We start from the raw sequence: 533,942 nt of genomic DNA, 5'->3' as shown, positions 1-533,942 counted from the left end.
CAGTCAACGCCCTTGTTGTGCTTAGTACTGTCTTGTGAGCATCATGGCATTAGTTCTGTTGTTGTGGGTAATGTCGGTTTCATAAAAAAAAAATTGTGTACCATTTACAAGAAAAGTTTAAGTAATGACTGTAAAGTGTGTGTGTATATAATGCATCATTATTTTTATTTATTTATTTGTTTTTAAAATATGAATTCATGAATGTTTTTAGGCAGTTGCACCACAGAAATAATTAATTATCTATTAATTATAATTTAATATTTTAGTTTTAATACTATAATTTTTTTTTTTTAATAGTAATATTTTAAACAATCTATATTTATCAGATTTGCACAATTTTGAGGGTCTAATAGTAATCTTTTTTTTTTTTTTTTCCTCCTCGCATATTGATTGCAATCCGTAAGGTTGATTTTGCTGGCCAAACTTTGTTTTTAGTTATTTATAAGCTAAAGCTGTGAGGCAATTTTGTTAAAAATTTTCCAAGAAATGACAAAATTAAATTGCAATTTAAATGTTTATAAATAATATTCAAATTTTCAAATTGTTTTAAAAATGTTTAGAAACATTAAAAAAAAATCAAATAAAAATACAAATGAATCTAAAATGATAATTTTATAAATAAATTCCAAAATAGAAATAAATAGAAAAAAAATCATGTCATTGACCCTTGCTTTATTTGTTCAATCTGTGAAAGAAAGCATATCCATGTGGAGAGCATTCACTTTGTGTATGCATGATTTTTTTGCATGTATGCATGACCTCCAAATTCTTCCCGTTCCAGGACTACTTCACTGATTTGATTACCAACGACAGCATCAACTACTTCCGAATGTCCAAGCGCATGTACCCGCATCGGCCGGTGATGATGGTGATCAGTCATGCAGCGCCTCACGGCCCGGAGGATTCAGCTCCCCAGTACTCCGAGCTCTTCCCAAACGCTTCCCAGCACATGTGAGTGACTCCCAGAACATTCAGTTATACTCTGCTAGAGCGACAATGATGAACTCCACTGAACCCAGTCTATCCTGTCCGAGAGCCAAGCCCTGCTGGAATAGACACTGGCATTCCAATTGTTGAGTCTAGATATTTTTATTGTTCTGTATGTATTTATAATAGGATATTCCAAGGGACACATTTTTTAGTAGAACAGTAGCATTCCAAGCAGATCATTTTCCTATAAATTTTAAACCATTATAATTTGGCTCGCAGGTAAATATAAGCTTGAAGCTTTAGGAATTTTTGTGGCCTCATATATTTGGATATGCCATTAAAATTAGACTCTTAAGAGATGACAGTGCACTGAAATGCACTTTACACTCGACGCTACCACCATGAAACTAAAGTGATTTATCATCCAAGTAAATTTCTGGCACATGCCAAGTAAGATGATGGGGGATGAGATTTTTATGGTTCTTACTCCGGAGCCAAGACCTTGATGGGTTCACTGCACTATCATCAGTTTCGTGGCTAGGTTCCTATTCCACAAACAGCGCTGTGGCAACAGGCCATCCATCTCCAAGTCCTTAACATCCCAGGCATGTCAGGATCCTGGTCAGGACGACATTGCACTTTTGTCCCTTGGGCCAATCCATTTCTTTGGGCCTGTCTTCCTACACAACATCCTGGCTCTTCTCATATCAATCATGCCTTTCAGTATGTAGGTTTGGGGAATGCATTGTCTTAGAAGACCCTTTTGTGTTATTAATATCTTTTTAAGTGCATGGGCTCTGAATGGATCACACTTGGATACCCCAAGGTTCACATCGGCTGGCAAGTCACTCTGGTGCCGAAAGGGTTGCCTGGCAAGTTGTGCCAAATGAACAGGGAAACAGATGGCAGGCGCAGGTTGCACTCTGGAGTGATGCAGCAGGGTTTCAGACACTTTTTGGGGTTTATTTATCATCAGCGTAAAAATTAACAAAAGCACACACATCCAAAAAACACACATAAGGTGCTCCACCAAATATAGAGGGGCAAATACAGAAAAAAATTGCTTCAAGAACTTTTTCTTTCCTCCTTTTTTTTTCTTTATACTTTTATTTACTTTTATTTTTATTTATTTTACTTATGTATTTTATTTATATTTTCAAGTTTATTTTATTTGTTTTTCATATTTATTTTACTTACGTCTTTATTAATTTATACTTTTATTTACTTTTATTTTTGATTTGGTTACTTATGTATTTTATTTATATTTACAAGTTTATTTTGTGTATTTATTTCCTAAAGTTATAATATATAAATGCATTTTTAAATGAATAAGCATTTATTTACTTTTATATTTTACTTATGTAAAATCTAAATTAAAATATTAAGTAAAATATCTAAATTAATAAATGTAATTATTTATACTTTATATTTTTATTTTTATAGACTATACTTTGTCTGTATTAGTTTTTATATTTAACGAAATAATTAAAATATACATAAATTAATAAATAGTAATTTTATATATATATATTTTTTTTTACTTTTTATTTGTATTTTAATAGACTACACTTTGACTATTTTTATAATTAATTTGCATAATAAAAATCATACTAGGTGGCCCTGCTAGAGTCATTATGTAAAAGTTAAATAAAGCCACAGATGAATTTCTTGCCAGTCTGGAAGAAAAGCATTGCGTAAGCCTGTGAGCTTTTTAAAGTGGTAATTGATACCAATAATCTCAAATGCACAAAGTCTGCATTGCAATGGGAGAAATTTGACAGGCAAAGTATGTGGGATTTTTTTTTTTTTTTTTTATTATCACATAAGAATGAAAGAGTATTGAGAGAGATTTCTGAAACCTGTGATGTTTCCTGTGCTATAGCAAAAACTACACGAGTATTTTATCTCAAAAACAAACGTTCTTCACCCTGCTTTCTGACAGGTGTGGAATCTGGCCTAATTCCATCCTTTGACCTCCAAATTCCAAATTTCCACTACCTATGCGAAGAGACAGGTTTCTTTTGTGTGGTATATTAGTGTGCCTCACTAGCTGGGTGAAGAGTTGAGCGAGCGGACAAAGGCGGACTCAGGAGGAGAGGGCAGAAGCCATCCACTCAGACAGAATGGAGCTTTCCTGTGGCCATCATTCATTATGACACTAGGCACAAGAGTCTGGTCTGGAAAGCGAAGGAAGGCCATGTCTTTCAGCTGTGGAGAGAGGCCAACTGCAGTCAACAGGTGGCCATCTCGTAGCCTTAGCTCTACAAACAAGTCCACGGCCTCCTGTTTACCCAGCTTTTTATTCTCCACTTCAAATGCAAATGAGTTATAGCCCTGTCGTTGCTGGACTTATTACAAACTTTATTTTGGGTCCGAAGGCTGGGGAAGCTATTATTTTTCTTATGCATGTGCCAACCCTCAAACGATTAAACGCTGCCAAGAAACCCTGAGATTCTCAGCATGGTGTGAGGAGAGATGGAGAGCGAGCCCAAGAAAAACACCTAGCGAGGAGAATTAGTACGTTTCCGTGGAGGGGGAGGGCGACTGCTGTTATTGATGCTTGTCAAGTATGTTATACGACAGGCAACTCCAACAACCGCAAGTGCTTGTGAAATGGCAGACAGGTGCATGCTTTCCTCACAGTAGCATGTTGTGCTTATTCACGCAGAACTCCCAGCTATAACTACGCACCAAACATGGATAAGCATTGGATCATGCAGTACACCGGTCCGATGAAGCCGATTCACATGGAGTTCACCAACTACCTGCACAGGAAGAGGCTCCAGACGCTGATGTCTGTAGATGACTCTGTGGAAAAGGTCAGCAGTTTAGACTTTCTTGCTCCAAATTCTGGATATTTAGCAGACTTTGTACATAAACGGAAAGGAAATGTGTGTTTACTTTACAGATATATAATATCCTGGTCGACACCGGGGAGCTGGAGAATACATATATAATTTACACAGCTGATCATGGTTACCACATTGGCCAGTTTGGCCTGGTCAAGGGGAAGTCTATGCCCTATGATTTTGACATCAGAGTGCCGTTTTTTGTCAGAGGTCCTAATGTGGAACCAGGGGCAAGGTAAAATCAACATTTTGCACAATATAATTTCTTTCCACACTTTATTTATATTTGTATATTTCTATATTAAAATTGAATATGCTAATTGTTTTAAAAAATAAATGAAAAATGTTAAAATATATTAATTTATATATGTATTCATTTTTTTAAATTAACTACTCTATGTAAAATAAACGTATTAAATTGTACACTTAAAATGATAATATATACAAAATTATATATTTATATTTAAATGTGTATATATAATTTTCACACTTGAAAATGTATTTATATAAAATTATTTATTTAAATTTTAAATATTTCTATTTATTTCTATATTAAAATATTTAAATTTACTGCATGCACACTTTATGGACATAAAATTTATTAAATTATACACTTAAAAATCATCTATTAAATGGTATGTTTTTATGTAAATGTGTGTATATAATTTTTTGAAAATATATTTATAAAAAAATTAATGTATATATTATTTTATTTGTATTAATTCATATATTAAAATATATACATTTACTGTATGTGTGTGTGTGTGTATGTGTACATATACACATATACACATACACATACACATATACACATATATACATATACACATACATATACACAATATTATTAGCACTAATGTAGTATAATACACTTTTCTTTAAATACATTTTTATTAAAACATAATGTTTATGATATGCATATTATTAGTTTTTATAAATATAATATAATATAATATAATATAATATAATATAATATAATATAATATAATATAATATAATATAATATAATATAATATAATATAATATAATATAATATAATATAATATAATATAATATAATATAATATAATATAATATAATATAATAATCTTTGTATTACCCCACAGGAACAAACATCTTGTGCTAAACATTGATCTTGCGCCCACAATCCTGGACATAGCTGGTCTGGACACTCCACCTGATATGGATGGCAAATCTATCCTGAAGCTTCTGGAGCAGGAAAAGACTGGGAATAGGTGAGCTAAATCACCTCCATGAACACATTCCCAGTGTAATATATGAATTAAAATCAATAAACAGATACTTCACAACCATTTAAGTTTAATTTTCACGGTTTGTGAACATTTGGAGTTCATTTATAAGGGGTTTCTGGCAGGTAAAAAATGCTGGAAGTGCTCTGGGGTGGCTGCCACTCATGATGGCAGGAGATGTTGAGCAGATTAAGGTGTCATAATTCAGGCCAAGCTAAACATCTGCTTATGGTATGCAAATGACACAAAGACTGAGAGAGAAATAAAATATTTGTGTTTTCGTATTGCAGATTCAAACCCAACCGGAAACCCAAAGTCTGGAGGGACACATTCCTCGTGGAGCGGGGGTAAGGCAAACATAATCCCCTCTCTTCTCAATCATACTGCAGAATGTGCGAAATAAATTTGAATTGATTTATTTTGTACGGGAGGCTCACCGCATGCGATTCAAACCATTCCAGGATTTCACTGTAAAATCGCCAAAAGATAAGATCAGAAGTACATGTTATGATTTCAGGATTCCATTGCACAAACATCCTTCTTCCTTGACTTGTCTCGGTTCAAGTTCACCTAAAAAGATTGGAAAATATCACAATTTTCTTATTTATCCAAATTACCAATCACTACAGCGTCACGGTAAGATCAGACATTGTTCGATCAAATATGTTCTCAGGAGTTCAGCTATTCAGATGACAGCTTTAGACTCTCATTATCGGATATGTTTCAGAAACCTTGGACACTCACAACAGAAAAAATCCTTCCCCAGGGGAAATATATGATATTACCTGTGGTATCAGACTCAAACTTGATACGTGTGCGTAGCATTTCCCTTGATTTCTGTGACTGATGTGAGGAATGTGGGTATGGTATTGAGGTTACCCTATTTAACTTGCGCTGATCTCTATATATTGTATCTGTGGCCGTGGGCACAAGCACAGTCTAACATTCCTCGTGTCACTCACAGGGAACTGTCAGTCTGCGTAATGGCATATTGCCGCTCCCACAGTCAGCCCATGCTTTGTTTCTGCTTAAGGCTAAGTGAAAGAAGGTTTTTCAGGAATGGCGCAATCATAAAGCATGCACATCGTTGATCGGTGCCGGCTGTTGCTTCCGTGACTCAGTAACTGTTGTGTATAAAGCCAGACCACGGACTCGAGGCGTGTTTATACCAAAATGCCATTAATTCAACCTGTTTTGCACAGTTACGACAGCTCCCATTTTGTGAGAAGTCAGATTAGCGACTACTTCATTAATCAGCTGTGGTGAAATCATGCAGAACACTTCATTTCCCTTACAGGCGGAGGTTAATTTGGGCCGGAATGATCTAGCTCTTTTCATTTTTTTTAAATATAAAGTTTTAAATGTTAGATGATGGTGAAGCTCATTTTTAAATGTAAAAATAGGCAAAATGGGCATGAACAATTAAATGTGTATTATTGAATTTCATAAAATACTTTAATTCATGCTTTTTGCTGGACTGTGTTCATATCTTGGCTAGGCAACTGGAATCACTAGATTTTTGGGTTTTCTCAGCCGACAGAATCCTAATTCTGCTTTTTATGATTTGTTTTAATGGATTGGCTGAGTTTAAAGGAATAATTCTTGTGACAATTTGTGGAAATGTACTCACCCTCAGGCTATCCAATATGTAGATTACTTTATATCATCATTGGAGCAGATTTGGACATCAGTGGATCCACTGCAGTGAATGGGTGCCGTCAGAATGAGAGTCCAAACAGCTGATTAAAAAAAAAACAAAAAAAAACCCATTAATAATCAAGTTGCATGTTTGTAATAAATCCCATCATTAAGGATTTTTAACTTCAAACTGTTGCTTCTGGCTAAAATATGAATCCTTTTTCCATATATTATTACTTTCTCCCTTAAAGGGTCATCTCATCTGAATCAGGAGAGGAATATCAAGCACCACCAAAAACACTTAAAAACAAATGTGTGTGAATTTTGATGTGAAAACAAGAAATGGACTTTTTCACTGCAGGAAGCATTATAATGGATTATAGAATGGTGTTTTAGCCAGAAGAAACAGTTAAAATGCCTTAACGATGTATTTATTTAAATATATAAATATATGTGTGTGTATATTTATATATGCGCAGCTTTATATAACTTTATACTGCTTTTCACATCAAGATGTTAATTGATGGATTGGAATCGTGTGGATTACTTGTGAATTATTGTGACATTTTTATGAGCTGTTTGGACTGTCATTCTGTCGGCACCCATTCACTTTAGAGGATCCATTGGTGAGCAAGTGATGTAATGTTAAATTTCTCCAAATCTGTTCTGACGAAGAAACAAGCTACATCTTGGATGGCTTGAGGTTGAGTAAATTGAGCACACTTTCATTTTTGAGATCTATTCCTTTAACAAAAGTCACAAAAATGTCTTAAATGCAATATAATAGAACTAACTACAACTAAATAACTATGACGAATATCTCCAGAGCACAGACATATCATGGAGGATCTGGGTCGCATTGTTTTTGTGTGCTGTGAAAGCTATAGTGCTCTCCTCACATTAGCTATGAGATGCTGACCTTGTTGGGACAGCTATGCTTCCCAGGCTTCCGAAACTTCAGTGAGGCTGCCAACTTTAAAACGTGGCTTAGCAACTCACCAAAGCACATTTGTCATTCCAGCAAAATCCTGCGCAAGAAAGAGGAGTCAGGAGGCAGCTTGAACACACAACACTCTAACAGCTTACCCAAATACAAGAAGGTGAAGGAGGTGTGTCAGCAGGCAGAGTATCAGACGCCCTGCGAACAACCAGGACAGGTATAAACTCAAACACACACACATGCATTACTCTTTTTGTCACCTGTACTGTCTATATATATATTATGAATTTGCACACAAATATACAATGTTTGCTCTGAATCATTCAAATAGTCTCAACCTGGGCCTTACCTTACTATAGGCTTGAACCAGGGTGTTTATGCACTAAAAAATGCTCTTTGTCCCAACCTTAAATGATGATTGAACACATTAATTTGCACTTTCTCCAGCACGAAACCGGAGATTGGAGTGCGTGGCTCACAGTCAGAGTCTTGTGAAGGGTGCCACTGTAATTGAACCGATATTTACAACAAATTAAGGATAATTGGAGATTGGTCATAGTTTTCTTTCATCAGCACAGTGTGTGCCTGCTCCACCAGACCCTCTGTGGCGTGGCAATGAATCAGAGAGAGCTGAACATTACAAATTGGTAAAATTTCAGGTAGCGTAAATGCAGACAGTAATTCAAGGACTGCAGTAATGCAAACCAGATTCGTTTTATGGTCAGGTTAAGTGTTTGCCTGCAACACTTTGTCTGGAAATTTGATTGAATGCAGAAAAGTTGTCGGAATAACACATGGGCTTCAGTCTTCTTTAGTCCAGTCACCTGCCAGAACAAAGCTGAAGTAGTAGTTTCGGAGAAAGATCCTAACATTTATGAAGAGACCTGAAGTCTTTGTTAAATTCAACATGAAATTTGATTTCTTAACGAAAGCCCCTTGTCTTATAGATTAAGTGCATCATTAAAGGGATAGTTCACCCTAAAATGAAAAGTTCCAAAACCCGTAAGACCTTCGTTCATCTTTGAAACACAAATTAAGATATTTCTGAGGAAATCCAAAAGCTTTTGACGCAATTGACACATTCAAGGCCCTGAAAGGTAGTAAGGACATTGTTAAAATAGTCCATGTGACATCAGTGGTTCAAACTTAATGTTATGAAGCTACGAGAATATTTTTTGTGTGCTAAGAAAACAAAAATAAAGACTTAACGCAACAATTTCTTCTCTTCCATTTTTGTTTTCCTTGCGCACAAAAAGTATTGTAGGTGAACTATTCCTTTAAGTTAAATGTGCTCCATGCTCATGATAGATTTTGTATAGCAGAGGATAAAAAAAATGTGTATAGAATTATTTTGTGAATCTCATTATGTGACACTGACTGCTGAAAATTCAGTTTTTCCATCACAGGAATAAATTACATTTTAAAAAATATATATTTTAGATTATAAAACAAATCGTTATTTTCCATTATAATAATATTTCGTTTTAATACTATTTGCTATATTTTTTGATCAAATAAATGCAGCCTTGGTGAGCATCAAAGACTCAGTGGCTCATCAAAGACTTTTAAAAGTATGAAAAAAATCTTACTGACCTGATGACTGGATGTTTTCAGTAAGTGCAGTAGCATTTGCTACTGACATCGTTTTCCTGTGAAATGCACTCTTTTGGAAGACTGTCATGGTTTAATTGTTGAGCACAGACACAACTTGTAGTTATGGTCTACTACTTCCAGCTCAAGTCTTAGCTTGAATAGAGTATCAGTATCTGTTTTTCCAATATTCTCTTTCTTTTTCTTTGACTAGTAGGAATGTGTTGAAAAAGCCTTGCAAAGACTGCATTAACACAGTCCTACTGCCTGCAGTGAGGTCAATGAGGGCAGTGTGTTTGATTGAGGCTGTGTGAAAGTTTATGCCTGTTTCTTCCTGAGTCTGAGTCCGTCATTCAAGTAGTGAGGCTTCACATAGTTGGCTGTGGCACTGTTTGCTTATGTCTGTTTGACTTCTGGCTATTTGGAGCCAGTCTCTGTGTGGGTGGGGTGAGGTACAAGAAATGCTCAACGTGTTTTAGTGCGTTTGGCTACTCTCTATGGAGGAACTAAATGAGTGAAAGTGCTCAAGCAAGCTTTGGTGAACTCCTTTTTGGTTTACCGCCCTTCAAACAAACATCCTTGCTGCGAACAGATACAGCATCACCCGCAGATACATAAACTCAATGATGGGACTCCAGAGCTTCACAGGAAATCAGAACAGGGTTGTGTCCATTGTTTGGATATGGTTTCCCATAGTTGTGAGCACATGTCTGAGCTGTGGTCAGTTTGCAAAGCAAACAGCTCTGCGAAATTAGGAGATTAAGTCTAAATTGCTTTTTTATGGGAAAGAATTGCGAGGTGGCTCTTGTGCCGTGTGATTGTGAATTAATGGGATTACTCTACAGATGCAGATGTTTGACCGCTAAGCTCGCCGTTCACAGACAGAAGATTAATTTCATTCAGAAAAAGCTGTGGTTATGCAAATGAGGCGGCTCTTGCACAATAAGTGGTTAGCCAGACAAAAATGTCTGCCCACAAGCTGAATTCCTTCCCTTTTTGTTACAGAAATGGCACTGTGTGGAGGAGGTCAGTGGGAAGTGGCGTTTGCAGAAGTGTAAGGGCTCTCTGAAGGAAGGATCCAAGAAGAGGGCGAGGAGTCTGCGCCCTCGAAGCTACGACAGCCGCGAGAAAGACTGCCAATGTGGAGAACGGGCTTACAAAGTGGCCAAGGCAACACGGCGGGCGCAGAGACAGTTCCCTCAGAGCAGTAATCCACGTAAGTATATGCACTCTGTTCAAGACTGTATAGACAAACACTGGACCTTTTAGATTAGGACTGAAAGTCACTCACTTGTCGCCACCTACTGGTTTAATGATGCAGCCTAGGAATGGTCAATTAGCAAATCAATAGAGTGAAGAGATTAAAGTTTTGAGTCACTTGGAAGAATCAAACTCTTCACTACTAAAGCACTGAACATTGAAATGGTGTCTTCCCAAGCTACAAACTTCTCATAATTTAGTTAAAGTAGTTAGCTACCCTAAAACTACATACAGAGCTATTTACCAAGGGTAGTTTTTTTTTTTGTTTTGTTTTTTTAAATTTGGGGTTAAATGTTTTAAATGCTTTGATTTAAATTAGATTTTAAGAAAATACATTAAAAACAGTAATATTATGAACTTTTCTGTTTTAATATAATTTTAAAATGGCATTTATTTCTGTAATTTAAGCAGCCATTACCAGTCTTCAGTGTCACATGATTCTTCGGAAATCATTATACTTTGCTGATTTGGTGCTAAAGAAACATTTCTTATTCTTACCAGTGTTGAAAGCAGTTGTGCTGCTTAATAAATAAATAAATATTTATTCATTTAATTTGTAGAAACTGTATTGTTGCTGCATGTTAATATTGCATTATTTAAATGTTTTTTTTTCTCTCTCTCAACATCTCAGTTAAGCTGACAGAATTTAACTTTATGCTAAATAAATGCAATTAATAAAACTAGACATGCACAATTATTAATAAAGCTAAGTCAAAAGCCTGGTGTTGGCCAGCATCATTTAACTAAATGTTTAATTTTTTTTTTTTTAAGAGAGAGAGAGAACTTGTGGGGTGAATCAAATTATTCATTTTTTTTATCTGCTTTATTTATACAAACTGCCCAGTACCATGTGACAATAAAATTGAATCACGTTTTAATATTATACATTATAAAACTATTTCTATGAAACTAGCTGTTATGCTGCTGAAAATGTTATTTAATTACTTCTTATTAATTGTTCTTCGCACTTCCATGATTGTGAGAGAACTGAGTCGTCATTTTTTGGTGCCATCTATTGGTGATGAGCTGAAGTGGCGTATTTTTGAAATATATTAGAGGAAATTTAATGAGCTAGTAATATGTATATAAATATTTAACTATGACATATAAATATTTAAGTGTGTAGCTGACGCTGATGTTTTCCCTCAGGCTTAAGACCGCGCTTTGTTCACACACGGCCGGCCAGATCCCTGTCAGTGGAGTTTGAGGGTGAAATCTATGATGTGGACCTGCAGGCTGATGACAAAAGCCCTCTTGAGCCTCGACAAATTAGCAAACGGCACCATGAGCCCGAGGGAGGTTTTGGTTCGGACTTTGGTTTGGAGTCCGATGACGGATCGGAGGAAATGCAGTCGGATGACACTAATGCTGTGGGATACCCCAATTCTCTTAAAGTCACACATAAGTAAGAACTCAAAGCATTTAGTCACCTCTAAACATAAACTGAGTTCGATATTATTGTAGTTTAGACTATTTAAAGTGTGTTTTGCTCATTTGTTGTTCATTTTACCTTGGAATCACAGGTGTTTCATATTAATGAATGACACTGTGCGCTGTGAAAGAGAGATTTACCAGTCCTCCAGAGCGTGGAAAGACCACAAGAACTTTGTGGACCAAGAGGTGAGGTCCACTGTCCTGTATTATCTTTATTATTACGACTGTTTAAACCACATGATGCTCATTTTATACACTTGTCCCATAGATTGAACTTCTCCAGGATAAAATGAAGAAACTGCGTGAGGTTAGAGGCCATTTAAAGAGGAGGAGACCGGATGAGTGTGACTGTGGAAAGAAGAGGTCAGTTGACATTTATCTTTGTTAGGCAGTTCCTTGTTGAGTCATGTGAACTGGATCAGTTTGAGGCAAATCTGAGCGAACTATGGAAACATGATTGATCATCGTTCCACTGCTCATATCTCTTGTTTTACTTTACTCCTCTATACAACTCCACTACTATTCAAAAGTTTGGGGTCAGTGAGATTTTTAAAATACTTTAAGCATCAGTGCAATGAATTGATCAAGAGTAGCCTACTGATTTTACATTATTACAAATTTTTTTTAAAATGCATCACAGTTTCCCCAAAAAATATTAAGCAACACAACTGTTTTCAACACTGATGATACGAAATGTTTATTATGCACCAAATCAGCATATTAGAATGATTTCTGAAGGATCATGTGACACTGATGGCTGAAATAATGGCTCCAGAAAATTCAGCTTTGTCATCACAGGAATAAATTACATTTTAAAATATATTCAAATGAAAAACATTTACAGTTAAGTATTTTGGATCAAATAAATATAGCTTCGGTGAGCATAAGGATTTTTTTTTTTTTTTGGTCTTACCAACCAATTAAAACTTTTGAATGGTAGTGTAACAATAGGTTGGATATTGTCCTGAATAACACACTGAATTTCTCAATCCTGATTAAATAAATGAATCATTTTAAATCTAAACAGCAGTATTTTGCGAATCAAGCTGAGTTTGTTCAAGGCCTTTTTAGAAATTCCAGCTGGACTCATTGAATTTAGTGCTGTTCTCTCCTTATTACAACCAGCTACTTTAGCAAAGAGAGACAGCAGAAAAACAAACCCGAAAGATTGAAGAATAGGAATGACCATCTCCATCCCTTTAAGTGAGTGCTTCTCATGTGTGTGTACGTGTGTCCGTGCCTTGTCAGTTTGTATGTCGTCTGTAGTATCTTGTTGAGATAAAGTGTGTTGGATTTATGTCCCAATCCATGTAGAGCGTCTCTAACACACTTTGTTGACTGTGTGGTACGATTCACACTTATGCTGCCACTCAAAGAATTTTGTTTGTGAAATAATGAATGGACTTGTGAATTGTTTAATTCAGTCAATCTGGTTGAAATGCTGAAGTGTCATTTGAATCCATCAGTTCTTATTTCATCCTGTTAAATGTGAACTGTTGCATGCATGCATGCATATGTAGGCTACATGTTGTTGATTAGTCAATCAGTACATTTTCAGTCCATGGGTCACGGTTCTGATGGGGTCATTAAATTAAGAGCTCTTTCAGAAGTATCTCTACCCATAAACATAAACTTAAAAACTCATTTTGAAGCGTAAACACATCATTACAACCACAAAGTCACTTTGTGAGGTTATGAAACACCCTGAAAATAGGACAAGAGCCTTGTTGTTTTTAGGGGAGGTGGTGTGTACCCAATCCTTCCACTTTCTCATGACCTCTGACCCCATCTATGTGCAGAGCTGGCTGGTTTGCCTCCCCCCATCATTGTGTAATTCACCTGGGATGGAGTTCCCTTTCGCTTTGGCTCTAATGTCTCATTTATTTATGCCACCAGAGAGGCCATGCAGGAAGTGGACAGCAAGACTCAACTCTACAACGAGATCCGCCGCAGGAAGAAAGAAAGGAAGGAGAGGAAGAGGCAAAGGAAGGGTGATGACTGCAGTCTTCCTGGCCTCACCTGCTTCACGCATAATAATGACCACTGGCAGACCGCCCCCTTCTGGAACTGTAAGGAATTATTCACTGATTTTGCTACTTGCATTGATTTTTTTTTTTTTTTTATTAAATATGTTGACAAAAATGTCTCTCTTTCCATAGTGGGTGGCTTCTGTGCCTGCACAAGCTCTAACAACAACACATACTGGTGTCTGAGAACTATAAATGAAACTCACAACACACTCTTCTGTGAATTTGCCACTGGTTTCCTGGAGTACTTTGATCTAAACAGTGACCCATACCAGGTGAGGATGTGTTTTCAGTTGTATTTTAATTGGAAAATTTGCTCTAAGTCTGAGATGTGGCATAGCAGTAGTGTTGTAGTACATCCCTAAAGGGATGTAGGTTCAATTTTGATCCCTCTTCCTCACTTCTTTCTTGTTTCTCTCCAGTATACTTTTAAATAAAAGCTTTAAAAGTCCATCATTTAAAAAAATATATATAATAATAATACTTTAAGATAATAGCATGCTCTTACAGGAAGTCATAGTCCATAATTACAGCACTTACAATAGCTGACTCAATAAGTGCATGTTATGTTTTGCAGTTAACCAACGCAGTTTATACAGTGGAGAGGGACATTTTGAGCCAACTGCATTTACAGCTGATGGAAATGAGGAGCTGTCAGGGCCACAAGCAGTGCAACCCGAGACCAAAAGGCTTAGATGCAGGTAACACTCCTGTCCTGTCTCTGCAGCGCCCATTCTGTGTGAAATGAGGGATGAAACATGCTAGAACGCCTTTGTTTTTGCTTCTGAGATGTTTTCAACATCCAGATCTGAAAGATTCAGTTGCTTCACTGCTGAAAAACCAGATTAACCCAGCCTAACTGGTTTACTGGCCTGGCTAAGCGGGTGTTTACCTGCTCTCCAAATGGTCTCCCAGCCTGACCATTTGAAGTGCCTAAAACCTTTATAAAACCAACCAACAGACCAGCTTAGGCTGGTTTAGGTTTTTTTTCAGCAGGTATGTACTGTTAGTGCTCACATGCGAAATGGCATGGTTTAATAGAGGGTGATACATGCTGGCTTATTTTTTTTTAGCCAATACTTCATTGTCCAAGTTGAGAGGAAAGTAGTCAATATTTAACAAAACTTGGTCTAGCATGGATTACTTTGACACGGCCTGATGCATGAATGGGATGAACCACATATTGGATGCCATGTGGCACAATATCTAATGGTGGATGATGGATTGGTCACTGAGTTTGGTTTCTCTCTAAACTGTCTGCTCTTCTGGTTTTTTCCCATTAATATTTTCCATTTTATTCCCTCACCAGGGGACTGTAATATTCCAGCAGCCTAGCAATCACATCATCTCATACTTTTTTTTTTCTATTCCTAGTGAATGCCAGACTAGATGAATGGCTCCTGAGAAAGAGATGCTTTTATGTTTGTGGCTGTTTATGTGCTTTGTGTAATTTTGAAAATCTAAAATTATAAACATATATTGACACACTTTCATCTCAGAGTGTTTTTTAATATTCTTTAGCAGTGGAATTGTGGTTTAAAAACCATTTTCTAGCAGGATTATTTTCTGTTCATTACTGGGAAGGAAGAGGTTTTTTTAACATTGGGTATTTGGCAATTTTAAATCTGTTGTGGCCAGGACCATTGAGATTTTCACTGTTCTGAAAACCATTAATAATTTTCTTTGAGGGAAGACTGACTCATCGTAATGACATCATAAAAAACAGTTATATAAAGGCTTTTGTATTATTGAATATTTAGATTTATACAAGTTGTCATAGCTTTTCAACAACTAAATCAATAATGAGGTCAGCGTCTGTGTTTCGGAGGCCAAAACAATGGTTTTGGTTTGTAACCAAATCATCTTAAAGCGATAGTTTGCCCAAAAATAAATTCAGCATGTACTCATGTCATTCCAGATCTGTATGACTGACTTTTTCATTAAAGCAAAACTCTTTTCCATACAAAAAAGCACCATGTCTTTTGAAATTATTATACAGAACAAATATTGTAAAGATTATCATCAAACTTATTTATTTATTAATTTTTTCTCTCACACAAAGCTATAATATGATTTCAGAAGACTTGAAAGATAGCATCTTATGGACTGCTTGTAGTTTTTGGATGTTTACAGCCTTTAGTTACAATTCACTTTCATTATGTGGAAAAGAGCAGCGTGAACATTGTTAAATTTCTACTTTTGTCTTCAATGGAAGAAAGAACGGGTCTGGAACAACATTTGATAAGGTTTGATGACATCTCAGGCATAACTGAAAAAATGTGGGGTGAACACACACATCCATACATTATTATAGATTATTGAGGAATGAAGACAGGTAATAAAAATAGGATTTGACGCTTAGTAATGTACAAAATAAATTACAAAAACAGATGCATGTTAATACGTATTAGTCTGCATGTTGGCCTATTCTCATGTTATTTGGGGCCTAAGTCATGCAACACTGTTAACAATGTCATCGCATAACATTCATTCCATTCTTAACACTACACTTACCATCTTTTTCTTCAGGACCATCCGAGGATTTTCCTCATACATCTTTCACATCATCATTCCTTCGTTGTGTCTTTAATCTAACAATACCTCTCCTCAGGAGCTGGGGGTTATGCATGAAGAACTGCAATGTGATTGTTTATTTTTTTTAATCACAATAGACATTTAACATTTGAAATGCTTTTATTTTCCTGATCAGGAAGTAAAGATGGAGGAAGCTATGATCAACACAGGTATCCACACTTTTTGAATCCCTCATTGGCTTTTGAAATAACTGCATGGGCAGCTTGTTTCCACTAATACGCCATGTTTCATTGAGCTAAGTGTGTGGTTGCATGCTGGGTTGAGCTAACAATTCAAGTATATTTAAATATTACATGAATATTAGTATTTAAAACCTCAAGTTTTCGAATTACAAGACCATTCCTCTAATTTTAACTCCTAATGCATTGCTTGATGTTTTTATGCACTTTATGTATTCCAAAACTCAAATAATTTACATAAAATCCAAGGCTATTCATACATATCATTTAGTGGGGACTTCTCGGTCCACAGAACATCAATATTTCAGGCTTTTTCTTACATTTTTCTCGTTCACGCCTATCTTGACATCTTTGTTTTTTGGCTTACCTGCTTACCAGGCAACAGCAGCATCGAAAATGGTCAAAGTTGAGGAGGCCAAGCCTTTCATTCCTGTGAGTCTTTGAGACCATATGAACCCATTTCTGTTCTCATTCCATTCTCAAGTAGTTCTCCAAACTGCACACCACATCTCCATAGACCCCGAGTTGAGTGGCAGTTCTGGTTCAGTGCGGCCCGTGTCTCCTAGACCATCAGTCACTGCCTGATCCGCTCTGGGAATGCTCATTTCATTCTCTCGCCCTCCTTTAACACGCTTTTGTTTTTGCAGTTTTTCATTTTCTTCCTCTCGCCCACTCTTTCAGCCTCATATTTAGTTTTTTTGGGTTGCTGATTTCTTGGTTCCAGGATTTTCCATCTTTTCAGTCTCTCGTTGGATGTTTCGTTTTGGTTTGAACCTCATTGCACAGATTTTCAGTCTGTCTGCACACTCTTTATTTATGATGTATTGGTTTTGGGTGTCCGTTTGGAGGACATTCATTGCCTTGATCTGCATTCACACTGCTTTACTGCTTCAGAATAGAGCTTTTCTATTGGTCTAAGGCTTAAAAAAGCACTGCAGTGGTGTGTGGGGCACTAATTCAAGACCCCTCGGCACAAGTAGGCCGGGAATAACTGCATGTTTTAGACTCATTCCAAAGCAAATGCTTTTCTGCGCAGCAATCATCAACCCTTACTGATTTCTCTCACTTCCCCCTCTCCCGTTTCCCAGAACACAGCCAGCCTGGGACGTCCACAAAGGTTAAGCTGCCCAATTTCACAGAGGACATCGACTGGCAAGGACTGGCAGATTTGTACAGCGTGAACGAGAGTCTGTACGAACACAGACGCAACTACAGTCCCGACCTGGATGACTGGACGAACTTTTGGAAGGATGTAGATAGTATGTTTGCACTGCTGAGAAATTTAAAGACACTCAACCAAACCGATAAGCTTGACCCCCTGGCTGAGCTGGGCTCCGGGGTCCCGGAGGAGGCCAGCGGTGCTGGATTCCCAATCCGAGAGGAACGGCCCCCGATTCCTGTCACCGAAGGTCCCTCGAGAGGTCCGACTCCCAAAACTCTTCAAAAGAGTCATTTAAAGTCTCTTAATGAACTCCCAGAAGGCCGCCCAACTAAACCAAGCATGCTTCCCGGGGGAGACACCCGGGTTCAACAGCTGGTAAACGAGTTGGACAATGACGGAATGACGTTTAGTGGCAACGGCGTCACTGAACTGGAGACCCGCCATGACTTTCTGTTGCGCAGCTCTAAAATTCTGGATCTCCACCTGCAGGAAGAGGAGGAGGACATTTTTCAGGCCCAGGGTTACCTTCCCCTCTCGTCGCAGCCAGCAAGACCCCCAGAGCCCGCTGGGGAAACTCCTCCAGCCCGGAGTGACACCCTACAGGAGAAGTGGAATGGAAGTGTCAAACCTTTTACCCACAAGCCCAGGGACATTCAGGACTCGGAGGGTAGCGCCTCGGGACCATCCCCTTTGAGAAAGGACTGCTGCCATGCACTGTGAAGCCAGCCAACTCAGAGACACTAACCCCATGGAGCATGGACTGCTCTCCTGTATAATCCAATGAATTATTTTATTTTTTACCGGTGTTTCCATTTATTAGAAATCAGTGTTATGTATTTTGTAAAAAAAAATATATATATATATATATATAAAATGTAGAGGTAAAGTATCGGATGCATCTTAAATGTTGGGTTTGGTTTTAAATCTCAAGTGGGAAAACACCATCAAAGTAAGGTTTTAATATATTTTAATTAAGAAACAGGTTAAAATGGTGAAACCGTCACATTGCATATTTTACAAGGTGGCTAATTCGTATGAATTCGTATGACCTCACTCATACAAATTCATAAGATTTTTGCTAAATTGTGCGTATTTTACGAGTTGTACGAATGACCTACACCTAACCCCTCCCCTAAACCTACCTGTCACTGGGGTCTAGACAAATCATACAAAATCGTACGAGTGAGGTTGTACGAATTGGTTGAATTAGCCCCCTCGTAAAATACGTACAATTTGGTCATGACATAGCGTTGATTAACCACATGCAGATTGTTTCCCCAGATATTTGATGCACTTTCTTCATGCTTCTCGACTTCTGCAGTCTCTTTAGACGTAAACGACTCCATGTTGACACCCAACACAAGTTATTATTTGCTGAATTCGCTTTCGTTAATGAATATCGTTGGTGTTTTCTTTTGATGTTTACTTCAGCTTGTTAGGTCCGGTTCACTGTTTACACTTTAAAACACTGCTTGAACATGTTTTATACACTTGGATTGTTGGTTTAATGGTTTGACTCGTTGGCGAAATAGTTCTCTCACAAATGTTGTGTAGTTCAGCTGCATTCAGTCCATAAAATGTAAGAAGGGCATTCACCATAAGTGCTTTAACATTTTCACTAACCTACAAAAAGTAATTACTTTAAAATAGCTTGTTTCATTTGTGAAGAATGTGAGATGGGCATTTATTCAGAGATTTCTGACCATTTTCGTCCTGTCTTTTAGAATTGCAATGTCTAAATTCCTTTTTGAAGTAAAAATTGTTTGAATATGAGATGACCTGCCAAATTTGCAAATATTACATTACTTTTTAACCAGTGGTGTTGAAACAATTCTGGCTTCTGGAAAGCCAAGAAGCTGTTTTGAAATAAAAATCTGCCAAACATTTGTTTCACCTACCTTGTGCCTCTAACCTTTCTTTAATAGATTGGGTTTTTACAATTTAATGAAATTTACATTTTGAAAAAATGTGACACTGATGTTACGCTGCAAATGAAAGTTGTAGAGCTTTTTATAATGTACTGCAAAGTAAAGAGTTTTACAGTTAATGTTCTTATCTAGTGTCATTTGGATGTAGAAAATGCAAGTCTGCCTTCCAGGATCCGAAAATAAGCAAATTGAGTAAAAGTTATGAACATATGATGAAAACACACTTTATTTCTATGTTCTTTCGTATGTATCATACTTATGGACTTTTTGTGATTTAGTTTTATCCTTTCTTGCCATAAAAGTTGTTTTCTATATCTCCACATGCTCTTTATTGTAGGCCATGTCCTGGGCTGAGTGCTTTGAATAACAGTCAAGCTATTAGTAACATTCTGCCAAGAAGTCCTGAGCAGGCTGTCTTGGCATGACTCTACCAATGCCATTCATTTTTCTTCATGTTTGCTCTATAAATATATGCACTCCAAGAAGGCTGCAGAAACCAGTTTTATTTACTTAAGAAAGATTGGTACTGTGCATGGTCAGGTTTGGAAACAATACAATTTAAGTTACAGTAGCAGTGGTTTAATTGATTGATTTTAATATAGTGTATAAATTTAGACTTAATTAAATAGTTGTACAGAGGATCCAGTCACTTGGCCATAATTGTGGGTGCTTGATAAGAGTTTAAACTAAACCTCAACGTTGCATGCAAATAATGTTTTCAGACATTACGGTTTTCAATACTAGGCATTAGGCTTAAGATTATAACGAGATATGTTTTTCGTTTATTACCAACAATGTTATTAGTGTTTTTTCTATAATTCTACTGTAGTAATAGTAGTCTACCACTAGAGGTTAGTTTGTTTAAACCTGTTGACTTCTCACACACAAAAAAAATAAAATAAAAAATATATATAACATCTTAATGTTATAAAAATACCATTATTTAAATGCTATTTATTAAAATAAACACAATCCACATTAAAATGTTCTTGATCATATAAAATAGAAGTCTATAATGAAGAATTATAATGAAATGTTGATTGACAGCTATGGTTGCTACATATTTGCAGTGATATAAAAAATTAGATGTAATAGACGCATATGACCACCAGGTGGTATTACTGTACTCATTTCCCTGGTGAATGTTTGAGTACAATTTAAGAGGGATGTGGGAAAGTAATTAGGGGTGTCCTCACTGAAGGAGACAAGACTGAGACATGACTCAAAGCAAAAACTTCCAGCAGTCATGGAATAACTGTTCAACAGTGATGCGAGATGCTATTTTTGTACCTGTAGCTATTTGATTTGAAGATAATGAACATGCTTCTCGCAGAATTTCATTGGAAACTTCATCAGCTGGACAAACACTGCCAAATACACATTCTAAGACTTATTCATGGAGTAGGGTGCTGACTAACACAAAAAAAAAAAAAAAAGAGTGACACTGCCCAAAGTCATGGGTCAAAGGTCAGTTGGACACCTGGGTGAAGGTGACCCCTGAGGAAGACCATAAAGATCGGGTTTGCCTTTATTATTACACCTTTGTCTTGAGTGTTTTAGTGGCTACATTCACATAATATATGGTAAAAAATTGGAATGAATAAACATTTTAATTGACCAAAAGTGACAGTTGCAACAAGTGGACACAAGTTGTTGTCATGTTTTAAAGTTAATTTAAAATTATATAATAAATTAAATACATTTAGGTTTACTTTTTGTTGTTTTGTTAGTTATTTAGTTATTTTTGTAATTATTTGACACACTTTGATGACTATGATATACTATTCAATGGCAACTTCCATTGTGACAGATATTGGGGCATGTTGTCACAGAGTGAACTGCACTTTTTTCATCTATCTGATCATGAATTATGTTTTTTTTTTTTTTTTTTTTTAGGTCAAGAAATATTGCTAAGTATGTTTTAATAACAAAGGTAAAACATGCTTAACAAAGGGAAATAGGCATACATTTCCCAGCATGCACTTGAGGGCTCCGTCAGCCCCTTCATCAAATCCGCAATCTCATTCACTCACTGTCCGTGTCGAGGACAACAACTCACTACCTCTGCCCGTGTAAGTACACTACTCTTCATTCAATTCACTCTTCATTCAGTTCGTTATTATTATTATGTCTCGTTATTTTAATTAGAGCTGTAAACGATGTTCTGTGAATGAATTCAAAGAAAGGATCAGTATTTGGACTGACAGTATATTGTACTATATTTACACATGTATAAAGTCGTGACTTCGTAAACGTTAGGTGGGGAATTAGTTGTGTTAGATAAACAAGTAATTCGAGCAGGTTGACACGGTTTTTAATTTTTCTCACAGTGTTTTATCAGTGGTCCGTCGCACGTTTACTGTTATTCTTTGTCTTGCTCGAGCACTAATCTACCAGACAACAGCTCGACTAAACAAAACAAACGACAGGATCTGTACGCTTTTTGTATTGCTTCTTGGACAGTTAGTAGACTAAAATTAATACTAGTTTGCCTTTATTTCCATTGTCTTTAGGATTCTGAATCCCTGAACTACAAATAATCATTTCAGCACCATGACCAGAGATCATTTCATTCTATGTGTATTCAGATGACACGAATTGAACTTTTCGCTGCTATACTGATGAGGCGAAACTGTAGATAGATATAACAGGTGAACTATTATATAATATATCAAATGTGTATGATATGACCACATTATGACGACTTATGATGAGGAATAAGAAAAATAGCTGTTGGACAGCTATACAGAGGGATCATGTTTAATCTGTTTATTGAGTGTCTAATATGTAGAATAACTCCTGTAAACTTTAAATTTAATTTATAATCTTAGTTCTACTTGCATTGACTCTAAGAAGCCAAAATGACTTCATCATATAATGATGAGACCAGGAGTGATATATCAGAATCCCTGGAAGTCTGTGACTTCGAGGGACAATATGGAGATCCAGGTGGTTACTACAAATCCAAAAGCCTGCCCGTTCTTAACGGAGACTGTTCTTCCGTTAATGAGTCGTTGGAACCGAGGCTGGTCAGTACGACGCAGACTTTAGTAAATACCGACCAGCGCTTGCCTTTCAATGAGCTGCAACAGAAAGGAGACTCAAGTGAACTGGATTCACCCACCAGGACAGATTTCTCCCCTTCCATGTCCAGTATGGTGGGTCTTAGCAGCTCTATGAGAACTGAATCCAACCGAGCAGGTGGCAAAAAAATAGGCTTTTCATTGGCAAGATTCATCCGCTTTCCTGTGAGGAAGTACATGAGGGTGATTCTGTCAGACTCTAGGTGTTTTCTGTTCTGTATGTGTTACCTGACGTTCATCCAGTCTTTGATGGTCTCAGGCTACCTTAGCAGTGTCATCACCACTATAGAGAAGAGATACAGCCTTAGAAGTTCAGAATCAGGACTGTTGGTTAGCTGCTTTGACATTGGAAGTCTTCTGGTGGTGGTCTTCATCAGTTATTTCGGGGGTAGAGGCCAGAGGCCACGCTGGTTGGCAGTAGGAGGGGTGTTCATCGCTGTGGGAGCAGCTCTGTTCTCCCTTCCGCATTTCATCTCTCCACCCTATCAAATCCAAGAGGTCAATTCATCCACGGGGAACAAAGGCCTGTGCTCGAATGGGAATGGGAGCAGAAGGGACGCTCTGGATGTGTCGTCCTGTCCAAGGGACCAAGAGGGCAACGATCACTCCATCTATGTTGCCCTGTTCATCTGTGCCCAGGTCCTGGTGGGCATGGGATCCACTCCTATCTACACACTGGGACCAACGTACCTGGATGATAACGTGAAGAAGGAGAACGCTTCTCTCTACCTTGGTAAGAAACTTCTTTGTAGTTTTGTGTCATTACCTACTTAGTCTTGTGCTTCTGTTTTTACTTTTGTTGATTAAAGTATGACCTTTAATTTCTAATATCATGGTTAACAGTGTCATCATTTTTTAAAATATATTTTTAAAATATTTATTTTATATTAATTATTATTTTCTATATTTATAAAATTTAATAAATATATATGAAAAATATAATAAATATATGAAAAATTATATATAACATATATAATTATTATAAATATTGTTTATAAATATCTACACAAAATACACACTAGATATATATTTTTAATTTTATTTTTAAAAATGTTTTTAATTAATATATAAATATAGTTTTAGTTATAGTTAGTCATATATAAATAATATATAAATTAATAAATACATAATATATACACATTAGTGTATATAGTTTATAAATATGAAACATACACACTTGTTTTTTAATTAATTAATACGTACAGAACACAATATACACACACATTTTTATATTATATATTGTAGATTTTAAATAAATGTATAATAATATATATTTTATATTTTCTTATATTTATTTAAAATAATTTTAATATATAAATATATTTTTAGTTATATAATTAGTAATAAATAATTTATAAATGATTAAATACATAATATATACACATTAGTATCTAAAGTTTATAAATATTAAACATACACACTACTTTTTATTTTTTAATTAATTTATTTAATACATACAGACTACAATATACACACAAATTTTTATATTATATATTGTATATTTTAAATAAATTTATAAAAATTATAAATATAGTAATATAATTTTTATATTAATGTTTTGAATTATAAATGTTAATCCTGGAGCAGCACCAGAGGTCATTGCAAGTTGAGGGGGTATAATACATGATCACATGACCCTTGTTCTTTCCTCTGTCATATACCTTTATCCTTAATCTTTTCCAAATCCCATTCCTTCTGCCCTGTTATTGAGCATGCTGATGAATTTGTATGAAGCCTCTTTGGGTGCACTTGTATTTAAAGAGACTTTTGTTGAAGAAACCATTCCATACTTGAAAGAAGGTTTGCATCAGTGTTAAATAATCTTGGTTTTAATTAGCATCATGCTATTATCAACATGTTAAGTCATAACCATGGTAACTATGAAGCATGCTGGGAGCGTGCATTGCAACAGGTTTTGACAAAACAAAGCTGCTTTGGTTGAATGATTGATTGGGACAGACCAGTTATCTAGAATTTTGTAGGAAGACCCCTTTATCTACAGCTTGGTGAGTAAGTGGGCCAGTGAGGGACCCTCTGTCTGGGACAACACCCGTCTGACTGTAACCCCCAACTGTACACACTCCCAGACAGCATCTTTTAAAGAAGCACAGCACTGAACCAGAAACAGGGAGGGGTCTTTGTGATGGGTGATAATGCTTCAGTGAACATGCACACGCAGTCTTTGGAATAAAGAGCCCCATTATAAAGTACATATGCTGCAGCCTTAAAGTCAATGTATTGATCACCGCTTACACCTAAAGCCAGTTCAGTGAGCATGATATGCCTGAGAGCAAGAGACACAAAACAACTGGCTTCTCTACATTCTGAAAGCCTGAGGTTTTACTTCTCCTTTGAAACTTCATGGCTAGGAAAACATTTTTTGTTATGTTGATATCAAATGGAATATAAACCTTAAAGAGCTTTTTTCTTGTACTGTAGTTCCTTTCCTTATCTTGTATGAAGCATTAAATGGGTTGATTAAGATGATAATAATGCAGTTGTTTTTAAATGTTTCAATGCTATGATTGCATTACCTTGTGCTTTTCATTCTGTATGATATTTTAGATTAAGAAAAATAACTAAATATTTCTAAAAAGTCTTGATTCACAGACTTCAACTAACATGCAGCTAAAAATAATATGAATCATAAAATGAACAATTTATTTTGTCAAAATTTTGCCTACTTTCTTTTTGGCATCTCCCTGTTCCAATTATTTCAAACCCCATCACAATTTGTGTAAAGCACTTGGGGCAAGAAAAGACAAATTGAAATCTCCCATACGTTGAGAGGAAGTAGAGTGGAATGTTTGCTTCGTCCTCAGCACTTGTTTGAGCTGTGCACGCATTCTGTTAGCGTTGCTTAGGGCCGTTATATTTCCCTCTGTGCTCTTCACCGGTGGTTCAGACAGAGTTTGTCATTCCAAAACATGCTTATTCTCTTTTCTCTGCATCCTTTCGTTTGCTTTTTTGTTTTTTACTATGGTGTTAGAGTTAGTTGTGTGCAACAGACAGGGAGTCTGAATTATGAAAACATTTACATACCCCAAAATCCCTCAGGCAGATTCATTTTAATGAGCTGATGTAATCCAAAGTCCATTGTCCACTGTTTCTTCTTTCTGACACACTTTCGCATACTAAAACTGACCCCTTTTCAGTTATCAGTGACACTTGTATGAAGAATGACTGAGAATAGCATCTCAAACCTCTTTACTTAAAGGCTTAAAGGGGTCATATGAAGTTGCTTAAAAGAAAATTTTGTGTATTTGGTGTAATGCGGTTTAAGGTTCAAAAAACACATTATTTTCCACATACTGTACATTATTGTTGCTCCTCTAAGCCCCGCTTTTCTGAAACGCGCGGATTTTTACAAAGCTCATCGTTCTGAGAAGCAAGGCGTGCTCTTATTGGCCAGCTATCCAGTGCATTGTGATTGGCCAAATACCTCAAGTGTGAGACGGAAATGTTATGCCTCTTACTGTATTGTGATGCCGTGTCCCGACGCGACAACATAAAAACAATAAAACCCATTACAAACAAGGCATTTGTTGCATCCAGTGGGGACATAATTACTGATTATAATGACTTGTGATTGGAGAAATGACAAACAACAAGCACTAACGTTACTCTACACTGCTCAAAACTCGCGTTTGAATAGTCAGTGGCAAATAATATGAAAACATACTTGCAGGCTGTGAGTCAGAAGCGCCAGACTGTCCTTGCAAAGTTGGAATTCCCCCACTTTATAGAAGCAGTCTTTGAGCACAGCTGGCAGGCTACTCCCAGGTTCAGGAAATAGTCCTCCGTAAAATGCGATGCACACACTCGAATATTTGGGTTGAACTGTTCTGGAACAGTGTTGTAAATACAGCTTAACCACTGATTTTTAGTTGTGTCCTCTTTTGGAAGCCCAAACAAAGTAGTTTCGCTTTCACAACGAAACACAGCGTCTCCAGGACATGGCGCCGCTGGCAGCAACAATACTACAGCGAGAATAAAAGTCCCGCCCTCTTTCTTTGCGTTTACGTTTGGGTGGTGTTTTGCAAATCTCCCCACACCGTGACATAGACATGTGGGGGCGTGTTTGAATGAGCCGTTTTAGGAGGGTGTGGTTGAGTCTTAACTTTTATAAAGAATATCTCTTTAGTTTTGAGACTTTAGTCTTTGCAGCTTCAGGGATCTTATCTATGCACAAACAGCTTGTAACACTCCAAAGAGAAAGGAAAACTTGAAATCGCATCATATGACCCCTTTAAACATAAAAAATTAAATAAAAATGGCTGATGCAGATAATTTAAAATTTAAAAATGGCCTAAAAAGATCCCTTAAAAACACCAAAGTCGATATATAAGGAAGCTCATTTCCACCACTGAATAAAAAATAATAAAAAAGGTGATTGTGACTTTTTCTTACAATTCTGAATTTTTTCTCGCAATTTTCTCACAGCTGCATGATATAAACTCACAGTTGCGAATTATAAAGTCAGAATTGCGAGATATAAATTGGAAATTCTGACTTTTTTTTTCTCAGAATTGTGTGATATAAACTCACAATTGTGAGATATTAAGTCAGAATTGTGGGATTTAAACTCGCAATTCTGATTTTTTTTCTCAGAATTGTGAGATAACTCGCAATTGCAAGTTAAACAGTCCACTTCTGAGGGGAAAAAAAGACTGATATTTTCTCAGAATTACGAGTTTATATCTGCACTGTAAAAAGTGATAAGTTGACTTGAAGTTGAAACCCGTTGCCTTAAAATTTTTAAATAAATGATAATTAAAAAAAATAAGTTTTAGTGAATTGTCAAGTTCACTTAACTTTTTAAAAAATTATTATTTAATTAATAATTTTAAGGCAACGGGTTTTTTTAAGTTAAGTCAACTTATCACTTTTTTTAAGTTAAGTCAACTTATCACTTTTTACAATGTGACTTGTTATAAAGTCAGAATTTCGAGAAATAAACTCACAATTGTGAGTTATGAAGTCAGAATTTCGAGATATAAACTCTCAGTTGTGTTTTTTTCTCTCAGAAATGTAAGTTTATATCGCAGTTCTGACTATATATTTTGCAATTCTGACTTTATAACTCGCAATTGTGAGTTTATATCCCGCAATTCTGACTGTATCTCAAACAATTACCTTCTTCTTTTTTTTATTCAGTGGCGGAAATGGGCTTCCATAGATATATAACGATCAACCGCTAAGAAGAACATAAGCAATTTGTCACAGAGCCAACAATGTCAAAAGTAGCCTATACGAATAGGAAGGAAGGAAGGAAGGAATGAAGCATTTATATAGTTGAATAGTTGACACTCTAAAAAATATTACTATTAAAAATACAATTTAAATAGTATACATAGTAAACATATCCATATTAGTTTACTTGCATTGAAAAGAAGCATTTTTTAAGAAAATTGTGGCCATTCTTTTTAAAATAATTGAAGTGAATTGGGACTGGGGCATGTGCATGCATGCATAAATAAATAAATAAATAAAGTGCATTGAAAAAAATGGTGTTGAAAAACTTTACACTCACAAATTGCTAGTAAATTTCACAATTAATTACAAAGTAATTGAAAATGCATTGAAGTAAATGTTAAATTTTGTAGAAAGAATGGAGCAGTATTTTCTTGTAAAATGTACTCCAGCTAATCTTTATTTTATTTACAACTTCAAAAAGAGTGTAGTTAATATGACTATTATATACATTCTATGTCAAAGTAATCTTTTCCAGAATATTCATATATATATATATATTTATTTTATTTTTTTTAATTTTTTTTTTTTTAATTATAAATATTAGATTTTTCTCTCCAAATAAGAAATAATGCATACAGGTTTGGAATGACATGAAGCTGCATAAATAATGACAGAATTGAAATCTTATGGTTGAACTATCCCTTTAAAGATCTTGTTCTTCATTTGAACAATGGACACGACTTTGGCCCCCAATTGGCAGCGTGCAATTTCCTCTTAGGTGGCAATTCATTAAAGTGGGGGACCAGGTGTTTCTATGGCTGATTTACAGGCCAATGATTTTCTTAGCATGGTGCTTGTGGCTTATAGACTGCAGTCAACCGAGGGGGTCAGTTTTGATTGGATTGTTTCTGTGTGCTTGAGGGTGTCTCTATTGTAGTTTGTTGCCAAATGCAGGATGAAGTAATAATACTTCAGTAGCAGCTCTGTTACTTTAAGCTCTGACACTGTAATAACTAAGTGCAGCTTTATTTCTTTTTTGGCTGTTGCTCGTTTTGTCAGAGATAGTTGATCATAATGCACTGACGGCTCCCTGGTGGATGAGCAGTTTTATTTGCGGTAGTAATTGAGGAATACTGCGAGATGGATGGAGGCTGTGTTAAATTGGTGTGCACAATATCAGGACGCCCTGTGTAAACACACCTACTCTGTCAGCCTGCTTCTGTTAAATTTAGAAGGGGTAACAGCTGCTGTTTTTTGTGTGTGTGTGCGTATGTGAGAAGGAGAGAGACTTTGACTTTAATGGGTGTTTCTTCAACACTTTTGGCCCGGTGGGTTTTTAGGAAATAATTGTTGTTAAACATACTTTTCATACTCTCACTATTTTAATTTGTAAACCAACACTGTTCAATGGTCTATACATCACTAAACATTTTGGTTTCCTGAAAGTAATAAAAAATTCCCACCATTTTACACCAATATGTCCAATATTTGTAAAAGATGATAATTTTCCCTCTCTGTCAAAAACACTCAGCTTTAAGGAGCGTTACCTCTTGCAGAAACCAAAGTAAATGCCCACTGCTGTGATTGGCTAACTTCATTGCACCGTATCCACAGCCTCCTTTAAAGCATATTGTGTGTTTTGATACTCGAGATGACAAGTGCTGTTATAGAGCCATTAGTGGTGCAATGGATCACAAAACTCACGGTTCGGATCATACTACAGATTTTGAGTCACGGATCGGATCATTTTTCGGATCAGCAAAAAAAAAAAAAAAAGTTTGCTTTTCAGTTATTACTAAAAGCCAACACAGTCTCATCCCAACTCTTCACATATTGACGCTTGGTCAGGACCCTTTGGCGTCATTTTTCGACGTGCAGGGTCCTCCGTTGCTTTAAATAAGAAACCCTTAGCGTCAATATGCCGACGCAAAAGGCTTATCGTCATGATTAAATTATATATTGGGCAATAATATTGCTATTATTGCATATATGTTGGGGTTTTATTTACATTACACTATGTACACATTTATGAGCACGTAACCCAACTCCTGCCCCTAAACCTACCATTTGTCAATAAAGCACAAGATACAACAGGCAGATGCAACTACCGTCATATTTTTTTTTTTTTTTTTTATAATATTCCAAGTCTTTCGAGGCAAAACGATTTATTTGTGAAAGGAATAGACGAGATCGCCGTCTCCGTCCGCCCTAAAGCTCTTAATGTGTGCTGTCTCTGTGTGCTGTCTGAGTGTAACTACAAAGAAATGACAAATAACACACTGAATAACATTTTTTTTTTTTTTAAGTAGAAAGACTGAAATTTGTTTTTTTATTCACAACTTTGTAAAATCATGTTGTATTGTGTAGCAAAAATTAATGATGTGTGTTATCTTCATTTAAGAAAGAAATTAAAAAGTAGAAATCTTTCTGGTATGTGAAACGCCGGAAGCTGAAGAAAAACCCTTAGTTTTCATTGCAGTTTTCCCTCTTTGTGTGCTCAACGTTTCCAACAACACACACTGAGCTAAACGCATCTGTCCTCTCTTGCTCCTGAGTTTAATATTTTCCTCCACACGCTCCATCCATTATGTGCGATCATGTTCCCAGGGCTGTGCTTTTGCTGTTGTGTGGCCTTACAGAACATTGGCACCCATGTCACGCCACTGGCTTACAGAAGCCGCCCCCCACCCCCACCCCCCATTTAAACAGGTCATCGACCTTGTATATGTGTCACGTCACCGGGAATGAACTGTATTATTAGAAAGTCTTCTGTTTCAGTATATACAAAATTGATTTTCTGCAGCAGTAGATGCTAATACCAGCTGTTTCCAAGTGAGTGAATTGCAGTGTTTGGTCTGGGATTGTTAAAGGTCACATGAAAATTGAATACCCAGTTTTTGTGTGTTCTGAAACAGTTGGCTTGTTTTGGGATGCATTTTATAGTAGTGCTGCTGCTCGCAAACTCCTAATAACCTAGTTTAAATATCTGGGCTATGTGAATAATGTAAGACTTTGTGTTCGTATCAATTGACTTTAATGACATAATGATTATACATTACCATTTTATATGGCTTGAACATTACAAATGGGGTCATTACACCTATGTGCCTGTGAGCAGGCAGATCGGCTCTGACAGATGTCACATAGATTTTGAAATGGGATCAGAGCACTTGTTATGCCGTTAATCGAAATTAGTGCCTGTCTGCAGGGGTTGCGAACAATGCATGTCAATCTGAGCAACTCAAATTAAACAGTCTTATTCTCCAAATTAACCCTAATTGCAGATCCGGGATTGTCACTAAGTGACAGCGGGTTGAGCTAAATTAATACAGATCACTTTATTCATTGCTTTTACCCTGGGAGAGTTACAGCCTTCTGCCTTTGAAATGAAAATTGGCTATTAAAAGTACAAGAGAACAGGATGAGGAGTTATTTCAGCTTGAGTCGTCTAATTTTCGTCTTTGCTTGTATTGGTAATGTCCCGGTAGTCTTTTGTTGATTTGCCTATATAGGAGTGTTTACCTCTAAGCATTTTGAGATTACGGCATTCTAGGTATTTGTCTTAAGCTTATCTAAAGATGAGCTAAGCAGTTACTTAACGTTTAAATAAGTGTTCATCGTTTGATTCTTGATGCTTGAGTGATTCTGAAAGGATGTTCTTTGATAGATGAGTTCCAAACCTGAATGACTGAGAAACATAAAAGGTAAAATTCTGAAGCCCATGTTGGATGTACTTTTCAAAGCAGTTACAATGAATGCAATTAATTTGAAGCTTCAAGAAGAACACAGAAACACAAAAATATATGAATAACATAAATATAATAATAATATGAAACCTCAATTTCAAGTCTTCTAAAGCCATCTGATTTTGCATTTCTGCATTTTCTTTTTTATTTAAGTTGTTATTCACCGATAATCATCTCCTCCAATAAATTTTTAACAACTGTGACTGATTCACTGATTCTGAATCAATCTGTTTTGGGAACAAATCATTCAGACCATATCAATAATTTACTGAAAAGATTGCTTCAGTTTTATTTTAGAATTATACTATTATTGAATTTATTCACATTTTCAATTATCTTTTATATTTTCAGTAGTGCTGTCAATCGATTAAAAAATGTAATCGCTTTAATCACAGTCATGGACTGTGATTTAATCATGATTAATCGCAAATTTAAAATACTAGGATTTTCCTGTAAATGTGTTGAAATAAAGAAATGCATGACAAACTAGTTTAAGGAAACAGAATCTTTCACACTTCCGCCAAGTATGAGACATAATCCTTGTTATACTTTTATCATTATTCTTTTGTTTTTATTCAGCCATTATCAGCCTTTAAACTGGCAATAAAACGTTTACCAAGCCACATCGCTTCAATCCCAGTATACATTTACCCAACTATTATCAAAAGTATTTCTAAATAAATACAACAAATCATTTCTTGCGACCTTACGTGAAGTATTATGACAAAATGGTTTATGAAGAAGAATTGGACCTGTTCTGCAGCTGCATTAGGGTTAATATTAGCATCATGCTACATAAGACAATTTATGAGATTAATAGTACAATTTTACTCAGAACTCACTTCAAACCACCATCGAGTGTTTGTAATAACTTCCTTTTGCGATCACATGTGGAATTTGATCGTTTACTGTTGTTAAAATATGCTATTTATAGCCTTTTATATCGCTGCACAAATTATCATTTCAGCTGTACACATTCACTCCAAGAAAATCACATACATACCATATCCTATCGTAATCGTGTGTTTATTATCTTATATAATCTATAGTGGCTGTTGTCATGTTTATTTCTGCTGTGTAAAAGCCTTAACATGTGCTCTGCTGAAACTCACGTTGTTTGATGTTACAACCGCCTCTCCGGTCTTAAGTGGCCAAGGATACATTCCAAGTATAATACACATTAGTAAAAGGATCTATTTAATTTTTATTTGTCTATATACACTTTGAGCGGCCATGGTACATTAAAAAAGTAGCCCAAAAACGCAACCCACGGCTCTGTAATTTTTTTCCCGCGACTGTATTTTCAAAATAGTTACCCTGGCAACACTGGTGCTGTACCCTCATCACACAATGATAGATAACCTTCCGCGCTGCAATGACGGCAAGAAGCTGGGGTCAAACCTTATCAAACGATTAATCTGTGTTGAAAAAATTATGATTTTTTGATTAATCGCATGCGTTAACGCGTTAACGTTGACACCCCTAATTTTCAGTTTTCAATTTAATTTTCGTTATGTGCTTTTTGTCATTTTTACATAGTTTGTTGTTTGTATATTTCTGTTTAGCTTTCATTTTTCAATTTTCATTTTTGTCATATTAGTACTTCAACTTATTTGCAAGATGTTTATTTATTCATTTGTTTAGTTAGTAATAACATGGATATGATTCAAAAGAATGATTCCTTTATGAGTCAGACATCACTACTTCTAATAAACTTAACTGAGAAGAGTTAAGATTAATGTTAACTTAACCTATGAATAATGACTTGAATTTCTGCCTGTTTCTCACGCAAAGCTGTTATCTGAAAACTCAGAAAAAAGTAAGTGCATTGTATTTTAAGTTTGAAAGCTTCAGTCCCTATTCAATGCAACCACATGGAAAAAAGTGACCAGCACAGTCTTTGAACCATTTTAGTCTGCATTCATTACATTCATACAGTTTCATATTTTGGGTAACCTCTTTAAGAAGTACATTTGCCCCTAGCTTTGTGTGTACTGTGGACATGTGAATATCTCCATTACAACACTGGTCTGAAAGACACCTATTGTCTTCGCTGACCCTGTTCTCAAAAGACATCTTGTTGCTGCTTGTTGAAACGGCACGATATGCGGTTGGAACCATATTAAACCTAAACGAGAGGAGAAAGAGGTTGTGCAAAACCACATGCCATGTCCATTTTTTCACAGAACCCTGTTGTTTTGCTATAAATACATGGTAAGGTGATGATTTGCAGCCTCTCGGTGCATTTGCCATGGCTTATATCCCTTAATCACTCTTTGGCCTGTCTGGGATTTTAGATGTGACTTTGTCTTATCTAATGACCTTCCCTCAGGATATAAGGCTCTCTGAACTGCAGAATGTTTGCCACGTCTCAGTCCCAGCCCAGAAGTTATGGAAAAAGACCTTCTCGTAAAATATGCCTGTGCTGGGACTCATAGGTTGAAATTCTAAATCCAAGTATTTGGTATTTAGAAACAATGTTAGAAATGTAGCATGAAAGGTCATTTGTCTATTCCATGTGTGCTGAGTCATATTTTCCGTGTGCCAGATTCCCGTGTAACAACACAAGCTTTTGACTGACTGGTCATAGTTATATATCTTGATTAGCCCAAATTCTCAATTCTTATGCTAATCTCATTTGGAAGACCTTGCCCCAGTTCAGAATGGTAGATGTAACATCTGCTGCTCAGTAGATCTGGATGCCTGGAGTATTGATTTATTATAGGGCTTGCTTAATGATCTTATGCATGGATGAATGTTCGTGGCTCTGACTGTCCGGACTCGACTCTATCCTCTACTGCTAAATTTATTTAATAAAATTGCTTATATGAGCATGTATTGTAAAATATATCTATATTACATTGAATGATAGCCCCAGATGCATTCACAGATGTCTGAGCTATAAGACCTGAATATCCACTGACCCCAACTACACCAACCTGTCACTGACTTTGAGATGGAAATGCTGCAGGTGTACATGTGTTCATTATTTGACACCAGACACACATAAAAGAGTGGGTACCCGTCTCACTGCCCCTTCCCCCATTGGTCCCTCATTGTCTGTGACCACTATGCAGATAAATACAGTGTGCACGAGCCAGTCGGCCCAGATGGCTCTTTTAGAAAGAATGTGCCGAGGGATCATCTGTCACTTACCCAGAATACTGGGTCATGGCAAAGGCATTTCTAAAGCTCGTGCAATCAGTGCAAAGCCAGTTTGTAATCCAGCGCGAGGAGGAAAACGCACTCTGATGGCCGGTGCATGTCTTCACTCCACCTACCTATGATTGTGACCCTGAGTTTAATAAAACAGTGAGGAAATGCTTGTCAGCATATTTGACTGTTATAGGGATGACCTAATGTATGGCACACATATGCTGTGCTTGCTGACGGAGGCAGCAATTTAAGGCATCAAAAGTTCCCAAACTTAAAAGTTAGGCAAACTAATTATGTTACCTCTTCAAATTGAATTATGTATTTATTTGTTTATTTGTTTTTCATTATTTTATTTTATGCTATTCTATTTTATGCTGTTCATTATATTTTATTGCATTTTATGCTATAATTCTGTTTTTTATCATAACATCTGTTTATTTTTCTTGTTTTGTAACTAATTTTTTATTAGTTTTATGATATTTAAAAGGCATATAAAAATAATAAAATGTAAAAATTTTATTTTTAACATTTCTTTAAATAATGCATTACAGAAATTTCTTCAATTATCCCATACCATTGTTTACAAGTCATAGTAACATCCAAAAGCCAGTACTGAGTTATGATCTTTTTTATTTTATTTTATATATTTTTTTATATTTAGATTTTATTTGTTGCAATATTATCTTATGCTGTTATTATTTTTAATTTTATTTTATACTGTTTATTATTTTTCATTTTATTGTATGTGGAAATTTTATACTATTGTTTATTTTTCATTTTGTGTTTTATGCTATAATATTGTTGTTTGTTTTTTTGTTTTTTTCATTCTATAAATGGGTTAGCAGCTGTTTCTTGTTCTGTCTTTACTTTCTAAATTTTAGTACCCTTTAGTTTTCTCTTATTTAATGGGCGAGTGACAGAGAAAGAGTGAGTGAAAGCAAGAGAAAGGAAAGGGGATGCAGAAAGAGCAAGATCCACTCTCAGAGTGGATAGGATTACAGATTTAGGAGGCCAGAGTGAGCATCTGACCTCATGGTGAATGACGCTGTGGCTGGCAAGGAAAAAGGTACAAAGGGATTACCAACTTTTCTTTGGGTGGTTCCTCGTAATAACATTCCTGCACTAAAGCCTTTTAATGAGTGGAGCGCGTCTTTGATCAGCAGCTCACATGGAGGTGCTGATTGCCAGAGTGTGTGTCGAGCCGTTTTGGGCTGGGGCTGTCTTGAGCATCAGCCGTCCCCTTTCTCAGGTGCTGGTAGAGGATGTGATGAAACATCAGCTATGTTGATGCAATATTTTTGTCTTTTCTGTAAGTTTAACTCTATTTTTAGGTATGTGCTCACATAATTCCACAAAAAAAAAAAAAAAAATTGATTTCCAAAGAATTCACAGCCCCTGTGTTTATTTATTGATTTTTTTATAGATATTTTATTTGTATTTTTTTGCCTAATTTGATAATACTTTTAGTATCATTCACAATTTAGATACACAAGTGCTTAAAATGTGTCTCAAAAAAAACAAAACACAACAGTATTGTCACTGTGGTGGGGAAAAAAATATTTTCCCAGTGTGATTTGAAACTGGAGCAGTATATCAGTCATGATGAATGAAGATTCTGTTCTGTTTTTTCACTGTCATAAAGACCTGGCCCATTTATAGTCCTACTGTAATCTGTGTTAAGGGAAATTAAAGGAATAGTTCACCTAATATATACAGTATATATATATATATATATATATATATATATATATATATATATATTTGTCAGTGACATAATGGCTCCCATGTGTGTAATAACTAACATAAAGCCATTTTTTAATTTTGCAGCCGAGCACAATATCATGAAAGCATTTGTGTGTGTGTGTGTTTGTTCTTATACTGACCTGGTAAGTATTGATTGTTGTTTTATGGGAAAGAACTAATAATTAAATGTGAAATATTTAAAATTAACCATTAAATATTAATAAAATAAATATATAATAATAATTTGAAAAAAATAAAAACAGAAAATGCATACCTAATCATAGCATAGTGAGGTTGAGTGGCAAAATTATTTTTTATTGACAACAATGACAGTTTTTTGAGAAAAGGACATCACTGTGTGCAGATGTCAAGAACTTATGCAAAACCTTCAGAGAAGTGGTATTCACTGAATGCCCATATTGAGTTGTTTTAATTGATAAGTCAGTTTGTAATTGATAAGCAAGTCCACTGTTTTTCTCTTGGTTTGAAGTTCTATCTTACCTCACATGAAATTGGTCCCAAGTGCACTTCTTGGCAGCCAGTAAAACCAAAGGGGCAAATACCATTAAGGTGGCAATTAGTCTGTGGAACAGGAGGTCAGGTCCATGAGGAGCAGGTCAGCGGTTTTAGCGCCACCTCAGGATGTAGGAGGGAGATGGAAGAAGTTTGTTTTCTTAGAGAAGAGACCAACTTTGATCTTTTTACTTTAGTAGAAATACCATTCCTTCATTTCATTGTTGAGAATGCATGGACCACTTTTATGATACTTTAATTATGCTTTTACATTTTGAAGCTTGAAATCATGCAGATACTCTCAAATGTGGAGAGTTTATGGATCAGTTACTACTTCACTGTGCAGAAAAAAGGAACTAGATATGATAATTGTGTTATTTTGCCTAAAAGCTTTTACACAGTAAAAAGGTAAGTTGATAAAGTTACAGTTGTGGAATTCCTATCAGCGATGGAAGCCTTTTTAATGAAGGCAATTCCTGCCGCAGTCTTCAGTTTGGAACTTGGAACATCAGTGGTAGTGTTTCAGATTTGTAGTGAATGTTGCTGTCAGCATCAGTCGGAGTTCCACACGTTTGCATCAGAATCAGCAGAAACCGTGAAGGGAGTCAGCAATGTGCCGCAGAACCCCTGGAGAGACCCACCGGTTCAGCAAATAAAGTGCTCGGTGTGAGTGAAACCTTTATGGCTAGATGCCCTGTCCTGTTTATTTTTCTTTGACTTTTTTTTTTAATGAAGGACTTATTAAAGAGCCCAGTGCAGTCTTTGAGAATACCCAGTGCAAGTTTATAATGCATAGCAGAAAAAAGCATCAATTATTTTTAATAGCTATATTAAAGTGTACTGTTCTGTGCTTGCATGTTGTGGTTCTAGTTTGACTTATAAATATTACAGAGTCCTTTATATCAAGGCCTATAAAAGTTTAATTTGTAGCTAAGTAACTGGAGTGCATAAGAAAACACCAGTTGCTGTAAATTTTAATACTGTTTTAGTAGGTTGACTTCTTAAAATTACTTCTATGCTGATTAAATTTACTAATCAAGCAGCTTATCCAAAGTGTTTCATCTCCTTTTATAATAAACAAGATTTCATAAGTGATCCCATTGGATGAACAACAAAGTCTGATTTGAAGCGTCTTAATTCATTTGCTCCTATTTTTTTAAGCTGAGTTTGAGCATAAGAACAGTTATGCTCACTACTACAGTACTATTACATTATTTAATAATAGATAATAATAGATTTATTAATATAGGCTGCATTTATTCATCAAAAATAGATTAATATTGTGAATTTTTATTTTTCAATTTAAAGTAACTTTTGTTATTTTAATATATTTTGCTATTATTTAATGATATAATAATAGATGTATTAATATTGCCTGTGTTTATTCATCAAAAATTGAGCAAAATATTAATATTGTGAATTATTTTTTCAGTTTAAAGTAACTTTTTATGTTAATATATTTTAAAATGTCATTTATTCCTGTGAAGGCAAAGATGAATTTTCAGCATCATTACTTCAGTGTCACATGAACTTTTGAATGGTAGTGTACTTTATCATCGGATGTAGCCAGAAGGTCTGACCATTTGCAAATAAGACCAAATTGGCCATAATGCGTACAGGTGTACGGGTTTACCAGCTTGCTTTAAAAAGGTTAGGATATACAGTCATGGCCAAAAATATCGGCACCCTCGCAATTCTGTCAGAAAGTGCAACACTTCTCTCAGAAAATTGTTCCAATTGCAAATGTTTTGGTACTCACGTGCTTAATGTTTTTGTTTGCAATGCAACAACACACCAAAAAAAAAAAAAAGTCAAACTTGATAAAATTTCACACAGAATTCAAAAATGGACTGGACAAAATAATTGGCACCTTGTCAAAATTGTAAGACATTTTTTGGAAAAACATGGACAATCTCAAGGCTACAAGTCCATCTCCAGAGATCTGAATGTTACAGCCCATGACACTGTAGCTAACCTCCCTGGACGTGGACGGAAGAGCAAAATTTATGAAAAATTACAACAAAGGATTGTTCCAATGGTGAATAAAGAACCCTGATTAACTTCCAAACAAATTCAAGCTGATCTGCAGACACAGGGTACGACAGTGTCAGCTCGCACTATCTGTCGCCATCTGAATGAAAAGGGACGCTATGGTAGGAGACCCAGGAGGACACCACTGCTAACACAAAGGCATAAAAAAGCAAGACTGGAGTTTGCCAAAACTTATGTTACAAAACCACAATCCTTCTGGGAGAACGTACTGTGGACAGATGAGACAAAAGTAGAGCTTTTTGGTAAAGGACATCATGGCACTGTTTACAGAAAAACAAATGAGGCCTTCAAAGAAAAGAACACAGTCCCTACAGTCAAACATGGTGGAGGTTCAAAGATGTTTTGGGGTTGTTTTGCTGCTTCTGGCACTGGATGCCTTGACTGTGTGAACGGTATCATGAAATCTGATGATTACCAAAGAATTTTGGGGTGCAACGTAGTGGCCAGTGTCAGAAAGCTGCATCTCCACCAGAGGTCATGGGTCTTCCAGCAGGACAATGACCCGAAACACACTTCAAAAAGCACTCAGAAATGGTTACAAACAAAGCGCTGGAGAGTTCTGAAATGGCCAGCAATGAGTCCAGATCTGAATCCCATAGAACACCTGTGGAGCGATCTCAAAACAGCAGTTGGGAGAAGGCATCCTTCAAATATGAATGACCTGGAGCAGTTTGCAAAAGAAGAGTGGTCCAAAATTCCAGCAGAGAGGTGTAAGAAACTCATTCATGGTTACAGGAAGCGATTGATGTCAGTTATTTTTTCCAAAGGGGGTGCTACCAAATATTAAGTTAAGGGTGCCAATAATTTTGTACAGTGCATTTTTTGGGTTCTGTGTGGAATTGTATCAGATTTGACTTTTGTTCTCTGTTTTTTTTTTGTGTGTTGTTCCAATGCAAACAAAAAAAAATAAACATGAGTACCAAAACATTTGCAACTGCAACAATTTTCTGAGAGAAGGGTTGCATTTTCTGACAGAATTGCAAGGGTGCTGATAATTTTGGCCATGACTGTATCTTAACATGTCTTCAGGCAGAGCTTGCTGAAAATTACAGCTTCTGGGATAAGATCTGGTCTTATGAGGAAATCTGACATATTATAGCAGTGACACATGACCAAGTTAACACAGATCCAGCTTTAGCAAAAACACTTTTGATGGGCTACTTGGCAAAAAAAAAAGGTAACACTTTATTTCGATAGTCCACTTTAGACGTTCTACTAACATTAAGTAACTTTGCAACTACATGCCAAGTAGCAGTCATTAGAGTATTAGTAGACTGTCTGCTTAATATCTTGTAACACTTTATTTTGATGGGTCCACAACATACTTCATACTGACTATGAGAAACTTTGCAAATACAGTGGGTACGGAAAGTATTCTACTACATGTCTACTAACTCTCAGTAGGGTAGGTTTAGGGTTAGTAGAATAAGTTGACATATACTGTATATGTCAACTTATTCTACTAAACCTACCCTACTGAGAGTTAGTAGACATGTAGTTGCAAATTAATAAGAATTAGTTGACATGTAGTTACAAAGTAACTATACAAAGTAACTTCTACTTATAGTTAGTAGAATGCCTAAAGTGGACTATCAAAATAAAGTGTAACCAAAATAAATATCGTCGTCATTTACTCACCCTCAAACCTGTATGACTTACATTCTTCTGGGTAACATAAAAGATTATTTGAAGAACATTGGGGTCCAAACCTTTTTAAATGTCATCTTTTGTGGTACATTTTCCTCAAATACCCTCTGAAGTACTCAAAGGACATGTTAATAATGATAAAGTGCAACATTACTGACAGTTAATTTTAAGTGCTGTCACTTTGATTATACATCAGCTTGAGTGAAAGAGACCAAAAATTAAAATTCTGTCATTGTTTGAAGAACACAAAAGGAGGTGTTCAGCTGAATTCATAAAACTTCTATTCATGTCATGTAGTGGAAGTGAATGGGGATAGACGCTGTGAACAAGAAATAACCATAAAAGTAGTCCATACAACTACTAAATTATATGATGAGTCTAATGAGGTCATTTGACAGCTTTGTGTTGAAAACAGACTGGAATTTAGGAGCGAATATTGATACTCATATATTTTTGGAGATTTTCAAACGTGTATAATTGAGGATATGTTTAAATAATTGACAGAAAATTTAGGTTCGGTCACCCATTTCTGACCTTATAACCTCATAACCTTACTGTTGGCCTTCCTGTGAAGCATATGTGTGTCTTTGTCAAGAGTCAAGGCCCAGAGTCAATTACAGTACATAAGCATCACTGCTCTGCCAGAGAGACTATGATATTGTTAGTTGGTTAATTTCAATTTGAGTCCTGTTGACTAGTTGTGTAGAAATGGTTAGTTTGTTGAATGAAGCACAGAGTCCCCCCCCCCCCCCTCCCTCTCTCTCATTTTTCTCTTTCTGTCTCTTCTGTGTCAGCTACATTGCTCTTTTTGTCTGATGGATCATTGCTGCTCTGTGGCCTTTGAGGCCTCTGTGTCCTCTCTGCACCTCATTAGCCTCAAAGTCACACCTGCCCCAGGGACACAAATGCCCTCAGAGAGGACTGTGGTTCCCTCACAGATTTGTGCTTCAAGTATAGCTTAGTGAAGTGAGTTATTGCTGCTGTGCTTTGTGAAGTTTCTGACCATAATTTTAGGAGTGCCTCAAGGCTTTGTAGTAGGTCCATTCCCATTCTTACAGATTTCTACACAAAAGGTTCTTGTCCTTCAGTTATGTGATTTCCATATTCCTGTGTAGACACTACACATGCACTTTTAATGATTTTTAAAATAATTGAATATGTAGATATAAATACAATAAATTATGTTATAATGTAGATTGGGTAATATTAAACACTTGATATTAACTTTACAGCACATTTGCACGTCACACAGTTTATACCATCATACCTCCTGGCCCTAGTTCATATTTTACTCAGGTAATGTAGTACTACATATTACCCCATATGCTGTCTGATCTTTAATACAGTAAAAACTCTTTTTTGGTCTTTTTCTCTGGGTTTTTGTAAATGAATGTTGTCGGGATATCACCAAAGCCTTATCTAGTGTTCTGACTAGATTGAACTGGCAGCACAGCTGTGTCAGGCCATTCTGATGGGGCTCTCTGGGACAGATATATAAGGTTAGAACTTGTAAGAAGACACTGCTGCATCAGCAAGTTGCCATGACAATGTCATTCCCCATTTCATTGTCTTTTAGCCCTGTCTCCTAGCAAGGTTATAGGGTCGAACAACCACAGAGATTCAATGCTGTATACTTACAGTAGCTGGGAATTGTTCCCTGCCTCCTCGTCTACATTTAAGTGCGCTATATTCATTCAGAATGCTGCTTTTCATTGGTTACATCACAAACAAAAAGGCTGAAAGACTCTCTCTGAATTCTTCTTCTGTTATATTTCGTGCTTCACTCCACTGAAGGTTGTGTGATGAATTGCTGCATATTATGCTGTTGTTTTGCTCAAGCAGAGTTCTCTTGGGATACAAGGCTTCATTAGAGCACAGTGTGAGATTATACAACTCAAGCCCATATTTAATCAGCTTCATGTTCATAACGGGACAAGAAAAACACAGACGTCCTGCAATGAATCCCCCACAGGGCACTATTGGTGACATTGGGGGACATTGAATGTTTTATTTCATCATATGCTTCATGCTCAGTTGTTTTAAAGCTGTTAAGGGCCATTAATTATTTCTAGCGTTATGGACTTCACCTTGCACAACCTTTTTGCTCTCTTTCACGACAACATCAGTGTGCGCCTGCTGACTTTAATTTTTCGGTATGTAATGAAATCAATTTATTAATCTTCCCTAATTATTTTTGCCACTGGGGACGCAGCTCATTTAGCATGAAAGGTGCTCGCGTCAGAATTCATCTTCTTCTGCTGAGATAACAAATCCTCAAGGAGTCAGTCGGGGTTGGGAGCTTTTCAGTCAACCTTTGTGAGCCGTACCTGACGACGGGGGTTGAGAAATTCCTCGCACCATGAAACAAACCATATCTAAATCCATCACACAGGGGAGAGGGGAACACATACAGCTGCACTGGTGTGCTCAGAATTTTAAATATGAATGAAAATATACTTCAGAGATATTTTACTTACAAGAATTTCTAGGGGTACCAATAATTGTGTCCAATCTGTATTTGAGAAAAACATTAATTTCATAATGAGATTTTCCCCCATTTTCAATTGTTTTAGTTCAAAGAAAGCTTAGATTTTTGTGATTTATTTTTTATTTATTTTTTTTTTAATAAAAGCTCAAAAGGATTAATAATGCAGGTTTATTTTCAGGGCCTTCTTTGATCATATTTACCAAGGGTGCCAAAACTTTATTTGATCTCATAATTAGTAATATATTTTCCTATCTAATTATTTTTGAGGAAAACCCAATGCCACCCAGGAGAAGGCTATGTCCTTGAGTGACATCGATGTGTGGTGGCGTATGCGTGGTTCTACTGATGCACAGCTACAGAATAAATGTCCTTCAACTCCCACTCCTGCAGCTCAGGAGGTTTTTTCAGTTTACTGTAACCTGATTGGATCCTTTGAGATTTTTTTCTTTTTTGCAAGGACCATATTGTAAACATTGCATTTGCTTCGAGTGACTAACTCTGTATCATATCTTCTGAAGGTCTGTTGTGTAAGTTTCATCGCAAAGGTCCGTTTGAAATTCGTGGAGCATGCTGTTGTGACGTCAGTTGTTGACGTTGATTACGACAGTACGGTATTGCATAGACAGCATGTTTTTTCTCCTCAGCAAGCACCTCTTCTGTCCTTCAAAGGAAGAAGGAGAAACAGCACATTGGGTAGGGGTAAATTCTACGCTGGGTTTCTGCCAGGCAACAGGCAACCTTGAAGGATCTCCAATTAAATGACCCTCCTTCACCCTCTGTTCAAGCGTAACACTATTAGCATGATCAATTGAGCCGAACAAAGCAGTTACACAATCGAGAATGAAATATGTGCATGTTCACCTGTGTGAGACACTTGAGGTGAACACGTTTAGTGATGTTACGGAGTAATGATCAATAATATACTGACTTCCGGTATATGATTGTTGACTACTGAGGTGACCAGTTTGTGTTACACTTATGTTAATGATTATGGATTGGCTTTGTGGGCTCAAAAGCTGTTTTGTGAATGTCTGTCATCATGATTATTGGTTAAAGAATAAACAACTAGCATTATGAAAGTGAGAACCTTCTTGGTTCTAATATGAATAATATTCATTAACTGATCAGATTTTAAAGATAAGGAAAAGTTCAAATTAAGTTTAAGCATATGGATAGGGTTAGAAACGCAGTTGTTCTGTAACCAATGAAAAATGTACATAATTTTTTTTGGGGGAAAAAAACATTTTTAATCATGGACCAAAGATCGTGCCAATAATTTATTGCAGTTAAACCCATTTTTTGGAAGTTCATTCCCAGTTTTATGTTTCAAAATGTGACTTAATATCTACCAGCGAAGCTATACATCACAATTTTGCCTTAAATTTCTTGTAAAGTTGACATCATATTTTACAATGTGTTTATTTCGCAATGCAATTTTATATCTCATAATATCTTGTGTTTTATTGCACCTTTTTCACGTATTTGCATCTCATACAGTGGGACTTTATATCTCACAGTGTGACCATATCTCACAATTTTGCCTTTATTTCTTCAACTATTTTACAATGTGACTTTATATGTTGCCATGTCATTTTATATCTTAGAATGTATCTTATTGCGACTTTTTCTCATTATTGCAACTATATCTCACAGTGGAACTATTACTCACAAATTTAATTTTGCAGTGTCATTTTATATCATATAGCTAATCACAATTTTTTATGTTATTGCATCTATATCTCACTATGGTGCTTTATATCTCACAAATGGACTTTATATCTCACAGTGCAACTTTATTTCTTATTTTAAACTTTATCTCGCAATTATCTGTTGCATTTTTTACAATGAGGCTAAAATAGGCTTTCACATTCATAGCTAGCATAATCTCTTTCTGTGATGTCTGCTGTGCCAAAAAATTCTAAACTGGCCCACCTCAAAGCTCTCGACCCGATACTTACTGGTAAACTGGCATGCTGTTTTTTTATTTGTATTTTTTTTAATGCAATAAAAATGCATCACATATCTCCGTCTTTATATCAAGGCTATGTCTGGCATTTCATTACCACATTTTACCCAGCAAAAATGATTTAACTTCTGTTCATCCAGGGACATCAGCTGTTTGTTGTTCCTTCTGTTCAGTAAGGAGATAAAATTAAACATAATTTGTAGTTTCTCAATTACTTTACATTGAATTTGAGATTTCACTTCATTAAGTGAGACTTCAGAGGATTCATGCCAGTCTTTACCAATACTCATTATGTGCTCAGTGTGAGCACTTCTTATTGTTAAAGTGGATTAGTATTGAAGCATTAATGTAATGACATGCCACTCTGATTTCACATCCTTTATAGTAAATTTCCATCTGCTTATGCTGCGCAGTAAAAATGGGAAGCCTTGTACCACAGAAGCACTAATAAAATGGCTTTAATTATTAATGAATTCATGATAAATTAATTGACGACTTTAATGCTTCAGACAAGTGAAGTTTATTCCTCTGTATCAGACTGAATGCTGTGTCCTCTCTCTATTTGTTAGATGTTGGCCAGCTGTTTGGTTCTGTGTGCTGGGCATTTCTGCTTTGGGCTGATAAGAGCATTTATCGGCAGCTTTTGTGCTTTTAGGAATAATTTCTCCCTGCTCCCATAGTCTCCAGGGGTATTTTAGAAGAACCTGTTATTTAATTAGGCTGTAGATAAGGCTGATTGAATATTTGAGAAGTCAAAACTAGATGAGACCCCAGTGTTCCAGAGTTTGCAAAGAAAGCCATCCATGTGAATAAATGAATAGCATTATGGGAAAAGCCTGCAGCGTTATTTTTCTCTGCTCACGCTTTGAAATGCACAAAAGAATTATGGGAGACATGTTTCTGACTCTCTGCCATGCTATTTCTCGGCTGTGGCACATTGTAGCTTGTAAGTGACTTCACACTGACACAGCTTTCATTTTAAACTGATTTATTGTGTGTTTGTTGAAGGCAAAAGGCCAGAATGAATGGGTTTGTGACTAAAAGCAATTTTATTACCAGTGCCACAATGACTCAACTAACAGCAAATCTGGCCATTCTCTAAAATGCACATTGTATCATGTATACATTTTTACAATTTAATGTTGATGTTTGTGAGGTTCGTGGCATTGAATGTTTATCAGATATTCAAAGACCTTTTTTCAAATGAAATTAATGCATATTTTGTGAATGGTGACTGTTAATCATCGCCTGTTAAACAAGGACAAACTAATGAAGATGGAGAATATGCACTCAGGTGTTGGATTCTCCGTGCTGCCAAAATAAAATAAATAAGTCTTCTGACTCTTATCATCTAAACAGGAAAAACTTACCAGAAAATGCAGATAATTTTAAAACATTAACATTAAATATGTAACTAAAGCATCATTTACAAATCGAATGCACATCTTCATCGGTGTATAATATAATGGTAATTAAAAATTTTTTTTTTTTTTTTAAATCTCATTGTTTAATGTTTTACAATGAAGAAATTAAGACATAAATTGTGATTATAAATGAAGACAAATATTAGTACTGCAAATATATAGTTGCAGTGTAAAATGAAATTATTATGCAGTCCGCACAAGTGCAGCAAACCTGAAACTTGAATTTGATTAAATCACAATATCAGGAAAAATCACAATGAGAATCTTTCCCAACTTATTCACCTTGTTTATTTAGTTTTAGTATGTTTTTATTTTCTTTTTTAAATGTAGTATAGCTTTATAATATCAGGCATTACCAGTCTTATCAGTACTGGCCAGAAGTTTAGTATCAGCGCATTGCAAAAAAAGAGAAGAAATTACACAATACATCCATTGTATTCCAACCAGAATCACTTGAATATATCTCACATTGTAATGGTGTCCAAACTTGAAAGTATGAATTTCACAGGGAGATTTAAAAGGCAGCATAATATGTAATCAAGCAAAAATCGGCCTGTCCTATTTCACGGTGTGATCATCAACCATTTCTAAATATGGTTCAGAGTGTGAAATATCTGTGCCCAAATGTCATGCCGCTCTGCCTGTAATGTGCGAGTTAGTGTGTGTGTGTGTATTAGATTTGGCTCATTCTCTCGGTTCTAGCTTTAGCGGTCTCACGTAAGGACAGGAGAAAAGAGTCTAAGCCAGCGTAGTCCTGTTTACATCAAATAAAAAGTGACTTATCTGTCTTCCTCAACATGTTTGTACTTGTGTTATATAACCCGGCAGGCCTTTGGCCAAACCTTCTCCCGTACTGAAACAGATTAGAGATTAGGCCTAGTTGTGTTGCTGCACCTGCCTCAGTTCTGTTTGAGCTTCTAGCTGGATCAGAACCAGTTTGGCAGCTGCGTGGGCCATGTGGAAGTGGAGAGAGTCCACTGCTGCTTTCTGTGAACAGACGCAAACAGATGACTGTAGGGATAATGATCTCCCGACAGGACACACATCCCTCCAGCCTCAAAAGCAACAACACAAAGTAATCGAGCCTTGCATATGCACATGTCCATGTCGAGGATTAACAAATGCCGCTAAAGTCCTTTTTAAAGCAAGTCAGTGCACTCTGCAGTCATTTATGGTGTCACCTCTAGGCTATTTCCAGTCATGCGAGTACAGCTTGTATCTACTTAAATGGATAAAGGCTGAAATCTCCAAAACTGTTGGCTAATCTTGTTGCAGTATTAAATAAAGTCTCTTATGGGTTCTGACAAAAGTCATATCATACACTTTAGTTTCTTGAGGTCTTAACCATATACTTGGAAACGATACTAAACATCCATTAAGTTATTTTTATAAAATACTATTGACAAACATAATGTGCATAACATTAACAAAAAGTAACCTGAGTCATTTGTTAGGAGTTAGTTGGTTTATGTTGGTCACACTTAGGGGTGGGTGATATACTGGTAGACATGATTAACCGGTAGAAATTTGTCAACTGCTAAAGTTTTTGGACTATCGTCTCTATTGCGGTTACACGCTCACGTGACGTTGCTGTGCTACGTGGTCATGAAAACTTATCGTTTGTGTGGGTTTTTTTTTAAGCATTGAGGTTTAAAAACAAGCCGTTTTAAGCCGTTGAAATGCAATCAGCAGCGAAAGACAACTCATTTTGCTATATGCGCACGCTGTCTGAGACACTGTTTCTGAGCGCTGTCAGAGAGGCGTGCAGCACATGTGAAGACGGTCCTCATAGAGTGTGGGAGTACGGAGTTATTTTTGCCATTTCATAGGCCTTGAACGGTTAAATACACACACTTGAATGTGTCAAAATGCTCATCTTTGCAAGTATCCTCGGAAACACATAAGTCTTAAGGTAAAGCAAACAGATGTGAAAGAAAACACGTTTAACAGTATATTGATTCTGGGTAGCTCTAAAGTGACAGCAGTCTAATATTCCTGCTGTCTGTCATTCATATTAATCAAACAACAAAAGAGAGGAAATCTCTCACTGCTTTTGATTAAATCACTTTTGTAACTTTAAAGAACCTTTTTGACTGAATGGTTCTTTGTGGAACCAAAAATGGTTCTTCTATAGAATCGCTGTGAAGAACCTTTTAAGCACCTTTATTTTTAAGAGTGTACATACATTGCATAAAGTCATCAAATGTATAAAAACAGAATATTCTTCACTGTTCTTCACTAAATTAAATATATATTTCTTCTTATTAAAGAACCATCTCTTTCTTACCCTTTTATAATCTGAAGAACCTTCTTTCACCACAACGAACCTTTTGTGAAACAAAAAGATTCTTCAGATGTTAAAGGTTCTTTATGGAACCATTTAGACATAAAGGTTCTTCTGTAGCATCATGAAGCACCTTTATTTTTAAGAGTGTAGCATTTCTTACTTGTTTGTTCTACTGTAGTTTTTCTGTCCTATTGCTTGCAATTAATTTCTTATTCTTATTTAATCACTGACTATTTACTTGTCTTCATTGAGGTTGAGTAGCATTAGCCTTTTGTGATATTGACACTTGTGACAAGAATTATGAAATTTCAATGTTATCAAAAATTTTGATTAAAATAAAGACGAAAAAAAAAAAACTGGCTCATAAGAGTCTTTCGTTGGGAGTCAGTTAGGTTACATTGGCCATGTTGCACGTTTTGGATTTAAGAAGAACTAGCTTCCAAAGTGTTATTTATTAAAAATTAAAACTGCATGCCGTTTCACTAAATTCACTAAAACAAAGAACTAGCTCATATGAGTCATTCTTTCAGATAACTTTCAGTTGGAATGCACTGGTGGTGCTGTATGTGTTTTTTATTTTTCATAAGAACTCATAAGAGTCATTGTTCCTCCAATCAGACTACACAGGTCATGCAGTTTTTTTTTTTTGATTTACTAAAAATAATTGCTTGGAATAGTAATTTTTTTTCCGGGAATCAGACTACATTGGTCGCACCGCATGTTTTTGATTAACTACAAAGAATTGACTAAATTTCTCTTATTTGTTTTTTTAGCAAATGTTCTGTCTCCTCCATATATTGTCATATCTGGTGTATAAACAGAGCTGTAAGGCAGTTAGAAAACTGCTACTAATACATGATGTTCTTTAACTAAGTGGAAGCATGAAGCTATTAATGATTAGCCCTTCATACTCTTCATCATCTCAGTGTGGCTGACTCAGTCGCCCAATGAGTCAAGAGTGGCACTGAAAGTGGAAAGAACATTAACAGCCTTAATCAGACATCCTGTGAAATGAAATAAAAAACATATTATGTGGGTGTACAGAGCATGGTTTGTAACGTGTGGTTGTTTGTGTCTTTTAGCTATTATGTATGTGATGGGGGCTCTGGGGCCAGCTGCGGGGTACCTGCTTGGAGGCGTTCTGATCGGCTTCTACGTGGATCCCAAAACCATCATCAACATTGAGCAAAGTGATCCACGCTTTGTTGGCAACTGGTAAGATCACATGTGCATCAGAGTATGTGTAGCTTCATTCCAGTCTATGAAAGAATAACATTTTGACCACTTTCTGTGCACATTTTACTAAAAATAACACTGGAAATCTCTGTTTCAATTCATTTGTTTTTATTCCAGCCTTTACTAAAAATTTAATTTGCTATAAATAATGCTGGAGATCCCCATTTATTTATTTTATTCCAGCCTTTGAACGAATAGCATAAAATCAATTATAAAACAGATCCGGTCTTTGATTCTGATTGGTTGAGCCGTGTTCAAAGCTGTTGTAAATCAATTTTGCCACTTTTTGAGCACATTTTGCTAAAAATAACACTGAAAGTCTCCAATTCATTTTGGTTGTTCTGTAAAGATCAAACAAAAGCCTAATTATCATTCATCCATATCTCTGTGTTCTTAGGTGGAGTGGTTTCCTGCTCTGTGCTTTCGCCATGCTGTTGGTCATTTTCCCCATGTTCACTTTCCCCAAAAAACTGCCCCCTCGTCACAAAAAGAAGAAGAAAAAGCATGGTTCAGACAGCACCTCTAATGACGACGATGTCCTGAAAGAGAAATCCAACAGCAAAGGCCAGACTGTGGCGTCCTCCATGGGCTTTGGGAAGGACATCAAAGGTGTGTATCTGATAAAGGTCTTGTGATGATGCACACTACAAGAACCGTGTATGTACATGTTAGAGTGTTACCTTGAAGACGAGGTTATTTCTGTCCTCAACTCATTCTGAGAAATCATCAGATTAGCAGAGATTAGCGTTTCAGTCATAATTTTGAAAACCTTTGGCTATTGTAAAACTGCTTCACTGCAGATTGGTCCTTTAAGGGGTGATTGTGTGATATAAAGCAAACACTTTTGTCAAAACATCTTACAATACAGTTATTATAAAGACAGTCCTCTGGGGTTTAGTGTCCTTCACGGGGCAGGATGTGAACCTGCAGTCTTTCAGTTATCAGCCCAGATCTTTGACCATTAGGGTTTATTTAATAACACAGTGCTGCTGACCACCACTGTCAGGAGATTTTCAAATGCTGATATAAGAACTGTAGATTGATGATCAAGCTTAAAAAGTTATAAATGAAGACTGCCTAAGCTAGCAGAAGTTGCTTTTCATTATTCATCTGGGAAGAGCATTAATGACAATTCTGCCACCATCATCACTAATACGGTCCCGTTCATTACCAAACTGTAGTTACACTGCTGCTGGGAAGTTGAGAAATTACTGATGAAACTCTTATCTATAAGAGATGACAGAAACCAGTTTCTGCTTTACAAGGGGAAAAAAGCGAATTAATTAAATGAGATGAATGTTTAAAATAAGAATTAAACTCACAATGTGAACATAGTCAACATTGTGAGATGTAAAGTTGCAATAACAAGAGTCACACTAGAGGAATAAAAAGTCAGAATTGTGAGATGTAAATCACAATGTAGAGAGATTAAATTCACACTTGAGGAATAAGAAGTCACGGTTGTGAGATAAAGTCAGTTAAGAGAAATAGTTATAATTGTAAGAATTATGAGATTTTTTTATTTGCATTCTCTCATTTTTAGACAGCACTGGTAAGATTGAAAAATACGCCTTCAATTGGCATTGATTCAAGCAATCATAGTGGCATAATACATCAAAAAATAATGTTTTTTTTTTTAAAGAAACGAACACTTTATTAAGCGAAGATTTATTCATTTTAATACAGACAGTAAAGACATTTATGTTCATGAAAAAAATCTATTTTAAATTAATGTTGTTTTTTTTAACTTACATTTTTTAAACTTACATTAAAGATCCTTAAAATAAATTTTGTATTTAACAAAAATTTTAAGCAGCACAACTGTTTTCAAAATTCAGAATAATAAGAAATATTTCTTGAGCACCAAATCAACATATTAGGATTTCTAAAGGATCATGTGACATGTCAAATTGCCATCAAAGGAATAAATTACTTTTTAAAAGATATAATTAAATATATATTATAACTTAAAACTGGAACAGTGTCAATTAATTAGTATAAATCTCATTGCTATTCTCGTCACACTGTGTCTAAACTGTATCCAGATAAGTGCCAATTATTATTTGCCTGGAGAGACTTTTGTCACTCAAGTGACTACAATCAAGACAAGCCTTGTTCTATAAACCCACTGTAACCTACTTCCATTCCCCCCGGCCTGCATGTGTTTGCATAAGTAGGCTTTCAACATTTCAACTGTTCTGCAATGCCTTACAGTATGCTAGAGTAGTTTCTGGGACTTTGATGTAGAGAGCGACAAGCTGTTTTGTTCATTAGTAGGTAAAGCTTCTAATCTGGCTGGTTTCTATGTCTCTTCTGTCAGTCCCATAGATGGGATGAGAGTTCAACCTTCAGGAGCAAATTAAAGTTTGATTATAGTTCGTTTACCATGGAAACAGTGCAACAGCGTTAACCTGCTAATTAAAAGAGGCAGCTTTGTTGGCCATGATGAAGCATTCGGCTAAAACTTATGGGATTTAAATAGATTAGGCGATGAATCCAGAAGAGCTGTGGAGACACCATGTTTAGTTTTAGCTGTCTTTACCTATTAGAACAGCAAACATCTGTTAGTATGGATTATGACTGGTTTGAGAGCTTATGATGGGGAAACAAAAGCGGGTCGCATCTGTGACCACAAGCATATCTTGAAGACAATTAGCATGAAAATAAGTTTTTTTTTTTTTTTTTTTCTGATGCACAGTGTATTGGCCTATATTATAGGTGTTTTTATTTTTAACTTTTAAATCTAAATTTTTAGCAAACGACATAATGAATATCCATTTATCATACTGAATATTTTAATGTTGTAATGGCTAATATCATTTGTAGCATTCACATTGATTTATTTTAGTTTTTAATGTTTCATTTTAAATTTGTTTAGATAAAATATTACAGAATTTTTATGTTGGCCATTTAACGGTTATTGGTGTGTGCAGTTGCTGATGCTGTTTTTTTTTTTTCTGTTATTGTACAGACCTCCCCAAGGCTGCCATAAAGATCCTCAGCAACATGACTTTCCTGTTCGTGAGCCTGTCCTACACAGCCGAGAGCGCCATTGTCACTGCCTTCATCACCTTCATTCCCAAGTTCATCGAGTCTCAGTTTGGAATCCCTGCCTCCAACGCCAGCATATACACTGGTACATGTTTTCATCGTAACAGTAATCATTCTATATTTATTTATTTCTCCTTAACACTTTTACGTATGATTTCTTTTCTAGTCATATCAAACATTGCATATGATTCACACTCTATTACTCACATTACAGAACGTGTTAAAAATGAAGTGTGAAGACATGCGTGATATTTCTTTTCACAGCTGTGCTGCTTATTTTGTGAAGGCATATTTGATAGCTACTATATAAAGCTGTATATGCTTCTTTGAGTGTATATCACTGGGTCTCAAGATACCATTAAAATTTCATTGTTGCTCATCTACATCAACCCTCAAACTTATTGCCCTCTATCTCAGACTCTACATCATTATTAAGCCGTGCATATGTCAAAATATCTCAGCACAGATGCTCTCTCATAAGGTAATGGGAGACTGGCCAAGATCCCTAATCAGAGCCCACCAGGACTGAGTTAGAGAGACTTCTGTCAGCACTGGTCACTGCCGCTTTCATCCAGTTTGTTTACTGTATAAATTAATGAATATATATAAGACAAATTACAGTCCATTACTGATTCCAAATTATATGACGAAAAAATGTAGTCTGTAATCCATTGCATTACATATTTTAGGTAATATATAATACTACTTTTAGATTACTTTTGGCCTAATTCATGTATTACTTTGATTGAAATAGGATAATCTTGTACCATATTGATATAAAATACAAAGAGAATGAAAAGAAAATTGTAACATTGTAATAACATTGTAATTAAACATTACATCATAGTATTTGATACATTTATAGTATTATACAGTATTTGTGTGTAAAAAAAAAAATAGTTTACTATAAAATCTAAACATAATTGAAATTTAAAATGTGAAAATAATCCATCTCTATGCAACCTTTATATTAATATTAGTAATGTCAAATCGATTAATCACATCCAAAATAAAAGTCTGTGTTTACATGTGTGTACTATGTATATTTATATGTGTGTGTGTGTGTGTGTGTGTGTGTGTGTGTGTATATATATATATAAATACACATACATGCATGTATATATTTATATATGTAATATACTGTATACTTATGTATAATATAAATCATATATAAATGTATATGCATGTATAAATAAATATATAAGTATTATGTAAATATTTCTTAAACGTATACCTGTATGTGTGTGTATTTATATGTACATATAAATGTACATACTAGTACACACATATATTGTTAACACAGACTATTACATTACACTGTAAAAAAAAAAAAAAAAAAAAGTTGAGCCAACTTAAAATTTTAAGGCAACCAGCTTCAGCAGATTTTTTAGTTTTCAAAAAAACTAAAATTTGAGAATCTCCCACAAAAATAAGTTGAGCAAACTCAGAAATCTGCTGAAGCTGGTTGCCTTAAAATTTTAAGTTTAACTTTTTTTTTTTTTACAATGTAGATGCTGATTAATCACGATTAATCGATTTGACAGCGCTAATTAATATTAATATTGCCAGCCTTTGTCATATAGGTGATTTTAGGGCTCTGTAGAAGAATTAAATGCGAGTTATGAACTCAACGTCACAATGCTGGATGTATTTTTAATAATTTTTGGGTTTGGGGAATTTTTACGTATACTTGCTAAGTAGTCTTTGTTTAAATATGCACATTAATAATGATGGCTTTCCCAAATATGAGCAATAATAATAAAGGTGCTTCCTAAGTGATTAGTGTATATAAACTAGCAGGGTTCTGGTTTAGAGTCATTATTGTTGCCCCTAAGCTTGTTGCCAGGATACAGGGAGGGAGAGACACAAATTAATGGTATGGTTGCTATGCAGACTCTTAACTATGCTTGTGTGTTCAGATTATAACAGGAAAGCAACTTGTTGGCTAGAGTTGTCAGGATATAACCGAGTCTCTGATTTAAACCCGCGCTGTATTAACAGCAGATTTATATCCCTGCTGAAGTCAGAGCGTTCACACAGGCCTGGATGTTTTACACATCAATAGATGCAAGCAGTTTGTCGTTTTTGTGCTGTTTCCTCAGTTATAGCTGCCAAGATTCCCTTCAGCCTATAAGACTGCAGCTGCAATAAACTAGAGATGGACAGAAGACAGATGGTATACCATAAAACAGAAAACTGTGGCCAGGGAGCATCAGATCTACATTTATGTTCCAGCTTTCCTACAAATTAATTCAGTTGTAAATCACAGCTTGACTCCAGATTCAACAATGTCTTCAACAGTGTTCCTAGATCACCTATATGAATGTCTGAGTTGTTCCAAAAGAGGCATTAAAAATGGTGTACGATGTTAATCAAAATATATTTAATTAGCCTTAGGGTTGCGCCAATCCGATATTCAGTATCTGTATCGCTCCGATACTGGCATTTTCTGCCGGTGCAGTACACTATGTGCAGTATGAGGACCAAACCAAATCTCCGGGTGCTCTTATGGCTGAAAAACTTATGTGCACCCCTGATTATTATTATTATTATATTTACATAATCCATAATCATAATAACTTTTAAATTATTATTAGAATTTATTTTTATTTTACTGTATTTATTTAATTAATATTAACCATCAGAAAAAAAACATACACAATAAAATTTGTCTAAGTGTAGGTCATTTACATTTGCTATGTAGTAACTTAGCACATTATTGTAGAATGTGCATCACAGGTGTGTGTCTGTATTTTATAGTGCCATCAAACGTGACTCATTTAATCATAATTAAGAGTTAGAACTGTCTGTTTTAATAATAGTGTATAAATAGCAAATCAATTTGTATAATATGTAATATGTAATATCAAACAGAGGCTTGATAACAAAGCGATTCTTTGTTGATTTCTTGGCTTTTTCATTCTCATGCATCTCACTGTGTCTTCAAGTCCACATGACTTCAGATAGCAGTAATGACCGTGCGCGCGCGCGCGAGAGAGAGAGAGAGTGTATCTGAAAGATCTGTCAGTGGGCTGTGGTCATTAACACCCTGCTTTGCTCCAGCTTGTGGCCTACAGGAATCGTTGTACTTTGCCTTTGCTTGTCCCACGCTGCCCTCCTCCTCAACACACACACACACACACACACACACAGAGCTCTATGCCAGCTGTGCACGCAGCCGGGGCCGAATCTCCCAGGACATCCTCTCAAGGAGACATTCTCTGCTCTCCTTCTAGACACACTGAAGGTTTGTGTGAATTGTGCTTGTTTCTCCTTCTCCTTTCATGACAGGGAGGTGTTCCTGACGCACTTCTGGCTAAATATAGCCCAGAGGAACACTGTATTGGCTTCACACAGCCGTGGTTGTCTCGTGAACGGGCGTTCTTACCACCTTGTCAGGTTGGAAGGGTATGTGTGTTTATCCACGTGTGGATGTGCGAGCATTTGATGGAGTGTAATGAAGTTAGGTGTAATCAGCTTGAAGCTGACTGCCATGGATTTCCTGGCTAGTTTATTCTAGTTTGGTGCTAGTCTAGCTGGTGAAGTTGGCTGGCTAAGGAGGCAGCTTTGCTGGTTTAGCCCAAGAGGTCAACGTTTGTCTGGTTAACATCGTCCAGATAGCCCCTGCTAGTAGATTTTGCAACTACACAATCTAGAATCTTTCTCAATTGACGACCATTCAAAATTAGCTGTGTATTGTGAATGATGTATACTTATTTTTTTTCCAAGAAGCATATAAATAGAAAATTAGACATTTTTACCAGTGCCTTATTTTCGTCAGTTAACACAATGCTGAGCTAGTAGGTTTAACTGCTAGCTAAGGAACATGTATAGCTAATATTGATTATACAATATAGTAGATTTTTATCATTGCATGATTTATTGCCGTAAACAAATGAGGCACCTATGTGTGTGTGTATGTATATGCTTAAACGTGTAAGTGAAAACAAAATGCAAACAAAGGGAATGTTATTGCTATTTAAGGTTTTACATCAGGTTTTACATCATTTAAAAGTTGTACATTTTTTCATCATGAAAATGATTGCTAAATACAATGTAAAGTGACCATTCTCTCATTTCTACTCAAGGACTGAATAAAGTACACTTAAAAGAGATGTCTCAGATTTTGCAGTGGAATAGTATATTGTGCCAACCACACAACTGTCATTGAGATAAATGAGAATGCTAATGGATATAGACCTCCTTGGTTTAGCTGGCAAAAAAAAACTAAAGAGGTTATCCTTGACTGAATCAAAAGGGGATTGATGTTGAATTTGATTTCTGTGTTTAGATTGTGTTATGACACATTTATTATAGAGTGATCTTGAGTTTCTACCCAGCTTTTCTTACGCATTATAAATTTGCTTTTATGAGGCGCTCACTCTTGACCGTTCTGAAAGCAGGCATGTGCTTGCCTTGCCCACCCAATGGATTTACACAGTGACCTCGGACTGCCAGCAGTCAGCTTTGACTTTCAAATCCCAAGCTGTGATGCCAGCACGTGTGCCACACTGCTCTGCCTCATGCACATTTCTGTCCCCACTCACTGTTATTCTGCCAGCCTCTGATGTCTATCCGTGGTTCTTAGTCACTCAATCACTACATAAACGTTTGTCCTTGGTCTTTTTTTTTTGCTTCTTTTTGCTTCAGTCTTTTGACGCTGAAATCTACAGCCAAATGGCTGTGACGTGAATAGATGTTTTTCTTTTTCATGATGGTCCTGTGAACTATGTTCAGGATGTTCACATTCCTTCAGGTCTTTGTGTTAACTTCCACCCATAGAAATATGTGGACATTCCTTTTCTTGAGCTGCATTGTCACATTTTACTTCTATAATTTTGTAGAATTTTATTTTTGTCCCCTATCTATCTGTCTATCCGTCTGTCTGTTTATCTATCTACTTATGTTCAGATATTCTTTTTAATAGTTAACTTTTAACTATTTTTAAAATGTTTCGGATCAGTCATCAAAGCTCTGTAAATATTGGTCACAGACACAGAGATTTACTTTAAATTTCACCAAGCTAATTATTTACTAAAAACTCCCACAGATCATATTTTCAGGCTCGGTCTTATTTTGACGTAACAAAGGGGTTATATTTAAGTGTGTGAGTTGTTTACTTACTTTTTAAAATTAGTCTTCCCATTAACGCCATTATATTGTTCGTTCAGACTGATTCACGAATGCAGAATGTGCACGGGAGGCGGGATTTATCGCATTAACCAATCACAGCTGATCATAACCAGTCATATCCAGTTATATCGCGATGGAGGCATAGCCTCTTCTGACGTGACTTTCCCCCATTCATTCTCAATTACCCCCCACTAAACCCACCGCATGCTATAGGGGGTCTGTTAAAACTCAATGGGCTCAGGGGAGGCGAGAGAGACGCAGACTCCGGCTGTAACTTTACCTGCTGGTGTCGCTGTTAGACAATGTTTCTTTAGAAAATCGAGTGATTTATACACTTTTTAATGTTAGATTTTGTAATATTGGCATTGTTTTATTTTTGTACTATGAATTTTTTTCTCATCCAATATTTTGAGGAGGCTCTGCCTCCCTTGCCTCCTCAGAGGAAACATCGCTGATACATATATACATACATGCAAACACACTGTATATTGATGAATAAATGTAGACATATAAAACATCATGGTTACACATTTCATTCAAGTCTGATGTTTATTGTGATAAGTGTCTTTCTGGATGAGTATTATGACTCATCTGACTCCTTTTTTTTTTCTTTTAGGCGTCATTATCGTGCCCAGTGCAGGGGTGGGCATTGTACTGGGTGGCTACATCATTAAGAAACTCAAGCTCGGAGCTCGTGAGTCCGCCAAGCTTGCCATGATCTGCAGCGGGGTGTCTCTTCTGTGCTTCTCCACGCTCTTCATCGTGGGCTGTGAGAGTATAAACCTGGGCGGGATCAATATCCCTTATACCACAGGGTAAGTGAATTACACAGGCATTAAAACCTTTCAGTGTAAGATATGATATAGATTTGAGTATCCCATTTATGTTTTGAGGATTCAGTTATACTGGGGTTGTATAAACATTAAAATACTACAAACGACATAAGAAGCATATGTTGAACAGCAGGTGGAAGGGCTGTTTCTTGCGTCATGCTGCATTTCAATGCCCTTACATATGTCTGTACGTATGGTCTGAAAAGACATATGTGATTGATTTTGTGGTTGTTTGCTTGCAGCTCTTAAGTAATCCTACACAACTTTGTCCTTCTTAAATGTTTCTACCTATTGAGAAAGCATGCACAATTAATACACAATTCAGGCCTTAAAATTGCATATTCATGTGAAATCAGTAACCACTCACTGCTTTTGGCTGGGTAACTTTAACCATATTAAGCCCTAAGATTAAGTGCATCAAGACTGTACATCAGTCAATCTTAGTGTACTTAATACTTTTTTTCCCTCTTGGTTTGGACTGTTTCACAGACTGTATTTGGCCCATGAGCCATGTGCTTGACATTCCTGCTCTGTGAGGTCCATTGTCTATTTCCTTTTGTCCACCTTACAAGGCACCATTGAGTGACATAACAAGTTTCTTGTGCTGAAGTCTGCAGTAGGGGAGTTTGCACAGCCTCGACCAGCGAGACAGCGTGTTCGTGGAAGACATGACACTAAAGTGTGAGGCCTTTTCAACAGATAGAGCTCCCCTGTCAGACACAAATGTAGAAATACATCTCAAAGCTCAAAGTATTGAGTCAACGCTTACATTTCACATCCGCCTGAACTGTTTCTTTATTTCTCAAGGTTAGCCTCTCTCATCCTGCATGTTCTATAACAGTATTCTTTTATGGTTAACGGAGACACATGCCCATTTAGAAGCTCTTATTTATTATTTATTCATTTACTAACCACAGCTGCTTCAGCTCGGGTGACCTTGATGAGAAAACTGCTTCCGTTAACTGAAGCTGAAAGGAATAGTTTGTCCACAGATTAAATTCTGTCATTATTTACTCATGTCATTACAAACCTGTATGACCTTCTTTCATCTATGGAACACAAATCGAGAGATGTTGACTAGGATGTGAGCTGCAAATGACAAACCAAAGCACCATGTTATCCCTTTATGTCCTAGAAGAATGAGAACGGACTATTATGGTGTGTAGTTTTATTGCAGAGAGGGATCTGTCTCATTCCGTGTTTAAAGACTGGATTCCGATCGCTGCTGTTTCCGTCCGTCTTGCTGGCTGTGTTATGCCGTGATTCATCCCCTCATTCTGCTGCAGATCTGAGAGGATAATGTAAAGTCAACCAGAGCTGTTGCTGATTGCTCTGTGTTTTATGTGGGAAAGAGCTCTGTTTGAATTTGCCTGCCGTTCCCACGGCATTAAAATAACTGTTTATATAGTATCTCTTCATTTATTTTACTGTCGGCCTGTTTTTTTCTTACTCTCTTTTATCCTCTGCGGGAGATGATCGTTTGAGAGGAATAGTGGCTTTGAAAGTCATTATTGTTTTTTTATATAGTCAAGTGACAATCGATTAATAAATCTTAGTGTACTGTTCTGCATTACTTATATCAGTTGTTGTTTAAACATAGTCCATAGATGTCAGTCTAAAAGTCTAAAAATGTATTCATTTTGGAGCTGCATTTATACATAACACCTCATAAGCCTCTTATATAAAACAGTCTAGATATTGATAAGCTAATGGCCAAAATGTTCTGCAAAAATAAAACAGATCAATATATTAGCCAACATGTTTAATCTCCTAATATTATATTTAATAAATTGTATATTAAAATATATTTTAGATTAACACTCTCATTTATTCAGTATTAAGTTTTAGAAGAATTATATGCATCCAAGATTTACATGATTATCAACCACCTTGCTCTGTTGAAAAACTCACAGGCTTATTGGCTGAACAGTAAAAGACTAAAAATAAATAAATAAACAAACAAATATTAACTAAATTAATACAATTATGTTGTTCATTATATAATAATTAAATAAAAAAATAAAATACGTGTGTGTGTGTGTATTTGCAAATATATATGGCTCAGTAATGTTTTGTTTTATTTTTTCTCATAATATATATATATTGCAGTTCATGAATTTTCTTATTGGCTAATGAGTTCTCACATTAGCTAATGCATGAATACAGAGCCTAGTCAGCCTTGGTGTGATTTCTCTGAACACCTTTTTTCAGTCAGGTCATGTTTAATGCATTTAGAGTATTCCAGATATTGCCTACAGCAGCTGATGTGATGCATTTTATTCTCACACTGTTCCCCCTCTGTGTTTTTCCTCAGGCCGACCCTCACTCTGACCCACAGAAACCTGACGGGAGGCTGTAATGTGAACTGTGGCTGTCGGATCAATGAGTACGCTCCTGTTTGTGGCTCAGATGGCATCACATATTTCAACCCCTGCCTGGCGGGATGCAGCACTGTCGGCAACGACAGCACCGGGGTGAGTCACACCGCATGTCTTTCTGGAGATGCTCCAAATTTTTAGGACAGCACAGATCATTTCAGGTCAAGACATACCCAATGTTAAACATTGATATTAAATCTAAATCATCTAGCACAGGCCTTTCATTCCAGCTACATCTATTTACATGTTTGCCTATTGATCTGGGTCACTGATACAGTTTCCATCTTATTCTAGAAAAAAGCAGATGTTTATTTAATCATTATTTAAAATATATCAGTATTATTATTAGTTTAGATTTAAATGAATGAATGAATGAATGTAATTTAATATGAATATTTTCCATAATCACAGAATTGCTTCGCAACAATGCCGTTTAAATGTTTGAATATCTGTGGTAATGTTCATGCACATTTTTTTTAATGCAGATCAGAAACTACACAGACTGTGCGTGCGTGCAGAGCAGACAGGTCATCACTCCACCCACCAGCGGCCAAGGCAACCAGCTGCAACTGGTCATAGTGAAGACCTACCTGAACGAGAACGGATTCGCTGTGTCAGGGAAGTGTGATCGCACCTGCAACACGCTCATCCCCTTCCTCATCTTCCTCTTCATCGTTACTCTCATCACAGCTTGCGCACAGCCCTCTGCCATTATCGTCACTCTCAGGTAGGAAACAGTAACTAAAGTTTCTGATCTTTTATGATGACTTTTTTTTTTTTTTTCATTTAAAACAGAAATCATTAGTGCAGTTTTAGCAAGTTTGGGATAAGTAAGACTTATTAATGTTTTTGAAAGAAGTCTCTTATGCTCAGCCAGGCTGCATTTATTTGATAGTTACGAATATTTTGAAATATTATTAAAAATTAAAATACCTGTTTTCTATTGTAAAAAATGTTATTTATTTCTTTGCTAGCAAAGCTGAATTTTCAGCAGCCGTTACTCCAGTCTTAAGTGTCACATGATCCTTCAGAAATCATTCTAATATGCTGATTTGCTGCTCAAGAAACATTTCTTATTTTCAGTGTGGAAAACAGCAGCTTAATATTTTTGTGCAAACTGTGATACTTTTTTTCAGGCTTATTTGATGCATAGAAAGCCTTTTAAAAAACATAATTTATCTGAAATAAAACACTATTGTAACATTATAAATGCCTTTAATGTCACCTTTGATTAGTTAAAAAACAAAAAAAATTATTAATTTCTTTAAAAAATCTAACTGATACCAAATTTTAAATGGTAGTGTATCATAATTGTATTTATTTATTTATTTATTGTCAATTCATGCAATTAGTAGTAGATGGTATTAAAGAATACAATAAAGTCATTTTCTTTTGCAGGTCAGTAGAAGAGCAAGAACGACCGTTTGCTTTAGGAATGCAGTTTGTGCTACTAAGAACTCTGGGTAAGTCATAAATGCTTTATTTACTTGAAGAATGCAAAGCTTTAAAAATTAACTTTGTCATGAAATCCATCAGCCTTGTTTATCACTGCAGCAGAGCTTTTCGTATAGCACCACCTTGTGTTCTTAAACATAAACTACAGCATTAACAAATGCAGCATAAAATTTAAAGCTTACAGAGCCACAAAGTGACTCCACAAGAAAAAACAATTAGACGTTCCTTTACCACAGTTATTCTCTTTTTCCATGTCTGCAGCCTACATTCCCACACCAATCTACTTTGGCGCGGTGATTGACACCACCTGCATGCTCTGGCAGCAGGACTGTGGCGTTCACGGCTCGTGCTGGGAGTACGATGTCACTTCCTTCCGCTTCGTGTACTTCGGCCTGGCCGCCAGCCTCAAGTTTGTGGGCTTTGTGTTCATTTTCCTCACCTGGTATTCGATTAAATACAAAGAGGATCGTCTGGAGCGCTGGCAGCGGCATCTGCCTCCTCTGGGCACTGTCAGCGAGCTTATCTGCCACGCGGGAGGCCACAAGAGCCACGCTCGTACCCGCTCCTGCCCCGTTTTCACACCCCGTCCCGAGCCCCCCGACCAGCCCCCGCTCAACCGCGGACACTGCAGCCAGAGCTGCCCCGGAAACACCCTCAAAGCAATAACCCCACCTGCCCGCTCGCTGCAAGAAATGCACATTTGAGGAACGTGAGCCCTGACATCTGCCTCCACGTGCCTTCCTGTCAGGTGTCCTCCTCCATGACAAGACAGCGTGCGACTTTCAGGGGCTTTCAGGGGCTTGCTGCGCTCACCGATCTCAGTGTCACCAGTACAAACTTTGAGTAGTATTTGCTGTCGAAGCGTTTGGAAGACAACTCATGGTGCTAAATGAGGAACAGAGAGGACATTTCTCTGTATCCAATCTTGGATTCCAAGATTATTATATCAAAGACGTAACACAAGCACAAGTGGATATCAGTACTATGCAACGCATACCGCATTAAAGCCTCCAGGCTGCCGCTTTCTACTGTGTGATCATAATTCAACATCTCACAGAGAACATCTCACATGGTCTTTCTGAACAAATCGGTGAAGAAAGTCACTTCAAAATGGTGTTAAGAACTCCCTTCTGGTTAGTTTGGAGGCATCAATGGGATTCGGATGGTATTCAAGGAGCTGTATGAGAACATTCAGCCTCCTCCAGACAGATCACATGGTCCTGTATGTAAATTCAGTGCCTCAGAGTGCCCGTCAGCAGTGAGATCTGCTGGCACTGAGCACTGAGTGGACTGCTAAAATGCGTTTGGAGAAGGACTTTGAAGCCTTGTCTTCTCGTTCTTCATCTTCAGAATCATTCTGTCTGTTCAGTGATTGACTGTCAAATGGTGATATGTGTTTAGATGCATACTGTTGGATCAGATGTTTGTTCAGTGGTTCAGTATCAGGCCTTGAAGAAGTCAGATCAATTTGATGGATTTTTTTTGGCGAATCCATATTCAAACCAGTTTTTTTTTTGTAAGTGTGAACAGCAGAAAACACATGAAACCTGATGTTTACAAACCCGATCCAAATCATATCCATATCTGGTTTGAAATCAGATTTTTTTTTTTCTCTCAGTCTAAATGACAAACCAGACATGTCAATATTACTCTCTCTTTCCTTATATACACTCTAAAAAATAGTTCTTTATTGGCATCTATGATTCCATGAAGAACCTTTAACATCCATGGATGCTTTCCCTTGTTCTTTCAAAGTGGAAAAAATGTCCTTCAGAAGGTTCTTTTGGGAGCCCAAAATGGATCTTCTATGGCATCACTTCGAAAACCAAAAAAGTCAGTGCTTTCTGACACGGTATGGGTTCCTAAATGTCTCATTTGGTCTAAAGCTTAAGTGATGTCATGATAGATATGAACCAAGACTAAACTTTTAATTTTTTGTCCTCTTGTTCACTCCAAGAATGATAACTATGAAGTTAACTATAACAATATTAGTGTCCATACCAATGGACAAAAACATTCTGTTTGTTATATGAGGTGGATTTTGATTTAAAAAAAAAAAATCATTCTGAAATTGATTCCAGCGATGTTTCTTTTTGTCATTACCATTGTGGTGTGACTTCCCTGTTTTCACAGAATAAAAACATTTATTAAAACTTTATAGTTACCATGCTTTGTGTGAACAGCCCTTTACACTCAGTTGTTCTATGAGAAAGTCTCTTGGCATCATGTTGATACACATCAGATTTCATCACCGGTTCGATCACAAAAATGTAATTCCTAAAAGACTGGTTAAAAACCAAATCGGATTTGTGTGTAGTGTGAACACAGCGATTCAAATCCAGATTCAGGATTCAGTCGACCGCTCATGCTGCTGCTGTTGCATCCAAATACCTGAGCATGTCCGAGCAGCTTTAGCGATGGCGTTGGTAAAGCCATAGCATAATGAGAATGGATTCTCCGCTTTGGTTTTTGGAGCTGTTGATGTATATGAGCATGTGCTTCGGCTACAGCCTGATCCTCAAGCACTGGCTCTATTCTTATGCACCATGTATAATTAAACTTCTGCCTAATAATATGCAAACCTCAGATTTTCAGTACTCTGTCATGGGTTTATGAAGCTAGTTTGGCAGTTCATTAGATGTAGTCCAGTTACTTTTGATCAGTACACAGTACAAATTCATGAGGTTTTTTAGCCATGTGGTTTACATAGGCATATTTGGTGCAGTTATGATTAATGAGGGACTAACTTGGTAGTTAGATACTTAGCATGCTAACAACAAAACCCAGCTTAATCAATGAAAAAATGGAGACCATGCTGTATTAACTCCATATCTCTACTTTCAAATGATTTTGTAAGCTGTACTGTATTATGACTGCAATTTCCGAACCACAATATGAGTACATACTTTTTCCAGACCTCTTATTGTCAGTGTTTTTCATAGAAGATGATGTTGAAGAGGTATTTCAGATGCTAACTTCAGTATTAGAATGACTTTTAAAAATTGAGGTGTAAGAAGTAAAATAAAGCCCTTATTGAAATGACTTTTTTCCATGTTTGTGAACTATAAGCTGTACCGTGGTGAAAGTCTGACATTTTTACAATAATCAGGAGCTCCCCATTAGTGTGACCTACAATGTGAGCTGCTCAAAATCAGTCTGATGGAATCGGTTATGTAGTGGCTGCAAGACAGCCTCAAATTAATGAAGGATCTGGAAATAGAGAAAAGGTAAAAAAACGAATTTCAACATGAGCACATAAAGGAAACAGACAAATGCAAAAATTACAAAAGCCCTGAAGATAAATATTATTTACGTAATAAAAAAAGTATATATATATATATATACTTTTTTTGTTGCCAATTTCAAATTTTCCCATACTTGAGGTGCCTTGGCAGAGCAACACAGCATGCAGTGTTAAATAAGACCACTCACACAGGTATCAGTTAACTCTTTTTATTATTATTAATTTGATTTTATTTCGTGCCCATATTTGACTCATTTGCACCTAAAACTCTTAAGTTATTCCTTTAAAAGATCAGCTCACATTTGATGTCAAATGAATGTGTTGGAGTCTACTTTTGCTATCAGCAGGGCTGATTTCAGATCAGTGTAAAGGCTAGCTGTGTTTGTCTATCTTCAGTACTCATGGACACATGTGAACTATTCATTTACTTTAATTCTGTCTTGGTTCAATACATGTATTTATTGAAATAAAAGAATTTAGAAAGAAGTGGCAATGAAGACGATGTATCATGTGTGAAGTTGTTTTGAGTTCATGTCATTAAAAACAACCAAATGGTTTAATTCTTCAGTGACAAATAATTTGTGTTTTTAAAATCTTCATATTTTATAAGGAATCACATTTTTTTCTTCAGAAACTATAGTCTTTTCTTTTAGTAGACAGCAGCGCCACCTACAGTGAGACCACAAACATAACATTTTTAATGGTAAGAAATATCAGGAGCCTTTAAAGCAAATGTATGTATTTAACTGGAAAAAATGTCAAAGACTGGCCTTTAAGGCAACTTTTTATAATTTTTTTTAAAATATTTGTATGATATTAGGGCTCAGTGGTCATATTTCTGATTTACAAACACTTATCACCCATGCACTCACATACACAAAAGAACAAGACAATGGCAAATATAAGAAAAAGCTTGACTTTTATTTTGAAGGGACAAACTACTGTCAAATGACTCGAATGAAATGAACAGCTTGAAACTGTTAAGCGTGAAAATATATAATATAAAAGAACTGCTTGGTTTTGTCTTTAGTTTCGTCGAAGCAGAAAATATATACAACAAAAAAGGCAGAAGTAAGAAACACTTTGAAAAGCATCAGAGATCAAAACATACATCAATCATGACTAATAAATACCAATCATTTCCATTTCATGGCGATGAGGCGATACATCTTTACAAGGGAATAAGCTGGACTCAATGAATGAAGCTATTAGCTTCAAGAACAGCACGTGAAGGCAAAAATGAAGCAAATACATTTCTGATTGTGCATTTTTTTTTTTTTTTTGCTCTAAACGCATGTAGTACTGAGACAAATGAACGGTTGTCGCATGCAAATGCTCCTATCGGGTCAAATAACTCTGCGCCGACAGCTGAAGTCTGGATGGTCAGATATGTACATCGATTCATTTCCTCAAAGCTCATTCAGAAACATACAAACTTCTTCACTGTGAAGTGAAAACCATATGGGCAACACAAATTTGCATAATATGATACACGTTGCATAATATATGCAGGGTTTTTATTATTATTATTCAACAAAACGTTTTTGAAACTATACCCACAATTCATGTTGTCAGTTGTGTTCACCCAACCAGTCAGAGTACAATCTTGGTAAATTTGTTTAGGTAGTTACATCGTAAGTAAACCCCCGCTTTATGCCTGGCCAGAATACATTTTTCAAGCATAGATTTAGCTCTATTAATATATTACAAACGTTTCGATATTTGAACAACAATGTTGATTTCTTAATAAAATAATTTGTCAATAAACAGATTAGAATTCTCTCAAATCTACATTAGTTACAAAATGTTAATTCTCTATATCATCGGAAACTCGGATTATTTTTAATCAATAGGTAGGTTATACAGCATCATCTCGAGCGGCTCAAACAGGCACAAAGAGTCAGCTTTTCTTTTGTTTAACACACCGTTCTCTTTATTGCCCGAACCTTGAATAAATTAATGCTGAAATGCTAAACGTGAAATAATTTAACCAAAAGTGTTACTTCATAGTAATAGAATAGATTATTAAATACTTTGCAGTTGGTGCCCCTTCCTCCACAGCTGAAACAAAGATGTGCTTCACACAGGTTAATGTAACTTAGGTGAGAAACGTGAACAAGCTGCATTATTTCCACTTCTCGAGAGCACAGTGTGGCTCAGATAATATTCAGCTGGCATTCGGAGAAAAAAATAAAATAAATAACTCGGTAAGAATAAATAAAAGCAATTGGAAATAATGGTCAACAGATATCACAGTTGCATTACACGATATCTGCGGCGTGTAGAATAAATTAAAAGTTAAGCGTTCACTTTTCTCCACCTTGTGCTGATGATCCAACACCATAAAATGGCATGAAAACAATCTCAGATTCAGAGGCGACGGGGCCGACCCATTCTGCGCTCTGATTGGTTCATTTTTTCACAGATAAAGTGCTAACTGAGGAGCCTCTGGGGGATTTGTGTACCGTTTGAAAATCCCAAGGAGCCGTTTTGTGGAACAGGAGTCTTCCTCTAGCTTTGCAAAATAAGTACAGACCACCATCTCAAGTCCAAAAAACGACTGAGACAGAAGCCCCTCCAAAAGGGGGCCGTTTTAAATGCTGTTTGTTTTGGTGGAAATTCTCTGAAAAAATGCCAAATAACAGCGATGGTCAAAATGCATTGCTTCTGAAAGCTAGAAAAAGTCCCTGAGATGCATAATCAGCATTATGACTCCCATTGGTGCCCCTTCTGGATTCATATAAATAACCTTAGTGATAATAATAATAATAATGGTTAATGTTGATAATACCACCAATGCAGGTGAGAAGTTCTTCACCTTCCTGGCCATATGTACAAATATCCAAAATTCAGTCGGCCAGGCTTGTTTGTGAACTGAAATGTTAGCTGCCACAGAAATGGCAATAATGATAATAAAGATTGTTATAATAACTTAATGCTTTGCTAACATCGTAAAGGCAGATAATGCGAATATTGATATCCTGGGATGGAGGGTCTCCATTCATAAAGTAAAGAAAAACAAAACGTATAGCATTCATTTACAATCCCCCAGTTCATTTGTACAGAAGAGCCCCCGTTAGACTTTTACAGACTCCATCACTGAAAGCTTCATGGCGTCTTCAAGCATTTGATTGTCTGTGAAGGTTGCCGGAGGTTCTGGGACCGAATCCGACAAGCCAATCAGAGACTCCAGAAGACACGTGCCCGGGTCGGCGGCCTGCGGAAGGCTAGGGTAAGTAGGCAACTGGAACTGAAAGAAGTTGTCCACGTGTTCGTACTCCTTTAAGGAGTTGTACAGCGAGCTCGGTCCAAGGCAAGGAAAGCCGTCGAAGAACTCCAGGTCTGATTCGGATGAGAGGCTCAAGTCCATGTAGCTGGCCGAGTGATCGATGGAGGGCGAGGGCGTGTGGGGGACAAAGCCACTGTGGAATAGAGCGTTAGCTTGATTAGCGTTCTCGTCTAGGAGCTCAGACATGGCTGTGCGGCTGTTGTCCGTTTGTGACGTGCTAAGCTTGTCGTCTGTCGTGCTGAAGATGCCGTAGCCCATGGACTCGCTCTTTTTCTGCTGGTAGTCACAGTTGTTGTTGTTGTTGTTGCGCTCCCTGACAGAACAGTCCTCGCTGTCTGTGTCGCTAAAGCTTAGGATTCTTGTAAGTCCATTTTCATCGACGTCTAGCGGCGACTGCTCACTCTGAGCGTTTTCGATGGTTTCTAAGTCCTCGCTCTGGCCTGAAGAACTAGACGAATCGGTCATGTCGCTGCTACAGCTGTTCTCTCCCACGGCTACTAGCTCCGAGTTGAAGTGAAACGTGGGTCTGTCTGGCGTGGTGCTGCTCTCTGCTGGGTGGATTGGGGAACTGCAGTCTGGCAGATCTTCAGACGGGGTTTTGCTCTCTGGCGCGTGCTCTTCCAAACGCTTCTCCAGCTCTAGCTTCATGATGGTGTGGATGTAGTGGGTCTGAACTCGGCTGGAGTTGAACTCGATGCGGCCTGCCGTGTTCCCACAGCCGTCTTTAGTGCAGCCACATGGGAAGGATGAATGGTCCATCTGTGAAGCCAAGAAACATTACATTAATGTATGAAGAAAGTGTATATAGAATACAATTATGTGTGGCATTTTAACCATCTTAACTTTAGAAATATAATATACTTTTTAAAGACACTTGAATTGATTTTAATAGTAGTTTAAGATTTAAATTAAAAGAATATTTAGTAAATAAAATGTAAAGAAAAATTAAAATTAATAAAAATGTTAAAAAGTTTGTTGCATACAAGTTATTTTTTGTGCATTAAAATATGATATACACTACCATTTTAAAGTTTAGGGTCTGTAAGATTTTTAAATTTTTTTGAAAAGTATCTTATGCTCACTAAGGCTGCATTTATTTTATATCAGCAATATAATACAGTAATTTAATACATTAATATTGTGAAATATTACAATTTATAATAAGTGTTTTGTATTTTAATATATATTAAGTGAATTTTCAGCAGCATGAAAGAAATGTCTTTACGGTCACTTTTGATTATTTTAATGCATCCTTACTGAAAAAAAGTAATATATATATATATATATGGCATATTCTAAAGGAAGTCTGTTGGGACTGAATCGCTCACCTGACATTTGATCCCGGCCAAACTACAGCTGCAGGTCTCCGGCTCGCAGAAGCCCTGGCAGTCGCATCCACAGTCTTCTCTCGAAGTACGCAACTCATGCAGTTGACGCTTCTCATCTTTATCAATTTTCTTCACGCCAGCGGCTTTAAGGATGGCGTATCTTCTCTTGGAGGGGTAGGGATGCAGGAAGGAGCCGTCATCCAAGTTCACTCCGCTGAGGTCGATTTCATCCTCTGGGATGTCATCGATAGTCAACCCGTCAGCCTCTTCGGACTCCTGGGTACCATTTTTGGTAAGCTGCACACAGAAAAAGGATATTTACATGATTACAACTTTAAAACCTCTCATGTCTGACAACACTTTGAGAAAATTAAACTCAAAAATACCTTCAGCTTAAGAGCTTCCAGTTTTTCCTCCCTCAATCGGTTTTTGATTTTCTCTTGCCGTAGGTGGCGCTGTGCTATGGCAAACTCCGCTATTGAGTAGTGGCGCTGGGCACTGTGCCTCTGCACCATGCCAAGGGTGCAACCTCCCCGGCTGGGCACGCTGGTGAAGCCCTGACAGCGAGGAAAGAAGAAGACTGTAACCTGGTCAAACTGGACGTTGCCTCGCCGTGAGCGCTTGGCCTTCTTCAGGATAGATGTGGCTGAGGAAAGAGAGAAAGAACGATAGGATAAATATAAGACGTTCAGGCTTCTGGTTGACTTGAAAAGAAAACATTAAGTGGAAAACAGCGGGCGAATGCATTCATGGAAATTCATGCTTGGAATTTCTTAATGGAAAATTAAGAGCACATGTCTAAGAGAGAGAATAGAGAGTGGTGGAAAAAAAAAAGTTCTGTAGAATCTCATTGGGGAGTATTTGAGTAGGAAGTGTGCCAAGCCTAATGGGAAGACTTGGAGTGGGTGAGTCTCTTGTGTAAACATCACGATCACATTAACCTTATTGTTGCCACTAGATGGCAGTCTACATACAGCAAATCAGCTCAGTGCTATTCAATCATACTAAAACAAGCACAATATTCCACCACTCAACATCAGAACAGATGTGCAAATAGTTCAACTAATAGTTTTAGCTCTAATCCAGTCATATGCGAAGACAACTGCATTCCTCTTCGCTCGTGTCTGACAAACAATTCACACAGGAATTTCCCCTTGGCGCTGAAGTGTGCCGGGAGAGTAAAGCATCCAAAATCACAAGCCAGCGGCTGGATGATCTGGAAGTTTGAGGCTTTTGGAAGTGGTGAGGGCACTCAAGACAGTTGCTATTTAATAACATCATAACTTTATAGACGGGCCATCTGTCTGCACATTCCTTGCAAATTATTCCTACAACCAGCCAAAAATCTGCATTCACCAAATGAATCAGTCAATGTCAGTGGTTAAAGCATCTCAAAGGGAGGAATTCTCTTCTTTAAACAAGAAAACCATATTTTTTTTACTCATAAATTCCTTGTCCTCTGTGCAGGAATACTTGATGTTGAATTGTTAGCCTGTGAGAGAGAGAGAAGCACATTCTCCCTCAGGGCCACCAGCCCACCGATTGTTATCTGAAGGGAATGAAGGAGATGGATCTTACTGTCCCTGCAGCTGGTTTATATTAGACTTGAAATGGTGGGAACTCATCCTTGCACGTTTTCCTATCTAGAAGCTTGTGCAAATATGTTTTGCTCATCTAATGGGAAAAAAAAAAAAATGTATGATGGAAACCACAAATGCTCTCATATGCCCACATATATAGACAGGACCATCTCAGAAATATAACGCCATGTTACTGCTTAAAGAACAAAGCTGCTTTATGTATTATCAAGTTGGCATTGGTGATTTTATGAATTGGAGTAAACAAGTTATGCAACAAGAGTCTAATTCTGGTGACTTTATCTGTCAAATATGCTCAAAAATTGATACTCTATGGATGTTAGTCAGTGTTGAAGCATGTTTTATTTTAAGTCAATGAGGGACAGACAAAGAGCATGTTCAGTGGTTAGTACTTTTGAGTGTGTTGTTGCCAATCATTATGCAAACACTGAAAATACATCCAAAAAAAACCTCCAGAAAACATGGTTTGTGAATATTAGACATGTGCGAGCTACTGAACAGACTGTACGCTACTGTTCAAAAGTTTAGGTCAAATTATTTTATTTAGCAAGGATGCATTAAATTGATCTAAAGGGAAAAGACAGACATTCATAATATTAAAGACTTCTGTTTCAAATAAATGCTGTTCTTTCTATTTTTACTTTCTAATATCAAAGAATCCTGACAAAACATTACAAAAACACTTACTGACCACAAACTTTTGAATGGTAGCATATGTCTGTCACGTACAGCTTTGTTCTCATTCCCATCAAATTAAATATGCCGTCTACCCTGACAATGCTCCATTCTCTGACTTTGTTTCATAAACTCAAGCAGACAGCCGTATCGTTTCCCTTCCTCTTCTCTTCATCCTTGCCTTCCTGCTCCGCGCCCCTCTGCCTTTCTCAGCACCTGTGCTGGGTTCATGCCCGGTGCTCAGACAAAGCTCTGCGTTCATTCTGTCTCTGTCACATGGCACACTTGCTGGCTCCCTGCCCTGCCATCCTGGGAAACTCACAACTGTTTGCTTTCCCTACCCTGACTCACCCTAACAACCTGGATGAAGGGCCAGGAGGAGGTGACCTCGTGAATGGGGCATGCATCAAAACATCCTGTGTAATTAGTTGCATCCTTGCAATTAATCTTGCACCCTCCCGTATCTCAATAAAACCTTATCAGGTAGGACACCTGGTTGAGATAAGCCTTACAGACCTTATGCATGAGAAATAACAATGGAAATGGGAGTTTGACGATTCCACCTTAAAAGGAAATGTTCACCCAAAAATGAACATTTATTCACCCTCAGGCCATCCACAATGTAAATGAGTTTGTTTTGTCATCAAAACAGATTTGGAGAATTTAGCAATAGATCCTCTGCAGTGAATGGGTGCCGTCAGAATGAGTCCAAACTGTTTCTTACAAAAACAGCTTTTTGCTTAAAGACTTAAATTGATTGACTGGAGTTGATTACTTGTGAATTGATATGATTATATCTTCTATTTGGACTCTTATTCTGATGGCACCCATTCACTGCAAAGGATCTATTGGTGAGCAAATTATGTGATGCTAAATTTCTCCAAATCTGTTACGATGAATAAACTTCTACATCTTAGATGGGCTACGGGTGAGTAAATTCAGCAAATTTTAATTTCTGGGTGAACTACTGTATTCCTTTAAATAAGAACCACTTCTTAGCCTTAATCAGAGAATAAATTAGTACTTCAAGAGGGGAAACTCACTGTTTAAGGATGTTGCTGGGGAGCTGGGGTTGCTGGGGGTCGAATCCAGTGTGTCGGAGTAGCAGCTCTCCCCATCCGAGTCCCACTCCGAGTAGGCAGAGGAGGAGAGAGAAGAAGGGGAGGAGGAAGAGTAGCACGGGTCCTCCTCCACCTCCTCATACTTCCTCTTGAGAACCCCGCTCATGGCGCTAGCGTTTGGTGATCTGTGGGTAACAAGCAAAGACAGAAAAGCATTACAAGAGTGCTAAAAGGGCAAAAATGAAAGTTGTACTTTCATGCAATCTGCCTTTGTCCATCAGCTAATTTGTTTTGCTATGGAAATGGTATCAATATTGCAAGCAGCGCCTAGATGTTATCGGTCAATGTAGTGCTGTTATTGTCCTAATAGAAGCTAAACGTCCAGTGAGGTTTTTAAATGCAGGCTATGAGCATTACTCTCCAAACAAGCAGCTTTATGCTGCCTCTGAGCGGCGAGGAAAACAGGAAGCAATCAATCACGTCCCTCTGGTGCAAGTCAACAATTACCAGACCCTTCACCCACTTCTAAATCCAATCGCTTAGACAAATACATTGATTAGAATGGGGGTTGATTACACAAAATTTAGGTTACCCCACTCAAAAAACATACATCCCAGAACTGGTAGCGGCAATTATGCTTTACACAGCTGCTAAATGCATTTTATGAGACTCTGTAGTAAATGTGTGTACAGCTTGGCACAGTAAACATGTTTATGTAAGCTCAGACTGCATTTGTCGCTGCTCCTGTGGAGAGGTTGCTTATTGGGCAATAAAAGCAATCAATCCATTGGCAGGAAGAGTCTAGCCGGTGCCCACTAGCTTTTAAGGGTCAGAGCCGGTGCAGCACAGTGGCGTTTACACGAAACCATCATTTGATACTGGCGGCTGTGGACTCATTTGTTTCTCTAAACCCCAGTCAACTAGTTCACCTCAGGCTCGGCCTCTCGATGCACTCCACAGCTTAGACACGTTCCTGCTGAAACAGGCAGAATGAAAGGAAGGAAGGAAAATGGGAAAGGAGGAAACGGTCTGATTTAGAGATAAGAGTTTTCACTACTGCTTGAGTGAACGGACAAAAATTAAACTTAAGATGTGACAACTAGGCATCCTATGCTAGCTGGACTAAGAAAGGGCTTTTTTCCCCCCAGAAGACTAGCAGTAAATAAGTATTTTAGAACAAGGCTTGTTCCCAGCAAGAAAGCCACTTTAAAAAAAAAAGTGACAGACGGTCATGACTGGCAGATTATACAGCTCATGATTTTGGTCTATGACAAAAAAATAACACTGAATCATCCCTGCCATATAGAGTGTGATTAACACAATATGACTCAGTAGTAGTCTGCTGTTGTCTAATAAATCAAACTTGGCACTTGATTATTGATTGTTTTATTAAAGCAAACTAATACGTTTTGGTGTCACTGTATTTAAAAACTTGGAGCCACTCTAATTAATTGACTTTCATCAGTGTTAGCAGTCAATAATGCATTTTTGTAACTAATTCTACCTAGCAAATTACAAAATATATATATATATATATATATATATATATATATATATATATATTTGTTTTTTTTTTTTTTTTTTTTCTTCACACATTATAATTGAGATGCCTTAATTTATATGTAGCCTTTTTTACTAAATTACACTTTTTTAATTTATACAAAATATAGAATTTTAATTTGGGGGATTTCTCGTTATTGCCCATAATAGGAAATTAATATTTGTTCATCCCTGATCTTTAGACAAGAGTGTGTAGACTTCCTTTTCCCACAGGTTGCCTTGTTTACAAGCAGAACTTCTATCTCTGTGCATGTGTGTTTCACACATTAGTGCTGCAGTCACAAATGTGCCAGACATCGAGGGCACGTCTGTCCTGTCTGCACATTCAGCCATGTCTCCCTGGCTGCCAAATATCACTGCCAAAAAGCATAAGGTGAGTCTTTATCTTCGTCTGAACCTGACAATATCTTCCACAAGTCAAACTTATCTGCTCGTGCAACACCAGTCGAAAGCAACCCTGACAAGAGGAAATATAGTAGGAAAGTTACACAATAGTTTGCACCATACTCAGGACAAAAGACGCAACAAACAGCTGACTTGCTTGAAAACAGCAGTATAGGCAAAGGACATGATCTATTTTTATTGCAAACAGTATGTGTCCAGATCTGTCCTGATTTGCATGCGAACAGAGCCAGCACGGGGAGCGTGAACCCTTACATGCTACGTCTTGATTGAAAACAAGCAGCACTCTGCACAGACAAGCCCACAGGAAAATCTCTTTATATATAAACGGTAAGATGACGAGAGAGAACTTGACACTTGACTTTGGCCACACAAGAGGAGAAGACTGCAAGAATTCATCCTCATCTGCTCATTTGACTAGTAAATTGCATTGCTCCTTTTCCTATCGTCACGTTTCTATTCACAATCCGCTCAAGCTTTGTATAAGAAACTACCTGCACATGGTGTCCGGTGCTCGTTCTCGCTCAAGTTTACCTTCATTTAACAAAGAAAGTATCCCTGAGGATGGCATGCATGCCTAGCAAGCCGAGGAGTTTTAATTAAGGACTCTGGACAGTGAGGAGAGGGGGAGGACGGTACAGAGACGGGGGGGGGGGGAGAGAGAGAGAAACCTGGGTGTTAGAAGTGGGTCATTGTCTCTTGACTGCAGCCTACCTGACACATTGATTTGTTAATCTTGCTTAACGTGCAGAAACAATGACGACGAGCTAATCCCAGGAACAAGAGGGGGGGGGATGCGGGGGGCTCAGCTGGAGGTCAATCTGGAGCTTGTCCTGTTGCACTCCAACATCAGCGACGACTTGAAATACGAGCGAGAATCTCACAAATAAAAAAGTGAGCAGTCAAAACACATAAATCTGCTACAGAGCAGGTCTGGATTTCACATCCAGGCAGAAGCTGTCACCGGCGAAGTATCCCAGAAGCTCCGAGCAGGTGAAACATTTGCACTGGAGCATATATTATGCAGGGCTGCCATTCCAATAAAGGCAGTGCACTGATGAGGTATTCTCAACGCTGTTGTCACTAAGGACGGCGGAAATAAATCCCGTGCACAAAGCGAGAATGGCCACAAAAGCAGCAGACTTCTGAAACTGGATCCATTGCCGGCAGGCTCATTGCAGTTTAATGTAGCACAAGTTAAACACACAGGCTTCATTAAAACTTTGAGCTCCCCCGCTCTCGCTGTGCTGCTTCCAAAAAGCAGCAAACAGTGGAATCCCGACCTGATCTTATGCAAGAGTGTTGACTTTGCCCCTCCAGCTCACGGCTTCCATCCAGATGATAATCAGCAGCATGTACCTCATCTAAAGAGCGCGACTATGATAACAGGCTGCGAAAGATGGTGTAAAAACCCACGCGAGATAAGTGGAACCAAATCCAGATTCTACAACTCCACTCTCCCCCTGCTGGTCAGCCCTTAAGAACTGCAGTCAGGGGGAGGAGGGAGTCGTGTGTTGTGCTGATCATCACTCTAGATGTTCAGCCATGCCAGAGACATTCTGTTCCTGAACCTCAACCCATGCAGAGTACACATTCATCCCAAATAGGAGCGCGCATTGATGTGGAAGGAGGGTAGCCGGTGAGAACTTTAAACAAATAAATAATGCGATGTCTCCAGCCCACAGGAATTCTCCCCTGGCAACGGTGACACATTCTGTAATAGTCTATCTATCCCAGATGTGTCTGTGTAGTCCAGACCGCTACTGCCCAAGAGGAACCACCTCAGACAGAAACATCAATAAAAACACCTAATGAAGTGTCACGAGTCATCAAAGATTACATAATTAGGGTGGAGATGAAGATGCGTCTCATACAGCTGTATGGACTCTCTTCATCATACTATGCATTTCCAAATTAGAAATACACAGACAAAGATCTATAAACACCACATGTATGGCTTCAGAGTACAACAGTTTACCGTACTGATATCCAAAGTGAAATTTAGTATCTAAAGAAAGCTGGTTTTCAAGTGGTTTTCAGCTGGATTCTGGGGAAAAGGGAATGCTAGGGGGTCCGTATAAAAGTAAAAAATAAAAATAAATTAATAAAAATAAGATTAAATTAAACTTAACACAATGGTTAAAATAAGTTACCTCATACTTGGGGGTCTGTGGCATCTAAAATATTTAAAACCTTTTATTTGGGCTTTAAGTGGCATTAAAAAAAAAAAGGGATGCATATCCTAAAACACCCTCGGAAAATGATTTAGCAGTTTTGAGTGAATCGTTCCTCACATTTTAAGTCAACGAGTGGAAAAAATGATCGCTCAGGAAACTGCCTAAACTGAAAGCAAATTGTTCCATCACACATGGAACAATTTGCATCGATATCCGAAATGCAAACTTCCAACAGAGTGCGCAAAGTGTAGCTTCCTTGAGAAGTCATCAGCATGAGTTTGTTCTGAATAACTTAATGGTGGCAAAACAAATACTAGCCATTTTTACCAGTCTCTTAAGAATCCCAAGGGAGAGTATTTGTGTGTGTCAAGAGTGGGGGAGCTCAAGGGTCAGCAGCTCATGTCTGGGGCACTCACTGGTAGCTCACAAGCTGGGAGGAATGCTAGAGAGTGACAAAACAGATGGGACTCCTCTGCTTCTCTGTTTTAGAGACATCAGGACCTCCACCTCCCCCAATACAACTGCTAAATGCCACACACTGAACCATCCCAAATAGAAACACCCAGTCTATGGGTGGGAGCTTAATAAAAAGATGACATGTTGTGATGTAGCCTACACTGATGTTGACATCATCTCAGTTAAAAGGTATGACTGCTTTAAATGAGACACGTGAAGACTTCATAAAAGAGGGAGGGAAACTAGCCAGACGCGTCACTTAAACCAGCTGACTGATTTCAATGACCATGGTACACGTGCAAGTTCGTAAACAAAAATTTATCTTTTATGGGTCCTATTTGATAAGTTTAACGTGTACTGCAACTCAAAACAACATTTTTACATCAACATCGTAAACAACATCGTTGTAGGAAATAAAACTCACTACTGAAAAACTCAGGGTTCGAGTGACAAACATTTTTAGACATAAAACACAATAAAAACAACTTACTTAGGTTGGTTTAGGAATAAACATGAGCATGTAGGTGAGGTATGTAAACTAAATTTGATTAGCAATATTAATTATTCTCACAAACAATCCAAGTGAGGTCGCGCGAGAGACACGAATCTGCGCTCGCTCACATTGAAGCACGCGCAACATAAACACTCAAACTTTAGAAACCTCCACAAATACGCAAAGATTATCGCAATAACACGTGCTGCCGAGCTGTTAATTTGACAATACACTAAAGTTTACATACAAGCTGAATGCAAAAACACCCCTCTCAAACATTCAATCTGCTTAGGCTACAGAATTACCTCAGAATGGAATCCAGTAAACATGTAACAAACGAGTGTGAAATGAGACCATTAGGTTACATTTGCACTTCAGTTACGCCAATCACGCCGCGCACAACGTGTCAGTAATTGTTGAATAATCAATCTCTCGTGATGACCCTCCTCGTGATTGACTGATGTCAATCACAGCAATCATCATATAAACTGCTTGGTTTGTAAATGAATCCTTTACATGTGTGTATACAGATACGCATATTTGTGTAACCTATATGGATTTATATTGGCAATCATTAAACTCAACCAAGTGAAGTTGGGCTCAAGTAAGGTTTCCCTCAGACCTGCATTCATCCTCGCATGCACCCACGGTGACGTCACTGAGGACTGCATGCGAGGCTGAGCGCAGATCTGCAGGCAGACTATTGAAATGATGCGGTGTGGCACCTTAAGGAGTCGCTCGCGCTTCAGAAGACACACCAGCACTGTAAACGTGAACGAGGAATGCACTCAACACATAACACACATCCAAACCAGCAATTACGGCTTATCGGATACACACACATACGGTCCACTATGCTGGAATTCTGCCAATGGATCCGATCAGAACCGCCAACAGCTGCTTACAAGAGTGATCTTTTAATCAAACCCAGAGACCGCAACCATTTAAAGTGTTTGACAGAAAACGTTACGCTACACTTAAGCGTGCGGGTTAAAATAATAAATCGTTTAAGAATTTATTAGTGAAACAAAATGTGAGCGTATACATTGATTTGCATTGAACAATGGTGAATAATCTGAACTTTAGTTAGTTTTTTCTATGTCACGGCAGCATACAACAACGTCCTCTGCCTTCGCTATTTGAAATAGTTACACAACACATTTGATCTGTTTACACTGGACGACAAAAGAACATTGAAAGTATCTGGCTGGACTCCAGCACCGAGGTTTGCCTATTAGACACATTACAAGTGCAGCGTTAAACAGCGCGGACCTCCGCTACTCACCAATAACGTGTCCGATCAGCATTAGTATATCACAATAGAGGAAAGGAAGAAGCAGTAATAATCCAAGTGATACGAGAGCGCGTTTATCCGTACAGAGATCCCGTTCTGTCCGTGAGGCTATTGTGCGCTCGGCGTACTGAAGCAGCAGCTGAAGCTGTTCCTCTTGTCTGAAGCAGACGGCTGAGCAGCGCAGTCTTTTCGTCAGTGGAAAACTCCCTCCTGGCGTGTGACGCAGGCGGTGACACTGCCCACGCGCCGCTTCCTGCCTTCCGCGCGGAGCGACACTCCTCTTGGCGCGCTCGCATCCTCGCACGAAATCACTATAGTAACATGATTGAGAAAAGACCGGAAGACAATAACCGCGGGTTATGGGAAATAGTAAATGTTTCATTACTCTGAAAAAAATATACTGTAACCATAGTTCCTGTAAATACTGTAATAGGCTGCTCATAGTAAATAACATTTCCTAAAATCTTTCTGCTATTTTGTTATATGACAGTGGTGCATAATAACACATTACTATGTTTACTGTGGTAAACTGTGTGTGTGTGTGTGTGTGTGTGTGTGTGTGTGTGTGTGTGCGCTGTCAAACGATTAATCGCGATTAATCGCATCCCAAATAAAAGTTTTTCTTTACATAATATGTGTGTACTGTGTATATTTATTATGTATATATAAATACACATACATGCATGTATATATTTAAGAAAAATATGTCATGTTTATATATTAATTTATATAAATTATATGAATATAAATGTAAATATTTTCAAAATATACATTGTATGTGTGTGTATTTGTATATAGGCCTACATAAATATACACAGCACACACATGTAAACACTTTTATTTTGGATGTGATTAATCATGATTAATCGTTTGACAGCACTAATATATATATATATATATATATATATATATATATATATACACACACACACACATAGTAATGTTTGCTATGGTAAATTATATATAAATGTATTACATAACATTTATTTAATATATGAATAATTTAATTTATATAATTCAAATGTATGATTTATTTTAGATACTCTTAGGTTTTTTCTTTTACTTTTCTTGTGTGATATTGTGACTGAATAAATTATAATATATGCAGTTTGATGTTGTCTGGGTGGTTGTTATTCATAATTTCCTGAGTCAACCTCCACTGAATTAATGAGTCATAAATCTTTTGCATCATTTAGTACTAAATCCTGTTATACTTTTGCATCATTCAGTAGTAAAACTTGTTAAACTATTGCCTAATTTATTGGTCAGGTTGTTGCAGACGTGCTGTATTGACATGCAAACTCTCAGACATATAATGAATAAGTAATTTGATTACAGTTTTTAGATTTATGAAAAAAGTTAGACTGGGGCTGAAGGCAAGTTCAGGGTGAATCACAGTGATTTTAGATATGACTGAACATCAAGTTCCCTCCTATCTAAACCATATGTGAAGCGTTACAACTGTGTCATCATTAACTGCGCACGCCTGCATGACACAGAATTCCACTAATGCAGTATTTATCAGAATAGTGTACAGCACAGACGTGATTAGGAGGAGCAAACTTTACATTTCTAGAGAAAAAAGGGAGTGCTGCCAGTATCAACACAGGTGTAAAATGTTTGGGTGGAGCCAACAAAAGACAGCTAGTGTTTGTGTACTAATAAAATGTGTATTATTCGAACACAGGATCACAGACCTCATTTTAGAGGGCTTCAGTCCTCGGGGTCCCGTAAAGAGCATTATCATTCTCCAGCCCAAAACAAATAGGCAGGTCTGATGGCATGCTGAGAATCACATGGCATGCTGTTGTTGCAATACACAAACCAAACTGTTAGACTAAGTTGTGCTCAAATTACTACTCTTGAGCACTTTTATAGTTAATGTTGCTGTTTGCTTCTGTTCACGTTGCTAATAGCTGTTTACTTATGATTTTTGGCATGATTCATCAGTGTTGGTTTATTAATGCACGTGTTGAGACAACAAAGCCAGAATGTCCTGTAGATAGTCTCTTCCTGATTAACTTGGCTGTCGCCTACATGTTTTTAGACACCGCTCAAGTGTATCTAGATAGTCGACCTTTCGGTACTTAGTCATTTCTCTACTCAACTCCTGTCAGCAAAACCACTAATGTCTGTTAGTGTTAAAGAGATTGGTTAACTCTTGCTGTGTCACTGTGGTCTTCAGATGAAAAAACCTGTTAAAGAGAGAAACAGAAACACAGTGTGCTTCCCAACGAAAGGCATTACTGTTACATGCAATAATATTGATAAAAGATGGTTCAGGACATGAAAGAACTCATCACAAATTCCCAAAGTGAAAAAAAGTTCAAGGGATGAACACTGATACTCACAAATGTTTGTCTGCTCTTCCAAGAAAAGAAGCCTCGGGAGGGGGAGGGGGAGGGGAATGGTTTTGCCAGGGCCACTGGCTCAGGCCTGCATATATTACCCACTATGTCTTTAAAAGTGTGCCAGAGACTTTACCGCAGAGGACGCCCCACATCGAGAACAATAATGGCCCTCAATGCTTACCATCTGCAGGGAGAAAAAAAAGCCATTGCTGCACGTGTTCTTAGCAGCACCTCACATGAACTGACTCGCACATTACTGAGCTGGGCAGTGCATACATTACAAAACAAGTGCACACTGAAGTTTCACACTAAGGTTTTAAAGAGAAAGTTTTGAATAACATACTGGGAACTCTAAATATAAAAATAAAATAAAAAATGTTTTTTAAAAGTTTTTTTTTTAATAATAATATGGAACTCTAAAAATAAAATAAAATAAAAATAGTTTTAAAAAGTTGAATTATTTATATATATATATATACTGGGAACTAAAAATAAAATAAAATAAAATGTATTTATTTATTTTTAAACTTGACAACCCCAGTTTTCATTTGTTTTTATTGACGAAAGAGGCCAGGATACTCTTAAAAATTCACCTTTTGTGTTTCACAGAATTAAGAAAGCCAGATTTACATTTTACTTACATTTTCTGGGTGAACTACCTATTTTAGTTTGTTTAAATGTTTAATGTCTCAGAAAATGCCTTTGGAAGTAAGCAAAAATAAACACCCTCACAAGAGTTTGCAAATTAATTAGGCAAAAACCAGTGATAGGTCCCCAGGACAAAGCCTTCCAGTGCGTATTGAGAAAGAGAGGGGTGCTTACAGGAGTCAGGGTGAAGTGCAGGGTTTTTGGGAACAGATTGATGGCCCCAGCTGTCCCTAAGGAGTGAGGCCAGACAAAGCTGGGCAGCTGGTCACCTGTAGCTGAGACAAGTGCTGACACTTCTGGATCCGCTATTCACTGGGAACCCAATTATTCGCCTTACAGTCGTCCTGTATTCTTACCGCTCATGATTATAAAGTAGCAACAACTTTTACAGAATGACAGCAGAATAAAAATGAGCAAATATACACCGAATTTTTAAGGTACATTTTGCAGAATTTTCAGAAAATTCCAACCCTGATCGGCAATATAATGCATTATTACCCACCCACTTTTTCAGCAGAACTTGTTACGCAAGTATTTTTTCCATTCATTTTTCCTGTAGTGATTATAAAAAAGGGTTTATTAAATCATTCGAACCAAGCCAACCAGCTGCAAAGTGAAACACAACATTACAAACTTTTATTTGAAGCAAGTATTTGAAAATCAGACAAAAAGACAAAGGTACAAGACTGTGTACTTAATGGCTTTAGTGAGAGAACTACAATTCAAGTAAATGACAAAACGGAATTTAAAAATGATGATATAGAACTATTTATTGTATAGTTGTTGACTATATCTCTAGAAACAATACATTTTAAGTTCATTGCAAAATATGCAAATAATCAAATATTTTTAGAGAAAGTAGGGAGACAGCATCATGGGTAATGTAGTTTCCATAGCACATACCACAGTTAAACAATTATTTCAAAAATTATTTCAACACATGGCTTCAACAAAAGCATATTGATTAACAAACTCAGAGCTCACAACAGCTCTGTCTTCAAAGATTTATAAGTTATTGTTAAAAATCAATCTCCCCATGAAGAAAATGAATGAAGTTATTACTTCTGGAACCCGACTGTTGCACATTATTGGATGGGTCACAACAGTAGCACAAACATTAAAGTTAAAAACACAAAACATAAAATAAGCTACACTAACTTGTGCCCCTTGTGAATAATTAAGCATATAAATTGGAAATTAAAAAGACAGAGAATCCAAAGCTGAGTTAGACACAGGGGTTAATCTGCAGGCGGAGGAGAGCGGAGACACCCTTCCCCCCAACTCACTGCCAACCAATTACTACAGAGCTTCTGCCTCACTCAGAGACAGACGGATCCAGCCAGTGATATGACATCATCAGATGCCCATTAAAGGAGAGTTTACTTGTTTTCTACCACCCCCCCCCCCCCCCCTCCCTCCTCTCTTGCTCTCTCTCTCTCTCTCTCTCTCTCTCTAAAGACGAGCTCAGAAACGTGAAGCCTATTTTCCCTCTGGAACTCTGTCACGGGGTGCAAAGACAAAGAACTGTTTGTTTTTTATTTCACGTTAGAACTTTCTTTAAAAGTCGGGTATGGAAAGAGTTAAATAATTGGGTTCTTATTTTTGATGCTTTATTTTGACTTTAAAAAATGTTTTATATTCGTAAAGCTTTTCAATATTGAATACTGCCTACTTCTACGGTGTTTGTTGATAACAGCTCTGCTGCTGCTGGTATTTTCTTGGTCGCATCTGCACCATGACTAGACACTCACTGTTTCCAATAGTTCCTTTCAGTTCCGACAAACACTCATTATACTGACCCTGCCCTCAATGTGTATGTGTGTTTTTCTCCTCCACAGACTCTCTGTGCATGTCTTTGGCAGCTGAGGAGGGGGGAAGAAGAGAAAGAGAAAAGACTCAACTGCTTTTGTTTACTTAGCAACATTGCAAGGCTGTAAACTAATGCCTTCACGAGTATGTCCCGGAGGGATTTTATTCAATATTGCTCACATTGATTTACAGTTTGCTATAGACTAAGTATATATCAATACTGATTTGCTGATTAGAGCTTGAAAGATCTCAGAAACTATTTCTACAGTACACTATAAAAATATGGAAGCTTATATATATATATATATATATATATATATATATAGAGAGAGAGAGAGAGAGAGTGTGTGTGTGTGTGTTTTGGGCCATTTCATTTCATAATTCAAATTTTTTTTCTTGCAATTCTGAGTTCATGTCTCATAATTATGACATATGTAAACTTGCTTATATGCATGACTTATATATAAAAATAAAGTTATAACAGATTTGCGAGATATAAATTCGAGATTGCAATTTTATAATTCAGTTCAATTCAAGTGTGCTTTAATGGCATGACAAAAACTATACATTTGCATTGCCAAAGCAATTGCAGCTGGGCTGCTTACAAATGGTGCACATATGTATTAACAGAAAGAAAAGAAGAATAATAAAAGTAATAATAATAATATATAAAAAAATATTAAGCATGTAGCTAAATGAATTACTAATGTATGTAAACTAGAAATAAAAAATAAAGTAAGATAAGGGATTAGACAGATTTACAGAAAATATTTATTCTGAGAAAAAGAGTCTGAATTGTGAGATAAACAGTCACAATTCCCTTTTTTATTTTGTATCCTGTGGCAGAAACAAGATTCCATAAAAAAATAATTCTTCAAAGTAAATAACAAAGATTAATGGAGTATATTTTATAAGAAAAGACTGTTTCAGTCATTCTTCTTCAAAATTTCATGTTTAATTCAATGTTTTACTTGCTGTTTGTTTGTAATTATTTGTGAAATTTACAAGTGAATTTGAAATTTCTTACACCTTTTTTTTGGTGTAGACTTTTTTTGGTGTAAATTTGATCCAGGCTAATTGATGTAACAAGCTGTGGATCAAGGGATACATATAACAAGAGAGCAAGTTCATTTTAATTATTAGGGACCAAATAACAGGTTCATTTCTTGTAGCCTAATGCTTCAGACAAGCCCCTTTCACACCGCAGCCCCCGTCTCTGCACAGGAACACAGTAAAAAGTGAACGGAGGGTCATGAATTTAAAGCTGAAAAGGTTAATGATGAGTGACAAGTGGATTAAAATGGCCGTAGATCCCAGACAGTGGCTGACTCTGACCAACCCCCCTACCAGCGTTGAAGATCTTTGTAGTTTAACGACGAGTCTGATCTCCTCACTGATCATTCATCAATGTTCATCATCTCAGTAGAAACAATAGAACAGAGGCCTATAGACTCAGTGTGTGGTCAGATGATCTCTGTTCTTGTAACACGATAATTACAGTGTTTACGAGATTAACCTTCATGCATTTTTTTAGTCTTGCTCTCACACTTTTTGAATTAAAATTAAAGTTTTAAAATCTGATCAGACGTTCCATATTAGCAACCTTGTTTATTTTGATATATGCACATGCAATGTGCGATATTCAAGCACTATATGCAAATGCACTGTAAAAAAGAATTTTTTGAAGTTGTAAATAAAACAGATTTAGTATATTTGAAAAAAAATAGATATTATTTCAGACTTTCTACTTCAAAATTTTAAGCTACATTCAATGTGTTGTTTGTAAATTTGTAAATATTTGTGACTTCAAATATAAAGTGAATTGTTTGTAAATTGTTTGTACAACATTTTTTTTTCAATTTATTATTATTATTATTATGTAAACCATATTTTTGAGTTTACATTGGACAAGCAATATTTGGTGCAAAATGTAAATTCATATTCAATAATGTACACTACTGTTCAAAAGTTTGGGGTCAACAAGATTTTATTTAAAGAAATCAATACTTTTAGTCAGCAATGACATTTAATTGATCAAAAAGTGACAGATTTTACTTTTTTTTTAAAGTTTTTTTTTCAAATATGTTATGTTATTCAAAATAATGCTGTTATTTAGAATTCTCTATTCATCAAATAATTCTGAAAAAAAAAATTAAGCAGCACAACTGTTTTGAATATTAATTTATGCATATTAAAATGATTTCTGACCCTGAAGACTGGAGTAATGGCTGCTAAAGATTCATTTAAAAATAAATAATTTTTTTCATTACTGCATATTTGATCAAATACATGCAGTCATGCCATAAAATAATTTAAAAAAAAAAATCTTACTGACCCCAAATGTTTTAAGATTAGTCTAGTCTATATCTATTTATATTTATTTCAAAGATTAATGTGAGCATGTTATGATTTTCATAAAATAGATTATATATCGACTGTATTGATAATTTTCACAGCACTTCCAAAACACCTTGCTGTGCAATGGTCATATCTTTTAGAGCAACACAGATAAGCCAGCAGAAGTCAATACAGCCTCGAGTGTACATCAAGTCATGTCAGCAGCACTGCAGCACTTCCTTATTGAAGTGTTTACATGCAGCACACGTGCTTTCCTTGAGCGCTACTGTGGCTTCAATGCAAAGAAGTCAGCTGTCAGTTGAACAGCGAGTTTTCACAAGGCTGATAACTGTTCGACTACCCCTCTGCGTGCATATTTATGCATGAAAACTCCCCAGATAACAAGGGGAGACTGTTGATGAGAGATTGTTTTGCACATACTCGGATATCACCAGCAAAAACATAGTGATGTCTGTGCATTTTGTGACTTTACTTCTTAAACTAAATATTGTTTATGATCTGCTGATCTGATCATATACACACCATATGAAATCTGTTAAGTAACTTTGATTTCAAGTTCTTATATATTAGCTTTTCTTTTCCTCTTTCTCATAAACAGGTCTTTGTGTTCCTCCCTTCACACAGAAGGTTTTTTCCAAATAACTTTCCCAAGGCCAAATATCAGTTTCCACCTAAATAGGCGGAGATAACAGATAGTGACGGAAACCCCTTTAAGACGTCACACACTCTGCCTCTGAGAAAAGGAAACCAAACACACTGCAAAGTTTCCCGTTAAAGCAGGGTACTTCCTTATTACTGAACTGACACGCTTGTGAAGTACGTTTGTCCCTTTAAATAGACTGAAATAACAAGTTACGTTTGAACTACCCATAATAGCTGGGAAACACTGCTGCCAGTCCATCCATACACAGAAGCTGTTCAACAGGAATATTAGTTGGATTTCCTTTGTCATTTAATGAGACGTATATTTAGCACGACTGGTGTGACAAACACAAATGACATGAAGCACACCCATAAGAAAAATGAGCTAATGAGCAGGGATTTTTTGTGTGTGATTATATTACTATGTAACATTTTGATGACCATTTCCTCTTACTATCTTTGTATCTCGATAGATGAGAAAAATATTTTAGTGGATACTCGGTAGTAGTACTTTGATTAAGCTGTAAAGTACTGACAAGGATAAACAGTCAAAGATGTGCTAAATGTAAAAAGACTGACTGCGAACACATTTTAAATAGAAATGGTTTAAATGAATAAATCTGATTCTGGTTCTCTTAATGTTTCTGGATTCTTCATAGTTCCATGAACAATTCCTTTTAGTATTTTTAAGCAAGAAATCCAATTCCATTGCCAATTTCAAAAATAATTCAATTTAAACAATAATTGCAAAAGGTGTGTTTACAGTAGCATAAATGCTATCCAATAACTGAGGCCTGCTATATGGCCTAACTATTAAATAACAGTCATATAACAAACAAAAAAACGTAGAAACGCATTTCAATTATTATTTTTATGACATACTGACAAAACATGTGATGTCATAAAATGTTTTGTTAAACAATGTAATATAAGCAACTTGTCAGTAACTACACAGTTATGTGTCACAATAGCAGTGAACTGTGTGTGTGTGTGTGTGTGTGTGTGTGTGAATTACTAAAAAGAACCAGTTCATTAGATTCGTTCGTTTGGGTATAAGGCTACACTGGTTGTGCTGTATCTGTTTGATTCACTAAAACAAACTTGTTCATCATAAGAGTCATTTATTCAGGAATTAAACAACACCAGCTGTGCTGTATGTTTTTGATTCACTAGAACTGGTTCATAAGAGTCATTCATTCAGGAATTGAACAGCACAGGATGCACTTGATGTTTTTGATTCACTAAAATTGGTTCGTAACAGTTTGGGATTTGGATAACATCAGTAGCCAGATGTTTTTTCATTCTCTAGAACTGCATGTTTTTGATTTACTAGAACTGGTTCACATTAACCGGTCATTTGTTTGAGAATTGGACAACACTGATTTCATTGCATGTATTTGATTCACTAAAGCAAACTGGTTAGTAAGAGTCAATTATTTGGGAATCAGACAACACAGGTCATGCTGAATGTTTAGGATTCACTAGAAATATATGTTTTGATTCACTAGAATTGGTTCATAAGTGTCATTCATTCGGGAATCGGCACTAATTGCACTGTATGTGTTTGATTCAGATGATTTGGTTCAAGGAGTCATTTGTTTGGGTATCAGACAACACTCGTTGCGCAGTGTGTGTTTGATTCACTAAAACAATTCAGTTCATAAGAGTCATTCATATGGAAATCGGACAACACCTGTTGTGCTTTATGTGCTTGTTTCACTAAAGCAAAATGCTTCATAAACACTGATTATGATGTACAGTATGTTTAGGATTCACTACTACTATATGTTTTGATTCACTGGATCATAAGAGTCATTCATTTGCGATTCTACACAAATTGCACTGTATGTGTTTGATTCAAATGTTTTGGTTCATTTGTTTGGGTATCACACAAAACTGGTTGTGCTGTATGTGTTTGATTCACTAAAACAAATCGGTTTATAAGAGTCATTCATATGGGAATCAGACAACATTGGTCACGCTGTATGTTTCTGTTTCACTGAAAAGGACGGGCTCATAGAAGTCATACATGCTGTAATCGACACTAGTCTTATCTGTTTCATGCTGTGTAAAACTGAAAGGTATTACATCCGCATCAGCACAATTTAACAGAAACGACCATCATTTTAAAAACTAAGGCATTTGCATATGCTGAACTGACCTTAAAAATTAACCTATATTGCGAAATATTCACTGCAGTACCAGCGTGACAAGTTGCCCCAGATTCATATTTGACCACAAACACACAGCTTAGCGACTCTGAACACTACATGCTGGTTTCAGTGTGCCTTATATTCTCTCTTTACAGGGACTTTGGGGAATGTGTATGAGTATGTGTGTATAAAAGAGAGAGGAAGGGCTGAGTTTGGCAGGACCTCAACACCGTGTTGTTACCAAGGCTACAACAAAGTGCGGGCCAACCGCAGGTGCCGCCGCAACAACAGCGTTTCCCAATTAGGGACCCTGAGAGAGCCCCAATAATGAAATGTGCCCCCGGGCTGCGCTGGGTTAACTAAATGGATCCACAGTCGTTTAAAGTTAACAAAAGGCTGACTCAGGAGGCATTTGAATGCCCACCCCCTTCTCTGTGTCCTGCTCTCATTCATATCGCACAGTTAAGGACGTGCTTTAATTCAGGGGGCTGATTTCAAAATAAGGGATCCCCCCGACAGGGCAAATCTATCATTGGCGGTTAACAGTTTTCAACTCCGAAGTGAGATTAAACATATCCAGAGGGAAGATCCCATAAAAATGTAAGTACACAAGTGAAGAAACTTAAACAACTAATCCCATTCTCGCAGCCAAAACGCTCACACACACTCAGACCAGCTTTGCCCTCAGAGCTTGAGAAAGGAACCGAGTCGTCCTGTTTGCCGAGGGCTAGTGTCCACACATCCGCTTCCACAAAGGCCCCATTGAAAGTGCACCCAGGTTAAAGTGTGTTTGAAAACCCTGTTTAACAGCGCAGAAAAGGAGGCACAACCCTGACTGAGAGCAGAACCAGCAGGCCTCACACTGCCTGCTTTACTGCCAGCCTCAACACACACACACTGTCTGTTGTGCTGACACTTACTTTTTTCTGTCTCCCTCTCCCTTCCTGGTGAACAATATGAAGGGAGGTGCAGGAGAGGAAGTAGCCAGGCTGGGTGGTGAGCAGGAGGGAGGAGCGGGCCCCTCTCTTTCCCATGTGAAGGACAAGTCTGTTGGAGCGTCAGTCTGGGGCCGTGATTGTGTTCGGCGCCTGGCTGCGTCTCACAGAAGACCCCCATTAATCACTGGAGCAGGTCTCTCTCGCTCTCGCTCGCTCTTTCTCTTTCTCTGCCCTTATGCAACGCACCACCTACATCCAGGACCCCACACACAGAAGAGGCATGTGCGCACACATTTAGCCCTTCTAAAATGCAGACATACAGAATACACTGCACTTTCCACAAATAGGCTAGAAAATAAGTCGCCAAACTCTTAAAAAGTGATTTTTTTCTATTTCAGCAAACGGCATGTTCTTCAAAGGAAAGTTCACAGAAAATGAAAATTCTATCATTTATTCACCCAAACGTTTGGGACCAACCCAATCTCAATTTGTAAATATTTTATGAGGTGGCTAATTTGTACGAAATAGTACAATGCCACTCGTACTAATTCGTACGACTTTTGCTAAAATGTAAATATTTTACAAGTTCCCCAATTCGTATGAATTAATATGAATGACCTACCCCTAATCCTGTCCCTAAACCTATACCAGTCACAAAACACACAAAATCATACAAGTGAGGTTGTACGAATTCGTTTTAAAATATGTAAGAATTGATCATGAGATAGCGTTGGTATGACTTACTTTCTTCTGCAGGACATATTTTGAAAAATGTGTTATTTTGACCATATACAGTGTAAGTCAATGTTGTTTTGGGTTGCCACTGCAAAGCACTTAAACAAGATTACTGATTTATTATTTGTATTGTTTTATTAATAAAAGTACACACAATCAATTATTTTATTAATACAAATATACCCATATAATTACATTTAAAATTAATTTAATATTATTATATAACTTAATAATAATTAATTAATTTAAATAGACATATATTTTTTTAAAAGGTAAATACTAAACTTCTTAATCATTCTATTTAATTATTAATTTAAAATAGTTTTTGAATGCAATGCAATGAACTGAATGTCAGCTCAACATATTATGTCAACATTATGTAATTTTAATTGTGAAATACAGTTGAGAGGGTCAAGACTTCTGAGGTGGAACAGGTCAAAATCACTACTTGAATGAGTGGAGAGACTTCCTGTGGTTAAAACTAGTCACTTTTCATGCTAAGTTTGTTTTATGTTAGATAATACTTTATGTAACACACATAATAGGTCTCACAACAAGAACATGCATTGTAAAAAAAATAAATAAATAAATAAAAAATCATGGGACTTTGTTGTATTTATAGAAAGTACCACCTCTCATTCATGCACACACACATACTCTGAGTTAAACACACAAAGCTCAAAAATATAAAGAGAACCTCATTCAGCCACACACACACACACACACACACGAGACATTCCCAATTGGACCCCAGTGTCTCTGAATTTCTCCTCTCTCACACACACAAGCACACACACACACACACACACACACACATTCATTCCCACAATCATTTATTTACTGAAGTCATGTGGGTGAACAGCATGTAAAAGCATTTCACAAATGCCATAAAAACCAAATGTACTGTAAATACCACTATTTGGAAAAGCTGCAATGTTTTCTTTTAATCCTCTTGCACTGAGGTGGAGAATGTCAAATAGCTGGCAATCTAACCTGATGAAAGCACTGGAATTGTTGGCTTATTCACATTTGGATTGTTTACCTAAACTGCTAAAGCTGGATACAGACTCTCAGCACTGCTCTGAATGTTAGTGAATGCTCACCAATTTAGCATAGAAACATATCTCTTGAAATCTTACAATAACTTTAAAACAACAACATAACTCACAACTCATGAATTGTTTTACATAAACAAGACAGATTATTGGTGCATGGTTTACAAGACAAGACTATTATTTTACAGGTTACAGTTTATATGAAAGTATAAAAGTTTATATGTTTCAAAAATTTCTCCATTTTAAAACACCTTTTTGTTTTCACTAGTTCATATATGATATGATATGATAGATAAGATATGATAGATATGATATGATATGATATGATATGATATGATATGATATGATAGATAAGATATGATTGATATGATATGATATGATATGATATGATATGATATGATATGATATGATATAATGTCATTTCCATAACCATGCAGATGGGAACTAAAATACATTTCACCTGAACTTCCTGCCACTCTCCTCCAGCTCTCTAATGTTAATTTATAGAGCAGTGGAGAGCAGAGAAAGAGAGATGCGGATGGTGCAGCAGGGCAATGGTTTCTTCAGCACATAAACCCTCCTGTAATGAGCAATATTTGTGAAGCATCAAGGTGACAGAGTCTCTAGAGTCGAGAGTCACGTGTCTATACAGGTCCCCTTCAACCACACCTCCTGCACTCATTACACTGCACACACAAGCTTTCTGTGTGCCACTCAGGAACCACGGATGGAAATTAATACTTCCGGCCAAACATATGATGACGTTCCTCTTTTATACTGGTAATATTCTTAAGTTTTTAAATGTGTTGTGATTCAGAAAATACAACAAAAATACATTTTCAATATTTAAACAATGGTTAATAGTATAAACAATATTTTTTTTTTCTAATAAAATAATTATAAATATTATATAAATTAATCAAATTATTGAAATTAATCTTGAAATTTTGAAATGAATCTTAAATTTAATTAAAGGAAAGCTATTATTAATTGAATTTATTATTATTATTATATTTTATAGACAGCATTATATATATATATATTTACATATACATACATATTTATGTATTATTATGATTATGATTTGTTATTTATTATTATATTATATTTTCATATACAGGCTTTCCTGTAGCTCAAATAGTAGAGCATGGCGCTAGCAATGCCGAGATCATGGGTTCGATTCCCAGGGAAAGCAAAAGCTGATAAAATGTAAAAACTGTAACTTGAATGCAATGTAAGTCGCTTTGGATAAAAGCGTCTGCTAAATGCATAAATGTAAATGTAAATATACAGCATACATACTTTTATATTCAGCACATAAAATATTATATACGCGCACACACACACACACACACACATATATATATATATATGCACATATACAAACACACATATATACATACATATATGTTTATTTATATATTATGACTTATTAATAATAATAATAATAATAACAGTAATAATCTAATTAATAGTGTATTCTTTCAAATATATATTTATAGATAATCTTGAATTAATTTATATATAATTCATGAATTAAATCGAGTGTTAAGGAAGAAAATGTTATCACATCAAGCATTTATAGAGTTGCTGTGATCAATCATTTAATATCATTACAGTCATTTCAGTGACAGCGTTTGGTATAAATAACAACTAAAAGAGAAATTATGCAGATTTTGATGATAGTATCATAACATTGGGATAAATCCATTAGATAAACAACAAACAAAACCCATCAGCGACATAAACAAGATAGGGAGGCTGATGTCTCTCTATTGTTCCTGTGCATGATAAACATGTTTATCGCTGAACCCAGATTATGTGAACTGGGATTATAATCCATCTGTATTCCCATTCCCAACACTGGAATCTCATTATCTTTTCAAAACATTAAATGCTAGAAAAACACCATTTCATACACAGTTTCTTAAAGTGCCATTCTGAAATATGTGGACAGACCAACATTTAGTCTGATCAAAACACACTCAACGAGGACAAATGGGCCTTTTGATTGGCAGAGACTGAGTGAATGGCACAGTAACATTGTAAGCAGGTCTGTGGGTTGTTTGTGTGTGTGTGTGTGTGTGTGTGTGTGTGTGTGTGTATTCTGAATGTCTATGCCAGGTCACTAATGGGTGTGAGGATGTATTGCTGTGTCAGCTTGATGAAGCACTGCCTCTGGAAGCTTCCCATCCATCGCCGGTGATTAATCAACCCATCAGAGGCTGTTAATCATGGAAACAATACACAGATTACAGACACACGCATGCATCCTAAACAGCTCATACACACGCAGTGAGATCAGACAGCAGACAGTGATTTGTATTTCATTTTACAATAATAAATCATCAAACACACTTGATTGGCTATTTGCATGTTTGTTTGCTTTGTAATACATTTTGCACAAAAGTAGTTTTATATAAATGTGTAAAAACAAGTTATGCTGCCAAACACTGTTTTCCAAATATCTAAACTTCATTAAAATTTCTGACAAATTTAGCAAGCATTAGCAATTGGCAAACATTTTTCTTGTTTTAAAGATAAGTCATAGAAAATTTAGTGAAGTTTGGATTCATACTATAAGAAGCATTCATAATAAAACTGATTTAAATAAGATTCATTTGTGTTATAAAAGTGTATTCATTTGCCAGTAAAGTAGCAATCAGTGATGAATTGTAACGCTATTAAAAAAACCATCTGACACCTGAGAGGTGTAAATCCTTCACTTATAACAAAAAGCCACTCATTCCTTAATGGAAAAGTGCAACCACCTCACTCTTGATGTATTTCACACAGTAATTTGCATGTAAATGTTGTGTAAATGATTGCCTTCATGTCTACACATGCAATGTAAGCTGAATTCGACAAAAAGAAAGCTTTGTGCTCCTTAGAAATCCTGACGAATGTCTCTTAAGTAAGCCGTAAGCAAATAACATCATTCCTTTTCATCTTATTAATGTATCCCCAACAGATGCGGAGCGGATTATCTCGATTAGTCCTTTCTTCTGGCCCTGTTTTGCTGTTTTGCATCTAAGTCTATCAGACCGGCCTCTGTAATAAACTACAGGAACAAAACTCAATGTTTACAAGTTTCCTTACACTCTTAAAAACAGAGGTTCCAAAGGGGGTTTTTGTGGAAGCCATGTTATCAAAAAAGAAAATAAGTTACAGGGATAGTTCACCCAAAAATTAAAGTTATGTCATTAATTACTCACCCTCATGTCATTCCAAACCCATAAGAACTTCATTCATCTATGGAACACAAATTAAGATATTTTTGATGAAATCCGAGAGCTTTTGGATTTCATCAAAAATATCTTTATCCGAAGATGAAAAAAGGTTTTTTTTATGTATTTTCATTTTTGGGTGAACTATCCCTTTAACTACAACTTTTTATCTCACAATCAGATAATTTATTTATTTGTTTGTTTATTTTTTTGCAATTCTCAAGATATAACCTCACAACTCTCCAAATTGTGAGATATAAATTCACAACTACGAGAAAAAAGTCAGAATTGAGGGTTAGACTTTATTTCAGTAGTCCACTTTAGACATTCTACTAACAGTAAGTAACTTTGCAACAACATGTCAACCAGCAGTCATTAGAGGATTAGTAGACTGTCTGCTTAATATCTTCTAACACTTTATTTTGATGGGTCCACAACATACAACATAATGACTATGAGAAACTTTGCAAGTATATGTCAACTTATGCTACTAACCCTAAACCTACCCTACTGAGAGTTAGTAGACATGTAGTTGCTAATTAATGAGAATTAGTTGACATGTAGTTGACACGTAGTTCCAAAGTTACTTATAGTTAGTAGAATGTCTAAAGTGGACTATCGAAATAAAGTGTAACCGAATTGAGAAATAAAAAGACGCAATTACCTTTTGCGCAAATTCTGTTTTTTTAAACAAACAATGACAGAATTGTCAGACGTTAACTCTCTAGAATTCTGAGAAAAAAAGATCAGAACTACGAGACATAAAATCAGAATTGTGAGATATAAACTGAATTGCCAGAAAAAGAAAACGTCACAATTCAATTTTTTTTTTCACATTGCGAGATAAAAAGTTGCAATTACTTTTTATTTTTTGTTATGCAGAAATGGGCTTCCATAGTTTTCACAACCTTTATTCCATTATAAAGACCTTTTTGTGGAATGGAAAGGTTCCATGGATGTTAAAGTTTCTTTATGGAACCACAACATCCAATTCCCTTCTTTTTGGAACAGAACTGAGACTATCCCACTTCCCAGAATTCTCTGAAGCCACTTCACATGACAATAGATTTCTTTAGGTATCATTCTCCACAGACGCAGCTGTTCTGTTGCGGAGGCCAATCCTGTATTTTCATTTCAGTAATTAGACCCATTGATTAACCCGACGTTGGCTGCATTCCACAAGAGACGGGAACCTGCTATTTTCCGTCTCCCTTAACCACATGTTTGATATCAAAGATGACTCATCATATTAATCGTCGTTTCCCAACCCTGACTCTGTGTTTTTACTGGCACCTCGCAGCTGTACAGAGGGGGAGTTTTATTTTTCCGCTGACCTCTCTCTCGCTCGTTCTCTCCCGCTCTTTCTCTTTCCTGCCCGCGAGATGATGAGATATGAGAGTCGGGTGGTAAATTAGAACAACCAGCAGTTTTCCACTGCATATACAAGATGTGCTAATTTAGGCAATGTGGTCAGGGTGCGTCCTTGCCCCTCGTAACCGTCGGCGTAGAAGCTACACGCTCAGGCAGATGGCTGTTCGCAGGGCAGCTAGATAATGACGGAGGATTAAACGGCTGACTCCCTTGCCACATTCCCCTCCTGCATGTGTTTGTGTTCCCTCTTTAGTGAGAATTTATGGGTTCTGTAGCGCAAAGATAGATTGCCACAAAAAAAAAGCCTCTGAGAAAACGCCACTAATCTGCGAGCGATAATTCCCATTCAAGTGAGTGATTCTGGATTAATAAAAATGCTAATTCATAGAAATGCAACGCAATGGCTCCCAGTGAGGAGGATTCGTGGCTTGTTTGCCCTCGACTCTATTAAAAAGAAAGACACCGAGATCATAAATATGGATCCGGTTTTGTCGGCCTGTGTGGGTGGTTTGTGCCAAGCAGCTACACTCATCCCAAACATATTATTAATTTGAATACCACGGGCAAAGGGCCACGCTGACATGGGAATAATTGAAAGAGATGTGATTAGAATCTGGAAGGCCGTGTTTACACCTCGTATGATTCGATCACAAGATGTCAAGTTGTTGTTTACTCCTGGTAACAAGCACGTCTTCTTTGAGGTCCGGGACACATTGGGATATTTTCAACTACCTCCACAAGATGTGGTCAACAGTGTCTAAGAGTATAAAGAACAGAATATTTTGAAATATATTGAAATTATTTCTATATGAATGCCCTGAAGCAGTGAACAAGCAGAAGAACTGTTGTTTAACTGTTGTAAATATTGAAGCATTTACTTAAATGCTCACTTGGGCATTAGGTCAGCAGGTGTGTTGTAAGTGGCTGATTGTTTTTCCTTTGTGATTTAGGCTATTTGAGCACCTTAAGAAATATTTTTTGTGTAAGTGGTTAAACTGTTTTCAGTTTCATCATAACTTGTATTCAGACTGACTTATAACTCAAATTCTGGGTGAAAGGTAGAAGTCAGTAAAAGATATACGAGCAGAAACAGAAACCAAGCAGGGCCACAGAAAATGACAAAAATGCCCCCCAAAATTCCTGTTCTTTCTGTTTTTCTTCTGCATATGACACTTCAGTGAAGATTTTGAAGATAATAAAAAGGAGAAATGTGTATATAATACATGTGAAATGTGTGTGTGTGTCATATATACATTTCATATATATATAGTTTAAAACACATGCATCAGATCACACTTTTATACAGTTTTCTTTGATTTAGATTTATTGACAAATGTATGTATGTATGTATGTATGTATGTATGTATATATATATATATATATATATGTGTGTGTGTGTGTGTATGTATGTGTGTATGTATGTATGTATATATATATATTAGTGCTGTCAAACGATTAATCGTGATTAATTGTGATTAATTGTTTGACAGCACTATATAATAATATATATTAGGGATGTACCGATTACCGGTTTGACGATAAATCATGATAAAATTAACCACGGTTAGTATTACCATTTCATTTTTTAAATATCATTAAAACCGTATTCGATTACCGCGATTTGAACATCTCAAGATAAATAAATACTGCATATAAGTCCAGCATAAAGCACAGTTTTCAGTAATAGTCTCACGTGCGCACAGCAGCAGAGTAACTTAGTTTTGTTTTGAGTGAAAACACGGCGGAAAAGCTGGGAGTACTGAGGGAATTATACAAATGAATATATGAATGAATTAATTATATGAATGTACCTCTGAAGGTTCTTACTGTTTTCAGAAACGATTCGGTGGCATTTTGTTTTCATCTTCGTTCCATGTAATACCTAAAGAATGTGTTCTTAATCGCAATACTGCTTTGTCCACGGAGTTTACGGAAACAGCTGTATTCAGCTTTTCCATATAAAGCGCCACCTGCTGTCTTAGAGTGGATTTACAGAGACTTATATTTACATTCAGCCTGTGTGCAGTTTCTGTCTGGCCAAAAACGGACCGAATTTGCATGCCCTGCGGTAAATTTTGGCCGGTTGAGGAAAAACAAGCTTATGTGGATTCTACACATTTAAATAATTTATAACGGTAACGGTATGAAAATCATTGGTAATGTTATTGTTTTAGTGATTATGCAAAAAAAAAAAAAAAAAAGTCATTTTATTTGTGGTTTGTTGATTTTTAAATATAAAACTTGGTAAAGGGATTTATGTGTCTGTACTTTTTGAACATCTCCAGCACATTTTAATAATACCGTGATAATACTGATAACGTGATCATTTTGGTCACTATAATCATGATAAGAAATTTTCATACCGTTACATCCCTAATATATATATATATATATATATATATATACAGTGAGGAAAATAAGTATTTGAACACCCTGCTATTTTGCAAGTTCTCCCACTTAGAAATCATGGAGGGTCTGAAATTGTCATCGTAGGTGCATGTCCACTGTGAGAGACATAATCTAAAAAAAAATCCAGAAATCACAATGTATGATTTTTAACTATTTATTTGTATGATACAGCTGCAAATAAGTATTTGAACACCTGTCTATCAGCTAGAATTCTGACCCTCAAAGACCTGTTAGTCTGCCTTTAAAATGTCCACCTCCACTCCATTTATTATCCTAAATTAGATGCACCTGTTTGAGGTCGTTAGCTGCATAAAGACACCTGTCCACCCCATACAATCAGTAAGAATCCAACTACTAACATGGCCAAGACCAAAGAGCTGTCCAAAGACACTAGAGACAAAATTGTACACCTCCACAAGGCTGGAAAGGGCTACGGGAAATTGCCAAGCAGCTTGGTGAAAAAGGTCCACTGTTGGAGCAATCATTAGAAAATGGAAGAAGCTAAACATGACTGTCAATCTCCCTCGGACTGGGGCTCCATGCAAGATCTCACCGTGGGGTCTCAATGATCCTAAGAAAGGTGAGAAATCAGCCCAGAACTACACGGGAGGAGCTGGTCAATGACCTGAAAAGAGCTGGGACCACCGCTTCCAAGGTTACTGTTGGTAATACACTAAGACGTCATGGTTTGAAATCATGCATGGCACGGAAGGTTCCCCTGCTTAAACCAGCACATGTCCAGGCCCGACTTAAGTTTGCCAATGACCATTTGGATGATCCAGAGGAGTCATGGGAGAAAGTCATGTGGTCAGATGAGACCAAAATAGAACTTTTGGTCATAATTCCACTAAACGTGTTTGGAGGAAGAAGAATGATGAGTACCATCCCAAGAACACCATCCCTACTGTGAAGCATGGGGTGGTAGCATCATGCTTTGGGGTGTTTTTCTGCACATGGGACAGGGCGACTGCACTGTATTAAGGAGAGGATGACCGGGGCCATGTATTGCGAGATTTTGGGAACAACCTCCTTCCCTCAGTTAGAGCATTGAAGATGGGTCGAGGCTGGGTCTTCCAACATGACAATGACCAAGCACACAGCCAGGATAACCAAGGAGTGGCTCTGTAAGAAGCATATCAAGGTTCTGGCGTGGCCTAGCCAGTCTCAGACCTAAACCCAATAGAGAATCTTTGGAGGAGCTCAAACTCCGTGTTTCTCAGCGACAGGCCAGAAACCTGACTGATCTAGAGAAGATCTGTGTGGAGGTGGGCCAAAATCCCTCCTGCAGTGTGTGCAAACCTGGTGAAAACTACAGGAAACGTTTGACCTCTGTAATTGCAAACAAAGGCTACTGTACCAAATATTAACATTGATTTTCTCAGGTGTTCAAATACTTATTTGCAGCTGTATCATACAAATAAATGGTTAAAAAATCATACATTGTGATTTCTGGATTTTAGTTTTTAGATTATGTCTCTCACAGTGGACATGCACCTACGATGACAATTTCAGACCCTCCATGATTTCTAAGTGGGAGAACTTGCAAAATAGCAGGGTGTTCAAATACTTATTTTCCTCACTGTATATATATATATATATTAATGTATATATTAAGTTAAAAGTTTTCAAACATTTAAAAAAAAATATGCATATGCAATAAAAAAATGTTATATGCAATAATATGTTAGTATAATTTTATTACAAATATTGTTTTTTTTTTACATTCATAAATAAAGACATTTCTGTATGAAACCTGAATGAAAGACTACTCTGACTTAGCATACAGATTTTAAAATAAATATTTTAATATTTTATAAAATTTTCTAATATTTTATTAGCTTCATTTTGCTAATTTTTAATAAAATATATTATATAAAATATTATAAAACTATATTTTTAAAAGAATTACAATGTTTTTATACAGCCTAATTGACCCACAAATGGGTGATACTTTTACATGCCTGCTTTAAAGTAGAAAAAACTCCTGAAAATAGATATTAAATATTAATTTCTCACACAGCCTAACAGCAGAAACACTACAATCAAAATGAAATGTGCTGGCGAAAATTAACTTCCCTTTCCACCAACTTGTCGTACTTGACCCAGGTTTTCCATTTCTACCTGAGGAATCCTTGATCTCACCTGTGTGTTCAATAGAAACATTATCCCATCACCAGCAGCCTAAGGTGATTCTTCATAGACAATACAATAGAGATCTTAAATTGCTCAAGTTAAATATTAAGATGTCAGAGGATTCATCGGTATAGGGCCAGAATGCACTGCACACACATACTCACACTCATCCACACTCAGTATTCCAGAAATAAAGCAGGCTGGATCATTAGTCTCGGCACATAACCACATAACTCATTGCCACCATGAATATTCCTAGAACATGATTTGTGATCCAAACTGTCTGCCCAAGTTCTGTTTATTTAGAGTCAGTCTGACTGAGACAGTACAGAGTATTACTTAAAATAACACACACACAGCCTATAATTTAAGGACAGTGTTAGTACGTGATAGGATCCAGCTCGAAAACACACAATGAATGGTCTGGTCCATTCAGCCCCATCAGTTTTCACTTTGGAAAAGGGAGCTGGAATGAGCTGCATTCCATTTTATTTCACCACATTTATTTGGCTTCAGTGTTATTTTATCATTAGTGTTTTGTGAGTTGAACAGCAAGAGTTTAAACAAGGACAATCACGTGCAAGCCCATTTCCGCCACGGAATAAAAATATAAAAAAGGTAATAAAAAGGTTAAAAAAGGCAATACAAAAGGTAGGTAATTGTCCCAATTCTGATTTTTTCCTCACAATTCTTAGTTTATATTTCACAATTCCAACTTTTTCCCTCGCAATTTGGATTTGCAAGATATGAACTCAGAATTAGGAGAGATAAACTCACAGTTCAGAGAAAAACACCAAAATTGTGAGATGTTAATTCACAATTGCGAGTTTATAATTTGCAACTGTGAGATATAAACTTGCAATTGTGAGATAAACTCGCAATTCTGAGAAGAAAAGTCTGAATTGTGAGATAAAAAGTCGCAATTGAGGTAAATGAAAATAAAAGTTGTATTTTTTATTGTCAGAAACAAAAAACAATTGTAAGACATACATTTCGACTTCAGAGAAAAAAGTCAGAATTGCGAGATATAAATTTGCACTTGTGAGAAAAAAGTCAGGATTGTGAGATAAAAAGTCACAATTGAGGAAAATAAAAATAAAAGTTGTATTTTTTAATGGCGGAAACAACAAACAGAATAGTAAGATGCAAATTTAGAATTCACAGAAAAAAGTCAGAGTTGTGGGATATAAACTCGCAATACCAACCTTTTTTTCTCTGAATTCTGAGTTTACATCCCTCGATACTGAGAAATAAAGTCAGAATTGTGAGATAAAATGTCGCAATTACCTTTTTTATTCCACGGAAATGGGCTTCCATATAATCAGCTCAGAGGTTGCTTTAACATGCAAAATTTCCTCACCGTGCAACATATGGTATTGTTGACATTTACAGCCGAGCTATAAGTCTGGTTCACGGTCGTGTTAGTTGCATACATGCATTCAAAATCAAGTTTTATTTCTTATCTGTTGCGAATGGCTCCCAAAGGAAAGCTTTATTATGATGGATCGTGTTGATGTCACAAGCAGTTTAAGCGTCAAAGACAAATGTGGCCTTTGTTTCCCGTGAACCGCCGTCCTCACCTGGAACCAGACCGGGACTGGCCAGCTGCCAGGTGCGTACTTGGCGGATGATACGGCAAAGCAGGGCCCAGTGTTCCTGGGAGAAGAGGCCCCAGTGGAGGATTTGAGGGCCTGATAGGATTAGACTCCCTTTCTTTACACAACATTGATGAGGATAAGGAATCCGTAGAGCGCTCAAGCGCTCCAAAGCTTTCCTAATGCAAAGCATCAGATGCCTTCACTGCTGCGTTTACACCAATACAGATGCCATCAAACCTGATGATTTCTCCAGCAGCTGGTCTGGTTACATGGGCCAGAGAAACTTTGCTTGATTTTGCTTCGACCACAAACCAATAGTGGTGTTTATTACCTCAAGGGGAATTTGCTCACTTCGCACCATATGTCTCACATACCTTGATCTCAAGATAAATATTAGTAATACTTTCCTTCAACAGTGAGCCAAGAGAAATATATGTAAACAGTCATGTAAGGACAGTTGAGCGCCAGAGTGAAGTTTGCCAGCACAATGCATCATGGGAATGTGGATGAGAAACTTGTATGTCCACTCGAAAAGAAGCAAATGCTGCATAATGGGACAAATCGTATCCAATGGGAGCATACTATGAGGAGTGGGATTTTAGACTAGAGATTTAGACTAGAGATTGAAGCAGCAGCTTTATAATACTAAACATGAAAAATCTGTGTCAGTGTCGCTTTCAATTGAAATTAAAACTTCAATTTGAGCTATAAAGCAGCCCTCCACTGTGTTCACATTCTCTCTCGCATCTGACCTCAATGGACTCAACAGAAGATATGAACCGAAAAAGATTTCCACATCAAAGAAGGGGTTTTTTCATCAGTTGGAGCGAACATTTTCAGAAATTTTACTTTGGGAATTACCAAACTAACTTCGTTTTGGCTTGACGTGGTTCAAAATTACATCACAGCAGTTCATTCTTTGATTTTACTTGAAGTATACTGGGGCCATTTACATTTTAATCTGTCCACCTTGCATTGTGGTTGACACAGACAAAAAAAATAAAAAATAAAAAATAAAAAAAACAAGCCTGTTAACTGGGACAGTAGTGTGGAGAATAAGAAAAGTGGATTTAACTTTTAACACAACCGACCCAAGTTTGAATCTGCCTTTTGCCGATCCCATTCTTCTCGCATATTAGCTTGGAGAGGTGTTTATTTTAAATAAAAAATAAAGAAAAAGTTGAAATAAAGTTCATACAGGGTATTTAATAGTGAGAGTACTTTTTTAAAGTGTATTTAATAGGCCTACAATTGAAAATGTCTTGTATAAATAGCATATAATTCACACTTAGCGAAAAGGTTTTATTTAATTTATTTATTTCACTTTTAATTTGTTTTTTTTTAAACTTCACATGGCATCTTAAAAATGCACTTCTCATGGCGGAAAACGCTTGAAACCAAAAGTGCATAATTAGCGTGTTTTAGCTGTTTGAACAATAAAAACATAAAACCCTAAAGCTAACAGCTAATACACTGGATAGTCTACTCTTATTTTGAAAAATTAAAATGAAGATTCCATCATTATTTCAAGACAAAATAATGATAGAGTTTTCATTCAGTTTTCAATTATCCCTTTGATATCGATAAACACTTAATTTACAATGCCGGTGATTATTCAATAAAAACTAAAACACTGTTTACAGAGCGACAAATCTAACAAGATGATATTAATTATTCCATTCCTTATCTGATGTGTCCTCTAAATTAAAAGCCCATTAAAGAAAACACATTAGTCTTCTTCCCTTTGACATGCAAACAAAAAATAGAATCATGTAGGAGGATCTCTAAGCGACGCATAGAATATCTCCGTGTTAAAAATGCAAAAAGGAGCTCCTTTTTCATCATCTATGGCCACAGGTGAAACTTCTGTCCCCACTGCACGCCTGAAATAGATGCCATATTTTAGAGCAGTTCTTCAAAGGTTCAAGGAGCCAGGAAAAGGGCTGTAATCAGGTCAGAAAGGGGCCATTTGAGGCCCAGACAACCTCAGCCCAGACTTCAGATTGGTGTTGAGGAGCACGGAGCTGTTTAAGACAGTTATGTACTCCTGTCAGATAAGGTATGTGTCCCTTTTTGATCTTTTCCCTCAGCTTTGATCAGTGGCTTTGAGTCTGAGTGTGTGGTGTTCATTTGGACATTAGGCAGCGGGGCAGATGGGAAGACTTGCTACGGAAAGTTGAGAACATGACACACAGATTTGCCTTTGGTCTCTTACGCTGTGGGGTCTTTAGATCTGAGCGATGGTGATTTTTTTCAGTCTCTCTGTAATGCACTGATCCTGGAGCTAAAGCGAGCTCGAATGTGTCACTTGGCGCAGTATCCAATTATCCATAAACTGTTGCTGCAGAGAGAAATGTCAACACAGAAATCTTAAAATCGGAAGAACATGTTACTACTGTATATGTTACTTAATTTAATGTGATTAATTATAATAAATTATATAAATAATATTTTTTTAAATAATAAAATTTTAATTAATAATTCTGTTTTATTTTTTTATAATAGTTTTATTATAATTTTAAATATTAGCACAAATAATCATAGCACAACCACATAGATGTTTTTTTTACCATCAAAGCAACTTAAACTTTTATTCAAGTACCATCTTCATGTATTTTTTTAATCCCAAGTCCATAATTAATGCAATTATTAATAATTAATTTGAATATTTAATTAACAATGTATTAAATAATAAACATCAATATAATTAATATTTATACTATATATTATACATTTATTATACACATATACATAGTATATACACACACACACATATATATATATATATATATATATATATATATAAAATGTTATATAATACAATTATTAATTATATGAATATTTATTACTTATTAATACATTACTTGCATTATGCTATGTTTATGTTATACTATTACATTATACTATTAAAATAGAAAATAATTCAAATATAATATTAACAATTATAATAATAACATAAATTAACTGCATTCATTATTAATAAAACATATATATTTATAATGCATTTACATTTTTATTTTACACTAAAGAGTGCACAGATTATTTTCAATACTTTAGGTTCAGGGCAACGTAACACCATGTGACTGGATATAAATTGCCCCCAAAATTCCTTTTGTCCATTACAAATTCCGATGTTCATGGCAGCGATGCAGCTGTCGGATACATACCGCTGATCTGTTGCATCCCTTTGAAACAGATTTTGGAAATCGCGAGCAAACTCCACTGAGCTAAATCTTCTCTGATTAAGTGTGGCTGTCTGCCTCCTCTGATAAAAACAGCTCTCTCCTTCACTTCTGCCCAGCCCCCATCATCCCTCACCAGCACAACACAAAGAAGACTTCCAACATTTTTCTTCAGAGTTAAAAAAGAGAGAGAGATACCTATACTGTCTAAATCCATGTGGATTTAAACTGCGTTTAATCCAGAATAAACCTGGATTGTAACATATGAGAAACAGTCATTGCAGCCGTTAAGTTTGCAGCCAATATCTAAATGGCTTCTCTCTCAGGGGGGTTGCAAGATCTCATTGGGAATTGGACTACTTAAGTCTCTATCTTACTAGCAAAGCAATAGGTTGAGCTTTGGTTATGGGTTTCCAGATTAGCCAGAGAAATTAAGCATCTTAAACAAAGAGCGGCAACAAAGCGGGTTTGCAGGAAGAGCCCATTAGAGCTAATTCTTAGTTAGTTAGTTTTAAATTATTTATTGTTGTCATTCTATCCAATAGAAACTCTTATGTAAAAAATGAGTTGGTACGTTATTCAGACAGCTCTTCCTGTCAAAGCTGCCTTTTACTACCCATGTTCTTTACTCTCCGTCATTCTCTATACTTAAACATAAACATATTCCTGTCACTCAGTATTTTGTTCTTTTGGTCTTCCAGCCCTTTATGTCACTATTCTGCACTTCCTGTCTTTGATCCTAACCGGCAGGTCAACGGTACGGTCATTTCCTCACATTCAGAAAAACACTAATAATTATTTCCTGCATGGCTCCGGAGTAAACAAACTCTCACATTATGCAACACAGTTCGTTTAGACACAATAGCAAATTTATTTAACTGCCTGTGTGGTCTTCATCTGAAGAGAAAAGACATTGCAAACACGATCAGTAACATTATTTGCTGTGAACATCCAGGGTGACATCTTTTCCTTGAACGTTATCAAAAGAGTTGATGATCCACAGCGAAACAATCTAAGAGAAAAAGCTGCTTAACAGTCTTAGAAAAGGCTATATAATGAACCTTAGGGAACAAGGACAATGAAGTAAGTGTTGTGCAAATGAGTGGAATCGCCATCGTTCCTAGTGCGCACTTAGAAGAGGTTCAAGCACTCCATCAAATGCTTTCAAACCACAGATCTTATCAGGTGTTAAAAGGGACTAGAGAACAAAAGCATCCATTCTCTTATGTTGCTCTAAAATGCTAACCCGAAACGGGACTGGAAGATAGATTAAAGAGAGTGTTTGTTGCAGGTTTACAGGATCACAGGGCTGCCAAATGCATCCAAGCAGTCTGTAGGTGTTTAACAGCTTCATTAAGACAGTTGTGGTGTGTCCCCAACAGCACTACTCGTGTTGCATCCCTGGAGGATTATTGAAAGCAATTTAAAAATTTCATTACATTCGCAAAATATTTACATAATTATTAAGTAAATGTTTGAATACTTAATATATAGTGCTTGTGGCGAGAACAGAGTGAGAAAACTGAGTCATGTGTTGCAACTTTTCCTTACTGTACAAGCAGAAGAATTGCAATTGAACTGTTATATTCATTCATTCATTCATTCATTCAGCCATTTATTTGCTTACCAAGACTGCATTATTTGATTAAAAATACAGTAAAAGCAGCAATATTGTGAAATATTATTGCAATTTAAAATTATTATTATAAATTACTCCAGTATTCAGTGTCCAACGATTCTTCAGAAATCATTTCTAATATGCTGATTTTGCAGCTCAATAAATATTTCATATTATTATTAATATTGAAAACTGTGCTGCTTAATATTTCTGAAAATAAATCCTTTTTTTCCAGGATTTTTTGATGAATAAAAAGCTCCAAAGAACATATTTTATATATACATATTTTATGTCTTTACTGTCACTTTTGATCAATTTAATGAATCCTTGTTGAATAAAAGTATTAACTTCTTGAAAAAAAAAAAAATCTTAGTGACCCTGGACTTTTGAACGAAAAAAAAGTATCTTATGTTTATCAAGGCTGTATTTATTTGATCAGAAATACAGAAAACACAGTAATATTGTTAAATATTATTGCAATTTCTAATATTGTTTTGCCATTTTAATATACTTTAAAATATTATTTATTTCTGTGACCCAGAGCTGAATTTTCATCAGCCATTACTCCAGTCTCCAGTGTCACATGATCCTTCAGAAATCATTTCTATTTTGAAAAAACACTGTTCTTTTTAACATTTATTTATCAAATAATCCTGAAAAAAACATCACAGGTCCCAAAAAATATTAAGCAGCACAACATTGATTATATATCAGCATATTAGAATGATTTCTGAAGGATGTAACACTGAAGACTGGAGTAATGATGCTGAAAATTCAGCTTTGCTTCACAGGAATATAATATATTTTAAAGAAAATTTTAATTGTCATTTTAAATTGCAATAATATTTCATGAAATGTCTGTATTTTTGATCAAATAGATACAGCCTTGATGAGCATAAGAAACTTCATTACAAAAAACATAAAAAAATCTTACTGATCCTAAACTTTTGAACAGCAGTGCATATACATATATATACATATATATATATATATATATATATATATATATATATATACATACATACATACATACATACATACATACATACATATATAGAGAGGGAGAGAGAGAAAGAGAGAGGGATGTTATATAATCATATAGAGATTTTCAGCTTCTTCCACCCCAAACCCTAGCATTCAATGACTCTTGTAAAGCTGTTGATAGTGCTCTCTATTCAGCTCCTACTGACCCAACAACCGGTTGATTACCTAGTACCCATCCCAAACTTCAGAGGCTCCGCAGGACACTCAGCTCACAGAACGTGTAATGGAGTAAGTGATGAGGCCTTGCTGGAGTCTGTCTGCTTTTTTATTGTTATTAACAGGGAGGAGGAAGCTCTAAATCAATCCAGTTCAGAGGCTCTTTAGAAGAGGAACTGGATCTGCCAGAAAGAGGAAGTGAGTCTGTCATGATCAATTAGATCCAGGCTATGAATGTTTCCCGGTGGTTAAGTGGCGTCTATTTTGTGCATCTTGGTTGGCCACTGGATAGATTGTGAATAGAATAGAATAGAATAGAATAGAATAGAATAGAATAGAATAGAATAGAATAGAATAGAATAGAATAGAAAAAAGCCAATCATGACTTTTACTATTGCTGTTAGAATCTTGATTCAAATTACAGTTTTGCTTTTACCAATAACCATTTTCTGAATGAAAATTTTTTTTTTGGTTTCTTGATATCATTCCTGATTATGATATCAGTGAGCTTTGCTTTTTGAAATCTGCATGTTTCAGATGCTATGATTTGATGCAACACCGATAAAAAATTACATCTTTATCATCAAGACTCAATATTTAAACCTCAGAGACAGCATTAAAGACCCATTTAATCAGATTCAAACCACTGACTGTTACCTATACACTGGTCACTAGTGGACCTGTGATAAGGGTGGTGCTGGAGTGTTGCTAATTACCTCACATGAACTAACAAGCACATAAACAGCAGTTATCTGTCCGTCCCTGAACAACTTAAGTGCTGCTTTAAAGCAGAGAGTGGCTGAGAAGAGTTATTCAGTTCAACTCCCAGAGCTCCCCCTGAGTGAGGACGCTTTTTGCATCACCGATCTTCACTTGCAGGGACAAATCACTTCGTCATTCGGCAGATTGCCAGGTCAGAGAGATAGAGAGATAGAGAAAAGCCTAAAAGAGATCTTACCAACACAGGCTGTCTTATATTTGGGTGAATCTTATGAAACCGGTCAAGAAATATCCAGGTCACATTTCATCCTAAAAACCAAAAGACAAACCTTTAGAATCATATTTACCAAGGATGAGCACATTTTACAACACAGTGTTTCTGGTTTTATCTTATTTTTAACGCTAAATCTCATTAATGTATTGTTATTTTCATATTACAAAAAAAAAAAGAAGCTAAAAAATAATAATAATAAAAAAAAAAGAAAGAATAATTATTTTTCTAGTTTTTCAAATTCATTGTGTGGACATTATTATTATTATTATTTATTACTTTTTTTGTCCTGCATTTGAACCCAATTTTGGGTAATTTAGAACCTTTTCGCACCTTATACAACAAAAGCTAGCATGGTTTATAAATGCTTTCAAATCCTTGCTTTTTATATCACAGTAATGAAACTATTTTTACAGTATTAAGAATTTTTTTAAATGAGCTTAAATGACTTGAAAATAATAATAATACAATTCTTTCACTATTTTCTTTGAAAAATAACATTTATTTTATTCTTTTGTGTTCTTTAAAATATATAAGTAGTAAATATAATTATGTATATTATATATCATTAAATAGAATTACTAACAAATTTATCAAGATGTCATGCATTACTGTTTGATTTACTGTTATAAAATAAAAATAATACATGCACTAAAGTCCCCTCAAGTAGTCAGATTACTAATCAGTTGATATTGGTTTTTAAAATGGTTCATTTTTGAGGTTGACTAACTTTTAAATTTGTTGTCCCCAATCTTGAATATTCATTTACATCTTATATACATTCATTCACTGGCTCAAGAAATCTTTAACTTTTTCCTCACATTTTTTGGAATCTTACAGGGAACAGTTTTCTGTCAAAAGTCATATATCTATCCAAAAATGAAACAATAGTGTTTAATCGGCTCTCATTCGTTCCTCATAACATTTCAGAGCATACACAACTGCACCTGTGCTGGAAATGTAAGCAAACAAGTGCACTCAAATATCTTATTTTCCAGAACCTCTTATGGTCAAGGCCATTTTACGTGGTATGTTTGGCTTGCCGGTTTACTGAAAATACAGAACATGTGCCTTTTTTCTCAGCCTTCCCTTTAGCCTAAGGGAAAAATAGAGAGAGAGAGACAGAAAGAGAGAGAGAGAGACCGAAAGAGAGAGAGGAACCAATGCTGGAGTCTGCATATTGATTGTGGGGCTGCTTTGCCAATGTTCCCTTAATATGTAGGTCAGCAAAGCTCCAGACTCACTCAAGAGCATGTTAAATTCTCTTATTTGGGTCGCACCTCAATTACCACTGCTCTGGTCCTGATAAGCTGCTCAAAGATGATGTGTAAGGAGAATTCCTTTGGAGTAATTCAAGAAATCACGCTCAGAGGCTATTTCACGGCGCAACAGGCGCACATGACGGCTGATAGAGCGGTGGTCGAGAATAAACGGCTCTGTGTGTGTCGCTTATGCAAATGACAAGACCACCCATGTCCAACCTTCCCAGTCATTCAAACTTATTTACAAGCTTCAGCATCATCTCAAGAAAGAGAAGAGCAGCGCTCCAGAAACAATGGCATGACGGAGTCTTTTCAAAATCTGTGCAAAGAGATGTAGCAACCGAGGTTGGCTGCAGTGCGCGATTGGCCTCGGCGCAACCAATGAAGAGATGCGGCGGCAAACCTCCAATCAGAATTAGACGCTTTCGAACAAAGGAATGTTGCACTGCATTTGATTATACGAGAGCTGGGAGACTTCAAGAAAAAGATGCTCCCAGGGTACGTGTTGAGAACTATTCAACATGCAGACTTACAGTAGCAGGAAAAAAGGCAACAATGCTGCTATCTTTGTTTTAATATGAAAGCTTTAATGGATTAATCATGTGCTTTACTACTCTAAGGGATGTTCCATAGGGATAAACAAGCTACACATTCAATTAATACTCAACACACTCCCGGCATGGGGTCAGTGTTAAGCCTCAACCCTAAAGTCCTTTTCTCCGTATGGGGGGAGGGAGGATGACAAGCTCAGGGATTCAACCCTCCACACACACTGCCAAAGAGATTAATGAAATGAATTTCAGAGATATAATAAACTGACACATTCTTCAGGCAGGAGAGAACATGACAGGAGCTGTCAGTCATTTCAGAAGGAAGGAAAAACTGTCTTTCTTCTCAAACTGGTGATTAGCGTTATGTAGGCTATTTTGCATATTGTGATTAGTGGGAATGTTCTGTAATTGAGCATCTTGTTGTGCATGTTATTCCCATTTATTGGTAGTAGGGGTGTCCCCAACTAAGGATTTTCATAGTCGAATCGGAATTTTCGAATCTTGCCGATCAATAGTCGACTGATAGTCGAATCATATGTTTTGGGGGTGGGGAAAAATACATTACCAAGAGTCAAGTCAGATATTGGACAGTCTTAATTACTGACGTTAACACACAGGGAAAATGTGTAACGTACGCCTCGCAGATACAAACGGGGTAAATAATGTTTTATGTTTTGATTAAAAAATAGTTGACATTAAACGTCAGCGAAACCCTAAGAATTAACTTTTTTTTTTTAAATAGTGCTCTCATTATAACGTTACCTATATGACAGTAGTTATTAATTTTCTGCATTTCTGTTTTGAGCTGCGCGCGCTAAAGATGACCAGTAGAATGAAGCATCTGTTAGCAGGTGGTTTTTAATCAATGGGATTTAACTAATCATATAGCTCATATATTATACGCTTCGTTATTTATATAACATAATATTAATGTTAATATTATGGCTAATAGGCTATCTGCACAGAATGCCCGAATGCACATGAACTTGTCTGCGCGGCTCTGAATGAGCTCCTTTTGTGGACGCGTTCTTTAAGCAACAACGTGCAGAAACACGGCAACTAAACTCTAAAAAATTCAAAGCGTTTTATTATTATAGTGTTTTCATTATAATGTTATGTATATGACAGTCCCAGTCATAGTTATTAATATTCTGCATTGTTGTTTTGTCCTGCTCGCGCTGCGCGCTGAAGAGATAGTATCGTAGTAGTAGGCTACAATGAAGCACTTTACTGCAGCGCAACTCAACCAAATGCACGAGATAATATATACACGATATATATATATATATATATATATATATATATATATATATATAAACGGACTGAAATGTTTTGAAAACACTTGAACCCTACCTGATCGAAAAAATCCAGTCTTTCACTCTGCCTGTGTCAATTTAAGTCTCGTTAAATATTGAAATCCCTGACGCCAAGATGCTCCTCTGTCGGTCACGATTATGGAAAGTGAAACTTAAATCTATAGGGGTGGTTGGATTTATTCACGCACGTTAAAATATTTATTTAAAGCTTCTTTCTTTTCGGATTCTTATTTACAGCATTATCTTAATAGACTGTATATTAACATATTGGTAGAAAACTGGTAGTTCTGTGTGAAATCAGACATTGAGCACCCCCATATAGCCAAAATGGCATGATCATAACACCCCGCGAATATTCCACTGTGAGATTGGGATTCGAATCAGGCTCCTCCTATCGAAGCATCGAATCGTCGACTATTCGGGGTCACCCCTAATAGTAATGTTGAATATTTTCTCTGAATATAATCCTGCTGTCTTTTGTTTTAAATATTTGAACACAGGTTGAGGCTGACATTATTATTATTATTATTATTTTTATTTTTTTGCCACTTTATTCTGAGACAGTAAGAACAGATAATACAACAGGAAATAAGTAGAGCGAATTAAAGTTAACATTTCTTAATATTTCTTAATAGACATTCCTAGTCTTTTATCCACAATGGATCAGTGGTACAATATTGTAAATATATATATTTTTTCTTTTAAGTCAATCTTCTTTTTCCTCGCAATTCTGAGAATTGTCAGATATAGTTGTAAGATATAAGCTCCCAATTCTCAGAAGAAAAAGCTCACAATTGTGAGAAAAAAGCAATACATTTTTATTTTATTTGTATTCTGTATTATAGAATTATAGATCACAATTTTGAGAAAAAATAGTCAGAACTACAGTAAACTTGGAATTTACATTTTTCCTTGGAATTACGAGTTTACATCTCACAATTCTGACTTCTTTCTCCAAATGAAGTCTAAATTGTGAGATAAAAAGTCGCAATGCCCTTTTCCCCAATATTTTCCAGTTTTCTTATTCATTTTTATGTTCTTAAATTATTTTAAAATAATTTTACACATACTTATACTTTTCTTTGACTATGTAAAGCAGATTGTTTTTATATCTTGTATTGCATTCAAGATTTGAGTTGCATTCAGTTTTAAGTTCATGCATTTCCTGGAAATCAAATCATACTACTTGAGCTACATGAACAAAAACAAAAACTATTATTATGTATGAAAAGTGATTTATAAATAAATTCCAAAGGTGCTTTCCACCTTTGAATCAACTTTACATTTTGGCTGATGTCACATTGGCCGTATGACCATGAAAAACAATGTTAACCAAAAGACAAAAAAGCTACTGAGTCACTGTTTATGTTTATGATCCTATACCTAAAAGGAAGCCTTACCATTGGGATATGTTAAGATTCTCTTTAAGGTGAACTTCCACAGCCAGTGGTTTTGTTTGTTTTCTGAATATCTTGTTTCACACAAACATGCATCACATAATTCAAGTCAAATGGGTTGCAAAGTCTTTTTCCTATTTGCATGTGTCCAATTAAGCTACAAGTTCCTGTAAAGTTCATTTGTAAAGCACTGCTATAGCAACATTAATGTCATGGCTTTGAATCTTAATACTCAAACTGATCAAAATGAATACATTGAATGCACTTTTAGACCCTTTTAGGTGTCTGCCAAATGCATTTATATAAAAGCATCAGGGAAATGAAGCAAACCACTAGGCCTGCTAACCATTTGTTTTGTATCTGCATTATGCAGATGTACACTGATTCCACACTTTCCCTGCTCACTCCACCTCTGTGTCTTCATGTATTAGTTTTTTTTTTCCGCAAAGATCGCAAAGTATGGCAACTGAGCAAAAGGGCACACATGTGATCCAGGTATCGTGTAGGTGTGTCTCTGCTGTGCTTCTCAATAGGGTGCACTGACAGTAATGGTAGGGGTCCTTTAAAGCGTCCCAACATGAGTGACGCTGGTACACACCTCCGTTACCAAAAAGCCAGCCAAATCTGTCACCAGAACCTGTCGGAGCTCCCTAATTATCACACTAATTACCTGTGAAAGTGTATGATTACAATCACCTCCCGGACTAAAAGAGCACATGCTGCTGTCATCTATATTATTAAGAAGAGAGTGTGTTAAATGTATGTATTCATTAAGCTGCCAAACTTCATTATACAGGATTTTGCTTTATCTTCTGAGGCAGTGCATTTACATCTTAACTCATTGTTTGAGTAATGTTGTACTTTGTTTAAGGGATAACCCAAGTTGTTCTTAAAGTTGCATAATTTTCTTTCTACTGAAAGAAGATATTTTGAAGAATGTTGGTGAGCAAACAGTTGATGGTCCCCATTGACTTCTATAGTATGGGGGGGGGGGGGGGATACTATGGAAGTCAAAGGGGACCAGTAACTGTTTGGTTACCAACAGTTTTGTGTTCAGCTGAAGAAATAAATTCATACAGATTTGGAACAACTTGAGTGTGAGTAAATGATGACAGATGACAGTTTTCACTTTTGGTTGCACTATCCCTTTAAGCATATCATCCTTATGTTCTGTGACTAAACTTGTAAAGAGCAAATGGGAGATTTTGGTTTAGCATTTTCTTCTTTTAAATGTATTTGTAAATTTCAATTGCAATTTCAAAAGCAATTTCATTGCTTTTTTGAAACAGTTGTTGCCTTATAATGGTCCATTCAGTGTGATCATATTAATAATCATAGGAATTTATGGCTTAAGTGTGGTTCTATCACACAATTTTTGCATGGTTATGTACACACTGAAACATATATTAACATATAAGCATTTTAAACAAACTTTAGAGATGTACTAACTTTTACAAAGCCTTTGGTTAATACAATACTGAATAAACAGTTGTTTTTTTACTGCATTTAATCGGTTACATTAAATAAAAAATGTTCAGGGCCATCACATTTACATTTATAAACTAAAACTATTTAAATAAAATGTAATAGTTTCATTCTGTTCTGTGTGATTTTTGGCGCCATATTTAACTTGTTTAAAATTTAAATTTTAGACTAAACTTACAAACTAAACTAAAAAGCTTAAAACATATGTATTAGTAAATGTTAACTTATTTAGTATATACTTACAGTGGGGCAAAAAAGTATTTAGTCAGCCACCAATTGTGCAAGTTCTCCCACTTAAAAAGATGAGAGAGGCCTGTAATTTTCATCATAGGTATACCTCAACTATGAGAGACAAAATGAGAAAAAAAAAAATCCAGAAAATCACATTGTAGGATTTTTAAAGAATTAATTGGTAAATTCCTCTGTAAAATAAGTATTTGGTCACCTACAAACAAGCAAGATTTCTGGCTCTCACAGACCTGTAACTTCTTCTTTAAGAGGCTCCTCTGTCCTCCACTCGTTACCTGTATTAATGGCATCTGTTTGAACTCTTTATCAGTATAAAAGACACCTGTCCACAACCTCAAACAGTCCAACTCCAAACTCCACCATGGCCAAGACCAAAGAGCTGTCAAAGGACACCAGAAACAAAATTGTAGACCTGCACCAGGCTGGGAAGACTGAATCTGCAATAGGTAAGCAGCTTGGTGTGAAGAAATCAACTGTGGAGCAATTATTAGAAAATGGAAGACATACAAGACCACTGATAATCTCCCTCGATCTGGGGCTCCACGCAAGATCTCACCCCGTGGGGTCAAAATGATCACAAGAACTGTGAGCAAAAATTCCAGAACCACACGGGGGGACCTAGTGAATGACCTGCAGAGAGCTGGGACCAAAGTAACAAAGGCTACCATCAGTAACACACTGTGCCGCCAGGGACTCAAATTCTGCAGTGCCAGACATGTCCCCCTGCTTAAGCCAGTACATGTCCGGGCCCGTCTGAAGTTTGCTAGAGAGCATTTGGATGATCATATGGTCAGATGAAACCAAAATAGGACTTTTTGGTAAAAACTCAACTTGTCGTGTTTGGAGGAGAAAGAATGCTGAGTTGCATCCAAAGAACACCATACCTACTGTGAAGCATGTGGGTGGAAACATCATGCTTTGGGGCTGTTTTTCTGCAAAGGGACCAGGACGACTGATCCGTGTAAACGAAAGTATGAATGGGGCCATGTATCGTGAGATTTTGAGTGAAAACCTCCTTCCATCAGCAAGGGCATTGAAGATGAAACGTGGCTGGGTCTTTCAGCATGACAATAATCCCAAACACACCGCCCGGGCAACGAAGGAGTGGCTTCGTAAGAAGCATTTTAAGGTCCTGGAGTGGCCTAGCCAGTCTCCAGATCTCAACCCCATCGAAAATCTTTGGAGGGAGTTGAAAGTATTTTGGTCCTAACCTTATGGGCCAAAATACCAGCAACAGTGTGTGAAAACCTTGTGAAGACTTACAGAAAACGTTTGACCTTTGTCATTGCCAACAAAGGGTATGTATCAAATGTATGTATTGAGATGTATTGAGATGAAATTTTGTTATTGACCAAATACTTATTTTCCACCATAATTTGCAAATAAATTCTTTAAAAATCCTACAATGTGATTTTCTGGATTTTTTTTTTTTTCTCATTTTGTCTCTCATAGTTGAGGTCAGTGTTGGGTGTAACGCATTACTTAGTACTGTAATTAAATTACTTATCCACTGAAAAAGTAAAGTAAGGGATTACTGTTAATTTTTAGGTAATTTAATTACAGTTACTTATAAAGTACTTGCATTACATACACAAAATAATTTCAACAGTTCTAAAATCAATATTGAATTTGAAATCTAAATTTACCATCTAAAGATAAAATTGAGTGCAGCGGCGTTAACCCTCCGCGCGCCGGTTCGTTCACTTTCAGATTTTCCTGATTCACAGAGAAACCTTAAATACTCAGATACATATAAGTAGGGTTGCCAACCGTCCCGTATTAGCCGAGACCGTGCTGCCGCGTCTGAGAGCGGCTCGATGTTTTCGATTTTTTTTATTTCGTTACGTGATAATTTAAAGCTTTCTATAGATATATTTATGATGTCTGTGAGGCATGTATTCGCTCAGCTTCGGTTCCTTTTTGTGAAGTGCTCCTGTTCAAGACGAGACGGCAGAAAGCGCATCATGTTTGTTTTCTTTGTTTAATAAAAGCACAACGTTTTGTTGATATTGTGAGTGCACACAAATCAAAGTAGACCCTTTACAGTTCCGAATGATGTATTACTCTTGCCTTTATCAGAAAAAACAAATGACGGCGTAGGCTATTTTAAGTTGTTTCCACTGAAAAAAAATGCAAGTGATTTCCCTGGTGCCTCCATGTCCTGCAGAGCGCGCTTTAGCTTCCACTCTCTGCACAAACTTGAAGGTTAGCGCACATCATTATTATAGCGCAGGTTTAACGTTTAAACATTGTTATATGCTTGAACTGTTTTAGTATATCTATAGATTTTATTTTAGGCAAGTCGTGATGATTTGAGAAGGCTAAATTGATCAAACATAGGCTATGATCAGCTCACTGTATGCCACTGGCCGCTTGGTCGTTATACATTATATAAAACTTATATTTAACGAACAAAAATACTCCAAACGTTTTTCTAAATTAACTTAATGAAAAAAAAAAATGAAAAAAAAAATGAAACGAAATATAATCATTTTGCCATTACATACAAAACTGAACTATTTTAATAGCCGAAACAGTAGTATAAGCTGTTTTGGGACAAGGGGGAAAAAAAAGACGGGCTTGGGTCGGTAATTCTGATAAGCTGCCGGACACGGGCCGGGCCAGGGCCTAAATTTGAGGCCCGTGCAGAGCTCTACTCGCACTATCGCCAATTCCGTCCGTGTTTTGACTTCAGTAAATCAGTTTTGGTGAATACAAACAACGTGATTATTTTTCATGAGTCCAACATCCCACCGGGCAAGAGACGTGGTCAGTAAGACGTCTTTCACTATTGTAATGTTGTTAAATAGAGAAAAACATTTTATATTTAAGTAGGCTAACTAATAGCATAATTCTTAACCTTATTCTTGAAACACAAAATGACCAATAAAAGGTGTCAAGCACCAAAAGCAGCCCATATAAATCCATAAGCTGTCTTTAATTGAAAAATATGCATTGTGTGTGTGTGTGTATACAGGGTCTCTCACCCAACGCAAACGCCCACACCCAGATAAAAAAAAGATTAATCTAATTTTCATCATTTTTGAAAGAAGACCTGCTATGAGGAATTTACCTCATAAGAACAGCGCGATCTGACATGACTTTATTCAGCAGAGAAGATCATTTCTGTAATTTATTCTTACCTTACCTACATTAGTTAACGTGTTATTTTTACATAAACCTGTATGGATTTTACTAGTTGGGCTTTTTATGAACATCTTACCAAACTGAAATTTATTGTTTAACTTTTAAGCTTTTTTGTTATTCAGATATTTTGCAGAGTATTTATATTTGTTAACCAAAGAAGGTTAACATTTTTTTATAAAAATGTTTAAGTATTAAAGTTGTGTTAAAGCTAAAAGGCTAAACTATTCTATGTTTGACTCAAATTGAAAGAATAAACAATTTAATTTCTATTAAGGTTTATAGGGATTTTAAGATGTAGCCTAATTAGCTATTTGAATAATTAAGTTACTTATTGAGTAACTAAGTTACTTTTCAGACAGAGTAATCAGTAAAGTAATTTAAATACAATATTGATGATGTAATTAGTAACTGTAATTAATTACTTTTTGAAAGTAACTTACCCAACACTGGTTGAGGTATACCTATGATGAAAATTACAGGCCTCTCTCATCTTTTTAAGTGGGAGAATTTGCACAATTGGTGGCTGACTAAATACTTTTTTGCCCCACTGTATATATAGCTGTTGAGGGTAGGGGTGGTGTTAGGAGCTAAATACTGTATCTATATAATAGTTCAAATTAACTACATGAATATATTTATAATATAAAGTACTGAGCTGTAAGATGTGCATACATAATAGTAGGCTACATAGATTTTAGATGCTGTCATTAAGGCCATACTTAATACTTGTACGATTTAATATATATCTAAACATACACAAATGTACATGTAAGTGTTATGTACGAATAAAATCAGCCAGTTTCTAATTAGAGATTCCTTTGAATATGCATACACTCTCAGAAATAAAGGTACAAACGTTGTCACTGGGGCGGTACCTTTTCAAAAGGTACACTGTAAAAAGTGATAAGTTGACAACTTAAAAAAATTGAGGAAACCCATTGCCTTAAAACTATTAAGTTAAGTCAACTTATCACTTTTTACAGTTTACATGTTTGTACCTAAAGGGTCCATTTTGGTACCTTAAAGGTACGTATTAGTACTTAAAGTGTACATATTTGAACCAAATAGGTACAAAAAGTGTACCTTTTGAAAAGGTACCGCCCCAGTGACAGCTTTTGTACCTTAATTTCGGAGAGATAAGGTACTGACAGAGGTTGTACAGTCAATACAATATAGACTTTCCTGTACACAAGACTATCCCCCTTTTTTTCAACATTACATCCTACACAAAAAATGCCACAAATGCACAGAGATTTTCCAGCCTTCCTCCAAAAGTCCCTCAGTACACCCAACAGGGATCATCTTACCATGAGAACCAGGCCTCTCCACGGCCTCAACCTCTGACACATCCCAGCCCTCATCATTTCCTCTACAAAAGCCTCCAAAAAGATGTTCAGGTGATAAGATGTGAGAAACTCTTGAAGGTTGTGCCCTTGAAGCACAAAAAGAGGTTCCTTACCAATTTTCTGTTAAATCCATCTAGTTATTAGTACTAGATATAGGTTATTATTAGATGTATTCAGTGCTGCTGGTGTATCAAAGCAGTAGATGAGACTATATCCTCCCAGGAATTCACGGGAGATGGTGATAAATGTCTTATCGGCAGTGTAATTATCTCAGAGTGACGTTTAAGCCTATTGCAGCTCCTGAAAGTATGACCACAGAGTGATTTATGGAGCATGAGATCCAAACAAATATAGAAAAATTGGAATAAATTAAAGTATTAGAAAATCCTGATTTTTACATGTGGAAAGTTCCCCGTCAGGAGTGTGCTTGGAGAGTCACTGGAAAATGTGAGTTGGACCTTACAGACTGAAGAAGGGTGGAAGTGTGCAGCACGAGAGGGTGGGGTTGCCTCAGGATCGCTCACATGGTTTTACTGTTGCTGTGTGGAAACTTCAAAGAACTCTGTGGCTGAAGACGGGAAGAAAAAAAATCCATTTTTTTCTTTCCCGCTTGCAATAGGCAACATGCCTGTAGGCGAAGTTGTTGTCGCAAAAGGGAGAAATTCTCAGGTTTTCACGTGAATTCGGTGAGGTCATGTCTCTCACCCCTACTCCAACAAAATGATATTGGTTCCTGTACCAGACAACAAAACTGACTTACATAACTGACTGTTACCACAAAACCTTCCAACAAATAAACATCATGAATTAAACATTTTGAAACCCAGCTCTTATAAAGCCTGTTTATTTAAAGCTGGATACATATGTTTCAACTTTATCTGCATACATAAAGCATTACATCACTTGCTCACCAATGGATCCTCTGAAGTAAATGGGTGCCGTCAGAATTGTTTCTGGCTAAAATAACGTGTCCACTATCCATAATATTGCTTTCTCCAGTGAAAAAGTTGTCTTGTCTGAATTAGGAGAGAAATATACACAGATCAAACATCATTTACAGGTAAAAATGGTCCCAAACAAATACGTTGGTGGATGTTGATGTGAGAGGACAACGGGAGATGGACTTTTTCACTGAGGAAGCGTTATTATGGATTATGGACTGGTATTTTGGTCAGAAGAGACAATTTAAAGCTTTATTGGATTTGTTTTTCTTTACAAACACGACTTACAAACTTATTACTTCACAAGAAGTTTATTGATGGACTGGAGTCATGTTGTGGTTTATTGTGATGTTTTTATCAGCTGTTTGGACTCTCATTCTGACGGCACCCATTCACTGCAGAGGATCCATTGGTCAGCAAGTGATTTAATGCTAGATTTCTCTGCAAATCTAAATCTGTTTCAATGAAGGAAACCTGGCAATCCTGGCCATCAGAAACTTCTTCAATGCAACAGTCTGAAGCTATTTAAAATATCAAATAATAGCAATCAAATAAGTCTCATCTAACACCTGGCTCTTGAGTAACAACAGCGGCCACAAAAGCCACTGAAAGAGGATAATCAACGTCAAAAATCAAAGCTTCAAGAGAGGTGTGACCTGCCACCTTGTGCAAAGCTCTACCCCGCTGTTTTATGACAGGAATAAGAGGTCCTAAAAAAATTCCTGGCAGATTCTCATGGCTGCGTGTCACAGAATCCAAACTGCGAGAAGTGGGGGAGGTTTACTGCCGTCTGCCAAGAGCTTCAGTCCAAAGTACATACAGTGAAATGACTAATTCCCTCTATTATTTCATAGTTACGTGAGGATTTATTCTACTGTTTGTGTCAGCAGAACTACGCTTTAGTTTCATACTTTAGTTTTGTTAGTCATCATATCTGTACTTACTTCAAATACGCAAGTAGTGACCACAAAGCTATAGGTCAGTATGGTGGAAATCAGATATGAAGATCATATGCAAATAAAACCTGACCATAGCATACAGTGTTAAACTGCTGCATTCAAATATCAGGTATGTGAATGATAGGAGAAAATTAACAACGCTATAAAAACTGTTTAAATTCACGCTCACTATCTCTACAATGTGGCTTTAAGTTAATGTATGCAAAACCCCGTCTTTCACAGGAGATCTCGCAACCTTAAACGCTGTCTGCCTCCTTTGAAGCCGCTTTCTTCGTATGATCAAAGAACACATAGCACCGGCAGAACGTCTTGCTGTAGATGAGGGTACAAGCACCTGCTTTATGGCTCTCGACAGAAATTACTGCCATCCCATCCTACACAACGCATCCCTGCCTCTTCTATTATTCGCATGTTCTTGTCTCAAAATAAGCCTTTCACTGCCAAATAGCTCCTGCTTAGAGGAAATGAACTAGATCATCACTTTTTTTTTTACAGGATCAAATCCAGTCATTATATTTCTAGCAAATCTCATATGAGACAAATGTTTGGCATTCTTCTCACTTCCTCCTGCGTTACTTTTCTTCTACTTTGAACACTGAAATGGACTCACTTGTGGCCATTTGTGTACATTTGCACATCGGTGTGCAAATGCTTTCTCGTTGAGAATTGTTAGTTGGTTGTGATGTAATTTTAGTAGTTTTTGAATTCTATAGTGCTTTCTACATGAGCCTTTTGCAAAATTATGCATTTATAAAGCACAAGTACACTGTAAAAGTTTAATAGTAATTTGCTCTTTTGACTTAAATTAACATAAATTTACTTAAGAAGCAAAATATTAATACTTGTTTTTATATAACTGTATATTGAATGCTGTATTTGGTCTTTCTTCAGTTCCAGAGATTGAGATACTATATATATATATATATATGTGTGTGTGTGTGTGTGTGTGTGTGTGTGTGTGTGTGCATTTTTAGACATTTTAACTGGAAAATTATGCAAGAAGTTAAGAACAGGATTTTGCTGTGTAATATTTACACCACCATTCATTAATGTACTATTTTTAAAAAGCACTTATTCAGCAAGGACTCATTGAACTGATCAAAAGTGAGAGTGAAAACACGTATAAGGTTACAAAAGATTTCAATTCCACACAAGTGTTATTCTTTTGAACCTTATATTCATCATTACAACCAGAAAAAGATATATTACAGACAACAGTTATTTAAAAATGCAATAATATTTCACAATATTATTATTTTTAATGAATTTTGATCAAATAAAAACAGCCTTAGTAAGCAAGAGAGCATGAAAAAAGATGGAAAAAATTTGCACAAACTTTTGAATTGTAAGAGTATATTGTCATTTTGAGAAATTAGTCTTTCTTTCTAAAATTAGACAAAACTTGAAATTAACATGAAACAATATTATAAAATGCTGTAAAAATATTGCTCATGACACCTAATGCATTTACTAATGTTAAACTTTATTGTCAAAGTTTAATGTAAGTATTTTTTATTTAGTTTCTCACTCTCATATCTGCTGTTCACTCTACCATGGTCAACTTTAAAACTCCAGGCATACAGAAGCAAAGGTCACTGCTTCAAAATTACACAATCCCGTGCTGTTGGAGGGCTTACGTAACAATTATCAGAAAAAAAAAAAGAGGTATGCTTTCACATGGTCTCTTGGTTATATAATATCATCTAATTAAACCTAAGCTGCCTCTCAGCATTTATCCAATCAGGTATCAGGATGTAATTTGACAGTTCACTCAAACATCTGTCAAACGTGTGTAATGGCATGGGAGTGTGATCTAGCTCACTCTCACAGTCTCAATCTACAGGTCCTCAAGTGCTGACAGGACGGGTGTGTGTCTGTGTCCGTTGTCCGGGGATTGGGCTGGCCATGCCACTGCCCTTTTCCCGTTTGACAGGACTTTGACATTCCGGAGAGGCGTTACACACAGACGTCCCTTTCATGCGGCTTTATTAGAATATTATTGTCCTGGGAACTGCTAGAAACAGGCTGTCCTCGGGAAAGGGACTTACACTGGTTCCGTCCCGTGAACAGGACACGATATGTGAAGCGTGGCTTTTGTTTTAGATCTATGCAGCACCTGAAGTATATTTATGTAATTACATTTTTGAAAATAAATAAATTTTTGTTTTATTATTCATTTTATTTTATATTTTAACAATTAATTTAAAATATTTTTTTATAAATAATGTTTAATAATTTAAATTATTTATATAAAAAATAAAATATAATTATATTTTAAAAATTACAGGTAAATTGAAAAAAATATATTTTTATGTAAAAATACTGAAGGTTGAAATTATTATTATTATTTTTTTATGCATTATAGCCAAACAAGTACAACAGTTATCACATGGTTCCATAAATAAAAATACATAAATATTAATTTTAAAATAAAAATATGTATCCATTTTTTATTTACCCAACCCCCAACAAACGTTTTATTTGCTTGTTTATAAGCAATTAAAAAAAATAATTTAATGAATAAATAAATAAATGTAAATAATAATAATAATATATGTGTGTGTGTGTGTGTGTGTGTGTGTGTGTGTGTGAGTGAGTGAGTGAGTGAGTGAGAGAGAGAGAGAGAGAGAGAGAGAGAGCATATAACATAAATATTTACATATATGTACAGTATGTATGTATAAACATTACTTCACAGTGGCACTTATTAAGCATATTATTAGAGGTATTCTGTAATTTATATAATTATACAAAATCATTTTAAAAATATACATACTCATACAGATATATTACCTGTTCTAAAACATTTTTAATGATTCAAATTACTTATATAAAAATTTAAATATTATTTTATTTTAAAAATTACAGGTAAATGGAAAAAATAATAAATCATTTTTTATATAAAAAATATTGAATGTTAAAAATGCTTTGTTTAATGTTAAGATTAAATGTTAAAAAGTTATTTATTTATTTATTTAAATAAATAAATAATTTTTAGCCAAATAACTAAGAACAGCTGTTTGCAGAAATAAAAACACATAAATATTAATAAATAAATATAAATGTAAATAAATATATATATATATATTTATGTGTTTTTATTTTTTTATCCAATCACCCTGCAAATGTTTTACCATTTAATTTATCTATTTTTCTATTTCTTTGGTCTTTAAGTTATCCTGAAAGGAGAACAAAATGCTTCCAGTGAATCAGAAATGCAGCAGGTCTGCCGAGGCGCTCTGTGTGCATGTAATGTCTTTTGGGGAGAGCTCTTTGAAGCCTGGAGCTCCGTGGCAATCCCCGATGGCCTCGTCTTTGTTTCTGCACCTCCCTGGCGTTGGCGTAAAGCATAGGGCAAGAGGGAGCCCCACTTGGCACAGGAGGATGAAACGCGGCAGCCTGTCGGCTCCCCGGCGCTCAAGCCTGCCCCACTAACTGAGTTTTTAATAAATAATGAGGCGCGGTATAAATAAACTACGAAGCTCTGCTACTGCCGAAGGGCTGAGAGATACCAAGGTAACAGCACAGAGAGAGATAAATAAGTAAACAGCAACTCGTTATCACTTGCTGCTGTTTCTATGTTTGTCAAAAAAAACACATTAACCGACACCTCAGTTTGGGCTAGATGTTTTTTTAAAGATATTTTCTGTCTGGGAAAACAGAAAGAGTGAAAAATGGCGGATTTTAATTACCATGTCAGAATCACAGCGGCAGAAGTTCCTCGAAGCAGGGGGTCGAGTCTCATGTCTGAATGCTGCTTCAAATGAGCTGGAATATAGGTGTAATGTCATAGTGTGCAGACATTACTTCAAAGTGGCACATATAATGCATATTATTAGGGGTATTATATTATTATGTATAATTATATCAATTATTTTAAATGATACATAAAACAATTTAAAAACAATATAACTTTTATAAAAAATATTAATATTTTAAAATTATAACAACAGTATAATATTATTATTAATAATAGTTTTAAATAATATAATTTAAATATTTTTTAACTTAAAATGAATGTTAAATATTTATTTATTGTTTGTTTGTTTGTTTGTTTAAGAATTATAACCAAACAAGTAAAACAGTTTTGAGGTGGTTGCATGAATAAAAATAAATGCAAATAAATTTAGAAATAAAAATATGTATTTATTTTTTATTTATCCAACCAGTCCACATCACTGTAAAAAGTGATAAGTTGACTCAACTTAAAAAAATTGAGGAAACCCATTGCCTTAAAATTATTAAGTAAACAATAATAAAAAAAATTTAAAAAAAAGTTTTTTTGAACTTGACAATTCACTTCACTTATTTTTTTTAAATTATCATTTACTTAAACATTTTAAGGCAACGGGTTTCCTCATTTTTTTTAAGTTAAGTCAACTTGTCACTTTTTACAGTGCAAATGTTTTATTTGCTTGTTTATGAATTAATGAATCAATCAATCAATCCAAATAATAGTGTGTGTGTGTGTGTGTGTGTGCATAGAACATGTATGTATGATGTATAAACACATTACTTCAAAGTGACACTTATTAAGCATGTTATTAGGGGTATTGTGTAATTTATATAATTATACACAACAATTTTAAATTATAAATTCAATATATTTAGAATTACTCACACACACAAACACACGCAGATACATACACATGCAGATATATCACCTGTTCTAGAACATTTGATGATCTAGTCATAAATAAATAAATTAAATAAGAAAAGTGACCTTTAGAAGCAGCCTAGCAGATGCATCATGTTCTGATATGTGCGCTCTACTCTCAGCAGCCCTGCATCACACACCTATGGGTGATACATCACCACCAAACTCTACTGACAGCAGACGGGGGGAGAAAATAGGTCTCCGATAACCAAACAACTCCACATCACGCTGAATTCACTCGCTAAGATGCTCTTTTATGCAACCCTGCCACCCAATATTGAGGTCATATATCCCTTAATCTTTGACCCGCTCTTATGAACTTGCAGACAGATTGCATAATGTGATATTAACATGCGTTATGCCGGTTTTTTACTGCTCCAGTTGAGATGCTGCAGGTGAATAACCTACAAGCTCAGGTTCAAGGGTCAGTTATGGCTGGCAGTGCATCAAAGTGATGAGCTCTATTTCTGTGGAATTATTTCATAATATTATTTAATTATTTTAAAATTACAATTAAATAAACACATTTTAGTAACAATATTTAATGAATAAAAATTAATTATTTTAAAAAAAAATGTTAAAATAGTTATTTGTTATTTAAATTTTAAAAAATCATTTATAGTCAAACATCTAAAACCATTTGTCAGGTGGTTGGGATGGATGGATGGAAGAGAAAGAAAGAAAGAAAGAAAGAAAGAAAGAAAGAAAGAAAGAAAGAAAGAAAGAAAGAAAGAAAGAAAGAGAAAGAACACTGTAAAAAGTGATAAGTTGACAACTTAAAATTGAGAAAATTTTAAGTAAATGATAATTTAAAAAAATAAGTTAATTGAATTGTCAAGTTCACAACTTTTTTTAAAAGCATTATTATGTACTTAATAATTTTAAGGCAACAGGTTTCCTCCATTTTTTTAAGTTAAGTCAACTTTCACATTTACAGTGAAAGAGCTTGGTTTTAGTTTAGTTGTAGTTGTTTTAGTTGCTTGTTTTAGTTTTAACTTGTTTTAGTTGCTTGGTTATGAATGACTTTTGAAAAGTTGAATAATAATGAATGAATGAATGAATGAATGAATGAATGAATGAATGAGAAAAAAATGGAAATAAATATTCGTTTGATTTAATTTGGATCTATTAGAAAGAATATACATATCTTTAATATAGGTGTTACTGAAGGACATTAAGCATATTAAATCCATAATGCTGGCTTTAATAACAGAATACATAATTAAGCAAAGCAGTTGTGGCATGGTTTATGTGATGATCATTGTATTTAGCAAGCTCCGTTAGAACCAAATGAGGTGTTGACTATTTAATAATCCATTAAACTTCTCAGATGCAGAGATAGACAGCTTGAACGAATCTCCTGTGCACACACATCTTTGAGAGATTGCAAGCTGATTTAGGTAAGAGCTTACGCGCTGCAGTGCTTAAGACCCAAAACTGGATTCCATCTGAACAGAAGATGAGGAGACAGTCAGGGGCCGATAAAACATAAAAAACGGAGGTCGGAGGAGAGATAATAGATGGCAAATGAGAACCAGTGTAGGGGATCTGGGACAAGCAAAAGATGAAAAATCATGAAAGGATGATGAAAAGAATGAATGAAAAGCTGGCTGGGTGGAAGCCTCTTTAAATGTTCTCCATTTCATCAAAGTGACTGTTGGAGGCACTTAACAGCTTTCATATTAAAATGATTAAGCACCTTTTGAAGCAGTGAGGGGTGGAACGGGCATCGCTCTGCTGGAGAGCAGGAGTGAGGGGACCTCAGAGACGGGATCTGAACGATGTCTGAATGTCATAACAGACATCACCAACACAACTGCAGACGCACACAAACCTATCAGCTGTTACACACACTTTAATCAAGCTATCTAGGTTACCAAGATGGCTCTCATGTCCCAAAGAGCATGGATTTCTCTGCAAAATCAGCAGGATTTGCACATAATTGCAAGGGTATTGTTCTTTCAGACATGAATATTGGCAAATCCTTCATTTAAAAAAAAAATGCCTGATGGATGTTAATCGTTCCAAAGTCATTCCTGTTTAGAACAACAAGACTTTTACCATTCTCAGTTAATGTGAGACAAATATATATAAATACTCGAGTAATAATACTAGAACACAAGTTTAATTCTATAACAAGTCAAAAGCAGTCATGAATAGCAGAAACTTGTAAGAATGAATCTGAATCTGTGATTCATTTGAGCGAACACTTCATGATGGTTCACTGAACTGAACTGTTCATATGGAAAAAAGGTGTTATGCAAGTCAAGTGGTTCGATTTACATAAACCATCTAAATGAACTGATTTACAAAAAAAAGAATCCACTAAGAAAGTTTTTTTCTGCTATGGAAAAACCTTTATTAAAAAAAGGTAATTGCAACTTTTATCTCACAATCCTGACTTTTTTCCTCGCAATTGCGAGTTTATATCTGTGTTTATATCTCACAATTCTGCGTTTCAATTCTGTACATATCTTGCAATTCTGTGTTTATATGTGGCAACTGACCCTTCACCGGAGTTTGATTGACAGGTGATCTGATCAATCATAACACAGAATCTGCTATTTTTGTCCGACAAACAAACCAGACAGAAGAGTAGATTAACGCCGGTGAACGTGAACCTGAAAAATAGTGTGAATTGACGTCTTTTCGCGATTAAAACAAGATACCTTCTGATGTTCATTCATGTTTATTTTGAGCTATAACTAATAAAGAGGAAGAGATGATCGGTTTACATGCCGCTTGAACTAAGGCGCTACAGTGATCTGCCACGACACATTAAAGACCCACAAAACGGTATTTATTGTTTGAATTTCTTAAAAAATGCTCAAATTTGAAACCAGAGACCTTGTTTCATATCAGAAGTAACCTGCTCTGTCTTGTCTGTTGGGGCGTTGTCAGTTTCCTCTTTGCTCCGCGATGTATTTTTTAACTGATTTGTGGCTTGTCGGACATAGCAACAGTAACGTTGTTTTTTTTATCCCGTGACGCAAACAAGCTATCATATCAAACTTCCCAAAGTTGTGTGTGCATTGTTCAAACAATGTGAAAAGGCAAAATGAAAACCTCAATGGAATGTGGTTAATGTGCCCTCAAGGGGCTTGTATTGAGGTAAAGAGCCAGTCTCATAAATTCCTGCAGGTGTCCTGTGCTGGCGATGCTGTGAGGTGATGATGTTGAGAGTTTCCTGATGTTAGTAAAACTAAATGGTGTGGGGATTTCCTGAGGGCAGAGATACTTTGCTGATCACGTAGAGGAGGAGTAGTTCTCGGACTTTTTAGTTTTTTCCTGAAGAATGGAAAAACTCACTTATCACAGTTCATTCGACAGACATGCTGCAGGAGTGTATCTATAATCCTCCGCCTCCAGACCATGTGTTTTGTTTTGATGGGGAGTCCAGTCTTTGGCCTTCACATAGTAGAGTTTTGGCCATTGCATTGTATTGTATCATTAGATGAATAAAATGCAGGCAATTGTATGCAGAGTTCTTTTATTTATTTATTTTATTGTTGTTGCAGTGTTATTTTAAATGTGAGTAAAAAGTCCAAAATGCAGAAAAAAAATTAAATGAAGGACTGAAAGGAGTCTCCTATGCTCACCAATGCTTCATTTTTTAAATCAGATATACAGTTAAATTGTGTACTTCTTTACAATTTAAAATAAATAATGGTTTTCTATATTAATATAACCTAAAATGTCATTTATTTCTGTGATCGCAAGGCTTAATTTTTGATTACTCCAGTCTTCGGTGTCGTGATCCTTTAGAATTTGTTCTAATATGCTAATTTGTAGCTCAAGAAACATTTTTATAAATGTAGAAAACAGTTCAGGATTCTTCGATGACTATAATTTCCGAAAGAAGAGCATTTATTTCAAAAATAGTTTTTTCTTAAACAATCTTTTTATTGTCACTATTTGTCAATTTCATGCATCCTTGCTGTATAAAAGTATTCATTTCTTGAAAAACAAAAAACTTAAAATAACTATTAAAACGTAGTGTATATTATTCTTAAGTGAGGCAGATTTTTTCTCTCATTTTGCTAATATATGTTCTGATCATTTTTAATAATATTATGTATTATTATAACTAAAAATATTAACCATTTATTTGTTAAATATTAATAATTAAATTTGCAGTGTATAATTTTTGCACCTTCAAGATTAACCAGAATAATTTAGAATGATCAAAAAAAAAATCAAAAACAATGTACAGTATCATACACACTATAATGCATAATGTATTATGACCTTTGCCACAGTTGTTAGAAAAGCCTAACATAAACCAACACAAGATATATGATCCAAACATGTATAAATAAAGCTGTTGTACCTTAAACTGCCATTGTGGATTATTGTGATGTTTTTATCAGCTGATTGAACTCTCATTCTGACGGCACCCATTCATTGCAGAGCATCCATTGGTGAGCAAGTGATGCAATGCTAATATAATTTACAAATGAATAATTAAGATTTGTGAATGATCTGAACGAAGTGAACACACTACAATGCATAAAGGCCTTTGACATGGTTGTAAGAAGAGACTAACAAAAACCAACACAAGATTTATGATCCAAACATGTATAAATAAAGCTGTTGTACATTAAACTGCAGTAGAAATGAGACCAGCAGCCTTCAATCACTCCAGTCAAGAGCTGCTCGAGTCAGTTTGCAGCTGCCAGCATCAGCTTCACTACAACCCTCACTTTCCGCTCTCACGGGCCTGTATTGTTCAATATAACTCCAAACAGATGGTCTACAGGCTGGAAACAGGTGAGACCTCTCAGCCTGAGCAGCTATGGAGTCAAGAGCAACTCTCAGACTCAACCGCCTCATTCCATTCCCTCTGTTATCAAACAACACAGCAGTTCCCTTATCCTGGAAGCCTCAAAACAGCCGTTGCTCATTTCTAGATTTGTAATCGATAGGATTTGTAGATCGATCACGGTACAAAGCACTAGATTCTATCTGAATTAGGATATTCAAGATCTCCCTGCTGTAAATGCAACAAACAACTAGTATTGATCAGCTGATCATTAAGTGAATTTGACGATACTCTATGGAATCATTCGATGTAAAAGCAGTAAACAGATGCTGGGACAATCTGCGCTACTTTTTCTCTCCAGCCCCAGGGGGACGTTGTCACATGATCTGTGACTAAAGAGAATATAAAAGGGATTGTGACCTCACAGAGAGGGCAAACTAGTTTGGGGCCTTGCGGCAAAAGAAAGCATTGAACCATAGTCTGAGGTGCCATTAGTCAGACTTATCTTCCTGGTTTTTGCTACTGGTGCACATTTAAGCGGGAAATATCTGGTCAAATTCTTGCACTTCTTAACCTCTTGACCTGGTCTTCTGTGCTTCTTAAACAGTCAGGGATAATAAAAACAAAGCCCTTGAGGGAAACATCACCAGGGTGCAGCTTAACACTTTGTATTTAATTTAAGGAATAGTTGTAGGAATGAAAATTAGCTAAAAATGTACTCATCCAAGATGAGTTTGTTTCGTAATATGCACAAATTAGGAGAAATTTAGCATTATATCACTTGCTAACCAATGGATCCTCTGCAGCGAATGGGTGCCGTTAGAATGAGAGTCCATAACTGGTTGTTGGATGCTTAATTGCTCAAAGAAGTGAGATGAAAAATACACTACGAGTTTAGTAGATTGCTGACATGTTCTCAGAGACCTTGCCCCAGGCCAGCAGCGGAGTGTCATAACCCTGTGTGTACTTCACACATGAAAGTTGTTCTATACTCGTATGGAGCGATGTACAGCAAAGCAGCTGGCATTAAGTTTGGCTCCATATGTCTAACTAGTGGCCCGCATCCCAGTTTTATCCAAGCATAAGGCTGCAGTTCTGCTGCAACAGTGTATCTGAGGATTGAGCCTTTGTGGAGATTTTATCCAGCACTGACTGTAAACAGCGCAAATAAATTTTGCCACTACATTCAAACACACTTACTGTAACTGCAGAAATGCACTCCAACCACCAGACCATCTGCTAAATGAGATCAGAATCATGACATGTTTGCATTCTGGCACAACTGCTTTATCTAATTCTATGGAAGTGAATGGGTAAACACTCTTAAAAAATAAAGGTTCAGTAACACTTTACAACCTGAATTCCGGAAATGTTGGGACGTTTGAATCACATGAGCAAATATTTTATTCACAATAGAACATAGATAGCATAAATGTTTAAACGGAGAAATTTTACACTTTTATCCACTAAATGAGCTCATTTCAAATTTGTTCTCTATAGGTGGAAAAATAACGAAAAATACGTCAAAGACGACCACAAACTCTTCAGCAGCTGGAAACCTATATCAGGCAAGAATGGGACCAAATTCCAACACCAAAACTCCTAATCTCGATGCCCAGGCGTCTTCAAACTGTTTTGAAAAGAAGAGGAGATGCTACACCATGGTAAACATGCCCCCGTCTCAACTATTTTGAGACCTGTAGCAGGCATCAAATTTGAAATGAGCTCATTTTGTGCATAAAAGTGTAAAACTTCTCAGTTTAAACATTTGTTATGTTATCTATGTTCTATTGTGAATAAAATATTGGCTCATGTGATTTGAAAGTCTTTTAGTTTTCATTTTATTAAAATGTAAAAAACGTCCCAACATTTCCGGAATTCGGGTTGTAGTATAGGAACCAATTCTCACTATTAACTAGTTGCCTATTAGCATGCCTATTATTAACATATTGGCTTATAAAGCACATATTCTGCATGACCATATTCTAGATCCCTAATCCTACCCAATACTTAAACTTGACAACTACCTTACTAACTATTAATAAGAAACAAATTAGCAGTTTATTGAGGCAAATGTCATAGTTAATTGTTTGTTAATGGCAAGAATTGGACCTTAAAATAAAGTGTGACCAAAGGTTCATTAATAATTCCATAATAATAAGAACCATTTTTTGATTCCCATGGGTTCTTGGGTTACTTACAGTATATTTGTTCATTAGAGACAGTTTAAAGAAAAGGTTCTTGTTCTACATTATTTGATGAGTGTATTAGTATCTAAGTATCATCCATTAAAACTCTTGGGTTCTTTGAAACACCATGGATGATTTTCTGAAGAAAATAAAAATAAAAAAAAAAAACAATGGAAAATTTTGTGGCATTTAGTTCATATCTTCGTCCAAATATACACAATTCTTAGGATCACAGTATGCAAAAACCAGGATGTCATATGTCAAAGAACATAGGTCAGATGTCAGTCATTCAGTAGGCATGGGAATGCATTCACACTACACACCTGCATATATACAGAAGGTACTTCATGATAGGTCAAATAAGTAATGCAAAAAAAAAAAGATCACTTTCCCAAAAAAAAATATATATATATATATATATATATATATATATATATATAGATAACTGATGATGACTTGGAGAAGATAACACAGCTGCACTAGCTGCTAAATATGTATTAACCATTCACAATGTTAGATGTTAAACACGATTAACTTGAAACTGACTTACTTTATCTTTTCATTTATTTAGATGGATTTTATTTATTATTATTTATGTTGTTATTTATGTTGTTGTTATATATATGTTAATGCTTTGGCAACATTGTGTTACACAGTCATGCTAATAAAGCTGAATTGAATTGAATTGAGAGAGAGAGAGAGAGAGAGAGAGAGAGAGCAGAACACCTGTTTTCAACATTGATAATACAAAGAAATGTTTCTTAGGCACAAAAATCAGCATATTAGAATAATTTTTTTTCTTTTTTTTTTAGCATATTAGAATTATTTATGAAGGATCATGCGACACTGAAGACTGGAGCAATGATGTTGAAAAATTAACTTTACTATCACAGGAATAAATTACATTTTAAAATATATTAAAATAGAAAACAGTCATTTTAAAATGTAATAATATTACTGTTTTTACTGTATTTCTCATCAAATAAATGATGAGCATAATAAACTTCTTTTAAGAAACTTTTTTTTTTAATTTTGTGACCCCAAACTTTTGAACGGTAGCGTAAACTGAAATTACAGTAGTTCGAATGCAGCCTGAAAGTCTGAGAACTCTGAGGCCTAAAACAGACCAAATATGCATGATAGACATGTAAAAAATGCTTGTCCAGCAGCTACAGGACGTGTAAAAAGGACAAAAATGGTCTGAATTACAGGAATTGCTCATAAAGGCATCTCAAAGGGTTTCTAAAAAGACTCTCTAAAAGCATCAGGCAGTAAAACCCTTTTTCGACCCTTTATTTGTAAGCACGTGTGTCATATTTATTTTCTTTCTCACCCTACTTTTTTTGCACCGCGAGGAACACATACTTAACGCTTTCTACAACGCACAGTTAACAAAAGCTCAACACGTCTGCGGCTCTGTGGATGTTCCACAGCAGATCCGCCACTGTCTCGAGGCGATGCGAGGATCCTCTAACGTAGCTTATTAATTCTCTGTTCTTATCTCCTGAAGCTGGCTATCATTACAGCTCTATATATAGAGTCTCAGTGGGACTAAGGGAAGATGCACACACACATTAACATTAATGGCTCTGGGCTCTTCGCTGCTCAGGCGTAATGTACAAGTCGACAGCACACAAAGATACAGGAGCTGCACACAGATAACACAAAAGCACGATACGCTTCTAACTGTTCTGGCAAAATCATCCTCAATTAATTTCAAATTAAATATGCTAATTACGCTGAAAGAAAATAAAAAGGTCACTTCTGTTTTCAAAATTGAGCTCCATTTGCAACAGCGTGGATATGTCAGCAAAATTTCTGAGGGGTGTTTTTTTTTCTCTTATTCTTACTTTTTATGTTCCAATATTTCATGAATATAAAATAGCCGTTTTGCTTTTCACTGGTAAATGAATGGGCGTCTACAGAGATCGTGAAGTGCTTTTTTGCGAATGTAGACTCCCACTGAGTTTGCTAATGAACAATCACCAGGGACTCCCTGATGGGTATTGTGTGGAAGTCACTCCTGACAGTAATGTGAAAGCCGGATTACTTTTTGTTGGGCCCTTTGCAGCATTATTTCCTCCGTCTCCTCGGCAGGCATCTTAACCCTCCATTACATTTTTAATATTTACTAATCATGCACCACTTTTCGCTTTTATCATCCACGGTCCATCTAGAAGCATACTTTGGCTTTTGTTTGGCTATGTCTGATAAGTACAAAGTGTTTTATGGAGCCACTCAGAGGGGCCTCTTTGCTCACTCAGCTATCTAATTGAAAAATCCCCTCTTGTCACCGGCCCTCCCTCTGGGTGACTCTGGAGAGGGCCGGCATACGGAGCCGGAGGCCTGGGATCGCCGGGGGTCATTTGAGCGCGCGGGCGGACTAGTGTCAGAATGTGACCTCTCTTGCTGCCCCTGGGGCTGGACATGCTCGTCCATGTGGAAAGCAAAGGCAAGTCCAATGCCATTTCTCCAGCCTTCACAGGCTGCTGGACAGAGCGGTCGATTGAGGGCAATTTAGCACATGCAACTTCACTGCAGCACTGATCGATTGAGTATGTATGCGTGCATTAAGGTTCAGTCATTACATCTACGCGTGAAGGATGGGATGCCTGTGGTGGATCAGCTCAGATGATGTGCAATAAATCTCAGGTGATTTTTTTTTTTTTTACTCTCAAAATCTCATATCACCTCACTTTTCATCTAGACAGTGTCACAAAAGGTTTGGAGAGAGAGAGAGAAAGAGAGAGAGAGAGAGAGAGAGGGCTGTACATGTTCTGTATATTTTAATTCATAATAAAAAAAAATGAGTTAATCATTTAATAAAAATATATTTAATTATACACTACCATTAAAAAGTTTGGGGTCTGATTTTGATTTGAGATTTTTGATTAATACTTTTATTCAGCAAAGATGCATTAAATTGAAAAGTGACAGTAAAGACATTTACATGGTTTTCACAAAAAAATATTAAGCAGCACAACTGTTTTCAACATTGATAATAATCAAATCAGCATATTAGAATGATTTCTGAAGGATCATGTGACACAGAAGACTGGAGGAATGACAGCTGAAAATTTAGGTTTGCTATCACAGGAATAAATTACATTTTAAAATATATTTAAACAGAATACAGTTATTTTAAATTGTAATAATATTTCACAATATTACTGATTTAACTGTATTTTAGATTAAATAAATGCAGCCTTGGTGGGCATAAAAGACTTCTTTTTCAAAAATAATAATAATAATAATAATTTACCAACCCTAAACTGAATTATTTTCTCCAAAGAAAATTAGCAATGTGGAATGATTTTAAGCATTTCGTTGTTTGTCATTTGTTGGACTTTGGCTCTCTGAGCATAGCTCTTATTTTTGAGTGGGCCAGCATAGCAACATTGGCTCATCCAATCATGAGTTTGGGGTGGGACTATCCGTCCAACCGATAGACAGGTGAAGTGTTTGGGGAAACCTGTTTTCAAACCAAATCATTATTTTTGCAATTCTATTCAGTGCCGCTAACACACACTTCACCTTTAAGACCACCATAGAAAGTAAAAATATCACACACACCAAAACAGCTGCTATTTACAAACAGAAATGATCAGAGCTCATAAAAAACACAGTTGTACAATCATCTATGATGTAAACATCTGAAATCGTTGGATGCAGAATTGCACATTTGCGCCAACACCAACGCTGAGCATTTCCAAACCCTCAAAATGAAATTCCAAGGCACTGCTTGAGCCCCGAGGCTATTGGGAAACTGGAAAAAATGCCTGCTTTCCTGCAATTACTGGTGTAATAATCTCAAGAGGACCAAAGCTATACTTGCATTGTGACAAACATGATCACTTAAGCCATTTGCATGCAGGGATAATTAGAAAATATGCACTGATTAGCTTCAAATGTCTCATGTACAGCCCCACAATAAAGAAGACTCATTAGGTAACATGACTAATTGGCATTAATATGATTTAGACATGTAGCAGCACAAGGGTGCACCAAGACGCTGTATATTAATAGTTAGCACTAAACCTTAAACACCACCAGCAAAAGAGACCTGCAGGCATGTGTGTCAGAAGCACTATGTGTCTGCGATCACCAAATCTGGACTGACAGACAAGTAGGTAACAAAGCACAACATGAAGCAAACACATCTAGCTTGGAGTATCGCCATGAAGTGTAGCTGTGCTACGAGGCTCTCATATATGGAAACACTCTCAGAGGCCGTATCAGTTCTGCTCTCATTCTGATAAAACTAAAAAGGCGTTTTGAAATTGAAGTCCGATCAAGGCGTTTTTGAGGCAATTCCTTAAACGAGAAGTAGATTAGAGACCGCATGGAGATTAAGCTCATTGGAAGTATAGAAGAACCATCTGGGCATTCACAGGACCCTGGGTTTAATTAATCTCATAGACGGGGGAGGGTAATAAGCGCTCTTACCCAAATCAGCATTTTAGCACGAGAGAGAGAGAGTGAGAGAGATAGGAGAGAAGAAGAAACCAGCGGTGGCTGTTGTGAAGACAGTAGCAAGGTTGAAATAGAGCATATTGCCTACAGGGAAATTAGCACTGTGTGCGCCATGATGAATGCCCCATTGTGTCTTCTGAGTGCATCGGGGGGAAAAAAAGAAAGAAAAATGTCTGGCTGAAATTATGAAGTGCTCCCCTTTTTTATCATCCTCGTGCCCTTGTCCGGGAGTTTTCCCTGGAAACGAAGTGTTTTAATGAATGTTGTTGAGCTGGCCATTATCAGTAGGGTTCTAGTGAAGACACTGTGTCTTTGTATATTGAACTGGAATCAGGAACAACCAGTTCCTATTGCTCATCATTAAAAATCAATGAGTAAATCATCTCTCGGCGCTATATGTAAGACTGCATTATCCAGCGCTGCCCGTGATCAATTTACAGGTTCTATTTCTTTGGCGTCATTTTGTAAAGTATGAAAAATTTGAAATAAATTGCACAATATCGCAAAAACGTACGCTGCCTTCTATAATTAGCTTGGTCTTGAGGAACTGAGTGGTTCTGTGGCTACACAAGACAGCTTTCATTTAGTCATAAGTCATGTGTCACCAGTCTGAAGAGTCTCACTCTGGTGATAAATGCTTTTCCAGACATGTGACTGTAGTCAAAAACTGTACATTGTGCATGACAGGGAGACTTTTTGAGTATGTTTGTGTGCTCTTGTGTGTGAATATATTTGTTAATTAAAAGTCATTTTTAAATGTTAAAATACTATTCTGCCAGCAAAAACAGCTATAACTGTGTAGTTATGGCTCTTTTGTTTGTTTGACCATCACAATCTGCCTGACAACAGCAACTTTGGCTCAACCAATGGTGTGAGTTTGAAGCAGGACTATCTGTTTGTCCAGCCAATAGAGACAGAGAAAGTGTGCAGGAAACCTGTTTGAAAAGTGTCATTGTTTTTGCGACTCCCTTTAAAAATTTATGAAACAGGTGAAAATGCTTTTCCCAGGACTTTAGCGCATGTGTGATAGTCAAACACTGTACATTATACTTTTTGAGTATGTTTCTGTGTGCTTATGCGTTAAAGTCAATATGTTTGTTAATTAAAAGTCATTTTATAAATGTTAAAATACTGCTCTGCCAGTTTAACATGCAAAAACAGCTAGAAATTTGTTATTTTTAGGATAATTCCACTGAAATGTGTGAATACTGTCACTCTTTTGTTTGACCAACACAATCTGCCTGACAACAGCAACTTTAGCTCAACCAATGACGTGAGTTTGTCCGACCAACAGAAGACAAAGAAAGTGTTCGGGAAACCTGTTTTAAAAGTGTTTTTGCAACTCCTTTTAATATGCATTTTTGTTTAATTAAATCTCCTGATGCATGTCAGTTTCCTACAATATGACTGCTTAGGTTTGCTTGAAATTGTTTAAGATGGTGCACAATATTGAGTTTGTATGTGTGTGTACGCGTCTGAGTGTGTGTGTGTGTGTGTGTGTGTGTTTGTGCATGTTCAGATCATTCCCACAGTGCTTCCCAAAGCAAGCCAGGGCTTGTTAAATAATTTAACCCCCGGAGTCAAGCATTGGAACAGCTTGAGTGAGTTTTGGAGGGAACTGCGCTAAAGCCTGGTGGTCCCCATCTGTGTCTGCGGAGGGTCCCCAGACGACCTGTCGCTTAAGAGTGTCCAGAAACAGACTCTTCAGATAATTGGGCTTATGCTGCTGCTTCAACATTTAATTACGACCGCAAGGAGCTAATAACGAACACACCTAATCCAAAGCAAAATGGTGGGATTTCACAAAGATTAAGAAGATTATTTAACAAAAGACCAGCTCCTTCAGCAACAAGACTATAATATCTGCACAAATCTGGATTATTAACAAATGAGCAACGTGTTGTTTAAAACTACCGCACAGGAAGAGAAGAACCACATGAAAGTGTCATATTAATCTTGTCATCTCATGACAACATGAACCAGTGTCTTTAGAAGGTCAAATTTGGGGAACACAAAAACATAAATACAAACATCTGCACAAAGCAAGCAGTTGTATTTCCTCATTGTAATATCTCTATAGTGAGACTGTAGAATTTCATTAGCTATTTTATAAAAAAAACCTACATTGTAAAATTATCCCTGACAGTATTTAATCAGCCAAGTCAAATCAGCTGTATAGAACCAGAAGCAGCAAGATCAGTGAATGAATCATTCATTTGAATAGTTTATCATTATTATTATTATTAATTAAATGGGTTAGCAAAAGGTCTGAATCAGCTTATGGTTTAACAGCTCAGTCATGAGTCATGACTAAATTGGAGATTTGAAACTCTATTTTCTATTTCTGTTTCCTCAAGTTTCCAAACTGGGGCAAAATCTGGTAGATGCATTACATGGAATGTCTGTAGTATGAAAATATGTACAAAATATAATAGTATTGTACAATTACAATAGAATATAGGTAACAAATTTAGTTTCAATTAATAAAGAGAAGGTTACACTTGCTGGACCAAAGTGATTTAATCCGACTTCTTAACTTGTAAATACAAACTTCAAAATAAATTCAAATCTTACTATCTTTAATACTTCAAAATATATGTATTCAAATATCAAAGTCCCATAACTACTGTAGCTCTAAAGCCTAGTGCAGCTTTGCTAGTAACAAGTTTCTAAGTATTTTACCCAATGCTGAATATTTGTTATATCAGTGATTGAAGTGTAGTAGTGTAGCAGTTTTAAGTCCATAAAATCTTTACAGTGAGCCAGATAAAGTAGAGGTCAACACAGAGCAACAGCTTTTTCAGACTGTAGGAATGTCCAGGTCTCTTCCTTTCCAGACTTCCTCCTCTGCACAAAAATGTGGAGCAAATTCCTTCCTGGAGTTCCAGTGAAGCTAATCTGCGCTCTGAAGGAGACAGCAGTCTGCCGCAGCTGTTTACACAAACACACGAAACCCTGTCACAGAGACACGTGTAGGGAGTGGAGAGTCTCGCCACACAACATGTGTATACAGTCAGAGTGACTTACAAGTCCTCAGAGGTGAAAGAGTTAACGTAGAATCATCCTGCTATGCGTTATGAGCCATCAGAACTCATTTTCAGCCACACACATCCACTGACCGTCACGCAGTGGTCGGCAGCTTCACTCCCTCCTGCCTTGATGGCAAAAACAGATAATGCTTATGCACTTTTTATTGCAGAGCATAATAAGGAGTGATGTCTTCTTAAGGACATTAGACTTTATAAATTTGTGTTCAGAGGCTTGAAAATATATTACACACAACATGTAATTTACGTAATCTGTAATCTGTTACAGTTACTGAGGACAAATGTGTAATTAAATTACAGTTACTTATGAAATTGTTAACGATTACAAAGGGGGTTACATCTGAATATTTCACACACACACACACACACACACACACACACACACACACATACATATATACATACAGATTTAAAAGATTTCTTTCCCCAGTTGCGTTTACACCAATGTTTCAGGAGTTTAGGACACAGAATAGGACATGCTTATTTGATAACAATTATAATCTAAATAAATAGCAAAATAAACATTTAGAAAATTACTTAGTACATTTTTTTTTTTTTTTTTCAGGTTTTATATAAGTTATACTTGATTCAGTGTTGTTCGCTAACACTGTTGTCCTGTGATAATTAATTAGCATGCTTAGATAATTATAACAGAATATTTATACAGAATAAAGCTTATAATATAATTATGTATGATTATAATATCATTTATACAGAATATAATGCAGAAAATTTCTATTGTGCATTATTCCTAACTGAGCTGTAATTGTCAAATTATGCAAAAGCATAATATTATTATATTAATGTATTATATTTAGTATAGTTATTAAAATATTTTACATTTCATAATTAAATATAGTATTATAATACAAGTAGCTGTGTTTCAGTTATTGGGAAAAAAATTATTTCTATATCAGAATTCTGTTAAACGCAAAACACAATTTGAGAGCTGGAAATGACACTGTGGTGGAAATGATCACATATTTCAGAGTCAAAATGGGAAAAAAGACAAAAAATGCATATATTTGCACATTTTTAGTAGACAAATGAAGTGAAGTAGTGAGAGTGTGAAAGGTGTGAAGAGCTTTTTCTAGTGCACAGGGTTAAAACTGCCCATAGTTGAAGAAACACCTTCCAATGTCTATATTACAGCATTCCCTGATATATGAGAGTGCATTTTCTATCCCAATTACACTAAGACAATAAAGCACAAGAATATTGCAGGCTTATAGTGAAGAGTGGCTCATTCTTATAGGCAGACAAGGTCAATGCAAAGACTGACCTCTGCTAAGTCAATCAAACGGCTCTGCGGCTGACAGATGAATGGATTAGCACAGCTGACCCACTATGACTGGCCACTCATGGCAGTAAACAGCTCCATCCTCCTCAGAGCGAATATCTGTAACCTCCCATACGACACTGAACAGATGAGCCTCTCTGAATGACACCACGACAGGATTCATAAGCAGCACACCTGATTTATTTATAGACGGATGCAGCAGAATCTCATTCTCACCAACCTAGGAACAAACCCTCAATTGAGCCTTTTCATAAAGGGAGAAGAAAACACTTAGCTTTGACAATAAAATGACATATTGAGGTAAATAAATGTGATTCTGGTTAAAAACAGAGTCAGATTTTCATGAATAAATAATCAATCCTCAAACGCAGCAACGATAAATTTTTAAATCTGCCACCCTTTGGCTTTATGAGATCATGAATTTATTATTAGACAACATAAAGGGGCGCCAAGAACTGTTTAAATCGGTGTCTAAACAATCAGCGGATTACAGTTTCCTTTATTTACAGCTGCGTTACAAGTGCACAGAGGGGTCGAGTCCCAGCTGAGTGCTACCTTGGTACCTGATGTCCATATTTCCCATGATCAAGCCTTAGAGGAACTCTCCAAAGGTTTAAGACCAGCTATTTTTGACATCTCGCTATTCTTAGCACTGCAGTCTCTTCCTGTCCTGCTGTTCAAATGGCGCTTAATAATTTAGCGAAACGAGCACTGCTGTTTATCAGTTGACCACACGGCCTACTGTAAGTGCACTACAAAACACCGAAGAGAGCGAGAGCTGGAGGTGAAGAGACCTGTGTAACGGCACGCTTCCTGTCTATCTGACCTCCATGACAGCGTCTTTGATGTATGAAACAGACACAGTTGAGCACTATGGAAAGAGCCTATCGCGGAAGCCCAGCTGAGTACACCCACACAGCCCATCTGTAGTGGAGGTGATTCACACTCGTACACACAGAAACACAGCGAGCATCACACTTCCTCAACAGCATTTACTAGGTCACTGAACACATAGTTAAGCAAGCATGTGTAACACTAGTGTTAAAAGTTTCAAGTTTGGGGTTTTCTGAAGCAGCAAATCAGCAGGATTTCTGAAGGATCATGTGACACCGAAGACTGGAGTAATAATGCTGACAATTCAGCTTTACCATTAAACGAATAAATTACATTTTAAAATATATTCAAATACAAAATAGCTGTTTTAAATTTGAAAACAGTGTTGTTTTAACTGTATTTTTGATTAAATAAATGCAGTCTTGGTGAGCATAAGAGAAGGAGCATAAGTTTATTCATAACCAAACGCTCATATTCCCAGTAATATTCCAGGTAATCTATTTAAATGGTTTGTTCACCCAAAAATGAAACCCATTAATTACTCACCCTCCTCCTCATCCACCTTTTTTCATATTCTGATCATAAATTAATATATTTATATAAATATAGAGAGAAATTGCTGAATAAAGTTGTTATTTTTGTCTTCTTTGTACACAAAAAGTATTCTCGTAGCTTCATAACATTACTGTTGTTGAACCACTGATGTCACATGGACTATTTTAACGATATCCGTACTACCTTTCTGGGTCTTGAACGTGTCAGTTGCATTGCTGTCTACATAGGGGCAGAAAGCCCACAGATTTCATCAAAAATATCTTGTGTTCCGAAATCATAATTTGTGTTCCAAAGATGAAAGAAGGACTTACAAGTTTGTAAGGACATGAGGGTGAATAATTAATGACAGAATTTTCATTTCTGGGTGAACTATCCCTTTAAGCTGCTTTGAAACAATCTATATAAATGTCACTTGATGTTTTTGACCGTTTTTAAATCACATTACTGTGTCATTTAAAATTTCTTAAAAGAAAAAAGCCACATTAGAATAATATAAAAACATTTTACAATGTTTTTGGCACACTGAAAAACAAAACATTCTCAGAAATCTTCAGGTTATGTATGTTCTATAAAGCTTGACTGAGTTAGCAACAGTAACCAAAAGGGATGGCGCTTAGCGAATGGTCAATTCCGATTACTGTTCCTGGTTAATGTTGCCTGTAAATGCAGTTCTATGATCAGTTTCCCCATCCAAACCCAAACCATAATTGCTAGTGGGAAAAGGAAATCTGAATCTAGATCAGTGGCTGTGGGCAACTATAGCTTCATTTACTGAAACTACATCCATATCCACTTCATTAATTGATCCAAATCAATAAATCAAACCACCCACTAACAAGCAATGTGCAACTATCACTGAGATGACTGAGGTGACCAATAAAATGTTGGCATACCGTTCAAAGGTTTGAGGTTTGAAAGATTTTTACATTCCCATGCTCTCAAATTTGCTTAAAAGCAAGTAATATTGTGAAATATAATTATTATTTAAATGACCTGTTTTCTATTTTAATATATTTTAAAATGTAATTTATTCCTTTGATAGCAAAGCTAAATTTTCAGCATCATTACTCCAGTCTTCAGTGTCTAATGATCCTTCAGAAATCAATTCTAATATGCTGATTTGGTGCTCAAGAAACATTTTATTTAATTATTAGTGTTGTTTCAGATTTTCGTTAAAAACCATGATATTTTTTTTCTGGATTTTTTGATGAATATAGTTTAAAAGCACTATTTGTTTAAATCAGAAATCTTTTGTAACATCATAAAAGTCTTTGCTGTCTTTTTGATCAATTTAATGCATCTTTTCTAAATAAAAATATTGATGATACATTTTTTGAATGGTATTGTCAGTAGAGTAATCAGTAATATAATCCATTATTGTGGGTGAATGTGAATCTTGTACAGTAAGAAGTACAGCCTGTGTTTTAAAAGAAGTAGAAAACAAAACTCTATAGGGATTTTACTGTGTATTCGATTCACGCTATAAGAATAAGAGGCTCACATTCACTCTATTAGTTAACTATGTGTCACTAGAACATGAAAGGGCTACAGGCTCTCCATCACAAGCACCATAATGTGTTTTCTTTGTGCACGTATGTATGTGCGCGCATGTGTGCCAAACGAGCATTCCAGAGACTCGATGTGACAATGTGTCTTGATGTGTAAATTACCACCACTTGTGTGAGAACCCAATCTCTGATCACTTCCTTTACATACTAAATGTGTTCCTATAGCGACCGTATGACTGACACAATGAGCCCAGTGGGTGGACTGCTACAATAGGTCCTCTGTTTTTCATGGAGAGAGCACAAATATGTGAAGTCATAGAGCGACAAAAGAAAAACCAATACATCAGATTACTGAATTTTCACTTCGTAATTTAGTCAGGTGAAAATGTTAAATTTGCTTAGGCATTTTTGTCTTGATTTTTAAAGTCACATGACATCAACATTGACCCCATTGACTTTCTAATAATTTTTGGTCATAGTGAAATGATTCATCTGTCTTTGTCATCTTTCCCCTACTTCCCTGCAAACACCTGTCAACTCCACATAATAAAAAAAAACAAAAAAAAATAAACAATTCAAATAATTAATCATCAATGGACAAAAAAAAAAAAGTTTGAAAAAGTTGTCAGGTGGTTAGAAGGAAACAGTAGAAATTGACACCCTTGGTACAATTTATTTGAACTTTTGTCATGAATGTAACTACATATTAAAAACTGGATGGGATCAAAAGTAATAATTTATAATATTATTATAATTCTCAATGGAAAAAAAAAAATGGTTGGAGGGAAACAGTTCAAATTGAGCCTGCTGATACATGCTATTGCCGATTACAAATAAATGTAAAATTAAAAAAAAAACATTAAAAACTAAAATCAATCATTTAAATGCAACAAATCAATTTAGGCATCACAACATTATAATGTACAGTATGAAATAATAAATTTGAGATTTGCTAAAGAATTGCATTTAACAATGTTTAAAAATATTAGTTATCAACGATTAGTGAGCATTAGATCACAAAGTTAAATCAAAATTTATAAATACAGGAAATGAGAATGAATGATTATATATTCAATATCAGCTGATGCAATAAATAAATAAAAAATCCCTAACATCAGAAGTAAAATATTTTAATAGATTCAATTGCTTAAGCCTTTGCCATTTAAAACATAAGATAGTAAATTAGTAATAAATAAATAAATAATCTAACAATTTAAATAAATAATTTATTTAATTATGCACAATAAACATTTATGTATTTAATAAATGAATGAATGAATACATTTGTTATCACCATGCATTGTGAACCAGCTCCTACTAAACATAAATAATTTTCTCCACCTGTTTGCCAGGCCATATCACAGTTTTACAGCCCCATGGAGTTGCCTGGTGTATCTCTCCTATAACAGTGACCTCTTGACCCTGCCTCAGTGTTTCATGGGTGGGATAGAACAGTGGCGAGAGGTGGGGGAAGTGTGTAGCACCATTGTGTCAAGCAGCAATCAGCTCTCTCCAGGCCTTTCACAGTCTGCGTGTGACACAGCAGCTCCGGCATTTACCCCACTAAAGACTCGTCATTAAACTGTCAGCCCCGACAACACTAACAACACATTTACACAGGTGCCAGCCAATCTACAAAACCTACAGTGTCTTTTTTACTGCACAGAAACATACTTGGTGATCTAGTGCTAGCTGCTGATTAATGCGACACATTATACAGTGTGATACAGCTAATAACGCCACTCTTCATTAAGACCACAGCATTTTGTTTATGTTATGATTGTGCTAATTAATGGTGTTTTGACTGACAGCTGATACCAATTACAGTGCCTGCACTTCTATGCGTTGTTGCAGGCCATATCATGAAATATTCATGTAGCATCGACACGCGCCAAGCGCGGCACATGGAGCCGTCCACGTTTTATGCACCACGACCATATTTTCCATAAATGCAAATGGTCTGTAATTGTTTTCATGAGAAAGGAGATACTACGATCTACAGATGGGGGCATTCATGCGGTACTGTCTCAATGGCAACATTTGGTTAATGGTGCACAAATATCATCTTCGCAAAAGGAAAGAGAGAGAAAGAGGCTGATTTAAGACTGTAATAAATGCTGGAGTATCCGCCGCAATTAACAACTGTTTTACACAGAGAGGTTTTTTTTCTACGAGAGGCTAATTATAAGACAGAGAATTGCTTCTCAGCATAGGGAGATATAATAAACTGTGATGAGCCCCCAGGCATTCTCCTGGGCTGCCGCCATGTGATCTGAACTGACTCGGAGTCGGGTTACTCCACACTAACAGCTGACTCTAAACCAGTGCGCACAGCTAAATGAACATGAAGCTCTGATCCTGGCAGACAATGATATCAAATGTTGTTACTGTGTCTGTGTAATTGTATGACATAAACCTCTGTTCAAATGTTTGGGGTCATTCTTTTTTCTTAATACTTTTATTCAGTAGGGATGTATCAAATTGAGCAAAAGTGGCAGTAAAGACATTAATGGTGTTACAAAAGATTTTTATTTTAAATAAACGCTGTTCCTTTGAACTGTGAACAAAAAAATGTATCACGGTTTACACAAAAATATTAAGCAGCACAACTGTTTCAACACTGATAAAAATAAGAAATGTTTCCATTAGCAAATTCTTTTCAAACTATTTTTAAAAGGATTCTATAAGCAATTCTTAATCAAACCATAAAGTCTTTCAGCACCAATATTTTAAAGTTTTTTTAAATAATATTTTAGTTATAAAAATAGCTTTTTATGATATAAGTGTGATCCAATAATAAACACATCTTTTGCGAGCCTTGATTAAGGGGGTCAAACCTTCTTAAACCCTCATAACTGACATACCCTTGTACTTGTTACTTGAACATAGCTACATATTAAAAACAGGATGAGAACAAATAAATGACCCATCAAGAAAGTACATATTAATCAATTACTAATCTTGATATTAAATATGTCAAATATGTCGAAAATGCACCCTTCTGGTGGTCTTTTCAAAGTATAAATAAATAAATACAGGACACAGTTTCAAATGCTACTGAAAAATATCTAATGCAATATGCAGAATTAAATACATTTAAAGTACTTTGTAAGTGAGTTAAAGCCTTAATTATAGGAATAGTTCACACGAAAATGAAAATTTTGTAACCTGTATGAGCTTTTTTCTTATGTTGAACACAAAAGAAGATATTTTGAAGAATTTTGAAGAACCAAACAGTTGTTAGTCCCCATTGACTTCCATAGTAGGGAAAGAAATACTATGGGGACCATCAATTGTTTGATTACCAGCATTCTTCAAAATATCTTCTTTTATGTTCAACATAAGAAAGAAACTCATGCAGGTTTGGAACGACATGAAAGTGAGTAAATGATGATAAAGTTTCATTTTGGGTGAACTAACCCTTTAAGAGTGTCTGACCACCCATAATAGGTGCACTTTATCGGGCTTTTCGCATCGATATAAACTGAAGGGGACAAAAATCTAATAATCTAAGAATCATTCATTAGAAAAACAGAAATCATCAACCTTGCATATTTTGAATCAGTAGAGCAGCATTTTTACTGTGAAAAGACCACTGCAAGAAATCAGCGAGAAAGAAGCTAATGCAGCTGGACAGGTGGTCTCATTCCTGTTCATGACCTCATAGATCAGTGTCCGGCTGCTTGAGTTTCATCTGTTTGACCTATGAGGAGTGACACTCTTTCGAGGCATGGTACATTTTGAAAAGTGCACTTACATAAACACTGCTCAGCTACGGTTATGTACAGTGTGACAAATGATCACAAGAGACCATTATTAAAACACTTAAACATTATTAACGTACAGCGACAGGAACATCGTGTCACAAAGGGTATGCTGGGAAGCCGAGTGAACACATAAGGACAGAAACACATAATTGCTCACACATACACGCCCTCATTGTACCTGTACGTATTAAGTGGACACCTGGGAGAGTTCAGACAACACCTGTTCAACTCCTCGATTCATAGTTGAGCTTTCTTTATACCCAGGTGGCCACAAAGAGACACAGACAACCATGTGGGGAGTGTCCTAAAAATAACATGTCCCTCTAGTTATTCAAGTCGGATTTCAAGGAAGGAGTTCTTGAGAAAGATGACGTCTTAGAGAGCACGATACTGGAGTAGAGTAATTGCTTTAAAAAAATGCAGTTAGGCTGCAAAGAGTGTGTATTTATGTATCTGCATCTGTTTCTAAGTAAATAACTCCCCTAATTAGTTACGTAATGAGAACTGATGAGGCAAAGTTCGACTAACTGCCTGAGTCAGCAAACACATCTGAAAAGGACCCTGTAATACATTAATCGTGTATTAGTTTTCAACTCACAGACCATTCGTTCCTCTCTCTCTCTCATGCAGTTCGCACATGGACTCATATAACACGGAGCCGACAGCTGTGTGTACTCTGACTGGTGTGGCTCTCGTGTACAGACAGATCTTTGACCATAAACACGCGTCACACTTTATGCCACTCTACCGCTCTTATACACACTGACACCCTGTATATGACCCCACTTAAAACACTGGTGTTCACTTAACCCACTGAACTGTTTTAGAGCACTGGAGAGAGTGACATGGCCTGATCTCGGCCCACACGTGAATCTATATTTGGCTACACTAACATTTTTATAGTGTATACCTTTTATACTCTAGTTTTTAAGTGCAAGCAATACAGCTCAGGAAAAACATTGTGCTGATGTCAGGGCTCAAATATATGGAGCTTTTATGAGGGCAATAGGTCAAACTTGTAATCACCCTGCTAAATTATAAAAAAGGCATATTTTATAAATTTATTAAACACACTATATATATTCATGTATATATGAAGTGTTCATATGCAAAAACCGATAACTCAAAAATCACGTTTTTTATTGCGCATTCCAAGTAATATCAATCAAACTGCAGTTGGGTTGTTTTGACTAAGTAGCAATAACTTAAGGTAATTTACAAAATTAAAGTTCATTGAAAGTATGTTTTGTTTTTTTGTTTTTTACATATTAAAGGTTTGTTTTATAGCAAAAGCAGATAACTCCAACAGTCGTTTTTTTTTTTGGCAAAAGCATATAACTCCACATTTCATGTGTTAGAGTTAAAAAAAACAAAAAAAACACTTGTTTAATCTTTGTAATCTCCTCAGATGACAATGCAGATGCCTGACAAAGGTTGTTGTTGTGATCATAAACTGTATGGATGTGATTAGTGATTACACGCAATACACGGAGCTTTTCCCTCACCATTGTAACGCGCTGCTTTTGCAAGGCTCCGTGAAAGCGTTTCAGCTTTTATTTTCCTTTAAACCTGAAGAAGATATCACAGGTTCATCAAGTTCGTCAAAATTATCCATCCTCGATCACTTTTAGTCAGTTTTGACGAAACTCTTCTCAGCTCGCACGTCTTTTCAAAGTGAATAGCCTTGTCACCTGACCTGAATACAGCGCGCTGATTCGCTAAAATGGACTTATCGGCTTCTGTTCAAAAACAACAAGGGCGCTTGTCGGCTTCTGCCGTAAAACATGAACTCGTTTATATATTTATAAACTAAAGTAAACTAAACTAAATTAAAAGTGAAATAAAGCTGAAAAAAAATTAAAATCTAAACGAAACATTTTAAAACTTTGTCTGGAAACAAACTAACATAACTAAGTAGCCTATTAAAAATTACTAAATGAAATAAAACCAAAACTGAAAAATAAATTAAAACAATTTAGAAGTATTTTATAAAAATTACAAGCACATAAAATTACTAAAACTATACTACAATTAAAAATATTACTAAAACTATAATAGTATATAAATAATACTGAAATAGCACTGATATAAAATGTTTGTATACTCTATAAACTCATTACCTCTATATACTCTTTAAACTAAGAGCAAAGTTTTGTGAGTCACTGAATTAGCATAAATCTCAAACCCCAAAACAATCTTCTACTACTGCTCCAAAGCAATCTCATCACCATCAAACACCCCCCCACCAAACAGCTCAGTTGCCATGACACCACTAAAAGCAATAACACCACCACAATCCCAGTCCAGTGTATAATGTGTAAAAAATAGACAATCTATCACACTGCTGCGAAGCTCAAGATGACTCAGGATCTGATACACCAACTTGAATAGAACCGAATTATAATTGATGAATGGCACAGAGCCCACTCTAATGACGTCACGCAGGTGAATAAAGGGGGCGGAGCCTGCGGGTACTGAGTGATGATGTAACAGCTGAGTCATTCTCCAGCTAGAGGTGGGTGTACAACAGATGACTCACTGCGAGCACAAGACAGTTTAACTCCAGAACTGAGTTACAGTAAAAAGTGCCCAGTTCATTTACAGTAACACAATCGACATGGAGTATTAAGCGCAGATAGTTACGAGAGAATAAAGGCTTTAAAATGCCTGGACTGTAATATCATAAAACCAAGGGATTGATGTTTTCCAGTAATACACAGCATCTTAAATCCATCCAGGTCAGTGTGGTCTAATGAAGGGTAATAATCTCAGAGCGGCTGCCCAGAGGCTGTAGATGAAACATGTCTTTATAGAGATTTCCCATCAGTCTACTGTAGAACTGGAGGCGTTTTAGGCATTTCAGTTCAGTACCGCCCATATTTTATTTTTTTATTTTTTTGGCAGATTACTGGAACTGGATAGCGTAACTCACAGTGGAACAAAACAACAGCTTCGTCTTCTTAAATATATGAACTTTCAGAACAAGATGAATCACAGGCATGTGAGCCAAAACGCACTTTGAGTGATTATTCAAGCCGCTGCTGTTTTGACACACAGTCATGATGTGATGAAGTCATAAAATGTGTGTATGTAAAGTCACGTTAAAAAGATCCACACCTATACACCAAAGCTATGTAGATCTTTGGCTTAATCATACCAGAGTTTAGAGGTGGCTGGAAGACAGCGGTTACATTTTTTCAGTGTTTTTGTGTGATATAATAGGTTTACATTGTCAGCTTGCCAATGAAATAGATTTCTTACTACTCAGAAGAAAAAAAGGTTTAAATAATTACATTTTTTTTTACAGCTCACCAAGGCAAAAACACAGTAAAACAATAATAATGTAAAATATTATTACAAATATTTTAAAAAAAAAATAATAATAATAACTTGTTTCCTATTTTAATATATTTCTGTGATGGCAAAGCTGAGATTTCAGCATCATTACTCCAGTATTCAGTGTCACATGATCCTTCATAAATCATTTTAATATGCTTATTTGCTGCTCAATTACTTATTCAATAATTATTGGTGATCAATTATTAATAATGGTTCTTTTTATTATCAGTGTTGAAAACATATCATATTTTTGTAGAAACCACAATACATTTTTGCCCAATGGACAGCATAAATTTAAATAGAAATCTTTTGTAATATTATAAATGTATTTTTAAGTATTTACTGTCACTTTTGATCAGTTTAATGCATCATTGCTGAATAAAAGTATTTAAAAAGTATTATTCTTTTCTTTCTTATCCCAAACTTTGAAATGGCAATGTATCACAGTTTCCACAAAAATATTAAGCAGCAAAAATGTTTTACCACCAAATCAGCATATTAGAATGATACATAGATAAGAATTTCATATTCGGGTCACATTTCACCCTAAATATTCAAATATCGGAATATGAAATTTTATTTTGCATCAAGACAATGATGGCTATTTTTGTACCACTGATATATTGCATTTTACCATGATATTTGCATTGTGACATTTTCAAGACAATTAAGTATGTTTTACATACAGTTGCACTGAATAATTTGCTTTTGAGTTGTTTTTTAATCAGTATACTTTTTTGCATTATGGTAAAAAGAATATCAGAGGAAATATTTTTAAAAAATTAAATATTAATAATAATATATATTATTATTAATAATAATATAATAATAATAATACTAATAATACACACAAATAAATAATAAAATAAATTTTGGGGTGAAATATGACTGACATGACCCTGAGATTTACCCAAATTTCTTCAGATCACATCGTTTCTGTGGTTTCTCTACAAGATAGTCTAAAAAACATTTTCGCAGCCATTTAAAGTGAGGTTCCATTTCCTAGGTTTGGGCTGGGATTGGTCCTGTTGGTGATAAAGCTGTAAGCGCAGCATATTCTGCATATCTAAATCAAAAATCTACAAACATGTCATCAGGGGTGTTCACTCAAACATGCACAGAGATATCCATCTCATCAGTGCTCTTTGTTTTCTGTTTCAACTGAGTCACGACTGAAATTCATCCCCTACTGTTCAAACCTCTCTAGATTTTCGCAGAATTAAATGGAAAATCTTCTAAGCCGGACGCCTTTTTCTCTCTGGGATGTGCATTTGAACATGATTACCAGCCTTGTGCTGCTGGTTCTCTCTGTTCTGCCTCCCTGCGTGTGATTTCATTCTGCTTTGGCAGGTGGTAGGTGTAGAGTGTGTCACGATCCTGCAGCGAGTGGTAATCGCTCTCTATATACAGCACCGATGATACAGACGGTGAGACGCTGTTCATTCACAACTCCGCTGCCAGATCTGAGTCATGAGAGAGCGAGAGAGAGAGAACAGTGTCCCACTAAGCAGTGGGAGAGATGCAGTGACCTCATTCTGAGTCATGGAGCCCGTACCCTGATCTAGCCTCCGTCAGCGTGTGCGTGCGTGGATCATCAATAACCTACATACGGATAATACTTATACAATCTGATTTTGCAGGTCAGATCATTTCAGTTTAGCGTTCACCGCAGAGGCACAGTCAAGTCTGGCTGGGATTGTGTCTTAACACATTTAAAAGCTGATTATTTGCTTAAATCATTTAATGTGCTGAAAATTGGAGGCTGAAATGAATCTCTCTGACATTAAAGACTCCATGGAATCAAAATGAGCATTTTGTGGCTTTTAGTCTGTGCCTGTGTGCTTTGATGTCAAGCAATAGTATTTGCTAGTATGCTACGAAATATTGACAAAACATCGCTTTTAATATATAGCACTCAACATTTTGGGGTCAATGAGGTTTTTTAAAGAAAGGTTTTTTTATTCAGCAAAAACTGAATTTATCAAAAGTGACAGTAACAACATTAATAGTGTTACAAAAGATTTCTATTTTAAAGAGGCCGTAACTGCTGTTCTTTTGAACTTTCTCTACTCATCAAACAATGCTGAAGAAAATGTTTCCATAAAATATTAGGAAACACTAGCAAACTTTTTCAACATCGATAATAATAAATATTTTTTGAACACCAAATCAGCATATTAGAATGATTAATTTATGAAGATCATATGACACTGAAGACTGGAGTAGGCTAATGGCTGCTGAAAATTCAGCTTTGTCATCCCAGGAATAAATTATATTATAAAATATATTAAAATAGAGAACAGCTATTTTGCATTGTAATAATATTCTTCAATATTATGTTTTATTTTTTTCGATTTACGATTTTTATGATTTTTGTATTTTTGATCAAATAAATGCAGTTTTGGTGAGCATAAGGGACTTCTTTCAAAAACGTTTTTTTTTTTTTTTTTTTGAGAGACTTTCAAATTTAAAACATTTTTAAAATCTAACTAACCCCAAATTTTTTAACAGTAGTTCATGCAAAAAAAAATATTGGTATCTTAACAGTCTTATATAAAATATATTAAATTTAGATTATGTTTGCGGTCATCTAACACTTACTTTAAGTTAAACTATATAAAAAAAATAATAATAATAATTTACTATTTAATAATGTAATAATAGCACGATTAAACATATTTTTTGGTGAATCTCTAAAGGAATAAGCAATTTGATACTGTACAATACAATTTTGCAATGCCTAAATTCACTTTTTTTATCATTATTATTTATGTATTTTTATTATTTAATTTAGACAAAATAGTACAGAATTTCACTATCATTCATGACATGAATCGAGTCGAAACACAACAGAAACGAGTCGAAACACAACAGAAACAAGCCGCAACACAACAGAAACGAGTCGAAACACAACAGAAACGAGTCGAAACACAACAGAAACAAGCCGCAACACAACAGAAACGAGTCGAAACACAACAGAAACGAGTCGAAACACAACAGAAACAAGCCGCAACACAACAGAAATGAGTCGAAACACAACAGAAACAAGCCGCAACACAACAGAAATGAGTCGAAACACAACAGAAGCGGTCGAAACACAACAGAAGCGAGTCGAAACACAACAGAAACAAGCCGCAACACAACAGAAACAAGCGCAACACAACAGAAATGAGTCGAAACACAACAGAAACGAGTCGAAACACAACAGAAACAAGCCGCAACACAACAGAAATGAGTCGAAACACAACAGAAACAAGCCGCAACACAACAGAAATGAGTCGAAACACAACAGAAACGAGTCGAAACACAACAGAAACGAGTCGAAACACAACAGAAACAAGCCGCAACACAACAGAAATGAGTCGAAACACAACGGAACCAAGTCGCAATACAACGAAATTAGCACAACACAATGGAAACAAGCCACAACACAATGAAATTAGCACAACACAACGTAAATAAGACACAACATAACAAAAAACAAGTCGAAACACAACGGACATAAGACACAACATAACGGAAACAAGCTGCAAGACAACAAAATTAGCATAACACAACTAAATTTGTCTATTGCGTTGTGTTGTGGAAATTTAGTTGTGTTGTGGAGATTTCATTGTGTTGTGCTCTACAGATCCACCGTACTAGAGTAAGAATGCATGACAAAATCTCTTTCATAAGTGTCCTGTCCAAACTTCCAGTTCAGGAAATACGTCAAGTCAACACATAGAAGAGATCCAAACTTGACTTTATAGGGCCTTCAACAGAAGCTATGTTCAGAAAATGTGTTTTTTCTCAATTCTGATTTACAAATGCAAAATAAGATATTTTATCCCCACCCGCAGTGATAAGTCGAGTTTGAGCCAACAGCAGGCTAACAGACCTACGGCGTGCCACTCAAGCACTCTGTGTTCACAACACCACTATCAGTTTGGCTGTCTGCCCCATGACTTCTCCAAGTTCAGGTCGCCTAGCAACCGCTCCCTTGCTATTTGAATTTTCATGCATCACTATGTCTGCAGTGATGTCACAGTTGCCCTGGCAACCATATGCCTGACTTATTGTGACACTTGCACTGTAAACTATCAGTTGACGGGCTAATGACATTTCCAGAGGTTTAGGAACAATGCATTTGTGATGCTTTCTGATAATGAACCTCTAATTTTTGCGTTCATCTAATTAGCTTTTTTTCTTCGGGGTATTAAACTGTAAAATAGAAAGAATAATAAGTAATGAACTCTTAAACAGCACTGCAATAAAATAAAGCAGTTCTCAGCATCGCCCATTCCTTTGTCTGTTTCTCTCCAAATAAACCCCACAAAATGGCTCCATTATAATTCCTCGTATACGCACGCTGCCAAAAAGTGAGGCATTGTTATAATCACGCAAATGACCAGTGCTGCCCAGTCAGTCAGAAAGCCACGGGATTGAGCTAAATATAGAGCAGGTCAAAGAGAATGAAGCACAAACCCACAGGCCTTTTTTAGCTCTAAAGACACGAAGCCTCTCCGCTTGAGTTCCTCTTTTTATTTTCTTGCCTTGATTTAAAAGGATGTTTCTGTATTTCGTTGACCTACGTCTTCCTTAATCATAGTCATTTCCTTAATCCCTATAAAAACACATATAGGTCTCTTCCACAATACTGGCAAACCATTAATAGCACCCGCTAATAAGGTCAAAACCTGGGTAGAAGACACAAGGATTTTCTCTTATGCATTTTCCCACAAGATCATGACCTTTGAACTCTTAATCTCGATTGATTTAGTGGCCTTTTGCTCTGAGAGTACAGGGTGCGTATGTTACAGACTCTGCCTTATCCTTCCAGCCCACTGATTTGAATGTACAAGAACTGAACATATATGAACCCGAGGCGATGCTTTTGTTCATCTTCCTCGAGAGAGTAAATATTGATGACTCGGTCAGTCAGGAGTCACGGTAGGAAAAAAAAAAAGCGATAATCTGTCTACATCACTGCCTTGCCAGAGATAATCTGTCTAGTTCAGAGTGTACAGTACAATGAGGCAGCGGTACAACAGAGAAAAGCCGAGCATGGATATACAGGCACAGGAAGCTGGTGTCCTCTGCCAGCCTGCCAGCTCCCACAAGACAGCGAAGCCCTCTGGGTACAGTACAGTCCCACAATACAAGAGGAAGGAGGCTGGGGAAAAGAGAAAGAACAATAAAGTGAACATGATATCATACTGGAAGGACATCTTTACTCCAAACTGTTAACAAAATTCACTTCTTAGCAGAGATATGCATTTACAATGTACAGCCATTCAGGCACAATGTACTTGGTTCTCAAAAAGGGGACCTAAAAAATTTCCACAAGGCCTCAAGATGACTAAAAATGTAGGTATTGGGTAGGATTAGGCATGCAGAATATCGTCATGCAGAATATGTGCTTTATAAGTACCAATAAACAGCCAATATGTTAATAATAGGGATGCTAATAAGCAACTAGTTAATAGTGAGAAAGTGTTACCATAAATTGTAATTTATTAAAATAATTTTAAATACGATTTTAATATAAAAATAGTTTTTGAAACTTCAAAAATTACAAAATAAAATCTGGCTAGTTCATTTAATATCAATACTCCAGTTGCTGTTAATAAAAAAAGTTTGAAAACAAGCAACGGGGGAGCAAAAATATTGATGACTCATCCTGCACTAAACAGAATTTTGTCCAATCAAATATTCTCTTTGAGAATACCGCGCCCACTAATTTCACTCAGAACTAGGGCTGCATCTGAAATCCTGTACTTCCAAAGACTATACAGTATTAGAAAAACAGTATGTGAACAGAATCACAGCATTCATATAACAGCAGGCAAAAAGTCCATGGATGATCTACTATTTCCAGTGAGATCTTACAACCAATTTGTACGTATTTTACAAGATGGCTAATTTGTACGAATTCGTACGACCTCACTCGTGAGATTTTGTATGATTTCTGTGAGGGGTAGGTTTAGGGGTGGTCCTTTGTACGAATTCCTACGAATTTGCCATTTTGTAAAATATGTTAGATTTTTCACAAATGAGTGAGATCGTACAAATTCGTATTAATTAGCCACTTCATAAAATATGTATGATTTGCTGATTTTACGATTCTGCCATTTGCGAATGGCAGTGAAGTGACAACTGATGCTGGTAGGTCACATGACAATGACAACATGATGAACGCAGTACATCTGGATTACATTAATAATATATAGAACATACGTTTTTAACGGTCACTAATTAATTACTAATTCAAAAGAAGTGCCTATGCAGAGAGTATGCTCTTTTAGCCTAACTTTGATCTTTGATCTTTGAACTAAGCCTACTGGTTTTTTTTTTGGTTTTTTTTAAAGCTCTTTGATATGTCCCTCCCCAAACTTGCTGTTTCAACACTAAATTCAGCAAGACAGCAAAGAAAACTTTCAGGATTTATATTGTTTTCCAGTGTCAAGAAGAACACAATGAAATGAGACACCCCAGATAGCGTCCCGTCTGTCTTGCAATCTTGCGAGCGTTGGTTTATCGCTGTTCAAAGACCATGTGATTGAACACTTGTGTGGAATCTAGAGCTCTGTGTAATGTGGCAGGTGATTTGTATGGGGTCTGGAGATTGCTGACAGGAGAACAAACTCATTCATTGTCTTGTGTGCTGCCGTTCGACACTGTGGCACGCTGCCAAGCTCGGGCACTGCCAATGACATACAACAACAACTCAAACGTGCAAAACACATGATTACTACATGTCCCACAGATATATATCACAACAAACTAAAGTGCAAGATGTGTAAGATGGCTGTTTCATAGAAACGTGCTCTTAACTGGAAATGCAGCAGTAATACGTAAACTGCACTGTAATCACGCAAATGAACTTAACATAAAAGACTTGGCAACACAGAAAACAGCTGTCTTTGTGGTTTTCACTTCTCTTTTTCTAGTTTAATGTGAAGAGATGTGGAAGTCATTTTTAGTTTAAAGGTTGTTTGTATGAAACTCCCAAACAACAACTGTGATTCAACGCATGGGAAACCTGTTTGAAAACAATTACACCTTTAAGACTTATGTAAATAACATAACATGAGGACTCTTTCTTATCCATCAAAGCACACTACATTGTACCTTGTAATCTTTGGCCAAAGTAAAAAGAAAATATTGTTTTCTGTGATATAGCCCCCTTTAAAAACAATTTTTAAATAGTAATGACTTTATGTTCACAAGTTCAAAATACTCTACCATTCAAAACAGTGGGGTCAGGATTTTTTATTTGATCAAAACTACAGTAATATTGTGAAAATAAAATATTACAATTTAAAACAATTAAGTTAATTTTAATATATTTTAAAAAGTAATTTATTCTTGTGATATTAAAGCAGAATATTCAGCATCATTAGTCTTCAGTGTCACATGATCCTTCAGAAATCATTCTAATATGCTGATCTGCTGCTTAAAAAAACATTTCATTATTAATATCGATGTTGAAAACAGTTGTGCAGCTCAATATCTTTGTGAAACAGTGATACAGGATTCTTTGATGAATAGAAAGTTCAAAAGAACAGCATTTATTTAAAATAGGAATCTTTTGTAAATGTTTTTACTGTCACTTTTGATCAATTTACTGCATCCTTGTTAAATAACAGAATAAATTTCTATTTAAAAAATAAAAATCATATTAACCCCAAACTTTTAAACGGTACAGTATAAATTTATACACTCTTAAAAGTGTTAGCTCCATGTTTAAGTCCGGCCTGGGTCACACACACCCAATTCAACTTTTCTCTCTCATCTACTTTTGCGTCTGCTCTTGTATTATGAATAAAGACAAAAAAGTCCAGAAATGATTATTAAATAATATCCCCACTTAGGCTAGATCCGCTTAAGTTTTGTTTTTGATACACTAGCAACACTGAAGGGAAGTTCCAGTAGATAAGAACTGTGAAATCCAACTCTACTCCTCTCACTGACATTTGCAGTTATGTCACAACAGACCTCACCCTGAAAAAACAAAGCACACAAGCATTAAGCCTGTTTAAATGTCACTTTGGATGACATAAAATAAAAATGTTACTCTGTGGGTGATAACAATTGACAGGTACTTTGCATAGCAATCAATTATCATAACACTTTCAACATCAGGAAAATGATTTCATTTAAGAAGTTCGAAAACAGCAGAAATGGGATTTCCATTGCAGCGCTGCCAGAATAATAGAGACAGGAGGCATAACAGGGCTATCCCCACAGCGCACTCACAGCAAACCTCAGCAGATACGCTCAGGGGAACCGTTAGCTAATCTTGGGCCCTCAAGCTCAAAATAGAAAAGTGCAAATCGCACCTGGATTTCCCAAACCATCAGTCAGCTAAAACTACTCACAGTTAAGTCAAAGTTTCAAGACTGTTTTAAACTACAAAGACAATCTTTGCATGTTTGCGGACAAGTGCTAAATGTGATTAGCATAGGCCTACTACATGAACAGTTGGTATTAGTGACTAAAAATAGTTTTTGGTATTTGAAATGAAGCTGAAATAAAATATAAACATTAGATGAAAAACTTGAATCAACACTGAACTAAACTGAGCTGAATAATGGCACTATTGTCTTCGACTTGTTTCATAATTGAATAACTTTTAATGCTAGTATTAATAAAACATTATTATCATTATTACTGTGAAGCTGCTTTGGAACAATCTTCACTGTATAAACCACTATATAAATAAATGTGACTTGACTAAAAATACATTGAAGCTGAAGTACTAAAACTACTAAAATGAAATTGCAATGTATAATTACAGTGTAATTAAGTACTGAATGACGTTAATTGTAAAAACTACAGTAAATTTAATAAAAATGACAAAAGTGAATGAAAATATAAAGAAATAAGCTAATTTAAGTTATTAATACCACTGTGCATGACATTTTCTCTACAGTTTTTTCATGTTTAAATGCATTTCACAGATTTTTCACAGTAAGCTCTTGTTGAAAGTCGAAACCATATTCAAATTAGCTTTAGTGTTTAATAATCAAACACTCAAGTGTTAGTGGATGTGGAATTTTCTGAATGGTGGCCAACTCCACAGATTCTTCTACAAATTCCCTCTATAATCAGGTTATGAAAGGCCAGTTTAGGGTCAGGCGACGGGAAAGGCGGTGTAGTGGTTCTGGCAGGCTGAACCTTTAGATCAGCTGACAAAAAGAAGATGGCAGAGACCGTGTCTTGATTCTATTGAAGAGAGAGAGAAAACAGTGAGCTCTCACATGTGACACCATGTGAGTCTGGCTCCAGCAGAGAGAGCGAGGGAGCGTGAGACAGCCGCGCTGAGACAGTGAAACAGAGAGATCTGCTTTATGTAAGTGTCTGCTGTGAGAGGCTGAATGTTTGAAGGACTCACATTCTGATGTTGTGGTCTGGAGTGTGGGATGGCCCTCTCTCCTGCCCGTCCCCTCCTCTTCCTGCCTCTGCTCCCCGCTTCACCCCTGGCACTCTAGAATGCAGCTGGGACAGGGTGTGTGTGTGTGGGTGTGCATATTTGTGTGTGTATATCACTGTTGGGAAAGCTACAAAACTGTACCCATTTAAAAAAGTAGTCAGTTTTGCTACAAGTTGCTAAATAAAAGGAGCCACTGTATATACAGTATTGAAGCGATTTAATACAACAACAGATTTTATATATAATTATCAGATAAAGTTACTTATTTTTATAACCACGGCACTATCTATCAGTCACAGGACTGATGATATTAATACATCTGAATAGATAAATGAACACCAAAAATGAGCAACCAGAAAACACCCGAATATCAACCTTGAGTTGAAATCAGCAACATCTGAAGGTGTGCTAAGTCGCTCATTAAAAGGAGTAGTTAACCCAAAAATGAAAATTTTGTCATCATTTTGTCATTCAGTTAACTTAAACTTGTTTCACACGAATCCATGAAAACGACGAAAAATGCAGTATTATGTATGCCAGGCAAGTAGTATGAACCTATAGAATGAACATGTAATACATATGCGCATGACATCACTGTTTTCATAAATTCACGTTTTTGTAGTATACATGAAGACGATAATGGTATTATTTTGAAAAACGTGCACTTTGAAATTCACTTTCAAAAGTTTGCATTTTCAGGCTCCCAAAACTCTGTAGTGTTAATGAACACAAAAAGCATAAAAAGTTAATTGAAATCAACAGTAAGAACAAACTTACTAGATAAATATGCATGAATATGCTACTGTAGTTTGCTCGGCTGTAAAGTTTTTTTTTTTAAACTGTAAAAAAAACAACAACAATTAGCACATTAGTGTTTTGACATGCTGCAATGCTACTTATCGGAAAAAGCTACTGATTTGAAAATAATTGCGCTTCTGTCACTGTCTACTGAAACTAAATCATGTTAGCAATGGCACTACTTTGTATATATTTATTTATTTACTTGCTATTATTTGATATATTTACATTTAGTCATTTTGCAGACGCTTTTATCCAAAGCGACTTACAATTGGGGAATACATAAAGCGATTCATCTTGAAGAGGCAATCAGACAGATGAAGTGCTTGCAACACCAAGTCTCAGGCATTGTTCAAATAAGTACAAGCTAGCAAGGGAAGGAATAAATAAAGAATATTTGTGTGTGTGTGGGTGAGTAGCGGATAGATCTGAGGCTCTATGCATTAAGAATGCTAAAAGAATAGGCCTGTGTCCAGTTGGCCTCCACCCTCCTCACTCACACATACATCCACACACTCCGACACACACACTTTCTGAACCCCAGCCTTCCCCCTCACCAGCGCAGGCAGCTGGCAAAACACAAAGGGAAGAAGTGTGCAACTGGTGCGATAAAGCAGGGAACATCTTGTCATGTCGTCGTCAGCAGAACACATTCTCCACACAATAAATCCTCACGCGCCGAGCTCTGCCCCTCCACCCTCACTGAAAGATCACCACTGGAGACCCTCCCGACTCTTTCACATTCACGAGACGCTCCAACACTGCCTTTTAGAGTCACAAAGAGACAAAAAAAAGTCCCATTCACTAGCCCCCTCTTGATCTTTCTTGGTATCTCACACAAGGGCCAAAGGGAAGGGAGTGAACTGTGCCCCCAAATTATCTAGGTTTTTTAAAATCAACAAAAAAAAAAATTTCAGAAAAGTAAAAAAAAAAAACTCACCATAAAAAGTCATGCAACAGCTAAAATTAAATTCACCATTGAAATCAAAATGGACAATTCTTATTTTTTATGAATTATTATTTAGCCCTATATTTTTCGCATTCAAGAACACATTTCACTTTGGATATATATGTTACAATATGGAAAAAAGGTCATCACAACCCACTGTCATGCCTACTAATATAACTATGAAAATCTTACTCTGTGCCAGCTTTCACTTCATTTCACATCAAAGCTTGTCAAAGCTTTTGCAATGCGTCTTCATGCAGCATATTTGAATATATTTGAATATGCACATGAGTTTTTAGAGCTGGAAAGGACAGGGCAAGATTATCTGTGAATTACAAATTAAATGTTGCTCTTTACCGCACAAAAGTTGTCATATGACTTTTGTAGATTTTTTGTAGAATATCACTCAGATGATCTTACAAACCAGCTTTACAAAACTTTTGGTGTTTTTTATTTGTTTGGGGGTTTTTTTGGGGAGTTTGGCGGTTTAAAAAAAATCATAATTTTCATTGCATGAAATTAAAGCACAATAAAATATTTCCTTTTGTATTTAATGAAGAAAAAATCATACAGGTCTGGAATGACATGAGGGTAAGTAAATGATAACAGAATATGGACTTTTTTTATTTCCAGTACTGTCACAGATAAATAAAAAATAATTTCCAATATTGTCATTATAAATTGTTTATATATTTATTATTTTATGATTAACAAAACTGGTCATTATTTACACATTTTTTGTAAAAATACTGGTAATGTATATTTTTATAATTTATATTTTTAAATGTATCTGTATTAATATTGGATCTTTAATTGTGCATGCTCATGTACACTATTTTGACATTTAGATTACCTTTGCCATCAACACTCACTTAAAATTAATCTTTAAAAACAAATAATTTAATAACATAATTAAATTGCATAAAAATTGGAGTAATAGTAAAATTCCATCAAATTGAACTGAATAATCCTTGCATATTTTAACTGAATAATTGATTAAGGATTGTTCAATTATTCAATTAAAATACATAATGATTTTTCAATTAAATTTGATGGAATTTTACTATTAATTAAATTGCGGAATTAAAAAAAAAAGAAAATGCTTATTTTATTTTATTTTTTAGTACATTATAATCTTATGATGCCTAAAGTCATATTTCATACTTGCACGATTGAGTTTATTTTCTAGTGTTTTATTTTTTCATTCATTCAGACAAAAAGTTGTTTTAGTATCGGGAGTTTTAATATCTGGCATAACATACAAATAATTATAAGCTTATTCATATTCAACCAGAATTTTAATATTACTCCACCTTTACCTTTAACGCGTTATTAATAAAAGTTACAGGTCTGTGTGATTTCTAGAACAGGTTCCCAGGCCAATCAGAGCCAGTGAGACGTTAGGACAGAGCGAGCGTTCTCTGCTAGAGGGTAGCAGTGTGTTCCAGAGTGCCAGGCGCTCAGAGACCTGTTCTATGAATCCTCTGAGGACATCAGTGCAAAGTCTGCCGCTGTCTGACTGTTCCCATGGCAACGGCCAGGTGAGCAGACAGGCTGGAGAACACGGTGGGAACATGTGACTCTCTCCACATGCTCAGACACACAGACAGACACGCATGCAGATCTGTCAGTTAAATGCCACGCTGCCTCACAAAACAAAAGCACGCCTAGATAACAGTGAGAAGGGGTTACTACTGAAGCATGCATGTGCAAATGTCTTATTTAAAATCTGCACACACAGCATTTCTGTGACTGCTAACTAACATTCATAAAGACAAGGCAGCGTTTTCTGCATTAGCTCGGATGGAAAGACAGTGAGAGAGAGGGAAAGAGGAGAGGCGGGGCCATCTGCCTGGGGACTGGAACTCAGAGGTGTCATGAAGTCTGAACATCATGTAACGAACAGAACTCTGACAGCAAAGAGAGAGAGAGAGAGAGAGGACAAGAGGATAATTAGCTGCTGTGAAAAAATAGTCCTTGGCTACCGTGATGAGTTCTTCCTCACCCAGTGTCTCATATAACAAAGGAGCCAAAGAATAGATATTTCTCAGTCTTACGTCAAGGCAAAGTTATTACTGGTAACTAAAACATTATGTTTAATACAATATAAGGAAGGCAAAAACCAGAAATGTTAACAGAAATCAAAAGAAAAAACTGTTTTCAAGAGTATGCAGACTATAAATATGCATCATGCAATATAAATGTGTCTTGTTTAGACCTACCTGCAAAGCCACCTGAAAAACTATGCGCAAGTGCATCTAGGGCAAAAGCTGCTTTAAACGCAAAGGATGGTCACACTAAATGTTGATTTAATTGAGTTAATAGAAGTTAAGTGATAAAGAAAATCTATTTATGACATTATTTTTGAGAGCATACTCAGTTTACAGCCTTTTTTCACAAGTGCCTAAAACTTTTAACAGTACTGTAGCTTTGCAGGTAGGTCTCTTGAAGCATCTTGGAGACGTTGGCACAGTTCTTCTGGATTTAGTCTGTCTCAGTTTGTTCTGTTTCTTCATGTCACTCCAGACAGACTGGATGATGATCAGATCAGATCTCTGTGTGGAGCACTGGCTGTTGTCAGACTCCTTGTGCAAACAAAAATCTCACTGCATTATTATAATTAAAGGCAAAATGAATGTTTGGAAATGTAAACTGATATTTCGTACTGACAAACTACAGCAAAAGATAGAAATAACTGACTTAAAACCTTTTTTTAGCTAGTGTTCAAATCATTTTGGCCACCACTGTGTGTGTGTATGTATATATATATATATCACACACAATAAAAATAAAACAAAAGCAAACAAGTATCTATATATATTTTTAATTTAGATTTTTAAATCTAAATATATATGTGACCCTGGACCACAAAACCAGTCATAAGGGTACAATTTTTTGAAATTGAGATGTATATATATCACCGGAACGCTGAATAAATAAGCTTTCCATTGATGTATGGTTTGGATAGGACAATATTTGGCCGAGATACAACTATTTGAAAACTGGAATCTGATCTAAAAAATTTAAATATTGAGAAAATCGCCTTTAAAGTTGACATATTTAGAGTAGGAAATTTATAAAATATCTTCATGGAACATGATCTTTACTTAATATTCTAATGATTTTTGCATAAAAGAAAAATCGATAATTTTGACCCATACAATGTATTTTTGGCTATTGCTACAAATATACCCGTGCTACTTATGACTGGTTTTGTGGTCCAGGGTCACATATATTATCTGCCATGGATGTCAATAACTATATACTAGTTTTTTGATTCACGATCTGCATCCAGTTCATGTTGCTAATTCATAAATTCAGCAGAAACGCAGTGTGATGGCAGTTATAATTTATTGCTAAACACATTTATATTACATTTCATCAGCAGCAAGTAGGCCTACTACAGTAGGCGGTGTTGTTATAAGCATGTCAAATGACACGTCACTGCTCAAATGAATGATGAATGAAAACGCGCAATTCTGCATGTAAGGTTTCATAAGACTTAAAAGCGAGACAAGCAGTGAATGTGATGGAGTTCAAAATCATCCGTCATCATTCGAGCTCGTCAGCAAGTGTCAGATTTTCGTAAGCTAGTGGCTCACACGTGGCTATTTAATTCATAATGAATGACGTGCTGAATGTGTATCTCCGCTCCGCATTACTTATTGATAGAATTCTCTTAGCGTCTGCTACCATAACTGGTATGAGAGGCCGCTAGTGCCCCAGCTGAGGGGAAATGCACTTGCAGTAGCTCCGGGGTCAGGGAACAGTGCAGAGCTCGCACTCGGCTTAGGTTTCAAAGACACATGTGGCTCAGGAAATCCCATCGGATCTTCTGTACAGCCACTTGAGAGCCCAGCAGGGTGACTGTGGCTATTTCAAAGCCCGGGGGCCCTTATTGGCCCACGATGTAGAGACGAATTTCACCCTTGGCCACTGGAAGCATGGGGCCGTCCACTTTTAGAGCTGCAGGCCATGGTATATAAGGACATGTTTGCAAATACATTCACCAGGGTACATTGAAGGGGTATTTTTAGAAGATCTTTAATAAGCATCCCGATTTAGCATGGGGCAAAATATAACTCATAATATGATTCACTCCAGATATGAGCATGAGCCTTAGTTTGTTATGACATCATCCAGTGGTCGAAGAAAGACCCTGCCTTATAGAGAACAGGGAATCAATTTGATGCACCTGTGAGGTTGACCTCATCATGAATTCAGGGTTGGTAAGAAAATAAAGGGATTGATTGACAAGTTTTTCTGGGTGATAAATGTTCACTAATTCAACCAAAAATGACATTCTGACACATGTAGTGACCAAAGATCATGTGATTACAATTAATCGAGAGATTTCAAGCTTCAAAAATGTATTTAAAATAGTCCATATGACTTGTGCTATACTTCATGTCTTTTAATCCCATTCAATAGATTAGTTTAAGGAACAGACAGATTTGCTGATAGTCTTCAACTGCAATGAGTTGTTAACCGCTGCAACCTAATCACTGAACTGATTTGAACTTGAGTCAGTGAGACCGAATCATTGAGTCGGTAAGTTAAACCCAAATCAGTGAGACTGATTCCTGGAGTCAGTGAGTTGAATTCTAGTCAATGGGACTGAATAACTAAGTCAATAATTTGAATTAGAACTGAATCACCGAGTAAGTGAGCTGAATTAGAGTCAATAAGACTGAATCATTGAGTCAGTGAGTTGAAGTCAAACCAGTCAGACTGAATCCTTGAGTCAGTGAGCTGAACTCAAATCAGTGTGACGGATTCATTGAGTCAGTGAAATGAATTAGAGTCGATGAGATCAAATCATCTGAACTCAAGCCAAAGAGACCAAATCACTGAGTCAGTGAGGTAAGTCCAAATCAGTTGCACTGAATCATTGAGTCAGTGAGTTAGAATCAGATACAGAGTCGGTGAGCTGAATTAGAGTCAATGACAATAAATCAGCTGAACTCAGATCAGTGAGACCAAATAATTGAGTTAATGAGTTAAACTTGAGTCAGTGGGACTGAATCACTGAGGTAACAAAAGGGCCTTTTGCACCACAGGAACCTTTTCATAGTATCCGAACTAATTGTGAAACTACCCACTTTCACCGCGGGAACTAGGAACGGTTTTAGTTCTAGGAACTCTGTTTGGAGGAACTAAATTAGCTCCTACTTCAGAGTAGTCTAAAACAGTTCTAGGAACTATCCGTGACGTAAGTGTACGCCAATTGGCTAAATGCGTACGAAAACGCCCTCACCTGCCATGATTTAAAACACCGTGTAAACATATACAGTACTGTGTAAACATTGTATCATACTGAGAGCATTTATAAACGGCATTTACCTGAAGACTTCGTCTACGGCGTTTTGTGCTTCTATCAGCCTCAATGAAATGTAGCACTGCAAGTGGTCACTGGAGATTCGACGTCCTCCTTTCCGTTCTTTCAGTCGCTTGACACATACGTCGAAATTTCATGTCCATTATTGTGAAACCCGCGAGACATAACAAAAACACAGCTCCGATCACAGCATCTTCCATCCTCCTGTTGTTAACGTTGTTCTTCTTTGTTTACGTTGTTGAACGCCACGTACAAATGAAGTCGCTATCGACCGGCTTACATCACTTCTTAGTACCCACTGTCGGGGCGAATGCAACCCTTTAAATTGTGCTGGGAAATAGTTCGCACAAAATCGTCCCAGTACTTTAGTACTGTACTTTTAGTTCTGGAACTAAAGCAGTGCGAAAGGCCCTAATCTGAACTCAAGAACTGGACCTAGACTATGAACAATAATTTTTGAGAACCAAATAATTGAAACATTCAGACTCAAACTGACTCATGATTCTGACAACACTACTCATTAATGTGACAAGGAGAGCTTGATTATATTGATAAGGATAAGATCCCTTTTTGAATGCTACGGTGAGTTCTTAATACAGGTTCGCCCTGCTCACCTTCAGTCTACTCCAGTCATGTCTCATAAACTCGAAGGACGAATATGACTCATCTGCCTCGCTGTCAGTCCAGACTGATCTTCACATGTTGTTTAGATGCTGGAGGACATGCGCTCCTTTCACTTCTGATTCCAGAGGACAGGAGTGACTGACCTTGTCTATGGACACAGAACTGCTGTGTTTGTCAGTATTGAGGAACCTGTCACATCCATCTTCAGCTAATTGTCGCATTAGATTATTGATGGCAGGTATGAATGTGCCTTAACGACACAGGGGCTGCCAAAACAGCTCTCCATAAAGAAATCTATAGGTTCTGTCAATTCTGCATGCTGAGCGATTAAGCTAGCCTCACTCCCAGTCTAACTCCCCTTTGCTGTCCTGGAGCACATGAAGGGGAAAATTTCTTTCACAAGGTAGCAGTGAGTTTGGATCCCATCACAGGGACCTCTTATTGGAACGGCAGCTTTGATGAATGGATCCAAATGAACATTCCCCAGATCGAAGGCCTTTCACTGAAGAAGAGGATCACTGCTGCTCTTGCTCTTCAGCGGCTGTCTCTGCTGATCCCTCACACGGCGGGGGGAGGTGAAGTGGGTCGGCATAAAAAAACTCAGCTTGAGGTAATTCATACCACTTTGAATCATTAGAAACAGCAGGACAAAGTGGGCACCTAAAACCAAGCTCAAGGTCGACCTTTACACTTCCTGTTTCCTGTTCGCTTGCTGATGTGGTTCAGATTCCAGACTCCAAAGACATTTCAAAATGGACATGACTGGACAAGCATACTTGGTTATTAAATTAGTTATTTTGAAACATAAGTATTCAAGGTTCAAAAGGAACAAAATGCAACCAAATGCAATTCAAAACTGGCAGGTATATACACTACCATTCCAATGTTTTAGGGTCAGGAAGGTTTTTGGCCTTTTTTTTTTTTTAGGAAAGGAATAAATACTTTTATTTAGCAAGGATGAATTAAACTAAGCAAAAGTGACAGCAAAGACATTTATAAAGTTACAAAAGATTTTTATTTAAAATAAATGCTGAACTTTCTGTTCATCAAAGAATCCTGAAAAACTGTATCATGGTTTACACAAAAATATTAAGTGGCACAACTGTTTTTAGCATGGAAGATAATAAAAGTCATGTTGCACCAAAGACTGTAGTAATGGCTGCTAAAAAAAATCAGCTTTGCCATGATAGGAATAAAAGACAACTTACAATATTTTAAAATGATAATACTTCAAAATATTACGTTTTCTTACTGTATTTTGATTAAATAAATGCGGTGAGAAAAGACAATTTTCAAAAACATTTTCACAAAATCTTACAGACCCCAAACACTTGAACTTTAGCGTAAAACACAATTTAATTCAAATTAATAAAATATAAACAATCTACTAAAACAACTGTTTAAAGTAAACATTCAAAATCAAAGTTTTATCTTGGATGCCAAAGCTTTTCTTCCAGAACCTCATGTGGTGACACAAATATTCATATCAATAAGTCACCAAAATGAAAATATGAGAAACAAAACCACAAAGCGCCTTCATATTTTTGCAGAAGGTGCAGTTAAACAGAGAAAGTGATCATATCTTGAGTATCATGCTCCTGTAGTGATCTGTTTGTCACAAAGAGCTACGCTAGCAAAAAGCTAAATATTTCCTCTCTGTTAGAGATAAATAATATTTTGAATGCAAAATAACGCAGTTTTTAGGCCAGTAAGAAATGGTAGGCAGTTTCTAAATTCATCTGCCAACCCCAAAATGAAAATTCTGTTCATTTTCATTTTCAAAATCATTTTCTCGCCCTCATTTAGTTTCAAATCTGTAAGACTTACTTTCTTCTGTGAGACACAAAAAGATGCATTTTTAATAATGTACTGCACTTTTTATGTGCAATTACAGTGAATGGGGACTGGGCTCTCATGAACACGTGTCAAAGACTGACACGGAAGAGAAGGATTGTTGAATGAAGTCTATTTTACTGAGGTCCTTACTACCTTTCTGGGCCTTGAACATTTCAGTTGCATTGCTGTCTATGCAGGGACAGAAAGCTCTCAGATTTCATCAAAAATATCTTAATTTGTGTTCCAAAGATGAACAAAGGTCTTCCAGGTTTGGAACGACATGAGGGTGAGTAATTAATGACAGAACTTTCATTTTTGGGTGAATTATGCCTTTAACTGTTCAGAACTGACCAGATCGGTGAGTTGAACTTGAGAACTGGATCAGTTTGATCAATGAACAAACCATTCAGGCTGGTTTTGTGAACTAAATCAACCAAATCGCTGAAAAGATCCAAATCAAAAGAACAATTCATCCATGAATCAGACAACTAGAATGGATACCAAGTTTTTCAGTGAACAACAGCTAACTTTCGGTCTGTTTCTAACACAAAGCTATGACAACACTTCAGAAGACTCTGAATACGGCACACAACTTATATGGACTTTTATGGTGCTTTTTAGAGTTTGACAGCCCCACTCCTCATTAACTTTCATTATACACGAGAGTGGCCAGGGTATTCCTTAGAAATTCTCTTCTAGAGTTCCACAGAAGTAAGTCAGTTGCATGGGTGTGGTACAACATAAGAGTGAGTAAATGATGACAGAGTTTACATATTTGGGCAAACTATCCCTTTAAAGACACTTTTGGATTGTGGCTAAGACTTGAGAGCTGCAGCTTATAAAACTATCCAGATCAAGTAAGTTCTTTGTCCTGTGCTTGTTTTGGACACAGGCTGATGAAGACACAGCTGATCCCAAATCAGATACCACAAGCAGACTGTGTCTTACGCCAGAGTAGGATAAACATAAGCGCCTGAGTGTCTGCAGTATTTGTGGTGTGTACTCTCATGTTCTCTGCAGCGTTAATTGCTGCCGTTGCGCTATAAATAGAGAGTGTACATCCACGGCCAGGTTTCTTTGTCCCTCTCCTCTGGATTCAATGTGCCGCTGCTATTTCTGTGAGTGCCGCACTCCAAAATAGCCAGTATTGAGCTCTAGTGGATCCCTGTGTGCTTGCCTGTAGATCTAAAAATAGCACCTGTCAGATATTTTCTCCAGCGTGCCGGCTGCATTCAGATGAGCTAAAGGGGTATTAATATCCACCGGCAGCATTGTCATATCCTGCAACTGATCGCACATAACGTGGGCGGGGTGTGCGTGACTTTATGATTGTGTGTGTGTGTGTGTGAGGATGAGTGTAAGCTGACATCATCTGGCTCAGACGTCTCCTAGTTCGCTCTCAGTGACCTCCTGTTTGCAGCCCAGGAAACCACACTGTGATCCTGTGCACTGGAGCTGGAGGGCATTTGATTATAATAATATATAATATATCATATTTAATTCATCCGAGAGCACTAGGTTTCACTGCTGATCCTGTGCATGCATAAAACACAGGGCTGAAAAATGTAGTGCTGATGGTTAAAGCCACTCACATGTAGTGCTGTATTGTGGTGCTGTTTGCAGGATGCTGTTGTGTGCAACTCCCTCTGAGCTCCTGTGTCTGTCCCCTCTGACTCCAGCCATTAATCAAACTCCCTGCAGTCAGACCTGCATAATGCAAACCAGAGCTGACGACATGTGCAGCCCCCCGGCTCCTAGCCACAGGAGAGAAGAGGAGAGGAGAAGAGAAAAGAGGAGACAAATGGAAAAACAAACACATCAATAATTATAATTTCAGCGACATGAATCTGTCACAGTGGGGTTTAATTCTTTATTTGTTGTCTGATATTATGCACACTTTTAACTACACTATTCCTCTTAAAGGCAACATGAAATTGTGTTCGCAATCCATTTTGTGTGTGTAATGTGACGTAGTTCTGGCTGATACGTGATGGGAGGGGATGAAAAATAAAAGGGCTTGGTGACTGAAAAAGAAAGTCATTTCAAAAGCAGAACAAGTTACATTTTAATCACAAAGATGAAATGTACACATTAACAGCAATAAATATGGTAAATAATAATAATAAATTTGTCACGAAAGCCTTTTTTAACTATTTCCAAGCCATTTAAACCATTTGTGATTGAGTACAAAACAAAAAAACATCACAAAGACAATTTTTGGATGAAATGTACACATTAAGAGCAGTAAATATGGCCAAAAAAAATTAGTCATGAAAGGCTTTTTTTTTTTTTTTTTTTACAATTTCCAAGCCATTTAAACCATTTATGATTGAGTAAAAAAAAAAAAAAGAAAATCACAAAGACAATTTTTGGATAAAATGTACACAATAGTAATAGTAAATATGTTCAATTTTGACTTTTAGGTAAAAAAAAAAAAAAAAATGAATTTAGTCAACCCATTTAAACCATTTGTGATTGAGTAAAAAAAAAATCATCTTTTTGAAGACACAATTTGAATATGATTAAAAAAACACAATACAACCACAGATATTTTTAAATAACTTTTACTATATCATAGTCCAAATATGATGATTACCATCTGGAAACACTAAAATATAAAGGCAGCAATCTATATTTATGTGTAAAGACCTATTTGAAACTATGTCAAATGGTCAATTTTACTTTATCTATCTATCTATCTATCTACTTGTATGATTTCAACAGTATTATCTTTGATAATGACATGTGTTTGCAAACAGAAGCACAAAAATAACCATAAACATTCAAATGACTAGGTCTTGATTGTAGGTTAGTATAACACCTCATCCTGACCGCAGCTATCATTTGGCCAACTGACTCTCTCTCTTAACCCTAATATAGACTCTCTACTGTATTGGAGCCTGCCAATCTATTCTACTTCTATGCTTGCCCATTAATAGAACAACCTTGCAAACACAGACTGCATGGCGTATTAACTGGCTATATTTGGCACGAAATGGAAAAAAAGAGCAACTAACACTCAAATCTAACACCCACTGACTAAATATGACTAAATTCAGCACTTTATATAGTGACTCATCAATCTCTCTGACTTTCAAACCAGCCTAGAAATACATTTCTGACACGATTATGGAAGATATGAAACTATGTTTTTAGTAGTATGACACAGTCATAGATGCTCTTAGAAGGGGCAGGGGGGACACTGCCCCCTACAGGAAAGCACTGAAAACAGGAGCTGTTTATATGAGGCACATGCCATAGAGGGAAGGTAATCTAAGTACTGCATCACACACCTGATAACATCATGAAAACCTCTGTCTGTCTCCAAAAGAAGTGCGTATTTAAGATGAACCGAAGATAAGATGTCAGCTCTGAAACAAATTAAAGAACAATTACACAGAGAGAATAAAGACAATATGAACTGATCCATGAAATTGTATAACAAGTTGTTTAAAGGAATGGTATAACAAGCAGTCGTTCATGTAACGTGACAAATACAACCACATGGGATCTTTGTTAAAGGAATATTCTGGGCTCAATAAATATAACGTTCAATGAATAACATTTGTGGACAGTGTTATTTTAGTATTTTTACACATTATTATAAAATGTATTAATATTTCAAACTAGCTTTTATTTTTTTTATTTTCAGTTTTAAAAATAATTTTGTTATGTGTATTTGTCATTTTTCCTAGTTTTTGTTGTTTTAAAACTTTTTTATTTTGGTTTCAGTTTTAGTCATTTTAGTAAGTCAACTTAAAGGTATAGTTCACCCAAAAATGAAAATTTGATGTTTATCTGCTTACCCCCAGGGCATCCAAGATCAAGATGACTTTGTTTCTTCAGTAGAACACAAACAAAGATTTTTAACTGTCCATTGCAGTCTGTCAGTCCTATAATGGCAGTCAATGGGACCCACGACTTTGAGAGTAAAAAAAACATACACAGACAAAACCAAATTAAACCCTGCGGCTCATGACGATACATTGAGCTCTTAAGACACGAAACAATACGTCTACTATGCCAGAGCACGTTGACGCGTCACGCGCCGGCTGTTGTGAACGCGCTCAGGACAGTTGGACATTGCGGTGGATCAGAGGAAAAAAATTATATAAATACTGTTCAGTTTCTTGCACAGACCGATTGTTTCGTGTCTTAAGACCTCAATGTATTGTCACGAGCCGCAGGGTTTAATTTGGTTTTGTCTGTGTATGTTTTTTTTTTTACTGTCAAAGTCGTGGGTCCCATTGACTGCCATTATAGGACTGACAGACTGCAGTTAAAAATCTTCGTTTGTGTTCTACTGAAGAAACAAAGTCATCTTGGATGCCCTGGGGGTAAGCAGATAAACATCAAATTTTCATTTTTGAGTGAACTATCCCTTTAAATGAACATGAAAATTGTTTTCTTTGCAATTTACTGAAATAAAAAGACAAATTCATCTAACATTTTTTACAATAATTTATTTATATATTTTTTAATTTCATATTTTCATATTTAATTAAAATGTAATGAAAACCTTTTATTTTTTATTTAATTAAAATAAAAATGTAAACCTAGAAAACAATAGTGTTTGTAGCATTATATTGACTACCACAAAATTATTTTGACATAATTAGATTATTTAAAAAAAAAAAAATAGAGAGGCACTTACAATCCAAGTAAATGGGGCCATTCATCTTAAGATTTAAAAGCAGAAATATGGTACATTTGATGTTCTAAAAGCATGTCCATTAATTATTCTTTTTTTTAAGTAAATTTTTTTATGTATTATTTGAGCTGTAAAGCCATTTTAGGCATTGTCATGGGAATTTACATTATTTCACACAGAAAACCCAACCTCACTTATTTTCACACTAAAAGTATTTAAGAGCTCACTAGTAGAGCATTTTAATGTTTAAAATGTCACTGCCATTTTCAGTTCCATTGTATTTGTCATTTTTATTATGTATTTGTCATAATTTATTTTTGTAGTATATATATTTATATATTTCCATTTAACTTTATTTTGGTTTTAGTACGTCAACTTAAATGAAAAAGAAAAATGTTTCCTTTGCAATTAACTGAAATAAAATAAGACAAATCCATCTAATATTTATAATTATTTATTTATAATAATATTTTTAACTTCATATTTTCATATTTAATTAAAATGTAATCCAAAAAAAAACACTTGGGGCCAATTTTGTGAATATTTAAAAGCAGAACTATAGTGCATTTAATGTTCTAAAAGTACATTAATTATTCTGTTAAAACATATGTATTATTTGAGCTGTAAAGCCATTTTAGGTGTCATGTTGTCATGGCAACAAAGTTGTAAAATTTGGTAAATTTACATAACATTTGGTCAAATTGGAATTTACATTATTTCACACAGAAAACCCTACCACACTTTTTTTTCCACACTAAAAGTATTTAAAGGCTCAATAGTAGAGTATTTAATTGTTTAAAACATCACTTCCATTTTCAGTTCTATTGTAAGTCTTTTTTTTTTTTTTTTTTTTTAAACAAGGGACACATTTTTATGGTAATCAGTGTTATGTCACAAGTGTGTAATATACTCCTTAATACATAGTAAAGTGTTATCATTTGGCCATAGACTACAGTATACACTGTAGCATTGTGCTGTAATGCTATAGAAATGTCCCTGCCGTGGGTCACGTACTCGTATAGATCTGAGGTTGTAAACTAGGGTAGACACCTACTTAAAGAATGGAGTGTAAGACTATCCTCCATCTATAACTGCTACTCATTGGCTTTCCATGCAATCACAAACCACACAAACACACACACACACACACACCAGCCCGGCGGGAAGCAGCAAGGCTCTTCTTGTAGCAAAGACTGTATCAGTGCTCAAAGCCTGTGAGTAGCTCCCTCTCGTCTGGGTTATTCTGCCTAATCCCATCACAAGACAAATCCCCTTTAGCCAAACACACACACAAATGCACCAAAGTCCATTAACACAGATAACAGGTTTGCAAAACTCAAACCACCTCAGTCAGACAGTTGTGGCTGCGCCCAAATAGTGTACACCACATGTGATCCCTCTTTTGTAATGTCTGTTGGAGAAGCGGAGAAGATGGATAGAAGGAGGGTGAGTGGGGGAGGAGGATGAAGTTGAATGGTGGGCTCTCCATGATCAGAGGCCAGTGGGGCCTCTTCGTCTCCTCCTCCTCCTCCTCCTCCTCCTCCTCCTCCTCTGACAGGACGCCGCAGGGGTCACCAGGGCTTCTTCTGGGAGCGAAATGTACCACAAAAACAATCCCTGTTTCACCCTCAGCAACCAGAGAGGACACGGATGATACTAATCCAATATCACAAACCAACTAATGCGATTTATGGCAGAACTGACCATCAACCCAATCCTCTTCATGTACGCCAAGGATGTAACCTAATATTCCAAATTGGACGAGGGGAACAAGTGTTTAAGAATTAGTGTATATTTAATTATTAAAAAACTCATACTGACCGACTACTATTCGGAATACCACAGGGATCTGACATTTATTATAAATGCATTTACACCACTGGAGACACTTGTATTGAATCCACTGGAACATTTTTACTTCTCAGAATTCTCAGTAAGTTAAATATCAGCTGTATCATGTGAGTAAAATGGACATAAATTTGGATAATTGTTGACATACACACTAAAAGTATTGAGATACTAATTTAATGTAGCATAACTCAGATAATTTGGTGTTAAAAGAAAATTATTTTTGAAATGTGTGGCTTTTGATTGAAAACTTTGGTATCTTGGCAAATCTGAGCACAGTTTCAGTTTCTAGAAGAGACACGTGAGGTTATTAGTTAAAAATATCTGAAAAGCAAGTTTCCATGTAGTTCCCATTTAAAATCATTGTAAAGGTTTCTGGGAAACTGCAGAGTTTCTGTGTATATAAATAAATAATGGAAAAATAAAAAATATTTTATTTAGACTACAGTTTAAAGATTTGAGGCTGGTAAGAAATATATATATATATATATATATATATATATATATATATATAAGTATTCATTCATTAAATCTTATAATTCTTGTAAAATGTAACTGAGATACTGAATAGAGTTAATTTTTGAGTATGTGTTCCCTGATTCAGTTCCTTTAGTCCCACTGCTGCTCTGGGTCTCAAATCCTGACAGTTTAACAGCTCAATCCATCTGCATATTCCTGAGGTGTTAATGTATTACCAGAGAGAATCAACAGATGCCCAGCAGTCAAATTAAAACCTGTCCAATAAAATCTGCACACTGTGTGCGGCCGGTAACGCTCGCGCACACACACTCGGACGGAAGGAGCAGTGAGGCATGTTGCTTTGACGTAGCACTGCTTTGTGCTGACAGCAGGAGAACACAGAGGAAACACTGAGTACACATTGTGCACACAGAGGAAACCTGATATTCCTGTTCCCAGTAGAGCACAGGCACCACACGAACACTCACAGATTCACTCACTGCTCACACAAATAAACACAACACACACCTTTTTTTCCTGGTGTTACTTGGGCGTTTCTGAGATGAATGCTCAAATCAAATATGTACAGCATACAGGACATACCCTAATGATAATGTACATCCAACCGTACTGCATTCTTTCTACTGGTGGCAAAAATGATGAGGTCATAGAAACAGAATGTTCCACTATTACTGTGGATTCTGGATTATGTTTAGGACTGATTTATTCCTTCTTTCTTCGACTAGGAGAACTATATATATAAGTATTCATACCCCTTCATTTTTTTCATGTTTTATGTTGCAGCCTTATGTTAAACTGCTTTTTTTCCCCCACATCAATCTACACTCCATTATTATGGAAGCCCGTTTCTATGGAAGCCCGTTTCCGCCATTGAATAAAAAAATAAAAAAGGTTATTGCGACTTTTTATCTCAGAATTCTGACTTTTTTTCTCAGAATTCTGACTTCTTTTCTCAGAATTGTGAGATATAAACTCGCAATTCTGAGATATAAACTCATAATTCTGACTTTTTCTCAAAATTCTGAGATATAAACTCGCAATTCTGAGATATAAACTCAATTCTGACTTTTTTCTCAGAATTCTGAGATATAAAGTCGCAATTCTGAGATATAAAGTCGCAATTCTGACTTTTTTCTCAGAATTCTGAGATATAAACCGCAATTCTGAGATATAAACCGCAATTCTGACTTTTTTCTCAGAATTCTGGGATATAAAGTCGCAATTCTGAGATATAAACTCGCAATTCTGAGATATAAACTCGCAATTCTGACTTTTTTCTCTCAGAATTCTGAGATATAAACCGCAATTCTGAGATATAAACTACGCAATTCTGAGATATAAACCGCAATTCTGAGATATAAACCGCAATTCTGACTTTTTTCTCGCAATTGCGGTTTATATCTCACAACTCTGACTTTCTCTCACAATAGGAAACTCAGTGTAAGGCTTTGCAGTGCTTTGTTCAATTTGCACTATCAAAATGAACTAGATAAATGCTGCGTCCGAATATGATTGTTGAACAAACATACAAATGACTAATTATTCTCCATTTCTGTGTTCTGCGCTCGCGGTTGGACAGTACCATTACCGCCGGGCAGGGTGCGGGAGGGGGCACGCACAGCTTTCAGATACAATATTCTTCATTTCTTTATATTTCTGAGTTTGAGGCAGCTTCTATCGCGTTATTTTAACAACAGCTGTCAAGTAAAGGCGTATTATTGTAACATGAGTGTGAGTATATGAATGCAGGTGGATTTCCTTCACTCTCGCATAAAACGCTTTCATCTCTGTTCTTGCTCTAGAATTATCTTATCTCCTGTATTTAATGTTGTAAGATATCGACCAAGCAAGACATCCCCAATGAAAATTGTAAATAAATTAAGGATTCTTTATTAGTTATTATTTTAAGTATTTTTTAATTATTTAGTCAATTATATATGAAGTGCTATCTGAATTTTCTTCTAAAATGAGCATTTTCTCAGGCTCCTATGTTTATGTTCAGTTATTTCACTTTAATGACAATGAAAAGAAGCTGTACCTGAGAAAAATGCTCTCATTTTAGAAGAAAATTTCAGATAACATAGAGGCTTTTGCATCTGAACCCTTCATATATAATTGACTAAATAAAAATAATAAAATTAAAAAAAAAAAAACTTAAAATAATAACTAATAGGCTACTAACTAATAAATAATGAATCCTTAATTAATTTACAATTTTCATCGGAGATGCCTTGCTTGGTCGATATCTTACAACATTAAATACAGGAGATAAGATAATTCTAGAGCAAGAACAGAGATGAAAGCGCGTTTTATGCGAGAGTGAAGGAAATCCACCTGCGTGCATTCATATACTCACACTCATGTTACAATAATACGCTCTTTACTTGACAGCTGTTGTTAAAATAACGCGATAGAAGCTGCCTCAAACTCAGAAATATAAAGAAATGAAGAATATTGTATCTGAAAGCTGTGCGTGCCGTCCCCCCTCCCGCACCCTGCCCGGCGGTAATGGTACTGTCCAACCGCGAGCGCAGAACACGGAAATGGAGAATAATTAGTCATTTGTATGTTTGTTCAACAATCATATTCGGACGCAGCATTTATCTAGTTCATTTTGATAGTGCAAATTGAACAAAGCACTGCAAAGCCTTACACTGAGTTTCCTATTGTGAGAGAAAGTCAGAGTTGTGAGATATAAACTCGCAATTGCGAGAAAAAAAGTCAGAATTGCGAGATAAAAAGTCGCAATTGCGAGTTTATATCTCAGAATTGCGACTTTATATCTCAGAATTGCAGTTTATATCTCAGAATTCTGAGAAAAAAGTCAGAATTGCAGTTTATATCTCAGAATTGCGACTTTATATCTCAGAATTGCAGTTTATATCTCAGAATTGCGACTTTATATCTCAGAATTGCGACTTTATATCTCAGAATTGCGACTTTATATCTCAGAATTGCGACTTTATATCTCAGAATTCTGAGAAAAAAGTCAGAATTGCGGTTTATATCTCAGAATTGCGAGTTTATATCTCAGAATTGCGACTTTATATCTCAGAATTGCGACTTTATATCTCAGAATTGCGACTTTATATCTCAGAATTCTGAGAAAAAAGTCAGAATTGCGGTTTATATCTCAGAATTGCGAGTTTATATCTCAGAATTGCGACTTTATATCTCAGAATTGCGACTTTATATCTCAGAATTCTGAGAAAAAAGTCAGAATTGCGGTTTATATCTCACAATTCTGAGAAAAGAAGTCAGAATTCTGAGAAAAAAGTCAGAATTCTGAGATAAAAAGTCGCAATAACCTTTTTATTTTTTATTCAGTGGCGGAAACGGGCCTCCATACCATACACCATAATAGTAAAGCAAAAAAAAAAAACAGGTTTTTAACATCTTTGCAAATTTAGTAAAAATAAAAACTTAAATGATTCCATTGCATAAGTATTCATACCCTTATCTGGGACAGTTGAAATTAAGCTCAGGAGCATTCATATTGCTTGTAGATGTTACTACACTTGAGTGGAGTCAACCTGTGGCAAATTCAATTGAATAGGTATGATTTGGAAAGGCACACACAACTTAATAAAAAGGTTTAACAGCTGATAATGCAAAAACCAAGCCTTGAGGTCAAAAGAACTGCCTGTAGAGCTCAGAAACAAGTTTGTGTCAAGCCACACATCTGGGGAAGAGTTCAGAAAAATTCTGCTTCATTGAAAGGTCACAGAAGCATGTAGTCTCTGTTACCCTTAATGGAAGAAGTTTGAAACAACGAGGACTCTTCCTAGAGCTGGACTCCTGGCCAAGCTGAGCAACTGATGGAGAAGGGCTTTGGTTAGACTGGTGACCATGAACCTGCTGGTCACTCTAGTTGAGCTCCATGATCATATGTGGAGATAGGAGAAACCTACAGAAAGAGAAACATCACTGCAACACTCCACCGATCTGGGCTTTATGGAGGTGTGGCAAGACTCAATCCTCTCTTCAGTGAAGACGCATGAAAACACACTTGGAATTTGCAAAAGCACCTAAAGCACCCTCAGACTGTGAGAAACAGGATTCTCTGTGTGCGGCCACAGCCTGGGATTGAACCCAATCAAATATGTACAGCATACAGGACATACCCTAATGATAATGTACATCCAACCGTACTGCATTCTTTCTACTGGTGGCAAAATGATGAGGTCATAGAAACAGAATGTTCCACTATTACTGTGGATTCTGGATTATGTTTAGGACTGATTTATTCCTTCTTTCTTCGACTAGGAGAACTATATATATAAGTATTCATACCCCTTCATTTTTTCATGTTTTATGTTGCAGCCTTATGTTAAACTGCTTTTTTTCCCCCACATCAATCTACACTCCATTATTATGGAAGCCCGTTTCTATGGAAGCCCGTTTCCGCCATTGAATAAAAAATAAAAAGGTTATTGCGACTTTTTATCTCAGAATTCTGACTTTTTCTCAGAATTCTGACTTCTTTTCTCAGAATTGTGAGATATAAACTCGCAATTCTGAGATATAAACTCGCAATTCTGACTTTTTTTCTCAAAATTCTGAGATATAAACTCGCAATTCTGAGATATAAACTCGCAATTCTGACTTTTTCTCAGAATTCTGAGATATAAAGTCGCAATTCTGAGATATAAAGTCGCAATTCTGACTTTTTCTCAGAATTCTGAGATATAAACCGCAATTCTGAGATATAAACTCGCAATTCTGACTTTTTTCTCAGAATTCTGGGATATAAAGTCGCAATTCTGAGATATAAACCGCAATTCTGAGATATAAACCGCAATTCTGACTTTTTTCTCTCAGAATTCTGAGATATAAACCGCAATTCTGAGATATAAACCGCAATTCTGAGATATAAACCGCAATTCTGAGATATAAACCGCAATTCTGACTTTTTCTCAGAATTCTGAGATATAAACCGCAATTCTGAGATATAAACTCGCAATTCTGACTTTTTCTCAGAATTCTGAGATATAAACCGCAATTCTGACTTTTTCTCAGAATTCTGACTTTTTCTCAGAATTCTGACTTTTTCTCAAAATTCTGAGATATAAAGTCGCAATTCTGACTTTTTCTCAGAATTCTGAGATATAAACTGCAATTCTGACTTTTTCTCAAAATTCTGAGATATAAACCGCAATTCTGAGATATAAACCGCAATTCTGACTTTTTCTCAGAATTCTGGGATATAAAGTCGCAATTCTGACTTTTTCTCAGAATTCTGACTTCTTTTCTCAGAATTCTGACTTTTTCTCAGAATTCTGAGATATAAACCGCAATTCTGAGATATAAACTCGCAATTCTGACTTTTTCTCAAAATTCTGAGATATAAAGTCGCAATTCTGACTTTTTCTCAGAATTGTGAGATATAAACTACGCAATTCTGAGATATAAACCGCAATTCTGACTTTTTCTCAGAATTCTGACTTCTTTTCTCAGAATTCTGACTTCTTTTCTCAGAATTCTGACTTTTTCTCAGAATTGTGAGATATAAACTACGCAATTCTGAGATATAAACCGCAATTCTGACTTTTTCTCAGAATTGTGAGATATAAACTACGCAATTCTGAGATATAAAGTCGCAATTCTGAGATATAAAGTCGCAATTCTGACTTTTTCTCAGAATTCTGAGATATAAAGTCGCAATTCTGAGATATAAAGTCGCAATTCTGACTTTTTCTCAAAATTCTGAGATATTTCTCAGGCTCCTATGTTTATGTTCAGTTATTTCACTTTAATGACAATGAAAAGAAGCTGTACCTGAGAAAAATGCTCTCATTTTAGAAGAAAATTTCAGATAGCACTTAGAGGCTTTTGCATCTGAACCCTTCATATATAATTGACTAAATAAAAATAATAAAATTAAAAAAAAAAAAAAAAAACTTAAAATAATAACTAATAGGCTACTAACTAATAAATAATGAATCCTTAATTAATTTACAATTTTCATCGGAGATGCCTTGCTTGGTCGATATCTTACAACATTAAATACAGGAGATAAGATAATTCTAGAGCAAGAACAGAGATGAAAGCGCGTTTTATGCGAGAGTGAAGGAAATCCACCTGCGTGCATTCATATACTCACACTCATGTTACAATAATACGCTCTTTACTTGACAGCTGTTGTTAAAATAACGCGATAGAAGCTGCCTCAAACTCAGAAATATAAAGAAATGAAGAATATTGTATCTGAAAGCTGTGCGTGCCGTCCCCCCTCCCGCACCCTGCCCGGCGGTAATGGTACTGTCCAACCGCGAGCGCAGAACACGGAAATGGAGAATAATTAGTCATTTGTATGTTTGTTCAACAATCATATTCGGACGCAGCATTTATCTAGTTCATTTTGATAGTGCAAATTGAACAAAGCACTGCAAAGCCTTACACTGAGTTTCCTATTGTGAGAGAAAGTCAGAGTTGTGAGATATAAACTCGCAATTCTGAGATATAAAGTCGCAATTCTGAGATATAAAGTCGCAATTGCGAGTTTATATCTCAGAATTGCGACTTTATATCTCAGAATTGCGAGTTTATATCTCAGAATTCTGAGAAAAAGTCAGAATTGCGAGTTTATATCTCAGAATTGCGAGTTTATATCTCAGAATTGCGAGTTTATATCTCAGAATTGCGACTTTATATCTCAGAATTGCGACTTTATATCTCAGAATTGCGACTTTATATCTCAGAATTGCGACTTTATATCTCAGAATTCTGAGAAAAAGTCAGAATTGCAGTTTATATCTCAGAATTCTGACTTTTTTAATTTATAAACAATTTTTATAATACAACAAAAACTTAAAATAATAACTAATAGGCTACTAACTAATAAATAATGAATCCTTAATTAATTTACAATTTTCATCGGAGATGCCTTGCTTGGTCGATATCTTACAACATTAAATACAGGAGATAAGATAATTCTAGAGCAAGAACAGAGATGAAAGCGCGTTTTATGCGAGAGTGAAGGAAATCCACCTGCGTGCATTCATATACTCACACTCATGTTACAATAATACGCCTTTACTTGACAGCTGTTGTTAAAATAACGCGATAGAAGCTGCCTCAAACTCAGAAATATAAAGAAATGAAGAATATTGTATCTGAAAGCTGTGCGTGTTGCCCCCCTCCCGCACCCTGCCCGGCGGTAATGGTACTGTCCAACCGCGAGCGCAGAACACGGAAATGGAGAATAATTAGTCATTTGTATGTTTGTTCAACAATCATATTCGGACGCAGCATTTATCTAGTTCATTTTGATAGTGCAAATTGAACAAAGCACTGCAAAGCCTTACACTGAGTTTCCTATTGTGAGAGAAAGTCAGAGTTGTGAGATATAAACTCGCAATTCTGAGATATAAAGTCGCAATTCTGAGATAAAAAGTCGCAATTGCGAGTTTATATCTCAGAATTGCGACTTTATATCTCAGAATTGCGACTTTATATCTCAGAATTCTGAGAAAAAGTCAGAATTGCAGTTTATATCTCAGAATTGCGACTTTATATCTCAGAATTCTGAGATAAAAAGTCGCAATTGCGAGTTTATATCTCACAATTCTGAGAAAAAGTCAGAATTGCAGTTTATATCTCAGAATTGCGACTTTATATCTCAGAATTCTGAGAAAAAGTCAGAATTGCAGTTTATATCTCACAATTCTGAGAAAAAGTCAGAATTCTGAGAAAAAGTCAGAATTGCGGTTTATATCTCACAATTCTGAGAAAAAGTCAGAATTCTGAGAAAAGAAGTCAGAATTCTGAGAAAAGAAGTCAGAATTCTGAGATAAAAAGTCGCAATTGCGAGTTTATATCTCAGAATTGCGAAGTTTATATCTCACAATTCTGAGAAAAAGTCAGAATTGCAGTTTATATCTCACAATTCTGAGAAAAAGTCAGAATTGCAGTTTATATCTCAGAATTGCGACTTTATATCTCAGAATTGCGTAGTTTATATCTCAGAATTCTGAGATAAAAAGTCGCAATTGCGAGTTTATATCTCACAATTCTGAGAAAAAGTCAGAATTGCAGTTTATATCTCAGAATTCTGAGAAAAAGTCAGAATTGCGGTTTATATCTCACAATTCTGAGAAAAAGTCAGAATTGCGGTTTATATCTCAGAATTGCGGTTTATATCTCAGAATTGCGAGTTTATATCTCAGAATTCTGAGAAAAGAAGTCAGAATTCTGAGAAAAAGTCAGAATTGCAGTTTATATCTCACAATTCTGAGAAAAAGTCAGAATTGCAGTTTATATCTCAGAATTGCGAGTTTATATCTCAGAATTCTGAGAAAAAGTCAGAATTCTGAGAAAAAGTCAGAATTGCAGTTTATATCTCACAATTCTGAGAAAAAGTCAGAATTCTGAGATAAAAAGTCGCAATTGCGAGAAAAGTCAGAATTCTGAGATAAAAAGTCGCAATTGCGAGTTTATATCTCAGAATTGCGACTTTATATCTCAGAATTGCGAAGTTTATATCTCAGAATTCTGAGAAAAAGTCAGAATTGCGAGTTTATATCTCAGAATTGCGACTTTATATCTCAGAATTGCGAGTTTATATCTCAGAATTGCGACTTTATATCTCAGAATTGCGACTTTATATCTCAGAATTGCGACTTTATATCTCAGAATTGCGACTTTATATCTCAGAATTCTGAGAAAAAGTCAGAATTGCAGTTTATATCTCAGAATTGCGAGTTTATATCTCAGAATTGCGACTTTATATCTCAGAATTGCGACTTTATATCTCAGAATTGCGACTTTATATCTCAGAATTCTGAGAAAAAAAGTCAGAATTGCGAGTTTATATCTCAGAATTGCGAGTTTATATCTCAGAATTGCGACTTTATATCTCAGAATTGCGACTTTATATCTCAGAATTCTGAGAAAAAAAGTCAGAATTGCGAGTTTATATCTCACAATTCTGAGAAAAGAAGTCAGAATTCTGAGAAAAAAAGTCAGAATTCTGAGATAAAAAGTCGCAATAACCTTTTTTATTTTTTTATTCAGTGGCGGAAACGGGCCTCCATACCATACACCATAATAGTAAAGCAAAAAAAAAAAACAGGTTTTTAACATCTTTGCAAATTTAGTAAAAATAAAAAACTTAAATGATTCCATTGCATAAGTATTCATACCCTTATCTGGGACAGTTGAAATTAAGCTCAGGAGCATTCATATTGCTTGTAGATGTTACTACACTTCGAGTGGAGTCAACCTGTGGCAAATTCAATTGAATAGGTATGATTTGGAAAGGCACACACAACTTAATAAAAAGGTTTAACAGCTGATAATGCAAAAACCAAGCCTTGAGGTCAAAAGAACTGCCTGTAGAGCTCAGAAACAAGTTTGTGTCAAGCCACACATCTGGGGAAGAGTTCAGAAAAAATTCTGCTTCATTGAAAGGTCACAGAAGCATGTAGTCTCTGTTACCCTTCATGGAAGAAGTTTGAAACAACGAGGACTCTTCCTAGAGCTGGACTCCTGGCCAAGCTGAGCAACTGATGGAGAAGGGCTTTGGTTAGACTGGTGACCATGAACCTGCTGGTCACTCTAGTTGAGCTCCATGATCATATGTGGAGATAGGAGAAACCTACAGAAAGAGAAACATCACTGCAACACTCCACCGATCTGGGCTTTATGGAGGTGTGGCAAGACTCAATCCTCTCTTCAGTGAAGACGCATGAAAACACACTTGGAATTTGCAAAAAAGCACCTAAAGCACCCTCAGACTGTGAGAAACAGGATTCTCTGTGTGCGGCCACAGCCTGGGATTGAACCCAATCAAATATTTCTGGAGAAACCTGAAAATGTGCATCTGCCCCCATCCAACCTGACAGAGCTTGAGAGGAGAAGAGATGAGGAGAAGAATGGCAGATAATTGCCAAATGATGATGAGCAAAGCTTGTCTCATCAAACAAAAAGGACTTGAGACTGTAAAGGTGCTTTAGCTAAATATTTATTTAAGGGTATGTATTCTTATGAAATGTACATTTTATTTTTAATAAATGTACAAAGTTGTGACAATTCTGTTTTTGCTTTGTCAATATAGTGTATGGAGTGTGGATTGATGTGAAAAAAAGGTCATATAAAGCAGTTTAACATAAGGCAGCAACATAACAAAACATGGGAAAAATGAAGGGTATGAATACTTTCACAAATCATGAAATATACATATAACAAAGTTTGCGTTGATTATATACTCTCTGTGTGTGTGTGTGTGTGTGTGTGTGTGTGTGTGTGTGTGTGTGTGTGTGTGTGTGTGTGTCTATATAGATAGATAGATAGATAGATATATATATATATATATATATATATATATAACACTCAAACAAAATTTGCATTTATTGTGTAATGTAAAATATTTATTAAAACATACATAGTTTGTATTTATTGTTTTAAAATAAATTTATTGTTTTATTGTAACAAACATTTTTATTACATTATCTATCTACAAGATATCTCTCTCTCTCTCTATATATATATATATATATATATAATATAAAATGTGTAATAATTCATAATTAAAATTGATAAATGCTAAAATTATGTAAAATAATTAATAAATTACTAATACGTTAAATATTTTTAAGTTTAAAAAGTTTAATTTAAATGTAATTAATATATATATATATATATATACACACACACACATACATACATACATACATACGAAAAATCACACAATTTATAAACAATTTTATAATACAACAAATTCAATATAATAAAATTGTATTTATTTATTATAATTTTGTAAAATGTATAGTTTCTAGAGATGTTCCGATACCCTTTTTCCTTCCGATACCGATTCGATACCTAGGCTCAGGGTATCGGCCGATACCAGTACTGATCCGATACTGTGTATCTGGTTATACAGCTATACTTACTAGCCCTGTATGAATTGATACAATTATTTTATGGTGCGCTTCACCATAGATAGATAGTCTGGCAAGTAAACAAAAAAATATAATATATAATGTTTGGAAAAAAAGTACACTCTTAACATCAGTCAGTCAAGCATTATAAATATATTATGATAATCAAGTATTATTGATAGAACTTTAGCAATTAGAATTAAAACTTGGTAACCATGTATGAATGCATATTAGTCATTTTAACTGAACTTAGGACTGGTGGTGGTGCTTTTTTGGTCATTCAGTGTTTCTGTAAAAATGGGGAAAAAACTATCAATAATACTGATAAGATAATAATAATCATACAATGAATTCTACTAAGAACAATATAAACGCACTAAGGAGTAACAAGCTGCTGGATTCATGAATATTAATCACGTTGTCTGCATTGGCTCGAACTGAATTGCTGAAATCAAAACAGGGATGATAATAGGTGAGTGCCAGCCAATGGGATTGTCGTTTGCGCATTAGCTCCGCCTACTACCGGAGAACCCGGCAGTTAAGCTGAAGAATTCCTGGCAGTGTGCTAGCACGTTTGTACTTCTTCTTCGCTGCTCTAAATAGTGGTTACTTGTGGCAACACAGCACAGCTTCCTGTGTTTGCATTCTGAGCAGCGAAGAAGAATTGATTTCCTATTTGCAGCATTAAGCAAAGCTAGCGCGCATAACTATAGGTCCTTTAAGAAAATGGTATCGGATCGGTACATGGGTCCAAGTACTCGCCGATACCGATGCCAGAATTTTTTGTGGTATCGGTGGAATTTCCGATACTAGTATCGGAATCGGAACAACCCTAATAGTTTCAAAAAATACATCTCTCAAAAGTGTGATCACAACGACACCAATTGTCACAACTTTGAAAGACAAGTCTTTGAAAGACAAAGTTGTTTTCTCTTGGTCTGAACGTCAAGTGTAATACATATATTGCTGCATCAAGGATGACCTTTTTTTTTTTTTTGTACTTCAATCAGGGACTTACTAACGCTAAAATAGCTGTCAGTCAGTGCTAGACCATTTCCACGAAAGTGTCCGATATTAGAGGATGCAACAACTTTATAACCACAGACACATGCGGTTAATTACATAACCAGTGAACCCAAGAGACCAAGATGTCAAAACGCTTGTGGAATCATGTTGATTTTTTTCTCATAAGCGAAGTCAGGACCACGAGAAAACAACTTATGTTAAGTTGAGATTGCAAAAAAATAAGGCAAGAATGCACATCCTCTTTTCCATAATATCTATATGTATATATATCTATTATACTCATAGTATAGACTACCACTAAGCTTGCATGAAATGCTTCAATTACTCATAAGCATGCAGGTCTGAAACTCATTCAGACAGACACGCTGTGTTCAGGCTGAACATTTGATAGTCATGCAGCACCATGTGCAAAAAGCTCGTATCTTCAACAACAATCCCAGTGTGTATCTAGGAAACGGTCACTCTACTGAGCCTTTGCAAAGCAGCTTACAGCTGCGGCCTGGTCGCCACACGTGTGAAACGTGCACTCTCACACACGTTCATGCACACACGCTCGCAGGCCTGGCCCAGACACACAGTGACAGGAGGAGGAGTCTCAGCCAGAGTGGAATGGTTTCCATACGCAGAGGGGGGCGCGTGTGTGTGTGTTTGTGTGTGCGCAGCAGCCCTCCCAGTCAGCTGGACTTCAGCACGTTTACTGGAGCAGCACACCTGCGTCCTAACAGCTGAGACACATTGTTGTACCTGTCTCGTTTCAGGATTGTGACTGCACTAAATTATAAAGCTTATGTACAGTCCGTCCTACACAGTCATTACTATAAATCACTTTAATAACAGCATATATTATATAAAATGTGGGGAACAGAAAAAGTTTTCCTTCTTTGAAAACTGTATGACCAGTAAGACAATTAATCTGACAATATTTAGGCATTTTTTTACATGCCAGCTTGTTGCAAATTTAGTTGTGGAAAGAAAAAAAATTGTAAAAAAATAAAAAATAAAAAATAAAACATATAGGAATGAATACATATTTAAAATAAATATAATAAAGAATCACCTTTTTTTAAAGAGTGGGGACCAGTGAAAATGCTAGCAAAAAACTAAAGTCTGAACTAACTAAACTACAAAATAAAAAAAATAATAAATGAATAAATAAGTAAATAAATAAATAAATTCCTTAATGTTGTGCCCTGTGATTTAAATGTAAAAGGTGATTAAATATTAATATCAACATTAAATATTATATATTATATTAAATATTATAAATTCAGCAAGTTGAGAGCATTTAATTAGCATATTACTGTATGCATGTATATATGATCTATTGGCCACCCTGCTCTATAAACAGGGTTATTAACCAAAACTATTAAAAACATTTTGTTAATTGAATAAAAGCTGAAATAAAATCAAATAAAATATTTAATGAAAAATGTTAACTTTAATTAATTGCCAAGGCAACAATTTTTATTTAGTTTAAGTTTAAATAAAAATTACTAATTTGAAATAAATAAATAAACTTATTATTTTCATATTTTACTTATATTTTATTTTGATACGTCAGTCTATTTAAGCACTTAAATATTTACATATTAGTATATGAAACCATGATCCGCACTCACAAAAATATAAATAAAAAAAAAAAATAAAAATCGTATAAAAGTTAAAGGAAGGCTATTTTTGTGAAGGTGGAATGGATCATGGTTTCATATTCTGAAAATACAAAAATAAAAGCTAATTCTAAATGTCAACAAAAACTGTAATAGTATATAATTAATATTAAGCACCGAAAAACCCATATTGGCTAAAACGTTAGAAGAATTGATCATATATCTTACAATTTATATCAATAAATAATAAAGTAACTGCAATAATAGATAAAATAACATATATTGTAGAACAATTAAATGAATGCTTAGAGGTTCATAACTATGCGTGTGGGTTTAATAATGAATGCCTGGTCAGTGTCACATGTGCTCTTCAGCATCAGTTCATATTGTTCAACAAGTGATCTCAGCCTCACGCTACACTTATTATCATCATCAGACTGAATCAGCGTTATGTCTCCTCTGAGGAATATTCTTGTCACATGAACGCATAATTTAATGATGTAATGCTTAAGTCATATCTATTGTAGTTACTGGCATCATCACCCATATGATCTGCACCACCTGAATGTGAAAAGAAATATCATATTGCTTCATTACGGCGCTAAGCCCACACCGCTGACCTCACCCAAATATAACGATGATCGCAGCCCGTGTCATTATCTTAATCATCTTCATCATTATCGCCATCACCAGAATAGAAGCACACAGCATGTACTCAGTCACTCTGTTTTCACCACTGGGAGAAATTCACAGCTGTCATCAAGCTCTACGTTTTCTCTGAATATCTGACTATCGCAGGGGCCAAACAACACAGCATAATGTCCCCACGCTGATCCGAGTTATTTATTTTCATCAGGCGCTCAGCTTGTTCTGTGCCAGAAATTGTGCGAGTCCGTCCCCGGCACAGCTGAGGGCAAAAGCTGCGAGATCAGTGAAGAAACGAACCCACAGGAGCAGTGAGTCAGATCTGAGTCAAGCCCTGCTCCCCACACACTCAGTCACGATGCTGCTGATCATATCAGACTTGCCACCTGACCTTCTGAGGGTGGCATACGAGGAGACTTGGGTGTTTCTTATATGGGCACTTTTGGTCCTGAGGACATTGGAAAGGAAGGAATTATTCTATAAAATATTTTACATTATTTAAAAAATAAATAATATGTAACCATAATTAAAAAAATAAATAAAAATTATATATATATAATTTTGAAAAATATTTAATTCATTTTTTTTAAGGTAAATTAATTCATATATTAAATTAAATCAATTAATAAATACTTTTAATAAATTTAATTTTAATAAAGATTTAAAAGTCTTGGACAAGGATAAAACAAATCATTGCAATGTGAATTTATTATTTTTATTCATTTAATATCAGTTAAAATAAAATTTATTCATTTATTAAAGTAAATTCTATCAATTCAAATACTAAACACATAATAACAATTTTCCATAGGTTAAGATGAAAAGTCTTGGACAAAGATAAAATAAAAAACAAATCACTGCAATGTGAATTTATTCATTTTTACTAATTTCTCATCAGTTAAAAATCTAATTAGTTCATTTATTAAAGTAAATTCATTCAAATCAAATAGTAAACAAATAATAACAATTTTCCATAGGTTAAGATTAAAAGTCTTGGGAAAATATAAAAACAAATCATTGCAATGTGAATTTATTAATATTTATTAATTTAATATCAATTAAAAATAAAATTAATTCATATATTAAAGTAAGTTAATTAAAATCAAATAATAATCACATTATAATTTTTATAGGCTAAGATTAAAAGTCTTGGACAAAGATAAAAAACTTTTTTACAATTAACACAAGTTACAATTAATACAAGTTAAAAATCTAATTAATTAATTTCTTAAAGTAAATTCATTCAAATAAAAAAATAAACATTAATTAAAAAAAGAAATTAAAAGTCCAAAATAAAACTATAATCAAAATAAAAAAAGAGGCTTTTGAAAATTATTAAAATCAAATGATAACATCCGAGTAAAAAAAAAAAAATGTGTGAAATATAGCAAAAAGAGTAATGTCCTCCGGGACACAAAAGTGCCTTTAGTTGGAGAAACACCCAGTTACACTCACGCTGGACCTTCTACTGACTTTTGTCACAAAAACACTACTGACCACACAACAGTTTCAGAGAAAGAGTGGCTGAGCAGCAAAGAAGAAGGAGAGTAACACAGGAATTTAAAGAATCTGACTTGTTCGTGTCATAAATACGCATTCGCGCCAAGAATTCGGGGAATCAGGCAAAAGGCAGCGGGAATGGAGACCGGGATCTGCCCACAAAGCTGTGTTGTGAGAAGCTGCCCTGTGCTTGACCTCAGAGGTTCACATGCTGTAAACTGGGCAGGACAATGGGAGGACTTCATTAGTGCAATTCACATTGTTTTCATAGTGTCAAGGCACACTTTTTTCTGAGAAGCATAACTGTAAAATAAATAAATAAATAAAAGACTCTGCATGTGTGCATTAAGAAATAGTGTTATACAGTGAGATATGGAGGAAGAGTTGACTAAGAGTGCAAGTTTAGGTCAGTAAATATGTGTGTGTAAAGACTGACTGTAAGCACAGTATTACTCACTGTGCTCTGGGCTGCAGCTGGGACTGCTCCACTTCACTGCTTTGGTTGTCGCAGCAACTCAGTGCACGGCACGGGCACGCAGAGGGCACAATGCCAGGTAAAGGGGGGGGGGATGTTGGCATCGGCCTGTGGTTCTTCCAGCTGGCACTGCCAGGAACTCGGATACCCTGCATGGCAAAGCCAACTTTATTCAAACACCATCTTACACTTGTGCTAAATCTGCATAGATGTCATTACAGGACATACGATACAAAAATATATTCCTCAAACATTTCTTTGAAGTTTCTTTTAAACCCTATGTATTAAATAACTTTACGCTTTTTAAAAATGTGAACACCTCCCATATACTTACATGCAGTGAGCCTATATACACTTTAACATTTCCTTGCTCAACAAAACTTCTTAAACAAGCAAAGACTGGTTTGCTGGTCTTATCTGGTCTCAGTCTGGCCAGACTGCCTTCATTTCTGGTATTAGAAGGGGTTTTGGCACTTTTCAGTTGTTCAGACTGGTCTGTTGGATTTAGAGGTTATTTTTTGCACATTTCAGCTAGTCAGGCTGAGAGACCAGCTGGCTGCCGATAATGATGGAAGAACGGCTTAAACTAGCTAAGACCAGCTTGGCAAGGCTGAAAAACCATCTTAAACCAGCTTAGACCAACAACAAACCATCTTAGTCTGGGTTAAACTGCTTAAACACATTAAGTTAGAAATGGTATTTCCTACAGAAAACACAAGTCTAGTTTAGGGCGGAATTTAAAATAGACTTAACCTATATTAATATATTTAGTAATATATTCAGCTATTTAACAGAGTATGTAACAAATCAGCAACATGTTCAAAAGAAAAATAAGCAAAAATTAGCAATGATTCGATAAAGAAGCAATTTAAACTAGTCAGGCCGAGAGACCAGCTGGCTAACCAACTAAACTAGGATGAAAGAACAGCTTAAACCAGCTAAAACCAGCTTGAAACGGCTGAGAGACCATTTTAAACCAGATTAGAATCATTTTATCATCTTAGTCTGGGTTAAACTGCTTAAATGGGGTAAATTAGAACCAGTATTTTCTACAGAAAACACAAGTCTAGTTTATGGAGGGATTTAAAAAAACAAAAACAAGCAAAAACCATCACATACGGAAGTCTGCTTATCATGTTACCATAGTAGTCTTGATTTATGGAGCAATCTGCTTGACTGAACAACAGCTCTTTGTCCCTGTGCTCTCTAATGCTCAATCTGATGTGTTTTGACAACGACTCTCTCCTGCCCTCTATTGGTCTATTTGAAGTATTACAACGGTAAACAAAGCAGATCTGTGGCCCAGTTTTCATGACATTGTATTTGATTGTTTAAGTATTGTTTTCCAAAAGGTTGACTGTTATCAGGAAAGATTCATTAGTCTGGCCAGATGAATGACAGAAACTTAATCACAACATGACAGAAAATATACTAAAAATCGACGCATGCTCATTAATTTGTTTGTGTTGCTAACTTTGCATATCAAGTAAACAAAATCGAGCACATCAGAATGAATTGTAAGGTCCTGCCTATTTAGGCCTATATTAAACCTGAAGTGAAATATGGCCACCATGGTTATAGAGCTGAACTTGTGTCGACCTTATGTAAACGTCTGATAAATTGGGGCACCTTGCAGTCCAGATGGGATGAGAAATCCAGTCACATGAAAGCTGTTCATAACAGCTTATGAAACAGCAGTCTTCATAACAGATTAAGAAAAACTGCCTCGCCAAATAGTCACTAGTCAACCTAATTTAAGGTTGACTAGTTAGCAGTCGCGGTCCACTAGGTGGCCTCAGTTAACTTCAACATAAAAACACAACCTTTTGGTAACCTTTATTAAACTTTTCAGGTAACGAAAAGGCATTATCATATCACAAATATAGGATAATATATAAAATATATTTTAAAAAATTACCACAAATATATACAAATGTATTATTTTTAATGCATTATTGTTTTAGCTAGAAATAGGTAAAAAGTTTTAATTAATACCTATAATCAAAATATTATTTCACAAAAAATGCAGCCTTGTTGTGGGTGAAAGCAACATTGGATTTCTGACCAGGACAAAGACAACATACATTTATGACGTATATGTGTATATTGAATTTTAGTTAATTTAGTTTGCAAAGCGTTACTGCCATTTTACTGGTACAGGCACATAGGAGTATAACTCCCTTGTAATCAGATCAGCTGTTTGTTATCACATCATGTACCCACTGAAAAAGGAGAAGAGGTCACTAAAGTGTACTCCAGGGCAATGCATCCATATTTAGCACCGATCACAGTTCGAACTGTCGCATTATGGTGACCCAACAGAAGCAGCAGAATAGGCTCTTTGTGGTGGTCGATCTTCATCTTTGATAGAAGTATCAGAAAAGGAGAAACCACACATATCCTGAAGCTGACACAATCGTGTGCTGCACTGAAAGCATATCGGTGTAAATGGCAACAGGACTGCAGCCAAACAGCAATGTGAGAGGGGAAACAAACAGCTCAGACGACTGATCTGATGAAGAATTGGCTAATCTGGCAGTTTCAGTAGTTTAATGAAAGTAAAACTGCATATTCTGATACAACAGAAACATCTTGGCTTGATGTTTAGTTTTACAACTGTTGGTGATCCTGCAGTTTAACTGGCAGCAACACCAAGGTCATGGGTTTAAAGGGTTATTATAGGTTTTAATTTTAGTTAGCTTTAGTGCTAGTGCTAGTTTTTTTTCTGTGCTGAATAATACATTTCTGCTATGAATAAATAAATGCATATAAATGTTGTACTACAGGAACTGTTATTAGCAGCTCAGAAGGTTCAACGTTCAATCTAATAAATAAATTTGAAATTGAAGTGCAAAACTACACTGAAAAAGTTGTTGAATTTACATAGAAACCATTTTTTACTCAGAAATTGCTTGTAAATTTCACAATTACAAAGTACCAGTAAGTGATTTAAACAGGCTCCTGCATCAGCAGCACCACACACATGTGTTAAGGTACTTCCACGCTGAGTCCGAAATTTTCGTATGCATAATTTCTTTTCTTTTTTTTCGTAATCATAAATTCACTTTTCCTGAATGCTTGCTACAGATGTGAAAACGCAGAAAATCGAAACTGGTCCAAATTTTTTATGACGGACGAAAGTTTTGGAAGCAGTGTATAAACGTGATTGACCCAACATGAGGTCGTATTTATTTTTTAACGTGTGAAAATTTCGTTCATAATATTCATAATATTACTGTTGCACCACTAATGTCACGTGAACTATTTTAATGATGTCTTTACTACCTTTCTAGGCCTTGAACTTGTCAGTTGTGTTGTTGTCTATGCAGGGTCAGAAAGCTCTCTGATTTCATCAAAAATACCTTAATTTGTGTTCCGAAGATGAACACAGATCTTACGGATTTGGAACTACATGAGGGTGAGTAATAATGACAGAATTTTCATTATTGGGTGAACTGTTCCTTTAAGTTGATGATCACAGGTTATTTTGTGAACCTTACTCAACAAGGCACAGGGTCTTCTGTGTACACTTGATGAACCATGAAAACCAACCATGCCTGTCCTGAGGCCTGGGTGTTAAACATGTCCTGTAAAGTTTTAAAATCTGTCAAAGGAAGGCAAACATTATAAATCCAGTGTATGCCTGAGGGAATGTGAGCAAACACATATAAACCTGCTGAGGAAGTTAGGCTTTTCCATCTTTTCCTTCCTCTCAACCACTCGACAATATTTAAATAAAGCAAGTGTTAACTTTCCTACGAATGCTAAGATCTCATGTTGCTGTTCTACAAACTGGTGACAGGGCTTCTCCTCAGACGGCCCTCCATGGAGACATTTAAAACCCAAAGAAGCCAGCTATCTTACCTTTATAAAGAGCAGTGTTCTGTTTTCAAAGTGTGAGGTGCTTCACATTGTTTCTTGTATATTGCACATTACAGACACCACTCTAAAAAAAATGGTGCTATATAGCACTAAAAGTGGTTCTTGGCTCATAATCATAGGGGAACCACTTTTGGTGCTATATAGCACAATATCTTTAAAGGTGCTATACAGCACCTTTGTCAAATGGTGCTATGTAGAACCATAAGAGGTGCCATATTGCATTGTATTTCTTCAACAAAAATGGTGCTAAACAGCACCAACAGTGGTTCTTTGGCTCGCAAAGAACCTTTAAAGGGGCTTAACAGGTTCTTTGTACGGCAGTGGTGCTATATAGCACCTTAATCACCCCAAAGAACCACTTAAGAACCATACAGGAGCTTGACAGGTTCTGTATATGGTAGCGGTGCTATATAGCCCCTCAGTCATGCCAAAGAACCGGTGAAGAAGCACTGAAGCACCAAGATTTGGTGCTATACAGCACCAAAAGTGGTTCCCCTATGATTACGAGCCAAAGAGCCACTTTTAGTGCTATATAGCACCTTTTTTTTTTAGAGTGCACAGTTTTCACGGTAGACTCAATTCGACACCAACCTGTATATTCTGTGGGTTTGAACAGCAAAGATGAGAAATGAAATGTAAAGGTGCCAGATGTCTTCACAGAGGTGATTTTACTGCATGTAAAAACTGCAAGTTGCAAAAAGTGCTTGTTACACAGGCTGAGATAAAACGCTTGTACTAGCCTGTGGTCTTGTGAACACATGCTGGCAGATGAACATGAGGAAAAATGGTCACCCAGAAGCACACAACACAAAATTTGCTGAAAATGTACTCACCCTCAGGCCTTCCAAGATGTAGATGAGTTTGTTTCTTCATCAAAACAGATTAGCTTCTTACAAATATGCAGCTTTAAACTTTACAAGAAGTTAATTGATGGAATGATGTCTTGAAGGTTATTGTGATGTTTTTATCAGCTGTTTAGAATCTCATTCTGATGGCACCCATTCACTGCAGTGTCATTTGGTGGATAAAAAAACTGTTCCTTTAATTGCATTGAATTTGCATTGTACTTCAAATCAAATTTTAAAATTCTATTTAAAAAAAAAAAAAAAAAACTGTACATGCAGACAATATAATAAAATGAAATGAAAATATTACATTCCATTTTCTATAATAATTACACTTTTTTAAATTATGCTAAATGCTTTTAACATACACAGTACAGAAATACACATTAAGTTTTTAACCTGTCATGTAAATGACTATTTTGAGTTTTAGAGCAGTATTAATGAATATTCTTTTATTAAATCTTAAAGATGAAATGCTTACATATTTTACATATTCACTAAATCATAAAAATGCTACTATATCTCATCCTTCGGCAAAAAAAGGGGGTTTCTTAAATAAAACTATTTACAAAGTAAACACAACATATAGAGAGCTGTTATGCAGTAAACATATCTACACCCAGTCCTTTCATTCAACATTTCACTGAAACACACAGCTGATCTTGGATCAGAGATATAGGGTAAATGATACACTGGGGACTCAGGAAAGACAAAACAAATACCTTTCTTTGCCCCACTGACCACAGCAGAGTCTTAGATGGAGACAGACTGTCAGATCAAGGCAGAAACTCAAATCCAGTCATTTCCTGGACTGTCAAGGACCACCGAAGTTCATTCAAGTAGGCTGTTCATGTACTAAACACATATGACAGCCCCACATATAAACATGAGCATTACAGTCAGAGCACCTAAAGTCAAGTTCCCCTATTTGTAAGTGCTCTCATGTGAGGGAAGGATATGCCACATTACTGTATGTAAAAGTCAATAGCATGTCCTATAAAAACATTTTACTGTAATAATATAAAATTATTTTAATATGTTTTTGTTATATATTTTCATTTGTAATGTGTATTTTAAGATTTTAATCTGTAATTATATGACATGTGTGAGCAATGCATTTCTTCGATTCTAGAATCTAGAAGTTACCAATATTTACATCAGTAACAAAACCAGACAAATATGGATTTAAACACACTTAAAAGGAATAGTCAATCCAAAATTAGTATTTGCTGAAAATGAACCTTCAGGACATCCAAGATGTGGATGAATTTGATTGGAACACATTTGTAGAAATTTAGCATTACATCACTTGCTCACCAATGGATCCTCTGCAGTGAATGGGTGCCGTCAGAATGAGAGTCAAAACAGCTGATAAAACCATCATAATAAACCACAAGTAATCCACAGGACTACAGTGAAGTTAAAGCTGTGTCTGTAAGAATCAAATCCATCAAGATCTTTTTAACTTTAAACCATTGCATTGCTAAAATATGAGTCCTTACTTTCTCCAGTAAAAAAGTAATCTTATCTGATTCAGGAGTGAAATATGCACCGATCAAGCATACAAACAGTTCAAAACAGTTATAAACAAATATGTTGGTGGATTTTGATGTAAGAGGACAACAGGGGATGTATTTCAAGTGTTTTTATAGATTATGAACTGGTACTTTGGCCAGAAGTGACCAGATTGTGATGTTTTTATCACCTGTTTGGACTATCATTCTGACGGCACCCATTCACTGCAGAGGATCCATTGATGAGCATGTGCTAAATTTCTACAAATCTGTACAGTTGATGAAAAAGTCATCTACATCTTGGATGGCCTGAGGTTTATTACACTTCAGCAAATTTTCTTTTTTTGGGTGAACTATTCCTTTCATTCATAAATGATGACTCATAATGATAAATGACCACACAATGACAGCACAGTTTGTTTTAGCATGTTTCATGTGATGAAATAATGAGTCAAATAAAAAGCTTTCTTTCTGTGCTTAAAGTCTGTCTGCAAAGTAATCATTTATCAGTCTCTCTTTGGGCATCATGGATGACTCGAGGGATTTGCAGAGTTCTTCAGTGCCACTTACAGGTTGTAAAAATAGCTTGCACCTGCAATTCAACTGAGACCTCTAGCTTAAAATAGGTAACAGAACTAAAGGAAATAATTTGACAGCGAAGTGCAAGCACAGAGAGTAGACAGACTAGTGTTAGTCCAAAGATATATGGCTTTAAAAAAGGTAATTTGTCAAACAGACACAGCAAATTAACTAAGCAGTTCAGGATTAATGATGAGCAGTTCCTTGGGTATTACTTTAAACTATCTGGCTAAGGAAAATGTTAATGCAATGAACTGCAAAATGAAAATAATTCAAACTTTGCCTCTAATTCAAAGGCTTGAAATAATCTGTTTATTCACATTCCTTTCAGAACGCTTTCTCAATGAAAATCTTTTGATATAAAGTGTGAACTGCTAAAAATAGAAACTAGAAAGGTTTTACCCCAATGTGTTTATGACACAAGACACACTACTCTCCTAAAACAATGCAACCATTCACTGGTGAACAGGTCTTTGCAGTATCAATTCTTAACCATCAAGCTTTCAAAGCACTGAAGCACAAGAAACAGGACAAAAAACACAAAGAAGTGATTATATCAAATAACATGCACAAATCTGTCACACTCATTAACAGAACAAAGCGTGCAGATTATGACCAGCATGTAACTTTGGACTCATAGGTTAATCCATGCATTTCACAATTGGTTTCCTGGTTCCTAATAGAGAACAGCGTGTAGAATTTAGACACAACAAAATTCCTCATAGCTGTTTTTGGCTGCTCTTTTTAGGAACGAGATGCCACGCCGGCTCTCAGACTCGGAACTGACCCCTGAACATAAGTGTCTACAGCAGCCTCTTGTACATCAGCCCTGCAGGGGCAAAAGTCAAAAGGCAGCTTGACCCTAATAAGACAAGGCATCAGGGGTCCCAGAGACGTGACCTGGGTCATGGTTGAGTAATAAAATCTCACCATCTGTCTAACACCTAACACAGCAAGTAATGTAATGATAAATTGCTGAGAAGGGATTTAAAATGAGTTTAGATTAAGATAAGATTAAACATTTAAATCATTAACTCACGGCATTATTGGATTAGAAGACTTTGTGCACTAAATAAAGATGATCATTCATAAGAACACACAAAAACACAGATAAAATGGGATCCCAGGACAAAAATGCATCTTCTATTATTATTTATGCATTTTTATTTAAGGCAAGGTACATTAATTAAATATACATTATGCATGTAGGCATTTGCATACATTTCCAAAACAAATAAATCATTTTAGAGTTAAAGGTTTTTGGATATCTCTTTTTTTATCACCCCACAGAATGAATGAATGAATGAGTAAGTAAATAAATAAATACTGTCAATAGGCAGAAAAAAATCACCATGTTTTTAGGAATAAAATTTATAAAATCAGGCGAATGCTATATGAACAAACCTTCTGAATACAGATTGGATGTTTGGCATATACCATAAGTGCTAGTGATGTGAAGATTTTAAAGATATATATTGTTTTTGAAATCTACAGATGAGATCTACAGAACTTAAAAGTGTTATTATATTAGTACCTTAAGTGTAAATAATACTGAAAATATATATATATATATATATATATATATATATATTGAATTTGATATTGGAAAAAATATTGGATTGTTCTATTTCTTTCTGAGAGTGTAATGTTTTGCTTTGCCCTGAATGTGAGAGAATCTCCTTGTGACAGACAGCCAGGCCTGATAAACCCAACTTTCGTTTTGCATATTGCATATTGCACAACATATGGGCAGAGACGACATGTAACTTATAACTTTCAATAGTAGCAGCCATGTGATTTATTGACTGCAATCAGAATGTTTCTATCCAGCCCTTTTACAGTGTACGAACCTTCACATGAGACAGTTTTCCCAGCATCAGGTGTAATAAACCACCTGGACTTTGCCCACAGTTTCTACACAGCGAGCTCCCCGCGTGATGCGCAGAGAACTATCTCTAGGCATCCGTGAATGGAGTGAGCAACACACTTTTCAGAGGTAAAATATTCACTTTTTTTAACCATTCCATGTCAGTATATCAAAAACTTGTATCTGATTAAATTTAATTTGTAACAGGAGCTTTAAAATGGAATCATGATTAGGTCTATTTAAAATATATTTTGTTTTTTAAAGTGCGTAACAATGGCTTACTAGTGTTCGGTAGACGAGAGATGGTTAATTATCAATTAGCAAATGATAACTGACATATTATCAACACTGGTAATGATTAATATGAGTTATGTACCATGGGTCAATTAATCAAATATGTTATTTTCTGTATAATTTATAAACAAAATATGCATTCTTCTTACTGTGCATGCTCATTTTAAAGTTAAATATGAAAACCGTAAAAAATAAAAATCCACATTTAAATGCTTTTCTCATTACCGCTTTAAAAATGTAAGAGCACACCATGTGACTGAATGCCACAAATGTGTTCTCTGTCAAGCACCATGTGATTTGTGTTCACCCTGTGTAGGTTGGGCTGTGATGAAGGACAGAGTATTAGGTGAGGAAATGGAAGTGAAGAGCAGCTTGCGGAGGGCCCAGTCTCTCAGAAGTGTTTCCACCAATCATGTTCTGTCCTGGGCTGAAGCTGGACTTAAAGACAGGAGGAAGTCTGTCTCTCAGCTTGTGGCACAGTGAGGGAGATGTTCTTCTTTCCTTCAAAGCATATTTCACCAATAAATAAATGCTATGCCATCATTTACTCATCCTTACGATGACCTGTAATACAAAATGTGATGTTTAGCAAGAATGTCTGAGCTGTTCTTATATCATAACAGTGGATTGGCACCAAGTTCCAACAAGGGGGGAAAAAATGCAGTATTTTAAGTACAATAAAAGTTGTCCATAAGATTTATTCACTACATATTATCGAAAGCCATACTATAACTTTGAGGAACAGATTAAATTTTAAGTTATTCACTGAAACTCTTGCTTGAAATTTGGTTACCATTCACTCCCTCTGTATGAAAACAAGCAGCTTAGATATTCAGCTAGAGATCTCCTGTTCATTTGCCTTTAAACAGAAAGTGAAACTAACAATTCTATTTACTGAAATCAACTGACCCTTCGCAAAGACCTGCCGCCCTTCGTTACTGTTGCTATGTCCGACAAGCAGTGATGCCACGCATCATGTTCTCACGCGGCGAAAAATGCATTGCGGAGCAAAGAAGACACTGACAACGTGCCGATAGACAAGTCAAGACAGAGCAGGTTACTTTATGAAACAAAGTTTCAGCGTTTAAATTTTGTCATTTTTAAGAAATTCAAACAATAAATACCGCTTTGTAGCTCTTTAATGTGTCGTGAAGGATCGCAGTAGTAACTCTAAGCGGCATGTGAATCGATCAACTCCTTTCTCTTTTTCCTCTTTTCTAGTTATAGAATCAGAATCAGAATCAGAATTAGCTTTATTCGCCAGGTGTGCGCAAACACACGAGGAATTTGTTGTGGTTTCTTTAGGTGCTCCTGGTACATACATACATACATACATACATACACATCTGACATGAGAACAGAAAAAACATTTAAATAGTAAGACTTAACAATAGATAATAATAATAATAATAATAATAAGTATGAATCTGGAACAGTAGATTTATGTACAGATTTGTGCATTTTTTACTCTATATACAGCTGTATAAATAAACAGATATGTATATGTATTTACATAATACTTGAGAAAGAGGCAATAATTAAAGATGGAGAATGAATTACAGAATGAATTACAGAACACAGGTAATGATCCATGTGTTAGCTATTTAAGCTGGAGATGGCCTGGGGGAAAAAACTGTTTTTATGCCTAGATGTTCTAGTGCACAGAGATCTGTAGCGTCTGGCTGAAGGGAGAAGTGCAAACAGGTTGTGTCCGGGGTGAGAGGGGTCTTTGATGATGTTACCTGCCCGTTTCTTCACTCTGGAGTTGTACAAGTCCTGAAGGCTGGGCAGGTGCACACCAATGATCTTTTCTGCTGTCCTAACAGTCCGTTGAAGTCTTCTTAAATCTGATTTGCTGGCTGACCCAAACCAGACAGTTATAGAGGAGCACAGAACCGACTCAATAACAGCTGAATAAAACTGTTTCAGCAGCTTCTGTGACAGGTTGAACTTTTTCAGCTGACGAAGGAAGTACAACCTCTGCTGGGCCTTTTTCACGATGGAGTCAATGTGAGTGTCCCACTTCAGGTCCTGAGAGATGGTTGTGCCCATGCAGGAACCTGAATGACTCCACTGCAGCCACAGTGCTGTTCATGATGGTGAGTGGGGGGAGAGCAGGGGGGTTTCTCCTGCAGTCCACGATCATCTCCACAGTTTTGAGCGTGTTCAGCTCCAGGTTGTTGTGACTGCACCAGACAGCCAGCTGCTCAACTTCTTGTCTGTAAGCAGACTCGTCGCCGTCCTGGATGAGGCCAATGACTGTAGTGTCATCTGCAAACTTCAGGAGTTTGACAGAGGGGTCTTTAGAGGTGCAGTCATTTGTGTAGAGGGAGAAGAGTAGTGGGGAGAGTGCGGGTGTTGGATGTGAGTTTTCCCAGCCTCACTAGCTGCTGCCTGTCTGTCAGGAAGCTGGTAATCCACTGACAGATGGAGGTGGGTACAGAGAGCTGTGTCAGTTTGTTCTGAAGGGTGTCCGGGATGATGGTGTTTAAAGCGGGGCTGAAGTCCACAAACAAGATCCTTGCATAAGTCCCTGGTTTGTCCAGATGTTGCAGGATGTAGTGCAGTCCCATATTAACTGCATCATCCACAGATCTGTTTGCTCAGTAAGCAAACTGTATGGGGTCCAGCAAGGGTCCAGTAATGTCCTTCAGGTGGGCCAACACCAGTCTCTCAAATGACTTCATGACCACAGATGTTAAAGCAACAGGTCTGTAGTCATTAAGTCCTGTGATTTTTGGTTTCTTGGGTACAGGGATGATAGTGGAACATTTGAAGCAGGAGGGGACTTCACACAGCTCTAGTGATCTGTTGAAGATCAATGTGAAGATGGATGATAGCTGGACAGCACAGGCTTTGAGGCAGGCTGGAGAGACACCGTCTGGGCCTTTGGCTTTATAGCATGAAATAAACACGAATGAGCATCAGAAGGTATCTTGTTCAATCGCGGAAAGACGTCAATGCACACCATTTTTCCACTGCACCGACGTTAATCTATAAATCTGTTCTCCTGTCTGGTTTGTTGGTCTGACAAAAATGGCTGAGTCTGCGTTATGATTGGTCAAATCGCCTGTCGGTCCTTGCTGCAAAGGGTCAATTAAATTAAATGCTTGACTTTATGAGACCTTCTGAACATCATGTCTTCACCAACACCAGGTACCAAAACTCTCCTGGAAGAAAAACCAAAGAAGTTGATTCAGGAGATGTCAAGCATGAGGTAAAAACACTAAGACTCATGTCTATTAGATTATTAAATATTATTAACATTACACGGCTTTCTGAAATGCTTGATTCTGACTGTCCAGTCCTGACATTCTGAGGTCAGTTATTCCCCAATAATGACTGCTGTTAATAGCAATGCTGTTTAATAACCACATCCAGGTATCTGAGACTGGCACTTCTTTTATTTCTCTCTTTTCATACCGTGGATGAGTAGTTTCATTTAAACGCAGCTAGTGCCATTTTGGGCCTGGTTTAGTGACAGTATTTACTGTAAAATGACACCGAATAACAGTATTAATAGAGCTGGCCTACGGTAATATTGTTTAAGTGTTGCTACAACTAATGTTTTATACACTGCCATGGATTATAAAATGATTAACAGATAAGATTATAAAACTTTTTCTCCTCAAATCATTATTTGACCCATCATTAATTATGTGGTAAACAAAAAAGCTGTGTAATAAATAGCATGACTGTACATGATCCCTTTAATGTCCGTCTTTTTTTATTTGTTTTGTTTGTTTGTCAATTGGCTCAAAGCTGCTTGCGTTTAATGAGCTAATAAAATATTTAAACTCAAATCATAATTTTTTGGTCTAATTATTTACTTATGTGGGCAAGTAGCCATGGAGCAAGATTATAACATTGTGTAATAAGAATATTTTGTGATAACAACCAGCTGTGTGTTCATTATCGCTTACTAACATATTTGATACCATTGTTTACCTATGATTTAAGGAAGCATCCATTTTTACTTGCATAAAAACTGTGAATGTGTTTTCTAATTTATCTCCTCCAGCTGAACATGCAGGTCACACCAATTCCTGTCAGTGAGAATGAGAGCAAGACAATAGTGAGGAAGACTGAGGTCAAAGAGAGGTCCAGGGTCTCTCCTCTCTCCCGCAGTAAGTCTATGGAGAGTCTTCCTCGGCACAGACCTACAGGCACCACAGCACTCAGGGCGCTCTTTGAGTCAAAGATCACCAATCAGCCTGAGTCCAAGAAGAGCAAGACAGCACTTCAATCAGCGAGTGCTGAGAAAGCCAATTACACTACTCTTCCCAATAATAAGGATGCGGAGGACACAAAGTCACAAGTAAAGGCAGAGGTTAATAACAGCCATTATGAACAAGAGAAAGTGACTGAAGAGGTTCAAGTGATTACAGAGGTAAACAGTTGGACCTTACAGAGATTTGAGCAAGAGTTATTTGTATTTACTGATAAAATAATTACTCTTTCAGAATGCAAGAACAAAGCAGATAATAAACCGATCTGATAGAAGAAAGACAATTTCTGGCATTTGTAGTGAAAAAATATCCTCTCCAGAGGGTGAGTAAATACATAACTTCATTTTTACATTTTATAAGGATATGCTGGTACATGCAAAACTTAGTGCCATGGTGCTAGGGTGTTCTGGGTAATTGCTACACTGTAAAAAGTGTATATATATTTTTTAATTTTAAGGCAACGGGTTCCCTCAATTTTTTTAAATTAAGTCAACTTATCACTTTTGGATGGTTTCCAGGGCACTCAGGGTAGCCCATATGGAGAAAAAAACATGATATATATTTGAAAAAAAAAATATATATATATATATATATATATATATATATATATTATTTGTAAGATATATTTGTAAAAAAATATATATTTATTTATTTATTTATGCTGTAAATAAATTTACCCTAAATTTAAAAAGTATTTATTATTGATTTAAATGTATTTTCAGATATATTTATATACATAAAATGTAATGCTATATATTATATTTTAATATTTTTTTTGTTGTTGTTGTTTTTTCATATATTTGGAGACATTTTGATATTTTTTTTGCCTTACGAGGGTTTCAAGAGCATTTCTAAGTGATTTCTTGGGTGTTCTTTTTGCATTATTTATTGTTCGCCAGTGCTAAAAAGTCTAATCAAAACATCTAGCCACAAGATTTGAGGTATCATGTCCATACCCCAAACAATACAGGACATTTCAAGTACCCAGTTTAGGGTTTGTTCAAAATGATATGCAATAGTAATAGCAATGCTTACTGCAATGCGTACTCTGCAAATACCACCAGTAAGGATTTTAGTTCAAGGTTAAATTTCATATGTTGACAGACTATCATGTGACCTAAATGTCAAGGGCACACTATATACAAGATCATGCAAGACACAAAGCACATAATATTGCAAACACAGTCAAATCAAACTTCCAGTGCAATATAGAAAATACACTTTCTTTTCTAATACGTTGCTCATGATATAACTTGGGCCACATGTGAGAGGTATCCAAATTGTAATCGAGGAAACGCCAGATGACATCACAGCAGGAGCAACAACAACTGTTCCCAATGATGTGAGATGAAAATAACATGCTTATTTTAGTCATTTCTAAGTGCTGGGTTGGGGCAGACTGCAAAAGTAGGTATGTATCTCAACAAGTGATTGACTCAGCCTGGTGTAGCATTAGCAGAATAGCAGAATAGCTCCTAAAATAGCTGGCTGGCACTTATCCTTCCATGGGAGCCGGACAGGGTCAGCTGTTACCAGCACAGAAACGGCCACAGGCTTGCTGACACACTCGGAGGACACACATGGCTGCTAGACCAGTCAAAGGATCATTATTGAACTAAGTAATATAGTAATTCAGAGGGATTTGAGTTAAGCTTATGAGCAGAGAGAAAGAGCGCTGAATGGTGAGTTTATGTTTACACCTATTTAAACCGTTATATCGCTTCAAATAGTGCGTGTGCTAAAGAGGATTTCCCACAACATATCTATTATAGACAACCACTGTTGTGTGACCAGGGACATGGGATTTCCAGAATTTGATTATTAATTTGTGTGTTAAAAACAGGCTGGAAAACAAGCTTAACCTTACTGTGGTTGGAACATAGGTAACCAGCAAATAAATAATAAAATGTTAATTTTCAACTCACTAACATGCTGAAATTAGTTAAAGAGGATGTCTGTTTTGACACTTTGCTTCACTTTTCCTCATCACATTTTATTTTTAGACTGTTTTAGAGAAAATCGCCCATGTGTTGTTAATGAATAGCTTTTGGAGAATGCTTCTGTGGTAAACTGGACAACTAAACATGGTAATTTAACCAATGATTATGGAATAGAGAAAAATAATCCTATAATCATTGTGATAGCTAGGTCAGATGGTTAGCAAGTGTGATTTAATGCAGATGTACTTCCTAAGTAAATGTTTTACTACAATAAAAAAATAGACTTAAGTCTATCAGATTTCAGTTTCAGTTCATACATACTATTCAGATATTAAATTCAGCCACAGTTGATCATAATTTTATTTCACAGGCTTGAGGCAAGGCAATATTTTGCCCTTGAAACTGATTATTAGTCTGTACCGTTCTGCTCATTCAACCAAGCTGTGTGCTGGTTCTTGATTCACGATTGGAAATCCCATTGGTATCTGTGTCACGGAGAGTCAGATGTTTTCCAGTCTAGTTTCTGAGCACACTTTGCACACTACACTGATGACTTGCATTCATAGCAGCTGTCCACATTACTATAATGAGAGCTGACAGAGCAATAACCATCATAACCATCACCATTTCAAAAAGATAAACACTTACAAAATGGATTTAACATACAAAACGCCTTAATGGAAGCATGCTTGGTGTAAAAATCAATAAATCAATCAATCAATCAATCACAGTTTTCAAAAAGCAGAGGTCCGTGAAGGTCCTTTGGGGATCTGTGTACATATAGGATTTTATTTGCAAATATTCCATTTTTATTTTCTATTATCCAAATGTGATCCATAAATGATATGTTATGCAATAAAAATGGTAATAATGTTCGTTAGTGTACTAAAAATTAAAATCATTATAAATTGTTCTTGAGAAAACACAGCTTTTTTATGTTTGGGGGTCCTTGTGTCTGCTGAAAGTAAGGGGTACTAAGTACAATTATGAAGCACATATATTACTTGAAGCTGATTGTAAAATTATAATCATTTTGGAAGGCTTTAATATGAGGATAGTATGCAAGATTATGAATGGAGATGGCTTGATTTGACACAGATAGATTTTGCACCATCATAATTTACAGTTAAATCTAAAAGCCCTGCTGAAAGCTTGCTGGGTCACAGATAAAGTCTCTTGCAAAACTAACAAACAATATCACTGACAATATCACATGACTGCTCACCTCCCACTGAAAGAAAAACTGTTCTTTTTAAATGAAACTCCTATCTGACAGTTCAGAAAGTCTTTGGTGCCCCCTGATGTGTGCGTCTGTGGGTCTCGGTTGTAAAAGCACAGATGTTGACCTTGACTTCATTCCTTTATTCAGGAAATTAGGAGTCAAAGTTTGAGTCACAATAACCATAATCATAATTCTGATCTTTCTGCTGTATTACAGAGGATAAAAGAAGGTCAGTCGCAGACTTCAGAGACAACTCGGCTCTCAACGGATTGGAGAAACCCTCTATTTCCGTCAAAACTTTGTCTGCACTATATCTGTCAAAAGTGGCAGCTGCAGAACCTGCGGGAAACCTCTTGAAACCAGTTAGTACTTGTAGCTACTTTTATTCTTCATGATACATGTGGTGACCTTTGGGGCCAGGGGGATGAGACAGAATAAAGCAGGCTACAGGAAGAAAAGGCTGCTAAATAAAATGCATGTAACAGCTGCTGAAAAAGATTTTTGGTTCAAGGAGCATGGGTATACATAAATGATATATTTTACATGAATTTAAGTTAATAAAATCAGTTCCTGGTTATTTTTTGATCATATAAGATCAAATACACTTGTAATTTACTTGATTTTGTTTGTTCTAGGACCAGAATCTTACTTCTCCAACAGGAAAAAGGCCAAACACAATCAAGGTAAGGAAATTTAGTTTCAAATACAGTATATACTATAATTCAGTGGTAAAACTTATTTTGGCTTTTTAATTTGATTTAGAGTACAAATTATGCACTAGCAAACATCACCCCTACTGTGAACTCTGGAATAAATTGTAGTAGTGTGTGTGTAAATATTGTTTTTATTATAATTATATCATATTATGCACCTTATTCTTAAAATAACCAGGCCTTTTTTTGTGTGATTGTTTAAGTGCTCTAAAACATTAGCAGCTTGTCTTTCTGTAATTGCATACTCAAATAAATAACAAATTCTGGTTGTGAACCCTTAGCTCTCAGGTGTGAAATAAAATAATAACATAGGAAATTGAATTTACTGTTTGATTAACTACTCATTTGCAGGACAGAACATATAATAATTGTGGGTGTTTTCACTGGTCTTTGCGCTCATAATAACATTACTAACATAAGTTATAACATTCTCAACTGCCTGTATTCAGATTGCTGAAATGATTAAGTATTAGAAATTTTTGGCACAAAACGCTGGTTTTCTTTGGCATGCGGTTTGGCTTCCTTACAGTTCAACAGGTATGTTTCACTTCTTTAACCATTTATGTTTGCTAAAAGTTAATCATAACCATTTGAAATAATAGGCTAATATATTAGCTACAGTACATATAATGAGGTCGTTCTTTGTTTTTTAGATGGCTGAAGGTGCACAAAACAGCATTGCATATGCACCTGAATCAAATCCACCAATACACAATCTGGAAAACAGCCCTGATGAACATGAACGACCCTTTACATCACCACCCCCTACAAGAGAAGCAATGTCCATTCTGCACCAACGCCGACAGAAATGCGAGCTTAGACGACTGCTAAAGCACACTTACCCTGAGCTGAAAAACGTAGACAGTTTGGTAGAGGAGGAGTTGGCTGATATTCTTAACATGGACCCAGACACAGGCACTGGATACCAGAGTGAGTTCCAGTCCAGGTGCTGGCTGTTTGAGAACCATGAAATCAATTCAGTGGATATCCATAATAAAAACCTACAGAAAAAGGAGTTTCAAGAGGGCGACATCAAGAGAACAGCCTGCATGTTTGAACAACCAACGTCTAACGAAGACAACAAACCTCAACTCAGCAAATCAGAGGAAGGGACATCCGAGCAGAGCATCAAGCTGGATGTGAAAGCCACACGCAGAATGTTTGAAAATCAGTCGATGGCTAGTCAAAACCCCTGTCCAAGGAAAAACATTGTTTGTGAGGAAGAAAGTCGATCATATCAAAAACCAAAGAGTAATTTTGAGACTGATGAAAAAGAAACATCAGATCTTCACCATAACAGTCTAACCAATGATCTCATTGACACAGATGAGGTGTTTGTAAGTATATCTAAATCCAAACAGGTCTTTGAAACAGTATCACATGACAAGGAGAACATCTCACCAACAAATGACAACTTCAGCCAAGAACAAGAACTGCTGAAGGCAAATGTAAGAAACAGAGCTCAGATGTTTGAATCAACTCCACTTGATAAGATCAATCAGCAAACCAAGGAAGAATCAGAAACCATCCTGGAGAACACACAAGAAACTCTAGTTTCTTTATGCAACTTCAGTATTGTGCATTCTGATGGAACCATTCTTGAAGCTAATGAAAATGGCCATGTCAAAAAAGCAAGATATAACTTCATACAAGAAGATACAAGACCAGAAATTCAGGATGAAGAGATAGTGACTGGAAGCATAAAGAACATCATGCTTCAGATGCTATCAGGAACAAACTTGAACCCAATTGTGACCTTCCTAAAAGAGGACAGTCAGGGCAATGTGGAGATTCCCATTCACCAACTTTCATTCACTCAAGATAAAGAGTGCAGAACTGCCAATGTGGTGCAGATTACAGAAGATCTACTCAGTCAAGAGAAGTCCCTGAGGAAAGGAGTCTTAATACAAGATGGAGCCAAAGGAACAAGAGAGATAACCGTTTATGCTCTATTTATCCACAGTGAAGACAGTACAGGGGTAATGGAATTTGGTAAAACTGATTTTAGATCCATTCCCTCAAGTCTAAGGAACGTTCCAGAGTCTGAAAATTGTGATCTGAAGACTGATATTAGTCCATCAGAAAGTTCTTCAGTAGTAGATACAAACAAAACTAGTAATGTGCCGCTATTCCAGAGCTGCATTGAGAAAGGAGACCTTGATCATCTAAAATGCCTGCAGGAAACATCATCAGATGTAGATATAGGTACATCTACTGGGGAATCGGAGAAAACAAGTGAGATTATACCAGGGAAAGTTAACAATATCAAAGCCCTTTTTACTACCAATATAGATGACACAAGCATGCAGTCAGATGAAAAAAAGTCAAAAGTGTTACCTAAAGAAAGTTTGGCAAATAATGAAAATGATAATGCAGAAGCAACAAATCAATCTGAACATCGTCCTGACACAGGTGACAATCTTAAAAAAGAAAGAAGTCTCCAAAATCAAGATATCATGGATGATGGAGTCGTTCTTCAAGCAGAACTAGTTGACGTTGTTGAAGACGATGAGTTGGTGAATTTACAAACAGCCATTATGAATCTTCATCAGGCGACAATAGAGGCAAAAGCTCTTCAGCAGATTGTACAAGCAAAACATGCTTCCCAAACAAACCAAACCCAACAAATCTGTGACTCTGGTTCAATGACCCTTGAGTTTACACCTGTGAAAAACAATGATAATGTAAGTGAGAATGACGAGCTCTCACAGTTGTCCAAAACTGAACTGGAAGAAAGTAAGGAGGATGTTATGAGAGGTAGCATACAGGCAGCTCTTGATTCCTTGGGAAAGTCAAACTTTAATGTCACAAAAGGTGATTTTAGAGCTGCCATGATTTATAGGAATTCTGGTAAAGGATTTGCAGGACACAAAAAGACAGATGAAGTGATGATGAACCAGATAACCCAGCCAAGTGATAGGACTAAAGAAAATAAGTCAGCAACATCTTCTCCTGCACCTTCTCCTGAAAAGGAAGCTTTAAAATCACCTGAGGGATCTGACACAACCCCTTGTGAAAGGCCATTTGAAAACAAACAAGCGGCATGTTCTCCCATGCCGGTCTCTGTAGAAATACCTGCTAAAAATCGTAAAACTCCTGTTGGACCCAAACCGGCTATCCCACCTAAACCAGATCATTTAAAAATGAAGCCAAACCCTCTTGGTTCCGAAACTGGTTCAGAACGCCTTAACAAACGCCAAGTCCCTCCTACTTCTTCAAAACCACAAACTGAGCAGACTAATGAATCTTCAACTTCCAAACAATGCCCGTCTCATGAAAATGCACTCTGCAAAAGAGTACAGCATACTGATGCTAATGAACACGAGCCTAGTGATACATCAGTGTGCAACACCGAAAGTCCTAAAAAGCTAAATGGTGTAGAGGTTGTTGAAGAAACTCCAAAGTGTTCCCCAGAAAGCATTGTCAATGAATCTTCCACAGGATTTCATGCTACTCTTCAAAACTTTGGGGTAAAGCCGAGTGGTTCAGTGCCTCCTGTAAAACCTAAAAGAATCAAAATGGCAAAAGAAAATGTGAAGAACTCAGATAACACCATTAGCAACTCTACCACTTTGGAAACTGAAACAGCACAGGGAATGACTCCTCCTCGCAACAATGACTCCTCAGGCGAGACTTGTAAGACAGATACCAACAACCGTGAAAAAAGAAATGATAAAAGTGAAGATCAACAAGTTAGTGGAGTGGTGAGACGGGAAAAGAAAATTAGAGGAGAGACTGAGGATGAGCGAAGGCAGAGGCTCTCAGTGCACATGGATGAAATCATGAAAGGAAACGTGCCAGCTGTCATGGAGATCTTTGACAAGCTGAAAAAGCAAGAGGAACTGAAAAACATACTCTCCAAAGTGGAGGAAATCGAAGAAGACACCAACAAAGTGGATGTGAGCTCGCTTAAAAACATTTTTGAGAGCGTACCTGATTGGGTCATGCCTCGGGAGAAGAAAATCAAGCCAAAAATAGTCACACCAGAACATACTGGAGCACCAAGTGAACCTGAGAAGATGTCATCAATGGAGGTGGCTTTTGAGGACTTAGAGAAAGCTGGTGCGGAGATCATTCGTTTAAAAGACCAGACACTTGCAAGACTCATGGATATAGAGGAGGCCATTAAAAAGGCTCTTTACTCAGTATCGACTCTAAAATCTGACTCTGACATTGTAGGACTCTCTGGTCTCTTCAGGGAGTCAATGGTGGCCGTACAAGGTTCACCTCCTTCAGGTAATATCAGGAAAATCAGCATTGGGTCAAGCAAATCACCAAACGCTCAAAACCAGATTGGAAAGAGAGTTTCTGGACAGTCAGCAACACACAAAAGGCCAGAGCTTTTTATTCCCACTACCAAACCGAGATCAGTTTCACCGGCGTCTCCTTCATTTATTTCCATTCAGTCTGCAGCGAGGAAGTCTACAGAGTTGCCATCACCTCAGATCAGTCCCCTGAAGGAAGAACCAAAAGAAGAGACCAAGCTGCAGTGCTGCTGTGGTGTGCCTTCAGACCGCAGGCAATGTTCTGTCACAAAAGGAGCACCCTCGAGCCCTGCGAATCCACGGCGGCAGGTCAGTGTGCTGGAAGTGCAAACCAGACCTGAAGAAGAGAGAGTCATCGGAACAAAAACCGTCAGCGAGAACTATGAGAGGATGGACTGCTTTGGTAACAAGTTCTACTCCTCGAAAACCTCCACGGTCGTGACAACCCAACCTGAAACCAGGACAACTTCTAAAAAGCTCATTGTGAGCAGTCCAGCCACGACAGAAATTGTCACGTACCCAAGAATCAACACACCTTTTATTAGAGAAGGCCGTCCTCCACTGTAAATTTTTTCGAATTTATGTTGGTTTTGGTTGCAATATCTAATAATGTAACAGCCAATGCATTTTTGAACTTTTCTTTGCTTGGTTATCGTTTGAATGATACTTCACTATTCCTATTTCCGTTTGTTAGTTTTTTGTGAATTCATATTTTTTAAAACTATATGATTTCCTACAATATAATTTGAATTTCAATAAAAATTATAGAAACGTGTCATGTCACATTATAAATTTCAGTAAACAGGTTTTCTCTTATTACAAGAAAAGAAATCCAAGGCACTTCTTCTGGTCCAATAAGCCCTAAAAAGGGTTCTTCCAATGTCACAGATCAATTATACCTACACCTGTCATTCATTTGATACCTGACACACTCTGAGGAAGGCTGAAGGCCGAATTGCTTCAGTATGCAAAGTTTTAGTCATTTTTAATGTTTCTATTGAGATGGCCATAATGTGAATAAATGCTTTTTAACTTTTTTGAACCAGAAGAAGTGCCTTGGATTTCTTTTCTTGTAATAGTTATTTCAAACCCAACCAAAGAGCACCTTCTGGGATTACTTTACTTGTCACTCTAAAAAAAACCGGTGCTATATAGCACTAAAAGTGGTTCTTTGTCTCGTAATCATAGGGGAACCACTTTTGGTGATGTATAGCACCAAATCTTGGTGCTTCAGTGGTTCTTCACCGATTCTTTGGCATGACTGAGGGGCTATATAGCACCGCTACCATATACAGAACCTGTTAAGCTCCTGTATGGTTCTTCAGCGTTTTTTTGGGGTGATTAAGGTGCTATATAGCACCACTTCTGTACAAAGAACCTGTTAAGCCCTTTTAAAGGTTCTTTGCGAGCCAAAGAACCACTGTTGGTGCTGTTTAGCACCATTCTTGTTGAAGAAATTCAATGCAATATGGCACCTCTTATGGTTCTACATAGCACCATTTGACAAAGGTGCTGTATAGCTGTACACCTTTAAAGATATTGTGCTATATAGCACCAAAAGTGGTTCCCCTATGATTACGAGCCAAGAACCACTTTTAGTGCTATATAGCACCATTTTTTTTAGAGTGTTGATCTGTTGAGTGTGAGGTTTTCTCTTTTGTTATCACAGAAAAACTGAAAGTAACAGAGTTCATTCATAACTTTTTTTGTTTTGTTGCAAATTTGTATTCATTTGCATGCCTGCATTTGTACGTTTTCATATTTTTTAGTTTTTTTAATAATCAACATTTTTATTTAACTATTTAAATGTACATTAAATGTACATTCCATTAAGTAATTATGTTTGTTAATGTAAAATGTATTCAGTATAAAATGTTTTCAGAATTGAATCATTTAGAAATTTTTTGAGCTGAGAGGAGTACCGCACCATGTTGGGATATAGACATTGATACAATGATACAGTGTGAATTACAATGATTTACACCAGTGTTTCTCAAAAGTCAACGCTGCATAAAAAAAAACCCTTTTAAGTGACTTAAAAGCTAACTTCTGACCCCAAGTCTTATGGTATGGAGGTTTGTTAACCCTTTTATGTGACTGTAGTTTCAGCCAGCAGCTCAGGAAACATGCTCAGCCTGTCTAAAACCAGTTTACCCAATGGAAAGAATGGCAGCTGATAAACTCATTTTTCACAAAAACTGTTTCTGCTGCAAGCACTGCAAAAAGAAACTAAGGTAAGAATGTTTCTGATAATGATAAAAGCCGATAATGAACATCACTGAAATTTAAATATTTTAAACCCATTACATTTATGATTCTAAATCAGTAAAAACACTTTGGCACCATAATGCAACTAAATAACAGCAAATCGTTAAATAGGAAGTGCTGAAGCTGCAGTTCTGCACCAGTTTTCAGACTTTGCCTCTTATGCCGTTAACCAACTTTGCTGACATTGCAGCTGTTGCTTAAAACTGTTAATCTACAAATATGCTCCATATTAATGTGTTTTTATAGCCTACAGATTATAAGCAATAAACATACTAAAAAGATGTTTTGCTTGGTTTTAGCCTGCAAGGCTACGCGCCTCTCTACGGGGAATTCTACTGTGTTTTCCACTATCAGCAGCTTTTCAAAAGGAAGGGCAACTATGACGAGGGCTTTGGCCGTCAACAGCATAAAGACCGTTGGCTACAGAGGAATGACGCAAACATTGTTTAGAGCTACTGAACAAATATATGGGCCGTAACCTTGACTAACAGATGGTCTGATGTAAGCAGATATGATTTTCTGGTCTTTTTGCGATTGTGGTTTAATACGTTTAAATCAAATATGAGGATTTATAAATCAATATCACTCCATATAATCTAAAATGTTTATCTTGTTATGTTTAAGACCTTGATGAAAATGTGTTTTACAGCTGTAGTACAAAATATTTTACAAAACTGGTTGATGTTGATGATCTTAATGATTTTTTAAAATGTGCTGAAAATAGCATGGATGTCAGGGAAAAAAATCAAATATGAAGATTTGTACATAGTTCTGAGATGCTGTTTGTTGTAATTACTGAATAAACTGGCTTTATTAAAGGCTTTCTAGTTGATCCAGGTTTTCTGTAGCATCTGAAAAGCACTGAAGAAAAACACTACTGCACGTTTTCAATCATAAATAAATCACTGATTTTTACTATTTTTCAAATTGAAATGATAAAAAAGTACAAATTCATTTTAATCAAAACATTGCAAACACTTGCAAATTGAAAAGTAAACAGTCGCACCTCTGTTTGTCTTATTTTCCTCATTCACACATGTTAATAAAAATCTATTAAAAAATGGCATAAAGTTCAACTTTATTTTTAAATAGCAGTATAAATCTCATAATTTTGTGCTCCTGCGAGCCATTTCCTGCTCCTGATTCAGTCCGTTTTCAATACTGGCTTTCTCTGCTCCCCTGTAAATGGAAAATGAAGAAAAGTAAGATTTAATTCTGTAATAAATTCTGTGCATCAAAAAGTTAACCCTTTTTTCTATTTATCATTGCAAGAGTTGTTTCATGCATAGTGTCACTAATATAAAGAGGTATAAACGCACATGCTGTCACCCACGGGGACGTCAGCGTGGTCCTGTAGGTCAGTGTTAAGAGTCTCTGGGAGTAGGAAAGTCAGCGCTCCTCCCACAAAAGGAAGAGTGCCGTATATGACCATTGGAATAGCAGGATGATACACTTCCAACAAGCCAATCAGAGGAGCCAGAATACCAGCTACACGTGCACACATGGAGTTCAGTCCCACACCGTTTTGCCTATATGATTGAGTTAAAAGAACAAGAGCTTATTTAGAATCCATAGTTGAAGACAGTGAGTGTTCATGCAGTACATAGGTATATACAGCACCTCACAACCGTTGGGTAGAGCTCAGCAGTGTACACATACACAATGGTGAAAGAGGCAGCAAGGAGAACTTTCCAACCACTGCGATCACAGTCACAATCACAGGATACCCTGGGGGGGGGGAAGACAGATGGAGTTAACACAGTTTAATTACAAAAACATAAACTGACTTGGTGAATTTTTTGCAGATTCTTTTGATTTCGTACACTCATTCATACATTTTTGTACGATCTGTTCACAATGTTCTGAGGGTTAGGTTAGGGGTGGACTTTATGGTGACATTTTGCCTACAAATCATACGTTTTTGTACCAGTCAAATTGTTCAAATTAGTACAACTAGTACAAATCAAGAGTATAAACGTCCCACTGATTTCCTATGTCACATTAACAAACATTTAAGCAGACTTTGTCATTTGAATGTTTTTCCAAGACCAGTTCCTAAGCACTGCACGATTTGGTTGCAAATTTTTATTTGACATTTTCCCTACAAAGCATGCAATTCATACAGATCATATTAATTCATACGGTCATACAAAACTAGCGCAATAACAAGGAACTCTCAAGAGATTAGCTTGGTTTTGCTATTCCATTAACATCTGAAAGTTTGTCTTAATTTAAATAGTATATCGATTGTTTTACAATGTATAACAAGCTTATTTTTGTAAAATGTTTTGATTAAAAAGTACATGCGTTTTACCATATGGTCAATGTTTGCTGAGTGTCCAAATACTTTTTGTGGCCACTGTATGTAGAATGATTGGATGTAGCAAAAAATTAATAAATAAACATTTTCTTTGTTGATTATTTTGTGGGCAACTTTTTTGCTAAATGGGACAAAAACCTTTCTTCTTCTGTAATTTTAAAATAAGACTCCTCACCTGCTGGGATAGCAGGAATAACCAAGCAAGCGGTTCCTCCAAGGAGCAGCACTGCGCTCTGGCAAATCCTCCTTCCGAAGCGCTGAATGAGAGGAAAGCAGGACAGCCGGGCGGGAAACTCTGCAATGCCAAAGATGAGTTGAGTCAGGTAAATGTCCAGGCCGAAGTTCCCCACGTTCAAGCTGACACCATAGTAAACCAGGCTTGTCACAAACCTACGGTGACATAAATAAACATATGATAAAATGCTCAGCTGCTTTTTTAATCAGATTAGAAAGGATTTCACAGCTTGATTTGGTTCCAAAATCAGTGATAATGCTTTATTGCATCAAAGGTATGGCGTCTTATAGATTTGGGAAATGCTAGGATAACTCACCACATATAGCACATGATGAGAGCTCTTTTTCTTAGGTAAGCCACTCGAAACAGGTCTAGCATGGAGCCTGTTTTAGCTGTGTTCTCTGCTTCCATCTGATAAGGCATCCTTTCATGTTAATTGATCATTTAAAAAAAAAAAAACTTTTGATTCAAGGATATGTTTTAGAAGGAAGGAGTGAATTTGATCTTTTATAGTTTTTCACCCAAAAAGGAAAATTTGCACACAAAAAAATGTATCACATTTGGAGAAATTTAGCATTACATCACTTGTTCACCAATGGATCCTCTGCAGTGACTGGGTGCCGTCAGAATGAGAGTCAAAACAGCTGATAAAATTCATCATAATAATCTACAAGTAATCCACATGACTCCAGTGCATCAATGAATGTCTTGAGAAGATAAAAAGCTGCTTGTTTATAAGAATAAATCCATCACTAAGAAGTTTATAACTTCAAATTGTTGCTTTCAGCTAAAATATGAGATTCTGACGGCACCCATTTGCTGCAGAGGATCCGTTGGTGAGTGATGTAATGCGAAATGTCTCCAAATATGGAGAGCCTGAGGTTACGTTTTCAGCAAATTTTCATTTTTGGGTAAGCTATTCCTTTAATTCTTCTCTTAGAAAAAATAAAGCTTGGCAAAGAGAAAAAGGTCACCTTGTCGAGCAGATTTTCGGGCACTTTTCTGCCATTGATTTGGGCAGCTTTCAATATCTCTTTCTTGGCCCTGTCTTGCTTGCCCTGAGTCAGAAGCCATCGGGCAGATTCAGGGAGAATCCTGCCAAATACATAGACAATTATTAGAAAAGAAAACAAAAATAAAATGAAATGAAATAAAAGCAATAAAATAAAATGATACATTTATATATGTATGTCATGTGACCATTAACCAACATCAGAAAACCTGTGAACATGCAAACCAAAGATTTGGGAATCACTGAATAACTCTCACCAGTAATAGATGCAGAAAAACCCAACTGGTGCTGACAGAACCAGCTGTAAAATCCTCCAGTTTCGGATCCCAAAGGCCACACCAGACAGCAACATCAGACCAATGGCATAAAAGCAGTGTGACAATATGGTAAAAAGGGCCCGTTTGGCTGAACCACACCACTCAGTACCTAACAGACATTTTAGATCCCATGAAATTCATCTGCTGAGATCCCAAACAGGAGCTATATGCATTTTCATAGTGATTTCTATTGTTACAAGGAATTTGTTTAAAGCATAAATTCTCTTTCTGCATGCAATCAAAATTTCTGATTTTTAATGTAGCCTACTGGCATTAGGAGGAGTCACATGTTACCCAAAACAAATGTGTTGATAGAAATCCCTGATATTGTGGTGCCGACCGCAAAGCGGAGAGCTATGTAGACAAAGATGTTGGGAGAAAATGCTACTGCCACCCCAAACACAAACTGCAGGAACAAGGAAAGCAGCGTGACAAACCGCCGGCCATACCTGTGGCAAGAAAACATGTTAATCAGCACAGTTATTAAACCACTGACATACAAATTAGCCCTTGATGGGTTTTAAAACAAACTGAATAATCGGAATGCTTTGTTTTTGGAACTGTACGTAAAATATAATTCTTATGTTGATCAGGGATTGTACTCTAAACGTACCTGTCTGCCATTGGCCCAAACAATAGGGCTCCAATAAGAAGACCAGCCATGTAGACGGACTGAGATGCCTCATTATATATCTTATTTTCACACACCAGGTCAAACTATGATAAGATAGGCAAAGAAAACATGATAAAAGACAACAAACAAATGATGTAAATTAAAATGATATGAGATGTTACAGTTGTTTTTAAAGTCAATAAAGTCATTGACCTTAAACTTTTGCAAATTTCAATCATTATTGTCCAGGAAAAAATTAGGTTTTAGTTTGTATTTTAGTTGGTATTGCAAAATCGCTTTCAAACGTTTGTTTAATCACAAAAGTTAGATTAATTTAAATTATAAATCGCAAAATACACTTCTCCTGATGAGGTAACCATGTCAACACTTGATCGCTGTCTATTATATAAATAAAACATAAGCACTGTCATTATTCAACAAGTTTTTACAGGTTTGAACAGAACACATATTTTGAGTCTTTTTAATGTAGCTGACATTCAGCAAACTGCACTATAGAGGCGCCAAAAGACGCTTTGCACTCGACAAACTTAAACCGAGTGTGACCAGAAATTACTGAAATAAATTAGCTATTTTAAATGTTGACTCCTTAGAAAGTCATTTTTTGAAAGTCAAACATTGTTTTACTTTTAATAATATAAAATCGACACATTTTATATCACGTAGCTATAATATCATAAAAACATTACGTTAAAAAAAGTAACGAATTATTTAGGCTACATGATTTATATGAAAAGACTTTATAAAGTTTAAAACAAAAAACAAAACTAAAACACTTAGGCCTATTACCATATAGCCTAGTGATAGGCTGTTTTATTTTAAAAGGTTGATTAATAGTTTACCTCAGTTATAAGAGTGCTGCTGCCTTCTGGTGCCTTATAAACCCATCCATCAGTGCATGATGTCGTTGTGTTTATTCCATAAGCTTCAATAACATCAAGCTCAAGATCAACAGGTGTGAACATCTTACAGCTCTCATACTGTCCTTCAGTGTCCAGAGGGATGGTGAGGTTCAGCTGCTTCTCCTCTGTCAGGTTGGGAGCCCGCTCTAAGATCCAGCGGCTGTTGCAGTTGTGAGGGAAGGTGATGGCAGTGAATACCTGACCGAACATGTGGAAAGCTGTGAAGATGTTGGGGAGACATACCGCCACCAACAAGCGCTTCTGAAACGCCCCAAACTCGCCGACAGACGACAGGATCTGCGCGAAGTCTATCATGATGATCACTGGACGACCATCAGCGGCGGCTCGAGCTTAAAACACCTGCGCCGCGGTTCACCTTTGCGGAGCGAAATTAATTTTTAAACGTGTCACAAGTTCAGCATATCTACAACGCTCTTATCTGCTATACAACAAAGATAAAGCACTGTTTTTTTTCACAGCGATAAGGACAGCCAGAAGATTTTGAAATAATAGCAATAAAATATGATCCTATATGCAAACCAATTTAATAGTAGGTTAATAGCCTAATCTGATTCTAGTGGTTGAAATGTACTGAGAGGAATTCCGGCAGTGTGTTGTGTGTGTGTGTGTTTGTGTGAGGGACTTTGGAGCATGAGGCTAATACAGTTAGGGCCTTTTAGCCAGTTAAGGCGGTCTTAATATTGTGGTAATATGTAAACTGTTGTGAATGTGTTTGTGGGCTCGAGCAATTATTTAGACAACGCTGTAGTATGTGTAACAAAGTGGTCACACCATCAAGGGTAAAAGTAAGATGATTGTGACAAGAAGAGGGCAGGCTAAATAAAGGCAAAACTTTTTTTTTTTAACAAATATGAATTTAAACGGATAGTTCACACATTATTTACGCACCCTCATGTTGTTCCAAACCTTTATGAATTTCACATTTTTTATGACAAAGACTTTTTGAAGAATGCTGGGTAGCCATGAACTTCCATAGTAGCCTATTTTTCTTAGGGCTACTCCATTTAACCTGACGAAAACGTGCCTTTTAGAGCCATTGTCTACATTTTACTAGTTACTTATCAGTTAATTTATAATGTTTGGTTATTCTTAAAGGAATAGTTGACCCCAAAAAAATAAATTTTGCCGTCATTTACTCACCCTCATCATGTAGTTCTAAACCCGTGTGAGTTTCTTTCTTATGTTGAACACAAAAGAAGATATTAAGAATTTTGAAGAACCAAACAGTTATTGGCCCCCATTGACCTCCATAGTAGGGAAATAAATACTACAGAAGTCAATGGGGACTAACAATTGTTTGACTACCAGCATTCTTCAAAATATCTTCTATGTTCAGCATAAGAAAGAAACTCACACGGGTTTGGAACGACATGAGGGTGAGTAAATGACGACAAAATTTTCATTTTTGGGTGAACCATCCCTTTAAGTTGGTTTTCTATGCAGTACATCAAAATGAGCATAATATACAGCTCTACGGGAGCATAATATTCAAATACAGTAATATATACTGTAACCAATAAGGCATTTTAGGTACCTTTTAAATTTTAAAGCATTTAAAAACATACCTTAAAATTCAGCACAAGCTAAAGAAAATTAAGTGAAAATATAAAGAAAAATATATTGATACTTAATGTTTTTGCTTTTAATTTTTATTTATTGCTTACAGTAAACTGACTGTGAAGCCGTCTGTCCTTGTACAACACTGCTCCACATTAAGGAAGGACTTATAAAATGCATTATTATTAAGACTAGGTATTATTTAATTATATATAATCATGCTGACCTTTGATCTACACAGAATAAATGCCTTATTCAAATCAAAACTCACCTTTTCAATGCAAGAAATTTTATTAGTTTTTTTTCCTATTTTAGTGGACAGCTTTGTTGTGATTGCAAAGAGGTGAAAAGAAAATACTTGTGCATCAAATCTTTTACTTCCCTCCTAATATCTTTTGAATCTTCCCAGTAAAACTGGAAAATAAAGTTTGAAAAAGGTTTTAAATTATTTAATTAGTTGAACGTATATATAAATATTAAAATGTCAAAAAGGGCAAAGGGGAATAATATAATAATAAATCAGGTGAAACACTGCTTTAAAATAATTAAGTTGCTTAAGATTATCCCAGGATTTTTTTTTTTTTTTTTTGCACAAAGGTAGTGATGATATGTTTAAATAAGATTTCTTGGGAGAAGCAAACAACCTCTCATAAGTTCAAGGAGAACTTCAGCAGTTCAGAACAGACCTGCTGAAAACACCAGGCCGATTTATGCTACATAAGACCCCACTGTGATTATAGGCACCCTCAGACAAAAAGACAAACCAACACTCACAATGTGTCTTTTGTAGCTGACACCACCTCCCATCACCTTATTTATGAAGAACACAAAGGCCATGAGTGAAACATCCCATATAAAATCAAACCAATGTCAAATTACATTATTTACATGCTCAATTGAGTTCATCCACAACAGAAATACACATGAATACTTAAGAGTTCAATTCCAGAGCAGGAAAAAGCCAAACACCAAAGTTTCATCAGGTACCTCGGGTACTTCTACCTTTTCACTTACAGAGAGACTTATAAAAATGAAAAGTCACAAATAATGTCAAAAAATAAAAAATAAAATAAAACCAAAATTCACAAATGAATGCAAAATCTAAAAAAAAAAAAAAAAAAGGAGAGATATGTGTGATGCAAAAATGTGTAGAAATATTAAGGCAATAACTTTTAGAGCAGCATGGGATAGTAACATTTGCAAATGTGCCAAGTTGAGACAGCAAAAAAAGGGTGAAAAAGCAGTCAAACCAGCCTTCAGGAGTGTTCATTAGGGCTCAATGACACTGAATAAATCATTTCATCTCATTAGAATCTGAAATATTTGAACATTTTTCTGTTTGTATTGATACTAGTCAGTGTACAATGAAGAAATCAAGCTCTGAGTATAACAGCAGAGAAAGTAAAAGAGTGCAACAACCAGAAGTAGAAGTTTCTAAACCAGATTCTGTAAATGTTCATCAAGCTGGTTTAAACTAAAGTAAATAACTAAGTAAATAATGCAAGCTGTGTGATAAAACATGCTTAGTTGCTTCTCTTCAAAAGCATAGGAAAAATATAGGTTAAAAATAAAGCTACAACTATAGCAAAACCCATTTACTTCCTCTATAAACTCTGTTTCTTTGAGTTTCACTCCTCTTTTATGCGCTCAGTAGTTATATTGGAGGCATTTTGCATTGTTCATTTTTTAAGGTGTCAGTTCAGACTGCTCAAAATGAGGACAAACTTAGAAAAAAAAAAAAAAGAAGAAGAAAAGAAAGAGAAATATTAAAAGAATATTAAGGTTATATATCTGGTTATGATAATTGCATCCTCATACGAACGAATCGTACACTTTATTTTAATCGATTCCTACAAATTCTAATCATTCTCATGTTTGTGCAACTCTTCCGTTGGGCCGTTTGAAATCCTATGGGCTGGCGCTATGGTATCTTTCTCTTTGGCAACAGTGGTTTCTTTAGGGCAATTGAAAGAGGAAAAAAATACATCAATGTGTCATTCTGTTGGTAGTGTTGGTTTGTTTTCACATTTGTAGGCAATTCATGGTCCCGCACAGAGCCAAAGTTTAGCTAATGCTGAGCTGAGCAAATCCCAAGAGCTTGACATCGTCAGGAATCTCAGAGCCCTCAACGCCAGAGGCCTGGAAAACACCACACATGATGTGTTACTGCAAAACACCAGTGAGGACTAACACATAGTGGCTTTAACCAAAACAGAAGTCGCTCACCAGTTTAAATGTGACATTTTTATTGGAATGAGGCTCTTCGACTATCTTCTGCAAATTAGCAGCCACTGAAATGACACAAAACAGAGGTTTAGGAACATGATATATTATAATTAAGAATTATTTCATCTTAATATTGCAATTTATTATCTTTGCATATTGCACATCAATTAAATCCTTATAGGCTAACATATCCTATTATATATAATTACTGTAATTCTGTACATATGCAGTAAAATCTGTAATATTATCACAATGTAAAATAACTGTTTTCTATTTGAATCCTTCTTAAAATGTAATTTATTTTTGCGATGCAAAGCAAATTTTTCAGTAGCCATTACTCCAGTCTTCAGTGTCACATGATCCTTCAGAAATCTAATATGCTGATTTGGTGTTTAAGAAACATTTTATCATTATCTATATTGAAAATGGTTGTGCTGCTTAATATTTTGGTGTAAACTGTGATACATTTATTTTAGGGTCAGTATTCTTCGATGAACAGAAATAAAAAATAAAAAAAGCTTTTGTAACATTATAAATGCCTTAAAAAAAAAAACAACAACTTACCTATAACTAAATCTCTCCCATCTACCAAGCCAGCTGATACCAGCTCCTGAGAAACCCCATCTGCAGTGTCTATAGAAAAAGAAAATGTATGTGATGCATTAAATCCACTTTTTTTTTTTAAATTGACTGGCTTAGACCAACAAACTTTGAGTCTGGAAAATTACAACCTCTTGCATAATTTAACTGACAAGCTTGTAGATCTTCCAGAACGAAGCTGACAACTTAATAACTGATCAGCTGCACACAACATGTTAACATGCTATAGTGAGTACAGAGAGCAGAATGAAGATGTGTTCGGGCAGAAGAGCATTCTCACGCACTACATCAGGCCGTCAGAAATGGACATCTCCCCCGGAGCCAGCTAAATGCGCACGACACTAAATGTTTTATTTTGGGAGTCTTAAAAATTCACAACATGGCACTGACAAAATGCAGATGCAGAGAACTGGTGCTCTTTGACATCTGATGGAAGAAGAAAAAAAATAAATAAATAAATAAATTGTACTCTAGCTTTGCTTTTGCCTCTGCTGTTAAAGGAAAACATGTTGGACAAAAGAACTGCCCAAGTGTGTAAATCGAACGGATTGAGATGTTCACTGCCTTTGACAAATGTGACAACTGTCAACCACAATATTGAGTAGTTTTTCTAAAGAGTCATGAAGACTTTGGGAAAACATCTGCATTAAAGGGATACTCCACCCAAAAAACCGACATTGATTCATCAACTGGGGTCATATGGATTACCACCAGTGTTCTTTCAAGCGTCATCTTTGAGAGACCCATTCACTGCCAGAAAACAATTATTTTTCTAAAAATCTCATTTTGTGTACCACAGAAGAAAGAAAGTACACCTGGAATGGCCTGAGGATGAGTAAATGATGACAGAATTGTAATTTTAGGGTGAAGTATCCCTTTTAAGAGCGTATTGTTGTTGACTATTAGCCACGTCTTTATGCTCTTACCTCTGCCAGGCATGAACTCAAATCGTATGTCATTCAGTTCCTTTTTCAAGTTTCTATAGGACAGAAAGAGAAATTTAAGTCATCTACTGCTCCTGTCAACACTGGATCAATGTCAGCTAATGAATCAAAACATAAAAAACAAACACATCTTACCTCAACCTTAATACTAAACTGATGGGGGTCGTTGAGGCATCGCCTCCAGGAACTGGGGCCTACAGATGGAAGCAGAGGATCAGACTCTCTATACAGATTGAGGTGGCATAATAACTTCATGCTTGATACAACAGCTTTGATTGGAATAGAGATGTCAAAACGTGTTAAGTATGATTTGTTGTTGGTGCTTTACCTGCGCAGGGTTCGCAGCCGGGGTTGGGGTTGTAGTTGGGGCAGTGTGTTGAGGGTTGGCCGGGCCCTGGCCAGCAGCATGAGGTAGTTCAGGCTGGAGGTGACTGCTGAAAGACTGGAATATCTACAAATACATGCACTTTTTAATTAATCTTCATTTGGACTTAACAGTGTAATAAAAATACAAGAGAGTCATGTTTTTCCAAATATAATATTTCATTACTTTTTAAAATATGCACTGCATTGCAAGATACAGTATTTTGCAGAGTGCCCTATTTATTTTGCCAAATACAATATGTCATTTACATATTTCATGCATACAAAAATGCATTATATGATACATAGTACATACTGAAGGAATCATAAGAAGAGTTCATTATTATGGTATTTGGAATGGTTTCTCATGGTCTACATACCTCTGTATTCTGGAGTCCTTCTTTTACTCTTGGTGACTGTGTGAGAGATAAAAGGTCAAAGGTAAAACTCAAGTCTCTTATAATATATAATGGTGTGGGTTATTGTAACTCAGCTTTGGATTTGAACGCACTGTAGTAAGGAATGAAGCAGGGAGTTAAGGTCCTTCATGAATATTTTATTTTACACTTGTGCTATGATCTGAAGTATTTTATAGTTTTAGTAAAACATCCTTCAAGAACTGAAGGACTACTGGGACTGTTTTAAAGAGATAGTTCACCAAAAAATGAAAATTACCTCATGATTTACTCAGCCTCAAGCCATCCTATGTGTATATGACTTTCTTCTTTCAGACAAATACAAGCGGAGATATATTAAAAATGTCCTGGCTCTTCCAAGCTTTATAATGACAGTGAATGTCTGTTGAGCCATTCATCATAAAAAAAGTGCTCCACACAGCTTCGGGGGGCTTAATAGAGGCCTACTGAAGTGAACTGATGTGTTTGTGTAAGAAAAATATCCATATTTAAAACTTTATAAGCCCTTATCTCCAGCTTCTGCTGACTGTTGTACGTGACAGGATTTGTAAAGAAAATTGTCAGATTTCGAGATAAGCAAGGAGACTGGTTTTCCTTTGCTGTAAACAAAACTTGGCTCTCACAAGACTAGCATATTCTCATCAGAGCTTACGATATGCCTTCGTCCTTTGCAACCTGCTGGAACGCCACTTTCTCATGAATGCGTGTACGACAGTTTGCGGAAGCTAAAGATTACGGTTTATAAAGTTTTAAATATGGATATTTTTCTACACAAACGCATCGATTCACTTCAGGATGCCTTTATTAACCCCTCGGAGTTATGTGGAGCACTTTTTATGATGGACGGATGCACTTTTTTGGGCTTCAAAATCACAACCCACTGCCATTATAAAGCTTGAAAGAGCCAGGACATTTTATATATATATATATATATATATATATATATATAACTCTGATTGTATTCGTCTCAAAGAAGAAAGTCATATACACCTAGAATGGCTTGAGGGTATCATGGGGTAATTTTGATTTTTGGGTGAACTATCCCTTTAAGATATGCAACCAAATGACACAATATCTGCCCAGAACATATTCTATTCAATAGTATAAACTACATACATCCAATGTGTTCCAAAACCCTTAACCAAACGGACACAATTAAACACTGCCATCTAACCTGAGGTGTGTTCAGACTTACACTACTACTTCAGATGTTTAAGGTCAGCAAGATTCCTTTAATCAGCAAGGATAGGAGAGATATAAAGTGATTTTAATACCGGAATACAAAGATAATAGTGACCAGAAGTGACCATATTGCATGTTAGTGCCTAAACCAACAGAAGTCTCATTATGAGACTGTTAAACAGAATCTGGATGGTTATCAGAGAGCATTGATTTGGTCAGTATGACAAAGTTATAAATAAAAATACAATACAGATGGCATCCAGGAAGCACACATTCAGTCTCTCTGTTTTTCTTAGCAAGAATAGTTTAGTTACCACAGTTTAGTCATTGAGATTAGAAGTGCGTGGTCAAGCTTAAAAAGCCAGGTAAGTAGGTAAATCTGTAGCACGTATAAACCGTAGGTTCATAATAAGCAGAGGATATTGAGCAAAAGTTATCATATTAAGCAATCTAAATGATTTTATGCTGTGCATGATTATTTCTTGCATAGATCTGCAGAGAAACAGATTATCACAGACAGGTGAAGGTTCAACGTTCATCCTTAACCAACCAGATGTCTAGTATCTTTATTGTTTTAGCCTTTGAATCTGGATAACAATATACTCTCTAAACAAATTTTATTTCTCATTATCTAGCACTTCCAGTTCCTGTATGCCCTAATGTTGTGTTTGACTGAGTGTGCTTCCTTGTTAAGCTGAGCCATCTGTATCAGCGGGAAAAATGAACAACCCTGGGTGGGGGCAGCTCAAGAGGATGAGAGAAACGGACTTGTCGCCTTGTCGACTTGGACTGCTGCTCCTTTAGCGGCAAACACAAAACACAGAGCCCAAGGATGAGAGGTGCCATGACAGCCAACAGCATTACAAACTACCACACACAAAGAGTGCAAACAACCACTGCTGGAACTCTCAAAATGACGTGTTCAGTAGGATCTGAAATTATGCTTCTGTGTGTGTGTGTGTGTGTGTGTGTGTGTGTGTGTGTGTGTGTGTGTGTGTGTGAGCGTGTTACCCGTAAGGCAGCAACAGCAGCTTTGCCCTCCTCGCTCTCCTCATCCAGTTCATCATCACTCCATTCCCATTCTCCATCTTCTGTTTTATGGAGTCTCCCACTGGAGCCAGGAACTCGCCGAACCTACACACAAATATATACACATACAGTACATACAAATAGTGTATGTTTGTACACACACTCACACACAAATATATGCACATATTATGTATATATTTTAAAATGAATAAGTATGGGAATAAGTATGAGAAGCATATAATAATACTATATAAACATCTCACAATAAAGGTCATAAAACCGGACTTAACTCAATAAAAATATTACAACATCATAAAACAAAAGAAATAATACCTAATTACACATACACACAATATTACACATTTTCCTCACCTTTCTCGCTCTCTCTGTTATTGTAGGTGCTCTCTGTAATAATTTCTCCTCCAGAAATTCATTATTCTGCCAAAATAAAATGGAACAGAAAGATTAATATTTTTCTAAATTATGGTAATAACCACAATTATGGTTTAATCACAACATGGGCTGACACTCAAATTCAACTCCAGCCCCCTACTGGGCACCGATTCAAACTGCAGACGGGGAACTTCACTTGGCAAATATTTTATCAGCGAGTTGAAGAGGGATGCTGGGATGCTTGTCCCTGCTTTTGTTTAGACACAGACATGACGGTCCAGTCATGAGACTGAACTCAACTGGGATTCATACACGGGGTGGGGGGGAAGTAGGGGTATTTATATACACACACAAAAAAAACCCAGTTCATACAGAAATGAAAATGTACTCATCCTCATGTCATTTCAAATCCATATGCTGTTATTTTTTGTGAAATACAAAAGACTTCTGAAGAATCATTACACAACGCTTATAAATGTCAAGATTAAGATAAAGACCACCATAAAAAGTATAACTTAAAATGTATCTGTGTAACATGAAATTTAAGTTCGGATTCACTGATGTTTTCAAGCTACACCTCTGCATTTGGATTCAAATATAGTGTGAAAGCTACTGTTTGGTTTCAGAAGACATATGGATGACTTTTTGAGTTTTATTGTCCTGTTTTGAGTATAAAAGTGGGTATAAAAAAAAAATTATGAATTTTTGTAGTATAAAAAAAAAATTCTAAACATATAATAAAGTTATACAGATTTGCAAAAAAAACATGAGGGTGAATAAATTATGACAGAGTAACATGGAAAAAGAAAAGAAAAGAAAAAGTCCTGGAAGTAAGGTTCTTACCTTGGCTTTCTGGAAGAATTTATGTTTTAAGAGTTCTAATGATGTTGGCCTAAAAAGCAAACACTATTGAAATATATTTGCTGTAACTTTGTGTTTTCAGGCAATATCAGCAATAACAGTCATTAGAAAAATAACTAGAACATTTTTTTCCCCCCACATTCAAATGTTTTACACATAACAGTGTACTTTTAGAAAATGGTTAAAAATCATATGTCAGCTGAATAAAATATTTGAGCAATTATTTTATATTGAGCAGGTTGTGGTGGCTGCCATGGTGGGATCACATGACAAGCTAAATACCACTTGACATATACTCTACTGTTCAAAATTTTGGGGTCAGAAAGATTTTTTTTTTTTAAAGAAATGTATACTCTTTCAGCAAGGATGCATTAAATTAATCAAAAGTCACAGCAAAGACATTTACAGTATAATGTTACAAAAGATTTATTTTGTAACTGAACTGAAATGAATGCTGTTCTTTTGAAATTTCTGTTTCCAAAAAATATATAGACTGGGGTCAGCTTTACAGCACAAATTTAAATATATTAACTTATTTTAAATCGTAACAATATTTCACAATATTACTGTTCTACTGAATTTTTAATCAAAAATAAATGCAGCTTTGATGAGCATAAGAGACAGGAAAAAAAATCTTACCAACCCCAAACCTTTGAAAATTATTGTATTTTTCCTCACATGACCCAACAAGATCATTGGGGCTCTACTCAGCACCTTTTTTCTGGGTCCTTCTGCAAACACAACGAGATCATCTTCCTCAAGGATTTCCCATATTTCTTCAGCATCTCTTTGTCTGTGATTCCAGTCTCAAGGCAAGGTGGATCATTCTGCAGGGTCAACATCAACACCTGCAAACACAAACACACTCAACATGCTTTAAAAACAACATGTTTCTCATTAGAGGGATGCATGGCTGTCTTAAAACAGCTGTGAGATTCATTAGAGTATCTCCAGTTCTTTCCTCACCTTCATGGGAGGGTATTTGTGGTAAGGAGCAGCGCCTGTGGCAAGCTCGATGGCTGTGATCCCAAAACTCCAGATGTCTGCTTTGAAGTCGTAACCTTTCACCTGCACACAAACAGTCACAGATTTGTTTAACACGAGAGATGCATCCATATGCCAGCAGTTACTGGCAATTTTACACCACACTGAAGTCTTTAGATTTTAAAAGGACAAAATAAGAGCTTTAATTGTCCATGTAATTCAGTCCATATACAGTGAGATCCAACAGTTTGAGACTACGAGAGAAAATGCTTCTATTTGGCATTTTTCCAATTTAATACCATGTGATCTCAGGACTTTCAGCCCACTGTATCTTCTTCACTGGAATCAGAATTAGCGTGCGTTAATGGCTTTAAGTGAGTAGTGGTTGTTGGGCGGAAATACTTACCTGCTCCATTACTTCTGGAGCCATCCAACATGGCGTTCCCACAAACGTCTTCCGCACTTTATTTCGAGTCATGTCACCACCAGTGGCTAAGAAGGCACTTACACCGAAATCTAAAGATTAAAAAAAGTAAAAAAATATATAAATACATTTCGCTGTCCAATATAAGAAACATACTTTATTTTTATTGTATACAATATAACAAAATTCAGTATGGCAACCTTCAGAAAGAAACAAAAGGACACTTTGAGTACGTTTAAAGAATAGTATGTTTAGACACAGACATGACGGTCCAGTCATGAGACTGAACTCAACTGGGATTCATACACGGGGTGGGGGGGAAGTAGGGGTATTTATATACACACACAAAAAAAACCCCAGTTCATACAGAAATGAAAATGTACTCATCCTCATGTCATTTCAAATCCATATGCTGTTATTTTGTGAGAAATACAAAAGACTTCTGAAGAATCATTACACAACGCTTATAAATGTCAAGATTAAGATAAAGACCACCATAAAAAGTATAACTTAAAATGTATCTGTGTAACATGAAATTTAAGTTTGCATTCACTGATGTTTTCAAGCTACACCTCTGCATTTGGATTCAAATATAGTGTGAAAGCTACTGTTTGGTTTCAGAAGACATATGGATGACTTTTTGAGTTTTATTGTCCTGTTTTGAGTATAAAAGTGGGTATTAAAAAAAATTATGAATTTTTGTAGTATAAAAAAAAAAATCTAAACATATAATAAAGAATAGTATTAAAATATTAAAACAGAAAACAGTTATTTTAAATCGTAATAATATTTCACAATATTACTGTTCGTACTGTATTTTTCAAATAAATGTGGCCTTGGTGAGCATAAGAGACTTCTTTCAAAAATATTTATAAATCTTACCGACCTCAATTTTAAACAAAATTTGAAGAATAAGACGACAATTAAATAATAAAAAATAATTAAATGACAGGCAAGGAAAAAAGCACTCTTTTCAGCCAGAAATGCAGTTTAAAAAAAATAAATAAATAAAAAATTATCTCTTTAAATATCACAGCAGTATGTGCTTTTTACATTATCTGGGCTATAATGGGCATATTTCACTGTTAGGCAGAAAGTAAGGTACCTGCAATTTGCACTGATCCGTCCTCCCCCAGCAGGATGTTTCCAGCTTTAAGATCCCTGCAGACAAACACAGGGAGTCTGTCTTTAAGACAAACAAACAGCTGTTCAAGAATACAGATGTGGATCTCACTCAGATGGGCGTCTGTACTGACAATGTAACCCCAATTTTTTTATTTTTTTTATTTATGCACCACTAGTGTCACCAAAAGAACAAAAATAACGTTTTTACACAGGTTTCCTTAATACTAGACAAAAACAGTTTCATGAATATGATAAATTGGTAACACTTTAGAATAATGGGTCATTTGTTAACATTAGTTAAATGTATTAACTAACATGAACAAACAATGAACAATGCATTAATTACAGTATTTATTCCTCTTTGTTAACGTTAGTTAATAAAAATACAATCATTCATTGTTAGTTCATGTTAGTTCACAGTGCATTAACTAATGTTAACAAACACAACTTGTGATTTTAATAATGCATTAGTAAATGCTGAAAATAGCATTAACTAAGATTAATAAATGCTGTAGTAGTATTGTTCACTCAGTTCATGTTAGTTAATACATTAACTAATGTTAACAAATGACCCATTATTCTAAAGTGTTACCGATAAATTAAGCATGCTAAAGAGCTACTGAAGGAGGAGTTTGTTTAATTATACTACAGGCGTACAGCTTCTTGTATAGAAAGTCATTTCAGTTCTCTAAAATATATATTTTTTAATTGTAGTAAAAAAAAAAAATATTCAAAATTAACCAGAAATGTTGTACTTTATTCTATATTAACTTAAAAGCAATATCACCCTCTCAATAATGCCACTGGATATTCAGAACCTTGGTGTGAAATTATATTAAAGACTAAAGATGCCACTGGAACCAATAAGAATATATTTAACATGATTAAAGTCAGCTAACATTAATTAGGTAATTCAATTTAATATATTATTTGCATCATTTGCATCCTGTGACAAGAGCCTTCTAAAATGTAAGTGTAATTCCCATTTCTTGCATTATATTTTACAGTCCAGCTGGGGGCAGCAGAGATATGAATTAAACTGAAGCCGCTGACAGACAGTAAAGTAAATTAACTTTTGAACATAATGAGAAGACTTTGGTTTCTGTTATCATAACAGTCACATTCTCTTGCCATGACGATATCCAATTATGAACTTCAGGGGTGCAAAACTATAATTGCAACCTTTCTGCAGTATAAGCCCACACACCCACCCACACACACCCGCGCACGCACGCACACGCGCGCACGCACACACACACACACACACACACACACACACACACACACACATTCTGAGAGACCCCAGTTGTTCACTCCTGCTGGGCAAATCAAAACACACTAACGCATGTCCACTCCAAACTCAAGCGTGTTTGGAGGTGTTCCTGAAGTGTAACAGATGTTTGGAGACGATTAGAGTGGCTGGTAACACTCCTGCTGTCTGTGAGCATGACTGGTAATTGCTTGCATATTTTTTAGACAGGGTACAGAGAGGAAAGAACACGTCTGATTTGGAAAACTAGATATAAATATTCAAGAACAAGATGCAGAGGGTTTGTACATGTGATTGATCTGTGAGTGAACAACACTAGATAGATAGATAGATAGATAGATAGATAGATAGATAGATAGATAGATAGATAGATAGATAGATAGATACTAATTAATTGTAATAATAATAAAAATAATAAGTGCGTATATAAAAAAAAAAGAAGGATTAAATATACCATTTAAATATTTTGAAATTGCAGTGTAAAAAAAAAAAGGATATTTATTAAAAAATAAATTTCAAGAAGTCAAGAAAGTACACCCTGATATGAGTAGATCTCTCAAGTCTCCGAGTCAGACTAAAAGGACACTGACAATTATACTCCACGGATCAGGTATTCAAAAACTTTCCAGAATGCAACTGCATCACCACCATATAAAACCCAGATGGTACTAGGCAATCTGAAGAATGTCAGAACAAAAGCGGAACGGTTTCCTGAGATCTAAGCGATACAGATCACTTACAGCTCGAGCAATGATGTCACCCTCTGTGGGAGCCATGACAACGTGTTCTGGTTTCCCCAGCTGACACCCATAACAAAGAGAGTCTCAGTGTGAGGACAGACCCAAAGAGTCCATTTGAGTCCGATCACACCAGAGCAGAGACAAGCTCAAAGCTTTACACTGACAAACAGACGAATCTTAAACTGGGGCACGGGTGAGACTCGAGGCAGAGAGTGATTTTTACGCCCATCTGCTGGACTTCACAGGACAGTGAGGTTGATGAAGAATTTTACTGCTTCACTCCCTTTTGACAACTGACTTCATGCCAATCTTAAGACACAGTGTCTAATTGCATCCTCGAGCGATGTGGAGGATTATGTGTGACTCGCTCCTTGCTGCACATACGAATAACCCCTCTTCACCTTTCTCTCATATGATTCACATTACAGGCCAGACACATGCTTAAAGTCTAAAGACTTTTGTGGCTTTTATTTCATGTTTTTTAGTGTTATATCATAATATTTTCTCAAAAGTTACATACATATACAAATATACACATATTATATATATTATATATGTGTATATGTATATATGTGCGTGTATATGTATATATGTGTGTGTGTGTGTGTGTGTGTGTGTATTTGTATATGTATGTAACTTTTGAGAAAATATGGTATAACACTAAAAAACATGCATGTATGTTTATACATATATATATTACAGACATACATACATATCATGTGTGTGTGTGTGTGTGTGTGTGTGTGTGTGTGTGTGTGTGTATTAGGGATATGCATCTCCATAACTGAGGCCAATGTGATACGCATCTCGAAGCATAGCCAACGATACAATACATTGAAGATACATATGAAGGAGCTAGCGATGCGATGCGATGCGATGCAATACGATTCACCCCTATTACGATGCAGTGCAATTCGATTTCGATAAATTAACTTAAGTGTCTTCTGACTTCTAATGCCTCGAGGCCTGTTTCATAAAACAAGTTTACCAAATAGGCCAGGCTTATTTCAGTTAGTATGACTCACTGTCAAATTATTTGGTTCCATAAAGCAAATTTAACAAAGATCAACCTCAGTCACTGTGGCTACTTATGCTGGAAAAGTAACCTGGTCCAGGGCAGGCAAACTGTCAGGCTAAGCTGAGCTCCTCACTGACCAATGGGAATGCAATATTACCACTGACTCTCTCACATACTAGCCTTTCTCTCTGGTTTTATAACAGGTGTACCTTTTATAGTTAGAACAGATAGCACTAGAATATTACAATCTAACTCGTGTAAGCCCACTCCTGACAGTAAAATGGATATGTTTGCATGACTTTCGAACATTTACAGATGAAAAATATACTTGTGACAAGTAAGTTATGCACAGAGGAGAACAAAACATCTCAAATGCATTAAACAGCACAAATATATTAGCTCCATGACATTACGGGCTGCTTAAGAATAACCGTGCACAAATTAGTTAGATTGTGTGAACCTACATTGTCGTTTATAACTGCTTTAGCCTCGATTGATTTTTTAGGGTATTATTTCAAGTCAGGTTTTGGACTTTAATCCACACTTTTCCTCGGGTCTCCGTAGTGTTGTTGTGATTCGTCATATTCACGCACAGCGGTGATGAGAGAACGCGCTTGAGAAACAGTTTCGAGAGGAGAAATCAATCTGCTTATAAAATATTGGTCACAGATTATTGGTCACTTTATAAACAATAAAAGTATAGCGCATCCACTAGTAATTATATATAAATAAATCGTTCTTTACCGATGCAAATATGTTATAAATGATGCATCGCGATACAAATGCCAACTTGTATCCGATGCATCGCATCGTTAACTTTTTTTGTCGATGCACCAAGCGAATCGGGGAATCTTCCCATCCCTAGTGTATATGTGTGACCCTGGACCACATAACCAGTCATTTTTTCAAAATTGAGATTTATACATCACCTAAAAGTTGAATAAATAAGCTTTCCACTGATGTATGGTTTGTTAGGAACGGACAATATTTGGCTGAGATACAACTATTTGAAAAATCTGGAATCTGAGGGTGCAAAAAAATCTAAATATTGAGAAAATCGCCTTTAAAGTTGTCCAAATGAAGTTCTTAGCAATGCATATTACTAATCAAAAATTAAGTTTTGATATATTTACAGTAGGAAATTCACTAAAATATCTTCATGAAACATTATCTTTATTTAATGTCCTAATGATTTTTGGCATAAAAGAAAAATCAATAAATTTTGTCCCATACAATGTATTTTTGGCTATTGCTACAAATATACCCCAGCGACTTAAGACTGGTTTTGTGGTCCAGGGTCGTGTGTGTGTGTGTGTGTGTGCGCGTGTATACACACACACATAAATAAATATACACACACGTCTATGTCCCATCTAACTTCAATTTAAAATCTAAACGTCATCACGTGACGACAATCAGGCAACATTATAAAGCTCAGTCCATCTTCCAAAATCTGTGTCTAAAAGAAATTTGCTTGTACATTTTTGTCAGACATCTAAAAATAACACTCAAAAGCTTCTAATAAGTCAAAAATTACCTCTCGTCACACTGGCGGTGCAGCAGAAGCAAAAAGACAAGGTCTCCTTCATTGAGATTCAGAGTCAAGCTTGCAAGTCATGGGTACTTAACCAGACTAAAAGCCTGTGAATTATTTACACTGTCTGCTTTAACAGGCCCAAGCGTGTGTAGAGGCAACAAGGGATATGAGAAGAAAGCAATTAATATAAAAAAGGGAGAGCTAGAAAGAGAGAAACAGGCAGATGATTTAAATTAACCATCAGTGAGTCATCACCGCAAAGACAGTATTGGCGTCTGATGATGAATGTCTCAGATAAATTAGCAAAGGAATCTTTGATGAGCTTACAAAAAGACTGCCAATGAAACGGTCGTATACGCTCGGCCTACATCAACTGAGATTTGTGTGATTTAATGATAAAAGACTGAAGGGTACGAATTAGACTGGATGGCTCACTCAGTTTTTCCATGGATTTCTATTGGAAACTGAAGCAAATGTTGATTCTGAAACGTAATTCATTAATTCCATCATTCATCGCCTGAGATTAAGCTGATTTAAATGGAGTCTCGGTCCACAGGCATCCTACAAACCTCCTTTGTGTTGAAACCAGTCAAGTCTTAAAAAGACAGTTCATTTAAAAATAAAAATTGCATCATTTACACACTCGTGTCATTTCAAATCTGCATGCTGCTTGTTTTCCTGTAATACGCTAAAGATATGTTTTTATACAACAAAAGTCTGTACAGCACCACAAAGTATATTAAAAGCGGTCCATATAAACTTTTGCTCTATGTTCCAATCTTCTGAATCATGCGAATTTGAATTCCGAATCATCTGAATTTGCATGAAAAACAAGCCAAAATTTAAGTCAATATTCCATAAAAATCTTCCTCATCCAGTAAGCTGTGCCTGAAACACCCAAGTAATTTGACTGATTAAGAACCAGATTTATAATGTTGGGTCTGAGTCAATCTTATCGAGTCAAAGTTGATTCCAAGACCTTAACCAATTGAGTTTGAGCGGGAGATGTTTATTAATGTCTTATTTTAAATTTTGTGTTGTTTTTTGTCTTTCATGTTATACATGATGTGGATTCAACTGTCCAAAATGTCTGTGTCAAGTTTGAGTACAAGTTCATAATTACAGTCTGAGTCCAAGTTCCTCAACTGCCAGAAAGGTCCGATTTGGAAATGAATTGTTCTTTCAAGCCAGCTCGTTTCAACAAATAAGTTGATTTGGTTCACAAATTGGACTGAATGATTCTCCACTGATACAACCATTTTCTAGCTGAGTTTCTTTTTGTCATTGTTGGAGTTTCAAAGATGTGGTCACTATGGTTTAGAACAACAAGTAAATAATGACAAATTACATTTTTACGTCAAGTGTCCCAAAACTTTTCCAAAAGTGTATTACCTGTGGATCTGTCCATTTTTGTGAAGGTACTCAAGACCCTGAAGGACCTCTTTCAGCACGGTAGCTATGCTGGGTTCATCCAGTACACCGTTCTTGTGTTCCCCTTTTGAAATGATGTGCTTTATAACATCCAACACAGAGCCTGCAACAAAGACAACACAGAGAGCTGTAAGTAGACATAATGTTATACCCTCCTCAGTAAGTGCAAACACTAGAAGAGCATCTGCCTGAAAGTTTTTCAGAAGGTAATACACAAATTTCATAATCTACAAAAATTGCTCTGGCTGCTACCCAGGAATGTTTGTTGTCTTTAAAAACAGTCTTTTAGTGTTGTTTATATATACACACACAAACAAGTTAATTTGATTACGTGACACCCAACAAACCAATATTGTTTTAACCCTAAGGAACAGAAATTTGGACAGCAAAGCAACTGTACAGTTGGAAAACAATCTGTCAATCCTTATTTTTCCCATGACATTTAATTAAGGCATATTCAAGAGTCCACAAGGAGAATGTTCCATCAGCAACTTTATTAACCAGTTAGGCCATTTTTGAGCTTGGAGGATGGCCAACACCTCCCGCAAACTGACAAAAGCTCCTGAGGGAAGTGAACGGCATAAACCAAAAAACTGCTGGTCTGGCCTCTATTGGACAGGGAAAAGGTTGATTTCAGACATTGGTAAGACAAAGAGTCTGTTCATGCAACCGCCCTAGAGTTGTAATTCCGATCCATGTGAAAAGTTGGAGTAAACACTGCAAAACATTTTTTATCCCACTTAGCTTGAGTAATCAAAACTCTCTGAAACGAAATTCTGAGAAACTGAATTCTGAATTCCCAGATTTCTGATCAAGTTAACTGCTGTGGCATCACAGAGCTCTCTTCACTGATGCCGAAAGCGGAACTTTAAACCCTCGGGACAGAGAGGAGGTCAAGCAGCGTGCCGTCAGCAGAGTGGGCGGCTGGCCAGTGTGTCTGTGGGACAGTGACAGTCCAGAGGCACAAGGATATTTATTAGAATGGAAACATAATATTAATAAAAAATAAATAAATAAAAAATAAAAAGTATTAATACATAACCACTCCAAATTTCAGCAGATTTCTAGTTCATAATGCCACAAAAATATTAAAGCAGCACAACATGGATAACATGAAATGTTTCTTGAGCAGCAAATCAGCATATTAGAATGATTTCTGAAGGATTTCTGGAAAATTTAAAATTTAAAATTACATTCACAACCACCTTTTTCAGCCATTACAGAGAAAATACAAAAATACAAACACTGAATGTGGTCAAAAGGGTGAAAAATACAGATATACAATTTTGCACAGGCCCAGGATACTGTATTTTTAAAGCGCAGCATGACTCACCAGGAAAAACTGAGAGATCATAGCCTAGGAAATCAAGGTAGTTTATCACACCCACACCATAGTTCATGGTAAAAGTGATTCCAAGAAACAGAAAAAGGGCTCATGTGTTTTCTTATTTTGGTTACTTTTTTCTTCTTTCTACAGCTCATTCTTCTTCCGTGGATTAAAAAGGGCACCAACGACCTCCAAGTGGCCTGAAGGCCGTATCATATAAAACTCAAATAAGTGAGGATTCGAATGAAAGACAAAAGACAGCGAAAGCGTGTGTGTGCGGGCATGTGTGTGGCATGAAGCCAGCGCACTGCTGACTGAGCGAACAGCACATCAAATTTCAGTGACGGCTACAACCTGGATTAAGAGCAGTCAAGCTCTTAGAGAGAGAGAGAGAGAGAGAGAGAGAGAGAGAGAGAGAGAGAGAGAGAGAGAGAGAGAGAGAGCGAGAGAGAGAGAGAGAGAGATTTTGGCAAATGACACTACATTAGTTTACAAACCCATGCGAGGCTGATGGGTGGGGCTGTTGAGTAAAACCAGCAAACATACTTGGCGTCAGGAGAGATAAAAATTTACTAATTTCCTACAACTCCCCTCAATATCTCGAGCTCTAGATTTAATATTAACTTAAATACACAGTTCACCCAAAAATATAAAAATCCTGTCATTATTTACTCACCCTCATGTTCTTCTGTGGAACACAAAAGGAGATATTTAGCAGAATGTTCATGCTGCTCTTTTCCATACAATGAAAGTGAATGGTAACCTTGTGTTGTTACACTATGAAAATTACAAAGAGCACAATAAAAGTTCTCTGAAAAAACGTCCTTCCTTCTGAGGCCATTTAGTAACTTTGAAATATAGTGCACAAGTTTTGTGAATCACTTTTTTAGTCACTTTCATTGTATGGAAAACAGCAACTTGAACATCATATAGGATAAGAAGAACATGAGGGCGAATCACCCAAAATATTTCATTTTTGAATGAGCTAATCCTTTAACTATGAACGTAAGGGGCTCATCAACAAAACTCGTCCTGTGTCAGATCACAAGAATGTTGCTCATCCTGGAACGCCTCAATCATGTGAAGCCCCACGCTGAGGTGTGATTGAGATGTGACCGTAAACGCTTCTCGTTTCATTAAATACCATATAAATCAATTTATGTCTTGTTCACATGAGCCAAACTTTCTATCCAAATTCTCTCGCAAGTAACTTCAACCGTGACGATGTCGCGCAAAAGCATTCTTGATATTCTCTTGCGTCACTTTGAGGAAAAGTATCACCAGGAAATCTCCCCAATGCCAAGTCTGTAATTCCAATTATGCTTCCACAACAGGAAAAGAAAATGACTCTTTGTCTAACAGTTGTCAGACTATCTGACACTGCTGGCTTCCTAAGGATCCTGCATTGGCGTGGGTGGAACATGCCATGTCGTGCCCACTGGGACAAAGGGCACAAGGCCATACGGGGCCGATGGTGAGGGAAAGATTACTCCAAGAATATAAGGGTGGAGGAGCAGAGGGAATAAAGGCAAGATAGGAAGCATCTGTTAGCTTTCAGTGGGCTGTGACAACAGGCACAATGCCATATTTCAAAACATCATGCTTAAAATCCACAAGACAGCGAAAGCTTTAGCTTAAAATATTACTGCACCAAAAATTTCAATTGCTCTGGGTAATCTGCTTGATGGATGGGAAAAAAAAGACAGACAGTCAAAACTAGAAAAAAAAAAAAAGTGTCAAATTCACATTCAAGAATACAGTACAGGGTTTGTGTGTGTGTGTGTGTGTGTGTGTGTGTTCGTACTCTTAATATGCTAAGTGTCCAAAACTTTATCTGCTAAGTGGCTTTTTCATCTTGAACCTGTGAGACACAGTCATTACTTTTAGTACTGGATGGATGACATTTGGCACCTAATATGAAAAGGGTGCCTTTTACAGTTTGAATAGGTCATTTTTTAAAAAATGTTGTAATATTTTACATATTCTATCATATAAATAAAGTGTGAGTGTAAATAAATTGTATTACACCATTTCATGCAAATTTAATACATTTTATATATAAAATGAATAAATAAATTGGAATTGTAGATGTGATGTGTAGAAATATGTATATTATTGCACAGGAAAAACTACTTCAACTTAGCATGTGGTCAAGACTTTTTTGTAATATTTTAAATATTCTATAATATAAATAAAGTGCTTAAGCATAAATGAACTTCATTAGGCAAAAATCTATATTTTAATGTATGATAGGATGCAATAAATAAATTAATAATTACTTTATTTTTGCTGATGTTTAGAAAATGTCTATATTAAAATCACAAAAGTTGGAGTCGGCTACAGCTTTTATTATTTAAAATTCTTCAGTTAATTTTTTTTTTTTTAAACATATGTACACAAATGGCATCTGTTTTGTAGAACGACCCATTTACATCCAGAACAGAACAGAGGTAACAGGCAACAATGTGTGCTGAAGCTGTAAAACTCCCATCTAGCTGTAAAAGATCTACTCACAAGTGCTGTTGAGAGGCCGGAGAGGAAAGCCTCTTTTGTGCTTTGTGCTAATGAAGGTATTGATCGTACTCCTATCTCACATACCTTTGTACCCAACAAACAGGTCAGGCCGAGAAGCTGACTTTCTTTTTTTCCGGCCTTCCTGTAAATACCACAAATGAATATTCACACAAATTCAATTTAAGGCCCTTTTATCTACACGGTACAGGACAGTATAGGGTAGACAAGAAAGGCGAAAAAATGTCAAGGATTATTTTGCTTAAAAATTTTTTTTTTTTTAAAAACAGGTTTGTAGTTCTTTCCTAAAAACACTTCCTGCGCTGACACTATGGAATGCCACTGAGCAGCTTCATGCAAAATCACATTCCTATTTACGTCATTACTTCCGACAGCTGTCAAAGGGAATATCACACACATCACTCTCAAGATGGGACGGTTAAACACACAGAAGTCACATTTCAAGGACAGCTTCAGGCCACCACCCAACAGATGGCTTTGTGCAGTATGGCTCTTTAACCATTCGCTGAAGGGGACTGACACATTTTCGTCTTCATAATCAAAGGGAGAATTCATCATAAATTGAAACTTGTCAGCATTTACTCATCCTCATGTCATGCCAAACCTGTATGACTTTGTTTTTTTTTTTTGCAAAACACCAGAGGAAGCTATTTTAAGTAATGTTTTACCTGTTTTTAATCCATACAATGGAAGTCAAACAACACGGTTTAAACCCCATTGAATTTCACTGAATATACAATACAAAAACAGACAAATGTGTTCACAGGAGAAATGAACAGACTCTGCAGGTTTTAGGAAGGTAAATTTAAGACTTTTTAAGCCCTTTTATAACACGAGGCAAAGAAAATGTAAGGAATAAGTCCAAAGGAACACAATGTCAATACGGTTGCTAAATGTAAATGTTTTGTATTAGCATGGTTCAAAGTTTGGAAATACAACTTCCAACAAATTTAAATTATGTCCATTTTATCTCCATTTTAATTCATTTTATAAATAAAATAAAATAAAATAAAAAGCCTTGAATACCACTGGAAATAACTTTTACTGTACCTTCTGATTACACTGCAAAAAAAGTGTTCATCAGTCAGTATGCATTTACTTGAAGCAAAATAACCTAAAATATGAAGTCCTGTTTTATGAGAAATTGATCAAAATTAAATCAGTTTACGATTAAAACAAGAACAAATATGCGCAATATAATGGGAGTCCGAAAAATCAGCTTAATTCAAAAGGAAAACAAGTTCTCACACCCACTGACTTTAAAAAAAAAAAAAACATTTTTAAGCATAACACTTAATTTTGTTAAATTTCTCAGAAAGACTTCATATGTTCAATCTGCATCTCAAGTAAACGTATCATGATTTAAGGATGTTTACATATTTGTATTGGAAAACAAAACATGTTGAGGAACATTTTTTTTGTATGGAAATAAATGTAAAATTATAAATGTATGCAACATTTAATGCCACAACTTTATGATTTAGGACATTTTTAGGCCTTATTTGTGAAATGGCGAATTAAGATATCCTGAATAAAGCCAAAGATGTTTGAGTAAATGATGACAATTTTCACTTTTAGCTGAACTATCCCTTTTTTACACAATAAAAAAAAAACAGCAGCTGCCCCTGAAAAATCTCTATAATCAGTTGTGAATCTATTACATTTAAACGAGCCGCCTGCCCCTCTTGATGATAGAGCCATTATTATTTAAGATGGTGCCCGCTGTTATGTGCCCTGTGTGCCGAGAGTCCAGCTGTGAGACGGACGCCTGCATGCTTGTGTCCTACCTTCATATTTAAGAAGGGCAGCGTGCCACCTGGGCATCTTCAGCTGGAAGAAGCAGAAGGAGGAGGGCACGACAGCTGATGACAGGCGTAAAATGAACAGCGATTACCCAGACAGAGTGATTTCAGCTCTGCACCGAAGGAAGAAAGGCCGCGTCCCACGGCTGTCAGTGTCAGCACGAGCCACAGACTATAATCTCCCTGTCCAGCACTTGGCTGCGTCTAGGACAGAACATTACACGCTGGCTTGAAACATATCATCAAACTCTCAGCAGTAGCTTTACACAGCGGGGTCGAGGAAGACAGGAGCTCTACTAGAGCTTAAGGACGGAATAAAATCAAGCTGTTTAAAACTTCGAAATAAAACTATTTACAGTCACTCAGCACCTTCGCAGCTGCAAAAAAAAGATGGCAAATTCCGATCTGTTTGCACAATGTCACGTGTCAGGACAAAGATATGCTGTGCATGTCTTAGGAGAAATCTTCAAAAGCCTTCAAAAGATTGTAAGGCTGAATAGCTTGAGAAAAATATCGCTTTTGCGATCATAAAAACTGCGATTATTATTTAAAATGTGATTTTAAAAAAAATAAAAAATCCAGGTTTGCTGTGCTTGTTCGTAATGTTTTTGTGATTATTGCTAAATAAAAATACAATTACTAAATATTATCCAGTTAAATAATAAAATGATAATAAAATAAGTATAATGGTTATTATTAATAAAAATATAATTACTAAAAAATAATAATAAATGTAAAAATATTAAAAATCACAATATTTTACACTAAAATCCAATTAAAATCAAGCAAAAATAAAATAGTAATTTTATTAAACAGCAACTGTTAAATTTCAATACTATTTATAACCGTTTTCCTTACTTTTAGTATTAAAATAACTTTAAGTGCATATATTAATTTCATTAAATCACTGCCTTTATGATTTGATAATTACATAAAGCAGCCAATCATAATGCAACACTGCCCTAAGAAATCCTGCATCCTGTGGGTCTCAGGTTGCCGCAGCACTAATGCATCTGCTGTAATTAACAGCGGTCTGTGATTAACTCCGTAGGGGAGCCTCTGGCAGACACCATTATCATTCTAACGGGTCATTTGAGATCCTAATCAGTGGCTGGTACACAAAACTGAAATACAAATGCATAAATGTATTTCTATTACCAACAGAAACCATCCATATATTTAGGCAAACCCTAATTCAAAGAGTCAAACAGTGTTGGATAGATGAAGGACTGTTCCATGATCTACACATATTGTATATGGATACAGCCAGCAAAGAATGCTTATCGTGTGTGTGAAACAAACTTGGTCACCATAGTTAATTACAAATTCATTTCTATGGGGAAAATGAGAAATATATATATATATATATATAAATAATTTTCTAAAATAAATGACTCCACAAAATTAAAAGTCCATAAAAAAAATATACAAAAACCACTGCAGTGAATTCAGCAACAACAATATAAATAGACAAATATGGAATCTCACATTTGAACACAGACTTTATTTCCCACGTTTTAAAGAAATAAAAGTAAATAAAATTGTAAAGTACTAAAATAGTAAATGACTTCAATAACTACACTTCATGATTTTTTTTTTTTAATTCACTCAAAGTTATGATGTATTGTTCTCTTACCATGTAAAAGTTTGGGGTCAGTAAGGTATTTTTGAAAAGAAATTACTTCTATTCAGCAAGGATGCATTAAATTGTTTAAAAGTATCAGTAAAGACATCTACTTCATATAAGCGCTGTTCTTTTGAACTTTCTATTCATCAATGAATCCTAAAAATATCAAGCAGCCAAACTGTTTTCAGCATTGATGATAATAATAAATGTTATTTGAGCACTAAATCAGCATATTTGAATGATTTCTGAAAGATCATGTGACTGAAAATTCAGGTCACAGGAATAAATTACATTTTAGAAGATATCTCAACAGATATTATTTAAAATTGTGCATTTACATTTCACAATATCACTGTTTTTACAGTATTTGTGATAAATAAATCCAGCATAAAAAAAACAATTAAAAAAATCTTACTGAACTTTATAATTTTGTTCGATGTAAATAATTTATGAATAAATAAACGCAACACTTTTGTTTTTGCCCCCATTTTTCATGAGCTGATCTCAAAGATCTAAGACTTTTTCTATGTACACAAAAGGCCTATTTCTCAAATATTGTTCACAAATCTGTCTAAATCTGTGTTAGTGAGCACTTCTCCTTTGCCGAGATAATCCATCCACCTCACAGGTGTGGCTTATCAAGATGCTGATTAGACAGCATGATTATTGCACAGGTGTGCCTTAGGCTGGCCACAATAAAAGGCCACTCTAAAATGTGCAGTTTTACTGTATTGGGGGGCTCCGAAAACCAGTCAGTATCTGGTGTGACCACCATTTGCCTCACGCAGTGCAACACATCTCCTTCGCATAGAGTTGATCAGGTTGTTGATTGTGGCCTGTGGAATGTTGGTCCACTCCTCTTCAATGGCTGTGCAAAGTTTCTGGATATTGGCAGGAACTGGAACACGCTGTTGTATACGCCGATCCAGAGCATCCCAAAGATGCTCAATGGGTGACATGTCCGGTGAGTATGCTGGCCATGCAAGAACTGGGATGTTTTCAGCTTCCAGGAATTGTGTACAGATCATTGCAACATGGGGCCGTGCATTATCATGCTGCAACATGAGGTGATGGTCATGGATGAATGGCACAACAATGGGCCTCAGGATCTCGTCACGGTATCTCTGTGCATTCAAAATGCCATCAATAAAATGCACCTGTGTTTGTTGTCCATAACATACGCCTGCCCATACCATAACCCCACCGCCACCATAGGCCACTCGATCCACAACATTGACATCAGCAAACCGCTCACCCACACGACGCCACACGCTGTCTGCCATCTGCCCTGTACAGTGAAAACCGGGATTCATCCGTGAAGAGAACACCTCTCCAAAGTGCCAGACGCCATCGAATGTGAGCATTTGCCCACTCAAGTCGGTTACAATGACGAACTGCAGTCAGGTCGAGACCCCGATGAGGACGACGAGCATGCAGATGAGCTTCCCCGAGACGGTTTCTGACAGTTTGTGCAGAAATTCTTTGGTTATGCAAACCGATTGTTGCAGCAGCTGTCCGGGTGGCTGGTCTCAGACGATCTTGGAGGTGAAGATGCTGGATGTGGAGGTCCTGGGCTGGTGTGGTTACACGTGGTCTGCGGTTGTGAGGCCGGTTGGATGTACTGCCAAATTCTCTGAAACGCCTTTGGAGACGGCTTATGGTAGAGAAATTAACATTCAATTCATGGGCAACAGCTCTGGTGGACATTCCTGCAGTCAGCAATCCAATTGCACGCTCCCTCAAAACTTGCGACATCTGTGGCATTGTGCTGTGTGATAAAACTGCACATTTTAGAGTGGCCTTTTATTGTTTCCAGCCTAAGGCACACCTGTGCAATAATCATGCGGTCTAATCAGCATCTTGATATGCCACACCTGTGAAGTGGATGGATTATCTCGGCAAAGGAGAAGTGCTCACTAACACAGATTTGTGAATATTTGAGAGAAACAGGCCTTTTGTGTACATAGAAAAAGTCTTAGATCTCGGAGTTCAGCTCATGAAAAATGGGGGCAAAAACAAAAGTGTTGCGTTTATAATTTTGTTCAGTGTATATTATATATATATATATATATATATATATAATGTTTTTATTTTTTTTTCCCGTTTTGTTAAGTTATTAACAGTGTGTCTTTTTCAATAGAAACATTTTTGAGTTAATTTACTTCTTTCAAAGCTCCTTCAGATGCTGCTTTCAAAAACTGACTAAATTCTTTTTTCAGCATATGGACACAGCCAATGACATAGATGAAAATGAAGTGTTAGGATTGGCTGAAAAAGAACCGGTGGGCAGGACTTACCACCACCGAGCAGCTTCATGACCAACCACAGCTCATCCTTCACCACGAACGAGGTGTAATACGACACAATGTTGGGATGGTGACACTGACTCATTGCCTGAATCTCTTTCTAGAGAGAGAGAGAGAAAAGAGACAATCACTCTTCATTGACAGTAACCTGATTTAACCAATATCCTTTCTAAATGATTCAGAGTGTGCAATAATTGGACAAAACAATAAATTGCTTCCTTGAGGGGAGAACGAAACTGCATTAGCACTCAGGAATCAGCACATTTGCTGGTCATAGACCAAAGCAGCTCTGTGTATACAGTCATACAGTATGTGGTCCAGAATGCAGTGGGCCTCATGGCTTAACCGAATAACTGTGGTGCCTTAGAATGGTGCCACTCCAGATCTGGATTAATGTTTAAACAAGTCTGGCTCAGTCGCACAGTTGGCAAACCTTCAGGATCAGTAGAGATATTTACGCACTTCAGGTGAAATAGTAGTTTTTATTAGCTCACTCACCGCAAAGCACGTACAAACTGTAAAAATAAACAACATCCATCCAAGCATGCTGTAAACACCATGACACCTTCATTTGACTGTCTTACTGCCTGTTCCAAATAACCAAGGAATCCAAATAAATAGGTGTATATGTTAGTCAATATCCATCAGAGAAACGCTGCCGCTAGATAGATTTTTCGGCATTCGAAAACAGAAGGAAAAACAAGCAGTTTTCCTCTCCATCCCCTGTTTATTTGTTGGTCTTTCCAGTTGAAGTGAAACCCTTGCAGCTCGGAGAGATTGGCAGCTGAGGTAATGTTGGGATTGCAGCCGGATCCATCACTCTGAGCTTTCCCCGATTCATTTGATGGTGGGGGCTTACTAATGATATTACAAAGCAATTCTGCCATTTCTATTTTGCTGTCAGGCCCAGGCTTGTTCAATTTGTTACAAGCAATGTAAAGCAATCAATAAGAGAAACTAAAAAAACTGCTGGGTTAATGCTAATGAACGGCCACATGACTTCATACCTTCACAATGCTGAAGCTTCACACAGTCCTGTGCTGGTTTGTTAAAATTCAAATGAATGGGGAACATAGCTTTCAAGCTTCAAAAGGGATGCAAAAGCACCATAAAAAGTGCCCATTTACTGCAGTTATATGGAAATGTATATATGGAAATAAAATTAAAAAATAGCTTCAGAAAGTAAGCAAGAGCACTATAAAAGCACCCATTCATTGCAGTTACATGGAAAACACGACTTTTTATTTAAATAAAACCTTTTTTTTATCAAGTAAAATAGAAAAAAATAAACCAATTAATAAAAAGCCTCAATAAGGATGAAAAACACCATAAAAGTACCTATTCATTTCAGTTGCATATAAAACGGTTTTGTTTAATAAAATAATTATAGATTTTTTATTCTATTTTATGAAATAAAACAAAACATTTTGATTTGAATTTATTGAATTGACTTGTTTAAGACAAGTGTAAAATAAAAATACCAAAAAAAAAAAAAAAAAAAAAAGTGAAAATATTTTTTTTGAATTTCATGAAATGGAATGTTTAAAGGGGTCATATGATGCAATTTTAAGTTTTCTTTTCTCTTTGGAATGTTACAAGCTGTTCATGCATAGATAAGTTCCCTGAAGTTGCAAAGACTAAAGTCTCAAAACCAAAGAGATATTCTTTATAAAAGTTAAGACTCGACCACGCCCCCCTAAAATGGCTCATTCAAACACGCCCCCACATGTCTACGTCACTGTGTGAGGAGATTTGCAAAACACAGCCCAAATGTCTATGCAATGAAAGAGGGCGTGATTTTTATTCTCGCTGTAGTATTGTTGCTGCTGGCGGCGCCATGTCCTGGAGACGCTGTGTTTCGTTGTGAAAGCGAAACTACTTTGTTTGGGCTTCCAAGAGAGGACACAACTAGAAATCAGTGGTTAAGTTGTATTTACAACACTGTTCCAGAACAGTTCAACCCAAATATTCGGGTGTGTGCAGCACATTTTACGGAGGACTATTCCCTGAACCTGGGAGTAGCCTGCCAGCTGTGCTCAAAGACTGCTTCTATAAAGTGGGGCAATTCCAACGTCATGTTTCATATTTAAAGAATTTGCCACTGACTATTCAAACGTGAGTTTTGAGCATTATAGAGTAGCACTTGTTGTTTATCGTTTCTCTGATCACAAATGCAGACATGGTAATGTTTATGCGGCGTGATGCAACGCGACGCGTAAAAAGACAGTATAAGTCATTATAATCAGTAATTATGTCCTCACTGGATGCAACAAATGCCTCGTTTATAATGGGTTTTATCGTTTTTGTGTCGCCGCGCCGGGACACGGCATCACAATACGGTAAGGGGCGTAACATTTCCATCTCACGCTTGAGGTATAGCACGCACTGGATAGCTGGCCAATCAGAGCACGCCTCGCTTCTCAGAACGATGAGCTTTGTAAAAATCAGCGCATAGAGGAGCAACAAAAGAATTATGGAAAATAATGTGTTTTTTGAACCTTAAACCACATAAACATTGCATTACACCAAATACACAAAATAATGTTCTTTTTAGCAAAACATTATATGACCCCAGGGCTCGCAAAATCGCTAGCCCGACGTCCCGGGGCTATTGTGTTTTCCAGTTGGGCTACCAAAATGTATCACTGCCTGCCCGACGGGCTCCTTAAATACAGATCTCCCGCGGGTCCTTAAAAACTCTGAAAGTGAGTTGTATCAAAATTAAGGCCATAAAAAGTTTTAAATACGTTAAATGGTGTAAGAAATGTCCTAATTATAATTTCAAGAGGTCTTACAGTTGGGAACGGAAAGACATGAGTCGCGATACGGCAGGATTAAACTTCAAAAGGCAATGATGTCATTGAATAAATAATGAGCGCTGCACGTTTCAAGTCAAAACGCGGCGCGGATGTCTTTGTGAATGTATCTGAAGGTAACCGACTGTCCTCAGAAACGTGTCGTTGGCATTTTAATTTCATTTTACCTATAATTCCTGATAAAGCAGCATTTATGAGCACGGACCTGCTTTGTGTACAGCGTTTCCGGGGAAACCGCAATATTTCAGCGCTCCTAAAGCGCCACCTTGTGGCAGAGAATGAATTTGCATTTCCAAATAGCCTTTCTTGCTGTTTATGGTCAGATCAATGCAAATATCAACTCATGTTTTTAAGCAGCAAACACATAAGAGTTGTAAATGAGAAAGAAGTTGATGTGCCTTCTAAAAATCTAAACAATTAAGACAGTAATATTTATACGTTTTAAATTAACAATTTATATGCTTGATTGATCCCTTTTCATAAAAACGGTCTATAGCCTGAAACGCTGTTGTATAAGTTTTTTGTTTTTGTGAAAACCTGTATCTGAACTGTAAATCATGTAATTTTATGGCTCAAAACTGTGTTACCATAGACATTGTCCAACCCCGCTCATTCTGTGTTCATTTTACTTGTGCGGCTCTTAAAATGGGTCATAAATTGCCTTAAATATATTTTAAAAAATTCTGCAGATACCCTGTAAATAGTGAAATAAAATTCCTTCCTTCATATTTGTTGATATTTGTGTATTGAAAATATTTTAGATTTATTTAGAAATATTTTAGAGTTTAGATTGACATTTAAACTCCTATCTGATTTTCTATATTTAAAAAAAGAAAATAATAATAAAATAAAATAGTAATTTTTTAATTCGGGAAAGTTAAATTAATTTTCGGGCTACCAAAATCTGAAGAGTACCTGCCCGAAGGGCTACCAGGGATTTTGAAATTTTGCGAGCCCTGGACCCCTTTAAACACTTTTAAGTCGGGTGTAAATGATTCGTTGAACTGAGTTGCTAATGTTGAAAAGCCAAGCCTAACAAACCCACAAAAGTCTTTTGCAATCACTACTCAATAGTCCAGTACTACAGGAATGACAGAAATGGCAGAGACTCAAGTATGAAATCAGCATGCCTCAACTCAACCCGTTTTAAAGCCTGCATTTACACTGCATACAATTTACACATACACTACCCCTCTAAATTAAAGGGATAGTTCATGCAAAAATGAAAATTTGATGTTTATCTGCTTACCCCCAGGGCATCCAAGATGTAGGTGACTTTAGTTTCTTCAGTAGAACACAAACGAAGATTTACTCAAACAGTTGTAGTCTGTCAGTCCTATAATGCAAGTCAATGGGCACACAATCTTTGGGAGAAAAAAAACATGCACACACAAATCCAAATTAAATCTTGCGGCTCGTGACGATACATTGATGTCCTAAGACACAAAACGATCGGTTTGTGCGAGAAACTGAACAGTATTTTTATCATTTTTTACCTCTAATACACCACTATGTCCAACTGCCCTAAGCGCGTGCACAGCATCCAGTGTGTGACGTCTGTATGTTTTTACGCAATTTGAAAAATCAACACTCCCGGATGAGTTTGCGCAAGCAAACGTAATCTTTTAGGTTTAAGTCGGTTTGAACAATCAGGATAAGCGCAAGTAATTACCATTTTGATTAGCCGACATACCCACAATCTCTGTGCACTGTGTAAACAATGGGTGACGTATACGCGCAACAGATCGCTTCTGGCGCTTACGTAAACTACGCCAGAGCACATACAGACGTCACGCACCGGATGCCGTGCACACTCAGGGCAGTTGGACATAGTGGTGTATAAGAGGTAAAAAAAGATAAAAATACCGTTCAGTTTCTCGCACAAACCGATCGTTTCGTGTCTTAGGACATCAATGTATCGTCATGAGCCGCAGGGTTTAATTTGGATTTGTCTGTGCATGTTTTTTTTACTCTCAAAGATTGTGTGCCCATTGACTTGTATTATAGGACTGACAGACTGCAACGGTTTGAGTTAAAAATCTTTGTTTGTGTTCTACTGAAGAAACAAAGTCACCTACATCTTGGATGCCCTGGGGGTAAGCAGATAAACATCAAATTTTCATTTTTGGGTGAACTATCCCTTTAACTAATGTTTGAATATAATCATATGCTGCTTTGTAATCCATACAAGTATGGTAATGAAATGAAGCAAAAAAAATGCAGCCATGTTGCAATTAAGTGCACCACTCTGCTTCAAATGAATGGGACGGGTTGCAGCAACCTCCTCCAATATTTAGATAAAAAGTCAATAAGAAAACATGCCATTTCAAGTTCCTGAAAAACAACTCCTGGCAATTGCACTTCCCAAGTCGAGTCCTCAAATGACCCTGTGAACATGAGCCATGTTTTCCACTGACCCAAAAAATAAACGTACAAGTGCAATCATGTATGCCAGTCAACACAAAGCTCTTCCCGTGCCAAAACCGTGGGGTCACCGACACCCCCAACAGTGGGCCACTGGGTATGTCCCACCCCTCTGTCCCAAAGCTGGACTTAATTCAACAATTCCGTCAGCTTTGGCTGGCTCCACAAGGCCTGTGTCCAGTTCCTCGATGGACACCAGGTTGAGGGCGTATGAAAACAATAACACACGGGGCGGGCTTTGGACGTTCACTAGCTAGCGCTCCATCTGCGTTCTCACAGTAGAAGCCGAGGGTCATCTCAGCTTGGCTGGCCGATGTCTACCCGAGAGAGACAAAAACAATAGCCTAAACAGGGAGGGTGACATCAAGAGACTGTTTGCCACCCGATTCGTGTACGTCCAAAGGACAATGAGCAAAGAAAAGCACTGAGACTCTTTGTCTGCGGTTATGTCACTGCCTTTCTGCCTCCATGCCCAGTGGAAAAAACGCTTTCCTTCTTCCTCAGGGCAATTTCTCACTCAATATATGAGGTTCTCCAGTAAACATTTCCATTTGAATTAAAATTATGTTAAAGCCTGGGGTAACCCTTTGTGAATTTGGTTATTCAGGCAAATTCTGGATTGAAACTATCCACTGACAAGTACTTCTAATCTAAACTATGGCAAAGAATGGGAAAACCATCTAGGATGATGACCTGCTATCATCATTTGGTCACTTCAGCTTTCAGATTGAATACAGAAGAGACACCTGCGTGCATTTATGATTCAACAATCTCTTTGCTTTGACCCACTGATATTGTCACATTGCCCTGATCCCTCATGACCCAAACACACACAGCTATGCCAACAGAAAAAAAAACAAGCTCTTTTTCCATTAGCTTGAAAATCAGATTAAAACAGGTCAGCAGGATATTTAGCTGATTCACTTTCAGAAAAGCTCAATCAATTTTAAGAACATTTCCTTTGAGATCAGTAAAGGGAAAATTGCTCTCCTGCAGAAATGTATCAGAAACACAATCTTATTTAAAATCACAAAAAGTCAATTTTAGCTACCTTAAAAAAAAAAACACACAAAAAAACCCCCAGCTATTTTAACAAGTATTACAATTGCAGTTTGATTTTTGATATGATCATTTATGATTATTTGATCATTTAACATCTTGTACTACTGATAGTATAATTATACAATATATAATGTACAGTTGCAAAAATATAATAATTGTGATTTATAATAATAATAATAATAATAATAATAATAATAATAAGTAGAAGAAATATTACAATTATTATATAATAGCAATATTTCATATTTAAACAAGTGGTCCAATTGTAGAAAACAGAAGGAAGACCTTTGACCACATTACAGTTTCAAAAAGTGATGCACCAAAATAATTTCTTTACCGTAACACCAAAAGTAAAGCTTTCATTTAGCCAAAAACCAATACTGAAACAGAAAATAACGTTTATTTCATGATCAAATAACTAATCAAATTTATTTAATAATCAACATTGAAATAAAAAGTTGTATATAAACAGTTAAATTGTGCATATCAATGTTTTAACTATAAGTGTTTCTCAACAATTCATTGTTGAAATAAATAAACAGTAAATAAAATTAAACAAATGTAATACAAACTTGTTATTTATTATTACTTCTTCAAACATACAGTACACATGTAAAAATATAATGAATATGTACTATATAGCAAAATGCTTTTTTTTTTTTTTTGGCATTTAATGGCTTTCCTGGGATAAATGTGTTCAAGCCGTTTTATTAAGCTCAGACTTATGTTTCATATCAATATATAATTATTGGATGGGATGAGCGCTACAAACAATGTTTAGTGAAGTTTTGTTCAGTCATCAACTGAAAACAGTACAGACTAAACGATTCATCAAAAAGAAGATGTACAGAATGAAGCCATGTTCTAAGCAGCTAATCTATCTAGGAGAAATGAAGCACCGTCATCTGAGGAAATTGGCAGTCACTGAAGTCATGTGATCCGAGAAGGCCTTGGGGAGCTCTTGTCACGTCCCCGTAGAATAAACGCTGCAGTGGAACACAGTGGGGTCACTATAGATTCAGCTTGACGTCAGTGGCACTGACAGGATCGCAGCTCAGTCAGAGAGCAAAATTGTTCCTCCCACCACAACAGAGTCACACGGCTGCTGCGTTGTGACTTGTTTGGACTGTCCTGTTCTTTTCTCCACAGCTATCCGGGCTGCTCCTGCATGTTGGGAAGAACTAGAGCATGCTATACTCCAGCAAATTGGCCTGATCAGCAGTGAAATTGACTTAAACCTCTGGAAGGAATTTCCTCAGAGTGCAGCCTTTGATGCAGATTGTATGCAATATAGCTGCCTGCTGCTTCCGCTCATTACGGAGCAATCTGGCTTTAATTTAATGCCACCTCTGTGTTTAAGAGAGGCGCTCAGCAGGTCATAAAGGCAGCGAAAGCATCGGAGGAAACCTGAACTTCAAATTTTCCATGTGACCCTAACTCAACAATAATCTCCCTTTAACTTTCACCCAAGTCATTCCCAAGGGTTTACTTCAGTTCAGCTGGAAGAAAGTCTCCATTTACTGAAATCACTGAGGGCAGGACTAGGGATAATATCAGCCACGACTTTGTAAGATACCTGGATGTGGGAAAAATTGAGTTTCTGGTAGCCTCCTGCTGTGAGCTTGTAAATCGGGAATATGAGCTTTCCCAGTGAACGACGAAATGGGCTCCGCCTGGTCACGAGGAACAAAAGTATGACCTTTTGAGCTCCTTGAGGAGTTGACAGATGAAGTTAATAAGCTGAGAAGGGGAAAGGATTTGTGGAGAAACCTAAAGACTCATGAATGGAAACTATAACTTGGCTGTACCTTGAGGAGAATGTAACAAAAAAGCAAACTGGGAAACGGTTTCAAACAGAAATTGGTGTTTTACACTTGGAAGAGAGGCAAAAAAAGTGCTTTAATGACCGGGATGAAGTCTTCTATTAGTCAATGTTGTGATTCACAAAGAATCCCAAGGGGGAATTCTGACTAGGAAATAAAAACCCTGCCATAAAACTGGAAAACAACGCAAGGATACCCTTCGGTCCAGTTAATAATGGTTTCCAGGCAATCTGGAAATAGTAGAATCCGTGTGTCAACTCCTTTTCTTGTATGAAACGGTTCTGATTCTCATTTACTGAGAGTGTGAACGCACACATTTACACAACCGAAAAAGTTTGTGGTTGGTAGGTTTTTGGGAAAGAAATTAATCCTTTTATTCAGCAAGGAGACAAATGGAAAACAAACAGTTATTTTAAATTGTAATAATATTTCACAATGTAACTGTTTTACAGTAGTTTGATCAATTAAATGTAGCCTTGTTTTTAAAAAAAAAAAATTGTACCAACCTCAAATGGCAGTATACTTACAAATTCACTTTTTTTTTCTAATTTTAAGATAAAAATGTATGAGATTTTTCTTTTAAATTAGCATTTTTATCAGACTCCTATGTTTAGATTCAGTAATTTCACTTTTATGGCAATGAAAAGGTTATTAGCTAGTTATTCAATGCCTTATTTTTTAAAATGTCCAGTGTTATTTTCATAGGAGCCTGATAAAAGTGCTCACTTGAAAGAAAAAAGTACACATTTATAAAATACATCTGGGTAAAATAAAATAAAAATACTTCTGAGTTATAGTCAAAAGGCACATAACAAATGTCAGTAAGTTTGTGTCCATGTATTACAATCAGTCCTGTACAGTCATTATTCACTGTCAGCTCATAAAAGGTGTTGGCATTTATGAGCCATAACTTATAGAGTGGTATTTTCTCATATGTAGCCTTTAAATGTGGCACAGCTGGAATCATGTCAAACAGGTTTCATATATATTTAAGCAGAACATGTGAAATTTCCATATGGAGAGTACTGTTTGTATCCATACCAATTAGGTTGTGCTTATAGACGATAGTATCATGTATCAATGATAGTCAGAGATATCACCTGCGGCTGATGACTTTGACGATATGAAGACTATTATTATTGTTATTATTATTATCATCATCAGGCAAGTATTATTATCTAATTAATATTAGGGCATTGTTCCATTATATTTCTTTTTACGCGTTTTTACAGTGTTGCACGTTATAATCAATCACACATGATACTATTATCAAATTCAGTCATAATAAACATTTTATAACATCTATATACTACTTGACTAAAAAGATATAATGTGTAGATCACACTAACGTTAGGCTGTTTTTAGCCACACCCTGGAGTTGGTTCACTCTCCAGCTATGAAACGAAGCAAGTAAATAATTAAATGAATTAGCATGATAATATTGTGTATCTGCGATCTCACGGGCTGACGATAGGACGATATGACTATGGAGCACATCGCCCAAAACTAATACCAACACCAGAACACTATTCTGAAATGTCAACATGAAATGAATTTCACAACCCATTTGACTTTCATACTCATGCTAATATCTAGTATGTTCAATGCAATGCTGTTTAAATATATGGAAGCAGGTTCAATACCAGGAGCTCATCCATGCTGGTCTGGCATTTTTCCAGATTGATGCGTTTGATGGCGACCTTCTCCTTCCTGGGCACACAGTAGGCAGCCTGGACCACAGCCGTAGCTCCGCTTCCTACAATACACAAGAATGCGTGTTAGAATACGTCAGGAGCTGCATGGGTACGTGACATCAGGACAAATAGGAGAATGAAGAGGAACAAAACCCTCCTGGACCCCCCAGATACCTCAAACGTAAATCAATAAATCATTACACTATGGCTTAAAGTGACTAAATATACATAGTAAAAATACAATAGCATTTTCACTTGTAATGTTCACTAAAATATGCATTTAAAAAAAAGCATTGTCATGTATTTGTCAAATTTAAGAGTAGTAACTTTAATGAGGTTATAACAAACTCTCTTACATTTACAAGACAAAGAAATGTCAAGAGGAGGAAATAAAAATCTACAATGTAAAGTAATGGCATAAATAATAAAAATAACTGAATGAAGATAAAATGTAAAGAAATGAATAATTAAATAACTAAATTTATAATAATTAATCATTTTATTATTATCATAAAGCAATGTTATATTTAAAATGGTATATTTTATTGTATGAATGACAAATGACTATTACTCTGTTAAATTAAATAAAAATTAAATTATTTATAATGAATTAATTATTATTATTTTCATAATGCTATATTATGTTAATAAAATGCTATATTTGTATGGATGATGAATGACTATTACTGTCAAAAGTAGAATTTATTTTTTAACAACAATTATTTTACAATCAGTATTAATCTATTTTCATAATGCTGCGTTACATTACAAAATGTTATACTCTATTGCTGCATGAATGACAAATTATTATTACTCTGTCAAAAAGGAGAAATACAACGATTGGGTTTCAGACACTTTAACATAAAAATAATTGCTCACTAAACAGTAACATTTACCTCCAGTCATTACACTTACTCCCTGGGAAAGTGTTGGAGAAGAGCTGACAGCTAAATGCTAAATCAAACATTCCTCTTGTCACTGCAGCATTGGACATTCATGAGAGCAGACTATTAAATCCTAACAGACTATAAGTCAAAGGATTTGAGCTATACTTGGCTTTCAACTTTACTGCTGAGGTTAATCTCCAGAGTGCATTAATGAGGTTCAGCTCATGGCACCACAGACTGGCACAAGAGAGAAAGCAGACAAGACACTTCTGGAGACGGTTATCTTTGAGAGCGCAAGGTCGTCCTGGTCCACACATCCTTAATAATAGAAGACAATACTCTACAGGGGCCGAGGCCCTCGTAAATCAGTGTGCACCTATGTTTCCACTGTGAGCTGAATATAAATTACATATTATTGTGCTGGTATGAGGCAGAGGGAATTTTTTTTAATCATCTTTAATCATCTACCTGAACTCCATATGGCCTAATAATAACAAAGTCCTCATTGTTTAGCGTTTTGATTGCACCAGCAGGGCACCATGGATTAGAAGAAAAACTACAGCACTGAATGACCCTGACTGGTTAGCGTACAGCCAAATTCATTCACTGAAGAATCTGATAGCTAGAACGTAACCAAAATGTGCTGACAGCAATCCCATTAATCACATCCTGGCCTGTATGCTATGGCCTCCAGCAGGATGATGGTCCCCAGCACGGCCCTCAGAGTGCCAGCTGTGAGTAACAGTTCAGTCGGGATGTTCGACGTTCAATCACAGTCTAGAGCTATATTTGAGACCCTACGCCATACGTAAGGGAGCGCAGCTCGCCAGATGGAAAGAAGACAGAGTTGCCTGAGCCAACAGCGTGAGTTTAAATGTAAATTCCTACTGTGAAACAAACAATCGGTTGTTAAGGATGATTCGGAGACGACTGTACTAAAGTTGACCATGCATGTGCCAAAAGAACATATTTCAGCTGAAAAAGAATGACAATTAGACAAACAAAAAGACAGTGAGAACTATAAAGAGTATTAAAAAAAAAATCTATAAAGCTTGTGATTCTAAACCTACATCATAAATTGCACGACAAAGTAATTTCTTAATTTCTGCAGTAAAAAAAAAAAGTTCAGAACTGCTCATATGTTTGGTTTCCACTAACATATTAAGCAGCACAACTGTTCACGTGACACTGAAGACTTGAATAATGATGCTGAAATCGCAGGAAGAAAATACATTAATAAAACAGAAAACAGTTATTTTAAATTGCAATAATATTTCAAAATATTACTGTTTTTACTGTATTTTGGATCAAATAAATGCAGGTGGGCAAAAGAGACTTCTTTCAACAACATTAAAAAAATCTTACTAACCCCAAACTTTTGAACAGTTAGTGTCTATCAAAAGTTTAAATTACTAATCTTGTTTTACTGCCGAGTGCTTCTTAACTTCCTTCTGTCTCCAATAAGCTCGCCAAATGCATCACACAGAAGGAAGTAATACAACAGCAAAAGCAGCCTAGCAACCCAATAACAAATATAATAAAGTCTTGATATTTCATTACATAACCAATAAAGTATTGATAACAGCCATGAAGTGGACATCGAAAACATATTTTCATCTGGTCAGTTGTTAGCTATTAATATTGCAGGTGTGTTAGGTGCAAAAAAGTGCTGTTATTTTGTTAGGGTCGCAGACTCTGAAAATACTGCAGAAGAAGAGTTTCTGTGCACATCTGCACCATAGCAGCAGGATTTTACGGAGGCCAGTTACTGGTTTCTGAATTGAATCGTTCAATATTATGTTACCAGGTTACAGCATTAGAAAGATTAGGGTAAACGTACCTATTAAGCTCACCAAAATGTCAATGGATGTCAACTTATCTATAGTCTCTTATGGCTGGAATACACTACACGATTTTTCCCCCGATTTTCCACAGATTTAGTCTGGAGAAGTTGATGCTAGTTACCGAAGATCAGAGCCAGTCTGCAGAATCCAGAGATTATCGATCAACTTAACTTAAAGTGACAACCATCAGTTAACATTTAAAGTCCGTTTATGAAGTATTTACATAGACGTTCAATGTGGAAGAGTTTAAAGAGAGCACACAGAGCTTAATTGGAGCAGCAACAACTTTTAATAAATTTAATGTAATATTAATTAAAATGCCAGGATTTTGCCAAATAAATAGTCTAGGTCATGTATTAAGTTCATACATATTTTAATATGAACAACTATTATTAACAATATCTATGAAATTATACTTTTTCTTATTGATGTCACACTGAAGCTGTGTGATTTTCATAGTAGTGCACCCTTTAAGCTCACCTTAAAATAATATGAAATCTTTAAAAATTACGGCACTGTAAAACCACAGACCAGCAATAAACTGTCAATTTATAATATTATGGATGTAAAAGTAGAAGCCAGTAATGCCTGTGAAGTAATATTATGTTAGCGTAGCACACAATCTTATACAGCTAGTCAGCTAACAGTGTTCTGTAGCATCTGCGCTATGTTGCTAAAACTAGCTTTTGGATCTAATGTAATTATTTCCCACATCCAAGTTCCAGGTTATAATATGCAAAAGTCTGAATATTAATCTCTTAATTTTACAATAAGTAGTGAAACTTACCCAAAATAAAAGCTTAAACATTTTAAAAAAATTAAACTGTTTTTAGACAGCTTTCAAAATGGCCGCCAGACAGCGTGCACACATGGAGACTCATATCTCAGAGTGTGATGATCTGATTGACTTGAAATTATAGGAGGTATATAGTAACAAACATCAATTGGTTAAGACATCAAGTAGGACAATAAATATTTTTTTCTTTTTATAATCTGATCTCAAAAATGGAAGTGTGTTTAATGGGTACGTGAGCTTAATAGGTAATGTTGTGTGGTTGCTTCCTCAATTATCCACAGAACAACCGGATATACATCCACATTTAATCAAGGGTTTTGATTCATTCGGTTAGCCAAATGTTTACCGAGATAAACGTGTCTGACCACACGTGCATGGAGACTGAAAAACACAATGTATCTGAGCCAAGGTTTAATAAAGTCTGAATAATAATTTATTTCTTCCTCCCTCTAAACTTGATGTCTCTCATTAGAGAGGATGTTAACTTCATGAGGGAGTTTAAGAGGAGATAAAGGTTAATAGCTTTCAATTACTTTCCAGTATCACACATTAACTAGCTATTTTGAATTCAAAGCCAGTTGTCAAGAAAAGAAAAAAAAAAAGGTTCATTTGGCCACGCACACACTTGTGTTAAAAATTCAGAGGGAATTCAGCATAGTTAAATGGTCTAAAAGGGAGTGACACACTTGAAAGGAAAATTTTGAAAGAAACCGTGTGTGTTCAAATCAAAATCAGCTGCCCATAAAGGACAAAGTGTTGAATTTGACTACTTTGCAGTGGATGGCCCAACAGACCAGCATCTGAAATAGGCTGAGCAAGGTTTGAATGTGTTCCTTCATGCATAGTTGTCTGATTGTGCTACCTTAAGCCAGCCTGTTCTCTCACATCAGGAGTTCTTTATTACATTTCCTGGGCTTGCATTCCTCATACTATTCTTGGCTGCACTGAGACATGTCACACTTAGGGTGCTTCGTAGGCTACTAGAGAAAAGCTCTGACGGAGCACCTGATGCACAGGAATGCGTAAGATTCACTTTGAGGGTGAATTGGATTTCGAAAAAAGTACAACTGGACAACTGGTGGAGTGTGTTGACATTTTCAACTTTTGCCAAGTATGACGAAGCATGACTTTCGCAAAACCTTACAATTCCCTTTTATGTTCTTGTACCACAATATAATAGCAAAACATGTTTTAACAACCATTGTAGTCCAATTCCTGAACAAATGACTCACATAAACCAGTTCTTGTTCATGAATCAAAAGCATACAGCGTAACCAGTCTTGTCCGGTTAACAAACAAAATCACTGAATCTAAATCACTCCAATTGATGAAGAAAGTCACTCATATGAACTAGATATGTTTTACTGAATCAAAAATATAAGCACAAGCGTAATCAGATTCATTTAGAAAAAGATTCATAAACTGGTTATTTCTGGTGAATCAAAAACATACAACACAACCAGTGCAGCCTGATTCACAAACAAATGACTCGTATGAACTGGTTCTTTTAGTGAATCAAAAATATAAGCACAAACACAATCAGTGTAGTCAGATATGGATAGGTTTCTTTTAGTGAATTAATTAAAAACATACAACATAACCAGTACAGGCAGACTCGCAAACAAATGACTCATTTCAACTGGTCCTTTTAACTAAATCCGAAGCGACCACAATACAACCAGCGTAGTCCAATTTAGAGGACTGTTTTTTAAGTCCCGCTCCCGCGAGGTTATATCCCGCACCCACCCGCTCCCGCGATATATTCACTCTTTGTTCACCCGCTGTCCGCTTTGAATAATTTTCTTCCCGACCTGACCGTTCCCGCTAAATTTAGATCTCGTTTCCAGAATCACACATTTCAATTTCCTCTACTGAAAGAAAGAGAGATAGTCTAACAAATAAAAGTGTCCGCACAAAATTGTAGACTATTTGTTATTTGTCAAGAGTCTTTTATTGACAGCTAAATGTCTTAAGACACAAAATTCGTTTAACATTTTGCTGCCAACACAGTAGAGAGGGGGTGTCACAGAGAAAATAATGTACAAAAATAGTATTCCTTATTTTTATTCGTTTTGTCAGGATACAATTCGTTTAACCTTTACAACACAATAGGAACAAGTGTCGCAGAGGGAAAAAAAATGTAGGTTGTGCAAAAATGGCTTATTATAATTTTATTCGTCTTGTCAAAATACTAAATTCGTATAACATCTTGCTGTAAACACAGTAGCCTAGGAAAAGTGTCGCGGAAGAAAAATAAATAAAATAAATAAATTCGACGTCTGTCATTTAAAATGATAGGCTAAGCGAAATATAAACAAAACAGAGTTGAGTGTTCTTCAAGGACAGCGCATCCACACTTTGCACCATCTTTATTCTGCTCTGTCACTCATGGACAACCTGCCTGTTCTGTCTGTGGGCCGTAGGCTATATTCACTGGTAGGCTAGCCTGCTCTGAGCAGCAGCATGTGCATGATGAGCACAGACCTCGCAAATAAAACGAAGCACTGGTTCATGAGTGCACGGTACAGCGTGTGCATAACAGTCGAGTGCAGGCTGTACCGGTGCTTGAATAAAGCACAGATATGCTGTTCTGAAAAGACGTCGGGAACGGGATATTGTTAGACCGCCCGCTCCCGTTCAAATTGCACCAGAGTTACGGACCGCTACCGCGTTTTATTCAGGAATTTAATCCCGCGTCGCAAGAAATCTGGTCGGGTCCTGCGGTTCCCGCGGGACAGCCGCGGGAATGCAGACCTCTAGTCCAATTCATGAAGAAAATGTCTCAAATGAGCTGGTTCTTTTAAGCGATTCAGTGTAGCCTGATTCACAAACAAATGACTCATATGAACTGGTTCTTTTTAATGAACCAAAAGCATACACAAAAAAAAAAAAAAAAGACTCAATGACACTTTTTAATGAATCTTTCAAAAAGATTCACAAACTCAGGGTTAACGGCTGAATCAATCAAACGGCCTATATTTATGCAATTATCGACAAGCAAAAGGAATTTCAGTCAACAGTGATAAACACAGCTTCATTTTTACCTCACAGACATTCCCAACAACAATAATCAAACATTTCCAATCTAGAACAGAGAAAAGGAAATCGGTCCTTTTTCCAAGGGTCTGACTCCATCCAATGAGACTCTTCACACTCTGAGGTGGAATGAACAGCTAGGATCAGTGCAATAACATGTCTCCAATTCCCCTGGGAAGATACAAACACAATGGTTCTGCTGAGTGTGCTCCAAACTCACACTCACACATGGGGAACTTTCCAGAGGAGAGTGGAGAAACAGAAGTACCTGGGAAATCCTCCTGGACTATATGGTTTAATACAATGGGTTCCAGTTAAAGCAACTCTTTGTCTGTAATCAATAGTACCAGGGTCGAAACGAATCAGACAAGCCCATCCTTGGCTGGAAGACAAAAGGAAACGTTGACTAATTTAAACTCCATTCAAAAAGTCACGCTTTTAAATGGAAAGAACATGTGCCTTCAGCTCCATTTCTGCAAACTGAAAGCTTACTCAGTATTTCTCATGAAAGCAACAGGAGGTGAAGGATACTTTATCCTACATACCGCAGATGTTGACAGCACTGCAACTGGTTTTTATAACCGTCTCATTTTTTTAATTAATTTATTACAAAATTATGAAGGCAAACATGTGAAAAATGTCATTTTCAGTGGAAATCTCAATAATATTTGTCGGAATCACTGTTTCAGAGTCAACGTTTACAGTATTGCCATTTTACTGTCCACCAAGAAAAAAGTCAGAGGTCTGATGGCTATTCTATCTTAGGTATCATTCATGTTTTACAGCACAATGGTTAAGGACGATATACTGAGCTTTAATACTTACGATCAGGGGTGTGTTCAGATCTCTAACTGTAAGCATGAGCAACAGTAATAGTAATGCTTTGCTTAGCAAGCACTATTAATAATTATAAGGTGGGCGATGAAAACAAACTGCTTATTTTATTTCACACAAAGTCATTCTTTCTTTCAGTGCATTTCTCTAAACCAACAGAACCAATACTTGGAATATAAGAATACAGGGCCTTCATAAAAGCTGCCCTGGTCAGCAACTACAGCTTCCAGCTGGGCTCAAAACCACCGGCCGGTTTACATAAGGATTCAGATACACAAAAGTGCTAAGCACCATAAAATGAGCCCAATGACGCGATAGAAGAGCAACAAACTCCTATATTTATCAAGCCTATACCATCCTGTAAATCTATATCAAGACTTCTCAATTCATGATACAGTAGATTGAAGACTATGAACAGAAATGATTGCTTACTGAAACATGAAATTTGTTAATTAATTAATTAATCAAATTTATGAAACATCAACTGTTTCAACAAAAAATTTTGGCAGCTGCTGTTCAAATTTGGCTGGGTGGTTAATAACACATTTTTCTGTAGTGTGACAACCTCAGAACACATATTTAATATTGATTTATGCAGCCTTTAAAGTACAGTAAGATTACAGCAACAGAAAGAAACAACAGAACTCAATCTTAAGGTGTCCAACCTTAATCTTGAACTCCAGAAGGTCTACAATCAAACTCGCCTCCAGCATGAACTCCTGTTTTGGCATGTCACGTCACATGTCAGGTTTCAACAAAGAAGCAATTCTGAAGGTGCATGGCTAGAGGGCACAACATACCCTCACAGGGACACATACAGAGTCTTTCCAAGAATTTGGGGGTAATAACTAAATCTTTTGAGGAAACTAGAGCTTACAAAAACAAAGCAGAAACTTTGAGGGCTATATATCGGTGCACTGTGATAAAAGGCTTTAAAAAGAAAGAGGACTTATTAAAAGACAAGTCCAAACTAACATTTACATTTTAAAGCTGAGATATCAAAAGTAATTCTTGGGAATTCAAATATGTAAAGCATGAAAGATTATATATTTTTCCTCTTGGAGTTGAAATGTTCAAGGTGTGGGGTACTTTAGAGCTGATGAGTCAAAAGAGGAGGCACAACAGACAGGTTTGACCAGTCTCTGTATCTCTCGCTCTCTCACACACACACACACACACACACACACACACACGCACGCGCACAGTTAGACACAGGCTAGGCCCTACTGCGCAGTAGTTTAAAGGAAAAACACTTATTTTTGTTGCAAACTGGGGTCATTATCAAGTATAGTATATACAGTAGTCAACATCTGATGTGGATCAAAAAAGTTCAAAGTTGTCCTAAAATATGAACACATTGGATAAAAGCGTCTGCTGACTAAATGTAAATGTAATGTTCAGTCACATCAGTCAAAATGTTTCACAAACTTATTATAAATATTGTATTAACTTTTCTTCTTTTAATAAGTGACATTAAATTTTATTAAATAAAATGACATTACATGCACATATACACACACATATATACATATATACATATACATACATATATATTGTAAAAAGTGATAAGTTGACTTAACTTAAATAAATTGAGGAAACCCGTTGCCTTAAAATTATTAAGTACATAATAATTTTAAAAAAAAAGTTAAGTGAACTTGACAATTCAATTAACTTATTTTTTTAATTATCATTTACTTAAAAATTTTAAGGCAACGGGTTTCCTCAATTTTTTTTAAGTTAAGTCAACATCACTTTTTACAGTGTATGTATATATATATATACACACACACTTCTTTTTTTTTAGGCTGGCAAATTTGACAAACTAACATGAAATTTTAAAACAACCATTTCCGAAGAAAGGCAAGCAATTGCCAAAATCATAATTTTACTAAGTTGTTTAAAAAAAGCAATAACCTTTTTTGTTGCATTTTGAAAACATGAAACTATAGGAACATATTAACAATTTAATTATCCTAATTTAACACTTCTATACTAAAGCGGTAAATGTTTGGACTGTATTATATATGAATTACTCTGGCAAGAGCTTTACAACTTTGAAAACTAGTAAAACCTTGTCAAAACATGGAACATGTAAAAAGCTGTATGGAAAACCTTCCTTTGGGGTCTAAAGCCCTGGAAAGATATATGTTAGGTATCAGATGACTCTTCCAGCACTCCAGTGACAGCGTATAGAGGTAATCTCATGCTAAAACCCTGCGATGTAACGAGATTAATCCAACCAGTAACCAAAACAATACAGTCAATAAAACATTCAGAGAATGAAGAGAGTTACACATGGGAGTCGATCATGCCTAGAAAGCAGATTTGGAGAACCTCTGTAGTGCTGTTATACTGCCTGGCTGTAAAACTCACTCTCTGGACAGAGTCATGGATCATCAAAAAGAATTACAGCATATAACAGAGTCTTTATGGCCACAAAACAAGGGGGTGGTGGACTCTGTTAAGCCACATACGGTGCATTTATTATTACAGAAACCTCCCTCTGGAGAGACCTTGTGTTTAATATCTTTTTCAGTGTATCCCTTCTTTTAACCTTTCAGTCCCCAGAATAAACCTTTAACCACCAGTCTACACAGAGCTATTTTGTTTGCTAGCTGAAATAAAAAGATCATGTTTGAATTTTTAAAAATAATTTCTTATGCTTCACAAGGCTGCAATTAGGCATACTTGACAAATTAAAAACAGTATTATTTAGAAAATATTATTAAAATTTAAAATAACCTTTCTATTTGTTGTAACTTTAACACTGCATAAGTCATTATTAACATTTGCAGGCCATAATAATTTATGATAATAATACTAATAATAACTGAGTGCCAAATCAGCATATTAAAATGGTTTCTGAAGAATCACGTGACACTGAAGACTGGAGTAATGATGCCACCACAGAAAAAATAAAAAACATTTTAAAATATATTACAATTAAAATGTGTTATTTAAAATTGTAATAATATTTCACAGCATTACTGTTTTACAGTATTTTTGATCAAATAAATGCAGCCTGACTTATAAGAGATGTTTTTTTTTAAAACATTACAATTTCATCGTAAATATTCAAAACTTTTAATACACATACACACAATGGGGTTTTATTCTTAGCGCAAACTAAATACATTTTTAAAAAGTAAAATATGAGCACAAGCCTGTATGCGTTTATAATGTACAGACTCAGACCCCTATAAACGGAAGTTCGTAAAGGGTCTGCGCGTGCACGCGACAACTGAAGGGTTAAGGCTAGAAGGGATACGTATGGCGCTACTGGGCATGCGCACATCAATACAGCGTATATACAGTGAAGCCTGGTTTATGACAGTATATGACCTACTCTGAGGGATTTTGAGGCCCAAAATGAAAAGGGGGTTCTCACCGGTCTGACATTTGACTCGGTTCTAAATTAAGCAGGCTATGCTCACTCTACGAAATGTTTTATCATGTGTAAACTAACGCTGAGCATTAGTCAGTAAGCAGTTTTTTAACCAGCAGCAAAAGTGGGCGGTACCTGTATTATAGATTGCACAATGTTGTCAACCAATAGGTTTATGTATAATATTTAATAATATTAACATTTGTAGCCTAATATACGTGATATTTTGTGTTATATATATATATATATATATATATATATGTATATACACACACACACACACACACACACACACACACACACACAGAGAAATTCTTAAAAAGATATTAAAAATATTAAAGAAGCAAAAGACAAGGCCGTCATTACTGAAGGAGCGTTACTGCACGTGCTCAGGCTTATCAGCAGAATGAGGCGTTGTCGCGTGCAGAATAATTTTGCTATTTGGTAAATAATTTGTCTGAAATGCAAACTATACATGAAACTATATGTCCACTGGCTTTTTACGTGAGCGCCAATAAACTTCCTGGACACCTTCAGAATTTCAGTAAAGTGGTGAAACAGTTAAATATGCTTATTGAGATTGAGAGAGAGAGAGAGAGAGAGAGAGAGTTGAAGTTGAAATTGGCATACGTGACAGGCTTGACAACTGAAGTGGAGGTTTGAGTCTTTTGGAGGCACCTATTTAACTCACTAGCTTTTAAGTCTTTTTGAGCGTTTAAATCCAATGTCACGTGTTCTTAACAACTGCCAATTTGTTTAAAACCTCAAATCCCGGTTCAAATACATCATTTAAAGCTTCATACTTGCAGAACCGCCAGCAACCTAACGTAACTGTTAACGTTACCCTGGACAACAACAAGCCCAACTTATTTTTACGCAGCGTTTGCAGCAAAATACAACTCGTGTGTACAGGCACACGATGCCATGTATTCACCGGCTATGGTAGAAGGTACACACTCACCGATCACCTCCTGCAGCTCATAGTCATCCTTGTTGATGGACCAGGGTTGGGAGCTCAGGTCCTCCGACATGTCTCAGGATTGCGTACCTTTATTTAGATCCAGCTGATTTCAAGCACTAGAGTTGGGTGCTTATAGAAAACAACGTGTAAATGTTACTGTAATCCGCAGAGCAGTAGCATTCCAGCTCCTCTCAGCGATTATCTTCAACAGCCTTTCTATCATTCCCAAACTTTGCCACTAGCGCCAATAGCCCCGCCCACCGCATTCCTGCACACTGACGGACGCGATAGTCGGCCATCTTGAGTGTGTAATTACCCTCTTATCTATCTCTAGCTTTGTAACCGTGGATTCCGCCAAAATATCATAGTTGCTAGTTAATATTACTCCAATAAATCTGTGATATAATTAAATTGAAAGGCTAAATAAGAAGAATAATCGAGCGACGTTAATTGTGTATAATTTGTTTCGTTCTTTGCAAAAACTGGTATAGCACAGGTACATTCACTCAGGGCACATTTTTTGCGAATCAGCCATAGTTCCATTAAACGTTTAATTTTTATTTTGGAAAATGCATTATGGCCAGTGGCTTTTTTACGGTTTATTATACTGCCATCTCGTGGCATAAACAGTACACGGACCATTCTTCAAAAAGTATTTCTAAATGGTAGAGGACTTCTAGCAGCAAGTCAAGCTTAAGAATTTAATCTTTTCTTTAAAAAAAAACACAACTAAAAAAAAAAAGGGTTAAATTACCAGAATGCCTGAAATTGAAGTCCATGATAGCAGTGCATTGTACCCGGGGATATGACAAAAACTAAATAGAATTTTATTATTTGATTAAAAAATGTGAGACATTACAAATACTTTCAGGTTCAGTGGTCAGTTTTTAAGTAGCAACTCAAAAGGTACTTTATTCATCGTATTAACCTCAGTCTGTACAATCAATAACCAAACATGTTTGATAAAAAAGCACATCATCTATGCTGTAAATCTTGTCTCTCTCTCACGCACAAACACACACACGCGTGTGTTTTTGTGAAGAGTGGGGACATCCCATAGGCGTAATGGTTTTTGTACTGTATAAACTGTATGTGCTATTGCCCTACACCAACCTTACACCTAACCCTACCCCTTACAGGAAACTTTGTGCTATTTTAGATTTTCAATACACTTCATTCTGTGTGATTTATAAGCATTTTGAAAAGTGGGGACATGGGGTAATGTCCTGAAAAGTCACCTTCTCCTTGTAATACCTATGTCATAACCTTATCATTATACAAATTTATGTCCTCATTTGTCACAAAAACGTGCACACATACACACACACAAATAGACGCCTCTATCTTCAAATATGCAAGACTTGCAGCAGGTTTTTCATTGGTTTTTCTAATGGGCTTCATAAGTTTTTTTTTTTTTTTTCAGAAGAATTTCTCACTGCTTCAGTAGAAAGAGTTTCCACCAACAGGATGTGTGGTAAATGTGGCAACTTGATCTTAATACACAAAAATGACAATGAGACATGAATACATTTTTGAGTAATCATTAATGCTATATGCATATCAGCCTGTGTGTATAATGCTGTAAAATGTGTGAAAACAATATAAAAGTTATGTTGTTTTCATATAAAACAAAGTCTGATCTAACAGATTAAAACCAGTTGAAGATCATGTGCTGTCAAAGAAAGATTAAGGTGCTGAAGATGTAAAAACATGGTTAACCAACCATGACTGTGTGGCCAAGATAAAGATTCAGATCTGTATTAAGCTGCTAGCGAAAAATGCTAAGCAACAATGTTTGTAATGTCAAACAGTAGAGTAAACATAAAATACAGAAATATATTTTACATGAATATTTTATAACACAAAACACTGCCAGTGTGAAAGACAAATTAAAACATCAGAGCAAAAGTTTCTTATGAGCCCATACTACTACATACATCACTTCAAAAAGCTTCAATTAAAGTTTAGCAATAGCAAATAATAGATCAAATGAAATAGCTGATGCACTTTCAGATTTCACATGCAAAAACACTCAACAAAAACACACTTCTGCACATTGCGAACAAGACGAGAAACTAAATGAATAACCATTTGTAGGGATTTGCTTTGGAAACTGAGCAACCTTATGATTAAGGCAGACGTATCTGTCGTAAATACCACAAAAAGTACCTTTCTTGAAATGTTCATAAGCTGGACTCACTACTGAGTCTGAGAAACTCTCCCAATCAAGCAAAAATCACTTAAGGTATTTTCCCTTCATCCTCCAGAGAATAGCTTTACCCAGTGATGACTGCATAGTAAACCTTTAACAGTGTCTATAGAAAAGATCAGGGAAGTGAGAGTGCTTTGGCCAGCCGTTTCCAGAACCAGATCTGTGTGCAGGGTCTGGTGTAATCACAGATGGTCAGAAAACGGAGAATGCTGGGAAAAGGCTTCTTCATGGATTTGTAGACAACAGGGATTAGACGTTTAGAGCGAGCTCCTGCAGCAGAGACAAAAGTCAAACTGTTACAAGAGTTTCTGTGCTGCTTTTATAGCTGCATTATCCTTCAGTTTTAATGACATGAAATGTATACTTCTGCACAGTTTAGCACAGATATATCACAACAACTGGAGAGTTCAATGACTGAAATAAAACTCCAAACAGTAATGATGGGCTCAATCTTTAGGAAAACAATGGACATGCTTTTAAGCAGGTAAATTTAGGAGGACTATTTCAAAACCATTGTGAGAGACAGACTTCCTGCTACTTCCTTTTCAACTTTCAACCCATACACTCACTTAAAGCGACACATACTATACAGCAAATCTTGACTGCTTGATCGTTTACATCATTGCAAAATGTAAACTATATGTACAGAGTTTTGTGCATGTATGTATGACATGTGCACTACGTTTATGGCTTCCAACTCTGGTGTGTGTTTCAAATTTCAGGTTTAAGCATTTTAAGTTGACAAAACTTGACAAAAAATCAATAGGGCCCTTCGATGGCCCTAATAAGCCAGTAATAAAAATGGCAATGCGACTCAAATAAGTATTAAGAAAAAAGTTGTACCTGGGCAAAGGCTGAGTGCAAACTTAGTCTGAAAATCACATGCATCACTGTCCAGATAGTCATCAGAAATGACCACCACCATCCTCTTGCACCTAAAGGGCAAAAAAATATATATAAATATCAGAACTGATCACAAACATTTAAAGATTTTAAACAATTCATCAAGAATTTATAAATGTATAAAATGCATATAATAATAATAACTAGGAACGCACAGATATTAAAATTCTGCTGGCCAATACTAAAAGCAGATTTTTAAAATAATTATTTTTTATGACTGACACACAATAAATGACCGATAATACTGTTGTAGAGTATTTTGTTTAAATAAAGAAAAAAAAGAAAGTCACCGCACATTTTTATATTGCTAAATTTACAAATAAAATTGTTATTAAATTATTATATTTTTTACAGATTAACTTTGATTTAACATTAGATGATAAATAACCCCAAACCAACTTGCCTTTTCTCTATGAGCTCACTGGTGATGGTCCACACGCACGTGCCAGGAAGGACGTCTCGGTCAAAGACACACAGCTTCAGGTTGCATTCGGTCTGTTCCAACTGTTTGATCATCTCATGCACAAACTGGAAGTCACTCTGACAATAGCAGATGAAAGCATCAAAGGTCTCCGGTGACAGTCCTGTCCAGTGAAGACAATGATTAGTTTGGTAATCTGCTACACAACTAACTCCACAATGCATTCAGACAGAACAGGGAAAACTCACCTTGTGGATCATCATACAGCGTGATGCCATCTCGCTCCTGTGTGCGCGGCCCACAGCTGTCCACCACTGGAACCTGGAGAGGCTTCCTCTGTTGTCTTTCCAAATACTTCCTGCAGTCATCATCTGTGCACAAACACCAACAACATACAACAGCACTTAGTTGGAGATCTTCTCTGTTGTCCACAATAATGAAAGTCATTTCATGTGTTAAATGGTCACATTCTCCTGTACTCAGAATTAGTCATTACTTTCTCAATCATGCTCTTTGGAGATTATGGCTTAATTTCCTGAAAAGATGTTTCAATAAACAGACAATTTTCGTTTAAGTGAGTGGACAAGAATGGCAATAAAATGTGAAATTTCATACTAATTTTTCTACTTGTGGGTTAAATAATTCAGTTAAATTCTGTTGTTGTTTCGATTATCCGTTCTGTTATCTGCTGTTATTTTCCTTTCTGTTAAATTTTCCTTTCCTTTTGTAAATTGATATTTTTAACTGACATGAAATGTCAATACTAATATTGATAATAAAGTTAATTTTAATTATTTAAAGCATATACATAACTAATAAAACAGTAATAATACTAAATAGTATTCATTTATCGCATATAGTATAATATAAAATATGTAATATAAATAAAATCTTGTTGACATACCTATAATTTCTTTGAGGTCAGATATAACATCTTTCCTTTCAGCTTTTTCTAAAATCGACAATAAATTTGCTACTGTTGCCTCTGGACGAGTTTCCCACTCCGTTAAGACCTTTTCAAAGGGATAGTCTCTTTTCTCGAAGTTTTTGATCTCCAGGTAGGTAAAGTCCATCATTTCGGCGACTGTCCTCCAGTCTGCTGCCACTGTGTTTGTTGGATTCAAATACAGTCCCAGTTTCTTTCGGAAACTACAGTTTAAAGCTGTTACTGGAATCGCCTCATAGTCTATACTTGATTTTGATGCCATATTTATGGCAAAATCTGACTGTTATAAAAACTAAAGCTGTTAATCTCCGCGTTGAACTCGAGAAGAGAAAGTGATACAAAAGTTAAATATTTTAAGGTGTCATTTTCTGACGCTCCAGATAAAAAAATCACTGACTTTAGTATGCTACGCAGTACAGTACACTAAACAACTACATATGAAGATGAGGAAATGTTCGCAAAAAACGTCAGAGAAATGACGAAATACACGTACAGCCAGTGGTGTCACGAGCACGTAAAAACACGTAAAAGCAGTTCACGTAAAAATAGTCGAACACTGATCTCAGATCTGCTCAACACCAAATATGGGCAATTTCCGCTGCGATTACGCGCTGGGAAGTTGACTGAGGAGAATTGTTTTTTTTAAATGGTCTCGTTTGCAGAAGCGTTTTTGTTCAGTATATAGAATATTATACAATATTTGTCTAATTATGTTTACAGCATTTACAACAGTTTAATTTATAGTGAAGCAATTTTGTTTTGAAATATTAACATTTTTGTCCACCAAAATCAGTGGTTTGACCAACATACAGGAAGCAATTTTGTTGACAAGAAACGTATTTTGACTTATTTTTAAAATGATCAAATGGAGTAACCCTAAGAAAAGTCCTTTATTCATGTCTCAAAAATAAGCTTTAAAGCTTGAAGGGGGAAAATGGTTGCTTTTTACTTTTTTATGATTTTTACTAGTAATCATAGCGTTCTGAGCACACAGCTGCCTTTTACAGCATTTTCCCTCACTTTTTAAAACCAAACTGAAACAGTTGGCACTTCTCACTTCCTATTTCTGAATAAATGAAGAAAATATTCTTTATGTGCACACTATTCAAACTTTTTCAGTTTTCATCATATATCATCACCGTTTCATTTGACAAGGGGAAAAATCCCAGTCCTTTTGTTTTTAGGTATAACAACTCCAAACCAAAACTTTTCATCATACTTGACTACACCGGGACATACGCAGGGATTTATTAAAACCACCAAAAATACAATATTGTATTCAACACAATATATAAAAATACATGAAAATCTGAGTTACACTTCATAAAAATGTCTTCAGAATTTGAGCAGCACTTTCTGTATCTGCGTGTGAAAACAGATTCTGAAAGATCAGCAGAAAACCACACTACTTTTCATTTCCCCTTCCTCATTCCACTGTGTAACCTGTGGCCTAAACAGATGCCTCGCGTCTATTTGTGATGCCCAGCAGCAGAAAAAGCACTTTTCCACTACATCTCCTCCTCAGAAACCCTTATTCTTGGAGAAGTAGAAGTCAATCCCTCTGTCCTTGTGTTGTCTTGGTGTGTAAGATGAGCCCTTCCTTCCTTTTGCTGATGGACCAGACTGAAAAGAAACCAATTCCATTGTGTAATTTGTTTAAAAACAAGCTCATCGTTGTCTCTAATAATCAATAACGTTAAGTTGCTAATAATCTTACTGATTTGTTGTTGATATGGCGACTCCACTCGGGTGCTATGATGACAGGGGAAGGGTATGTTTCGTTGAGTGAAACCTGGGCGCGTGAGAGTGCAGAGTTGCTGAGGGTCCAGGGGGTGTGAACGTCCCCACCTTTAATTCCTTGAAGCTCTGGAACCCACTGTCGCACATAGTCCCCCTTCAAGATATGTCATAAGTGTTAATTTTGTGTCAAAATATGCCTTATCCTGCAGTAATCTCTCAAATGCATGTATGTGTAACTTCCTCTTCCTATATTTACACTTACGCTCATAGTAAAGCCTGCTCACGTAAGGGACAATGAAGAGCAAGTAGAAAATACCAGAATATGTATTTTCGGCACTAAAAGCAGCTGTTCATTTATTATTAATGGTCATTTTAATTATTTAAACATCAATTTAATTTGCTGATATGTTACCATATGCAAGAGTTGGTGCATGATTTATTTATTTATATTATTTTAACCATCCTAAAACAATGTTTTGATTTTTTTTTTTTATGCTTCCCTTATCAATTTTGGTGTTTTATGATTTGTTATTTCATTGTATTTTTTATTTTACTGTTTAAGTTATGGTTATTTAATGACATGTTCCACTGTGACAACTTAAAACCTGCTCACTTAAATAACAATAAAGAGTATTTTAAAATGGAAAATACCAGGATGTGCCTTTATGAATATGATTCGCATAAGTTTAGGAACCAAAAGCAGCTGTTAATTTATTATTAATGATCATTTTAATCATTTAAACATCTGTTTAACTTAATGTTGATTAAAACAATGGTTTGACATTTTTGTTTCCTTTTCCAATTTAAGTGTTCCATGAATTGTTTTCTCATTATTTTACTTAAATTATGGTTATGGTTATGTCATGATCCACTGTGACAACTTACCCCATAGTACTGTACGCATTGCTATTGGAGCAGGTTGTCATAAAAGTTCAAGTTTATCCTTTCGTTTTAAGAATACAAATAACTAATATTACTTTTCAAAATAACAAAGTTAAAAAAATACATCTACTCAGAAATATTCACTGGAGTAATAAGTGCGACAACAAGACAACTACTCTCTTACTTTTTTGTTTAGATGTGCTAGCAAAATATATGAATCAAGAATGCAGGTGTTTTTTGGTTTAACGTGCTAAAGACCTGTAAAAACTACAACTTACGTTATTGTCATAGTCCAGTCCTTGTTTGATCATATTAAACTTCCTGTTTTCTCGTGGGTCATTTCCTATTCCAGCACTGTAGAGCCAGTTTCCGTAGTTGCTGCAGACGTCATGGTCCACCTGACACCAATGAAAGACAATAGAGCATCAAACGGCAGCAATAAGCAGAGAGCATCAACCCACTCCATCACACATAGCAAATGTTTCCTACCAGCAAATATTCAAACCACTCAGCGCCCAGTCTCCAGTCTAAACCCAAGTCTTTGGTCAAAAAGCTGGCCACATTTTGCCGTCCTCTGTTGGACATGAATCCTGTCAGTGCAAGCTCCCTCATGTTCGCATCTACAAAAGGTACCCCAGTTCTCCCCTCTGAACAACAAGCGAAAAATAATACACTTTTAATTCAGAGAAAATCTACTGAAATGTGCATTCTTCAGTTGATTAATAAAATCAAGTACAAAATTAAGAACTGGATAAAAAGACTAGCAAATTCTAAGATTCGCATTACCCTTCCATGCATTGAACAATGTCATATCTGTCTTCCAGGACACATGCTTGTCTTGCAGACCTTCAGATAACGAAGGAAGAAACAATCATTTAAACATTTCATTTGTTGAGATTAGAATTGAATTGAGCACTTTTAAATCTGTTACTCAAGAACCAGTAGAAGATTAAGATTAAAGAAAATAAGTACACAAAATTTGGCATTTTTGAGAATTTACATGTTTTGCCCTCCACATACACAGTTTGAAAGTTTGGGGTCAGTATGGCTTTTTTATTTGCAAGAAATTATAACTTTTATTCAGCAGGGATGCATGACATTGATAGTAACAGTAAAGACAATGTTTTGTAATGTTACAAAATTTCTTTACTTTCTATTGATCAAAGAATCCTGAAAAAAGCACCAAATCGGCATATTAGAATGATTTCTGAAGGATCATGTGACGCTGAACAGAAAACAAAATGTGTGGAGGACTTACCGTTCATATGAAATATTCTGTTTCCATATTTTAAACCCACAAACTTGAAGTAATCTCTCCACAGAAGTTCAAATATCACCCTGGTGAAGAAAAATTTTGTAATGATGCATATTAAAAAAAATTGACACGAGTTAATTTTATTTGAAAACATATTCCTAAACTTGTTACTCACCAGTATGTGCTTTGGTTGGCGGTTCGTTCAGCCTCATACTTCTTAATCTGCTCATAGATGTACCTGGGTGATATGCAGCCCAACGCAAGCCTGAAGGAGGAGGATCAAAAACCCATGACTGCTCAGTATTAGTCTGTGCTTTGCTCATACATTATGAAAACATCATTTTGAGGGCTCACCATGGAGAAAATTTTGTGGAATAGTCAACTCCGATCATGCCATTCCGGGTCTCCTTATAAGTTGCAACAGCATTCTGTAATAAAACAAGAGCATTAAGTATCCCTCTCTCATTGATTAAAGGAGTTGTTTTGCTGATTTACTCACCCTCTGGTCATCCAAGATGTAGATGAGTTTGTTTCCTCATTGGAACAGATTTGGACATTACATCACCTACTCACCAGTGGATCCTCTGCAGTGAATGGGTGCCGTCAGAATGAGAGTCGCTTTAGAAGATGTTAATTGATGGACTGGACTGGTGTGGAATACTTGTGGATTATTGTGATGTTTTTATCAGCTGTTTGGACTCTCATTCTGACGGCACCCATTCACTGCAGATGATTTATTGGTGTGCAAATGATGTAATGCTAAATGATGAAGAAACAAACTCACTTAGGGTGAGTAAACTTTTATCAAAGTTGAATTTTAGGGTGAACTATTTTAGAAAACTGTAAGAAGAGGCCTCACTGTATCCCAAAAGTAATGTTTCAGCCTAGCAAGAGCCTCAGTCTCTCCACCGCGGCATGGGAAGGCCGAGCGGCAGTCCTCCACCGGCTCTGAAACCACAGACAGGAAATATATCATGATTATTCCTCACTGCTTAACATAAAATGAATTCTGTGTATCTTCTAAATATTCCTCTGAGGACTATACAGTCATCTGAGAGGAAATCACAGCACAATTCATGTAATATTGCTAAAATAAGAAAGAGGAAATATGAATAACTGATTCAGCCTGGAGCTTTTCACCATCTTACTGACTGTGTCATGTTTTGCATCTTGAGATACTGGTGCAGTTTACTCTAAATACAGTACAATTATGTAAATCAAGGTACCCGTCTGTCCTAGGCCCTCAAATGTCGGGATGGTGCCCTCCTCCAGTCCAAGGGGAAGAGATTTAACCTGCTCCGGGGTGGAAAGGACAGGTCGCACTCTGCCCTGTCCCTCAACTACTTTTCTAAACTGGGTGTAAATATCAGGTAACCTAACAAAGACAGCGGAAATTAGAAGCATGAACAGGAAACTCAATCACACAAATAATGTGCTGATCCCACATGATTTGAATCCTAAAATACAGGAAGTTACAGTAGCAGTGGACTTGCAAAATAGTTTCCAGTACTTTTCTGTGAAGTTTCCTAGGAAAGTTGAATGAGTTGTTAAGTTTACTAACATAGATATGCTAAAGTAATTGGTTATGTTTTATTATATGTCAGCACCAAAGTTTATTTTAATGAAAAACTGTAATTTTAAGCACAAAAGCAATAAATAATAATAAAAAAAAAACAATAAAATAATTACTTATTAATTTAATTATTAGGTATTTTGCATTTTCAGATAATGGTTTTCATACACCTGTTTGGTAAAGTTGTTAAAGTATAGTATAGAGAAGATGCACTATTAAAAATGCAGAATTTAACTATTTTTATAGCAAAATATTATGTAGGAGGGAAAGGCACAGACCATAACAGTTCCATAATACTCTCAAAATTTTGAAACATTATCATTAACTATCCAAATCCCATGAAGGGATTACCCTAAGGTTACTTAATACCAGTGTTGTTATTGTTAAGTGACACTGTTCAAATGTTCAGTAATTGACATAATTCTAAAATAAAATAAATTATAAATATTAGATGAAAACCAAACTTTAAAAAACTCAAAATACAATTTAAACTTAAAAACGAAATAAAATAAATGAGAGCAAAATAGAAATATTAAAAAAGTATAATTAAACTAGTAAACTTGAAAAAAGCACATACAATTATCGAAACTTAAAAAATAAGCTTATTCAAAATATGAATATGTCCTATAATAGTATATAAATAATACCAAAATAACACTGCAACACTTGTCCTACCCTCTAATGTGACTGAATGGCAGATCATCTCTGTGGTAAAGAGTGGAACCCCAGAAAGTCTGAACTTTGACTTTGTTTTGGCAGCAGATGTCCTTTAGCTTCTTCTCCACAGACTTTTCCTCTGACGCCACCTTCAGGCAATAGACAAAGTGTCAGACTGCACTTTACATTCCCAGCACTGTATGTGGCCACAGAGCCTATAAGATCAGTGATGACTGTTAATGGCTCTGAAACGCACCTCCTCATGAAACGCCACAGCTGTGACTGAACCCAGCTGCTGAATCAAATCACTAACAACATCCTCCGGCTTCCCTTGTCTCACCAAGAGCGTGCTGCACAAAGGCATATAAATACATATTAATCATATAACATCAGTACGTGGACAGAAAGTACATTCTGTGTGTACTGAAGTTCTCACCTGCCCCGTTTCTTCAGTGTGGCCCTCAGGTCTTTCACACTGTCCAGGAGGAAACGTAAACGGAACGGACCAGTCTTAGGGAAGTTGAAGTGATAGGTGCCTTGGTAATGGCACGGGTCAAAGCAGTAGAGGGGGATTATGTGATCGGCATTCCTCTGAGCCCAATGAAACACCTGGATGAGTGAGGTAAAACCGGTTTGTCATGTTTTTCTAATAGGTCCAACGAAGCTTAACTTGTTCATTTGCCCAGTTCATAGAATTAAAATTTGTTTACTGGTTTAACAGATTAAAGGTTTGCTAGGTGTGTCATATGCATACATTTACATTACATTTAGCAGATGTTTTTATCCAAAGCGACTTACAAATGAGGACAACAGAAGCAAACAAAACCAACAAAAGAGCAACATGCAAGTGCTTTGACAAGTCTCGGTTAGCCTAACGCAGTACACGTAGCAAGGTTTTTTATTTTATTTTTTTTTTAAGAAAACAAGTAGATAGAATATAGAAAAAAAGAAACCTAGTGTTTTTTTGTTTATTTTATTTTTATTTTTTTTAAGAATAGACAGAATAGAAAAAATAAAGCTAGTGTTACTAGCAGTTAGAGAATAAATATGCAATTGATAGAGGGTCAAAATGTGTGTGTGTGTTTTTGTTTTTTTTTAAATAAAAAGAAGACAGATAGATCAAATAGAATTAGAATAGAGAGTGCTAGAGTTAGAGGGTCAAATAAAGATGGAAGAGATGTGTTTTTAGCCTACATACATACATACATAATATTGTATAATGTAAACACATTGTATGTAAACACAATCATGCCAATAAAGTACTTTTAAATTGAATAAATATAAATAAAATTAAAATATTAGATATAATTTAATATTTAATAAATGTAATTTCCATTTTTTTTGTATTAAAGCTTTCCCCTTGATTCATTTGTATTTGTAATAATCTATTATATTTACTTAGATTTAAATGTTATTGCTTGAGAGAGAGCGAGAGATATACAATATAAATATATTACAAAAAAAAATGAATTCAAGGCAGCATTAAAAATACGGCTAAATGTAATATTATATATATATATATATATATATATATATATATATATACACATACAAACATACATAGATTTACATTTAGTCATTTAGCAGACGCCCCTTGTGACGATTACGACAAACCACCCAATGAGCGCCCAGATTTCGCTTCATATGGACATGATGTTGTGCAACTCAACTAGATTAAAGAACTCCATTTATTATTCTCAAGTGTTCTGTTTTATAGTTAAAAAATATTATTAGTGAGAGAATCATTGCAACTTGTTAAATCTCGAGCAGCGTATCATGTAATAACGTTAAAGCGTGTTGATTTAGGCGCGAGTGTGTTTTGCTCGAGACAACAGACTGTACGCTTCTTTGTTCTACAGATTAGAAACCCTGTGATATTTACAGTACCTCGTTATCATGCAGACGCAGGTCGTTCCTCAGCAGACATATGACCGTACGAGAAGCGGACATCCTGGAAACAGGTCTTTAAAGAAGGCTCAAGCGGTCGTGTTTATGTTGAGAATGCAGACAGACCAGCGGTGGAAGACTGGAAGTGTGTCAGGGCACGTTTAGATAACGTGCGCGTGAGGTTACCAAACATGCTCATGTGCCCTTCTTACCAAACTTGCTCTGTCAATAAACTCTTAAAATAATGAAGAAAAAGTGTTTAGTAAGCTACAGTTAAACGTGAACAGGATTTACATACAATATATATAGCACTAACAAATAACGATTATTTAATATGAAAAATAAAAATAAAGTTAGTTAGGTTCAAGCTAAAACAATAGATATATTGTTCATAATCATGGCGTTTTGATAACTTTTGCTCAATTAATTGCCAAAATGACTCAAAAGTTAGATTTGAAAAAAAGCTCCAGCATCATTTGTTAGCATTTGTAACATGGTTTGATATTTTAAATCTAATGGAATAAAATAGTCTACTAAAATTCATTCAGTTCATATTAGTAATTTAAAGTGTATTAATGCGTTATTGATCACTGTAGGCTTAGTTATAGGCTAATTTAAAAAAAAAAAATTAATGATGCAAACGATGAAAATCTGTATATGCAGCATGTTTGTCTAGAATGATAAGTTATAACCTGTATTTTTAAATATGATGAGCTATATCAATGTATTTGCAACTGAAAAATTAATAACATTAAAATGCTTCATGTTAAAAACCAAATAACACAGAATAACAACAGAAGCTGGTTTTAGACAATAAATTTATTTATTCAAATGTACAAAATCACTAATAATAGTTTCCAGGCTTTTTCATCAAGGCAGCACAGAATTCTTCATTCTTAGCCCCTCAAAAACCAGCATGGTCTGTTCACCCTCAGCTGAGATCATCTGAAACCCAGACCTCTCCACAATCAGAACAATAACAATATACTGTGACTAAGGTACTTTGAATATAATGAAACATTATGACAGCTGGGTACAGTATGTATTTACAATACAATCCTCTTCAGTAAAAGATCTTCAGCAAATGTCCTTGACAGCATCAATGCGTGATACCGAAACCATCTTAAGGACATCAGAAAACACATTCCACCATTAAATGTTTTTAAAATGACTGACCTCTCAGAATAAGGGCATCAGAGAAGGCACTAATTGCAACATTAATTGCTGCTGGTGTATTTTTTCGAGTTCAAAACATAAAAAACAGCAATCATAGAATCAAGTGTTTAAAGTTTAGCATTTACATTTGGACAAGATAAAAAAAAAATACAAAAAAGTCATTTAAGACAATGTATGTTTAAAGGAATAGTTGATACAAAAATGTCATCCAAGATGTAGATGAGTTTGTTTCTTCATCAGAACAGATTTGGAGAAATTTAGCATTACATCACTTGCTCACCAGTGGATCCACTGCAATGAATGGGTGCCGTCAGAACGCGAGTCCAACGCTTATTAACGATGGATTTGTTTATTACAAATATTAAACACAGCATCTTTTCTCTGCACTGTAATCATGTAGTATTTTTATCAGCTGTTTGGACTCACATTCTGACGGCACCCATTCACTGCAGATGATCCATTTGTGAGCAAGTGATGTAAAATCTGTTCAGATAAAGAAACAAACTTTATAAGGGTGAGTAATTTCAGCAAATTTTCATTATTGGGTGCACTATTGCTTTAACATTTTTGTTACATTGTGTTTATTTTCATAATGACCAGGAAAACGTCTGCACATCAGCAAAGAATAGTTCGAATCAACAAAAGAAAGAAACTCACCATAGGTTACAAATCAAGACACCGAACATTTCTGAAGTGACCAAATTCATAATTCAAGCATCTCACTCTTTGGTTGTATTGGACTGAGTGAACAGTACAAGAATGCTAACACACCAGCCATAGTAGTCTTCTTCTCTGAAATATTGCTTTGACACTTTAGGGTAATTTTTATAATAATACAAAAAGTTTGGTATTGTCATTCCAAACGTGAATTTAAAAAATGTATAAAAATATCTCAGCTGATTATCCTATGTGCTCTATGCATGAGTCCAAGAGTGCAATGGGAACGTATTTACAGTGATTATCTCTGGGTAAAGAGTGCTTTAACTAAAACGTTACATAATATAAAAAAAGATGTGTTTATACAGTCTTCATTAGCTAAAAAGACATGAAAAAAATGACACATTTCTCTGTCTCATACCACTTTGGTGGTTGCATATGTCTTACTCTGTGTCATTCTTATTTGGTTAGATTCTAACCATCAAACACCGTAATCTTAACAAAAAATTACTCAAATGAGTATTGTACAGTACATATATCATTATAATTGCTCCATGAGGTCTTTTCTATGTACTTTCAATGACACTCAGGATTGGACCCAGGGATACAGAGGTACATGAGCCATAATCAAAATCAACTCTCTTTTATGACTAATTGAATTCTGTTAAACAAAAGACCACCTTAAAATGACACTCTAATACATGTGTGCCAAACACAGACTGCATGTGATTTGTCCAGCAACCCCTGTAGTATCGCATCAGAGCGCTTGTGCTGGTTTCAAGTGCATCAGGGGATCAGATAAAGTCAACCGGCAGTAATGCATGTAAACTAAGCTACTGTAATCAGTATTGTTTGGGCAGTGACACTTTATGTGCCATTCTGTGCCAGTATAGTAAGAGTTGGCACTTTGACTGCATTGTATCAATCCCTAGCCAAAGGCTCTGTCCCAAATGGCAATGACAAATAGGAGTGTCCATTATAAAGAAAAGGAGAAAAAATTTACTTTATAAAACTGGACATTTTTAGTAATGAATTTTATGGTTTAAAAAAAACAACAACTTTACACCATTTTAAAAAATGCCTATAAAATGTCATGTGGTGTAACCATCAATAATATATTTACATGTTAAATACACATTGAGTGTACACATCTTTATCGTTTTTGTTTTTTTATATTTGTGATTAATGTGAACTGATTGTTTTTGGTGCTGAAGGTTAAAAAGCACTTTTTTCAGAAATATTAATTATTAAATCAGAAATATTAAGGTTTTCGGGAGTCACACCACATAACATTTTGAAAGTATTTTTTTTTTAATAATTCTATATTACGCCAAACTACTTAAGTTGTTGTTTTCCCAAAACATTTAATTATTTTAATGAGGCTTAATTATAAGAACAGTTGTACTGAATTAATTTAAATTTATTTTTGGATAAATGAATAGATTTGGCCAAAAAACTAAATCGGTTTATGTCACCAACCCACTCTCAGCTCTCACTGCCCTTTAAAAGTTTATACAATTTGTCACAAGGAATGTTGGGTAATAGTGTGCTGTAAACCTTGGTCCCTTTATAGACTGTGATGACACGTTTCCATGGTTATCAACATCACAAATCTAGTAAAGTTTGTCATATTTTCATTTTGTAAATATTTAATATATATTTATAGTGCTATAATTTGTTATATTACCTTGACAGTAAATTACAAAATAATAATTTAAACTGCTGACATTTGACATCATTCTCTCTTCTGACTGCTATGATTCAACTCGCCATTTTATTTTTCCTCTTTTGGAAAGTTTTTTTTCTTTTGCTTTTGGAGCTAATGGGAATGCAAAATTATATTTGCTGTATAAGTTTACCCAACTATGACAACTTCTTCTGCTCCAGAGAGCCCTGAAAATGTAAAACCGGTCCATTTAGCAAAAGGGGTGTAGCTCATGAACTGATGTTCTCGAGTCAAGTGCGTCATTTGGGACAGGGCTCTGACTCTAATTAACAATACGGGAAGCGCTATCAGCTGTCCATGATATTTGTCGAGCTGCGTTAGGGAGATACACACCCCCTCGTTGTGGTCACGTTTGTTCCTAGTCGGCTGGTTGGTGGGTTTCTCCGGACCCTGGAAGGCAAGAGTGGTGATTGTCCGCGGGCAGGTGTGTGGTTTTCCCTGGGGACTCCAGAGAGATCCGAGATCTGTAGGATCAGAAGCTGCCCTGGACAAAAGGGTGGCTGAGAAGCCCCTCGGCAGTGGGCCGCCATTTCTCTTCCACAAAGATCTGCCGCAGGAAGTCCCTGCATGCATCGGACACACCCTCGGGCAGGTTTGGCTTAGTCGGCTGGGTTGCAATCTTGAAAATGGCTGCCATTGCTTCATATTCAGCCCACGGGGGCTTCTGGGTTAGCATCTCTACAACCGTGCATGCAACACTCCTGAGGAGAGAGTTATTATAGTTAACTGAAACTCGATTCAATAGTATCTCAATGCAACTAAAATAACGCTGATTTGCTGAAAATGCAACATATCTCACCAAATATCTGCTTTGCGTCCGTAGCCTTCTCCATTGATGACTTCCGGGCTCATCCAGTAGGGGGTGCCGGTGACCGATTTGATTCCCGTCCCAGACATGCAGATGGTCTGAATGCGCTTGCTCGCCCCGAAATCTCCCAGCTTCACATTTCCAGAGGAGTCCCTCAGAATGTTAGCGCCTGCGAGGAAACACGTGTAGATTGAGTTACACCAGTCGAGATGTTTGTCTGACCAACGATGACAACTGCATAAAATTATAAGCTGCCTATGGCTGATGGCGTTTGAAGTTTGAGACACTCTCTTTCTTCCCACGCTTCTAGTCGGAGTGATTTTCCGTTGCTTTAGCCGTGTTGCCTGTGAGATTTGTGCTTGTTTGAGTAGTGACTAATTCCCGCCAGCCACAAGATTTCCACACCCTGGAAGTCTGACTGTACTGTGAATGGAAAAGTAAGACCGAATACGAGAGGAAGGACAGAGACTCCTTCCTTTGAAGCACGTACTTACTGTGGATATTTCCAACAGAGGATCTTCGATTTGTTATGGGAATGACAGAGACTGTATTGGTCACGTGTGCAAAAAGTATGTGGCACTTCAAATGTCTGTATGTAAATGTAGTAGATAACAGTTTTGCAAACGTATGTTGCTGGAATGCTATTTAACATTTGAAAGTATGAGCATGTTCCACCAATTTTGCACAAATTTTGGTTCATTTTGGACACTGCATAATAAAAATGATAAATTCTACAAAAATAAAAAATACATTTCTATGGCAAAAAAAAAAATTACAGTAAAATTGTCAAATTTATGGTTTTTGCAAGTAAAAATGATAAAATATCAAATTACAGTAAAAGTCGCTGTGTGGTGCATCACATGACGACTATATTTTATATAAATAGTTTTGTTTCCTATTTTAATTATGTTTCTTATTTATAATATTATGATGATGGGTATGAACTGTCATTTAAGGTAAAAAGCAGATTTTGGTACTTTGAGTAGCTTGGAATATTAATATTATATCACTTAATGAAATATGCGGTCATAAGTTGTAAAATATACAAGCACCATATGCCATCCTGTAATACCTGAAACACTGACACTGCATTTTTTAAGATGAATTTCTGGCAACCACACCTGCCGTTTCTACTGTAAACTGAACATGAAATATTTTTTGAATGTTACATGTTAACAATATTTTTGATCATAATATTTTCAAATATATATATATATAAAATTTTTGTGCATATTTCAAAACTTCTTTTTGTGAAATGTTCTGATTAAAGTGATTGCGCCATGTTTCTTTAAAATAAATGTCACCTGGTTTGCTATTTTTAATTAATTTACGTAATGCGATTACATTTATATAGAACATTTTTAAGTGTCCATTTTTCAGGCCCACATCTGCTTTTCTAAATAGTTTGAGTGAATAAAGAATGTCCTTGTCTAGTTGAAGCAATGCTGACATTTTCTGGTAGGTAAATATAATTTTAGGACACTTAATATCAATGCTTAAAAAAATAGACTGGCTGTTAATTTTGGTCAGAATTTATCCCTAAAGTCCAGAGGAATGCAAAACCTTTCCCCCTTGCTATTTTTGGCAATACCAAAAGGAAGTAACACAAATCTGAGCCAAACCAATGTTATTTCACCTAATAAGATGGAATGTATTTCAGGTGGTGTGGTGCAAGCGACACTCTCCTTCAGATTTACATTACAAAGCAACAGCCCACTGTTCTTAGCTGGAGGTGATTTATGACTACTGCGATTTACCTTTGATGTCTCTGTGTACGATCATGTTGCTGTGCAAATAGTGGACTCCCTGTAGGATCTGTCGGGTGTATCTGCGGGTGACTTTTTCAGTCAGTGCTCCATACGCCTTCAGCTGGTCTTTAATAGAGCCCTAGACACACATGGACACGCAGATTAATCATACTGGACAGACAAGAGCAAAGAAGCCAGATACCATATTCAGCGCATAAAGTGTAAACATGTGTTTTATTCTCAAAAAGCAGAATAAACTATAAAAGCTATGTATTTTTATTAGGAAACTTCAAAAACAAGCTGTCAACATTTGCTTTGACAGGAAACATAAAAACAGGATTCAAACCTGTTTACCAAAGGATACAGTGCAATGGAAAGTGGTTTGACCCCTTCCTGATATCCTGATTTTTGTTGTTGCAAATGTGTTACTGTATTATTATTATTGTTAATACTGCACACAGGGATGTAAACATGTATTTTGCAACAAGTACAAAGTATTAAAATTTGCTGTTTAACTTGTATTTATTTCTTTTTAAGAAGTGTGCTATTACTATGGTGTTTTTACCCTTGTGTGTGATTAAATATAATATATGTGTACATATTTTATATCATAATATATAAAATGCATCAAATTATATTAAATATGATTAATAATAAATAAATACAAAATATTTCAATTAAGGTTCAATTTATTAACATTTGCTAATTGCATAAAATACTTAAAACAGTTATTAATTTTAATTAGTGCTAATTTCAACATTTACAAATACATTATTAAAATCAAAAGTTGTATCTGTTAATATTATTAATCGACTTAAGCTAAAAAATAAACAACTTTATATTTTTATTTAAATTTTACATCAATAAATTATTTAACTATTCTAATAGCTATTTTTATTAACTTACATTCACAAAGATTAATAAATACCAAATGTATTCAAACAACAAATTTATTGCTCATTCTTACCGTTATCAATGTTCTATTACTTTTAATTATATTCTAAAATATTTCATCATATTTAATCTAAAATCTAAAATGTATAAAATTATATCAATATTAATATATAATTATGATTTATTATTAATAAACCTGTGTAAAATTACAAACCAATTTGTTTTTGTTTTTTTAACACTGTAGATATGAGTGTTGACTTGGTTCATCAAGTGAATTTAATTACACTAATACCATACATAACAATTATAAAATAATACATAACATTAAAGAAATCTGGACGCGTGCATACACTTTTTCACAGCACTATATTATATCATATTATTTGCTGTAAAGCAGTGTGTCAGGAAGTCACACTCAGATGTGTTTACCAAAGTGGAGCTGGAAGTGTACGGTTCGTCAGAACACTTTCTGGAAAAACAGATCATAGTGCCAAAGGTTTCTCACATGTGGCTGTGTTTCTTTGAAACACTGGCCCAAACAAAGTTCATATTTCCTCAGCTTTCCTGTTTACACCCCTTCGCCGAAGAAACAATGTCTCCTCAAGGACAACATCGTGAAACACCTGTGACGCAAACTACAATGAGAGAAACCACAATGCCTTCCTAGCAATAATACATTTGCATAGCTCCTTCTAAGTAGTAATATTTTCTATTATGAAGAATCACAATGTCCTTTTCAAGTTATTAAAACAAAACAATGTGTACCGCATATGTAATCCTACTGTAATACACTCCTACAGGCTCTAGCGATCTTCTGATCCCTCATTATGCAATACATTTCTCACCTCACGTAACCCTATTCCACATCCTACTCATTCAAACTCATTCTCTCTTTGTCTGTTCCCTTCACCTCTGCTCTTATCAGGACGCAGCAGTGCTGTGCAGAGGCTGGTGGCTTTGGCTCTGAGCAGCGATGCATCTGTCTGCCAGAGACCTTGGTGAAACATTCCCCTTTACCAGACAATATGTGACTAAGACACCGCGAGTCTGTGCATATTAAAATGGAGCTGACGGATGGGACAGACCACGTCTGACGCTCATAAAGACACCCATTTGCAGAGAAAATGAACTCGTAAAGCCGTGCGGTTGTGCTGACAAAGAACACTGTGGATATGTTCGAGAGCCAGTGACATTTTGGAGTGGGTTTGCTCATTATTTGGAAAGCGCAGATTCATTGTAAGTTTAACAATGTCATTTTCTTAAAACACAAAGAGACACTGAGAATGTGGCCACAGTAACAGTTATTGTTTTTTTCCACATACGCCATCCGTGTTTTTTCGCACCTGATTCGGTGAAGTAAATAAGACAGGGTATCAATACACGTTTCCTGATTCAATTTGATTCTGATTCAGTTGTTTTGTTTAGATTCCAATTTCAATTCAATTTTGCTGACATATAAAAGAAAATTCATAGCTCTTCTTTACAAGAATCGGCTCATAAGAGTTGTCTCAAGAATCAGGGTAAACTGGTCATACTGTATATTCTGATTCACTAAGAAGACAAGTTCACAAGAGTCATTTGTGTGTAAGTCATGATAAACTATCTGTGCTGTATGTTTTGATTCACCAAAAGCATACGTTTCATACAAGTCTTTTGTTTATGAATCAGGCTACTCTGGTCATGCTGTATGTATTGATTCACTAAAAAGGACTGGTTTGTCGGCACCAATAGCCTCGTGGGCAGCACGTCGACATGTAGCGTCATTGCGCCAAAAATAAATCTTTTAAGACACCGCGAGTCATTTGTTCATGGCTCGGGCTACACTGAACAGGCTATTTGCTTTGATTCACTAAAATGAACTGGTTCATAAGAGTCACTTGTTCATAAACTAGATTGTCCATGGTTATTCATTCCACAGTATGCATGAAGTCTACATTAACTTACACAAATACTGAAAATAATAAAATAATAATAGACACTGAGGGGCTGAATCTAATGTGTGTGAGTCATTCTAAAAGTAAACATCTCCAAATCCCTCCTATGAGCTGCATTAACACAGAGCAAACACAAACATAACTGCATACACACCCCAGGCATGAATTCCACAAAGATGGACAGCTTTTTCTGCACCGGATCACGCAAACAGCCGTAGTATTGCACGATGCGGTCGTGACGCAGATTCTTCAAGAGCTGGATCTCACACTCCAGTGCATTCACTTCCTGTGGAGACAGACAAGAGACAAGTAAGCACAACATCTCTACAGAGCATAAATGCTAGGGCTGGGTAAAAATCTCGATTTGAATCAATTCTCATTTTACGGACAATTTTTCAGCACAAAATAATTATGACTAAACATTCGAAGGTGAGTTAAAAGGAAAAGTACGACTTTACAATCTGTATCCTGTCTCATGTAATCGCTCAATCAGTGTTTCAGCCACGCAAAGACGTCATTATAATGGCTTGTAAACAATATGTCACATAACGTCACATTTACCTCAGAAAAAAAACATATTCGGTGACCATAAACTCATTAGTCAGATAGAAAAATAAACTGTAGAGAGGGGCATTTTATGCCATATATGCACCATATAACATATTCATTATAATTTTTACTGTTAATCAATGTTTAATTTATGTTTGAATAAATACATCACGTTTTTATGACAGCCACCATTTAAATTTTTATATTTCAAAAAAACGAACTGAAGTAGAAATATTATTATGTAGCAGTTGTATATTAGCCTACAAATCAATCAGTTTTTAACCTTCAATATTACAGTAATGTAGTACCAACTGACTCTCATGTATATTTTACAGCATTAGTTGAGAGATTTTGTACTGTAAATGTACTGTACCTGATATGTATCCAAAATAACTGATATTGAATCGAATCGAAAGCTTGTCAAATTGATTAATGAAATTTGTGTCAAAACCCAGCCCTAATAAATACCGTCGTCATCATCGGAGTCCACTTCACACTTACCTTGCTGGTCTCCTGACACTCAGGGTCAAAGGGCACCTGCTTGGCCGCCAGCTCACGTCCCGTGTCAACATCGTAGCATAGGTAGACCTCGCCAAACGCTCCCCGACCGAGCAGTTTCCCCTGACGCCAGTTTACAGGAGCCCTTGGGGCTGAGGAGGGTAAGAAGAAACAAACCACGTTAACCTCACCAGCAAACCGCAGACTGTAACTTAAACCAGACCAAATCACACACACAGACTCGCTGACGACTCCGAGTCAAACCGCAACTGTATTACTATACAGATTTACACTTTCAGATTTATTTGCAACTGTTCCCCTCTCAGGCAATAAACTAGGATTTAAATGAACAGAGAGGCAGACAGTGAACTATTGGCAGTTGCTGCAAGTTATTCAAGACTAAATATTAAACACCTGAATATTACTTCTTTAAATCAAGGCCACGTCGAACTGAAGCAAATCCTTCAGGGTGTGTTTTTTTTCTAACGCTCTAGTCTAATACAACATCTTGTGTTTGGCAATATCTGAATCTCTTTTTTATGGCTCTCTCATGACTGATTGCTATCATGAGCCACACACATAATACAATCTGTGTCTGCTGCTATTGTTCTATAAACATGCTGTATGGATCTAATCACAGATAGATGAACTTCAAGTCTGGATGCAGTTAAACTACACCCAAGTCTGAGAAATACCAGTCGCCAGCTAAGATTTACGCATCTCTCAGACTCATTTCCCACTTATTCTGTGACGGACACTTTTGCGTCAGCATTTACGATGATTTTAATCAGCTTAGTGTTCCTATTATGACATTTGACATGAAGCTTTCTGAATAGTTTATGGAGGCACTGGCGGGAAAGAACCCGCGGGCAGACAGTAGAGATTAGCATCCATGTTCATAAGTCAAACTCAGGCGCCCGTCCTGGATTCCTCAGAGGAAATGGAGCTGATTAAAGAACCTGTTTGCAGACTGCAGAGCTCAAACACACAAGAGACCTCACAGCACAAACCACGCAGAGCCGGGTTTATTGATAATCTCTAATAGAGGCGGGAAGTATGAACAAAATCGAATGGTAACAATGTGTATATAATTATAGTTTCTTTCTCTATGATTAAAGCTAACTTCTAATTTACAAGATTCCAAATTATTTTAATTTGTTTCAGTAATCATGTCCATTTCGCTTGCACATTCTTATATTCAACAAATTTCTTGTCACTAATGCTGTAAATTATACAGGACGGTGTTGTAGACTGATTCAACCGCTTAACTCAAAGGAAATTAAAATCCTTTAGATCTAGTCATGAAATGAACCGGTTGGTTTCCGCAAAAAGGACTACACTAGTCTCGCTGTATGATTTTGGTTCCTTAAAATAAACAGTTCCTAAGAGACATTTGCTTGTGAATCAGACTACACTGGTCAAGCTGTATCCTTCTGATTCCTTAAAGACAACAATTCATAAGAGTCACTTGCTTGTGATTGGATTTAACTGATAATATTATTTTTTTGCATGCAACTGCAAGTTTTTTGTAATTATTTTGTTACAGTCTTTTTTTTTATCATGCTACATTCAATATACACATCAAACTCACATTGACAACTCAGGTTAAATATGATTTCTTTTGTGATTGGATTTAACTGATAATATTATCTTTTTGCATGCAGCCTGCAAGAACAATTCAATAGAAAGACGTTTTTTGTCATTATTTTGTGTTACAGTTTTTTTTTTATCAGGCTACATTCAATATACACATCAAACTCACATTGACAACTCAGGTTAAATATGATTTCTTTTGCTGTGGTGCTACAGATTAAGCTGCAGCAGATGGTACATAGAAAGCAGTGCAGCAGAGAAAATGTTCATGGTTACGCTACAACCTAGGCAAGTGTGTAAATATGCTTTATGTCATTTTCTTTTCTAATCGTCTGCATAAGTGTCCTTGTGTGTATGCACATATGTGTTCTTACATTTAGGAGTGTTGTGTTGGCTGTTTTTCTCAGTCCAACTGATGGAGCGAAGATCTCCGCTGTACAGCAAGGTGCTTTCTCCATTATAGCTGCGTGTACGGCTGGACGGGACCAGCTGAAACAGGTTCTCTTGAGGCATAAAGCTTCGAGGGAAGGTCCTTCGACCTGGATACAAACACATATTTTAGGCACACATGATACAAAATACAAATACACTTTTAAAATTTTGCCCAATAAACTTCCATGATCTTTTTGGAGACTTTACCGTTTTTTTCTATTACTGTATATTGAGTTTATAAAAGCTGTATTAAAAAGTTATATCCAAGTTAATATATATAATTGTGTTCATATTTTAATAATTTTTGAAATCACAATTTTAAATTTGTTTGATATTTCCAGGTTTCTCACTTTTAATATTCATGTGTCCACATTTAATTTTCAAGTTTATTTTTTTAAATTTCTATAGAATGGCACTAACAACATCTAGATCATAAGTTTGACTCCCAGGAAACACACATGATACATTGTTACCTTAAAAACACTCAAATCTGCTTTGGTAAAAGCATCTACCAAATGCATAAATAACATTCCCTATAAACTAACTAAATCTTTGCAGAATTCATATGTTCCGAATAATCTCTTCATGTTTTAAGGCACATGCAATCAACATGTCCAAACATCTTTATATTCCTCTTTCTCCCATTCCCTAATTCTCTCTCTCACGCTCTTCTTTTCCTTTGTCTCTCACTTCCTCCATCAACCTTTCCACAAGGCAGGAAGCTCCTCTCAGTACAGTGTTTTGCAACAGTCAGTGTGCCACATCAGGGGAAACACAAATAAAACACACTCACACAGACACACTAGGTCTTTAATACATTTCTCAAGTTCTGGGGAAACTCAAATCATGTTGGCCATATGCACATCTTTATCTGCCTCCAGCACTGCACATAATGTAAGGAATTTGTAATATCCCTGTTGAAAATATCAGCACCTATGTAACAGCATCAAATCAGCATAAACAAGCCTTCTAGATGAAAATGGGTTTTTTATTTTGCTTGTGGCAGACTAACAATTTATGGATGTAGGCTGCAAACGCATGTTTGATTCCAAGTAGGAGAATCAGCAAGAACACAGTCCTGTTCTGTGCCACTGAACAATGCCCTCCACACTAACACAATCCAGAGGGACTGTGTATGCAATTAGCAAATTGTGACTTGCTTTGGATAAGAAAGCATCCACTAAATGTTAACCAAAGAATTAATTTACTAATTAGGCGCTCTGAGAATTGAGGAGAGGCTCCAAATACCAGACTGAAGTTTTTGCTCTTAACACCAGTTTTCATGCAAACTTGCATCGTTACTTTGTGAAAAAAATATACCAAATTATAATTACTAATAACAATAAATAATTACATCATAAATTATAAATTATACTATTTATAGATTATAACTCTTTTCAGCATCATGAACGTATTTATTCAACTTGAAGCTCTCAGTTAAGTCTCATATTAAAAAAACTTGAATAATAAAGTTCATAAATAATTAATGACATACACACAGTTGCTGTTTTGTTTAGTTATAAATAGCACAGTTACATACACATTGTTCTGGTAAAGGACAGCTTACCGTCACCGTAGTCTTTACTGCGACTGGACATGTGGAACTGGCGTGGGAAGGTCCCGTGTTTCCCGTGACGCCCTGCAGGTGGAGCAGTTACATACAGACCGGTTAGATGCATGCTTGACATGAGCAATGGTTTATAAACAAGCATTTTTTCTTCATTCACAGAAAACAGCAAATACTGATAATGAAACTGATAAGAGTATTTGATATTACGATACATGACAATGTATGCAGTCGCTGAATAAACTGTGAAGGAAAACCACATAAAATCAGATAAGCAGGGCCTGCTGTAGTGAGGAGCTCTTTACCACAGGCCAGGGCACTTCATTCATTCAAAGAGACAAAACTAGAACACTCCCATTATAAACAGCTGAGCTGTCTACTGCACTACAGAGCAGACGGCTATGAGACTGGAGGACATGTCCAGCTTATGTGAAAATGATTCACAAAAACTACGAAAATGTCCAATGTATTTATAAGAAATTCTTAGTAGTCTATAAAAAAAATCTTATTTGCATTACTGTAATGCAAAATCTTAATTAAATACATAAAATAATACATTTGGATAAATCTCACAAAAAAAAAAAAAGGACATTTCCCAGGTATATTTTATAGATTTCACTCCAATATATAATTTCAGTAATAAGAAAGAGATTTTTTGCATTATAATAGATTACTAACACACACACATAGATATATAAAAAAGCAATTCATAGCATATTACAATGTTATATATATATAATATATATATATAAATAATAATAATAAATAATAAGTACTAATTTAATAAGCACATAATTTCTTTAACACTAATATAAAAAAACCTGCCCAGACAGGATGATTTATGTATTACATTATGTATGGCATTTATGTATTACAGTCGTTTTTATCCAAATAAAATTACATGGAATCTGGCAAAAAATGTGTTTAATTGTCATGAAAAATTATTTTGCTAAATTATTTTGAGACATGAATTAAATATAACTGTGATATGGTGTCATGTTAGAGGGTTTGTTTTGAGTAAATTCATTACAAGTAATAATAATAATACATTCTTTCTTTTAATATTTTAAACCGTAAAAAAAGAATTGACACAAAAAAGTTATTAACTGTCATGAAAATGATGTCACAAAAAAAGCAATGTTCCTCAAATAATATAATGCAGGCATTGTGATTCACCCATTTGTCCTCTAAATAAAGAGACTGAAAAAAAGATCAGAATGTAAGAAAGAAAGTGAGGGACACAAAGAACAGGACAGGAAAGAATGAGCAGGACAGAGTAAGCGGCTATGCGTGAACACAAGCAGGCGACCCTGACTAGCTCGGAGGGCTGCTTGCTTAAAACACAAGTGCTGCGTTCTGATGCCGAATGCAATTGAAAGCAGCTGTTGAGCGAGTCGACTGCCTCCCCATGTGCTGTTTGCAGCCCGTCTCCCAGGGAGACCCAGTGATTTGCTCTGTTTAGAAGCAGAGCGCAGAGAGGAAAAATCTACTCACAAGACCAGAGGGGGGAAAAAAACGGCCTGCTCTCTATGGAGAAATCCTCAGTGTTGGGGATCTGAATGCATGTATGAGTATGCTTGGCCTTCAATGGAAAGACACACACGTTGTCAATATCATAGAGCTCTTTTTATTCTTTAACAGACTGGGATATAAACGGTTTGTGCGTAAAAGGGAAAGTTCCAGTGAAAAGTGTTTTTGTGCATGTGTGTGTGACTGGCCTCCCTCTGTTGGGGAAGATTACTATCTCATTATCAGGCAGGCCTGCTCTATTTGATCGCCGCTCAAGAGGAAAAACAACAGAGGGAGAGCTGGGCATGAGCGTGAGAGCTGGAGAGAGCGAGAGTGACAGAGAATACTAACCAGGGAAGGACATGAGAGAAAATCTCCTTGTTTAACCACTCCAGTAACTTTCAATCTCTCAGCACAGCATAGGAAAAGGAATGAGTGAAAAAAAGGAGAGAGAAAATCTCATTCTCTCTCCATCGATACAGGTCTATAACTCTGTTCCAAAAATCTAGTGAACTGCCTACGCAGACTGAAAAAAAAAAAAAAAATCTATTTCTTAATCAATATATTTGTCTAAGTATAAATATTTATATTTAGTATAAATATCTAAATATCATTAAACCAAGATATGTAATGAAAAAAATGTAATGAAAACAAATATTTGAAATTGTAATAATATTTCACAACATTACTATTTTCACAGTATTTTTGATCAAATAAATGCAGCATAAATGCAAAAAAAAAAAAAATTTTTTAGAAAGATAAAAGTAATATTATTCCAAACTTTTGACCAGTAGTGTGCATGTATGTATGTATGTATATATATATATATATATATATATATATATATATATATTTAATTATTTTAATTATTTCAGCTAAAAAATTGCCAATGAGATATATAGTATTAATATTAAAAATAATAAGATACAGTTACTAGAACTTTAAGATAGTCTTTAAAAGCAAACTTATATTTAACAAAATTATATTCCAAAAAGTGTAATCCTTTGCAGGGAAGACAAAAAAAATCTACAAAAAAATGGGATGAAGTAAAATGTTTTATAATTAAAAAAAATATAAGTATATTCTATTTAATTAAGAAAAAATAATAAAATAATACAATTGAATTAAAATGCTATAATCATAAGTATAAACTATAGTTAAATATTATAAATATCTTTAATTGAACAGAAAATATTAATAAAAATAAACCAACTTAAAATACACTAAAATTCAATATTTATAATACATTTCACATGGAAATCAATGACAGAAATCAATTTTGATTCAAATCTCCCATGCGCTTCAAAAACAAGGTCCTGTACACTAATAAGGCTCCATTTCTGTTAGGATGCTCCCTTAGAAGACAGCTGCCCATCTAGGCAGTAAACATCAAACCAGCTCACTATGTTTGGGAACAGAGGTACAATCACAGCCACATTCGACAGGACTGCAAATGTACAGTCTTGTTTTGACGTGACACCCCATTAGCAACACAGAGTGACCACAGTCAACAGCTCAAAGGAAGCACCTTTGCCCCTGTCACGGGTGAACCAGCTGTATAACGGAGCAGAGACCATTAAAACAAGCCCACAGCTCTGACAGAAACCCATATTCACTTGCTCATGTCAACCTCACCTTTGTATTCATAGTTGAGGTTCAGGTAATTGTTGTCCCGGTTGTTCTGGGAGAATGGTGGGCTGTGGAAACACAAGGAGAGAAGGAGGAGAGATGATGGGTTATTTTTGCTTGTTACTCCCCTGTGTGCAGTGGTGAGGTTGGGCTGCACCGTCTGCCTGGCCTACATTCCTACACTGCACAGTCCCCGTCGTGCCAATGTGACCGCCTGCCACCTGTCGTTAAGCTGCCATTTTCTTTACCTGATATCTGACCCGACATTACCAACGTCTGACCATTCATCTGGGTTTTGTAAACTTTTGAATAGCGCAACGAAAGCGTTATGTGTCAGTCAAATGTAGTGACTCCAAAAAGTATGTGGACATGCAGGCCACCATCTTTTCACCATCTTATATGCAGTTTTGCTTTTATGTGGAGTTCACACTAGATTTTTAGTATGTGAAAATATTTCAGACCCAAGAACATATATAAGCAACAGCATTTCATGTCATGCTCCATGGCTTTGGCTTTGAAAAAAAAAAGAAAAACATTACACTCTATCGTTCAAAAGTTTGGTGTCAGTAAGATTTTATTTTATTTTTATTTTTTTTTTAAATGTACATTTACATTTAGTCATTTAGCAGATGCTTTTATCAAAATCAACAAGAGAGCAAGAATAATGCAAGTGCTATGACAAGTCTCAGTTAGCTTAACGCAGTACACATGGCAAGTTTTTTTTTAATTATATAATGAATAAAAAGTAAACAGATAGAATAGAAAAAGAAAAGAGAAAGCTAGTGTTAGAGGCTTTTTTTTTTAAAGAAAAGCAGTTAGAAAACAAATAAAGCGCAAGTCTTAAAGGGTAAAGTGTTTTTTTGTTTTTAAAAAGAAAACAAAAGAATAGAATAGAATAAAATAAAATAGAATTAGAACAGAGAGTGCTAGAGTTAGAGGGTCAAATAAGGATGGAAGTGATGTGTTTTAGCCGTTTCTTGAAGATGGCTAAAGACTCAGATTGAGTTGGGCATGTCATTCCACCAGGAGGGAACAATTAATTAAATTAATATTAAGTTATGTATTAAGTAAATTAATACTTCTATTCAGCAAGGTTGCATTCAAATGATCAAAAGTGACAGTAAAGACATTAATATAATATTACAAAACATTTCTATTTCAAATAAATGCTGTTCTTTTGAACTTTGTATTCATCAAAGAAGCCTGAAAAAATATATCACAGTTTCCACAAAAAGCACAACTGTTTTCTACATTGATATTAATCTGAATTGTTTCTTGAGCAGCAAATCAGTATATTATAATGATTTCTGAAGGATCATGTTACACTGGAGAGTATTTCAAAACATTAAAATAGAAAACTGTTATTTACATTGCAAAACAATGTTTAACAACATTACTATTTTAACAATATTTTATTGCATTTTAATCAAATAAATGCAGTCTTGACGAGCTTAAGAAGACTTGTTTTAGAAAACATTACTGACCCCAAACTTTTGAACAGCAGTATATAATAAACGCTAAAAGTTTCAGAATGAATCTATAATTTCGCTCTCTCAAATTCTGACTTTTTTTATAATGGCATTTCATGGCACTGCATTTGCATAGCATTACATTTTGTTTTCATAAAAAGCATATTTTTGTGTTCTCAAATTCTCAGTGATGCCTCAGTTACGCAGAAAACAAAGTCAGAAACAGATTAATCATATTTTCCAGGCAAACAAATGACTAAATCTAATCTGCCATCACTCGCTCAGCTGTGGGTAGTTAGACAGCAAAGGTTATTTTTTGTTTAAATCAATGTGAGCTCTTGCACACAAGGATGATGTAAAAAATGACACTGATCTTGCCTCTGCCAATCAAGACGCCCAATCAAGATGTGTGCTTAAAGTCAACATAAATCAGTAAATCACAACCTTGTTTATTTGAATAATACACATTTCAGTGTAAAACGGGATAATCAACAAGACTGAAATGACAAGCAAGACTTGGTATATTTTTTTAAGAAATATTGCAGGAATAACATTCACAGAGAGTCATTAGGAACGCTTTCGATTTTAATGTTGACATTAAGATGCAAAAAGCCCAGTTTCGGCTCACCTTAAAGGTGCTTTTTGAACTCTTACACGCAAATGGCAATAACAAAAAAGTCATGAGTTAATGTGCAGAGAGACATAAAGTGATTGTTATTGCCCCGACCCCGTTATCCCTGTCGGATGATGACGTCTGTACGGAGCGGGGGGATCGGCGAGACCCCGGATAATGGGCACACACACACCCGTATGAGGGGAAAAATTTCCATGCACTTGTTTCCTGCCATTGTTCTGAGAGCTAAAAGCCAGATAAGGCTCGTGCAGGTAGCATGGCTTTCCTTTCTCTTTCCTCTCTCTCTCTCTCTCTCTCTCTCTCTCTCTCTCTCGCTTTCTCACTTTCCTGTCTTTCATTCTCACTCTTTCTTTCCCCTGTGTTTTTTTGTTTCACATTGCATTATTGACCGACTCTTTTTATAACAACAGCACACAGGAAACAGAGAGCAGAATAGATTGGTGAGATCAACCCACTCTCTCTCTCCATTTTCCTCTCTTTCACTCTCATTCGTTCTCTCTCTCTGAGCAGAGCAGAGGCGGCAAGCGATAGCACTGGAATCCAGGCGTCCTGATAAGCAAGCTGTCGCCTTGGTGACATCAAGGGCTTCCTGGTTGGCCTCTGTGACGACCTGATTCCATTTCCTTTCTGGGCAGCTAGTACGTTTATCAGATATCCCTACCCGTAATTATTATAATATACTCATTAAAGGTGAAGTGAGTAATTGTTGGAACATTAAAAAAACATTCTTCCATCATTCAAAAACATTCTTCCATTTAAATGCGGAGACAACTATAAATAAGGCATTTTTAGTTTGATTTCATCTAACTACAAGTAGTGACGATACTTAACAACATTTTAGTTATGTGACTGTATTTCTGCTGTTTTTAAAACAATGCCCAACAGCTAGTTGATCAGTGAGACTATTTTTGTGGATAAATACAGAAAACGTAAAAAAAAAAATCTATATATCTATATATATATATATAGATAGATAGATAGATAGATATATGATATTTGAAAAAACCAACAATAAAATAAATAAAATATGACTCCAATAAACTAAACTGAAATTTAAAAAAGCCCAATAATTACTTTTTGTTTAGTATTGAAAGCTTTTTTTTTTACACAATTTCATAACATTATTTCAATAATGGCACCAGAAAACACTAGAAATTTAAAACCAACATTTAAATGTTATCAGTTTACACACAAACTTCTATAATTTATATACTATTGTACTGTTTATTCATATTTTGAATTAACTTTTATTTTCATGTTTTTCGTTTTAATTTTAATTTTCAATTTCTATGGAGGGTTTTTTTCCAAAAAAAAAAAATCTGTTTTAGTCATTTTAATATTTCAGCTTATTATATTTCACTTATTTGCCAAGGCAACATTTTTTTTTTTTTTTTTAATTTAGGTTTTTTGTTTAATATTCATCTTTTATTTTATTTCAGCTTTATTTCAAATAACAATAATTTTATTAATAGTTATTATTTATTGTTATTTATTCAAAAACTTTGAAAAAAGAGAAAATAGGAAAAGAAAAGAATACAAAAGGAAATAAACATACAGTTCAACAAAATAAACTTAAAATAAATAAAAAAATAAAATCTAAACTCAAAATAAAAAAAACCTGCCATCACTATAGCTGTACGTTCACAGACAGATGTCAAAATTTTGACAGTTTGTGCATTGTTTTTAAGTTGTTTCAAGTTAATAAAAATTACTTCTGTTTCAATCTGCGGTGCACCCTCTAACTGTTTTTGAAACGTGCCACTGTAGTACTGGAAGTATTGCTGGCTCTTGTATGATAAATTGCTTGTGATGTGCCTCATATTTGTAAGTCACTTTGGATAAAAGCATCTGCCAAATGTATAAATACCAGGATTTCTTAAACCCCAATTAGTAGGCTGGTCTTTTTAAAAATACAGTCTTGTACATCCCTAATACACATACAAGTTCATAATATAGAGGTGTTTGGCCCACCTGTCCAGTGCTTGGTCCAGTGACTGACAGCTGCTGGATAGTGACCCATTCGCACTCCCGAACGGTTCCATAATCTACAGACAAAAAATAAATGACATCATTTCATTACATTACATTTTTCATTCTGGTTTGTGCATCTGAACCTTAGCCCTCAACAAGACTGACGTAAGATTTTCCATGAACCAATGCCCATAATATGTTCAAGCTTCCTTTTCCCCAGACTGTTATAAAGAGCACAGTTACACAGAACAGTAACATTTTGTACACTTTATACAAATAAAATTACAGGGCAAAAGAGCATGACCATAAAAAGTCATTATTGTTTCTTTTCGTTGGACTTTTCACACTTTGTAAGCGATTATTAAATTAAATTATTATATTATAATTACAATAATCAATTTGTTATATACCAGAAACACAAATCATCCACCAAATCCATCAGTTCTGGCGTACCTCAAGGTTCTGTCTTGGGCCCTCTTCTTCTCACTATTTATATGTTTCCAATTGGAAATTAATCAAACAGTATGTGTTTAACTTCCACTGTTATGCTGATGACATTCAGATTTACTTTAGCACACCTTCCACTTCAGTGTTTCCTCCACCTACAGTAACAGCTAGAATCAAGGAACTCAAGCTTTGGCTAGAGGCAAATTACTTTAAATTTAACTGGTAAACTGAGGTAATATTGATTGGCTCTAAAGTTGCTGTATCTAAACTATCCGGTCAACTGATGCGTCGTGGTACTCTCAATAATGGCGGAAGATGGTCACTTGGAGGAGAAAAATTGTTGAATAAAGTCGCTATTTTTGTTTTCTTTGTGCACAAAAAGTATTCTCGAAGCTTTGTAAAATTACAGCTGAACCACTGATGTGACATAGACTATTTTACCGATGTCCTTACTATATTTTCTGGGTCTGGGAACATTTCAGTTGCATTGCTCTCTTTGGAGGTTCAGAAAGCTCTCAGATTTCATCAAAAAATATCTTAAAGAGGTCATATGACACAATTTCATGTTTTCCTTTCTCTTTGGAGTTTTACAAGCGGTTTGTGCATAGACAAGATCTGTAAATCAAAGATTAAAGTCTCAAACCCAAAGAGATATTCTTTCTAAAAGTTAAGACTCAACAATGCCTTCCTAAAACGCCTCATTCAAACATGCCCCCACATATCTACGTCACTGTGTTGGACGATTTGCATAACACCGCCCAAATGTATACGCAACGAAAGGCGGCGCAACTTTTATTCTCAATGTAGTACTGCAGCCACCACCGCCATGTCATGGAGAAGGCTGTGTGTTTCCAAATATGGTAAGGGGCTTAAATAAATAAAATTATTATTAACATTTCCATCACACGCTTGAGGTATTCGGCCAATCACAACGCACTGGATAGCTGACCAATTAGAGCAAGCTGTGCTTTTTAGAAAGATATGCTTTGTAAAAATGTATAATTTCACAAAGATGGGGCAGAGAGGAGCAACAATATTAGGCGGTAGGTGCTAGGTGGTATAACGGTTCATACCGAATACCGGTGTTTATTTTTGTTATGATATTAATTTTTTAAATACCACAATGCCGGTGTATGTCGTTTAAACAACGTTCGGAACACAACACTGTTTAAGAGGGGATTCTTTTCACTCTTGCACTGTGGTGAGGAGGACACAGCTTTATGTGTTACTATGCGTTCTGAAACTGAAGCTGTAGAACCAGTAGAATGTGATGAGACAGAAGAACTCATGCACAATATCCACACTGACCACCATAAATATCCACCGCCCCCTGACAACAGCTCCCGTGTCTCACACACGAACGCGACTTTAGCACTATATTTAGCAACTTTCAGACCCTTTTACTGGCTTTTTTCCATAGAATATACATACTGTCAAACCTAGCGACTTTTTTGGATAAACCTTAGCTATGGTTCAGTTGGAAGATGTCTCCAGTGCTGCCCCGCGAGTGCGAGGTCTGATTTTCCCGGTGCAGTGTCGCTTCTCTCTGCATCTGTTCTGTGCAGTGAGTGGCAGAGAAGCAGCGCATTCAGCTGGCCATACCGCAGCAGACTCGTCAGTAAATGAGTACAAAACAGCGTTTCCAAGCACCCGTCGCTTACTGACTGTTTGGAATTATAAATGTGAGCATAGTTCTTTTATTGATATTATGCACTTTTTGTTTGTTGTTTTTTAGTTTGTTACACAGACAGTGCGCTGCATGAGACAAAAAAATAATATAGCCAACACCACCGCATAGCCGCTCTTTAGTGTAGATGCATGTTGATTTTATCAGACGATGTCGCAATAATAAATGAGAGTGACTCCTGATTGACATGTATTAATGGGTCGTGTTTAATCACTATTTAGTGTGGAATGTTTCTACAATATTCACTCATCATAACAGTAAAATAGGTCATTCTAAGTCAATCTACTGCAGTATTTCCTCTCTCAATCAGTACAAAATGTGGTTAAAACCCAGTCATGCATGAAAAAAATACCATCATATACCATGTAACCGGTATAATTTTGAAAAATACCGTGATATAAATTTTTGGTCATACCGCCCAGCACTAATGTACAGTACGTGGAAAATAATGAATTTTTTTAACCTTAAACCATGTAAGCACATTGCATTACACCAAGAACGAACGTCTTACAGGTTTGGAACTACATGAGGGTGATTAATTAATGACAGAGTTTTTATTTCTGATGCAACACTCATAACCCAGGGTTAAAAGCTGTCTATAAGTGTTAATCATTGCTTAAAGTGTTAAAAGTGTCTATTTAAAAAGATGTGGTATGTGTGAAAGCACAGTCTTGATGTAACTTTAATCACAGCTGTTATCTACAGCTCCAAACCAACGCTTACATTGGAGTCGAGCGTTTCTGGGATGAACTCTCCTTCACTGTGGATGCTGGTGTAAGACCCCTGCCGAGCGATCTGCTGTTGTTCTTCTGGTACGCTGCCCGGAGGGGGTGAGGTGCGGCCCGTGTTCAGAGATCCTGCAGACAGACAGAGTGAGGTTAGCATGACACATCATACAGTCTGATGCAAAAAAAAAAAAAAAAAGTCTGCAATAGTAATACTTCCACAGCAACTAATAACAGAGTGCAGGATGCCAGAAACAAAAATAAGTCGAGCAGACTGAAGTGAATAATGACTGGGATGGAAGCGTGGTGTGAGTGACAGGTACATGTGAGCAGAATGTGAGAGAAAGAGACAAAACAGAGCTGATGGAGAGAAATGAAGTAAAGGAGGACTTGACAGCGCAAATGGAGGATGAATACAGAGAGAGGAGTTTAACGAAAAAGAAAGGCAATAACAATTAAAAGAAAATGTGACAAGAAAGGATGGGGAAAAAGCGTGACGGGACTATTGCCGTTGCTCTTCCTATTATTTTATAATTATTATATCCATTTACATTTTCCTTTACGTGTAACAGAATTTTTGTTTAACACTGTGAAATATTTGTGATGCCAATAATGCACACTAAAACTAATACTAATAAATGCACTCAAATGTATTATTTAAAATGTTTTCAAAATACACCTATATATTGAAACATATGAATACTTGCATATAAAAAATATATACAGTTTGTGTGTATACAAATACTATTCAGTTTGGAGTTGGTATGATTTTTTTAGTTTCTTATGCTCACCAAAGCTGCAGTCATTTGATTAGAAATACAGTAAAAATAGGATACTGTTGAATATTTTTATAATTTAAAATAAATGTTTTCTATTTGAATCTGTTTAAAAATGTAAAACAGATATAATACGTCAGAAATCATCCTAATATGCTAAATTTGGTTCTAAAGAAACATTTCTTATTATTATTATTATCATTATTATTAATAAAACAGCTGCACTGCTTAAATATTTTTGTGGAAACATTTATACATTTTTTAAGATTCTTTGATGAATAGAAAATTAAAAAGAATAGCATTTACTTGAAATAGATTTTATTTTTTTTGTGATAATGTAAAACTCTTTACTGACACTGTTGGGAAATTGAGTATCCATTTCTTTGGGGGGAAAAAACCTTACTGACTCTTGAGACATATTTTGTAAAAGAAATTAATGATACTAAATATATTTATTGATATTAAAATTGCTAAAAAAATTTTTAAAAAAGACAGTAAATTCATTTATAATGTTACAAAAGATTTCTAATTCAAAAGTTCTTTTAAATTCTGTTCTTCAAACAATCCTGAAAAAAATATTTTAGAAAGTGACCTTTTTCCTCAGCCTCTACGAATAAAACAGGCTGTTTTTGTTACTGTACCTTTAATACTTCTATACATAAGTGAACTATGTTAGATACAGTAAATGTGGGAGGTTATGTTATTGTTCTGAAGAATGTGATGTCATAACCATGACCATTTTTCTATTTAAAAAAGCGTCTAGTTTTTTTCTAGACTTTTTAAATGCTATTTTTAGTAACCAACTGCATAACATCATACAAACCAACTGCAAAACATGCTAGTATGTAGGCAGAGCACAAGTATTTCTCCTTCACCCCATTATGATGACAAATGCTGACTGCTCTGACACACTGAAATCTGTAAAAATACATCCTTGACATTCAGCCAGCAAAAACCTACAATCTCCATCATTCAGTATAAAGCAGGAAGCGAGCTATCTCCTCTCTCTCGTCTCGTTCTCAGGTGTGAAAACAATGCGATGGTGCCAAACGCAAAAAAAAACGTGAAAGGGTGAGAAAGAGAGTGCGTCACTGAGCTGTCTATCTCTGAAAAATACTTGGCTCTATTTGGAGACAACAATCTGTCGTTTTGCATAAAATTCATGTTATGAACTTCACTTCTCATTGTTTATTGGCTGCCGAATACTGTTAATGACCTGATCAGACCTACATCTAATTAATATTACCTAACGAAAAAAAATGCCATGCTGCCAGATTTAAAACACTTACGTATGAAACTGAAGACAAACAAACACGTATTGTCATTAATGTGTGTTTGTATGTTAAAACAGACATGACAAATGGGTGTGAATTCACACTCCTCCACTGCTGACAGAGCAAAAAGTTGAGAGATGCCTTTTCAAACACTGCAAACTCGTTCCACTAGTCTTTGACGCTCTCTATGATCTGAGACTGACAATGAAATGAGACTTTACAAAACGCAGCTCCTGACAGAGCCTGAATCAAACTCAAGATACCCTTGATTGTCCTTACAGCATCCTAAAAGCTACATCAGTCAAATATGACTTCTGTCATTGGTTTCCTGCATGAATTTGCATATACGTGCATTTCATCGACTGCATTTACACGCAGACTAACACTCCATTACTACACTGAAATATAAAGACATTTAAAAACGGTATCAGTATCAGTCTAGATTGCAAAAACAGTACCTAAATCCATAAGGAGGCACAAAAATACAAATGTGACATCTCTGAGGAAAAGATTCTACATGACTGACATGTAAACAAGCACCCAAATTGATATTCCAGAATGTGCATTCAAGTAAACCGTTTATTTGGTACATGCATTTCTAGCGAACTGATTCCAATTTAGCCAAATATTATGTAAATGCAATCACACAGGGAACTGGTATTAAACTGATGATTTTAATCCACTCTTCTGCCACCCAAAACATCCTCAATGATTTTTCCAGGCTTTCTCTAACAGCCCTGACGTCACTGAGCTCTTTGATGCCATTCTCCAGATGGAGAAAGTGCAAACAAAGCATATGATAAAGCCATTATATACTGCCGTTTTGAGTGTTGTGTGTGTGTTAGGGGTGTGTGTGTGTGTGAGCCAGCGTGACGCACCTGTAGAGTGTTTGCGCACTCGTTCAGAGCCTTTGAGAACCGAGGCTTTGAGATCTCCCAGGGACCTGGATGACCTCATCTCGCTCTGCTTGTCTTGGCCGCTCACCTGAAGGAACTGTGGAGAGGTGGACATATATAACGAATTCTGCTATAATTAAAAATATATAATTCGTTTTCCAATTAAAAATTAATATATCCTTAATTAAGGTTTTTCTTTCATACAGAGTATTTTTGTTTTGCCTAAAAAATATAACTTATAAACTAAATATATAATAAATATTATCATTAATTTAAAAAAAATTAATTTAACAAAATGCATGCATGTTGTTTATTTTACTTGAATAATACAAAGGTCTTAAGAGTAAAGGATGTGTAGTTGTAAGCTCGTAGTCTGAGAACTAGTTCATGTACGGGTTAGGGTTTCCATTTGGGTTTAGGTGTTGTTTTGGTTTTGGCTTTGGTTTAGGTTTAGTTTGGGTCGCTTTGCTTTGTTTTGGCTTGGACTCACTTGGTTGTTGGGAGGTGTTTTCAAAATCACTCTCAGTAGGTTGTTCATTCCAGAGCTGGAGCTCAATCCCTGAACTGCTCGGTCCAAATCCTCCTGACACTTCAGAGCCACCAACATCTAAGAGCACACATGTCATTAATAAATGCAGAGTTTAAAAACGAGACATAAATGAAATGCACAGATCCTTACTGCAAAGTATAAATGCTAAAAGCAAGTAATTGAAGAGTAATTGATATGTAGTGTCAAAAGCTGATATACTGAGATAAAAGTCAGGGAGCAAGTATAAAATTGATATAAAGTGGCATGCAAAAGTATGAAACCTGTACACATTTTGCATTCTTTTATAATCTCTTTCATAATTTAATCATTTTCATTACATTACCATTCAAAGGTTTGGGGTCGGTACGATTTATTAATGTTTCAAAGTCTCTTCTGCTCACCAAGTCTGCATTTATTTGATAAAAATATAGTAAAAAATAGTAACATTGTGAAGTATTATTACAATTTGAAACATTTGTTTTCTATAAAAAATTTTTTTAAAATGTCCTTTAGTTTCAGTTTTCAGAGTCACTTGATTTTTTAGAAATCATTCTAAAATGCTGAGTTGGTGCTCAAGAAATATTTCTCATTGTAAATGTTGAAAACTGTTGTGCTGCTTAATATTTTTGTGAAAGCATTAATAGTTTTTCTGGATTCTTTGATGACAACATTTATTTGAAATAGAAATATTTTGTTACATCATAATAAATGTTCTTAATGACACTTACTGACGCTGAAAAAAGTATTTAGTATTAACAGTATTAAAAGTATTAATACTCAATAAAAATGATTTATAAACTAATAAATAGAAAAATCTTAGTGACCCCAAACTTTTGAACAGTAGTGTAATATGAAAAAAAAATAAAAATAAATAATACACCATATTTTTGTTTTAATGACAGCATGTAAACAATTACAACTTTTTATCATCAGTGAATTTGGGAAGTGAAACAAACTACCATTTTAGTTAACAAACCCAACAGGCACAATCATTGGCTGATAATAATACCAAATACCAAATACCAAAATGACCAAATATGGGCTGATTAATTGTTCTGGCTCAGATATATTGACCTATCACTACGAAAAAAAATATAATAAGCTACTAGGATCAATACACCACCTCTTTATCAGTGTAGTATAGGTCCATTTGCTGACCGAAGGCCTCTGTCACCTTCTGAAGCAGATCCTTGAACTTGAGCGGCCTTTGGAATGGAATGATTCTAAAGCAAGAAAAGAAAAAGTCTGGTCAAACCAAAACAACTTTAAGGCACCTGCATATTTAAAGCACAACGGACATTCCTTTCTTTTAGTTACACTGTACATACGTAAGCGGTGTGTAAACATGGTACTGTGGACGTGCATGATGGCACCCTTCCAATCATGGGGCACATCCTGACATTTGGGACCGTTGCCATAGCAACAGAGGTGATGAAGAACAGGTCAGTTGAACATGGGTGGAAAGCGATCTGACGGTGCAGAATCATTAATCAGCATACGGAAAGGCGTCACTGCTGATGTGTGCGAGTCAGTACTTCTACAGCCATTTATGGTGTATTCATGCATGGGACAGACCATAAACGGTGTCTCTGCTTATTTAACGAGCGTGACTATGTTTAGAGTGTGTGTCAACGTGTGGGGCGAGAGAAAAAGGAACTGAGAGTGTAAATTGATTTGTCTGCATGCTTGATGATAATGCAAGGCAAGCATGATGAGTTTCAATGTGCAGGAGTGTGTGTTTGGCCTAATCAAGCGGAGCGGACCACTGTTTCAACACCGGGGCCCACATCACAAAGCACACAAAGGCAGATGGAGCGCTTCCTGAGAGGAAAGAGGAAAAAAAAGTGGAGCAGAGCTGGAAGTAGCAGGAAGCATGTTTTCCCCTCCTCCTCCAAAGTTTAGCCCACCGCCAGCCAAATTTTGCCAGACACAGCAATTCATATCTATTACTTTTGAAGAAGCATTATCATGTGACTTTTTTGTATCAAAGTTCACAAGAATAGAAAGAACAGCATTTATTTGATATATAAATTTTTTTACAGCATTACTGTGACTTTTGATCAATTTAATGCATCTTTGCTGTGTAAAAATATTAATTTTGGTAACACTTCACAATAAGGTCCCATAAGTTAATGCATTAACTAACACTAACGGACAATGAGCTTTACATGCGTTACAGTATTTATTCATCTTTGTTCATTTTAGTTAATAAAAATGCTACTGTTCATTGTTAGTAAATAACAGTAACATAAAACTTTTGATTTTAATAATGTATTAGTAAATATAGTTATAATTAAGATTAATAAATGTTTTAGAAGTATGTTTCATTAAATTATGTAAGTAATGTAAGTTAACAAATGGAACATGTAATGTAAGTTAACAAATTAAGGAATTACCTTAATTTCTTAAAACAAAACATCTTTAACTTTAATAAACAATGTGTGAATTTAGCCATTAGTGGTTTTAGTTTACAAATGAATACAAATGATCCTTCAGAAATCATTCTAATACGCTGATTTGCTGCTCAAGAAGCATTTATTATTCTTTCATTATTCAACAATGTTGAAAAGTTTAATTTTTTTTTCTGGATTGATGAATAGAAAGTTCAAAAGAACTGCTTTTGAATTAGAAATCTTCTGTAACACAGTAAAAGTCTTTACTGTCATGTACTGCCATACTGTCATTTTGATCAATTTATTGTGTTCTTGCATGGTGAAATTTTTTTTTTTTTTTTCAAAACAAATAAACATACACAACACTTCATACAGTATCTACTACTTCTGAGGAACTTTTATCTTTAACAAACGAATTTTGACTTTAGCAATTAGTGGTTTTTGTATCTCCAACTTAATGACAGCTGATTGGTCCTCATCTAAAGACGTTTATGGGAAATAGCAACAACTAGGGACATCTGTCATGGGTGAAATCAAGCTTTTATGCTGATCTGAGATCAGCTGTATGTTGTTTAGCTGTCAGATCTTCTGATGAAGCCGTTTGTTGGGTTTTGAGCGATGGCTTTGTTTACATTGGCTGATCAGTGAGATAGTGATGGAAGAAAATCATAGCGGAAGACTGGAGAAATGGAGGATGTAGAGTACGAGATGATTTTCCTTCCTCGGCGTGCACAGATAAGCGCCTTGTTTTGGCCACATCTCTCCGCGTTTGGCATGGCATGCGGTGCTCTCCTCCTTCCTGTCTCGGTGTTGCAGTCGCTGCCAGAGGAAGACGGTTTTGAGTGTGTCCAACTAGGCTGGTCTGTTAACTAATGCCTGTTCTGATGAGTTTTTTATTACTATGGGCGCAAGTGCATTGATTTATAATGTGTGCTGTGAGATATGGAGTTATACGCATACAAGTTTAATGCCAGTTACATTTTACGACTTTCTGATGTAACGCAATGAAAACAACTTTAATGGCACTAGCAAAAAAACACAGTAATATATTACTATGTTGTTGTGGAAATAGACTGAATAGACTTTGCTGTTCATACACTACTTGTTCGGTATAGTATTGACCCTTAAAGTAGCTGGTTTTTAATCTTAATATATTTTAAAAAGTAATTTATTCCTGTGATACAAAGCTGAATTTTCACTAGCCATTACTCCAGTCTTCAAAGTCACATGATCTTTCAGAAATCATTATAATATGCTGATTTGCTGCAAAAGAAACATTTCTTAATATCATTGATGTTGAAAACAATTGTGCTGCTTAATATTTTTCTGGAAACTGATTTTGACTTTTGACTTTCGGGCAATTGAATGAATCCTTCTTAAATTAAAGTATTAATTTAAAAAAAAATTACTTTTGAATAGTAGCAGGCTTTCTTATTAAACACCTTTTTAAAGCTGCATGTATATAAGCCAGCGCACAATGCAATTTGCACAGTGGGAAAAAAACAACAACTGTTATGCATATTCATGAGAGTGGATGGAAGTCCCACCATCTGGCCAGGCTGGTTTATTAAGATTCACTGATATCATTGTTTACTCAAACAATAATATAAAGGCAGATTTTAATACTAATTTGTCCCTCATTTTAATTTTTGCTCTTAGTGAAGAAAAACTGTGCAGGAAAGAAGGGATATATACAGAATCCTGGCCAGTTAAGGAAATGCCAAGATGTTAAGCTTCCTTAAAAAACAAAGTCCATTTAAGGCAAGGCAAGGGGGCCATGAGGGGATGCTGGGGGTTTACGGAAAACTTGAGAGAAAAATAAACATTTTAACCGTAACAAAATAAAACCAGCAACCAGATTGTATTTACAAGCATTTAGCTCTTCTTGCGAGTCTGCAATGATATTTATTGTAAAAAATGCTATAAAAACAAATTTGAAATGAACTGAAAATGTTTTTATAATAGATGGACAAACAAAAGTCAAAACATTCATTTTTGAATATGTTTTTATAATGAATGAATGGGTCTGCAGACATGAAATATGTAACTAACTGCCTTTATATTTTTTATATTTGGGAGTCCTTGAAATTGATTTTTTTCTAGAGCAAAACGACGTGACATGAAGGAGAATGGCTATTCTGATTGAAGGTGGGATGTCAATTTCTATAGCCACCCAATTACTTCCATTGATTTATCCACTAGTGGTCCATCACCTCTTCCTCATACATCTCTGCTTAAAGCCGAAGTAGAACAGAAGAGAGTTAAACACAAAGATTTTGTGCCACAGCAGCCAATTAGAGCTGCGAAAGCAGCACACCCAGCTGCCTGTCACCTCAAATGCTGTGCCAACTTCCTGTGACATAACCCACCGAGGCATTTCACACAGACGGCGGACCTTTGGGAATCTTTAAAAGCAAAGTGTGATGCATCAGGGCTTCGTGGTTACTGACTGACAATAACGTGAATTCACTTTCTTCCTGTAAACAGAGCTTCGTCAATGTCATACATTATTCCTGTGCAGAAACACTGGCTTGATATGAGGGAAAATACCGGCTTTTTATGAGTACAAGTTTGCTAAAACACATATGGATATACTTTGCAAAGACTCATGTGTTGGCATTTGGCAGACTTGAGATGGGAAAAATGACATGTTCTGTGTGTGGGAGTATGGATGACCTACAGGACATTGAAAATTAATATTGGGTGTGCCATTGAGCTCAAACACTTGGCTTAACCTCCTCTTTCCTCTGCAGTCTCCATCTGCCAAACTGTACCAGAGTGTGTGAGAAACGCCGCGTCTAAATGTCAAAATACTTTAAAAAGGAACGTTCCGGTTCTTGTGGGCAGCTTGGCATATTTTCCGTTCTTCCCCGTGCCGAGAGATCTTAGAAATGGCGTAACGAGAACTGGGATACGACGAGAGGAATGAGATCAGGGACAGGACAGAGAGCTGCAGAAATAATCAGAACGTTCCGACTCACCGTTTCTCTCGCTCATGCTCCAGCTTCACCCGTAAATCCTGAGAGAAGAAAACAACAAAATGAAACGAATCAAATACCCAAATGACTTCTGATAATCTGTTCTTCTGTGCAAACTATAAGTAACAAGAAAATAGCATTCAGAAACATCACAGGACATGTGTAGTATATCCATAAAAAAATAGACATTGGCAAGTATATACAATGCAGAAAGAAACTTCCTTGCCAAGTGGTTGGTAACTTTATAACAAACTGCAAGTACTACTGTAAGAATTCTAGACGTGTTGTGAATATGTGATAGTTTTTCTTGGCTGTTTAAAGTTTTTTTTTTCTTCAGTACTTATATTCTTTGTATTAAACCACTAAAACCGTAACATAAAGAACGAATTCATTTAAAATATTATATTGTATTTTTTATTAGAAATAATGCAATAAACATTTGTATTAAAAATACAAAGTACATTTGTATTCATTTTGTACTACCAAAACGAAAATCTAAAATAATTTTTTTTTTAAATACTGTATATTATATATTATTTCACTCATTTTTTTTTTTAAATTGCAATAATTATTTTAGTAAGAATTATGCAAATACACTTGTATCAAACAAAACCAAAGTGACAATATGAACTAATTCATTTTACAATTATATAATATTATTATATTATTTAATAAAAATATATACGTATATATACACACACACAGGGCTCGCAAAATTTCTAAATCCCTGGTAGCCCTTCGGGCAGGTACTCTTCAGATTTTGGTAGCCCGAAAATTAATTTAACTAGCCCGAATTAAAAAAATTACTATTTTATTTTATTATTATTATTATTATTTTTTAAATATAGAAAATCAGATAGGAGTTTAAATGTCAATCAAAAATATTTTCAATACACAAATATCAACAAATATGAAGGAAGGAATTTTATTTCACTATTTACAGGGTATCTGCAGAATTTTTTAAAATATATTTAAGGCAATTTATGACCCATTTTAAGAGCCGCACAAGTAAAATGAACACAGAATGAGCGGGGTTGGACAATGTCTATGGTAACATACAGTTTTGAGCCATAAAATTACATGATTTACAGTTCAGATACAGGTTTTCACAAAAACAAAATTCTTATACAACAGCGTTTCAGGCTATAGACCGTTTTTATGAAAAGGGATCAATCAAGCATATAAATTATGTTAATTTAAAACGTATAAATATTACTGTCTTAATTGTTTAGATTTTTAGAAGGCACATCAACTTCTTTCTCATTTACAACTCTTATGTGTTTGCTGCGTAAAAACATGAGTTGATATTTGCATTGATCTGACCATAAACAGCAAGAAAGGCTATTGGAAATGCAAATTCATTCTCTGCCACGAGGTGGCGCTTTAGGAGCGCTGAAATACTGCGGTTTCCCCGGAAACGCTGTACACAAAGCAGCTCTGCGCTTATAAACGCTGCTTTATCAGGAATTATAGGTAAAATGACATTAAAATGCCAATGACACGTTTCTGAGGACAGTCGGTTACCTTCAGATACATTCACAAAGACATCCGCGCCGCGTTTTGACTTGAAACGTGCAGCGCTCATTATTTATTCAATGACATCATTGCCTTTTGAAGTTTAATCCTGCCGTATCGCGACTCATGTCTTTCCGTTCCCAACTGTAAGACCTCTTGAAATTATAATTAGGACATTTCTTACACCATTTAACGCATTTAAAACTTTTTATGGCCTTAATTTTGATACAACTCACTTTCAGAGTTTTTAAGGACCCGCGGGAGATCTGTATTTAAGGAGCCCGTCGGGCAGGCAGTGATACATTTTGGTAGCCCAACTGGAAAACACAATAGCCCCGGGACGTCGGGCTATATGTGACCCTTGACCACAAAACCAGTCATAAGTATCACAGGTGTATTTGTAGCAATAGCCAACAACATTGTATTGGTCAAAATAATTTTTCTTTTTAATGATTTAATGATTTTTATTTTATGCCAAAAATCATTAGGATATTAAGTAAAGATCATGTTCCATGAAGATATTTTGTAAATTTCCAACGTAATCAAAACTTAATTTTTGATTAGTAATATGCATTGCTAAGAACTTCATTTAGGCAACTTTAAAGGCGATTTTCTCAATATTTAGATTTTTCTGCACCTTCAGATTCCAGATTTTTAAATAGTTGTATTTCGGCCAAATATTGTCCTATCCAAACCATAAATCAACGGAAAGCTTATTCATTTAGCTTTCAGATGATGTATAAATCTCAGTTTCAAAAAATTGACCCTTATGACTGGTTTTGTTGTCCAGGGTCATATATATATGTTCTTGCATCATTTAGCAAATACCACAAACCAGCCATACATTAAACGTATTGTCACATTAAGTCTTGGTCTACTAACTTCAAATGCATGTCTGAAATCTGCACTTAGTTTGCATTCATAAACCACCACTAAATATATATTTCAAATAGTACGTTCCTGTGTCCTGAGATACTCTTTTATGTATCTGAAGTACACTCGCATTGCTTTCTTCCTGTCTGTCTGTCATCAGTGCTTCACACAGTTGAGTTTATCCAGTCCAACAACTGCAGTTCTCGAGACCTAAAAGCATGTGTGGCATGTACATAATAACAGGATGAGGCTTCTTCTCTTGATTGGGTGGTCACGGTGAAACCTTATATTTTTATAAACCAAGCAATTATCAAATATTTTTTGCAGTGAGTTTATACCTGAGGCAGAGATACTGAAAGACTTGGGAAGGGAAAGACTTTCCTAAAGGGAAAGACTTTACTTAAAGCCTATATGTATAATGCATTATAAAGAGTTATTTAAGGGTATAATGCATTATAATTATTCATTATGTACATTGTAATACATTATATTCATGTTGTATAATGCATGATGCTTTTACAATGTATAATGCTTTTATAATGCTACTTTTATAATGCATTATACCGAATATACGCAACCAAATGTAAGCCAATCATATTAAACCACTTTATGTCCAAAACAAGCACATATGAAAGAAACAACTGGTTTATTGCTTGCTTTTGCTGATTAGTTTTTTTAATTTTTTTATTTTTTTATTATGGCAATAAATAAATATTTTAGCAGTCAGGAATAATATTTTTAAAGCAAAAGTTTAGATGCAACCTACATTATAATTATTTGAAAATCTGTTAATAAATTAAAATAATAGAAACACTTTGACATCAAAAACATATTTTATACTTCTTAAAATAACTTTTGTTAAAAAGTGAATCAAAGACAGAGGTAGGCAGAGAGAGAAATTTACTGAGAATATAAGTGACAAAATTCAGCGGTCGCATTCCAAAAATGTAATTTGCTGAAAAACAAACAAACAAACAAACATTTACATATTATTCAAAATGTTTCCATAATACCTGGTCTACTGCATTTCCTTTAGGACTTGTAGGAACAGTCAACATGGTGAAATGGTAAAAGGTTTTTTTTAAAGATGATTTTAAAAACTTTTAGATCATCCCAACAAAAACAGATCAAAAGAAAGATGATAGTGAGGAGAGAAACGAGAGATTCCCAAAATAATCATCTGCCTACTGTACATTTATTCAGTGCTCTTTTTCACATTGCAAGAGCAGAATAAAATGAAAAATGCTTGGTAAAACTGAAAGAGTTCTTGCAAAGTTTTTTTGTCATATCAATGTCATATTAAAGTAGCAAGCATTACAATATTTTACTGACAGATACAAATACAGCATGATGGAAAATGTACCACCTGAGTGCCGGATAATGATTTGTAGCACAACTTCTGCTCTAACTTGTTTGTCATTGAAAAAAAAAAAAACTGCCTCCGGTCTCCCCTACTGTTCTGAAATCAGCACCGCTATGAAATTCACTGTTTGGTTGAAGCATTAACTGCACTGTCTCCCCTGAGACGACACAGTGCATTCCACCGCTGAAGATAATGAACAGTCTGAATACTGTTTACACCGATACTGTTGACATTGTGACGTCATCTCCATTATGAATGCAGCAAGAGGCTGAAATAAGAAGTAATCTGCAAGTTTATGCACTTCACGTGCGTCTTCATTATGCATGTGTTTTAACCTGTCAAGACTCCCAGTGAGTTGCTAGGTTGTTTTTTTTGGACGGTTGTTGTTGTGTTACTATAACGACGTTTGGTTAAGTTGGGAAAGTTGCTTCTGGCATTTTGTGTATGAACAAAAAAATGAGAGGTGAAAGTGTGAGAAAAAGAAACCAAGATCGAGTCAGACGGAAACAAAAAGAGTGTGTGCGCGTGTGTGTGTACAGAGTGTATGCCAGCTATTTATCTTGAGGTCTGACTGGTGTCCGGTGTGGAGTGACAGCATTGTAGTGAGAATTCAAGCAATGAAAGAAAACTACAAGGATACTGGTGTTTTATGCTGTGCAGTACATAGGGAGCGGATGTTAAATGTTAACAGTAGTGCCTCTCTCAGCTGTATCCTGTTTAAAACTGTTTCTTACAATGCAGCTCGGGCTGGGATTATATCAGGTCAGGTCGAAACTTACCTCAAAATCTAGTGAGCAATATGGTACAAGTGCTATTATAAGGTTTTACATTGTTGTTTTCTGAATTTCTGCTTTGCAGTTCATTATTACAATAATATATATATAATAATTTATAATAATTAAATGAATAAATCAAGCAATTGGGCAATAAAATACATTAATAATACTTATAAATAAATAAATAAATATCGTATTTTATATTATTATTTAAAATACTATATATAACTATATATATAACTATAACTATAACTATATAACTATAGCAATAGATTGTTTATTAATTTATTTAGCTTTGCCGTACTTAATATATAATATATATAAATGGATGAATGAATGGACTTCTTTGGCAAATATGTCACAACTCAGCTTTGTTGAGCGTCTTGCACAGTTGTATTTCTACTACTTTATTAAGGATACTTAAAGACTAATCAATGAATCATTCAGACAACCTTCTGAATACTTGCTTTTGAAAACACAGCACTGCACATGCCTTGCTGATGCTGTGTGGTGCACTGTGGGTAATTACCTGTCTGTAGGAAGGGGTTCTGCTCTTGGGCTTGTTGCTGTTGTTGCTCTTGAGCTGGTAACAGAAGCGTAAAGCTGCCAGGTCCTTCATTATGGAGGTGAGTGCCTCTTCATCATCTGGAAGAAACAAAGACAAGTTTCTGCTGGGGTGTTCTGGGTGTTTTTTGCACATTTCTATGCAGTTGCTAAGGTATCTTTGACATATTTTTAGCTGGTTCAACAGTGTTCTAGTTGTTTGTCCACTGGTCCATGTCAACACAGTCCACCCTCAAGCTAAATGATATTGTGGTCTCAAGACTCCGATTCCTCAAAGGGATTGTTCAGTCAAAAATGAAAATTCTGTCATTAATTATTCACCCTCACGTCGTTCCAAACTTGTAGGACCTTCGTTCATTTTCAGAACACAAATTAAGATATTTTTTATGAAATCCGAGACCCTGCATAGACAGCAACGTAACTACCACGTAAAGGTAGTAAGGACATCGCTAAAATAGTCCATGTCACATTAGTGGTTCAACCTTAATTTTATGAAGTTATGAGAATACTTTTTTGTGTGCAATAAAAACAAAAATAACGACTTTATTCAACAATTTCTGCTTTTCCGTATCAGTCTTTGACACATGTTCACAAGAGTACCATGATGCACGCGTGTACATTTTGATTTCAACAAAAATATCTTAATTTGTGTTCTAAAGATAAACGAAGGTCTTACAGGTTTGGAACGACATGAAGGTGAGTAATTAATAACAGAATTTTCATTTTTGGTGAACTATCCCTTTAAATGTACTGTAAGAATTTTTTTTTTTTTTTCAAATGACTAAGTATGAACAAAAATATTGAAGCTTGCCTTAAAAGAACAGTACTAAAATATGATTTAAATAGATTGTTGCTTGATAAGATTCGCTTACAATTCAGAAAATCTACTTAACACCATGTTCACAAGTTCTAGGAAAGTTGAAATCATCATCTATTTTAGAGCCAAGTGCAAATAAGGTGTCTTTCACACACTCATCTCAAGCAGTTCTTGCGTTTTGAACGACTATAATAGAAACGTCCTGTTTGGATCCTATTTTCATACATATTTGTCGTTTCATTTGAATACCAAGATGTCATTCAAAACAGCAGAACGGCACTCGATGCTCACACAGTGCCACTTACCGTGTAGCGCACAAACCGACCCACTGTTTCCTTTTGAGATTCTATCGGGGGTTTTCCATCACTGCAGACACAGACACACCCCTGACATATTTCCATAATAGTGCAGACGTGCTCCTCTTTCTGTAGTGCGGCCAATGATGTAAACCAACAGGCCACAGAGAGAGAGAGAGCACACAGGGACGGACACGTGGCCAGACACAAGAGATCACTTTATATTAGCACCAAAGGTTTGGTCCCATTGATGGGCTTGTTCTGCTCCGATGCATTAAACTCTCGGCATGACAAGTGCAGCGTTAGATTGAGAGAGAATTTTAATAATGCATACACATACACTAAACAAGATTACAGCAAGCCTGAGCTTCAAAGAGCCACTCAACTGAAATTTGGAAAACAAAGAGGTTTTGTTTTAACATGCCCTTTGCAAAGTGAAAGCTAACAGGCTTTCTTTTTTATCCCAACAATTAACGGGAAACTTTTATTACAGTGCATCGGATAAAAGCCTCAGTGCTTTATCAGAAGGACACGGGAAGTTTTTTTGCAAAGAACGTATTGAAGCAGCTCATGTGTGTCTTTGAATTCATACCGAGATCACATGAAGAACGACTGCAGCAAGAAAAACACAAAAATATGAACACCAGAGGCAGCCTGTGAAACATTAAAATAGTCCACAAACTCAGCCATCATCGAAAGGGAAATGGGGAGCAATCATGCAAATGAGCGTGTCAGACATTAACATATCAAGGGGCCCTAATGGGGCCAATTAAGCGTGTCTTGTAATTACAGTCTGAGTGGAAGGTCATTCACCTCTGCTATCATGGGGAGGAGAGAGTGGGAAAGAGAAGAGAGCTCTTGTTAATCTCAGGTGCCTATGTGCCAATTTATTTGCTCTATTTATTCACAGATCTTAGAAATGAAGCCTTTTAAATTTGGTAAGTCTGTTTGCATTTATCCTACAATATGATGACGAGTAAATGCTGAATGTGCCGTTTCTTTGAATTGCTCTTTACCTACACTGGTTTTAAGGCCCATGCACACCATGAACCATAACAATAACTATATTAGCGTCCACACCAACGCATTATAGGTCTGTCACTTTGAATGCTCAAACTCTTTAGAGCAGGATGGATTCTGATTGGCTGGAAAAAAGCATCCTGAAAGTGATTCCAACAATATTGTTCCCCAGTGTTATTGGCATTATTGTGGACTATTTTTTTCTCTTTTTGTATTTAAAATGATTTTTAAAACTATATATTTCCAGTTATCGTCCTTGGCGTAAACAGGCCTTAACTCAACAGACATCATGTCATTCTTAATCATAGTAATTGATCTTTATTAAAAAGGCAAGTGCCAAGAGTGCCAGGACTGGTGATGCATTTACAAAACATACAGATCTGCTTTTACAAACACTATGATGAACAAATCATCAAAAACTAGCTAGTTTCAACTTAAACGGATAGTTCACCTTCAGTTGATGGTCCTCATTGACTTGCATATTGTTTTTTTATACATACTATGGAAGTCAATGGGGACCAGCAACTGAAGGTGAACTATCCCTTTAAAGGTTATATTTGCAGCCCATTTTACTGCCATAATGTGACATTTAAACAGGATATGTGATGAGAAAAAATAGACTCCATAGATTTTTAAATGTTGGTGTGTTTTTACCATACTGCAGTCAGACTGAATGCGAGTTTGTTTTACATCCAAAAAAGGAAATTCTGTAATCATTTACTCACATTTACTCAAGTTGTTCCAAACCTGTATGAGCTTCTTTCTTCTACTGAACACAAAAGATGATATTTTGAAAAATGCAAATAACTGAACAGTTTTTAGTCCCCACTGACTTTTTTTCCATTTCTTCCAAATATCTTGTTTTATATTCAGCAGAAGAAAGAAGCTCATACAGGTTTGCAACAACATAAGAGTAAATTATGACAAGTTTAATTTTTGGGTGAACTATCCATTTATACCAATGAATATACAGCAGCTATTTGACTATTGGTTAACATCATCCAATAGCCTGCAAAGATTATATGATGTCAGCAGAAAAAGAATGTTGTTTCAGAGAAGGATTAATTATTTGTATAAAAACATTAATAATGCTAATAAGGTGTATTTTGATTTCATGTCAATGAACACAAAAGTAGATTTGATAATGAGGAAATTAAGATGCAAAATGACCTCAAAAATATAATAAAAATAATCCATAAGACTTAGTCTTATTAAATAATATGAACCTTTTTGAGTGACAAACAGAGAGAAAAACAGCATGAGTTCTTTGGACCACTTCTATGATACTTTAATGGTCTTTTTTATCATTATTTGGAGCCATTTATTTTTAGTGCATGACGAACAGCACTCTGAACATTCTGACAATTTTTATTTTTGGCCAAACTATTCCATTAAACAAGCTAACAACATTATTACTGGCTGGTGCTGGACCCAGATTTCAAGCAGTAAGGGTGGGTCATGTGCAGCAAATGACAGTAGTGTATATGAGGGGGTTTATTGCATCCCAGGGGAGGCAGAGGGGCATTGTGGGGCAGAGGAGTGCTGGGTGAGGCAGAAGCAACACTGCTGAGGCAGATGGAGTCTAGGGGCAATCTTTGATTCTGACACCAGCGCAAGTCTCACTCCGCAGCTGTTCTTCCACAGTGGCATCCACCATTAGACAGGGTTCAGAAAGGGTTCACAACACACACACACACACACACTTTCTTTCTCCATCTGACCCCGTTTCTATTTTAATATTGCCACACTAACGTGCTTCAGCTTCTGCAAAACAACCTCAGAAAAATACTTTTCAGAAGCTATTGATCTTGAAACACCGATGGGGGAATTCACTAAACAGTTGTGCCACTTTTGCATGCAGTATTACAACGTTTTACCCACAATCCAATTTAAGGTAACACTCTACAATAAGGTTCTATTTGTTAACATTAGTTAACTACATTAGTTAACATAAATGCTGTTTTGAATGTTATTCTATATCCTGACTCTATATCTAATCTAAGTTTATAAAAATATAAAAGATAAAATAAAAAGTAATACACAAATATAAATAAAATATATAAATATAAATGAATGCATTAAGTGAATTTATAACAAATGCATCAAAGAATTTACATGAAAAAGTGATTTCTTTTATTAGCCATGGCACATACAACCCATTGTATGGCACATTCAGGAGGCGCATTTCATTCTTAGTGAATTTGCTCCATAATAATCCCACAATTTAACCCAAAGAGCCACTGTAGCACCTCTACCGACCCCTGTTATAGTCATAAGAGAGTGCTGCCTTCAACTTTTCTGCCCACTGAGCACCTACAGAAGTGTCTTCAGTCAATATCTGCAGTGGTTAGAAACACCAAATCATGCGTAAATGTCAAACCCTCAGTGGCGCAATACACAACGGCATGCTCACTTCATTCAGTACAGGGAAGAGTGATAAGCTAGCTGCTCTGGCTTTGCTCAACCACACCTGCAGGTACAAAAGAAAAAAACTAGCAACTTCTTTCTAACAGTGTGGTCACTCTTTTGCATGCAGGCTATTTTTAGAGAATGATGCAAGTAACTTAAAACAGAAAGCATGAGCATAGTGGTGCTGCGGTAAGATGATAATATGTGCCATTATGTTATGGTTTATTAACTAGGATTTTATCTTATAATTTAATGGAACAAATAAAACAAGAATGCAGAACACCTCCATCTGCTGCAAGCTTCAGATCTGGTGAGTCTGCCATCTGCCCTGTGCAGAAGAAATGAGAAACTACACAAATGCAGTATTGAGAGTGTCAGTTTCATGTTGTACATGCAAAAGGATTGCATAGAATAGAATAGAATATACCCAAATAAATTAAAATCAAATGAAATTGTGGTGTTTCTTAACCCTGGATAACTAAATCCAGGATTACATGTCACACTGATCATACATTATGTTGGGTTAATTATTAATCTTGGGTAATCAGGGTTCAAGATTTCATACTGTAGTTTTGTAACCCTGAGTTAAAATTTTCATTAGCATATTTATGAGGTTAATAACACTGACATAACCTGTTTTAATAACTGCTTACTAATGTGTGGAAATCCCACAAACAGAATCGTAATCAAATCGAACAGAAAACACTAGACTAGACTAGACTAGACTAGACTAGTATAGTATAGTATAGAATAAAATAGAATAGAATAGATTACAATAGAATTTTTAAACTTGCTATACTTTTTATAACTGAAATTGTTAACCCAAGGTCATTCTTTACCCTGAAAAACATAATCCTTGATTATCATGTTTCATATTTCACAATGTTCATATATGTGCATTAGTCAGTACTTTTGAGGTTAATAACACTGACTGGACAAATACAGCTCATAATAACTGCTTTTCCATTTGTGGAAATGCCGCAAATAGAATCTTAATTAAATGAATCTAATAGAATAGAAAAGAATAAAATATAATCTGAATAGAACATAACAAAAATAAATAGAATCTTAATTATAACTTAAATATATTGGGTTTCTTCTTCACATTTGTATGTGTATATATGTGTGCATATGTGTATGCATGTATGTATATATGTATATATATATGTGTATAGTAGAAACTTAATTTCCTGTAAAGCTGCTTTGCAACGATTGTATCATAAAAAGCGCTATATAAATAAACTTGAATTGAATTGAATTAATTAAATTGCATAGAATCTAATCAATTAAAACAGAACAGAGTAGAATGAATAGAATCTTATCAAATCGTCTTGAATAGAATATAACTGAACATAATGTAAATTTATCAAACAGAACCTTTACTGAACTGAATAGAATCTTGAATAGAATGTACTAGAACAGGCTGTAACTGAATCAAACAGAATGTTGATTAAACTGAATAGAATTAGTCAAATAAAATGTAACAGAATACATCAGAAGCACAAAAACTCTGCTCGTGCTTATGTGTTTGCGTTTTGAGCTTTTGTGTCATCTGTAAACACTGTAAAGTGGTGCTCCGGCAGGAATGACGCAATTGTAAGAGGATCGGCATTCCTCTATTACTTCATACTGATGTGAAGATAAGATAACACTATGGCAGTCTGGTGGAAATCCTTGAGACTAGTTGAGTGACAATGTTTCCATTATATTTCTCAGAGAACACTGACTTGACATGATGACAGACAATCGTGTCAAGAAGATGAAAAGGAACAAAAGTACAAACAAAGTTTAAAGGAAGTGAGCTAGAGAATAGTGATGTGAGAACGTGATGTGAAAAGTGATACAACTATACAAAACCCAGAAGTGCAAATCAATGACATAACTCAATCCAAAGCCAGCCTCCCACAATCAGTGATGTATACACATTAGGAGTGGGCGATATGACCAAAATCTTATTTTTATATCACGATAACGATATATATCACGGCATAGAAAGAAAAAAAAATCTTTTAAAAAGATTTTTATGATATTAAAATCTTTGATACCATAGAATTTTCATAATCCTTGTCACCAATGTCAATATCAAACTAATACAAGCCTAAAAATAGACAAAAAATAAATAAATAAATAAACTCAGCTCACTGAAAATAAATAAACAGTCAGTGATGAAATAAGTATAAGAAACTAATTGCAAGCAATAGGACAAAAAAACTACAATAAATAAGAAACGCTACATATATTGTGTAAATTAATTAGTCTTCACTGTGTTAATTATATCCATCTATGATAGATATAATTAACACGTGTATTATGTTAATCTTCCGAAATGAAGCAGCAAAATCTTCTCAGGTAAAAGTTATTAGAACCGTGTCTAGGGACAAGCTGGCCATCACATTGCTCTGACCGTATCAGCCCGTTTGTATACTATTATTATTTGATTCACTCTTGTTGCTTATGACACAACAGCTAAGCTAATCACGTTGACCTTGTCTTTGGAAAAAGATTATTTTATTCGCTTATGTCAGAAACAGTGAATCTCTTTAAAACTGGCTGTTGTTTTCACTACATTGCATTGTAATATTTCATAAAAGTTGTACCCGCCAACTGGCGACTGACACTGATACATTTACTTGCCAATGAGATTTTTACTTGCATTTGGCGCTTGGCGAGTGTTAATTTTAGGCCCTGCATATATATATATATATATAAATGCGCGGTCCTCTTGCACAGAAACAGAGACGGCGCACGCATATAGCTCTGTTGTTTGTGTTTCAACGGCTTAAAATCGGTTATTTTAAAACTGTAGTGCTTAAAAACACGCGCCCATGCTACAGATGTAGTCCCTCGTTTAGGAACGAGCTCCTCGTTTCGCTCTGGCCGTTCTCCAGCTGGTTCTGTCTCCCCTTCACGCCCCGTGGTGGTGTGTAAAGATCTCAGTCATCCAAATGATTAAAAAGTATTACCGTAAACAATGTATTTTGCGACACCACGAAATAAACGATAGAACATAATATGAAACGATAAACTTTTTAATTTCGTCCATCCGATATATATCGTCATATCGCACAGCCCTAATACACATATATTTTGTACAGACACTAAAACTAGCTAAGGTCTCTACCAAAACTTCCCATGAACACCACCATGAAGAACTACACATCCAACTGTAAATATAAACTCACAATCTTTTGTTTGTATTAATACTGACAGGCTTTAATGTAATGTTACTTCATCTGTCTTTGAAATCATGAATCAAGAGCTCTACATGTGGAAAAGGTTTCTCAGGGCTGTTGTGTGATTGTGTGTTTGTACTGATGTTCTGCTGGCAGAAGCCTCTGCTGTGATCAGAGCTGATGTCAATGAAGACATAGAGGGGATTTCCCCAACGCTGCACTACACATCACCACTAAAGCATTCAACAAGATTAGAGCAACACACGCTCCACCGTCTCTACTACCAAAATACCCCATGTGTCCCTGCCTGTTTTGTACAAATGCACTGAAACAAACACAGATAACCAGGTGGAAATCTCTTAACTCTGGATCATATTTCACCCCAAAATCCACATGATAAACAAACAAACAAAAGAAATGATTTGCATAAAGAAAATCTTAGAGTCATTTTTATGTGCTTGTGTTATTATTTTAATGACATTTAAAGGGACCGTTCACCCAAAAATGAACATTTTGTAATCATTTACTCACTCTCAAGTTGCTCCAAACCTTTATGATTTTCATGCTTCTGTTGAACACAAAAGATGATATTTTCCAGAATGTTGTTGGTAACTAAACTGTTAGCCACTGACTTCCATAGTATTTTGTTCCTTTCTATGGAAGTCAGTGGCTACCAGAAATGTTTGTTTGTTTACCAACATTCTTCAAAATATCACCTTTGTTCCAAACAAAAAGAAAACTAATACTGGTTTGGAACAACTTGAGGATGACAGATTTTTTATTTTTGGGTGAACTATCCAAAATCTATCCAGATGATTCAGTTTATGTTTGTCTGTAATTCTCATTATCTTTCAATTATGATTCTCATTACTGTAATGAAAATCACCCAATCTGAATACAACTATTTTTTTACATTTAAATATGCATGTTAAAAAGACAGCACAACAAATACTAGTCATATTTAAATACTTTAAAATTTAAGTAATATATCATTATTTTTTTCTGCATTATGGTAATGATAATGAGATTGTATTTTACATTACAGTAACACGAAATGGTGAAATGTGCTTAGTTGGCATGAAAATTAAGCCACAATGCAAAATATCCTAAAGCAGGCTTCATTTTCTTTATGCAAATATAATTTATTTTTCATTTTGAGGTGAAATATGACCACACGTTTTTTGACAAGCTTCACAAGACTCACTTTGTACAGTTGTGCCCTGTTGAAACAGAGTTAATGTTTAACGAGAGAATAATGCAGATGATGTAACAGTTTCAGAGGTGTGTTTTGTGTTTGTTTTTTTGCCATGGTAACTGTGCCAACATCTCATTATTGTGGCCTTCACATTGACAGGACACCGCACACTTCACATTGACACTGACACCTCTTAGGAATCCTCAGTTTTCAGCAGTACATGGTAATGCATCTAAAACAAGTCTAAAAAATGACAAACCTTGTGAGTTCTTGTGCTGTCCGGGTCCATTTTGGAGACCGCCATCTGTCAAAACAGCCACAAAGTCAAAAGTATTCAAATGATAGGAGTGCATTTCAGTTAATCACACAGTGACAATCTGGCAAAAATTTTATCACAAAGATGTGTTTATAGGTTGTTCAAGTTTCCATGAAATATTTATCCATTATTTTTCAATGACAAGCATGCAATCAGTTGTCGAGAACTGTGCCATTGAAAACAAACCCACACTCACTAATAAACTTCATCTGAATGTAATCCTCAATAATAAATGACACCATAGCCAGTGCTGTCATACAACAACAATCACAATGCAACATTTCCTCAGGATTTAGTTGCGCTTCTCTTTGTTCTCATAATGTGGCGTATATTAAAAGCGCTCTGGCATGTTGCAAAATCAATTATGCAGAATTAAGCAACACAATCAACTTTGATGAAGTTTAAGTACTAACCTGTCAATTTCTACCATGGGTAACTTTGACTGTGCAGTGCTGTTTAATGTACCCATTACATCAGAATATATAAGACAAACTGCTAAAATCTACATTTTTAAAGGTGTAAATCATATTACTTAGCTTCCTTTACCATAATATTACAATGAAATTAACACACGGGGGAATTTTTCAATAATTTCACTACGATGGTTAGAGCAGATGTTGAATTTTTACCATGTCCCCAGGTGCAATGCACTAACTTTTAAAAAAGAAACAGGCAATTTATGTAGAAATATTCTTTTGATGTTTATGTATTGATGTTTAACGTCTGTGAGAACTGCTGAGGCGTTTTAACACAACAGAGCTTTAAAAACAAATGATCCCAAGACGGGCCAAGTTAGGAATATGTTTAAGCATGTTTCTGTAGCTGTGTCTCTTTTTTTTCGCTGCACTCTGAGTAACTGTTTACAGGAAGTGTGTACGCTATGAGGGGGAAGAGGCCTGTGTGAGAGACCAGGAGAGAGAGAGAGGACAGCTTACCCATGTTTACTGTCATCATCCGGAAGTGACCCTAGTGAACTCGAGCTGAACGCTCGACTCCTTTCATCAGGGAAAATCTCCACTCTGCAAACACAACATAAACAGAGTGAATTAGTAAATTAGAGACATAATTAAAACTTGAAACACTAACAAACAGACGGAAATGGTAATAATAGAGACCCAAAAACCCCTTACATGCCTCTGCCAATGCTGCAACATCACAGAGGATTTTCAAAACATTCATGGTTCAGTGTGTCTCCACCCAATTGCAAAATTTACAGAAAATGACTGTCAAGTTCAATGACAATGATGCTGCTTGTTTTTTGTGCTATATAAAAATACATTAAGAATACAGTTATCTTCTATTATGAGCATAAATCTTTTTTTCATTTCTGTAATAAAATTAATTTAATTTTTTTGTTTGTTTGTTTTTGTTGGGGGGGGGCAAGTTAAAATTACGGTTAAAACTGTTCTGATATTACAATGGAAAAATATAATTATAAAGAAAAAAAATGCCTGAAAAAAAATCTGTTTTGCATAATATAGTAATATTTCTTCTATTATTCTTCTTATTATAGCTATTATATTTTCAAATTACAACTATACTGATTTCTATTTAAAAGATATTTTTCCAATATACACAGAAAAATATGTGATATGATAGATGGGACCTCTGCAAATATTACAAATATTATATATATTATAATTTAAGGTAAAATTTAATTTTACCCTTCAAAATGTATTCAAAACATTTTTTGATTATTTGTATGACATGACCCCTTTAAATAACACATTTGTCGCATTATGTCACACAATGCAGCTCTATTCATAACGGTCCACTGTAAGTAAATCATAACTGGCCATAGACAGTGTGTGTTTGCCTGCCAACAGCAAACACAGCCATCATCTCCCAGTCTAATTTCATGTCATTCTTCAGATGAGAGAGACACTCGTGGTGTTGTCTTTGAAGACAGAAAGTGCCCTCTTGCCCTTGAGACATTGTTAAGCCACACTGAGCGGGATAAAAGTGGAGGGAACGCTAAAGGTAGCGACCACGGAGCTCTTCAAAGACGAGTCGGAGAGCTTTTAATGCCAGACAGCGAATCTGTCACCAGCAGCCACAGGCTGATCTGAGAGCAGTTTTTCATATTCTGACACATGAAAGGCAAGACAATGAGGTCTATTTTTTTTCTCCATTTATAATTGTCAGCTTCACGCAACAATATCGACGAGTCGCCTGGAGATACCGCAGAAAGAGGAGCAATTACTGTCGTCAGTAAAGCGAGAAAAAGCCCTGAACTCAAGAGGGTCAAAGTACAAAGTGCCAGCGAAAAGGTTACGAACATTTGCACGGAAAATAGCTATACAAATTGGAGCAATCTATGTCTGCCTGTAAAAAAAAAAGAGCCAAATATATAGCGGCAGTGCTGCGGAGAGGCTGTTCCTCTCTTGATGGCTCTTGAAGTGATTATGTCAAATTACCTAGCTGGAAACGATGAGTCTTGAGTAAACAGCACTTTCTGCCACTGATGGGAGGTGATTTCAAAAGCAGCTGAAGTTAAAAGGGGTTAACATGACAAGCTTTTGTCTAGGGTGTCATATAATATATGTTTAAAAACATCAAGCTGTCTTAAATGATATGATTTAGTCATCGTTACATGCTAAACACAAGCATTTCCTTTTTATTTGGCAATGTCAGTCAATACAAAAAATAAACATTTTATCTGTTCAAATAAAAATTTAAAGCTGCAGTCCGTAAGTTTTGCCTCTTTGTCTTCATCTCTGTTTGAAAACCTGGAATTGCAGCTGTTTGCAGAATTATCTTGCTTGCGTGGGGTTGTGTACGGCTCCATCAATTTCCATGAATCAGTTAAAACTGTCGGTTAATCGATTCAATTAATTGATTCAAAACTCATTGATTCAATGATTAATTTTGCCTCACTACTCAAAACACATTCACTGAAGTGCCATTTACAGTATCAAATACTTATGTTTTAGTGAAGCATAGGTAAATATTGCCTTTTATTACTACTATTTTATAACGGTATATAATTGAAGATCATTAAATATTATTCTTAATTGTATTCATTTATCCAAATGCATCAATGAGAGGAAAATATGCCGCTTGGTGTGGAGTTGATACTGCTTTTCTAGGTTACTGTTACTTAGGATTTTGCCTGGCTAGCGATAAAAAGCGAACAAACACTTACAAAATCCTAGCCTCATGATGGCAAGTTCTGCTTAAGATAGAACCACTTTCATTTACTTCAGAAAACAGCTGTCTTTCTGAGAATGCATCTTGTTTTCTAAACTTTTAGTTTTTTAATTGTGACTGTCCATATCTGACTGTCACTTGTGTTTATTGTAATAATGAAAAACTGATGCTGATGATGCTGCCAAAACAAGCAAAAAGACTGCAAACAGCTAAATAGCGGAGGAATGCAGGGTGAACTTGTGCCCTATAAATTTAATTCCAGAAAGCCTCTGATAAAAGACTCTTTTAATAGTGCAAAAAAGAAAATAGTTAATCGCTTCACAGACATTCTTTTAGGATGATGCACACAGTTACTACTGGAGTTTGGCTCAGTGGAAATCTAAACTCAGACACACCTCCTCTCTCTGGCATATCTTAAAGCGTCTTTTTCTGTCTCTAAGCCTCATTCAATGCTCTTTATTTTTCCCTCTTTGTTTCTGAAGCTTGCATGGTCCCTGAGTTTCTGCAGAAACAGTCAGTGCAAAAAAATGTCCTGGGCTCCTGACAGAAACACAAAAGGGTTTGCTGTAAGTTTCCAGAGCTCAAGCCAAGGCGTATGCTTAGTGCACACTAGCAGGGGCAGAGCAGCACTCAGTGTACAGCACACAAAACACACAAGATCCCAAAGATCTCAGAGACCATTTGAGGAAGGATACTTGGTGGACGAACACAACACTAATGCAAAAAGTAACACATTTTGTTAATGACATGATTACAAACTCTTCGTTTTGCACTTCATGATCCTATACATGCTGAAAAAAAACACAAAACATACTAAATGCATAAGAGGTGCACATTAATTCTACACTATAAAAATTGTATAGGCCTACTATTTTCTCAAAATTAATAAAAAATAAAACACTAATAAATCAACAAATAGGCATCACAACATTATAAAAGAGATTTGCCAAAGATTACACTTAACACTGTTTTATTAGTGTTCTTAGTGTTTTTAAAGAGTAACTTTAAGTGAACGTTAGGTAATCTAAGTGTAAACATGGGAAAGCAAGCATGTGCAAATTTATATCCAATATGATACAGAAAGAATTTTTTTTTTAATCTGTATTATGAGCTGAAATAAAGATCACATTTCAATAAAACATAAAAAAAAAATACTTAATTATAATTGTATTTTTTTATAAATTAAATGCATTGTAATTTACATATTTAAATTTATATTTTACATTATAATTATGTCTGCACGATAAATCGCATGCAAATATCATGTGCATCTCGTCAGTAAAGCCATAATCACAGAACAGGCTTTACTGATGAGATGCGCATGAAAATCGGATGCGATTTATCGTGCAGCCCTAATTATAATGAACAATATGAAAAAAGGATATTAATTCCAGATTGCATTTTTAAATTATTAGTGTTTTTAAAGATTCACTTAAAATGAGCATTAAAAAAAACTCTAATTTAAACTGATTCTAATATTCAGAAAATATGCAAAACTTAAATTTCAATGAAATATAAAAAAAAAAAACATAAACATACCAAGAATGTGTATAAAAACAAATAAAAGTTTTGATTTTGCATTGACTTTAAGAACTACTGCTTGATAATCAAATGCATAAATGTCTTTATTAATTAGGATAATTAAGTAATCAATCACTGTGCCAGCATCTGAAAGCATGTCTTCGCTTCAGTGTAGAAGCACTGCATTGTGGGCGTCTCTTTAGATTTGAGGGATACATACTGTCACATCTCCAACTTGGCTCCTAAAAATCCATTTAAAAAGGAACACACACAAACACGCTGACCTTGCGGCTGCTATAAACACATTTAAGCACCGAGGGACTGACGTGCTGCCAAAAAGCAGGTGGCCCTCCAACATGGCGGCGAGCATCGCAGTAAACCCCTCTGCCCTCGCTGCGTCTGGCACCAACCGCCAGCTCTCCAGCCCATCTGCTCGCTCACTCCACGCAGCACGAGAGTGGCCCGCTTACCCATGCACCCACCGCACAACCTGCCATTCATGCCACACGCCTGACGCCAACTCTCTAGATTGGTCTGACGTTCTGTCAAACCGCCGTTTGCTGAAGCCTGCGCAGCTTGGCTTGACTCAACAACGATCCCAGGTTTTTTTTTTAAAAAGCCACAGCATGTGGGAATCCAATGAAAGAGCAAATGGGAAACTAAGCATTTAGTTAAATGTAGTTAAATTAGTTCAGTTTAGTGACGCTTTCATTGCTGTAACAGATTGGGGTTGTCTGACATTCACTGCTATCTTCAAGGGTGGACTTTTGGCAGGAATGAAGTCGACTTTCATGGTACATTCTCTTCAACATATTACATCACCCCTCCAAATAAAGTCAAGTCAAGGTGAGCCGGATTGTAGGGTATTTCCTGCTTTTCCATGAATTTTGAGGATGGCTCACCAGCTGCAGCTCCTAATGGCTTGTGGAAAGCTTTTCCCCTTTCAGAGAGTTGAGCAGAAAAACTCATTGATTGTAATCGTACACACAAGCTGCACTAATGTGAAACTGCATCTATTTGTAAAAGGGTTAGGAATGGCATGGTTTGTTGCAGCGAAACTCAATACTAGCTATTTTGTGGCCCATGTGACGTCGTCAACAGAAGTATCATAAACATATCTTCTTACAGTGTTAATATTTGATCAAAAATACAGTAAAAACAGTAATATTGTGAATATTATTTCCATTTAAAATAACTTTTCTATTTTTTCTATTGATTCCAGCATTTACTAATTATTAAAATGAAGTTGTATCTGTTAATGTTATTTAATGAACCTGAGCTAACACTGTAACAGCTGTATTTGTATTAACTAATGTTAACAAAGATCAATAAATACTGTAACAAATGTATTGCTCAGTTAATGCATTAAATAAATTTAACAAATGAAACCTTATTGTAAAGTGTTGCCTGCAATGTTTCTATATTGTATACCCATATTAAAACATACTGTACCACACATAGGAATGCATGATATATTGATACCATGCTAGGTATTGGCAGATATTGTGTTTGTTTGTTTTAATGCTTATTTACTTATTTTTACATTTAGATGAACGCTGCCATCATAAAACGCTTAAAAACTCTAAACATTTAATTACACTGTTCAATGTGAATTTTTAATATGTATTATAATGTCTAAATTAATTCATTTGTATGGTCCAGACTTTGTCCGGCACCATATGAATTACAATAAGAAAATTAAGAGTGTGGCTAAAGACCTTCCCAATGTTGAGCATGCAGTTCTGCATTAAACAAGGAAATAGAAGACATGACATCAACGTTTCTTTGCCAAAGAATGATGTAATGTACCTGCGTGCAACTGAGTGAAAACATGTAAATGATCAAAATAATGTTTGAGAGGAAACCATGTAGGCAACAGAATGAAATGATTTTGACCCATAGTTAAATGTGATCTCTAGAAAACCTGCATAAACTATGCATTTTTTTAAATATTGTACATTATAATATTATGATGCCTAAATTTACTTATAGCATTAAAAACAATCTTAGTTCTTAGGATTTTATTTTTCATTCATTTAGATGAAATGGTCTATTTATCATATTATGTATTGGTTAAATAATTATCACCTTATGTGCTTGGTCCAGACATTTTTTGATTAAGCGATCCTGTTTGGTGGCCCCTGAGCTTCTCAAAGTTGTGCCGTTGACATTGTGACATCAACGTCTCTTTGCAAAACAATAATGTAATGCATCTGCATTTAACACGAAACCATGTGGGCAACAGAATGAAATGACAAATTAAGCACCTTATCAAAAATAAAATATAACCTTTATGTTCAAAACCACATTGTCAATAGGTCAACAGGTGCCAGAACTTTCTTACCAACTATCTAAACACCCACACATCTAAATGACAAAAGCTGGAGTTTTCCTTATTCATTTGTTGCCCCCGCAAGTGTGGCTAGATTCATAGTTCCTGCTATGAGTAAACCCAACAGGTCAGCGCTCACCGATAAGGACAACCCTCTTCCTTTGTCAGCAACTCGGTGACTCACAGGTTGTGACGGCAGCTTTTCTGGGAAATGACACATCAGCTTTGCTAAAGCCAATTCCTTCTTGGGACCACCGAGGAGAGTCTTACTTGTATAATGCCAAGCCAATCTCACACCCTGAGCACATAATCTACTTTTCTGCATTGGGATTTTTTTTTTTTTCATGGGTGGGCTGACACATGGGCACACATATAAATACACTAATACACGACGCCAGCACACTCCCTTAGCAGACAATCCATTCTGCAATATAGATTCCTTGCCAATGTACACACCTTGGTCGAGAACCATATCTGTAAGAACAGACCCAAGAAAGACACAAAGTTTACATCCATTTCAAAGCAAAAGGATGACTGTCATGCAGCTAAAGGAAGAGACAAAGAAAAATACATGTCTCAATAAATAAGAATGTCTATAATAAAGATAATTAAAAAACTTTTTAAAATCTGCCAAGTTCTTAGAAATGTTGTATTCACATTTTCAATAAATGTTTACAATTAATATAAATAATAATAATGATATAACCATCAAGTAAAAAGTACTTTCCTTAAACCTTGAACACATTAATCGCTTTTAATTAATTTTACAAAGTAAAAAGGTTTTTTTTTTAGTTCATAATTTAAATACATGAAGATATTTTACAGCCTGAACTAAACCTGCCTTGTTATAAAAAACAAATAATTTCAAAGATGAAATTAAATGACACACCCTATTTAACTGGCAGCCCTACTTTCCAGTTTTCACTGAGATTGAAAGACGGTGAGCTATTCTAAAGTGACCAAAACTTCCGACAGCAGATTGTCCAGATGAAGGCCATAGCAAGAGAAGTTGGTCGTTCCAAATCTGTGATTTCTAGAATATAGCATCTTTACAATGTCTATAACTCATTCAAGTCCCCCCAAAATGTTGATCGTCCATGAAAAGACAAATGCACGAGAGGACAGGATAAAGCAGAGAATCTCAATGGGCGATTCGTCTTCGATTATGAATGTGATATTGGCTAGCTTATCAGTGAACTACATCCATCTGAAAGCAGGTGATGGCGATTTACTGCTAATCACGAAACCGGCTTTACTGATGAAATGCGCATGATAATCGAATTCGATTAATTGCACAGCCCTAGGAAGTGTCACGGTTTGGCAGATGTTTTCTGCAGCAGAAGTTGGGCCTCTTATACAGCTGGCAGAGTGAATGCAAATGTTTACCCACTACAGTCACGGAACTGTCGAAGAGACTGGAAGAAGATTGGATCATGATCATACCAGAGCAGTGTGAGAGACTATATTGACGTCCTGTGGCCGCAGATGAGTCATTCAAAGCAACTAATTTCTGACTGCCGTAACCTTCAGAAACTTTAGTTGTAGTCTTTATTTGTGCTACAATCATTGCTGTTCTCTAATTTTGATAACTGTGTTTTCCAAAAAATAAAGGGTTTGTGTTGAAGTGCCTTGGTTATTTTGTAAAACACTGCATGGTATAGCCACAACTAAAAGTCCTTCAAATTTTGAATGGTGAAGATTACATTATTTCTGAAAAAATCAAGTGCTCGTAGTAGTAGTATATTTTTATGTAATGCCATGTAAGCATCTTCAAGCTATTTTCATGGCAAAAACGATTAAAAAAATACAAGTATAACATATACAATAAAATCAGCAAACAAACAAACAGTTATATTACACAAGATTTCTTACATTAATCAAGTGCTCATAAATTGTTCTTTAATTTTGATCTCCACTGTGTATATATACATTTAATTAAAAAGTACCCTATTAAAATAAATAATTTTATTTTAAAAGAATTTCATTCTTTTAATTCAGCTTTTTCTTCATTATGGTATCAGTAATTTTAATTTTATCCCATCCCCCCCAAAAAAATATCTCTCTCCTGATCATATCCATACATGGAGGACTGACCAACTGCATGTAATATAGGCCGACCTGAACAATTAAATTAGACACAGCGAGCTCAACTCACAAAAAGGCATCATGATGGAATTGCTGTCTTATGGCAATCATTGATTATTTTCACACAAGGAATACATTTTGAGACACAGAAAACAAGCACCATCTGCACAATAATATGTTCCTATCATTGTATAACGTCACTCACTCCCAAACACATGCACACAATTTCTTTGTTTTTCTGCTCATTTGTGTTAATATATGGTAGCAGATGTCTCCAGGGCAGCTGAAATCATTACAACGGCAGAAATCTGCTCTGAACGTCAGTGGAATTTCAATGATTACCCTTCACTGCGCCTGCAGTGAGACCACTTTAGGTTTCAGTGCTGCTCATGACCGGTTATAAAGGGGATCTGACACGTATCACTCGCTTTTGGAGGTGATTGATGCTTTCACAAGTAGAGGTTTTCACTGCAAGTCAATAATTCGATAGGTAACAAAGTACATCCAGGTTTCAAAACAATAACTGCTGTTAGATTCAATTAAACTGCTCCAGTAACATCTAACACTGATAAACAAGAACAAGCCGCAACATTCAGGGAGATCACAGAGTTCTCTCTTAGTCATGGAGGTAACCTTATTAGTCATGTTTGAGGGCAAGCACCATTACTATTGTAGTTAAGGGTTTGTGCTTTGAGAAATGAATCTTCTATCACTGTTTGTGCTAATAAAGGTTCCATGGACGTTAAAGGTTGTTCATGGAACCATCAATTTTGTAAGAGCTTTTCGATTGTCTTCCTAAAAGGTTCTTTATAGCGGAAATAAGTTTTTTAGATTAAGACAAAATGGCTCTTGATCACTGAAAAGTTCTTTGGGGAACCAAAATGAATCTCTGTGAAAACATCCTTTTGGAACCTTAATTTTTAAGAGATCAGACTTGTGGATAGAAACTTTTGATTTGGGCCAATAAGTAAAGACCCAGAGCTCGCTAACAATCACATAGCAATGCACACAAAGCACATTCAGAACACTTTGGAAACAACACAGTAAATCCCTGCCAACCACATACAACACCACAGCATCATTTTTGCTAACTTTTGAAACTATAATATCTAGCTCTATCCACAGATACATAATTAGGCTTGTCATTTCACAAAATTACTGTATTATAAATCAAACAAAACCTTACAGGTTTCATACCTTTAAAACTTCAGACTTCCATATTACAGCAAAAATTAATAACTCCAACTTGCAAGTACCATAAAAATATCCAGCACTATCCACATACATACAGTGCAATCAAATAAAGCAATATATAATATTTAGAAAATTATTATATCAAATTAAATTGTTATATCATCGCCATATGTAAACCATCTTGTCGCCCAACTCTAAATGTGGACAATTAGGCATTTTTATAGATATTATAAAAATCTCATGAAATTCTTTATAGTTGCTTTGCTAAATAAAAACAGCTTTTGCATGTACTTTGCATGTATGTATTTGTATCAATATTTATATAATATTTTGCTGTTATTTAAAAAAAAAAAAATGTTTTTATTGTTGTGGTCTAATGATCATTTAAAAAAAAAAAAAAAAAGATTATTGGAGACATCAAAATAATGATTTGAATGAAAACAAAAGTAATCTGTATTGTGTTGGGTCATAAAAAGACAATATCTCTGTCTCGTTAAGTGCTTTTCCCACTCTTTGTAATAAGGGCAATTCACCTGCACTTCATCTTGTCTGACACACAGGACCTAATTACAGGGCTTCCTTTCGTCTCATTAAAAAAGGGAACTACCAAAGTGCTTAACGGGATGAAATTAGATAAGAAACCCTCGAATGCAACTTGTGTTATCACAATCTAGGAAAACTATTTCTAATTAACGCACAAGTGCATGGTATCTTCGATGAACACTTTACGGATAATAGACCAGTTCTGAACTGGAAAACCCTGACCCAAATTTAGACACTTTGATGTCTTGCACTGAAATTCTTTATCAAATCTGAATTTGAGGCAAAGCACCACCCCTGTTCTTTCCACAGCTTTAGAGAAAGAGCCTGCAGAGCCACTCAAATCACACTGACCGCTGGCCCTTGGCTCTTTGGCGTGTGCGTGTCCAATCACTCAAGCAAGCGATAAGACTGCTGTGATTTCCTCTGCGTCTAGTCGGCTAACACTGAGATCAGGCCCAAAATTAATGATCCATCATGAAGATCTATGGCTGACCAGACAACACTTTGACTTACAGCCACGAAAAAAAAAAAGACGTGCTCTAAGGCAACAGGATAAAATACCACGTTTCTCCGACGTCCTAATCTTAGGTGGTCATTCATCACAGATTTCAACATCTTTCTCCCAAAATAGTCCTTTAGGGATTCCCGAAAATATGAGTCAGTGTGAAATTAAGTCGACATATTTGCTTCGAAATGTTCCCGTGTGCTCTGAACAGATCTTCCATCAGACACGAAGAAGACTTGTGTGTGATGGCAAGCGATCAAATTTTTGAAATACTTAAATCTTTAGGGGTTTAATGATCAAACTGATAGACTAATACTTTTTCCTTCCATTACTATGGAGGGAGAATTCAATTTCCTGTCAAGATGCTCCTAACCAGAGCATACATAAACACAGACCCTGAGAATTTGGCTCCACGAGTGTGTAGCAGCAGGCCTGTCTAAAAATGATAAACTTTAAGGTCAGGTGACTCACTAGATCCCATCCTACTCATCTTGCATTTCTGCTATTAATCTGCTTAGATGTTTTGACCAAAATTTGATATCAGTAGCTATGAAAAGCTGTTCATGCAAAAACATAACTGCATCTGAGTCTAAGGCAAGCATTGTGACTCAGAAAGGCTTGGTTGGTGTCTTCAGTTCAATGTAAACCCAGCAATAATTGCAATGAAGGTACAAAGTTCATCTACATTCCTTCCTCATGTTGTAAGAAACATTCTTGGCATAGGGTTCGGTTGAGACAGACCTGTACATATTGCAGAAACACTAACCTATATTCAATAACTCATTAAGCAAAGGGATCTTCAGAAAACAAACAAAGATATTTCAAGGGACAATGAGTGAGTAAAAAAACAAGTGCATAAAAAAGCAGTACATTCCAGCACATCCCATCAACTCCTTTTTCATTATAGTGGCTGTATGTCTATATTTGTATCCCTATTATTATCAGTATCACATAGGCTCTGGCTTTAAATATATTTAAGTTATATAGGATAGCTTTTATAGGTCATTCCATGAAAAGACTGTCATTTGTGTCCCTGATTAATATTTAATTGGCACTAGTTGTGATGCAATTAACTTCTACTATTAGACATTTTTAAACACATCCGTATGTTTAAAGTAACTTTATTTTTAAACATATTTCATTAAAGAAAATAACATATATATATATTTTCACCCTAGAAATAATTCTAGGCTTTACTGGACATAAAAGTTTTTTTTTTTTTAATTATGTTGTTCACTCAACCCTGTTAACGTTTCAAATTCCTCCTTGATAAAACAATAAAAGTATCTCTTTTTAAGCTCTTCAAGGACATGTCTTTTTAAAATCACTTAATCTTTTATTTTAAGTTTGTGAGTAAGATTCGATCATATGCAGTCAACCCTATTACCATAATTTTGTGCATTCAGGTCAACCCTGTTAACATCAGAATTTGTGCAATGTACAATAACCAATACAACTATATAAATTAGAAAAATATTTATGCATGCTTTTCAAGGACATCAAAGACACTTTAACTTTTCTTTTGTTTGATTATAGTTTGTCAATAAAGAGCGAACCCTGCTACCGCAATTTTGTACAGTAAACAAATGATTACTGGGAATGGATATTTGTAGAAATATTAGCATTAAATTATTTCTAATAAACATTGTCGCTAAATTCACTGTAAAATTTCAACCCTGTTACTTTTTAAAAGTCTCGTAGCTATATTAAGTTTTCATTTAGCTTAAGCTGGAACAATGCAACTAATTAGGCTACCACTTTTAAAACAACATTTATCTGACAAAATGTTTAAAACCTTCATGGAAAAGACACCCGTTTCATTCAATGGCCTATGATATACTAAAGGTGTCAAATATTTTTAAGAGTTTTATACATATTAAAATGAGACACAGTGTTTACATATCCAAGTGTAGGTTCAGTCATTGTCACATTTGCAAATGTCATGTATAATTTCAGCCGCTATGTATAAGCATAGTCTGCTCTATATGTTTTACTGTGCATGCAGCCTATATCTAGAAGTTCAAGTGTCAAGTTCTGCCAAGACAAAACACAACATTAACTTAGAATATGTTTGTCTTTAATAGTGGTGACCTGGTACTCTTTCTGGTGTCTAATGCATTATGTGTAACAAAAACAACGACAATTTTACCCTCTATAGCAAATCTTTGCTCACTACCCAAAATATAAGTGCAGTCATTATAATTCTAGATAGAACTCACCTTACGTGCGTATCTTCATGCTGGTGCTGACATTTAAGACGAATTAAACCAATGTGAGATTTAAAGCAAGTTCACGGGGTTAAACGCCGTAAAGAAGAAAAATCCGCAACCTGTGCTCTTGTGCGAGAGATACAGCAAAACAGGGATATATCCGGAAGCCGCGCGCACTTCAATACAGTTGTCACGCACAAATTGAGGGGAACCGCACAAATCCACCTTCCGAAAAGCTTTGCGGATTATGTTTTTGGAGTCGCGGATGCCAGTAATCCAAACAGATGGAGCGGTGTGTGCTTGGGAAAGCTGCAAATCTCGTCGACTGCACGCCGTCAAAGGAAGAAAGTTTCCTCTCCGCAAACACTGACTGACGCCGAGTTTTTCCACAGAGGAGCGACTGAGTGTAATGTCAGCCTCAGGAAGCGATGACGCGCCGCGGGGGCCACCGACGCTCGGGCTGCGCGCGATTCTGGCGCCCTCGGCCGACTGTGATCAACAGCGCACTGCAAATGTTTAGCGCATTTTGAAAAGGCTACATTTTACGAATAGGGTAATTAATTATTAGGGTAAATTATCTTTTAAAAAATTATGTTTTTAATATTTACATTTTTTAACTTTTTTTAATTATTAAAGTAATTATTTATTTACATTTTTTATATATATATATATATATAATTCTATTTAGACATGTCAAAAATATGCGAAATATGCCTACAGTCTAAAACCCTGATTTCTGTTTTTAGCGGTTATGTATTATAAATATCAAAATTAAATATACGAAAAATAAAACACCCTACAGTGGGCAACAAATAAGTAAATAAGTTTAAATATTCTATTACAGATAGATGATAGATAGACAGACAGATAGACAGACAGATATAGATAGATAGATAGATAGATAGATAGATAGATAGATAGATAGATAGATAGATAGATAGATAGATAGATAAATAGATAGATAATCAAACTTGCTGTAAAAAGAAATGTAAAACTATTATGTATAAATATTAAAATTGTATAAATATTAAAATATAAAATATTATCGATTTGAGGTCTTGTGATTATTTATTTATTTATTTAAATTAATATCTTACTACAGTTACTGACTTTGGTGCATGTCATATGCAATCAAAAATGTAAGAAGTTCCAGATTTGTAAGCTATTATCAATGTTAGAATGACTTTTTATTAATTATTATTAATTTGTAAAGTCATCCAAACATTTAAAATGTAGCTTACAAGTCTGGAACTTCTTACATTTTTGATTGCATATGACATGCACCAAAGTCAGTAACTGTAGTAAGATATTAATTTAAATAAATAAATAATCACAAGACGTCAAATCGATAATATTTAATATTTATACAATTTTAATATTTATACATAATATTTTTACAATTTTGTTATAGAAAGCATAATACAAAGGAGGAGTTTTGGACGTTTAGCATTTATGAATAAAGAATTTGCATAAAGTTTACAAAACTGCTAAGAATTATAAAGTTGGCAAAACTCTCAATGCTTCTAATGCTCGTAATAAAATATAATTTCTTTTCCATTTAGTGTTATTTTAAAATTAGTTTTTGCATAGAAAAACTCAACAAATGACTTCAGATTTGTACTTCATTCCCCATAATTCCATACGAAGACGTCAGAACGTTCTAGCCAATGATATCCAGTCTGACCAGAGAAGCAAGGTTCACCAGGAAACATCATCAGAAATGTAGAGCATAGTTCATACGTTAGTCCCTGTTAACCATCTGTGTATATCTCAATAAACGGTTATCCTTTTATTTTTTCGTGCCCACATTTTTTAAATAAAAAATGCACAGGGTGCAGGTTTTGTCGGGACATCTGTCGTCAAAGAGTCGTGTGGGAATGAGGCAGTGCAGCGCTTCAGCTGCTGATCCAAATGATATCGTTGTAGTTCATGGACTACGAACAGCCATCGGCCGCGCGAAGAGAGGATCCTTTAAGGTGGGATATCGGTCAATATGACTGCTTGACAGCGACATTCACATCATTCTGTATTAAAGTCTGTCTGCTTTATTTAAGGACACTACCCCAGATGAGCTTCTTAGTGCTGTGATGAGTGCAGTCCTGAAGGATATGGATCTGAAACCCTCTTTATTAGGGGATGTGTGTGTTGGTAAGTCAGATGACAGCTAGCCTGAACAAAACATTATAAGATACACTAAAACACAACAATATGGAAAAGTGATTAAAAGAATAGTTCACCCAAAAATGAAAATTACCTGTGGATCTTCTGCAGTGAATGGGTGCCGTCAGAATCACAATAGTCCAAAAGTAATCCACACAATTCCAGTCCCTCAATTAATGTCTTGTGAAGCAAAAAGCTGTGTTTATGATAAACAAATTTGTCAATGCAGCGATGGTTTAAAGTTAAAATGCAATAATGGTGACTTTGTTTATTATAAACAAATACGTTTCACAAGTTAATTGATGGATTGGAATCAAGTGGACTATTTTGGTCGTGTAGATTATTCTGATGTTTTTATCAGCTGTTTGGATTCCTGACGGCACCCATTCACTGCAGAGGATCTATTGGTGAGCAAGTGATGTAATGCTAAATTTCTCCAAATCCGTTTTGATGAAGAAACAAACTCATCTTCATCTTGAGTCAATTTTCAGCAAATTTTCATTTTTGGCTTTAACATTAATATACACTTAATGCTATTTTTCAGGTAATGTACTACAACCTGGTGCAGGTGCACTGATGGCTCGAGTCGCACATTTTTTTAGGTAAAATGAGTAGTTGAATAATAAATTAAGATATTGATAAACATTTTAATTGGCTGCAAATTCAAGACTTTCTTAATCTTTCAGTGGTTTTCCTGAGTCTGTACCCGTCTACACTGTAAACAGGCAGTGCTCTTCTGGACTGCAAGCACTTTTTAATATTGCAGGTAAGAATTACAATTTAACCTGTGAAATGGCTTGTTTGGGCCACACCATAATAAAATACAGTATTGTAGTTAAAAGAGGGGGGTTTTTTTCTGTGTTTTAAGGTGGAATCAGAGGAGGTTCATATGACATGGGACTTGCCTGTGGGTAAGTAACATTTGTAATTGTTGATTTCAGTAATGGATGTGAAAGATAAAGTGTGGCATTAATCATTGCATAGGGCAGGGGTTTCCAAGCTACTTAAATCTGAATCTTATACCTAATTTCTTTTTCCTTGTTTTCTTTTGGCAGTGTGGAGAGCATGTCCCTTCGTTCTCCGAATAACCCTGGAGACCTCAGCCCCCGACTGATGGACAATGAGAAAGCCAGAGACTGTATCATTCCCATGGGGTATGCATGTTATTTCTTTTATGCTCTGTTTTAATCTTTACATTACATTTTTTTTCTGTTTTCTTTCAGAATCACCTCAGAGAATGTTGCTGAGAGATTTGGCATCACTAGGGAAGCACAGGACCGCTTTGCTCTCAGTTCCCAACAAAAGTAGGTGCTGCCATGACATTTATGGATAGTTTATACATTCTAGTTGTTGGTATTTAGCAAAAATGCACTCAAAACAACTCAAAGTACTAATTATTTGTGGACTTTTATAACACTAGGGCAGCCATGGCACAGAAAAAGGGCTTGTTTGATCAAGAAATCACACCGGTCACTACTAAATTTGTGGATGAAAACGGCACTGAGCGCACTATTACTGTCACAAAGGATGATGGGATCCGGCCTGGGACTACCTTTGAAGGCCTGGCCAAACTGCGACCGGCGTTCAAAGAAACCGGCAGCACCACAGCTGGTGTGCATATGTAGAATTTTTGAAAAAGTAATTTAGTCGTTAAATTCCATAACTCAAATCTTCCATTCCCATTGCAGGTAATGCCAGTCAGGTGAGTGATGGCGCAGCAGCAGTGTTAATCGGGCGGAGATCTACAGTGGAGAAACTGGGACTTCCTGTTTTTGGGGTGCTGAGGGCGAGCGCCGTGGTGGGTGTTCCACCGGACGTAATGGGCATTGGCCCAGCCTATGCCATCCCAGAAGCCCTCAACCAGGCTGGTGAGAGTACAGCTGCTCTATGTTCATATGAGCCATTTATATTCATGTAGTAATCCTGCTTAAAAATGTGTTAAAATGGATTTTCCATTTTCATTATTCCAAAATAATAGTTGTAAATGAGGCGTGTTATTGCATTTGCTTTTGCAGGGCTGACTGTGGATGATATTGATGTGTTTGAGATCAATGAAGCATTCGCCAGTCAGGTGACTGATAGATTTTCTTGGATTTCCCCAGTTTTTTTTCAGTGCTTTCCTGTTATTCATAACAGCGACTTTCACAATATTCCTAGGCTGTGTATTGTGTTGAAAAACTGGGCATTCCTATGGAGAAAGTGAACCCTAATGGAGGAGCCATTGCTTTCGGCCATCCACTGGGCTGCACTGGTGCTCGACAGGTTGTGACTTTGCTCAACGAGCTCAAACGCAGACGCAAGAGGTGAACATACATAATCATGTGATAATATCATACAGAAGGGTCCAATGAAATCTGTTACTAATACAGAATACATTACTACAATACATTAATACATTACTGCAAGCCTAACTATACAGGCTTTAAATTTAGCAATAAAAAAGATGATGATTCCTTTTCCTATTTACAGTGTTGTGTTTTTTGTTGCAGAGGGTATGGCGTGGTGTCCATGTGCATTGGGACTGGAATGGGAGCAGCTGCAGTTTTTGAGTATCCTGGCCAGTGATGAAAGCCCTGGCACAAGATCCCAAGATGCAAATGTCCTGATGACACGCAGAGAAACTAACAGTCACAAATTTTTTTGTAATCAAGCTGCTAGAAGTTTTAACTGTAAACACAAGCAAAGAGAGCACACTTCTTACGTAGTGTGCATCAGTGGGTGTCCGCCTTACTTTTGAGGATGTTCAACATTCAGATCTCACTTTAAAGTGCCTTGCATTTCAACTGCGATAACAGATCATGAAAACAGTCATGCTTGTATCTGTAAGAGCAATCAGAATAACAACTTTTATCTCTTTGATTTGTGACATTAATCTGATCTGGTCTTTCCTTCTGGTATGGATATGGCAGAAGACTCGGAATTAAAAAACAAACAAGTTTTTAAACTTATGTTGAGGACCAGTGTAATTTACAAAGGATTGTAATGCATCTCATTTGTTAGAATAAAAATGATTTATGTATGAAACAAAAGTTTAGGGTCAGTAAGACTTTTTTTTTAAAGAAATTAATACATTTATTCAGAAAGGATGCATTAAACTGATCAAAAGTGACAGTAAACTAAAGACATTTACAATATAAAAATTTTGTAACTTTTGAACTTTGTATTAAAGAATCCTGAAAAAATGTATTAAGCAATACAACTGCTGAAAATTCAGCTATGCCATCACAAGAATACATTACATTTTCAAATATATTAAAACAGAACAGTAGCTAGCTATTTTAAATTGTAATAATATTTCACAACATTACTGTTTTTACTGTATTGGTAAACAAAAGACATTTAAAAACAAAAAACTCTTACTGATCCCAAACTTTTGAACAGTAGTGTATGTGTGAAGTAACTGTTTAACTACAACTTGACCTTTGATTCTCAATTCGCAAACATACACTAGGCCATTTAATATTTCCTTATGTTGATCTTTAATATTTATAATTAAAGGAATAAAACTTTCACAAATACAGTATTTGAAGTATACAGAGATCAGTATCTAATCAAACTAATGAATGTCTATACAGAGAGTGCGAGAGAGAGATATGTTTCAGTTCTTCAGTCTTATATGTGGAACTCAGTGTCAGGTGTCAGATTTTGGAGCTACAAAACTCTCATCAAATGATCCACTTCCATTGACCTTCAGAACAAGTGGTGTCTCTCCAAGAACCCCCTGCACTGTGATAATAGTTTGGAACTCTTTCTGATCACTGATGAAGAAAATACAATTAGTACAAAGTTTAATAAAACTGAAAAATTCACTTGCTTAGGCAAATACAGTAATATAGTAGAGTCTCTTGAACTTTGAACTTCAAACTCAACCTGAATCTAAGTTATTAATCTATTGCAGTTCACCCAAAAATTAACATTCTGTCATTAATTACTGAAGATGAATGAAGGTCTAACAGGTTTGGAACGACATGAGGGTGAGTAATTAATGACAGAATTTTCATTTTTGGGTGAACTATCCCTTTAAATAATTATATTATCCATTTCATGAATGAAGTATTTTCTGCAATATGATTTGATTGGTTGTGTGTGTGTCAGGTGAGGTGGACTGCACCTGGCAGTGAAGCTGATCTGCAGCAGCTGCTTACAGGATGGTGGATCCCCAAGAGCTTTCAACACACCAGAGTCTGGACTCACACTGAACACTTCAGCATCTAGACATATAACAAAACATGAGTTCTACTAGATACAAAGTGATTGTAAAGATCAGATGATAAAAGACAGGATTACAGCTGCAATCTGTTATTATAGCAACCCTGTCAATACTAATGCAACTTCACGATCACTCCACAACTGCTTCATGCAAAGCCAAAGCATTTTACCTGTAAGTGCGGTCCAGAAGCTACAGGAGGCACCTCTGTTGTAGAGGTAGACCTCTTTGACAGTTGTTTGTCCAACATAGCAGGTGCCAAAATCCACAGTGGAACTGGAAAGGTGCAGTGTCGGTAATGCCAGATTAGCATGAAGGGACACTGTCTGAAATAGTAAAACAGACAATGGTGTTTACAACATGGTTACTTACAGAGGAAATTCAGTTGAGACTTCTGAGACACATCTGCTTATTTGGCTACAAAAGCTCAGATATCAAGAAGAAACCTTGCTTCTGGTTCATGGTTGTTTGGGGTTGGTAAATTTATATTTAATGATTTTGAAGGAAGTCTAAAGCTCAACAAGGCTGCATTTATTTGATCAGAAATTTAGTATACAGTAATACTGTGAAATATTATTACAATTAACTGTTTTCTATTTCAGTATATTTTAAACTAATTTATTCCTGTGATGGCCATTATTTCAGTCTTCAGTGTCATGTAATCGTTTTGAAATATTCTAATATGCTGATGCTCAAGAAGCATTTCTTTTTATCAATACTGAAAACAGATGTGGTGCTTAATATTTTTATGGACAATGTAATACATTTGTTTTCAGAAAGTTAAAAAAAACAGAAATCTTTTGTGACAGTAGAAATATCTATACTGTCACATTTTGTTATCAAAGTAAAAGTATTCATTTGAATAAAAGCATTAAAAAAATGGTAATTAAACTTTTTTTTTTTAAATAGTGTAGCTTATCAGTGTTTTTCAAAGTGGGGTCAAGAGTTCAGTTAGAAATAAATTAAAAATAAAATGTTTAAAGTTTGATTTAATTATAAAATGTGTTACATTTAATTACTTTAATGTGTAAATTTTTAATTACTTCCATATTCATTATTTAAAAAAATATTTTTAAAAAAAGTTCAAATTTGGCACAATTACTTTTTCCACTGTAAATACTTGTTTGAATGAGGCTATTGTTCCAAGACAATATGATTCCCACAAGATATGAGATGAGGATTTTTTTACCCATCATCATCTTCAAATGCAACAGCCTTGAAATGACAGCTCAATCATTAATACCAGCTTTATGCACCTCAAAAAGTGTATTTTTTTCTGTGACTGGTGTATTTTAGCCATTTAAAGGAGCTAAATGTTGTCTGTATACACACCTGTACGCTGTTATTGCTGTACTGAATGGTCAAACTCTGCTGAAACTGTAGTGTCCTTTCTCCAGCATCATTGCACAGAAGAGTAGCAGAAGGCCGAGCATCTGATTCCTCACATGGTTCATTCAGACAGGTCAGGAGTGAAGCTGAATTATGGAAAGCCACCTTAACCTGCAAATTAAAATGATTATTAAATCACTTCTGTGTCAGATTGAAAAATAGCACAGATTTAGCACTGATTCCTACAGGGACAAAGCAAAAAAAAAAAAAAACAATATAACCTGCATGATTTGTTTAGGCTGTAACAGAAGTGATGTTTGCTCATCTCCTGGTCCAGAGAGTCCTGTTGTGTGTCTGTTAGAGGGTGAGCTGCTAATCAGTTTAAGGCTCTGTCGGGGCAGCAGCACTGAGAATGGAGGGTGTGTGCTCAGTCTAAAACTCAAGACCATATCCGTATTGTTCTTCAGTTGGAACGTCCGAGTTATCCTGGATTCCTTCTAGAGTCCAAATGGAAAGACAAAAATGTGCAGATAAACCCTCCCACCACCAACAGGAAATGTCATAATTAACTTGTCTTTGATTTGGATACATATTGTTTGTTTGAAGTGCACCTGTGTGTGTGACGCCGCGTCTAGTGTATCACTGGCAGCTGCTGTGAATTCCAGTACGTCTGTATCCTCTGCCATCTGCACTGACAAACTAAACACACACACTGATTTACAGTTCTTTATATATAATGTATTTATTTACTTGTATGAAATGCTTGTGGTAGAAGCACACTGAAAGATTTTGCAATATAACAGATACTTATATTTGCTAAAATGTAAGTAGGGCATAACTAAGTGGTTACTATATGAATATACTGTATGAATTAAAATGAAATTTGTAACTCACATGGCAGGTTTTACATTGCCCTGCATGTCCAGCCTCAAAGGTTCTAGTTCATAACCCTGAGCTCTCTCCACTTTGCCTGGAGTTAATGATGCAAGCTAAAGATAAATAATAGTGATATGACACCATCTTGACTGTAAAACTTATTCTATTTTGAAAGAGATGCAATGTAACACAGTCTGTATAAGGTTAGGTGGACATAACTAACGTACCTTAGAGTCCAGGTTCATGAAACCCAGAGCATAACCGATACATCTTTGATTGGTTGAACATGACAGGATCAGAGGAGTAAAAGACACATGAATGGTGCTACTGCCCCCTGCTGGAACTACCTGTAATAAAGTACATATTACAAGGGTTAGTTCACCCAAAAAATGAAAATTCTGTCATTAATTACTCACCCTCATTTCGTTCCAACCCCCTAAGACCTTTGTTCATCTTTGAAACACAATTAAAGATATTTTTGATGAAATCCAAGAGCTTTCTGACCCTGCATAGACAGCAATGCAACTGACACATTCAAGGCCCAGAAAGGTAGTAAGTACATTGTTAAAATAGTCCATGTGACATCAGTGATTCAACCGTAATTTTATGAAGCTATGAGAATACTTTTTGTGTGTTATTTTTGGGTGAACTATCCCTTTAAATGCCTTTTCCCCGTCACACATTCCTGTCATTAATGTTCTACCTCCAGATATGGAAATAAAACACTGTAACCTGCAACAGTGGTAATTCCCATAACCTACGATTTGCTGTGGAGTGATGCAGTATGGGTAGTCGGAGACGTTCCCTTCGTGAGGCTTCAGAAACACAGAAAACAGCTTCTTCACTGGAGCAAGAGACCTAGAAGGGCTTCTGCCCTCCTCTCCATCATATTCTTCCTCATTCTCTCCAAAATCATCCTACAAAGCAGAAGAAAAAACGCTGGACCTTTTTGTTTGTGTAGTGAAGCTGCACCAGAACTACCTGTTTTGGGATGTTACTATGAAAACTAAGCTTAGACTCACAGATTTGGTCATGAAAGTCGAGCTTGTTCCTTCGCTGCTGTGGCTGTCATCCCATGTGGGCGGGAACATGACGGATGAGTCCAGCCCTCCAAGAACCTCATTGCCATCAGCATCCTTCAGAGGAAATGGCTCACCACATGCAACCAACAGATCTATCAATTTACTATCGCCAACCTCCAAGTTGTAGGTCACCCAATCCATACGGATATCTGAGAGGTTTCAGAAAATGACGTGATGTTATGAACTTTGTAAACTTGATGTATGTACATTTGTGAACTTGATGTGGTGAATGGCTCACCGTACGGACTGGTGTTAATGAGCCGTAAAGAGCGTGACACAGTGTCTCCTCCAGAAACATGGCTTCCAAACCTGTCAATCATAAATATCAAAGAACAGTCTTTGCATGTAAATTGCGACATCTAAAGCATCCTATAATACACTGACCGTATAATTGGACCCTGGCTCTGGTTGTCAGGCTGTGGTCCAATCATCTGAAAGTAAATTGGGCAGCCCCTCACAGACATCTTGACAGGAATGGGAGTTGTATCTAGATCTCCAACCTGAAAGAAGTTCAGTCAGGATTCACTGTAACTCAGCCATTTGATTTGAGAAAGGCAAAATATTTATAATGAAATAAGAAGTTTGATTGTTTTGTGACATACTTTACATATGAGATTGTCTTGATAATTCCCCCACATATTGGTGAAAGCAGTGATATTGATGGTTTGAGTCTCAAATGGGCCAAGCAAACCACTGTTCGGTTCAACAAAGAACGCTGCGCCTCTTCCATGGGAAAGAAGACAGTTTACAAATTCTGGAAGTAAAGAAAGAAAATGCTTTATGACTTTGCTGTTTCACTTTCACTGATACTGATGAGCACAAAAGAGTAGGTTCCACCAACCATCAAACGCTTTCTGCTGTATTTTTTTGGCCTGAATGGAATGGAGAGGTGCACTGCTCCTGGAAAGAAAGGCCAAAGGGTCAGGTAAAACAGATTTTTAAATAGTATTCCATTATAAATAAATACATAATACAATTAAAATACATAATAAAATAAGTATTTAAAAATAATTATTATTTTAAATAAATATTAAATAAAATTACAATTAAAATAATAAAATTAATGACTCTCAATTAAGCTTTAAACAATTTGTAAATCATTAAAAATTATTTTATAATGTTACACAACATTTAAAATATTGCCATTTTTATTTCAAATAATTGCCTTTCTATTCATCAAAGAATCTTTAAAAAGTTTAGTTTCCACAAAAAAATATTATGTAGCACAACTGTTTTCAACATTGATAATAAGAAATGTTTCCAAAACTGCTAATTAAAATGATTCTGAAGGATCATGTGACACTGAAGACTGGAATAATGATGCTGAAAATTCAGCTTTGCTATCAAAGGAATAAATTACATTTTAAAAAATAAATTACATTTTAAAATAACATTAAAACAGAAAACAGTTATTTAAATTTGTAATGATATTTCGTATTACAATAAATGCAGCCTCGGTGAACATAAGAGACTCCTTTCAAAACATTTTAAAAATCTTACTGACCCCAAATGCAATATTAGGCTGGTAGTTAATTAGAAGTTAATAATTTTTGTAAATAATATTTTGGTATTAATACAAAAACAATACAGCAGAATCAAGATACAGGATGTACTGTACCTTTCAGAATTTTCATCCAATTGTGAAGGACAATATCCAGTAAAATACTCTGCTTCAACGGTGAATGGAGCAGTAATAGCGGTGTGATTTGTTATCAGCAACTGCAGTTTGATAGATTTGCCAATGACAACCGGCTCGTGCTCAGTGAAGTCCAGTGTGATTGGTTGGTGATCAGCATCCCTTGAATTGGTACTAAATATATAGCAGAAAAAAAGAGGATGATATTGCAACCATGTCTTGATTTAAAAACAAAAACAAAAAAAAACTAATAAAATGACTAAACAAAGACCAGGGAAATGTGAATATGAGGTAAATGTGGCTTTACTAGTCAGAAGGCAGTGAGTAGGAAACTCTGAGAGGTTTAGCTTTAGAAAAAAAGCCCAGCAATAATGGACTCTCCATTCCTTTTACTTCACAAACTGCAGCCACTTTAGTCAGTTCCTCCTAAAAACATAAAAAAACGCATTCACAATACTGTTTGCACTGGAGCTGTTATATACTGTTTATTTTAGGCTGTGGGTGTTACAGTACTACAGTAGCAGTACGTACAACAGTGTGAGCGGTGAATGATACAGACACTTCTGTCTTGGCATTGGGCTCCAGAGTGCCTGCAGAGGGGCTGAAAGTCGCAGAGCACAAATGAGCTTGTGCACCTTGGAGCTGAAAGGAAGAGAACACCTTGAGAATGACTAAACTTATTGGTCCAGCCAATACAACATCACAACATTAAATCACAGTAATATTGAATTCTTTTGACTGCTTGACAGCCCCATGTAAAATAAAACAGGTTTTATTTGGCTACTGATAAGTTTTCATCTCATGCAACTGTATATGATTTTAAACTTGTTTTTCAGAAGATTTTTCATGAAGAAAAACTGCTGACTTTATTGTCTGCGAGTGTGACCACATTACAATTCAATATCATGTTCTTTCCAAACTATCAACACTGGCTAGGCTTTTTCAAACAAGATAAAAACAGTTTGAGATAAACACATTAAGTAAACTGTCTCACCTTGCTCCAGGTGAAGTGGGCTGGCAGCAGTGTTTGGTTAAACAGGGTAACGCTGCTTGTCTGTGGAACACCTACATATAGATCAGTCAACACCAGCTCACAGCTCAGCAAGCACACCTGAGGAGACTGGACCACTGCTTGTACAGAGATGTGACTGAAGACAAACCAATGCAAACCTTCACTCAAATATGTGACAAAACCAATAACTGGTAACATTTTCTTAGTTTTCTTTTCTTGTAGTTCAGACACAATATGACAAATGATATGTCTTATTTCCTCACCAGCCAGTGCCGTTGAGTACAGTAAGCTGTAGGACCGATTCAAAACGCTGGCAGTACAGGGCCCTGAAGGCCACATCCACACTGCAGGATGCCAGGGGAGGCAGCACACCTTTATTTGGATTCATATACACCTGAGCACAGATGAATGCAAATAAGCATACAAAAACAGTCCACAAACATCTGTGTGCTGATTTATAATAATGCTAATAATATTTAATAAGAAGCATAGATGGGGTGTTGTACCAGGCCCTTGATTGTCGGCTTGGTGTTGGACAGCTCCTCTAGGCTCCAGTTGGCATCTAGAAGGCTGTTGTTGGTGATATCGATGGAAGAGATGCTCTCACTTCCCATTTGCAGCAAACCAAAATCCAGACTGGGCACATTCACTGAGCAATGCGGACCCTGAAGCACCGTATTAAATATAATTAATTTGAATGAGATATAATTTGCTAATGAGAACATTTGTGATGTCCTCCACATAGCATATTGAGTATAAATCACTGGGAAATGGATTCAAACACCTTAAACGTGACCTCAATGGTCAGTCCTATAGTTTTAGGATGGTGCTGAATGTGACACTGCAGGGTGGAGGTAAAATGACCTGGATTCTTTCCAGTCAGAGCCAACTCCATATCGAAACACTCATTCATCTCTGTAAGCAAGCACATGTTAGAAATCATTTATTTATTTATTAATGAATAAACTTATACAATGCCGTTCACATTTGGAGTTTTTTAATGTTTTTGAATTAAGTTCCTTATTCTTACCAAGGATACATTTATTTGATCATAAAATACAGTAAAATCAGCATTGTGAAATATTATTACAATTTACAATAACTGTTTTCTATTTTTATATATTTAAAAATGTAATTTATTCCTGTGATGGCAAAGCTGAATGTTTAGTATCATTACTAAAAACTAATGCTAACCTGGACAACATATAAAACTACCAAATTTTGCTTAATCACAATGTTTAATCGCAATCGCAAAGTTTAATCGCAACATATAATCATTGCAGTTAATAGTGTTCACCGTCTGTTTGAATTTGTAACCAACTGCATGATTCTTACTGTACATTTCTGCCATTTTCACCACTAATAACCTACTCCTAAATATAATGTAGAAACTTCAAATTTTCTGTAAAGCTGCTTTGCAGCGATTTGTATTGTGAAAAGCGCTATACAAATAAATTTGAATTGAAAAATGTAATTGAATTACTCGTCTTTATTGTCACATGATCCTTCAGAAATCATTCTAATATGTTGATTTGGTGCTTAAGATACATATCTTATTATTATCAATGTCCCAAACAGTTGTGCTGCTTAAGATTTTTGTTGAAACCATTATACTTTTTTCAGGATTCTTTGATGAATATAAAGCTAAAAAGAACAGTATTGATTTTAAATAAAAATCATTTTTAAGATAATGCCTGCATTTCCTGTTACTTTTATCAATTTTATGGTCGTTCATACAAGTACTAATTTCTTTAAGTCAATCTTACTGACTCAAGACGTTTGAACAGTATATCTGTTTGTTCGTACATTATTGATACACTGCAATGCTCTGACCTATTTCTCCTGTTGAAGGCTCCACTTCAATTACATGACTGTCAATAACGCGCTCCCATTCAAAGTTAATGACTGATTTGCTGTGATTCCACATCTAAAACACACACACACACACACACAAAACATACACATGTCCAGAGCTTCAAAAACATTTTATGATGTAAATTAGGGAATTAGGAAAGAAGTTCAGAGTCATTTTGACCTCTGGACTCAACACTACCTTGAATCTCTTGCGGATTGTGTTGTGTATGTTGGTTTCCCCTGGTATTAAAATGGCATACGGCTCAAGAAGAATCTTATATGGCTCAGCAGAACCTTTCACTTCAACCTCTAAAACGGTCACATCATTTACATGGAGAGCTGTGTTGAGACACGTCCTGCAAATCAACACACAGAAGTTTCTACATGGCGTGAACAATCTTACATTTATCCTAAATTAATTTTAAATTCAAATATAAAACAGTAAGCAAAGTTCATTTTACCCATCGTCACCGATTCTAGGTGGATCGGGAACATCCATGATCACCAACCGGCAGACACTGTGGTAGTCTTTCAACTTAGACAGATAGAAAATTACTGTTCAGAGAGTTACAGTATTTTAGTATCATTGATATACTATTATGGTTTTATACAGCTTTTATAGATTTTTAATTAGATTTTATTTTTTGCTTTCATTTTCATTTTAGTTAAAGTTTTAGTTATTTAATTGTGTATTTTTGTCATTTTTATTCGTTTTATATATATGTCCATTGTTTAATTTTTAGTGAGTTTATACTGTATGTGTGAGTGCACATACATCCTTTGGACAGTATGTGAGCAGGAACTCATGTTCTTCTGCAGGGCTCAGGATGCCCATGACTGGAGTAATGCTGAACACACTGTCTGTATCAAGAAGATGCTGAATGCTGGAGGGGTCTGGAGTCTCTCCAGGCAACAGACATTGAAGGTTGGGTTTCATGATCTGCCAGTGGTACGGGAGCTCCAAGTGTCTACACATAAATGAAAAAATGATTTACAAACACACCCGTAAGTATATGCTGTACATACTATTCTGTGTTGACGCAGATGTGTACAGGTAGCTCACGCATTGTTTTTCACGACAACCATCTTCTGTAAGGTGGAATGTGGATTGGTTGGGTTGAATCTGACATAATGGTCAGCTGTGATATCACACAACTCCCCCAATTCAGGCTGATTCTCTCCGCCTGATATTGAAACCAGCTCCACAGTGATCAGCTGACCTGTACCTGAGAAAATGTATTAAAACATGTAGACATTTTTTTTCTTCTTCACATTTCAGACAAAAATGTACTTACTTTTGGCTGAACTGATTTCCTACCTTGCAGGGTGATGTCCTTCACTTGGCAGTTGTCACAGACAATGGTAAAGTCCTGAGTAGAGATCTCAGCAATTGTGGGGAAAAACACAACCTAAACATAAAAACACATCCAAACATACGGAGTCACAGACTAGCAGATTACTGAATATTATTATTCAAATCTGAGCTGTATTTACTGTATGACTGTCAGACTGTATGAAACGCTGAATTCACAAGATCTAAAAATGTGCATACATTAGCATATTCATGTGTCTTTCTTTGCAAGTTGCTTAGGTGATGAACAACAAAATCTGCATCTTAAAAGAAAAGTGTTTAGAAGATCAGATAAAAAATTTTTTTTATCTGTTCTGCCAACCATCACTTATTGGCTATTTTTAATCATAATTACCATCACTAAAAGTTATAATGAGGGAATGGGTGCGCTATACTATATAATAAAGAGTGAGCCTGTCAATCAAATCAAAATAGAGAAAATTACATGGAGTGTAGAAGGTAAATTAAACTCATAAATTAGTATTGTGGAATCTTCTAGAGGATATATAAGTAATTTGTGTTAAACTGATTAACATGATTTCATTTCATAATGTTCATGAAACATGCAGATGGTTGCTCTGAGCACAACAAATATCAGATGAAGTGAGTCGTAGTGTTTTTATCCACTTTTAACTTTATATTTGGTGTGTCCACCTTTTGTTACAATTACAGCAGCACACCTCTCTGGCGTAGTGTCAATACACAGTATTTCCTGAGAACTTCTACACTAATGTTATCCCATGCCTTCTGCAACTCAAGCCAAAGGCTTTCCTTTGAATGTACAATAGATCTGTCCAGTTTATTTTCCAACTCCCCCCAAATTTGCACGATGGGGCTGAGATCCAGACTTTCTCATTTTCAATGTTCCAGGAGATTCCTTCCATCGCAGGTAGTTCCGGCAATAGTTCGTTTTATGGGTACTGTAATGGCCAATTCAACAAAAACAACTGAAACCTCTTAAATATGCCAAATGCAATTTTGGCCACCACTGTATAAGGTTGAGTTTATTTGTGTGCTCTTCAGTCAGTAACAACTCACCTCTATGACAGTGGCCTGACCAGGGAGAAGACCGAAAATAGAGGGACTGATGGCAAAGGGAGGCTGTTCTGCGAAAGTAGACTTCACTGCAGACTGAGACACACAGAAATATCACTCATGATGGTTAACAACGTCCTAAAACAAAAGATTAAAACAGCAATGTAACAGAGGTGGCGACATATCTTTTCTTCTGTATTGTGACATACATCCAAGTGAAACAGTATTGTAAAAAGACAAAAATGTAGGGTGTGGATTCTATCTATAGGTTGTTGACTGATGAATGGGCTGTGTTTAAAGTGGACTAAATGATTGGAGAAGTCCAGCATGTGTCACCACAGTCTGTCATTTCATCAATTTATGATATTTTAATTTAAAATTATGAGCTAAGAAAATGTAAAAAAAAAAAAAAAAAAAAAAGTTCAAGAGTGCAAAAGTTCAAAGTTCAAAAGTTTATTTCAACCAGCAGAGTATGTTAAGAAATTATGAGATTTATTAGAATTCATAAATAATAATTCTGACAAGGAATCTTAAATATGAACCGAATGAGATTTCATGTCGAGATTTGCATGCTTACCCTAAGGCTTGATGCAGGCCACTGTTTCTTTGGCATTACACAGAATGTTCCTGCACTCAGTCCTTCATTCCGACATAAAACCTCCATAAACTTCACCCCTCCCACAAGGCAGTAACCGCAGTCCATGACAACAGGCACTGGCACACAGAAAGAGGAGAGGCAATGATTCAACTCTGAATCCCTTATTACTGATCAATATCAAAACAAGCCAAATTAAGATATTTTTTTAAAGTCAGTCAACATTGGACCCCATTGACTTTCATTGTTATTTCTCATTTTTAGGTGAACTGTCCCTTTAAGATCTAGATGCTGAAAGAGTTAAGTTTATTTTGACTCACAACTGAGTATTGGAGGGGGTCTGCGGGCCTCTATTGGTACAATTAGAGGATATGGCAACTGCGTCTCCACAACCAGAACATCCTCATAGTCAGCCAGAGAGTCTGGAGCAAAACGCACCATATACTGGCAACTCATTCCAGGAGCGACAATCCCCCCCTCACCAGGGAACCTGCCTGTGAAACAAAGCTTTTATTACACAGTTTCTTTTCTTGATCTCAAAGCAGAAATTCACTGGTAGTAATTATTTCACATCTTAACAGTAGATGTCACTGTTTCCCTATTCTGCTTCCTCAAGCTGCAGGGTAAATACCAAAGTATTATTAAGCAATTCCTCAGAATCCTGTGATATTCAGATAATAGTTCATTCAGAAATGAATTTTGTCATCATGTACTCACCCTCATGTTGTTCCAAAACTGTATGAGTTTCTTTCTTCTGTTGAACAGAAATGAAGACATTTGCTGGTAGCCATTGACTTCCATTGTATTTTTTCCATACTATGGAAATAAATGGCTACCAGCAACTTTTTTGAACATTCTTCAAAAGATCTTCTTTTGTGTTCAACAAAAGAAAGAAACTCATACCGTTTTGGAACAACTTAAAGGTGAGTAAAGGATAACAGAATATAAATTTTTGGGTGAACTAACCCTTTAATTTTTTATTTTAAGTAATGAAAATGTTTTTTTTTAATGGTTTTAGTTTTAGTTAACGTTAATAACACTGCCATTTTCTCTAGTACTGCTACGAAACTTACAAAACATACTAAGAACAGCTTTACTGTAAACTATGCAGAGAGAACTCCTGGCAACATAAATGAGTCTTTCATGAGGTCAGCAGGTACTTTTTTCCCTTAGACTCACCCAAACCAACAGAGAAGTGTGGGGAGGTTGGAGGAATCATTCGAATGTGACGGCTGGTCGCAGTCATGTTTTTGAGCTCCACCGCAGTCTACAGAAAACAGAAGGCACTATTAAGAACTGAAAACATACTGAAGTGGAAAGGCATCATTCAGAAGTGGCTCAGTAAGGAAAATCTAATGAACATTTACACTAGGGGTCATGTAGTAAGAAGTAAAAACCTCACATTACTGATTAAGTCAATAAAAAATGCAGTAAACAGTTAAAACGTGTTTATAATTTTATACATTTCATGTTGTATGAATATAATTATTCATTCAAATGGACCAAAATGAATGAAATATAAGGTGCTTTTATACCTCATAGACTTGTCCTATTCTGTAGTCAGTGAAGAAGATCACAGCTGGATTCGCAGTGAAGATGGGAGCGAGACCAGGACTTAAGACAGAAAGGGAATTTTGTGACAATAATTTATAATCAGTCATTTATAATGTATGAGCTTACGATAAGTTAAAACCCCAAAAAATAAACAAAATATTTATTCTACTATGTATCCTACTATGTATAAGATGACATGCCTTGATCATTAAATACATTCTGTAAAACAATGCAGAAGTTTTGTTCTATAACTGTCCATCGGTTTATGTGCAGTAAACTAGAATAATTTGTTAATTATTGTCAAAATGCAGAAAGAGTCAGCTGAGGCATTTTGATAGTCTTATGATTCTTTTGGCCGCTATGAAGGGAAAAACCTCATTTAAATGGCCAGAGACATTTCAGTTGGGCCAGACAAGTGAAACAGGCAATGGAGTGATTCTGATTTCAATGTTCTCTTTGATTTCCACCACCTGGCATGCTAATATGTGTTTGGAGACAATACGGCTAATAAAGGACAATAAATAAAAAACTTATATAGGCTGCATGGCTGATTATACTTGTAGAATAATCCATTATGCTGGTTCGCAATCGCATGTCATGCTTTTCAGATGTCTACATGAGCCATATGAAGAAATATATTACAACACATTCAGGTTAGCATTTATAATGCATGGCAGACAAAAGGGTGTGATCTGTTTCTTGAGTGTTCATGTGTATCATATTTCCCCTACCCAAGCTGCACAAATATTATGGCAATAATGGTTGAATAAAGCTGACCAAAATGCAAACAATGCAACAACAAAGGACAAGGCTTACAGGGATTATTAAAAAAAAATCATAAAGTGGCCTATTTGCTTTGAATTTGATAGGATATCGATTAATTAAAGGCGCTATGTGTTCTTTTTTTGTTGACCAATGAAAGATGGGAAACCGGTTTAAAATAATTAATTAATATACTATTTATACTGGCTAATTATGGAGGTTATAGAAATTATGATCAAATAAATCAATATTGAGTGTCTTTCTAAGTATGATTTTCCCCAAAAAAAACACATATTAAATCAAAAGCACAGGCATACCTCTCTCTGCCAGTGTTTTTCCTTCCCTTTTCCACATTCTCCAGCCTCTTCCCTGGCATGATGAGAGACTTTCCCCCACGCTGAGCATTTGGGAGCAGGAAGCGAGGGTTGCGCAGGAACTTGTGTTGGTCTTTGTGTTTCTGCAGGGAAGCCCTGTCTTCTGCCTGACTCTGAGCGCTAGACTCCTCCATCCAAGAGGCCTTATGCACCAAACCTAGCTTTTGAGTTGAAAAATTGGAAAAATGAAAAAAGTTTATTCTCCTTTTTTTCTGCACTAGATCATTTTAAATTACCCTGCAGTGTGACAAATTAATTGAAAAATGTAATATTTTTAATAGGGCTGTCAAATCGATTAATCGTGATTAATCACATTAATCACACCTTAACCATACAAATTTATGTTTACATAATATACGTGTGCGCACTGTATATATTTATATGTATATATAAATACACACACACACACATATAAATTATATTTATATATATCATAAATCATATATAAATATGAATATATATATATATATATATATATATATATATATATATGTACATGTAAATATTTCTTAAACATGTACATGTATGTATGTGTATTTCTATATATACATATAAATATATACAGTGCACACATATATTATGTAAACACTAATTTTTTTATTTTATTTTGGTTGCTATTAATTGCGATTAATCGATTTGACAGCCCTAAATATAAAGTATATATATTCTATGTATAATATTTATAATAGTACAAATGTAAAAGTCCAAATATTCCATTTATTTATTGAAATAAAGAGTAATATTAAAATTGCAAGTAAAATAATTATAAAAAATTATAATCTATAGAAGTATAGCTTGTTATATTTTGGGACATGTGAGCTACCCATAAATACTGCTTATCATGTGATCTGGGGCTAGAGTGTTAATTTGAAATAAGGAAGTGATGTAATAAAAAAATACAAAGGTCATTCTACTCCCTTTGATATGAGGAAAATGGAATAATGTTCAGAGGCAAACCTCGGTGCCCTTGATGGAGCAGGACTCTGGAGAGGAAGAGAGTGTGAGTGTCTCCTCTGATTGTTCCAACAGGCTCTGGGCCGTATGCGCAGGTGGGCGGAGAGGATTGTAACCATCATCCTGTGGTTCGGTGCAAATGTGCATATTATAGGAGACAGTTGGCTGGGCAAAGCCTGGAGTGAACGTGCCTGCAAAAAATGGGAAAATGACAGTATTATAATATGTAATATGATTGTCTGAGTATGTTTTTACTTTATAGGTCAGTGAAATAATACCTTTTGGGGTTTTAACAACTGGGGTGTGCACTGTTGTATAGTCCAGTGGACAAATCAAGTTGTTGCTCCTGAGAAGCTCACTGTCCACACACCACTTGAAAGCTGATTTAACTTTAGAGACATAGAGGATTCTTTAGGGTTTTGATGCCATAACACTACTAACTGACCGACACACTGTGGATACTAAAAATAATGGTTGTTGAAATAAACATAACTAGAGAAGCCTACCTGGGGGAAGACCCAGCTGACGGTAGGCCTCACCCACTTCTTCCATGATTCTGTTGTGATCGTGCTCCTCCTTTGCAGCAGCTTGCAGTCGGGCCTGTATAATGTGTGTTTCCAGCATGTCAGCGTTCTGCATCCGTCTGTTGTATTCAGAATGCACCTGATAAAATCATAAAAATTCAATAAAAAATAAAAAAATCTAGATAATACAAATCCGAAAAATGAAGAATTGATTAAGAATTAAGGCGCCAACACTAGGGGCGTCAATAAGATTTTTTTTATATGAATTAATACTTTTTATTAAGCAAGGATTAAAAAGATCAAAAGTAACGGCAAAAACATTTACAGTGTTACAAAAGGTTTCTATTTTAAAGAAATGCTGTTCTATCCATAAAAGCCTAAACTTTCTGTTTCAAAAACATTTCAAACTTTTATAAATATATACATCACATTTTAGAAGAGAGACTTTGCTCAGATGAGAAGAGAGGCACCTGCTGTAGCTCTTCCACAAATTTTTCATGGTAGTTGTTGCTTCCTCTGCGTGATTTACTAAGATTAGAAACAGTGTCCTTCCCAATCACCTCTATGGTGTAAAGGTCGTTGAATATGCCGGCCAGTAGATGAGAAATGTCCTGTGCACACGAGACAGATTTGTTTAATGATAGTTCACCCAAAAATGAAAATTACATAATTCCTAAAACATTTCCTATTACATAACATCTCATTTTGGGTTCAACGGAATACATTTATACAGTTTGAGACAACATGAGGGTGAGTAAATGATGACACAATTGTGCCAGCGTGATAAATGTAACGTTACTGTTAAAATAACCACCAGGTGCAGTGTTCAGCTGTCATTCTCTTAACTTACCTGAGTTGTATTTGAAGCTGGTTTGTGTCGGTTCATGGAGGGTTCAGAGCTCTTTAGTGCTTTTGGTTCAGTTTCATCCGCCATTGTTCTGACAAACGTAATTTAAACGTAATTTTATATTTTAAGCTCCGGCACGTGTGGCGCGTAGCGAAGGAGGTTTATGGTGATATTTTATGGAAACGTGCCATAAATGCTCATATGTCTCAATATAAAACGCGAAGGCAGAAATAATAAAGACCATGGAGAAGTTCCCTTTACTACACTGACCGCCATGTTTGTTTAGGGCGTCACCATAGTAACAGAGCGAGCCTCCTAAAAACTTAAATTATCAAAGAGACATTTAAAACGGCAAATAAAACATTTGGACATTTAAACCACAAAATGTATACTACTTTTTTGGGGTGAAGAATTTTTTTATTAAACAAGAATGCATGTAATTGATCAAAAAAAAAAAAAAACTTAACTGTCACAAAAAATAAAATAATTACAAAAATTTATTAAAATAAAAACAGTTATTTAAAATTATAATAATTTAAATACTGTATATTACTTATATATAGGTACCTAATGGGAAAGCCAAGTGGTGTTAGTGGTAGTTACTGATGGTATACATATGCAACATAGCCAAAAATGAATGCCATAACATTACCCGATCCAAAAAATAACATGCACACCTCTACATACCATGGATCAGGTATGGCTTGGCAGTTTTAAAGGGTGTGCTAAAAGTTGTCAGGCAGGATATTTTCAAACTCCCCATCATCATAAAGCAAAGAGACTGTATGAACTGTATGCTATTGGACTTTGCTTCACACCCTACTTTGCTCTACAACAAAATTAGACTTGTTCGGTTATTGTGAAGACAGACCGATTGGAAGTGTTCTGATTTTGTCCCATCTATCTGGCCCCGGATGCAACACAGTCAATAAATCACTAATATGTAACTAAACAAATAAATAGCCTTTCATTTAATGCAAAGTCCCATATTCAGATAAATCCATCCAGAAGTGGACCATAAAAACAAAACAAGAAAACAAGCTGTAGCATGAAGTCTCACAGACCCCCACAGATGAAATAATGAAACATGGTTCAATCTGAAAACACTGAATATAAATCAAAGACTACTGACTTTTATGTCCTTACACCTAAATGATAAGATGCTTATGAAACGCATCTAGGCGGAGGGTCAGATTAAGAATGCAACTGTGATGCAACTACAGAATGTAGTCTTTGAAGAGCACTCTCAAGAGTGGAATTACATGACAAGAGTGGATTTCTGAAGAAATGAATCAAAACCAACTGTAGCCAGACTAGAGCTCCTTCTGGAAATTACCAAGAAAGCAGACACGTTTCTGAATTAGGCTACACTGTAGTCGTTCATAAGGGGTGGAAACAAATGCAATTTTTCAGTGCATCATTGAGAGAGACTTGAAAGACCGGTGTTGTGGGTGTAGGCGAATTCTCGATACTACACTAGTAATAGGCGGGTTCCACACACAACAGCGCATTGAACTTTCCTGTCAGTGGATGGTTTAGGACACGGGCTGTACTCATCCCAGTCAGTATCTGGGCTGCTCTGAGTGGCTTTGGGACGCGAAAGGTCTTTTTCCAACTGGAATATACAACGACTGAAAGCAAACGCTAAATAAAACAACAGAAAGAATCATGGAAGTCAATGGAAATGCCGGCAGATTCGGTAAGTTTTACAGTGATTTCATGAGTATTCCGCGCGAGAAGTGAATACATTTGTTTTGTAGAGTCAATATTCATAATGCCTGTGTGAACACCATAATGTGACCATTTGAATGTTACAATACCACAGACTTTATACAAAGCAATTTGCTCTGAAACACAATTTGTAAGAGAATTTACCTTGTTTTTTGCTTTCGTGAGGTTCTTTTCCCAGTCATGATACATGTGACCATCTTGTTTTTATTGTTGCACACTCAGAACTGCTATTAAATGTAGAGGAGCCTCATATTTAGTGCCCTCATAGAACATTTTCCATAACTTCAGGAGTTTGCTGAATTGTCCTACATACAGGAACTTTAATACACAGCTTTAAAAACAGATGCAGGAGTTCACAATAAAACCGTGTCATTTATGAGCATTGCAGCTTACAAACAAATAGGCTACACACTACTGAGCTAATGTAGCTTATGGTTATATATATAACATATTTTTTTCTTGCACCAACACAAGTTCAGCAAGACGTTAACTAATGTCACGAGATGATTCGACCAGAAGAAGGCGCCCAATGTCAAATTACGTCTGAGCTAGTGATTCATCAAAGTGACTCGGTTCACTAAAATATTCATTTAGATTCGCTCACTGATTTGTTCAAATCACATCTAGTTTCCTTAGAAATGTTATGTTTGTGACTTTAATAAACTATAAGAATACAGGAATAACTGTTTATCAATGTTCACTCTTTGTTAAAGAGTTTAACTCAAAAGCTGAACTGAATAGAAAGACATGCCGCCACTTCAGTTGGTCAGCAGAAGCAGATGTAGATATCCAGTTTATTTAGTTTGTCTCATTTAACACCGCTGTGAAGGGGGCGGTGCGTTCAGCAGGTCCAGCCAATGAAATGCTCCATCACAACCCGCCTGGAATGCTATTGGTTCGCGTTTTGGCCAGCAATCCTGCTTTTTAAACGGGAGAAACTTCAGCAAACTGAATAGCTAGGAGTCAAACCAGACCGAATCTTCCATTTAAAGGATTCGTTCAAAACGTTCAAAGATTCTTCCATAAGCGAAATGCCTCAAAGGAGAAGCCACGTTTGTAGGCAACAGGCAAAATGTAAACGTTTACACGGTAACCTCTATCAGGAGGACGTAAAATGGGTTTGTGTTTAAGCAGGCCTAGAAAACGGTACCAACAGACAAAAATATTACGTTACACATGTTGTTATTACAGCATTATATATTTAAATACCACAGAGCATGCCATAACGACGTATAGATGCGAAAACCTGAGATACACAGAGCAAGTGAATCATAAAAACACAATAGGATGATTTTTGCAGGTTTAGAACCCGCCCATAGAAAGAGACTCGCAAACGTCATGGTTTTTCTCGCCTCATGTTATTTTTCTAGAAAAACTAACGTTAAGCCGATTACAGTCGATCTCGTTGAGGAATTTCGGCCATGTCTTGTGTGCGTAAGCTTCGCAAAAGGACGAAATCCCAGGAGTTAGTTTACCAAGAACAGTGCAAGATCGTGGCACAAGAGAATGGGAAACGCATAGGTGGGTGTTGCATTTGTGTCGGGCATTAAATAGCCCTCCGTGGACTAAACTGCATGAAAGTCCCAGAAAGTAAAGTTTCCACCAAAACCGCAGTTATAGTTTTTATTACTATTACTGTAAAACCATACAAATGGGGTCTCATGTAAACTGCAAAAAGTAAGAGAAGAGCTCGTACTCACTGTAAATGTTGTAAACAATGTAAACATTTAAGTGACTGTGCAAGGTTTTATAAAATAACATTAACCGCTCATACAGAATTTGAAATAGCACGAAGTTTGGTTTATGGAACGTGCACGCTGATTATTAGATCATGATCTATATATAATCTATAATAATAGATATTATTAGATGTGTCAACCAATCGCTGCTACATCATCTTGCACAAGTCAGATCAAATCAGACTTTTTGTTTGCTGTAAGAAGCTGCACTCTAAATATAAAGGATTAAAATGAATTAAACATCAAGAACATTCACAAAATGCCATGATGAAAAGGATGTTTATTTGCATGTCACAAACATCCATGACTGTTTATTTCATAAAAGTGTATGATACACTTTTTTAATATTTGGAATGAGGAATGAGTCAAGGGTATTTTGCTGCTCAGCTTTTTTTTTTTTTTTGATGTTTTGCTGTTTGTTAAATGACATTCCAGCCAAATACAGCAGAGAAGATCTGTTTTGTTTTGGTTGTTTTTTTTTACTGAAAAACAGAGAGTAGGATTACAAAACTTTTCCAAGGAAAGAATGAATGGTTTTGACAGTTGATTTATCACAGTTTAATCTCTGGCTACCTTCCAGTGATGAAAAATCAAGGTTAAATTAAGACTTCTCATTCACATTTCTATCTTTCCTGAAGAAAATAGTGGCACTTGGGGCTTCTTAGATGGAAATTCCAGTTAAATGGAAAAATTTTATGACAGTGGCCTCAAAACACATGAAATAGCATTATCATCGTCATTTATTTTGTTGCAGTGTCCTGAAACTGAATGGATTTAAATGCTTCAGTTGCTATGTTTACATACATTTCAATAATCAAAATAAAGTGCTTTCATGCAAATTTTAATTACATTGAGGTTGATCCGGAAAAAAAAATTACAACATGTAGCGCAGATTTTAAGCATTCTGTTGATAATGCCATATAAACATTTAAATCTGACTACAGTCACTGTAAGACTTAAAAATATCTAATGTACAATGCAATACTATTATGCAGTGATATCTAGTTATTGGAAGACGAATGGGCATAAAATGGCAAAATGATGATGGCTAACTAGTATTTTGGGGCACAAAGTGGATGGGGGCTGTAAAGCTCCAAAATGACAAAAAAAGCACCATAAAATTCTTCTTAATGATGGTACAACTTATGCGCTATATTACAAGTATTTTAAAGTCATATGTTAGCTTTGTCTGAGGATGAGACCAAAAAGTTTGTATTTGCTTGCTTTGAAAATCTTTCTTGACAGCTGTGGTCACCATTCGCTTTTATTGTACAGGAAAGGACAGTGTGCACATTATGCTTAAAATAACCTTTTTGTGTTCAATGGACAAATGGAATTTCATTCAGGTTTCAATTCAGGCTAGAAAGATAAGAAAAAGGCTCTTTTTTTTTTTAGTTACACACATGCTGAGTTGCATAACATCTTAGTCAGCTGTCTTTGACATGACTCACAAACTTCTAGACGTACTGATCTGGAACTAAATACTGCACTGAAATACTGCACAATGAAAAAATTCATCAGAAATTCATCAGATTGTATAACCAGAAAATTCAGAATTTGCTGCCATATTGAATTGATACAGTTTACCGATAATCTGTGCATGATAGTAAAGTCTTTGAAAGTCAACTTTGTGTTTTACCAAGGGTCAAAAAGTTGCCCTGTGTATCATCACCTTAAGATCTTTGTTCATCTTCAGAACACAAATGAAGGTATTTTTGATGAAATCCGAGAGCTTTCTGAACCTGCGATTGAACCACTGATGTCACAAGGACTATTTTAACAATGTTCTTACTACCTTTCTGGGCCTTGAATGTGGTAGCATTTCCACTGTCGGGCCAAAAGCAGGCGTGCTAGTGCATGCCAGGGCCAGCCTGCATTTCCACTGTCACTTCCGGGGCTTGATTGTGCCAAAGGGGCCAAATGGGGTTAGAGGAGTGGTTATGAACTAAGGCGGAGTTTCTGCGTGTCTGGAGAGCGTCAGCACTGCGGATCATTTCATTAAGTTAGCAGCTATAACACCAAGACTTTTAAAATAATTTTAGCTCAAGATTCACTTTCAGACAGCAGCGAGTGTTTGAAATAACTGTTTGAGATCCGATGTGGATTAAAATCACCATACAATTAGCGATGCAAAAAACTATGCACGCTAGCCATTAACGTTACCATAGTAAACGTGGTACATACGACCGCTTGAAGAAATCAGACATCAGCTTCTCATTCTCTATCACAATCGTGTATTTAATTTAGTAACATATTTTATCTGTCTTAAGTCTCGTCTATGCTCTGCGTATGTCATAAAAATATAATAATGTTTAATAGTGCCCGTTTAAAGCACTGGCCCGACAGTAGAAAAGTGGCTTGTTGTCTATGGAGGGTCAGAAAGCTCTCAGATTTCATAAAAAAAAAAATCTTAATTTATGTTCCGAAGATGATCAAAGGTCTTAAGGTGATGATAGTAATTAATGACAGAATTTTCATTTTTGGGTGAACTATCCCTTTAAATATTTCACTATAATATACTCAGTAATTTACTAATGCCCAGGTTTGTTTTGGACAGCCTTTACAAATTTGAATTACATTTTTTTCCCCGTTTGCTGAAAAGCTGAAATCCACTTTGCAAATCATACCTGGCCTTGTTTCTATAATTTCTTTGAAGATCACAGCAATTAGAAGTCAGCAGAGTATTTGAAGTTGGCGACATCTACATTTGCATTCTGGATACCTCTGGAGTATGATTTGAATGAGATAAAAAGTCTGATGCGCATTTTCCTAAATGTTAAAGGCCTCACCCTTTTCAAAAATGCTATAACACTAGTATCAGTCATCAAAATAAAACCTTAACACAGTTTTCCGAGTAAACACAAGCAACCACCCCAGCACAGAAAATGTTTTCAGCCCCTTTTCAAAGGCCTTTCTGAAATCAGCTCAACTTTTTCACCATTTCTCCGCCTTCTGCTCGAGTGCAGCCAGAGCCTCATAAACAGCCTCTGTGGCAACAGCTCGTGAAAAAATGCCTGCAATGTTGTGGTTGTGCCCACACCCTTGGGTCAGAGAAGCTGGAGATATTCATAATTCAACTGTTGAGCCAATTAAGGCCATCACGACAGACTTCAAACAGGTGCATTTATCACTCTGATAGCAGCAGTATGATAGCTGGGGGACAATGGCTTTGCGTCTCTTCGAGATGTTTCAGGCGTTAACCGCAAGATTTTATCGTTCCAAATTTAGCCACTCATGAAAAGGATGTGAAAGCATTTTATGGAATGACTGATCTTTTATTGCAGCATTGACATGAATTGACTACAAACACACCCATGCACATACACATTTTTCCATGTTGCAGTAATATTGTGGTTATCTTTGTCTTGCTTTATAGATGCATAATTGTTTGAAAATTGATCCTAAAATTTACAATACAGATCATATGGCTATTTGGAAAGTGAACTCAGTATATTAAGCGAACTGGGTATATGATTCATATATATGGTGATTTGCTCAAGAAACATTTCTTCTTCTTATAAATTTTGAAAACAGTTGTGCTGCTTCATATTTTTGTAGAAACTGTGACATTTTTTTTTTTTTAGGATTCTTTGCATATCTTCTTTGGATATTTGTATGTGTAATATCCAAAATCAGTAAAGACTATTTCAAAGCCATAACTCAAAAAACAAGTATAATGTTCTGCTTATGGATATCTTTTTGTATATGTATTTAAAAAAAAATTTGTTTTGTTTTTTTGTACTGTTAAAAACATGTGAAGCATATGATCTCTATATATTCACACAAGAATCTCTGTGAGTGATGCAAATGATTTTATTGCTAATCTTTACTATCAGCATTGTGGGTTTGTGGTTTCGGCAAGAAAAGATAACCACAATATCATTGCAATATGGAAAAATGCTGTGTGGGTGGATGTATGTGGTCAATACATGTCAGACGTATCTTTCAGACTATGAGTACTATTTATGATACTTTAATAAAGAGTCAAAAATCAATACAATACTTCATAAACTGAATATAATAAGGCATAATGATATATTGTATAGTGTTTATATTGTTCAAACTTACTGAAAGGGAACGATTCTAGAAATTTACCAACAATTGGAATGGTTAAACATATCATTTATTTTCATTAAAGTAAAAACCTGATTTGGACTTTATAGTGTATAGATATACAGAGTATCAATGAAAATCTGGGCGCATTTACAGTAACCTTTACCATACTTATAACTCACCCAGCAGGTTATGACCTCGAGCAAAGCCTTGTAAATTCTGCAAGTTCATTTTTGCTTTTGTCTGGAGAGAGGTGTGTCAGGGCATTCATGGCCTTGACCTTTACGTGACTCAGCATTGACCCCAGGTAGTTTTGAATTTGGTTCTAAAATACCAAAGGTTCTATATTTAGGCTTCCAAAGTTCTCATAAATTGAGAGACTTAAGACGGTGGACTTTGAACATTTTATGACATTTTATGAAATCCATTCGCACTGATGCATGAACTTGACATTTTCTTGACCTTTAGGTCTGGAGGAAGACCCAGACCTGCAGTTTTTGCTGAAAGGTGGAGACCTAGTAAAGGTGAAGTCAAGGTCATGGAGGAAGACCCGCTACTTTCGGCTGAATGAAGACTGCAAGACTGTGTGGCAACAGACCAGCAAGAGATTCAAGAAAGACTCCAGCTGTAAGTGTCTCCGCTGTCCCTTTATTCAGTGTCTGTTTGAGAGAGATGAGGAGAAGAGGATTTGGTCTTATCATGAAGGATCAGATTTTACTTGAAATAATAGATTTTGGTATAATAAGCAAAACACTGTAAATTTGTGAATACAACTAAGCTGCCAAAACAACTCGTTTTGTATTGGCTATTTTGATCAGGAAACACATGAATGTTCAGGGTTACAAAACGATGATGCCATAAATAGATATTATTAAACACACTTACAACTAAAATATTTTTTTGTGTGTAAAATTAAATATTTAATGAAATAAAAAATAAGAAAAATATTTTATATACTACACTACCATTCAAAAGTTTGATGTCAGTAAGATTTTATTTAGGAAGAAATTCATACTTTTATTCAGTAGCTCGGTAATTAAAATAATCTGATGGAAATGAATGAATGAATGAAGCATTTATATAGCGCTTTTATTGTGTATTGCTATACACCCAAAGCGCTTTACAATCATGTGGGGGGGTCTCTCCTCAACCACCACCAGTGTGCAGCATCCACTTGGATGATGCGACGGCAGCCACAGCACAACGGCGCCAGTGCGCTCACCACACACCAGCTACAGGTGGAGAGGAGAGAGTGTCATAGAGCCAATCAAGTGGATGGGGATTATTAGGAGGCCATGATTGACAAGGGCCAGTGGCGGGAATTTGGCCAGGACACCGGGGTTACACCCCTACTCTTTACGATGAGTGTCATGGGATTTTTAATGACCACAGAGAGTCAGGACCTCGGTTTAACATCTCATCCGAAAGACGGTGCTCTTTTGACAGTATAGTGTCCCCATCACTATACTGGGGCGTTAGGACCCACACAGACCACAGGGTGAGCACCCCCTGCTGGTCTCACTAACACCTCTACCAACAGCTACCTAGTTTTCCCAGGAGGTCTCCCATCCAGGAACTGACCAGGCTCAGCCCTGCTTAGCTTCCATGGGCAAACGGTCTTGGCCTGCAGGGTGATATGGCTGTGGTATGACAGTAAATACATTTACAGTACAATGTTACAAAAAAAAAAAAAAAGATATTTTAAGTAAATGCTGTTCATCAAAAAATCCTGCAGAAAATGAATCAAAAATATTAAGCAGCACAAATGTTTTCAACATTGATGATAACATTTATTGAGCACAAAATCAGCATATTAGAATGATTTCTGAAGGATCACGTGACACTGAAGACTGGAGTAATGATGCTGAAAACTCAGCTTTGCTATCAGAAATATAAATTATGATTTTAAAATAGAAAACAGATCATACACAATATGTGTGTTTGTGTGTATGTATATGCAATTATCATATATAATAACGTAATACAAATACCTAATTAAAACATGTTGTATCTTGATACACTGTAATTGAATAACCTTGTATAATTTCCTTTCGATAAATGATCTCATGCTGACATCCTGTAAACCCATCTTTTTAGTCTGCAGCTGTAAACAAATGTGAATCTGTCTGTGAAATTCAGGCTGAAGTCTCAAAACCTAATTAAGAGATAACAAGCATCAAAGTTTGATTTCAACCATTAATTTTACAATGATTTAAATCTTTGACATGGCCTTACTCGGTCAGAGTTAAAGATATCAAGGTTACATTTTCACAGAATGCTGTTTACCTTATGAAGGATGATTTTATGTAGAAATGACTTTAGCTGGTTTTTCACAGTCAGGGTCAAAAACAGTTAGACCTGTCCTTCACTTTCCTCCACAAACATTTTTACCGCCTGCAAGGCCAGAAAAGGCTTTGAGTTGAGCGGAAAGGAAACATCTCTTGACAAAATGACCAGAGAGGAGGGGAACGAAATTTTGTGGTGATATTAAATCTTTTCCCCACATGTTGTCCAGAGGCTTCTGCTCCTCTTAGCTTCCGGCCTGGTTCCTCCAAGCCAAAGGCCTCAGATCAGACCTCTTTATCTGCTGTCTGCCAGACTGTGGCTGCCTCCTCTTTGTCCTGCATGTGTGTGATTAAGGAAACCAGGACCAAACAAAATCAAAGGATTCTAGTGAAAACACCAGATATCAGCAGGGAAAACCTCTGGGCCTGGTCACATGATATTTTCGCCCATTATTTGGGTGTTTTGACAGGCTTGGCCAGGAATGATGATTAGATGGATTGCACATGTTGTCGAAGCATTTTGGCTTCTTTTTATGACATAAATGGTGGAAAATGTACCTCAAAACAAGTAGGATCTTTCGAAGTATTGAAAAGTTACAGGTTGATTCAGAGACTTGCCATTGGAGCTAATAGTTAAAATTTTGGCTAGTTAAATGCGAGAAGATCATGTTTTTACGCACAGGAAGTGAGGTTTTTATTATCTTATAGTGATGGTGCCAAGTTTATCTCAAGTTAAATGGGCTTGAAAGGGTGGGAAACATAACAGATTGTTTTTATCAAACATTAGTGCTGATGCAGTAAAACTATCCAGAAATGGGACAATGAACATGTTCGTCTTTTAAATCCTGTTGGACAGAGACAGTTTGAATAAAACATCAACCTATGCCCCGTTTCATAGTTTGACGCTATTATCTGTACAACAATGAACAGATTTTGCCCCTGTTTAGGGTGTTTGTCATGAGTTTATTATTCCCGCCTCCAGCAGAACACAATGAAAGGTCACATGGTCAACATCCCACTATACCGTAACATATTACAGAGGCTATATGAGGCTAATTCAGAGCCCTGATATGTGTTTAAAAGCTCTTGCTAGCACATCACAGTTGCTATTTTTATTTTACACTAAGTATTGAACTTTACTGCCCACAATAGTTCTTCCATGACATCAATTATATCTCAAATAGGGCGGCTCGGAGGATCTGAGAAAAAGCACCTCACAGGATGTGGTTTAAAAACCAGACGTATTTAGTAAATGAGCAATCATGTTTAAAGGTGAAGTGTTTAATCTTTGCATGATCACTACATTAAATCAAAAAAGATCAACCCACTTCACCTTAAAAAGGTGTTGGAACAATTATTAACCTGAAAGTCGCTGTTTTCATCTTGAAATAGTATTTCAGACACTGTATTTTATACAATACATTCGATGTAACAATAATTATCTGACAAAATCAGAAAACAGAGGTCAGAATTTGGCCAAGCACAATGTTTCCTTTCTGTCAGCTTGTTTGAGTGGAATCTGAAGGATGCTAAACGTGCTTTTGACACTGCTTTCTTTCACCAGTTCACTTGAGATTGGGTGTTATCCAAATAGTTCTCCTACAGTCCCCATATTTGCCTTTGTGAGCGTGTGCCACGTCTAAAACTGCAAATGATCTCCAGCTGTGCTTTTTCGACATTTTCCACAAATACTGTACACATAAGGATGTGAAGCTCTTCTTTTTCCATCAAATGGTCAGTGAAAGAAAGTCCTCAACCTTTGGTTCAATGATGTATTACATGAACTAGATACAGCTTTACACCTTTATTTGTGTGGTTTTGTAATTTTTGTAAATTTCAAGGAATATTTTAAATACATTGATTTACATGGAAAATTCAAATTAACAATAATTCATAGCAAAAAATAAATGTAATAAATTAGTTAAGAATTAAAAATGAATTTAATATAATTTAATATCAAAATCAAGACAGTCAAAAAGACCTCAATTGGGATACAGACAAAACCAGCTACTAGTTTCATAATACAGAACAGTTTATCTAAAATATCTAATAGATCTAAATGTGCCTTTGCTGTTTTTGTCACGTGTCTTGAAGTGTACCGTATTCATGGCAAGTGGCTTCTGTTGTGTTTGCTCTGTTCCAGTAGGCTGAGTACGCACAACCCAACCCTGATCTGATTCTTCACAGAAAGCCATGATTGTCTAATTGTTTTATTTAGGATCATGAATTCATTGCAAGAGAGATTTCCAGAAATCACACTTGTGTCTCACTGATTGTAATGTACAGCTGTGTTTGCCAAACACGTTCAATAATCGTCAAGTAGGGTGACACCTTTGAGCTTATCACCTTCTTATCTGACGTGATGCCTGCGTCGAGTTGTATTTCATACAGCAGTGCTTTGATTGAGAATTCTTTGATAAAGTAAATACAGATTTTTACAAGGGGAATTAAAAAAAAAAAAAAAAAGATAATTAATATCACCTGAAAATACATTGTATGTACGGATAATTTAACTAATCAAACAATTAAAAATTGTGCAGCAGCTATATACAGTTTAACTCACTACCATTTAATTCCATTCTATTTGATCAAATTTAAATAAAAAAATGTGAAATCACTGCGCTCAACCAACACTTCGGAGTGTTGTAGATCATGGCTCGTAATGGCTTCAAATGAAAAAGCAGGATCCGCACTCAGTTGTATGATTCTTAATGATTTTTGGATTTTTTTTATTATACAAGAAGCACAAATGGATTTATGGATATGATCTATTTGTGCTTTTTGAATCTTAAAATCTTAAAATCATTAAGAAATATACAACTGAGTGCAGATCCTGCTTTTTCATTTGAAGCCATTATGATTTTTACTGATCTACGCACCTGAAGTGTTGGTTGAGCGCAGTGATTTCACATTTTTTTCTGCTTTATTCAGTTAAATTTAAATTGGAATTACAATTCTGTTTCCTGTTTGCTCAATTTAAATTTCAGTTTCATTACTGAATTGCATACAACCCTCTTAGAGATAACATATTGATCCCTAAAATCTTAAAAAAAATAAAAATAAAAAAAAAGGATGGACCCTCTTGCACTTCTTTGTCTTTTGGTAGTTTGGAAAATTTTAGATGTCAAAATATGCTCTTTAAATAATGCACCACTGCATGTACAGACCTTATCAAATAAGCCTAGAAATAATGTGTCTCTTTGACTTCAGGCTGTTGTTTTGACGTAAATCACTGTTCAGATGTTTCTCTCATCAATCTGCCCACAGATTTCTTGTGAAAGGCAGTTGTATTCACAAAAGGTTCAAAATGCAGTCAGTTAAAGCTCTAAAATTAGTAATAATGACAATCTCTTGCCTCTTTTACAGTCAGTCTTGAGGACATCGATTCGGTGCGGTATGGCCGTCAGACTGAAGGGCTGCAGAAGTACACTGACTCCTTGGCAGACGACCGCTGCTTCTCCATTGTCTTCAAAGGTCGACGAAAGAACCTGGACTTGATCGCCTCATCCAAAGAGGAGGCCAAGAGATGGGTCAGCGGTCTGGAGAAGATCATGACTGGCATGCACAGCCTCAACCGACAGCAGAACAGCGAACAGTATCCTCAACAGCCTGCTCTCTGAACACATTCAGCACTGTTGTAATTAAAGGAAAACATTGATTTAACATATTTAGGTTACACATCATTTCAAAGTGACATGTATTTAATATAAGGTTAGGGTTAGGTTTAAGTTTGGTTGCTTATGTAATATGTGTGACTGTCACCTTATAGTGTTACTTAAATGTATACTTTCTTGCACTAAAAGTACTGTGTGTAAAATGTGTAATAAGCATTGATATAATCCTTTTTTTTTTATAAGTAGAAAAGATTTAGCTTGATAACTATAAATATTTAGTCCTTACATCAGCCAAAAAGCTGGATCTATAATTGCATGCGCAAGGCAGACAAGAACGCAGACAACAAAATGTCCTTGAAGGAGTTGAAGCATTTCCTACGTCAGATCAATATCGAGGTGGACGACAGTTACGCTGAGATGCTTTTCAAGGTGAGAGGCAAATCATAAATCTATTGTTTTGATTTTAGCTTGTGTGAGAAGCTTATAGCATTTTTTTTGTTTAAATCACTGATTTAGCCTACAAGTTATCTACACAATACTAAATAAAACAACATGTTTAAGTTGCTTTTGAGCTCGCTGAAATTTTCAAAGAAAGTTGTTGTTGGTGTCTCCTGTTGATGGTCCTCAAGAACGGTTTCATTTTTATTTTTTGCTATTGAATATTGCAGAAATGTGACACATCAAACTCAGGCACTCTGGAGGGATCTGAGATTAAACACTTTTACGATTTACTGACTTACCGTGAGGAAATTGATGTGATCTATGAGAAGTACGCTAGTACCAATGGACAGATGAGCTCTGGCGACCTGTTGAACTTTCTCCAAAATGAGCAGAGGGAGCCAGTGTCTTTGGAGAGTGCAAAGAAGCTTATTGAGAAATATGAGGTGGATGAGACAGGTAAGCGCACTTAAATTACCAGAAGAATACATCAGATAACTAATAGCTGCATTAATAGGATGCATTAAACTGATCAAAAGTGATAGTAAAGACATTTATGCTATTTATCAAAGCATCATGGTTTCCACAAAAAATATTAAGCAGAACAGCCATTTTAAATATTAATAAAAATTAGTGCGGTCAAACGATTAATCGCATCCAAAAAAAAGCTTTTGTTTCCATAATATATGAGTGTGTACTGTGTATATTTATTATATAAATACAAACACATGCATGTATATATTTAAGAAAAATATGCTATGTTTATATATTAAATATATTTATAGATAATATAAATGTATATACATGTAAATATTTTCAAAATATATACTGTATGTGTGTGTATTTCTATATACATAATAAATAAACAGTACACATACATATAATATGTAAACAAAAACTTGTATTTTGGATGTGATTAATCACGATTAATCGTTTGACAGCACTAAAAAAAATAAATGTTTTTTGAGCTGCAAATCAGCATATTAGAATGATTTCTGAAGGATCGTGTGACACCATCACAAGAACAAACTACATTTTAAAATGTAGTAAAAAAAAAAAAAAAACTGTTATTTTGGAATATTTCACATATAATGTGGATAACAGAAGATAAACATTATATAACAAACTATAAATAAACAATATTGAAGCAAACTGAATTGCCCAATCAAAATAGCAGGTGTATCATGTAACAAAATATAAGTAACATGTATTTTTACAATACATTTTAGTGTAATACGGTGTTTTTACATTTACCAAGCCAAACAGAACAAGTACATGAGCAAAGATGGTTTCCTGATGTACCTGAACCATGAAGAAGGCTCCATCTTTAACCCGGCCCACAAACCTATATACCAAGACATGCATCAGCCGCTCAATCATTACTTAATTTCCTCTTCCCACAACACCTATCTGATGGAGGACCAGCTGAAGGGGCCTAGCAGCACAGAAGCCTATATCAAGTACGAACATGTCTGCTTTCACTAGAAGTCTCAACAACTATGCATTAACACGTTAAGCATTCATCCATAAGCAATGTAAGAAAATAGTTCTCGTCTTTTAGAGCGCTGATGAAGAGCTGTCGCTGTGTGGAACTGGATTGCTGGGACGGTGCGAACGGAGAGCCGGTCATTTACCACGGCCATACGCTCACATCCAAAGTGCTCTTCCAAGATGTCATCAAGGCCATCAAAGAATATGCTTTCAAAGTGAGTAAAAAAAGGTGGTTAACTAATAATGCCCACTGCTTTCAAGGTGTAAGTTTTCTATCGATGTCCGTCAAACAAAAGGATGTTGCGAGTCATAGAGATGTTTCACACCAGAATCCATTCAGTGGGTTATGTTTGCTCCACTAGACCTCACAGTATCCAGTGATCCTGTCTTTGGAGAACCATTGCTCCACAGAGCAGCAGAAGATCATGGCCCATCACTTAACCTCCATCCTGGGCAGCGCTTTGCTCACTCAACCCCTGGGGCATCAAATGCCCAAAAGTTTTCCAGGACCTGAGGTAAGACCGCTAAAAATAACATGTATGTTTCCTGCACCACTGCACTGTAAAAATATGATTTTTTTTTTTTTACATATACAGTTTTCTGCTTAAAATTTGTCAGTTCTTTGTAATTGCTTGTGAAATTTACTAGAAATCTGTGAGGTTCTACACCACTTTTTTTTCAGTTCTTGTTCTTTTGTAAAGAAATGATGTGTGTAACTGCATACGTTAGTTGATTCTACATATCGCCACCTGGTGGATAACAGAGACAGCTCTCTAAAGCTAAACCAGCTGCATGACCTCTTAAAATCTCTTTTCACCACACCCTACTTTCCTCAGACGACTTCCTCGTCATCCCTGCAATCTTCCTGTTTACTTCTGTATCCATGAATTCAAATAGCTGAAGACTGAGGAAGTGATTATCAGTAGAGCCACGATTACATGGAGAAACTTTTTTTTATGGTAACCATTTATCACTTCCTGATGATTCACCAAAACACTCATCAAGCTTTTGAGCTGCTGACTGAAAGGCAAATGACAAGACGGTACAAGTTCAGACGGGCAGGATTTGAAGTGCTTGTTTTGGTTGTGAGGTGGGAGGGGCTTCTGAATGGTGTCACATTGGAATCCATGCAGCTGGATCTGTTTTTAATCTGTTCCTTACGATGATGACCTATTTGAATTAAGTTTCAACCCTGAGCTTCGTCTCGTACTGAGAAGTTCTGCCAGTTTCTCTGAATGAAGCTATGGCAGGATGGTAATCAAAGGTGATTCTAGTATTTCAGCCTGAGGGCGGTTCAGCCATGAACTCCCATAAACACAATAAGAAGAGAAACAATAGTAAAGCATCATCTTTCAGTTCCATTTGTAATATGTGAGCGGTATCTAGAATTTCTCTCACAAAACCTCTATCTATCCTGTTATGCTCATTAAGGCTGTATTTATTACAGTTTAGAATAAAATAACTTTCTATTTTAAAATATCATTTTTAATCCTGTGATGATGAAGCTGAATTTTTAGCAGCTCTTCAGTGTCACATCATGATCCTTCAGAAATCATTCAAATTTGCTGATTTGGAAACACTTCTTATTATCAGTTATGCTGCTTAATATTTTTGTGGATGAACAGAAAGCATTTATTTGAAAGTCTTTATTGTAACTTTTGATCAATTTTACACATCCTTGCTGTATAAATGTATTAAAATACTTCACAAAATGTTCTGAACAGTAGTGTATGGAACATTTCAATGCATAATCAGATCTAATTTTCAACAAAAAGTGAAAAAGTATTTGTGTCATCTGTTTATGCTTGTAGGAGCTGAAGGGACGTTTCCTGATCAAGGGCAAGTGTTTGAACAAACTGGATGCAGCATTCAACAACAACACCACAGAGGATGTGGACAGTGTGTCAGAGGAAGATGAGGCTGCTGAACTCAAAGAGGCTGAACAGAAACCAAAGGACAAGGTGTGTAGAAGCCATACAGTCACTCAGAGACCAACAACCAAACAGCTTCAAACAGCTTTCTTTTAAATGTAAACTGGAATACAAACTTTAAAAAAAGTAAGCACACTTAGGTCCGTGGAGTTCATTTGCATACACAAAGCTGCGGTAGATAAGGTTGAGTTCAAATCGGCACACTCAGCTGTCACAGACATTACCACAAAAACCCCATTCAAATCATGAGACAGACATCAGATTTGTTCTGCTTATTTGGCATCCCTTTATTTCATGTGTGAAGTTGTGCCCAACTGTAATTAAAATCTATTTTTGATTATTGTTGTAGAGTTCCAAAAAGATCAAGCTGGCTAAGGAGCTGTCAGACCTGGTCATCTACTGCAAAAGTGTCCATTTCAGCAACTTCGAGCATTCAAGAGATAACCACGCTTTCTATGAAATGGCCTCCTTCAAGGAGAGCAAAGCAATGAACCTGGCAGAAAACTCAGGTAAACCAGGGTGTTTCTAACTTCCAGGTTGGCTTACAAAAATATGTCATATGTCAAAAATGCAGCACTCAATAGGGCCTCAAACTAAAAAAAATATACTCATTTTTGAACACATTTTTGGTGATTTCTTGAAGGTACGGCATATATTCATCACAACATGGATAAGCTGAGCAGAATCTACCCAGCCGGCTCCAGAACTGATTCATCCAACTACAATCCAGTGCCCCTGTGGAACGCCGGCTGCCAAATAGGTGCAAAGCCCTTGCGATATGAGATAATATGAGTCTGATGCAGTTCAGAAAGCCTGTTTATAATCTACATGTGCTTCCATACACCCACTTAATATGTTTTTATCCCTCAAATTGTCTATAGTGGCTCTAAACTTCCAGACTCCTGGTAAGGAGATGGATCTGAATCAGGCCCGCTTTCTACCTAATGGCAAGTGTGGCTACATACTTAAGCCAGAGTTTCAGAGGGACCCGGCCTCACAGTTTGACCCCAAGAACCTCAGTGTAGGCCCCTGGCTGAAGAAAAAGAACTTGCATGTCATGGTGAGATAATAATAAAAAATAGGGATGAATATATATATTAAAATTCTGCCTGATACAATAAATAAAAAAGAAATAAGTACATTAAATAAATGAAAAATTTATAATGAATATATCTTTTTATTTATTTTTTCATTTAAAAAAAAAAAAATCACTAAAAGCTAAAGTCCATTCATTTTTAAATGCTACGAGTGAATTTGGGCATTACAACATTATAATATACATTATGAAAAATAAATATTCATTTTGAGGTTTGCTAACGATTACATTTAACAGTGTTATTCTGGCTGATACAATAAACAAAATAAATTAATGAGTACATTAAAAATAGAATCTTTTAATTAAAAATGAATCAGTAAAAACTGAAATCCAATTGTGTTTAATTGCTACAAGAGAATTTAGGCATCACAACATTATAATATTCAATGTAATAAATATAAGAAAAATAAATATTCATTTTGAGGTTTGATATAGACATTTAACAGTGTTATTAAATGATGGCACTGAAATATCATTCATCCCTAAACCAAATGCAAACATATCTAAACCAATTCTTGTATATGTCTGTTCAGATCATATCAGCCCAGCAGCTGCCTAAGATCAATAAAGACAAGCAGAAGTCTATCGTGGACCCTCAGGTCAGGGTGGAGATCTACGGTGTGCCCGCCGACAACGCCAGCAAACAGACACATCACATTGACAACAATGGCAAGTGTCAACAGTCCATTTACACTTACGCATTTAACAAATGCTTTTTACCATAGTGCAGGTTACTGAAGCGTTTTTGTTACAGGTTTCAATCCTATGTGGAACACAAAATTCCAGTTCACTATTTACGTGCCAGAACTGGCTTTGGTGCGGTTTGTGGTGGAGGACTACGACGCTGCTTCCCATAATGACCTGGTTGGCCTGTACACGCTGCCCTTCACCAGCATGCAGAATGGTGAGCTAGTGAAAATAAGCGAGAAATTGTTGTGCAGTTATTATGAATTTGTTCACCATAAGTCCTATCTTCTGTCTTCAGGATACCGCCATGTGCCTCTGCTCACGAAGAGAGGAAACCTCATTCCTTCAGCGGGACTGTTTGTACACATCATGATTCTTGATGCCAAATAAACTCCAGCATTCCCCTCAGTCATCACAATGTCAAAGTGTGCAGATCACTGAACAAGACAATCAGCTAAACTGTCCTCTGCAAACACTTTTAGGATAAGATTCGGACCTTTCCGATGTGCCTTGTGCTTTACTGTTCTCCTTACCATTTGAGTACAGAGGTGTCCCTTAAAATGCTTCATGGAATTAGTACATGCGGTTCAGTTTCGAAAAACAGGTGGGGTAACTAAAGACATAAGAAAAAAATCTACGCCTTCTTTGTCTTTGATTTTTTTTCCCCCATAGCATACAAATTGAATACATTTAAACAAGTACTGTTTAAATAAAAACATTTAAAGTTTATTTAAAGTTATTTTACATTTTTATATTTTAAAAAAATATTTTAAGATTTTTTGGAGTTTGGCTACCAGTTAGAGTAGTACTTTCTAGTGCTGTCAAATCGATTAATTGCGATTAATCATATCCAAAATAAAAGTTGGTGTTTACCAGTGTTGGGTGTAATGCTTTACAAGTAACGCAAGTTACATAATCAGATTACTTTTCTTTTTTTTTTTTTTCAAGTTACTAGTAAAGTAACGCATTACTTTTAAATTTACAAGAAAATATGAGTTACTTTTTTAAATACGTAACGCCAGTCGCCAGTTACTTTGTTTCCCAATTTATTCATTGACACCTCTACTGTAATATACCTTTTGGGGCTTTTGTTATTAATAAACAAATAAGCAAGCCTAGGCCAGGTGACAAAAAGTAACGTATTAGACGTATAAGAGTAACTAAGTAACGCAATTAGTTTAGTAATATATTTTTATTTATATTTAGTAATATATACATGTATGTATGTGTATTTATATATACATATAAATATACCCATCACACACGTATATTATATAAACACTAACTTTTATTTTGGATGTGATTAATCAATTTGACAGCACTAGTACTTTCAGAAAACACATTTTCCCACACTCAAGTCCATTTTAAGAATTCCATCGGTATTCCTGTCTAAATCAGTTTAGATTCGTAATTGGAGAATGTTTTACCTAACAGTTTTCTATTTTAATATTAAAAAATTGTATATTTAAAAATATACTACACTGATCCCTTTTTACATTAACAGAGTATTTAAACAAGTGTTTGTATATAATTTCTGATTGTCAATCAAAGTGTTTTTGTCTAGACATTCACGTTAAGTCACAATATATCACAATTATATCTTGGTTAAACAGGAGATTTAATCTTAATACCATCCTTTTGTTCATTGTTGTGTGAGATGAGTTGAACAGGAGTACTATTGTTTGATATTTGTTAGTTACAATGACTTGCGTTGGCTTATGCTCAGTTGTTCTTTACATGAACTCAGGATACAAATGAACCGTTTACCCCATATTACCAATACTGTACATGCTATCCATTATTTCCTGATAAACATGTTCAGCTATCAATGATAATCACATTATATACGAATCTGAAGAGTAGGCGTGTATTGAGTTATCTTGTCAGAGAAGTAAAGGTGTTGCACTACAAATGTGTATAACGTAAAAGAAAGGAAAAGTTATACATTTACAAACAGTAGCTGTGCTTTATATTTTTAAGGTGTTTGTTTTGTATTCATTGTTGTTGGTATAAGGTATTGCTGCTTTGATCTGCTCCTTTTCTAGAAATATTTCTATTTTTATGTTGTTCTTAACTTATCTAATGTGCCTTAAAGGAAAGTTGTTACACCGGCTGTTACCGTCTACTTCAGCAATATTAAGCCATAACAACATCTGTTTCTGATGTCCTGTTCTGACGTCCTCCTAACAGGAAAGAACTGGCGTTACTGACTCTAAAATACTGTGACATTCAACTAGTGCATTCATTAAACTGAATTAAACATCTCAGAAACATTTCTTGGCATACATTGTGTTTTTATTAGCACTAAAAGTCATTTAGACATGTTCTACTGTATGTGACTGATATAGTTATTTTGGTGGTATAATTTTGATGTTCAATGTAAGATGTTTACAAAGCATTTCTATTAGGTCATGTTAGCTTTTGAGTCGAAACATAAATAAATCGATAACATTTTATAGGTGACAATCTTCTAGCCCAAAATACACATAAAGCATAATAATCAGATCTGAAGATCAGACTGTATCTCTTTATAGCAAAACCAACTCAAAACAGTCCTGCCTTCTTTTTAAGGTCGTTCTGACGCCATTTAGGCAGCCGCTGGAAATTGTCACGGGTGCAGCCGAGGAGATTCTCAAATTCTGCATCAGTCAAAAATTCCTGAAATATAAAGACGGTGTAGGAAAAAATGACTAGATAGATAATAACCTTAAAAATATATTTCGAGCTCAGATTTTTTTAAGACCAACTCCAAAAAGTATTGAAGCTTGTTTCTTCCACAGGATTAAAAAATAAAAAAAACCTTAATTGCAACTTTTATCTCACAATTCTGACTTTTAGTCTCACAATTGTGATATTTAATTTCTCACAATTCTGAGAAAAACAGTCAGAATTGCAAGATATAAGATATAAATAGTCAGATATGTCAGATAAAAAGCTAAATAATAATAATTCTCTCAGAATTGTGAGAAAAAAATTCAGAACTGTAAGCTATAAATTAGCTACATATTGCGTCACAATTACCTTTTTTATTTTTTATCCCATCACAGTAAGAGGCTTCCATACTAAAGGTCTCAGTACCCACCTCTCGTTTTTCAGGGTCCACTCCTTGAGGCAGCTGATGTTGAGTTGTTTTAACTAGCTGCTCGGAATGAAGCATCCCAGAAGGCTTTGCTCCGCTGGGAGACTGGTCTACGTATGCATTGGAGATGGAGGAGGACATCCTCTGATTATGAGACTTTATATTTCCTGGACCTCCAGGAGCGCTGTAGCTCCCGCCACCTCCTCCTGTCTTCTTATTCAGGTTTGTGTTGTTGAGATTCTACAGGAAATGAGGTTGATATCATGTTTAGATTTGCACACAAGTGTGTAGATCATATCGATATTTAAATGTAATTAGGTAATCAATCGGATCACATTTGATTAATCAATTTAAATGAATCAGGTCAAGCATTCAATCAGTATGGTGAAAGCTTTTTACCACAGTGATTTGTGAAATATCAGCCAGCTTGCTTTTCATCTCCTCATATGAAAGGCCACCCTAGAATATAGAGTGAAACTGAAAAAGTGTCTCTCGTGTAACATTAATTCATTATGTGGTGTGATGGAGGACAAAAAGAGTCAGTATGAAAAGTCAGGATGAAATGGCGCTGGTAACCAGCTTTACTTGATGATATTAAATATTTGAATATTCAATGAGAAAAAAGTAGGAAGGACCTGATTCTTTGCATCAGGGAAAAATGGGCGTGGTCTGAATATGAGCTCAGTTTACATTCGTTCAACCTCATTTTTTTGTTGTAAGTATTATGGAAGCTCGTCTCCACCAGAGGATAAAAAAATAAAGGTACTGCAAGATGAAAAGTCAGAATTCAAAGAAAATAAAGTCAGAATTGTGAGGAAGTAATTCAGAATTCTGATTCTGATCTCACAATTCTGACTTTGTATCTTGCAGTTCTAATTTTATATCTCAGTACTACAACAAAAATATACATTTTGAGATATAAATGTATAATTGTGAGGGAAAAAAAACGTAAGAGAAAGCTTGCAATGACCTTTTTTTACCCCATTGAGGAAACAAGCTCCCATAAATTTTTTGTCAATATTTTAGAGAAAATCTGTATTATTATTATTATGCTTTTGAGAAGAAATTGGAAGAAAGAAGAAATTTAAACTTACAAATATATAAACTTATAAATTAATAATAAACAAATATTTAAACTTATAAAATACTGAATAAAATATTTAAACTTACAAATAAATAATAATAATTTAAACTTATAAATAAAAATATTTTTTGGAAAAATATGCAATGAAAAATCATTCTAAATAAGATCAGGAAAATGTGTTAAGAAAGCAAAAATGGTCCATTTTGCTTTCATGTTAAGGATGTATTATTAGATGAGAATCAACAAATGATTATGTGGACTGAACTTCTCAAGATTCAGTTAGTTTGTTAGTGAATTTGTTGTGCATTACTGCCCCCTGCTGGACAAATTCAACCCGTTGGACTCACACTCCACTTGTGAGCATCCCAAGCATTAAACCAGCCAGTGAAGGTGGGCGGCTCATAGCCTTGTTTAACAGTGGTGATGGGTGTCCCAGGGTCCCGTCCGGCTGGGTGGGTTTTAAGATAGTCCACTGCACTGCTATAGGACTCCTGAGTCTCGTACTGGTTGGCTGAGTTGCCAATCCAAAGGAAAATCTGAGGGAGGAGGAAGAAGAGGGGTTTAAGAGATTGACATATAAGAGCAGGAGCTTTCTAACCTTTTAATACCACAAACCCCCAATTTTGATGACCTCTTTGCAACAGACCCCTCCCACACTGTTTATCTTTCTCTCTGTAATTTATTTTCCTGGTCACCAGTTTGAAAACCCCAGGGTTTGAGTAACTTAACATGTAAAACAACCAGCAGAATTGTCGTTTGACGCTAATTTCTCTCTGCATATTTTGCATAACCCAGAACGACACCACCGTTTCTCGGCAGACTCATGCAAAAGAAGCCGACAGCATGACCTCACGACCTCACGCAGCCCACCTCCTCCCAGGTGTCTAGAAGCATGACGTCATCCTCGTCCAGGTCATCCTGAGTGAAGTCAGCCACTTCCGTCATAAGGAATCGGCCCGTCTGATTGGAGCATTCAAACAGACGAGGTTCGTGAAGCGCCACTTCTTTCTCCAGTCTGGTGGTGATACAGAGGAGTCAGTGGAACTGATTTGAAGTATGAACTCATCTTTATCTGTTTTCACGGTTGTACCTCTTGTCACTGGCGTATGGAGCTTTCCCTCCCAAAGCCACCCAGAAGGCAGCTGGTTCCTGTCCTTCCATCACAATCTGCTTGTCCTGCTCAGAAAGCAAATCAGCTACGGCTTTTCCCATCTCCCTCTCGTCTCCACTGCAGCCCTGTGAGAAACAGAAACACACACAAATAGAAATAGAAAGAGAGAGAGAGATGTAAAAACATAAAGTGTATTTATTATTATTAATGAATTAATAAACTACTGGTCGAAAGTTTGGAATAAAAAAAAAAAAAGTTAATTAGTGAATATTTACATATATTTATACTTGCCTTGCCATACCACAGGAAGACATTCTGATGAGTTTTGAGCAGAAAGACGTCATTGGTGTTGAGAGAGGTGGCTCGGGAGGGCACCTCTGTTGCTTTGGTGTTCATCTCATGTGTCCCTCTGACCTGGAAGAGTCTGGCACCAGGATCAGGGTTCACAACACCTGGTCTACCTGTCCCGCCCTAAGAAACAATCAACATGTCAACGAAAAGCTAAAGCACTTTAGTAAAAAAAAAAGTATACATATAATACTCCAAAGAGGCAAGACATCATATTAATATATTCTATGACAGTGTATGTAAGTAAATAAATAAATATTTGGTTACCTGACGGTGGTAAATAATTCAGATCATAAAATAATTTACAATTTAGAGTTATATGTTCCATAGGAATGAAGGCACAATCACCTCAAAAATGATGAGTCTGCCCTTAAAGATGGCCAGGAAGTGTCTGGGCTCTTTTCCCATGACCACTCTGACCTGTGTTGGGGCTCCATTGTATTTGTTATCCAAATTCACTGCCTGATAAGCACATGCCGTCACCTCATCCTGTGTAGCATTGCGACCCTGGAGAACACATGCTTCATGTCATAGGATCTCCAATGTGTGCATCCAGATTATAACGTATTGTGTATTCATAGCTTTTCTGCTCAATACATGTGAATTTTTCTACACAATATATGTGTAGAGTTCAAATATTAGAAATGCTGCATTGTTTATTTTGTACTGTAGCTATATAATGCATTTTATATACAGTGTATACAGACATATACACTTATGTCACACTTAAATGAATGTCATTATATAACAAATATTAAAGTGACATTTATTTGAATGTCATGATTTGTAATGCATTACAAGTAATGTGCGTTACGTAATTAGATTACTTTATTCAATGAACTATTAAAGTAATGCATTACTTTCAAATTTACAACGAAATATCTGATTTACTTTTCTTTCTTTTTTTTTTAAGTAATGCAAGTGATTTGATTTTTCATTTATTCACTTACACCTCTGCTGTTCCTGTGTTGAGAGAAACTGGGAGTGAGGTGCAAAGGCTGAGGCACTTTCTTTGGTCTGAGACTTATCAATTCCACTTTTGATGTGAAATGGCCTTTACAGTAGCCAAAAATATAACTTTTGAGTTTTTTTTTGTTTGTTTTGTTTTGTTATTGATAAACAAATAAGCAAACCCAGCCCAGGTGACAAAAGGTAACGCAAAACTAACAATGCATTACTTTCCATAAAAAGTAACACAATTAATTACTTTTTTATGGAGTAATGCAATATTGTAATGCATTACCTTTAAAAGTAACTTTCCCCAACATTGAGCACAAACAGTTTCATATCAAACCATTTTCTAAAAAAAAAAAAACAAGCTTTTTGTGGAGAACATCCAAATTTCAAGGTCACTGCAAAATAACTCTTAGAAGTGAAGGTAGCTTTGAGAAAATATCTAGCATTATTTGTTTATGGTTGACACTTTTTTTGATATTATATTATCTAGTAGAATTAAATTAATTTGTGTGAATTTATTGTCTGTAACTGTGATTCTCTGCAGACTATTATATGTTTTCTCCACATATTATGACATGAAATTAACTCAATTTCAGTGTATATTGTGTTGGAGATGGAGTATGCATGTTATGCTCCTCACCTGCCACATGTAGAGGATGTACTGTGGTTTGTTGGCTCTGTTGTAGGTGTACAACACTAGATAACAGTCTCCTCCATAGAACTGTCCATATGTGCTTGGGTTTACCTCCTTCAGTTCAAGATTCTCAATGCGCCAAACCTGAACACAAAAGAAAGCAGATATTTGCCTGTTGTTGTGAGGTAACAATCCCAAGCTTTTGAGTTCAGGTATTATTTTATCAGACCTGAATATGTCCTGAGGCGTCATCCACCATCCGCTCCTGAGCAGCCAGCTTTGGCTGAGCGTGAAGCTCCATGACGTCAAACTTCACCTGATCCACTTTAGCTGCAATAAGAGGTGTGTATAACAATCAATTGCCACACTGATACAATCAAATATGATGCATATACTAACATGACAATGCTGAAACATCTACACTCTCACATGAGAAATAATGCTGAATGATGAATCACCTATCTTTCCTACAGAGTGCGTCTTTCCCATTCCTTGAGCTTGACCTTTTTCTTTCCAGGACTTGAAGAGATGTTTAAACATGGCACATTCCCCTCCTTCACTCATAACCTCCACTTTTGTGTTGGATGGGTAGTTCTTCGCTTTTATAAAGCCCTGAGGGATGAATATTTGTGTGCACCAATTATGACACAATGGAGAAGTGATATTAAATAAATATACTAATACTATGCAAACACAGATACTTACAACCGCCCGACTGAGTGCTGAGTGTCTCTCTTCATCTGATGCTGCTTTTCCTTTCCAGACCATTACTGAGCTGCCACTTTGATCTAAAATATAGCAATCCTGCAAACAAAACATATATCAAAGAATAATCCACAGATAGCTGTGCATCATATAATGATACTGTGGGTGTTTTGGTAGACATCATGTCTCTCACAGTGGATCTCAGCAAATCCTGGGTCAGTGGACTGGTAGCCACTTCCTGTACCAACAGCTGACCACTGGCATCAGACACACTGAGAATGACAGAATGCTAATTAAGGACATTTTATTAGATGTTAGTTCTGAATTATCAGTTATCAACATCATCATTAGAAACATCAAATAATCATGAAAGAGTGAGAGAGATAGCTAGATAGCACAGACAGATAAAACAATAAAAAGATAAAACGAAATAACAATGGATAGTATGATATAAATATAAAACAATAGATAGAAGTAAAGATAGAACGATAGACAGGCAGACAAACAGAATAAAAATAATAAAACAATACATAGAACGACAGATAGAATGATAGACAGACAGACAGAATGATAAAACGATAGATAAAATGAAAACAGAATGATAGATAGAACGATAGGCAGGCAGGCAGAAAAAGATAAAACGATAGACAATAGAAAGATAGACACAATGATAAAATGATAGATAGCACAATAAAACAATAGAGTGATGAAAAAAATGACAGACAGACAGAGAGAGAGAGACGGACGGACGGACGGACGGACGGACAGACAGACAGACAGACAGAGACGGACGGACGGACGGACAGACAGACAGACAGAGACGGACGGACGGACAGACAGACAGACAGACAGACAGAGACGGACGGACGGACGGACAGACAGACAGACAGACAGACAGACAGAGACGGACGGACGGACGGACGGACGGACGGACGGACGGACGGACGGACGGACGGGCGGACGGGCGGACGGGCGGGCAGACAGACAGACAGACAGACAGAGAGATAGATAGATAAATAGACAGATAGATAGACAGATACATAGACAGAGACGGACGGACGGACGGACAGACAGAAAGACAATGTTATCCTGAATAAGACTTTTTAATGCCAAACAGATTGAAGTGTTCATACTGGTACAGTTTGACGTTGGAGGTCTGGTTTTGATCTGGATTATCATCAGGGATTGGTTCTTTCAGGTGTCCAGTCCTATGACCTAAAACAGATATCATGATCTTCATCAGCTCAGGAGAGGCTTCCTCCTGCCCACCCTCAATCACAGCAATCTGAGCCCGGCCTCCACGCTCCCGGTCCCTGATGTCCTGAGCCAGCAGAACGGCCTACGAAAGACAGGAGAGGACAGGAACACAATAGAAATCGATGCATCATTCTATTATATATCCAGCACAGTATCTTCCCCCATTTCTTCAATTACCTTTAATTTTTCTTGTCTGTTGCTTTGAGGACCATTCCATTGTATTATTGCTTTTCCCAAGTCCAGCAAGAATATGTCCCCTAGATTAAAACTGCTCCAGGAAACCTCCACCTGCAGACACACACACACACACACGGCCCTGCTGAAATTTGAGAGTTCTAGGTAGAAATCAGACATCAGACAGTCCTGTTCATTCTTGACAGTAATCCTGAATAATTTGTGGGGTGTACAATAATTAACTTCCTGATTCGTTCAAGGACCCAGGCCATGTAATAGAGAAACATAAGAGGACATGAGGACAGCAGTGATGCAGAGACAAGATTCTTGACCTTCTTGCGCATTAAATTCAATAATTTACAGTCTGACAGCTTCATTTACTGATCCTCTAAATGTTGGCTCTTCACCCTGCAATATAAATATCTGCTCACACAAAGTGAGTTGCATTGCAAATCTTCTAATGTGCTTTGACCATGTTTATAATCCAACTCTAGCATAAGATTGTCTGTCTGTGTTCTGTGAAAACAAGAGTTTTCAATTTGGGGTCTTTCAAAAAAAAAAAAAAAAAAGTATTGTAGCACAGCATTTTGTATTATCAAGGCAACTATAATTATAATATTAATTATTGAATTAATAATAATAAATTAACTTATATATATATATATATAATTTACTAATACATTTTAAATGAACTATTTTTTTTCCCTTTTTATATTTATATTTATCGAAAGTCAATTGTAATCATTACCTTTAGCTTCAGTACAGTAACAGTATAAAAGCCATCATGTTGTCTTTAAATATGATTTCTATTTTATAATAATACTAATAATATTACGCTTTTTTTCTCACATGAAAATATGTAGAGTAGCTGCCTTTATCGCTGTCACACATCTCCAGTTCTCACTGAAAAGGAATGGCATCTATTAACATATTCTACTATGAAGGTGTGGCTCATTAATGTTAATTAGGGTTGGTGATTGTATGCTCCTGTATGATTACCAAGCAAGTATCAACTAATTAATATTCATGAAGTGAGCCTTCACTATTGTAGTACAATGATTCGAAGTGTCAGGTGCAGCAGTTCACCTCTCTTGCAGTCACATGTTTGGTTCCTTTGACATGGAGCAGGCGCTGAATGTTATACACATTGGTCTCCACATGTGTGAATCCTGATCCCACACCTCCTTTTTTATATCTGCAGCAAACAGGAAAGTGCAGACATAATCAAACCTTCATGGAATTGATAGGAACAAGCCAAAATGTTTTTATTTCACTCACATGAGGCCACTCTTGAAGTAGCTTTTGAATTTAGCTGATTCACTTCCCTGGACCTCCCGATGTTGAACTGGACTGCTGCCGAGACACTCATCCAGTTGGGTCACATAGATGGCTGATGCTCCCTGCTCATCCTGAGAGGATGCATTGCCTATCCAGTAGTGGATGTCAGTGGATTGTGTGGCGCTGTTGCTCACCTGAATGACAATGCCAAGATGCATGAGGACAAACCAAAAATTATTCAGACAACTGTTAGTATGGCAATATTTACACAGCTTGGGCCACCCTTAGCAATGCTTAATTTTGTTCAGTCTGTGGTGTAAAAATGTTGCATTAGCAATTAAAATACTTAAGCAATACATGGTTAGGTCAAAGGCCAATTCCGATTTTGTGACTATATCCGATTTTTTGGATGACATGCTTACATTTCTTTTAAAAGTGACCCGTATCCGATGTGTGCATTTTACACTGCACTTGGAGAAACAAGCCAAAAATAGCATATGACATCACAAATCAATTTGAATAGTACAATGAGTTTAATTAATTGACATGGAATTCATATAGAAATGTTTTTAATGTGATAGTTACATCAAAATAATTATATAGCCTAGTGCAAATTCTTCAGGACAGTGATGTACGCAGCTCCGCTGAAAGCTTGCGAGTGGAATAATACTCAGGTGGTAGATACTGTTAAGCATGTCACATTGTCTGTGTTTTTTTAGTATTTAAAACCAAATGCATTCGTCAGTGATTGTATATCAAAGGCAGGGACATGTTTGTGTGCATTTTATTTTGTGGTTTCAATTGAACGAACGGGACTGAAGCACTCGTCTGTGCACGAGCCGTCGTCACTGACAACAGCAGCAACGAGCACTCAGCGTGATTTCAAAAGCAACACATTTCAGCGTCAGATCGCCTTTTATTTAACACAAACGAATGAAATTAATAGAGATGTTTCATTTGTTACAGGTATGTCTGTACCGGGAATTGGGTCACTTGAACATGCAGTATAAATGCGGCCTAAAGTGTCTGCATAATTGTTGGTCCCAAATGTTTATTAATTTTACTGGTAGTCCACTGTAAGAAGAATTTTGGGGTATAATATGTCACAGTTTATTTTATTTTGCTATTCTCACTTACATAAATGAACTATAGTGTCCTGCACCCACTAGTAAAAAAATATCAAAAATTATATCTGGTGTCTGAATAATTTTTGGTTTGACTGTGCGTATCATTAGTAAAAATTAATTAATAATTAAAACAATTATAGAATATTAATAGATATAAAAATATAAAATGATAAATGAAATAAACTAATTATAATTCATTAAAATCCATTTATTTTATTTATAATGATCTATTTTTATTAATATTTCATAATGATTAAAAAATTTAAATCTATTTTTTTATCATATGTTTTTAATAAATCAGAAGAAATCACCACTAATTATGATTGGATAAAGAGCTGCATTAAAACATGCATAATGTTAACTTCCTTTGTGTTCCAAAGGACATAAATTCTAGTTATTTATTGTCAACTGGACCAGCACTTCAAAAAGCACTATTTAAAATGACCTAAAGAGTATCATGTCAATTAGACTGAATACCAGATTACTTACATTAAGAATAATGTAGCAGTCACCTTCAAAAAAATTTCCATATGCTTGCTCTGGGACAGGGACCATTTTCATTTTCTAATGAAACATAAAACAGAATAATACATTAATATAACATATTATATACAGTCATGGCCAAAAATATTGGCACCCTTGGTAAATATGATCAAAGAAGGCTGTGAAAACTAATCTACATTGTTAATCCTTTTGATCTTTTATTAAAAAAATTCACAAAAATCTAACCTTTCATTGGATAATAAGAATTTAAAATGGACAGAAATATCATTATGAAATAAATGTTTTTCTCAAATACATGTTGGACACAATTATTGGCACCCCAATAAATTATTATGAGTGAAATATCTCTGAAGTATATTTCCATTCATATTCACAATTTTGACAGGCTCCAGGGTGATTACAGTATGAACATGAAATTATCTAGCCATGGCTTCCTGTTTCACAGAAATATAAATAGGAGGGAAAACAAAGCCCAAATTCCCTTAATCATCATTAAAATGTTACGAAACTGCCTGGAAGAGGATGTGTGTCTATATCGTCCTAATGCACGGTGAGAAGGAGAGTTTGAGTGGCTAAAGACTCTCCAAGGACCACAGCTGGAGAATTGCAGAAAATAGTTGAGTCTTGGGGTCAGAAAACCTTAAAAAAATAATGTCAAACAGCACCTACATCACCACGTGTCGTTTGGGAGGGTTTCAAGAAAAATTCTCCTAGCTCATCCAAAAATAAACTCCAGCATATTCAGTTATCAGACACGACTGGAACTTCAAATGGGACTGGCTTCTATGGTCAGATGAAACTAAAAAATTAGCTTTTTAGCAGCAAACACTCAAGATGGGTTTGGTGAACACAGGGATAAAAAGTACCCCATGTGTACAATGAAATATACTGCTGTATTTTTTAGGTTGTGGGCCTATATTTCTGCTGGAGGTCCTGGACATCTTGTTTAGACACATGGCATCATGGATTCTATCAAATACCAACAGATAAAAAAATCAATAAGTGACTGACTCTGTTAGAAATCTTATAATGGGCCATGTTTGGATCTTCCAACCATACAATAATCCAAACACAAACCTCAAAAACAACTCAAAAATGGGTCACTGGACACAAAACCAAGCTTCTGCTGGCCATTCCAGTCCTCTGACCTGAACCCTGTAGAAAATGAGTGAACTGAAGAGAAGAAGCACCAACATGGCTCTGGGAATCTAAAGGGTCTGGAGTGATTCTGGATGAAGGAATGGTCTCTGATCTCTTGTCAGGTGTTGTCTAACCTCATCAACCATTATAGGAGAAAATTTAGAGCTGTTAAACTGGCAAATGGAGGTTTCAAAAAGTATTGAATAAAAGGGTGCCTTGAATTTTTTAAATAAAAGATCAAAAGGATTAACAATGCAGATAAATTTTCACAGCCTTCTTTGATCATATTTACCAAGGGTGCCGATATTTTTGGCCATGACTGTATATATATATATATATATATATATATATATATATATATATATATATATATATATATATATATATACATATGCATCATTGTATCATTGTGATGTACAATGATATCACAATATATCATTAAAAATATTAAATATGACTATCAAAAATTGCCTAATTTGAGAAAACAAAAGTGATTTCTTACACTGATGGTCCAGATCTGCAAGCCAGGTTTTCGCTGGATGTTTTTTAACACATCCTGGGCTTCCGTCATTCTGCTGTATTCTGAGAAGAAATCTCAACGCTCAAACTATCTGAATAAAAACCATAACCACAGCATAATGCATCACAACTGACAATAAAACTTCAGGTATACTGAAGCATATTTTGACACTATGAATCTAAATTTGACCTGAATTCATGCTTGCATTATAAAATATAATGAAATCATTTCAGTATTATTTACATTCGCAGAAAAAACATTGGACTATAATGTAAATGTGTAAAGTAACACTCATGAACACATATTCTTTATATCACAATAAAAATGATAAACATTAGCATATTATAATAACACAATGTGTTTCACTACAGTTTCGCTTTTCAGTTTTTAATTAAATGTTATGACAGATTTTTGCAAATCTATCATTTGTACAAATATTAGATTTTTTTTTTTTTTAAAAGGTGCTTCATCACTCCTAACACCGAGTGACAAAAGAGATGGATTATGAAAGGATGATGAAGAGAATATGTGCTTCCTCTAGAGAATCTGTACTACTAAACAGCGCTGGCCAGTACTATGGCAACAAATGGATTTCACTTTCAAGAATCTGCTCAGTAAACACAAAAACTACTTAGCAACAGAAATGTGCATCAAAAAAACTAATTTAAAACAGGTCACTATTCACATTACAAATTATGTGGAAATATTTTGCAACTCTGAAGTCATACGATGACCAAAATGTCTTTGAGATGTTTCATCATCCGTGTCCAGCTAACGACTTTGCTTCAGAATATATTTAAAATGCATATTCAGACAAGCTGTGAATCTTATTAGGACAAATAGCCTGAAAATAATTAGCATAGTGCAAACAAACAACAACTACACATCAGCAACCAGTCCTCTCTCATAAAACTCAATGCTAACAGTGAAAAGAAATGCTGACCTTTCATAATCACAGCACAGCTGTTGCTAAGAAACTGGGGCACGAGAATATTGACTGAAATATAGTGTTGAGGGTGGAGCATGAACAAAAACATCACACAGAACAATCTTAGCAGGCTGTAGAAGACAGCACCCCCAGATAAAAAAAAAAAATCTACTAATACACCAATTCAATATAAACAAACAGAAATATGGAATCAGAAAATGGTATTTAGTGAGAAAATAGGCAAACTAAAGCACAGCTGTATGCTGGTCATACTGTATATATGTTACAGCTTCAATAGCATTTAATCTTTCGCGTGATCATGTTACATTAATAATATTCATGATTGCTCAGAAAAACAGCTACTGTACAAACACTTCGTATTTAATAGTTTTGTGTGCTTTCTCTCCTGAATGACTGGTTTTTCTGTCTATTGACAAAGCTTTTAAAATAATAGGCTTTTCCATAAATCCTGATCAATGATAAGGATTAGTCTCATATTTCCTTGTGTGAGGTTAAAAATGTAGGATCTTTTCATTCGACACGACAAATTCATACATTTCTGTTCCAAATAATATCTAATCTGGAATATAACTGAGTAAAATTTCCATCAACGTGTCATTAAGAAAATTAGTTTGCATTGCAAAGAAGTAAAATATACATTAAGAGTCAGTTTTAAAAATGTAAAACTTTGGCACATACTGTATCATAATTATGATTATATAACATGTCCATCAAGGACTGTATATATATATATATGTGATCAATTGATAGTTTAAATAAGGTTTTTCTTACCTGTATGCCTTGCACAGAGGTATTATTCAGCGTAGTAATGTATTAATGAGTTATGACGAATCTCTCTGAGTGGTTTCCTCTCCCTCTGTACATTGTTAATGTGTGCTGATGAGGGAAGGGCTTGTATCTGTCCAGCCCTACAGGTGAGAACACACCTTAATACCCACACAAGACTTTATATGGACAAGAACAGGAGTTCCCTTTGACCTCTTACGTACATAACCCTACATAAATAAACCTTTAGAAACAAACCAACACAAAAGCCAATAACTGAACATGTTTGTATGTTGTGTAATTCCAAAATGATCCTATAAGAAATTAAATCAATACATTTAAGAATTTAGAATCTAGACTTTTATTTATTATTTTAGAAGAAGTGCCAAGCAAAAGGAAATATAAAGGATGCAATTATTAAAAATGACAGTAAAGACATTTATAATGTTAAAAGTTAGGTTTATTTATTATTATTTATACAGTTTTTAACTTTCTATTCATCAAAGAATCCTGAAAGAAATAAAAATAAATCATGTTTGGCAGCACAATGGTTTTCAACACTTATAATAAGAATTAAAAAAAAAATGTTTCTTAAACACCAAATCAGCATATTAGAGTGATTTATGAAGGATGATTTATGAGACACTCAAAACTGAAGTAGTGACTGTTGAAATTCAGCTTTGCCATCACAGGAATACATTGCATTTTAACATATATTAAAGTAGAAAACTGTTATTTTAAACTGTAATAATATTTCACAATACTACTGTTTTACTGTATTTTGATCAAACAAATGCAGCCTTGATAAGAATAAAAGATGCGTTTTAAAAAACATTAGGCTATTACATTTTACCAGTGAAAGAAGCTTGTTTGAAACTGGTTCAGACCAGAAAAGGAGGACTTACTAGAATTCAGCTAAAACATTATATCACAATTTACTCTTCCTCATGTTGCTTCAAACTTGTATGACTTTCCTCCATGTGTTTTACAGAATAACCTGGTCAGTGTCCACTCTTTTCACTAAAATATACAGTAGGGACTGTCCAGAATGACAAAAGAGGATGTAATTTACAAGTGACGTACAGAACTTCTATGATATATTCCAAGTCCTCTTAAGTTTTCCTCAATAAATCACTATATTCAGGTGTGGACGATTCAGCTGCAGCAGTTAAAGATGCTGTATGTGCGTTTTTACCTTGAAATAGGCTATCATTTCTAAAATCATTCTGATGGACATATAATAAGGCAAATGGCTTCTGTTTCTTTCCCACACTTCCCAATATGTCTCTTCTGGGAGTCTGTAATTTTGGTGAGCGGGTACGAAATTCCGCGAAAATGGCGGATTGCTTTGCGGCAGCAATTGGGACAGTGATATATTTACGACAGTGACAGACTCACTTAACTGTAGGGGGCTCCAAAGTCGAAAATACATAAAACTACTTACAGTTGCTTTAACAGCTCTCTGAAGGGGAAGATTATTCATAAATAATGACTTGATTTTTTGTTATCTATCATATGACTTATTGTGCATGAGTCATATTGACTACTTTTATGGAGCTTTTTGCATGCTTATTGAAGCTTGAAAGCATCAGTACACATTAACATGAAAAAAGGGCCATTACTGATATTTTCTAATTTCACAGTGTTCACACTGTTTCACAGAATAAAGAATGGCATGGTTTGGAACAACATGAGAGTGAGTAAATAGCAACTGATAGTTCATAAACTTCACCACGAATTAGGAATCTCCTTCATTATCACATATTCTCTCAGTTATATAAAACAAGCTCGTTTGAAGTTGGTGGAGGTCAGAGAGACTCGCGCGTCTCTCTCCTGCTCTGGATTCCCCTCACATCAGCTCTGCGTCTCAGCTCTTTCACGCTCAGATCACAAGGAACGCTTCAGACGGGAACGCCACACAGACACTCAGGAGAGCCAGAGAGAGAGACAGTGATTAATCTCTTCCACTCCAGCAGATGGGGAGAAAGAGCGAACGAATCCCCTGCGAGAGGCTCTTGGACAGATATCAAAGGCTTCCTATGGCAAATGGCCCATCAGCCACCAACAAATAAAGATAAGTAAGCGGCAAAATGGTGCTTCATTAAGGTTTAGAGGCTTCACCTTAATTGCAGGCCAGAATGCCACTCTGAGGGAGACGGAGAGAGGTGGGCGAACAAACTCTCAAAGTATAAAGTGTGCAGAAAAGCAGAACATTACAAGAATAAAAGTGTAAAGACATTTATAACAAGGAACAAAAACTTCTTTCCTGAGTGGGCAGTTTTACTGATTAACAAGATCTGTATATCCACCTGTATGTCTATCCATCTATAGTTTCTGTCTATATACATCTATAATGTCTGTCAGTCTATGTCTGTCATCTACCTACCTATCTATACATCTTTCCATCTGTCTGTCTATCTATTACTCTATCTACCTACCTAACTAAATGTCTATCCATCTGTCTCTTTCTATATACTATATTCTATATACATCTTTCTGTCTATCCATCCATTCATCCATCTACTGACCTATATATACATCTATTACTCTATCTACCTACCCATGTCTATCCATCGGTCTCTTTCTATATACTATATTCTATATCCATCTTTCTGTCTATCCATCCATCCATCCATCAGTATACCTAGTCTATCCTAGTCTAGTAGTCTATCTACCCACTACATACCTACCCACATCTGTCTATCCATCCATCCACTGACCTATATAGACATCTATTACTCTATTTACCTGTCTCTATATATATCCATCAATCCTATCTATTCATCTACCTACCTATCTATACAATATGTCTATCTAATTTTCTACAGTATCTATCCATCTATGTCTCTGTCTATACCTCTATCTGTCAATCCATTTGTCTGTCTGACTATCTGTCTACAGATCCATCTTTAATCTATCATCTGCAATAGGTTAAATATAATGAACATATCAGCAATAATTATAGATAATACTGAACTTAGAATTTACGTACCATCATGTAATATATGGCGATCTGTTTTAATGTAATCGGTAAAGATTGTGATTATTTTTTTTGATTATCTGCCACCAACTACAAAATCAAAATAATTCCCTTTTCCCCTTTATCTCCACCCTCTTCTTTTCTCAAAAAACTTTTTCTCTCTTCAATGTCAAGACATTTAAATTCAAACAATAAAAGGCATTTGAGTCAATGTGAGTTCTGAGGCATTTGAGTACTAATGCGAAGAAACTCAATGACACTGGTTAGGGAAACAGGGTTTGGGCAAAAACTAATTATGTTTGTCCCAATGTCATTTAGCAGCCGATTAGGTAATCAGTGTTTTTGAAGAAACACGTGTCCAATGCAATATGTTGGTGGTACAATAAATTAAAATTTCCTGCATTTAACACTGCATAATGAGCAACCTTTAGGATTCAAGAGTATTTTTCTTTCTAACGGCATAAAACAGTGTGTACAGCACGCATACAGACGTGTGCGCACATGCACACACACACACGACAATAGTAAAGCAAACAGATATGACTCATTTGAGCAACCCAACATGAGAGAGCTCATATTCAGCTGTTCCTTTCATTCACCGTCCCAGAGACACCTTAGGCAAACATTTCTCGGACAGCACCCAAATTCAAAATGTAATTTTATACTCTCAAACACATAGTGTTGTTTTCATCTCCAAGAAGCAAAACACACAACGCATAAAGCTCAAGGTCATGTGATTCACATAGGTTCCCAAGTACCATATTTGGAAATTCTGAAGTTAATCATTGAGATCAGGAATTTCTGACAAAGCAAATACATTGTAAAATGTGTTGAATGAAATTTTGGTGTGGTTTTATGCAAGTCAGAGAAATTATTTACATTAGGTTACACCAACAAGAGTGTCAGTACAGGTCAAACTATTTTACTTTTCACTTTTACAGTATAAACGGAGACACAAAATGTTAAATATTTGTGAAATAATGCGAAAACCGTCTTACCTTTCTCAAACTCCAAGGTGAACAGATAGAATAATTTAATAATGTATAAATGCACAGCTGACCGCCACCACATATATTTCCATGGCTAAAAAAAAGAAAACACCTGCTTTTTCCCCAAGTTTTACCACCAGAAATGACTATTTACTGTCACAAGTGGCCTTTTGGTTGCTGCTCTGTAAGTGAACCGCTTAAAGTTCGTGGCAAATCATGCAGCAAACTAACCGAGAGCTCAGAGTTTGCTCATTAACTACATTTCACACAGCCCACATTTCTGTGCACTCCGTTCTTTACACAAAATCTTGTTGAGGAAAACCAAGCATATTTAAATTCACTGTACTGTAAAGGTGCAACACAATGGACTTATTGTGTGTAATCCACACATGGCTTCCCAGCATCCTTTGGAACTTAATCAAGCGCAATGCACACAAATAGACACAAACTTGTGAGCCATTTTTCATATTGATTGCATCTTTTATTTTAAAAATGATGATTATTAATTTCAGATCCTGACGTATTGGATTGTTGATTAACTTTAGGTTTTTTTCACAATATATTGTATTATTAATTCAAATCACAGTTGGGTAATAGATGCAAACGTTTCTTTTGAACACAATGCTTATATGCTATATTTTCAAAGGCATAGAAGAACCCAAGAAAATAACGGCATCATCTTTTGCCTGATAATATCATTCAGTCCAATGAAAACTTCTGACTGTCACCGAAAAGTCTTCACGAATTTTAAAAGACTCAAACGTTTGCTCTTACAGTAAGTGTTTGCTTAAAGGTTTCGAATTGTAAATATGCAGCATACAAAAACTCAGTTGTGTCCCCATAAAAACAAGTCAGAAGGCACTTGGTACGAGAGAACGAGAAAAAGTAAAAGTAAATCACAGTTGTTGGAACTACCGATGACGCCACGGAAAAGACTGCCTGCATAGCCTGAACAAAAAAAAAAAAAGTTCAAAAGAGTTTTCACGCCGGGCCAGAAAAATAGCACGTCTTGTTCTTTTTCCTGGTAAATATATTCAAGGATAGTAAACTCTTGTGTTTCTCTTAAAAACATCACTTTTTGTTTTTCTTCATTCTGCATCAAAAGTTGAAATAAACTGAGTGTATATATTTTCTTGTGTCAGAATGTTGGCCGTTGGTCCATTGAGGGAGATGGAGTGGCGTTCGTTGGGTGAGTGGTGTCCTCTAGAGGCCAGGGCCAGAGATGGCTGGAGGGGGTGGCAGTGCTGGACCCGTATGCTACCTGGCCCTCAGGCTCTGTAACACACTGTAAACGTCCGTCTCTTTGCTCAGGCCTTCGAACAGTGGCAGTAAATCCAGCAGCTCGGTGTCTGTCAAGTCATCAAACCACGACTGCACCGGCACCTGCAGACACACAAACACCATTACAACAAGACACTTGAAGCACAAACTGAAGACACACTTTTTTAAGCTAGTAGCAGTAAACAATGAAAATACCATTTGCAGTTTTTTTCGATTGTGCAAAGAAAATTGTTTTTAATTAAGAACCATTTGATCATTGAATAGGGTCTTAATAAGGCATAAGAAACCCCCTTAAAGGAATAGTTCACCCAAAAATAAACATTCTTTATACTTTATGCAAAACATATTTTAAAGATTTGAAATGACATGAAGGTGAATAAATAATGACAGAATTTTCATTTTTAGCTGAACTACCCCTTAAAGAAACAGACAGAGAAGACTTTAATAGTTAGCAAGACTAAGGAGTGAAATTTCTAAATGTGTTCAATAACTGATGCTTTTTTAATGCGTTCTCAAGCAACTTGTTCTGTCCCTTTGAAAAATTTATAATTTTTCTGTCTCTTTATAAAAAATTACTCTTTATTAAAGGCCTCTTTAGGCTATTGATATCCCCTATAATATAGAAAATCCTTCACAATTTTGTTTGTTTAAAAATATGGAAGTAGGGATGCACAATTTGTGGGGAAAAAACATTTAATGGCAATTTTCTAAAAAATAAAATTAAAATTAAATAATTACATATCAATATGACTGTAATAATACAGTAATAATAACGTAATTATTATTGTTGTTGTTGTTACGCTATTGTATTATAATTATCGTGACTAAGAACACAAGAAACATTAGAACTGTAATATTTCACTGTAAAATAAAGTGTTAAATACAATTAAAATATTAATAATAATTTATTATATTATTTTATTTTATTTTTACAGTACAACTGTTAAATGTGTGACCCACATTCACAGCATTTACTGCAAACTGAGCTGGGCTCTACGACAATAGCTGGGTTTCCATTCAAACGTGAAGCAAATTTTACAAAATTTCTCAAAAAAAAAAAAAAAAAATGCGTAAAAACTTTTTTGCGAATTAAGGGATTTCTTGTAATTAGGAGTTTGAATCGCGAATTTAAAAAAAATAAAAATTTACGCTCACTTGAGGTGTTTTCACTAATTTCTGATGCAATACTTCAAAATGCACATAAAAACAGGGTGAGCGAAACATAGCTACTGAAAACAACGAAAGAACATAGTGCAAATGTTTATTTAATTAAATTACATAATTTGTGATTTGATAATCTCACTAAGATTTGGATTTTACTACGATTAATTGTGCAGCCCTAGAAAGCACTGTTAACAGCAGTGGCAGATAAAAGCATACATGACACATGCACAGAGCCGATCCTCCTTATATGCAGAATACACAAGCTGCGTAGGGCCCCCAAAACACCAGGGGCCTCCCCCTTGCTTTCAAAGATGTTTAAATTTTTGTTTCGTTTTTGAATTTGGCCAGCGGTTATGAAAACATGAATGATCATTTCTTTTAATGCGGTGCGCTGTCACACTCTCTACGGAAAAATCAGCCAAATGTCCTAGTCTCTTGCTCTTACTAAAAAAAACGTGTTGAAAGCGTACCGAGCCACGGAAGAGATACTGTTTCTCGAGCGCTTTCCGTAAGCGCGATTCAACACGGAGTGAACACGAACAAATGCGTTTCATCCATTCTTTCAATAACAAACACAACACCCCCCCCCCCCCCCTTTATGCGTAGGGCCCCTAGAAGTCTAGGATCGGCACTGCATATGCAACCAAAGTATTTTGCCACAGGCTTTAATCAGCACCTTCAGCTCATTAGTTTGAATACAGAATTACACCTTCTCATCTAACAGAAGGGATGCAAGCGTGTGTAGGAGGTGACAGCACTGAAGTACAGTAGGATCTGTCTGACTGCAGCTTCCTCCACAGGTTTCTCGCTACACACTGAGGCTATAATTGATGAGAAGTTTTGACAAAGGAGTGTAAAGTGCCAGTGGCTGGGTTCTACCTCATTAGTTCTGGTGGAAAAATTCATTCACTAGGAGTCAACATGCCACCTATATTATAAAGTAATAGTGTATTCTGAAGCTGTAATGTGAAATCAAATGCAGCTGAGGCCCACAGTGACACGTACAGCATTTTCTGGATGGAAGATGTAGGAGGCAGGTGAGTTGTCCACTATGATGACTTTGTTGAGCTCTCGGCCCAGTCGGCTGAGGTCTTTGACGTAGTTCCCCCGGTGGAACACACAGGATTCCCTGAAGAGCCGTGCCCTGAACACGCCCCACTGGTCCAACAGGTCTGCTACAGGGTCAGCATACTGCAGGACCAAAATAGAGATGAAACCATACAACAATCACACTATGACCAGACAGACTAACTTTCCCTGCCTTCATTTATGCATAGAAGGCATCGGTATTTTATCTCTGTCCTAAGTTGAAAACAAAAACAAAAACAAAAAAACAGTAAAGAAAAGAATATAAAAAATACATATTTAATACATTTTTCATTTATCATATATATATATATATATATATATATATAAAAATAATATTAATATTGCAAAAAATATATTATAAAAAATAAATTACAAAACTGCAGCCAAGCAGTTTGGAAGCAGTGTCAGTAGCACTCGAGCATGCTATTCTTGCAAAATAATAATGATAATAAATTTAAAATGAAGGAATTCAAAATATTTGAATAAATTAAAATAAAGAAAAAATTGTTTTTCATATCTGACTCAAATTCAACCCCCAAAAACACATGAAATAATAACTTGAATAAATATTTTTGAACAACATAATAATTTAATATGAATTAATCAATTAAACATGCATTAATAAATAAATAACAAACATACACTTTATGTATCTGACACAATTCCAGCCAAAAAAACAACATGAAGTAATATATAATTTTTATTAAATAATTTTTAAAAACTTAATCATGTAATAATAATAATCATAATGAATTAATTAAAAACGCATAAATAAAGTAAATAAACAATACATAAAGACTTATGTGACTAACAGCCAAATAACAAAAAACTGAAATAATAAATTACTTCAATTAATTTTTTTCAAACCCAATCCAAAAAACATATATGGATTTTCATTTATGGATTTAAATCTGATTGATTCCCCCAATTCCCCTCATTTTGACAAGGAAGCAGTTTTCTTGCTGCTGAAAATGAACGTTTGTCAGGAAAAGTATTTTATATAAATACTTTTTATATACAATATGAACCAAACTCACTGCAAAATTTTTGACTCAGTTTCCCACATCTCATTTTTTTTTTAATATAGGTATACATAAATCACACAGAACAGCGAAATCACACTAAACAACATTAAAGTTCCTTAGAGAGCATCTCACAGGAGATGAATCCTGTGAGCTCCACTGACTTCATTCCATCACTTATTTGCAGAGGTGGAAAGAGTACGAAAATATTCTACTCAAGTAAAAGTACCATTACATTAATGAAATTTTCCATAAGTACAAATAAAAGTACCAGTCTAAAAATCTACTCAAGTAAAAGTAAAAAGTAGCTCATTTAAAATTTACTCAAGACTCAAGAGTAAAAATGACTTAGTTACATTTTAACAGTGGGAGGGAGGCAAAAATGGGATAGGCCAAGGGTGTCAAACTCAGTTCCCGGAGGGCCACAGCCCTGCACTGTTTAGATAGAACCCTAATTAAACACATCTGATCCAGCTAATCTAATCATTTAGGCTTATTTGAAAACTACATGGAATGTGTGTTGGAGCAGTGTTGGAACTAAACTCGGCAGGGCTGCGGCCCTGCAGGAACTGAGTTTAGTTTGAAGCTATCACCCCTGGGATAGGCCTATAAATCTCAAACTAGTTGTCTTTAATTAAAGGAATCAGTTATTTAGAATAATAAGACATTTGGGCTGTTACCAGGCAAATTAAATCAGTATCAACAAAATTAATCTTTGCAATGCAGAGGAAACACAGAAGCTTCATCTGAAGTGGCATTTAGATGTATTTACACACTGTTTAATGCAGGACTGTTAGTCAGGACTGTTAAAGATGATTTATACACAGTCTAAAAAAGCTTAGGAAATCTTACCTTAGCCAGACTGGCTGTAAAAAGAACACATTCAAACAGTTCGCCCATTTTCTGCAGAAACTCATCCACGTGGGGCCTCTTCAGTACATAGACCTTCAAACAAACCAAATAAACCACTATTACTGATGGAAAGAGATCACTTCTGATTTCTGCAGACAGAAGAGATGCTGAAACTGAACTTTCAATAAACCTCTTCGTAGAGTTTCAGTCTTCAACTTGTAGTTCAGTAGCTGCAACCAAGTGCAAGTAACCAAGAACAGGCCAACCCTGATCCACAAAGCCTATCCTGGATTACTTGAACCAGGTACCAGCCACTTCGCAGATGTTTTCCAGCAACAAATGAGCCATATTGACTCGCACACAGATTTACAATCAACACACTCCAGTCTCCCCTCAAGTGTGTTTACTCTTTATTCAGACTGGTGACATTTGTTTACTTCAACTTTTAGTTACCTCGAGCGAGTGCTGCTGACTACATTGCACCCAATGACTCGAGGAAAATGATAAAAAGGAAATGAGTTCAGATTCAGACTGTGATTTAACATGAACCCTTTGGGGCCACTCACATATTAGTGCTTCTTATAAGAGATGAAAAGACAGACAAAAAAAAAAAAAAAACTGAATAAAAATACAAAGCCTCAGAGGATAGATGCTGGAAATGGTAAGATATCATTACAGCTGATGTCTTAATACAGCAGAGAATGCACAGAACAGTGAGGTCGCCATCACTAAAATGTATTTTATGTTGTTATTTTTTACAGGAATATTTCAGGTTCAATATAAGTTAAGCTTGATGTGGCATAATGTTGATTACCATAAAATTTTATTTCTACTTTTCACTCTATTTAAAAGAAACAAAAATTGAAGTTACAGTGAGGCACTTACAATGGAACTTAACAGGGTCAATGCATAACTGTTAAAACAATATAAGTTCACTTATATTAAAATAAAAATGATTAATAAGTTCACTTATATTAAAATAAAAACGATTAATAAGTTCACTTATATTAAAATAAAATAAAAAAATAAAAATGATTGCAATTCAACTCAATAAATAAACTCCTAGTAAAACTCCTACAGTTAATTGGTTAATGGTAAACAGTTTCTACAGTAAAATACTGTTAAATGTAAAATTTTGGAAGTGAAAAAGCACAAGTCTTAACTTTTTCTTATCAGTTTTGAACATTAGGATTTTATGTCACATCTTGTGTTGTTTATTTTCATTTTATGTCACGTTAAAATTATGCTGTTTTGTATGACATTATTAGTATTTACCTCAGCTTGTGAACAAGCAAGTTGTGATGAATTTTGATTCGTCATGTACAGCTGCTGTTTTTTTTTTTAACCGTAATTTTATAATTTTTACTACATTTTTACAATATAGTAGCAAGATGTACTGTAACCAAAAGTGTTAACATGATTTTAATGTGAAAATCACTTAAATAACATTTTCAGTGTGAAGTTCCAATTTTACAACTTTGTTTACCAGTGCCCCAAAAAAAACTGTAAAAATGATGGATTAAGCAGCTTTATGGAAATGTTGCACATTTTTAGCATATTATAATGCAACAGCTTTAATAAAATAATTTTAAATCCTGCAAAAATTGGTTCCATCCACTTCGATTGTAAGTGCCTCGATTTACCTTGATTTTATTTTCAAGTCAAAATTATATTTGTTTTTATTATCCAACAAATTCTGTCGACTTGTATGGAATCCATAATATTTGTTTAATTTCTATTTATGACACAGTTTGTCAAGGTTGTGTGACATTGCAGGACAAAAAACAAAGTCCAGATTCAAAGGGAGCGAAAGCTTTGATAATAATCCGTTGCCGACAAAGTGTGAACATTTACCCATGGCTACATTTGAGCCCATTTGCACGGTACCTGATGAACTGTTCCGTCAATCTCCACAGGGACTATAAAGTCTGCATTGCTGATGGGCTGCAGGCACAAAACAGGAAATCCCACATTAGGAGCCTGCTTGAAACCGACTGTAAGCATGTTAAAGCTGTATCTGCTGCACTGTTCTCTGAGAGAGCCAGAGGGAGGCATGCACCGCTTCACAGCTACCTGTAGTCAAGACTTTCAATTAGACCTCTTTGAGCGTGTATGCGCATGAGTGTGTGCATTTGAGCGAGTGTGTTTCTGACAGCTGACTGCATGGAGCTGGAACTGCAAGCATCTTTGAAAAGAGACTTTATACGCTTTTAAAGAAAGCGGAGGGAGAGAGAGGAGGAGACGTGCTGTAGAGCGCTGGGAGACGATGAAAGAGACTCAGCGGGTGGCTATGAGCTGTCTGTCTTATTGCAAACAGGGAAAGGAAGATGAGGATGAGGATGAGAAGAGGAGAGAAAACTTTTGCTCTGTGCACTTTTCAAGGGCTTGTTAAAAACAAGGAAATTCTGTGGATCTCAGTTCTGATTGGACGGCAGATGAGGAGGCTCATCCAATATCTGACCTGGCTTGCATAACATCCTGACTGTGATGGTCATTTATAACAGGCAGACTGCAGAACATAATATTCTTAATTAGTATTTTTCTTAATTAGTCTTGTTTTAAAATAATTAGTTTTGTATTTTACTAATATAATTTTGTTTACCATTTGGCTCATTTTTTAAACCATAAATTTACTTATCATTTTATGCTTAAAAGGCTATGAAAACTAAACTCAGTAAAAGTCTTAGAATTTTTTTAAAATTATTATTATTAAGTAAATTTATCATATTTTAAGAATGTTTTTAGTGGAAAACCAGAAAAAACATTAAGAAAATGATTTTTCTCAGTTAACAGTCTGAATGTTTATCTAGAAATACAGTGGACAGATTCTGGAATGTTTTAGTAATTTAATGTCTGTCTGAAATAAATATTTAATGAATGGACTGATTTCAGATCAGTTTTCACAGTCAACTGACTTACACATCAGTTCATAATATGGCCAGCAGGAGGAGTGGGTGATCTATATGAATGGGGATTGTGACACTGGCACAGCAGTATTTATTATCTAGAATAAATGCATTAAATATGTAAAAATTAAACAAATTAAAAAATTCCAAAACCTAAACTCAACATATAAACTGTAGTTGGAAGGGGTCTTGCGTAACCCTAAAGGAGTTAATTTTGTACAAATTACCATCTGACTGTACATTATCCTACTTAATACATGGCTACTTACCACATAAGAAAATATATTGACTTTGGAGATTGAAGTAAAGTAATTAACTTATTTTATTATATGAGGAAAAATTATTTGTTTTGAAACTAGGATACTGTAGGTGATTGGCTGTCAGTGGAAATGGTCAATTATCAGTTTAGAAGTCATTATACAAAAATATTCTGACTGATGAAAATCAAATATTTAAAAATATTTAAACAACTAAAACTTAAAAAAAAATCCATTGCATTAAATACTAAATATTTCATATTCTTGTTCAAATACTGTTTGTAGCCACTGTATGTAAAAAAGAACAACATCTGTCACTGAGAAAATCAAGCCAACTGAGACAGAACATTTAATAAAAAATTTATAAGTAATAGAATATATTGTAAACACTCGTCAAGTATGGTCACGGTCAAATTGTTTTTGTGTAACTGTGAGTATACCTTTCCAATGTGATGTGTGTGTATGTGGGTGTGTGTTTTGGTGTCAGGATGAGTGTATTTGTGTGTGTATGTGAGATTGTGAACGCGCACAAAGGCATGCATCCCTCTCTCTGGGCCTCTTTCTCTCAGTCGCCGCCTTTCTCTCTTCTCTGAGCAAAAACAGGAGCTGCCAGGCAGACATTTTAAAGGAGGACAGGCTTAACAAAACACAGTTATTAGTCTTAGAGCAAACACATTCAGTATCTGTCACTGTCTTTCTCCTTTGGGAGCAAGGATGTATCCAGCTGTGGAAGACATGTATGCATTAAGCAGGATGTGTACATATGTAAATGTGGGGTGATTGTGTGTAATCAACTGGCCATAGCTGTTTATTTGACCGTATGTGTGTGTGAGAGAGAGAGAGAGCTAAAAAACAGCCTAAAACCAAGATGCAGAGAAGTGGGTCACTGCGCTCAGCAGGTGGCTCCCCGAAGCGCTACTTTCTAAGGACCAGACAAACATTTAATCTCGGAAGAGGATTTAATTCATTTGGGACTTCAAATCCACCCCAACAACCTCAAAATACTGCCAATGCCTTCTGTTATCATGTCTTAGGTCTTGCAGGAGTGAATGTTCTAAATGTGCTCAATGTTTATTTAGAAATGAGGACTGAAATGGAAGCTCTGTCCCAAAACATACTGAGCTGCCTCACTGTCCAGTGCCTACATAGGCAGCTGCCTTCTAAGGGAGCATTCAAATAGGATGAAATAGGATCTCATAAGTGACCGAATTGGAATGGTCTATAAAGGCCAAAACTCCATACAAATAGCACTCTGCATGAGAGACCTGTTTCACAATTGATTCCAATAGAGTTTAACATTAGCATGTTGCTATGTTAGCACATAACACTTACTAAAATGCATAACAGACAAAAAATGGTTAAAATAATCTATTTCTAATTACACTGAGCTATTTTTAACTATTTTTTGCCATTCCTTAAAAAAATTGCATTCATGATCAACATTTTGCCCGCATTCTCCACCATCTTTGATTATTGTGTATTCTGGGACTTCCTTCTTTGCAAAGGATATTTATGGCAACTGATACATTCAAAGCCCAGAAACGTAGTAGGGCCATCGTTAAAGTAGTTCATGTGACATCAACCGTAATATTACGAAGCTATGCAAATTCTTTTTGTACGCAAAGAAAACAAAAATAATGACTTCATTCAACAATTTCTTCTCTTCCGTGTCAAACTCTGCCGCACAGGGGCGTCATGCACTCATTATTTTTGAGGGGGCAAGAGTGAAAAGGGGCTCGTCATGCTTGTCATGTGACACAACAGCCACGATAATAATGTTATTGTAGCCTAATCTGTTAACTACACATAAAACCCATCTTGTTACTCAAGTACCACATGTGGGTGGCATGCCATAAAATATTTGAATACGACTGACTTTGTATTTAATGTGAATTTAATAAAAACATTGTAAGTTGCAAATTATAACACTTTCATTGTACAGAAAGAGAGCAAAGAACATTTTCATTTACTTCAGTCTAGCCAGTTCAAGCACTCTCAAAATCTCCCATTATAATCAAAGCTGTTTACACTCTGAAATTAATATCTTACTTTAAGTTACATTCGTACGCACATCTGCACCTTGTTGTTTCTGATGAGATAACTCACCAGAGAACAGAATTCAGTCAGCGATCGAGCGCTCTGAACAATGACTCATCTGAACGCCTCTGATTGGTCATTGCATTCATAAGCTCTACAGAATCGTGTGTGATTGGTTATAATGCAGCGCTGTATAAACGCTGTATAAATGCGCGTGTCTCTGGCTCAGTGCCAGCCAGCGAACGCAGACTTGAATTCAGCAGCTGGTGAGGGTGTCGCACTGAACAATCTAATCACGCCAGTGTGATAGTATCAAGTATAAAAATATTATTTGGCTATTTTTTGTCTTTTGGAAGCTGCATTCAAAATCCACTCGGCTCAAAAATTTGAGGGGGCACGTGCCCCCTCTGTTTGAATGGGTATGTCGCCTCTGCTGCCGCACATTCACAAGAGACCCACCATGCAGGCGTCATTGAATGAAGTTGTTATTTTTGTTTTCTTAGCACACAAAAAGTATTCATATAGCTTCATAACATTGCGGTTGAACCACTGATGTCTCGTGGACTATTTTATCGATGTCCTTACTACCTTTCTGGGCCTTGAATGTATCAGTTGTGTTGCTCTCTATGCAGGGTAAGAAAGCTCTTGGATTTCATCAAAAATATCTTAATTTGCATTCCGAAGATAGTCTTACGGGTTTGAAACGACATGAGGGTGAGAAACTAATGACAGAATTTTCATTTTTGTGTTAACTATCCCTTTAAGCCTACTTTTTAAAAGGCTCCCTACATAGGCAGCTAACTACGTTTTAAAACGTAGCAATACTTGCCGCTATTCAAAAGCTTGTCAAATAAAGAACAACAATGGTTGCCAAGGTAAAACTGATTAGCAAGGCTCAATATGCCACTTATTCATAGCTATATATAGTATCATAATAACAAAATTGTAGTATTTATGGTTATGTGTGTGTATTCAGAAGTACCTTGAAGGAGCTGTGCACGAGGGTCTCGTCCAGGTCAATGACCACACAGTTCTTGCCGTAATCATTAATGCTGACCTCAGGCAAGAGGTATTTGGCTGGAGGCTGGAGGAAATACGGCACAGATGAATACACGGAGGAGAGAAGAGCAAACAAGCAGTTCACTGGAGGATAAAGATGCATGCTTATCATATCAGCCAGACATTCAGAGTTATAATCAAAAGCCATGGGCCCTTCTCCAATGAGACACAACATGCACTGGAGATTGTTCTGTTGTTGTCCCAAATGAATCCCAAATGATGTACCAGGATCTGGTGGTTTTGGACAACCTTGAAACAACGATCATAGCTTTGTGTTAAAGTGACTGTTCCCCCTGGTTTGGCTTCACTGCCAAGTCGTGTTGCCTAAGCACAAGCTGCCTCTGTAGATGGTCTGCCAGTAACGGGAATGAGATGTCCTTTACTAAGCCTGACCTGAGGGAGGCAGATGGAGTTGCCTATGGGAGCAAAACACACTCTCACATATCTAAAGATGCAAGCGAAGTCATATACAGCACATGCAGGCATGCATAATTTATGCACATTCATGACAGTAATATGCTGAATATTCTTTGCATGTGCATTTCTGCATGAGTGTGGAGGAAAGGTCATGGAGGACAGTGCATGGGCTGGATGATTTATCTGTGCCAGTATGAATCTGCTGGAGTCCTCCATGACCTTTCACTGCCAATATTTCCACCTCATCAGGTTTGAATAACTATTTGCAATTTGAATGACATTAAACTATATTAAAGTTTAATTATTACTGTAATTCATAATTATTCCAGTATGTACTTTAAGTATTTAAAATGTGATCAATGTGTCACACATGAATAAACCTATTGCCTATAAAGTGAGTCTCAGTGTATGACCTTATATCAGGAATACCAACATAATTACCACAATAATTATATTATAATAACCAATAAGAGGCTGATATTGATATTCTGTATTATTTTGTCTACATAAATAAAAGTATATAATATATTTGTTTAATGGTTTATGCTGAACCCTGTTTATTTGCATTAGAGTAAATTATCAGGAAATTTTCATTTTTGGGTGAACTTTTCCTTTAAGGCATTGCAAAATTATATACAGTTTGTAAAATAAATATTTATTTTGAGATTTGCAAAAGATTACATTAACAGTGTTATTAAACTATTAGTTTTAAAATTTTTTACTTTGAATTACCGTATTGACCCGAATATAAGACGACCCCGATTATAAGACGACCCCCCTTTTTTCAGATGTACTATACCTTTTGGAAAAAGGCTTTTTGAAAACCAAATCTTTTAATTTTTGTTTTGAAAGCAAAACGAAATGGTAAATACTGGTAAAATGTACCAACAATGACATTGAAAAATATACCATATATACCATAAAAATAACAGGTAGCCCATCTGAATTATACAACATTTAGGCTATCCATCTCATAGTAGCCTACCAAATTTTATTAACAACAGAAGTGAAATCTTGTAGTCTTCAAATCTGGGTCCTGTCTTATGTTTTAAAATCACTTACAGAGGAAGGTTGGTCCCATCAGGCTAACATGACAGTCACGACTCATGCCGCTGTAAGCTTTTCTTTTTCTTTTGTTTTCACTCGCGATATTTACAAAACACACACATTACATATTTCATGGCACACTTGTTTTAAGCGTGTTTGGCGCCACCTATTGTTGTGGGTGTATTACTGACATGTCAAAGTCTAAACCCTGAATATAAGACGACCGCGTTTTTTCAGATGTATTTCCAAGAAAAAAAAACATTGTCTTATATTCGGGTCAATACGGTATTAGTGATTGGAGACTAAGTGAGTGTTAAGGCCCCGATATACTTCAAACGAAGTTTGTTTTCTTTCTTCGTTGGGTGGCAAAAAGAAGTTCGAAAAAGCTGAGTGATGGTATACTGGTTTCGAACATTCCAACACCTCCGCGCTGCTGGAGGCGGGGTGAAGATTAATGTAAACCTGTGCCACAACATGTGGTGTATCTAGGTCTTTTAGTAAACTGGATAAATTATTACACGTTTTTATATTTTATGTGGTGTCATGATTTGATAAAAACAATGGTTTATTATTGTATGTTCTTTTGGCATTTCATTTATTGTATACCATTTAAATTCGCTTATTGACAGAACAACAACAGCTGCAGCAGCAATATGGTGTAACATTTATTTGAAACGCATGTATTTGGTACTTGCTACCTTATATCTTTACTCTTTCCTTTCATTCTTTTCATGGCTTCGGAAAACTTGCATCTGATGTTTCTCTACGTCACTTTTTGCATAACTCCGGGTCGTCTACACCAAGCTTCGTTGCAATTTCTTTCTAGGAATTAAATGCTTTCTCTGAATCTTTAAAGTCTCCCTGCGAGCGATCGTACAGGTGCGGATATATTTGTGGCAGCTCAGCTATTCGATACCGTGTATTTATGTTGCTAGTGACTTGGAGATGTTGTTCTCCTGCCTGACCTCCGTTGAATGAGAAACGAACCGAGAAAAAAAAACAACAACATCGCACGTCAAAGAAGGTGGAGTTCCAGAACACACCCACCGATTGCGTCACAATTAAATATCCGATATTCACCAATACTAATACCGTATTGACCCGAATATAAGACAATGTTTTTTCCTTGGAAATACATCTGAAAAAACGCGTTCGTCTTATATTCAGGGTCTAGACTTTGACATGTCAATAATACACCCACAACAATAGGTGGCGCCAAACACGCTTAAAACGAGTGTGCCATGAAATATGTAATGTAATGTGTGTTGTAAAGATCGCGAATTAAAACAAATGAAAAAGAAAAGCTTACAGCAGCATGATCGTGACTGTCATGTTAGCCTGATGGGACCAAACTTCCTCTGTAAGTGATTTTAAAACATAAGACAGTACCCAGATTTGAAGACTACAATAAGATTTCACGTCTACTGATAATAACATTTTGGTAGGCTACTATGAGTTGGATAGCCTAATTGTTATATAATTCAGATGGGCTGGCTACCTGTTATTTCAATGGTATATCAAAATTTTCCAATGTCATTGTTGGTACATTTTACCAGTATTTACCATACTTTCAAAACAAAAATTAGAATTGGAAAAATATGCAATATGAAAATAATTTAAGAATAAATGTGTTTTACAGAGAGAGAAAAAAAAAAAAAAAAAAAGATTTGGTTTTCAAAAAGCCTTTTTCCAACAGGTACATCTGGAAAAAGGGGGGTCGTCTTATATTCGGGACAATACGGTAATTAATATTTACAAAATAGGTTTTTCGAGTTTTACTATCACTGAGGGAACATTCAGTCCCCACATGGATACACAAACAAGACCACACAGATGGTCAAATTTATGCTTGCTCCATGAGTACAGGCAATTACATCATAACATTATAACTCTGAAGACTTTACGGTTTTCAAACAACGCTTTAACCATAATTGAAGCCTCATGCTGTGTCAGTCAATCCCAGCATTCATTTCATGGCTTTCAAACACATATGATTTATCACTTGCTTGCATTATGATAATCTGTTCACTCCAAGTGAAAAATGACAGTCAACAGTTTGTGTTTCACTAAATTCTCAACTTAACCTTTTCCCCAATCCAGACACTTTCAAAATGCATTAGAGAGAAGATATTGAAAGCTTGACATCATGGAGTTGAAAATTTCAGTCATTAGTGTCAGCTAGTCAGAGCGGGAGGATCTAGAAGCAGGCAGTGAGACATTCCCAGCTGTCATCTTAGAAAACGCCAGCGGATCCGAGGTTTGATTACAATTACTGTGAGAAATAAAACTCCTGCCAGCGTTTTCTCAGCGTGGATGCTCGGTTTTTGCTGAGCAGGCAGAGGCAGGTGGAGTGCGTTTCAGGATTTGGGTCTCCCCTATCTCAGGCTCAGCGTGAAGGCCTGGCTCAGATCAGCAAACCTCACCGCACGCTCTTCCTCTAGCAGGTGCAGTGTGGGATGATTTGACTTTCGGAGACTGCTGTTGTCCTCAAGTACAGCTTATTGCTATCATCACTACCAGTCTGCCAATTACTTTATAACCGGGTTTAAGACTGAATGAATGAAATAGCATTCTCCACATACTTAAAGGGTACACCCAAAATAAAAATTTTGTAAATAACTCATGTCATTCCCAAACAGTATGACTCTTCTTGTGAAACAAACAAAAAAAAAAGTCTTTTGTCAACACAATGAAAGTCAATGGGGTCCAATCAGTGTTGTTTAGGACTCAATTGTATGGAAACCTGCTTCTGACACTGAATAAAAATTGCAAGTTGCAAGGAAAAATAGTCACAACTGAGAGATGGACTTCAGACTTCATGCAAAAATGGACTTCCATGTAATTGACTATTGGCAAAAATTGTCAAATGCTTCCAAATATCTTCTTTTGTGTTCCACAGAAGAAATAACAGGTTTGGAATGGTGTGAGGGTGAGTAAATGACAGAAATTTCAATTTGGGTGAACTATCCATTCAACTTAAATTTTGAATTTCGAGTGAAACAGAATATTGAATTGGAAATAATTAAGGGCAGTTTGTTGTTTTGATCTGATCATATATGGCTATGATTTGTTGATAATAACGTTAATATTTTCCCCCCACGCATGCTGCTTAGGTTTTGTCAGCAGAAAAACCCATATCAAAGGCAGAGTTATTACATTTTGATGAAAGATTATGAAAACATTTTTTCTTTAGAACAACATGCAACGATATGGACAATAAGACATTTACTGAAGTACTGATATCGATCAACATTTAGATAAGATCTAGGCTGTGCGTGAGTGTTTTCTGTAATGAATGAAAGTAGATGCAGGCAAAAAACAGGTCATTGCAAAATGTATTGCTATGGACTATAGATAAGTGATATAAGTGATAGGGTAAAAGTTAAACCCCATGAAAACAAACACTACACTGAAGCCACTTTTGTAAAACCTATTTGTGTCAAAATAACAATTATTTCCATGTAATTAATTCAATTCATGTGTTTAATCAATTGAAAGCCCAAGGTTTAAATCTTTCTGTCATTTATGCCCAATATGTGGCTGTTTTCCAAGATGCTGCATACTTTATGTAAAGTGGTATAGAAGCTAAATGCATCCCAGAAAAATGAAGTCAGGCAGGTTTCTCTCAAGAGATGAAAATATATGCATAAGCATGCACACAAAATAAAAACAAAATGATACATACACTGGGAATAGGGATGACCTCGACCTGATCACACTGAGAAACAAAACCAGATAGAAAGAAAAGAAAGAAAACAAAACGGAGGGAAGAGAATCATCAAAAAGAAAAAAAAACAAAGACGACACTGTGAAAGCAAACATCGCAACAGAGATTACAAACAGTTGTACATTAATATTACATGACTGACCAACACACAGACAGACATGCTGACAAAAATCACATCCTTGTTCACAGCGTAATCCTGCCAGGATTCTCTCTGTAAGGGCTGTAAAACACATGGGGTTCGTTTTAAGTGTCTGTGGGTCTAAAACAGGGCAGCTTCGAGCGCATGCAGATGTAAAATAGAAGGACATTCCTCTGCAGATCGCGAGTCATTTGCAGGCAAACACTGGCGGTTATGCGATCTGATTCAGATCCATTTATAGCTGCCTGTACCTGCTTTGGCAGCACACACGAGTGTTTGTGGAGCGCTGTGGCTTAAAGTTTCGCCACGGACAGTGAGGTCATTTCACACGGTACACTGCCCAGCGTTTGTGTGTGTGTTTGGATGTGTGCAAGAGACAGAAAGAAAAAGAACAAGAAAGAGAGTGAAAACACACTAAACAATAGACACAAGATACTAAAAGCGCTGAAAATAACTCTACAATATGAGTATTTACTGCAAATTGCACTCTAATTTTTTGTAAATATTGTGGCAGTCTTTTTGGTGAACAAGACGTCTTGTGTGAACAAAAGTGTCCGAAAAAAGGGGTTTACCAAGATAAAGCAAGTTGTATTCAGTTGGTCATGAGATGTCAACATGAGGTGGTCTGCTCGACGTAAAATAAAACAGCTTTTATTAGGCTACTGATGGACTGGAGTCTTTGTGATGAGTGTGCAAAACAAAACAAAACAAAAATTAAAAAGGTAATTGTGAGATAAACTCTCAGTTGCGAGTCCAATTTTGAAGGGAAAAAAGACTGATATGTTCTCAGAATTGCGAGATAGAAACTTGCAATTCTGAGAAAAAAAAAAGGTAGAACTGTGAGTTTATATCTCGCAATTTTGACTTTATAACTCGCAATCGCGTGTTATTAAGTCAGAATTGTGAGATATAAACTCAAGATAAAGTAAAATAAAATGTCCCTTTATTTATTGTAAAAGAACCGTCACACAGGGATCAAGTACATGACATGTTTGTACCATCCCAGTGTAAAGCTTTATTGCTCAAATGTTGCCCTTTTACAGCTCTGGAAATTTTTTTTAGAGCTCTTGGTTGCGTTTCCTTCAAGTATCAATTTTGTCTCAGTTGTTACTTCTAAAATTACTTAGGAAAAATAAAAGCAGAAATAAGCATGTTAAAGATAATTAGCTCAGTTTTTTCTTGTAAGAATTTGATGAGAAATCTCAGACTATTGACTGCAGTCAGACTTGACTAGTCTCAGTTGAATTTGAGGTTTTTCTCAGGAGAACAATCTGAAAATCAGGAGCAAATGTTTCAATTTGATTTTGCTCCCTAGGAGAAACAACTACGGTATTAAAAAGATCTCATTTGTGCTTTTCACTTTCACTTTTCCTTTTTTTATTTTGCTTTTTTACTTTTGTGTTTTGCATAATTACTTTATTATCCAAAAACAGCATAGATGACATGCAAATAAACAGGCGCAGTGCATTCTAAGTGTAAGTCTATTCCCCCTTAAGTGTACATGGCCAATGGGAGAGAGAGAGAGAAAGAAAAAGAAAAGGAAGGAGGGGAAGGAACAAACTGGGCAGCAAGTAATCAATCACACAAGACACATACTTTATTGGAATTAAAGAAGCAGTTCAGGAATGTGAGAGAGAATGTGTGTGTGTGTATGTGGGTGGGTGGAAATTGAAGAATGTGTGTGAGGGGAAGCAGGCCTATCATTTCTAGAACTGGATGGTAAACATCACAGCGGGTTCACAGAGTTCGGAACAGCTGGAAAACTTTGCGGTGTGGACACGGGAACAGCGTGCACAGAGCCTGCATTCGGGCGCAGCTCGCAAACAAGAAAAAAAAAAAAACCTCAGCTAAACAGAGTTTGCTAATAAACAGACTTTATTCTGAGCTGGAACAACATTAGCAATTCAAACGCAGTAACTTAAACTCTCCAATTTCATGCATCCATTGCTGAAGACTTTCACGCCGTTAAAACTGTCGTTAGAGAAATAAATGAGGGCTCACCTTTGGAGGGCTGCTGTTCTCCTCGGCAGGTGGAGGGAGGGAGCAGGTCTTGTTGTTGGTGGCTGGTGGTTCCGCATTATAGTCCCGGAAACAGCAGAAGAAGGGACTAAAGATACTTCTGTTCCTGTGTTTCTTTAAACTGCTGTTGGACTGGGAGACTGTGACAGAGAAAAACACACACACACCACACATTGGTCACTGCAATGCACAAACTGTTCAAAACATCTGGGGCTTTACCTTCCCTGCCCTGTAACTTAAAACCCATCGGCCTCACATACAGCGCACATTCACGAAGGAGGTCGTAACGAGTGAAAAAACAACAGTCTGTCGGAGTTTGCTTATTGGTTACTGGGCACAGCTCACATAACCGAACAAGTGTGCAAACAGCTCCTTTTGTGTATTATGGTACACAGAACGCGTCTCCATGGGCAACTCTGTCACCTTTGCCCCCTACGCTTGCACACCTGCTGTTCTGTGATTGCATTCCATGAATACAACAACACGTCATCGTGCAAGTACAGTTACACAACCTGCTTTAAAAGCCCTCTATTGGGCAAAAAAACAAAAAATGCAAATCCGACATTGTACAAACTAAATGATAGACGGTGGGTCTAAAATTTAGCGTAATTGTGCATGAACATATGCATGATGTCAAGGGACACAGTAAAATAAATGAAATGAAATAAAATAAAATAGTGCATTTTATTGTAAAAGAACAGTCTGCATAATCCCAAGGTTTGCACAGTCCCAAAATAAAGGAAGAACCTTTTCCATCAATACAAAACAAAACCAAAACAAAAATGCCCTCTTTATTGTAAAATTCGTCAGACAATGTTTGCACAATCCCAGAATAAAGGAATAGCCCTTTTCAAATAAAACAAAACATAACATAACAAATGTTTACATGATCTCAAAACAAAACAAAAATGAAAACAGAAGCCTTCCTTTTAAAGTAAAAGTCAAAAAAGTCAAACAAGGTTTACACAATCCAAAAATAAAGGAACAACCTTTTTCAAATAAAACAAAACATACATTTTAAAGATGAAACAAAGTAAAACAAACAACAAATATTGTCCTCTTTGTTGCAAAAGGACAGTCACAAAAGGTTAACATGATCCAAAACAAAACAAAACAAAACAGATCACAACAGATCAAAAAGCAAAATGGCAGCTTTCTTTTTAAAGTAAAAGTAGTCACACAGGGTTTGCACAATCCAAAAACAAAGGAAGAGCCTTTTTCAAATAAAAATAAAAACATACATTTAAAAAATTCGAACAAAGCAAAACAAACAAAACAACAAAATAAAAACAAATATTATGTCATCTTTATTTTAAAAAAACGGTCACAGACGGTTTACATGATCTCAAAACAAAACAAAACAAAACTCACAACAGATAAAAACGGCAGCTTTCCTTTTAAAGTAATCCATCTGTCCATCTCACAACAACATTCTGGTTATGCGCACACATGTGCATGATATTTTGGCCAGTAACTGCAGGAACTACACAAACAGAACTATGAAAAGAAATACTGAATATTTGCAAAGCTACATCACTTGGTTGCACTCCAGTTGATTGCTGGGTAATAAACAGAAAGACTGGATGACAAAAACTGGCTCTCCATAGGTGATCTAATGAGGCGTGCAGGCCAGGTATTGTTATTGGAAGAACAGGTCGCTCTTGACAGCAGCAGACGTTTGGCAAAATAGAGGGGGTAAGCAAAACATTTGGAAAATGTGCATTTTTTCTATCTTTTCTGTTAAATTGAGTAACAAAAGGCTCAATCACTGAAGACTAACATGTCGGTCTAGATTCTAGATGTTTCTTTCTAGTCATACTGCTATCCTGTGACCTGCTGTGAGTTAAAGTGGCACAGTACAGATAGGGTTTCATGCTATCCAGGTCAGTTGTGAGGGCCAAGTGCTCTCATTGTTGCAGTAATGCCTGTTGTTACTGCACCTTAAAGTGCTAACAATCAAACATTTATACACTTTCATTAAATCAAGAACTACTACAGTGCAGTACAATCTTCTAGCAGGAAAACCTGGCTTGTGATTTTAAATGAGTTTAGTCAATTATTTGTTAATACTAATACAATTATTCAGGTAATCAGTTTGCTTTAACAGCTCTTTTAGTCCATGTATGTTAACTTCAAGGTCTCCTACATTATTATAAAAGATATAAATATAATTATTGAGATATTCATAGGCATGATTTGGTGATTTATAAAATAAAAAATAAAATAAAATTTCTTTGGCCAACCCAGGCTTCCTGTTCATTTGAAATACATCAACACAAGATAGAAAACTGAGCTCGTGAAAGCATTAAGGATTTTTTAGTGTATTAGAATCAAGCATATAATTTTACTCAATACTATACCCATGCGCTTATAACTTGAGCAATGTAATAGTTGATGTCAAGACATATTATATAGACTTCATCCATATTTATCCAATTATATGATTATAAAATGAGTGTAAGGTAAATTAGTTCACTTGAATTTGCATTTTATCTAATTATGCGAGGTTTGTGTTTCTCTAAAACTTTTTGTGCGGTTGATGGTCTTGGCCAGGTACAGTATCTCTTGTCCAAAAGCTTTTTAAATCTCAGCATGTCTAACCTCTTTACATAAAGGTTAAATAAAAATAAAACCTGTGAGCCAAGCGGGTCTCAATCTCATAATGGAAGAAGCATTAGGGTAATAGCGTACAGCATCTGTCTGATTACTGCTATTGGAAAACACATAAGGTCACATCCGACCATGAGGAAATCCGCTTCCTGTAGCCCGGTACAGCTTGATGAGGTTGACAAGAACTCAGTCCAGCCCAAGTACTTCAGTCGTTATGATGATCCCCAAACAACAAGCTTTGGCTAGAACCATTATTAACCACCTGTATGAGTACAACATGTCACTTACTACTTACTACTGCATTATGAGTGAGGCAAGATATTATGGAAAAAAATTCCATTATTTAAAAGAGATTTATTATTTATTTTTTTAAATAAATAGTCCCAAAGCAATTGTCTTTTATCAATATGTGTAGAATATTCAGCATATTGGGGACACTGATCATTTTACAAACAAAGAAAAATCATAACAGGTCATTCACATACATAAGTCTTAAAAGACAGAAAAAAACACTATTGATAAAAAATCGTCATGCAAAACAAAAGTATGACTGTTTTAAAAGAAACTTCAAACTAACTTTTTAAATATCATAAATAAATACAATACAATACAATACAATACACGAAAATACCACAAGTGTAGAATGTTGACTACTAGACAAAGAATACACAAAAATAGGTAAATAAATAAAAGCATTTTTTTAAATAAAATAAAATAAAAATAAATTGTGTAAAACAATTTACACAATTGTCTCATTTATTTATATAAATATTTCCCCTAAGTACTGTACGAGTGCACACATTAAGAGTATAGGAAATTAAAATGAATATTATAAAATGGATATTTTTTCTTGTTAATTTGATGAGAAATCACTGACAATATTGTAGACTCTGCAAATTGTTTTATTTTGGCCAGTTTAGCTATTTTTATTCATTTGAGATATTGTTGGAACTGAACAAGGCAACACATTTAAAATTGTTGCTGTTCTCTTTATTATAAAGGAACAGTCACACAAGGTGTCCCAAACAGAATTAAGGAGAAAAATATTAAAATAAAATAGATTTTATTCTGGTATTTTGTATTAGGAAAAAAAAAAAAAAAAAAAAACACATGCAGTAAGTGTCTTTAAACACACTGTAAGGTAATTTGAGGGGCATCTCCAAAGAGACAGAGCAGAGGCATTAGATTTTCTATCTAACTATAATTACCTGTCAGTTGACAAGCTGGGCTCTGAGGCATAACGAGATGTAAACGAGCCGAACGACCTTCCACATAGAAACGCTAGTCAGAGGGTGATTTAATAGAGTATTTTAAAACATAATTGCACTGTTGAACAAAGTTCTCAGGCTTATTATAATGAGTAACTAAGTCTACCGAGGATACACAGTCTGTCATAACACACGTTACGATCCAACCTCTGCGCTCACATTCCCAAAACACCGTTCCTGTGCGATCTCTCCCTCCCAGGCCTCCATTTTGAGGCTGTTGGTATTTTCCCGCCTTGATCGTCTGCCCTGCACGGCCGCAGTCTAATAATATTCAGGTGGGAAGGACGCCAGAGGGAGAGATGGAAGGAGGGGGGCAAACAGGAGGTGGGCCACTGTAATGAAGCCTGTACCCTGTACCAGCCCCCCGAACAACCATCCATCCAACACAAACAGGGTTTTCTCCACACGCACACATACAAACATACCCATCTAAAAACATATTCTCTGGCTGACCACAGGAATGTGGCTGGAGTCAGTTTGCATGGTGGTGCCGTCCCTGCTACAGTGTGAAGAATTGTTGTTTATTCTATTCAAATTCAACCTCGCTCCACAAACTGTAGTTAACAGATGTCTGTATTCATGAATGTAAGCATTTGTCTAACAAAGCAGAGATTAGGGCTGCACGATTAATCAACATGAAACCGAAATTGTGCTAAGGCTTAGCGTGATTTTCAAATTACAAAAACTGCAATTCAATTAAATACATGAGCTGCATATTTCAGAGTGAACCGTGGCTGTGTGTTTTTACACGCTAGAAGTTTTCAGTGTCTCAGAGCAGCTGCGGCTCGTAGTAAACCTCTGCATGTCCTGTGAGTTTGGATCATTTATAACGTTTGGGAAAACACAGCATCTTCCCAAACTTGTACTGAGAAACGCTTATTAACTGCCTGTTGTCAACAAGAGAGAAAATTAATGACTTCTTGAGTTGTTGTTTTTTTGGGGTTTTTTGGCAGAATAAAAGCTTGACAGATTAAAGGGGACCTATTATGTAACCTGACTACGTCAGACTTCATACTTCCGCTCAATTTCATTTCGCTTCTGTACTCAGTCTGATATAGCAAACCATCTCTCAGTTTATCTCCGGCTCCGCAGCAGCCGGGCCAATCAATGAACAGAGGGCGGGCTGAGAGCCGTGACGTAGACGCTAAGCGCCGAATTTAAGATTGTAGTTTAGGTGAAGGAAATCTAAAACGACAGCAGACATGGAGACACGGGATGCCGTTCGCTCTGTTGTGGAGAATATTCCCGGCATTTGCCAACTGAAGCCCGAACAAGAAGAGTGTTTGGTTCACATTTTGAATCGAGGTGATGTTGTGGCCCTACTCCTGACAGGTTTTGGGAAAAGTTTTATTTATCAACTGTTTAACGATCGTCAGCGAGAAACTGGGGAGGCCAAAGTCCGGCAAGGCGATAATTGTGGATGTGTAGATTTACTTCACATAATCTGAAAAAGTTGTTCACAGCCATCTTCACTCCGGTATTTCGCTCGATGGTTTTGTTTTCACCACATACCTGTGTTTACAGCGGAAGTTCGAGGCGGCTGAGCCGGCAAATAACATGCGTCATAACCAACCGTTATGTGATTGGCTTACGGGTACACCAATGATTTTAAACTTCAGACAAGCGCCCGCCCACGAGAAAGTAAACGCTTGTCAATTATGCCCTTACAGACTGTCTACGAAGTAAAGTGAAGTAGCAGAGTTTGGTATTACCAGGCTACCTATCATGCCCCTTTTTACAAGATGTAAAATAAGTCTCTGATGTCCCCAAAGGGTATATGTGAAATTTTAGCTCAGAATACATACTCTGTTTCAAAGTCAGTCATCTGATTATACTGTGCATAATAAATTCGCGTTTATGAATTACACAGACGGGGAGCACGGCGGGATAAAAATAACAACAGCCGGTCTCATGCTATCACAAACTTTATAAGTCCCACTTCTGATTATGAGCTCGACAACTTCAAGCGATTGACTCGCATTGCTTTCATATGCAACTTTTAACTACCGCATTCCTATTCACGATCATTCTGGTAGCACTTGAAGGCAGCAGCAGTGAAAACAGGCAGAGACGATGATAATTTGGCAATTTGGAAAACAAACGTGTGATACTTACTTTGTCTGGAGCTAATGTTCGCGCACGAAGCGTTGGTATTGATTCCTAAACATTTAGGTGACGTTCCCGATTTTTTCCGGAATATTTCCTTCGAAAAAGAAATTTAACCTCAGTGTCCTCGGCTCACTCAGGGCTGTGTTTATGCTAATAGAGCAGAGAGCGTCACAAATGGGCGGGACTTTTCCCCCTCGGTGACGTGAACAGAGGGAGAATCTGAAACAGCTCTTTTGGAGAGACTGTTCATGATTTATTGGTTTTATAAAAAAATGAGTTGGATTTTTAACATTATAGGCTGGTTGTTTTCACACACTGCAGCCACACAACTGTGTTCAAACACCTTATAAAAATGATTTTTGCATAATAGGTCCCCTTTAATGCAGTGGTTTTCAACCTGTTGGCCGCGGCCCTCTAGTGGCCTAGGTATTACAGGGGAGCCACTAATTATTAATAGAAATAATAATATAGTTAATATAAGTAAAAATGTCTAGTCATAATTAAATAATCACAATTTGATATATAATTAAATAACGAGAAATAAATAATAAACTGTTACTATGCGTTCACTATTCGAGCTCACTGATTAGTTTAATAACAATCCGCCAGTTTAATCTAACATATTTTTGCTGCATACATGATATGCTACAACAAGATTTATACACGGTCCTTCTGTGGCTCTAATAAAATCTGTGCTTCATATAGAGAGCTATAATATAGATTGTGCTTTCTCTTTCCATTTGCTCTGTTGGTTTAAACACCGAACTTCAAACTTTCTTAAAGTAAACTTTTGCCCATTTGGTGATCAAATAAAGTTTTAGACAGCCGCTTGAATTGAAAACGACAATAGCAGCAGTTAAAACTGTGAGAGTATACAATATCCATATGTATGTAATTTCAATACTATGACCTTAGTGTAGATATTTAAAGATGGTCATCTTTAGCATGACTGTTGATATAAAATAGTAACACTTTACAGTAAGAGTCCATTTGTAACATTAACTAAGATTGATAAAAGCTGTAGAATAAAAGTATTGTTCCTTGTTAGAGTGTGTTAATTTCAACATTTACTGATTTTCTTTTAAATATTTTGAAGTTGCTTTTGTTGACATTAATGAACTATGAACTAACTTTAATGATCAATATATATTTAATATTAATATTTTTATTCATTTACAAAGTATAGGTTTTTTTAATATATAGTAAAGCACTATTTATTTTGCGTTCAGTATCCATTTGAAAAACTTTTGGTTGATTAATCCGTATCGACCAGTGTGGTCCAACCTAGCTATCGGTTATCGGTAAAATCCATATCGGACCATATAAAATAGCGGTTGACCCCTACTTTACACTGTATCATCTTACTCAAACAATCTATGGTGTCTTAGTGAAGACAATTGACAAAGTCTTCCTTTCGGGTTTATATAATAATTCTTATTTTAATATTTTTATTTAGTTCTAATAATAATAATAATAATAATCATAATAAAAATAATAATCATTATAATTAATAGTAGTAGTAGTAAAGTCATTTTGATACATAATCACAAAGCTCTTAGCTACAAACCCTTAAAAAAAATACAAAATAAAAATAAAAAATTCAGTTTTTCTCAGAAAAAAATTGAAATAAAATTTCCCCCAAATCGTGCAGCTCTAGATCGTGTACAGATACCAAAGGAGACAGAGTGTGGAGAAAAAAACCCTCAGAATCCTGCAGACAACAAATGACAGAAAACCAAGTCTACAAGGGCCTGACATTCCAAAAACACTGACGTTTGATTGACAGCTATCTTTTTGGGAAATCACAGTGCACAAAAACAGAAATGCACAGGGAAATCTCGATACACAAAACAAGAGCTGCAAAGACAAATTCTAGCAATTCCCTTCTTGTCTGCAGTTTCCAGGTTGGCAAATGAAAGCTTGGTTTTCATCATGTACGGACCATTCCCACAGTCAGCAAGTGAGGTAATCCGATGCCGAGCGGTCACATGGGTGGGCACGGTCTCTTTGCTCTTACAGCCGGAAGAGGAACGCACAGGAAATTCCTTACATTCCTGACAGGAAGAGATAATAACCCTCTGACCCACAGCGTGGAAAAATGCCCATCTGCAAAGAACACAGACCCCCAGTTTCATTACAGGGGTCAGAACTGGCTGTGGTCTGTATGTTTGTGAGGGGAGAGTGGCGTGAAGGAAATGGGGGAAAGGTTAAAGAAGAGAGGGATACAGAAACAGAGAGAGGGAAGGGCCGGGTTAAGCATCAAACGCCCACTCAGTTGTTGCTTTAATAATTAAGATGGTCAGTTCGCTGTGAGCAAACACAGGAATTGAGGTGATAAACAACAAGCTCACAAATCTGTTTGCGGTTTTGTTCCGAAAGCTGATACGAAAGAGGAAAAATGAGAAAGAGATTATAACTGTATAGTGTATACCCCTTACACTGTATCATTTTACTCAAACAATCCGTGTTGTCGTAGTGAAGCCAATTGCTTAAGCCTTCCTTCCGGCTTGTTCCTTACCTAATCAGCCAGATGAGTAGTAAAGATCCATGTCTTACATCATAGGTTTTTAAATGTTTGCATATTCAGTGTGCAGCTCACGTTGTCGGTCTCAGGTCTGTTAGGATGATGTAAACCAGAGGACATCAGAGGGCCAAGACAGCCAACTGATGAAGACATAAATGACTGTTGATTGTCTAGTGAACTATTCCTGTCGTCTGTAGAAGCACGTTTTTCATGTCTGCCTGGTAATCCATACTAGATACATATACTACACAAAGCAATACAATCCATATTTTTAAAAATATAGTCAAATGTTAATTTAGTAACCGCTCAGATCATTTAATTTGAAACTTGTCTTTTTGATTGTATTATTAAAAGAATTTGCTCATAAAAGTAATTTGTTTGTGATACTACACTGGCCAGGCTGTTTGTTTTTCTGTGCCGCCAATGCACAATGCAGGAACAAAATTACATCAAAAGATCTGTAAAAATTGAATATTTATAAACTTTTGATAAACTTAAGAATTAAGTATATTTTTAAATAAGGGTTTTTTCATTTATTTATTTATTAATTTAGAGACAATATTGCTTAAAAAAGAAAAAAATGGGGCAAAATTTTTTATTAACAACTCAATTAACTTATAAATTTTAATACTGGAAAAAAGTTAAATATAGATTTAAAAAAATCTAAATAATATAATAATTCAGTCTGTCCAGCTATTAAAATTTCGCACATCAGCTATTAATCACACATCAACATTTGGCTGATAAATTACCCCCAAAACTTCAGAAATAAATATTTGATTTGATTCAACAGAATTTATTAGGCTACAATGGCCATGATTTTTTTTTGTTGTTGGTATTAATACATATATACACACCATTTACTGCAGCTCAGAGGTAGAATGAATGCATTTACACTGCAATTACAATTGCATAAATAATAAATTAAAAAATATATTTTCCATAACTAAATTAAATTAACACATTAAATCGACAGCCCACATGTACACACACAGTACAGTGTGGCCAAATTGGTTTGAGTGGGTTTTTTTCTGTTAATTTTCTTGCTGTTGTGTAATTAACAGTTTAGGTGCCTGCGATTGACCAATCTTATTTAATAATTCTTCAAGTCTGCTATACATCACAACACCTGCATTGTTTTTACAGGCTTCAAAAGGCACTGTATTATGTAAATGATGCTTGTTACAGTATATGCTTTTGGCAGGATGCGCTTTTAATGCTCTTTGTATGAGGCTCCCCATTAAAATGTGATATTGCTTTTTGCTGCACACATGGGTTACGTAACATTTTATCATATTCCATTCAAAGATCAGGTCAAATTTATTTTATTTTACCATGATGCAGTAGACCCAGCTTCAGTGCTGAATAGAAGTGCAGAAGTCTATCAGTAACAGTCTGCTAGTTGTTTTTGATAACGAAACAAACGCCGCCTCTTGTGATGTCAAGTAAGCACTTGTTTGAAGCCTGACCAATGATTAGCATCAAAGTACTTGTCGTCTTGCTTTGGAGATAACTAGCATTTACATTTGATAGCTTTGCGAGGGCAAACAGAATTGCAGCGTGAAAGCACACACATGACGTACTGACTCAAAGCATCACCTTACACTCAACCTCAGGCTGGACCAGGTGTGTCTGAAAACACAAACATATGAAGTAAGACTGGGGACAGCAGAACTGCAATCCAATGTTTCGCTCCACTGCCTTAAACAATGTCTTAACAAGAGCACTAAGTGAGAGGACTAAAAGAAGAATGATCTGTCAGGAAACTATTCATTACAATGCATTGAGTGAGACAAGGAAAGAGAGAAATGCTAGCGTTTGAAGTCTGATTATAAGGCTGAGACGCATTTAAACACTCCAATTGTCTTTTAAGCAATGTGACTATTAAAAACAAACAAAAAATGTGTTGACAGAAATGTTTACAATGGAAGTCTATGGGAAACATATCGGCCCATTGTAAGTGGTTTTGTGTCAGTTGTGATTTTACAATGATGGAAATGTCTAAATTTTTCCATCTTCCAATCAATTGTATGCAACACAAAGTCAACTATACATAAAGTTTATGAGAAATAAGGCAGACAGAAAGGCAGTCTGTATTATTTTCAGAAGCAGATAGACAAGAACCATATTAAACATGGCACATTTATAGTGATCTTAATGTTGATGATGTAAATTCATCATTACAAACACCAATCACAGCCTTCTACCTCTTTCAGGTAAGGCAGCATTCCTTGGTGTGTATTAATGCAGCGTTACGTAACACACGTGTGCAGCAAAAGCAATATCACAGTTTAGTGTTGAACCTCATACAAAGAGCATTAAAAACCAGTCCCTCCAGTTTTTCGCGATTCCGCGATCGCCGAATACAATGCAAAATAAACATAATGTCACATTTTTTTGTGATCCTGCATAATTCGTCATTTAACCGCAAAATAATCGCAAAAAAAATAAATAAAAGACCTCACATAACATAAAATTATAATCATCTAACTGAATTATTTTACGTTACGTGGATTCAGATGTTGTTCACGTGATGACGTCTGTGTATGTGAGCGGTCTGTCAAGAAACAATGGCAGCAAAATTGTCTCACCTGCCTCCTCACATCACATCAGTGCCAAGGACCGGGCTAAGCAATATCCCGCTATACTGCACGAGCAGGGGCGGCGTTTCCGTACGGCAGAGTATGCAGTTGCCATACCTTAGCCCAGTCAGGTGTGCCGTGGAAAATTATCCAAACTTCATATCTCTATTATAATTCGTTATTATTATTTTAAATCAGAGGGTTTTAAAAATGTTTAACCGATGATAAGCATTAAAAAGAGCTTGTCAGTAAAACTTCGTAACGCCATTGGATCATCTCTCAGCGAAACCTCGTAACTTCACCCCGCCTCCATTCAGATCGACGCGCCGCGCACAGCCTGGAGGAGACAGATCTCCGCTTTTTCACAATGAAAGGGTAAATAAATAACTGATGTTTGAATAGTACAGCGTTTTCTTTACTCAAACACTATGTCTGTAAAGGCTAATGTTTTTGTGTGCTTGAAGAGCGGAGAAGTAGTAGGTTATTTGCCGTCTAGCCAATATACTATTGTACGTTTTAAATATCCTGTGCATAAGCGCTTAATTTGAGATTTTGACCAAGTGTATTAAACAACAAGAAAAACTAAGCGCCCATATAGCTACAATAAACGTTATATAACCTGTAAAAGTTGATGAAAGCATATATCGCGATGCACTTGCTGCCTCAGATAACAGTCACAGCTGTTCTAATGACACTCCATCTCCGTCATTCGCTGGTCAAAAACTTTGTTAACTCCATTTGAAATTGAATTTCATATAATGTTAAGTGCATTAAGTGCACACTGATCAGTAAAGTCTGATACAATACCAACACTGACGACGCAGTGTTGTTTAATCAATGCATTTTTTCCCCTTCTGTTTTTCATATATCAATATATAATATACATATCAATATATCAGAATTTATTAAGAGACCAAAATACCAAATGTATGAATTGGATTTACAAGCAGTATGTACAGCTACAATACTTCTTTGTTAATGTTTACATAGGTAAGGTGGAAAAAGGGTCCTAAGGTTGTTTTAAAAGTTCAAAATGTTTCAGAATTGACTAAGAGACCAAAATAAACCAGCTTTATGCATTTTGTTTGTTATTTGTGAATATTGTGCATCTTCATCAACATAATACATAATCTGCACGTTTAATAAACTCCAGCTGGATGCGATTAATCGTGCAGTCCTATTGGGGACACTTAATTTCCAGCGATATCGTTGACTTGATTGCACAAATACTATTAGAATTTAACTGAGCTGGATGATGACATCACTGAATTCAATAATGAAATACCTTTAACTGAAAATTGAGTGTTTACTATTGTCCTTCTGCACTACCGACACTATTTTCCTATTTGATACTGTAAAGCTGCTTTGACACAATCTGTATTGTTAAAAGCACTATATAAATAAAGGTGACTTCACTTGGTAAATGTGAAGTGATATAATAAAAAAAAAAAAAAAAAAAATTCAAAAGTACTAATATTAAAATTCTGGTCAATACAGATAAACCAATAATGATTTAAATGCTGTGTTTGAAAATAATAAATACCATTTTATCGGAATAAAATACATTTAAACTTATACAATTATTTTAAATTTAGGATACACAACATTATGATGAACAGTATGAAAAAGCCTTTAACAGTCTTACTGAATTATTTGTGTTTTTAAGCATAACTTGAAATGAGCATTAAAGGACATCACTGGTAATCTAAACGTAAAAATAGCATGAATAAATGAGCTTGCCTTGCATAATTACAAATATATTCGATGTATATTAATATTTCAAATAAAAAAAATAATCTGCTAAAAATAGTACTGATATATTGTGCGTCCCTAGAAATTAGCTTTAAATTCATTTATTTTGCTTATTAAAAACGACCCTTTTTTGACAGTGTTATTTTATTTTAAATGATTGTCTTTGTTAATATTTTTAATTCTATTTTACTTTTATACTTTCTTTTTTAATTTTAGGTAAAGTTTTAGTCATTTCGTTATGTTTTATTCATTTTTATAAGTTATAATTTTTTTTTTTTTTTTTTATAAATATGTCCAAATAGTTTAGTTTGTTTAGTTAATTATTTTAGTACTTCAACTTAAACTAAATGAACATTTTTTAATTAATTTTTTATGGTTTTAGTTTTAGTTAACGATCACAAATGTACATTACATTGACATATTGTGATAAAAAATTGAAAAAACGATTTTAATTTCCATGTTTAATTTTTTTTAAAATTTATATATATATATACAAATAATAGGACATATATGGATTAATGGATTAATTGTTAACATCAAGACTAGCAATGTGCGCTAGTAAAGTAAATAAAGTCCATTTTGATTTCATGCCGACTTTAATTTCTATCAGTGTGAAGTGACCACCAAACAGAATATGAAAAATATCAAAAACTTTAGAAGTCAGCTGTCCATGATAGTCCTTAAGATATCAGCATAATAACACACTCAACAAAATATCGTCTAATTATCGTTATCGATAAAATCCCAGAAAATATTGAGATATTATTTTTTGTCAATATCGCACACCCCTACAATGAAGCATCCGAACTTTTCTCCAAACTGCTCAGTAGTGACAGTATCGGTGTGGATAAAGACCTCATTTCTCATGCGAGTTTGCCAAACCACATTGTTGACAGGACCACTCCGGACCCCACGGCCACGTTACTGCAGTTGAGGAAACGAAGGATGTGACAGGCACAGTGGAATTAGCCGTTGAAAATAATAAGAGATGTGACTATTCAACCCTGTTACACAACACGTCCCACGTTGTTTTGAAAAAGCAGAGGCAGAGCAGATGAGGTGGGAGGGAGAAAAAAAGACCGGAGATAGCAGATGTAGGACTAACTGCACACAATATGTTTCGTGCTCTGTCTCTGTGTCGCACTGATTCTGACATTAGCATCTGATCCAGGCAAAGTCTCTTGGGACTGTTGCAAAAAGGGCACGTTGGTTACAATGACAGTCTGACAAAGAGACGTGTGTCTGTAAGCGGATTTCTCTGCAAATAAAAGTGCTTGGATTGACGGGTGGATTCCCCATGACTGGAATACAAATTGTCGTGTCTAAATTTGGTAGGGCGTCCCTGTTATTGAATTCTGAGAATGTCAGTGGTCATATGCAGGTTAGCGGAGTGGTTCCGTCTGCTGAAAGCAGGTAATCATGCTGTTTCCACATACAAACATTCCCCTACAGCACTACTGCTCCACTTTACACATATCTCAGGAGACAAGCTCACTGTTAAATGTAGTTCACCTTTCACTCTGAAGACTCAATAGACACTCTCTCAGATTTCATTCAGAGTGGCATTGTTTTACTGACCTACACTTTAAATATTCTCTTTGAAGTGTCCTTTCACAGAGAAAATGGGAAACATTCAAAATTGGTAGATTAGTGAGAGACGTGGCCAAGCAGGAAGTGCACAGGCTGGTATTTAATAGCAAGCAGGTCATCCAAATTTTACATTTGCAATCCCACCCATCATGCTTTCATATTTCAAAGTCTCTGTCAATGAAAACCTCCCAAATCCTCGATTTTTACATCTTGGACTTTACCATATAAAACTTGCTGCCACATTGATGATAATGTGTTACGAATGGTTGCCAGGGTGTTGCTATGCAGTTGCTAAGGAATCCGATCTAAATGATCTAAATGTATCGCAACTGTTCGTAACCGATTTGTGGGTCCAGAAGCACGCTTTTGTTTTTACGCATTGTGTGTTGGTTTCTATGACAATGCCACTGCGTTGTTATGCCTATGCTAAAAACAACAACAGTCAGCAATATAGTTTGCAAAACAGATGTTGTCTTATGACATGACAACATGTTGCCATCACGCTGTATTATATTTCGTCTTATGAGGCACTGGTGGAAATGCAGAAAGCTGAACGTGTGACTTTATTCCGTGCTGCCATCTCCGCTGATTTCAAAACTCAAAGAGGTGAATATACTAGCAGTATATTGCGCGAGGCTTGACTTGCGCACTTCGCAACAACACAAACTTGTTTCTGCAAAGACATTCACCATGTTTTTGTTCATGGTGTGAGAATGTGAAAAAGCTACGCTAAATCCAATCAGACTGAATAGCATTAATTTAATTTGAATAGCATTCCAAACCACATATGAATGTAGCTCAAAACGGATTCGCACAAATTGGATTTCATGTAAATATTAATCTAAATATGATCGGATTTCAATCAGATTTGCACAAAAATCGGGCTGACAGTCTGAACAAAAGCCTTAGAGGGTGGCTATGTAATTTCTAAGGTGTTCTGGGAAGTTTCTTATTGGCCAAAATCAAAAGAAGAAAATGTGACCATGCAAACCCTCCTGCCACGTTTCTAGGGTGTTGCTATGCAGTTACTAAGGCATTCTGAGTGTTGTTGGTGTGCTTATAAACAGTTTCTAGGGTGTTCTGGGTAGTTGCTCACTGGTCCAGACCAAAAAAATAAAAATAAATACTTGAGTGTGAATGACCAAACAAAACCTGCCTACTTGTTTCTAGTGAGCTGTCAATGGTTGCCAGGGTGTTACTATGCAGTTGCCAAGGTTTTTTTGAGTGTTTTTAGCATGCTGTCATGCAGTTGCTAGGGTGTTCTGGGTAGTCGCTTGCTATTCTGGATCAAAAGGAGAAAATGTGAGTGAGCTTGACCATACAAAAGCTGCTGCCACATTTCTAGGGTATTGTGGATGGTTGCCAGGGTGTTGCTATGCAGTTGCCAAGATATTTTGAGTGTTTTCGGCACACTGTCATGCAGTTGCTTGGGTGGTTCTGGGTGGTTGTTTCCTAGTCTGGATCAAAAGAAGAAAATGTTAGTGGGACTGACCATACAAAACCTGCAGCCATGTTGCTACTGGGTTCAGGATTGTTGCTAAGGCGTAGCTTTGGTAAAAATAAGTGTTTTAAAGCTTGTTGCTATGTGGTTGCTAGGGTGTTCTGGGTGGTTGCTTACTGGTTATGATCAAAAGAATAAAACGTGAGTAGTTTTGACCTTACAAAACCTGTTGTTAGTGTTGTGGCTGGTTGCCAGGGCATTGCTATGCAGTTGCTAAGGTGTTCTGAATGGGTTTTTACAAGTTATGTGGTTGCTAATGGGTTTTGTGCAGCAGCTTAATGGACCAAATAAAGAGCGTATTCCCAAGTCTGTGTGATATTCTGGTCTCTAAAACTGAATTGGGTCTCTTCAGCAATGTGTGTCTATATTTTTTTCCCATTTCATCACCAAGCACGAGAAAAAAACAATCAGTTAGAAAAATAATACAGTAGCACACCTCTTCTCAACAATCTGCATCGTCTGAGGTATCATTCACATCTGCAGCACAAATATGTGGGAAGGATCATGCGGCAAAGTTCAAAGCTCTAACTTTAGAAGTATGAGCTATAATAATATTGACGCTTGAGCGTAGGAGGCTCTGTGTCTGCGAGTACTTCATCCATTCACCACAGATCCGCCTGTTTAAAATGATCTGATTCAAAAGGCAGCTGTGCTTGAAACGATGTCAACATCATCACAGCATTTCTGGTCATGTCCCAGCCTGCTTCGATGTTGTTCGCTTTTGACAATCTTCTGTTCCAAGCCACCATTAACCCTCAGCAAATGGAGTGATCTTGAGCCATTATACCCAGTTTAAGACACATTCACAGAGAGAAGCGCTCTGAGCTCAGGGGACCTCTGACTGCCCAATGAGCAAATGTCGGTAGGTCTGATACTGAGACTCTCTCAGCTGGAGGAAATGGCTGTTTTTGTTACGGTGAGAACAGTGTAACATATAGTGTAATGTAATTATAAATGGAAGGTCATATTGTTATAATAGGCTTGAGTAAGTCAACAAATATAGGAACATAAATCATTTTTTTTTTTACAAATTCAGTTTCTTTATTTCTTTATTTTTTTCAAAAAGCATGTCAATTTAATTTAAGTCATGAAATATACACAATTTAACAACAATTTATTTCAATTTTAACATAAGAATTAATAAATAAAAAATAAAAATTAGGGCCCTATATAATCTGTTTTATTTTTTCCCCAAATTAAAAATTAAAATGTTTATTTTAATCATCAAAAAGCATGTTTAATCAATTTTAATTTGTAAAATGTTAACAATAATAAAGACCTATGAAACATTTTTATTATTTTATTATTTTATTCTCTGTTTGTCTCTTTTAATTTTCTGGATTTATAATTAAAGAACAGACTAAAACATAACTTTATTAATATTTTAAAATGTAATTAAATTAAAACTTAATTACTTTTTTTTTTAGCAAAAGTGATGCACAAAAAAGATTTCCTGTTAAAATTAAAATGTGGAAGAAAAATAGTTTGATATTCTTCAAAAATCTTTTAAAAATAAAAATTTTATAGTGACATTATAGCATTATTTCCAGCTATTAAACTGTCAATACAAAAATGATTAATAAAATATTACATTTATATTATCTTAAATAAAAATAAAAATAAAATATATATATATATATATATATATATATATATATATATATATATATATATATATATATATATATATATATAAAATATTTTTAAAAAATGAAATTAAGTAAAACATGAATTATATTATTACTGAATACGTTAATGAAAATACAGTATTATTTCTGGCACGGAATGCCTTCTCTGTACTATTGCTGGAATGTCAACGAACATTCAGTCCAAAACAAACCAAAAACAAAGCTCAAACAACACAAGAGATCTGCTGCATAAATAACACAGCAAGCACAAACATATGCTGAAACACAAATTTATTACTGCTGCTCTCGAAGTCTATGGAGGTGCTAAATACTGAAAGACTGAGGGAGAAATAGTAATTCACACATTCACACTAACATAACATATACCAACACATAAATACACATTCAGCAGCACCATCAAATGAAGAACTCAGGAGAGTGTCAGTAGGTATCATTACACAAGCGGAAGAGAAGCCCACCCACTCTATCTGACCCTGATGGCTTCTGGCTGGCCGGACCGCCAAGAGTATTTCATCTCCTCAGCTTCCTTTCAACACCTCCATGCAGCCTTCCAGAATCCACAAATCCACTGAGCCTTCAGAGATTAAGTCTTTTGAGATGATCTTACCAATTACAAGGAGGAAAAAGTCTTTAAAAGAGAACTAAAGACCTTTGAGGCTCTTGACACTGACAGAGGGCCTGATCTTTAAAATGGACCATTTGTCACATAACGCCTCAAACTCCTGAAATTTCACAAGACTCAACACGTTCTCCAAGCCTCCAAGATCTTTCTGTTACAGTATAGAGCATATTTTTGAATATTTCTACAAGAATTAACACTGAAAACTAATTGTGCCAATGTCTAAATGGTCAGATTAAAAAGTGAAACAAACAAAATAAATCTATTATAAGGCGATAAGATCACATTGCACACGGACCACAGTGTTGGTGGCTCTTCCTTGGTGAAATATGATCATGTAGGAGATGCCGAGCAGCTTCTAATTGGCAGGTGGTGTGAGCTGAGTGGGGATAAACATCCATGCTCAGACGCTTCCTAATCTGATTAAGGTAAACAGCTCATCCAATGATACCTGGCAGAGTTAAGACGTATTAGAGCAAAGCTGGCCAGTCTGGCGGCAACGCAACACTAAAGCATCAAGCACTACAGTGCATTTAATTCAATTCAATCTCATCCCATGAGGGCATGAGGCTCTAGCCTCGGGATAGCCTTCAAGTGCCGGGGAAACTCTTCCTTCTGAACTTGGTACATCGTGTACCAAAAGGCTATTTATAGAGAGCAGAGCATGGTGGGAGAAGCCAGAGACGTCCTTATAGAATGTCTCCTCGATGTGGAAATATGTCACTCACCTAAATTAATCATAGACATCCATATGAATGTGTATGACTGTAGTGTTGATGCTTTAAAGAAGAATTTAAGATTTAATATTTGTGAAAAAAAAAAAAAAAAAAACACTATGCATATAAAAAGTAAAGACATTTATAATTTTAACAAAAAATTCTGTTTCATAAAAAATACATAAGAAATCTGAAAAATAATGCATCACAGTTTCCATAAAAATACTGAGCAGCACAATTGTTTTTAACATTGATAATACGAAGAAATGTTACTTGAGCATCAAATCAGCATTTTAGAATGATTTCTGATTTGCCATCACAGAAATACAATATATTCAAATAGAAAAGGTTTGTTTTAATTTATAATAACATTTCACAATATTGCTCCTTTTACTGCATTTTTGATCAAATAAATGCAGCCTTGGTGGGCATAGGAAATTTATATATAAGAGTAGGGATGTGTGATTTTGATCACAGGCTGATATTAAGAGTTTTATTTCATTTATTAGCACTGTTTTTTGCTGAAAATTTGATTGTGCATGATAATTTCCCATATTTTCACATTTGAATTACCCTTGCCATCATCTAAACCTCATTTAAAGTTAATCTTAAAAAACAATATTACTTAAATGAATAATACTGTTAAATGTCCATTTTAGCTAAATTCAAAATGAATTTTCATTTTCCATACTGTACATTATCAATTGTGGCATTTAAAATCAGTAATTTTTTTAAACAGAATTTTAACATCGGTGCATCCATAAGAAAAAAATCTATGTGTCCTCATCATGATCTATCATGACCCTTTGCTAAGTTTGCAAAAATTGCTCCCTCACACTGTGAAGCCTGCATAAAGCTAACAAACCATAATGTAACCAAACAGACTGGACGCCAACCAAAGATGTATGATACAGGGACTGTTTTTACAGTTGGTTGGATAATAGTGTTTCATACTGATTGTATGATGCTATTAGTTTGTGCTTCCTGACATTAGCTGGCCAATTCCCTAGTGCTTATTCTACATGAGTTTTTGTGGACAGACAAAACAAAGCCTCATGCCTTGCAAACAAACATAATGTGTACTCTAATCAACCAGAATTATGAGCACATATTTGTAATTTTCTGCTCACTCAGAGACCAAAAAAGGCCTCCAGACGGTATGCCCGACCACATTTGGTATGCAAGGCTAAGACTGCAACAAGAATGCAAAATGAGAGAGTACTCCCAAATAAAGTGACAAGGAGATGGCCTAACCTTGACTGACCATTTTTCTTAGAGACTTAAGGGTAAAAAGCCTTATCATGACCTCATCCATCATGTGCGTCTACAACCGGATTCGCTTTATCACCTGTGACGGCGTTAGTCCCGAATCCCTCAGCAACGAGATTCCAATGCCAACTTCATTAAACTCTATCCATTATGCATAAAGGTGCAATCTATAAGCACCAACACCAGCGCCACACTTAAAACACGACATGAATTTGTCAGACGCTTCTTTGCTTACAATGAAACCGATAGGTTTCTGAAAATAGCCCCATCTGGCTTTGAAATATTCAGCGAGTGTGGCCAGCATCCAAGGCCACTGGGTTAGGGAAGCTTTACACCATATGAGGGGACCGGTGCGCAAAGCTTCATTTTGGAAAGGGGAGGTTGCGTTTCTGCATGACAAACCTCAAAAGCTATGCTTCATTATCCTTTTTAGCTGTAGCTAGGAGACAGAGGCATCTTTTAATGAGATTCTTTAAATGTAATCCCATACAAAGCTCTGAATATCAAAGGCTGCAATGGCGATGGGAATTCCTGGCCATATTGTTGCATCGAGCAAATTTGTTTTAAGTGTTGTTACATTTATCTATTTTATATGAAAGGTCACAGTGCATAACCCCTCTGAATGGACTTCAATTCAGAAAAAGAGAAATGGAGAAAAAGCAATGTAAAGCTTATAATTTAAGAAATAAACGCACTTACATTAATTCTTCTGTTAAACTTGTGTAATAGTCAACGCTATCTCACGACCAATTTTTATGTATTTTAAAAGGTGGCGAATTCGTACGACCTCACTCATACGATTTAGTACGATCTGTCTACGCTCCAGTGATGGGTAGGTTTAGGGGCGGGGTTAGGTGTAGGTCATTCGTACAAATTCATACGAATTGTGCAACTCGTAAAATATGTCCAATTTAGCAAAAATTGTATGAATTGAGTGAGGTCGTACGAATTAGCCACCTTGTAAAATATGCACGAATTGCCGTGAGATCGGGCTGGTATTCGTTGTGCTGGGAAGTTTAAATTATCCATTTTTGTAGTTTGTTTTATGTCGGTGCAATTCTGGTCACGATTTGGCTTCCTGAGACAAATTTTGCAAATCCTAATAGATTCCTCTGATCCTAGGCCAAAATCTATAGTCTTTGATCACTAGTTTGACACGTTTGCTGACAGACGATTAATGACCACTGCAATCAAATTTTACCTCCGATGAAATTCTGCCAGTGTCAGTTTTAAGGATTCTCCTACGACAACAGTCCAATCAAGAAACCAACAGGAACACAGAACCTGATGACATAATGACACCACTTGCTCCACACACATCTTTTTTTTTTTCCCTCGATTTTTAATTACTTTTTAAGACATGCCATGATCAAAATTAATTCTAGAGACTGGTTTTGTTTTCTAGCCACCATGATAATTCAATATGAGGTGACTCACCGTCACCAAACGTATCACGGATTCATGATGCAAAACTCCGGACAAGTCTTCTTGCATATGTCCATTTCTAACAAATCTAGACTTTTAATGTTTACAGATTTGCCATATTCACTTCCAGTGTAATTATCTCACTTCAACCCAAATTTACACTTTTTTAAGAAATGAAAGGACACGTTGAAATTATTTTGTGTTTCTGATTATGCTTAACTTGTATTGAACCTAGAATATTCCCTATTTTCAATCATCAATCACCCAAAATCTGTTCATAAGAGATGGCAGCTATGGCTTGATTTGCAAGTGTGTGCTTTCCTGCTCGTGAAACATGGACGTGCGTAAATTAAGATGAATTCAGGAACCCTGCTTTACCACTTCATCACAAAAACAAAATACGCCTGGCCGAGAAACAGAGCAATGCATTTAATCTCTAGAGCAAAGCATGGGAAACCAACATTTTTACTGCAAGATACCAGATCTTAGAATTCAAGCTTAGCGGCATCCTGTCTCATCTTAAATCAAAGAGTATGTTAACTGCTCGTGAAGATATTGATATCACGACATGAGGGATTGCTCTGCCATGTGATCCTCTCTGGCAGACTTCTCATAGTGGAGGCATCCTCAGCCAACTGATCCAACTTCATTGCAGGGAAGCAGAGAGAGGTCGCTTTACATCCCAAAACCAGACCCCGTCCTTCTGCTCGTCTCTCTTCTAGTAAGACCCCCAACATGTGGACAACCATCTGTTTGTGCTCTAAGTGGCTGTAAAATGTTTATATTGTGTCGTTATCCTCAGAAAAGCAGCCGAAAGCCTCATGAAAATTATTTGCAAGATTTATTTACTCACATTAATTCGTTTTGGGCTAATCTCATAACTTCATCTCACATTAGTGCACGTTGTGTTGACTTAAGCAGGCACTAGACCTCCATGGGGCTAAATGCTGTCTTGAGAACTAGCTAAACGAAGAAGCAATTATAAAAAGCCACTGATAACTGTATAAGTAGTAGTTTGTTTTCCGCGTGATCTATGGAAGTGCTCTGGAATTCAATTAGAATTTGATGCCACATTGTTTCAATCAACTAACACACCGGAAAAACCAGGGGTTTAACTACATTAGTTTTCAGATGGTGACCACAACAACTCAAAACGTGTCAAGAGCACTTGGGAAAAGTGCCAGGCTGGAGGAGATATTGATTTGCTGGGCAAACTCACTAAACTTTATTGAGTAAAATAAATCTTAATTTAGAAGTGCTGCAAAATTCAAAGAGAAAATCAACTGAGACCAAGTCTTCTTAAGTGAACAACTGTGTGTTAGTAATAAATTAATCCATCAAGATGTTTATAACCTCAAACCATTGTTTCAGGCTAAAATATGAGTCATCTATCCATAACATGGCTTTCTCCAGTGAAAAATTCATCTGGTCTGAATCTGCACAGATCAAGCACCATTTACAAGCAAAAACAGTCCAAAACAAGTCCTAGACAAATATGTCGGTGGATTCTGATGTGAGAGGACAACAGGGGATGGTCTTTTTCACTGGTGGAAGCAAACTGGTATTTCGGCCAGAAACAATGGTTTAAAATTAAAAATGCTTTAATGATGGATTACAGTAAAACACTGTTTACATCATTAAATGTTTAGCAGCAGTTAAACTGATTCTTTCATTCACAGTAAGAGAGAAAACCATCAACACTTCTGACCAATACAATAATGCATGATTTGACATGCAGGAAAATACATCCATAATCATGATAAAGATACTTCCTCAGGAGTGACCATACAGCTCTATACAGTACATATCTGAACAGAAAACAAGCTTAGCACAGAAAAAAAAAAATGGCAAAGCCAGTTTTACAATGTTTTGAGTTCAGGTTCAGTGGAATTAAATCATTTGATCTACTTAACAGGGCTCTAGCACAAGCATTAAGATTGTTTGCTCTGATGCTTAGGAAAATAACTGTGATCAAGTACAGTGCATTCATGTCAAACAGATTGCTGCTTAATACCATGAAAAGAAGGCAGCAGGCTGGAAATACTTGTTTTGATATTCTCAGTCAGGAGCTGCCAAACATGTACTACAAAAATCAATCAATTTCATATTCAATATTTTAGTCTTGATTTTCAATAAAAATATGAAGACATGAAGCAAAATCATGCAATGTAAGAATATATATATATATATAAATAACGTACACACACACACAAAACAATACTAAAACATAACAATAGTAGTAATAATAATTAGATAAGCTAGAACATTTCGCGTTTTTATTATTTAAAAAAAAAAAAACCATTAGTCTTTAAAATCCTATGGATTATTAAAATCTTAAGAGCATCAGCAGCAAAGCCGCAGTGATTCCGCTGTCAAAACAAAAACATCCAACATTAAGTCAAATAAACAGCGGCCATTCGCCTTACCTTTTTCTTGACAAGAAAGGATCTCTTCCTCCTTTGGATTTGCTACCTGGGTAATGATGGACGTGTTGTCCATGGAAACGGGATTTTATTCCTCCTCAGTCACTTATGTTTTGATAATTTTCAGCTAGCCTGATGCTAGCGAGCTAGCGGTGTGAGTCCAGATGGCAGACGCACCATACACCGCACACGATCTTTCACCACCGCATCTAAATAAACATACAACACACACTTCACGATCATACAGCGAGCAGTGCGACACGAGATACTCCTGTCAGATGGCGGGAATCGGCGACATCTCAGCCCTTGTGTGATTTGAGGTCTATAGAGATCATTGACAGAGTGTGTATTAACAAAGAGTCTGATCTGCAGCCGCGCTTTCTCTCCCCTTGTGCGTGTGCGCGTGTGTGTGTGTGTGTGTGTGTGTGTGTGAGTGTGAGTGGGCGCGCGCGTGCACACACACACACACACACCACGCGATGTGACCGTGTGAAACTACCCTTTACAAAAATGTACCTGGTAACCATAGTTACTGCAGTTACTTTTACTTGATATCAGCGACACTGTCATAAAAAGTAGGGAAAAAGTTAAATGAAATTAAATAGTATGATTCTATAATAAATTCATTATGATAATTTGGCAGAAAAAAAACAAACAAACAAAAAAAAAACCACGTACATCTAAGTACTTTACAAAAATGTAGGCAAGCATTATATAAACATTTTAAATAAATAAATGTACTATTTATTTAATCCAATTTTATTTTAATTATTAATTTATTATAATTTTAACGTAACATATGCAATGTATGCCCTGCAAAAATAATCTTTTAAATACTTTTTCGTCGTTTTCTAAAACAAAAAACGCACTGTATATATTAAATTATTTCTTGCAAAAGTGTAAAAATATGTTTCTTTAAAACAACTTAAATGTAAGACATTAAGACGTTGTTGCACACTTAAAACAAGAAAAAAATAACAAATCTAATGCTTGCTAAATCAGAAACTTACTTTGTTGTTTTCTTACTCGTTAAATAAAGTAAAGTTTAAGTAACAGCTTGAATACAGCATAACTCACATTCATAAAGTCATTTCAAACAACCAGGAATCCTAGCCTATAAAACCATCAGACTTAAAGAATCTAAAAAAGTGGACTGATGCTGAAAACGATATAATCAATAGCACATTAAGTAGGCATCTATGGTTTAAAAGGGAAATGATTTTGCTGAGATACTAAGAGAAATTGCAGTGATTTCAGAAATGTTTTAATGACAGAGAGAGGTGGGAGGGTTACTGAATATTTTATGAAGGTGGGTGTTTGATCTTAATGTTTAATAAGGAAGCCGGTGTGATGCAACCATCACTTCAACTAGTTTTACAGCCTATTTAAATACCTTATCACATTTTTTTTACTTTCTCTGCTCACTTTTTAAAATAATAATACATATTATACATTATAAATAATGTAGGCCTAAATATAAATAATGCCAACAGACCGTTAAAAGATATATATTGTGCTTGCTAGTCGATGCTGTTGAGTTGCTAAATTAATTGTGGGATTTAAAAAAAAAAAAAAAAAAATCTGTTAAATTTTTACTCATAATAAAACATTCAAAAATACAGAATACTCCTCTGTCCAAATTTGAAATAAAAATAGGTTAATAATGGCATATAACTAATAAATGACATTTATATAAATGATATGGAAATTATAGTGTTTACTTTGCAGCGAATGACTTTAGAATAAATAAACTGATAGATTAACTATTTAGCCTATTGTTATTCCACAGTTGCTAAATATGAGGCACTATTTAAATGTGTGCTTATACTGACATCTTGTGGTCGAACAGTGAAGTGTTAATTGAGTAATTACCACTGATCTACAATAGAGAATGCTAATGTCAATGATAATCACTGATTTTACTTAGAGTACACATTTACTTTGATTTATTGTTGGGAAGCGTACATCATTAACATTTGTTTCATTATTACATTACATATAGAGAGAGAAAGAGTATGTTTCCACAGGTGGTTTGTCCAGCCCACTCACCTGTGTGTAGCACACTCAGAATTGCACAGTGTTTTTCTTGAAACATGGAGTGTTTATAAAAAAGTGTCTGGTGCGTATGGAGAGGAAAGAGTGTGTTTTTCCACGGGTGTTTTGTATAGCCCACTCACCTGTGTGTAGCACAGTCAGAATTGCATAATGTTTTGAGGTTTCCAACAGTTTTCTAGTGGTGCGTGTGGTGTTGTGGGAGGTGGGGGTTCAGGAGCTAGAGTTATGGATGAGGTTTCAGAAGGGGTGAGGTGATTGGAATTGAGGGCTCTCACAGCCTGGGGAAGAAGCTGTTGAGCAGTCTGGCAGAGCGGGCTCTGATGCTCCGGTACCATCTTCCTGATGGCAAGAGCTGGAAGAGACTGTGGGAGGGATGGGTGGGGTCTTTCACGATACTGGTAGCTTTACTGGAGCATCGTGCAAGGAAAATGTCCAGGATGGAGGGGAGAGGGGCACCGATGATCTTTGCAGCTGTGTTCACTGTCCGCTGTAGGGTCTTGCGGTCAGCAGCACTGCAGTTCCTGTACCAGACAGTGACGCAGCTGGTCAGCACACTCTCAATTGTTCCCCTATAGAATGTGGTGAGGATGGGTGGAGGGAGACTTGCTCTTTTAAGTTGGCGCAGGAAGTGGAGCCGCTGTTGCGCCTTCTTGGAGAGTGATGTAGTGTTGGTGGTCCAGGTGAGGTCTTCTGTTATGTGCACCCCCAGGAATTTAGTGCTGCTGACTCTCTCCACAGTTGAGCTGTCGATGGTCAGTGGGGGGTGGTCAACAGAGTTCCTCCTGAAGTCCATCACAACCTCCTTTGTCTTACTCACATTGAGGGACAGGCTGTTTGCACTACACCATTCAACTAGATGTGCCACTTCCTCTCTGTAGGGTGTTTCATCATTTTTGCTGATGAGACCTACTACAGTTGTGTCATCAGCAAACTTGATGATGTGGTTGGAGCTGAACTTAGCAGTGCAGTCGTGGGTCAGCAGCGAGAATAGCAGCGGGCTGAGCACACAGCCTTGTGGGGCACCTGTGCTCAGTGTGGTAGTGCTCGAGGTGTTGTGGCCGACACGGACTGACTGAGGTCTTCCGGTTAGAAAGTCCAGGATCCAATTACAGAGGGAGGCATTAAGGCCCAGCAGGTTTAGTTTGTTGATGAGCTGTTGTGGGATTATTGTGTTGAATGCTGAGCTGAAGTCAATGAACAGCATTCTAACATAAGAGTCTTTATTTTCTAAGTGGGTAAGAGCCAGGTGGAGGGTGGAGGAAATGGTATCGTCCGTGGAACGGTTTGGACGGTATGCAAACTGTAGCGGGTCAAGTCTGTTGGGGAGTTTTGATTTGATATGGTGCATGACTAACCTCTCAAAGCACTTCATCATGATTGGGGTCAGTGCTATGGGACAATAGTAATTCAGGCAGGACACAGGTGACTTCTTTGGTACTGGGGTGATGGTGGTGGACTTAAAACATGTGGGGACAACTGCTTGGCTTAGCGAGATGTTAAAGATGTCTGTTAAGACATCTGCCAGCTGTTCAGCACAGTCTCTCAGTACGCGGCCTGGTATGTTGTCGGGACCTGCAGCCTTGCGTGGGTTAACCCTAGATAGGGTCTTCCTTAGAAGAAGGCCCAAATCCACTGTTATAGTTTCAGAACAGTGGAATGATTATTTTCTTGTTTTGAAGTTATACTGCGTAGCTATATTAAAAATTAATAATAATAATTTAAAAAAGGTTTCATTTATTGTAATATATGATATGTATTGTAATTTATGATTATGTATTATACATAGTTATACAGTCTTTCTTTCTATTTAAAATTAATTGTTACATATTAAAAGCATTAGTATTATTTATTTACTTATCATTCGTTCATTCATTCATTTACAAGGTGGAATTCAATAACTCATTAATAATGAATAAATAATTTTATAATTATTAACTATTTTTTTTCATGTGAGGTAAATGTTTATTTATTTACCCACCCACCCACCGAATATGTGGACTTCAATAAATCAGTATGAAAACATTAAAATACTTTAGAATATTTAATAATACAAGAAGCACTAAGTTCTTTATTATTATTTCGCTCCTTTTATTTCGATTTTTTGACAATTGTAGTAAAACAGAGAGATCGTGACGAATCTGTCAGTTTTCAATTCAAATCCATTCCAAAACATGGCGAAAGTACCGAAATGAATCCCCGAAGTCACTTACTCATTTCTAGGGATTTCATCATTCAGTTCCGCGGTGTGGTTGCTCCTCCTCTCGGTCCATGCTGTCTCTGCGGAGCGCAACATCAGCACTCCTCCTCAGGACCGGTACACAGATCGCCACCGTCCGCGCGGTTCCGAGGGTCCGATCCAGTCCCATACGCCTGTGTGGTTCCCCTCCGATCAGAGCGCTCTCCCTGTCGGGCTGTTTGTGGAAGAAGAAGAAGAGAAGCGAGTGGCTGGAGATGACAGAAGTACAGAATATGGATGGCAGTATCGAAGAGGTTCTGGCTCCATTGAGGCTAGCAGTGAAGGAGCAGGTAACACGATTATGAAAGACAATAACAAGCATATATAATGTGCCGCAGTATTATTTCACAGAGCCATGCATTGCATTAAAACACCTATTTGGTTTGTATACGAAGTAGAGCCGTGATTTAGTTATCAAAATGTGTCTCTTTAAATTATGCAAAACTGTTTAAATGGTTTGTTATGGAAAACTACATAATGCATTTTGGCTACAGTGATGTTTTTAGTAAATATGGCAGGGTGGTGGCTTTATAACGAGTTTATACCGCTGGATGATTCAGTCTGTCAGTGCCACGTTTGATGTGAGTCGTTCAGACATAACATACAGTACAGAAACCAATGGAGACCGAGGGTGGAGGAAATCACAGTTAAAACGAAACTCGTCTCGTTTCTGGGAAATGTTGATGAGTGCATTTGTAAACTAAACTAAACATAGCATTTTGTGTTGTGTATTTTTCCATAGGGGGATCTTGTGCGTAAACTGAAGGCAGAAAACGTTCCTGAAGTAGATGTCAATAAGGCCGTAGCAGAACTGAAAGCTCGCAAGAGAATCCTTGAGGCCAAGGTGAGAAATGTTATCATGTCATTTATGTTACATGGAGATGCAGTTAAAGATGAAATGTGTCTTTTTAATGTTAAATACTTTCTCTTGTCTCAGTATAGTATGTATAAACAACTATAAAGTGCAACAGTGCCCACCTACTTTTCAAGGAGTAGCCTATTTCCATTCGAATTTCTCATAGGGATTTTTAAAAGGTCTTTGTTAAAGCTTTATGAGCTATAAACCAAGCCAACCAGCTAAGAGAGAAATCACAACATTACAAACTTTGATTTGAATAAAAAAAAATCAGACACAATGAAAATCAAGCTTCAAAGATGTGTATCATATATAGAAACAATTTATTTTATATATGTATGCACAACAAAAATAAGTTTAATTGATGTGGGCACAGTAGATCTTTATAGGTTTATGAGTTGTGGAAAAAATTAATGGGATTTTAACCTCCTGAACTGACTACACTCTATAGGTCTGCCAACTTTTATATTAGTTCAACCAATGGTGTGTGTTTGGAGGCGGGACTGTTTGTTTGACCAACTAGTTATGGGAGGCGGGAGTATTCTGGAAACCTGTTTGAAAACAGATATTATTTTTTACAGTTCTGTTTGATTATGCTAGTAGTGCAAACACATTAAACACTTTTTAAATACCAGAGGACTGGTAGCTTGAATAAGTAACTTTTAGTAAATTAAGTTTTGTATGTCCTATCATAATGATTTACATAATCCATTTGACTTTTTTTTTTTTTCCATTTTGCAGGAGCTTGCCTTACAGCCCAAAGATGACATTGTGGACCGAACCAAGATGGAAGACACTCTAAAAAGACGTTTCTTTTACGATCAGGCATTTGCTATCTATGGCGGTGAGTGTTTTTGGTGTTAGTTATTTTTCATATAAATATTTTAATAGCTTCATTTTGCCTTCATTCTGAATTTGAATGGTTAGTCTTAACAAAATTGTTCTGAACAACTACTCATAAAAGGGGTCATCGGATGCTAAATTCACTTTTACATGTTGTTTGAACATAGATGTGTATTTGCAGTGTGTGTACACATCTACCCTATAATGACAAAAATCCACCCAGTGGTTTTTATTTAATCCCTAAAAATAATATCCCCTTTTTCACATCAGGCCGTTCTCAGCTTCTTGTCTTTGTGACGTCACACGGACGAAGGCCACTCCCACGCTAGTTGATTGACGGTACCGTCTTACCTTAAACCCGCCCTGAGTTAGCTGTAACGGTCCGACCGCACATTGTTTCACCGCCGAAGCAGATGTAGAAAAGAATGGCTCAATAGCGATTGAGGTGTTTTGTTGTTGGAAGTAATAATGAACATAGCAGTCGTCATTTACTCCTGACATCTGAGCCTCTGAAGATGCAGTGGATTAATTTTGTTTGTGAAGGGAATGCACCCCCGATCTACCTAAATGAGTTTGTTCGTGCGAATCATTCATGATCCAACTTCACTTACAGGAGAAGTGATTATAAGTTTTTTTTTTTTTTTTATGAATCTTTGCAATTGCTATTCCTAAAAATGTCCTAATTAACAAGTTTCGCGGCTAAAGTAAAAGTCTCTCAGAGCACAGTTCGTCACCCCACAGAAGAGAGGGGCAGGGTCAGCAGAGCTCATTAGCATTTAAAGGAACATGCAAAAAAGGGGTTGATTTCTGCAGAGCTGATTTTGACAAGGTAAAAGTTCGTTTTTTTTACACTACCATTGAGAAATTTTAACCAAAGTATGTTATAGACTTTTCATTAAGACCCTAAAGAATTATAGCAACTTGTGAAAAATGGGCATCCGATGACCTCTTAAAAGTAATTAAGGTTGGCTTGTGCAACTAATAGTATGCTTTGTTTGTGTGTGTGGAAAAAGGTGTGAGTGGGCTGTATGACTTTGGGCCGGTCGGATGTGCTCTGAAGAACAACATTCTCCAGGTCTGGAGGCAGCACTTCATCCAGGAGGAGCAGATTCTGGAGATCGACTGCACCATGCTTACACCAGAACCCGTTCTGAAGTGAGCATGCATCTGGCTATTCTCTATTGAATCTCTTTGTAATTTCTGGAACTCTTACTCAGTGCTTTTGTTGCGTTTCAGGACATCAGGGCATGTGGATAAGTTTGCAGACTACATGGTCAAGGATGTCAAGAACGGAGAGTGTTTCCGTGCTGACCACCTCCTTAAAGGTTTGGCATGGTTTCTTATAATAAGAACCTCACCATTTGACTGCATTGAGGCACACTCTGATGTGACTCCATGGATGCTGTAGATGTTCAGGAGTAAAAGAAAACAATGGGATCTGTAAGAATCACAAAGGCTTTATTAGGCGTCCAACCAGACTCCATGATTCGTTAGACCACCAACGTGACTGAAATGAATAAGTTCTTTATTTAAGCTAAATCTAGACTGCTTAAAGCTGCCAAAATTAACTTGTTTGCAAAAAACAGACTGAAAATATTGATGACTCATCTTACACTCAAGAAGCATATACAATATTTTTGTCTAGTAAAATGCTCTAGAATGATGATAATAATGCCCTTCCTTCTAATACCACCCAGTTCAAGGTGGTGAAAAATAAAGTCTATTAGCTTAAAAAGAAATTTAATAGAAAAAAGTTATTATTTAAAGATGTTTTATGTTAATACAGTAATAGCAGTATATAACATGTATACAGTAATAAATAATAAAATGCTTGCAATGTCTTTGTTTATTAGCTCATCTTCAGAAGTTAATGAGTGACAAAAAATGTGCAGCAGAAAAGAAAACCGAGATGGAGGGTGTCATCACTCAGGTATGTCTCACTGATGCAATGCTAAATTTATAACTATCTTTTATAAGCTGAATTTGGTGTGCGAAGGGAGTATTTAAAGCAGTAAAGACCATACACACCAAGAACAATATCTATAAAACAAAGCTATTTTTATAATCGTTGATTACAATACAGAAACAATATTTTTTTTCAGGTGATGAACAATAAAAACATTGATAGGCAAAAGAATTCACGTTATTTTAATAAGCTTGAGCATCTGAAGTTGCAGATGACAGAACTGAAGCATTATCCATTGTTGTGGACACTAAAATAGTTATAGTTGTCGTTTTTGGTGTGAGCAGGCATTTACGGAGTAGTAATGGGTTTATTCTGCTTTTTTTCAGATGGATAACTACACTCAGCAGGAGTTGGCAGATTTGTTTGTGCAATACAATGTCAAGTCTCCCAGTACAGGAAATGATCTCACACCTCCCATCTCATTCAACCTGATGTTCCAGACCTCCATTGGGCCTGGGGGCAACATGCAAGGGTAAGGTCTGCTAAATGACTAAATGTAATGTAAATTGGGCACCACCAATAATTTAAAATATCCAAAGTAAGAAAAAGGATGCTTTACACTTGGGCCTATGTTATTTCCATAGCTATTTGAGGCCAGAAACTGCTCAGGGAATCTTCCTCAACTTCAAACGTCTTTTGGAGTTCAACCAGGGAAAGCTTCCATTTGCTGCTGCCCAGATCGGAAACTCCTTCAGGAATGAAATCTCTCCTCGCTCTGGCTTGATTCGTGTCAGGTGCAGATTATGATTTCCTTTTGAACATTTGGTTATTTGGATGTCACATACAAGTGTTCCCATTATGATTTTTAAAATGTACTGAAGTGAATATTTCTCCCCATAGAGAGTTTACAATGGCTGAGATCGAGCACTTTGTAGATCCGAATGAGAAGGTTCATTCCAAGTTCTCCAATGTTGCTGATCTGGAGATCATGCTTTACTCATCCAAAGCACAGACTAGTGGGCAATCTGCCCAGATTATGAGGCTGGGTGATGCAGTGGAGCAGGTCAGAGAAGATCTCATTTATGATGTATTGATTATAATTAACACTTCAGTTGTAGTAACAGACTTTTGTGTTGTGTAGGGCATCATCAACAACTCCGTCTTGGGCTACTTCATTGGAAGGATCTACCTTTATCTGATCAAAGTTGGTGTGGCGAAAGACAAGCTTCGTTTCCGTCAGCACATGGACAATGAGATGGCCCACTATGCCTGTGACTGCTGGGATGCTGAGACCAAAACCTCTTATGTACGTTCAGTGTTTGCTTGAGGACCTTCTAATTTCACTTAGTCCCACAGATTAGGTGTTCATTTGTGTGTTTCTTCATACTGTTTTCCAGGGGTGGATTGAGATCGTGGGGTGTGCTGATCGCTCATGTTATGATCTTTTGTGCCACGCACGGGCCACCAAAGTCCCTCTGGTTGCTGAGAAACCCTTAAAGGAACCCATATCCTTCAACGTTCTGCAGATCTTAATAACTTTTAATATAATAACTTAATAACAAAACATTTGAATGGGATCTGAACTCTCTCAGCACAGGATGTTAGTTCTCTTTGTCCTCAGTTACGTTCCTTAACTGCTTCACACAAAGTTGTAAATGTTGTCCAGTTCGAGCCAAGCAAAGGAGCCATCGGCAAAGCTTACAAGAAGGATGCCAAGTTTGCAATGGAGTACCTGGCCATCTGTGATGAATGCTATATCACAGAACAGGAGAAACTCCTCAACGAGAATGGGTGAGTATCATCAATAAGAGCATTCAAAATTTTTAATGCCAATGACCCCCAAATATGAAACAATATCATTTAGAGATCAAGAGTTTTAACCAATAGTCAGAGCTAAAATAGGCATTTTTCTCAGTCCATAGTGCCCACAAATCTTATTCTGTTCATTAATTGGTTTCCTCTCTCAATGCAGCGAGTTCACCATTGAGACTGAGGGCAAGACTTTCAAACTCACCAAGGACATGGTCAACGTCAAGAGGTTCCAGAAGACCCTGCATGGTAAGAAGCAGAAGCTACCATTTTAATGTCAACATAAGAATATGCAAGAGATTTGAACTGACTTCTCTTTCTCCACAGTTGAGGAGGTTGTTCCTAATGTAATCGAACCCTCCTTTGGCATCGGGAGAATCATGTACTCCATCTTTGAGCACACATTCCGTATCAGGGAGGGTGACGAACAAAGAACGGTAAATGCAGTATGCTGTAATATTCTGAATTAATAGTTTTATATGTTTGTCTTGCTTTATTTTTGAAGTTAACTTCTTTCTCTTCAGTATTTCAGCTTCCCTGCCACAGTTGCACCGTATAAATGCTCCGTCCTTCCATTGAGCCAAAATCAGGAATTTATGCCATTTGTTCGAGAATTATGTGAGTAGTACAACTCTACTTGTATTTATAAAAATAATACTATCCAAATAATAATGCGCGATTTATGCTTTCCTCTACAGCTGAAGCCCTGACCAGGAATGGTGTCTCCCACAAGGTGGATGATTCCTCAGGATCTATTGGCAGACGTTATGCCAGAACTGATGAGATTGGAGTGGCATTCGGTATCACCATTGATTTTGACACGGTTAATAAGACGCCCCACACGGCCACTCTGAGAGACCGTGACTCCATGAGGCAGATCAGGGCTGAGGTAAAGCAGTTATGTGTCTTCAATTCATTCACTGAGGCAGCATGTTGACTATTTTACTGAGATATATGTATATTTACAGGTTAGTGATTTGCCCGAAATCATTCGTGACTTGGCCAATGGTGCAATCACATGGGCAGAAGTGGAAAGCAAGTACCCGATCTTTGAAGGCCAGGAGACAAGCAAAAAGGAAACTGTGGAAGAGTAGACTGTCTGTCTGTTTGTCTATCTCATCTGCCTTTTCACTGGAGGCAGCCAATGGACACTTTTACATTTGCATTCATAGGATCAAAATTATGGCAATTATAATATACAGAGCAATCAATGTACACCAGATGCTCACACAACTGGAACCACTGTAATTAAGTACTCCTTTAAAATTCAAGGAAGCTCTGTAAGGACCTAAGGATGACTCGTTAGGTTACTGTACAAGTAAAAGGATTTCACCATTCCTGTCCATGGGTTGATAAATGAAGGTATAAATCACATGTATGGTCAAATAAATCAAGCCAGCACTTTCTGGACCTTTAACAGTGTGTTGTGTCAATTCTTTTGATTAATTATGTGTTCAGTGAAGGATGCACTGAATATGTTGGCCACATGGGGGTGTAACACCTGCCAGCTGATTTTACATGACTTCAAAAATTTTGACTCGAAGGGCCCTCTTGTCCAAGACAATATTCTAAGCCTCCCCAGTTCAGACTATTATAGGCTTGTTTTTAAATGTTTATGTTAACATAAACTGGGAGCATTGATATATTTATGAACTAATTATTTTTGTGAATTAAGTTTCAAGAACTGTGTTCTTTATTTTCTTTTTTAAAAAGAGTGGGGGGAGGGGTATTTAATTTATTATTACGTATTTTACGTAGAAAGGCTTAAATAGTATTTTCTTGTAAAATGCACTCCAACAATCTGTTTTATTTACAACAAATCATTTTTTTACAGTGTAATTTTTGTCATTTTGAGGCTGCCTTTGGAGACTGCTAACACCCCCTAGTGGGCCCTGGCCCTCTTTTTGAGAACCACTAGTTTAACAGTTAATGTTTTCAATGGTTCTCAGGTCAAAAGCTTGTTGATAATGGATAGACCTAGAGGGGCTGATCTATATTCAGACATGCTAATAATATTTAAGCCGGAATATTAACATGTGACATTGTTCTGCTTACAAGCTAAACTGCAGATCTGTCAGGACTTACTAATTCAAATCATCAATGCTAAATCCAGTATTTCAGGTATTTTTAATATGGTATGCATAGACAGTGGTTTGATTTAGAACTGGAAACTTTGCTAATATGAATTGTTTTCTTTTATTTTTGAAGGGTGTTTATTCAGGTTAGAAAATGGTGCCCCAGTCTAAATTGTCTTCCAAAAACAGCATTGATCCTGACAGAAACAGGTGCGGAAGAGTGTGAATGTATGCCAGGGCTCCTGGCTTTTCCTAAAGGCTGCTAAAGAGCTAACGGCCTAAAATACATGTAAGTTATATTAGGGGACTGCAATAGTCCAGTCTATTATGAGTCCGTTCATCTAACCATGTAAAATAATGTACTGATAAGTGGATTCTGTGTTGGTATCCGAGTAACACAATTGCATATTAATACAGTAAAAGCACTTAAAAATGATACTGTACCCACGTAGATTTGTCCAAGATCTTTATAGGCCTATAGCTTGTATTATCTCTCATGGCTTATCTCATAGACTGGACTACCAGTATTATTTAACATGCCTGCTCTCAATGACCCCTGACGTCTCTAAGGGTTTTTCTTTTTTTTTTTTTTTGTATGTGGATAACAGAAAATAGCTGCCTTTCATCTTGGTGAGACATGTCTTTCTTGATGCTTTCTCAACCAATGTTTTTTCTTCTAAGTAAGCACATTATACTTGATAGTGCACCAGTGATTCTCAGGTAAGTGTTTTAATTGATATCTTTTTATTTTATTTTTTTTTTTATTGATACGTATTTGCACATTTACACTTTTTGTTCTAACCCTTCTTCTATTTCTTATGTAGGACATTAAGTATGCAAGCAATGGAGTTTCAAGCCTGTTTCTATTGATACAACATGGCACAATGGATCCGCCCCCTATGGGCTGCTTCAGATGAATATAAATACATCTCCCATTCACCTTTAACTGTCCGCAACTGCCCAACAGGCAGTTTGTGCACCCAACTGATACTTTATAGAAACAGAGAGGATGCATTAGACTGTTATTTTCCTGATCTTTTCTTTACACTATTGCCATTACTTTAAGTTCAAGTGGATTTTTCAGTATTTGGGTTACGGTGGCATTGCTGTGCTCAAGGTTAGTACAACAGGTGTTTCTAAAATCTGCTTAGCAGCATGACCCTCTAACATTTAAATCAAATATTTATCAAAATAGTTGAACTAATAAGCTGGTAACTTACCTGCATGGTTCCTCTCACAATAACAAACGTCACAATAATGCAGACCAGGCTGGTGTTTGACTACATACCTTTAAATCACCTGAGAAGAGAAACAGACAAAAGAATCATCTGCTGGTTAAAAAAAGATAAAAGATTTGGCTGTAATGTAAAAATGATATTTTAGTGTGATGCTTCAGTCAATACAATGAAAGCAGAAAATAGCCCAGCTAAAAATAGCAAGAGCTCACATAGTGTAGATGCTTCCTGCTCACACAATCCAAATCATTGGAAACTTCTGCCCTGCCCACAAAGATCAAATTGTCTTCAGTTCATCTATTTATTTTTTATGTTAGAAAGTGTTAAACATATAATTCCTATTGTAATGACTGGTGCCAGTTATAATTATGCAGTTTAACTCGTTATCCAAAGAGTACATTTACAGCATATATTTTCTCAGTTCATTTGCTCCCTGGGAAGCGAACCTATGACCTTGGTGTTGCTAGCGCCATGTTCTACAAGTTGAGCTACAGTAACACTACAATATTGCTTTCATCCCATAGTAGTTTATCAATTACCAAGTTGTATTTTTAGCAGGATCCTAATCGCTCATTGGCTGTCTTGATTGGAAAATATTTAAATGACCAAATTTGACACCAGATTTGTATTCATTGTAACCGCACTTGTCCAAACTCTCTTAGGTTGTCCTGCACACAATGGGGGTCAAAGCAGCTCTTCCGAGGTACGAGCTCTACTTTTATAATGTAGTGCTGTGTATGGCAATGCTCTGGGCTGCCAGATGGATATTTGATGTATCCAGCTGTAAGTATAAATGAACACATGCACACTGTTCTGATGTGACCCTAAAATTATGTCACTGTACAGATAATGTTTCTAGAGTGGTTTCTGTGAGGCTTTTACCATTTTACACCCACTTGAGCTCTTTATCTCACTCATAAACATCGCATTAGAGCACAAAAATAGTACTACTGTATGTTGTATGAGGAAAAAGACTAACCTCAGAAAGCTATGCAAAGCACGCAGCAGGGATCGTATGTCAGTATTAATATACCAAAGAATGAATAACTGAAACAGAGTGACAGAGAAGAGAAAGAGGGTATTATTATGGGTTTGTAACAAAAGCTACCAAATTTGCATTGAATATACAGTAATAATTGAATATAGGTTTTTTTTGTATTTTTTCCCCCATATATTATACACATCTATTAATGAAAATATTTATTGAAGATTTTAAGTTAATATTTAAATAATTTAACAAATAATATTAAATAAAACAAATACATTTTTTAAATATATTTTTAGTAGTGCTGTCAAGCGATTAATCGCATCCAAAATAAAAGTTTTTGTTTACATAATATATGTGTGTGTGCTGTGTATATTTATTACGTATATATAAATACACACACATACAATATATATTTAGAAAATATTTAGAAAGTATTTACATGTATATATTTATATAATTTATATGCAATATATAAACAACATATTTTTCTTAAATATATTCATGTATGTGTGTGTATTTATATATTCGTAATAAATATACACAGTACACACACATATTATGTAAACAAAAACTTTTATTTTGGATGCGATTAATCATTTGACTGCACTGCTTTATTTCGTGTTGGTTTATATTACAAGTATTTATTTGTTTTACGTTTTTATGATTTAATTATTAGCTTTCGTTTTCTGATTTCTTAATGAACCCTAGTTTGGGAAACCTGTTTTAAATGAATATTTGATCATATTTATTAATAAATAGAGCATTAATTGTCTCTTGATTATCTATATCCAGCAAATTCCAACAGAAAAACCTTCAAGAGCAGTGTTCAGCCAGGATGGTATTACTCTGGCAGAAAAATGGTGAGATTTTGTCTGTATAATTTCACATTATGGGTATATATAAAATAGTGCTAATTGACTCTGATTGATCCATATCACACGGCAGGATACGGCTGATGTTGAGTGGATGATGTGGTTCTCTACGTTTCGCGAGCATATCATCTTTGCACTCTCAGGTCATGTGATCTTTGCCAAGATCTGCTCCTTGCTGGCTCCACAGGTACCTCTTGAAAGTCCAAACAAATCTATACTATATGTGACTTAATGAATAAAGGTATGACTCTATATGGCCTACCTGAGATGCTCACTCTCTCATGTTCTCTCATCCCACAGTACAGATCTCTGGTGTTCATGGTGTATGGTATGCTGGCGGTTTTCTCCAGTATGGGCTGGGCCTACGTCACACTCATCCTCTCTCACTGTGTGCTGCTCTATAGCATCTCTCTGGTCAAGCTCAGGTGGCTCTGCTTCGTTGCTGGACTCACTACACTGGCGACTTTTAAAATGGAGCCCTTCATTTCCTGGCAGGTATGTGCCTGACACTCTGAAAATGTAAAAATTGCTACAGTACAAAAAAAATGATAATTAATAATTATTAATGATCATTTGTTACATTTTTTATCCTTTTATATCAATAATTATGTTAATCTTTTGTGTGTAAAGTCATTAACATTCATGTGCTTATAATTAGTATTAACACTAGATTTATCTATTCTATTGCTTTTCTTATTATTTTCTTACTTTTATTATTATAAATTATAAAATATGTTATAAAAACAAAATCTAATGCCAGGTCTACTGCATTAACCAGGACTTACATAGTGTTGCTCTTTTGTTGGTTTGATTGCTTCTGTTTTGTCATTTGTAAGTCGCTTTGGGAAAAAAAGTGTCTGCTAAATGATTAAATGTAAATATATTAAAATGAAAAGAAATGATAATAATAATTTTTAAATAAAACAATAAATTAAATAAATAATGGTTATTAATATTAAAACAGATGATAATAATAATAATTGTTCAAATTAAACAATACAAAATATATAATATACAATTAAAACTTCATAAACAGTATATAACACTCATATGCATATAATTATTATTAGAATAAATAAATAAGATGCTTATTATTAGTAGTAGTAGTAAAATTATTATTACATTTCTATCACAATTAATCATTATTAGTGATAATTATTTTATGAATTTTTTGATTATGTTCATTTGTGATGGCTCATTTTTCAGGCAGGGTTTGTGACTGGCAATTTTGACCTGCGTCCTCTTCTGTTCTACGGCGGCTGTGGATTCACCATCATGCGCTGTATGAGTTTCGCTCTGGAGAACTGTGAGAAGAAAGATGGAAACTACAGCATCCTGGAGCTTCTCAAGTACAACTTCTACCTTCCCTTCTTTTACTTTGGACCCATCATGACCTTCGACAAGTTCTGCATTCAGGTCTGTAACTATATAGTCCATCAGGTAGCTGAATTTTTCCGCACACTGAAAAATTCAAACAGACCAAAAAAGGTCTACCAAAAATGTGTGAAAAAAGTGCAAAGTGTATTAAAAACAGACCAGAGAGCAGACGTTTCAGCCCATGCTTTCTTCAGTGCTCATGTAACTATACTATGGTCTGTAACTATATGAAATTATGGTTTATTTTCTATATAATTGGATTGTGATTTTATAGCATTGCCCTCTGACCCCAGCAGGCCAATAACCCCAACCTGACAAGGAAGGATGGAGAGATGTGGAACATTTCCCTTCAGGGCCTGCTACACCTGGGGGTTATTATGATAGTGGCAGTCCTCCTACACTTCATGTACATTCTGACCATACCTAGTGACATGAAGCTCCTTAAAAATATCTCAGACTGGGCCCTTGGTATGTATGTGTGTATTTGTATTTGCTTACTTTTTAGTTAATCAATGTCAAAAGACTACAATAGTCTTTCGCTTCTTTGACCATGCAGTTGGATTGGCTTATTTAAATCTGGTGTATGATTGGGTGAAAGCAGCAGTAATGTTTGGAGTGATAAACACAATATCTAGACTGGATCATATGGACCCTCCCAAACCACCGAAATGCATTACAATGCTTTATGTGTTCTCTGAGACGTAAGTGAGCTAATTTGTCATTATTTGTTTTCTTGTTTCTTTATTCTAAAAGTTATAATAAAATAGATTTTGATGTAATCAGTCAAATTAAACAGTATTGATCATTCTAAAAATAAAACATTTTTTTTTACAGACATTTTGATCGAGGAATAAATGACTTTCTCTGCAAGTATGACTGACATTGTTACTTTTATTAGATTTTAACCAACACAACGCTGTTTCAAGCACCAGTATTTTAACAAAGAATGCTGTCATCTCTACAGGTATGTTTATAATTATCTCGGTGGGAAGCATGACAATGTTTTGGATGAGCTGATAGCCTCTCTGTGCACGTTTGGCATCGCAGCGCTCTGGCTGGGACCAGGCTGGGTGGTTTTCATCTGGGCTTTCTTAAACTGCTTTGGGCTTAATTTTGAATTGTGGACCGCCAGGTTCTTCACCATGGAACCTTTTATTTCTATTGAGGTAAGTTGAAAGAAAGATGACCAGCAAGGATGCTCCAGTGCACTCTCTAGTGGTTAAATGCTACATTACTGGTAATATAAACAATAATTTCATCTAGAAATGTTTCTTTCCACCCACAGATGGCGATATCAGAATCTATGTCACGCAGGATCAGGGCTGTGTTTAATACCTTCAACTTCTGGACAATTGTCCTTTACAATGTCCTGGCCCTGAACAGTCTTGAATTTGCCAAACTGGTTGCCAAGAGATTGTTACTGAAAGGTGAAGTACTGGTGATATTTAAACAATTTAAAATCCAAAAGATTTTATGTAATTGTTATTGTACGGTTGTAAGAAGTTGATTTGTATATTGTATTTTTATTCATTTTTTTTACTTTTTATTTAATTATTTTATTTTGCAATCTTTTTAATTTAGGTATTTTTAATAAATAATTAAATATATATATATATATATATATATATATATATATATATATATATATATAGATGTTCCTTTCCTGTTATTTCAAAAATATATTATATTTAAATATTTATATTATATTTAAAATAATAAATAAATTTTGATGTTCTTTTCCCGTTACTTCAAAAATATTATCCTTAAATCAAACCGTATATTGTTTCTCAGGTTTCCCCTTCACCACCATCACTGTGTTGTTCGTTACCTACTGCTTGATTCAGCTGATTAAGGAAAGGGAAAGAAGACAGGCTTTGATTGATGATCCAGACCCAATCCCCCCTCCAGCGCCCACTCCTGCACCCACAGTTGCACCCACTCCCACAGATCCCAGCACCACCCAGACAGACGGTGCCGCTGCCGCCCAGCCTGTGGACCCAAACAAGCAAAAGGCAGAGTAGAGATTACACACGATGCTTACATTTTGATGAAACCTGACTGGTTTACTTACACATTTTGTGTCTTCTTATGAATTCTGCAGACAATGATAATCTAGAAATATGGAGAAAAATGTTTTATTGACAGTACTGTAAGAAAAGTGTCATTCGAAACAGCTATTTACATTTTTACAGATTTTTTCAACATTACAGACTTTACTCTCATTGACTGCTTTTTAAATTAGTGGCAGTTTTACATGTGTAAAAGAGTTTCAATATGTGATTTGTAGTTAAAAACCTAGACGATGGATTTTATTACTACAAATTTTATAACAGTTTTAATTCAAATGAAATACAGTTATTCAGTGTTCATATCTATACATAATATGTTACTAATATGTACTTTAAAATACTGGACTAACAATCACAAAGACTGTTTTCTGAATTTGTGATATACATTAAAATCATCTTCATTAGTGACTATGTGTGTATGTCTTTTTGTCACCTTGCTAAGTAGTTTTTTTTTTAATGTTCTTTTTTGAGAACTTCATTCATGTTTCAAATTTCTGCAAATAAGGTAATGGCAAAGTTTTAACTGACAGATTGATCATCTGGGACACTCATCCTGCATGACAACTCAGTTGCTTAAATTAAACTGTGACTCTTAACAAAAGCATAAATGTCACTGAGAACATTCAAGATCTTTGATGTCATTAAACCTTTTCAATCTAGGATATTTATATGAATTGGCATAAGCTCTCTTCTGTTTGTTCAACCATTAAGGTAACCTGTGACCGTAAATGAACTGTTAATATTATTAGTGACTAGTGAGGGTTTTTTTTTTTAGAAATAAAACAGGAAAATTGAGAAGTTGGCCTTGTATTTTTTGTTAAGTTTCATGTATAATACTTACTTTTTTCCTAGTGACCCTATTTATTCAAAAAGTTTTAACAAAGTTTTATTTTTAATAAATAAAATGACCGCAGAAACATTAAAATAATGATATTAACACCAATGGCCAGATTTTAAATAAATAAAAAATGGTTGTGTGACTACAATCAACAAAGTTTGACAAAAAAAAAAAAAAAGTTTTATAAAATTATACACCCCAAATTTCAGACTAACAAAGGGAATATGAATCAAAATGATAAATGATTATAGATATTTTATCTGTTCTGTTAATAATTCTAGATAGCTTATTTTCCATCAACGTTAAACTTTACAATAGTGCATAAAAACTCGGTATGATTTTTGCATTGGTTTGAACTAAAACGGCAGACAGACTAAATGAAAATATAAATCCATTTCCTGCCAGTAGGTGGTGCTTACTGAACAGCATAGAGCTGTTTCCCCGGTAACCGTTGTAAACAAAACAGCGCTGCTTATAAACACTGCTATATTTTAGGCAGTATATGGAGGTAAGATGAATAGAAAAAGCCATAGAAACTCTTCTGAAGGCAGTTGGTTTCCTTCAGAGATACATCCATATAATTTATTAATTATTTAATTAATATAATTTTCATCAGCGGTTGTAAAACGTTCCACTGCCTTCCTTCATATTTTCAAACAAAACGAATGTTGCACATTGCCAGACTTGCTAACTTTACTTAGGCTAATGCTGGACAGTATTTACATGAGTTCAAATCATATTGCTTTGTAATTTATTATGCTACAAAATGCAGTTTAGCCAGTATATTAAAATATCAGCTTAATTTATGGACCTTGTGCGTCAGACTCAGAAAAACAGGCGCGCAGCCATCTTTAGAATTGTTTTTGAACTTGTTTTTGAGGTAGGTTACTGTGGAGTTCACGAAAGTTATCATGTGCCATTGTATAATGATCGAAGCGGATGTCATAACAAATGTCACTAGATGGGGGAGATTTTAAGATGAGCGGTTTATTGGTAAATTCGTAAGACCTTACCTTCACGCTTAGGAAATACAAACGGAAGACAGAAGAGTATGAGCGCAGTGCTCAAAAGGGGCGGGGCTACATAGAGAACTAGCACAATGCTTTGTAATATTTATTTAAATTATTTGGTTACACTTTATTTTAAGATGACCTATGGAATTAAGTATTTTAAACATTATTACAAGATAGTAATCTGTAATGAAATGTATTTTTATCAATAATATAGTCTAAAAAATTAATAAGCCAAGAAGGTGATTTATAGTCCCATAAATGTACTATGTAGTGGCCTGTGATCTCATTAAGAAGGCCAGCGTTTCTTCTGACTACCGTCTCACGTGGGGAAGTGTGTCAGCTGTTGCACAGGGCAGGGGGTTGTGTTTCACATGTACAAGTATGGATTCCTCATCTTTGTGAAGGACCTATAAATAGCCCCCAGTTGGAGTTTGGTTGAAGTATTGGGACAGCTGATGAAGCCTGAAGTCCCGACAGCAAAGCTGAACTGATTCAGCCCTGCCTCTTCTTTTTCAGCCAGTAACAGAAGTTTGGTACAGAGACTGCTGGACTAGCCATTGACTTCATTGGGACCGTCAGGGATACTGCACGATCAATATGGCTCTACCCATAGATCCCATGGAGGAGCCGCGGATGTACCAGCAAACCCTGCTGCAGGATGGTCTATACGATCTTCTGGAGAGCGATATGATGGTTGATTGTGTGTTGAAGATCAAAGACAAGGAGTTTCCCTGCCACCGGTTGGTCCTGGCTGCTTGCAGCTCGTACTTCAGAGCTTTCTTTAAGTCAGGTGTGGAGGAGAGTAAACAGAAAGAGATTGTATTGGAGGATGTGGAGCCTGGAGTCATGGGGATGATCTTGAAGTACCTCTACACCTCGAACATCAATGTGACGGAACAAAACGTACAAGACATCTTCGCTCTGGCCAACATGCTTCAGATTCCCTCGATTTTCACTGTATGTGTCTCGTTCCTGCAAAAGAGACTGAGTTTGAGCAACTGTTTGGCAATTTTTCGACTAGGCCTGATGCTGGATTGTCCTCGTCTGGCCATATCGGCGAGGAACTTCTCTTGTGAACGCTTCCAGTTAATTAGTCGTGATGAAGAATTCCTGCAACTGACTCCAAGTGAATTGGCAGCCATTATCTCATCGGACTCTTTGAATGTAGAAACGGAGCAAAATGTTTTTGAGGCTTTGATTAAGTGGATTGGACATGACCAAGAGAAGAGGCTGGAGGACCTACCGGGTCTGCTGGATTGCGTCAGATTACGTCTGGTTCCCGAGGACTACTTTACTAAAAACGTGGAGAAACATGAATGGTTGAGCTCAAACCCAGAGATCACCAAGAAACTGCAACTGGTCAAAGACGCCCATGCTGGGAAGCTTCCTGAAGTCAAGAAGAACAAAAGCAAAAAGAGTGCTGGTCAGGAAGGAAAGAAGAAGGGAGACGAAGAGGAGGAAGAAGAGCAGGAGGAGCTACTTCCAGGAATCTTGAATGACAATCTGCGGTTTGGGATGTTCTTGAGAGACTTGATCTTCTTGATCAATGACACTGCATCGGTGGCTTATGACCCAACGGGAAATGATTGTTATGTGGCATCGATCTCCACCCAAATTCCCAAAAACCACTGCAGTCTGGTCACAAAGGAAAATCAGATATTTGTGGCAGGTGGACTCTTTTTTGATGAGCAGAGCAAAGATGAACAGATCTATTCATACTTTTTGCAGGTAAAGGACTACTTTCCTTCAGTTTTCATTCATTATTTTATCAGAGTCATTAATTCTGCACATTGGGAAGTTTATGTAGTGTACATAAATCACAGACAAACGTATATATTTAGATATTAGTGAAAGTAAGACCCCATGGAATCACTGGTTTTCTGTGAAACTGAGAGTCTGGGCAGGGTATTTAGATGGGCTTGTCCCTTATTGTTGAAAAACCAAGAAACCAAAAACAAAGCACAGGGAAGACATTTCTTTTTTGTGTGTAGTTCAGAATGAGTCATCAATATTTTTTTTAAATGTGTTTTCCCAGTATTTTATAAACAATATTTTAAATTTAATGCTTTATTTTTCATTTGAAGTATTCTAAAAGTTTATGTAGTCAGTGTTTATGAATACAATAACATAGAACCATTTCACGAGTTTGGCTGCCCATCCAGCCTTAATAGTTATTAGTAAACGAGCTTGGCTTGCTGTCCTCAACAGAGGTTCGAACCCAAGGCTCGGCTTGAGCTGCTAGTTCATTTTTGGATGAACTATTACTTTTGCTCATAATAATGATTGACAGGAAGCGAATGATTAGGCTCCCCCCGAAAACCTACATTTGGAACGTCATATAATAAAATAGACACTTACATCTCAGAAGATTCTGGGAAGGTTAATTTATGGTTCTAAAATAATAAAACCTAAAAGTAACCATTAGAAAACACTGTCTATCCCCTGGTTTCACAGACCAGGCTTAAGCCAGACTAAAATCTAAATCTGAGCTGTTTCAACTGAAAGAAACTTGCTCTGACTGATCTTAAAATATATCAGTGCCTTTATTTTGTCTCAAAATGCACACCAGTAATATTTTTTCTAAGGCACGTTTATAAAAAATTACTTAAATGTCCTAACTGAACTACGGCCTAATCCTGGTTTAGTCTAAGCCCTGTCTGTGAAACCAGGCCTATAAGTTCTTAGCAGGTTGTCACAAAACCACCCTTTATATTATCAGCAAATGCTCATGTAGACTGTCCCTTATAACACAGTGTATGATATATTGTTATTATATCTGACAGTTTGACCCTGCAACATCAGACTGGATGGGCATGCCTCCCATACCCTCTCCCCGCTTCCTGTTTGGCATGGGAGAGGCAGAAAACTTCATCTTTGTTATTGGAGGAAAAGAAATGAAGGAAGGAGAATGCATTCTGGACACAGTCATGGTTTATGACAGACAGTAAGTATGTTTATCGATGCCATGTTAATTATTTGGTTATCAGCTACATTTGTCTTTTTTGTTTATTGAATCTTCCCAACAGATACACTATGAAAATGATTTTTTAACATTTTTTTTTTAAGGATTCCAAGATTACTGGAATACATTTTTCAAGAAAATACTATTTCAGTCTTTCTAATTCAAAAATTTAATTCCATTCAAATTAATTAATTTAATGCCATTTCTTCTGTAATTATTTGTGAAATTTATTAGCAATTTCTTGACTAGTGAAAATAGTTTCTGCACCAATTCTGTTTTTCACTGTGTACTTAAATAACCCTGCTTTTTTTTTAAAGGTATCTTAAATGGGCCGAGTCCGATCCTCTTCCCTACTCAGTATATGGCCACGGAGTAGTGTCTCATAATGAAATGATCTATGTAATTGGAGGAAAGGGAGAGAACAAGTATGTTCATAAGCTATTTCTACATTTTGTGTTGGAACATGCATTCAATATTATAACTAGTAGAAAGGCTGCCACTGTATCTCACATTTATACACAAATTTGTCTTATTTTGTAGAGAGTGTTTGAATAGAGTGTGTGTGTATGACACTAAAAAGCGTCAGTGGAAGGATCTGGCTCCATTAAATACTGCACGCTCACTCTTTGGGGTCACAATTCACAAAAACAAGATCTACGTGGCAGCTGGTGTGACTGACACTGGCCTCACAGGCAACACTGAGGTCTATGACATCAAAACCAACAAGTAAGTGTGGCCACATACAGTTCATGCTAAACAACCTGCAGCATTATCTAAGGTTTATGGCATGCATTTACTTGTGGGACATACCCATTATAATTAGCTTGCAATAAACAATTATTTAACCCCATCACTCTCTATCTTCTAGGTGGTCAGAGTTTGTGGAGTTTCCCCAGGACCGCAGTTCACTTAGCTTGGTCACTGTGGGTGGCGTCCTCTATGCTACAGGTGGATTTGCAATGTTCCCCAAAGAGGATGGCGATGATCTCATGCCACAGGAGATGAACGACATCTGGAGGTGAGGCGCCCAATCACTACACCAATCAGTCTTTAAGTGGAACTATGCAAAGGGAAGCATCCACTTGATCAATTAAAGTAATAGTTCATCCAAAAATGAATATTTTCTGAAAATATCAGACCATCCGAGATGTAGTTTTATTATTGTATTGATGTAGTTTTATTATTTGATGTAGTTTTATTATTGTATTGATATAGTTTTATTATTTGATGTAGTTTTATTATTGTATTGATGTAGTTTTATTATTTGGAACATTACATTTAGCATTACATTACTTGCTCACCGATGGATCCTCTGCAGTGAATGGGTGCCGTCAGAATGAGAGCTGATAAAAACATCACAATAATCCACACCACTTCATTCCATCAATTAACATCTTGTGAAGTGAAAAGTTGCATGATCGTAAGAAACAAATCCATTGTTAAGACATTTTTAACTTCAAACATGCAAATAGCTTTCAGCTAAAATGCAAAAAGCAATATTATCTGAATCAGGAGAAAAATGTGCATGGATCAAGCACTGTTTACAAGCAAAAACAGTCCAAAACAGACCCAAATACGTAAAAAACTTCTAAACACTCCAGTGACTTTTTTTAACGGAGGAAATGTTATTATGGATTATTGACTTTTGGCTAGAAGCGATGTTGTATGAATTGCTTGTGGATTATTGGGATGTTTTTATTAGTTGTTTGAACTCTCATTCTGATGGCACCCATTCACTACAGAGGATCCACTGGTGAGCAAGTAAAAAAAAAAAAAATTGTATCTTGGATGCCATGAGGGTTAGTAAATTAATAAAAAATAAAAAAACCTCAACATCCATCCTTAACTGAAATAATATCAATATATTGTGAATCTAACCACCTACGTGATTACAACAATCCAAATGTACATGTTCAAATAAATAGGTTAATGTTTGTTCGCAGGTATGATGAAGGCGAGAGGAAATGGAACGGAATACTGAGAGAGATTCAATATGCATCTGGTGCAACAGTTCTGGGAGTTCGTCTTAACACTCTTCGGTTCACTAAAATATGAGAAAACACCAGTGAATTACAAACTCTCTGCTGATTTTGAATCAGATATTATAGTGTGGGACAAAGTGAAACCAAGTCGGAACCAGCACGAAACATAAGAGGACAGAACATCTGTTCTCAAACTCATTCCATGAAAGTGATCAATTTGATATTCAACACACTTTATCATTTGGAGCAGAGAGAACAAGCACAGATATTGTGAAAATAAGGCTTTGGAAATGCTGTTTCTGAACAATTTTATTATGGACAGAGCTTCTTGTGTTGTGTACTTTTTTAAATTTATTGTTAATGTGACATTTCTGTTGTCCTGAATGAGAGAAAGCTCCCAAAGTAAAGTAAAAACAAACACAAATGCTTGGGCTCATGTTTCATTTAGTTCACTATTGAAATTATTATTTTATTTTGTTTTATTACAGACAATAAATACTACCCAGTACAATAAATGACATAAAATACAGCCTCATTTTATTAGCACCGCTAGACTCTAGTCCTTGTATTGTATAGTATCCTGCTGACAGAACCAGCATGACTGCCAACTGCATGTACACAAACTTAACTAAGACATGTAGAATTAAAACGTAGGAACAGTCACACTCATGATTGGCTTAATACATTGAAAGTATGGGTTTAAGTATTACATGTTAGAAATTTTTTTTTTTGAATTTGGTTTCAAAATGTCTTTTTAAGATTGTGAGTGGTTCCTTTAAAATCTTAAACAGACAATAAGAAAAACTACCCAAACTCTGAAGTGCAAATCATCTTTCGCTATCACTTATTATTTATTACAAAGGATAGCACACACCAGAACAAACTAAAATAACAGACAAATCCTTCTTTCTTTCCAAAATCACTTAAATATACATATTTAAAAAACAAAACAAAAAAAAAAAAACCAAGAAGGCCACAAACATCCCAAATCTTTCTCAATAAGCAGCAAACTAGGAATACATGCTAGTAAAGTATGCAAAATACAAAAAAGAAGTTTTAAAGACTTCCACCTTTTACTCTCCCTCACAACCTGTGAGAGAAACATGTTCTTTCAGATGCACAAAATCAAATCATTCAACTCTTCAAATGGCCTTTTACTTACTACCATATTTTCAGAGATGGAGGTTTATTTACCTCTGTGCAATTTCACTTCACATAAAATATAAGACTTTAACAAAGAAAGAAAGAAATTAAGGAAAAAAATGGGCATAACAAAAAGCCTTCAGCAGTATGTTCTTTATAATCTTTTTAACACAACTTGTGTCGTACCACAATTTTAATAATTTAAATAAAGTGCACACAAAAATTCAGTAAAAACGGAATTCTGTGGTAATTCAACTTGTGATAAGACCATAATACATCTTAGAAAATGCTTCGGGGAAGTTTTTAATATTTAAATATGTCGAAAAGAAAAATGAGATAAAATATGTTCCGAAACATGCATCCTCAGTGTTTTAGTATAAGGTGCAATATGACATTGAAAAACATGTAAAGAACACCAACAACAGGATTCGATCCGTGGCTTGAACAATTATCATCTGGCATAACATTATTGCAGGATTTCTACCAAATACAAAATGTCCTTTCTAAAGTCCTCCTGGTGATGGTCTCTGCTCAGATCACCATCAACTTCAATCATGCCACCGTAATTTCAACCTACACATTCATGATCATGGCAACTCTATTCCATCACACACTCAAGGCAGGTTTGTTATAATGCCTCTATATTGAGCTGGTTATGACTGACAAACTGGCTTTCAGTTACAGAGATGAACATATTGATCAATGCAGAATACTGACAATTACTGTGGGTCTTATTGCTTAAAAATTAGTATGTTATGTGAGTTCAGTCAGCGCTGCTTTTTAATAATGATTCTAGAACTTCTACAATTACATTCCAACCTTAAAGGGATACTGTAGCCAAAAATCTAAATTCTCTCATCATTTACTTATGCAGGAGCTTGAATATTCTGGAAGCCATAATTATGGAAGCCTGTTTCCACCACAGAATAAAAGGATAAAAAAAAAAAAGGTTATTGCTTTTTAACTGCTTTTTATTCCATGGAAGAAATGTTCTTCCGTAATTAATAGCGCCGTTTGTGAAAAAATAAATGAATATGATTTTCAAACGATATGAGGATAAGTAAATGTTAACAGAATTTACATATTGGTGAACTATCCCTTTAAAGGACCATTCTACCGGGACTTTCAAAAACTTCTTAAAAAAACACATACCATTTAAAAACACTTGCCATAACCTGCATTAAGCGGAGTTTTCTTAACCCAGGAACATGACTGATGTACTGAGAACAATGTAAGGTAAGATTTAAGATGCAAGGTCAAATTTAGAGCTTATTCCTCATATTTAAGCTTATTTCCATCTTGCAAGTTCTTTCATGAATGCTGACCTCTACATCTCATCACATTCATTTGACTCTATAAAGAATGTAAACAAAGAAAACTGATTAAACAAAAACTGACAGGAAACACAGAATTTATTTACAGACTATGTATGTTTATATATGTATCATATATATGTTTGTGTGGGTGTGTGTATGTAAATATATATAAATATATATTGGATAATACCTATTATAATACTACATTTTACTGCTCCTAGAGTTGTTAGAGTTTTCTTGAACTATATTTTGTCTATATAATCCTCTGACATTGGGTAAGGATTTTTTTTTCTTTTCTATAAACTCTTTTTATATTCTATGTGGCCTCTTAACAGGACCATCTTACAGTGTACATGAGTCCCAAAAGGCCAGTCTAATAGTTTGCTACATAATTACATTTTTAGGGCACAAAACAAAAACATGATTTTCATCATTTAGCTAATCAATTTTCCACAAGTTATTCAGGCTATTCATGTCATTCAAAGCCATCGAAAAATAGTGTAAAGTGAAAAAAATATATTAATGAAAGCATTAATGGTGACTAATAAATTGATGTAAAAAAAAACTAAACTGATAAACCTGCTCGATGTACCAAAAAGCATTTAAGACATTCAACACAAAAATATTTTTGAACCAAACACACCCTGGTGTTCATCCAGAATTGATATTGCCTCCGTGCAAATAAAAAAACACTCCTTTTCACACTCTTTTCTTCACAAGTGGTTTAGGCCTTTCAGATTTTGCCATTACACATATGGCCAACACTGAGAGTAAAGTGCTCTGGAAATAAAAAAAAAAAAAAAACAGAGAGAAAGAAGAAGAAGAAGAAAAAAAAAATCCTTCTTTGGGATTTTCTGAAAATAATAAGTTTCTTCAAATAGCAGTTCGCCAAAACATTTTTTAATTTGCTAAAATTTACACACCCACAGGCCATCCAGGAAGCAAATGAGTTTGTTTCTTCATCTGAACAGATCTGAAGACGTTTTGCATTTCGTCACTTGCACACCAGTGGATCCTCTGCAGTGAATGGGTGCCGTCAGAATGAGACCCTTAAAATATTTATTTTTGGCTAAAATATAAGTCCTCTATGTCTCCAGCAAAAAATCCATCTCGCCAGAATCAGGAGAGAAATATGCACAGATCAAGCAAAAGGTTTTAAACAAATATGTTGTTGAATTTAGTGTGTGAGGACAACAGGGGATGGACTTTTTCACTGGGCGAAGTATTATTATGGATTATGGACTGGTATTTTTGCCAGAAGCAACAATTTAAAGTTAAAAAGCCTTAATGATGGATTTGTTTCTTACAAACACAGTTTTCACTTCAGAAGGCATTACTTGATGAACTGAAATCATGTGGATTACTGTTTGGATTGACGGCACCCATTCACTACAGAGGACCCATTGGTGAGCAAGTGATGTAAAGCTAAATTTCTCCAAAACAAACTCATCTACATCTTAGATGGCCTGATTGTGAGTAAATTCTCAGCAAATTTTCATTTTTGGGTGAATTACTCCTTTAAGCATCAAACATTGATTATTCTCAAGTGCCTCTGCTACATATAACCTTTGACACAAACCATTCGTCCCACCTGTGCCCTGCACAGACAAACCTCTGCAAATACGCAGAAGAGACCATGTGGCAAAGCTTTAAACTTTCAGAATACGAAGAAGACCGGACAATATAAATACATCTATGATTAAAAATAAGGTGCTGGAGTGATTATACATTTCATATTCAGTAATACCATATAAGCTAACAGGATTTGGTTACTGCAATACATCTGGATTTGGTTATGGCAGGGGGACTCAGCTGCTACATGCTTATTGGCTGAAGAGCTGTTCCGAAACTTCGCAATTCTCATGTCCCACAGCGCCCTCTGCTGTGAGTTCAGTACGTATCTATATTTCGTACGGCAGCTAATGAGAATCTCAACCTGTTAGACTAAACTGGCAAAGCTTAAAGTCTATGGCAAGAGCATGTGAAATGCGGAAATGCGATACTATATGCTAATCCTGTAGCTCACGAAAAATGCATTAAACAACAACAAAAATAATGAGAACATTTGTTTTCTTTCTGTCATACGAGAAGCTTATTTGAACAGTATATAAAATATCTCTATGAGAATAAGATAAGTGAAAATTTGCACAGTTTAAAAGGAATATTCAGTGTCACACACTGTTCAAACATCTGCTGGAAGTCTTAGACCTCACTCAGCATGTTTGGAAACCCCTATGAGAGTGATTCACATTGGATGCGAATCAAAAAGCTCATGGGGAGCTACTTCTAGCTTTGGGTTTTAGACAAGAAACAATCAAAAGTAACTTCAACCTCATATTCAAAACTAGTTGTTACCAGAGTTAATCCTTTCAGTGGAAAACAGGCCCGGGGGAGATGGAAGACCTACGATTGAGTGAACAAAGGGTAGCGAGAGCGACTTGACCTGGTGGAGACTGGACGCCTCACCGGGAGGGGTGACAGGGTGGCTGGGTAACTGACTGGCCGGCGTGTCCATATCAGTTGACGTAGGGTCCAGGTCCACAAGGTTGGTGGTATCAGATACCATGGGGTTGCTGACCTGGAAGCACTTCTCTTTGTGGGCTTTGAGCATGTTGGAGAAGCGGAAACGCTGTCCGCAGACGTCACAGGGGTACGGCTTCTCGCCAGTGTGAGTGCGGCGGTGCCGTTTCATGTTGGGCCGGCTCGTGAAGCTCTTTCCACAGATCTCACAGATATATGGTTTCTCTCCTGGAACAGAAAAAACTGATGGATTAATCATTTTTATTTCATTTTTTAAAGGGATAGTTCACCCAGCAATGCAACTGACGTTCAAGGCCCAGAAAGGTAGTGAGGACATAATTAAAATAGTCCATGTGACATCAGAGGTTCAGCTGTAATGTTGAATGTGTCAGTTGCATTGCTGTCTGTGCAGAGACAGAAAGCTCTCGGATTTCTTAATTTGAATTCTTAATTTGTGTTCCGAAGATGAACAAAGGTCTTATGGGTTTGGAACGACGTGAGGGTGAGTAATTAATGACAGAATTTTCATATTTGGGAGAACTATCCCTTGAACCATTTTTATTTTTTTAATGATACAAGATTAGTAGAAAAGAAATAATTACTTATAATTATTATTATTCATTAATTATTATAATTATTTAAAATAATTAAATAATAACTATAGGTAAATAATATTATATATATAAAAGAATAAATAGTTATTATTAAAAATATAATAAAAATAGTCAGATATTACTATCATGTTGACTGTGATTATGATTCTCACCAGTGTGGGTCTTCATGTGTTCATCAAAGTACTGCTTCATGTTGAAGTCTTTCCCACACCACTGGCACATGAACTGCTTGTGTCCGATATGGATGCTCATGTGTGACCTCAGCTGGTATTTGTACTGGAATCTTTCACTGCAGTTCTACAACATAAGTAGCATCATCAGATACAGTAGATAATAATTTACATCTGCGTTCCTCTGCTTAAAGTCTTGGTACTAAATTTAATTGGATTTGGCATAACAAAATTTCACAAGTTGTGAAATGAAATGATAAAACAAGAAATATTGGACGCTGGTTAAAAGACAAAGCATTTGGTCACTTTCTAGTCAAATGTTAGTCTAACATATCCGTTCAAAAGTTTGGGGTCATTCAACAAAAATGCAATGATTGACAGTAGTCGTTTCAATGTTACAAAAAAATTATATTTCAAATAATAGTGTCAAATAAACATGAAAAAATACTGAAAATAAAAATGTTAAGCAGCACAACTGTTACCAACATTAATAATAATAAGAAACCAGCAATCAGCATATTAGAATGATTTCTGAGACACCGAAGACTGTGGTAATGATGCTGAAAATTCAGTTTTGCCCTCACAGGAATAAATTACATTTTAAAATATATAATAGAAAACAACTAGAAATCGGAGAAATGTAATAGACAATATTACTGTTTTTACTGTATGATTTATTTTGATCAAATAAATGCAGCCTTTGACCAAATAAGAGACTTTTTTCGACCCCAAATTCTAGTATACATATGTGCACATGTGGCTATTCTGATAAAAAGCTGAAGGGAAACTGATTTTTCTGAGAAAAAGACCCAAAATGCAATACCCGATTCTCTTGGGCCTACGACTGATAATCCGCATGACTGAACTCACCTCACACTTGAAGGGCTTTTCTCCAGAGTGCTGAAGAGAGTGCACTTTAAGAGACATGCTGCGTTTGAAGGATTTCCCACACGTTTCACAAGTGAACGGCATGTCCTTAGTGTGAGCTGCAACAAAATAACAGATAAAATTCATATTCTAAAAATTACATCATCTTGCCTCAGAATGCTTTCATAGTAACAGTTAACTGATAATAAAACTTCATTTTACATCTTATCATATGCCTCAGTGTTCATTTTAAGGATAGCAAGAGCATTAGCTTGTGACATGGTTTAGTGTATAATAAGACACTACATTATTTCTACACATACTCAGTTGTCAGTGTCAAACGAGCAAGTGTAACTTGTTGCCCTGCGGAAAACCGAGTGGGTTCTGGTAGAAGGAAGCACTTCTAGATAAGATATTTCCTCTCTGCTCTCAGGGCAGATTGAACAATACAGGCTCTGTCCTCGGCTCAGTCTGTTCTGGATGGTAAAGCAAGGTCACAGTGGCTCAAAACAGAGCTGGGTATTTCACTATTGTGTTGGACCAAGCTCTGGGAAGATCAAGCTTCAGGAGATGAAAGTACTGTACGGTATGAGGGTCAGTGTGCGCTGTATTACATCTGCCTGAAGGTTAATTTACACAACAATATGTCTTTGTGCATATGACAGAGCTGCTGTATTTTGCAGCATCTTGACTGCCACCTAGCTGTGACAGGCGGTGGTATTCTTTAATGTTAAAAGTGAATCCAGGAGTTCATTTGTTAATGTAATGCACAATGTGGATGAGGATAAAGTTTAAAGGTGTGGCCTGTTGCCTGCAAAGGAGAGGATTGAGTTCATTCATACGGGTTTTGTGAACTAGATAAACTGATTCATTGTAAAGATCCGACTTCATTCAGAGATTAATTATTCAAATTTGATTCTCTTCCTCACAAAAATCTAGCAAATGGACTTGTGGTCTAGATGTAAGCCATTTATTTGTCATTTAAAATCTTAAAGTAATAGTTCATCCAAAAATAAAAAGTTTACCTTTAGGCCATCCAAAATGTAGATGAGTTTGTTTCTTCATCAGAACAGATTTGGAGAAATATAGTATTGCATCACTTGTTCACCAATGGATCCTCTGCAGTCAATGGGTGCCGTCAAAATGAAAGTCCAAAAAAACAGTTGATAAAAACATCACAATAATCCACAAGCAATCCACATGAATCCAGCCCATCAATTAGCAACACCTGTGTGTTTGTAATAAACAAATCCATCTTTAAGTTGTTTTGACATTAAACTGTCGCTTTTGGCCAAAATCCACAAGTCCATAATTCATAATAACGCTTCCTCCAGTGGAAAAAGTCCTCTGTTGTCCTCTCACATCAACATCCACCAACATATTTGTTTTGAATTTTTGAGACTGTTTTTGCTTGTAAAGAGTGCTTGCTCTGTCCATATTTCTCCCCTGATTCAGAAGAGAAGACTTTCTCAATATTATAGTTTGACGTAAAAAATGTCTTAATATTGAATTTATTACAAACATGCACCTTTTTGTTTCATATGATGTTAATTGATGGACTGGAGTCATGTGGATTACTTGTGGATTATAGTGATGTTTTTATCAGCTGTTTGGAATCTCATTCTGACGGCACCCATTCACTGCAGGTGATCCATTGGCGAGCAAGTGATGTAATGCTAAATTTATGCAAATCTGTTGTGATGAAGAAACAAACTTATCTACATGTTGATGACCTAAGGGTGAGTACATTTTCAGCATATTTTCATTTTTGGGTGAACCATTCCTTTAACAACTTCAGTCCTTAATCACGTTCATGACACTGAAAAAGAATGTCTAGAATATACTTAAAAAAAAATAAAAATCACTTTTTGTGTTACTGCGAGATATAAGCCATACATGTTTGAAATGACATAAAAGTGAGTAAATAATGACAACATGACCCAGTACTCACCAACCATGTGTTTCCGGACATGTGCCATGGTGTAGAACTTCTTTTCACAGATTTCACAAGAGAACTTCTTCTCAGCATATCCGTGGACAATCTTGTTGTGTTCGTGTAAAGACCACAGCTTTTTAAAGGCTTTTCCACAAGTCACGCACTACAAAGATCAGAGGATCTGAATGAACGGTATTAGACTAAACAGCTCTCCCTTAGGGGTCGATGGAAAACACAACAGGATTTTATCATTCTGAGAGAGTACGGAGAACTGCATAGGCTAAATAAAGAATGAATATTGCAAAGGGCACCTCTAACTTAAAAATTCATTTAGATCAAATTAAGCACAACAGCACAATTACCTTAATTACACTGAATTCCCTATAAGTGCTTCATACAGCAGAGACAAATGAGTGCTGGATGGTTTAGACCTAGTTGGAGTTGGAGGTGGAAATGGCCTGGCAGACCTGCTTTAGTGGCAGAAAACAGCTGTTCTCCACGCCCTAATACAGTTTGTGCCTATATATCCCCCAAATCTCTGGCCTATCATTCTGCTCTGCAATATGCACTCACAGCAGAATACCAGAAGAGAATACACATAATCCAACTTTAAACATGGAAAAATGTGCTTTAAGAAGCTAAAGGTCTATACTATTTTTATAAGATAAAAACTGGTGACCCAACAAATTGATAAGTTTATTATTATTTTCATATTCTGACCACTAACCGATACATTTTTAAATCTAAAATATTTTTGTCTAAATATAATAAAAATAAATAAAATCAAGTCAATAATAATAAATGATATTTAAAGTCTAAAGACAAAAACATTTCAAAGACTACAGCTGAATTTGTATTAATTAAAAAATTTGCTAAAAATTACATTTGACAGTGTTTTTTTAGGATTAACATGAAGTGAACATTAGATGATGATCTACAGCTACAAAGAGAGGAAATTAAAAATTCAATATCCAGTATTTACAGATATATGCAATTTATTATTATTATTATACATTATAAATCTATTATTATTATTATTAATAGATTATTATTACAAATGTTCTTTTTGACAAATACAATGCATCCTGGCTGAATTTCTTAAAAAGCTGAATATTATTAGTTACAATTATATATTAATATTCTGAATCAGTTTTAATTTTATTCAAAGTTTAGTAATTTTGTATAGTCTATATAGTTTTTTATAAATTTTTAATTTCATTTTTTCAACTTTGATTTTTTTAATAGTTTTTATTGGCAACTAGCTGAAATTAGTTTTTAATATATTTTATTTCATTTCAGTTATATAATGTTTTATAATGGTTTTAATTGTAGTTTCAGTTTTCTCCATCTATAATAACCTTGATTGGCATCAAAAGTATCATCTTGGTTCATTTCATTACGAATCATAACTTTGCAAACAATGAATGTCCCAGTTCTGTGGGCACAGATTTTGTGTGGGCCTACTTAAGAGTTTTGTGTTTAAATTAGACTATTTTCACACTCAGTTTTGACCGCTGGGTCCAATTAAATTGTTGCTACCTTCTGCTATCCATGCATGTCTCTCTTTTTATTGTATTATTTTGAATCAATCACCAAGCAAATGAACCAAACCCTGACTTTGCACCAAAGGCCTGTGTGAAATCAGCCTTATCGATTGACCTTGTGCATGCAGACAAGTGTGTACCTGTATGTTTTTCTCACAGTTTGTCTGATGGTGAAGCAGCAACTCGCTCTCCAGTAAAAAGCGCTTGCCGCATTTATTGCAGATCTGCATGCGGTTGTGGGTGACGTTCATGTGCTTCTCCAAGTACCAGCGGTTGTTAAAAATACGAGGGCACTTCTTGCAAGAAAAGTGCTGCTTTTCTTCCAGCTTCACCTTCTGCCCCAGACTCTCCTGCTCTTTACTCCTCTTCCTCCCCTCCCCTAGTGTAGAGTCAATTAGTGTTTGTCTCATGTCGATGGGGTCTGTTGCTATTCTCGTGGCATGCCGTCTTTCCACGCTAGTGCGTCCTGTTTTTGGAATGTCGAGATCATTCTCTTCTTCATCCTCATCGTCCTCGCTGCAATTTTCCATCCCTTCCTTTCTGTGCTCATACTCTTCTTCTTCATCCTCGACAACATCTTCATTATCGTCTTGTTCCTTACCCTCCACCGCACTGGGAAGATTGGTGTGACGGTGAACGAGGAGGGATGAGGTACTTGAGGTGACACCCTTGCCATCGGACCCTTTAGAAACATTCAAAGTCTGGTTATTGAGGTTGACCTCCACGATAATCTGCTCTCTGTTAAAGGCGACAGAACTATCCTGGGATCCCCCTTCATTTAGACCGGCTCCTCCCTCCATCGTGCACAAGCTCCGCCCCCCTCCACTAGCCACTCCCCCTCCACTGTCATCTTTTTTGTAGAAGTGTTTGGCTTGAAGGCTGGAGTGGACACTAGATGAATGTGTCTGTGTAACTTCCCTAACGACCCCACTGTCAAGCAATGAGAATGTACCATTTCCTTGTTGGGTGTACATCTTCTCAAGCTCCTTCATCTTGTACATCTGATTGGACGAGGCAGTACCCTGCCTGTCTGTGTCTGCCATCTCATTGGACCCAAGTAGCTTGTGGCAGGAACTCATCTGGAGCACAATGGCCACTTGGAGGACTTCAAAGATGGAGATATAGAGGATGTTGAGGATTTGGATACTTAGCAACTCAAAGGCCAGGTTTATGCGGTGCAGCGGTGGACTCTGGGAGAGGAGGGCCTGGAAGTAGGGGATGTGGTCACCCAGCACGTCCTTGTGGGCGGAAAACGTACAGTGGGACACCAGCACGAGGTCCACGTCGCACAAGTGAGGCTGGTAGAGATGCCTGTCCATTAAACGAGTAAAGTGCAGCGCTGCATCCTCCAGCAGAAAGAACTTAGCAGTACTCCTCTCCACTGTGAGATAAGACAGGAGAAAATACGCATTAATTTTACAATTCATTAGCAAATTTTCAAATTAACAGACCAATTATGTATATCAACTTTGAAAACAGAACAAGAATAAACAATTTAGCTAGTAACTAGATTTGCATTTCTACAAAGAAGCACTTGCAAGGCGGTAACTGCAACAAGCAAAATTGTGCATGTTGCAATAATACGACTTATAATAACTATTTTAATGTGGTTTTATTTGGCCATTAACGGTCTGATTTACTGATTTTACGCATTGAACTCATATCTCTGATTCAATGGTTAATTTGTGTCACCGCTACAAAACTGTCAATGTCATATTATTTATATACTATTATAATATTTATTAATATTTTGAATTAGTTTTATTTTTATATTTTCAGTTTTCATTTCAAAATTTAGTTTAAGTTTTAGTAATTTTGCTATGTGCTTTAGTCATTTTTATTAGTTTTTGTTTATTTTTTGAAATCTTTTTTTTTTGCAAAGTTTTGTTTTTTAGTTTTAAAGTAAGTTTGTCAATATTTAGATTTTATTTCAATTAACGTATTTATTTACATTTTTAATAGCAATAACAACAATGGCTAATGCTCACTAAATCTTTAAGGTTTCACATAAGTAAAAATACAGGAAAATATTGCTGTTTATTATACTAAATGATTAAATTCCTCGTCTTCATTATTCAAAAACTGTGGAAAATGTGCTTGATTATTGTTAACTAGATTGTTTAAACTACTGTTTTCTGTATTGTATTTATAACATTAAACATTTTGTTTGTACTTGGTTTGATATGTGGTATCAACTTGTCAAAAACGTGGTTTGGTTGAAATTACGTTTCCTCCGATTTGAAATTATTCTTTAAAGCCATTTCAGAGCAATATATTGATGTATATATAATTTACAGTTAAAAATAAGAGAAAAATATATATGTTTAGTTATAACACCACCCCTAGAAATAACTAATATTAAAGTAACACTATATAAAGGTTGATACAAACCATCAGAACACGTAATAATACTTTTCTGTATAGACGTTTATTTTATTCACAGCAGCTTCGAAAACAATATCAAACCATGTCCATCTGAGAGTGAGAAAGGCAGAAGCTACTGGAGCATGCCGCTATGCCCTCCCCTTCTGCTCCCAAGGTTGGCTTATTTTAGATCAGGAAGGACAAGGTTTCGATCTGGACAGCATCTCTTTAAAAACTCCACAGAGGAAAAGGAAAGGGACAGAGGGAGAGGCAGAAAGCAAAAAGAGAAAAAGACAAACTAAGTGAGAGGACAGAAAGAGAAGTATGTAAAAAGCACATTGATATTCAGAACCGTGCGCTAACCATTAACTTCCTCCTCCTGCGTCCTGTCTCTCCGAGTTATCGTTATGCATAAGACAAAACACTGGCCAGTAAACAATTAAAGAGAGCAAGGAGAAAGTAAATATCAGGCTCTCCAAACAATTACACGGATTGGTTACGCTGACTTTTATGTGACTAACAACAAGCAGAATTAACAGTCTTACTTTTTATCTCTGTACACAGGATAAGTTTGTTATCAGAAGCCAATTGATCTTGTTAAATGTCACCCAAAATTACACAGAATTAACAGTATTTAAAACACAATCATGTCCATCCACTGTGACCATACACAAATACACGTAAATAAATGTCTAAAATTATTCTGAGAAAAAATATGTATGGCCTTTTGCAAGACAACATGTTTTAAGAAAGTATTTAAACCTGGAAATATATTGTAATCCGATTAGATATGATTGACTGATGTAATTCCATTTGCATGCTTTCCTCTGGAATATTTTGTGATGTTTTTTATATTCAGAGGTGGATTGTCATTGGGAAAGAGCAAAACCCTACTGCTAAACTGAAAACACAAGTCACCAAACCTAGCTTTCATGCAGTTCATTTGGATAAATAAATTCTTTAGCGCCACCAGGAATAATTGAAAAGAGATAACGGGTTGTTTTTCCAAAACAATACCTAGTCAGCTGTATCAAATTCAAAACTGGCAACATGAAACATTTCTGAAAGACATTAAATTGGTTTGAGCTGTTGCACAGCGGTTAGTGAGTGTGCACTTAGTGCATGTTGCCCCCTCTCTCTCTCTCTCCTCAAGAATTTCCTGTCACTCTCCACTACATCCGTGGAATAAAAAGAGACAAAATCCCCTAAAATAAACGGACGTGAATGTATATAAATGACACCAATATTGTCTTCAGTAGTTTCAAGCAATTTAGGCAAATATACAAACTGGAAGCACATTAATTCTTTAAATCTTTTTCACTGGCATTAATAAAATTTCAGTTAAAAAAAAAAGTGTGCATCAAAAGCCTTCATATAAAGTGTGACTAACTTACTGCTGATCACAGACCAACCTATTATCGCACTCAACAACAGTCTCACAGTAGTTTGCCAGCTCACTAACACTCCTACCACAAGACCTTTTCCAAAACCTTGTTAAACAGACCTGTTATTACCAGTAACATGGGTAGTGTAATGCTCCTCATTCTGGTTCATAAAGCTGAACTCATTCTAGCGCAGAAACTCGTACTGCTTTCACGTAATAAGAGGTGACTCAGGGCTGCTGGCCAGGCCGGCTGGTATGCACTTGGCCGAGGACGTTCACCACAGTGCCAGGCAGCAGAGAGCAGAGCGGTGGGGAAAGAGATCTACCCTCAGTTGACTTTCATTCTGCGGTCTTTACTGCACTGTTTACCACAACTCCCAAAAAATGCCAGTTTCTGCTGATAAAGTCTTCAGAGAGATTTTAAATGCTCCTTTTTACCCCATTCAAAAATGGTGAGATGGAGAGCAAGAAATACAATTCTGGAATTTTACTCAACATCGTCGATGGACTTTCTTGTTTTTTCATCCAGTTAAAACACATATCTTATCAGTAACTTTTTTTTTTTTTTTTAAAGAAATTAATAAATTTATTCAGTAAGGATGCATTAAATTGATCAAAAGTGTCAGTAAAGTTACAATGTTACAAGGATTTATATTTCAAATAAATGCCAAGTTCTGTCATGAAACTGGCACAGGCTGGGTCGTTAATTCAAACTGATGATATTTACAGCGTTAAACTACTTGGAACAAGCTTATTGGTTCATGTTGCATATGCAGCATCCACTAGAAGCAGTACAAAGAGCTCAGAAACCCTCCATCTTCCCCAGCTCCACCTGTATAGATCTGCTACAGGTTATTTTATATGCTATTTGCGCAGCAACAGTATGTCTTAAATACTCACAGCACCGTATCAGTTCCTGTACTTGCTTTGCAGCAGCAGCAATAATCTACAACAACAGCAATAACCAACAGCAGCGTAGCAGATCTATTCCGCCAAGACCGAATACATTGTCATATCATTACCATGCTAAAATCTTCAGAGAGTTGTCATGACATAAATGCGGTTTCTTTAAACTTTCTATTCATCAAAGAAAAAAAAACACAGTTTTCACTAATATATTAAGCTTCTGTTTTCAGCTGTATTATAATAATAATAATAATAATAATGTTTCTTGAGCACCTAATCAGCATATTAGCATGATTTCTGAATCATGTGACAGACGTAACGGCGTAAAATGAAATTTTAGCTTTGCCTCACAGGAATAAATTACATTTTAAAATATATTAAAATAGTTCATAATTATTTTAATTAATATATAAATATTTAAATTAATATTTAATTAATATAGTAATATTTCTTTTCACAATATTGCCACTCACTGAACATTTTACTTTGAAAGTGTGGTGAAACGTGCAAGAAGCAACATCATTTTGCAGAAATGCCGCCACAGACACATTTTTCTAATGAGCCCAGACTGAATAAAAACAAGAAACGTATTTTAAAACATCTCATCACAATAAGTGTAGGTTATTTTGGATGTTTTCAGTGAGAATCAGAGTGATGAGTACATCATCTCACACTGAGCACTGTAACAATGCAGCCACTGTGAAGACCACTGACCAACCTCTCAACAACTTTTGATGAATTGCTCACAATTTCAGCAACCCACCAAGATGTCATACCGCAATACAAACTCAACAAACCACAGCAACAAGCCACAGGAACTTTAAACGACACAGAATTAACTCATTATATTTTGGTAATGATAAGACTGAAAACAAACAGTACTATTAATATTCTGATTCAAATTATTTAATGACAAAGCCATTTTTAACAAAAATAGCGTCTCTGTGTCTGAAAAGACTGGTAACTTGACCCAAGCAAATCCAGCTAGCTTTTCTTTCTCTTGTTACCACAGACCTCAGAAAGTGAGGAGAGGGAGGCTGTTGCTGTCAGGCGAAAGACTGAACGATGGAAATGCCAACTCAGCAATCCTTTTCCCCCTTCAGCATTGTCCTAACAAGAGCTCAGGGTTGGGAGGCTTGAGTGACACCCTCAAGAACCCAAGCGGGCATCACGCCAGCCTCAATCTCCCTCCGACTGGCCAGAGACACGGCAAGGATGGAGCTTCAGAACGATTGTTCAACGCTGATCTGAACAGACACTCACTAAAGCCTGAGTCAGCATAAAACTAGAGCAGACTTTATGGAAAATAAAGTGAGAGTGATAGAGAGAGACAATTTGAAAGTGAATATAGGATCCTATCTGAACTAGGGGAACGTTGGTTTATGTGCTCTCTGCAATGAGTTCAAAAATACTGGAAAAAGTCATCAGTCTCCAAGCAGACTCCCTATAGAACATAACTGAAAAATAAAAACAAACATAAAAGCGGCTGATATGACTTGGATATGTAAGGAACAGACCTAAATTTAGGTCGTTCTTCACTAAAAATCTTTCCTCTAGTTCTCATACTTAGCACATCGTGTTAAATTATAAGAAATTCACCCTGATGTGCCAAATTTGAAGATGTAAATGTGAACATAATTAGTGCAACTTCTGAAGTTTTGTTATGTTTTATTGAAAAGTGCAAGGTGAACAGCTTTCAAAACATTTCCTTTTTTGATATACACAGTAATAACTGACTATATGACAATTTTATTTATTTAACACATCTTTAGCAACTGAGCATCCATGGCACAGAATAGTGACTCTTTTGACCTTCAACTAAACTTTGAGATGGTTGCCCACTCTGTATTAATGAAAAACAAGCATTATCATGGGAATCTAATCAGGCTGCTATTAAAGAGACGAGAGACTAATCGCTGTCCTCCTGCCCTCTGGATTCCTCCACTTCCCGTGCTGCCAGCTCGAGGGGAAGTTTCACAGCGCTGTAAAATGCAGAGGCGCTGTTGTCTGGCACTGTTTCCTCATCAATCATACACAAATGCCAAGCAATGACTCGGCATCTGGAGTCTCTCTGCCCAAGACAATATGCACAATTAGAAATGACCTGAATTTCAATAGAGCACTAAAGAAAGCCTGGATCTGGTATTGGAAAGAAGTAACAGAAATGAGTAACAGAAGGTCTGTAGAACAACAAAATTCAAAAATAATTCAAAGATTTTCCATTTGGCTATTAATGCCGCCATCAAGATTGACTAGAAAAAGATAAAATAAGTACCGACTAAAAATTTAAAATTAAATATCTTATTTAAAAAAGTTAATTTAAACGTAACTTTTTTTATTTCAATTAAGCAGTAATCTGCTTTATCGTTCTGCCTTTAATTTTTTTTTTATAAAGATCAGAGAGAAAATTATATAGAGAGAATTTCATTACTATTTTATTATTGTAGACAATCAGTGAGATGGAGAGACAGATAGATAGATAAAAATGGAAGGACTGCCCCTTCTGCACAGGTCTATTATTCTCATGACGTAGCAAAGAAATAACAGAGGACAGACTGGGTTTATTTGAGTCAATCTGTTAGTGTCTATGGTAATTTCCCCGAGGACAAAGAAACTGTGTGTATTTCAGAGGAGGAAAGAGCCTCAGTGGACCAGACGTAAAAGATTCAGGTTTTTCTTTCCACTCCAGAGAAGATTTTCTACTTTTGAAGCCCCTGTGTACCAATCACCCTCTCAGAAGAGCCACTTTCCAAGGTGATGGAGCCGTCCTCAGAGGACCGAAAAAATGAGACAGAGAAACAGATGCCCTGGGTGTCTGTGTATGCGTGTGGTATTGCTCAATGCCTATGCCCTCCCCGATCCAATCAGGACACACATTCACTCCTGACCTTGAGCTAGACAGACAAACACTTAAAGCCCTCACGGAGATACCAAAATGACTTACGGCCTGGATGAGTATGTGTGTGTGCACGCTGTAAATTAGAAAGACATGAGCAGGTCTGTGTGTGTCAGAGAGAAAGACAGAAAGAGAGCTAGCAAGGCCACACTTTTGATTCCCAATATAAAAAAATAGTCCTTATTAAATATAATAAAAAGGTAAAAGTAAGCAATAATTCTGTTAAGTATAGTAAGATCAGATGAGAAGACAGATAATCTATATTTTTTATCATTTATAAGTGAAAGCAAGATAACAACACAAGTCTGGAACAACATGGGACTGAGCAAATCATGACATAACTTTCATTTTAGGCTGAACTATCTCTTTAAGGTCTCTTAGATACAGATACCGTCTTCTCACCCATTCAGACTAGCCAGCACAGTTGATAATTACACACTGTCAGAGAGCTGCCACAAACCACAGCATCACTTTCACTGAGAAAGCCTCCTGAACTATAACACCTGCTATTACACATGCCAGTTCAGTGAACAGGGCTGTTTGGTGCTCCTCGGATCAGCTGTCTGTCTAGTGCTGAATAATGTGAGCTTTAAACACAGGCAAAGCAAAGGCAGTACAGAGGGTGCAGTACATCTCCATAAGAGAAACCTGTAATTCACTTCTATTTGTATCTATCACATTTAGGGTTTTAATCTTAGTTTACAAATGTCAGGCATTTCAAATCAAGTGCGAGGTGTATTTAAAAATATAGAAGCAGAAAATAAACTTTATTGAAGAAATATGTATAATTACTATGTGTCTAGGTTTTTCTGAATTACATGTTTTGTAAATCAAAGACTGTATTTATTGCTTTTTTTTGCGTAGACGCAATCTGTTCAAAAGTTTGAGGGCAAAAAAGATTGTCATGTTTTTCAAAGATAAAAATACAGTAAAAACAGTAATATTGCGAATGAAGTATTATTACATTTTAAAATAACTGATGTCTATTCGAATATATTTTAAAATGTAATTTAATGCTGTGATTGCAAAGCTGGATTTTCATTTGTCCTCAATCCAGTGTTACATGATCCTGCAGAAATCATACTAATGTTCTGATTTGCTGCTCAAGAAACGTTTTCTATCAATGTTGAAAATAGTTGAGCTGCTTAATATTTTTGTAGAAATTATGTATTTTTTCAGGACTCTTTTATTAATAAAACATTCAAAAACAGTGTTTATTTGAAATACATTTATTGTTGTAACAGTGGGAAAGTCTGTCACTTTTGATCAAATTTAATTGGTCCTTGCTGAAAAGAAATATTCATTTATAATAAATCTTACAGACCTCTGAATAATAGAAAACTAATTAAGTTTACTTAATAGAATTAGGTAAATAAGACTAAGTAATTATTTAAATAAATGTAAAAACAGATAATTGCAAAAAATCAAAAACTACTAGTAACAAAAACAAAACAGAAATAAAGAGAAAATTATGTTAGCATTCAAATGTTGAACGGTCTGATTTAATTCATATTTCAAGATTGACCTCTGACTATCAGTGTATTTGTTAGACAGGAAATGAGTGTGTGATTGACATGTACAAAAACCAGTCACAATGTTGTATATAATGATAAATCAGGAAAAAAGGGCTCTGGAAGATGCCACTAAAAATAAAAACGAAATAAAAGTACTAATAAAAAAATAAATGAATGAATTTTAAATGTAAAAGTAATTTTACAAAAAATATTAATAAATGAAAAAGAACTAAAACTTAAAGGGATACTCCACCCCAAAATGAAAATTTTGTCATTAATCACTTACCCCCATGTCGTTCCAAACCCGTAAAAGCTTTGTTCATCCTCGGAACACAATAGCGTACGCACTTTGCGTTCAGTGGATGCTCTCCAAATATGTCGCTACGCTGACACAGAGAGGAGACGAATTGTTGAATAAATGTTGTTATTTTTATTTTCTTTGCGTACAAGAAGTATTCTCGTCGCTTCATAAAATTCAGATTGAACCAGTGATGGCAGATGGACTATTTTGACAATGTTTTTTATACTTTTCTGTGCCTTGACAGAGTAATTTACTAACTGGCAGTCAATGGGACAGTCACAAGCCTCCCAGTTTTCATCCAAAATATCTTAAATTGTGTTCCGAGGACGAACAAAGCGTTTATGGGTTTGGAACGACATGGGGGTAAGTGATTAATGACAAAATGTTCATTTTCGGGTGGAGTATCCCTTTAACTGATGTTGAAAACCAAAATAAAAAAATTAAAATAGTGAAAATTTGAAAACTGACTGTAACACAAATTAATTAAACAAAGATAAATATTTCCCTTAGGTTAGAAAATATTGTTGAAAGAGGGTGTCATCCATCCCTTCATCTAATTACCAAGTTCAATCAGAATAAGTGATTAGGGATGGAGCTCCCCTGTCAGTTGTTTTTCAGGTTCAGCAGCTAATTAACAGCATAACGGCTTGGAAGCAGTGAAAGCTCTTTTCTGAGGAGCAAGGAAAGCCAGAAGCACTCACCTTTCCTATGGTTTTAGTAAAACAAGGGAGGATAGCAGGTGTTTACTGCAGAGTTTCTGTATGTCCAGCAAATGCTGCTCAGGGAAGTCCTCATCGGCATTGGCTGCGAGATAAATTCACAAGAAATCAGTCAATAAATCTGAAAATTGGAAGACTACGCTGGGACTATGTTAGTTTAAATGAAAATCATTTTATGGCAACATTAACCCATTAAGTATCTCTCATATCCTTTGGATACTGCAATCGTCGTACAACATTTATTTTATTACAAACCACATGGGAATCACTACGACTCATTGCACTTTTCCTGTGCCGACTGAGGCAGATATATTTAGAAGACTTCCCATTTCCATCTATATGTTAATGCAACCAAGAGCAACAGAATCGCAGTTTGAAATATTATGTGCCAAGCGGGGCATGAAATTGAGCCAGACAAACAAACAAAGGATTTTACCGCTCATGTGTCTGCTGCGTCTAATAATAAAAAGTGTGCTTGACAAGGTGAGAGAAATCAGGTTCTCGTAAAAGAGACAGTATATCCAAAGCCAGAACCATTTGGCGACACAAACAAAGCCGTGTGAGATCACTGTCACAGCGCCGGGAGAAAATTGAAAATTTATATTCGCAATGAAAAGGAACAGCAAACAACTTTGCAAAATACTATAATCTCAGGGGCCTAATCTTTCTTGCAAAAAAGAGAGAAAGAGAAAGAGAAAGAGAAAGAGAGCGAGAGGGATTTACTTCTCAGGTGAATCTCATGAAAAATATACAAAAGTCATATTTTATCCCTCAAAAAGTAAATAAAATTTATTGACAAAATACATTTTATAGTTGCACGTTATGATGAATGATTATTTAAACAGTAAAAGATTTATCCAACATGGCAATATTTGTTGTATTGCCTTTAATTTGACTTTAATTTTGATTTTATAGAATCACACTACCATTCAAAAGTTTGGGATTGGTTAAAAAAAAATTGTTTTTATTGAAATTACTGTTTTTCAGCAAGAGCACATTAAATTGATAAAAAGTGTCAGCAGAGACATTTACAATGCTGTTCTTTTGAATTTTCTATTCATCAAAGGAACCTGATAATAATATGTTTCTTACCGTATTAGCATATTAGAATTACTTCTGAAGGGTCATGTGACAATGAAACCTGAGGTTTTTAAAAAAAATTGTAATATTTCACAGTGTTACACTTTTTTTACACTTGATTAAATAATTTTAGCCTGGGTGAGCAGAAGAGACTACAAAATATTTTTAAAAACTTACTGACCCAAAACTTTTGAAATGTAGTAATTTACTCTATTACAGTACAAAAATTCTATTATAGTACTGCATTTCAATAATGAGTCATAACTGAGAATAAGAATAAAAAAAGTTAAATGTCTTTTGATTCTGATAAGAATCTTAGTTAAAAAATTTGTTTTTTTAAATTCAAAATTTTTATCCCCCCTCAAATAATAATAATATGTTTCTTACCATATCAGCATATTAGAATTGTTTCTGAAGGGTCATGTGACACTGAAACCTGAGTTTGTATTTTTTTTTTTTTTATTATTGTAATATTTCAGTGTTTTTGCCATATTTTTAATTAAATCAATTTAGCCTGGGAGAGCAGAAGAGACTACAAAATATTTTGAAAACTTACTGAACCAAAACTTTTGAAACATAGTGTATATTTCAGTAATTTGACTATTGTACTGCATTTCAATAATGAGTCATAATTGAGAACAATAAGAATAAAAATGTCTTGATTCCGAAAAGAATTGTAGTTTTTTTTAATTCCAAATTTTTTTATCCCCCCTCAAAAAAAAAAATCCTAAAAAGGTTCTAAAAAGGCATTATTTTCTTCATATTAAATATTTTCTCATCACCCTTTAGATGTAGCGCTGAAATATGACCCTGACAAGTTAATGACAGATTTCCAGAGCAGAGATTCGCCCACTTCTCTAATACAGCCAAGCAAGCACAAAATGTGGCTGTAACAGTGCTTAAACTACCCAATGCAGGAACTGAATAATCAAGGTTGTAGACTGTGATCTGCTACGTTACCATGTCCTGAGCAGGACTGCCAGGAGAATTCAGCCTGAGCTATGCGAGCAGGAGCTGAGTCAGGACTTCTGGCCAAGAGAAGAGCCTGTGGAGTTGGCATGTCTCTGCCACATAAAGCACAAACACAAACTGCCACAGATCTGCTAACTCTGCTCATGGGCCAACTCCTCTCCGTGTACAGACTCTGACCTAAGTATGCAGCAATGTGAGGAACTGAACCTGACAAACAACACAGACACCAGGAGAAACACAACTGTGAAATAGGGAAATAAATGTCTTCTCTTTTCCATAACCCGAAAAGGAGAAGGAAGGTAATGTGTGTTGATAAAGATTCAATTTGTACAGATTTAGCAAACAGATCCTTCGAAGAATGCATACATACACATTCATCATATTTGCATACTAGTAGTAACATTTAATTCATGCTGATTTTATAAAATTACACAAAAGAAGATATTTTGAACCGAACCGAACAGAACAGTTGATGGTAGCCATTGACTTCCATAATATTTGTTTTATGCTATGGAAGTTAGTGGCTACCATCGTTCTTCAAAATATCGAAATAACGAATAACGAAACTCATACAGGTTTGGAACAACATGAGGGTGACTAAACAATCACAGAATTTTCATTTTTGGGTAAACTATCCCTTTAAGCATCAAAATTTCTTTCAACATTGATAATGTTGAGACTGGAGTTGAATGCTGGGAGCTGTTTGAGGAGCACTTGTCACATGGATTTAAGTGACCCCAACAGCAGAGCACTGAAAGACAACGAAGCCTCAAAGTCAAGGGTGGGCAGGAATGTCCTGAATAGATGGTTACATAAAAACCCTCAGCATGATGCTTTTTTCCAGGCCGCAGCACTAAAGGACAAGACTGCAGAGTTTAGCAGGAGTCGTTCTATTTCAGCTCTTCCTAAAGTACAAATTTTGTAGCACTTTCATGAGGAACAGTTAACAAAGGGCCGATTCATCTAGGTTCATGTTAGGAAATCATCATGCATTTATTCATTTGTATGAGAATTTTAACCGTATGCATCTCAAACATGATGACCTTTGTGCTTTTACCACCAGTGCTTAACTAGTTGAGCAAATGTGAACTAGTCACCAAGTGCAATAGAAGTTCAGCTGCTTTTCTGTTATTACAGAGCGTTGATTAGATTCTCATATACAATGCATTAAATTGATTAGATTCTCATATACAATGCATTAATGGGGGCGTAATGAATTCTTTGGGTTCTGACTCATTTCACATGCCAAACAACAATAGGTTATGCATATTTAAGCAATTTTGGTCCACTACAGGCAAAGAGGAAATGCACTGTATAAATAATAAAAAATAACAACACTTTTTAAGGGTCATGTGAAAAAATCAAGCGAGCAACTGGAGGTCAAAAAGACAGGGTCGTGGCACTAAAGTAGTGACCTGACCCAGATATTAACCCGGCTTCCAGATGTGAAGAGGCCTCTGGATTACAGCATCAATGTACTTCAACACACATGCTTTATTTTTACTGAGCATTCCTAAAATCAACACTGCTTTCATCCCACAACCTCTCTGATGCTCTCCCTATGTTTATGAAGAATATGAAATATTAAAATACTAAAAAAATAAATTAAAAATTAAAAAAAATTAAAAACCCACCAAAATACACCCAAGTGTAAGACATCTCTTTTTAAAATAAATTTGCAAATAAGAAATAATATAAACAATCATGTTCTTGACATATAAACAAGCCACTAAAACAAAAACAAAACAAAACATCTCTCTTTTATTATTCTCTTCCCATTTTATTCTTCTGCATATGACTGAGTTCACCGAGACTACAATTTGTTTTAGTAATTTGTGATAGGTGGGTTAGGATTTTTAAAAATCGATTTACAGAGGTTATTTATATATATATATATATATATATATATATATATATATATATATATTTAATTACTTGATATTCCTAGTTGGCTGTGTGAACGCTTTAAGTGTTGACTGCTTGTTTTTTTCCTTGTCTTTCCATTTTCTTTTTTGTAGAAATTTAAGTTAATTATATTTATATTTACAACGCAGATTTTAGTTTTACTTTGATAACTAAACTGTTTTTGCTTTGACAATACTAAATAATCATCGCATTACAACATTACTAACAATTATCATTACTATTAATAATACTGACGCTATTTGTGTAATTATAAGTATTTGCTATCTAATTTATTTATCTTTGTTTTGGACTATGTCTACATTTCAGAAAATTATTTATATTAATATAAAATAATTTAAAAGGCATTTAAAGTATAATGTTTCCAAGCTCCTGTATCTCTCTGAAAAAAAAAAAAAAGTGTAGCGCCTTCAATATTTATCTGGAGACTCACAGTTATTGCACAACTGAAATATGAACTCTATGGATGGGGGATCCACAAATTTAAGGTCATGTGAAGTTAACAGTGTTGTGACATGAATTCGTTCTCGTCCTGTGCAACAAATTCTATCATTTCAAAAGTATATTTAAAATAAAAATTTTAAATCGCTTTTAATTTTGCATGCATCAATGTCCACAAAATGCACCAGTCACGACGTGATCCCTATCCACACTGATATGAGAGAATTTAACTCTTTAAATGCAACAATGTAGCTATTGTGGCCATTGCATTCTTGTTAACCTTCCAATTTCTGTGGCTGTCGGCGTTCTGTGCAAGTTGCAAACTTCATTTCGCGGTCAAATTTATTGGCGACATCACGTTATCTAACACATTCAAAACTCAGACACATCCCGGGACAAACTATTGCAAGTTTCATCGGCCTAGCTAAGTCGTTTAAAATTACAAGAGATAAAATATGGATATAAAATAATCAAAATGTCGTTGTCTACTGTACCATTTTGATCCGAGGTCTGTAGCATCGAAGGAGTCTGCGAATAACTCCATTTGCGCAGGACTTCCGCTCGCCGTGTAATAGTACGTTGGATTTTCACATTTCTTCAGTTTTCCTTCCCCTCACTGTTTTTTTTTTTTTCGCCGTGCTAGCAGCATTCAGACAGACAAAAATGCAGAGGCTGCTTTTGCAGTAGGAATTGGTGATTGGAGCTCAGGGATCATATGGGCTTTTGTCAGAAGTTTTAAAGGGCCATTGCACTGGATATTTTTTTTTTTTCTGTCTGAGCTCTAGTCTGCATCTACTGCTAAAAATGAGTAATCGATACGAGCTGCCCTTATGGGGACATGGAGCATTTTTGTCCCAGGTGCTCATGACCTTGCATGTTTGACGGCATCTCACTGTGTGCATGAGAGCATGAGGAATCCTGAAAATCCAGAGCAATTATAGCCCTTGTGTTACAATATGTATACTTTTTTTTTTTTTTAAATAAACAGGATGTCTGAATATACAGTACTTGTGAAACAGTAGGCAAACTAAACCCAGATGACATACTGCACCTGCTGAGATTCTTAAGTGAGCAACCAGTAAACACTAAACTATGAGGCCACAGAAGTGAAGGAACTGTTAGATGTGAAATGTTAGAAAAAGAAAAGTTTTTCAAAAATGGAGAAATGTGACCCTGGACAACAAACCAGTCTTAAGTGTCAATTGTTTTTTAGATTTATACATCATCTGAAAGCTGAATAAATAAACTTTCCATTGATGTATGGTTTGTTAGGATCGGACAATATTTGGCTGAGATACAACTATTTGAAAATCTGGAATCTGAGGGTGCAAAAAAATCTAAATATTGAGAAAATCGCCTTTAAAGTTGTCCAAATGAAGTTCTTAGCAATGCATATTACTAATCAAAAATTAAGTTTTGATACATTTATGGTAAGAAATGTACAAAATATCTTCATGGAACATGATCTTAATATCCTTATGATTTTTGGCATAAAAGAAAAATGGATAATTTTGACCCATACAATGTATTTTTGGCTATTGCTACAAATATACCCCAGTGACTCAAGACAGGTTTTGTGGTCCAGGGTCACAAATGTGATCTGAGCTCTTATGTTTAAGTACTTTAGATACCAATAAAATTGCTTTGTGGTTAAACTGTACTTTGATGATTGCTAGTATGTGTAGTACATCTAGAAATGCATACAGTTTATACTAAATAACAATTTAGAACAATAGCCAAAAGTGAATTCTTCATAAGAAAACTCAGATCATACTCTGACAGTACATTTGGATGCAGTAGTATCAGTGCAGTGGTTGTCAATTCTGATCCTGGTGTACCCCTGCAATTTTGGATGTACATTATCCCCACTAGAACCCATATAGTACAGGACTAAATCAAAAAGCAGACATGCTTGTAGTAGTCAATACTTACAAACATGTTTGAGATGGACTTTTATCCACATTCTAATGCATCATACTCAACTTTGTGTATATTTGGAGGAGTCACTGAAAAGAAGTAGGTGTTGCTACAAGAACACATATTATACAGCACACATGTAGGATTTCACAAACAAATGTAGTTTTATTTACAGTTGGCAAGATTCGTTATATTTAAATGGTGTATCAATAAGCAGCAGTAGATACATTCAGCAAGACGTTTTGTTTTTATGTACAAATTTAAAAAATGCACAGAGGGCAACCACAAAACATTCATTTGGCCAAAACTAAACATTTTCCATCCATGACCACCATTGAATTGTTTAATAAAACTGCATGCCATGTCAAAACATGACATTCACATTTCACAGAATTTCATGTTCAAAAGACTGAGGTAAGTGGCTGTTGATATATAACCTAGGCTTTACAGTTGGAGGGTTTCTATGCTCCATTTCTTAGGAATACTAAAAAAGTGTACCAGAATAAAGCAGTGACTAATTTTGTTTCAAATATACATTCATACATAGACTCGTTTGGAAAAATACAGCAGAATGTATGTGAATTACACATTAAATGATGATACAGTGTACATCAAAGTAAATACTTCAGTCTTAAACTGAGCTATTCGTTCAGAAAACCATTTGAAGGAGGATAGGGAGGCTTAATGCCACATCAATTCAGCTCAGCTGTATCGACTGCTTCGGCTATGACTTCGCCTCCTGGAGGAACTGCGACTGTAAGAGCGATATGACCTGAACGTGAAAACACACATCAGAGAATTAGCTTCAGTGAGGCACATTATCAAATTCAAACAAGACAGTTTTAATAATACATAGATTTATTTATGATGTATCTGGACCTGCGGTCAGAGCTCTCACTTCTCCGATGCCCTCTTCTCCTGCTACGACTGCGGCTACGGCTAGAATAACTATCGTAAGAGTCAGACCTGTATTTCCATGAACAAAAGACATAATTAAGAATAATTAAGCGACACTAGGTTGGTTGCAATCAAAATGCATTAATCCTTTTGGCTCCATGCTCACCTTGATCTGTGGTGACCTCTGTGGCGACTTCTAGAATGGCTTCTACTGTCTGTACGGCTGAAACAAGATCACCGTGGCATCTTCATTAAAAACGTTTTAATCCCCATTAGACATATATCAAAGATGAATATCTTTCAGTACTTACCTACGGGAACTACGGTCGGTGCTACTTCGAGAACGAGAGTGCCCTCTGCTGTATCTACTCCTGCTTCTACTTCTACTGTAGCTCCTGTGTGAACAATTAAAACATGCAAAATTGACTTGACATGGAAGATTGGGCATACAAATTCATAAAACATTGTCTGTTGTAACCAACCTGGAAGAGTAGGTGTAGCTTCTCGACCTACTCCTGGAGCGGCTATATGAATGGGACCTACTTCTGCGGTGGGACTTGTGACTGGACACAGACCTAGACTTGTTCCGAGAGTTGGATCCAGCCCTTTCTCCTGTTGCTGGAATAGAGTCTTCTTCACTTGAGCTGTCTTGATTTCTGGGTCTCTGATTTAACCGAGCTGTCTTTCGTACCTCGTCAAATAAGGATCCTGGACGGACTCTATTCTTGCTCTTGATCTCAATCTTGAGACCCTGGGCCTTTTCCTCCAGTTGATCTTTCATTTTATTTATTTTCATAATCAAAGGTTTTGTAGTAATAGCCTGCACAACAGTCATGCCTGTCAAAGGTTTCCATTTATTTTCAACTGCTGAGAGAGAAGTGTCACCAGGTACAGATTCCTCTGGCTGACTGCCTTGAGGTAAAACAGATCCAATAGTTACAGAGTCTCCTTTTTCTATTTGAGGTGGAACAAGCGCACTACCATTATTTTGAATACTTTTTAGAGGGGAAAAGCCAATCGCTTTGGCGCCTGGTTGCTTAGCTTCTGGGATGCCCTCTGGAGGACATACATCAACTTTATTTGGGTCTCTTGGTTTGTTACTTGCCAAGTTAGTGTCTGAAAGATTGGTATGGATTTCTAGAGCTGGACTTCTTTCGGTATTGCTATTTAGCTTTGATATTTGGCTTTCAGTCACCTTCCCATTCTCATCAATACATTTAGAAGACTCTACTGAAAACATATCTTGTGATGATTCGACATTCTCCTCATCCTTATTTTCTGAGACTTGGTGCTTGATCTTTCCAGCTTTTATACGCCTTTTTGCTCCATCATTGACAGCATCAGGATTTGCAATGTGAAATTGCTTTGCTTGAGTGACTGAATCATCCTCCTCACCTTCATCACCAAACTCCAGTGGAGGCTGCCAGTGAAATGTCTCTTTCGGCTTTTGGTGCTTCTTGGATTTCTTGGCCTTGGATCTGCGAGATCCTGACCTGGAAGTGTGCCTCCTCTTGTGCTTGTGCTTCCGCTTGGCTTTCTTGTTCTTGTGCTTTGAAGTTTTTGTCTCTGCAGACAGCTCCTCATTACCTTTTAATTTATTAGACATTTCTGCCCCTTGGTTTGACTTGTTAGAGGTCCATAAAGGGTATTCATACTCTGATTCTGAACTAGCCTCTCCCTCCTCTTTTTCAGACACATGTTTGGCATCACTAACTACCTTTTTGTCTGGCATTTCAGAGTCACTCTCAGACTCCCAGCAACGAGACAAAATCTGTCTCTTTTTCATTTCAGTAAGTCCCTCGTCACTAATAGGGAGTTGGTTATGTTCCAGAGCAGTGTTAGTCTTACTTGTGTTCTCTCCTTCACTTTCCCATCCAGATGCATTATTGTTGTCCACTAATGGTCCTTTCCTTTGATTGGGATTTGTGCCTTTCAGTGTGCTTCTCTGTACCAAGGAATCATTGTGTCTGTGGATAGCACTGTATGGATTATCTGATATGTCCTCTGAGGAAGGAGATGGATCTTTATGGCCACTACCATGATTTGCATGCTTGTACCTCTTTTGGCTATTTCTGTGAGATCTACTATGTTTTCTCTTTTTTTCAGTGGTTCCTCCTTTGTATGAATTATACGACTCCGACCTACTGCTGCCGTACTGACTCTGTGATTTGCTGCTACTTCGTGATCGAGTAGGTGAACTGCTCCTGGACAAACTGCTTTGCAGAAGCCTATCAGGGACATTATTGTTACTGCTGCTGGGGTGTCTTTGACTAACAGCCGTGTCTGGCTTTAGATAGGACATTGCCTCCAGAGGTACATTTGATGATGGGCTGATTAGTGCATTTGAAGCTGGGGCTGATTTTACATTGATTTCTTGAATGCGGACATAAGAGGGTTTCCAGGGTTTTTGGCCTGGTTTCCATCGAGAAGGAGGTGGACTGTCACTCAAAGGCAACACAGAGACACTCTCTGCTGCTGGTTGGGATTTAGATTCTTCACCTTGAACTGATTTAGGGACAGGCTTGTTCAATTTGGAAATACTGCCCTCTGTAGGCTTTGACTTTCGAAGGGATCTCAACTCATTTCTTTTCCTGGAACGTGGTGGGGTTTCTGAACTATACCTAGAGTTTGATCTGGTTCTGGTTCTTGACCTTGTCCTGCATCTGGATCGAGAACGAGACAGTGACCTAGAATGTGTAACAGACCGTCCTGATCGACTATGACTTGACCTCATGGATGACCGAACCCGCTTATCAGACCTTGACCGACTTCTGGAATAAGATCTGCTCCTGGACCTCGAATAAGATTGTGAATCTCTAGAAGAGCTTGATAAGTAACGTTTCCTTTCTGATCCTGATCGATACGATCTGTGGGAGTGGCACGACGATGAACGAGAGTAAGAATGAGAACGTGATCGAGAATGTCTCCTCTCTGCACGGCTTGAGTGTTTCGACTTCTTGCCAGAGGCCCCAGACATCTCATCCTCAGACTGGGAGGTCTCCTTGGTCTTGTTCTTTTTATGTTTCTTTGAGTGCTTTCGTTTCTTAGCTTTCTTCTTGCGTTTGGTTTTCTTTTTTTCTTTTCTAGATCGATGGTGGCTGGAATATACAGAAGCCTCACTTAAGGAACGCTCTTCTGATCTTGACCTAGACCTTGGGGTGTCACTTCTGTAGTCCCATCTGTTTGAACAATAATTAAAATACAAAAATCAAAATCTATGTTCCAACTATGTTTTTCATAACTTTAAACATATTTCTGAAAGCAAATCAAAAACTTAATATAAACAAAATAAACTTTAACATAAACCTTTTAATATGAACCAAAAATAAACTACCAATATTAGCTTGGCACGTACAATAATTTTGAATATCACACTGATCATTGCACCGTTTTCAAATGGTGTAAGAACAAACCTTTCTCCTTTACTCCATCTCTCCACACTGGGGGGCTGGTAAGCCTTGGTCCTCTGCATTTCCTCTTTCCAGTGTGGAGGAGTCTCGCTGCTCCCCCGTTCCCCTTCAGACTCCGATCGGGACTTTGAGCGGGGGGGTGTATGGTACCTCTGCAGAGGGAATAAAAAACAACAACCTTTCATGCACGGAAAACCAATCAAACTATCATTCCATCAAGCACTTTCAAACAAGTCAACGTCAAATCATTAGAATTAAATAATTATAATACTTATTAAAGCAGCTGATATAGTTTTGGATTTGTAAAAATGCATTTTGTCTGCTGTACTTTATTTAATGTCACTCTGTGGCTTGGTTTTTTCTGTAGGTGGTATAAATATAATTCACAGTTATCATACCATAGTACCGCGGCCTTTGATCTTGCGTCCAGATTTGGTGACAGTTGGTTTTGTGTCATTTGGTGCCACGACTGTGTCCTGCACAGCCCTATTGGGGGAAAAAGTATCAGTTTCAAGACTTTACCTTTTTGGTTTAATATACACACAATATACATCAAAGCTGAGCCATGGATTTCAAGGATTAATTGTTAAGCAAGGACAAAAGTTACTAAAACATGAATCACTTTTGGTTCTATAGTAACACTTTACATCTGGAATTATCTAAATGCATTCTATTCCAATGCATTCCCAGTTATCTAATAACTGGGAATGCACTGGAAAGACTCTTGTGATGTTTAAGTGAAAAGAAGAACATCTGTTGAATTATACAAAAGACACAAACGTTTTTAATATCTCCTCCTGGGTAGGCATGTCTCTGCGGAGCAGGAAACGGTTCTCTGGCACAGGTGGGATCTCTTCTGGTCGAACCACAGGCTTCTCCCTTTTCACATTCTGCTCAACCTCACCATCATCTTCCTCTGCCATCTCTCCCTCAGCATGACTATAAATCGGGAAAAGAATAGACAGTATATTTTTATTATACAACTAAAAACAAAGGCCAACCGCAAAAAAAGAATGAAAAAAACTAATTCATAATCAGCTCAGAATTCTAAATTATTCCTTGGTGACACCTTTGGATCTGAGAAGGTTATCAATAAATTATTTTTATTGTGATATAGCTGAAAATTGTCAGTACAGGCTAATATCAAATGTGTTATTGCTTTAGATCATTGGATGAATTACAAATAAAATTGCATAAGAGGAAAAGGCACTGGTTACAATCATTTACCTTTCATGTCCTGCTGTTTTATTCTCTCTGTCCTTCTTTGTCTCTCTTCTTTTTCTCTTTGAGTGCTTACTCTTCGAGATTCTTTTCCTCTTTCGACATGCAAAATTTTTGTCTGACTCTCCATCAGAGAAGGAATACTGAGATAAAGACTCCGAAGAACTCCGAGAGTCATCCTCAGAATGGAATGCTTTCCTCCTTTTGCCTTGAAGAACTACAGAGATACAACAAACTTCAAACTGCCTGAAAATGTACTGAACATCACCACAGAATGTAATTTATTCATTCTCTTTATTTCTGACTACATTATCAATGCGCAGAGCGCGTGAATTTATTTTGAACTGGAGCTTTGTGTGCATGGCACAAAATAAAACAAACTTACAATGAACAACACTAGTTGTGTCCTAAATGATGCACTATGCACTTATTCTATGAACTATGTATTTAACTGTCTAGTGTATGAATTATATAAGCTTGCTCTGTCATCCAACATCAGTCTAACAGCCCTTCTCCTTCCAGTAACTAATTAAAAATGCGGCAGTTAAGTGTCCAACATTCCACACTTAATTAACGTTTTTTCCGGTTAATTAAGTGCATCATCCAGGTTTTTTCTTTTTGGAATGAGAACACACTAATCACACTATTTATACTAAAAACCGTCAGATAATTGTACGCAAATACGCAAACTGGAACAAACATACTATGTCCAAAACAAGCATATTGCAAGTAAAAAGTGAAAAATACAATGTAACATGTTACATATGAGTTACATTTATAAGAATTAGGATTTTGAACCAGTGAGATTTCACTTTGGGCAGCACCGCCCAGAATGACATGATCAAAATATAATTCAAGTGACTGGCAAAATGTCTTGTTGCACATCAATTGCTGTGGGTGTTGGAACATCTGTGACTGTTACTTGATGCTTTGTAGCGTCATGCTAGTTAGGACACAGTGTAAGTGTGTGTATTAAAATTGGTGTCTGCTGTATTTCAAAGCACCTGTCATTTTGTTTTATAATCTTTCACAGCTCCATTTTTAACACCATAATGTAGTTGATGTGGAGATTAAAAAAATATTCTCCATTAGGTAAAGGCAAGTTCAAACAGCATAGTGACAGGTGGAAAGTGTGCAGCCAAAATTCCTAGTTTATACCTCACACTCAAGAACAAGCTTACCATCGTTAGCAGACTTTGTGATCAGCTGTCCACAGTCAATCACTCTGACGTCAGCATAGGGTCTGCTGGCTGAGTCGGTCTTCAGCCCTTCGATTTTCTTTATGACCTCAAAGCCAGAGATGACCAGCCCGAAAACTACATGCACTCTAAATTAGACCAACAATCCTTACAGTTAACAAGAAATCGTGGGATTTAGGGGAAAAGCATGCATCCAAATTATCTTATAATAAATAAATGAGAAATGAACTTTTTTATTTTAAATGCAACATATACAACACATATAAATGGTTAAACAAAGCCACTGGATAATTACCCATCTAGATGAGGCGCTGTCTTAGTAGTTCTGTTGTCAGGTAAACGAGTCCAGGTCATCCAACAGGGACATGTGTGGGGGGGAGATAAAAGGAAAAACATTAAGTCAAAAAAGCATTCAGTCTGTCATCAAAAATAAATTTGTATGCAACAATTCAAACACCGAGGAATTTAAAACCAGCAGTGCTTGCACAATAACATTGGCTGGATGAATAAATTCTAATGATGAACAGGAACAGGTCCAACATCTGCCAACATTGACAAAACTGACAAAACCAATTAAACCTGTTTAAAAATATTATAGGGACATGGCAGGAAAATACATCCTGTGATTCTAAACTTGAAATACATCAATAAAGACTTCAAGGTTCTCTGTGCTGGGAGAACAGATTTTTTATGAGGTGAAAATTATTTAATGATAAATAAGAAGCCAGTGCTAGCTAAAAGCAACCAGAAATACACAGTCAGGAGAGAGAAGCACAGCCTTGGAGAGACACTTTACCTTGGTAGAGCAGGATGCTAGAGTTTCTGCAAATTTTACACAAAAACGGCAAGAGAAAAATTGTAATACATTTATAGGCAAAAAAGGAATGCTTTCTGATTATAAAATATTTCTAAATGCACATTGACAAGGGAAAAGGGAGATGAAAATGCACCAGTATCCCTCATGAACATGTAGAGTAGACTATGTAGAATCTCCAAAATAAATATATATGTGGCAAAGAGATTGAGGAAATTAGAGAGAGTGTGAATGGCAAAGGGGGAAGCTAAGATGATTGTTTTTCTAAATCAATAAAAAAGTAGACAGAACAAATAAAATGTTCCATCTTCACCATCTTGCTTTACTACTGAAAATCACTAGTGCTCTTTAAAAATTGTATTGATGTGTCAACAAATTGTGAGTGACACAAGTATGAGTAAGTATATAAGCAAGTACAACACTTGGGTCAAAAGCCCAGATGCTCTTTGTGGTTTTGGCCAGTCTCTTAAAGGTGCCATAGAATGCATTGATACAATATTTTAAATTGTTCTCTGATATCTAGATAGAAGGTATGTGGCTTAGGTAAGGGCAAAAATTCTCCAGAAACGGTTTTACGTGTGCATTTACAACCCTAGGATTTTTCCCTAGAATGAAATGGTCTGTTAATGGCTTATTTGGAAGGGTCATGAATAATAATGTTGAGCTCTGCTCTGATTGGCTGTTTCACAGTGCAGCTCATTTCAGTAGCTCACAGTAGGAAGGAAACACAGGGAGGAAAATATATATTTCAATACTTTCTCTCACAGTTATATCGCTGGGTAATTATACTGTATATAAAATGCGGGCATCAGGGAGCCGCTATTAATATGCGGGGCACTGAAACTGCTTTCAAATGCACGATCGCTTTTTACTTTCACTTTTGAGATTCGCGATCGCACGAACTCTGTTTATACTATGGAGCGGCAGAACTTACCACACATTTTACAAGATCAGATGCTTGTCAGTGGTGCTCAGGATCTGTAAATCATTCGCCATCGTCCTCAGTCATCTCTCCTTACTCTGTTTATGTGGTAAGTGAAATCTTATGTACTGTAATGTAACAGGCTACATGTCCCTTTAGTGGCTCGCGTTATTTTATTAGAACACATTATTTGCTTTCCGTGCCTTTCTGAATACAGACACCAACTCAACCCTGCACTTCACATCCCCTGCACAGCCTGGAACATAACATTTATTTCCATGATCTGCCATTTTCACTGTTGTCATTCGCTTGTTTCTTCACAATACCTGCAGAACTTCTGATGCAGGTTCGGCTGGCGGCTGGCCTAGAACATGGGCGGGTATATGCAAATGTTGGGGGCCTAACTATTAGTGATCCCTACTGTTACATCACAGTCGGTGTTATGTTCTGATTTGCCTATTTTTCAGTGGTCTTTTTTATTCACAAGATTTACATAAGGAGGAAACAATGGTGTTTGAGGCTCACAGTATGTCATTTCCATGTACAGAACTCTTATTATTCAACTATGCCAAGGTAAATACAGTTTTCCATTCTATGGCAACTTTAAAACAGATACAGGCTTTCAAGTGCACGTTATTATATAGGCTATGACTGAAGCAAAATAGTTCTGTAGAACTGATCTGAACACTGGGGGGAATAAATAATTTATACGTATTGCATATGTCATTTAATAGTGACCAATCAGTCATATTAAATGGTAAGCAGAAGATCTGGTGATGAATGGTTGTTTCTATAAACACACACACACACACACACACACACACACACACACACACTCTCTGTGTCTTATAACAGAGTAAATAGTACTTACATAAAGAACTGGGACCCATTTGTGTCTTTGCCACGGTTGGCCATCGACAAGAGGAAGGCTCTATCATGTTTGAGAGTAAAGTTCTCATCTGTTGAAGAGAGATACGAAGAAAAAAGGACACTGAGTGCTTGTCGACTGCTTCAAAAAGTTGTGTTATGGAGAAGGATAGGAGCAGGCAAAGAGATGTTCATGAACACCTGATATCAGTGATGCTTCTATGCTGCTTCTGAACTCTTGAGTGTTTCTCGTGCTCTTTAGTGTAAAAGCGAGTGATTTTCTATTAAAACGTTATGTTGGGCCGAATTATTTCGAAAAAGGAATAGTTCATCCAAAACTGAAAATTCTGTCATTAATTTCTCACTCTCAATGTCAATCCAATCAAGGTGAATTACTTTTTTCTGTGGAACACAAAAGGGAAAATTGGTCATCAAATACAGCTCTTGAGTTCTAGAGTTTTGAAGCTTCAAAAAATATGCAAAAGTTTCATAAAAGTTTTTTTAAAAAGTAGTATTGTAAAAGTTAATTGTAATTGCTTGGAAAAGACTCACCCACACATTATTTAAATTTTCTTTTTTGTTCTACTAAAGAGATTAAGACATGGAAAAACATGAGAGATGAATAAATGACCTTTTTGGTTGAACTAAACCCTTTTAGAGGTTGGATTATGTTCAAGAGTATTGTATTTTATGTCAACCCATCCTGGAAAATTAAGAAAGAAACAAAATAAAGCATCAAAAAAAAAAAAAAAAGAAGTCAGTTAACCAAATCAATTTCATGGTCCATATATCCATGAGCACTCTGTGCAGCGTGGACGTTTTTTGGCAGGGGATTGGAGAATGTTTAGTCTACATTGTGTTACTGCACTGTGTACATCTCTTACCTTCTCATTTTGCAAAAGACCACAATCTCTATAAATAAAAGAATATGTTGAAAATTTTAGGCAAGAACTGGACCTTTAAATAAATAAATAGCCCTTATTCTCCATGCTGACTCAAATAGAAGATCATTATAAGATCACAGGAATAAAACAAGAGTCAAGATTCACAGCTACGGCGAGATAAAAACAATGACTGGTAATTCATGCACAGAACTGAGATGCCCATTCAAAAGTCATGCAAAAGTTGTTTAAACACTCAAATTAAGGTTACTGAGTGCTTTATAAAGAACAGAACATATCTAAAAATGGCTTACCTTCAAAGAAACCACCATATATAGATTCTCCTCCTCTTCCATTGCCTAAGCAAAGAAAAGCATATTCGCTCAAAAGAACAGGCAATTGAATATAACAAGTAAAGGCATAAACACTTAGGGCTAAGGCATCACAGATATTTCTATCTCCACATGTCCGAATCAATGAGTACAACTGCACATACCCTCAGTGAAATCACCCCCCTGGATCATGAAGTTCTTTACGACTCGATGGAAAGTTGAGCCTTTAAAGCATAGTTTTTTCCCTGTAGTTTTGCCACTGCCTTTCTCGCCTGCAAGCAAACCAAAGAAACACACCGTTTATGATTACTTATATATAACGGACCTAGTGTGTACAAGCCATAAACCAAACCAAACAACAAGATTTCACAGACTAAGCTCTTAAAAATGTGGATACTAATACTGTAAAGTACTGTATTCTGAATTGAACTACTGGACTCAGTCCTGAAGTCTACATTTACACAGACAGCGAAAGGTTAATCCTATCTGATCAGCATGGAAGAGATGCCAATAAAACTGAAATGAATACGGGTGGGTGATGGTGTGGGTGCCCTGGGGATTGGTATATATTCGATACAACAGTCAGCTGAAGGCATGTGTCTCTCATTTCAATCTCAGCTGGTGAGAAAAAAGATCCCTGCATTGACCCAAAGCATTACTAACTGTAATTTATGACCAGACCTTCTCAATGCAGACTAATGTGGCTTTTGTCTTCTAGGAACAGGCTGTAAATACAGCTTTGGTTCATTCTTCAGTGCTGTCAGCAAAACACCTGCACTTGTCGTTATACAGCCAGGATTTAGTCACCTCCAGGTTTATTTTTGTGCTATTACCCTATAAGCTTATGCTTGTATAAGTGGACATGAATGGGTATTATATAAAGGCTGGTTGGTTGATTGGCGCTTTAATGCCATGCCAGCTTCCTTGGCTATTTTCATTGGGATTAACAAGGTGAAATAGTATAAAAGAGCTATTTTAAAACCTATATCAGGTTTTTATAGTTTATTTCAGATAAAACCTCTAAAATAGATTCAAGGTTAACTCTGTTAAAAATGTCTTTGCAAAGTAATATAATTTTGGTTAAAGGAGTTCTTTACAGGTTGAAAGACAAAGTCTAGGCAAACTAACTTGCTGTAGCCTGACAAAACAACAAATGTCAAGTATACGTACCAGTGCACAGGCAAAGAAAATTTTTGCTTGTCTTGGGACAAACATCGGAGAACAGTTGAAAGACAATTCGTCCAACTGGAAGAAAGCAAAAGGGATCATTACACTCATGGATCAGAAATCTAGCACCTGTAGCTTGCTGATAAAGAGACATTATTAGATTAGTGTGACTAAGGCAATTCAACTAATAAGCTGTAACTTTTAGATTAACCTCAGTGAGGCAAATGGCAACACCTCCTTCATATTCAAATACATGCGCATTCAAATTTAGGTGTGCTTTTGCATAGTATCTAAAACCAGCCCCTGTATGTTTTGTGCATAGGGTTTAAGCTTGCTTAAAGAAAGCAATTATTAGATTAGTGTGACTATTGCAATTCAATTTATAGGATATAACTTTGAGGCTGACTTTAGCATGGCAAACGACAACAGCTCCTTCATATTTAAATACAAAACCATTCAAATTTAAGTGTGTTTTTGCATGGTACATGAAGCTAGTTTTATCTTTTTCATTTATAAGCAATAAAATGAATATAAACAGGGTGTTAAAACATTTGCTTTGTAAAATAATGGGTGTAAAATCACTAAATAAGAGGTTTTGGTTTTATGACACAGACGTCTCTCTTAAAACACATAATTAGTGGTAGACTGAGGTGAAACCCAGACGTTATTTAGTGCACACTACATCTGTGGTTCATTAAAAGAGCCCTGCAGGTCAGGGTGTGGACTGCCACAACAGCTTCTCACACACTGGCACAGGTATTTCAACTGCCATTACCAAAGTGCTTTACAAAACATATACATATAAAGTTTCACTTTTACTATTAGATGTTTACAACTGGCTTAACTATTTACCTTTTATTAAAACTTCACAACTTGATAATTTCAGATTATCCCAAATGCTACGATAAAGATCACACATCTGAACCCCTTTTAAAGACTACTTTTTGCATTACTAAACATGATTTTTGTAGTTGGAAAAGTGGTTTTGAAAACCATAGAAAGCCAAACATACATAAATAGTAACCTAAAAGCAAACATTTGAAGCATTTTTCTATCAAAACTTCTACTTTTAACAGTTTGACCTTCATACAAGACTATTTCAGAACAACCCAATAAAAATCACTGCCACATCTTACCTGGTTCTCTGTTGATTTCCACATCAAAATAGCACTGAGGGCGATCTTTCACCCCCATTTTGTAAAGAGTGGGCTTCCTGTAGTGTAAAATCACAGGAAAGCACTGTTAGATCTTGTATTCCCAAATCACCTACACCAGAAAGAAATACATTCCATTTCAGATATCTTTCCAAGATACTGTTTCTCTCCGGGGCATATGAACAGAAAGTCAGACACCGAGATCGGTGTTTCGCTTAACCAATGAAATGCAAATCTCTATGCATGCCCCTCCAACCTCAACTTACACCCCCTTTTTGAGCAGAGCTCTGTCTGTCACTGCGTCTGCTGTTGGACACCACCCTAGTGTGATGAATGAGACATTGTTGCTGTGATGTGTGCTGTCATCCTAAACCAGGAACCCTGGTTAAACCAGATGTTTGCTATCTTTGGGCTGTGTTTAGAGACAGTTGAGCTTTTGTTTGGGGGAGGAGCTCCAAACATAGTTTAGTAAGGGCCCAAACAAACGAAACAAGAACTAAGCATGTATATTAAAAATATGGAAAATATTTTGATTAAGCATTGCAGGGGCCAAAAAAAGAAAAGAAAACATATGCAAGGATGAACCGCTCATAATAAAACCAATAACATGCATTTAAAAAGGGCAAACTTTAAAGGATCAGTTCACCCAAAAATGAAAATTTGCTGAAAATGTACTCATCCTCAAGCCATCCAAGATGTAGACGAGTTTGTTTCTTCATCAGAACAGGTTTGGAAAAATTCAGCATTACATCAACTTGCTTACTAATGGATCCTTTGCAGTGAATGGGTGCCATCAGAATGAGAGTCCAAACAGCTGATAAAAACACCACAATAATCCACACAACTCCAGTCTATCAATTAACGACTTGAAGTGAAAAGTTGCATTTCTATAAAAAAAACTAATCTATCACGAAGGCCTTTCAACTTTAAACTGTCACTTCCAACCAACATAATAGTGCATCCTCCAGTGAAAATTCATCAACTGTTGTCCCCTTACATTAAAACTCACCATTATATTTGTCTACAACTGTGCTTGATTGTGCATATTTCTCTCCTGATTCAGACAAAAACCAATATAATGGATACAGAGGACTATGTTAGCCAGAAGCAATAATTTGAAGTTAAAAAACATCTTAATGATGGACTTGTTTATTACAAACATCACAAGCCATTAACTGATGGACTGGAGTTGTGTGGATTACTTGTGGATTATTGTGATGTTTTTATCAACTGTTTGAATCTCATTCTGATGGCACCCATTCATTGCAGATGATCCATTGGTAAGCGAGTGATGTAATGCCAAATTTCACCAAATCTGTTCCGATGAGGACACAAACTTGCATACATCTTGGATGGTCTGAGGTTGAGTAAATTTTCACACCACATCAAACATCCCTGACTTACTTTTCCTTGAACCACACACTAAAGTCTTTTAGCTGAGCAGAGGAACAACTTGCCATCAGATAAACACATCTCAAATTACAAGAAGGGAAAGAAGTTATTGAACTTCCTTATGGCACATATTATGTTACAACTGTGGAAAATATGCCAGCTGCTTTCCCATATCAAAATAACTCTGTTTATCAGTCCTCTGATTGCTAACACAGGCTGTCTGCTTGGGGAAATGGCAAATGTCAGAGTGAATGTCACAGGAGGAGAAAGAGGACATTTCCATGTGTTAGATCTGGAAAACACTTTTGAATACAAGAGACACTCCCGGTTCCAACTGAACTGGAATATCTTGCTTGTTAAATGAAATTTTAAGATTGATTAAAAGTTAACTTGCCAACTTTAAACCAATCTTGAAAGTTCACTTATTGCACTCTTGTATGTTCAGAACAAAACATCTGCTAATGCATTCATGGATATTCAACAGCGTTCAGTTACATGACTTCTGCTGATTTAAAACCATGGGTTGCATAATTATTTTCAATGAGCATAGACTTAATGCTCAACAGCCTTACACGGGGTTAGGGCACTCATTATATCTACAGATAATATCTGCAGTTATAATCCATTCTCAGACAGGTTACACAATGTAGACCAGGCATACTTCGATTTCTGATTGCACTACATAACACATAAACAATACCACATTCATTTACACCAATATGACTGTAGCAGTAACGCAGGGGTTCAAATAAATGTGCCGAGCCTAAAATCAAAAGCACGGCCCCTCATACGAAAGATTAAATTAAATATAATTGTGATTTCAATTAATGAACTTAAATTGAACCACTGTTAAACCACAGAAAAGCAAAATGAGGTGTTCGTTTATTCTACTAACGTTAGCCAATTGCTAAACAGATGCACGGGTAGCTAACAACACCTCACGACTGAAGTCAAACAAAAAACTATTTCTATTTAAGATTATTAAAAAATAACAATAACTGTAAATACTGCGATTCAATGTTTTGTTTTTTGGCAGAAGTCGTTTGGTTGCTGGCTGGCTAACAGTGTTTATCATTAAAGCTAGCTGGTAACGTTTTATAAGAACCCGGAAAGGAATATTCACGGGCAATTTATTAAATAAAAAAATTCGTATGACCCAGATATAGACCTATTCGTGTACTGATACAAACGTATCGTTTTAGTGCATTAGACTTACCGGTGTAGATTGTTAAAGGGCAAAAAGCTTTTAACTAACTAAACCCGCTCTCTCTGCTATCCGCTGTAGCTCCTACCGTGTTGCCAGATCTCTCATGAGAATCGTGCAAGCTAGCTTTGTTTGCGGGGTTTGGTGAAAGGGTAGCGGCATAGTTGTGTATGAATTATGGAAAATGTAATCATTTTCATAAATATCACCACCTATCTTAACTCTCCAACTTGACTGTATTCTATAAATAAGCCTAAAAATCGCAACGCACGAGATTAGTTTAGTTTTTTAATTTTTATTTGTTTTATAAGCCGCTTATAAAACGAGAACATGGCAACGCTGTTTCTCTACTTTGTATTCTGAGATGCTGCACAGCCGCCAACTGTCGGAAACATGACAAAAATGCTTGTTCCTCCTGCCCTGAGAATAAAGAAAATTATTTATATAAATTAATATTATTCATGCTATAATTTCTTGACGAATGTAAAGAATGTTTTAGTTTTTATCTGTAATTATTTTAATAATTATTATTCATTTTATGTCTATTCTGTCTGTAAATTGACCAGATGAGAATAAACCAGCATTTGACGTCTTGAAACGCAACGTAAGGACTTTTATTTTGAAGTAACGTCTGCTGTTGACGCTCCTGTTTCCCATAATTCACAGAGACAAACAAAAAGCCTCTGGTTGCTTCTTAATATCATTAAGTCATAAATAACTCTGCAATAATTATCTTGAGACGTTTTTGAAACATAGTTGTTATACTCCTGCGCATTTCAAATTCACTGTTTCACAATACTCATCGTAAATGTATTGAGCTGTTGTAAGGTAAGGGCTGGTAACGTTAAAGCGCATCTGCACCTGCTAGCAGAATCACTGTGTTTGAACTGAAATAACAGGCAGATGAAATCCAGTCAACATTTAATGATACATTATATCCAGACTTTGCAAATGTGATCAGTGTAATGGTTAGGATATCGTACATTACCAACCCAGTGGTGGAATCTTTTTTTTTTACTATTAAAACTCTTCCAAATTAATGCAACATCTTAGCGTTTAAAATGGTTTGTAGTCGTGGATATTTGGTTTGCTAAGCAAATTTATTTTCAATGAAACATGCTGAACAGCATTGTAATATGCTATATCTATTTGTAATATGCATATATTGTAATAAAGAAGGTAGTAATATTGGTCTTTAGATTACAGTATTTAATAATTACACCATTTAATAATTTATAATTGTTAATATTAGTTAATAAAAAATACAACTGTTCATTGTTAGTTCATGTGAGCCCAGATCAATTAAACAATATTTACAGATACAACCTTTGTTTTTAATAAATTAGTATGCTAAATTACTGATATATCTCATGATATTAAAATCTTAAAAATCAAAGGGCTTGTGCTTAAATTCCTGAAATCAGATTTTTTTTAGACGTAAGTTGTCCATACACTTTTAAAAAATTAAGGTTTCTTATTGACATTGATGGTTCCATGAAGAAACTTTAATATCCATTCATGCATTCTTAAAATGAAAGATTCCAAAAGTGGGTTTTTATAGTGAAACCACAGAAGAACCATTTTTCCTTAATGTGAAGAACATTAATAATCTAAAGAACGTTTTTTTTGTACTGTAAAGATCATTTGTCCAACGGTTTCATGGATGTTTAAAAAAAAAAAAAAGTTCTTTTAAAAACTATTAACTAAAAGGTTCTTGGGGAACCAAAAATTGTTCTTCTAAGGCATTGCATGAAAAATGCAAAACCTTATGGAACTTTTATTTTTATGATTGTATTTATGAATTTCTTTTTAAAAAGTCAATTTTTAAAATTAAAATTAATTAATTAATTTTATTACATTTTTTATTAATTTGTTTGCTTTTTAAAGAGTAAGAATTAACTAACAGTGATCAGTGCTTTTGTTATAGTATTTATTAATTTTTGGTTAATGTTAGATGATAATAAAATGCAACCATCCACTGTTCATTTTAGCCCAGGTCAGTTAAATAACCTGACAACTTTTGAAATCATGAGATGCATGAAAATAAAATAAAGTCTTACCATATCAGAATGATACAAGAATGATAAGAATGTTCCTGGTCTTGTTTACCTGCGTTCCAGAGTCCAAGATAAGCCAAGGAAATTGGTGGCCGCCCTGTGAAATCATTTGTTAACTAATTGGTCTCTCTGTGTTGTAGCTTCCTCTCATCCGAGGGTGTGTCCTACATGACCGTATGTGCATGCAGTCTCCCTGCTGCCACAGCCTTCTGCTTCTTAGAAGACTTGCGCTGGGAATTCACAGCGTGCTTTGACAACTCTGCAGTGGCCCTGGCAAGCAGGCCATACCCATTTCTGGAGTTTGGTAGGATGACAGATAGAAGTGATTGGATTAAGTATTAGATGAGTTATTATTACTGTATGTCATGTCATTAATACTGTAGTTAATCCATGAATAGCCAAAGTTGTTGAACTAATAAGCAGATCATGAGTTTGTCTGATGGTTTTATTTCAGATAGCGGCATTCAAAAACTTCAGCAGCATTATAACCAGAAAGGGGGTCCATCTCTGGAGGTCACCCTGGCCGAGGTGCAGGAAGACCTCAGGACCAGCCCCCCTCAGGTTCTCACCATGGAGGATGTGGCGCTCACCAATGGAGCAGCCAATGGGCATGTAGAACAAACAGCTGGATCAGGTGTGCTCTAGTAAAGAATAGAGTTAATTCATAAGGGCTGCATCTTTAAAGGGGTCAAATGACGTTGCTAAAAAGAACATTATTTTGTGTATTTGGTGTAATGCAATGTGTTATGCGTTTTAAGGTTAAAAAAAAACACATTATTTTCCACATACTGTACATTATTGTTGCTCCTCTAAGCCCCGCCTTTCTGAAACGTGCTGATTTTTACAAAGCTCATCATTCTGAGAAGCGAGGCGTGCTCTGATTGGTCAGCTATCCAGTGCGTTGTGATTGGCCGAATACCTCAAGCGTGAGATTGTGATGCCGTGTCCCAGCACGATAACACAAAAACAATAAAACCCATTATAAACGAGGCATTTGTTGCATCCAATAGGGACATAATTACTGATTATAATGACTTATACTGTCTTTTTACGCATCGAGTTGCATCCCACTGTGTTGCATTGCGCCGCGTAAACATTACCATGTCTGCATTTGTGATCAGAGAAACGACAAACAACAAGCACTACTCTACACCAGTGGTTCTCAATTCCAGTCCTGGGGGCCCCCTGCTCTGCACATTTTGCACGTCTCCCTTATTTAACACACCTGATTGAGATCATCAGCTCGTTAGGAGAGAGATCATGAACTGAACTAACGAGCTGATGATCTCAATCAGGTGTGTTAAAATCAATCAGCTTAAAACTCGCGTTTGAATAGTCAGTGGCAAATTCTTTAAATATGAAAACGTACTTACAGGCTGTGAGTCAGAAGCGCCAGACTGTCCTTGCAACGTTGGAATTGCCCCACTTTATAGAAGCAGTCTTTGAGCACAGCTGGCAGGCTACTCCCAGGTTCAGGAAATAGTCCTCTGTAAAATGCGATGCACACACTCGAATATTTGGGTTGAACTGTTCTGGAACAGTGTTGTAAATACAACTTAACCACTGATTTCTAGTTGTGTCCTCTTTTGGAAGCCCAAACAAAGTAGTTTCGCTTTCACAACGAAACACAGCGTCTCCAGGACATGGAGCCGCCGGCAGCAACAATACTACAGCGAGAATAAAAATCACGCCCTCATTCATTGCATATACATTTTTAAAATCTCTCCACACCGTGACGTAGACATGTGGGGGCGTGTCTGAATGAGCTGTTTTAGGAGGGCGTGGTCGAGTTTTAACTTTCATAAAGAATATCTCTTTGGTTTTGAGACTTTAGTCTTTGCAACTTCAGGGATCTTATCTATGCCCAAACAGCATAACACTCCAAAGAGAAAGGAAAACTTGAAATCGCATCATATGACCCCTTTAAGTTGGACATATATTTTAACTTATTGATCCTTGTTGATTTTGAAGGTCAAAGTCAGAGATTGGAACCAGTCTCAGCACCAGGGATCCTCTCACTGATTCTTAACATCATGTGTGCTGCCCTCAACCTTATACGTGGTGTCCATCTTATTGAATACACCTTCCAGGTATCACAAGATATTAATTTGGGACAGAATTATCTTGATTAGGGATGTTATGAGTGATAACTGATTAATGGCCAAAATGAAAATTCTATACTATTTTGTCTAATTAAATAAAACTTAAATACCAAAAAAAAAAAAAAAAGCTTTTTAAATGCCACAAGTAAATGAAGTCATCATAACATTATAATGTACATTATGAAAAATTTTGCTAAAGATTACATTTGTGACCCTGGACCACAAAACCAGTCTTAAGTCGCTGGGGTATATTTGTAGCAATAGCCAAAAATACACTGTATGGGTCAAAATTATAGATTTTTCTTTTATGCCAAAAATCATTAGTATATTAAGTAAAGATCATATTTCATGAAGATATTTTGTAAATTTAGTACTGTAAATACATCAAAACGTCATTTTTTGATTAGTAATATGCATAGCTAAGAATTCATTTGGACAACTTTAAAGGCGATTTTCTCAATATTTTGATTTTTTTTGCACCCTCAGATTCCAGATTTTCAAATAGTTGTATCTCGGCCAAATATTGTCAGATCCTAACAAACCATACATCAATGGAAAGCTTATTTATTCATGATGATGTATAAATCTCGAAAAATTGACACTTAAGACTGGTTTTGTGGTCCAGGGTCACATTTAACAGTCGTTAACATATTGCTGTTTTTAAAGACCAGTTAAAGTAAAAATCCAGTATTGGCCAATACTGAAAATATATTTTATCAGCTGATGCTCAATATGGTACAGAATCAGCCAGACATACCATAAAGTCATTATTAATATTTGTATATTTCACTGAATATGCAAATATTTCATTTTTGATTGATCATTTATAGTATTAATTTTTCCCTAGCAGTATATGTCTGCAAGATTATGATTTTTTTATTTTTTTATTTATATGATTTAATTTTAATTCATGATATTACCATTTTTTTACAGGATCATTATTTTATTATAATTTACTGATTAAATGTCCTTTGATATGACCATTTTTGCAGGATGATTATGATGGTGTGTGGAATGTGGTGGCGTTTCTATTGGCATTTCTCTGCTGTGTTTGTCAGGTATATAAATTGTATTACTACTCTGCATGTGGCATCAAAAATGATGCACTTGTAATATTTAATGTTTCCATTTATAGCACCATCAAATACACTGTTTAAGCTCATATCTTTATCTTTTTCCCACACAGTGTCATCTGTACTTATTCCATACCTGCCAGAAGAAGCTGAAATCCTTTACTCTCCTGACTCTCATCATCTTATGCAATGCTTTTCTCTTTGGCCTGAGGAACATCTGGCAGCTGACCTTCCACATGTCCGTGGCCTGCCTCTCCACGCTACTCACCCTCCACCGCAAACTGCTGGACAGAAACATGGACTGTGGAGTATGAGGACTTCAGCTGGCTGTGGACAACAGTAGGGTGAGAGACCAAAAAATGGACGAGACTTTCCATGTGACGTGGTGGCTCACGAAAACAGACACTGGTTTTTGCTTTAGCTTTTTCTTTGATCTAATGTTATGATCAAGTGATTATTTTGTCTCACATGGATAGTGAGTGCAATGGTTTTTCTACAGGGGTCTTCAATTCCATTGATGCATATCAGAAATCAAGTTTTTAATGACATATTGTGAATGTAATATGGAGAAATTGATAAACAGACATGAAGTAAGCATTTTGTTGGTTCTGAAAGTTAATTTTAAGTTAATTTTATTTTATTTATTTGCTGCAAAATAAGAATACATATTGTTTAAGCTAATTTAAAACGGTAATCTTTGTTTACTTTTCTGTATGAAGGGTTTTTTGTGTCGGTTTAATTGTTATAAAGCTATAAATTGCATGTAAATGACTGAAAGTGGGTAGAAATGGTAGTAACTTCGGGTGATTCATGGACATGTTTCAATATCAGGCATTTTAGGTTATGAAGGATATTTGGTTAGTAACTATTTCAGTCCATTTGAACATGATCTTTTGGTTTTATTTTGGGCAGTGTCGGTTAGTTAGTAATGAGCTACTCCACAATACCTTATTTTTTTTGTATTATATTAGTACTATAATTTGTATACAAAGCACATTCAGGTCTTTTAACTAGTCTTATGCCATTTATTTCCACACAAGATCATTTTGTCTAGCCTACCTTTCTATAATACTCATCCCAAAGACTATAAAAACCAGAAATAATTTCAGTAAACAATCATAATACAACATTTATTTATCAAGTCGGTAAGATGTAGAGGTGCTAAAGAATTCCACATCTATTTTCTTAACAAAAAACTACATTAATGATGATTTACAGAGCTTAGTTTACATATTAATGTAATTTATTTGCACTATTATTCTTCCTGAAATAGACAAAAACCACTTGACATTTTGTTTGTTTATTTTGCAGCAGACAGTATTATAATATAACAAGTTTGAGTAAACTTAAGATTAAGTTCAGTTTGTTTGCGTTAATCTTTCATCAGTTCAATGTTTAAAATAATAAGGAAGCATTGTCATGTTATACGGACACATTGCGTTTCGTTATACTTATGCTGCATTTCGTTTTTTTGCAAATGTCATGCACTTCAAGCAATCAGCACTGGAAATTCTAAGTTAATCTGAAATAGTTTTTAGGCAAGTAATAAGCATATAAAAATGTGAACTATGGCGAAATTCCTGAATTTTTACAAGCAAGCTGTGCTTCTAAATGGTTGCAAAATGTCATTTTGCTGTGTTGTAGCAGCAGCTTGCGTGTAAAGTTTTTTTCTAGGATAACATTTAATGCTGTGGTAAAGCTACAGTGTGTTCATGTCAATGCCTTATTACATGATATGATTACAGATAGTTAAACAGAGGAGTGAGAATGTATGTATTATCATTTTAAAGCATGTGAAAACGGCAGCCAATGTGCAGTAAATCGAATACTAATTGTAATAATAGTAATGAAAGGGCTCTGTTTCTATTGACTGATTTCTAGGCTTTCTTCCCAGGATAGCTTGACAAAATAAAGCAACATGTTCCAATTTGTAATCATGGTTTCTTATACAATTTTAACAAGGGTTGCTGAGGTCACAGTGGTGCCCTTAGCCTTTTAAATTGATGCATATTTACTCACTCCTCATATAATACATGGAGTACTGTGTTTGTTGAATCTATGAGATATGTATTTTTATAATAATAGTTTTTCATGTTGTAGATCAGATTGACTGTTTAGTTACACAAATGAGAGAACCTGTATTTAGATGAGTTTTATCTCATGCATTTGTGACCCATGTTTTTTTTAAAGCCTGTGTCAGTGAACTGCAATTGGTGCTGGAGGTTATTACTTACATACTGCTTTTGAAAGCCTGAAACCAATATTGTCTTACATCAACCTACATTCGATTCAGATGATGCATGCGTTTAAAACTTTTTTTAATCAAGGACTATGGCAATTTTGTCTTTAACAAGTGATTCTGCTTAATGGATGGACAGTTTTTTTGTTTTTTTTCAGATAGACATTTGAATTGGTTTTGTTTCACTGGAGTTGAACTGCTCTTTTAAATACAACCAATGAACCTCCAGCAACCAAGTGAAAGATTCTTAAGTAGTGAACAGTAATGCGAGCACTATTCTGTGGAAGCCTGTTTCTGCCACAAAATAGAAAAAAAGACAAAGAAAAGTTAATTGTGACTTTTTAATCTAACAATTCTGACTGTTTAAATAAAATTAATCTCAGAATATTCTTAGAAATCTCTAAGAAAAACGAGAAATTCTATAAAAGAGTCGAATTTGCAAGATATCAACAAAATATAAATAAATATAATTTATTTATTTTTGTTTCTGCCACGGAATAGAAAATAAAAAAGGTAACTGCAACTTTATATCTCACAACTGGCACTTGTTTCTCAGAATTATGAGTTAAGCTCGCAATTCTGGGAAATACGAGGAAAAAAAGTCAGAATTATGAGAAAAATAGGTCAATATTATGAGATAAAAACTCAATTATTTTTCATTTAATAAATTTTATACTGTGGTGGAAACATGCTTCAATATTATTCCCTTGTTGCAACTTGTTTGTTGCTAAAACAGATTCAGACATTTAATAAATCAACAGCTGAACGTAAAAAACTGTGTGTTTGTCTTATTTGACTGTTGGGCTAAAAGATTTGCTTTGCCATTTTTCCTGTTTGAAGCTGTTTATATTATTTCCTAATAGATAAGAATAAGAACCTAGCTGACTCAATTTTTTTTGATAATTAGTCTGAATATCCTGAGAGGTTTCAAAAACTCATGTTGATAGCAATTTTATACCACTTTGTGGACGAAGCTGAAAAGTGAAATTGTTAGAGAGTCTCTTGAAAACATCATGTTTTGCTTTAGAGCCTGTAACTAAAAGCTGAATCAGTGCAAAATGATGATTCAACGGATGTTCTAAATGGTGCTTTTAAAATCAAGCCTTTCAGTTTTTCTGTACTGTATTTTTCTAGCAATATCCTCTACTTCCTAATTCAAATGTAAGTGCTATTTCACGTCATCAAAATTTATAGAATTCTCAGCAAATTATACAGACTTTGCACATGTTGGTAATTGTGCAATTGTGGTAATAGCTTTAGTAAATAAAAATAAACTGCATTAGGAAGAACCAGTTATTTGATATATTTTCTCAAGCAACAGTTCTACAATTATGTTTTAGTATTCTCAGCTTACATTTGTAGGCTTTCTTACAACCACAAAGGTTATATTTAATTTCTTTGTGTAGTCAATTTATTTTATAATGGTTCATGTGTCTTATATCAGATGGTGTTCGTAAGGTTGTACTATATGTATCAGAACATTGGGTGGCAGTATATAACTAGTTTATTGTAGGCCGAAGGAGCTGTGTACATTTTATGATTGTTAACGGTATGAAGTTGCATACAGGGATTAAATACAGGTTTAGTTTACTTTTCAAAAATCGGTCAGATCTTCCTTTGGTTCACCTAGTATTGCTATACTGATTAAGAGAAACTTTTTTTTTGCATCTTCAACTGAAATATGGCCTGTTGTGTGTAAATAAGAACTGCTATTGTTTATTTCACAATGACATTTCATGTTCCAATTCTTCAGCTCTTACCGTTAAACTGAGATCTGGGATGTATAGGTGTGTAGGTTGATCCTTGTGTATACAGTTTTGGAAGGTCTTGTGAGTAATGCTGCGTATCAGAGCAGCAATGCTGATCAAGGTCAATAGTGTAGGTCACAGAATATATAAAGACTGGTGCCGGCATTACGCACCCAGTGTTGCTGTCTCTTGCTTGGCAACACTGCACCGAAATCTTGGCAGTATATAGCTACCTTCGGTCCAGCAGATTAGAGCAGAGGTTTGACCCAGATCACTCTACTGCACTGATCCATTTAATTTTTGTGTTAAGCAAGCAAAAGAGGATCAGTCACAGAGTTCTGCTTCTTCTGTTGGCACTCTCCAGTTCAATTTGGAAGCATAGCCATCATCTTTTATTTCCTGAGAAAAGTGAGGCGTCTACAGAGCATAAGATCACAACTGCGATATTGCTTCAGGTAATACTGAATAATGCATATTTTAGACGCAACATTGTGAGCGCATTTGTCTCACCAATAAAAATAATTCAAAACAATAATTGATGAATCAGTGTTTTTGAGTGGGTGGCTTGAGTGAATGATTCAATTACTCTGTTGTTTTGTTCCTGAGTCAGGGTTTTTGAATGAATCGCTTGAGTGAATACAGTTATTCACTTGTTTCGTTCCTGAAGGAACCTTTGTTTTTAAGTGAATCATTTGAGCAAACTAGGCAATAGCTGCATCGAAAATTGCATACTCTCTGAGAAAGTAGTTATTTTAAATAAGTACTTGCTTTGCAGTGCGTATTTGGATGCAGCCAATGACTTGCTTGTAAAGACAGTCATTTGTCGCCACCTACTGGCATAATGATGTAATGAAAAATCCACACCACTAACGCACAGAATAAAATCTAAATTATACTTCAGTTGTGACACAAAGATAACGGTAAGGATAAATAATGTATGTTAGTGTCCATATCATCCACCATTATCGAGAGTACCATGATGACTTTGTTTACATGTAGAGGAACGGACATGCATATGGAGCCCGGTTTCATGAAAATACCTATAAATATTAAGCCAAAAAATAAATAAATAAATAAACGAAAACTCGTGGTATTGATACGCAAAAATGGACTTTGGCGTGCATATAATACGCAGTTTTCACGTGCATATGATACGCATCTACACCACAACCCTAATCCTACCCATCGCGTAGCATAGACACGCCAAAGTCCATTTTTGCGTATCAATACCATGAGTTTTCTTTTTATTTGGCGTACTATTTATACGCACTTTCGTGAGATCGGGTTGGCATATGCAGGGTCAGAATTAACTCTCGGATTTCATTAAAAATATCTTCTTTATTCGTGTTCCGAAGATGAACAAATGTCTTACGGGTTTGGAACAACATGAGGTGAGTAATTAATGACAGAATGTTCATTTTTGGGTGAACTATCCCTTAAACTGTTATAATTCTAGTACTCAGTGTAAACAGCCCTAAACTGCTGTACAATAAGGAACTTGTTTGTCTCAGAAATTCTGAAGAAATTTTAAGTTTGTAATAGTCTTTTTGTAGTCATGCCTTGCTTTTTCCTCTTAAAGTTAAATGTTTACATAGACCCTTCACTTTGTCTTAACAAATTTGTCATTAACAGTATCTGTTAACATTCTTTCTGAAAGATAAACGCAGATGTCGAAAGTAAAAGAGGCATATCTTTATCATCGGACATAAATCATTAATCAGAGGATTAATGGGAAGTTTGCTGAGATTGGGAAGTTTGCTGGATTCATGCAAGGATAATTTCTAATTTTTTTTTTTTTTTTTGTGCTTGCAATGCACTATAAATTACTTTGTGCGGCACCCCTGCAACAGTTTATTCAATATGAGAAAACAATTTTGTTTGAACTTTGACTATGTTAATTTGTTGTGTTGATGTACAAATTCAGAATCTGAGGATGTTATTTGTGACCTCTTTTTATGTCTTTCTCCCCCCATGACGCACATACATATGCATTACAATCAAACTTGTGAACAAAGATCATTCAGGCACATATGCACCAATCTAAAAAAGGAAATGGATTTTTCATAGGTTAAATTGTGTATCCGAGTGTCTGTCAATACAGTTTCCACACCTAACTGGTCCATGTATAATGCATTTGTACTGGAAACGCACTTGACACTACTCTCAGCTGGACTCTGAACTAGTGTTGAATTGAGTAGGATTTTCACCAAATATGCTTCTAATAATCGCCTTCCAACAATGCTTGGTGACTCAATGTCAAATTGCTGTTATACAGGCCTCATGATTCGAGTTGGGAGTCTGCACAGGAAACAAAAGAACCACAGGAACTGTGTCCGGTACTGTACCATCTCCATCCTTTTTTACAATAATCTCTGTCCTGATAAATCATTGTACTCTCAGTAAAAATGGGACACTCCAGACCTTTTGTTCCGTTTCAAACATGAGATGGAAACACTGTTAATTGAGACAGATCTTTGGCAGCATTGTGAATATCTTATTAAACAAAACAATATGTAATCAGGTTGTTGGTATTGTATGTGTTTTTGCATAGATGATATATTATGTGGGTAGATATATAATAAAGCTGGTTTTAGCACCTAGTTCTGTTTGAAAGACAGTGATTTACTGAATATTAATCATTTCAAACATATCATTAAGGGGATAGTTCAGCCAAAAATGAAACTTCTGTCATCTTTTACTCCATTCCAGACCTGTATGACTTTCTTTTTGTGTTAAATACTGTACAAAAGACATACTTTATTGTATCTTTTTGTCCATATACAATGAAAGTTAACGGTCACGTTCATTCTGCCAAATGTCTCCTTTTAGAAAATATGAAAGGCATACTAGTTTGAGCAACATGAGGCTGAGTAAATTAGGACAACTTTCTCTCTTTAATAGTTAAGTGCAAATTAAAATCGGTAAAAAACGTGCGAAAAACAGGGAAGATTATTATTATTATTTTTTTTACAGTGTGTTTAGAAAATTATGCTCCACAAACAACACTGACCCACTGTACACTACCATAAATATTGTATACCTCACATTACCAATAGAATTCTTTAGGGACATTGTATTTCACCCTGCACATTCAGTGGAGGTTGTTGTGACCCTGAAAGACCCTGTTGTTTCAATTAGCAGGTTTTGTTCAACCATACAGTCTCAGACCACACTGAACATCTGAGATTCAAAATCTAATCTACATACTGTTCAAAAGTAAGATTTATTTTTTTTAAATAAATGAATACTTTCATGCAGCAAGGATGCAGTACTGTAAAGTACTGTTCATATAAACGTTAGAATCATCAAAGTATGCTGAAAAAATATTAAGCAGTACAGTTGTGTTCAACATTGATAATATTAAGAAATATTTCTTGAGCAACTAATCAGCATATTGGAATGATTTCTGAAGGATCGTGTGACACTGAAGACTGGAGTAATGATGCTAAAAATTCAGCTTTGCATCACAGAAATAAATTACATTTTAAAATATATTAAAATAGAATAGAGTTATTTTAATTGTAATAATGTTTCACATATGACTATTTTTACTGTATTTTTGATCAAGTAAACGGACCCATTACAGACTAGATAAACTGGATTTTAATTTATTAAATAATAAACATTTTGGATTTTAAAATGTAAAACAAAGAGTCATGTCATGGCATAAAATGAATAATCTGCACTATTGAAGGTCACTATTGAAATAAGAAAATTGTGACAATGATCCTAAAAAGGTCAGATGTTCTTGCTTTCCAAATTCAAGATGTTCTTTGAATCATCTCCAATTATGCTGGAGAACATGATCATCAGATTAAGCACAAACCATGTGGAGTAAACCAAAATGGCAATTTTTTTTTTTATTTTGGTGGAAAATTTTTAGCAGAACTTTTCGCTATAATCATCATGCTTAATTTGTAATGACTTTAATGATTTAAATTACTTAAATAATTTGTAAGTGCAAAAATGACCCATTTTCACATAGTGGCACACAGGCCCCCAGTGTATTTAGCATTGACATCTTTTAAAATGAGTCTTATTATTTGAAATTCATTATAAAATTCTAGATTCTTCTAGATTTTACAGCATACATTCTTGGTGATGTTTGGTTTTCAGAGAAATGATGAAAAATCAGACACTAACTATTCTATTTTATGTTCAACTTTGAATTATGCTTTAATTTTTTTGCCACTAAATGAGTTTCTTATATATAAGTCACACACCCACATATGGCAGATAAAAGCTGTGGAGACTAATTTATCTAGTGGATATTATAGAAGCCTTAATCCTCCTCAAATAAGACTTACATAAGTTACAGTTACATAAGGCTTTTGAGAAATTCATATTAAAATATGGATAATACAAGGAATATAAAATATTAAAATGATAATATAATATCAATATTATAAGACATGAATGGCATTAAAATATTTACCCCACTACCATTTAATTAATAAGTTACCCAGTCTGGACTTGAGCTAAATAAATACTCCGTACATATATGTTCTAGGACATTGGCTTATTATGTTTATTAATACTGAGGCTCTTACATATTATATTTTTAAAAATGAGTCAAAAAATTCACCTTTTTCAAATTTTATTCCACCTCGCATTTTAATACAGTATACAAGTTGAAAGGAGCAAGTCTTTTTGAAATCTGACACCATTTGACTTCTCAAAATGGTTGAATCTCATCCTCAAACTAATTCAAATTCATTGTGACAAACTTTCCTATAAGTACCACAGTGGTATTAAACCCTTCTTTAAAAAACAGACACAAATGAACAGAGAAATCCTGTTGAGAGAGCTTTGCTTTGTAGTGCTTTACCTCCTGAATCTGAAATGAATACTTAAAAGCAAACCTTTAAGCACAGGAGATCATTTTTATAGGCATTAGTCATTGGCTTGATACAATCATACTGAATGAAGAAAGAAACACTGTTTGTAATTAGAAATGGAGATTAAGCTGTGCGATTTTTATCAAAGACTTCAGACAGGTCTTTTAGAGTTTATTACGTTGATGAATCTTACTCTGTTTAATTGCAAGCGATTGCTTGCTGGTTATCTGAAGCTGTACTTTGCAGCTCTATGCAGTTTTCAAGCATAACATGAGTAGCTAGTGACTAACAATAAGATATAGAATATGGAATAACAGTGCGAGTTTGCTGAAAGATTAGCTTTGTTTAAATATGATAAACTAAAATCAAAGACTGAGACAGAGATCAAACATTTTAGTGAGAGTGCCATTTACATTTGCATATAGCCAGGCATTGCTAGCAGTACAGAACAGCCACGTTTTCCTCCTAATTCAGAAAGTGTTGTGAATAAACCTATATGTTTTGCTTCCTCAGAGCATGGTAAGAAAGTCAACGCTCGATAAGCACCATCTCTGTTTGATGTTAGAGGTCTGCTCCATTCATGTGTGAAATTCTCCACCTCTGGAAAAATCAAACACATAAACCCATTAAAACTTGTGTGAGTTGCCACAGGGTGAGTCCGCACCACTGAGAGCATGTCTTCACTCCCTTGGACTTTTGAAGGAAAGGTCACGCCATCCTTAAAGTGAAGGAAAACTGTTGGGAAAACGTGAATTATTTCACATCTGGCACTTAGCTTGATTCTGTCCACTCATTCACTCATCTCATAATGACTCTTCCATTTGAATTTGGCTTGAATCAAATCTAAATGGTCTCAGTCTATTCTCAAAGCATTTTTAGGTCTGCCATTAGGAAAAGAAATCTAATTATTCTTATATAACAAATTGTGTTTCAGTGTGAAACCCTGTTTTCAGGAACAAAACTAGGGCTAGGGGACCTTCAAAGTTTGAGAAATACTGATTTACATAATGCTTAAAGGACAGAGTCATCAAAAATGTACCTACAACAAACCATCAGCACCCTCTCGAGCCATAGTTTGAAAAATTATGACAGTATAGAACATGTACTGAATGTTGATTGAATTTTCTACATAATTGTGTCACTAGCACTGGAAATCTCATGGTGTTGTAGCCATCCAATCTGTCTTCACTTAAAAGGCTTTAAAATTAATTTTGGCACCAAAAGCAATTGTAACGAGGATAATTGCATGCATTGTTGCTTTTCTGCAGTTGATATATGGGTTTATGAGTTGGACATCCAGGGAAGAGCTGGCAAACATCTGGAAATGGCAATCAAAGCCTCACACACAATTACAATGACATTTACACATCTGCCAAGAAGTACAAATACCTGTTTACTCTGTTATGAATCTCATCCAATCAACTGCATATGTAAATTCATTTAAA

The 533,942-nt window shown here is 36.0% G+C and overlaps 20 protein-coding genes and 2 long non-coding RNA genes across 57 annotated transcripts in view; 9 read left to right on the top strand and 13 right to left on the bottom strand.

Annotated features, from left to right (window-relative positions):
* Positions 1 to 19,981, top strand: part of sulf1 (sulfatase 1) — a 97,679-nt gene extending 77,698 nt beyond the window's left edge. For 4 of the 8 annotated variants that reach the window (XM_058765771.1, XM_058765770.1, XM_058765769.1 and 1 more), the window contains 15 exons: positions 782 to 951; positions 3,599 to 3,749; positions 3,839 to 4,014; positions 4,885 to 5,013; positions 5,319 to 5,375; positions 7,688 to 7,823; positions 10,202 to 10,412; positions 11,606 to 11,861; positions 11,980 to 12,076; positions 12,159 to 12,253; positions 13,016 to 13,093; positions 13,787 to 13,959; positions 14,050 to 14,192; positions 14,495 to 14,618; positions 17,780 to 19,981. In XM_058765771.1, coding sequence (XP_058621754.1) covers positions 782 to 951; positions 3,599 to 3,749; positions 3,839 to 4,014; positions 4,885 to 5,013; positions 5,319 to 5,375; positions 7,688 to 7,823; positions 10,202 to 10,412; positions 11,606 to 11,861; positions 11,980 to 12,076; positions 12,159 to 12,253; positions 13,016 to 13,093; positions 13,787 to 13,959; positions 14,050 to 14,192; positions 14,495 to 14,618; positions 17,780 to 18,573 — 2,790 coding nt within the window. In that variant the 3' untranslated portion in view covers positions 18,574 to 19,981. Of the gene's footprint in view, positions 1 to 781; positions 952 to 3,598; positions 3,750 to 3,838; positions 4,015 to 4,884; positions 5,014 to 5,318; positions 5,376 to 7,687; positions 7,824 to 10,201; positions 10,413 to 11,605; positions 11,862 to 11,979; positions 12,077 to 12,158; positions 12,254 to 13,015; positions 13,094 to 13,786; positions 13,960 to 14,049; positions 14,193 to 14,494; positions 14,619 to 15,291; positions 15,827 to 16,627; positions 16,662 to 17,069; positions 17,124 to 17,779 lie in introns of those variants that run through there. The other 4 variants (XM_058765773.1, XM_058765775.1, XM_058765774.1 and 1 more) reach the window with 4 other exon arrangements.
* A 1,820-nt stretch (positions 19,982 to 21,801) lies between these two features.
* On the top strand, positions 21,802 to 66,972 carry LOC131533654 (solute carrier organic anion transporter family member 5A1). 2 transcript variants are annotated; one of them, XM_058766027.1, is made up of 11 exons: positions 21,802 to 21,853; positions 22,295 to 22,432; positions 22,613 to 23,597; positions 50,165 to 50,297; positions 50,716 to 50,927; positions 53,290 to 53,454; positions 59,119 to 59,317; positions 61,650 to 61,809; positions 62,199 to 62,440; positions 63,112 to 63,176; positions 63,430 to 66,972. In XM_058766027.1, exons 3-11 carry the CDS (start codon positions 22,643 to 22,645, stop codon positions 63,870 to 63,872), a joined length of 2,574 nt encoding a protein of 857 aa, XP_058622010.1. In that variant the 5' UTR covers positions 21,802 to 21,853; positions 22,295 to 22,432; positions 22,613 to 22,642; the 3' UTR covers positions 63,873 to 66,972. The 2 variants fall into 2 exon arrangements, with proteins under 2 accessions (XP_058622010.1, XP_058622008.1); XM_058766025.1 differs by having other exon boundaries at positions 22,295 to 23,597.
* Positions 66,973 to 67,312: 340 nt separating this feature from the next.
* On the bottom strand, positions 67,313 to 81,017 carry csrnp1b (cysteine-serine-rich nuclear protein 1b). 3 transcript variants are annotated; one of them, XM_058765598.1, is made up of 5 exons: positions 80,737 to 81,017; positions 74,346 to 74,548; positions 71,416 to 71,675; positions 71,030 to 71,326; positions 67,313 to 70,460 (listed from the first exon to the last, which is right to left on the bottom strand). In XM_058765598.1, exons 2-5 carry the CDS (start codon positions 74,527 to 74,529, stop codon positions 69,489 to 69,491), a joined length of 1,713 nt encoding a protein of 570 aa, XP_058621581.1. In that variant the 5' UTR covers positions 74,530 to 74,548; positions 80,737 to 81,017; the 3' UTR covers positions 67,313 to 69,488. The 3 variants fall into 3 exon arrangements, with proteins under 3 accessions (XP_058621581.1, XP_058621582.1, XP_058621583.1); XM_058765599.1 differs by lacking the exon at positions 80,737 to 81,017 and adding an exon at positions 79,757 to 79,905; XM_058765600.1 differs by lacking the exon at positions 80,737 to 81,017 and adding an exon at positions 79,449 to 79,665.
* Positions 81,018 to 205,037: 124,020 nt separating this feature from the next.
* On the top strand, positions 205,038 to 220,758 carry LOC131533570 (xin actin-binding repeat-containing protein 1). Of its 3 annotated transcripts, XM_058765920.1 has the most exons (9): positions 205,038 to 205,138; positions 205,620 to 205,782; positions 208,460 to 208,520; positions 209,325 to 209,693; positions 209,767 to 209,854; positions 212,911 to 213,056; positions 213,330 to 213,377; positions 219,776 to 219,906; positions 220,240 to 220,758. In XM_058765920.1, the coding sequence occupies exons 2-9, from the start codon at positions 205,631 to 205,633 to the stop codon at positions 220,388 to 220,390; spliced, it is 1,146 nt and encodes a 381-aa protein (XP_058621903.1). In that variant the 5' UTR covers positions 205,038 to 205,138; positions 205,620 to 205,630; the 3' UTR covers positions 220,391 to 220,758. The 3 variants fall into 3 exon arrangements, with proteins under 3 accessions (XP_058621903.1, XP_058621901.1, XP_058621902.1); XM_058765918.1 differs by lacking the exons at positions 219,776 to 219,906; positions 220,240 to 220,758 and adding an exon at positions 214,061 to 218,447; XM_058765919.1 differs by lacking the exons at positions 205,038 to 205,138; positions 205,620 to 205,782; positions 208,460 to 208,520; ... (2 more) ...; positions 219,776 to 219,906; positions 220,240 to 220,758 and adding exons at positions 211,010 to 211,214; positions 214,061 to 218,447.
* Positions 220,759 to 220,824: 66 nt separating this feature from the next.
* On the bottom strand, positions 220,825 to 226,185 carry slc22a13b (solute carrier family 22 member 13b). The gene is given in 11 exon segments (XM_058765921.1): positions 220,825 to 221,119; positions 221,260 to 221,469; positions 221,561 to 221,624; positions 221,627 to 221,668; positions 222,436 to 222,650; positions 222,812 to 222,906; positions 223,470 to 223,590; positions 223,765 to 223,933; positions 224,119 to 224,273; positions 224,438 to 224,541; positions 225,298 to 226,185. Coding segments are annotated over 11 exon segments (1,626 nt in total). The 5' UTR covers positions 225,673 to 226,185; the 3' UTR covers positions 220,825 to 221,043.
* A 1,528-nt stretch (positions 226,186 to 227,713) lies between these two features.
* Positions 227,714 to 274,893, bottom strand: oxsr1b (oxidative stress responsive kinase 1b). Of its 2 annotated transcripts, XM_058765073.1 has the most exons (19): positions 274,635 to 274,893; positions 262,841 to 262,953; positions 253,064 to 253,172; positions 243,440 to 243,581; positions 237,463 to 237,518; positions 236,340 to 236,449; positions 235,916 to 236,017; positions 235,664 to 235,797; positions 234,932 to 234,980; positions 234,068 to 234,133; positions 233,678 to 233,800; positions 233,396 to 233,464; positions 231,449 to 231,484; positions 231,034 to 231,156; positions 230,841 to 230,899; positions 230,688 to 230,740; positions 229,726 to 229,794; positions 229,162 to 229,226; positions 227,714 to 229,074 (listed from the first exon to the last, which is right to left on the bottom strand). In XM_058765073.1, exons 1-19 carry the CDS (start codon positions 274,702 to 274,704, stop codon positions 229,000 to 229,002), a joined length of 1,623 nt encoding a protein of 540 aa, XP_058621056.1. In that variant the 5' UTR covers positions 274,705 to 274,893; the 3' UTR covers positions 227,714 to 228,999. The 2 variants fall into 2 exon arrangements, with proteins under 2 accessions (XP_058621056.1, XP_058621057.1); XM_058765074.1 differs by lacking the exon at positions 233,396 to 233,464 and having other exon boundaries at positions 274,635 to 274,891.
* A 621-nt stretch (positions 274,894 to 275,514) lies between these two features.
* On the bottom strand, positions 275,515 to 279,624 carry myd88 (MYD88 innate immune signal transduction adaptor). Its single transcript, XM_058765075.1, has 5 exons — positions 279,075 to 279,624; positions 278,419 to 278,541; positions 278,153 to 278,333; positions 277,690 to 277,781; positions 275,515 to 277,116 (listed from the first exon to the last, which is right to left on the bottom strand). The coding sequence occupies exons 1-5, from the start codon at positions 279,376 to 279,378 to the stop codon at positions 276,962 to 276,964; spliced, it is 855 nt and encodes a 284-aa protein (XP_058621058.1). The 5' UTR covers positions 279,379 to 279,624; the 3' UTR covers positions 275,515 to 276,961.
* A 724-nt stretch (positions 279,625 to 280,348) lies between these two features.
* On the bottom strand, positions 280,349 to 287,274 carry cry-dash (cryptochrome DASH). Its single transcript, XM_058765457.1, has 14 exons — positions 287,111 to 287,274; positions 285,660 to 285,832; positions 285,480 to 285,573; positions 285,242 to 285,372; positions 284,220 to 284,368; positions 283,853 to 283,941; positions 283,348 to 283,421; positions 283,169 to 283,258; positions 282,997 to 283,076; positions 282,525 to 282,584; positions 282,228 to 282,385; positions 282,017 to 282,136; positions 280,834 to 281,010; positions 280,349 to 280,739 (listed from the first exon to the last, which is right to left on the bottom strand). The coding sequence occupies exons 1-14, from the start codon at positions 287,171 to 287,173 to the stop codon at positions 280,638 to 280,640; spliced, it is 1,560 nt and encodes a 519-aa protein (XP_058621440.1). The 5' UTR covers positions 287,174 to 287,274; the 3' UTR covers positions 280,349 to 280,637.
* A 636-nt stretch (positions 287,275 to 287,910) lies between these two features.
* map3k22 (mitogen-activated protein kinase kinase kinase 22) lies at positions 287,911 to 348,011 on the bottom strand. Of its 3 annotated transcripts, XM_058764772.1 has the most exons (19): positions 347,476 to 348,009; positions 334,862 to 334,945; positions 333,870 to 333,914; positions 324,666 to 324,781; positions 319,613 to 319,650; positions 315,567 to 315,707; positions 315,362 to 315,461; positions 314,200 to 314,316; positions 313,692 to 313,806; positions 310,762 to 310,895; positions 307,905 to 307,978; positions 303,837 to 303,898; positions 300,693 to 300,764; positions 299,068 to 299,232; positions 297,104 to 297,252; positions 296,208 to 296,339; positions 293,235 to 293,364; positions 291,469 to 291,646; positions 287,911 to 291,370 (listed from the first exon to the last, which is right to left on the bottom strand). In XM_058764772.1, the coding sequence occupies exons 7-19, from the start codon at positions 315,386 to 315,388 to the stop codon at positions 291,142 to 291,144; spliced, it is 1,584 nt and encodes a 527-aa protein (XP_058620755.1). In that variant the 5' UTR covers positions 315,389 to 315,461; positions 315,567 to 315,707; positions 319,613 to 319,650; positions 324,666 to 324,781; positions 333,870 to 333,914; positions 334,862 to 334,945; positions 347,476 to 348,009; the 3' UTR covers positions 287,911 to 291,141. The 3 variants fall into 3 exon arrangements, with proteins under 3 accessions (XP_058620755.1, XP_058620753.1, XP_058620754.1); XM_058764770.1 differs by lacking the exon at positions 315,567 to 315,707 and having other exon boundaries at positions 347,476 to 348,011; XM_058764771.1 differs by having other exon boundaries at positions 315,567 to 319,650.
* Positions 348,012 to 349,147: 1,136 nt separating this feature from the next.
* Positions 349,148 to 352,485, top strand: acaa1 (acetyl-CoA acyltransferase 1). The gene is made up of 12 exons (XM_058764777.1): positions 349,148 to 349,442; positions 349,521 to 349,614; positions 350,171 to 350,228; positions 350,313 to 350,392; positions 350,495 to 350,537; positions 350,682 to 350,780; positions 350,850 to 350,930; positions 351,047 to 351,237; positions 351,315 to 351,494; positions 351,642 to 351,697; positions 351,784 to 351,929; positions 352,116 to 352,485. The coding sequence occupies exons 1-12, from the start codon at positions 349,290 to 349,292 to the stop codon at positions 352,189 to 352,191; spliced, it is 1,257 nt and encodes a 418-aa protein (XP_058620760.1). The 5' UTR covers positions 349,148 to 349,289; the 3' UTR covers positions 352,192 to 352,485.
* A 230-nt stretch (positions 352,486 to 352,715) lies between these two features.
* Positions 352,716 to 371,641, bottom strand: dlec1 (DLEC1 cilia and flagella associated protein). Of its 2 annotated transcripts, none has more exons than XM_058764755.1 (38): positions 371,494 to 371,641; positions 369,242 to 369,382; positions 368,754 to 368,910; positions 368,526 to 368,636; positions 368,251 to 368,438; positions 367,237 to 367,454; positions 366,139 to 366,217; positions 365,783 to 365,870; positions 364,924 to 365,097; positions 364,586 to 364,722; positions 364,012 to 364,104; positions 362,941 to 363,031; positions 362,686 to 362,848; positions 362,398 to 362,590; positions 362,084 to 362,157; positions 361,822 to 361,978; positions 361,602 to 361,695; positions 360,553 to 360,683; positions 360,275 to 360,433; positions 360,032 to 360,162; positions 359,751 to 359,904; positions 359,288 to 359,398; positions 359,064 to 359,182; positions 358,739 to 358,930; positions 357,962 to 358,020; positions 357,723 to 357,874; positions 357,505 to 357,620; positions 357,359 to 357,429; positions 357,061 to 357,269; positions 356,800 to 356,955; positions 356,266 to 356,385; positions 356,057 to 356,151; positions 355,774 to 355,861; positions 355,444 to 355,659; positions 355,166 to 355,333; positions 354,006 to 354,159; positions 353,738 to 353,837; positions 352,716 to 353,384 (listed from the first exon to the last, which is right to left on the bottom strand). In XM_058764755.1, exons 1-38 carry the CDS (start codon positions 371,536 to 371,538, stop codon positions 353,258 to 353,260), a joined length of 5,031 nt encoding a protein of 1,676 aa, XP_058620738.1. In that variant the 5' UTR covers positions 371,539 to 371,641; the 3' UTR covers positions 352,716 to 353,257. The 2 variants fall into 2 exon arrangements, with proteins under 2 accessions (XP_058620738.1, XP_058620737.1); XM_058764754.1 differs by lacking the exon at positions 371,494 to 371,641 and adding an exon at positions 369,622 to 369,893.
* plcd1a (phospholipase C, delta 1a) lies at positions 371,121 to 390,958 on the top strand. 2 transcript variants are annotated; one of them, XM_058764761.1, is made up of 15 exons: positions 371,121 to 371,317; positions 377,610 to 377,768; positions 382,793 to 383,021; positions 383,340 to 383,469; positions 383,709 to 383,937; positions 384,737 to 384,938; positions 385,040 to 385,184; positions 385,332 to 385,484; positions 386,781 to 386,930; positions 387,250 to 387,409; positions 387,544 to 387,660; positions 387,782 to 387,960; positions 388,530 to 388,665; positions 388,751 to 388,900; positions 388,982 to 390,958. In XM_058764761.1, the coding sequence occupies exons 1-15, from the start codon at positions 371,287 to 371,289 to the stop codon at positions 389,071 to 389,073; spliced, it is 2,262 nt and encodes a 753-aa protein (XP_058620744.1). In that variant the 5' UTR covers positions 371,121 to 371,286; the 3' UTR covers positions 389,074 to 390,958. The 2 variants fall into 2 exon arrangements, with proteins under 2 accessions (XP_058620744.1, XP_058620743.1); XM_058764760.1 differs by lacking the exon at positions 371,121 to 371,317 and adding an exon at positions 372,295 to 372,870.
* vill (villin-like) lies at positions 390,957 to 408,630 on the bottom strand. Of its 4 annotated transcripts, none has more exons than XM_058764756.1 (21): positions 408,294 to 408,630; positions 404,322 to 404,458; positions 402,584 to 402,692; positions 400,927 to 401,001; positions 399,311 to 399,504; positions 399,119 to 399,227; positions 398,036 to 398,146; positions 397,735 to 397,940; positions 396,795 to 396,873; positions 396,602 to 396,700; positions 396,355 to 396,508; positions 396,126 to 396,226; positions 395,903 to 396,040; positions 394,654 to 394,812; positions 394,249 to 394,428; positions 393,937 to 394,082; positions 393,717 to 393,861; positions 393,194 to 393,382; positions 392,162 to 392,221; positions 391,766 to 392,002; positions 390,957 to 391,341 (listed from the first exon to the last, which is right to left on the bottom strand). In XM_058764756.1, exons 3-21 carry the CDS (start codon positions 402,650 to 402,652, stop codon positions 391,228 to 391,230), a joined length of 2,565 nt encoding a protein of 854 aa, XP_058620739.1. In that variant the 5' UTR covers positions 402,653 to 402,692; positions 404,322 to 404,458; positions 408,294 to 408,630; the 3' UTR covers positions 390,957 to 391,227. The 4 variants fall into 4 exon arrangements, with proteins under 4 accessions (XP_058620739.1, XP_058620741.1, XP_058620740.1 ...); XM_058764758.1 differs by having other exon boundaries at positions 402,584 to 402,663; XM_058764757.1 differs by lacking the exon at positions 408,294 to 408,630 and adding an exon at positions 405,511 to 408,138.
* Positions 408,631 to 408,741: 111 nt separating this feature from the next.
* ctdspla (CTD (carboxy-terminal domain, RNA polymerase II, polypeptide A) small phosphatase-like a) lies at positions 408,742 to 451,805 on the bottom strand. Of its 5 annotated transcripts, none has more exons than XM_058764779.1 (9): positions 431,338 to 431,400; positions 431,119 to 431,191; positions 427,283 to 427,440; positions 425,101 to 425,133; positions 419,875 to 419,976; positions 415,580 to 415,636; positions 413,693 to 413,785; positions 411,735 to 411,920; positions 408,742 to 409,667 (listed from the first exon to the last, which is right to left on the bottom strand). In XM_058764779.1, exons 1-9 carry the CDS (start codon positions 431,383 to 431,385, stop codon positions 409,542 to 409,544), a joined length of 876 nt encoding a protein of 291 aa, XP_058620762.1. In that variant the 5' UTR covers positions 431,386 to 431,400; the 3' UTR covers positions 408,742 to 409,541. The 5 variants fall into 5 exon arrangements, with proteins under 5 accessions (XP_058620762.1, XP_058620763.1, XP_058620765.1 ...); XM_058764780.1 differs by lacking the exon at positions 431,338 to 431,400 and adding an exon at positions 431,285 to 431,320; XM_058764782.1 differs by lacking the exons at positions 431,119 to 431,191; positions 431,338 to 431,400 and adding an exon at positions 451,341 to 451,805.
* Positions 451,806 to 455,660: 3,855 nt separating this feature from the next.
* On the top strand, positions 455,661 to 462,459 carry gars1 (glycyl-tRNA synthetase 1). Its single transcript, XM_058764762.1, has 17 exons — positions 455,661 to 455,918; positions 456,371 to 456,472; positions 457,226 to 457,328; positions 458,341 to 458,482; positions 458,564 to 458,652; positions 459,181 to 459,257; positions 459,620 to 459,765; positions 459,878 to 460,027; positions 460,134 to 460,296; positions 460,375 to 460,539; positions 460,631 to 460,739; positions 460,880 to 461,024; positions 461,206 to 461,291; positions 461,370 to 461,479; positions 461,567 to 461,660; positions 461,741 to 461,931; positions 462,011 to 462,459. Exons 1-17 carry the CDS (start codon positions 455,661 to 455,663, stop codon positions 462,134 to 462,136), a joined length of 2,256 nt encoding a protein of 751 aa, XP_058620745.1. The 3' UTR covers positions 462,137 to 462,459.
* A 1,638-nt stretch (positions 462,460 to 464,097) lies between these two features.
* On the top strand, positions 464,098 to 470,061 carry hhatlb (hedgehog acyltransferase like, b). 3 transcript variants are annotated; one of them, XM_058764775.1, is made up of 12 exons: positions 464,098 to 464,234; positions 465,015 to 465,135; positions 466,133 to 466,200; positions 466,286 to 466,399; positions 466,513 to 466,707; positions 467,419 to 467,628; positions 467,886 to 468,057; positions 468,146 to 468,290; positions 468,424 to 468,459; positions 468,554 to 468,755; positions 468,875 to 469,016; positions 469,381 to 470,061. In XM_058764775.1, exons 2-12 carry the CDS (start codon positions 465,030 to 465,032, stop codon positions 469,608 to 469,610), a joined length of 1,620 nt encoding a protein of 539 aa, XP_058620758.1. In that variant the 5' UTR covers positions 464,098 to 464,234; positions 465,015 to 465,029; the 3' UTR covers positions 469,611 to 470,061. The 3 variants fall into 3 exon arrangements, with proteins under 3 accessions (XP_058620758.1, XP_058620757.1, XP_058620759.1); XM_058764774.1 differs by having other exon boundaries at positions 467,883 to 468,057; XM_058764776.1 differs by lacking the exon at positions 468,424 to 468,459 and having other exon boundaries at positions 467,883 to 468,057.
* LOC131532919 (uncharacterized) lies at positions 464,228 to 467,410 on the bottom strand. Its single transcript, XR_009269001.1, has 4 exons — positions 466,998 to 467,410; positions 466,475 to 466,741; positions 465,332 to 465,399; positions 464,228 to 464,416 (listed from the first exon to the last, which is right to left on the bottom strand). It is a non-coding gene; the product is annotated as an uncharacterized LOC131532919 (long non-coding RNA).
* On the bottom strand, positions 469,481 to 471,566 carry LOC131532920 (uncharacterized). Its single transcript, XR_009269002.1, has 3 exons — positions 471,510 to 471,566; positions 469,661 to 469,701; positions 469,481 to 469,578 (listed from the first exon to the last, which is right to left on the bottom strand). It is a non-coding gene; the product is annotated as an uncharacterized LOC131532920 (long non-coding RNA).
* On the top strand, positions 470,183 to 479,716 carry klhl40b (kelch-like family member 40b). The gene is made up of 7 exons (XM_058764773.1): positions 470,183 to 471,004; positions 472,026 to 473,237; positions 474,293 to 474,453; positions 474,789 to 474,896; positions 475,012 to 475,197; positions 475,340 to 475,489; positions 476,415 to 479,716. The coding sequence occupies exons 2-7, from the start codon at positions 472,107 to 472,109 to the stop codon at positions 476,524 to 476,526; spliced, it is 1,848 nt and encodes a 615-aa protein (XP_058620756.1). The 5' UTR covers positions 470,183 to 471,004; positions 472,026 to 472,106; the 3' UTR covers positions 476,527 to 479,716.
* On the bottom strand, positions 476,887 to 501,764 carry zbtb47b (zinc finger and BTB domain containing 47b). Of its 6 annotated transcripts, XM_058764765.1 has the most exons (8): positions 501,558 to 501,764; positions 496,630 to 496,732; positions 489,291 to 489,351; positions 486,704 to 489,162; positions 485,035 to 485,182; positions 483,087 to 483,202; positions 482,199 to 482,343; positions 476,887 to 481,660 (listed from the first exon to the last, which is right to left on the bottom strand). In XM_058764765.1, the coding sequence occupies exons 4-8, from the start codon at positions 487,988 to 487,990 to the stop codon at positions 481,257 to 481,259; spliced, it is 2,100 nt and encodes a 699-aa protein (XP_058620748.1). In that variant the 5' UTR covers positions 487,991 to 489,162; positions 489,291 to 489,351; positions 496,630 to 496,732; positions 501,558 to 501,764; the 3' UTR covers positions 476,887 to 481,256. The 6 variants fall into 6 exon arrangements, with proteins under 6 accessions (XP_058620748.1, XP_058620746.1, XP_058620747.1 ...); XM_058764763.1 differs by having other exon boundaries at positions 486,704 to 489,351; XM_058764764.1 differs by lacking the exon at positions 489,291 to 489,351.
* Positions 501,765 to 503,120: 1,356 nt separating this feature from the next.
* Positions 503,121 to 518,782, bottom strand: nktr (natural killer cell triggering receptor). Of its 3 annotated transcripts, XM_058765287.1 has the most exons (17): positions 518,453 to 518,782; positions 515,827 to 515,903; positions 514,694 to 514,768; positions 513,688 to 513,795; positions 513,506 to 513,550; positions 512,315 to 512,402; positions 510,003 to 510,032; positions 509,690 to 509,835; positions 508,515 to 508,725; positions 508,068 to 508,226; positions 507,686 to 507,773; positions 507,291 to 507,439; positions 504,360 to 507,056; positions 504,189 to 504,272; positions 504,044 to 504,100; positions 503,860 to 503,946; positions 503,121 to 503,752 (listed from the first exon to the last, which is right to left on the bottom strand). In XM_058765287.1, the coding sequence occupies exons 2-17, from the start codon at positions 515,882 to 515,884 to the stop codon at positions 503,683 to 503,685; spliced, it is 4,152 nt and encodes a 1,383-aa protein (XP_058621270.1). In that variant the 5' UTR covers positions 515,885 to 515,903; positions 518,453 to 518,782; the 3' UTR covers positions 503,121 to 503,682. The 3 variants fall into 3 exon arrangements, with proteins under 3 accessions (XP_058621270.1, XP_058621271.1, XP_058621272.1); XM_058765288.1 differs by lacking the exon at positions 518,453 to 518,782 and having other exon boundaries at positions 515,827 to 515,916; XM_058765289.1 differs by lacking the exons at positions 514,694 to 514,768; positions 515,827 to 515,903; positions 518,453 to 518,782 and adding an exon at positions 513,195 to 513,222 and having other exon boundaries at positions 513,688 to 513,744.
* A 1,861-nt stretch (positions 518,783 to 520,643) lies between these two features.
* sec22c (SEC22 homolog C, vesicle trafficking protein) lies at positions 520,644 to 526,673 on the top strand. Of its 3 annotated transcripts, none has more exons than XM_058765336.1 (5): positions 520,644 to 520,801; positions 520,952 to 521,131; positions 522,469 to 522,587; positions 523,592 to 523,657; positions 523,786 to 526,673. In XM_058765336.1, the coding sequence occupies exons 1-5, from the start codon at positions 520,666 to 520,668 to the stop codon at positions 523,984 to 523,986; spliced, it is 702 nt and encodes a 233-aa protein (XP_058621319.1). In that variant the 5' UTR covers positions 520,644 to 520,665; the 3' UTR covers positions 523,987 to 526,673. The 3 variants fall into 3 exon arrangements, with proteins under 3 accessions (XP_058621319.1, XP_058621318.1, XP_058621320.1); XM_058765335.1 differs by having other exon boundaries at positions 520,644 to 520,819; XM_058765337.1 differs by having other exon boundaries at positions 520,731 to 520,855.
* Positions 526,674 to 533,942: the final 7,269 nt, after the last annotated feature.

This window comes from Onychostoma macrolepis, chromosome 24 (assembly GCF_012432095.1).
Source record: "Onychostoma macrolepis isolate SWU-2019 chromosome 24, ASM1243209v1, whole genome shotgun sequence".
Lineage (NCBI taxonomy): Eukaryota > Metazoa > Chordata > Actinopteri > Cypriniformes > Cyprinidae > Onychostoma > Onychostoma macrolepis.
This window is presented reverse-complemented; position numbering and strand designations above follow the sequence as displayed.

Excerpts from the sequence above, each read along its gene's own strand:
- LOC131533654 (XM_058766027.1), top strand. The coding sequence starts at position 22,643 with ATGACTTCATCATATAATGATGAGACCAGGAGTGATATATCAGAATCC. Across the intron at positions 61,810-62,198 it reads TCGGCAACGACAGCACCGGG|ATCAGAAACTACACAGACTG; the intron begins GTGAGTCACACC and ends TTTTTAATGCAG. Across the intron at positions 63,177-63,429 it reads TGTGCTACTAAGAACTCTGG|CCTACATTCCCACACCAATC; the intron begins GTAAGTCATAAA and ends CCATGTCTGCAG.
- csrnp1b (XM_058765598.1), bottom strand. The coding sequence starts at position 74,529 with ATGAGCGGGGTTCTCAAGAGGAAGTATGAGGAGGTGGAGGAGGACCCG. Across the intron at positions 71,327-71,415 it reads TGGAAGCTCTTAAGCTGAAG|CTTACCAAAAATGGTACCCA; the intron begins GTATTTTTGAGT and ends TTCTGTGTGCAG. Across the intron at positions 70,461-71,029 it reads TGGCCGGGATCAAATGTCAG|ATGGACCATTCATCCTTCCC; the intron begins GTGAGCGATTCA and ends TTGGCTTCACAG.
- LOC131533570 (XM_058765918.1), top strand. The coding sequence starts at position 205,631 with ATGAAGGACAGAGTATTAGGTGAGGAAATGGAAGTGAAGAGCAGCTTG. Across the intron at positions 205,783-208,459 it reads GTCTCTCAGCTTGTGGCACA|GTACCAAAACTCTCCTGGAA; the intron begins GTGAGGGAGATG and ends CACCAACACCAG. Across the intron at positions 209,855-212,910 it reads AAAAATATCCTCTCCAGAGG|AGGATAAAAGAAGGTCAGTC; the intron begins GTGAGTAAATAC and ends GCTGTATTACAG.
- oxsr1b (XM_058765073.1), bottom strand. The coding sequence starts at position 274,704 with ATGTCGGAGGACCTGAGCTCCCAACCCTGGTCCATCAACAAGGATGAC. Across the intron at positions 262,954-274,634 it reads TGAGCTGCAGGAGGTGATCG|GAAGCGGAGCTACGGCTGTG; the intron begins GTGAGTGTGTAC and ends TGTGTATTGTAG. Across the intron at positions 229,075-229,161 it reads AAAATGTCACATTTAAACTG|GCCTCTGGCGTTGAGGGCTC; the intron begins GTGAGCGACTTC and ends GGTGTTTTCCAG.
- myd88 (XM_058765075.1), bottom strand. The coding sequence starts at position 279,378 with ATGGCATCAAAATCAAGTATAGACTATGAGGCGATTCCAGTAACAGCT. Across the intron at positions 277,782-278,152 it reads AGTGAGCTCATAGAGAAAAG|GTGCAAGAGGATGGTGGTGG; the intron begins GCAAGTTGGTTT and ends TTTGCCCTTTAG. Across the intron at positions 277,117-277,689 it reads TGCACTCAGCCTTTGCCCAG|GAGCTCGCTCTAAACGTCTA; the intron begins GTACAACTTTTT and ends TCTCTGCTGCAG.
- cry-dash (XM_058765457.1), bottom strand. The coding sequence starts at position 287,173 with ATGTCCGCTTCTCGTACGGTCATATGTCTGCTGAGGAACGACCTGCGT. Across the intron at positions 283,259-283,347 it reads TCCACAAAATTTTCTCCATG|GCTTGCGTTGGGCTGCATAT; the intron begins GTGAGCCCTCAA and ends CTCCTCCTTCAG. Across the intron at positions 280,740-280,833 it reads GCCATATCAACAACAAATCA|TCTGGTCCATCAGCAAAAGG; the intron begins GTAAGATTATTA and ends GTTTCTTTTCAG.
- map3k22 (XM_058764770.1), bottom strand. Across the intron at positions 324,782-333,869 it reads ACAGCACAAGAACTCACAAG|ATGATGAAGAGGCACTCACC; the intron begins GTTTGTCATTTT and ends TGTTTCTTCCAG. Across the intron at positions 293,365-296,207 it reads TTGTGGAATTCATGCCTGGG|GGCTCTATTAAAGACCAGCT; the intron begins GTGTGTATGCAG and ends ATGTGTGTCTAG.
- acaa1 (XM_058764777.1), top strand. The coding sequence starts at position 349,290 with ATGCACAGGGTGCAGGTTTTGTCGGGACATCTGTCGTCAAAGAGTCGT. Across the intron at positions 349,443-349,520 it reads CGAAGAGAGGATCCTTTAAG|GACACTACCCCAGATGAGCT; the intron begins GTGGGATATCGG and ends GCTTTATTTAAG. Across the intron at positions 350,781-350,849 it reads GACTGTATCATTCCCATGGG|AATCACCTCAGAGAATGTTG; the intron begins GTATGCATGTTA and ends GTTTTCTTTCAG.
- dlec1 (XM_058764754.1), bottom strand. The coding sequence starts at position 369,705 with ATGGCGGATGAAACTGAACCAAAAGCACTAAAGAGCTCTGAACCCTCC. Across the intron at positions 363,032-364,011 it reads GTCAGGCCACTGTCATAGAG|GTTGTGTTTTTCCCCACAAT; the intron begins GTGAGTTGTTAC and ends TTTTATGTTTAG. Across the intron at positions 353,838-354,005 it reads CTTCTGGACCGCACTTACAG|ATGCTGAAGTGTTCAGTGTG; the intron begins GTAAAATGCTTT and ends TTATATGTCTAG.
- plcd1a (XM_058764760.1), top strand. The coding sequence starts at position 372,771 with ATGTCTTGTGTGCGTAAGCTTCGCAAAAGGACGAAATCCCAGGAGTTA. Across the intron at positions 388,666-388,750 it reads ACATCACATTGACAACAATG|GTTTCAATCCTATGTGGAAC; the intron begins GCAAGTGTCAAC and ends TTTTTGTTACAG. Across the intron at positions 388,901-388,981 it reads CTTCACCAGCATGCAGAATG|GATACCGCCATGTGCCTCTG; the intron begins GTGAGCTAGTGA and ends TTCTGTCTTCAG.
- vill (XM_058764756.1), bottom strand. The coding sequence starts at position 402,652 with ATGACGGAAGCCCAGGATGTGTTAAAAAACATCCAGCGAAAACCTGGC. Across the intron at positions 398,147-399,118 it reads AACATGTGACTGCAAGAGAG|GTGGAGGTTTCCTGGAGCAG; the intron begins GTGAACTGCTGC and ends GTGTGTCTGCAG. Across the intron at positions 394,429-394,653 it reads GCAGACTCATCATTTTTGAG|GGCGGGACAGGTAGACCAGG; the intron begins GTGATTGTGCCT and ends ATTGTTTCTTAG.
- ctdspla (XM_058764779.1), bottom strand. The coding sequence starts at position 431,385 with ATGGAGGCCTGGGAGGGAGAGATCGCACAGGAACGGTGTTTTGGGAAT. Across the intron at positions 425,134-427,282 it reads AGAACAGCAGCCCTCCAAAG|TGTGATCAGGTCGAGGTCAT; the intron begins GTGAGCCCTCAT and ends TTTGTTTCTCAG. Across the intron at positions 409,668-411,734 it reads TCTTCCATCCAGAAAATGCT|GTGCCGGTGCAGTCGTGGTT; the intron begins GTACGTGTCACT and ends GTGTGTCTGCAG.
- gars1 (XM_058764762.1), top strand. The coding sequence starts at position 455,661 with ATGCTGTCTCTGCGGAGCGCAACATCAGCACTCCTCCTCAGGACCGGT. Across the intron at positions 456,473-457,225 it reads AGAGAATCCTTGAGGCCAAG|GAGCTTGCCTTACAGCCCAA; the intron begins GTGAGAAATGTT and ends TCCATTTTGCAG. Across the intron at positions 461,480-461,566 it reads AGGGTGACGAACAAAGAACG|TATTTCAGCTTCCCTGCCAC; the intron begins GTAAATGCAGTA and ends CTTTCTCTTCAG.
- hhatlb (XM_058764774.1), top strand. The coding sequence starts at position 465,030 with ATGGGGGTCAAAGCAGCTCTTCCGAGGTACGAGCTCTACTTTTATAAT. Across the intron at positions 466,708-467,418 it reads AGCCCTTCATTTCCTGGCAG|GCAGGGTTTGTGACTGGCAA; the intron begins GTATGTGCCTGA and ends CTCATTTTTCAG. Across the intron at positions 467,629-467,882 it reads TCGACAAGTTCTGCATTCAG|CAGGCCAATAACCCCAACCT; the intron begins GTCTGTAACTAT and ends CTCTGACCCCAG.
- klhl40b (XM_058764773.1), top strand. The coding sequence starts at position 472,107 with ATGGCTCTACCCATAGATCCCATGGAGGAGCCGCGGATGTACCAGCAA. Across the intron at positions 474,897-475,011 it reads GGAGGAAAGGGAGAGAACAA|AGAGTGTTTGAATAGAGTGT; the intron begins GTATGTTCATAA and ends CTTATTTTGTAG. Across the intron at positions 475,490-476,414 it reads GAGATGAACGACATCTGGAG|GTATGATGAAGGCGAGAGGA; the intron begins GTGAGGCGCCCA and ends GTTTGTTCGCAG.
- zbtb47b (XM_058764763.1), bottom strand. The coding sequence starts at position 487,990 with ATGAATTGTAAAATTAATGCGTATTTTCTCCTGTCTTATCTCACAGTG. Across the intron at positions 482,344-483,086 it reads AAAAGCCCTTCAAGTGTGAG|AACTGCAGTGAAAGATTCCA; the intron begins GTGAGTTCAGTC and ends CTTATGTTGTAG. Across the intron at positions 481,661-482,198 it reads ACACATGAAGACCCACACTG|GAGAGAAACCATATATCTGT; the intron begins GTGAGAATCATA and ends TTTCTGTTCCAG.
- nktr (XM_058765287.1), bottom strand. The coding sequence starts at position 515,884 with ATGGGGGTGAAAGATCGCCCTCAGTGCTATTTTGATGTGGAAATCAAC. Across the intron at positions 514,769-515,826 it reads GGAAATCAACAGAGAACCAG|TTGGACGAATTGTCTTTCAA; the intron begins GTAAGATGTGGC and ends GCTTTCTTCCAG. Across the intron at positions 507,774-508,067 it reads CAGGAGGAGATATTAAAAAC|GGCTGTGCAGGACACAGTCG; the intron begins GTTTGTGTCTTT and ends TTCCCCCAATAG.
- sec22c (XM_058765335.1), top strand. The coding sequence starts at position 520,666 with ATGACCGTATGTGCATGCAGTCTCCCTGCTGCCACAGCCTTCTGCTTC. Across the intron at positions 520,820-520,951 it reads TGGTAGGATGACAGATAGAA|ATAGCGGCATTCAAAAACTT; the intron begins GTGATTGGATTA and ends GTTTTATTTCAG. Across the intron at positions 523,658-523,785 it reads TTCTCTGCTGTGTTTGTCAG|TGTCATCTGTACTTATTCCA; the intron begins GTATATAAATTG and ends TTTCCCACACAG.